The sequence below is a fragment of the Cydia pomonella genome, unplaced genomic scaffold, assembly GCF_033807575.1.
Source record: "Cydia pomonella isolate Wapato2018A unplaced genomic scaffold, ilCydPomo1 PGA_scaffold_167, whole genome shotgun sequence".
NCBI lineage: Eukaryota > Metazoa > Arthropoda > Insecta > Lepidoptera > Tortricidae > Cydia > Cydia pomonella.
Genome location: NW_026907809.1, coordinates 1 through 454,837, shown reverse-complemented (window position 1 = coordinate 454,837; position 454,837 = coordinate 1). Strand labels below are relative to the sequence as shown.

Sequence of the window (454,837 nt, the reverse complement as noted above, 5' to 3'; positions counted from 1 at the left end):
TCTGTATTCCAAATAACATACCTAAGGTAGAAGTACTAGTGCTCGACGCTGCACTAGTCACCGACATGAGCACTATATTTCATGGAAATATAGGTTAAATTTGAACAACGAAAATTTTTCTGTATTCGAACTTAATCCTTGTCACTTTGACATAAATGTCGAGTACTAGTGCAGCGTCGAGCACTAGTACTTCTACCTTAGTTACTTTTTGGTGATCTTAAAGACCTTAAGTCATGCGAGCTAAGAGTTTATTTTCAGTTTCTGTAAATTACGCTTTAAATAATTATTATAATTAAAAGGTGAAAACCAACATATTCTATAATTCAAAGTTTCAAAATCTTATTTGAGTAGGTTATTTTAATGGCATTTGCAGAGCCCCTAGTGTAAATTTATTCGATAGCGAAACGTGACGTACGCGTTTGCGTCTCATTTGTATGGGATTTAGAAACAGCGCGCCAAGCGGAACGTTTTGGAAACTCAAAATCCCATAGAAAATGAGACTTAACGCAAACGCGTATGTCACGTTTCGCTATCCAATAAATTTACACTAGAGGTACAGACTAGATTTCGTATAGAACTGTCTTCTCAGAGCCAATAGAACATGCAATCTGATTTTCCGGCGCGGCGTTTCTTACTGTAAGAAGCTTTTTATTATATTCAAACTAGGGTCCCCCGCTCAGGGGTGGAGTGGTGCGATGACCTCCCCGAGCGGGCGACAGGGGGAAGTTTGGGTGGGCTTCGGCCTGCCCAAAGATCCGTCTGTCTCCCCTGGTCCACCCTGGGCAACGTCACTAGCGACTGGCATTCGTGCCTCTTTCTAGTGACGGCAAACATCCACACGGGCGTCGTCAGTAGGTGTGGGTAACTACTGATGACCTATACACAACCCACCTGTGCTAGGACCTGCACAGTTGAGCGCCGTAAGCAAGGATGACGGGATCCTGGGGATTGAGCCATAGCCAACCCGCGTGGTAACACGTCTGCTTCGGCCCTAATTTCGGGCAAAACGGTAGCCCGGACTACTAGCCACAGTCCGGGAAATGGTCATGTGAGGAACCGTAGGTGGGCTCACGGCGAGAAGTGGGAGGGCCGCTGAGGCAGTTTCGGCTGCTGATGTGGTGGGGAAAGGCCATGCTGAGGGAGTGCGTTTAGGTGATTCTGGCGGAGGGCGTCTGACCTGGACGACCATACGTCACACCTTTACAAGCTCCTGATGTCGCGCAACTAGCCAACTTCCCACTTCTATACCTGAGTCGGTGTCCTAACGATTGAAAGCACCTTTTATATGTGTGAGTAGGCATTCCCAGATGTGTGGGCCCTTGTAGTGTGGGAGCCGATGAGGATGAAGAAAAAACGAACGAACTATGGATAACAGGTCGAACGAAAACCCCCAAGCGGATCCAGCGGCGTCCATCGCTAATGGTGAAGCCACACAGGTGAGACAAGCTGTTCCAGTGACAGTGCGTCAAACCAACAACTTGGCTTGTCCGCAACCCAGTTCATCTGGCGAGCAGACTGGCCTAGACACCTTCCGGGACTGGCAGGAAGTGGACCGAAGGTCCAAGAAGCGCCCCACTAACAGTGGGATGCCTCGCCCCGCCGGACCGGTGAAGTCTTCGACTTCTAATCCTCCCCCCCCCTGTTAAACGTCAAGGAGGAGAGGCTAAGAAGAAGAAGAAAAAGAATAAGAACCAGCGGCGAGCAGGCCGTCTTGCACGAGAGCAGCAGCTGGTCACCACACAAAACCCTGCAATCGGGGAGGGGGCACAGGCTTCCCAGAAGCCAGCACCCAAACCGGCGCCGAACAAGCAGGTGGCTGCTGGCAAACCTCCGCCTAAGGGGAAAGGTTCCATCCTACCCCCTAAGGCTGGAACGTCGGCCAGTACCCCTGTGAGTTCGGCTGCAGGTCCACCTAAACGGCCCGGCAAGGCCGCACGAGCCGCTGCTAAAAGGACGCGGGACGAGTCCTTCTCCCCGCAAGGAGAACACAAAAAGCAGAGGCTGGTGAGCCCTGGTCAACCGGGCGTGTCGTATGCACAAGCAGCGGCGTCAGACCTGACGATCGTTATCACTGACGCGAAGTCGGGTAAGATCACCGCTGACCAATCAAATGCCATCCTCCGCGGGTTTCACCAAGCAATCGTGGAGGAGGCAAGGAAGCACATCGTGGGAGCCACGCCACCTAAATTCAAGGGCAAGCCTATCTTCGCTGAGGGGCAGCTGAGGGTCTTCGCAGAAGACGAATACTCGGCCGCCTGGTCTCAGCGGTGCGCGCAGGCCCTAACCTTGCCAAACATCTCCCTAACGGCTGTTCGCCAGTCGGAAATGGCAAGGAGAGTTAGGTGCGGGCTCCTTATACCAAACGTCGAGAACTCGTCCTGGGAAGACGTCCGGCAGGCAGCTGACGGACTAAAGTACCAGAATGAATGGGCCAAGGTCGGTACCTGGTCCATCATTGAGATACTGCGGCAAGACCAGGGGTGGTTTGTCGCCTTCACAATCTCAGAAGACCTCGTCCCTGCCTTTATGGAAAGGGGAAGATCCCTGAACTGTGGGGTGGGCAACGTCTACCTGAAGTTCAGGGGTCCAGGAGGCAAATACGTGGACCAGCCTCCCACCCTGCAGGGCTCCACCCTAAGGGTAACGGGTGCACAGGTCCCTAGCCAACAGGCCGAGGGCACCCCCAAGCAGAGCAAGTCTGCCTCTGGGGAGAAAGCTGCCCCCCCGTCGTTATCCAAGCCGACGATACCTGAACTCTCGGAGGATGAACTCCTTGGCACTGGTGAGGGACCAGCCGGGACATCATCCGAGTGCGAGGACTTGTCGGCCTGGATAGAGTCGGGGCTGGCCGACATGTTGAAGGAGGGAGGGGAGATGCAGGATGGCCCCCCTACCACCGACAACATGGACACAGATTAGTGTCCTACAAGCAAACCTCCAGCACAGCATGGCCGCTACGGCCCAACTGAGACGCTGTCTGGTAGGTCTGCCAACAGCCGTTGCCCTCCTACAAGAACCTTGGACGGGCAGCGGACATATACGCGGGCTCTCTGACACGAAAGGTAAGCTCTATTACTCCACGGTACATGCCGTCCCTAGGGCATGCATCCTAACCACTAACAATATTATTGCACAACCGCTCACTGAATTCTGTTCCAGAGATCTGTGTGCGATTAAACTACAAGTTCCACTGCCAACAGGATGTCGCGACCTAGTCCTCGCCTCGGCGTACATGCCCGGAGAGGACGAGCCGCCGCCTGCTGAAGTACAACGACTGGTCAGCCACTGCGAGAGAGCAGGTCTCGCGATTATCATCGGGGCCGACTCCAACGCACACCACCAGCTGTGGGGAATGGAGACCAGTAATAACAGAGGTAAGACACTTGTTGAATATCTTGTGACTACTAATCTAAACATTCTAAATGTGGGCGCTGAACCAACATTTGTAAACAAACGATGCAAAACGATTATTGACCTGACTCTGGCTTCGGAGGAGGTCAGCGAACTAGTTATGGGATGGCACGTCTCTCAGGAGGCCTCCTGTTCAGACCATAGATGGATTCGCTTCAATCTACTAGCATCTAGTGACACACCAATCGCCCGTAGGAATCCCAGGAAAACTGATCGAGCCGCTTTTAGGAAGATCCTAGGCGAAAGCCTCGATCTGCTTCCTCCGAGGGATGACCTTCGGGAACCAACTCAAATAGAACAGCAGGTAAACATCTTAACTGATGCCCTCGTAGACAGCTACCACAAGGCGTGCCCCTTAAACCCACCGGCAAGGACTGCCATAACGGGTCACCAGTGGTGGGGCCCAGAACTGGAGAGACTCCGGCGGAAAACCAGGAGACTCTTCAACAGGGCCATGAACACAATGGCCGAAGTGGACTGGGACAACTACTATGAAGCCAAGGCCAGGTACAAAAAAAGACTGCGGTACTGGAGATCCTTATCGTGGAGGAACTTCTGCAGCAGCATCGAAACATTAGACCAGGCCAACCGGGTAAGGAAAACTCTAGCGCACAAGCCCACATCACAACTGGGCTCACTGCGGAAGCCCGATGGCACATACACATCTTCCCCTGCAGAGACTCAACGCCTTCTCCTGGTAACCCACTTTCCGGGATGCGTAAGCCTCGCTGATGTAAATCAGCAGGACGAGGAATACAGCACAACAGACAACAACTGGCAAATGGCGCATAGAATCGTCACCGCTGAGAAACTCAGGTGGGCCATAGACAGCTTCCATCCCTTCAAGGCGGCTGGTCCGGATGGGATCTTCCCTGCTCTCCTACAGTGGAGTCTAGGACTCATCCAGGAAACTCTAACCGATATCATGGTAGCCTGCCTAGCCTGGGGGTACGTGCCCAGGAGATGGAGGGATGTCAACGTGATTTTCATACCAAAACCAGGTAAGAATGACTACACGGCTGCTAAATCCTTCAGGCCCATCAGTCTCACATCATTCCTGCTGAAAACTCTGGGAAAACTGTGCGACAGGGATCTGAGGGATCGAACGCTAAAGAACATACCGATGCACAACAACAAGGGGCCTTATTCGACATGCACAACTGTCAAATTTCGCGTCCACATCAAATCAACACTTGATTCTATCGCATGTTGATTGTATCAAGTGTTGATTCTATCAACTGTGGATATTATCATTTGGAACAATCAAAACTCATTCATAGAAAAAATAATCAAACTAAAATCAACTTTGTTTATTACTACTATACAGTTTGTAATGGCTCTGAACTCGAAGTGGATCGGTTTGATTTGATTGTCACCTGACTGTGGATTGCTAATGTCAAATTTTGACAAGTGTTGATTTTATTGCTAGACTTTATTGTCTATGGGCTTGGGCACCATCTTGGATTTTTTGACGTACGACAGGGAATACCCTTCCTTTCATACAATATATGGCATAGAGTAAGGCGTCTTTTTTTTTAAAAACATAACTTTACAAGAATCAGCGACATCTTGTATCCGATAGTATAAGTAATGCGCTATGAATAATGCGGCGGCGAGTAGTGAAACTATACCTAACAATGTCAATCAATTAAAAAGTGACCACACAGTTGATGGTCGATAAAGGCGATTATTAATTGAATTTTAACGACAATAAAGCACTATTGACATGCGATCTTTTTGTTGAACCCACACCTACACGTCGAATAATGCTCGCTCCACATATTCTCCTAGAAACGCTCAAAATTGTAAAAAAAATTGATGCAATTTACTCCGCACCCAGTCTCAAGTTGCTTCTAAACCACGTTCACGAACCAAGTTGTAACCTAACACATCTGTAAATATAAGGCATATGATTTAGAGATAAAGTCCGTTTTTTTTAAATTACGAGATGGTTCATGAATAACCTTTATTACTATAAAAATAATACTACATTTGTCAAAAAAAAATTCTGTATTGCGCTATTACATAATGCATAAAATTGATATAAAGATAGGTACCATAGTAGCTCGCTCACTTGGTCTATCAACAACTATTTTAATGCTCTTTGTACTCGTATACGCGACCCCATTGTATGTACAGTCGCCATCAGATATATCGGAACGCATGTATGAGATCTCAAATTATTAAGATAAGACCTACTGTCCTGTCTATATTACTTACCAAGACCTAAGTACCTATTATTTATATGTACCTACACAAAGAGAATTCCTATGTTAAAAGGAGATTAAATACATATTTTGTTATTCAACTACAAATAAAATAAAAATTTTCTTTTTCAGTTAACACATTTTTTTACCGATTTCTTTAATAAAATAAAACATTAAAGTATTATGTGACTATATTTCATTGTCTTCGGTGTAGATTATTTACTGATGTTCCAATTTCCTGTATCAGTTTGGTACCAGGAAATATAAAAACTACACCTCTTCAAAAACTTTGCTGGTAGTTCGACATCTGTAAGTTTAAATATAAAACATGATAAAAACACTTAAGTCAAAAACGTATACATAAAATATTTGCCCTATATTCTGGTCGCTCGGTAGGGTGCCCAGAAGGCTGGGTGCATTTCCGCGCTGGTTAACAATGCTGATCCTCTGGTCACCAGAAGCCTAAATAAGGCGCTCTCATAGAGCCACGCTAGTGCCCTACAGTTTCAAATTCAACCCCAAGTGCCACAAATATGTAGTTAAGGGTTTAAATTCTGGATCAAGAACATGGAATACTATTCGCTAGTAAGGCCATAGGTATTAGAAAAAAATAATAGTAGGAGACGGCCGTGGTCATGGTAGGTGGTACAGGTGGGCCAGGCAAGCTCTGAAATTATGCACCTATTTTACTATAACTTTGTTCACCTGTGTATATTTACCGTTTCCATGATAATCATTTTTAATATGTAGCCCGTGTAATCGGGCTGTATAATTGGTCTCATATTTTTTAACACAAAATCATAATTTTAATTCAATAATTAATGGTGTTTTACATATTAATCATTAATGTTTAATGTACCTATTTTGCAAAATTTTCTTGCATATAATAATATTGTTTACTTCAATTGACGTGTTTATTATTTTCGTTACTATGTCAACGTTAATACTTAAAAAATTATAACGTGAAGGTTGAGTCCGCAGTACAGTTACAGTTTACGTACATAGTGGCATTAGCACAGTCGGATTAGGACCAAACTCGAAATGTCTGAACAGTCATGAAATTTGGTATGTATATACGCCCCTTAAAGACCCCTTTTTCATGCCCACACCATTTGACATTTGGGGACCTCGAGGAACCGCAGCCATCTTGGAAAATGTGGACCATCCAGGAGAAATTCGCGTTTTACTCTAAATCTACGTTCTTTATTCAATAATCGTGTAAGGCAACATTCAAGCTTATAAAATTCTACATAAAATAGTTTTAGACATCTTTGCGAAAAAAAATGATCTTGCTGTAAAAAATACTTGCTAAACCCAGATTTAGCCCTTATACCCTTTCATGGGATATTCTCTTAATAGGAAACTTGGAACAATAAAAATTCCACTTTTAACTATACATTTGTACATAATCTACCCCAATATCAATATTTTACTTGACTGCAACTTAACCAGAAAGTAGGGTTATGGGTATAAGTACTGAGGATTCAGGACACCCTGTACCTTAGGATACTGGACGGATTTTTTAAATGACGTATTATTTAGCCCTAAACTTTTTTCTTCCGTTAATTTTAGTAACTTTGTATTGCATAGCACTTGTATACTAACTGTGGATCTACTGATGTCTGTTTTACTGTACTCCGCTCAATAGTTTAGGCGCTAGAAGAAAAAATATGATTTAATATTCGGAGTCCTCTCAAGGCGGCTGTATTGATTTTTCTTTAATAGAACAAGTAAAAGTAGGTTGTGAATGGCAAGAGAAATCTAACGATACGTCATTTAAAAAAATCCGTCCAGTATCCTAATACCTAGCTACTGGGTGTACTGAATCATCAGTACGTACACCCATAACCCTTCTTTCTGGTATAGTCACAGTAGAGTAAAATGTTAATATTGGGGTAGACCACGTACAAATGTATAGTTAAAAATAGAATTCATATTCCTCCGAGTTTCCTTTTAAGAGAATGTCCCCTGGAAGTGTATAAGCGTTAAACTTAGATACAGCAAGTATTCTCTATAACAAGATGTATTGTTCTGCAAAGATATCGAGGACTTTTTTGTGTAGAATTTAATAAGTTTTAATGTTGACTGTTGTGTTGATGGTACACATTTTCCAAGATGGCTCGGATTCCTCGAGATCCCCAAATGTTAAATGGTTTGGGCATGAAAAAGGGGCCTTTAATTTATATACATAATAAATTTCATGACTGTTACAGAGATTTCGAGGTTGGTCCTAATCCGATTATGCTACATAGTGCGTCCGCAGCAAATTCGGTTCTCCATACAAATGTAGTTACGCTCTCATTTTAAAATGACTTGCTAGATTGCTCTGAAACTTTGTACTTATAATATGATATGGTATGTCTATGCCTATAATTAATTTAAAACATAAATGTGAAATGAGAGCCAGTTAAGTTCAATATTAAGAATATGAGTCGTTGTTGATTCGCCGACAACGGAATTGAGATCTATATGGGTCCCATGTTCTGTGCTGTGTAGAAAATCCTGAAATTATAAAAGATTTGTCTTGGCTAGTTTTTACGTATAGGCTACGTATCACCGAAACGTCACAAACACCACGAAGGTTCGGCTTGTACGGGCCGTCGTTTTTCCTATATTCTTACACGCTGCGGAGACCTGGACTATCCGAAAGACAGAGGAAAAGACGATAGACGCCCTAGAAATATGGTGCTGGAGGAAAATGCTGGGATATCCTGGACCGAGTTTCGGACTAATGTCTCCATCCTTAAAGAACTCCGTATCAAGCAGCGCCTTTCGACTCTCGTAAAGACCCGCATACTCAGTTTTTTCGGTCACGTCTCGAGGAGGAACAACGACTCCATAGAGCGTCTAGTGGTGCAGGGTAGAGCAAACGGAAAAAGACCGCGCAAAAGGCCACCTATGCGATGGACTGACCAAATCAAATCTGCCATGAAGGGTCCCCTGAACGCATTTGCCAGAATGGCCCCCAACCGCGAAAAATGGCGAGAAATCGTACGGCAAGCAACATCTGCGCCTGATATCAGCAGTTGACCACGACGCTCTGCAAAGAGTACAACGACAAAGAAGAAGAAGACGTATCATATTTGTCTAAAATTTGGTTTGTTGGTACACACACAAGGGATAGTCTCTAGCTAGGTACGGGGTGCCACACTCGTCAGCGCGACGGCGATATTTTTTACCTTTTACCTAAAAATCTCAAATTTGTGTACGGGCTCAGCTCCTGTTTCGTCTTAAGCCTGAATTTAACAGATTCTGACTCACAGGGGACTTTGAGCATGCTGTTGCGTTCGTTTTCAAATTTTGAAAAAAAGAACTAGCCTAACAACACAATAAATGCTTGTTTTTCCGCATTCTTCACTATATCTCCCTGTCTCACTACTATCTGACCTTCTAAGCCAGAGGGGAAAATATACCTTATTGGGGCTACTCCATCTTCCTCATGATAATTATATATTTTACTTTACTGTAAAGCAATCGGTACATGTTACAAGATGCACATTGTTAAGAGCCGGGGTTAGAACCCACGACCATTGGTTTTAAAATGAAGCTTTGTATATAATTTGTATTTTTATAATAAATCTGTTTTCTTGTTGACATTTTGTGGTATTGTATTGCTTTATGTTAATTGTCAAGATAGTTCTTTCATCCTGGACAATTGTCACATGCGTCACATGTACGTTTTATGATAGATCTACATCGACGCAACTGCATGTCATTGTCAAAGAGCATATAATCACTACGTTTTAAGAGACGGGACTTCCATACTAGCGAGTGGAATCAGTTTGTTTCGCAAATCATTACCAAAATGTACGACAAAGAACCGTCAAAGAACCATAGTACCAACATAAGCGATTTAAATAGTGTAGTACGCTACACGCTTACGATTCTTATCGATATCGATAAAATGGGGAGGGTTGAAACATAGGCTCCTGTCTACAAATTTTGTACTCGAAATCAGGTTAGCATCGAGTCCACATTTAAGTTGTATGTTATATAGTGGATAGTTCTTAATTGGACTACTATCTGGTCGGGCTTAATGTGGACCCGAATTATTTTAATACAGTTTTTAAGTCGTGTTTTTTTATTTTATTAAATGCTTGATTTTCATAATTATGTGCACATACATGTTTGAATAAATGTAACTTTTCTATGGGAAAATGTATCAGGTCTTCGTTCCCAACAAATTTGGCCCACTGCATGCATCTGAAAACATACAGCCTTGGAAAAGCATGACTTTATCTACAGTTTATATTCCATGTGTTTGCTAATGAGATGATCAACTGATTATTTCGCGCTAATATGCATCTATAAATCATGTTTTTCGGCATCCAGTTATCAACAACCCTATATCAATGCTTTAACTTTTTATGTATTTATATGTCTGTTAATCATGAGAACGGGTCTGGCCTTGTTGGCAGCGACCCTGCCTATGAAGCCGATGGTCCCAGGTTCAAATCCTGGAACGGGCATTTATTAGTGTGATGAGCATGAATATTTGTTCCTGAGACATGGGTATTTTCTATGTATTTATAAATACTTATAAATTAGGTCTATGTACATATATATATACATTATTGCACAAACTGACTTAGTACTAAAGTATGAATGGCATGTGTTGTGGGTATATATATATATATATATATCGTTGTCTAAGTACCCACAACACATGCCATTCATACTTTAGTACTAAGTCAGTTTGTGTAATAATGTCCTATAATATTTTTTTATTTATCATAAAAACAGAGATTAATTTTCTTACATTTTAGGTTAATATATTAAATAATCACTAGATAAAAAAATATGTTAACTAATGACCATTAATGCATAAGTAATAGATAATTTATGCATTATTAATCTTCGACGAATTAATTATGGTCATATTGCATGCTAGTTCTAAGGAAATTTCACATATTTAATTTAATTATTTACACTGATATACAAATAAAACTAGTTATCGATAGTTATAGTACATCCCTAGTTCACAACGAAAAATAATGTAAAATATCTAATTTTCGATGTGTTTATAGCCTGCTGACCCAAAATAAGGTCAAAAGTATCTAAAGCAATACTTACCAGCCTTCATCCAAGGGAAATTTCGCCATAAAATCCCTTTTTTCGTGATTTTCTCGAGTGGCTCGCTTGCCACATATTTCACACTTAGTAAACCGTTTTCTCGCTGGCATTGTAACAAACTCGCTCTTTGCTCTGATCACGGTTGACTATTTTCGATTTTTGCACTAAATAATAAAGAAATTACACGAAATACCCGAACAAAACATTGAAGCCTTCAAAACAAACAAAGCAATTAGGCTGACAGTAGACTTGATGTAAACTTGACAGAATAAATAGCACTGACGTTTTCTTTTTCTTCGTTGGCAATGATTTGCGAAACAAATTCCATACAAAACTTTTTTCTTCCTAGTTGCGTCAGCCTGATCGGAATTTGGCAGCTAACTCCATCTTGCGTCCAGTAGAAGAATCAAAATCGTACAGGTAAAACTACTCTCTGCCTTAGGATCCCCTTTTAAATGTCATAAATCCAAACATGGCAGCCATACCCATCGACAAAAAAGTCTACCGTTGATCTAATTTCATTTGACAGTTAACTAATACGTATTCGACACGCTTATATTTGACAACTAGAATCCTGACTAGAGCTGGGACTGCGTACCAAAAGTACGTCTCTGTTACTCGTACCAAAAGTACGTCTAAAATACCAGTTTTACGAGTATGACCCCCAATAGGCAGTTTACGTATTTGCCGTGCTTAGGCGTCTTACAAATAAGGATTATTTATACAAATATCGACTTATTATTTCGGTAAGGGTCGGAAATATGGTGACGTTTTGAGTGAAGGCTATGAATCTATTGTCATATTTTTGTTATATATTATTACATTATTTTTAGATACAACAGACACCCAGACGACCATCTGTTAACAAAATTTTATTTTACCTAAAGTAACGGTAAGAATGGAGGTACGAGGTGATAAAAGTTTCATATTTGTTTTATTTCAGAAATCAAAGTCCGTACTTTTAAATACTCGACAAGCTAAAAGTAGTCTATTACAAATAACCTGTTCCAAAAACTATTCCGGTACAACGCCCCGCCTCTAGTGTGGATATTGTTCAGTGACAGGTGGTGATAATAGCAATTCGACAAGTCACAATATTTCTCACATCAAATGGAAATCAACACGAAACGTCACTTTTAGCATGTCGAATAAGGGCCAAGCACGCGTACAGCTCAGGTAAATCCACAGAGTCAGCCCTACACATGGTTGTAAGCCGCATTGAGAGAGCCATCCACGACAAAGAACTGTGCCTCGGCACTTTCATTGACATTGAGGGCGCTTTTGACAAGACCCACTTTACCAGTATAGGGAATGCCTTGGAAAGCCATGGCGCGGAACCCGGACTAACAAAATGGATCATGAACATGTTAAACAAGAGGATTATAAGGTATGCAGGTCAACCGCAGGCCGTAGCAGCGGTGAGAGGATGTCCTCAAGGGGGAGTCCTGTCGCCTCTGCTGTGGAACCTAGTAGTTAACAACCTTATAACCAAACTGAACGAGGAACACTTCTACACAATAGGCTACGCTGACGATCTGGCAATATTGATATCAGGTAAATTTGCCAGTACAGTATGCGACCTCACCCAGTCAGCTCTCCGGATCGTAGAACGCTGGTGCAGAGAATTTGACCTATCAGTTAACCCCACCAAAACAGAAATGGTAATGTTCACCAATAAAAGGGCGCTTGGCAACTTTACCAGACCAACACTTTTCCAAACCGAGCTGCAGCTGACCGATGAAGTTAAGTACTTAGGACTAACTCTCGACAGTAAACTCAATTGGAACAATCACATCAACAAACGTATAGACAAGGCGGGAGTTGTCTTTTGGCAGTGCAGAAGGATGATTGGTAAGAGGTGGGGACTGAACCCGAAAATCACCCTTTAGCTCTATAAGACGATAATCCGCCCCCTACTCTGTTTCGGTGCCCTGGTTTGGTGGCCAAGAACAAACATAGGCAACGTACGAGACAAGCTACAAAGACTCCAAAGGCTCGCATGCGCGGCCACCACTGGCTGCACGAGGTCCACTCCAACTGCAGCCATGGAGGTCATGTTAAACCTTCCACCGCTGCACCTACACATACAGCAAGAGGCCAGTCTCTCAGCGGTAAGGTTGCGAACCCTTAATATATGGTCTAACAGCATAGGAGCTCTCCACACAACATGCCTGGAAAAGGTATATGACGAATTTCCAGTGCTTAGGTCGGGCACGGATCGGATTCACAAACAAGCTATCTTTGACAAAAGGTACAAAATACAGTTATATGAGGACGACAACCACGAAGGACTCAATCTCCGGGAGCTGAGAATCTTCACTGATGGGTCCAAAACAGACAGCGGGTCGGGCTCCGGAACCTTCTCAGAAGACCTGAATATGTCAATCACCACACCGCTAGGAGCCCATAACTCGGTATTCCTAGCTGAGTGCATGGGCATCTTAAACGCGGCGGCTGCCATCATTGCAAGGAAGGTAGTAGGATCCTCCATCCGCATACTCTCCGACATTAGAGCAGTCTTAATGGCTCTAAATAGCCATATAATTACATCCAAACTTATACACGAATGCCACGAACGACTAATGGAGGTATGTCATAATAATAATAAGATCACTTTACAATGGATCAAGGGACACAGTGGATCCCGGGGTAACGATGCTGCGGACGAGCTTGCCAGGCAAGGATCGGGTGCGGGGGCGATTGGTCCGGAACCGATTCTTCCGATACCGTTTAGCAAGGTACGTTCAATGCTGCTGGCACGTACAGGGAAACTACACACAGAACACTGGCTGAATCAGACTGGATGCAGACAGGCAAAAGAAGCCATGCCTGGCATCAACGGAAAGCTCACAAGGGCGCTCCTTCAACTAGGGAAGGTCCGACTGAGTATGGTAACCAGTGTCATAACAGGTCATGGACTATTTAACAAACATCTTTTCATAACAGGTGTCACAGACAGTCCCTTATGCCGAGGATGCATGGAGACAGAAGAAACAGCCTCTCACGTGGTGCTGGAATGCAGCGGAGTGGCCCCATACAGGGCAAAACATCTCGGATCCCCGAGAGACCTCCCTGAGGTCCTACTCAACATCAAAGGTTTGATAGGATTCCTCGAGGAGTTGGGCTGGCAAGAGTAGCCAACCCTCCACCCCCCCCTTGTCACGCAAAATAGGCGCCAGTCGTCGAGTTGCGGAAAATCGCCCGAACTACAATACAATACAATACAATAGGGACCCGCTCCGGCTTCGCACGGGTAGAAGAGCGTAATATTTTATAAGCATAATTTGTTTTTATTAGTCGGGCCCCACTGCTGCGCACGTTCTAGCCACACACGTGGGTAAAAAAACACTTCGTACCAAAATGCAGGTAGATACTGCCACAGCAGTGAACGGGCACGCTACGCACGGAATGACGTCACCGACATACGTGTGGCCCATTCCGAAATGCCGCCCACGGACAGGAGCGTAGCGAGCGTAGCAGTCGAAGCCCCATTGCGGCGCACGCGGCCCACGCTAAGAACGAATTCCTTACATGATGGGGGAACGGGGAAGATAAGAATCGTGCGCCTTTGTTTTTAGTTTTCAAAACCATGGTGACTGCTTTATCCATTAGGCGGGCCTTATGCTTGTTTACCACCGACGTGGTATTAAAAAACACATAGGATACCGTAACTGCTTACCATCTGGCGGGCCGTATGCTTGTTTGCCACCTGTTGGTATGGGAAAAAAACATAGGCTACGGCGACTGCTAACACTTTTCCTGTAGTTCAGCAGCTAGCCCACTTGAATTTTCTTAGCGACTATTTTGATTTGCGATAACTCCTAAGATATTCGATTGATTTGTATGGTGTATGGGACTATTATAATTTGTATGAAATGCTCAATGTAACTAACGTATATAATATAATAATGATCAATACTGTATCCGTGTAAATAGGTTTGCAAATACCATGGTTATAAGTGATTTTTCTTGAAGTTAAGAATGGGTATAAGGTAGTAACGTTACCCTTAAAAGATAGACATATACCATCGATATTTTTTGTAGACCAATGAAAGAGAGATAATCCCGTTATACATTGTCTTGTTATATCTCAAACGTATAGGCACTTTGGCAGCGTTTTTAATTAAAGCTCCTTGACAGCGTGATTTTTTCAGACTTCATTAGCAAACATCGTCATATTTCAACCAATTTACACAAAACCTTAACAAATTATACACGTAGAACCTTCCTCAAGAATCACTCTATTGATATGTGAAAATTGCATACAAAACCGTTCTGTAGTTTTTTGAACTTTTGAACATACGTACATACAGATAGACGCGGCGGGGGACTTTGTTTTATAAGGTGTAGTGATTTTTCTTCGCAATCACGAATCACGATGAATGCTTACAATGGTTCTCTTACTAAGGGAGATATAAAAATTACGAAGTCAAGATCTAAAAAAAATATTCTTTAATCTAGCTCACAAATTTAGCCGTACCTAACTAACGCTCTTTCTACAAAATGTACAATAAGAGGAAAATGTGGAGTATTTCAAGAAAATTTCATTTATAATACTTTCGTAGATACCATTTTTAAAGTTAATAAATCTTTATTAAGAAAATGATAAAATATGCGGATACATTAATTGAATAAAAATAAATTATAAAACCTATCTAGAAAAAAATAAACATTCATTATATCTTAATTTTTCATTACCTATTCTATTTTTATTCTACTACAAAATGTAGGCAAAACCGAATACCTATAGTATAAAAACTACCTATCTACAATTTTCTCTGTATTTTTTAAAGCAGTAGAAAGAAGTGTACAAAAGTAAAAGAAGTACTTAGTCTTACAATGTAATTTTTTAACTCTAAACCGACCACTACCGCAGCTAAAAACTACAAATTAAAATAGTTTCCAAATTAACGGAGACAATGCCATAAATCAGTGTCGTAATGCAAGCGTTTAAGTGTATCATAAATCGAGAAAGGCGTGAATCTGGGAATTAATAGCAAAACTAAACTTACCGTTCGATTAAGAAGTTTATTTAGCAGAAACTGAATATAAACATTAAACACAAAAATATGTAACGTAATCGTAATGTTCACTTCACTTTTGATCAAAGTTAGTGTCGGAAAGTTGCCGGCAAGGAGGCGGCGCGCGTGCTTCTAGTACGGCCAACCTGCCCCGCTGAAGGAGCGCGAGCGACTGAACTGATCGCTACGCTACGTGCCGCAGCGCTACGTTTCAGCTTCAAGCTTTCAGAACAACAAAATTGGGTTGCGAACCATACATTGTCTGTTTCATAACAATCTTACAGGGTGTAACTAGCTACGTATAACCGTTAAACCTGAATAGTTAAGTGCAATAAGCTCTAATCTATGGCTTCAACAGCAACTGCTAAGGAGCTTCTAGGGCTCGAAACCACACAAAACCTGCGCGGTGAACAGAATAGTGACTGCACACTGTAAGTTGTACAAACACATGCTTCAAATTAGAAAGAAACAAGATGCGACGTGCATGTTCTGCCAGGAGTCCTCTCCACTCCAGAATCACAGAATCACAGAATCTTCATTACAGAATCTGGAATTTCCTGGATTCAATGGGAATCACTAATAAATTTTAAAGGGCCGTCGCAATAGATCACTGCTTGGTCGATGTGGCACTTAAAGGCACACAACACCTCAATAATACATTAAATAAGGGAAGTAATTAAATGAGCAGCCGTTATTAAAGTATTAAAACTGATCTGCAAAAAAAATGAAAGAGAAAAAAATCAAATGATTGCCAATTTTTTTTTTAAATCAGCTGATTAGGAAAAGAGGTAGGTTAGATTGGTTAGACAACCAATCTAACCTACCTATCTTTGGTTTCAGGAAACTAAAATAATCCGCTTACCCACTGATCGCTTATCAAAATTTGATTAATGGTGGATAGCTTACTGCCGATCTAATAATGAATTTGCCAACCAAATCAATTTAAAGCAACTCAGTATGACATTAATTACGAACTGGTTTAGAAATACTTGCTAACCATAAGTTGCTAACCAAGTATACATGTTGGCTGACCATATATATATTTTTGTTTATCAAAATAGGAATATTTTGCAGATTAATTAAATGACACCCATTAAATAATAAGTGCAATAGTCATTTATTTAACAAGAGTTCAAAGTTGCTGCTTACCCCTCGTCCTAATACTGAAACTGAGCAAGCGAAAGATGCTAAAATGTAAATTCTAAAATTAGAACCTCGAGCGTGTCGAGAGTTCCAAGGTACGAGAGATAAAACAACTTTGCTGCCGATTTAAATTAGTGTAAACCAACTCAAAATTTGCACTTACTATTATAGAGAGCCTTTGCTAGTGTGACCGTAAGGATATGACTGTAAAAACTGATAATCACCTTCAAGTATTCTTATGATAGAATCTATTTAGCACATGTTTTAAAACAACTTATTGTACATCACTAAATCGCCTATAAAATAAAGTGCTAATAATATGATATATAAAAATAAAAGGAATGCCCTTCATAATTTTTTGTGATTTACTTAGATTGATGTCTGTGATCAAAATGTGAAACGCGATTTATCTCTAAAAAAGGGACACAATCTGCCAAAATGGCAAACGAATGTTTTGGAGCCAATCAGTCTGGGGGTGGCGCCCCGAGGCGTTTAACGACACCTATTCGGAAAGTCTGGCGCCACAGTTAAACTGCCTTTAATTTGACGAGCCGTTGAAAAAAGCTTTTCAGCATCAGCTTTAAGGGGTCTACACATGTAACAATTTGGCTTCTATTTGTTGTTTCGATGTCCTACATATCAATGTCGAACTTAGCCGCACCTACTGATCTGGACGTGGTTTGGATGTACTTATGACTATCGTGTACAGAGGGAAGAATTCATCAGCGGCAGTACTTTTTTTTGATGAAGGAAAATTGGGAGAATACATAATAAATAAAGAAATATTATAGGACATTATTACACGAATTGACTAAGTCCCACAGTAAGCTCAATAAGGCTTGTGTTGAGGGTACTACGATATATATAATATATAAATATTTATAAATACTTAAATACATAGAAAACACCCATGACTCAGGAACAAATATCCATGCTCATCACACGAATAAATGCCCTTACCAGGATTTGAACCCGGGACCATCAGCTTCGTAGGCAGGGTCACTACCCACTAGGCCAAACCGGTCGTCCATATAATAATACATAATATTCGGGGATTCTCTAAAGTGTATGACAGTATCGACCGAAACACTCTTTTTAACATCCTATGATACTTTAGAATTCCCCAAAAACTGGTCAGCAAGATTGAAGTCGCCTCTAAGAAAAGAAAAATGTTGGTCCAAGTTGATGGGGAACTGACAGAGGAATTTGCAGTGATTACGGGACTGAAACTAGTCATTGTAAGTTAAGAAGTCAATTTTGACAGTTATGAATTAACCCTTATTGATCTATGGCACTTAAGACCATTGTGAGTTCGCTAAGTATTTTTATCTTTTTAATTTCTCATGCTCTCTGAAACAAGGTCATTGTTGTTTTATGAAGTAAGCAGAAAGTGATACGTTTCTGCACTAGATATTGTTACTTTCCAAGTATGTATTTTAATTTATTAACGATAAGCAATTAAAATTTGATTTTAAATGGATTTGTTGTACAATTTCCAAACTGATATTTATCTCCCCATTCTATAATTAACGATACTTTCACCTAAATTGTTAATTGAAAGTACTTACCTTAAAGAAATACTAGTCATGTTTTTTTAAACACATATTGTACTTTCCTCGTATTCAATATGAAAAGTAGAGTGTTTAACTAAGATAAGATTAGTTTATTAAGCTCTAAAGTTTTACACCTTATACATAAAGTCTTATAATATATTAATAATCTATAATAATATTAGAAATAATCTAGAACATCAGAAAAAATCAGCGTGTGTGCGTGTGTGTGTGTGCGTGTGCGTGAGAGTGTGCGTGTGCATGTGCATGTGCGTGTGCGTGTGCGTGTGCGTATGCGTGTACGTGTCCGTGTGCGTGTGCGTGTGCGTGTGCGTGTGCGTGTGCGTGTGCGTGTGCGTGTGCGTGTTCGTGTGCGTGTGCGTGTGCATGTGCGTGCGCGTGTGCTATTCGACGGATTGAGATCAAATCGATACAATGTTATGTTTATTCATTAATGTAATTTACGAGATAATTTAATCTATAAATTATGTTTGGTGTGGTAAAACCTCTTTGAACTAACATTTGAAAATAGTAGTTGATTAAAAAAAAGCGGCTAAGTGCGAGTCGGACTCGCCCATGAAGGGTTCCGTACCATTTATGACGTATTCAAAAAAACTACTTACTAGATCTCGTTCAAACCAATTTTCGGTGGAAGTTTGCATGGTAATGTATATCATATATTTTTTTTTAGATTTATCATTCTGTTATTTTAGAAGTTACGGGGGGGGGGGACACATTTTACCACTTTGGAAGTGTCTCTCACGCAAACTATTCAGTTTAGAAAAAAATGATATTAGAAACCTAAATATAATTTTTGAAAACCTATCCATAGATACCCCACACGTATGGGTTAGATGAAAAAGATTTTTTGAGTTTCAGTTCTATTAAGTATGGGGAACCCCCAAAAATTATTGTTTTTTTTTCTATTTTTGTGTAAAAATCTTAATGCGGTTCATAGAATAACATCTACTTACCAAGTTTGAACAGTATAGCTCTTATAGTTTCGGAAACAAGTGGCTGTGACATAAACGGACAGACAGACGGGCATGACGAATCTATAAGGGTTCCGTTTTTTGCCATTTGGCTACGGAACCCTAAAAATGAATTACTCGACCAAATTAAGAAGGGTCCGTTTTCATGCATATTGTTAGCAATCAGTTACCTTCTTAACTCAGTCGGATAATATAATGAATAACCGGCCAAGAGCATGTCGGGCCACGCTCAGTGTAGGGTTCCGTAGTTACTCTTCCGTCACAATAAGCTAAACTGGAGCTTAAAGTGTAGTAAATGGTACCTTTCACCCGAGTTAAACAAATAGGCAAATTTGCATAATCAGTACCTAATTAAAGCAAGTCTTTTTACTATGAAGGGAAAACTTTTTGCGATAGGTAACTCAAAAACAGCTAAACTGATCATATCCGCTATAGTTTTCATTTAATGTCTTTCTTAAGCTCTAGGTACTTCCACGATTTTTTTCATATTTTTTGGACCTATGGTTCAAAAGTTAGAGGGGGGGGGACACATTTTTTTTTCTTTCGGAGCGATTATCTCCGCATATATTCACTTTATCAAAAAATGTTTCTTGAAAACCCCTATTAGTTTTGAAAGACCTTTCCAACGATACCCTACACTCTAGGGTTGAAGCGAAAAAAAAAATCATCCCCACTTTACGTGTAGGGGAGGTACCCTAAAAAAAATTAAATTTTTAGATTTTATTGTACGACTTTGTCGGCTTTATTGATTTATATATCCATGCCAAATTTCAGCTTTCTAGCACTAACGACCACGGAGCAAAGCTTCGGACAGACAGACAGACCGACAGACAGACAGACAGACAGACGGACATGGCGAAACTATAAGGGTTCCGTTTTATGCCATTTGGCTACGGAACCCTAAAAAGCAAGTGTTATAATATACTGAAAAAGCACGCGTGTTTAATATCTAAGATTATGAGTCAAAAATCGGTGGAATAAAAACGTCGTTTTGAGCAAGTGTGTTGAAATTTTTTAAAAGGTACCTACTTTCTTAAGTTTAATATTTATTAGACATAAAACACGCAATGTAAAATAAATTAAAAACTGACTTGAGTAACAAAATTAATTTCACACTTTTTTCAAATTAGGCCCGCAATTACACATTTTAATTGACCGAGCGTACGCGAAGGTCTCCGTTTCAGCTTGGTCAAAAATGCTTTCGTATGTCCGGATGTTCTCCTCTACAGGGCGCAATTCTCAACCGATTCTCGTAAAATTTTGTGAGCAGATTCGATGATTAAATAGTTTTTTTTTTGACATTTCAGTTTTTGGAAAATTATAAAATGGCGGAGCTATTTATTGAGTTTTAAGCTATGCTCGCGAGGTCTACAGCTCACAGGGCCACTAATTTATTATTACTTTAAATATTTCAAGACAAATTGTTATGTATGCAATGAATCCTCACCAGCGGATTTATAGCAAATTTAGTTCGGAGCGAACGACCTGAGAGTCCCGAGACAATGAAAGTAATACCTAACTCCACAATAAAGGCAGCTTTGGGAAACTTTCATCAAGTCGATTGCTATTAAGCCACAACCAACTTATCCTCTGGCTACAATTTTTATTAACGCCATTTTAAATCTAAATGTAAATGTTATAGAGCATAATTTTAAATCTAAATGTAAATGTTATAGAGCATAATTTGGATCTAACCAATTTACACAATACGAGCATTAGTAACTTTACTGTCCTGCTGTGATTTGTTTAGTTGATTAAGAGAGGACTAAAATATTCAATTTTGTGCGAAGCAGTGCATTTTGCCTCTTACTGCAGAGAAAATCCATTCAAATGAATTTATAAATCTTAATTTATATAGCTCGGTATCCGTTGTCTAAGTGGTTAAGGTTCCTCCTCCCGCAAAATACCGTAAAACTAAGTTAACCATTTTTTTATATTAAATATGACACTTTCTGAGCAGAAAGAAATTTCGAACGCATAGCTCTGCGTGCTTGATCTTTTGTAGCGGGTGGTGCGGTGAGGGATATAAGCTCCGCCCACACGCGCGAGGTCGATGGCGTCGGATGCAGCCTTAAGGTATAATACGTTAATACGAGATTGAAATACCTAGCTGATACCTCTGTGAGTACATAAACGAAATAATATTCACTGCAGAACCATGATTAAAGTGTCTACATGTATTAAGTGCGTGCATGGTCATCCTTTGTCAGAGCATAGCAACATAGTTGATATTCTGAAACTAATTAAAATATATAGTCATGCATAAAAGAGCGTTTTCTAAAAGAAATATTGAAACCTGATTCTTCCAAATCTGGACACTCTTGGGCTCATTTTACTCAGAATCGACAGCATTCTCTATCCTACCATAAAAAAATTACCGATTTTTTTTTTCAATTGTATGCTCGTGACGTATGGAAACGACAATTTTCATACAAATTTTTAGGACTTTTTTAGGAACAGGATTGAATATGCTAGTAATTTTGACTTGAAAGAACCCAAAAACACCATGATCTGTGAAAAACTGGTTTTTAATAATTATTTTTTTAAAAAAAAAGCTCAAAATAGCATTCAACTAAAATATAAAATAAAATCATTTGTTTATGATTTACGTGTGCTACTACTCGTATGTATTGCTTGTAAGACTTGCGGGGATAGGTACATATTGTACCTACTTATTTGATTTCGCAAAATGTCTTGTATTGTTGTTAACTAGTTTAGGTAATTGTTTAGGATTAAGTAATTTCGATAAACTAACTGCGACTGCATCCTAGCCGATAAGTAGTTGAGAGGGAAGAATAGCTTATCGAATTTAACGAAATAACGGTAATTTTTTTTCTATGAAATTCCATTTCGGTAGAAAACGTTTTCCACTAAGTAACTAAATCTTAACAAATCACTTTGATTTTGATGTCGATCGCTTCAGCAAGTTCAGCATAATATATTATATATATTTAAGTTTCGCTTTTTTGAAATATAATTGTTTTACAAATTATAAAAAAAATGAAAACTTATAAACATAGTTTTTCATTGTGTCAATATCTTACAAAAAAAACATGAATAATGGAAAATGTTTAGAAGTGAAGAAACGTTTTCTCTTGTTGTATGAACGATCACGTCCTCTATAAAACTCCCTCTATCTCTCTTAAAAACTCGCTGCACGCGGAGCAAGTAAAAAAGCGGCCAAGTGCGAGTCGGACTCGCCCATGAAGGGTTCCGTACCATTTATGACGTATTAAAAAAAACTACTTACTAGATCTCGTTCAAACCAATTAATCTAACGAATCTATAAGGGTTCCGTTTTTTGCCATTTGGCTACGGAACCCTAAAAAGCACATGCCTTAGCAGCGTTGCCAGGCGAACGATAATTATATATATGTACGATAATTTGGGCTGCGATACGATGTACGTTCCAAAAAGCATGAATAATTTCAGCCAATTGGACGATGCCATCTAAAATCAGCAAGAAGCAAAATATGACACTTTCCCTCAGAAATAGGCTAAAATTAGCACCTTTGGGTATCCGGCTCCTTGGTGTAAGTCAAGATTTTCTGTAAGCCGTTCGGATCTGTCACAAAAATACACAAAATATAAAACTTACTTTGCGCAATTTAGACGGAAGTTTTGTTTTCTTTGATTATATATTGGAAATTTAAGCTTATTTTGCAAGCATATTTTGGGGTACGGTCTTTTTGATTGACGTATAATATTTTTTTACGGTACGATAATTTGAACACTCAAATACGATAATTCTCTTCCGCACACCTGGCAACACTGTGCATTGGTTGGCTGTCAAATTTGACAGTTCCCTCCGGCAAAGTTATGACTTATTTTATGAAGTAATTTACGAAGGTTAATATTAATTTAATACAAGTGTTCGTAATACCAACGTATAAATAAATCACTTTTATTGACGCAAAATGTACTCAAACATAATCCTGCAAAGGTTTGTCTCATATTCTGATTCCTTTCTCATTTATAGGTTATGCTTATTGCCTGCATATTTATTTACGTTTTTGTATGAAAATTTTCAGGCAATGGTCAAAGTTTGCGAGTTTGTGCCGTTACTCGTCGGTGGTGGAAGGTCAGCGGGTACCTCAGACTACGTCTGGTGACGGGATATCACCTCCACCTCGTATTCCTAGAGGCCCGACTGATATTCTACAAGCCTTAGCAGCCACTGTTGGACCAGACCCCACAGCCGCTCATTACAAGTAAGCTGTTACAAATAAATATTATGGAGCAATGTTACACTGTTCAACCTAGTCCCACAGTAAGGCTTGGTACTATTCGCGATTTTGTGGTTAGTCCCATGGGAAACTTGGTTCAGTATAACCATCTCAATACATTTTTGACATTCAAGATCACTACTTCAAAATCACCCAATATATATAATATTTAAATGTAGAGCCATTCATAACTAACTATAAAATGATGAAATAACAAATACCCTTACCAGAATTAAACCAAATGTTAGCATCATAGGCAAAGTACTAGACTGGCAAGTGGCATGGCTGTGAAGAAGATGTCTACAGATGCACATGGCTCTAATGATATTTATGTATATACCAATAAGGTTTACAATGCGTAATATGTAATAGTTGTGCTATTCAAAAAGGTAATAAATATACAAATGTAATTGTAAGTTACTTTTATTATGGCTTTTTGTATGTTAAAGAGTTTACTTCTACTTCTACAATTATTGTAAGAGTTCCACAAATTATATTTACAAATTTGAAAAATTTCATACCAAGAAATGGACAAAACTGTTATCAATTTATACTGTTCACAGTACATCAGCATCATTAAAGCTCTTCATTTATAAGCACTTACTTATTTACTAAGTTTTGCTTGTGGAACAATATACAATGTAACATTTAATGGTACTAATTATAAATCAGATACCATGATGACCCTTACCTCATCCCACTGTCAAACTACCGTAAGCGAGCCTACGCATTGTCAGCGGAAGCTGGCCGTAAAGCAGCAGCATGGATCCGGGACCAGCACTCAGACCTGTTTGCCACTCGCCAGTGGGACCCCCCAGGCAAGATGACCACTCCATACTTCAATGCTGATCCGAGAATAGAGGCTTTCGCACCAAAACCTATTTACACAGATGAGAGCAAGGTATTATATTAATTATTGTTTATCATACAAAAATCTATAAATAGGGTTATAAGTTATTAATTTATTATTTTCATAGATAAATAAACATATGTTTGTATGTAATAAATGTATCTCTATTTCAGTTTATATGAAAACAAATATAAAAAATATAGACAAATGTCATCATAGAAAACATTGTCATGAATAAATAAATTGTAGCAATACCCCTGACACAAAAATAGTGTCTTGTTTTCCCTGATCTTCTTCCTCGCGTTATCCCGGCATTTTTGCCACGGCTCATGGGAGCCTGGGGTCCACTTGACAAGTAATCCCCAGAATTGGCGTAGGCACTAGTTTTTACGAAAGCGACTGCTATCTGACCTTCCAACCCAAAGGGTAAACTAGGCCTTATTGGGATTAGTCCGGTTTCCTCACGATGTTTTCCTTCACCGAAAAGCGACTGGTAAATATCAAATAGCCGGGTCCACACAGAGCGAGCATACGCGCGAGGCAATTTCCTCACGCACAAACCGGCCACTGTAGGCGTGCCTCGGCCAAGGCGGCGTGCTTGGGCAAGGAAAACGCACGCGCCGCCTCGGCCGAGGCACGTCTACACTGGCCGGTTTGTTCGTGAGGAAATTGCCTCGCACGTACGAGCACGCTCGCTCGCTCTGTGTGGACCCGCCTAATGATATTTCGTATATTAGTTCCTAAAAACTCATTGGTACGAACCGGGGTTTGAACCCGCGACCTCCGGATTGAAAGTCTGCTTTACTGCTAGGCCAACAGCACTTCTCTCGTCTCGTTTTCCCTGATATCCTTTTAAAAACACTGCCGGAATGCCTTCTTTCCTCTCAAACTGAAGACAAACCGGACAGATGGAACATGGAAATCCAGATGGTTGACAGTCCTAGTTCTACACATTTTTGTTCTACACAACTATTAGTTTATCATTTACTAATAACCTTACAGGTAACAGAAGAAGATTTAAGATATACAATTAGGAATGCTCTTTTAGAAGATTCTGTAAAAGTGTTCCAACTGCTTGGTGGATCAGAAGCAGTGAGTGAGGAGCTCAAACTGGACTTCTTGCAGTTGCTCTGTTTTTGCAACGAGAAGGAGCTGGATTCTACTGAGTGGTTAGAAGAGAGGTGGTTCTCTGCAAATGCCAGAGAACGACAAGCTGCTACATGGAGGTAAATAAGAAATGTGTTGCCAGACTGGTGCCCACTGTATTTTTTTAAAAGTATTATTTACTTTGAATGGTCATAATTTTAGTGACTTTATTAGACACAGAACCTTATTGTAAAATATTTTCCTAGTTTTGAGGGTAGACAAAATGTTTTTTTTTTTTTACACCAACACTTGTATGTTTATAACAATCTTTTTTTGCTGTATGGCGCCTCATTGATTTTCCCTTTGGATACGAAAAACAGGGGTAAACAATTTGTGATTCTGATCTCATGTTTTCAAATTAGTGTTTATATTTCTTTTAGTATTATCATACTTTGATATTATATGAGTGTTAGAAGAGTTTAACATGCATACAAGCATGTGAAGCATGGCTATGTATTTGAGAATTCTTACTACGATTATTTTATGTTCCTTGTAATTATGTTCTGAAAACCTTGTGTATTAAATTAATGTGTGTTTCACGATAGATTGGGTGGCCTGGCGGACAAAATTTTTACATCAATGGAACCCAAAAGCCCAGAGGCATATTGTGCCATCATTCAGGGCATGGCAAAATACTATCAGGTAATCCTTCATACCTCTAACGATAATCCAAGACAATTATAAAACCAGTAAATACATAGGTCACTAGATAAGTTTTTCAATAGACAAAATATGAAACTAACAGGTGGCCTATCAGGCTATCACATATACTTTAAAACTATATTTCCATAGACAATGATTGGCTAGAAAACATTTACTTTATTTTTTAATTTAGGTACTTGTTAAAAAATCTTAACTTTATATAAAATGAAAATGTTGTATAAAATATGCGCAAATCGCCCTTAGCCCACGCCGACGTTTTAAAAGTTTAGATCTATTTTTTTAAATGTAAATTTAAAAATAAAATTAATGTTTTCCGCCCAAACATTGTCTATGGAAATATAGTTTTAAAAATATATGTGATAGGCCACCTCATTGTTTCATATTTGTCTAGTGACCTACGTATGTTTATATAGATCACTCTAGCGCAGGTACCATTGGTTGCTTGAAAATACTGTCTAATAGACAATCTTCCCGAATCGCGACCTTCATCCAGTTCACATATCTCTTTTGCGCTTTAACCCTTATCTGCGTCCTTACCGGACATACAGCGAACTGCCTTCCACACAATCGAACATGCCACGGACCGCACCAAGGTGTTGATTCGGTACGTACGTCTATTAGTACTATTACAACGTACATTATTTTGATAAGTGATCGATTCAGTACAGTTTTCTTATTCAATTTTACATCTTGAGATATCATGATATTTAGGTTTATCATTTCATTTAACTGACGAGGTCCTATCGGTTATCAAACACGGCAAAACTACTTAGTTTAGATATAATTATGTTTTTCTGTGTTATGTATGTAAATATCAACTAAAATCTTCTTCCGTAGGCCGAAAGAGCTCACATGTTATATCAAGAAGCGCTGGAGAAAGGCATTCCACTTTCTACTGATGTGTTCAACTCTTTGTTGAGTTGTATCGGATTCCTCAAAGAGGGCGCTGCTCTCCGAATGGACGCTCTGAAAGATCTGCTGAGGCAGATGGCTGAACAGGTAACGCTTTCTAGTCAATATAGTACGACGATATGTGGCTTTCCACCAGAAAAGCGTCCTTATGCTCCATTTGCATTTAGACCCTTCTCTGATCTAAAGCAAGATATACAAATGTCAACGATATTTTTATTACGCTTCTGGAGCCGTAAGCATCCAAGAGCTACTCAACAACTTTTACCATGTTGTTGGAGATGGTACCTATCGAACCCCCAAAACTAAAGGGAGACTGTATAGCAAAAAGTTTCCTGCGTAGTGACGTCATCAAAATAGCGCCCGCCTCGTTTCGACAAGTGCGAAGCGCATCCAAACTGTGCTTGCACGTGTCCTATGGAAGCAGATTCTCAGAATTTACGATGTATCTATTGACTTTTCTCAACAATTTAGGCCATATCTACCTCACTTATTATAATTGCACATCACCATGATAAAATGTTCTGTCAGGCAGGGAAGGATAAACACAGTAAGCACAGTTCGTTTGAGAAACTGGTGCATCACGTTTAACTTTATGGAATGGACTCAAGTAAATACCACTACCACATAAAATCATTCTTAATTTAAATGGGTGCCACAAGACCTACGGCTGTAGCACGGTCGCATTTTATAGCCTGTCACGTTCTAACAAGTATGTAAGAGCGAAAGTGACAGACATAGTGACAAGCGATAAAAATGCAATCATGCTGCCACCGCAGTGTTCAAAAAGTGACCCAGAGGAGAATAACGAAAGACAAGAAAAAAATATTGACCCACTATTGTCCTGCAGGGTATATCCCCGAACCAGCAGACCCTGAGCTCTTGCCTGCGGTCCATCTCCGCGTGGGGCGCGGGCAAGGCTCTGCAGCACCTGGCTCTGCAAGTCATCGCCGAGTTCCACAAGCTGGACATCCAGCCGGGCTTGTCGGCATATTATTATCTGCTGTGCCTGTTTTGTAAAGAACGTAAGAATTCTCACGACTATTCATGGTGATTTTTTTAAAATTATACATTAAGGACTACTACTTAATACTGTTAGTAGCTAGTAGCTGTTACGCGAAATTGGTCTTTGGTGATATTGCCTAGCTTTTTAATTAATGCCGATTGACATTTATAGATTTTGGAAAAACGGTCATTTTTGACAAAAAAAATTGTTTGCAAAGCGCCTCTACCTTAGTACAAAGGAAGTAGGTTATCTTCATACAAACGCACCGCGCGCGGCTTGTATGTGTGCGCACGCACACTCAACAAAGGCCCCGACTGGCGCACTGAGAAACGGGTCGAGATTTTGTTTGAGTGTGCGTGAGGCGACGTAAAGATACGATGGCGCACACATACAAGCCGCGCGCGGTGCGTTTGTATGTAGATAACCTACTTCCCCACTCTTCGTACCAAGCCTCTACCATTTTTAAAACCTCAGTGCAATTAACTCAAGTGCTTTCTTACACCTTCCTTAAGTATAATAACGACATATTTGACGACCGCTCTGACTTAGTGGGTAATGAAGCCGATAGTCCCGGGTTGAATCCTGGTAAGGGCATTTATTTGTATGATGAGCACAAATATTTGTTCCTGAGTCATGGGTGTTTTCTATGTATTTAAGTATAGTCGTTAGATTTGTAGCTGGCCCCCAACGGCTTATCCTTTGTCTATTGTTAACTAAAACGGCGCGTGCCACTACCTGCAAAAAAAAGGGCCCGGTCACTTTAACCGGTCATTTAATTACAACTCCTATGGTAATTGAAATAAGATTTAAAATGAACAAATGGAAAAATAACTTTCGAGTTCTTGTGTGGTCCCTATACGGTTACTGAGTGCCGGCAAGTCGAACGCTACCAAACCAGTCTAAAATGTGTCCTCGATATGCGTAACAAAGGCGCGTTATCGAAGAGCATTAGAATTATACGACCCTTTTTTGCAGGTAGTGGCACGCGCGGTTTTAGTTAACAATAGACAAAAGATTAGCCACTTCGGGCCAGATTCAAATCGAACGACTATACTTATATTATTTTTATTTTATTTATATCGTTGTCGTGCTTATTGTGGGATTTAGTCAATTTGTTTAAGGGTGTTCATAATGTTTATTTATTAAAAAAAAGTTGATATCTCAATCTTTTTCAATTGTCACATGCGAGTAGCTAACCCTTATAGTGAACTACCTACGTTTTTACAGGTGGACCTCGGACCGATATACTGTCGCTGATTCTGAATGACTTGGAGAAGAGGGAGAGTTTGGATGCCAAAGAAGCCACAGATACGAACTTCTTCATTACGGCTATGGGCGTCTGCAACGATCACTTGCAGGTAATAACTGGAGTACAGTTAAAGGAGAAATCACCAGACATCATTAAATAATGGGTTTAATACATAAAAATAGGCATAGCTCAGGTAAATCACACTCAGACGCAATAATAGCGGGCGATCCTCGTCTGATAGTCCGGTCCGTGCCAATATTGTTGTGCCCATCGACACCGATCGTAAGGCTTGAGCTTGACACAAGCAAGCCTCACAATCAGTTATCAATACTAAAACACAACCACCATCTAAAACCACAGCGCAGGCTTCGTCAAAAGCCCAGTACTAAACGGAATCCGCAACAAACTTCGTCCAATCTACACCAGTGATAATCCACCACAGGCTTCGTCAAGAATGTACAAGATTAAATCTGCAAGCTTTGTCCGAAACCCTAACACTACCTACGCCTTGACGTTAATCCCCGGGGCGAAACGTAGCTGGCGCAAAAGTTCCAAAAATACTGGCCGCATTAAATTACCGCGCTGTATTGCCAGTAATATTTGCTGGATCAGGTATGAGCCAGAACAGGGACCCCAACCTCTTTGTTATTAAAGTTTGTACGATTTTAATAAAGTCATCGAGGTTGCATTGTTTTATCGTCTAGTCCCCATGGCCAGCTTTGGCTTAGGTCGCCAACACATTATCAGCTCGATTTTAGCTTACTGTGACATTGCACCTCTTTATTAGGCTTTCATAAGTAAGTCAATCTAAATGATGTCATTTAGTTATCGTGCATTTCGCTCTTACTTGTCCATGTATGTATTGGCGATGCGAGACGCACGATAATTAATGACATCATTTAGATATTATTCGTCAGTGCACGTTGGAATTGGCCTAAAGGTCAGTTACTGGGACTAGTTAAATAAAAGCTTGGAATTATAATAATAATTGATTCCAGGACATATTTAGATACCACGGTTACACTCATTTGAATTTTTCGTCGCTATTGGCGACATGTGGCGGCGCGTAATTCACGGAGTGCAGCCGTCGCGAACACTCAAGCCTGAAGAAGGACCCCCCATGGGTTCGAAAAATTTCGCCAATAGCGACGAAAAATTCAAGTGGGTGTAACCAAATAGAATTAGAAATAGAGGTGGATTGACAAAAAAAAACTTTTTAGCCGCAGTAAAATTACTGCAATCTTTCGACACATGATTAAAACTTTTAGAACACCATTTGACTTTGATCCTTATTCTTTCACTGACATGTGTTAACGACCAAAAAGTGGCACCATCCAATAGATCAAAGGCCAAAGGTATGGCGGTATCGTTTCGAGCGATGCTCCACAACATTTAGCCGATGCCCGGTAAGATGGCGCCACTTTTTAAATATTTAACAAAGTTAACACATATCAGTGAAAGAATAAGGATCAAAGTCAAACGGCGGCGTTCTAAAAGTCTTAATAATGTGTTGAAAGATGCTGGCAGTAAATTTACTGCCATGCTACAAAATTTTCTTTACAAATCCACCTCTATTTCAAATTATTTTTGGTGTAACAGTGGTATCTAAATATTTTAGAATATTTCTCACGAAAGTTTAATTTCGATTCCAGGACATAAATATGGCAGAGAGAGTGCACGCACTCCTGATGAAGGGAGACAACTATAAACTGGTCGGCGACGCCTACAAAGAGAGCATTTACTACAGACACTTCGTTACCGTCGCCTGCAGGTAAACATGTCACAACATGTCGTGTGTGTCGGTGTCGGTAAATGGGAAAGGTCCCAGCCCAGGACTAAGGAGTCAGGGGGGGTCCTTTCGGGCATGCTCGGCTGCGTTCGACTCAGCATTGCTACTAGCAATTATTAGGGTTGGCACTTGACGTCCCTTTGCGTGCACAACCACAGATCAGATTATTGCTTGAATTTTTGACAACCTTAAATAGCCGAAAGGGAATGCCATACATTAGAAAGGGACAGCACGATTCGTCCCTGAATCGCTGTCAAACTTCGGTTTTGTAGGAAGTTTCTTTTCTGTACGGTAATACTATTTCCAAAGAAAGGGATTTTTGCAGCCACAGTAAATTTTCTGCTATCTTTCGACACATGATTAAAACTTTTAGAATGCCATTTTCCTTTCATCCTTTTTCTTTCCCTGGTATGTATTAAATTTGTTAAATATCAAAAACTGGCGTCGTCTAATAGATCATAGGTATGGCGCATCGGATTCAAATTCTCTTTGCTTCTTCTGTGCCTTAGTGCCGCTTATGTTATTTTCAGAGGTTTTTCTATACATATTGTACACTTAAGGTCGCATTCTCCTTTTTTTGTATTAATAGCAAAGGTTGCAGTTGTCATTGTTAATAGTTTTCGAAGTGCATGTTATATTTAATCGGGGTTTTAATTTACTAAACAACAGGTACAACTTTAAGATTGTAAACATTTTAATTTTATAAAATAGGACTAGAAAAGTCGTTTAATGTAGAATTTTGAACACTTAAAATTTACGTATTTGAAATATTTACCACTTTTTTTTATACTACGTCGGTGGCAAACAAGCATACGGCCCGTCTGATGGTAAGCAGTCTCCGTAGCCTGTGTACGCCTGTAACTCCAGAGGAGTTACATGCGCGTTGCCGACCCTAAACCCGCCCCCCCCCCCCCCCCCTCGTTGAGCTCTGGCAACCTTACTCACCGGCAGGAAAACACTATGAGTAAGGTCTAGTGTTATTTGGCTGCTGTTTTCAGTAAGGTGGAGGTACTTCTCCAGTTGGGCTCTGCTCTAGATCTGGAATGACATCCACTGGTTGTGCCCTACCACACAAAGCGAGATGACATTCACAATGCCCATACCTCTCTTTTGCAAAAGTATATAAATTAATTCATTAACTACCGGTTTCTGTGGCTTTTAGATTTAACTGTTTATTAATAACATGTTCCTTTCCTCAGGCACGCAGCATTCGAGAGAACTACAGCGTTACTAGATACGTTAGTTCCTAACGTTTACGTCCCGGAGCCGTCCGTTATGGAAGAGGTTGGTTTATAAACGGATCGAATTGGTTTTCGTTGTGATGTTTTGGACCACTCTGTCACGCGTGTATTTCTGTATTTTATTAAATAAATAAAAAAGACGAGTCCTGTTGCATGTCTTTTTAGATGTAAATTACATTCGCCATGAGAAAAATTTAAAAACTAAATTTCATTTCATACAAAAAGCTACCCTCCGTCACATTTTTTGGGGACAATTTTCTGATTTCATGGATTTATCAATTCAGAATTGGAACTATATTTTAGTCCGGAAGTAAAACTGATTGCGTACGAATATAATTGCGATAGAATTTTTGCGAGTGTAATTTCTACTCACTGATGTACTCCTAAAAGATGTCAACTGTAGTCTTTTTTCTGCGACCAGGAAAACAATGTCGTTTTCGAAACGTCGGAGGTAATTTTAAAGCTTAATTAATTAATTATACGCGATTAAGTTCCGTTGAAATAACGCTAAAAATCCTTTTTTGCTAACTGTACTTTTCTTTCCACAGGCAACTAATACTCATAGAGACATTTCTAACAACCCCAAACACAATTAGGCTACGTTGTTTTATCACAGAGTTCCTATGGCTACATCATGTCTCCATCATCAGATGAGCTTTATGGTACCATAATATTGCACACACCCGACTTACATATACTCGTATTTGTGCAAATTATCAGCTTCATCGGAAACCGGGATGTGAGTCAAATTTAGCTGGCAAGATTTGATTACAGACAAACAACGAGAGAGATGAAACTAAATGAAAGCTTGCATAAAATGATAGCGCATCTTCGATTTTATGGCGGCGGTTAAGTTATTTTGACTATTAAAGTCTAGGGATGTACTGACTAGTCAAGAAATCCGACTCTACGGTCTCATTTGTAGTCATGTGTAGCCGGCCTATTGTGCCGACTAATCGGTCAGATTCTTAGTCGTAACTAACCTCCTCCTTGCTTCGTTCTCCTCAGTGCTGAGAGTCGTGACCTCCTGATCCACGTGGACCACATGATCCCGGACGGCAGATTTACTACTATATTGTACCCTTGGAATATGAAACCCTTGTAATTTGGCAACAGATAATAAAAACGCTAGAGGTGGGCGGCGCGGGCGGTCGGCTGGCGGGAGTGTGGTCGCAGCTCGTGGTGTTCGGGCTCGCGAAGCGCGCCAAGCTCGTCGAGCGCCTGCTGGACGCCATGGCCAACTGCTACCACTACCAAGGTATCGTCCATTCAAACAAATATCGCTAGAGGTGGGCGTCGGCTGGCGTGTGGACGCAACTCGTGGTGTAAGGGCTGAAGCGCCTGCTGGATACCATGGCCTGCTACCACTACCAGGATACCGTCCATACTAACAGATATCGCTAGAGGTGAACGCTGACTGGCGTCTGGTCGCATCGCGTGGTGTTCGGGCTGAGGCGTCTGCTGGATGTCATGGCCTGCTACCAATACCAGGGTACCATATATACTAACAGATATCGCTAGAGGTGGATGCCGGCTGGCGTCTGGTCGCATCGCGTGGTGTTCGGGTTGAGGCGCCTGCTGGATGCAATGGCCTGCTACCAATACCAGGGTACCATCCATACTAACAGATATCGCTAGAGGCGGACGCCGGCTAGCGTCTGGCCGCATCTCATGGTATTCTGGCTGGGACGTCTGCTGGATGCCATGGCTGCTACCACTACCAGGGTAATCGACAAAACAACATAATTATCGAACTTTCTCACCAAATTTTTACGAGAATCGATTGAGAAATGCGATGTGTACAGGAGAACAGCCGGACGTATGAAAGCATATTTGCCCAAGCTGGAATAGACACCTTCGCTTTCGCTCGGTCAAATAGCCTAAAATATCATAATAATCGTCTACCCATATCTGTGTTGTTTCTTCAGAGCCTTCCGTTGCTTCCCCATGACAGTGCACCACATGTAACTCGCTTCGATGAGTCGATTATAAGTAATAATAAATGCGAAAACTGTTACTGTATAATAAAGTACAAATTACTCGCATGTTTAGAAGACGAAGTGAAGGCTCAGATGCGAGCGGCAGCAGCGGACGTGGTCAAGTTCGGCAAACTAGCCGAAGAGCAGCGGGAAGGCAAGGAGATGCGCTCACCCGTACAGAAGTAAGTACTCACGACTCACACACAATAGAGTCTGTGCGGAAAGAGAAGAGTCGTGGAATGTATGGGGCCTAATACATTCCACAACTCTTCTCTTTCCGAACAGACTCTATACTATATCATTTCTCATACTCTGAAAGCGAGTTATTTGCAAATGAAAACTGCCACCCTACTTTGCTACTGCTATTTATAATTTCATAACGCATAATTGGACTTGACTGACCGTCACAGACGTAGATTTAAAGCATGACTAAAGCATTTTGAGCTTGACTAAAAAAATTGAAATTAGATGGAGTCATTACTTAAAAATATGCCTAAAATGCTTGTGTGTGTTGCGTGTAAAATGTGACAGATTTTACATTTATAAAGCTAAACCTCCAGGTTGTCCGTCTTGAATATTGACTAGTCTCTGGACATAACGGGTGATAACAAAGGTATGAGAATTATTTCAGAGCTGTGAAAAAATACTCATATAACTGTTTACGATACTTTGTTATTATTAGGCAATATATATACATGATAATTATTTACAATAACATTTATTGATGTTAGAATAGGGCCCGTGGTCAGCTTTTTCACGTAGTTTAGATATAAAGTTCGAATAAGACCTTTGGACATCATTTTTGTCCATTTTCGGAACACAAGTCTTAGTCATTTTTATTACTTGGGCACAATTTTCAGCTCTCCAATTATTTTTAGACACTCAACTACTCAAACATCCAAAAAAACTATCAATCAGCCGACATTGTTGAAGGTTTGAGGAATTTCGGACTTACTTACATACAAATTGTATGTTATCGGAGTCCTAGAATTGTAATGTATGTCTGCTCAAACTTGTCCATGATACATGTATTTGATATTTCCTGGTATTGTAGAATTATTGCTAGTATAGTATCAACCATTTCCAGGTATATCAGTTTTTTTAAAGGAAATTAACTTTTATCATCCAAACTGAATGATTTCCCTTTGCAATTTCGAGTTATCTAGCGACACTGAGACCATTATGGTCGATTTTTACTGATCAGTGTATTCCGGGCTCTTATCTTCTAGTAGCATTAAGATAGGTCTGGCTATCTTTTTTAATGATCGACAAATATACATCTCGTTGGCTCATGGAATTCATATAATTAAAAGTGCTTTGGAGTCAATTCAGGCTTGCCTTGGTTATCTTCGCTGGCCAGCCACTACCACTTTTGCGATTTATAGTCAAGGATGCAAGAATTATATATATATATAGTAGAAACTGGTACTTTTTCTGTACTAAAATGACCCACTGTGTGTCCCTTTTCCCATGTTTAAGTTAGATTTTTTTAAATGTACAACACGTTTTCGCAGAGTTTCTTGTTTCGACTCTAGTCTAAGAAAAACAAATGTTTCAAGAAATAAAAAATATGAAATACAAGAATCTCAAAAGAACTTGCAACAACTTTATTAACAGTATTTTTTCGTTTATGTAAACAGTTTTGTTTATAAGTCTACAGAAAATCATTTTCATTTTTTTTATAGCCCGTTACGAACAATATACAATTGAAACTAAATGAAAATAAGACATATTTTCGTGATTTTAGTCGTCTCAGAACAAATTAAATTGCTTTAAAAAAAAAAACCTTTTATTTTTCGTTTTAAATTATTTTCTTTCTTTTCTATTTTTTAATGATTTTTTTTCTATCGAGATAACTTTAACCTACTCATACTCATACCTAATATGGTAAAAGATAATTGATTGTAATAGAGAGGTAAGAAAAAAGTACCCCTTAGTTTGACATCCAAAACAATTGTCAAACGTCAACTTTTGATAAGCAAAGTTACCGCAAAATGTATGGAGGTGTGTACGGCTCCATCTCGTTAACCTGTCAAATTCGAAGCACGAAATTGTCTTAGATTTTACACATACTCAATCCATATCTTTGATGGTTTGGTCCGTCTGTCTGTCCGAGGCTTTGCTCCGTGGTCGTTAGTGCTAGAAAGCTGAAATTTGGCATGGATATATAAATCAATAAAGCCGACAAAGTCGTAGAATAAAATCTCATTTTTAAATTTTTTTAAGTGGGGGTGAAGTTTTTTTTTTTGCTTCAACCCTAGAGTGTGGGATATCGTTTGAAAGGTCTTTCAACTAATAGGGGTCTTCAACAAACATTTTTTGGTAAAGTGAATATATTCGGTGATAATCGCTCCGAAAGAAAAAAAAATGTGTCCTCCCCCCTCTAACTTTTGAACCAGACGTCAAAAAAATATGAAAAAAATCGTGGAAGTAGAGCTTAAGAAAGACATTAAATGAAAACTATAGCGGACATGATCAGTTTAGCTGTTTTTGAGTTATCGCAAAAAGTTTCCCCTTCATAGTAAAAAGACGTACAGTTCATCCACAGTTCATCCCTTGGTTAATAATCTACTATACTTTAAACTCCAGTTTAGCTTATTGTGACGGAAGAGTAACTACGGAACCCTACTCTGAGCATGGCCCGATATGCTCTTGGCCGATTTATTTACATTGTAATATTGCTTATAGGTTATGAAATGAACACCAAAACCTTGTCATCTTGAGTAATCGACTTGTTTGTTATCTCCATTTCCCACAGGCTATCAGCCACAGCGCTCAGCAACATCATCGAGATGTGCTCGGACGTGCCGGACAAGTCGGACCCGATGTGGGACGTGGTGCTGGACACGCTGGACGGCCTGCGTCGCGAGGAGGCGGCTGGCGTACCCGCGCGCCCCGAGATCTTCACCGAGACCGCCAAGAAGGCTGCCGCTGTCGGGAAGCCGGCGGTGTCTGCTGTAAGTAACATTATACTATGTGCTCGGACGTGCCGGACAAGTCGGACCCGATGTGGGACGTGGTGCTGGACACGCTGGACGGCCTGCGTCGCGAGGAGGCGGCTGGCGTACCCGCGCGCCCCGAGATCTTCACCGAGACCGCCAAGAAGGCTGCCGCTGTCGGGAAGCCGGCGGTGTCTGCTGTAAGTAACATTATACTATGTGCTCGGACGTGCCGGACAAGTCGGACCCGATGTGGGACGTGGTGCTGGACACGCTGGACGGCCTGCGTCGCGAGGAGGCGGCTGGCGTACCCGCGCGCCCCGAGATCTTCACCGAGACCGCCAAGAAGGCTGCCGCTGTCGGGAAGCCGGCGGTGTCTGCTGTAAGTAACATTATACTATGTGCTCGGACGTGCCGGACAAGTCGGACCCGATGTGGGACGTGGTGCTGGACACGCTGGACGGCCTGCGTCGCGAGGAGGCGGCTGGCGTACCCGCGCGCCCCGAGATCTTCACCGAGACCGCCAAGAAGGCTGCCGCTGTCGGGAAGCCGGCGGTGTCTGCTGTAAGTAACATTATACTATGTGCTCGGACGTGCCGGACAAGTCGGACCCGATGTGGGACGTGGTGCTGGACGGCCTGCGGTGCGAGGAGGCCGGCATTCTTGCGCGCCCAGAAATCTTCTCCGAGACCGTGAAGAAGGCTGCCGCTATCGGGAAACCGGCGGTTATTGCTGTGAGTACCTAACACATAATACGATGTCCTCGAACGTGTCGGACAAGTCGGACCCGATGTGGGACGTGGTGCTGCACAAAATTTATGGCGCCATATAGCGCCGTCTAGTTTTTTTTTTATACTACGTCAGTGGCAAACAAGCATACGGCCCGCCTGATGGTAAGCAGTCTCCGTAGCCTATTGTATTGTATACGGGCGATTTTCCGCAACTCGACGACTTGCGCCTATTTTGCGTCTGCTGTCGCAATAGCTTTCGTATTTTCAGACCAAGTATTATCGAAATTTGCATTGCATTATTTAAAATTATACTACTAGTATTTAATATTTAAATATATGAAATAAACATAAATATTTGTTAATAAATCAATATAAATGACGATGAATGTTTAAAATATTTTCGTCACATTACATTCATTCATTCATTCACTTTCACTTTTTTGAAGACGCGTATACATTAAGGCAGTTTCAGACAGTTCCTAATTAAACATCGGATTGTCTATGATTTAAAAAAAAACCGATCAAAATGTAAATGGCGCCAATTCCAGTCATAACCTACATTTCTTTGCTTTCCTCGTAGTCGAAATGAAAAGTAGAGTGTTTAACTCGGGTAAAAGTAACCATCTCACCCTCGAACTATTGGAGTTCCACCCTTGCTTAACAATCTACTATTATAGTGAATATAAATTCAAGTTAAGGTATTCAAAGCAGCTGAGTACCTAATACTTAAACACACCTAACGGAATAATTAACATATCAATTTGTGAACAATAGTTATTTGTTTTACAAGGGGGCAAAGTTGTTGTTTAACCTCTCGTGCTAATATTGATACCCGAGCAAGTGAGAGATTCTAAAATTGAACCGCGAGCGTAGCGAAAATTTCAAGGCTCGAGATTGAAACAAATTTTGTCCACCGAGTGAAACAATATTTTTCACCACACCAGTCACCAACGCGAGGAATATACTAACTGAAAAACATCAAACAAGATTATGCCCACTCAAATCCAAATGACCATTATTAAATATTTACTAATTATCATTCAAAATCATCATTTAAGAGTCAATTCCATCAGCCAAAATGAGTAAAAATTACTTTGCCACACATGTGGATAAAATGCAACTTTCTTATCAGTTTTTGAAGTACAAAGAGAGCCTTTACTAGCTGGTGCGGTGAATAGTTATTTGTACAACAAGAGAGCAAAGTTTGATATTTCTTCGAGTGCTTGTTTTGAGTCTCGTGCAAACGAAAGATTCTATAATAGATTCACGAGCGTAGCGAGTGAATCTAATTTAGAATCTTGAGCGTAGTAAGGGACTCAAAAGCGCACGAGATGTAAATAATTTTGATCTCGTGTAGTACACAAAAATTTTCACGTCAGTCAGCCATCAAAAAATACAACCTGAAAAATGTAATCCAGACGGACGGATCACTATTTCACTCATGTTTCCTGAAGGTATTCTAACAATTAACTTTAATTACCGCAATAAAACAAAACGAAAGAAATTTCAATAACATAATACGAAAATAATGAATTAACGAACATCAATTGACAGTTCAATCGACAACTAGTAGTAAAAAAAAAAAAAACTTTGTAAGATCCGGTCCGAATTGCGGATACTACTATTTGTCAACTATAGTAGAGATCGTTAAGAGTATTTAAGTAGAATTATTTACTGCGTAACAATTGCGTAAATTTGTATAAGTTCATTGTTTTGATTGTATAATAAAATATGGTGTTTTTATTAAATTTTAAACTTTTACGTCATTAATTATTTATTACGAATGAAGACTCGTAGGGTGTTTTGGAACGATGCGGTCTGACTTATTTTGGGGGTCTATTACAAACCGTCAATCAACTGTTAAATTAAGTATGCACTTTTTTGTCTCTTTCTTTTTGCTAATGACGTGAAAGGGATAAAGACAATAGAATCCAAATATTTCGAACTTGTATTAGGCCCCGCACGTTGAAATGACATTCGAATCTAAAGGTCACTTGAATGTTATTTTGTTTCACTCGGTGAGAAAAATGCGATTTTGCTCACTGTTTTTAAGCAGCAAATTACCCTTATTCGAGCTGCTGACGTGAAAAAATTATTATCATACTTGCACGCTTACACATACCTACAGAGTAAATATCAATGCTATTATGGATGTGGTCTTCTGTAAGGTGGGGGTACTTCCCCAGTTGGGCTACTCCAGATTCGAGCAGTCTGGTTTTTTATTACAAAAATTTAGTGTCATCTTTCGATACGTGCGTGCGCACAATACTCTAATAACTAGTACTTATAGATGGCGGTAACATACCTCGCCGAGTGCGGGTTCGAAGAGGCGGCCTCGGCGTCAGTGGAGGCGCTGGCCGTGATGCTGAACCGGCCGCAAGAGGACGTGCTGCAGCTGCTGCAGAACTCTGAGGGCTTGGCCGCGCTGCACCCCTCCGCCGCGATCGCCGCTGAAGCTTACCATCTGTGAGTATCTAATTACTTAACCAGCCATTAGTTGAATAAGCGTTGGTGGCCTAGTCATAGCAGTAATAAGGGCACGCCTTATTGTACCGAACCGAAGAAGCCTCCCAAACCGAATGTATCGGGTCATCTCCGACTCGTATCAATGAGTTTCTTGAAACTTTTTTTTATGGAGGATAATGATGATGCGGTCTACGGTGGAGCACGCTTACCTATGAGATACCTATTTACCCTAGCCTTGAAGAGACTCAGATTGTACTCATGCGGAAACACACAACTTAATTATACACGGTGTTTTTTTACATTTGAGGAATCTGAATGGCTTTGTTGTTTTTTTTTTTCGTAAAAAGTGATTAATAGCTTTGTTGCAACACGGACATTTTTATTTAAATCCATCAAACAATTGAAAACTATGACATATCAATAACATTTCAAATATCGATACTCCGAGATTAGTATTTGCGTTTAGTAGCAAATGTATAAACTCATAGAGCAGGCAAGTGTACAAGCTCGTGGGGACCGAATCAGATAAAAATAAATCATCGATTATCTCCAAAATGTTGTTAATTAGAATACCGGTTTCTTTGAGAAAGTTACATAACAAGCTCTGCATTCCTGAGCTTCTTTCTTTGTCCATCCCATTTCCCAGTTCAGCTGGGGTCGGGCCTCCTCGTACGTCGGCGCCAGGACAGTCTATCCTGGGTTGTCCGCGTGGTCAAGTTTTGTGTCCTCATCTCTCTTTCGACATAGGACCACCAGGTTGCTGGTCTTCTGCCTCTTCCTTTGGGGTTGCTTGGGATGTTCATAGCCTTCCTCACTGTGTAGTTTTCGTCCCTTCGCAAAACGTGACCATACCACCTCATTCTACTCTCTTTGAGTTTTTCGGTAATAGCCGCTACCTTGAACGAGCCGCGTACATATTCATTGCGAACCTTATCGAGTCGCGTGACACCGCCAGCCCACCTAAGCATTTTCATTTCCGCCACGTGGAGTTTTTGTTCATGCACTTTCTTAGCGGTCCAGCATTCTGCTCCATACATCATTGCAGGTCTAACGGCGGTCTTATATATTTTTCCTTTTGTCTTTATTGGCATTTTGGGGTCGCACAGAACGCCGGACAAAGATCTCCACTTTAGCCATGCTGAATTCACTCGATGGGTGACATCATTGTCTACGTTTGCGTTTGCCGTCACAACTGAGCCGAGGTATTTGAAGTGCGATGCTTTCGGCAATACCTTATCTTCTATGAGTATGTCACAGTTGGTATCTTCCGTTCCTTCATAGTCACACTCCATATACTCAGTCTTCGTTCTACTGATGCGCAAACCGTGACGCTCGATCTCTTTAAGCCACTTGTTTAGAGATTCCTGCAGTTCAGAGGCGCGTTTGGTGATCAGCACAATATCATCTGCATATAGTATGCACCACGGAGTTGGCGCCTGGATACTGCGTGTTATGTAGTCCATTGACAGATTGAAGAGCAGCGGGCTAAGTGCTGACCCTTGATGTACGCCTACTCCAACCTGAAATGGGCCACTCAATCCAGCTGGGCTTTTGATTTGTGTGAAGATCCTATTATACATATCCTGAACTAAAGTGATATACGCTTCAGGGGTACCTTGAGCGCGTAGGGACTGCCAGACCAACTTTCTGGGAACTCGGTCAAACGCTTTCTCGAGATCGATAAAAAGGAGGTACAAGTTTTCTTGATTACAGCGATGTTTCTCCATAAGTATCCGAATAGTTTGGATGGCTTCTGTAGTAGACTTTCCCGCTGTAAATCCTAACTGGTTTTCGGTTATCTTGGACATCGCCGCAATACGTGAACCTATTATCCGCTCCCACATTTTGAGCGTATGTGATGTGAGTTTTATCGCTCTGTAGTTGTTACACTGTGAGACGTCCCCTTTGTTCTTGTAGATTGGGGAAAGAAAGCTAGAGCGCCAGGAGTCGGGGATTGTGCCTTCCATACATATTTTATTGAAAAGTTCCATAAGCCACGGAATGGCAGTGGTGCCAAGCTTTTTCCATAGGTCAGCCGGGATATTGTCAGGTCCCATGGCTTTATGACATTTCATATTACTGATGGCCTTTTTTATTTCATCGGGCTGAATATAATTGATTGGCCCATATACCGGTGGCAAGTGTGGCAGGCTCTCACTCGGGAACTCCTCATTAAGCAATTCTTCAAAGTACTCTTTCCATCGGTTATTTATAGCATCATTGGATGTCAGTAGATGTCCTAGCTTGTTCTTTATGTATTTGTTACGTTGGATATCTAAGGTTGATCTATGCCTCTGTCTAGCTATCTTGTAGATGTCGTTCTCGTTTTCTGCGTTCTCGAGTCTGTCATAGAAACTTTGTCTGGAGGCGGCTCTAGACTGGGCGGCAGCGGCTTTAGCTATTGATTTAATTTTCCTATATTCCATGTGATCTTCTTCGAGTCCGTACTTTTGCCAAACTTTAAAGGCGTCTCTTTTAGCTTTTATAATATCCTTAACACCGTTGTTCCACCAAGTTGTATCTTTGTTCGTGGCTAATCCCCCTTTTGATACTCCAAGGGTTTGTTGTGCTTTCATTTGGCAAAAGTTTTCGAAGTTATTCCACATAGTATTGACATTTTTATTTTTACAAAGGTCGCTTTTAAGATAATCCTCTATTGCTTCAATAAGAATTGTACCTTTAGGACTATGTATTTCTTTCCATTTGATTCTTTTAGTTTTGTCTGGATGGGTTTTAATGGGATGAGGCAAATTTAGCACAGCTACTAAAAGCCTATGTTGAGCTGTGATGGCTTCTCCGGGAATTACTTTACAGTCATTGTAACGTTTAGACATGTCTCTTGTGGATAGTCTCTGCATTCCTGAGCTTAAATTAAGTAACTCACTCCCTTGAAATTAACGGACTTTAAAAAAACACCGTGTATACGAAATATCATTTGATATTAAACAATAATAACATCGTGAGGAAAGGAAACCGGACTAATCCCAATAAGGCCTAGTTTCTCTGGGATGGAAGGTCAGATGGCAGTCGCTTTCGTAGAAACTAGTGCATATACCAATACTAGCGATAGAGTTGCCGAGCGGACGCCAGGCTCCCTAAGTGAGCAGTGAAAGTCACTAAACGATTCCAAAGTCAGGTTACCCTTTATAAGGCTTATAAAGACTTAAGTAGTCAGGATCGTATTAATTTCAGGGCTAAGACTGGAACACCAATGAGGGAGAGAGACGCAGCTACGTCGAGCTCCAGCTCCAGCTCGGATAGCAGCGACTCTTCGTCCGACGACGAATAACCAGTCATTAAGGTATAATTAAGTAGTTTATTTAATAAAGTATATACATTACATTATCTTTTATTTTACCTTTAACAAAAACCTTGAGACAGGATAAAAAACACGATTGACAAACTTTATCCATATACTTGTGTCTCTGCGGACATGATCAACTAATCAATGCAAAAATAATAAAATATTAGTATGACAATATTCATAAAGTTAAAACCTAAACCGATCTCTAAAATCTGACTTATTGTCCTTGCAAACCCAATTGGAGTCGCCTAGTTAAACAAAACCGCAAAAGAATAGTATTATTACCTTCACATAAGACTCACTTTCAAACGCCGGGTCACGCACGCATGAAAGTGTGCAGTATTTGTTGTCAAGTTTCGGAAGTATTAACAATGCGCGGTGACCGCGCCACTGACACGGACCCATTTCCCTTTGTGCGCTAACAGTGCTAATTGCCCTCCACTGAAGAGTTTTCAAGAAAGCTAGTGACTTCGCGACTGTTAGTCGCGCTCTGAACGCTAAAGCGGCATACACTTAAACCGACTGTATTTTTTCTCATAAAATGTTTAAATCTAAAGTGTGCGTTATATTTGCGCTGGTTGTGGTAAGTCTTTTTTTTATTCCTCTTATAAGTGGCATTATTTAAATAGTTACTGAACAATTGTATCTAAAAGTAAATATAATAAGCACTCAATTTCCATAGTACAATCGTTATCTAAAACCACTTGTCCGACTTTTTCAAAGTGGGGAATCCACACTAGTAAAACCAGGTTACCCATTGACATCACATTCGTCCTGAACGTTTACATGTTATTGTGTTCGACATCTAGATCAAGGTTGTGTTTATTTTCAGATTTACAGCGCAACGACGGATTCTAGAAAAGTGGAGTATCCGTTTTTGAATAATAGGAATTTCGACTGCGGCCCTTACGGCTTCACGTGCGAAGGACAGGCGAAACTGAGACTGTGCGAGGGGCCAAATCTGTTTGGGCCTTCGTTTCTGTGCCCCCCGGGCACAATATGCAACGAAGATTCCAGCGATGTTTGTGAAAACGTTAACAACTACATCGAACCGTCTTTCGGTAAAACGATACGCTGCCACAGACACGAAAGGATCGCCGACCCCAGCGTGTCGGGATGTAAAGGCTACATCCTTTGCATCCCTAACAAGAATCGTTTCCAAGGCATCAAATTCAAGTGTTCGGGAACCACAATTTTCAACGGTTACACGCGAGCGTGCTCTGCGCCTGACAAATACAAGTGTCCTATAGCAAACACTACTCAAGCGAACGATTTTTACATTGAAAGCAACAGGAGAATTGATACTCGCCATGATGTTGAATTCGAGAATAAGCCAACAGCGCCTCGCCCGAGGCCTATTGACTGTAAGAACTACAAGTTCACAGTGACACAAGGCCAGAGCCCGGCGAAGGCGGCGTACTTCTGCCCCTCGCGGCCGGTGCCAGGCGAGCGCGCCGTCCGCTGCACCGTGTTCTCCAATCAGTTCTGCATCACTTTGGAAAGGTACAATGAGGACCAGTTCGTTGAAAGCTCGCGAGCTGCTTACCGAAGGCCACGGTTAAATCATTTTGTAACAGAACTCAATAATGATACCAAAATGTCATTTTAGATACAACGTCATATTTTATTACTGGACTCTTGTCCAGGCCCTGCCATTGAGAGATTAATTATGTTGTGTATACTCGTAGAAATGAAATGTAGTATACTGAGACAACGTTGCAAGATTACTCCTTGTTTAGAATATTAGCGACAGACCAAGACAAGTCTGCAACGATTTGGATAGCACACGCAATGCAAGAGTGAAGGGGCCCACTGATTAACAGTCCGCCGGACGGTAATGGCCTGTCAGTTAGAAAAAAAAGTTGACAGTTCCGAACCAATGACAGGCCGATACCGTCCGGCGGACTGTTAATCAGTGGGCTCCTTTACGTATTTTAAACGTCAAACTTCTATGAAATTATGACGTATAAATAACACTTACACTGCGTGTGCTGTCAAAATCGTTGCAAACTTGTCTTGGTCTAACTCTAGCCACATCCAAATCGGATAATGTGTTATATTGCAATAAAAAATCTATACCTTTGTTTATTTGTTTTATTAATAATGTAATCTATCTAACAATAACATCAGTGTAAAAATAACATTTTTATAATATTAGTAAAAACAACATTTTATCAATAAAATAAATTAGGTATATACATACTTTTATACCTACAGGATTGAAAATCTATCTACATATACATATATCACATGACAGATCTATAGTGTTGTTTCTAGATCTAGGGACTCTAGGGTGTTAGCACTCGTAGCTGTCTGCGTGCACGCACTTTTTCTTATCCTTGTGGAACACGCGACCCGAACCGCATTTCTTTATCTTCCGCCGGTACTCTGAATTCCGTTTCTCCTTGCATAAGTAGTATCGCCTGCATTCATTACGAATCGGGAATTTACCTTCTTTTTTACATTCAAATATTTCCTCTTCTTTGTCATCTTCGTTTTCTTCTGATTTTTCCAGCGTTTCTTGTGCCTCGTTGGTTTTTTTAGTCATTGAAACGTCATCGGTTTTACTACTACTATCATCGCTACTACTGTTATTGCTGACTCTACTAGTGGTGACACTGTTGTTGTTAATACTGCTACTAGCAATACTAGAGCTACCCGTTTGACTACTGTTATCGCTTGAAGAGATCGAAACTGATTCATTGGACTCGATCTCCTTTGACTCTATACACTTCACTGTTGTCTTGTTAAAAATGTAGCCTTTTTGACATTGAAATTTGAATCTATACAAGTGGTCCATATGATTGACGCAAATGTAATAAACATTGTCTTTCATAACGTCGCTGAATCTGCCTGCCGATGGGCATTTGAACTCATTTTGTCGTATACAATGAGACAAATTTTTAGTACATAGTTTTTTAATATCACTAAATACTGTATTTTCGGGACAGTTACCAACAACGGGTTGATTGTTACCAAAACAAATGTAAAATTTTCTACAATCGTCCTTGGCCGAATATCTACCCCTTATGCCATTGACACAAGTAAAGGGTATTGCCGTTTCATTTGCAACTTGCTTTGTGACTGGTAAAATTGAATTTGGTATTACTGATTGAAAAACTGTTTGAACAGTATTTGCATAAGGCTTTTGTGTAGAAATAGATAAAGGAAGATTTATAGGTGAATTATTTTTTTGTGGTTCATTCTCACGTGCATTTGAGGTTTGAGGGGAATTGGTTTCATTTACATTTTGTTCCTTAGGTGTAATATATACATTATTGGGAGTATTTGTTTGCCTGATGGATACCTGCCCAACTTGAACCGGATGCGGTGGAGAAACATCGGCTCTCTTGATGACCCCAGGCGAATTAGTATCCGGAAACGTAGAATCCGTTGTAATATCGTGCTTTTGCGGATGGCCTACTACAGTAGTTGAACCTCCAAATGTAGGATTTTTTGAACCAATAACTTTGTTAGTAACTTCTGGTTGTTGCAGATCGAATGTAGGTAGATTCTTGAATGGAGCATTTGTATTATGGACGCCATTGACACTAGCTTGTATTGGAGTATTAGCTAGAGTAGGATAGAATGTTTCTGATTTATATGATTCAGTTGTAAGGACAACATTTCCGTTTTGCGTCTTAGACGTCACATCCGTTAAAAGTAGTATATTCGCAACCGATGGACGGGGCTCTATATTATTGATAGGTAACGGCAAAATATCCAACATGCCTGGATTACTGGACTCTCCCATATCGTTGTGATACCCTTCAGTTGTTATTCGCATATTAATCGTTTCCGATAGATCATGCGTATTTGTTTGTAATTCAATTTTATCGTTTTGTACTGCCGACGTTAAATTCACATTTAATTTATCATCTTTAATGTTAGATAGGTCAACAGTTATTGGAGTTTTACTGTTTTTGGGATTCTCCATTTTTTTTTTATCTGACGAAACGTTAACATTGCTCTTAATCTCTCTAACTTTGCTGCCAGTTTCCTCAACTGTAGATTCTAACCCAGCGCTGAATGAAATAGGTATGATTTTATTATTGTGTGTATCGTCCAGTATTTTAGTATCAGCAATATTTGCATTTGTGGGTACAGTCTTTGACGAAGACAAGGTAACTGATCCACCACTTGCGAATGTGTTGGTTTTCAAATAAGTAGAATGTTCTTTAACCAGGGTTACGGGCTTTGGCGTAGGTAAACTAGCGAATTCAGGTTGGCTGTTCACATTCGCTTTATTTTCTGGAAGTCCATTTGTGGCCAGAATACCGTCTGAGCTCTGAGTTATAGTAGTAGCATTATAGCTTTGTTTACGATTATAAATTTCAGCGGGACTTGGATTATTTGCAAGTAATGGCAATAGAATATGCTGCTGAGACACAAATCCTTTATCAGAACTGACCACGTTTAGATCGTTTCGTTCGGCGTTTAGGTCCGTGACATCAGACTTTCGTGTAAGTTCTGATATTTGATTAGATTTGTCGATCAAATGATTGTCGAAGGGATTCCAATTTATATTTGCTGTCTGATCTTGACCTTCTACGATACTTGGTTGTAACTTATTATACAGCACAGGATTAGTCACTCGTATTGTTTGACTTTCGCCATTTTGACTTATATTAGTTTGATTGGAAATATCGTTTGATTCTCTTTTGGGACCTAGAAACTCAGTTTTGCTATTTTGCTGAGAGTCGTCATTAGCATGGCCTACATTTGCGTAATTGTGGTTTATCGTTAGTATGTACGTAGGTAGTTCAGTGTTAAGAACAAGTTTGTCTCCAGGTAATTTCCTTATTTTTTGCTCAATATTGATTGGTTTTGGTGTTATAAAATCGGCTCGATTATTGACTCCCGGTGTAAATACTATATTCCCCGATGCGGGTAAATCTTCAGTTTTCATATTATTTCCAAGAGCAGATTGAGCATTACTAATTATTGTAGTTACATTTACAGTTTCAGTTGCAGTGTGATCTTGGTTTGCCGCAAGGATGATTTGGTCAATATTTCGAGTACCATCCGTTGCCACACTTTCTTTATTTATTAAAGTTGTTTGTTTTGTACCATCACCATTGCCTACTACTCCTGTAGTGAATGCCTCATCAACCTTTGTTCCGTCTATACTTGTATCTGTCAGTAATTGAGCTTTAGTCGAGGTATAATCTTCTGACGCAACTTGAATTATATGGTAATTATTCATTATTGTAGGTGTAGACACAACTTCCGTTGTCACATTAAAATTTACTGAATGTCTAGTTGGAATAATGTTATATTCTGTTGCAACATTTTGTATGATATCAGTCGTCGAATTTTTGGCATTTGTTGTTATTGGTTGTTCCGTAATGGCACCATTCTCTATGATTTCAGCTATCATTGTTACATCTTGCTTTACCTTTTCTGGGTTTTGTGTCGTTGGCGTTATAGACTGAGTGTAATCAATTGCAATTGGTACTTTTTGGCTAGCAACGTTTTCATTAATTCCCGTTGTTCCATTTTCTTCATGTATCGTTGTTGTTTGCTCAATACCGGTATACAATTCCACGGTTGCCTTTGTCACATGTGATTCTTCAGTCATAACAGATTGATCGTTAATTATTGTAGAAGACTCATAAATTGTTTCTGTATTCATGGTGTCTCGATTTATTGCTTTGCTGGTAGTAATGATAATATTCTCTGTCGCAGTATTTTGAACAGTATCGATTGGCAAACCTTGTTCATTTGTCATATTTGTTTGTTCAGTACTGAAATTCTTCTTAACGGTTTCAATAGTAAATGCTCTATCAAGATTTGTGTCTCCAGAACTTTGTGTCAATGATGGTACTTGAGTCGTGCCTAGTTGAACGTTACTGTTTGTAAAAGGTGCATCCACAGCATCAGTAGTTAGAATGTCGACATTTACAATGTTTTGAATGGAGTCTTTGGTCACATTTTCTTTGTTTACCGTTGTTGGTTGCTTAGAACTGGGCGCGTTCTCTACTAATTCAATAGTAAATGCTCCGTCTAGAGTAGTTGTATCTGCAGAACCTTGCGTCAATGACGGTGCTGGAGTCGTGATTAGTTGAACATCACTATTTGAAAAAGGTATATGTATAGCCTCTGTAGTTACAATGTCGACATTTACTGTGTCAAATTTGTCTTCATTTACTATTGTTGGTTGCTCAGAACTGGGTGCATTCTCACCTGTTTCAATAGTAAACGCTCCGCCTAGAGTCGTTGTGTCTGCAGAACTTTGCATCAATAATGGTACTTGAGCCGTGACTAGTTGAACATCATTATTTGAAAACTGTATATTTATAGCATCTGTAGTTATAATGTCGAGATTTACTGTTTCCATATTTTGAGTAGTATCTTTTGTTAAGTTTTCTTCGTCTATGGTTGTTGGATGCTCAGAACTTAGAGCGTTCTGGACTGTTTCGACAATATATGGCCCATCTACAGTCGTTGTGTCTGCAGAACTTTGTGTTAATGATGGTGCTTGAGTCGTGACTAGTTGAAGGTCACTATTTGAAAAAGGTATATCCACATTCTCTGTTGTTGCAATGTCCAGATTTACTGTTTCAATGTTTTGAGTAGAGTCTTTAGTAAAATTTTCTTCGTTAATTGTGGTAGGATGCTCAGAAGTGGGAATGTTCTCGACTGTTTCAATAGAATATGCTCCATCTACAGTCGTTGCGTCTGCAGAACTTTGTGTCAATGATGGTGCTTGAGTCGTGACTAGTTGAATGTCACTATTTGAAAAAGGTATATCCACAGTCTCTGTTGTTGCAATGTCCAGATTTACTGTTTCAATGTTTTGAGTAGAGTCTTTAGTAAAATTTTCTTCGTTAATTGTGGTAGGATGCTCAGAAGTGGGAATGTTCTCGACTGTTTCAATAGAATATGCTCCATCTACAGTCGTTGTATCTGCAGAACTTTGTGTCAATGATTGTGCTTGAGTCGTGACTAGTTGAATGTTACTATTTGAAAAAGGTATATCCACAGTCTCTGTTGTTGCAATGTCCAGATTTACTGTTTCAATGTTTTGAGTAGAGTCTTTAGTAAAATTTTCTTCGTAAAATGTGGTAGGATGCTCAGAAGTGGGAATGTTCTCGACTGTTTCGATAATATATGCTCCGTCTACAATCGTTGTGTCTGCAGAACTTTGTGTCAATGATGGTGCTTGAGTCGTGACTAGTTGAATGTTACTATTTGAAAAAGGTATATCCACAGTCTCTGTTGTTGCAATGTCCAGATTTACTGTTTCAATGTTTTGAGTAGAGTCTTTAGTAAAATTTTCTTCGTAAAATGTGGTAGGATGCTCAGAAGTGGGAATGTTCTCGACTGTTTCGATAGTATATGCTCCGTCTACAATCGTTGTGTCTGCAGAACTTTGTGTCAATGATGGTGCTTGAGTCGTGACTAGTTGAATGTCACTATTTGAAAAAGTTATATCCACAGCCTCTGTTGTTACAATGTCTTGATTTACAGTTTCAATGTTTTGAGTGGAGTCTTTAGTAAAAATGTCTTCGTAAATTGTTGTAGGATGTTCAGAAGTGGGAATGACTGTTTCAATAGTATATGCTCCGTCTACAGTCGTTGTGCCTGCAGAACTTAGTATCAATGATGGTGCTTTAGTCGTGACTAGTTGTACGTTACTACCTGGTATAGCCTCTGTAGTCACAATGTCGAGATTTACTGTTTTAGTGTTTTGAGTAGAGTCTTTTGTGAAGTTTTCTTCATATATCGTTGTTGGTTGCTCTGTTTCAATAGTAAATGCTCCATCTAGAATCGTTGTATGTTTATCGTTTTGTGCACCCATCGTATCATTTTTTTGTTTCGCATCGTTATCACCAACCAAAGGGATGTCCGTTGCAGCTATAACTTCAAGAAAGACGCTATATGGAGATGTTGACGGTTTTTTTGTACTGTATGCGACAACCCATTTGCCAAAATTCGATGTAATGTCGTGTTTATTGTCATTTACTTTTATAATTTGTGGTAAATTATTTTTTTCATTATCATTAGTAGGCTGCTTCCTAGTTACAGCGGTCAAATTAGATCCAATACCTCCTTCCAATTTAATTAGATCTGATTGATTATTTATTTTATTATGTAGCTCGGTATGGTATGGCTTTGAAACATCTGCATTGGATAAATTATATTTACTGCCCATCGGCGTAACTGTAGTAAAACCAGGATAAATGTCAGTTGAATGCTTATCAACTCGTTTATCATATATATTTAAGTTTTGATTTGCCATAGCCTGGGATTTTTTTTTCTCAATGGAAAACTTTTTCAACAAAGTATTGTTTGTTAAATTTTCATTCTGAATCATAGTAAGGACTTGTGGTAATTCTGTGTATAGGTAAGAAGTATCTATCTCGAGAGGGTTGTCAGTCGTTGTTTGTATTATTTGTTCTGTAGTCATTGGAATGGATTCTGCTGTTTCAGTTTCTGTAATAACTATATTTTCTGTTGTAGTTTGTGTATTAATATTTATAGCCTTTGTATTGCTTTCTTCACCAGCGACAGTCAGATCAGTTCTTGTTGAATTTTTAGTTTCGACTACAGTTTCTGTTACAGCTTCTATGACACTAGTTGTAACACCTTCAGCTATTAATGTAATGTCTGTTATACTTCGGTCTTCGCTTATAGTCTGTGATATAGTTTCTATAGGTGATGTTGTAATATTTGGAACTGTAGTTGTTGCAATTTCTGTAACATTTAATTCATTATTGATATTAAAGGTCGCCGCTGTTCTTGTTACTACATCCACGGTCGTATCCGTAGTAACACTGTATTCTACAGTTGTTGTCCTCTCTGTATTTATATAATTTTCGGAGAACTCTTTCTTAATGTTATCCAAGGAAGAAGAAGTTATGATATTCTCCCAAGGAAGTGTGGTTTCACTAATGACGTTGCTTCTTGTAGTGGCAGGTGTTGTTGGTGCTGGAAACTCGCATTCAAAATAGTTTGTTCCCTGACAAACCGTGGGAGGTGGGCAGGCTATGTAGAAGTCGTCTATTGCCTGTGAGACTCCGCCCCCTAAGTCCACGCATATCATGAAGTGGGTGGAGTTGACACAGTGGAAAGATTTCCCATGACAGTCGACCGCTGACGCCGTTGATAACAATGCGGACAGTATCTGTGTAAAACACAAACAATATTTACAGTGTTGTTCTTGATGGACCCACATCGAAATGTAAACTAAGCATGAGATTTGTCTTCAGAAAAACATCAACAACATAAATCGTCGGTATACTTCCAAAACATGATAACTGACAAAATGGTCAAAAATTATTTGTATGTACGGTTTTGTTAAAATTTTACTGTTTTAAGTATATATATATATGTGTGTAATTTTTTATTTTATTCTTATTATTTACAAATTTACTGAGTGTGTGTCTTTACTAACAGATAAGAAATTAAATAATAATAGTCACGTAAAATACCATAAGGATATTTAAATCTACCTATCTCATAAAACTGATAACGCAAAATATATACTTACTCGTAAAGTAATATGCTCGTCCAAAACTAAGAAAATCAGTAATGTAATGTTTTACAGTAATTTAGTTAATAAGGAGTCTATTGTCAATTGTCATCCATGTTTCTGTACTAAAAGAGGGAAAAGTCAAATATTGCAATAAGAGAATCACTTATTCTTCACCTGTTGCATGTATTTTCTGAACTTTTGTTGCTACGTTACTTTTTAAAATTTGCTTATAATATAATGCCGTGTGAAAACATTTGTATCACCCTCATTAATTTAAATTACTTATGTATATTTATTTTTTATATATTCATAACTTAATACACAAATAATAACCTTAATAATAAACATGTTAATTGATAACCAACACATCCCATGTTTTAGTCTGCCACTACCTCTATTATATATTTTTCCATTTGAATATACGTGGACAATACCAATTGAAAGACAATGTTAATATATATACAAAAAATTCAAGTGTGAAACTAAATTAGTAAAAACACGTTTCTAAATTCCCACATTTGAGGATCAAATTTTCAACTCGCATTTTCGAGTTTGAAACTATGTTTCAGTTAATTATCATGTTTTAGAAGTATACCGACGAAATACAGCAAATCCAGGGTATAATGTTCATATAATATAAGTAGATTTAACATGAGCTTAGGAAATAATCTATAGTTAGAATTTAGTTACTGGCAGTAAAGCCTCGCAAAATTAACTAAATGTCATGAATTAACCATGCTTAATGTTAACCACGGACACTATGGTTTAAAGAGATTTCAAGGGTACCCAGAAGGACTACATAGTGTCATATTATTCTAATGACGTGACATGATGTATTACCTACATACATTCGAAGAAATTACCATTTTAGTCCAAAGGTAGCTAGAGCTAGTTAGGTATTTTTTTTAATAAAATTTATACTTGATTCGTAATGGTAATATTGGCAAATTCTGCTGTAGTAATGAAACCTTTATATTTGTAGAAAACTAGGTATTAACGGCATACTTCAACTGCTGAAGTGATGTGAATGAAACGGCTATCAACGCGACGTTTTAACGTTGAAATTATTGTAATAATTGTGCGTTTACCATATAAATCCAAAAAATACATACCAGCAGTGTCCCAAACAATTCGTTCATATAAATTTTCGTAGAAGCCATCGGCACACACATCCTGTAGAAAATCAGGTAATGCCGGGCATTCGTCGTTCAGTACTTTTCGTTTTGGTCGTTTCTGTTCGAATGAGTACGTTGAGCTCCTCTTTGATAATTTGAAAGGTGTAATATTTACTTATTGTTAGCCCGAATCATTTGCCTTCAGATTACGGAGACGCTGAACAAATAAAATATGACACCGCGTTTCCTGCGGTGAAATTGTTTTCCACTGCCGCGTGCTACATCTCGCTAGTTGACACATTAAAAGTCGCCTCGAAAATCATGTCCAAATATGTCAACCTCAAACTGAAGATAAACAACGTTATTATTGTGTTATGATTTTCAGATCCAAATTATTGTTTATAGTAGGTATATTACGTAACTGGGTGGATACATTTTAAATCACGCGTTTATAATAGAGATCTAGTTCGATGACCTTTACTCATAGTTATTTTATTTAAGAGGGAAGAATAGCTTTTCAAATCTAACGAAATAACGATAATTTTTCTATGAAATTCCATGTCGGGAGGAAACGTTTTCCACTATAATCTTATATACTTAATTACTTTTACAGTACATATGGTGTTACTTTACCGCACTAGTGCGAAAATTAGCATATTACGTTACTGCGTCGAGCATTTAAAGGGCCATATGTATTGTAAAACGTTGTACGATACATGTGCGAATAGGTGATTCGCAACTCGTGTCGATTTAAAATGAATGAAATGAATGAAATATACCAAATTTGCATAATCAGTACCTAATTAAAGTAACAGACTTACTTGCAATCGGAGACTTTGCATTTCTAAAGATAATTATCCAATAGCGAAATCATTTAGATTGCTGTATAGATGAATAATACACATATTTTAGCAAACTGCAGTAATTTAAAAAAGGATTTGGTGCATTAAAGCATGAAAAAGTAAAGTATAACAATAAGTCCTAGAAATAATGCATCGTACATAAGTGCAATAAACGAATATGAATATAAAATTTGCGGAATTGCCTCTTACTTTTTATTTTTTACTCTTTCGTTCCTAAACTGCCAATAGTCAACAGCTTTACTCAAACAGCCAATGAAACTGTTTTAGACAAATTAAATAAAAATAGAATGAGTAAAATAAGCAAATTTTTATCTTAAATTTTAGCTTATTTACATGAATAATGCCAAATAACTTTAACAATCCATTTAATGTCGTAATAACGTTTAACTGTGGATGTACGTCTTTTTACTATGAAGGGGAAACTTTTTGCGATAACTTAAAAACAGCTAACCTGATCATGTCCGCTATGGTTTTCATTTAATATCTTTCTTAAGCCCTACTTCCATGATGTTTTTCATATTTTTGGACCTGTGATTCAAAATTTAGAGGGGGGGGGGGGGACATTTTTTTTCTTTTGGAGCAATTATCTCCGAATATATACACTTTATCAAAAAAAAATCGTTGAAGACCCCTATTAGTTTTGAAAGACGTTTCCAACAATACCCCACACTTGAGATGGCAACATAGCTTGACGTACATAGTAGGTGTTAATAATTTAGAAATATTGATACGCAATCGCAACTAGTTTAAAAGGTACCCTTCTAAGAACCGGATGAGTAGTCAAGCAAAGATCTGCTCTGTTAAAATAAACAACAAAACGGAGACCAACAATTAGAAAGGTCTAATTTATGATCTGCCTTCCTAATATTTATTTAAAGGCAATAAAATGCTAGCAAATATCGCGTTACTGTACACAAGATCAAACTAATCTAGCATCTCGGCACATGACCTTACGGTTCATAACGCAATACGTATCGGTATCTACCCTGGTTCTTTCAAATGATTTCAGGCAAACAACATGTGCACGACACTCTGCGTCTGCTACGGGCGTTGGTGCATGGCGCTTAAAATTCCTTTCGAGAGCGAGAGGAGCGAGGCAGTACCAGCTTCCTGATGACGCCATGCGTTGGAAGGAGACAGCGCGAACGCGTCCTGTGCGAGCGATGCAATGCGAGTCACAGTAAGAAGGAGCGAGACGGCGCACTTGCAAGGAGACGTCGAAAACCCCCGGAGGGGTGTCGAGTGGAAATGACTCTTGTTACATTATACCTAAGGTTAAGATAATATGTAGATAATAAAGTTGTAGTTGTTTAAGTTGGTCAAGTGAGTTAATGATGGGACACTCTGATCTTAGACCCGGCAAGGAGAAGTGTTTCCGACTGAGTTTAAATTGTCACGACAATATTAGTAAAAGTAGTAAAATACTTTATTGTACACAAATAATATATTATTGGCAGTACTTGTAAAAGTGGTTCCCGTTCTTGGCGACATAATCCAGTTAAGTACCTAGGGTGTTGTTCATGAAGCTAATAAGTTCCTTTTCATGAGGTTTTCACAAATAACCGCCCAAGTTGCATTTTATCAAATGACAGCATATTTAACCCTTGCAAGTTCAATTCTTGCTTGATAATCTGAATTCATTGTTGGGGCGATTCTAGAGAATTAGTAGCAGATTAATCAGTGAATTATCTTAGTTAAAATGCTCAAGTCAGCTCACTTATTTTGTATGATCTATTTTGAGCTTATAACATCCTATGTATGATGAGACAATCAATGTTAAATAAATGCCTTAATGAGTTCGATTCTCATTATTATTATATATTATGATTATTGCTCGACGCAAAGGTTCAAATCTCTACAGATATTTTGATGGTGAATTGCCGATGGAAATTCCTGATATTGTATCATTCATGTCATGTAGATTGAATTTAACATGTGCATGTTAAATGGTTACTCACCTAAACTGTGTATACTGTCTTGGAAATTTCGGTTGATAAAGTTACGAGTTATTGTATCGTTACCGTATTAAAGTGCATAAGCACAGATGTAATTATATGTACCAATTTAGATGATTAAGGGTCAAATCTTGGTTTTTCTGGGTTTTTACTTGATTTGACGAGCCGACGACAAATGTAATTCTCCCAGATAGGTATGGGCGTTAATTTATATTGTATAAAGATTTCATCAAATACTGATTATGTTTCAAACAATAAAAGGCATAGTTTGTATTGCATATATGTATTCCCGTAGTATAAAATTTACGAGTTCGCATTCATATCCAAATAATTGGCTTAACGTAACTGATGCCTTATAGTTTATTTTCATAGGAACGCACCATACCTAATAAAATTGCGATAATAAATATCAATTATATAAATCGCCATGCGCCTTTCTCTATCGACACCCCCAAAGTAGTTCAGACCTCTTCTATACAACAGTGATTACATCCAATTACTGACCTTTAATATCCAAAATTTAAAGTATGGTATATCTAATCAACCCCAATACCATCTCACGTGGCGCTGCGTGACCAGGATTCTAGATTTTGTGTCAAGAAATAAAATAGACACAACTAGAACAGAACTTTCCATTTTAAAAATCAAACACAACGTAGGAAACTTTAATTTTATTTTATATTGAATATGACGATCACTATGTTCAAATACCTATCAAGAGTCTGAAGGTCTGAGAGGGGCATTATAGGGATAGTAAATAAACTCCAGTTAAAATCATTAATTATTCTGAGGTTTGTTATGAAGTTTTATAATCAAAAATTCCAAGACAGTGTACCTACTTTTACATCATTGAATTTTATTTTGTGTGTGTTTTGTGTACAGTGACGTGGGTATTTTTAGCTAGATTGAAATTTTAATAGTCAATTGTAATTTAAAATATTATCTCACTAATTTAGATTAGAACGTACAATTCGTTTGAAAATTTAAAGGTTGCTAATAGGCGAGAAATAGGTACCCAAGCAACGTAAATACGCTGAGAAGAAGGATTTCGATTGAGGCGAGTCATTCATACCAGCAACTTTAGTCTAAAGATTGGAGAGGGGTAATCTACAATAAGCTTTTTCCCTAATTCAAATTAAGTAGCTTGACCTAGTGTATGATTGTGCGTATTTTACAGTCCCAGCAGATAATTAATTTTAATATATAGCGTTTGATTACATCGTTCCTTGAACTGTCTTTTCGTAGCGAGATGTCTGGACAATAATATGAATAGAGGATCTTCCCGGAACGTTCAATATTAGATATTGTTTGAATGCAATAATGGTGTTGTATAAATGTCGACCTTAGGACGTAATGAAATAGAGTTACTGATAGTTGGCTGTAATGGGTTAAACAGGCGTGGTATATTATAATTTTTGACTAGAGAGTGAAATGAATAGATCGTGATCCGATGTTGCCGATAAGTAAATCAGATTATTGACCAGATTCGTAATTTTGTGGTAAAGAAGACCGAGTCGGTTATTGTGGTGTTATGTAGATAAATTTTGTAGAGATGAGCTAAAGTCAATGTTATTATTTTATTAGAGGTTGACAAAGTTAAATCAAAATCGCTCATAAGGAACCGAGTAGTATTCGTTCGTGAATGTAGATAATTTTGAGGAATTCAATTCATAATTTATTCCAAAAGGCATGTACCTAGATAAATATGGACGTAGTAGATTGTAGTATGTATGTATGTCCCATAGACCTAGATAAATATGGACGGATATTTTGTGAGCCGAGTAAAAGTCATTTTATTATTTAATACACTAGTTGATAGTACATTTTATTAGCTTTGGTTAACGCTGTAATAGGGTACCTTACAAAGCAGGTGTAACCGTAAATAACCACGTCTTATAAATCACTAACGATAAAGTTGAAACAAATATTCCACAGCCGCTCGAATTCTATAGAAACTTAGCTTTGAAGGATAAAAGTTACAATTTGAGTTAAAATTATCAGTTACGAGTGTACGATATTAATTTAATTAGTAAAGAGAGGTGGACCACCCTTGTGGTGATATTATACATAAGTCACTTAACGTGTATAACAAGAGGATCAATGATTAATATCAGGCACGTAAGCAGTTCAGTTAGTTACCTAGAACTTAGTCTAACACATAGAATTTTACACAAGTTAGCGGAAGGTTTATTCGCATAGCAATAAATAGACGGACCATTTAATATTATAGATACATACGCATCATTTATTACATTTATCTTCTTTTAATGAGAGTTACCATATAATTAATTATTTGTCGTGGTTGTATTTCACACAAAATGCGTTTATATAAATATATATACTAAAGATAATAACTATCACAAACTTATCATTTATTATTGCCCGTTTTAAAAGTTATTCCCTAGATAACAATGAAAGCCCATTCTTCGTACATATTCCATTTTTGTAGTTGCAATTGTTTTAGAGCGGCTCACGAGAGGTAAATAAGCTGTCATTAGTGCGGTTGAACAGACAATAATAAGAAATATATATATATAATTGATAATATGTGCCTGGCTTTAATAAGCGACTAGATTTGATCCTAGGTAGAAAAGCTCTGATGTGCATTGATAGTTATGATGCGATTAGAGGCAATACACGACGACGCTTCGGCCTGACTGTGAACGGCCTCTAATACGCCTCTTGGGCTCAATTTTGATTCACAAATATCTAATGTATATTATTTGCAATCATTGAGGGCTTTCAGCTATTAAATTGTGGGGTTTAAGCCGTTACTACTGTAACCGCAGGCATAGGGACTCGATTAATTGTCAGTACACATCAAGGTTATACGGCCTGCGTAGAATAACCTGATCCACCTGAATTGAAGCGCTGAGGGTTGGCGATGGCCACAAAAAAAAAAGTAATAATAATGGTACCATTTAACATCAAACACAATCACAATCCAACATTATATAGTGCACCTGTGCACTCCGCTGACCCTCCATACAAATGCTACGTAGCTGTTGAATATAAACTGGACACAGGCTCTTCGTGGGTGGTGCAAACGGGATCAATTCTAGAAGTTTTGGCGTTGCAGATGACAAAGACCCGGTCTAGTCAATCAAATCTATTGTCATTTACGCTTAGGAGTACCTGTACCTGCGCCCCTCCTCTATTGGACGCAATAGAGCTAGGGAATTAAACAACTCTCGTAATAGACGAATGATATTTATAGCAGGTCATGTCCAGCTCCATGAGGAAATGACTCTGAAACGTGTGGTCAGGCCATTGTCTGTTCAAACTATTATTTCTTTAGCAAAAGTTCAATTGTCTTACTAAATTTTATAGACAAAGTTAAGACAACAGTGTATACATCTCTACTATAACACAATTTAAAGACCCTGAAGAAAAACATAATTACAAAAGGGTTATGTTTTCATGAGTATAGACTTACTAAATAAAGTAAAAATATTTCACGAAATAGAGGAACAATATTTCACCATACTACAAGATATTTATATATCGTATCAGTTGCAGTTTTGTCAAAATTGGGATAACATAGACATGAAATAAGTTTGTTTTACATGCAGTTTTATGAAGCGAGATCTCTTGACAAAATATAGGCGTTGTTAAATTGTCAGTAAATATAAACTTGATCGGTAAATAGTTAATATCAGAAACGACCTACGAATGATAGTTAAAGTAAAATTAACAAACTAGAGGTATTACGTGTGAACCTTGTATGAAGGAATCTCTGGCCAGAGTATTGCGTGAATTTGTAAGGTGAAGGATGAATATAATTTATAATATCTTAAAATCTTCACAGGTGACGGGTGAAATAATAAGATTGTATGGTGATGAATGAGTCAAGAGATCTTGTTGTTATAAACTGTAACTTACGGGCTCAGTAATTATTTTTAAATTAAGTTATAATTATATAAACGTATAATATTGAATATACAACGTTAATTAAATTCCTTTTCCACATTTTGTACTCAAAGGTATATTTTTAATTCATAAAAGTTATGTAACGTTCAGTTAAAGTATACGATAATTTGTTATCTCTTAAGATATCTAGCGCATAGAGGAGAGTCATTCATAGCCATAGTCAGGTAGTCTACTTAAGAGATGGGCGCCGGCGCCGGCGCTAGGTAGTTATTGTTCGGGTTTATGACCCACTTAGAATAGTAGGACCGCAGTAAAGGGGGTGCTTAACGCTATTGTATAGGGAAAAATAGTTTGAGGTTCTTATGTTAGGAAGTATATAAGTTACAATAGGTTTATGATAGGGTTACGGGAGTAGGTCAAGTAGCTAGTTAATCGTATTATTTTGTTGTAGACGACCAAAAGGAGGGTTATATGTTTTGATCGACTACAAGAGAGGGGGGTGAGATGGCAACATAGCTTGACGTACATAGTAGGTGTTAATAATTTAGAAATATTGATACGCAATCGCAACTAGTTTAAAAGGTACCCTTCTAAGAACCGGATGAGTAGTCAAGCAAAGATCTGCTCTGTTAAAATAAACAACAAAACGGAGACCAACAATTAGAAAGGTCTAATTTATGATCTGCCTTCCTAATATTTATTTAAAGGCAATAAAATGCTAGCAAATATCGCGTTACTGTACACAAGATCAAACTAATCTAGCATCTCGGCACATGACCTTACGGTTCATAACGCAATACGTATCGGTATCTACCCTGGTTCTTTCAAATGATTTCAGGCAAACAACATGTGCACGACACTCTGCGTCTGCTACGGGCGTTGGTGCATGGCGCTTAAAATTCCTTTCGAGAGCGAGAGGAGCGAGGCAGTACCAGCTTCCTGATGACGCCATGCGTTGGAAGGAGACAGCGCGAACGCGTCCTGTGCGAGCGATGCAATGCGAGTCACAGTAAGAAGGAGCGAGACGGCGCACTTGCAAGGAGACGTCGAAAACCCCCGGAGGGGTGTCGAGTGGAAATGACTCTTGTTACATTATACCTAAGGTTAAGATAATATGTAGATAATAAAGTTGTAGTTGTTTAAGTTGGTCAAGTGAGTTAATGATGGGACACTCTGATCTTAGACCCGGCAAGGAGAAGTGTTTCCGACTGAGTTTAAATTGTCACGACAATATTAGTAAAAGTAGTAAAATACTTTATTGTACACAAATAATATATTATTGGCAGTACTTGTAAAAGTGGTTCCCGTTCTTGGCGACATAATCCAGTTAAGTACCTAGGGTGTTGTTCATGAAGCTAATAAGTTCCTTTTCATGAGGTTTTCACAAATAACCGCCCAAGTTGCATTTTATCAAATGACAGCATATTTAACCCTTGCAAGTTCAATTCTTGCTTGATAATCTGAATTCATTGTTGGGGCGATTCTAGAGAATTAGTAGCAGATTAATCAGTGAATTATCTTAGTTAAAATGCTCAAGTCAGCTCACTTATTTTGTATGATCTATTTTGAGCTTATAACATCCTATGTATGATGAGACAATCAATGTTAAATAAATGCCTTAATGAGTTCGATTCTCATTATTATTATATATTATGATTATTGCTCGACGCAAAGGTTCAAATCTCTACAGATATTTTGATGGTGAATTGCCGATGGAAATTCCTGATATTGTATCATTCATGTCATGTAGATTGAATTTAACATGTGCATGTTAAATGGTTACTCACCTAAACTGTGTATACTGTCTTGGAAATTTCGGTTGATAAAGTTACGAGTTATTGTATCGTTACCGTATTAAAGTGCATAAGCACAGATGTAATTATATGTACCAATTTAGATGATTAAGGGTCAAATCTTGGTTTTTCTGGGTTTTTACTTGATTTGACGAGCCGACGACAAATGTAATTCTCCCAGATAGGTATGGGCGTTAATTTATATTGTATAAAGATTTCATCAAATACTGATTATGTTTCAAACAATAAAAGGCATAGTTTGTATTGCATATATGTATTCCCGTAGTATAAAATTTACGAGTTCGCATTCATATCCAAATAATTGGCTTAACGTAACTGATGCCTTATAGTTTATTTTCATAGGAACGCACCATACCTAATAAAATTGCGATAATAAATATCAATTATATAAATCGCCATGCGCCTTTCTCTATCGACACCCCCAAAGTAGTTCAGACCTCTTCTATACAACAGTGATTACATCCAATTACTGACCTTTAATATCCAAAATTTAAAGTATGGTATATCTAATCAACCCCAATACCATCTCACACTGTAGGGTTGTATAAAAAACCCCCACTTTACATATACGGGAGGTACCCTAAAAAAAAAATTTTAGATTTTATTGCACGACTTTGTCGCCTTTTTATTAATTTATATGTCCATGCCAAATTTCATCTTTCTATCACTTACGACCACGGAGCAAAGCCTCAGACCTATATAAGGGTTCTTAGTTGACTACGGAACCCTAAAAAAGAAAAACCTATAAACTTAGTTTTTTATTGTGTGAATAAAATACTAAACTATCATGGAGAATGGAAAATATTTAAAGGTGGAAAAACGTTTTTCTCTTTTTGTATGGACGGTGAGTTATACTTGCCTCTTAAGGTTTACAATTCATTTATGACCGACATTGATATTGCAGCGTTGAACTAGGTACATTAAAATATAAGTTCATAAATAAAATAGAATAGGAGACGGTTGATGTCTTTTATATTTGTACATTATGATACAAGTGTGCTAAGTTGGTCATTACACACGAGGCGATATTGTGCGCGCGAGCTGTAAGCGAGCGCGCAATAAGAAAGCCGATGTGGGTAATGACCAATGCACACGCGTTTCAAACGTTTTCAACACACTTGCGAATAACTTATAAATTAGTTTTTTTTTTTGACAAAACAGTAAAAGTACAATTTTCAAAATGGTGGCTTACAGTTTTAACATCGAATAATTGCACCAAAGCGTGCTGGGCTTGTAGACACTTTATTCGCCAGTTCATTGAAGTACGCTACCAACACGTTTTCCAAGAAAGACTCGGCGTTTTTGCTGGTCTTCCATTGAATAAAAGTTTCATATGCCGCCAATTATTTTTCACTCGATTTTGATGGTAAAAGGCTATCGTTCTCGGCTCTTGCCTCTATTAGTATTACTGGCAGCGTCAATTTTATGTGTTCTTTATTTTCAATGCTTGAAAATGTCATTTTCGTCAATATATAACCTAAAAACATGCAAATCTATTCCAATTTTATGACAAAATAAGGAAAATGGCTGGCGCGTTATTTTCTTTACGCACGATTCTAATGCGCGCGCAAGGCAAAGGCGCGAACGAAATCGACAAACAGCCAATTTAAAAAATGTAAAAAACCTCATATTTTCGTATTTCTATTCGACGGATGTAGATCAAATCGATAAAATGTTACGTTTATTATTGTTATGTAATTTACGAGATAATTTATTGTATAAATTATGTTTGGTGTGATAAAACCTCTTTGAACTGACATTTGAAATTTAATAGTTGGTTAAAAAAAATGTATTACTTGTCCAAATTAACAAGGCTCCGTTTCCATGCATATTATTAGCAATCAGTTACCTTCTTATCAGTCGGATAATATAATGAAAAAGCACGAGTGTTATAATATACTGAAAAAGCACGCGTGTTTAATATCTAGGATTATGACACAAAAATCAGTGGAATAAAAACGTCGTTTTGAGCAAGCGTGTTGAAATAGTACATTACGTTACAAGCGCGAAAAATAGGAAATTCGAAACGAGTGGCGATAAATTAAAACACGACCGAAGGGAGTGTTTTAAATCGACACGAGTTGCGAATCACCTATTCGCACATGTATCGTACAACGTTTTACAATACATATGGCCCTTTAAATGCTCGACACAGTAACGTAATATGCTAATTTTCGCACTAGTGTGGTAAAGTAGCACCATATGTACTGTAAAAGTTATTACATTTTTACGCACTCTCTCTATTTTACGCACTCTTTTATGGCTAACTTTACCTCCTATTCCTCCGGAATCAATTTCTCCTCGAGGCCCTACTCGATGTGGATGCGCTTTTTCTGCGAGAAGGCGCCGTGCTAAAACGGATTGGATATTATTGCATTTCCATCTAAATAAGAAGTACCTGTGCCAAATTTCAATTCAATCGGACAACGGGAAGCGGTTAAAATTAAACTCACAAAATTTTGAATCAAATAAATAAATAATAAATACTATGCGACATTATTACACAAATTGACTAAGTAAGCTCAATAAGGCTTGTTGTGGGTACTTAGACAACGATATATATATATAAATACCTTGATACATAGAAAACACCCATGACTCAGGAACAAATAGCCTTACACACACATAAATGGCCTTACCAGGATTTGAACCCGGGACCCTCGGCTTCATAGACAGGGTCATTAATTTACTACCCACTGGAACAGACAGGGCGTCAAAATACAAATACATAACTGCTTACCATCAGGCGGGCCGTATGCTTGTTTGCCAACGACGACGATAAAAATAAATAAATATTATAGGACATTATTACACAAATTGACTAAGTCCCACAGTAAGCTCAATAAGGCTTGTGTTGAGGGTACTTAGACAACGGATATATATAATATATAAATATTTAACAAAAAAAAATATCTATATATATATTATTATCCAGCCCTTAGCGAGAAATCGGGGAACAGGTACATACAACATATCCCGCCCAAAGCATAAGAGGGGGCGTAAAACCAAGAAACTCAAAAACTAGTGAATGGATTTTCATGCTATTTTCACCAACCAATAGAGTGATTCTTGAGGAAGGTTTAGTTTAGGTGTGTAATTTGTTTGTATAATAACCCGTGCCAAGCCGGGGCGGGCCGGGGCCGCTAGTATAATTGAAAATAAATGTAAATTAGACATGTTTTCGTGATTTTTTTTGCTTAGAGTCTGATGCCCTCGCAAATATAATACCCGCGTGATGTTTTTTTTCATGGCATTTGCGTTTCGTTAAAACATATAAAAATCAATAGAAACCTACAATTTTGCGTGAACACCTCTTAAGAACCTTCATAATTTCAAATTGGTAAAAAATCCCATTCGGTTTTACAAGATTTTTATTAACTTGCAATGTACGTATCACGTATCTATGCATATGGGTCAAATCTAAGCAAGTTAAATTTGACCCACTTCCCGGTTTCCGATGAAACTGAAAATTTGCATAAGTCGGGTGACAATGCAATATTATGGTACCATCGAGCTGATCTGATGATAGAGACAGGAGTTGGCCATAAGAACTCTGTGATAAAACGCGACCTAATTATTTTTGGGGTTTTTAGAACTGTCTCGATGAGTATTAGTTGCCCGTGAAAAGAAAAGTACAGTCAGCGGTAATGCTTGTACCAAAAAATAAATTTTTGCCAAAAACTTATTTTTAAATATGGAACCCTAAGAATTATTGCAAACCGGTGACATTATTTTTAGTAGGTACGCATAACATCTTATCTCGTTTACTAATTACGTAGATTTATCCTCATTTCCTCTGGGAAATATTGTAGTCTTAACAAATAGATAAATCATAAAACTGTGTGTAGATTTGGATTTTGTTATTGTTAGCGTTTTCCTTCTGTCATTTAATTTTTTGCTAGTTACAGTAATAGCTTGTAGAGCAGTATTTACATGTTAATTATCTAATGCTTTGGGATAAGACGACCAAAAAGCTGTTTTGTGTGATAATTCACAAGCACACCTAAATAAATTAAATTTTCAACTAAAGTGTACGACAATGGAAAACCCCACGAATATTAATCTTGTGAACCAAAATATTCGAGGGTTTTCCAGCAAGGAAGTAGAAATAGGTTTATTTTTAGATAGCTATGATATACATGTGATGTGCATTACCGCACATTCGCTGAAGATGAAAGAAGAGAAGATTTAGAAAAAAATGAGTTTTAGCCGATATAACAAAACACGTGCTCATTATTTTTTGCTGCTTTCAAATATATAGGTACTCAAACCAGGGATTAACTAGCAAGTTGCTTGAGCATCACTTTCTATAGGAGTTAGAAGATTTAGTAACTTTTTAGTACTTTGGAGGACAATTTCTCCCAATAGGTTGAGTTTGGGCAGCTAAAAAAAATATGTGTCCGTTATTTTAGACTACTCTATAACATTATATAAGTATGTTATATAAATCAAATCGGAACCGGACAATTGGGTACCTTTCCTTGTTAGTTATAACTTCTGTTAGCATGTCTCACGGCCACAGAAAACTGCCTAGGTATTTGGATTTTCTTTTTGTTGTCGAGTTTCGATAAAATTAGGCGAATGGGTAGAGTTTCCTATTCTGTACAATACAAGCGCAATTGCACCGCGTGTCCTAAGAAATCTTCCACTGAGTTACGAGAAAGTGTGGTGTTTTCGTAACTCCACGGGAAATTACACAATTATTTTTTTCGGGGACAAGTTGTGATGTATGTATGTATGTATATACTTTATTGTACATAGAAATAAAAACACGAAAAACACAGTTACAGAGTAAATTAAATACAAGAAAGGCGAACTTATCCCTGTATGGGATTTCTTCTAGTTAACCTTTGAGGAAATGAGTAAAACAGAAGTAATGGGGAATGAATGACAAACACAAACAAAAGTGTACAATCACTGAAATTAATGAAATGCACGTTTTGAATACACATTGATACAAATATACATAGATAGAAAAATAACCATAAAATAATGCATATATATATATATATATATATATATATATATATATATATACCTATATAACATAAATAAAAATAAATAAATATTCAATATATAATCGACCGACCGGTTTGGCCTAGTGGGTAGTGACCCTGCCTACGAAGCTGATGGTCCCGGGTTCAAATCCTGGTAAGGGCATTTATTCGTGTGATGAGCATGGATATTTGTTCCTGAGTCATGGGTGTTTTCTATCTATTTAAGTATTTATAAATATTTATATATTATATATGTCGTTGTCTAAGTTCCCTCAACACAAGCCTTATTGAGCTTACTGTGGGACTTAGTCAATTTGTGTAATAATGTCCTATAATATTTATTTATTTATTTATTTTATAATATAAATAGATATGAATTCGAACCACAATTTCCCGCTAATTAATCCCGTTAATTTGATGTCGCTATTTGTTCCGCCTAGAATGTGGAGCTCTTCGAACGAGCCAAATTTTATTTTCAATTTCAATTTATTCAATATTACATGTCATGTTCATTACAAAAGATGTTAGTCACAAGTAGTTGGTACATGACACCCTGATAGGGCTCAAAATGTTAACAGGTAGGTACTTACAACTTTAACGAAAATTATTAAGCTAGTTCATGCAAAAAGAAATGGTATGTAAAAAAAATAATTAAATTAAGCAGTATATACAAAGCGATGTCATACCTATTATGTTATTATTAACAATTCTTTTTATACAGGGTGGACAAATAAGAATGATACACTTTGTTTTTAAATTTTAATTACAAGAATTGGAAATTTTATTAAATATTTTTTTCATAAATATATTATTCAGGGTTGGCAATTGTATACGGAAGATAATTTCTGCCAAATGTCTACCACTAGCAGCAAGCAATTTTATCTCAAATGTTTCTGTTGTTTAAAACACGTTGTTTGCTCGATTAATTTTGAAAAAAAGTGACAGTTATTGGCACCCGAATTCCCCAAATGTTGCAGCTCTTGACTTATTTCTGTGGGGCTACCTAAAATTACGTGTCTATGCTAACGAGCTGATGAAATTTAAACAGTTAAAACCGAGTATTCGACACAAATGTACTAAAGATAATGCCAAAAATGTGCGAATAGATGCGGAACATTGGGATGATAAGGGCTTACATTTACCTGCTGTTAGAGGTGGACATATGTCAGACATTATGTTTCGCATGAATTTGCCAACCCTGAAGAATATATTTTTAAAACAATACTTAATAATTTTTGAACTTAATACAGTTAAAATTTAAAAACAAAATGTATACTTCTTATTTGGCCACCCTGTACATAAATCATAATCATCTTAATTCCTACTACATATTATTATCCAAATGTAACGAAAAGAAAAATTCGACAACTAAATAAAAATCGGCCCAATTTTTGGCAAATTGGCTTTTATCGCTGACTGTACTTTTCTTGCCACTGACAACTAATACTCATTGAGACAATTCTAAAAATCCCAAACATAATTAGGTTGCGTTGTTTTAGTTCCCATGGCCACCTCCTGTCTCCATCATTAAATCAGCTCTATGTACCATATTACCCGATTTACCTACATATGTACACAAATTTCAGCTCAATCGGAAACCGGGAAGTGGGTCGAAATTTAGCTTCCAAGAGTTGACCCACAGGGCAAGTTAAATAAAAGCTTGTAAAAAGACTGAAATTGGATCAAATTCTTACGAATAAGAACAAAGGTTTTCAATGAAAATAATTTAATATAAGAATGACTATACAATACATTTATTGCTAAAAATATCACACGCAATGCTTCAGTATTTTTATATGCGAGTACACTTGTACGAGAATTCAGTAGGTATGAGTAGGGGTTAATTGCAAGGAAGAACTTCTTATTAAATTTACGCCTATCTAAACCTGTTGAATAAGCACATTTTAATCGTAGTATTATAAATTGACACAGCGGCTATGATTGTCCAAATCAATGTCACCACGGAAAGTGTGATCCCTAAAATGAATAAGTACAGTTGTAAATTACTTTCCATGTCTGTGAATAAACATACAAACACAAATAATGTAACTATTAGCACGGCGGATAGTGTTTCTAAAGTACTTCGTAGTTTTGGCCATTTTCGGACTCCGACGAAGTCTTGTACGGCGCCCTCCCAACATGAGCTTATGGCACCAAAACCAAGCCCGGCCACCACGCAGCCGACCGAAAACATGTCGTGGGTGCTTGAAGCCGCCAAAACTGAGAGAAAAAGAGGAAACTATTAACAACAAAATTACCTACTTACCAATATTACTTATAAATTCGAAATACCTAAAGTAAAGAAAAGTAACATACGTACCAAAACATGCGAGAGTAGATATAATAAGCCCGAGCACTGCGACGTATTTGAAATTCCTTTTGGGCGTTTCGGTGAGCCATGGCATACAGAGCAGGAAACAAAGCCAAGTAAACCCATGGAGAGACATCAAAAAATTTGACTCTGTCATAGTGATCTTAGGACGAACATGGGAGGCGACCATTGGCAGAAGCACCAGCGATATCGCTAACAAACTTAAATGAGAAAAGCTTAGAAGTAGGGCAGGATAAAATCTCCACGAGGATAGTGACCTCGTCAAAGGTTTTATTAAAGTGTCATTGATACTGTACAAAGTGAATTGCAGTTTCCTGCGTAGTCTGTACATTCTATACGAGGGCATCCAAAACCTTCTTCGTATTCTAGCGTACGCAGATTCGCAACGGAAACTGAACGATTTCATTATTTTTTCCCTTTGTATATCCGTAATAGGTGAAACATTGTCGTACGTCACTTCTAATTCCGTATATTCTCTGTTTTTCTCACATTCCCGGTCACTTTCAGAATCTCTTCTGCCTTGTCTCGTTATGTAATCGTCTAAATTATCACTTATTGTACTCAGACTCTTAATGGCTGCACTATATCTCTTATTATTCTTATTTATATCAGTTTCTTTAATATTACTATGATCATCTTCGTCTTCTTCGCTCTCTTCGGTTTCTTCTAGAATGTCGGGCAGGATGTTGATCCCAAAGGCATTCCTTCTCGTGTCTTCTGGACTATTAGGCGGTGTTATGGTGGTCGTAGTGTACGACTCGCCGGCATCAATCCTCAACACCTCCTCCCGATGCAAGTTGTCATCAGACGGACTCTTCCAACACTTTCTGCCCATGTCGTGCAATTGCATTTCATTTGAGTAACATTCATTTTCGACTTCATTGCTGTAGATTGCATACGTTTTGGAGAGATCACTGTACCTAGAGAATGAGACAGGCCTTGCAGCAGTAGGATTTACTTTGAGTAGCATAACAGCTGGCAGAGTTTGGAGCATTATTCCGCCGAGAACTATGTGTGCGTACGAGTATCCATAATTATCTATCAAGGCGGTTATTATATGAGGAAAGAGCGACTGCCCGACTGCTTGCCCTACGAGACACAATCCACGAACGATTCCAAGATGCGAGTCGTAGGTTTCAAAGACAATGGCATCTATTTGTGCTGATATCAGTGATGAGCCGAGGCCTGAAACAAAGATCAATTTAATAAAATATACCTTTATGTAAGTAAGTAAGTAAGTAAGTCCTTTATTTGCATTCATGTTGTACAAATAGGTATTAAATAACAAATGAGTTGTTTCAAACATGAGCCCTGCAAGGGCGTAGCAATATTACTTAAACTAACTTATTCCTAATACAAATATAATCGTTATTGTAATCTTATTACATCTTAAAACTTATCATTTAAATATTCGTCGACAGTGTAATAGCTTTTGTTTATTAGGGTTTCTTTTAATTTTCGTACAAATAGGTGTTCTTTTTTTTCTTCCTTTATATTTTGTGGTAGTTTATTATATATCTTTATGGACATTGATAAAGGGCCAGACGAATGAAGTTTTAATCGGGAGGGTGGTTGTGTTAACTTTGATTTGTTTCTTAATGTATAAGTTTGCTGTACGTCTTCACGTTTGGTATATAATTCTAAGTGTTTATGGACAAATTTGCATATTTCTAGGATATAGAGGCCAGGTACGGTAAGTATTTTGTGTTCTATAAAATGTGGTTTACAACTATCAGTTTGTTTTATATTTACGAGTATGCGGATAAGTTTTTTTTGCAAGGTGAAAAGGGAGGGAGCATCTTCGATTGGTCTAGTCTAGGTTACAGACAATAAATCCCTCATATTTGCTTTTTACCTCCTCCAACGCCGTAAACGAAGGGCACGACATACATCGGCACAAATCCACATGCCACCAGGCCGGCCACGTTCAGCAAAAGTCCCGCCGTCGCCATCGCGCGGTACCCTATCGGCCCGCCCCACGAATCTGCTGCTTCGCGGAACCAGCATTCTGGAAATTATAGTCATATCAGCTAGTATTCTTTTGCACAAGCTAAAAAGCTAGTATTAGCTGTAGCTGGCTTTCCAGCGCATTAACTCGATCCGGGTGCCCAAAGTCAGCTGACACCTGTGTCGGTGAAGTTGAGAATTGGTTAAGCCAGCCAGGGTATTGTACATGTTATTAATTAAAGGTGTGCGATTTATAGAGTTCTGGGTTCTGTCTGAATTTAATTTAAATAAGATATTTCAGGTAGGGGAAAAGTGCGTGAAACTTTATAGATCATTTGGACAGCTTTAATTACATTCTAGAGCCTATTTCACCACGCTGAATGACACCTGAAACTGACAAATCCTGCCCATTTCTGGATCGATAAGTAACGACGGTACCTAGCGTCAATATTTACTACTTGGACCAGCGATGTACGGCAAATTGTCACTGTCAGGTGACAATTGTCAACCTGGTGAAACAGGCGCCTGAATACTGTGTTAAAATGCAGACAGTAAACAATCACATAACCTAGTCAATCCAATCTCATCCAACCTCCCCTGAAAAAAATAAAATAAATGAAACTACGTATATTATATACCTATAGTTTCAAAGAATCATACTTTATCTTTCTTAAGGAGCCCACTGATTACCAGTTCGCCGGACGATATCGGCCTGTCAATTATTCGCCATTGTCAGCTTTTGCAAAAAAATGATGAGTACCTATAGTTTGTTCTATTATACTGTTGCGAACAAATGGTTTTTGTAGACTATATAATAATTTACGTGTTAAGCCGTATGTGAGGATATGTGTTACAGGGGTACAGAGCCCGAGCCACGTCGGGACGCCCAACTGCACCGCGTGCAGCAGCACCACTCCGTACGACAGCACCAAGTTCGGCAAGCACACCTGGATACAATACATATCGTTACATATACATTACATTACCTACTAACTCCCTTTATTCATAAACGTCTACTAAAGTTGACAAGCCGCTAACAATCGTTTGTCCCTTTCCGACGTATTAGTATGATGGAAAGGGACAAACTATTATTAGCGACTTGTCAACTTTAGTAGACGTTTATGAATAAGGGGGTTAGGTTTTTACAGGTTTAAAAATTTTACAGGTCTCAGGAACCAAGTATGCAATTGTCTGATATTTAGTGATTTCTCTTGCAAACTCTAACAAGACCTTGATAATCGTTTGTCCTTATCAGTCATTTGGATATCTGTGTTTGTTAATAAGGGACACAATTTAAGACTCCACTACACGTTTTAATAAAGGGCAAATGCATTGAAAAATTCATAGAGAAACTAGACTATATTTCTCTACTGCTATTCAGTTTTTTTTACCTCTCAATTAGTTAAATTATGACTTATAGTTTATGACTTTCATAACCCTATTCTTATAAAATTGGCGAGTAGAATGGAGCCCTATATCATTACCCTGCATTCAATAGCAGTATAATTTTAGTATTTTAACGGCCAACGATTAAGTTCAATTTTACGTTTTGAAGCTAGGTGACGGTTATCTCACGCACAAAACGAATTAATTATAGCATCCTCTATAACAGCAAAGTGGCATGCGCCCACGCGGTATTATATGGAGACTGCCTCTGACGATAGGATATCAACGATATCACACCGACTGTTCAGCGGAAACGTTGAGGATAATTATCGATCAATCAATGCGGCGAGCTATCAGAGGCAATCTAATGTAAAGAAAGAAGCTTAGGAATCGGTTGTGACGTTTGCAATGAAGTATTTTTACTGTGATACAATTCTATCTACATAATCTCAAAATTTTATAATGACATTTTCCTCCAAACCAATTATGCCTGTAGGTATGTCGATTACAAGGAAGACAGTTATCATTTTTATAACTATTTCGTTATATGAATATCGTGCTGAAAAAAGGTATTCGGGGTAAAGATTATTTATTATTATTTGCCTTAAATCCTTTAACTTGCTCATTTAAATCTAAAATGATTTTGCTTGTAACACTGTAACAGGTAAATACTCATAGTGTAACTGTAAACGCTGTTGGCGTTCGTTTCTAAATACGTAATAAATAATGATAGGTACTATAGGATCGAGTTCTGTGCACATCCAGCCCCTGACCCCTGATAGATATGTTAGGAAGGGTACCTACTCAATAAAAACTCAATAACACTAGGGCCTACTCATAGTGTTGTGTTCCTGCCGGTGAGTAAGGTTGCCAGAGCTCAACGAGGGGGAGGGGGGTTTAGGGTCGGCAACGCGCATGTAGCTCCTCTAGAGTTGCAGGCGTACATAGGCTACGGAAACTGCTTACCATCAGGCGGGCCGTATGCTTGTTTGCCACCGACGTAGTATAAAAAAAAACCTTTTTTGATAGGTAACCTTTATAAATAAACACCTAAATACATCTAGTTACTTGGAAAAGATATATTAAATTTATAATGTCTACTATGTCAATATAATATAATACATTGTAGTTAGTTTCTGAGATATGCATAGATAATTATGTCATCTCACGAAATCAGAAGGGATTTGACGTAATAAGACTTAAAAATAATACCAGTTAGGGTCATTTCCTCTGTAATAGATATGAACTACAGTAGTTTATCACGCCATGACGCTAGATAGAGTGGCGTCACGGTCATTGTGATATAACCATAGCTTGACTCCAAACGTTTTGCATTATGAGTGTACCTTTACCTAGTCATAGTCACACAAGTTTTTGCGCAATACCTATTATCAAACGACTTATCGCAAGAACTGTATAATAATTTCTGTACGAACAGCGCCTTGAGAACAAAGCCCAAGTGTGATAGAGAGGCAGATAACGAATTTCGATTTTCGCAGTAGGCTCTCTATTCTAGTCTTTAAATTAGTAAAGAGAATTGTGGCAAATTACGAAATTACTTGCGCACGGAACGGAGTAATTGGTATTGGTGGTAATCTGAGGCCCTACCGCGAAAAACAAAATTCGGAAATTTCTTTCTAAATTTCTTTATCTGCCCCTGAGATGCAATGTGGCGGTAGGCCCTCTGGCGTATGAAGTCCGTTATTAACAAAAAACCTATGTATATAAGTAAACAAAATTTCTAATTATTTTAATTTTAAGCTTACATTTACCACAATTTTGTATAAGTACCTATTAAATTATTCTGTGAAAACACCGACTGACGCTTTAAAGTTACCTAAACACAACTAAAATGAGCTACATCGTAGCATACCTACTTATATCTAGATACCGTTTCACCACTATCATCACATTCATCACGGACTCAATATCATATCGCTTGCGTACAAACCCCTACCCTTTTGGTGAAATTGTAAGCTATGTAGCTTGCCATATTTTCTCGCACAGTTAGAAAATCGGCCTTGAACGCATTGTACTATTTTACGCCAACTTCTCTGTTATGACTTTAACTTGTGAGTTCCGTAGTAAAGTTTGCAAATACATACGTTTAACAGCACAACGGAAAACAGAAGTGACCAACGCCAAACTGAGTCTTGAGATCTTGCTTCAATTTCCATCTAGCTATTCCTCTTGCATCTTCATAAGACTCTTTGACGTCATATTGGTATCACAATCACTATTATGTATTAGGAATTTAATAAATGTATGTTGCAGAGAGCATGTTGACGTATTGACAGGACACTAGCCCTGTTATCGGAATGCCGAACAAGTACGTAGTTTCTTAAGTTATCTTATCTTGAAACTGGAACTCGATGTTACTCCGATTTGCGTGTTCGTTTGTTTTTGTTATGGGCTACCTAGTTGTTGTTTTATAAAAAAAAACTGAAATATATTATTACATGTGACGTTAATAAAGGGACATTATCTGTTTTTAAGCATGCATAGCCTGCAGTATTTATAATTACTATAATCAGGTTAATTTTATCTTCTTTGTATTATGTGATACTTAAGTACCTAGGTACAGTATAGGTAGGTACCATATACATATATACATATACCTATGAACTAAGGAAGGGTTAGCAACAAGACCAAAAGTACCAAGATGTCAGTAATACCTATGCAATATCCAATAAACCACTAAGCTCATAGAGTGGATGGCCGTTTTAAGTCACTATGTACAGTAAACTGCAGAGTTAAGTGCCTCCCCTGCATAGAAATTTGTTTGTAAGGGGGTCACTTATCTCTGGAGTTAAACACTGGGCGCTTGCGTGTTTTGGAACGTTAATCCGTAGATCCGAAGTGTTGTCTACAAAATCAGACCCATAAAAGGCACACAATAAGATAAAGATTTCGTTATCGCTGATGTTGGTAAACTTCCTAATGTTGTAGAGAACGCAATCTCCTCAAAACCGCGCTACAGATACTGAGCTTTATGCCCTAAAACCCTCTTCAATGGTGCAGTATCTTGAATTTCTTGAAAGACGTCTCCTAAATTACTTCATATTCCTATTTGGTTCATGAATATAAATTGGGGAAGTACCTCCACCTCACAGAAAACCGCAGCCAAATAACACTAGACCCTACTCATAGTGTTGTGTTCCTGCCGGTGAGTAAGGTTGCCAGAGCTCAACGAGGATGCGGAGTGTTAGGGTCGGCAACACGCATGTAACTCCTCTGGAGTTGCAGGCGTTACCATCAGGCGCGCCGTATGCTTGTTTGCCACCGACGTAGTATAAAAAAAAACTAATAACTAATGGCTTTCTGAGGCTTTCTTATCTTAGCGCTTTCACGGTTTCATCCTGAGAGGAGCTCGAGTCCGGTTTTGGTAACCGAATCGCAAGAACTAGCGCAGGTAGGTATTTATTTACTTGCCATCAGACCCATGCATACATATTCGACAAAGCCAGTGAATGTTAATAAAAGCGCAAAGCTTAAAGCGGTTATTGAGGGCTTATTACATCCATCCTGCAGCCGGACGGATTGCGGAAAAAAACTACTCAACCTGTTGCACGAGGGCCCCCGCAAGGGCGAAGCCCCCTCAAGCGCGAGGCCCCGGGCGGTTGCGGCTATAGACAGTTTGTAAATATTTTTTGTAAAAATGTTTAATCATCTGATGTAACTATTAGATTCGTGTCTCATTTTTATGTGTATTAGTTAAGTCAGGGGTTCCCAAAGTGTGCGCCGCGGCGCCCTGGTGCGCCGTAGAAAGTAAAGAGGGGCGCCGTGAGTTCTATCATTATCCGAAACCACAAATATTCGCGGGTACCTATTTGAGCGCTCGCATCGGTAAATAATATATTATGGTGGGAGAAACGGCTGGAAAATTAATCTCCAAGGTACCCTTATCTAATAATATGGTCAGTCGAAAAATCCATGACATAGCTGAGGATCTCAATTACCAATTAATAGAAAAAAATAAAAGCAAAGATTTTGGTTTGCAACTTGATGAGGCTACTGACAGTAATAATGATGCACAACTTATTTGCTATGTACGCTTTCTGACTGACAATATTATTGTCGAAGACCTTCTATTCTGCAAAAGTATTACCGAAAGTGCGAAGGCCCAAGACTTGTTTGAAATTGTTGACAAGTTTATTGCAGAAAATGGTTTGGATTGGAAAACGTGTATCGGTGTATGTACTGATGGTGCTCGATCCATGTCTGGCAGGTATGGGGGATTACAAGCGCTTATTCGTAATAAAGCACCGAATGCTATGTGGACCCATTGCATTATCCATAGGGAAGCTCTTGCATCAAAATCAATGAGCTCTGAACTGAATCAAGTACTGGAATGTATAATTGGTGCAGTAAACTACATAAAAACTAGGCCTCTAAAGGCCAGACTTTTAAAAAAAACTATGCATTGATATGGGGGCTGAACATACGGCACTGCTGTATTACTGCAATTCACGGTGGCTTTCACGTGGAAATGTCTTATTTCGTGTATTTGAATTACACGAAGAAATTGGCACTTTTTTACAACAAGAACGTCATGAAAATGCCAAATATTTTACCGAGCCAGAATTATTGCTAAAATTAGCATATTTGTGCGATATATTTGAGAAACTAAATAATTTAAATCTGTCTCTGCAAGGCAACAACACGCACATTCTAAAACTATCGGAGAGGATTGCGGCGTTTAGAAAGAAACTGCAGTTTTGGATACAAAAAATGAATGAAGACAGCGGTCAAGATTGCTTCCCGCAATTATATAAATATGCGGCATCTAAAAAACTGGTTGTCTCACAAGACCTGATGGCCATTTTCACGGAACACCTAGCGAAGCTCACCGAATGGTTTTCGAAGTACTTTGCAGATGATGATGTACGAAAAATTTTCGTGGATCCAAGGTCCTTTCCATGCTCAAGCTCCACCAGGATTCACATCACAAGATGAAGAGTCTCATTGAACTCTCTTGCGACAACAGCCTTAAAACTAGATTCACTAGTTCCGATTTGGTGGAATTTTGGTTATCGATTCAAAATGAATATCCAAATTTAACTTCAAAAGCTTTGAGAGTTTTCATTCCGTTTGCAACATCATATTTATGTGAAGCTGGATTTTCAGCTGTAGCTGTAATAAAAAATAAATATCGCTCAAGAATCAATGTGGAGCAAGAAATGAGAGTAGCAGTGTCAAGTCTTATTCCCCGCTTTGAAAAACTGTGCGGAGATCACCAAGCTCACCCGTCACATTGATTTGACTGAGTAAAATAACGTATTTTATTATTGTTTTTAAGAAGAAAAACTTATTTTGGTGTATTCTGTTTCAATTATTTTATAATAAATAAACTTTTATTCATATTTATTTATTTATTTAATCTTTATTGCACAAAAGAAAACAATCTTATAGTACAAAAGGCGGACTTAATGCCACGAGGCATTCTCTACCAGTCTACCATATTGTGGATGTTTTATTTTTTTCCTATATATCCTAAGTAACCTAACCTAACAACTTAGCTAGGGCAGGGCGCCGTTGCAAAATACTAAACTTGTAACTGCGCCGCAGGTTGAAAAAGATTGGGAACCCCTGAGTTAAGTATTAGTTATAAGCACAGACCGTAAGCAATGTACTTACTTTTGTATTTTATGCACAGAGTACTTTTATATATTTTATGTTCGAGCCTGATGGCCTAGTTGACAATGCTCGTAATAAATTTAAAAAAAAAAGTCATCTGTCACGCTGACATAACATTTAATGTTTTGATTGAGATTACCTTACCCTACCGCTGTTATAATACTTATAATATAAAGTAAAAGTGGATTACGTGACTAAACACTACGTTTACATATTCGCAGTAAACAGTATTTATACGATCAAATAAATTATGGTCAATCATGAATTACAAGAGTATTCTAGCTCAGTTATAAGACTTAAAAAGCAGTGTATGGACGCTGGCATGAGCGAAGATGAGTTCCGGCGATTATATTTTGAATCTCTCGACTCTCTAGAAAACCGAAGTCCTAGAACTTCGGTTACGCCTCGACGTCACAGGACAAAGTGTCGAATAGTACTCATTGGCTTGTTTTTAACAATTTGTGTAGTCTTCAATTTTAAGTATATTTACAGCTCAGTTGTTTGTAATCTGCAAGAATATATCTACCCTGGCTTGAGGCTTTTGAGGCGGATATCGATTCCATTCATATCCTTATTCCCTGGACTTACTGGTAAAGCTTATACATATTAGAAACCTATCCTTATTTACATGTAACAAATGTAAAATATTTACTTTTTGTAGATTTATACCATGAGACATGTTTGATACAAAACCCATTCTTCATGGTTGTGGATATGGACTGCTGGCCGTGCAGCAGTGTTTCAAATATCAGAGAAATATATGATCCTAAATTAGTCACCAATCAACAGCATACTGCTCCATTTATTTATGAGGTATATACACAGGCCTTACTAATTATTAGTACCCTTATCAAACATGGATTGAAATTGTACCTGTATTTTAGACTGACCAGCAACTTGTAAGATTAGAGGAACTCATAGAGTTATACAATAGGAATGAGGAAGTATTTAACAAGGAAGCACCAAAAATATTAGTCAATAATAAATATTCAAAACTGAATGAGGTATTTCATGAACCACAAGTACTGGGGGATAAAAATCTCTTTGTTTGGTAAGTTATTAATTGTGAAGTGTGTCTATTGTATTTTTGGTGAATTACTTTCAAACTTTGTGTAATGCTTTGTTAATATTGATGTTTCAGGAAACTGAATACAATGAGTATTGCTAGATTACTCCGTCAAATTATTCCTAGGCCCAAAGTAGTCCCTAAGTTTGGACAAAGCACTGAGAGATTTCTGATCATAGACAATAGTCAAGGACAGTTCACAGTGCCTGACACAGAGTGCAGTTTCTCATTCCTCTTAGTGCTAAGTGGCAGCAGGACAGTCAGTTTGAAACCAGCAGAGGAGTGCAAACATCAGTGCCGATCACTGAGAGTAGAGTTGAAAGAAACATATTTGTGTAAGAGTAATGACACATTTTAAACCCATTTCCCTCCTGAAATATAAAAAAAAATAGTAATAGCAAACCACAGAAATAATGAAAATCAAAGTATAGTTTGACTGTCATAAAATATTGGTGACAGAAAAAGTAGCCAAATATGTCACAAGTCACAACACATCCATATTCCTGTGGAAACAAAGTTGCATTATGTATGTGTGTGTTGTGTATGTATATTTGGCCACTTAGGCTGTCACTATCTATATGATGCTAATTTTACAAAAGCTCAAAGGAGTAATTGCCTTCTGCTTACCTTTAAATTTGAGATTAACATTTAAAATAAGTTTTTGGCAAAAATTTCATTTTTGTTACAAGCTTTTATCACTGACTGTATTTTTTTATACAGGCGACTAATACTCATCAAGCTAATTCTAAAAACCCAAAACACAATTAGGTTGCATTGTTTTATCACAGAGTTCCTATGGCCACGTCCTGTCTCCATCATCCGATCATCTCTATGGTACCATAATATTGCATTGTCACCCGACTTACATATGCATGCAAAATTTCAGCTCATTCGGAAACCGGGAAGTGGATCAAATTTAACTTGCAAGAGTTGATTATATAGAAAGCTCCCAGCTTGATCATTAGTACCTGCCTGTATGGGAAAGACGAAAGCGAGTTTATCAATATGGGAACTCCCTACCTATTTATTATTTAAATTCACTCTGAAATATGCAATATCTGTACATTATTTTTAGTACAGACAAAATACAATTGCTACTTTAATTTTAATATATTTATTTATTTTTAACCCTTTTCCAGGCCGCACCAATCTACAAGGTTTTCCCAAAAAATCCAAATATATTTGAAGACAAGTAACATTTCCTGAAAGTGTAATCTAATTTGAACCTTAAATCGGAATGCTAAAGTTGAAATTCTAATGGCGCGTATATGGTCGATAAATCGTACTACGCCTGGAAAAGGGTTAATACTTATGTTACAAAAGTTTTTTTTATTACAGTGTGGTACAATTGGTGGTATTGGCGACCAGTGGTGCAGCCGTCAACATCAAACAGCACTCTGATAGCCCATGTGGGATCGTACTGTTAAATAAATGAATCAAATAAGAAAGTCAATTTATTAACATTTATAAATTAAACCAGCCATCCTAAATAAATTATTTAAAAATATTAACTTTTAGAAAGTAACATTCAACCAGGAAAGTGCAAAAAACAATTGCTAAACTGTACTATTAAAAATAATTACTAATGGTATGTCACTAAGTTCCACTGAAATCACACAAACAACAAATCATCCTGTTTATCTTATAAGCACAATTCCATAAAGTTTATTCAAACTTTTCTCTTAGACGATTCTTGAGTAGAACTGGTATAAGTGAGACTAGAGCAAATACACTGAGGACAGTGATGGAGGTCCAAGACCAGGCATCACTTGTGGATGTAAGGGTATGGAGAGTCTGCCCAGCTTGAATTGCTACGAAAGACGGAGGGGCAACACCTGAAAGAACAAAAAGATACTTAATAATGGCACTGTCTGTATGGGGCCTGATTTATTCCTGATATATTAATATAGAAACTTAATTGTGCAGCTTAGTTGAAGGACTGAGCCAAATCTTACATAGGCCAAGCTGTGACATAATACTCATAACAGTAGCCAATCTTCATCCCCAGGGCTTAAGCTTTATACATATGTTTCATCAAAATGGATTCAGTAGTTTAGCTGTGAAAGTTAGCAGACAGACAGACTTTTAAGTTAGTTTCTTTCCTACTATTTTATATCAATATATCCCCCAAACAAAAAAAATAAGTAATTGAAAAAGAGGTGGATTGTCAAAGAAAATTTTGTAGCTACAGTAAATTTACTGCCATCTTTCGACACATGATTAATTATTTTAGAATGCCATTTGACTTTGATCCTTATTCTTCACTGATATGTGTTAAATTTGAAATAGAGGCGCCATTTTTTGATATTAAACAAATTTAACACATACCAGTGAAGAAATAGAGATCAAAGTCTAAAAGTTTTAAAAGTAAAGTAAGTAAGGCTTTCTAAAAGTTTTAATCATGTGTCGAAAGATGGCAGTAAATATTCTCTTTGCCCATACTCCGTATGCCAGGGCTTGGAACCGGGATTTTTAAAAAACCTCATTATTTCGAATTATTTATGCTCTTTACGTAGGACTCAATCATCTAACAACTTCGTATTATTAGATTGTCCCATTAAAAATTGAATAATGATCCAAAAGATACAGGTTTGAGATACACATTTTTCTTGACACATGACATAGCTCACAATGTTTTGTGAAAAAATCTTTGGCATTTCTTGTGCTTGTATAGAATTAAACTCACCAATAAAAGTTCCTACAGCAAATGGCACTAGAGGCACACCTATAACGGGTGCTGTCATGTTAATGAACCAGTTGGGTAAGAAGGGTGTCACTCTCAAAAATATTATGTAGTTCAGCAGATTGTTTTTGTGCTTTTCAACAGCTTTTGACCATTGCGCAGCTCTCTCTGGAAAGAACTTCTTCACCAGTTTTTTCCCAAGGAGATTGGACAGGAAGAAGCAGAGGCTGGCTCCGATTGCAGAGCAGCAACACACCATGACTAGAGCTAGGTAAAACGGGAACAAGAACCCAGACAGAATACTGAGGAATATGGACCCAGGTATTGCAAAAGTTTGCAAGCTGTAATCTGTTATTAAGGATTCTATTGATTGATTATATAATAGGCCAGGATATCAATAAGCAGTCATGAGATGATGACATTCACCCCAAGTCGCAACCAAATTGCCAATCACCATTGGCATAAATACATCTCTAAGGATGGGCCCAATATGTCAATGCCAATCACTAATAAAAATGGAAATCTGATATGTAGTGGTTGTTATCAACACGCAGTTTTCATAGCAAAGCATATAGATGGCAGAAAAATCTATACATATAAATAATCAATATAGTTTATTCATTATAATAACACATTTACTACAGGATATAATTATTCACATTAGTAAACTGTCTTCGAACTTTTATATAAAAAAAAAATACCTATGTATGACATGTCATTGTCATGCATTCATATCATGTCAAAAGATGTAATTGTGTGCAACATTTGAAATACCTAAATTACCTTCCCATAACTTCTGTCAGAGTGGAGAGGTAATTTAATTACTTTTTTTTTCTAATCAACAAGTAACACCAAAATTGATTGGATAAACTTTAGTTTTTTATTTAGCAAAATTTGGATAAATGTGTATTATGATGATATTAAAAATACTTGTGTATATTTTTTTGCCAAGCATACTTTGCTATGAAAACTACACATTGATAACGATCATCACTGATATGAGACAAGTATGGTAAAGTTAGGCAAACCACTAAGGCATGTACAACAACAAAAGGTAAGTACAAATATTCATAACACATTCTTCTATAATTAAAAAAAGTGAAACAAGGAAAATAAGTTTAAATCAAGCTAAATAATAAAAATGACAACTAGATTTGGTAATAATATTCAATTATGTCTAAGGTGAATATAAATAGTTTAAAGGATACAATATGTAAATTATAAAAACCCCACTCATAACTTCATAGAAGTACTTGTCCTTGTAGCGATCCAACACCAAACCAAGTTGCTTGGCATCATCAAGGTCCCATGGCAATTTTAGATGCTGTCTCTCTTGCCTGTAATTTAAACAAAAAAATACAGCTGTAATTGTAATAATTTACAAAAAATGGTAGGATTTAAAATATTGCACATTATTATATTCAAACTGTAATTAAAGAAATTATGTTTCTTAGTTGGTAACTTCAATGCAGTTGTAATTCTAATGTAAACTCACTCTTCCAAATCCGGAAATTGTCTATATAGAAGTCCCAAAGCCAACAGTGAAGAGGTAAAAATTATCAAGACTAAAATTAAAGCTTTAGATGTAGATATATCACTTGTACCAGGAGTGTGAGTGCCAGGAACGGAATCTGCAAAAGATGTGAAATTTGACATTGGCCTGAATTACAAGGTCCATACGTAAATTATTTTTTTAAAGGAAACAGAATGGAAATCAAAAAAGGATTAGGTACTCGGAACGGGTTGGTGGTAGACATAGGTATTGGGTATCCCTGCTCGTAGGACAGAAGGACGATCCCCATTCACCCCATTGGACGTGGAGGAAACCCTTGGGTCTTGCATAGGCAATTCACCTCGTCGTCTAATTCTTCTATGGGTTATATTATTATCCATGTTTTCTAGCCTTCACTTTATTTATGTATTCTCAGTAAGGAATTGTAATAAAAATTAGTTAAATATGACGCAAAAATACTGTTGTATATGTATAAAACCAAGAAAACTACTAGTTCTGTTAGTAACATCAATGTGATTGAAAGTATTGAATTGAAACTGAAACAAATTTATTTTTATTTATTGGTCATGTCATGATCATGACACTGACAGTGACAGTCTCAATCTGATGCTTGACGTTCGGTTTTTTTTGCGCCTTGTCCTCTCGGACATTCATTCAGCCAAAACTGGGACGTTCCAAAAATTATGTTAAGGCGTTAGCACACTGGTACCTATTCACGTCGCTCCGATATTTGAGCGAGACTACGCTATATGCATGTGCGTATTATAGCAACATCCCGCTCGCACGTTGAGTGACATGCGGATCGGATCCAATATTAAGCACGAAGAATTTTGTACATTGACCCGACTGTCTACTTTAAATCTTAATGATATTTGCCCGACTTATGCGTGTTTTACAGATACATCATTCAACAGATGTAGATATAAAAATAACACGTCGATTGATTTTAGAACAATTACTGGTATGGCTTGGTTCGTATACCTACTCTTCAATTAGAACAAAAATGCACATCAACAATTATAAAAAACTTTTTACAAAAAAAGTAAATCGACTTCAAAAAGGATAAAATCAAATATTATCCTTTTTTGAGCGTATGCGTTACCAACTGATATGTTTGAAGTCGGCGCCAAGCCAGATTTTGAAGCATACCATGATATTGGTGCGATTCGATAAGGGTGCGGGCGGTGCGGCTATATAAGCATGTACAATACGTTGCATTGCCTTACACGACCGCAATGGACATAGTTTCAGTAGGTAGGTAACACACGGTTGAACCTTCTTAGCGCAGTCCATGCCATGTTTGTCGGTATATTAGTATAAATCTAATCCGTTTATTTGCCGTCGTAATTTTTAAAGAGCATTTTTTACTAATTTTTGAACTGTCCATAGCATGAAAGTGTGGAATTGAGACTGAATTATTTACAGTCCCTTATCTAGAGAACTTCACTTTAAAATATAAATCAATTCAAGGACCGTCTTCAGGGCTAAAACTTTTTACCTTTAAGCCAAAATTTACCTAAAGTGATTCAGATGTTTAGTCGTGAAAAGGTAACACAGAGACAGACAGAACTTATTCCACAATTATAATACCTATTACTATAATTGTAATGTGATTTATAGACATAAAGGTGATTATTTTTGACCGGTATTGTTAATATGTGGCTTGGCACCGACTTCAAACCTATCAGTTGGTAACGCATATACATAAATATTTAGATAATATTTTATTTTATCCTTTTTGAAGTCGGTTTACTTTTTTATAAAAAGTGTTTACTTTACCATTTTTAGTTTTAAGGCAGCATTAAGTAAGAGCTTATGATTGACACGTGACTTTGATAAATAATCAAGTTTTTTCTTGACTCCATCTGGGAAATCATTCCTGCCACTACTCTAAATCTATCCTCCGCCCCACCACTGAGCCAATCCCTCAACCCTCCGATCACTCAACCCCTGATCATTGAAACCCTTGACCCTTAACCACCAAACCTTCAACCGCCGTTCCCCGACCCCTCTACCCCAGACCAGTTAACTCCTAATCCTGACCCCCATCAATTCCTCAACTTTCAACCCCTGACCACTCACCTCCTACCCCCCGATTCCACAACTCCCAACCCCTCAGTCCCCGATCCCTCAACTCACCGCCCTCTCAACCCCCTAACCTCTCAAACCCTGACTCAACCCCCAACCTCAGACCCCCGTCTACCTTCACCACCACCGTCTACCTCACAAACCTCTCACACCTACCCCTCACATCTTATTTCCAACACTACTTACAACAAAAATCATAATACACCCAATTATAAGAGGGAAGTTTCACATATCACCCATGGTCTTCATAATCAGTAAGTATTAGCCTTACCACGAGTTTGATACTGACATATTCGCTAGTGTAACTTACTTTCTATGCATCTCGCTCGTACTGGCATCCTATTAGTGCGAGCGAGATATATAGAAAGTAAGTTACGAACAGGTCTGCTAATATATAGAGTCAAACTCGTGGTAAGGCTAACTTGCACTAAATCAAATTGGTAGTTTTCGAGAGAAAATGCTTGAGTTCCTTAAGAATACAGTCGTATCACCACATCTGCCTTTAATAATTGAGGAGTTTCTTCAATTCCTCGTGAATTCCATCATCAGATCAGTAACCAAAAATTTATGGAACCACCTTAGATGTAACTCTTTCAAACAAAAAACAATTGCTCAAATCGGACCACGGTTGTCGGAGTAATCGGTGAACATACTACTGCGATAGCGAATAACTCGCGAATACGACGCGGCGAGCCCGCGGCGCGGCGCGGCGCAGGTGACATCAATCCTACGTGGGTGATCTCGTGGCAATGCGACGCGGCGCGGCGCGGCGGCCCAACAGCATTCGCGTTCACAACGAGATCACCCACGTAGGACTTTCCAAAGGTATCAAAGAATTGAATTCACCCGCGCAGCGCCGCTTCGCGGTCGCGAGTTATTCGCTCACGTAAGCCGCTGTGTTAGCATTGAAAACATCAATGAATAAAGTACATACAACAGGCAATAGATGACACAAATAGATTGCTTTTAGTATCACCATGCTGTCCATCAAATGATACAGCGATCTTACTTTCTGATCTTTTTGATCAGAATGAAAAAGACACGCATGCCCGTGAAATTGACGACCCCAAATCCTTTGCCCGCAAATGGCATGTCTATATCGTTTGTTCATCGTTAGTTCATGGTTCATGTTTGTTTAGTAGGTGAAATCGTAAGGACCCGATTCTAACATGCTTTTTTTTTAAACAAAATGGGGTGGCTGTCTTCACGCTAGCCACCCCAAACGATTTTTTGTAAGTTTTTTTATCTAAAAAGCAAGATATTCGTTAATTCACGTTTTGCTACCTACCTACTCTTAACTCTAACATTTTACGAGTAAAGTTAAGATTTTATGAGTTTCAGTTCTAAGTATGGGGAACCCCCAAAATTTACTGTTTTTTTTTCTATTTTTGTGTAAAAATCTTAATGCGGTTCATAGAATACATCTACTTACCAAGTTTGAACAGTATAGCTCTTATAGTTTCGGAAAAAAGTGGCTGTGACAGAATCGGACAGACTGACGGACATGACGAATCTATAAGGGTTCCGTTTTTTGCCATTTGGCTACGGAACCCTAAAAATCATGGAGAATGGAAAATATTTAAAAGTGGAAAAACATTTTCTCTTTTTAGGGTTCCGTATTAAGTGGATGTATTCTATGAACCGCATTAAGAAGTTCACACAAAAATAGAAAAAAAAAAACAAAAAATTTTTGGGGGTCCCCATACTTAGAACTGAAACTCAAAAAATCTTTTTTCATCAAACCCATACGTGTGGGGTATCTATGGATAGGTCTTCAAAAATGATATTGAGGTTTCTAATGTATTTTTTTTCTAAACTGAATAGTTTGCGCGAGAGACACTTCCAAAGTGGTAAAATGTGTCCCCCCCCTCCCCGTAACTTCTAAAATAAGAGAATGATAAACCTAAAAAAAATATATGATGTTACCATGCAAACTTCCACCGAAAATTGGTTTGAACGAGATCTAGTAAGTAGTTTTTTAATACGTCATAAAATTAAAAAAAAAATTTTTTTCATCAAACCCATACGTGTGGGGTATCTATGGATAGGTCTTCAAAAATGATATTTAGGTTCCTAATATCATTTTTTTCTAAACTGAATAGTTTGCGCGAGAGACACTTCTAAAGTGAAGAAATGTGTGTCCTCCCCCCCCCCCCCCGTAACTTCTAAAATAACAGAATGAAAAAACTAAAAAAAATATATGATATACATTACCATGCAAACTTCCACCGAAAATTGGTTTGAACGAGATCTAGTGAGTAGTGTTTTTTTAATACGTCATAAAATTTAAAAAAAAAATTTTTCATCAAACCCATACGTATGGGGTATCTATGGATAGGTTTTTAAAAATGATATTTAGGTTCCTAATATCATTTTTTTCTAAACTGAATAGTTTGCGCGATAGACACTTCCAAAGTGGTAAAATGTGTGTCCATAGTGGTAAAATGTTGAACAAGATCTAGCAAGTAGATTTTTTTTTAATACGTCTCAAATGGTATGGAACCCTTCATGCGCGAGTCCGACTCGCACTTGGCCGCTTTTTTGTATATTATTGACACAATGTACAAACTAGATTAATAGGTTTCCTTTTTTTTTCAAAATTAGCAAAACAAAAAAAAAACTAATAAGCGATATCTATAAACCTACAATATATTATGATGAAGCGATCAACATCAAAATCAAAGTGATTTGTGATTTGTTCAGTTTTAGTGAGTGGAAACCGTTTTCTCCCGAAATTGAATTTCGTAGAGAAAGTACCTACCGTTATTTCGTTAGGATCGCAAAGCTATTCTTTCCTCTTAAGAAAAGTTATTAGTTGGCGTGGTCATCGTCGTGCATTCTGGGACTACGGTCTTCAACAGGACAGGAGGGATACGTTAATAGTCTGAGATACGACTGCAACTTCTGTCTGTATCCATGCAGAGGAAGGCCGGGCGACTTGAATCATTTCTTTTTGTCCGTGCTCTAATAAATCTAATAAATAAATGCATGCTATGTTACATGCGAGCCAAAAAATAAATATTTTGATTTGGCACTTTTTTATAGATTCCCGCTAATGTAGCTATCTAGATCCAATTATATAATAATATAGCAAGTACTAATGGTATTAATTTAACTCAGTAAGGGTGTACCTATACATCGCGGGCCCATATAACCCGGTAGATTTTAATCACTTCCTGAGATCATGAGGAACACAAAATGTTAAATGACTTTTGGTTAAATTCGGCAATTTTTTTTGTGTGTGATTGTGTTTTCTGCACACGACACGTTATTTCTATTTAAATCTAAGCGGGGAAAAGAAACATATCAATAAATAAGTAAAGTTTTTTTTATAGACAGATTAGTTTTGCGAGTTTCCTTTAACACTTTAGCTTTAATAGTTGCAGCGTCGCAGCCACTCGGGCGTGTTTCACTGAGTTATAATTTATTACATAAACAAATGTCAGAAGAAATGTCATTACCTCTAAAAAAAGACCGATTTCAGAAAACATTGTATGACATTTTAACCTCTAAATGCGGTCAATAACATACACACCTTTAAAATTTGTCGAGTTATATGGGCCTAAGGTGTATATAAAGCCCAACTAGTCAGTCTAGCCACATGCCTAATGTCTATATCGAATAAACTTCTAGTATTCTCTGTGTACAAAAGCGTCATGAAAGTGTATAAGTAAAACCACTGTAAGGGTGGTTGGCATGACTAATACGGACTTACAGACGGATACATGGACGTGACAAAACTATAAGGAACCACGAAACACTACTTAGAATGGAGAGGAGAACATGTCTGACTTGAGTTTTGAGATAGCATTTATTTGGTACACCAAACCATACAGACCTTTTTTTGCACTCACCTTCCAGACTACCTTGGTTTAAACTTTTATGACTCTGAGTGAATTGACGAGTGCGGAGACTGCGGAGAGAACCGCTATTTTTTTAGGGTTCTGTAGTCAACTAGGGACCCTTATAGTTTCGCCATGCCCGTTTGCCTGTCCGTCTGTCCGTCGGCGACTTTGCTTGGCGATCGTGAGTGCTAGAAAGGAAGCTGAAATTTGGCATGGATATATAAATCAGTTACGCCAACCAAGTCGTAAAATAAAAACAAAAAAAAAATTTAGGGTGGCTCCTCTACACGAAAAGTGAGGATGAATATTTTTTTTCGCTTCAACCCTGTACTTGGGTGTCATTGGATAGGTATTTCAAAACGAATATGGGCCTTCAAGAACCATTTTTTTGATAAAAGAAAAACTATAGAGAGTCAGATGGGTTAAGCGGTTTTTGAGGTTTTGCAAAAAGAGTATTTTGACGGTCGGGAAACTACGGAAACCTACACTGAGCATGGCCTGACATGCTCTTAGTCGGTTTTTTTTTTCCCGTTAAGTAAAGATAGGCTCGTCCTTGATCTGCATCTTGCTGAAAGACCGAGAGAACCGATGGGTGGAGACATTTGCAGTGCTGTCTCGGGCTATAAACAGTTATATGAATGAGAGTCGCGTCGCTCCCGACTCCCCGGCCGCCTCACGCGCCGCCAGACCCAGACCGTGTTCTGCAGCCGCCCGCACCATGCGTGCTCTTTCCCACACTAATTTAAACTAAACAAATGCACTAGAGTTTTTTTCGAAACACGCAACGCGAGATATTTTATAAGCGAACAACGAACTATGTTACAGAGTGGATCATATTATGGATAAATGTGAAAGTGCTCAAAGTGAACTTTCTAATTTAAGTTAAGCTATTGAAATGTGGTCCTTGGTGTACACTTGGTGGTATACATGAGTATAAGAGATAAGGTAAATATTTTGAAAAAAGTTCGTTACTCATTCAGACATCACAGATATTTTTATACGGCCAGTGAACCATGTCGCATAAAGTTTCTAAAGGGATTCCAATGAAACCTATTTTATGCTGCTTTATTAAAAGTATGTAGGTACGACACGGATGGCTAGCCGGGAGAGCAGAAGCAAAGGCTTTTTGAGTAAAAAAATCAATCAAAATAATAATATTAAATAAGTTTTTGGTAAAAAAAAAAACATTTTTGGTATCAGCTTTTGTCGATGACTGTACTTTTCTTACCATGGGCAACTAACACTCATCGAGACAATTCTAAAAACCCCAAACACAATTAGGTTGCGTTGTTTCATCACAGAGTTCCTATGGGCGGCCATAGGAACTCTCCTGTCTGCATCATCAGATCAGCCCGATGGTACAGTAATATTGCATTGTCACCCGACTTACATATGTAAGTATGCATATTTTCAGCTCAATAGAAAATCGGGAAATGGGTAAAATTTAGCTTTCAAGATTTGACACCAACAAAATAACATACATATACATACTAACAGGGAAAGTTAAATAAAATAAATAAGAGCTTGTAAAAAAAAACATCAACCCAATGTGATCAAAACATTGTAATTAGATACGTAATAATTAAGGTAAGGTTCTTACGTAAGTACCTACTTCACACTGCTTCATCGATGTTATTTTTGTCATACCGATTTGATCAAAGACTGATATATCCCTTCGGTCGACTTTGGCCATTTCCTAAATTTGTATCTATCCAAACTTGTCTATTTCCTAACCTGTCTATTCCTTATCATGTCCACTTCCAAACTTGACCACTTCCGAACTAATCTATTTCCTAACTTGTCCGCTTGATAATTTATCTTTCCATAGTAAAACTAGACGAAGCCCCGCGAAGTGGGGCTCCTATTTCTGGGCGATTTGCCCTTCGGGCATTTGAAGCTACCTAACGAACCTAACCTACCTATTGATTTTTGGTGTGAAATCCGTGAAAACATTACACTTGGGGAAAAAAACGTAGGAAGGTAGGTAGGTTAGGTTCGCTAGGTAGTTTCAGATACCCGAAGGACAAACCGGCCAGAAATAGGACCCCGCGAAGTGAGGCTCCGTCTAGTTAAGTTGTGAAGGAAATGTTTTACTACAAATTTAAATACGAATAGGAAAATGACTGTTTAAGATTTAGTCAACTTTGGAATCTATAAAGTGACAACTTAGTAAAAGGACGATGTTGGAGTGGACGAATTCGGAAGTGGAGAAGTTTGGATAGATACAAATTAGGAAGTGCCCAAAGACGACCGGAGGGCTATATCGTACCTACTACAAGCTAAAAAGCTTTGTCGGTAATATTTTATAAGTATAAAGGTACAGAATAAAGCCAGCCACAGTAAAAATCACCAGTTTCAGGAATTTCAAAGAGTCTTTTCGTCAATATTGATTTAAAAGAATGTTCATTTAATTTTAGAATAGTCACTAGAAAAGCCTAACGTGGAAGGTCTAATCTCTGCGCTCCGCTGGCCGTGGTTTGCTGACCCCTGCACCGTATTATTAGCCTTAACTGACGAAGAGTTTCGAGTGCACGAACTCTAAGAATAGCTAGGTATACCAGTATATACAAACTAAGCCAATTAACGTTCAGTATATCTCTATAAAGTACATCTCCCACATAATCATATAGCTGCTTTCCCAACGCTCCGCTATCATTGGCTCGTGTCCGCAGACAGCATTAAGTACCAAACCAAACCAACACAATATTTACACTTATTTTTACCCTCCAGGTAATGCAAGGAGAGCTACAGAAGGTGTTGCTAGTTGCGACGCTAGCACTCGGGTCTGTGGTGGGTGAGAGCGTGTGCAAGCACAGGCACACCTGGTGGGACCGACAGAGGCAGGCGTGCGTGCCCTGCACGCCCTGCGACCGCGCCAGGAACCTTGTCGTCCGGTACCCCTGCGAGGTGTACCGCGACACCGTCTGCCAGACTTTACACATTCTAGACAATGATACCCAGGACAGTGAAAGTGATTATGAATATTATGATGCGGACGTGGAAGTGAGTGACAGTGAGCCGTGGGACCTGCAGACGTCGACGTTGGCTCTAGCCGTGAGCGGGTGTGTCGTGTTCTTTGTGGTCGTGCTGTCATTGTGGCTGTATCATGCGAAACAGATGAGGATCATCAAACGAGCACTTGAGTCAGGTGAGGAATACCTACTAGGTATTTTCCTATTTTGTTATATTTGTTGTGTTGAACAATCATACAACCGACAGACCTGGAACTGATGTGACTGGCCCCACAGCAAGGTGCTCTGATCTTAGTCTTTTGGCTGATAAAGTGATGAAGAATGAAACGTTGTGTTTGTGTCAGATAAGTATGTAGTTGTTAGACCAAGCTAAGTTGGCAGCGATTTTGATAGCCCAGATTGTGCAAGTGTTATTTAAACGTAATAATTTCATAAAATTTTGACATTTATAATAACACACATCTTCTGGGCTATCAAAATTCTTGCCAACTTAGCTTGTTCTAACTCTACGAGTATCTAACATCAGGGAACGTCTCAATATTCATTACGAGTATCCGATGCACCCATACATACATACATAAATAAATGAAAGTACGTGAGTACGCTAAACACAAACAAGACTTTTTTCCAGCTGCCACTTAGCGGACTTTCTCTGTTATTCCTAACATTTCTGTCGCCATTCCCGTTTAAAGTGACCCCGGGGTCCGTAACAATGACGCCCGTAGTAGATTCTGAGGCGGTGAGTAGGTAAGCGTTGTGAATACGGCCCTTCTCAAGTTTTATTTATTCAGGACGATGATCACGCGACCTCCGCGTCTTGCCTTATTATTATCCAAACTGACGGTGAGCGACTGAGCGTGGAATACCAACAAATCGTGGTACACGATGTTATCTTTTGAAAAGGACGCTTGCAGTACTGAGAATCTGATAAGACCTTTAAACATGAATCTAGTATTGGTGGGGGGAACTGACAGAACGGGATAGTCTTATGTATCTTTAAGTAGGAGTAGCAGAGAAAGCGTTATTATTGTTGTGTCACAGTCTCACATTGTTTTTTAATGCCCAGCGTAAATTTAGTACTTATGGTTTATAGGGGTTAAAAAATAACCATAATAATAAATATCAAATGGGAATTTACTGGGAATATTCCCAAATGGGAAATTACCGGTAATGGTAATTTACTGACGACACAATACTAAACATATGTCAAAAATCACCGTCATCATTCGGCCGAATGGTCAATTAATGAGATCTTAGCGAACCGAATACTCGGCCGAATTATTCGATTCATCTGTAAATTTCGGTTCGTTCTAATAAACCATTTGAAATATTTCAATCACATTATCAGCTAAATTAATCGCTTCCTATAGGTAATTTCTAGAGAAAAAGAGAGTACTTAAAAAGCAAGCTATATATTTAGTCTTGCAACAAAACGTAATAAAAAATATTTGCATTTTGCGGAAGATTCGGCATCTTAAACGAATAATTCGGCTGAATACGAGAATATGCCGAGTAGGTACCGAATATTCGGCCCATCTCTAAATATTAACATTAAGTACAGTGTATAATTTTAAAGAAATTGATGATGATGAATACATTAAACTGTATAAAAATACTTTCCATATTTTAATGTCAATATCCAGGGAGAAAAATGGAGACTAAGTTTGTATAGAAAAGCGATCGTCTACATGGTCTTAATAGTTTATACTCGTACCTACCGTTGTTTTTAGCATTACACGTCACGCACGACCACGCACGTCAACCACGTTGTTTTACCTTTTTTCTAAAATAAAAAAAAACAAGTGTTATTTACCTACCTATAAATCTACAAGGTGAAATCTTAGCCACCGTTCATACTCTGCGTACTGATTTTATAGGTCATACCTACCTATACCTACTGAACAACTTTTATTATGCGGTCAATGCCGAAATTGCGGAAAAAAAATTTGGCTGTCCCATATAAATCAGCGGAATCCCATAGAATATGAACGGTGTTATATGGAGTTACAAGTCCAAAATTGTTTTGGTTTCGGCAGGTTTCGGCATAAAAATGATGTTTCGGCCGGAAGTTCGGCTTTGGCCAAAAAACTGCCGAACTGTTTGTAAGTAGTCGCCATCGGATATATCGGAGCGGCCGAGGTGCTCAATAATATCTGAACCCGTACTCTAGCGCTTTAAAAATAGAGGCGTGTTCAGATATTTGTGAGCACTTTGGCCGCTCAGATATATTTGATGACGACTGTACCTATTTGCTTACTTTCTAGATGTTTTTTAGTTTTTACAAAGCTCTTTTGCATCCGTTAATTTTAATTTCATGCTCTGTTTAAAAATCTAGAGATACTTTTATATGTAGGTGGGTATTGGGTACATTCGATTGAATCCGGACTACATAATAAATAGTGTTCATTTGCATTGCACTTAAGTGTAAGTAGTTATAGTGTATAATATAAGTGTCTACTTACCTACTTTCACCGCCTGCGTCTCCTGCGTTACTACAATATGTCAGTGCAGAAAGTGGTAAATGGTAAGCCAGCCTCCATTTACATGTTAAGAATGGTTAGGTCTAAGTAGCATTTAAAATCTCTTCATTAGGCTAATAGAGTAAATCACTAACTAACTAGGCAGTCTAAGCGCCCCCATAGAACAACTTCCATTCTAAACATCACATTTTTATAGAAATTTTACATAGGTATATGATGACATATCCACACTTTGAAATTACTAATTTTAGAGGGTCGGCCACGCGCTTGTAACACCTTTGGAGTTACAGGCTTCTATAGGCTACGGTGACTGCTTACAATCAGGCGGGTCGTATGCTTGTTTGCCACCGTCGTGGTATTAAAAAAACAAATTCCATGCACAGTTAGCGTAGTCCGTCTCGACTCTTGGTATTTTACGTACGTTCTAGATCTGTGGGTGCTGTATGAACTCCTCTTTCAAAAAGGGCGCTCTTTACTTAAGGAGGATTGACTATGGAAATAAACAACCAGTCACAAATAAAGCCAATATATTCAAAATAATCTCAAACCCTTATATACAATCCCTATAAACATTTCGATAGCGTGATGTAGAAATCGCCGCTCCCGGTACAGCGCCATCTCACGGGATATTTGGTAACAGTTTATATATTAAAGAACTTTACAAAAGTATGGACGCGAATAGGTGCCCCATAACGGCCATAACCCTTGCGTGAGGCTAAGAACGCACTGCGATTCATTTTTTGCGGTTTATTTCTTGCAAGTGCGTGCGCTTATGAAAGTTATGAAGAATGCTGTACGTTAAACTTTTTGCGGTTCTGAAATCAAAATAAATACATCGCAATGCGTTCTAAGCCTTAAATTTGATTTTTGCAAGTGGTCCTTACTCACAACTAAATATGGCCTCGATTTCATATCTGGGGGCGCAGTAGTGCCCCCGCCAAGACGAGCCAAGCGAAGCGCAAGGCCTTGCCCTAGAATTTGTGAAGTTAGGGTTTTTAGAGTTAGAAGCTTGGCTCTACAAGAGATCTGATAGTACGGTCAAATTAACTCAAATTTCACTAAAGTCAGGAACTAATTCTAAGGACTAATAAAATCACTACGGATTGTTTTGTATGGGCTAAAAATCGAACTTTATACAATCGTTACTAAATTCACCCCCCCGGAAAGGGGTGAAATCGGCTGAAAATAATGTAATGGTTGTAACTAAGAAGAGAAAAAAGGTGTACTCGGTGCAATTTGGCGTACGTTTTACAACACTTATATCTAAATTCGCACGTGTTATTTATGTTAATTTAAGCTACGGAACAGGTAAAAAAAAAAACAACATACAAAAAAATCTATTTTGGCCATTGCGGGTCTGGGGAAAGTAATGTACTCGGTGCAAATTGAGTAAATAATTAGAAAAAATATCTAAATCCAATGTCAAATTCGCACCAGGGTGCGACACCCGGAAAGTAGTTTTTCATGTTTTACTGTCGTTGTACTTCGGGGGAAATTTTAATACTATTGGAAATTGATGCAATCATATTCATTTGATTTTGTTTACATTCGCACCACATAAAAAATTGGCATTTTTATACGGAACATGCAGTTTTGTAATCAAGTACCAAAAACGTAGAGCAATAAATACACAGAAGCGACAAGCGCGTGATTAGTGGCAAGAGAAGGAACGCGCGTAGATGCACCGACGAAGCACGGCTCTTGAGGCACGAGTAGTGGCATGTACCTACTGCAAAAATAGTATGATTTTTTTTTCTTTTATACTACGTCGGTGGCAAACAAGCATACGGCCCGCCTGATGGTAAGCAGTATTCGTAGCCTATGTACGCCTGCAACTCCAGAGGAGTTACATGCGCGTTGCCGACCCTAACCCCCTCCCGCCCCTCGTTGAGCTCTGGCAACCTTACTCACCGGCAGGAACACAACACTATGAGTAGGGTCTAGTGTTATTTGGCTGCGATTTTCTGTAAGGTGGAGGTACTTCCCCAGTTGGGCTCTGCTCTAGATCTGGAATGACATCCGCTGTGCTGTGCCCTACCACACAGAGCGAGATGACATTCACAATGCCCATACCTCTCGTAAAAGGTTTCTGAGTATGCAGACAGACAGTCAACAAATTAAATACAGGTACGCTCAATGTTTGTTAAATTCGAAAAATCGCGTTTTTCCATATACTTATGAAAACGTTAGACTACTTAGTTCACTCAATGATTGTTTAAAACAATAGTTCCGTTTTAATGCCAGAAGAAAGATTTGTGCTCGTTGCCCGTCAAAAGTGTCAAACAAACTGTCTCGGAACAATCGCTGCCCGTAGGGTTTGAGATCCGGATATCCGTCAACTATAAGATCCGGATCTAGCGGGTCATAAGATCCGGATATTACGGACCCGTTAAATATGGTTATTGACCTATAACCGAAACAATTTTCTAATGAAATTTATGAATAATTTAAAGGAGAGAAAATTGGTATTTTAATCAACCACTAGAATATCTCCAAATGAATAGGGCTAAGATGGTCGGCTCTTTATCATTTATCATGAAGGGCATAGTGACAAGTGATAAAAATAGAACCATGCTGCCACCGCAGATCGAAAAGAAAAGACCTACCTAAAGTAATCGGGAAGAGGAGATAGATGTTCGAATCCAAAATGCCCTAAGATGCTCAGCAGCACTTCACCGAGTTCTAGTATCCAAGCTGATCAGTAGACTGTCCATGATTCAAGTCTATAAGACAATAATTAGATTTTGATGAATGGCATCGGTAAGTATTACACTTGGACTCTGAATCAGAAAAAAAAGAACAAGTTCTTAGTTAAGAAGACGAAATTCTGGCGGAATATTCTGGGACCTATCAGAGATGAAGATAGAGAAGATGAAAGCGTAGGAAAAATAGGGAGATAGAGTAGCTAGTTGCGGCACCCAATATAATTAGCGAGATTATAGCCGCACGACTTCGCAGACTTGGTCACTTGGAGTGGACGGGAGAGAATCGGGCTGTGAGAAGATAGGAGCGATGTAGCCCTAAAACGCCCTCGGAGTATCCAACTAGCGTGGAGTGGTGCAGAATAGAGCAGAGTGACGTTGTACTTGTGTCAAAGGCCAAGATTCTTTTTGGGTCACTGATCCAGTGAAGTAAGTAAGTATTGCTTTCATAGTTAGTATTTCATGACGAATGAACACGAGGTGAGGCATTGGATGTATTTCCAACTATGCACCAGCTAATCCAGATATAAACCTTCCTTATTAAGTACGGTTTTAGAGATAACATTATGTTAGCTATTATAATAATCAAGTAATCATTTAAAATTGCTTGGGATAATATCATTGTATTAAAACATAGTTAAAAACGTTATTTCTGTGTTATCTAAATCCGTTTATTCGGATATTTATTTTGGTGGATATTCGAATAATTAGAATATCACAATATTCTAATTGCAAACCCTACATAATATAGTAGTGACACCCAGTAGTGACACAAATAGGTAATGTAAATACTGCGAGGAGGATCTTGTTTAGGAAATAATCGGACAGACAGACGGACATGACGAATCTATAAGGGTTCCGTTTTTTGCCATTTGGCTACGGAACCCTAAAAACAGAGCGATCGAGTATATTCCTTCAACAGGATGCTCTCTTACAGCATATAAAAAGGGCTTAACAGACCTACATTGGGACCAATTTACCTGAATAGCGACCCACAAATGCTAGATTCTTGCAACTAGGCTTGGCGAAAGAAAAATGATGGACCAGCGTACACCTCTTTGTAGAAAACCCTTCCTGATGCTAGTCTCAGCTGCAAGGAGCTATTGTCTTGCAAGTGCAAAGAACGCTGTACAGGGTGTGGGTGAGTAAAACACGGATTTAAATACACTATGCTTTGCGCATGCGAAGGTGCATGCTCTGGGACAAAATATCACGTGAAAAAAAAATTTTTTGTTAATTAGTGTGTAACTTTAATTAGCTAGATCCGGAGTAAATTACAATGAAACGATCTCAGTATTCTTAATTTTGATAATAATACTTTTATCGAAAATATTACTTTACTATAAATATCGTTCAGCAAGTTACCTTTACTTAAACATCATTTGCCTTGCAAATTGTATTGAAACAACCATCCGACTCTTGGTGGTGTCATCCGGTATGGAACAAAAATAGTGTTATTTGCTTGTTTATAAACCGATTTTCAAAATTTTAATGGGATTTAATAGCTTACTAATGTAGCATTCATATCTTGATACAATGTTTTCCTGTAAAGTTACTAGTAAAGTTGATGAAAACAAAAAAACGGTTTTTTTTTCGGGAAAATTTAAATAAAACTTAAAATTTCTCGCAAACTATGGTACTTACAAGGTCAAATGTATAAATGATATTGTAGCGCATTTAATTTTGCTTTTTATGACACCCCACACAAGCTTACATGTGATATACTTTCTGTGGTATACGCAATATTCTGAACACGGCACCGGCCATTTTGATGACGTCATAACTGGTGACTTAACCACGTTAGAAACTGTCTCCCGATGGTTTTTTTGTCAAAATAACATGCTTAACAACATACTAAAATATGGTGCTGGTTTCATTAAAGGCACCTTTTGGGCCCTATATGACCCTAAGGGAAGCGCCTTCATACCTACTCGTATAACATTTTTTTATACAATCAAACACATTTGAATAAGTAGTCGATAAAGCGGTCAAACACCGATAGATTATTAATATGTTGTAACATGACATCACTATTTATGATCTCACATAGACAATTTACGCACAAACTTGCATTTAATTTTTGGTCGCACTTTTGAAGTTTGACAGTCATTCTTGATATCCTATTTCTATGTATCCGGATCCGAAAAATTGTCGGATATTGCAAACCCTAGCTGCGCGCTGCGCTATCTCCCCGCCCCGCGCGCCCCGCGCCGTGTGCGGCAACCACCTTCGCTTGCAGTTCGTTGCGATTAATTCTATTTACTTTTTGACAAACTTCCGGTAAAAAAAATCTATTTTTTATTTAGTGCAAATGTAGTGTCTTTAGATAAGTACCGTTTTAAAAAATTTCACGCCTCTCTTAATTTCCCCCGAAGCACAATGTACAAAATAATTAAAAATACATGTTCCATAATTTGCCCAGGCGTGCAAAGTTAACTGAATGTTTATAATGCTTTAAAAAGCTTAACTTGAGACTGCACCAACCGACTGACTTATCCTCGAGCCGCAAACGAAAAAAAAAATTTTTTTAGGGTATCATACATTGCACATCTTTTTAATTAAGATATACTATGCACCAAGGTGTTCTCTATACACTACTTAGCTTGAACCCAATAGCTTTTAATTTACTCCAAAATTACGGCACTTTATAGTTTATACCTAATATTTAACGGTCTTCCGTACATAATAGAAACGGTGCAACTCGGGGGAAATAATCTAGTTGCGCCATCTAACGAATCCAAAAAAAGCACGACTACACGACTTACTTCCATAATTTTCGTTAACTTGACTATACTATGATAACTTTTTGACCGTGCGAGCCGTATGGTCTCGTCTTGGCTACATTTTACATGAAAATGTTTTTGATGGGATACATAGTACAGTAGAGGTATCTAAACTCATCGAACTGCCAGAAAGCGTTGAAAGATACAAACAACACCACCTAAGGTGGAAGTTTGATTTTAAGCATTAATTTCATCGCGTTCTGAAAACGAAGTCATAAATCTAGTCCACAGACGCCACCAGAACGAACGCCACGGAGCGGGGTTCACTACGCCTGCCGCCTACCGAGTCCGATGACTCCGATGAACCAGATTAACCAGTATAAGATATAATACACAGTCCGATTCGAACTTTAAGATACGTCAAAAATTTGGTCTAGATACGATATGGATCGGATATGTCATTGCCAAGTGACGTTTTTGTTTAAAGAAATCTTAAAGTTCGAATCGGGCCGACAATGCCTGCGCATTTGTTATTGTTACGGATCTCGTACTCAAGCCGAACTTCTCATAATTTAACGTTTACCTGAAGTAATTGCAATACCTAATACGGGGGCTGATAGAGTTGTACTGGGAGTTCTAAACACACAGGTGGACCAGTGATCAGGTGGTTCAGGTGCACTCTATGACCACGTACGCATGTTTTTTGGTTACAAATGTTACGGACCTCGAAGTCCATTATGGTTTATACTGGTCCATTTGAGGCGAAAGTTCGACGCGCAACGTGTAATTCGGGGCCAGGGTATGCGCAGTGAAAGCCACGTAAACAATGCGCGTTTGTTTGAACATGTGCGCTACTAATTTCGACCCGCTGCGCCCGCGACCGCCCGAGTAACAATAGCTAACGGTATTTTGGTTGCATTCTCCTATGAGCGCTAAACCCAAAATTAGAACGATCCATTTAGTATTGATTCTAGAGCGAGTTGCCTTTCAATTAAATTTTAATTAGTAAAATATGAAGGGCACTAGTGGAAAATTACTTGTTAGGTATAGGTATTCAGGTACATATTATATCCTGCTGAAATTTAAAAATATTCAATTATTCAATGCTCAATGCGCGAGCTCGACAGTAAATAGTCAAGGTCAAAGAATAGCTCATTAATTAAAGAAAAAATACCTACATTCTTGATTTTACTTAGCTCGCATTGTCCGTGGCTCGGTGTAACATGATTCCGTAATCTTTACAGATATGCAGGAGTTTTCCGCGAAGCTGAGGCTAATGGAAGCAGGAGACGCGGCGGTCGAACCAGTCGCGCCCACGGACCACCACATCTACTGCAACATTCACGTCGGGAAGGACGCTCTACTTGGTAACATTCATTTCTATTAAGACTAGGGGTTATTACATTTATCCCTTCGCCGGACACTTTCTGCTGAGAGGGACAGGGAAAGGTAGCCAAGGTATGCGAGGGTAAAAAAATCTTTCAATTTTAATGAGCTCTTTATTTCAAACATTACAAAATGATCTACAATAACCGGCCAAGAGCATGTCGGGCCACGCTCAGTGTAGGGTTCCGTAGTGACTTAGGCGTCACAATAAGCTAAACTGGAGCTTAAAGTATAGTAAATTGTTAACCAAGGGATGAAACGGTACCTTTCGCCCGAGTTAAACAAATAGGCAAATTTGCATATTCAGTACCTAATTAAAGTAAGTCTTTTTACTATGAAAGGAAAACTTTTTGCGATAACTCAAAAACAGCTAAACTGATCATGTCCGCTATAGTTTTCATTTAATGTCTTTCTTAAGCTCTACTTCCACGATTTTTTTCATATTTTTTGGACCTATGGTTCAAAAGTTAGAGGGGGGGGGACACAATTTTTTTTTCTTTCGGAGTGATTATCTCCGAATATATTCACTTTATCAAAAAATGTTTCTTGAAAACCCCTATTAGTTTTAAAAGACCTTTCCAACGATACCCCACACTCTAGGGTTGAAGCGAAAAAAAAATTTCACCCCCACTTTACGTGTAGGGGAGGTACCCTAAAAAAAAATTAAATTTTTAGATTTTATTGTACGACTTTGTCGGCTTTATTGATTTATATATCCATGCCAAATTTCAGCTTTCTAGCACTAACGACCACGGAGCAAAGCCTCGGACAGACAGACAGACAGACAGACAGACAGACAGACAGACAGACAGACAGACAGACGGACATGGCGAAACTATAAGGGTTCCGTTTTATGCCATTTGGCTACGGAACCCTAAAAATGGCAGCTGTAACCGCATACAAAGCCATAATAAAAGGATTTTAATAGTTATTTGTTTTATAAGGGGGCAAAGTTGTTGTTTAACCGCTCTAGCTAATATTGATACCCGAGCAAGCGAAAGATTCCAAAATTGAACCATGAGTGTAGCGAGTGGTTCGAAAAGTGAAATCTTGAGCGTTGCTGGGGTTTCAAAGCACGAGGGTTAAACAATTTTTTTCCCCCAGTGAAACACAAAAATTTTCACCACAATATATAACTCGAAGAAAATATTAACTATAAGATATCTAACAAAATAAAATTCAAATGACATCCTTAAATATTTATCACCAGCTAACATAAGGAAATAACTGAAAATTTGCATCTGATTACTTTACCTTACCCCACATGGGCCACATGTGGATAAAATGTGGGATAAAATGCGAACTTCTCATTACTTTTTGAACAAACAAGACAAGAGCCTTTACCAGCTGGTGTGGGTGGTTAAATCAATAACTATCCCCGATAGCTATCACCAACATACTTGTCGGATATTGAACAAGTAAAAGAACTTGAACCTTTTCCTTTAAACCTTACGGCTTAAAAAAAAAAATTACATATATAGACAGATAAGTTGCCTATATTTTTATAATCACCTTTATCTTATACCTTTAAACGAGCAATTCTTGAATACATATTTATATATTTCGGGGATCTCGGAAACGGCTCTAACGATTTCGGTGACATTTGCTATATGGGATATGGGGGTGTTCGTGGGCGGAAAAACGATCTAGCTATAGGCCTTATCTCTGAGAAAACGAGCATTTTCGAGTTTTTATATGTTTTCCGAACAAGGCTATAGGTCTCCCAGATATTAATACCCTTAATTTCAACACTCCACTAGGTATACATGTTTAGGATATTCTTTACCGCTAACTAATTTTTTAACTTCGCCGCAATCGGGTTATCTTTTAAATTCATAATTTTATTTTCTACATTTCGCTAAGGCACTAATTAAACTTTACGAAGCTTACCCAAAAGAGGAATGTTTATGTTTTGCGCGGCCATAACTCCCATAAGCAAGCCGAGTAGAATCCTCGCTGGCGTCATGCCAGTCAAGTTTAAAATACTGTCTTGCGTGGGTGCTCGCTCGTCTGGCGCCGCTACAGTTTTTATTTATTTTCAGACGTTTCAGAAACGGAGGTCACACATTTCACGTTTGCATACCTAAGTATATGATAAAGACATGCGATAAACAGCACTTAGGACCTTACTACGCAGTTTATAAGGTAGAATTACGATGCTAAACAAACTGCTGGAAGCTGGACGAGACTTGCCTTTACCTACTATTTTCAGTATGAGAAAATATCTTCTCTTCTGACAATACATAGATAAGTACCTATCTTCAAATACCGACCGAGTGAGCACGAAACGTTTTCGTATCAGCTTGGGTAACAAAATGATTGCCGGGACACATCCTTATCTGAGTGTGGCCTGGATGATGGAACCCTGAATCATATTTTCCTGAATTGCCCCCGTCTTAATCATTCTCATTTGTACTCTGGTCTCATTTTTCAAAAAATCCCTTTTCCGACGCATATGCCCTCTCTTTTAACTCCTAATCCCTCTGTATTTCGAATCCTTTCAAATTTTATCAAAATTAACAATTTAAACTTATAACTATTCCCTGCTCCTTAATCTGACCAACACTTTCGTGCTAAATCGCAATCCCGTTTTATGGGGAACTATATTGACGTGATGCTGGCAAATGCCTTCGTGGCGATAGCCATTAAAAAAATGATTTCAGATGTCCTGCTGTTCTCCTCTACGATCATCGCATTTCTCAATCTATAAATAATAATAAATATTACAGGACATTACGTAAGAAGTATTTTTTTGTTGATTCTTTTTTTTAAATGACGGAGCAATGAGGATTCGCGATAAAAGCTAAGCCAGTAATAGTACGTCAGCCGCAATAATATGTTACGTACTCTTCGAAGGCCGCAATAATATGTGACACGCTCTTATGGCTCCACAAATAAGATCTTGTCAGATATTTTTGCGGCCTTCGCTGAGGAAAGTGTGTATAACATCGTATTGCAAGTGACTGTACCTATATTAGGTATCAATCAATAAGTATATGCTCTGCTTCATTGTCATTCCGATCTCAAACGATTATCTGAGGCCAGCTGGATACACTGGTTGCGACTTAACTGGCGAGCCCACGGAATACCAACACGACGCCATTACGACGGTTACATTTTAATAGTGCTGTCGAAACACTGGAATTGTGTCACACGCAACGGTCGCTTTCAAAGTTTTTTTTTTTTTTTATACTACGTCGGTGGCAAACAAGCATACGGCCTGCCTGATGGTAAGCAGTCTCCGTAGCCTATGTACACCTGCAACTCCAGAGGAGTTACATGCGCGTTGCCGACCCTAACCCCACCCCCCTCGTTGAGCTCTGGCAACCTTACTCCCCGGCAGGAACACAACACTATGAGTAGGGTCAAGTGTTATTTGGCTGCGGTTTTCTGTAAGGTGCGGTTTCAAAGTGACATTATATCAATGAGACTATCGGTATCGGGTACCACGACTCACTAAATACCGAAAATCTTGGGCAAATCAATTAAACGCGCTAACCGTATAATAAAAGTCTAAGTAAAGTATGCCACAGGGGTTGGAAATGTTACTGACCGTATTCAGTAGTGTGAGCTCATAGGCTGAGCTGAGCAATTGCAGTGAGAGGGCATTGTAGCGCAGCGTAGGTAAGGGTGTACGGTGTAAGGTGTGGTAAATCGAGTGGTCAAACATTTCATTAATTGTGTCATCAGCAACAAAATAAAGCAGTTTGGAAATATATTGTAACAGTGAGTTCACATCAGAGCGTCGCTGTTGCCAGCGGCAGGTAACGACCCTGCGGGCCCTAGCACACGTGCCGTAAGAGGGTCATTTGTAATGCCGGCCCGTCCGCGCCCGCCTCTGCTTCCGCCCCTGAGGGCTTCAGTCGCGCCGCCGGGAGCGCACTTCCTGGTCGCAACGATTTTTGATAACGAGTTAACTATAACTCTACTCCAAATATAGCTACGGCTACGACAAACAAGGTTGCTGAACTTTCGCGAGTCCGTACCGTACTAAATTCCTTGAAACTACTTAAACGTTTAAGCAAAACATTTAAATTAAAACTGACTTTCCCATACAAACATCTTTCTCGTGAATCGCACAAGTGAGCGTTGAACTTGAAATGTATTATTCAGCGCAAACAACTCGTGAGATGTATGCATGGTGGTCCGCCGTCCGATCTAGGATAGAATACTTTCATAGCTTTCCCAGTACTGTTCTGCCTGTTTCCATACGACCAGAACGAGTTTATTTGAATCCAGAGTTTTTCATGTTCGGATGGTTAATACGGGAGTACGCCTTTATGCAACTGAAGGTCCAAAAAAAAGTGAGTCGAAAACATCATGCATGATTTAAGATGATAAACTTAAATTTGACTGTGCCTCCAAAAATGGGTATATATATCTCTCATATTTTAATTTAACCAACGCTCAGACTATTTTGCCTCTAAAATTATATATTATATAATTACATAGCACCCTAAATGCGAAACCCAAATTAACCCGTACTCTCCGTAAGTACCTAGTTGATTAATATGCATCCAGCGGCCCTTACCTACAATGGAGACGCGGTCCTTAGCTGGCCGTGGCTCTGGTAACGACCCCAGTCACGTTTACTCGTGATAACCATTACGCTGGCGGGGCTCTTTAGGATCGGTCCATAGTTGTCCACAATAACTACTTTCTTATTTGTTTCTTCGCGAAACCACTTCCGAGTGGGTTTACATGAGTTTCGAAGTTTGCCGTCACCCTGGCGGGCGTTTTATTTATATTTTACGAGTATAGTATCTACGAACGGCACTAATATGTATGTACTGTGAGCCTATATAGCGGGAACTGGCACTAAGGAAAGTCAGGTCAGGAATAAATAATCCTAATCTTTTAATAGCCTACAGGAATTATATTTTGTAAACATGGTTGGTATAATTTAAACGTCTAATTAGCTTGCAGTTAATGAGTTGCTTGCTCTAAATTTAGAAAGTATTTGCTCGCAGTGCAGGGCAGACATTAACAACAAAGTTTAACCACATACACACGGATGCTTCAAAACAACTGATGTTAAGATCAAAAATTCACATTAAGTTCGGTAAAATGCAAGACAGGAATTTAGCTTCTAACTCGTACTAATTCGAAACAGATTTAATTGAAACATACAAAAAATCTTCACGCTATTGATATTAACGGGCGGATGCCGAAAGGTAAAAACGTGCGTCACGACGGCCCCATTTCTCTCCGAGCCAGGAAATGGTCCAAAAGCTTCCTCCCAGCGATGTTAGCGAGTCAATAATAGATCCCATCAATTTGACTGAAATGCGATTATATATCGCTCTGTAAACCGGCACCAGACATCGATGACGCGTGAAATGATTTAAACATAGCGAGTGGATATTGACGGATGCAAAGGTCCAATAATTATGTTTACCGTAGATATCATATATTATACTCTTGCCAAGTTGCCAAATTCTAATTCTCAGTAGTTTGACATAAATCGCTTCGACCGCAAACCATTTGCATTATGCAATCTGCCTTACAATTTAAAATAAATTAAGAGTAGGTGGGATAGTTAATATTACCAGTAGGTATTTACGAATAGGAATCTACGCACCTAGAGATGTGCATGTACAAGTTGGAAAATGAAGACACAAACGAAGTTTTCATTTGGAAAATGAAAAACAAAAAGTTTCTGAAACTATTCCTAGAGGAAATTTCAAGTGGTTTTGTGAAGTCGACCTCCCAAACCCACAATGGCTCCAATATTATTAGTCAGATCAAGATAAGTTGGCAGCGATTTTGATAGCCCAGGCGGGGCAAGTATTAAGTAAACGTCATAATTTTATAGAAGTTTGAAGTTTAATATAACACGTTGCCCCGTCTGGGCTATCAAAATCGCTGCCAACTTGGTCCGATTCTATGGTTCCGTTCAAACTAAGAGAATTGAGAATTTTTCATATTTGTTCGCCCACCACCGACGTTAATTTAAAATTCACTGTAACTCAATCCCAATTTGGCGATAGGTATTTGCATTTCATAATAAACAATGGAATATCATGAGAACAGGGGAGTTGACAATTTCTCGGTCGTGTTATGAATGCAAAGTGAATTTCCTTTCGGGGCCGCGGAAGTCGCCCCAACGCCGTAACTCCTTAAGGAGTTCTTTAGCATGCGGGGCGTCCCGTCATGTCAATAACTCTTCAGCGCGAGGCAATGAAAATAATCGTCATACTTAACAACAGTATTCATCATTAATCCAACAACGCTACAAGGACAAAATCTTTCTTACTAAGTAATGAATGTAATAATAAGTCTTGTAATGAATGTCGTATATGTATATAAAACAATCCCGATTACCAGCAATAAACCTATTTGGGGTTCACCTACTTAATAAAACGAGCTTAGATATTTTGAAGAAGCCTACTAAGATTGGTGTTTAGTATATTTTTTTGGTAAGAGATTTTTTTTTATTTAGGGTTCCAAAGTATTTTTTGGTGGTCATTATAATTGTAGCCGAAATTAAGTGGTATATTGTAAAACACAATTCCCTAATGAGGGATGATGAAGAAAACATTACGATAATATTTGCTAAAACCGCAACGCAACCTGTAGGTCAGCTATTTAATTAAATATTAAGAGGAGGCGTATATCCAGGAAAATAGAAGGATATACTCATAGTGTTGTGTTCCTGCCGGTGATTAAGGTTGCCAGAGCTCAACGAGGGGGGGGCGGGTTTAGGGTCGGCAACGCGCATGTAACCCCTCTGGAGTTGCAGGCGTACATAGGCTACGGAGACTGCTTACCATCAGGCGGGCCGTATGCTTGTTTGCCACCGTCGTAGTATAAAAAAAAATAAAAGATACGGCACGCCGCAAGAAAATTGCAATGGAAGATATGGTGAGAGTCAGAATGGCGGGTGTACCTAAATAAAAATATTACGCTATGTTCCCGTGGTTATTGATAAATTATAAAAGACAAATTTTTGTACTTTTTTTGTACCTTCATATTCAATTATAATATGAGCCATTTTATTTGTAGTTTTCAAGTTTTACTCAGTTTATATTTTGCTTGCTATTACAATTTTGCAGGCGTTATAATTTTTCAAGTTATCGATCTAATTTTTAAGAAAAAACAATTATTTTTATTACGCCAGGAATTAGTACCTTTAATGTTTAATCTGTTAAGTTCAAATAAATCAGAAAATCATGTCCTAAAAATGTTTTTTCTTAGGAAGATTTCTTTGAATTGGCGCCTATAGCCTTTTTAAGACATGATTTTCGGAGTTATTTGAACTTAACAGCTTAAACATTAAAAGTACTAATTCCTGGCCTTATAATTGAATATGAAGGTACAAAAATTTGGCTTTTATAGAAAATATCAATAATCACGGGAATATAGCGTAATAAAGTACACCCGCCATTCTGACTGTCAGGATGGCGGGTGACCTGTTTTTTGGTGATAACTTTAAGTACCTACCGTGAGGTACAATTTTTTTTAAAGGAGGTACAAAAATATGGTATGGTTTTCATTTAATTTTATTTAGGTACACCCGCCATTCTGACTCTCACGAAGATATGGCGGTCGCTCGAGGTTTTGTTTTACCAGACATGGGTGTCTCATAGGAACTCTGTGATAAAACAACGCAACCTGATTGTGTTTAGTGTTGTTAGAATTGTCTCGATGTGATGAGATTAGTTGGAAAGAAAACAATCGGCGATAAAAGCTTGTATTTACCAAAAATTAATTTTTGCCAGTAACTTATTTTTATATCCCATTATATATATTTTTCAATAGCTTGGGTATTTTCCTGACAGGTTCCGGGTAGGTAAAACTGAAAATAAATGAAAATTAGACACGTTTTCGTGATTTCTTTCTATTAGGCGACCCCTTACCCTTTTAAGATTTTATTTGGAGTCTGCCCTTGCGAATATACTTCGGTAGATAGTCTTGTTTCCGTGTGATTTTTTATGGCATTTGTACTCTTGGTTAAATAAAACGTGTAAACATTCAATAAGTATATAACCTACAATTATGCTTTAGCCCCCACTAATCGAAGAGTATTAGGTAAGTAGTACTTATTCGTTAAATTATATTGATTCACTGGACACGTATTACGTACGAGTACGTACCATACATACTATGGCAGTAACGAGCAAATCAGCGTCGCAGTAGTAAACAGAAGGAAGCCATGATGGTACCAATAAAATACCACGGTCATTCCACGTGCAGGTGCATGTCGATCATTACATGGTGTACATCCGGATCTGATCTGTAGCTAAGTTTCTACATAAACAAAATTATTTATTCAAGAAACTCAAAGGATTTAGCTTTAGGTAGGGTATACCTACCAGCAAATTGATGAGGAAATCAGTAATTCACACATGCATAATCCGAGGGCTATTTTTTGTGCCCGACGTACCTGCGTAAGAAAAAAAACATCTACGTGTCACGTTTACGTGATTTATAACTAGGGTGTATTGTAACAACCCGCAACAAAACAGCACGACTAATAAAACGTACGTAATATGTATGTGTACGGAACCAATGATGCAGGACGACTTTCATCCTTAAATTACAGTGGCAGCAGACATCCCATTGCATAGTTGGCTGATTTATTATGTTTATGCATCTTCCCAAGTGCGGCCTCCAACTGTTCTCGAAAAAGATTTAAATTGTTTGTCTCAGACAGGTCGTAAGAATTGGCAAGCTTTGAAGGTCAAATGTAGACGCATGAGATTTTGTGCATGAATTTGAATTATATGAAGCTTAAATTTCCAATAGATGATAAGCAACTAAGCTTGACTCCACGTATAAATCGGCCCCACGCCAACGACATCATCAGTATGCGTTACATATTAAGCTGGAAGTTTGGAGAAATGTAATAAAACCATAGACATAAATACACAAAACAGTTTTGCAACACAAATACGTGATTTATTGAAGTTACATTTCATGGACTTGGAAGCTGGCGCGAGTTATTTCCAAGAAAATTTGTAGTAGGTACTGTCTATTAAAAACACTAGAGTTTAAAGCAGACTGTGCGTCGTCGGCTGTTGCACACAATGTTACATAATGAACTCGTCTACCTAGTACTAAATTATTCTAAGAATGCATAGAATTTGAAATAAAAGGTAAACGTATGTTAAAATAACTCCACAGTTCCAGGGCCAGGAATAAATAGAAGGGGTAATTTTAATTTCCGCATATTGGCGCGTTCGGTGCAGCGAATAGTCTGCAGCTGGGTCGTTTAGGATTCTGAGGCACGCGCGCGAGCCGTATTCTAATATGGGTGCGAACCGCTATTAGCGAGGCGATACTTTACTTTCGAGGCGATACTTTACTCCGGGGCAAAGACTGCTGCTTTATAAATCGCAAGTCAGACCCCATATGGAGTATTGCTGTCACCTTTGGGCAGGAGCACCTGCATGCCAGCTTGGACCATTCGACTCAGTCCAAAGGCGCGCTGTACGAATCGTCGACGATCCCAAACTCACAAGCGGTATTGAACCTTTAAGTCTAAGGAGAGACTTTGCCTCCTTGTGTGTGTTCTACCGCTTGTACAATGGGCTGTGCTCTGAAGAATTGTTTGACATGATGCCAACGGCCGCTTTCTATCACCGCACCGCTCGCCGTCGGCAGGGTGTTTATCCTCACACCCTAGAACCTAAATGGTCGCGTACTGTGCGGTTTAAGAGGAATTTCCTCCCGCGAACGCTTCGGCTGTGGAATGAGCTTCCTGCCGAGGTTTTCCCGAGGGGCTACAGTATGGGGTTCTTCAAAAAAGGAGTGTACAGGTTTTTAAAGGGTCGGCAACGCGCATGTAATGCCTCTGGTGTTGCAGGCGTCCATAGGCTGCGGTGACTGCTTACCATCAGGCGGGCCGTATGCTTGTTTGCCACCGTCGTGGTATAAAAAATAAATAAAAATAAATTAGCATTTACTTCGCGGACCACTTTTTTTATACCGCGTATTTTCAAGACCGATTGGAATTCAAACCGCACACTCTTCAAACATTAAAAGCAAGAGATTCTCGAGTAATTAGACGGTTATTTACTACAATTATTTTAAAACTTATTATTATTAAGGAGCTCCCCGCGGATTTTTGACTAGTTTTGAGTCGTTACTCCTACATTTGCACTATAGACAGAATCTACACATTTGGGTTAGTCTTTGACGTCTCTATAAACTGGTCAGACATTTTATTTTTAAAGTAATTAACACAAAATGTATGGCCAGGAAATCAGTTTTTTGGCCTAAAATTGGTCAAATTTGATGCCAAATATCTCGAACTTTGAAGTAAATATGGTATACTATATTGCTTACAGCCGTTGGTGTTAGTATGATAAGATACAAAAAAAATTAGAAAACTAAAGGATTCAGATCGAAGGTCATTGGCGTTAGGAACCCCCTTAATTAAACACTTGTTTGATAACTAAAACTTTTCTAATTATATGTACCTATATGTAAATTCAGATGATAAGGACATTTGGAACGATCAAGACGATCGAGTTGGAACGATCCTGGGGGGCGTAAAGTATTTACCTATCTGAAGAAAAAAGTGTAATTTTTGACAGAATCTTTCATTTTGTTACAGGTCGCACGTCGACAAAAAAAAGCAATGTCTACACACAAGAGAAACACTAGCGTCTAGCGTGCATGTCACCGACAGATAATGGACAACAATAAAGTCTCCATCATCCAACATGGAACCTCGCACTAGGGGATAAGAAAATCTCGATAGAACTGCAAGTTTACAGTTTAATTAAAGATCAGTATAGTTTTTTAAACTTTCGTTTTATTTATCGCCCGATTGACTCTGAATTGGTATCGATTAGGTTAGTAATTACATAAAGATGGAATATGTAAAGCACTGAAGGTAATTTCGCACAGTAAAACAACATAACTAATATTTGCGTGGAAAACGATAAGTAATTTTATATGATGCGTTACATTCTAGGACGCGTTACACGCGGCGCACGCGCTCTCCAAATAGATTTGACCGTAGCTTGTCTAGCACATCATTAAGCCGGCGACGTATAAACAACTCTACTGCAGGTCGAATAAAGTTTACAATTTATTCATTGGTAAACAGCCACTAAATAGCTGCGGAAGGAAATGATTCCTCAACGTCGCTGCCCGCACCTGGGCCGTCACGACCGCTAGCAGATTAATACATTCGTGATTTTCAACAAATTCGTTGATAATTGGCAGTATAGGTTGGATTGCCTTTTTTTAGGGTTCCGTAGCCAAATGGCAAAAAACGGAACCCTTATAGATTCGTCATGTCCGTCTGTCTGTCCGATTATGTCACAGCCACTTTTTTCCGAAACTATAAGAGCTATACTGTTAAAACTTGGTAAGTAGATGTATTCTATGAACCGCATTAAGATGTTTACACAAAAATAGAAAAAAAACAATAAATTTTGGGGGTTCCCCATACTTAGAACTGAAACTCAAAAAATCTTTTTTCATCAAACCCATACGTGTGGGGTATGACTGTGGATAGGTCTTTAAAAATGATATTGAGGTTTCTAATATCATTTTTTTTCTAAACTGAATAGTTTGCGCGAGAGACACTTCCAAAGTGGAAAAATGTGTGTCCCCCCCCCCCCCCCCCGTAACTTCTAAAATAACAGAATGAAAAATCAAAAAAAATATATGATATACATTGCCATGCAAACTTCCACCGAAAATTGGTTTGAACGAGATCTAGTAAGTAGTTTTTTTTTAATACGTCATAAAATTAAAAAAAAAAAAATTTTTTTCATCAGACCCATACGTGTGGGGTATCTATGGATAGGTCTTCAAAAATGATATTTAGGTTTCTAATATCATTTTTTTCTAAACTGAATAGTTTGCGCGAGAGACACTTCCAAAGTGAAAAAAAGTGTGCCCCCCCCCTGTAACTTCTAAAATAACGGAATGAAAAATCTAAAAAAAATATATGATATACATTACCATGCAAACTTCCAACGAAAATTGGTTTGAACCAGATCTAGTAAGTAGTTTTTTTAATACGTCATAAATGGTACGGAACCCTTCAATGGCGAGTCCGACTCGCACTTGGCCGCTTTTTTAATTTGGAAAATTAATTTACTGTATTTAAATTGTGGAAGTAAAACACATTTGAGTATTTCAAAATATCAATATATATTATCAATATACTCATAGGTACTTACCCTCCTTAGTGTAAAACTCGAGCAAAATTGCGATTATATTATATTAAATTACATTATAAACTAATTAGCAATATTAAACATACCTTAAGTCTCAAAAATAATAATTTACTAACAAACATTTAGGTTTGAACTGTAACTCGCGGTTTCATAGTATTTTGGCATAATAATTCAGTACCCCTAGTGTAAATTTGTTCGATAGCGTGACGTGACGTAGGCGTTTGCGTTTAGTCTCATTTTGTATGGGATTTTGAGTTTCCAAAACGTCACGCTAGGCACGCTGTTTCTAAATCATATCATATCATTTATTCCATTGAATCATGTCCATTTGTACATTTTGGTCTTAAATAATATCCCGTGCGAAATGAGACTTAACGCAAACGCGTACGTCACGTTACGCTATCGAATAAATTTACACTAGAGGTTCAGATTGCAAGTGTTGAACATGTTATGAGTCTATGTTGTGTTCCGAGTATGTCTTCTTAATTAACCAAAGTAGTACTTGAGGACTAGTTTCGTTAATTGAAGACACAAATGTTGAGCTTAAAACCCAAATAAACGGAAGCTGATGTTAGAATGGAAGAATTACACATAAATGAACGCGGAAAAATTGTGGAAAACTGTAAAATAGATGAACACAAAAGTATTACAAAATAAAAATTATAACACTTAAAATTAAATCTGTACAATGTGATCTTAGCTATTTCGTGCATCTAAAGGTACTACAAAGCGTAGCAGAGTACTACTCACGGCGCACCTTACATATGAATGTTACATTTTAGCACAAACCAACAGTAGTCTTCATTTGAATTTCCATAGGAAACTGTTAATACTAGAACTATCAAACCAATTCACACATTCAATATATAGAGAACTGAAACGTTAGCTTCAATACGAGTACTTGTATAATATTTGTAAATGCAAGTTTACTGGGTCACTCTCAAGTCACAAGTCAGTCATATTTTATCTAAATCTATAGCGAAGAGCGTGTATTACAAAACCCGCGCTCCACATGGAGTCTTAGTATAGTTACTTGCCAGGTACTGAAGGATATGCAATACTTTATAGCTTGTCACTTCCGTAGAAATTGGTCCCAAGCGCTTTTCTAGATCTGGAAGTACGTGTCTTGGGAACTTTGGTGCGCGCCATTATGACCCCGGGACCGACGAAATTGTACTACTAACACCTATGAGAGTTATACAATTTCATACAAACTCGGCGAAGACAACATCAAAATATAAAAAAATGATATTCACATGATAGGAATTGATACCATTAAATTAACATGATTACATGCACATAAAGTGTAGACAAAATAACATATGCCAGTATCTTACGAATGTAGGAACATCTATTTAGAAACACCAGATTTGTATGAAATGTTAGCCCACTCTAAATTTAATTAACAGGCAGTACATTTAAAACTTTCGACTCTTCGTTACGACTACGTGGAACGCAAACCGTTTTCCGTTTAATTAAGAAGCAAAGGGACGACAGTTAGCGCGTAATAATCTGAGGAAGATTCGAAAGTGTCTTCGTAGCAGTAACGTACTAAGTCGAAAGTGGCCAATGTCACCTTGCTAATATTTTTAGACTGTTTTTCAACTTTTTTTACTGGAGCAAACTATGTAGTGTTATATTTTTATGCGATGAGGATTACCCCTTAATCACGGACCAAGCGCGTTCTGGACACTAAACCTCGATGGGATTTAATTATAATATTCTTTTTATTAAATACCCATATTAAATATCGCTTCAACATTCGTTTTTAAATGTTTTCCAAGACGGAACCTCGAAACGCGCATGCCGCTTTCCGGTCACCACGGACACCGCTCTAGATAAATAGGAATTTTAAATAAGGAGAACTAATTTAGCGCCGTAGTCTGCACCGGACAAGAGGTCCATCTCCGTTAACAAGAATTGTTTAACTCACAAATTAATTTAGGTAAAATGGACCAGGCCCGGCAGCCGGCGGACCGGGTAGACTCCCGCCGTCACAGTATAGTTTTATGCTAAAAACTACACCTGTCAGTTTGCTCCAATGAAAACGTAGACCAGTGGCAGCGGGGCGGACGACGTCAGCTTGAGACGGTGAGGGCGGGCTAGCTCGAGCGGGAGCTGTCCCGCGAGGCGGCGGCGGCGGCGGGCGGCACGTACGGCGCCACCGCGCACAGCGGCCGCGCCGCTATCGCCGACACGCCGTCGAACCTGCGAGAAAGGATAAGTATGCGTGTATTTGTAACGGCGCCACGGTGGACTAAAAATCGGCCTCCATAGAAATTGGTCTTAAATTGTTTTTTTTTTTCTTGGAATAGCCTTTGTTGTGTATTATTATGTCCCAAAATGAATCTTAGTTAATTTGGATGGGAAAATAACTAACTATAATTTGTTTTTCAAAAATATGCTATGAAGCGTATCAAAAAATAAGATTTACATGCTTTGAAAATAACTAATTATTTCTGATTTGTTGATATTATCAGAATCTTATGTTAGAAATCTTTCGGAATTTCACAGGAAAGTTTCATTTTGGAATTGGAAAATTTAAGTCCTGATAAAAAATGTGTAGGGTCCGAGGGTCCGATATTTTTTTTGTGGAAATTTAGAAGTTTTGGAAACCATCCGACGGCACATCGCACATCAATGGTAAAAAATACAGTCTCAGGAAAAAAAAAGGTACAACTGATGGTACAGCAAGTGTATGGTGATACTGACTTGTTGGTCTTGTACTTGTCGACGATGGCCTGGTAGGGCTGGCGCGGCGCGTGCGCGTGCGAGCGCGCCAGCTCGCGCAGGCAGGGCGCCAGCTCGGCGGCGCTGTAGCCGGCGCACGCCGCCAGCGCCGCGGGCCACGCCGCCGACAAGCACTCCTGCGCACGACATTCATACCCATACATACCACTATACTACATTGTAGGAGAGGCCGGAAAACCACTCAAAGATGGACGTCTGAGTTTGGGTGCAGACACGTTAGTTGAGGCCCTCAAATAATACGAGTCCATCTATAGCGTTTCCGGCCGAGGCATTACTTAGTGCATTTCACGACTACTGCGAGGAAATAAGAAAACATGTGCATAACTATAAGTACTTTAATAGAAATTAATATCTATATTTGCGTAAGGACAATTGTTGAAAGAAAGCGATGTATTTTTGCCAGGAACATTTATATTTTCTTCACTAGAAGAACTCATTTTTATAGCGTAGGTACGTGTTTCTTGTATTTTTAGGCAAACACAATTTAAACTATTAAATTCAGTAAGTATTTTCCGATCCCGCCCTTTTTATTTACTTTTCTTATCACTTTTAAGAGGCGTTGTTCTAAACTTAGAAGCATGTTTGCTAAAAAACACAAAAGTAAAAACGCCTTAAGCGTGAACTGAATGGTTTTGACGTTTCTTTTTTTAAACAAGTAATTGGTCCTATAAATAACCTAATTTTATTTTTGAAGGAAAAAGTTGCGCCAAAAAAAGACCTTTTACTCGCACCAATGACAGATGAAAATAACAATGAAACATTGTAGTAGTGGTGGTTCAGGTGCTACAGCCTATCCACTATGTGCACGACTGTCACGCAACCTAGCGTCCGCAAGTATAGGGGAAAATGTCAATGCACTACATCTTATAAGAGTACTCCAAATCTAAAAACTACTGAACAAATTTTCATACGACTTTCATCTATCAATAGTGATTCTTGAGGAAGGTTTAGGTATATAACTTAAGGTTTTGTGTAAATTGTTTGAAATATAAATAAAATAATAAATAAATATAAATAAATAAATATTATAGGACATTATTACACAAATTGACTAAGTCCCACAGTAAGCTCAATAAGGCTTGTGTTGAGGGTACTTAGACAATGATATATATAATATATAAATATTTATAAATACTTAAATACATAGAAAATACCCATGACTCAGGAACAAATATCCATGCTCACCACACGAATAAATGCCCTTACCAGGATTTGAACCCGGGACCATCAGCTTCGTAAATTTTAAACTAAAAATTGATGACAAAATCGTAGATTCCAGTTTAGATGTAGCAACAGAATTTGAAAAATTCTTCACCGAGGTACCAGCTTCCACAACTAAGAACTTAAATTCATCACCCTCGTCTGCCGTTACACTGTTAGAAGAGAATGTCCCAGAATGTACTAGAAACCTTAATTTTGAACATGTGAGTGCCTCAGATATATATTAAAGGCGTTTAAATCAATTAATGTAAAAAAAACTAGTGACCTTTGGGGAGTCTCCGTTCATACTGTCAAATCCTTAATAGAAGTTGTAGCGCCTGACCTGGTAGTTATATTTAATAACAGTGTTGACTGCGGTGAGTTTCCTGATCTAATGAAACATAGTAAAGTCACTCCTTTATTTAAATCAGGTAGCACATCCGACCCCACTAACTTTAGACCGATATCAGTGTTACCAACATTCAGCAAAATTTTTGAAAAAATAGTTTTGAGTCAGTTATTGAAACATTTTAACATTAATAATCTAATGCACAACAAACAATTTGGTTTTACACGGGGTCGCTCAACAACCGACGCTTTTCCGACGACGCAACCGATCTTCGATGCCTGGGAGGAGTCACAGGATGCTTTAGGTATCTTCTGTGACTTATCTAAGGCCTTCGATTGCGTCTGTCATGAAACATTGATCAGGAAACTGCACTATTATGGAGTAAGAGGCTCGGCACTGAATTTCATAAAGTCTTACTTACACGGTAGAATACAAAGGGTTGATGTGAGTGGACAGCGATCACCGGGGTCATTGGTCTCTATGGGTGTACCGCAGGGATCAATATTGGGGCCGTTCCTGTTCCTTATCTACATTAATGACCTGCCTTACCTTGTAAAGACCCACCATGACATAGTATTGTTTGCAGACGATACCTCACTTATTTTCAAAGTCAAACGACAGCAACAAGCTTGCAGTGATGTAAACAATGCTATTTCTAAAGTAGTAAATTGGTTTAATGTTAATAATTTATTGTTAAATGAGAAAAAGACTAAGTGCATTAAGTTTGTTACAAGTCACATAAGGAATGAGCAAACAGGTGTCATTGTCAAGGATGAGGAATTGGAACTAGTAGATGCACAGTTTTTCTTGGTATAACTTTAGATTCTAAACTACAATGGGGTCCCCATATTGCTAATCTCTCGAATAGACTGAGTTCTGCAGCTTTTGCAGTGAGCAAGATCCGTCAGTTAACAGACGTGAAAACAGCTCGATTAGTTTACTTTAGTTACTTTCATAGCATTATGTCATATGGTATTTTACTATGGGGTAGTGCTTCAGAGATAAATACCATTTTTGTTCTGCAGAAGAGGGCTATTCGTGCAATATATAAAATGTACCATAGAGACACACTTAGAGATAAGTTTAAGGACATTAACATAATGACAGTGCACTGTCAATATATTTATGAGAATATTCTGTATGTACATAAAAACATTGCCAGTTTTAAGAAAAACTGTGAAATACATAATATTAATACTAGAAATAAGCATAAGCTCGCAGTGCCCTTCACTAGGCTCCATAAAATTAAGAAATCATTCATGGGTAATTGTGTAAGATTTTACAATAAACTTCCTAATATTATAACTGAATTGTCTGTTAGTAAATTTAAAAATTATGTAAAACGTAAGCTTATCTCTAAAGCCTATTATAGCACACAAGACTACATGAATGATGAAACACCGTGGGATTAAGTGTGATTGTAAAGAATGAATTATTTATTGTTATGTTATTAATGATGAAATTGATAATTCAATGTATATATATACCGTATTTTTTGACATTTAGATTTTATTCTAGAAAGGTTCTAGACTAGTATTTTTATACAATTTTGATGTTTGACGATCTTTTTGTGAAATTCTTATTATTAAGTTTACCATATCTATAATAGTTCAATGTTTTTTTTAGAACAATAATAACTGCATCAATAAATTGCTCTGATATTTAGATTAAGATGATATTTGTAAAATTTGACGATTTAAAAGTGCTTGTTGCTAGGCCTATTTGAATAAAGAATATTTTGACTTGACTTGACTTGACGTAGGCAGGGTCACTACCCACTAGACCAAACCGGTCGTCAAACATATAACGTCAAAAATATAACGATGTTGTCGGAAAAAATCACGCTGGCTATGAGCTTTAATCGAATACGCTGCCTAATCCGTTTGAGCTATAACAACACAATGTATGGGTGGGGTTGTCTATCTTTCATGGGTCTACAAAAAAGTCCGTGATGTTGAATGTCCATCTTTTAAGGATAACTTACTATACCCATTCTTAACTTCTAGAAAAAAATCACATAATATGTGGCATTTGCATAGCTACTTACATTAAGCATTTCATACAGGTTACAATGTTTGATCTCTTACACCATACAATTTAAAGACTATTTCAGGAGTAATCGTAAATTAAAGTTTCATTTCGAGCCATATAACTTGTACGAAATGTTAAGACGCTATCCGCAGTTAGTTCTTTCCCCTCTCCTGGCAAGAGGGGGGGAGAATTGGCCCTACCCACTAAACCCACTCCGGCGTTTCACCCACTTTGCCGTTTATGAGGGCGCACTGGGATCGATGACATTCCACCACGGCGCCCTCCGGACCACCTTATGCCCTGGGGTCGCTTTACTAACCCCCACCATGCACTTCGCACGGTCCCAATTGCCTACTTTCCAGCTTGGTTTTAGACCATCAATGGCCACATTCCCGAAAAGTGGCGTGAAAAATAAATAGAACAACCATTACAAAGTACACCCATGGACTAATTTAGTGGAATTCAAAAAAGATAATAGGGATGTTCACTGTATATCATAAATCATTTCACACCATGAATGAAATAAAGCACCAGAACTAATAGAGAAACAATTTCTATTTTATAAATCGTATAACTTTCCGTTTTCTTTTTTCGAGGTGTGCAATACAGAGTTATGTATTGCAATAGTGTTTTACTACCCACCACCACTATGTAAATACATAAATAATAATAATTCAACCTATATACGTCCCACTGCTGGGCACAGGCCTCCTCTCATATGCGAGAGGGCTCGGGCTATAGTCCCCATGCTAGCCCAATACGGATTGGGGACTTCACATACACCTTTGAATTTCTTCGCAAATGTATGCAGGTTTCCTCACGATGTTTTCCTTCACCGAAAAGCTAGTGGTAAATATCAAATGATATTTCGTACATAACTTCCAAAAAACTCATTGGTACGAGCCAGGATTTGACGCGACCTCCGGATTGAAAGTCGGACGTCATATCCCCTCGCCCACCACCGCTTTCAAGTACATAAAATACTAGCAAATTACGCTTTCAAATACTAGCAAATTACGTCACGGTCAGTCCTATACGATTAGGTTTAGGCATTTATAGTTTTTTTTGTTTGTTGTTAAATTTTTGATTATTAAGTGCAATTTTATAGTAACTAAAAAAAATTACCTATTAATTATTACTGAACTCACCTACGACTTCTATGAATCTGATTTGTAATAAAGCAAAAACTCAAATAATATGGTGTTTTTTGAAACTTTCAAAATTTCTCGAGATACTCGAGTAACTCGAAAAATCCTGGTCGCGAATTCCCGTGCCTCGAGAAATAAAAAAGGTCGAGAAACCAGAAACTGTAACGTAACAGTAACACAAGTAGAGGTAAACAACGCCTTATTAACGTCACAGCCCTAAAACCACTTGAGCTACGTTCAGGTCTGGCTTTTTTACTTCATGTGCATCAATAACTTAAACACAACTGATAACACAGTCAAGGCATAAATTCAAAGAAAGCCTAAATTTTCATCGAAACTGAAATGTTTCCAAACGCTCTCTTAGTACTGAGATGACGTAATACGACAAGAATAAAAAATAAAAATTTGAAACAAAAAGAAATCGAATACGAGGAAAGCAAAACTTATTAAAAACACGACTAAGTATGAACTTGAAGTATTTCTTGAGGTAACTTGCACTGAACAATTTTATTGAGATAAAAGGGTCGTTATTTATGGTCTCTCGAGTTCAATATCAGAATGGAAACTATAGTAAAATCCATTGTAAACCTTCTTCTTCCTCGCGTTGTCCCGGCATTTTTGTCACTACTTATGGGAGCGTGGGGTCGGCTTGACAACTAATCCCCAGAAATGGCGTAGGTACTAGTTTTTACGAAAGCGACTGCCATCTGACCTTCCAACCCAGAGGAGGGTAAACAAAGGCGCTTTTAAGCGTTTGGCAATTTTATCCCTAATAGCCGGGTCCACACAGAGCGAGCATAAGCGCGAGGCAATTTCCTCGCGCTCAAACCGGCCAGTGTAGACGTGCCTCGGCCGAGGCGGCGCACTCAGGCGAGGAAAACGCGCGCGCCGCCCATTTATCATAGTTGACAGTATAGTTATATAATATGAGCACAATAAACTCACGCTGTGAATAGTATCGGTGTCGTCGCCGGGCTTGTCGCAGCGGCGGCAGTGCAGGCAGTGGCGCGCCGTGGCCAGCGCCGCGGCCGCGATCACGGACGGCTTGTACTGCAGGTACGGGTCCGCCTCCAGCAGCGACAGCTCCGCGATGTACTGCAGACAATACTTGCTCTAAATATATTTTCCTTGTATCAGTAGGCATAGCACAGGAACGCTGTGATCTCGCCACCTTATTTAAACGGCACACGAACCTGTCTTGCGAATTTAGTTACCAGTTTTGCCAGTTCAGCCGACTGATAAAATACCGCAATATAATGAAACTCGTATGCGAGTTCACGCACCGTCTAAATGAGCCTCTAAATATACCTCTTGCGCCGAATGATGGTCCCTATGACAGTTCCTTCAAGTCTCATTGGCTTTGGCTTAACGCTTGACTCGCGCGAGGTATAATACTGTTATAAAAATACGGGTATTCATGTGCTAAGCCCACTAGTACCATTAAATCTCTACTAAAGTTATGGAATCCTCTAATATGAACCTAGTTTGAGTCCCAGGCCCAAGGATAAGATAATTTTTATTGTGGAAATCATTTTACGCAAAAGCTAGTGCAAGTTGCAGTGTTTGTAATATTCATAGGTATTTATTCCTTCAATTAAGCTTATGTCGAAGAAGAGAAAAAAATTATGTGTATGTTTGTGAACATTTTTAGTATATGCGAAGATTAACAATAAAGTAATGCGAAGCAAACTAATGATTTTTCTAATAATTTCCACGATCTACATGTTAAGCTTCAAAATTGTAAAAGTATACAATACAATAAAACCGTTAAGGTATAATATAGCTAAGTATACAATAAAATACAACAAATATAATTCAGAAATTAAAAGGAATTAGGCAATCAAAATGATGCAAATAATGTGGACTTACAGCCGCCAAATGGAAGGTCTTCTTGGGCAGCTGGTTGGAGATGCAGTAGTGCGAGAGGAAGGCGAGCGACGTGGGCGTGGACAGGTCGAAGGAGAGCACCTTCAGGATGAGGTGCTCCATGCGCAGCACCTCGCGCTTCGTGTACGTGTCGTCCGTGATGTACACGAATTCTGACACTTCCGGCGGGTACACTTCCTCGTATTTCCTACAGATGTAACAGTAATGTCACCAAACAGGACAGCAATGTACCACATGTGCCAACAAGATTAAGTTAATTTTCAAGTACTTGTTGGTTGTTATAAGAGCCATTCGTTTGCGTGCCCTTGGTCGCAAAGTGTCTTTTTATTCGATTTCTGTGTCACCCATAATCTCATTATTATTCACATCATCTCTCACGATCCAACCATCATTTATGGCAGAAACTACTTGCTGACAACAATGTAGCCTTGCCTAAACTAAGAAAATGAAAAATAACTAAAGTTCCATGTCAGTTTGTAAATTTATACTATTTAACATAAAATACAGGTCATCACAGAGAAATGCTTACTCAAATTGAATTTTATGAGCACTATAGATAACCTTTGATACTTATTGCTCTAAATTCTTTTGCCAACCTTCTTACAGTTTGAGGTGACCTGAACTAAACTACTTACGCCGCAATATAAGTGGCCGCCGTACCGACGAGTTGCAGTTTCGTGCGAACCACACTCATGTAGGACAGGAACCGATCGACGTAGGAAACCGCAAGGTGTAGAGTCTCACTCTGCTGGCCGTATTCATCACACACTTCCACAAGCCAGTCAACCAGCACTGAACGCATCACATAGGTGATGTCTGGTTGTTTTCGCATGTAGCCTGGTTTTGCTCTGTGCTTTACCTGGGAAAATTATAAATAGAGATTTATGTGTTTTCTTGCAATAGTTGTTTAATATCTTTTACAAAGCTTCAACCTAGAGACAGTGACATGAAGGCAGTGAATACATGTTGTTAATGGAACTTGGCCACATATCATATTTTGGTGTATTCCCATTTGTCTCTCTGACGTGACCACCGCCGTACATGAGGTGGTGACAAATGGGACTGATTTATATGATGCACCTATTTCCACCTGGTGGCAAACAGTTTCTTCACTTATTATAGATAGTGCCCAACCGAAGTTTCGGTTTCAGTTTTGGCAGGTTTGGTTTCGCCCTAAAAACTGCCAAACCTCCCGGCTGCACTCAAACTTTTGTCTAAATATTCTAATAAATATGAACTCACGTGGGGTTATCTTACAAAAGTTACTTCATTGGTCAGTGTCAACTAGGAAAGTGGTGTACCTATAGATAAAATAATTTCGATCATAGATATGAGTAGATTAAAATAATGTGCTTTTTAAATACATCAAATTGATATTTTAATGTCTTGGGAGGTAGTAAATAATGTAAATATTAATAAACATTTAATCTGAATCTGAAGATACGTTAGAATTTGTATTTTTGAAGTAACAAATGATGTCAGCTCAAATAAATAAAATAAATGTTTATTCAAAAATTAAACCTTAAAACTAAATCACACCTTTCGCCAAACCAGAGTATGGTTTGTTGGCAGACGAGGCTCGTAATAACATTAGATAAAGGTTCTTTATCTATTAGATAATAGCTGTTAATATTAATAGCAATAAGTGACATAAGCTGTTTTTTTTTCTCATTGAGCACTAAAAATAACACATTTACAAATAGAATATTTAGACTGGCTTGGCTGTTTATACAATACAACCATTACCCTAAAAAAAGTAATTGATACTTTGGAATCACTACAAGTAATATAATTTGAAGTCCCACAGGACCTATCATAGACAGTATAAGTCTGGAAATAGTACCTTGCATACTGTAATGTTTTATGTACTTCAAATAAACTTACCTCAATTTCTCTCATGTATTCATAAATATCCTGCCGATACTCCACAACATGAAAGAACATCTCTCTATCTGTCTGTGCAGTAGTTGTATCTTCCTCATCATCTTCAAGAGTAACTTCAAGAATGTTGCTCTCATTCTTGGATATTGACATTGATGAAAGGATACTGGCATCTCCAACAGACATGGGTGATTCCACCACATCTTTCTTCTCTTGCAACGGCAGTCTAACAAATTGAAGAACCAAATTCATTATTACCTTTTAAGAATATAAAGCAACTACAAACTTTAAACAAGTGCACATGATTCAGAAGAAAATCATACAATAAAAAGATTTACATTTGCCTCGAGTCAGCAGTTATCTAAGTAATGATGAATATGTATATTATTTAAGCAATACAAGCACTTTTTTACTAATGTAAACTACATAATACTATAAGCCAAATACATGTCAGTAGATTTGACAAGGTCATCAGTTCTGCATCAAGGAGTAATTAGCCTCACAGAGGTGAAATGGCTTGTTCAAGGTGGTAAATTTAGCAAAAGGTCTATATTAAAGAGGTTAGGGTGTGGTTCCAACCTAAGTCATTTTTAAAATATGAATTACAAGTGTGTAAGGAAATGAGGTTATGTTTACAAACCCTACCTCTTTGGAGGTGCTTCAGTAGGCCGATCTGACTGCTTCTCAACCTGAGAGCAAAGGGCGCGCACATTTTCTGCAGCGCTGATGAAGAAACTCTCTTTTTTGGTGTCCTTGGCAACGAAGGGCTTGAAAGTTGGCTCGCGTTTCTTGACTTCCACCTCCGAAGGTTTGTCTTCATAGACGCTGAAGGCGCGAAATTGCGCCACAGGGGGTACAATATTCTTTTCATTTTTAATTTGACGCACTGTCCGTGTCTCATCTTGGACTTTGCAAGGTCCATTTGTCAATCCGGCCTGAAATAGGGATAAATTAGCAAAAATCACACCCGATGGCCTGTTTAAAGACTGATAATCGTACTTACCAATTTGATATTCCGGTTCTGATTGCAGGCGAAATGACTGAGGTCGCCGAGAGCACGCCGCTGAGCCGCCGAAAATACATCGGCATTTTCTTTTCTGGTCGCCAGAGAAGCATTTTCTTGATCTTCGTGAATTCTGAATGATGCCATTGTCCCCGCTTCTTCCGTAAACAACTATTGACGATTGATCAGATCCGGCTAAACGCGAGCCGTTAACGGAAATAATGGCAAGTAAAACGGAAATGCGTAATTCCTTTTTCTAAGGGCACATATTTATTGAAATATTGCGTGTAGACTAGACAATGTGCCGTATAAATTCAAAATCACCCTCGAAATTGTTATCCAGCGTCAACGGACAACACACATTTTGGTAGTTTCAGCTGTTGCGTTTACGACGTTCTATTGTCTATGTTTTTTCAAATTTCGACCAATGAAAAAGCTAGGCTCGTCTATGGTATTTTAATCTACATTTAATGGTGCATACACACCAATTCAACGAACGCCAACGAAGGTTTTTGGGTGGATTTTCAAGATATTTTCATCACTATAAAATCACTATACAATTTTTTTAAATGTGTAATTTAACACGAATCAAGCTATCTAAAGTAATAGGTGGCTGTATTTTGAGTATACTAAAGGTATTTATCCAATCATATTATGTTGTAATTTTGTTGTTTTTTAGTAAACTTTTGAAACAGCTATAATCATTCAAAACTATATATATATATATATATATATTGATTAAATAGCTGAGAATATAATGAGTGTTATGTAAGTTGTAAAATTCCTACTTTTAATGCATGTCATAAGTTACAAAATATTTGTTATTTGCCTGATGACTACCCAATAGTACAGTCCGCGCCACCACTTAAATAGCCTCACCCACAAATTTATTTTTAAATCAAGGTCCTTAAAAACAAATGCCGGTTTGATTTCGTAAATAAAATTTAATAGTCGATTACTACAGTGTTTTATTACAAAATCTAGACGTTTAATAATAATTAATGAAAATTATACACTTAAGTATGAAAATAGGGTGAGTCACTTAATAGCCACAGTAAAATAAAATCCAAAAGAAAAATATGGTTTAATTAACGTTTAATATTTTGTGTACATTCCATTATTCTTAATCACGTCAAAAATTCGATTATGAATTGATTTATATAATTTTTGAATCTAATTACGGTCCAAATTATTCCAAACATTATGTATTTCTTGTATGAGATCTACGCTGCTATTAAAACTGCGTCCACGGACAAACCATTGGCGAGCTATATAGCCCTAAACATTTTCGATGACCAATCTTAAAGTTGAATTTTATTTTGTTGAAACCAAGTTTTTGTTTTATGTGACACATCTCTTGTTGGACATTTGAAAGGACATTTTCTTGTTGAAATATTCACTTATTTTTTTAAGAACTTTACGAATGTGTTTTATCTTCCCTTCCAGTAGGTTTACATACATTTTAGAAGATTGGTGTCCCTTAATTATAGAAATATTAATGATACCGTGATAAGAAATTGCACCCACACCATAACTGAACCACCTCCTGAATGACGACGTGATAATTTTTTTTATATTTTTTTCAAATCGTGAAAATAATATGAATACCCATCTGGCCCATCTAAATTAAACTTTTTCTCGTCACTGAAAACAACATTATACCACTGATTTATCCAGGACATATGTATTCTGGTTCTGGCAAATAATGATCGGAACTTTTGATGATAATAACGCAAAAGAGGTTTACTTCTCATTTTTCTCTGTGTAAGGTATGATGATGATGAATTTATTATCCATCGCACCGTAGTCAGTGAAGCCTGGTGTTTACGCATGGAGATATTATCTAATAAGTCCGTGTGTTTACGCCATTCGTAATTTGTCGTACTGTCTTCGATGCTATACGCAAAACAAGACGGGATTCACGTGACAAAGTTGCAAATTTTGTTCTGCTTTTATAATTTTTTCCATAATTTTCTTTATTTTTGACATAGCTATTAATACTTTTAGGGCTACGACCAATTATAATCGCAATTTCGAGATTATTTACTTTTTAATTCAAATAAATTTTTACTTTTTTCTATTTCTAGGTCAGATAATTTAAAGCCACGGCTCAAGTTAAAAAATAATTGTAATATCACTACACAAACAATATATATGTAATACGCAACGTTGGTGCAATGAAATGATCCCTAGAAATTAAAACAAAGAAATGCCACTACTGTTTAAATGGACTGAGGCTATTCATGTGGAGCGGGTAGATGACGTACTCGTTACCGTGCGCGGTGCGTCGTATGCAGGCTTGTGTCGGTTTGTAATAGATACTGCGTTATGTAATTAAAATATGTTACATTATTTGCATATAAGAATAAAAAAATATAAAAATATGGGGTGAGGCTATTCAAGTGGCGCGGACTGTATCTTATACCTTTAAACGAGCAATTCTTGTATATATATTTATATATATATTTCTGTGATCTCGGAAACTGCTCTAAAGATTTCGCTGAAATTTGGTATATGGGGGTTTTTGGGGGTATAAAATCTATCTAGATTAGTCTTATGTTTGGGAAAACGCGTGTTTTCGAGTTTTCATGCGTTTTTCTTTCGACGCAGAATATGGTCGCTAATTTCGTGTTGCCGGCCACTGTCCGTGTGGTCCAGCGGGTTAAGACGCGGACTGCTAAACGAGTGTTACGGGTTCGAATCTCGCCCGGTGATTACTAACTTTTGTTTTTTTTATATGTTCAAGTTTATATATATATATTTTAATTTTTATTGTTTTAGACAAGTTTAATTTAGTAAAAAAATGACCTATGTAATAAGAGAAATTGACAATAGATGGCGTTACTCTGTGACAAGTGCTGTAAGGTTAAAATCGATTGTAAATAATAATAATTGTCAGTTCACATTTTACTTTTTAAGTTTATGTAGATTATCACCTATACACCATCATATTACAATAAATAGTTATAACCGAGCAAAGCTCGGTCACCCAGGTACTAATTAATTAATTGCTGTAATTATATACATTATTAATGTAAAAAAACATAATGCTAGCACGATAGTAAGCCAACACCATAGCCTATGATCGCTTACAACTTAATAGATGTTACGTGTCTAAGTAAAATGTTTTAAATGCTTTAAAACCTGGACCAAAATATATTAGTGTGTTGATATATTTTAGCATACAATTTCAGACATACGATTATAAAAAACAAAACAACATATTTTATGTTCTAAGTGAACTAAACTAAAGATTGAAGAAATGGACCCGGTCAATAAACGAAAGCTCAGTTGAAGCTATTGAAGTGACAGAGTGTAGTGACTTTATATAAAAAATATTAGATTTAAACTAACAAACATAAAGAAACAAAAACACAAAGGGTGGAGTAACGACGATTTGTTTTTGTAAAAGCCACGCAGCGGATTCGGTTCGGCACACGAATGATTAGGTGGATTTCAAAATCCACCGAAAAGTTGTCTTGGTCTTTATAAAAAACTTAGTAGGTTTTGCGTGTTGCAACTTTTTAACTTGTTTTTAAAAACTTTCATCTTAATGTTCCTTCCATTCACATATCCAATAACTTAACATTTTTTTTTTTACATATCGGTGCCTAAAACTCCAACAAAGGCCGGCGAAATACGTTTGCGTTCGACGGCTTGGTGTGTACGCACCTTTAGTCAACTCAACTAAAACTACTTCAAACTGAAAACTGGAAAAAAAAGCGCGGGAAACGTGAAACGCGGCGGTCTAGTTTTTTGTTTCTCGTACATTATTTTTATTGTAATATCAGGAAATCGGCAATTTGTATATAATTTTTCACATATTTTGTATATATTCTTTTATTTGTATATATAATTAGTGGATTTCTTCATAGTTGGTAAGTTTTTTCTAGTAAATTTTCTATGGGGGACGACGATCCTCCTGATCCTGGAGGTGGAAACCTCCAGGTCGGATGTAATGTGACCGTTGATTCGGCAATGGATACTGACACTTCTGTGGGTAGCAGGAGTGAACGTAAAAGAAATAAAGTACAAAAAAGATGCAAAAATTGCAATAAAAAAAGAAGGAAAAATAATGGCGGGGAATATTCGTGCGATTGCCAGGAAAACATACAAAACTCCCAAGCTCTTTCGAGTTCTAGCACGCAGCCTACCATAATCCCCTCTGACAATTTAAATACAAATATAAACAATAGCGCTATTAGCACCAAGGTTGGTAGGAACTTATTTTCAAATTCAGATGTTGCACCCTTTATGGTTCACGTCCAACTCAAACAGACTGAAGCAAGCTCATCTCTGCACCCGGTATCTTTTGGGAAATTCCTCGTCAAAAAGGCCTTCAGAAACATTATTAACGGAAGTGTTAAGCGCATTGGCAGAACTCGCATAGCAATGTCATTCTCAAATTATTTAGATGCAAATTTATTTGTAACTGACCCGTGTCTCGAGTTAGAGAATCTTACTGCATACATACCGTCTTTTTCTGTGACCCGTATGGGTTTGGTTCGCGGCATTCCTGCACAGTGGTCGGATGAAGAAATTTTGTCAAACATTTCCGTGCCCATTGGGTGTGGAAATGTTCTTAAAGTGCGGCGCTTAAACCATAGAGTTACGGTTAATGGTTCTGTTTCGTGGCAACCCTCTGAAACAGTTGTTTTAACTTTTGATGGCCAAGTTTTACCAAAACGGGTATTTTCGTGCTACAACTCACTGACTGTTGAATTGTATATTTTCCCCACAATTCAGTGTTATAATTGCACTAAATTCGGACACACCAAAACTAATTGCAGATCAAAACCAAAGTGTTTTAAGTGTGGTCAAATGCATTCCGGTCATACCTGTTCAGTGGAGGAAGAAGATGCCATTTGCTGCTTATGCAATGGTTTTCATTTCGCCACGAACAGGGCTTGCCCGGAGCATAAGAGACAGAAGGATATTAAAATAACTATGGCCAATAATTGTATTTCCTACGGCGAAGCTGTCAAACTACATCCTGCAGTTTCTAAATCATTCGCCGATGTCCTTCTGACACAACCACAGTTACAGTCCCAGCCAAATTTACATCACAGAGTCCATAATTCAGCCCCGAGCACAACCATGCAGTCCCATAGTTACAAAAAAACAACTTTTTTGAAGCCACGTCCAGTAAGAAAGACCATGACAGGGTATGATGTAGCAGCTCATAATGCGCTAGTTAATGAGTATACCATTCCATCTCCTCCAAATGGCTGTGCACTACAGCAAGATTCTCGCAAAGAGAATACATCAGTAGCTGACGAAATTCAAGCCCTAATTAATCATTTATCTCAGCCCAATGTAAAACTACCGTCCCACGTTGCCCCCATGCTTGATGTACTTGTTACAACTATTAAAAATAATGGCCACAATTATTCAGTGGAATTGCAGAAGCATAATAAATAAAAAGCAAGATCTAATACATTTATTAAACAAATTTCAACCTTTTGTTTTTGCCCTCTCTGAGACATGGCTAAAGCCTGGAGCTCTTCTTAGAGCTACTGGATATTCATGTCTCAGAGAGGACCGTCCTGGCGGATGGGGCGGTGTAGCTCTACTCGTCAGGAATTCCATTTCATTTTCACCTTATAATCTTCCATCCCATAGCGATGATTTTTCAATTGTTGCTGCCATTGTAAATAACATCTGTATCATTTCTGTATATATACCTCATCCATCATCATCCATTTTTGATGAGCTTGAACAAATAATTTCTTCTCTCCCTAGGCCCGTGTTAATTTTAGGAGACTTTAACTCGCATCACCAGTTTTGGGGTTGTTCATCATCTAATTATAATGGAGATCGTCTCATACATATCTTAGACAAACACAACCTTTGTGTTTTAAACACTGGCTCTCCAACCCGCCGAACAGCGCCAACAGAGTCAATTAGCGCTATTGATTTATCTATTTGTTCGGTCGATCTTGCATCCTCTCTCTCTTGGCATACCTTAGATTCAACATATGGGAGTGATCACTACCCTATTATTATTACATTTCCATCTTCCATTCCTCCATCTCCAAAACCTAGCCCTAGGCTTAAGTATAATTTAAGTAATGTTGATTGGAAACTTTTCAAAAGCCGCGTAGAGGAGAAATTGTTGTGTTTGCCCACTATAGATGCTAGTAGTGTAGTTAGCTGCTCAGTTGCCTTAGCCCAGACGATTACCGAAGCAGCTGATGAAATTTTCCCTGTAAAAAACAGTGTATCAGGTAAAATACCTTCTCCTCCTTGGTGGGATGATGATTGTTCTCAAGCAATCAGAAACCGCAAGGAGGCAGAGAGAAGTTATCGTCATTCGATGACAAATGAAAATTTCGAGATATATATACAAGTTGCTCGTGAGACTAAAAAATTACTGCGCAAAAAAAAGTTCGAAGGCTGGAGACGATTTTGTTCATCTCTTAGTCCTAACGTGAAACCATCCATAGTATGGAATAATATTAAAAGATTCAGACATGCTTTCAATGAGCCATCTAGACAGACACTTCCTCCTAACCTTGCTAATCAGTTCATGGACAAATTAGCACCAGCATCAGTCCCCGAAGAACATGTTTTCCACCCCGCTGCCTTTTCATTTGACTCTTCCTATTATACTGTATTTAATGGGCCTTTTAAAATAGAAGAGTTAAAAGGTATACTAAGTAGTTTAAGAGATACTTCACCTGGGGATGATGGAGTCCCATATTCCTTTTTAGCAAATGCTAGTGATGGTATTCTCTCTTATTATCTGAATATAATAAATTTTGTCATCCAATCTGGTACAGTCCCGGATTCTTGGAGATCTCAAATAGTTATTCCTATATTAAAACCCAACAAACAAGCAACAGATGTTTCTTCTTATCGTCCAATTGCCCTTTCTTCAGTATTTGTTAAAGTAGCAGAACATTTGATTAAAAACAGATTAGAATATTTTGTAGAAAAAAACCAATTACTTTCTCATAGTCAGTTTGGATTCCGAAAAGGTAGATCTACCTATGATAGTTTGGGTATATTAGTTGCAGAAATTAGATTAGCATTTTCTAGAAATGAGTCTGTAGTAGCTGCTTTTCTTGATATAAGTGCCGCTTATGATAATGTTTTAGTCTCAGTATTACAAGCAAAACTTCATAGATTAGCTGTACCAATAATGTTAAGCAATTTTATAATAAATCTTTTATCAGAAAGGTCCATTAGCCTTCTTATAGATGACAACAATAGGATTTCCCGTTTAGTTTGGAGAGGTCTTCCACAAGGTTCCGTATTAAGTCCATTGCTATATAATATCTACACATCCGATTTAGAGTCATCCTTAAATGGCACTGTCAGAATTTTGCAATATGCTGATGATTTATTATTATATTCACCAAACCTTTCTATTGAACAGGCCAGTAGATCCATTACTTGTTCTTTGGGTTTATTGAAGTTATGGTTAGATTCAAATGGTCTGGAACTCTCAGTTCCTAAAAGTGTTGTAGTTTTGTTTACTAGAAAACTGTTTCCTCCTCCAATCAATGTGCAATTTAATAACTGCTCCATTCCCATTAAAGATAAAACCAAGTTCCTAGGTGTTATTTTAGATAATAAATTAACAGGTCTTCCACATTGTGATTACATAGTTTCTAAATGTGAAAAAAATATTAATATCCTTAGATGCGTTTCAGGAGTTTGGTGGGGTTCACATCCTCTTTGCATAAAATTAATGTATAATGCCTTGATAAGAAGTATTCTAGATTATGGAACATTTTTGTTAGAGCCAGGATTTGTAGCAGGCTTCCAAAAATTAGATCGTATTCAATCAAAAGCCCTGAGAATGATATGCGGTGCCATGAATTCAAGCCCTATCAATGCTATGCAAGTTGAGTGTGCTGAGCCTCCACTCCATTTACGACGCCAATATCTTTGTGATAGGTTTATTTTCCGCTGCTCCCAATTTTCTAATCATCAACTCTGGGTTATCTTGTCTAACCTCCTGCTTCAAATAACTACTTCTAACTACTGGAAGCACAAGAGTCCTCCATGTTTGATTAAAAGTTTTCAAAAACTGAAATCTATTTCAGCTCCCACTGTTAGCTCTTCAACACTTCCCATTTTCCAGTATGAATATGAATCTGTAATACTTGATCCTCCAGTTCTCCTTAATATCGGCATTTCTAAGAATGATGTTGAACAAAATCAACAATTCCTGGGATTCATTGGAACAGATGGCCTAGCTGCTGATCATATATACACAGATGCTTCTAAGATGTCTGACAATGGGTGTGTTGGCATTGGTGTACTTCACACCCAGTCTAATATTTACCAAAAAATAAAGTTGCCTCCAGAATCCTCTGTGTACAGTGGCGAGTGCTTTGGAATTCTGAAAGCAATAGAATTCATCATTATAATGCATCTTAAAAAAACTATTATTTTCTCAGATTCTCTAAGTTCACTTCAGGCAATAGCTAAATTTCCTTTCAAATCTAAATCTAATAACCCAATTATTTATCAAATCCGTAGCCAACTGTTAAAATGTCGTCTTAAAGGGTATTCGGTTTCCATTGCCTGGATCCCTGGACACAGAGGTATTAAAGGCAATGAAAGGGTGGATGACTTAGCTCGAGATGCCATTAGTTCTGGGGACATGTTTCCGTTTAGGAATGTTGCTGAAGACCTGTTGGCACTGCCTAAATTATATCTAAGAATGGAATGGACAAAATTATGGGCATCTGGTGCGGGTGCCGCTGCGTTACATTATCGTAGCATACAAACAACAATTCCTGCCAAACCTTGGTTTGCTAAAATCTCTTTGCCAAAGCCTGCAACTAGTATGTTGATTCGTATGAGATTGGGCCACGTATGTACACCGGAACACCTGAAACTACAAAATCGTGTGGCCAGTTCTGCATGTATTTGTGGAACTGATCCCGCTGATCTTAATCATATCTTTTTTTCTGGTAATTGTAACCTATATGACCGTTCTATATTATTAAGACAGCTGTCAGATTTAAAAGTTCCGTTTCCCACATCTATTACAACACTCCTGTATATTAATGATTCATCTCCATATATATTTAAATCATTGTATTCATTTATTTCACGTCACAACATTAAACTTTAAATTATTTGAATTAACCTTTTCCTGATCCTTTTCCAAAATTCCGTCCTACCCGTTTTAATGTAATCCTTAATTCCGTTTCCCCGTTTTACTCGTCTGGCTGAATGCGCCAGGAGCGCGAAGCCATTAAAAAAAAAAAAAAAAAAAAAAAAACTGAAAACTGTCACTAACGTCAATGTCAGTGTCAATTTAATTCGGTCTTCGGTCGCTGTGGGCTGACGTGTTTACAAGTTTTATTTTAGGATTTGTTAATAAAAATGTGCATAAAAGATATGTTTAAAAAGTGAACATACTCTGTCATCGACTTTTCTTGGATATGGGTGATAGAATATTAATAATATGCCTGGTATGCCTTTATGGCATCAGGTCTAGTTCGGCGCTACGAGAATACACCAAAGAAGATATTCTGAAATTGAGGTAAAACTTTACTTAAGCCCTGAATAGTCTGAACTTGGGCTTATTAAATGCTATTGACGCAAACATACAAGGGGACAATCACATCACACATAAAGGCTGTTTGTTATCTAAAGTGCCGACCGTCACATTCATCACATTGCTATTTCATTCGCCATCACCAAGTGTTAAAGATAAATTATTTAAGACCGCATTGTCCGTTTAGTTTTGGTTGATAAATCATGATATTTGTATAGTTTGACCAGCAATTTGATCACCAAATATGCATGTCTGTCTCTCTAATTTATATGTAGAGGAGTATGCGTTTATTATTAGCGTATTGACGGTAGGGCAGTGAGCAGAGACATATGGTGAACGCCATCCTGCTCATGGAATTGGTAAGAACTCAATTCTTTTAAGTCTAAATTCAAAAGTCTAAAGAACTCCAATAGTTATTATGAGATTCTGTACTTAAAAATATTGCGAGTCTTTTAGGTGTCGAGTCGAGTCCTTTATTGAGTTTTTTAAGTGCAACTCAAAAGGACTTTAGTCTTCAAATAAAGCCTGATTTGTACATAACCCATGGATTGAATGTGGAGACAATGTCTTTTAGAAAACTTTTGTACATCTTTTGAAAGTTCTGATTAATAAGCTCAAGCCTTTACCAAATTTATTGCGCGTAATTAATTGCGCGGTCCATTTCTACTACAGATTAGAACACCTTGTGGGCCAGATTTGGCCCACAGCTGGGGCTTAGAGACCCTCTGTTTACACCATGTGCATAAGAGCATGTTTGATCATTCATATTTATTTATGTCCTGCTCCTATTGGCCAAGTTTAAATGGGGTATAACAATTAACACAAAAAAAATATAGGGAGTATTTAGGAATATATTCTGCTGATATTCTCAAGAAAAAAATATGGAAAACAACCAAACTATGAGTTGTGAACTCTTGTAGTGTGAATCAATTTAAAAACAATCTTGACAAACTACAATCTAAATAGTGAAATTGTGCTAAGTGAACTCTTATTTAGACATACCAGCATCAGCTGCCTGTCTAAAACTAAATAATAATAATAATAATCTTTGGGAATAAATATTCATAGTGACCACACCATTGCTTACAATACTTAAATTTAAACTAAACAATTTACTTCCTTATAAAACAACAAGGGATTTCACTTTGTTATTGTTTCAGAGAAGAGACAAGGGCGATGTTTCAACATGCTTATGATAGTTACTTGAAGTATGCTTATCCTTATGATGAGCTGCGCCCCTTGTCATGTGATGGTGTGGACACCTGGGGTAGCTACTCCTTGACCCTTATAGATGCCCTGGACACCCTGGCAATCATGGGCAACTACACAGAGTTCAACAGAGTGGTGGAGATACTGCTTCAAAAACAGAACTTTGACACTGACATTAATGTGTCGGTGTTTGAGACCAATATTAGGATTATTGGTGGGCTGCTTAGTGCTCATTTATTGTCCTACAAGTAAGTCTCTTTTAATAAGGAAATGGCTCACCTTGTGGTATTAATAGCAAATAATATTAAAATATTTTATTTATTAAAAAAATAAATTAACTAACTTAAGCTAACAGCACCTTTAGAAGCATATTTTTTTTATATACCAACATCAGTGGCAAACAACTATACGCCTGATGGTAAGCAGTCACCGTAGCCTATAGACGCCAGCAGCATCAGAGATATTCCATGCGAGTTGCCAACCCTTATGTTTAATTATGATTAAAGACTAGCAGCACTGTTTATGTACATAATATGACTGTGAGAATTTTTTGAAGAACCTAATTTCAAATATATGTACAAAATGTGTACTTAATACACTGATGCATCTAGCATACTTTTGAATTGACTTGTTACATTTGAAATTCAGAACAGGAATGAAACTTGAGCCTGGGTGGCCCTGCAACGGCCCTCTGCTACGTCTAGCAGAGGATGTAGCTCAGAGGCTGATTGTGGCCTTTGACACCACCACTGGCATGCCATATGGCACCGTGAACCTGAAGAAAGGAGTCCCGCCGGGAGAAACCACTGTCACATGCACCGCCGGTGTTGGAACATTCATTGTGGAGTTTGGGACATTAAGTAGACTCACAGGAGATCCATTGTATGAAGAGGTAAGACATGTGTTATTATAATCCAATTAAAGGGCCGAATCATAGCTAAGAAAATTGATCAATTTCTTATTTAGCCCTTAAAAAGTAGCATTAAAGACAATAAAGATCCCTCAAAATTAGTTTGTTCAATTTATTAATATTAATAATTGTTTAAGCAAAAAACAAGTTGAGCGAAAGTATCAAACGCTTAAAGGGGTTCCAGTTGCAACCATTGTAATCTGTCAATCAATTGTATAGATTTTTTATGTTTGTAAGTTGCAATAATACACGGGAAATATGTTTGTTGTAGTTGGCTTACAACGCTCTGAAGGCGTTGTACCACCACCGGTCACCGATCGGGCTCGTCGGCAACCACGTGGACGTGATGAGCGGCCGCTGGACGGCGCAGGACGCGGGCATCGGCGGCGGCGTAGACTCCTACTTCGAGTACTTGGTTAAAGGTAGTTGAGCAATGGTCAAAGCATCTATGCTTTGATCTATCAAAGGCATCAATCTACTACGCTCTCCCGCTACCGATAGGTCTAGCTCGATGGCAACCATGACGACAAGATGAGAGGCTGATTAACTGCGAAATACGCGGTCAAAGTAGTTGCAGTCAGCCTACAACAGCCTACTACAAGCACTGTCCAGCTGATCCGTTGACTGTCGTTGTCATGCGCATTTCTCTGCTCATTATCCTGCTCTCAACGGCCAACTGCAAACGGTAATCGATTGTGCTCTGTGCTAATCACGACGACAAGATTAGAGGCTGCCTGAAAGTGAATTTAACTATGCGGGTGTCGGCACCCCGATTTCTGCTTCGAGGATATGGTATCACGTTGGTGTGATTGCGAGAGCTCGGGTGAATAGTGGAAATGCGAACGCTCTAGTGTTATACCTAACATAAGCAAAGCATTTAGAAACGACAATAAGTAAAGCAGGTACTGTTTTGTCGATTTCCGTCCTCATACTATACTTACTATCTAGCTGTACCTATAGATACTTATGCATTTTTACCCTCTCGTTTAGTTACAATAAAATCAGTTAAGAATCCAGACGCGTTTGCCTTATGATTCACCTGCAATCAAAATTGAAACTTATCCCGTAGAGAACATGGTCCTTCGAACCGGATGCTTGAACAGTGACACGTAAAAATAATTGGTTCAATAGAAAATGAGTGTAATTTCGGTGAAATAACGTTAAATACATATGGAAAAGTGGTTAATTAGTTGGATAAATATGTTACAAAAGTGAATTAAGCCAAAGGAACTTTAAGGATTAAGACAATTCGGTGTTTTTACAAAAATAGTTTTGCAAATTAATTACGTGTGATAATCGGACAAAGGACAAGGTGTATCGTGGAAATAACGTTTGTGTGTTGTTTAACTACAAATGAGACAGTACTGTGCCGTGTATTACAATAGTGAGTCGCTGTGATTTAGGTAAATTTGTTGGACAATTTCGTGCGGCGCTCACTTACCCTACACATAAAAAGTTAACAAAGGAGTGGAACTTTCCTACAGTGGTTACGTACTTTTATTGCTGTGTTTTCACTATATATATATATATATATATAGATAGACTATTAATTTATTGATTGTGATAGACTTATACTACAATGGAAAACATTGAAAAGCATATAGTGATTCAAGCCGATACGCTTGAAAAGGTGAAAAAGGCGTACGTTAACTACAAAAAATCGCCTAAGGAGAGATTGACGGCTGGTTATGTGAAGGGAAGAATAGATACACTGGAGTTGTACTGGAAAGAGTTTAAAGTCTTACATGAAATTTTAATTTTGTCGATTCCTATGGAACAGCGTCAAGCTACAAATTATTTCGCCAACAACATGTTTGAGGAATTTGAAGAAGCGTATTACGCATACAAAGGCGAAATGATGTCTAAGTTAGATTGTATGGGGCCGACAAAAAGTGAGTCTAAACAAACACTTACACCTAGTACATCGAATAGTGGTGAAGTAAAATTACCACGTATTTCGCTTCCTTCGTTTAATGGCGACTACACTGAATGGCAGTCTTTCCATGATTTATTTATGGCATTAGTGCATAACAATGAATCTTTGCAAGATGTTCAAAAGCTACATTACCTAAAGAGCAGTTTAGCTGGAGAAGCGGAGGCATTATTACGACAATTTTCAATAACCGCTGAAAATTATAAAGAAGCTTGGTCAGTACTAAAGAAACGTTATGCCAATAAGAGATACATAGCAAACTGTGTTTTTAAGAAATTCTTTACACAAAAAACGATAACACACGAATCGGCTACAGCATTAAGGCAACTGTTGGATACTTCGGTGGAATGTATGAGTGCGCTGAAACATCTAGGCTTACCTACGAATCATTGGGACGCAATTATTAACTACTCCATAGTGTCAAAATTAGACTCGAGCACTCATAAGGAATGGGAAGAGTTAATAAGCAGAGACGAGACGAACGACTTACCTAGTTTTGAAAAATTAAAATCGTTCCTGGAAAATAGATTTCGTACTCTGGAGATGGTTGAACCTGCAAGTAAAGTATACAAACCTGTGAAAACAAAGATGTTTCATGTTACTGCAACGAGCGAAGTGAAGTGTACATTCTGCAATGAAGATCATTATATTTATCAATGTAAACAGTTTTCCAAGCAATCAGTAGAAGACAGATACAGTTTCGTGCAGAAAAATAATCTCTGTTTTAATTGCCTAATACCGAACCACAATGTATTTAAATGTAAACAAAAGACAACTTGCCAGATTTGTAAAAGAAAGCATCACTCGTTATTACACCGAGAGAAACAAGCAAGTGGAGAATCGCATACGTCTGGAGAAACAAATAACAACAATAAAGAAAAGATACAAACCGTCGTCGTTGCGCACACGTCGAGCGCATCACGGGTTCTACAACCTGGTCGAGGCACCTTGTTGACGACAGCACTGGTGCATGTTACAGCGGAGTCGGGGCAGTCACACGTGCTTCGGGCTCTCGTGGACCAGGGTTCAGAGGAGTCCTTCGCGACTGCAAGGGCGGTCGAGTTGCTGGGTTTGAAGAAAACTAAAATCAGCGGAGTGATCTCTGGTGTTGAGGAGTGTGAGACGACTATCAAACATAGGGTAACATTACGCATACAATCAAGGTACGATATTTCCTATTGTATAAATGTAGATGCTTATGTATTGAAATCTATAACCCGTCAGCTACCATCTAGGGAAATAAGAAGTCTTAATTGGCCACAAGTTGACGAATTAGATTTAGCTGATCCCACCTTTGGCTCACCGGGGAGGATTGACATTCTTCTTGGTGCGAGAGTTTACAGCGAAATCCTAGAAGCAGGTTTAATGAAAGGACCAGGAAATTTTCTTGCTCAAAAAACACACCTGGGCTGGATTTTGTCAGGGGGTAATAAGGATACTAATGCATCATTTACTGTTTCACAGCACATTACAAGTCTACATGTTACAAGACAAATTGAAGAAGATAATAATCACCTGAAAAGGTTTTGGGAGGTAGAATCTGAACTATACACGAAGCAGAGCATGTGGACGAAAGAGGAAGAAAAGTGCGAGGAAATATATCAGCAAACAACAACGAGGGACGAGACAGGGAGGTACATAGTACAGCTTCCTTTAAAGACAACTTTTGAAGACACTGTAAGATCGTGTGGAAATACAAAGCATCAGGCAGTAATCAGATTAGAGCAGCTGGAAAGAAAGTTCGCCCGAAACGAGCATCTGAAAGCAGAATACACCAGAGTTATACACGAGTACTTACAGTTAGGCCATATGAAGAAGGTCGACGCAGAAGATGAAGGTAATGCAGTATATCTTGCGCATTGTGCTGTAATAAGAGAAGATAAGGAAACATCAAAGCTGCGCATAGTTTATGACGCGTCAGCAAAGGGCCCAAACGGATGTTCCTTAAACAGCAGCATGATGGTAGGACCTACGATTCAGCCAGATCTTCGTAGTCTGGTATTTAGATGGAGAGCTCATAAAATCTGTGTTATTGGCGATATTATAAAAATGTATCGTCAGGTAAGAATGCATGACAAACACACAGATTTACAACGCATAGTATGGCGGGATAATACATCTGAGAAGATAGATAGTTACAAGCTACTTACGGTGACATTTGGGACAGCAGCTGCACCTCATCTGGCTGTCCGTACTCTTCAACGTTTGGCTGATGATGAACAACACAGCTACCCTCGAGGAGCGGCTGTAGTAAGAAACTCCTTTTACATGGATGACCTTATGACAGGTCATGAAGATCTCGACGAAATGAAAGCAACCTGTAAAGAAATAAATGCATTATTAAAGGCAGGTGGTTTCGAGATGCAAAAGTGGTCTAGTAACTCTGAAGAACTCCTGAAGGACTTGGTTGATGGCACGAAGACTCCGGAACCTGTAAAAGACAAAAAAGAGATTAAATTAGATAAAATAATAAAAATACTGGGACTTACCTGGGATAGAAAGGATGATACTTTTCACGTTTCAGTAAACTTACCAGCAAGCAGGATACCTGTAACAAAGAGAGTGATTTTATCTGATGTTGCTAGCTTGTTTGATCCTTTTGGATGGCTCTCACCTGTTGTAATAACAGCCAAAATCATAATCCAAAAATTATGGCTTTGTCATTGTGGTTGGGATGATGAGTTATCTTCAGAGTTGGTTGACGAATGGATGAGCTTCAGAGACGAATTACACGAGCTGCAAACTGTTGAGATTCCAAGATGGATCAAGATGTCATCTCACTGCAAAGAAGTATATCTGCACGGGTTCTCTGATGCCTCAACACTTGCACTTGCTGCTGTTGTGTATGCAAGAGTTGTCGACGAGCACGACGTTGTTCATGTCACGATGTTAGCCTCTAAAACAAAAGTAGCCCCCCTGAAGCAATTGACGGTCCCGAAGCTTGAACTTTGTGCTGCGGTGATATTAGCAAAGCTGCTGCATGAAATTTCAAGGTTATTGAACATACCTATGCACAAAATCTACGCTTGGACGGACTCGATGGTAGTGCTTTCATGGTTGCAGTCCCCACCCAGCCGCTGGCAAGTATTCGTTGGCAACAGAGTGTCAGAAATTATCCAGCATATAGATAACGACAGGTGGAGACACGTTTCGTCGGAAGACAACCCAGCTGATCTTGCCTCAAGAGGTATCAGGGCAAGTGAACTAGCAAACAATGAACTTTGGTGGAGTGGACCCAGATGGTTAAAGGATACAAACACTGAGATGTTAAGGGCCACTACAATTCCAACGACAAATCTAGAAAGCAAGAAATCATTCCACACTTCAGTACAAGACACACCTATTTGGGAGAGATTTTCGTCGATGGTCAGGATGAAAAGAGTGATAGCTCAATGTAAGAGATTTTTAGATTATAAAACCAGAAGACATGATATCTTGAGCGCTGCTGAATTAGATGAAGTTGAAACCTGCTGCGTGAGATATTATCAGAAACTAGTATATAGCCAAGAATTTGAAGACCTGAAAAAGAAAGGAAAGGTTAGAAACAAAAGTTCATTAATTAAACTTACCCCGTACGTAGATGAACACGATTTACTGCGAGTTGGAGGACGGTTGAGTAAAGCGGATCTGTCAGAAGACGCTAAACACCCGATTATCGTACCAAGCAAGCAACATGTTGCAAGGTTAATAATAGCGGATGCTCACACCAAAACCTTACATGGCACAATCTTGCAGACGATGACCTACGTCAGAAGTAAGTACTGGGTCATAGGTCTCAAATCATCAGTTAGAGATTTCACTCGTAAATGCATCGTGTGTATAAAAAACAATGCACTCACAAGACAGCAGCTAATGGGTCAGTTACCCACCTCAAGAGTCACTCAGAATCGCGCCTTTTACCACAGTGGAGTTGATTTTGCTGGGCCAGTGTATCTGAGAACGTCAAAGGGTCGAGGTCGTACATCTGCAAAAGGCTACATCTGCTTGTTTGTCTGCATGTGCACAAAAGCAATCCACTTAGAAGCAGTAACTGATCTTACAGCTCAAGCATTCATCGCGGCGTTCAGGAGGTTCGTCGCACGTAGAGGACATTGCGCACAATTATGGAGTGACAATGGGACCAATTTTATTGGTGCTGATAAGGAACTAAGAGATATATGGTCTAAGAGCACTAATAGCGTACCTAAAGAGATAGCTGAACTTCTTGCTAATGATGGTACGACGTGGCACTTTGTGCCGCCAAAGTCACCAAACTTTGGAGGCCTGTGGGAAAGTGGAGTACGCTCGGCAAAGCGCCACCTATTGAGAGTCAACGGAGCTACGAAGTTGACGTATGAAGAATTTTCAACACAGCTAAGCCAGGTTGAAGCGTGTCTAAATTCAAGGCCACTCTGTCAGCTGGATGATACTCTGGACACACTTAACCCCCTCACGCCAGGACACTTTCTTGTAGGTGAAGCTCTGATTAACATTCCTGATAGAAGTTATGTAAATAAAAGTTTACATTTGTTAACTCGCTGGCAACTCGTACAAAAACAAACGCAAGATTTCTGGAAAAAATGGCAGTCAGATTATTTAAACACACTTCAGCAAAAACACAAGTGGTACGATGTAGTAAAATCACCCTGTATAGGAGATGTTGTCATTATGAAGGAGCAGGACTTGCCACCGGCCAAGTGGCTGCTAGGCAAGATCACGGCACTGCACGCAGGGCCTGATAATTTAATACGTGTTGTAACGGTCCAGTGCAAGGGCAATCACATTCTAAAGAGACCGTTGTCTAAAATAATATTGTTACCTAAAACTGCAGATTAATACACAGTTAACGTCTGTAGTGAAAAATAATGAGCTATGGTGGGCAGTTAAATTTATTTCGTATGTTAATAAATTTCAGGTACTAATAATGCTGGCCGACTGTAGTTGTAATTGATAATACCTACTCAATACATAAGCACAAAGATTAGCGACAAGCTATTTTCCTAAAATTTATTCGAAGCGCTAAATACTTTGTCCTATGTAATTTACGTTAAGTATAAAAAAGCTGCTAAATTTATGTTATTTATGTATTTATAGGAGGATGCATTAATTACATTTTGTAGATGTCACGTGTATAAGACGGATCCCCTATGGGTTAATTCTTGATAATGGGTTACCGAGCGGATCCCAGACTTTCTTATAACCAGCGTTTAAGCATACCATTGTAATTTTATTACATGCAAATGTAATTACATGCACAGGTAAAATAGGTTCGTAAACCTTTATTTGTTTAGAAATTAAGTTTTTCCTTATTTACTTACCTATTCAAATTAAGTAAAAAAAAAAAAAAAACGAATTGTTTGTTAAAGATTATCTAGCTGTTAAGATATTATGCTTCACGTCGTCCATAAAAGCGAACAAAATACATACGTATTACAAACATAGAACCTCCTTTTTATGAAGTCGGTTAAACAAAATGATTTACGTATACAGTCCACTAAAGTGTATGCTATGTAATAAGTTTTGTTATTATGGTTGACCTATTTAATATAGATTTTGTATTTAGAAGTAAGCTTAGGTACTAAAATGTTAACAAAAGATACCCTACGCGGGCACGCAATTATTACCTCCGCGATGCAGGCAGTTAGTTGTTTACTTAAAGAAATTGAGCCTACTTTATCAGTTATCATGTTTCTTTGGTTCACGCCAGCGTCGCTTGAATTGTAATTAGTTATTTGTTATTATGCAAGTGAAATGCATTGAAATCATTAGTTTTGTTTATTAGTGTTGAACTTAAAACATACGGTTGTGATGTTAGTGCTTGTGATACCTAAGTGTTTGGATGCATTTGAATATTATTGTTCAAGCAACTATGTACGTAAGTTTTAGGTTATGTATTTTCCTTAGTTTAGTTAAAAACTGTTGTTTTTGGCGGGCGGTATGTTTTGTCGATTTCCGTCCTCATACTATACTTACTATCTAGCTGTACCTATAGATACTTATGCATTTTTACCCTCTCGTTTAGTTACAATAAAATCAGTTAAGAATCCAGACGCGTTTGCCTTATGATTCACCTGCAATCAAAATTGAACCTTATCCCGTAGAGAACAGGTACAATAAGTAAGTCAGACCAAGATACATGCACAGACTGTGCAGTGACAGAGTGTGGCCGTGCCACAATCAACCTGAAATTCCAATGGAACAGACGAATTCCAGGGCTGCTTGAGAGGGGATTTTTTTTACAAAAACTGATCTTTCAGGAGCCATCCTCCTCGAGCGTCCGGAGTTGATGTCCATGTTCAAGGAGGCGAGGCAGGTGATCGACCGCTACTTGAAGAAGGACGACTGGTACGTGTGGGCGACAATGCTGCGCGGGCATGTGACGCTGCCCGTGTTCCAGAGCCTCGAGTCGTACTGGCCCGGCCTGCTCGGGCTACTCGGTGAGTACTTTGACAACCGGTCTGGCCTAGTGGGTAGTGACCCTGCCTATGAAGCCAATGGTCCTGAGTTCGAATGATATCAATTTTGTATTGAAATTTCCAAAAGTATTATTTTACTTGGTGTTTATAATATTTACCTTCATAACGCCCACAGGCGACAGTGACACGGCGATGCGTATAATCCACAACTACCACAGCGTGTGGCGTCAGTACGGCTTCACGCCCGAAGTGTACAACCTCGGCACCGGCTCGGCGTCCTCCAGCCGCGAGAGCTACCCGCTGCGGCCCGAGCTCATTGAGTCCATCATGTACCTGTACCGGGAGACCCGAGACCCAATACTGTTGCAGATGGGCGAGGACATCATCCGGAGCATCCAGCACAGCGCCAAGACCCCGTGCGGGTACGCTACGGTGAGAGCTCACTAAATACCTCTATGATACTCGTAGCATCAAATCACCCGGCATATACTCGGACTCGTCAGCCGTGAAACCTACCCGCTGCGGCCCGAAGTCATCGAGTTCATCATGTACCGGTACCGGGAGACGAGGGACCCGGTCCTGCTTCAGATGGGCGAGGCCATCATCTGGACTTCCGGAGCACCCAGCACAGTGCCCGGACGCCGTGAGCTACGGTGAGCGCTAACTAACTATACCAGTATACTTAGATCGGCTTTAAATCCTCTGGCCTTTGAAGCGATGGAGTATAGGATATCACGGGATTATTGTGCTGCCTCAATAATATTTTGTTTTTATAGAATCTTTAGACATCTCATATTGACTCCAGTTATAGTGACTAGATTTCACCCGCATGATGTATGTTCCATACTGATTAATTATATCTAAGTGATTTAAACTTTCTTGGCCTATTAGAGAGTGATAATATACATGCATTTTACAAACTTTAACTTCTAATCTTAAATTAAAACGATTTTTTGAGTTAAGGAGTCTAGGCGTGTAGAATTAATAATACAATACTATTACATCTTTATTATATTTGTATTTATTGTATTGAATTTATTATATATTGATCCATGTGTTGAATATCGCTTGTGAACAACAAATGGTGTCCATCTAAACTTCCAACTAAGTATATTTTAAGGCAGTAGTGGTGACTTATATGAAAAGGTATTAATGACCAGTATTTCTCAGTGTCAATACACAATGCACTTTCAGATAAAAGACGTCCGCGATCACCGCAAAGAGGATCGCATGGAGTCGTTCTTCCTCGCGGAAACCACCAAGTACCTATACCTGCTGTTCGACCCGGACAACTTCATCCACAACCCGGGCAAGCACGGCACCGTGATCAACACGCCGAGCGGCGAGTGCATCGTCGACGTCGGCGGCTACGTGTTCAACACCGAGGCGCACCCCATCGACCCCACCATGCTGTACTGCTGCCAGGAAGCCAGGCAAGGGTGAGTCGAATTTCCAAACAGCGATTGTTAATAAAAATAGACGACGAATCAGCATAATGACCCCAAGTCAAGTCACTCTACAAGTCGAGCCATAGCAGGCGGGATGTCAAAGTTGAGCTAGTGAGGTCTTTAGTTCGCAAATGGCGGTTGGCACAGTCGTAGTGAGAATTATTGAGATAATGTCACTCACTAAGCAAATATGCTTTATTGTGCGGTTAAATGATGTGCTTGCTAGTAGTTACATAACTCTTATCATGTACTTGGCGCAAAACCTTTTAATTTCGGTTTCCTTCGTAAAACCATTATTTTAAAACCGGTTTCTCCTTTCTGGGTGTCTTTGTTTACGCGGCACACCACCAGGCCGAGCGGCCGTCGATTCGCTCGTCGAATAACCGGTAAATTTAGGTTACAATAAAGTTCGGACGGAGAATGAAGTCGTTCACGTGACAAAATGGAAATATGCGTTCTTTCTTGCATAATTTTACTGTATAACTGAGCTTGCTTTGTTCTAATCTATATATGTGTTACGTACGGGTAATGTTAAAAGGTTAATTTAATAAGTAAACTTAAGCTTAACTGGGTGTACCTTAGTATTACCCAAGCCATTTGGGTAAATCCCGAAAATTAAATCAACTTTAATTTGTATTCGGCGTTTATACGTATAATATTTAGGTCTACCCAACACTGCAGGGAGGGTAATGACAGAAGTTATGATGCAACACCTAACATTACCCAGCCCTGTGTTGGGTAGACCTAGATGTGTACGGCGGGTAAACGCTGAATACAGATGAATGTTCTTTAAATTTTCGGACTTTACCCAAAAGAATTGGGTGATACTAGTTATACCAGGGTAAACTGGAGTCTAATTAACCTTCTAACATTACCAGTAACATATACATAAATTTATGTCCCGACTGAGTCAGTCGATTCATAAACACAGAGCAGAAACTACAAAAGCCAGAAAGTTTACATTTCTGATTAGGTTACATTTATAAACTGTACAAGAGATAAGAAGAACAATTAAATTCATAAGGGCGTTAAAAAGGGGTTGTACGCTTGTAAGACGTTCAAGTTTTATTTTAAGCTGACTTGAAATTCCGAGAAAAATCATAATATTAAAATAGAAGAAATGTTTGTGATTGAGGGACTCAAAACTTCGTAAGAAGACACTATACACAATACAAGAAAAAACAAATCAGCGTTTTTAAAAATTCTTCCCGTAAGGGGGTTAAAAGGGGATTTGTCTTGATGCATAACACTGCAAAATACTCTCAATAGGTACTCTCTTCCATCAGGTTACGTTATCCCGTTGTCATTAAAACACATGATGAGACATGTTGAATCTATAGGATCTTTTCATTGGAGAGTGTTGAAAATAGGTTTGCGAGTTCCCTGTCTTTTGATTTTGACCCGTTTGTTTTTAGAGAATTGCCTAGGAAGCTATTAATCTTTAGTTGCCAATATAATTCGTATTCGGCAAACAATATATTCAGCCCATCTCTATATGTCTATGGTCTATATCTATTTCAAGTCGAATTTACTATGGTCAAAAGAAATCTGCCATTTCTGTCTGACATATTTCTGTGACTTTAAACAAAACAAGAGTTCGTGGACATTCAAGATGACCAGGACACCGACAAGCCCAACAGCGCTGGTGCCTTATTAAATCAACGATATAATGTAATTATTTTGCTCATATTACATTAAGAGTCCTGCGATAAACGGATTGGTCAACTTTAATGTAACTGTTTCATTATAACTTTCGCGTTTTGAACACATTAAAACTCAGTCTATCGCAAATTTATTTTGTTAGTGAAACTTGCGTCGAAATGTCGGAAATAAAAATTCACGATTGACCCCCCGGTCCTAAATATAGGTATGTTTTATTTTAGATCTCTCTCATTATTTACATAAGTAAAAATAAACTAAAAACTTTTCTAACACTAAAAAATCATATAAAAATTGTTCTTTATTTCATGAAATCGCCTTATAAAAATGTATCCAATGTCACTATTCGCCTCGACATTTTTAAGTGTCAACTCTACGGCGCATCACACACACGGAATGATTTTATGGCCGACCAATCGTATCGTATATTGGGTTGGGTGGTTAAAATGTATCGATCGTGTCTTGGGACTCTTGCGTAGCCTAAAACAGACTCATATTTTGACGAGCTGTGATTAGTCCATTATTATAGTTCAAATCTATTTTTTCTCAGTTTCAAGAAGAAATTTTGTTTGATGCTAGTATTCCAGGTATTTTTTTCGTGTGCCGGTTCCAAAAGGTAGGGTTTACTTCGTTTACTAATTCATATTATTTATATTATATCCCCTTTTGACCTGAATTAGGTCGCGCACCCGACGCCAGTGAGCAGCGCGGTGACGAGCGCTGGAACAAGGGCACTCGCCCCGCTCGCCGCCCGCTGCTCGGTGGCGTCGAGTCCGCGGCCTAACACACACTCAACTCTAACAACAGTAAGTTGGTTTTTTATGTTTCCAGGATCAACATCAGTGAAGTTCATAGGATATATCAAATGCTCGAAGATGAAGACAACATTCATTTTATGACCATGATTGATGCTACTACAAACAACGTTGCTCCAAGTAAAGCAGACGACAGTGAAAAAACGGAAGCTGACTCCCCTACCGAGACGAGCAAAGAATCAATTTATGGTAAAATAAAGCAAGGGCACGTTTTAATCAAAACTGAAACGAGAACAGGATATGTCAATATGGATGGCACAGAAAGGGAGAAAGTAAAAAACGAATCTAGTTTACGTAACGTTGTTAAAGAACGTATTGTAAACTTCCACAATAATAATACCAGCATCTCTCAGGAGTCCGAGGAGACTGATGAGCAAACTACTGAAGTTAATGAGTCTACGAAAATAAAACCAGCTGGAGAAGTTGATGTGGATGATATAATAGTACCCGGGCAACCACAGGAAGCAGAAAATTTACAACCTCCAAGCAGCACAAAGGCTAAAGAAGCATTTAAGATGTTACCCACCGTAATTCAAGATTTTCTAAACAGCGATTGGAAATCTAATCCGAAATGTGAACCGCAGCACATTTTGGAGAGAATCCGCAGTGAGAATAGGTATCCAGATCATCCAGATGTAGACAAATATGAACTACTGTTGACTCCGGCTCAGTCCTTTTTGCAGAGGATATCTCTAGCTGGAGAGTTTTTAAACAAAAAACAGTTGGAATTGTGATGTATGTAAGTGCTCTACCTAAATCCTGCATCCCAGTGTAGGTAGAGCATTTTCAAATGCAGTTGTTTAAAATATCCTGATAGGAGATAAGATCTCCAGATTTTGATCTCAATGCTGGGAAAAAGAAATCCATAAATTGAAAACATAATACGACATATTTTATTGCTCAAGCCTCTACCTAGCTGCGTGGAATAGTACATTATTGTCGAGGCTCGGAATTAGCTGCTTGCTGGCTGAGGATTAATTTTAAGCGTTCCAGCCAAGTCATATATACTGCTTTTTTCTCAAAAATGGTGCTAGAATTCAACTAACACACATTAAAATAATTAAAAGATTTGATGGTTTTTAAATTAAAATATAGAAGTATATTTTTCTACCGAAATACTCCAACCTATTTGAGACTGTTGAATAGTCGCGGTACCAACATTATAATAATAAGTACTGATCATCTGGCTGTTTAATTAATCTATGCCTTGATCTGATGATTTTAAAAAAGTTTGGAACTACAAATAATGGAATTTGTATGCAACATTGCTGTCGTGAAATCGAGACTGCAATTTTTTTAACTTTTTAATTTTTGACTGACCATTAACTACGCACTTCGCGACCTATTTTTTAACCGGCAAAGACGACATGTGCGTCTAAATTAGATGTCAGAGTGAATGATCGAGGAATCTAAACTTTCAAGTACAATGTTATTATGTTTGTAAAGTAAATTGTATTTAATTTATGATTACCTGATGTTAAGTTTGAAATAATAAAATGACTGTAAGGTACTATACCGTTGTTTGAATTTGATAAAAAACTTCAGATTTCAAAATTAGGGAGTTCTGAACTCCCTGTAGCGGAAGCATGTAAAAAAAATGTCAGTCAGTTATTACATACTCGAATGTGCTTGTAAAAGTTGTAAACCGTGTGACACCGTGCAAGTAGGTAACTGGTGCAAGGCACAGGCTCCATCCTAGGGCTTCCAAATACCGGACTTCTCACAATTCCGGTATTAATACCGAAACTGTCTTCATCAATACCGGGATCCCGATCCCGAATCGCTTGAAATTTCATACTTTAATAAAAAAGGGGAATTAAAACTCTGTAAAACCAGATATATATCCTGTAAGTAAAAGCTTTTAATAAAACGATAAAGGCCCATCCAGGCGGAAACAAGTTTTCGCCAATCTAATTAAATTGTCTGATCAAATCAGGAGGTGTGGATGCAAAAATGAAATAGGCTCGCCCATCACACTTTATTCGATTGTAAGATTATGATCAATCAAATGGAGGCGCAAACGCAAGAATACCAAATTCCGACTTTACAATTAGTATGCACATACTACGACATTTCTATACTACGAGCAATTATTTTTTCATCAAATTGGTCAATTTCATCATCCCGTTTGGAGTGGCCTTAAACAACCAATGTCACCATTTGCAATAATTTTATTTCACACACCAGGTTGGCAATGATTTTATCCAAGTTGGTGACTTCACCAGTCACATTTAGTCCAACTTAACCAACCAGCCAATTTTTCTTCAAATTTCTGCCAAAATTGGTTTGTAATACTACAGTTCCTTACTCTATTCTTTTTAATTTTTGCTAAAATTTTAATAACTAATTATATTAATGTCACTATCATCATCGTACCTATTCATCACTCAGTCAGACACAAAGATCAACCATCGATGGAAAGACACCTAAGATGCATCACAGACATATTGCACAAATGGTTTGAATGTAACGGCATTGTTTTAAATAAAAATAAAAGTACATTTGTGAACTACAAGACACTTTCAAGTACAAGAAATACTAATATAACAACTACTTTTGAGTACACTCACAATACATGTTTCTTAGGCTATGAAATTGACAGTCAACTAGCACATTGCATGCATATTGATAAAGTTTGTAATAGATTAGCATCAGCCAATTACGCATTGCTGAAACTAAAACCTCTAGTTAACAAAAAAACTTTAAAAACTGTATATTATGCCTATGTTCAAAGTGTACTAACTTATGCGATTACTATTTGGGGAAATGCAGTAGATGTAAACCGGGTATTAATTTTACAAAAACGCTCGATTAGAATAATATGCGGGGTAAATTGGCGCACATCTGCGAGGACCTACTTTGTGAAGCTTGAGATAATGACGGTCATATCATTGTTTATATACAACTCTGTGTTGGAAATTCACAAGAATGCAAGCACTTTACTTAAGCGTTCGGATTGTCACAATTATAATACAAGGAACAGTAGTAAACTAATACTTCCATCACTTAGATTAAAAAAGTGTCAAAAACAGGGAATTTTCATTAAAATAAAGCTATTTAATAAACTGCCCACAAATGTCACAGATTTACCTTATAATGTATTCAAAAACACGGTCAAGACTTTTTTTCAAAACCATGCCTTCTATTCGATTACTGAATATTTATCATTACAAAATATTTTAATTGAAGCAAATTGTAAATAGATTTTTAATATTATTAATCGTATTTACTTCGTATAGTAAATTCATAGTGTAGAATATTGTGAAATACTGACTTACCATGTAATGATCATGTTACATTATGGTTAATAAATAAACTAAAACTAAAACTAAAACTCAGAAAACTGCAGGATTCATCTACCACCAAACCCCCCCCCCCCCCCACTATTCATAAACGTGTACTAAAGTTACAATGCCGCGTGTTTTTTTTTTCGCCAAGGTGTGTAAATAAATAACGCGTCGTGTACCGAAAATGAGTTTGGTAAAAACTCATATAACATTTTTTGCACCTTATGACCCACAGAAAACCGCCTATAGAAGCCTAATATTGGCCATTTTGTTCGAGACGCGAAACACCAAACCGCGAGGTGCGGGACGGGTGCTCACGGCGTTGCGATTGGTCATTTCAAACGACGCGCTGTCATGTGTATGCGTAGGGATGGGACATGTTCATTACGGGAAGTGGTAGTGGTACCAGTGGTACTGTAATTTAATGTGGTAAAATTGTTATCAATAAAGTCTACAGAAAAAATACTTAACAGTATTAAAACAATATAATCTGTCAAGTACTTTAAAAATGTATCTAAAAATTTTACTTTGCATATTAATGGGATAAGATTTTAACATAAAATAATAAGGGCCCCAGAAAATATGTATGGAATTGAAAAAATACGCAGCGTCTTACGTATGCGAAAAACTCGCGAACGCGAACTGAAGTGGCGCGGCGCGGGTGAATCAATCTTTCGATAACTGGTCTATAGAAGTGTCCTACTTGCGAATGCCGTGGGCCGCTGCGCCGCCCCGCTCCGCTCCACTTCGCTTCGCTTCGCGTTCGCGAGTTGCAGGTGCAACCAGCGGCTTGAGTATGCGCCAGCAAGAGCTGGGTCGGGGAAAAGCGCGGGCTAAATCAAATTACATATACTTACATTATGCTTGCTCCTTGCGAAAGTCGTCTGCGCCAGTTGGGGGAAACTGGGGGAATTGGGAACGGCGGGTAATTAAAAATAGTGAGATATATAGTACTTCTAATTGCACAAAAAAATATTGAGTATCTTTACAACGGACATTAAGAGGCTTGCATGTGCCTAAGTGACTGTAAGATTCAGAAGCTACGCCCACGTGGTCACGATTAATCGAACAAAATATTTTCAACTTTTGTTACTCGTATAATTTTTATCAATTATCATGACAGATGTAAGCATGGAGTTTTTGGAGTTGAAGATTCCATATTTTGTTATTATCTTGTGTATGGTACCTCATTTCAAACCCCAGGTGGTTTCAAGTTCACCAAAATTACAATCATGAGTGATACTCATTTTGATTGCTATTATTCAATTGGGATAATTATGATCTAAGGAAACGAGAGTGTTCCCAATTACCCCCTCAATGATTCCTACTACATATTGATTGACATACCATTTTTTTTTACTTTGAAAATGCTATGTATCTCGTGAGTTAAAAAAAGATCCTTGAAAAGTCATACTAAATTGGAATTCTTCAGTGTTTCCATTTCCCCCGGGGACTGTTTCCAATTACCCCATACAGTTTCGGGTAAAAGATACGGCAAGGCTTTTGTTTTCGCCCAAGTTTAGTAGGATAACATTAACTTAAAATTATTATTTTGTTAAAATTAGATAGACAGATAACCAAACTAACGGTTAGTATAAAAACTAATTCGGCTTACGATATTTTTATATCTGTTTATAGCGTTTGAAATTAAGTGTTCCCAACTCCCCCACTCTCCCCTACATGTACGATGCATCCTCATCGCGCCTCATGTTCTGCCGCCAGAATGCAGCACTAGCAAATATTGACCATATTGTAAGCCATAGGGTACCTAACTTATGCATACTATGACTTAAACAGTTTTTTGAAAAGTTTTCACCATGTCATTGATGCATCGAAGCAGTTTTTTTGCAGAAAGCCTATCGCGAAACGCAAAAATCGAAATTTCGTTATCTATCTGCTTCTCTATCGCCGAATATGTAAGAGTGATAGAGAGGCAGATAACGAAATTTTGATTTTATGTGTTTTGCAGTAGGCACTTGGTAGGCACTCCTAATATTCCCTACGAGTATTTGTACCGGTTACATGCACCATGTGCAAGTAACAACAAGATAGTATTCCACAGAAAGCCTGGGGTTCCATAGCCAAAAAGTACTTTCCTAAAATTGACGATTTTTAAAGAAGAAAAATCGCCGTCATGCATATGTATAAGTGACATTGTACTTCTGTCAGTTATGTTATCAAAATGTAGTCTAAATTTTTAAATCTAAATAACAAAATAAAATATAACAAAATGCCTACTTTTCCTCTGGCTATGAAGAGACGTCGACTGAATGCTGATGTTGGCTGCTCCGTGTTTAACGGCATGGTAATGGTATCATGACCGAATTGAAAACAACACCATCAGAGGAAAATACTTTGTCGTCTAAAGGATACAAATTGACTAAATTTATAGGTGAAGGTGCTTACGCTAAGGTGCCTAATACACACAGTAGTAAACACTCACAGCAACAAAGTTTAAGTTATACATTCTCATGGTGTCACCCTTTATCCACAGGTGTTTTTAACAGAATACTCATCAAAAGATAGTGATGCCAAAAGTACACTCGCTTGCAAAATAATCGAGACCTCCAAAGCTCCCAAGGAATTCGTCGTGAAGTTTCTACCCCGCGAAATTGACGTATTGATACGTTTAAATCACCCTCATCTGATACATATTCATAGTATATTTCAGAGGAAGACCAAATATTACATTTTCATGCGATTCAGTGAAAATGGTGATCTTTTAGGGCATATCTTAAAAAACGGATGTATGTCGGAAAATCAATCTCGAGTGTGGATGCGACAGTTGGCACTCGGGCTACAGTATTTGCACGAACTGGAGATCGCGCATAGAGATATCAAATGTGAAAATATCCTATTGACGGCGAATTTTAACGTGAAGCTTTCCGATTTTGGGTTTTCGAGGTTTTGTGTGGACTTAGATAATCAGCCAATTTTGAGTGAAACTTACTGTGGGTCCATGTCGTACGCGGCTCCGGAGATTCTGCGCGGGAAGCCATACGCGCCGAAACAAACGGATTTGTGGTCGCTGGGTGTGGTGATGTTCGTAATGCTCAACAAAGCCATGCCGTTCGACGACACGCGAATGCGGAAGCTTTACGAGCAGCAAATGAGCAAGAAGTACCGATTTAGGTCGCGTGTGGCGCCCACGCTCTCTGTCGAGTGCAAGACTGTAGTGAAATATCTCTTGGAGCCGGATCCGGGCCTGCGGTATACGGCCGTGCAAGTGTTGAACTCCGAATGGATCGCTATGGATAGCAGGCTTACTAGTAATGGCTTTGGATATTTTAAAAATAAACCTTTATTCATAGTAGCTACCTACAATGGTATGTATATGTATGTAGTCACAAGGTTACCTACAAATTCAAATATATTGCACTCCCTAAAAGATAGGCAACCACGTAAAACAGCTGAGCGGATTCGGATGATAATTGACAGTGGTATAAGTATGAGTATACCGAAGCCGAAGTGAAACTGACTGAAATAAGACAACATATTATTCAATTTTACTTATCTTTATTAAGGACTAAAAGTTATTAAGGGTGTTATAAGGTGGGAGTGAAATGGGGTCAGTTTAACAAATTCACGCTGGGATACTCGCACTCGCGCTCGTAGTTATTACTAGTCGTTACTACTTAGTTAAATATAATGTACCTGCTACCTACCTAAGGCAACCACACCTATGTTTTAGCTATGAATGCAGTAGAGACGGCAGCTCTAAAGCGAGCTAAGGAGCAACACAGAAGAATGTCAGACCCGCGCAAAACTGTTAACAAAAAGCACGGTGACATATTAAACAATCCAATTAGAGACTCTCAACATAGAGTGAGTGCTTGTTTTTTGACCTGTCTATAGTGTCTATTGAATATAAAAGATACTAAGGTAAAGGGCCCCTAGTTCATGTTAGTACCTTATTTCGTTATTTTTGGTTTTGGCGCAAATAATAAGCAATTTCAATATTTTTTATTCAAATTACACATAAATAATAAAAATCATGTACCAATATTTTATTGTCTAATCTGGGAGTAATACGACGCTTGAAAGTTCGAAACTATCAGACGGTCGCGAACAGCTGTTGTATGCGTGCATTTTTTGTAGCTGTAAGGTGCGCGATCTCACTTGTTAAGCTTATAGAAAGGAAAAGGTTAAACCATTCGAATAAAAGTTTTTAAGATGAGAGATTGATACAAAAAAAAAAAATTAAATATATGCATAAAAATACCTTTGTAATTAATCGAACTTTGGAGCTGACTTGAATTTCACTTTATTTATTTTCGTTTGCAGGCTAGTGAAATGATCAAGTCTCTGGCTAATCTAACCGCAAAACAGAAGCCATTCTAATGATATTAAATGGAGGGTCAATCAACGGTGCGTTCATATGGATCTATGTAACTCTATCGATAACATTAACCTTTTAATCGCCGTGGATAGCCGCGATCGCTAATAGCGTATAAAAAAAATATGGAGAGCAGAGTGTCTAACTTTCTAAAAAAGTGTATCTAATACTGATTCTACAATGGTATAACACATGCTACGAGTATTTACATTTTTACAAACAAAGATATGTCTTAAATGGTGAATGAAGTTAAGTAAGGTGCGGTTTACTAGACTTATAAGTGCAATTTCTGGACCAGCCTAAGGTGCCCTGTCGGGAGTTGATGGTTATCCATTACTTACTGGGCACCCAGTATAAGTCATAATACAATATCCAGAATATCCACAATAACAATTCAATTCAATCATTTATTTCAGACATAATAAGCCCATGTCATTTGTTAGTAATACGTTAAAATTAATCATAATAATGCTAATGTCAGTAAAATACATAATTATTCATATAAAAAAAAATACCATTATTTTTTTTCTATAACATAAATAAGACACTACCGCTGCACGTGCAGTAGCATCTAATGGTGCTGGAACGGGCAGTCTAACCTCTCGGCCAGCACACGTAGCAGACTGTTGGAGCTCCCGCGCAACCGCCGCATCAGTGAGGCACTACGCTTACGCATTATGGCCTAAAACCATCGATGCGAGCATCCGCGAACATACCTGATGCACTGCAATAACGAAGACAAAACTTCGTGTAACTTCGTCCCGGCGAAGACACGAGCACGCTCGGCTCGATGAACAATTCTAAGCGGTTACAAGGTCAAGAAGTTAATTATTAGGTACCAACTTATTTATAAAAGGAATTTGTTTTTCTAGATAGAGTCGGAAGAAGAAATAAAGTTAAGCGGTTCCGAGCAATTAACACTCGTAAATCGCGGCTACAAGATCATCAAAAAACTCAACGAAGGGTCATATGCTAAGGTTGTTATTACGTTGATATAATAATAAGAGAAAAGAGAATAGATATTCGAAAAATGTTTTAATGCCCAATAAACTATTTCAGGTTTACCTCGCAGAGTACAAGAATCCTAATAAACATGATGCCATATCTGTGTTGGCTTGCAAAGTCATTGACACTAGCGTAGCGCCGAAAGATTTCGTGAAGAAATTTTTACCTAGGGAAATCGAAATGTTAATAAAATTGAATCACCCCCATCTAGTGCACACACATAGTATATTTCAGAGAAGAGACAAGTATTTTATTTTTATGCGTTATATGGAACACGGGGATTTGTTAGAATTCGTACTAAAGAAGGGTGCTATTCTAGAGGACCAGGCGCGGATATGGACGCGGCAGCTGGCGCTGGCCATCCAGTACATGCACGAGCTCGGCGTGGCGCACAGAGACATCAAGTGTGAGAATGTTATGTTGACCGCCAACCAGAACGCTAAACTTACTGATTTCGGCTTCTCCCGGTTATGCATCGACAGAAAGCTAAGGGATATTCAAAGCGAGACCTTTTGCGGCTCACTTTCCTACACGGCTCCTGAAATACTCCAGGGAACACCTTATTACCCAAAACCTGCGGACGTGTGGTCGTTAGGAGTTGTGCTCTACGTAATGTTGAACAGGGCTATGCCATTTGAAGATAAAAATATGAAACAGTTATATCAGGCCCAGGTCAATAACAATTGGAAATTTCGTGCGCGGTGTCTTAACGTCCTGTCAGATAACTGCAAGAGGCTAGTTGCGCGAATGTTAGAGCCGAATTACCAACAAAGGGTGAAAATTGAAAATGTTATAAATAGTGAATGGATTGCGATGGATTCGAGGCTACTAGGTTAGAGTTATTTTATTGTATCATTTGTATGTACCTAGACTCCTATGTTTTGGTGGGCCGTTCGCAAAGAGAGCAATCCCCACTTTACATTTTATTTAACCGTAAAGACGGGCCCTACGAGCGAAACGAAGTGAGCCAGTACATTGGTGTCAAATCGCGTTGTGCGTAACAAATGCGAGCCAGTCGTGCAGTCTAACGCAACTAGGAACAAAAAACTCGTATGTCTAAAATAGAAAATGTCACCAATGTGCCTACTAGCGTACTTCGTTTCGCCCGTTTCGCGTCTTTACGATACTTCGTAAACATAAAATATATACAGGGTGGAACAAATTATTGGGCCCTAGAGGGAATGTATCTGAAAACCTGAAGTTAACTTATTTTACTTAAAGAAACCATTCTTTTATTTTTATAAAGAAACAAAACTGCATTCAAAGGTTTTTTACAATTCGCTTGTCTAAAAATATTCTTGTGTACTAAATTTTCGAATTTATGGATATTTTGTACGACAGACGAGTGTAAGACCTAATGTTTCTTGGAGAAATTTTAACAGTAACTGTATCGACTAGTGGAATAAAATAGCGTATTTAAATTTTTTTGAATTTTTAGTCGGTTAGATTCCCGGGTGAACCAATCTAATATAATTTTTTTAAATGCTTTTTGGTTTTTCTGGACTTACTAATAGCCCCCGTTTAGTTAGCTGATAGAATGGTAACGCCGCATGCTCTTGGCCGATTTTTCCACACTGTATAACAGCATATTTTCTATTTCAATTCCGACATATGTACAGAATGGACAGCGCAAGAAACTCTGGCTTATAAGAAAGCTCAAGAAGAAAAGAGTGAGTTATTGAAAAGGACTATGGCCCACGCCAACAAGAGCCCTAATCAGGTGGATAATACGATCATGAAAGTCAACTGCGATCTTTAAGGCTCGACTATGAAATAACTTCTTGGGAATCTTGGGGAACTTACGGACCTTACATTTTTTACCCGGGTACGGGAAAGCTTATGATTTTTGCAGTCTATCTAATGTAAGTATGTAGGTATAAGTGCTATATATGCATGTAGAATTGTAGATAGGCATGCTGGCTTGCTTCGTGTGTTCCACCGCTGCTTCAAACCTACTGAGCCTATTCCGAAGGTCTCAAGTGGACGGAAATTTAGACATTAAAATACCTTTGTGTTTATTAGAACGTATTGACTTTTTAAAGCTGTTTTTCTGGACCTACTCTCAATTTCAAAATCGCTTTAGTGGGTAAGGTTTTATGGTGGGTAACAACGAACCCTTTCGTATTAATTCTTCCAAAAAATCTAATTTGATTGGCCTATTATAATATATTTAGTATATTTTCTATAGATATGCAATAGGTACGCGTGTCCCGTGAGGGACAGAACATATTTGGGTGGGTACTTGTCTTGGTCTGACTCTATAACTCTGGATCTGACTTGAGGGTTGGGGGGAAATGATCAAACGGGATGGCTTTGTGGAACTTTCAGTAGGAGAAGCAGAGAAAGCGCCATTATTTGTTTGTCCTTGTAAGTCTCACTTTTTCTTTCTACCTACTTCTAAAAAGTCCTAGGTGACCATAGAGAAATAAGTGAGCATAGATTGCTAACTCCATACATCAGTTTTCTTACCTAAACGTGGGTTATGTGGGTTATTTCGCAGTCAACATTTTTATGGTGGCCATGGTGGGTAACAATGAACTCGACCAAATTACGTAGGTTGTTTTTGGTATGTTGTCAGGAATGTTAAAACGAGTTTTTAATTTGGTGGCATTGCGATGTTCTGTCCCTCACGGGCGCACTGCACGCGTATGGTACGTATAGAAAAGATACTATATCCATGAAATAGGTACGATTTGTATATTTATGTCAAGTTGACTGAAGCTTATTGTCGTAAAAAATTGTCAGTGTGTATGTGAATTGTTTTTTTGGAAAAAATGATAAATACAAAATGATAAATTAAGCTAGCTAGTTATGTCTAGCTAGCAAACCAATACCACTATGCATCATCCATGCAGGAAAAAGAAAGTTTCAAGTAATGTGCGGAAAAAAGTAATATAAATGGGGACTCCAGGCGACAAGTGTGATCTGACTTCACCTTCGGACCTGGCTATGCTTCAAGAGAAAGGATTCATACTGGGCAAGCTCATTGGAGAAGGGTCTTATGCTAAAGTACGTGCTTCAGGTACGGGTGGCGGCAAAATTTCGCGGTGTCACTCCAGTCGCCTATAGTCCATTCAGTTAGGAACTCATAATGACAGAAAACAATTTTGAAGGATAGAAACATTGAAGGATAGGTACCTAAGGCTGGTTTTAGTGTCACGTTGCACTGTGGGCTGAAATTCGGCTTTCATTGACATAGAAACCGAAGTTGTTATTTTTTACGTTTTTTTGATTAAAATAGGTTTTGCCCAGCATTGTTATGGTAACCTATGAATTTTAGACGATTTGGAATGAAAATTGTGGAGTTACGATTTTTTTTTTAAATAAATGTATGGAGCAGGAACAAGAATCATCATTACTCAAGAACCGCAAAATAAACCGTAATATCCTCGCAGGTGGTTATACTACGAATTATTTGTGATTTTTTGGCATACTACATACATAGGTTACCATAACAATACTGGGCAAAACCTATTTTATCAAAAAAACGTAAAAAGAACAACTTCGGTTTCTATGTCAATGAAAGCCGAATTTCAGCCCACAGTGCGTTGACCGACTAAAGTGCATTATTATTTATTATGTCGCGGCCGCAGCCCGCGTAGCCAACGTATAGCGTGGCGTAGTCATCTCTCTTTCATATTAGTGCGACAGTGGCAGTCGCGTTTCGTTCGCTACGGAGCGTTAACGATTGGCATGTTGGCTACTCGGGAAGGCACGCTCCGCGCGTCGGCGCTGACGGTTAGCGCGACACTAAACACTAAAAAACTAGCCTAACGGATATAAATTTAATAGGGGAGACTGGGTACGGTTGTAACAACTTAACTTCGATCGCTCATATTATTGCAATTACAGCTCTAATAATTAAAGAAAACATTATACACTGAAGAATACTAGTTTGGGTTAATTTTTAATTTAAAATGATTAACCTATCTGCAATAGTTTTTTGGCAGCGAGTCATTTTTCAATTAATGTGCAACTGTCCTTATAACGTGGTCGGTTGTAACAGTGATGTTGGACGATACAATCGTTTAACCTAACCTAACCTAACCCATCCAACTAAAACCCAAAACAAGTACTTAATTTCGTTGAAATTCTTAACCGAAAAAATCACAGGCAACAATTTAAATGCCGTAGGTAAATCCAGTTTATTTAACCCTGAGATAGTGTCGCTGCGACAGCTTACGTATGGCAATAATGTGCGTACGTCATGTATAGTCGGGGTAGTGGGCATTGGCTTCATGTTGATACTCGTATAATGTCAAAACATTGCTTAAAGAGAATTCGGTTCTTTCAATTTACCTATTCGTCAAAATCTGATTCTAAATATGCAATATTTATATATTCTTCGTTTTCTGACTCTGACGAATTCTGATTTTCATCAGATGTTGTGTCGCTTTCAGGGCCACCAACCTCGATTATAAAACGTTCAGTCTCCAATTCGATTATAGGACCTTTATAATAATCGTCTTCATTTTTTTAACATAGTCACAGCAATTGCTCCAATTTTCTTGAGTTACTTCCTATATTATAATAATTTATTAAAAAATTTAATCATTAATGATATAGACTGAATGCAAAATAATTTACATAACTTAACTAAATTCTCAACATTAAAATAAGTTTTATACCTGAAAACTATCTTCAACAAACTTTAGAAAAGCCTTATTATCGATAGACACATTTTTAGTTGCCCCAAATCATCTCAACAGGATTTAAATCACAGTGATATGGCGGTAATCTTATCACTTTGTGTCCGTATGTGGAGAGCATCGTGTCTATTTCATATATTGGTTCAGGTTTGTGACGTCTCAAAATCTCCACCAATCTAGCTTTGGATGCTTTTTGTGGAATAGAAATTTTATTCGAACGCAGCCACTCTGCAATGACATACTTTCTGTCGCCAGATGTTGGTGGTTTTTATTAATGCGAAAGGAATGATATCGGGCATTATCCATAACTATACATGTGGGTTCACTTAGATTGGGAATTAATTTCTGCGTAACCCATTTCTTAAAATTATTTTTATTCATCGAATCATGGTAATCTGCTTTTTTTTCTTTATCATTATATACCAGAAGTGCATTAGGAACAAATCCGGATGGTCCACCGGCATGAACAATAATATGTCGTTTCCCTGTTGAAACGGCTTTCGATACTTCAGGTTCATTTTCGCTCTGCGAACATTTGGCGTGGTTCAGAAAAGTATGAATATAGGTCTATATGCATATTTTTATCCCTTACTTCTTGTATTTGATCCAAATAACTTTCACGCCAAACCACAATATCGCAACGCTCCATCAATATTGAACGTTGGTTTCTGCATTTTTTATATGTGACATTATCTATGAAAAGGGACCTTATTGTCGATGGCGCTTACGCCGCACTGCGAAGCGCGGCGTTGTTTATAATATGGGAGCATCGTTGACAATAGCGTAAGCGCCACCGACAATAAGATCCCTTTTCATAGATAATGTCACATATTTGAATCCCATACTGTGCATTAGTTTTCCTAAGTACTCTCTGCTGCCTGTAAATCCAATGTCTTTTTTCAAAGCAGTGAGCAGAGTTTTGATACTCGGTACTTGTTTTCGCACGGCATAAAATTCATGAATTTTATGCCTTATGGCATATTTATCGAAGTCGTCTATTTGAATTCTCTTTTTGTGTGGGGCTTTGTTTTGTACAGGTGGCAAAGTCAAGACCGTCTCATTATTTTTAGAAATATTTTATTATCGTCGATCTACATAAACCTTAAATGAAATATTAAAGTTTAAACCAAACTAGTTCAATACAACCGCACTATAAAATGTCAATACCGGTCATGTCAACAACCAACTTTAAAACATTTAATCTGTAAGTATTTGATTGCATTCACTACAATTTTTTTCGCATCTTTGGAAATTTTTATTTGCATTTTTGTAATAAAACCGTTTATATTTGAATATATTCGTAGATATTTTCTGTTTGTTTACATCGATCACATTGGATGACATCCAACGTTCGTTGTCAAAGAGTGCTTGTTGCCAGTAAAATAAATGAGTACCATTGAAAATCCGCAAAATAGCGAGGGTCAAATTAACTGTTGTCAGGCTTTACACTATTATCACAAATTATAATACTATAGTATTGTTTTAGGCAGCCATGACCTCGCAAATCTTCAAGTACTAAATAAGGTTAGTATTCAAGTACAAATTAAAAACTAGTTTTTATAGAATTAAAATATGTTCAAAATTCATAAACACATTAAACGTGCTGGATCTTTACAAGTTATTAAGAAATTCCCGACTTTCTTGTTATGCGACGTCTATTTGGTAGTATTTAATAGTACTAGGCGGGGGGGGGCTTCAGGATAAGGTCTCATTTTGTTAAGTTAAAAACACAGATTGTTTTATACAGCATTTTCACAAGTAGGTAGTAAGGCAAATTCCCAAGCCCTGGTTTGCAAATAAAAAGGAACCACGTTCGAAACAAAACAGCCTACACTAAAAATTGATAAAATTCCGGTAACGTGTGTGAGGCTTACCATCAGGTGATCCGTCTGCTCGTTTGCCTCCTATATCATAAAAAAAGGTATGGGCGCAGCATCGCCGATAAATATGTGGCTACGCACCGCATCTCTTTCTCCTTGAAACCGTCACTCTCCTGTAGATCATTTCGTAAATATTCGAGCTGTTTCAACCGTAGTTACCCTGTTACAACGTATACCTATATACCCAGTCTCCCATACGTCGAATCCGTCAATTAACCTTTTTTCTTGGTATTAACCTAATCTAGGATTGACTCAGTTCGCATAGGTAGGTACAGCGGGCGGCAAAATTGCATAGTCCCATTATGAATGAATTGATTCATAAAGTGTCCATATAATAAAAAGATGTGCTATGAAGTAGGTCATTAAGCATATGATAGGATAATAACATAAATAAATGAATCTTCGTAGGTGTACAAAGCAGTTCATATGATAGACGAGACCCACAACACGATGTTGGCGTGTAAAGTGATTGACACGACGGGTGCGCCCCGCGACTATCTCACCAAGTTCCTGCCGCGCGAGCTGGACATCCTCATCCGCCTCAACCATCCGCACATCGTGCACGTCACCGACATCTTCCAGCGCCGCGCCAGATACTACATATTCCAGCGATTCGCCGAAAACGGGGACCTACTCAACTACCTAACAAGCAACGGCGCTGTGCCCGAGAACCAGAGCAGGCTCTGGATGCGACAGATTAGCTGCGGTCTCCACTACATCCACACTCTAAACATCGCGCACAGAGATTTGAAGTGCGAAAACATATTGATCACAACGAATTACAATGTCAAGATAACTGATTTCGGTTTCGCGCGCGGAGTCCGCTGCAGGGATCGGGACGTTTTGTCGGAGACATTCTGCGGGTCGCTTTCGTACGCCGCGCCAGAAGTACTAAAGGGTATCCCGTATCTACCTAAGCTGGCTGATATGTGGTCCATGGGGATCATTCTTTACACTATGCTAAACCAAGCCCTACCATTTAATGAGACTTCTGCGAGAAAGTTGTATGAGAAACAGGTAACTTGAAAGTGCTATTTACCTAAATCGCTTTTTAAGCTCGTCGCGTCTTTTATAAGGATTTCATCTAGGCGACATATATGTTTCCAAAGACTTCGGATGCAGATTCAGATGTTGTTAACGTTCCGTCCGCCGCGCGAGTGCCAATGTAAAGCGCGTATGTAAAGTTTGCATAGGATGCTATATTGCATCTTTCTGTTGGAAGTGTGTAGTCGAGAAAACCTTTGTAATATTTCGTTTTTGTTTCAATGCTACGAGGAAACAACAAATTGTCATTTCGTTTGCAGGTGACGAAGAAGTGGCGGTTCCGCTCGAATGTAGTGAATCAACTATCAGAGGAATGCAAGCGGCAAGTTACCCAGCTGATGGAACCGGAGGCGAAGGCGCGGCCAACGGCCAGCAGCCTCTTTAACGGTCCCTGGATCGGCATGGACCCTCGCCTTCTTAGTCAGTATCATACAACCAATTTCAGTCAGTACCGAGAGTTGTCTTTTTACTTGAAGTTTCCTGGCAACTACCAGGTTTTAAACAAAACAAAGTTTACGTATTTGAGAATAAAATCATGAGTAGGTAACCTCTCGTTTGCTGAAAAAGTATACCTAATATGCTGGAATTCGGTAGGCATTGCTAGTGTGATGCTCTACAGCAAACACAACTTCATTTGGCTTTTACTCCCAAACTAAAAAAGTTTTTTTTTTTCAAATACGAAATAATTGCCTGTTATAATAAAATAATAAGCCCCTAGCTAGCCCAGGGCAGCTTGTGGCGAGTTGAATGGGAAGTGACGTCCCTTGGGTCCCATACTCCGTCTCTGGCTTGCCTTCAGTGGCCGACTGGTGTGAACACTGAGCAAGGGCCGCAGCACTCTCACCTCTGACTTGCATTTACCGGCCCAAGAGTGTCATAGCTATATAGGTACTCGCGGGGTGGAAGTGAAATATGCATAGGTACCTAATGCGCGAGTTAATAGCAACTGGGTAGAAAGCGGCATACTCGTATACCTCTCCACTCCCCGAGTAACTCACGCAATGTTGTTCCCGTGTCGTGTCACTCCGTGCAAGTGGCCGTTTTCGTATTTTTAAACAAAGATTAGGGCAGGTGCCATAGTTTTTTCCAAAGTTCCAGTTAACAGTCCACTAATATCTACTCGATAGTCCAGTTACTTTAGTTCTTATTTCTTACGATAGTTCTACACTGACAGGGGCTTGTCCTTCGGTGCGCTACCTACATACATACAGGGGTAATCGTCGTTTAATAGTGTCACATCATAGCTAGTTATAGTGTTAGTTTCGGCTCCACGCACTCCTTTCAAATATCCGGGACCGGATCCATGCTCCGGAGAATTTGTAAGAGACAGACAGAGTGATTTAGCACGTTTGATATTAATGGGCAGAGCATTCCACTGCCGGACAGCGCGAAAACTGAAAGAATTATTGTACAAATTTGAAAAGAAGGAGCTGGGGGACTAGTAGCAGATTTTGAGAGTATCTAAGGAACTAGTAGATTAAATGACATATTTACGGCGTGGGCGTACATAGATAGAATCCTGATGGAAGCGAAGATTCTAAAATATATTTTTTTCAGATTCAGATTTTTATTCATAAAACATAGTATTTTACATGTCAAAATTAGGTTGGTACGGTACATAAAACAATTCATTTACAGAATATTAGGCACATAAGTTAAATAGGCGTTTAACAGGTCAGGTACATACAGTGTATGCCTGCTAATTAATGTCTGCAAGTATTATTTTCTAAGTAGGTACAATCGCCATCAGATATATCGGATCGGCCAAGGTGCTCACAAATATCCCGCCTCCTAACACGCCTCTATTGTCATGGCGTTAGAGTGCGAGTTCAGATATTTATGAACACCTTGACCGCTCCGATATATCTGATGGCGACTGTACAAGAAAAACAGGTTTACTTTAAAATTTATAATTTCTGGTCGCTACGCGTCTCGACAAATTCGTCAATAGTAGAGCAAGCGAGACTTGTTAATAATGTTTTTAGACGATTTGCAAAAGCGATATCGCTTTGTGCTAGTTTTAATTTTAACTCGACGGGTATTGAGTTAAATAATTTTGCACCCATGACACCGAGCGACCCTCGACTCTTTGCGAATCTGCAACGCGGCACGATTACTTCGACGGGTACTGGAGTGAGTGGTGTGTGTTCAGGTTTGCTCTCACATATTTGCAGGCCTTTAGTATATATATGTATGAAAGTGGTTTGATTTTTTTTTGGTATTTCATAGTTAGTATTTCATCGTGTCGTTTAAGCTCGTGCCTTGAAACCCTCGCAACGCTCGAGATTCCACTTCTCGAACCACTCGCTACGTTCGTGGTTCAATTTTGCAATCTTTCGCTTGCTCGAGTATCAATATTAGCACGAGCGGTTAAGCAAACTTTGCCTCCGAGTAAAACACAAAATTTTAATATATACCAATAAAATCAAACCAAACATAAGGAAAAACTAAAAATTTGCATCTGATTTGCATTTGGATAAAATGCAACTGCTCATTCGTTTTTGAACAATGAAGAGGGGCTTTATACCATACCAGTTGGTGTGGTGAATAGTTTGTTTAACCCTCGTGCCTTGAAATCCTCGCAACGCTCAAGATTCCACTTCTCGAACCACTCGCTACGTTCGTAGTTCAATTTTGGAATCTTTCGCTTGCTGGGGCACCAATATAAGCACGAGCGGTTAAACAACAACTTTGCCCGCTTTTAAAATTAATAACTATCGATTTGTTCCCTGGTTGAATATTCAATGAATTAAAGTAAGAATAGCAACATTTCCACTTTTACAGAGTTAACTTTTATGGAAGAGTCACTACTCAAACAAGCTGTAGCAGTTGTCGAGAAACAGATGAGGGATTCCGAAGCGGAGACCGATATGGAGCGCATCGCGGAAATCCGCTGCAAGAGCCGGGGAAAAGGTGAATGTTTTAATTTGGTAATTAGTTTTACAAGGGGCCAAAGTTGTTGTTTAACTCCTGGTGCTAATATTGATACCTGAGCAAGCGAAAGGTTCTATTATTCAAAAGGTTCTCGCTACGCTCGTAATTCAATGAGTGGAATCTGAAGTCTTGTGAGGGTTTCAAGGCATGAGGGTTCAACAAAGTTTGCTACCGAGTGAGAAAGTTCCCCCCCCCCCCCCCCCCCCCCCCCCCCCCCCTCCTTGTAACACCTGGTCACATTTGTCCTCCCCCTAGTGTGACTATTTTGTTTGCAACGAAATCAGCAATTGGAATTAAGTATTATTATTTTAATAAAAGCAATATTCGTAATTGTATGATACGAAACCGATTAAAAATAAAAATTCACGAATAATAACGGTTTATCATTGCAGTAAGGTTATTGATTATTGTAATAATCAGAACTATTCAGTTACATTTGAAGTTAAAGTGACATCACAAAGTTGGTGAATCCCTCCTCCACCTTATCACAACATATCACATTTTCTTAACCCCTCCCTCCCCCTAAACGTGTGATGTAATTATTGGATGACCCCAAATTATTAACTGTAAAACATAACAAATCAAATTTAACGCTATTAAATATTTTCAATTCTTACTACATTTGCATCAGCTTATTTGCCACTCTAGTGGTTAAAATGCAATTTTCTAATTAGTTTTTGAAGCATAAAGGAGCCTTAGACTAACTTAGATAAAGGAGCAGTATACTAACGTTCAATTATTATTTGGAACTGTCAGTCCGGATTAGGGGTTAAGAGGGGATAAGGGGCCAATTAGATCCTAGACCTTGCAACGGGTTCGAGATGGTTATTTTTCGTTTCACGAAATATGAACACATCGTTAACAACATCTGTGCGTGTTCTGTCCCTCATGGCTCGTCTGTATAAAGTCTACGTTGGAAACACATATTACACATATAACAACTAAAATTAGAATTGGCCTGTATGAAAGAAGACTTTAGATTGGCATAGATAATGACAGGCTTTTAATTATTTGTATCTACAATCTTGCGCCATCTACATCAAGCATTGTGCATTTATCACAATCTCTAGCCGTCTAGAGGCCTATAAAAAGGACTCCCGCTCCATTCTAATTTGAATCTTTATTTTGAGTATTTTGAAAAATCAAAATTGCTATTGTCTTGATGTCATGTTTTGGCAGGTTGATGTCTGGGCGACTAGAAGGTAATTAGTTGAAAAACCAAGTCTTATCAACTAATTTCGCTCTCTTCCTCTTCTCACTCTGTCTCTCTCGTGACAGCCAGGAATTCTAATTGTCGATCTAATGTATTTTTTTTTCAGAGGGATTCAAAGTATGGAAAACTAGTGACGCAACAGCATTTGTAAAATCGAAACATATGTTTGAGGATAATGAAAAAAAATAAGAATAAAAAACGAAATCATCATTCAATGTTTATTAAATCATACATTTTATATTCTATGACTTTAAGTTATATTAAAATTTATTTGATACATAATGTATAAATGTTTTGTCGCTATCCAGTGATACAACTCACCTTCCAATAACCTACACTTGTATTACAAAGTCATGGAAGACAGGGTCGTAAGGGCATGTACATATTTATAAGATTTGGCACAACGTGGTAGGAACGGGATCTTGGATCACGCTACATTCATAATAACATACAATACGCTTTCTCTAAATGTAATACTATCGGTAAGTACAGAAACACTGTTTTTATCTATCCGTTACAGATAGTAAAATGGTATTTTCAGCGTTGCCGATTTTTTTGCATTATCCGCACTATGCTAAAAATGATAAATTTTTAATTATTCACAATGACATATATCTAAGAACGGGCCTTACGGGTACTAAGAATGGTGCTAGTTCTAATTCGAGCCAATCATGCTATCGACCAATCGCGAGCGTGATGCGAACTCATACACCAATTGCGTTGTGGCATTAGATTGCACGATTTGCTCGAATTCGAGTGCGTGACGCCGTTGTATTGGCCCCATTCTTATTGCCCGTAAGGCCCGTCCTAAGATAAACAACGTGTCTCTACTCTCTGGACATTGACCGAGATCCCGAGTAGGGTTCCTTCCCAAGAATGTTCTAATATGGTAATTTATTTGATTAGATAATCATACAAAATAATATATTTGAAAAGTAAAATTAATGAAAATAAATCATCAATAAATAGGAGCATGCCGTATTAGTCGTTCACAATGACGATAAGATTAAGTGACACTAGTGACTTGACGTACTCTTTAAAGAGGCCGTAATGTAGCCGTAATACTCGTGGCATTTTTTAACTGTCATAGGGACTTCTCATGTATCGACTTCTGATATACATATATCGATAAAATTTAAGAACACAAAATATTAAAAAGTAAAAATAATTTAACAAGATAATATGGAAAAAATATGACTATCTGTTACTCTTTTAAAGAAACGAATGCAACACTTGATAGCACGAAAACAGACTATGAATTTGCCGAACTGAAGTAATATGTGACATTGTTAACTATTCAGTTTTCATTGTTTTAATTGCGTATCTTTATATCACATTTTCAACTACTCTAAGCGATTTCTTGCAGAAAACTTTAGAGTCTCTCTTTAGCGATAAGATCGCCTGTTGTTTATTTCTAATTTAAATATTTTTTAATATGTTGTGTTCTACTTTGTATCGATATATGTATATCGGAAGTCGATACATGTGAAGTCCCTATGACAGTTCAAAAATGCCACGAGATTACCGTGTATCTACATACAGGCTGTTCCGAAGTATTAAATCGTAAATCATTAACTTCGCCGTTAGTTCTGTGCCGTTTGGAATGAGACTAGGTTAGAAATACTCTAATCGACACGTCTTATTCATCTATGTCCATAGTGTAGGGACACGTTGTATGTCAATAGTTATTCATATGTATCCGAGTTATTTGTGGAAAAAAAATCCTTAGGGACTCTGTAAAATAATCAATATTTCGTCACTATTTTTTGTGCGTGTAAAACCTCATTAATGTATGAATCTAAGCTTCTTCTTCCTCGCGTTGTCCCGGCATTTGCCACGGCTCATGGGAGCCTGGGATCCCCTTGGCAACTAATCCCGAGAATTGACGTAGGCACTAGTTTTTACGAAAGCGACTGCCATCTGACCTTTCAACCCAGGGGGTAAACTAGGCCTTATTGGGATTAGTCCGGTTTCCTCACGATGTTTTCCTTCACCGAAAAGCGACTGGTGAATATCAAATGACATTTCGTACATAAGTTCCGAAAAACTCATTGGTATGAGCCGGGGTTTGAACCCGCGACCTCCGTATTGCAAGTCGCACGCTCTTACCGCTAGGCCACCAGCGCTTCTAATGTATGAATCTATGAATAGGGTATATTTAAAAAGTTACCAGTTGATAGTCAGAATCTTATTCATATTTGTGCGAGAGGATTGTGCCAATTAAAAATAAAATACTTATAGGTATCTATCGTTTCGTAGCGTAATGTTCTAAGCGTAAATTAGGTAAGTATATTTTTGTATCTCAAATTTGTTTCACATCGTGACAAACGTGTATTTACTCGTCATATTGTCAGACTTCAAAATACAGCTTGCCATTTAGTAACACATTTTTATTTAAATTGTGCCTAGCAAACGAAACTTGTATTCACTGATTTCAGTGCCGCGGCAACACTATTGGTCAAACTGTATGTACAGCCAAGGTATTAAATATCGACACGGACAATATGCTAAAAATATGTACACACTATCTTAATGTATGGGTAATAATAATAATATAGTCGTGTATATATTTTGTCCGTGCCGATATTATATTTAATACATACCTTGACTGTACCTACATATATGACGTGTTGCTTAATGTAATAATGTATGATGTTCGACTGTTCTTATCCAGACCCTATTTATTGGATACAATTTTTTGCCAATATGAATGGTAAAAAAATATACGGACAAGCAAAACAGGGTCTTTAAAAAAACAATAAATAACAATGTCTGGAACGTTGGTCATAAGTAGTTATGTTATGACGGTACATACATACAAGAATATAATTTGGGTAATGGTCCTTCATGGATATAATATTACCTTTTAATAAATAATCTCAATATACCATAGACGTCAAAAGTTATACACTGAATGTGGGGCTTATAACTTAATGGAAAAGTTTTTGTAGCAATAGAAATGAGACCCGAGTTATATTGTCGCGTTTCAGTCGTTTTCTAAAAAGCTAAGACTCGTACTTAACAATATAGTTACAATAAAACGCACTAAGTACTGTATCAAAAACTTGTAACAAATTTAATGGACCTAATGGTAAAGTTACACACGTGTAAGTAGATACTTCAATTAACAGTTACTATTGGTTTATAATCGGTCTTAATACCTCTGCCATCTGTCCGGTCATTATAAATTATTCAAGCACATTACTTGAATATAAAATGGAATGTCTATTGCTTTTCGATTAGGTGGTCGGTGTGATGAGTGAAGCCTGTTTGTGATGTTTATTGGCAGTCTACAGTTTTGACTCAGTCAGAGAAGCGGCCACTCGTGTGGCCCGAAGTTCACCGTTACGCGTTCGCGTTGTCGACATTAACATTATAAAGTACATAAGTTAAATATATCTCTTTAAATAAACCGTACTTTTAGACCTCTCAATATCTACAACGGACCAATATAATTCAAGACATGATTTTTGGCAGCGTGACTCGATTAAATATTTTAATAAAATTAATCACTTAACAATCTATCACCCCGAACGCACACCGAGGGCTTCGGACGCCGTGTCGTATAATTTTAATTTTAGCACCATAGTTAGCCAATCAAAATTACTCCCCTCGAAGCCCTCGTATAAAATTAATCTTAAAATTATAGAACACGATAAATTAGAACGCATGCTTTATTAGTAGTCCACAGTAGATTAGCTGCTGGAGCGTAGGGCGGTGACGTGTGTAGTCGCGTGCGCGCGTAATGCAGGCGCACATGGACGCGCTAGTGTGCGCACTGTGCAGGCGCCAGCGTGCGTGCACCGTGCAGCCGCCAGCGTGCGTGCACCGTGCAAGCGTCAGCGTGCGTGCACCGTGCATGCGCTAGTGCGCGCGCGCGGGGTCACGCGGGGGAGAGACAGCCGACGCGACGCCCTCCGCTGTTTTTACTCTCATCGTCTGTAAAACACATCTACTTTATTTTTCTCCCACTAGTGATGTCGCTGTACACCCAACCCGAAGATAAAGAATTAAAGCACAGTTAGATAATAAACACTGCCCAAACTTAAATAATAAAAAAACGCTTCGCCCTTGGTTAACTGCCGTGTTATTGTGATTAAGTTTTTAATAAAACCCAAACCAAATTTTTAAAAGAATAAAAACCCGCAGCAAATACCCGAAAAATCAGTGCTCGAAAAGGATAGCGAAGTGAACTTAAAATATAGTTAAGCACACTAATATATAATCGCTAAAACAATGCTCAACAATTATGTACGTTATGGTACGAAAATAATCTACGGAAGTGAAGAAACAAGAGAGAGAAAACAATAAACAAAAAATGCAAATCGCTTAAAATCAGCAAGAAATTATTAATGGAATAATTTAATATCACCAAGAACAGACCTTAATCCTTAATCAAGCTTTATATTTAATTCTAAGTTAAGCCTCCACTGAGTACTCCATTCGCTATTTGCAGGGCTGCAACGCCGCTTGACGGCTATAGGCTATAATTGACAACATTTCATTTTTATAAAACCGGAAATTTTACATACGGTTTGAAAGTATTTTGCTTCCTGAACACTGCAATATATTAATAAAAATATAATATGGCTTATTACAAAAAATACAAAAGAATAAGAAAAATGTTGTGATTTTACCAATTCTACGGCACAATAGGGACCGTGCGCGTTGGAGGGTCTGCCATCTAGTGGTCTGAATCGGAACCATAAACATGCACATTTACACGTCAAGTGTTTTCTTGTGCATAGTAGGTTCTGCCATCTTGTGGGCTACATCGGAACAATAAACCTCACATTTACGCTTCGCGCTAAAAATCTGACAGCTCCTGTGCTGCCTCCTACAGTTCATGCACGCTCCCTATAGGTGAAATGCCATTGCTATTCATCACGAAAAAAATTACCTGTCATAATATTGGATTTGACGTCGTCAATTAAATACGACGTATAGGGAGCGTGCATGAACTGTAGGAGGCAGCACAGGAGCCGTCAGATTTTTGGCGCGAGGCGTAAATGTGATGTGTATTGTTCCGATGTAGCCCACAAGATGGCAGAACCTACTATGCACAAGAAAACACGTGACGTGTAAGTGTACATGTTTATGGTTCCGATTCAGGCCACAAGATGGCAGACCCTCCAACGCGCACGGTCCCTATTGATTAAATTTCAAAACAAAGAGAAATGTATTTACATAATTAAGTTACTATCTACTGATCGTTTTTAAAATGGACAAAGTGTGAATCGATGAGGTATATACTCCTCCAAAGTATACCAAATACTGTTTCGTCCCTTACCTACTGCAAAAATGATTCGTCGAAGATATCGGTACAAACATTTAATTACATTACATTCGTTAGTGTTTATCCGTCGTATCCGTATATATGAAAGCCTGGTATCGTATTCATGTATCAGTATCCGTTTATAGTATCCAAATCGTCGTAGAAATCTGATATTTTATCAAAATTGTTTTAAAACAACAACGGACCAGTTTAAAACATTGATAATGGCAGACAACGTCAGATTAATCAAGTCATGTTTTTTTTATATTGAGATAAGACCTAGCTTCTAGCGTAGAACTGGAGTTACGTCATTTTAGAATAAGTACACATAAAAAAATGTATTATAAATTAAATACAACTCCTAGTGAAAAAAATAAACTTTTAGCGTATTCCTCGTGTCAATTAAAATGTAGAGAACCAATAAAATTATAGGGTCAGAAAATATAAATGTTGTCAGTTATTACTTGACTGGTAGCCTATATAATAGTAGTTAGTGTGACTACTAGTACTACATAATGAATACACGCATATTATAAACTTTCTATGATATATTCACTAACCCCAATTACAGCCAACGTTGGGGCATCGTTGCTCTCTTGGTGGAACTCGTGTGGTGGCGTCTCCGAAATATCTTTATCACTCTTTTTACACGAAACTTTTACCATAGTTACTTTAAAAACATCAAAACAAATTCATTTTAATTTTACAACTAATTAAGAGATACGACTACGAAAATAATAAGCGGTTTGGTAAGAAAACTGATGTATGGAGTGTTCTATGCCTATGTATATATATATATATACATATTTAATAGAAATAATATAATGTCGAGAATATGTCACGTTTGTAAGTTTGGGAGTTACCCAGGGTCAGGTTAGTGTATTAGTGCGGTTAGTGACTCACGGGCGCCGCGCCGGGAGCGTCACCTGAGCCGTCGTCGCGCAGCGGGCACACCAGGTCCGCCAGCTCCAGCTCGTCCTTGCTCTTCTTGCGCTTCAGGGAGAACTGGCTCTTCTTTGGTACCTACAATGGTTCAAATTTGAGTATACAGGATTTTTTTAATAAGATATTCTTTAATTAAAATACTATGAATTGTTAAGTCGTTCAATAGTGCATTGTAATACAAATGTGCTAAGTTGGTCATTAGACATGAGGAGATATTGTGCGCGCAAGCTGCAAGCGAGCGCACAATAAGAAAGTCGATGTGTGTAATGACCAATGCACATGCGTTTCATACGACGTTTTTCAACACACTTGCGAGGAAAAAAAAGAAACTTTCATATTAATCAAATTTTAATAGTTAAAACGCCGTTTTGAGCAAATGTGTTGAAAAATGTATTTATAGTGCATATGGTGCTACTTTCCCGCCCGCGTGCAGGAATGAGCACTTTCCGGCCATATATCGAAACTTTAAAGAGCCATATGTACTGTAAAACGTTGTACGATACACGTGCGAATAGGTAATTCGCAACTCGTGTCAATTTAAAACACTCCCTTCGGTCGTGTTTTAATTTATCACCACTCGTTGGGAATTCCCTATTTTATGCACTTGTATCGTAAATAACTATTTTCTACTTATCAACTGTAATGGTCGAATTAAGATTTCGTAAACCAAACTATAATTGCATACTATTTATGTATGGACTCCCTACTCAACTATAATATTCATTTCGATACGCTATTCAACTTTAAAAATAATAATTGACCAATCACGTGCCGCCGCGCTCCCATAGAAAAGAATAAACGGGCGCGCAGCAGGAGGAACAGTCGCACGTTTATGTCTTTTGTACTACATTTTTGTCTACTAAGATACTTACCAATTTTCATAAACTATTTAGGTTTTATAGTAAAAAAAAGTATTATTTTAGATGACTCGTAGAAAAAGTATTGTAACAATAGTGATATAATCAAACTTTTCAATCTCGTACTTAGGCAACTCAGCTTGTACCCGACTGAAAAACTCTATATTATATCACGATTGTATAAAATACTATTATCATAAAGTTGTGTTGTTAATATCGTAACTATTATTTTTTGCTGACTGTATGTTTAAATAGCAGATAAAACTATACAAGAAAAAATACAAACCATGTTACCTATTCGTGATCATACCTTATACTTAGTGGTAGCCGTTAGAGGCTGGTAGCCAAGCGTCTGCTCCGCATTCCGCTTTTGCTGAATGACGTCACGGCCGAGCAAGTCATTGAACCTGTAATTATACAAATATTAAAAAAAGGTAAATTCGACCATAATGCTGATGAGTTAAGATCGAATTTACCTCTGCGTAAGATGCCGCCTCAGTAGAGTCTTGTTGGCGGGAATGTTCAGTAGAGCTGCTAGCAGTTCGGCCGTAAATCTGGGCTCTAGAAGCATCAAGCCGCCATGCACACCTGAAAACCAAACAATAAAATAATATAGTTCATACTTTACTCTTACATTTAGAGACCGTGCGCATTGGAGGGTCTGCCACTGCCATCTTATGGCCTAAATCTAAAACTTGTTGCGCTATAGTTCGTACATGCTTTTGAAAATTTCTGAAACAATTTTTGATTTTTTTAAATACTTTATTTTGATGATGATGATGATTTTTTTTGTTGTGGAGGGCGGAAACTAATACAGACTAAACCTACCACGCTGTCGAATTCGCGGCTACAGCGACTTGGAAATGAATTCGTTATGAAGTCTATTTTATTATAAGGTGCAAGCTAAGCATTGCTTTGTGCATACTCCGCGAAGTCAATCTGCTGAAGTCACTACACCGCATGACGCGATCCTCAATGTGCTGTCAGTGACCGATTTAATAATGACACTGACTGTGGTAGGATGATGGGCATTAAAGTTTTATTTGGACAGAGAAGCGCCCCACGCGGCGGCCCTGGTATGTTCGCGGACACTCAATGCAGCAGCGGCCGACGTTAGGGGCTGGGTACCGACCGGCGCCGCGCAGGTTGGGCGCGTACTCGGCCAGGTCGATCTGCTTGAGCCACTGCATGACGCGGTGCGACGACCAGCGCGCGATGTCCTCCTGCGCGCCGCCCTCGGCCGCGCGCCGGATCATGGTGTCCGGGTTGAACTTGTTGTCTCGCAGCACTTGGATACCTGCACAACGATTGTGTCATTTTGATATTGACGATTGAAAGAGATGGATTCTATCTGACCGCGCTGTTACGTACACAACAACGATCGTCATATCCGTTATATATCGTGTCATTCACGACGACGCGTATTGTCATGTTATTAAGGGTTAGATTTGACAAATCTGCGCGTCATCATGGATGACACGAACTATACTGGCAAACATCTTTATCGGCAGGGCTTAACCCTTGAATTGGCAACGAGACACAGGAGGGCACAGTACATTTTGACCGTCTTTTTCTTTTTTTTTTGTAATAAATCAAACCGAGTGACTAGCCGGGTCCACACAGAGCGAACATACGCGTGAGACAATTTCCTCACGCACAATACGGCCAGTGTAGACGTGCCTCGGCCGAAACAGCGCGTGCGTTTTCCTCGCCCGAATGGGCCGCCTCGGCCGAGGCACGTCTACACTGGCCGTATTGTGCGTGAGGAAATTGCCTCGCGCGTATGTTCGCTCTATGTGGACTCGGCTACTGAAAATGAGATTATTTGTTATTTTCATGTTTTTTGACGATGAAACTATATTCCATAATTCTATAGCCGAATTACAAATGCCATGATAGGAAAAAATAATTAGGCAAAATTCAAGAATGACACGCAAAACACGAAAAACTAAATGTTGGTGTTGCGCGTGATCGTACGTATTTAACCGCCAACTTACAGCATGGAAACGTGCGTATCTATGTGATCTAAATCAGGATCTATGTCGGTACGTACCCCGGCGCACGGCGAGTGCGTGCAGCGCGTGCGAGACGCGCAGGTGCGCGTGCAGCTCGGCGTGCGTGAGGCGGTGCAGCGCGGCGCCGTGTGTGACACGTGTCGGTACGTACCCCGGCGCACGGCGAGCGCGTGCAGCGCGTGCGAGACGCGCAGGAGCGCGTGCAGCTCGGCGTGCGTGAGGCGGTGCAGCGCAGCGCCGTGTGTGACACGTGTCGGTACGTACCCCGGCGCACGGCGAGCGCGTGCAGCGCGTGCGAGACGCGCAGGAGCGCGTGCAGCTCGGCGTGCGTGAGGCGGTGCAGCGCGGCGCCGTGTGTGACACGTGTCGGTACGTACCCCGGCGCACGGCGAGCGCGTGCGAGACGCGCAGGTGCGCGTGCAGCTCGGCGTGCGTGAGGCGGTGCAGCGCGGCGCCGTGTGTGACACGTGTCGGTACGTACCCCGGCGCACGGCGAGCGCGTGCAGCGCGTGCGAGACGCGCAGGTGCGCGTGCAGCTCGGCGTGCGTGAGGCGGTGCAGCGCGGCGCCGTGTGTGACACGTGTCGGTACGTACCCCGGCGCACGGCGAGCGCGTGCAGCGCGTGCGAGACGCGCAGGTGCGCGTGCAGCTCGGCGTGCGTGAGGCGGTGCAGCGCGGCGCCGTGTGTGACACGTGTCGGTACGTACCCCGGCGCACGGCGAGCGCGTGCAGCGCGTGCGAGACGCGCAGGTGCGCGTGCAGCTCGGCGTGCGTGAGGCGGTGCAGCGCGGCGCCGTGTGTGACACGTGTCGGTACGTACCCCGGCGCACGGCGAGCGCGTGCAGCGCGTGCGAGACGCGCAGGTGCGCGTGCAGCTCGGCGTGCGTGAGGCGGTGCAGCGCGGCGCCGTGTGTGACACGTGTCGGTACGTACCCCGGCGCACGGCGAGCGCGTGCAGCGCGTGCGAGACGCGCAGGTGCGCGTGCAGCTCGGCGTGCGTGAGGCGGTGCAGCGCGGCGCCGTGTGTGACACGTGTCGGTACGTACCCCGGCGCACGGCGAGCGCGTGCAGCGCGTGCGAGACGCGCAGGTGCGCGTGCAGCTCGGCGTGCGTGAGGCGGTGCAGCGCGGCGCCGTGTGTGACACGTGTCGGTACGTACCCCGGCGCACGGCGAGCGCGTGCAGCGCGTGCGAGACGCGCAGGTGCGCGTGCAGCTCGGCGTGCGTGAGGCGGTGCAGCGCGCGGCCGTCCAGCGCGGCGTCGGCGGCGGCGGCGCGCGCGCCGCACACGCCCACGTCCTCCAGCCAGCGCAGCGTCCACGCCGTGTCCAGCGCGCCCGCCAGCGTCAGTAGCGGGTCCCCGTGCCCGCCCTGCAACACAATATTTATACACGGTGGAACGGCTTTCATGTCGGTAGTCTGCTTTGCGCACCGAACCCAGCCCCGCGCGCGTTCGGCATGCGAAGAATTATAACCAGCCGCTCGTTCATTCCATTCGTCTAACTCATGAATTTAATTTAACGACGTATTTGAATTTTTGAAAAATAATTCAGAGTTTTCCAAAAAGAACTCAAGTCTCTACAAAAGACTCAGGGTCTCTAATAAGAATAAGGAAATAAGGACCTCTCCAAGTCGAAAAAACTTAAGTAAAAGAAGAACTGACAATGAGTAGAGTCACTAGAGTCTTACAGCGGAGGACTCAAAGGACTCTAGTCTTAACCAACGCTAATTTTACTCCACTCACCAACAAATCCGTAAGCGCCAGCACGATCTTCTTCCTGTGCATGGGGTGTTTGAGCGCGAGCTCCTTCTCGATGGCGGAGTGCGAGGCGGCGGCGAGCGCGCCGCGCTCCAGCGGCCCGAGCCACGCGCGCGCCGCCGGCACGTAGCTCTCGAGCCCGAGGTGTTCCAGCCAGCCGCAGGTTGTGTCGCAGTCCCATTGCCGCACGTCTGTTGTTTGCCTGGAATTATGTATGACATACAAATGAGACTAATCAAACATATATAACTAAACACCGTCGATGCCGAGCCGCGAGCGCATGTCTCGGAGAGAAGGCGACGGGTCGCGCATTATGTACACTAGTACATCAGTACTGCACGTACCAAGGCATGGTGTCGGGTGGGCGGCGACTCGGCGTGTGGACGCGCAGGGAGGAGCGCAGCTCGTCGCCCTCGAGGCGCACGCCGCCGCTGCCGAGCCGCGAGCGCATGTCTCGGAGAGAAGGCGACGGGTCGCGCATTATGTACACTAGTACATCAGTACTGCACGTACCAAGGCATGGTGTCGGGTGGGCGGCGACTCGGCGTGTGGACGCGCAGGGAGGAGCGCAGCTCGTCGCCCTCGAGGCGCACGCCGCCGCTGCCGAGCCGCGAGCGCATGTCTCGGAGAGAAGGCGACGGGTCGCGCATTATGTACACTAGTACATCAGTACTGCACGTACCAAGGCATGGTGTCGGGTGGGCGGCGACTCGGCGTGTGGACGCGCAGGGAGGAGCGCAGCTCGTCGCCCTCGAGGCGCACGCCGCCGCTGCCGAGCCGCGAGCGCAAGTCTCGGAGAGAAGGCGACGGGTCGCGCATTATGTACACTAGTACATCAGTACTGCACGTACCAAGGCATGGTGTCGGGTGGGCGGCGACTCGGCGTGTGGACGCGCAGGGAGGAGCGCAGCTCGTCGCCCTCGAGGCGCACGCCGCCGCTGCCGAGCCGCGAGCGCATGTCTCGGAGAGGCGACGGGTCGCGCATTATGTACACTAGTACATCAGTACTGCACGTACCAAGGCATGGTGTCGGGTGGGCGGCGACTCGGCGTGTGGACGCGCAGGGAGGAGCGCAGCTCGTCGCCCTCGAGGCGCACGCCGCCGCTGCCGAGCCGCGAGCGCATGTCTCGGAGAGAAGGCGACGGGTCGCGCATTATGTACACTAGTACATCAGTACTGCACGTACCAAGGCATGGTGTCGGGTGGGCGGCGACTCGGCGTGTGGACGCGCAGGGAGGAGCGCAGCTCGTCGCCCTCGAGGCGCACGCCGCCGCTGCCGAGCCGCGAGCGCATGTCTCGGAGAGAAGGCGACGGGTCGCGCATTATGTACACTAGTACATCAGTACTGCACGTACCAAGGCATGGTGTCGGGTGGGCGGCGACTCGGCGTGTGGACGCGCAGGGAGGAGCGCAGCTCGTCGCCCTCGAGGCGCACGCCGCCGCTGCCGAGCCGCGAGCGCATGTCTCGGAGAGAAGGCGACGGGTCGCGCATTATGTACACTAGTATATCAGTACTGCACGTACCAAGGCATGGTGTCGGGTGGGCGGCGACTCGGCGTGTGGGGACGCGCAGGGAGGAGCGCAGCTCGTCGCCCTCGAGGCGCACGCCGCCGCTGCCGAGCCGCGAGCGCATGTCTCGGAGAGAAGGCGACGGGTCGCGCATTATGTACACTAGTACATCAGTACTGCACGTACCAAGGCATGGTGTCGGGTGGGCGGCGACTCGGCGTGTGGACGCGCAGGGAGGAGCGCAGCTCGTCGCCCTCGAGGCGCACGCCGCCGCTGCCGAGCCGCGAGCGCATGTCTCGGAGAGAAGGCGACGGGTCGCGCATTATGTACACTAGTATATCAGTACTGCACGTACCAAGGCATGGTGTCGGGTGGGCGGCGACTCGGCGTGTGGACGCGCAGGGAGGAGCGCAGCTCGTCGCCCTCGAGGCGCACGCCGCCGCTGCCGAGCCGCGAGCGCATGTCTCGGAGAGAAGGCGACGGGTCGCGCATTATGTACACTAGTACATCAGTACTGCACGTACCAAGGCATGGTGTCGGGTGGGCGGCGACTCGGCGTGTGGACGCGCAGGGAGGAGCGCAGCTCGTCGCCCTCGAGGCGCACGCCGCCGCTGCCGAGCCGCGAGCGCATGTCTCGGAGAGAAGGCGACGGGCTACCGCGCGGTATGGCTTCCTCTTTTTCAGCTGTACACACGTTATTTTTTTATTATTTGGCACGAAAGATTAAAATTTACTTAGTTCATTGCGGAGGATGGTATTGTGTTAAAGTTCAAAAACCTATCAGTTTCAATAAAATAAACGGGATCATTTTACTTTTTGTTCTGGATTCACGACTTGGTACTTTTAAACCTTTTAGGTCAGTAGGTATGCTAATTTCAGTCTTCAGTCGTCCTTATAAAGCATACATTACGTTGCATTTTTTTTTCTTAATATAATATATGTGAAAATATGGAAAAAACGCTATAATCGCAAAGATAAAAAGCTAGATTCTGTTTAAGCCTACTCTGCACAAACTTTGAAAGAAAAAAGTGTAGCATTGCCACTACAAATCTCATTATTTCATAGGACTTAACATTTGTAGTGGCACTTCCAAGTACTCTAGATTTTTACAAGCTTTTATTTAACTTGCCCTGTTCATATGTTAGTTAGTGTGGGTCAAATCTTCGAAGCTAAATTTGACCCACTTTCCGATTTCTGATCGAGCTGGAAATTTGCATACATATTTAAGTCGGGTGACAATGCAATATTATGGTACCATTGAGCTGATCTGATGATCGAGACAGCTGGTGGCCATAGGAACTCTGTGACGAAACAACGCAACCTAAATGTGTTTGGGGTTTTTATTAGAATCGCCTCGATGATTATTCAGCGTACATCAGCTATAAAAGCTTGTACCAAAAATTATATGAATGGTTTTTGCTAAACCTTAATGTTCTTAGGTTAGATTTATGTACCATCATTAAATTGAGTTGTCAATTGGAACACGTAAGAGTTATCCATTATAAAACACGTTCATTAAAAGCCTCTTGCCAAGAAAAGGGGCTGGCTACTGACGGCTGACATACATAAGTATATACCTTAACCTAAAACAACATTAAACAGCCAATTACAAAAATACCATGATTATGAAACGTATCAAGCGTAAGCGTCAATGGAGGTAGGTATAGTATAGTATTAAGAGGATGGCACAAAATAATATCAGATGTCCAGCTACAGTTCGAAGCATCCATGACGCGCAGAATTGTCAAATCTAACCTTTAATAACATGACATTACGAGGCACGTATCTTCGTGAATTAATTGAAAACAAGTGACAATTTCTCTGAAAATCGACTTACGTAATTTTGATACTTAAACAATCTACAACATTTGCTGAAACTGTTCTTATACATAATTTTGTATAATTTACCACCATAATATTTATTGATGAATTTTTAAAAACTGTCCCTTCTTGTCACATATTACCGGGGACGCACGCTTGCGACCTCATTATTAAAAGGCAAGATGAGAAGACGTGCTAATAGAAACCTTTTTTTATTTATTTAAATATTAGGTAACAAAAGGTGTACAATTTCAACGACTAAATCTATCAATTTTACATATTTGCTATATCGATATAGTTTGTATTTTTCGCCGTGAGCTTCTACGGATTATCGTCTTATCTATTGTTTAAAAACCGCAAAGGCGCGTGCCACTATGAAAAAATGGGCAGGCCGCATAGGTAGCATTTATTGAATTAAAACTCTATTGAGCACGGAATAAGATTCATTATGAACTTATACAGAATTCTAACAGAATAGCTGTCTGATCTCTATTGGTGCGTCTAAGGTAGGCGACTAAACGCTCTCAAACCAGCTTAACTTGTGACACTGCGATCCGAAACAAAGATACGTATTCGAAGACCTCGCTTGCACTGGTAATGCGAGCGCACGGCTAGCTAGCGCCAAGGAAGCAATGTTATGTTTCTCGAAGAGCAGGTAAGAAACAGGGCCGGATTTTCACACAAATATATTTGGGTGGTTTTACGTTCTTTAATTTAAAGAGATAAAACATAACACTATTTAAATAGTAGGTACACATCTAACAGAATGGGTTTGTGTAATTACAATAATAACGAGATATACTCTCTCTCTCTATAAACAGTTGTTTGCTAATACTTAAAGCGGAAACTTGTAAGACACTAAAAAAATGTACATACATTTAATCCAGCTTAACCATATCCATTTAACAATCCTACCCCAATCTGTTAGTACCCAGACCGAGACCGGCAGGTAAGCGCATTCCAAAATAATGAGTCATCTTAACGCTAAGCAAACATGCCTAGCGGTGACTCGTCATTTGTGTAATTGGTTTTATAAGCGACATTTTACATGGCCCAACGATAAAATATTTATGATTGTTTCTTAAATGTTAAAAAATGTAAAGCCATATATAAGATACGTATTCGAAGACCTCGCTTGCACTGGCCCCACAATTCCCCGGATAGTGTTATATATAATGTGTATGATAAACTTTTTTTCATTACTTCACGGTCATTTTTCCCTGTGTCCAGCCGCCTTTTAAAATTATACCTTTATCTTAATGTATTATAATATATAGGTCTATATTTATAACTATTTTAACATTGTTTTCTGTGATTTTACCTACAGTCGAATAACGCTAACTCTTCAGACTTCTAACAAACTGACACTGTTTGTATGGTTTGCTTGAAAGAGTTAGCGTGATTTGACTCTAAACGATATGCATATTTTGTTTTATATTTATTTATTTTATGCATACACTATTATGTATATGTTACTTATTTTTTTGTTGACTCATAATATAAATTTGTATAAATGTTTTACTAAATATGTACTCTATTGTAAATAATATCTTTATTTTAGTGTACATAATTATAACATATATATATTCATACATTTATATATATATATGTGTATTTTAACATTAGTAGTACGGGATTGTTAAATGGATATACATATTTATTACTATTTTACCATTGTTTTATTGTTTATTTAAAATTAGCCTGTTTAAAGTTTAAAATTAGCAAACAACTGTTTAAACAGTTGATTATAAAAATGAGTATATCTCGTTGTTATTGTAATTACACAAACCCATTCTGTTAGATGTGTACCTACTATTTAAATAGTGTTATGTTTTATCTCTTTAAATTAAAGAACGTAAAACCACCCAAATATATTTGTGTGAAAATCCGGCCCTGTTTTTTACCTGCTCTTCGAGAAACATAACATTGCTTCCTTGGCGCTAGCTAGCCGTGCGCTCGCATTACCAGTGCAAGCGAGGTCTTCGAATACGTATCTTTGTTTCGGATCGCAGTGTCACAAGTTAAGCTGGTTTGAGAGCGTTTAGTCGCCTACCTTAGACGCACCAATAGAGATCAGACAGCTATTCTGTTAGAATTCTGTATTAGTTCATAATGAATCTTATTCCGTGCTCAATAGAGTAGTAATTCAATAAACGCTACCTATGCGGCCTGCCCATTTTTTCATAGTGGCACGCGCCTTTGCGGTTTTTAAACAATAGATAAGACGATAATCCGTAGAAGCTCACGGAGAAAAATACAAACTATACCAGGCTCTTAAAATTTGGTTTTTCCTTCACAAGTGTTACGAAAAACATTGTGTGTAACTCCAGGCCAGGGGTAAGAATATTGCAAACTCAAGTATTTAATTTCGCTGCAGCCTGCGGCTGTCGTGAATCTATAGACTCTCGTTTTCAATATTTCACTTACCCTCCACTCGTTGCACAATGTAGGTACTATTTCTTAGTAATTAACATCAACTATTCTCCGAAAAATACTAAAACACGGAGGTATTTTACAATTTGCTGATAATGGATATTGAATACATTCGGTTATCGGAAATGAGTTCAAGGCGGGATTCCTGACCCATATAGAGACGAGATGCAAATCCCTACTTCAACGGCCCAATAAATACGCCAATATTTAGGTTCCCTTTCAATTGAATCCTCGGTATAACTTTGAAATACGCTTCTATACTAAATTTTCTTTAATATAACGTAATACATATTATGGGAAACTCAAGATATTTAAACTTTTCGCAGCCACGTCACTGAAGAAATAAAGTATCATCAACGCCACGTCATAAATTGCACGTATACAATCCTGACCAAAACCGCGACTTTATATGAAGTCGTACCGTGTGGGGCACGAAATGTACTGACTTTATATATCATCAAGTCAATGGCGGCGAAAATGTTTGAAACAATACAACATACAATAGGTATCATTGTGTGACGTGTATGGGTTTTAGTTATTCTTACTTAAGGCAAGTGCCTTGAAAAACCGTAAAATCCGTAAAACCGTATAAGTATACGGTATAGTAACTTTAAAACGTACAGTCGATGTCAAAGAGATAGTGACAGCCAAAGTGGCCAGATATATCGTAACAAACCTTTGTTGGTACAGTCACCATCAAATATATTGGAGCTGCTAAGGTGTTGACAGATATCTGAACAAAGCCTCTATTTTCTAGATGTGAAAGTGCATGTTTAGATATTTATGAATAATTTGGCCGCTAAAATATGTCTAATGGAAACTACCATAAAAATACGAATTTGTTACGATATATTTGATCACCACACAGGTAATAATCACTTCCCTTAATCTGGCATAATCTTTCTAAAATATAAAACATATACTAGCAAGTATAGGTGTCTACATTGCATATACCTTCTGCACTAAATACTTCCGCTTCGTGTAATAGACAGATGTCGTATTTTCTTTTAATCAATATTGGCATCCACGAAAATCTTCTGGGGTAAAGTTGCCATAAGTCGTCAGCGTACATTTAGCTGGTTTATAAAAATTAGTTAAATCTGGACAACTACCAAATCCGGTAACAAATCGGGCAATAGACCAAGGATCCGGACAAATTCAGTAATATAACTACCTGAACTTGGGGGATCTAATGAGATATTTCCGTGCAATATAAGTCGGGCGATCTACTCAGAGAATGTGTGTTTTTACATTTCTGTATTTCGCAAGATGTTAAGCAATAAGTCTGTAGTCTCAATAGTTCAAATATTTACTTAGACTGACAAGCAGCTTTATTTATTTACTTCCGCGTAATACATACAAATGTTGTATGTTTTGCTGGAAAATAAATATTTACTTCTTAGCTGGTAACATTATGGTAATAAAAAAACGTTCCGCGGCCACAGTACGTACTGCGAGTATTCCGACATGGCGAAGCAAATAACATAACCAAACTGCTGATGCAGGCGGGGTACAGGGATCCGGGGACCTTGCCAAGATGACAACCGTTGATAGTAAGCGCCAATCGAAATTTGAACAATACATGGAAATAGCCTCGTGACCTTTCATGCCATCTATCATCCGAAAACGTTCGGGTTTTGTAGATGTACGATTGTCATGTAGGCTGAGCCCCTGGTCACAAAGCGCAGGCACAGGCACAGGCACAGGCTCGGGGCATGCAGCACGCAGCCCGACCTAGGTTGGGCACGGAGCGGCCGCGGCCGCGCGCCACCACCATGGCGTGTTGTTTACCGAAGCCCGCGGCCAGCACGGAGGCGCGCGGCAGCGACGAGTACACGTGCGTGTTGCGCTCGATCTGCCGCCCGTAGTTCGCCGGCGGCGTCTGGGGACAACAGAACGCGATATTTATTTATTTATTATTTTATTTTATTCGGAAAACCAACAGCTTAAGTAAACTAAAACTAGGTTATACGAAAACTAATATTCATAACCAGTTCCGGGCTATCAACAGATCCGTTTAAGATTTTAGTTAATTAGACTAAGTCAGTGATTTTTCTTCTCAAATCTAGGGGAAGAAAATGGTGTCTTACGCACCTAACACGATAACACAAGTCTGTAGTTTTAGTTTTGAATTGAAGGAATTTTAAACTTTCTTTGAATGGACTCAATCCGTTTAATGTAGATGTCGTAACAAGGATTCCACACAACGGATACATATTCGAGGATAGATCGCACAAACGAGCAGTAAAATACTTTTATAGGCTTTACTTTTTTTAAATTTGATGTTGATCTCATGATAAAGCCTAGAGACCTGGAGGCTTTCTGTACTATTTTGTTTATATGGTTATCAAATAGAAGCTTGGGGTCTTGATAAAGACCTAAATCTCTGGTTGAATGTGAATTGGCGATGCTAGTCGAGTTAAGTGTGTAGTTGAACAAGATTGGGTTGGGTTTGCGAGTAAACGACATGGTATGACACTTTGCAACATTAAGGTCTAATCTGTTTTCGATACAGTATTTAGAAAATCTATTTAGGTCATCCTGTAATAACAAGCAGTCGTTAACATTCTTAACAGCTCTATATATTTTAGTGTCATTAAAGAAGAAAATGAGAGTGTTCAAAAATACAGTGGATATCACGCGATACTTAACCATCAAAAGAGATGATGATACAGATTTTTTCTCTGAGCCGCAAGGTCTTGGTCTCCTGTTGACTCCAAGCGCTGCGTGCTGCGTCTCATTCTATAGAATTCTTGCAGTCAAAATGTATGTACGCAGTGTACGACGACGGCGTACCCGGGGGCCGAGGGACCAAGTGATATCTTTTTCATCACACTTGATCTTATTTCTTGCAGGTGTACTAAATGACAAAAGCCTATATTGTTCCCGCGGCAATAATAGATTGTGAAAAATAACTATAATTCCCTTGGGAGTTATAGCTTTTTTAAATTATGTCACTAATTCATACAAACTAAGTAGCGTAAATGAGTTTTACTTTTTTCATCACACTTGCTCGAAAAATATCTTATTTATACTGAAGGACAAAGGCCTATTTTGCTCCCGTGGGAGTTATAGATTGTAAAATAAAAGTTTTACTTTTAAAATACTGACGTTTATAATTTAATCTTTTTGTTTATGTTTAAAATTATTTAATGTGATTAAGTTAACAGCAGTTTAAAATATTTTTACATAATTTTCAATCGTGGCTGAATGCCGAATAGGTCTGTGCCTTCGATGCCTAACCTGTCAAGAAATTACAAAATGGCGGACGAATGTTTGATACTTAAAATATCACTTCACTTAAAGTTTCACTTAAACTTAAGTTCTTTCTTCGTAAGTGTGATGAAAAACATTGTGTGTAACTCCGGGGACAAGAATATTGCAAACTTGGGTCTTTAATTCCCTCCAGCGTGCGGCTGTCAGGAATTACCACCCTCGTATCCAAAATTTCATTTACTCGTTGCACAATGTAACGATAAGATAGATTGTAACTGAACAAAAATTGGGGATGTCAGCTTCTCGTACCAAATAATGCCTCAATTCTTCTTATTTTGACGGGGGTAGGCGCAGCGGATCTGCGTTGTCAACGAAGAATTTAAGCCCTATTGCCCTTTAGTCGCAGTGTTCGAACCGACATATTTATAGGTCCACATCTATTCAGAGCATCATTGTTCTATTGTGAGATCAGTTTCTGCAACTCCTTTAAACCATTTGAATAGGTACTCAATGCGAACCTAAACAACACGACGGCCATATGCTAATTCTTTACAAGGGGGCGGAAAGCTAATAATAACCGTATTTGACGAGTAAATTATATTTTTACGTTGTCGTAGGCAGCGAGAGTTCTAGAGTACGGTACGGAAATGCGGAAACAACATAGGTAATACTGAAAAGTTTCCGTTACATTTTTATAGTGAAGCCCAATTCTCATAAGATTGTCTGTACTGTACATTTAACAGGCGTTACATATTGAAGCAGCGACGTCCCAAGCTAATTTTCAACGTTAAAAAAACTTTATTCTCGATGGTTGTAAGTTACCCTAGGCGGAGCTGGCCGGGCCACGGGCGTGGGGTCAGGCGGCGGTGGCGACCGCTCGAGCACGCCTCGAGCCGCCGCTTGCAACCGGACTTCACTCAACTTCGACAGTAGCTCCAACTTCTGTGTCTCTAACGATGAACGCTGTAGCATTTCCTGAAAAAATAAAAACGGTTATTTTTTAGTACCGGTGGAGGCAAACATATTTTTCTACTTGATCGCACGGAACCTCGCATGCAAGTGTCGTATGCGAATAAAACATTTTAAATTATTATTTTACAACGAACCTATAAGAGCCACAAGCCGTATTGAGCTTGCTGTGGGATAAGACCCACTGAAGAAGCACTTAAGACTAGTCATTTGAGGGATACTATCCAATAATATTAATTAATTTATTTAGGAGCCTATTCTCTTTCCTATTACTTAACTTACATCGATATTCTCCTATTACTAGTACGGCTAGAGCATGGCACTAACGTGACGTGAAACGGACATATTGGCCAACGTCTGCGCAACTTACTTTTCAGGGTTCCGTACCCAAACGGGACCATATTACTGAGACTCCGCTGTCCTATTCTCATCCAATCACCGAAGTTAAGCAACGTCGGGCGGGGTCAGTACTTGAATGGGTGACCGTTTTTATAGATAATGGTACAGAACCCTTCCTGTGCGAGTCCGACTCGCACTTGGCCTATTTTTTATACATCTCGCTCGCACTAATATACCAGTACGAGCGAGATGCATTAGAAAGTAAGTTAATACGCACACGTTATCGAATACGTCAGTGTCAAGTCAGTTCCAAGCTCGTGGTAAGGATACAGTTATAAATATATCACAAAGCCACATGTAGGTACCATTACCTGGGTACAGACCTCTCTTTTTGGAAGTGAGGAAATCCATGGGCTATTGCCTACGCTGGTCATGTACGAGTTAACGACGCGCGCCATGACATTTCCTTCTAATTTTATTTCTTAGTTACGGCACTTCACCGAAAAAACATGATTCTGATTAATCATTAATATTCAGTATACAAAAAGTTTGGACATACAGATTTTCTACAAACTACGAGTATCCCTTCATTTAAAACAAAATATGTGAAGGCTTGACGTTAAATTTCCTTTCACCGTGGACATTATGGATTTCCGTTCGTAGTGTATTTCTAGAGGAAAGACGAAGCAGGTTTTATCATTTATCAGGCGTCACAGATAGTATTAATATACTATCTGTGACGCAATATAACGCAGAAATTTCTGGTATATAAAGCAGTTTTGCAGTTTTAGGCGCCCACCTTTTGTAAATATACGCTTACAGGACCAAGTTCTATGGTCGCCACAAAATGAGCAGCCTAATTGCTTGTTCAGGAGACGTGAATGCTCCTCGAAATATAATGATGCTGACAGACAACCTTACATTACATGACCAAAATACACGTTCCGACATAAAAGAACAAATAGTACTACAAATTTTTAAGCTTTTTTAAATCGTCAGTTTTGAATATTATGTATTTACATATGCCTCAGGGTGGCAAATTTTCCACTAACCTAAAGCGCTATTGCTGGACGATTCAATAAAATCGTTTGTATTTTTTGTGTCGATACCTACATTGGGTTTCAGAATAACGATGATAACTTGACTAAAATTGTTTAAATAAAGACGACAGTTCTTTTTTCTGCTCGCCATTTTCTATAGTTTGCGCGAATTAAAAAAACTAAATAATTTTTTGCGCTGATTAGTGTCATTGAGACATTATGAATCAACGATCCAAAGAGCATATAATCACTACGTTTTAAGAGACGGGACTTCCATACTAGCGAGTGGACTCAGTTTGTTTCGCAAATCATTACCAAAATCTACGACAAAGAACTGTCAAGGAACCATAATACCAACATAACCGATTTAAATAGTGTAGTACGCTACACGCTTGCGATTCTTATCGATATCGATAAAATGGGGAGGGTTGAAACATAGGCTCCTGTCTACAAATTTTGTACTCGAAATCAGGTTAGCATCGAGTCCCCATTTAAGTTGTATGTTATATAGTGGATAGTTCTTTGAGTGGACTAATATCTGGTCGGGCTTAATGTGGACCCGAATTATTTTAATACAGTTTTTAAGTAGTGTTTTTTTTTTTTTTATTTAAAGCTTTATTTTCAAAATGTTCTGCACATACATGTTTCAATAAATGTTACTTTTCTATGGGAAGATGTATCGTCAGGTCTTCGTTCCCAACAAATTTGACCCACTGCCTGCATCTGAAAACATACAGCCTTGGACAAACATGACTTTATCTACAGTTTATATTCCAAGTATTTGCTAATGAGATGATCAACTGATTATTTAGCGCTAATATGCATCTATAAATCATCATTTTTCGGCATCCAGTTATCAACAACCCTTTATCAATGCTCTAAATTTTTATGTATTTATATGTCTGTTAATCATGAGAACCGGTCTGGCCTACTGGGCAGCAACCCTGCCTATGAAGCCGATGGTCCCAGGTTCAAATCCTGGTACGGGCATTTATTTGTGTATAAACATACAATTATCGATACTTTTAGTACATCACTAGTTTACAACTAAAAATAATATAAAATATCAAATTTTCGATGTGTTTAAAGCCTGCTGCACCAAAATAAGGTCAAAAGTATCTAAAACAATACGTACCGGTCTTTATCCAAGGGAAATTTTGCCATAAAATCCCTTTTTTCGTGATTTTCTCGAGTGGCTCGCTTGTCACATATTTCACACTTAGTAAACCATTTTCTCGGTGGCATTATAACAAAGTCGCTCTTTACTCTGATCACGGTTCACTATTTTCGTTATTTTCACTAAATAATAAAGAAATTGCACGAAATACCCGAACAAAACATTGAAGCCTTCATAACAAACAAAACAATTAGGCTGACAGTTGACTTGATGTAAACTTGACAGAATAAAATAATAGCACTGACGTTTTATTTTTCTTCGTTGGCAAAGATTTGCGAAACAAGTTCCATACAAAACTTATTTTGTTCCTAGTTGCGTCAGCCTGCAACGATCCTATAAGCCGATAGTCATAATTACATTTAATCAGTTAATAACTAAAAAAACTATGCGTGAGTAGCGTGAAAAGTGCCAGTTTTTACACAAAGACGCGCAATTTTCACTTTCAAATAATATAGGTAAACGTAGGTAGATTTTCTTTACCTTATTGTGCTCTGTGCTTCACGTAGGTACCTTCCTAAAAAGAACACCTGAAATCGTAAGGCAGAGTCGAATTAAAGAAGTCTTGGGGAAGTTGAAGAGTCATTATCTTTGTGTGACGACTTCGTACCTACTTACTTTTAAAGCACTCCTAAATGGTAGAATTTTTAACAATTTTCTCTTGCGAAATTATCAAACGGAATATCAGTATCACCATTAAACCTTTTAGTGCTCGCAAGTGCCTCTAAAAGGCTTTTTGGACATTAATTGCATTTCATACGATTTGGGTCCTCTGAATATTAGGAATGCTGTATTGCTCCTAAAATTGTCAATAAGGATTAAATTAGCATTAAATCTGCATTGAAGATGGAGATGAATACGAAATCGTTAATTGTCTTTTACAATATTCAGCAGCAGTTTTAATGAAAACACTGTTTAACTCTAGAAACCTGAGCGTTGTGTATTTGAAAACAAAATGTTTGGCTTTTCGGTTGACAAAATTGACAAGGAAATAATAACTCGCAGTCGCATGTAACATAGGTCATCATCCGAGAGCCTACCGCGAACCGCGTTCGACTTTTTACCTCCCTGTCACACTTACGTACGAATTTACAAGGAGAGAGAGGCAACACGTCGAATGTAGTTCGCGGTAGATCTATAAGGGTCTCCCCAAACCAGTCGACGCGGAGTCGGCTTTCGCCGAGTGTTTTACACCACACTATTCGCATTTAGCCGATCGACCGTCTCCGCGGTTGGACACCTGCGTTTAGCAGTCTCATCCTTGCGGCCGTAGAGACGCCCGATCGCCTGCGACTTGCTATCGCAACAGTTGTAAAGCGACGGTCGGCTCTCCCGTGCTCCGTCTTGCTGTCGAGACGTCAGACAGCACACGTACAGCCGTTGAGTCCGACGAACAGATGTAGGACAGCGGGTGATCGGCAATCGTAAATCTCATTTTTGGAGACTGGTTGTTAGTAACAACCTGAGTTTGAAATTGAACAGACCTGTAAGATTATTTTCCTTGGTAATTGTTACATATTATATAATAACCTGTGATGATGGATATTTTACGTAGACGGGCATGGAAAAAAAGGCTTACCAGCATTTTTACCGTCATCGGCTCTGTTCGGCCGTCGTCAGCTATGTTCGGCCGTCGAAGACGCTGAACGGCTTCCGCCAGCTCTGACCGGTCCTTATCGTAGGTACTCGGCCGTGATCGGAGCCGTTCAACTCTTTCCGGCACCGTACGGCGGTATAAGGAGATTTATGAATGCGAACGTGTGCGGTAGGCTGCAAACAGCGTCGTACGAATGCGAACAGCTTTACGGCAAAACGCCGTTTTCCCGTCGAAAGACGTCGTTTTGCGTGGGCCGAGCCGATTTACGACTTATTCGCTCTTATTGCGTTAACATAAAGCTTTTTCCGTACGCGATTTGCCGAAACGGCGTCGACTAGTTTGGGGAGACCCTTACGCTGCACTCTCGATAAAATTCGTGCCGTTTACCAACCACTAACAGACGTTTTATGATAAACGGTTGGGTCATTAGGGGCGCATTGCATGGCAATCTTAAAGTAGTGCCAATGCGACTACTGCATTTTGCAAAGCTCAAACTGAATGACTTATATAGTTGGCAGATAGTTATTTGTTTAACAGAGGTGCAAAGTTGTTTTATAACTAATCGTGCTAATATTGATACCAGAACAAGCGAAAGATTCCAAAATTGTTCGTAAAGTAAAATCTTGAGAATTGCGAGGATTTTAAACAAACTTTACTACTGAATGAAACACAAAATTATTCACCACACCAACGCGAGAAATATACGAACTCTAGTCTTCTTGGAAATACTAAAACATTATTAATAAAATCTAAATGAACAATATTAAGTATTTATAATTTAAAATCGTATCATAGTAAAAAAAAAGTATTAATTTACTGTGCCACTCTTGTAGGTAAATTCAATTATCTAATTCGTTTTGATGAAAAAAGAGAGGGTAACGGGTAGTGTGTTTAATAAAAAATGCGATACGATTTCGTCTTTCTTGTTCGTTACTCGGCGTAATGACATATCCCACTTCGACATATTTTTGCGGGCAGAAAACAACACGATACAAGTTTTGACACAGACTCAGATTTCCATTAAATGGTAGGTATACGTATATCTATGATTACATAAGTACCTAACGCCACCATACCATTATATAAGTACCTAGGTACCTACTTATATACGGAAAGCAATCTAAATAAGACATTCGTCGAAAGCAGAGGCCGCTACACCGTGATACGTAAACACGTCGACCTACTTAAACAGGAACTTTATCAATCACATTTTATAGCGGCTTTTATTTAGCCATATCTCGCCTGTTTAATAAAAAGCGCATCTGGCATAGTTAACGCGATGCATGGACGGGAGGCGTAAATGGATCATAGAAATAGAACGCTTGTTTTCATTGCCCATTCGTTATTCTGAATACATTATTCTGTTTATCTTGTAGATACTATGTTAAGAAAATGGTATTTTTTTTTTCAGGTAGGTATGAAATAAACAGCTAAGGCCCGAAATTACTGAAGTTACTCCCAACCAGATCCGAACCTCTCTTATATGGGCATGTATTTCATGCAACTCGCGAAAAATCATGAAACCTATAAGCACTTCCCAAGGGAAAACATGCATTGTGAATTCAGAATAAATGTGACAGATTATGATGCCCTACCAGTAAACAATATGTCTGTAAAAAAAACTTATAATACCTACATTGAAATTTAAATCAGACATGAACTAACATTAAAACAAGAAATATTACTTTGCTAATCCGCGAGAAAATAACGTGTTAGTCAATCAGTGCTAACCCGTTATATTTACTTGCGTATTTTTACATGCAATTAATGTTCCCACCCTCCCACCGCAAAAATAAATACGCAAATAAATATAACAACCCACCACCAAAAGTACAAAACTCGACACGTGTTTCGCCTCTCTACGAGGCATCCTCAGGAGATGCTGGAGATGTTGACGGTCTGACACCCAACAACTGACTGAGCTGTCTAGAACGGTCGGCCATATTTATACCTTGACCAGTCCCCCTACTGTGCAAGTGTGAGTGAGATGGAAAAATTCGTAATAACGGCGATGACGCAACATTCAACTGTTCGTTAAGAATCATCCCCCTATTGTTGTACCTAATTATTTCCAACTGTTCCAGAACACTCAAACGCAATCCTTTCTCGCAAACATGTAAAATATCAAAAGAATGATTCTCAGGTAAAGCATGGCCACTGTCTATCAAGTGCTTCGCAAAATTTGACTTTTCTGGATGGTTGTGTCTGTATGACGCAACATGCTCCTTATACCTGGTAGTGAAATTACGGCCTGTTTGCCCCACATACACTTTATTACAATTATCACAAGTAAGCTTATAAACTCCAGATTTTTTCCCCATCTCGATCTTATCTTTCCCATTGCAAAGTTTAGAGTGCAAAGTGTTGTTTGTCCTAAAAGCCACAGGAATGTCGTTAGATTTTAAAATTTTGTAAATTGCATCTGACAATTTGCCAACATAAGTTATGCTCGCTTTGTATTTCTTAATCGGCTCAGAGGATCGTGCAGCATACAACATATTGTTGACTATACAATTTCGCTTTTTTCTGATGATTCCATCCACAACAGACTTATCATAGCCATTCGAAACTGCTAAATGATAAATATTATTTAGTTCAGCTCGATAGTGTTCATCAGAAAGAGGCACAGTCAACATCCGATGCACATAACAATGAAAAGCAGCCAACTTATGCTGCCATGGATGCGTCGAAGAAGCCGGGATAACCGAATCAGTATGTGTAGGCTTACGGTAAATTTGGAAATGATGCCTATTATTCACTCTCGAAATTGTTAAATCCAGAAAATTCAATGAGTTGTCTTGCTCCAGTTCCTTTTTAAACTTGATTTTCGGATGCTTACTATTAAGTTCAGTAATAAAAGCATCCAGTTGGCCCATGCTCCCCGTCCAACAAATAATCAAATCATCTACGTATCTAAAATAATATAATATATTATTATTGCCTACAATGTGCTGGTTCTCAAAATGGTCCATAAAAATATCCGCCATTAAAGGACTCAGCGGAGAACCCATAGCCAAACCATCACTTTGCAAATAATACTGTCCCCCAAATCTGAAATAATTTTGTTTCATACAAATCGCAGTAAGATCTATCAACTCATCTACCTCCCCTGGATGCAACCGTTGCTTTTCAAAAAGACCCCTAAGAATATCCAAAGTATCCCCATATGGCACATTCGTAAACAAACTGTCTACATCTAATGAAAGAAGGACAGCATTCTCTGGTATGTTAATATCTTTTATTTTCTCTATTAACTGCAAGCTATTCTTCAAACAATATTTCGGCTGGAACTGAGACTTCTGTCTAATAATACAATTCAACCTCTTAGCTAGATTATAAGTTGGAGCACCCAAGTAAGAGACCACTGGACGAACCGGAATATTATCCTTATGGATTTTTGGAAGTCCGTAAAGAAAAGGAGCTCGTGGATTCATAGGCACAACCATGTTCTTTTGATGCTCGGTTTCAAAAACAAACATAGAATTTTTTATTGCATGTCTGAGATCTTTCTGGAACCCTGGAGTTGGGTCCCTATGCAAGCTCGAAAAACCAACACCTTGAATAAGATCTAATACTTTCTGATTATATTGTCCCTTCCCCATGATCACAATGCAATTGCCTTTGTCCGCTTTTGAAACCACCAGATCATTGTCTTGCACTTTCTGTTGTATAGATCTCAGCACCAAAACATCAGAAACAGCACCCTCAGCCTGTGCTGGACTAGAACTCTTAATAACATTAGCTACCATGGTCTTCGTATCTACATCACCACGGCCCCGCACTATTGCAACCTCTGAATCCACTGCTAAATTCTCTAGAGTTCCCTGAGTTATTTTTGGCCGGAAATTATATTTTAATCCTTTTCCTAAAAGCCCAACTTCATTCTCAGCAAAGTCTACATTAGTTAAATTCTTTACGCGAGGATGGAAATCATGGTGTGTTGTTGGTTCCATTTCCCTCCTCCTTAAAAATGAACTAGAACTTGACTCTGTTAACCTATGCAATTTATTAAGCTGGGTGGTATACATGTCGTGTGCAAGTTCTGAAGCAAAGTACCTCGCCTTTTGATCCAGTATATCGAACTCGAGATTATGCAACTTAAACGAAAGTTCTGAATATAACACCTTAAGATGTAACTTCAAATTATCTCTAACTGAAAACCAGTGGCGAGATTCTTCGTTCAACCAAATTCTCTGAGCCCCATTAATAGCCAACCTAGCAGCCCTAGAATTACTACTACTGCGAACATGGATGTAATTAGGAACAACCTTTTAAACGCTTGCACTGTTGGTTAAACCAAACATTCTGGACAGCTGCACGATGTTGTTTAGTTAGTTTAACGTAAAGTCGTGCCTGTTCGGCCACGCAAGCCGTTTTCAAATAATTAATAGAATCAGGCGTTACTTTGCGGAAATCCATGCTAATTAAAACAAGAAATATTACTTTGCTAATCCGCGAGAAAATAACGTGTTAGTCAATCAGTGCTAACCCGTTATATTTACTTGCGTATTTTTACATGCAATTAATGTTCCCACCCTCCCACCGCAAAAATAAATACGCAAATAAATATAACAACCCACCACCAAAAGTACAAAACTCGACACGTGTTTCGCCTCTCTACGAGGCGTGTGTGTGGAGGTGTGTGTGTGTGTGTTCTATTTTCTCGCGGATTAGCAAAGTAATATTTCTTGTTTTAATTAGCATGGATTTCCGCAAAGTAACGCCTGATTCTATTAATTATATGAACTAACATTTCAATTGCTTTACTGCTATGCTATTCAATGAGCTTTTGTTTGCGGCGCGATCTTGCTTCATAACAATTTTATTAATGCTGATGTAACATTCAGAAGGATTCACAGGCGATCAAGAACCCAGTTTCTTATAATAAGAAGCAATAATTTTATATTATATGACGTTACATTTATTTCTAACGGCTTCCTTAGTTGATCGGCATTCAATCCACGCCGCGGGTACGTGTGGGTAGGTGAGTGTATAATTATTTTGTATAGGCTGCCGATTTCATTAGTTTTCCAGGCCCGTTTATGACTCAACATTATTTCGAGCGAGAAAACGAACGGCTAGCAATGTATATCAATCGATCGGTTTACACTATAATACATAGAAAAATATTATAGAAGAGGGTGGTGATATAAAACATAGCTTTCGAGTTGGAATTTTTTCAGTCTTATTTATTAGTTTATTAGCAATTAGAATGCACATGTCGGAGTTTAGTTGAAGATAGGTGGTCTATTTATCTGAGTGTTTTAGTCATTAGTTTCAGATCCGAAACAATCCGAAACCTGTGTTCTCGAAGCATAGAGGTACAATAAGTATAGAGATGAAATGGTAGAGCCGGCAGATCACCCAACGAGATGCTCTTATGGAACTTTCAGTAGGAGTATCAGTGAAAGCGCTTTGATTGGTTGTCATTGTCAGTCTCATTTTTTTTAATTCCCCACCGTAAATTTTTGTATAGCTTATGGTGGGCAACAAATAACCCGACCAAATTACGTAGGTTTTTTTTGGTATAACGTCAAACGTGTTTTTAATTTGGCGCATTGCGTATGTTCTGTTCCTCACGGGTGCACGCATATAGCACATCTAGTTGATCCTACCATCAATGTCTCGAAGGTATTATTTGCAAAATTTGCATTCGAATTGCTAAATATAATGTAGGTAAGTATAACATATATACATTGCACCTAATTAATTAAGTCCACTGGAAGCTAAAATATTAAAAAGTACCATTCATTGACGCATATTTATGTAGACAAGACAAGTCATAGCCGCTGCCTTAAGACGGTTTCAGACTAGCGTTTTATACGAGCGTACGCGTACGCGCGTGTAAGCTCGTAACGCTAAAAATACGCGCAGAAATATACGCTAGTCTTAAGCCGCCTTTAAAAATAAACAGTAGGTACTGTAGTGGCCTTAGGACAGACAGAAGTTTAGGAATAGAGTTACTACGGGACTTGGCTCCAACGCGCACCACCACTCCTGTTATATTACATATTTTGAAAATTAATTTCTCTCTTTTGTTCAGGGACACCCCAGCATTTGTACCTATGCACTTTGACTTTCTTTTTTTTTTTTTAAATATAAATATGAATCCATAAGTTTTTGCCTTTGTACACTTTTAGTTTGATCAAGCAAAAACCTAATTTGAGTAATTTGATAAAGCAAGAGTAAGTATAGATAAATAATAAAATAAGTATTGGAGATTCTTACACAAATTGAGTAAGCCCCACAGTAACCTCAAGCAGGGACCGGACCCGCTTACCCGGTCGTGCTCCTGTCAACGCCCGGTGAGCAACTGTCTAACCCCCCCCCCCCCCCCCCCCCCCCCCCCCCCACCTGCGTTAGGTGTGACGTATGCGGCAGAGATAAGACATAGCATTACTACAGGTACCTTTTTTAGGGTTCCGTAGCCAAATGGCAAAAAACGGAACCCTTATAGATTCGTCATGTCCGTCTGTCTGTCCTTTAATGTCACAGCCACTTTTTTCCGAAACTATAAGAGCTATACTGTTCAAACTTGGTAAGTATATGTATTATATGAACCGCATTAAGATTTTTACACAAAAATAGAAAAAAAAAAAAACAATAAATTTTGGGGGGTCCCCATACTTAGAACTGAAACTCAAAAAAACTTTTTTCATCAAACCCATACGTGTGGGGTATCTCTGGATAGGTCTTTAAAAATGATATTGAGGTTTCTAATATCGTTTTTTTTCTAAACTAAAGAGTTTGCGCGAGAGACACTTCCAAAGTGGTAAAATGTGTCCCCCCCACCCACATCAAACCCATACGTGTGGGGTATTTATGGATAGGTCTTCAAAAATGATATTTAGGTTTCTAATATAATTTTTTTCTTAACTGAATAGTTTGCGCGAGAGACACTTCCAAAGTGAGAAAATGTGTCCCCCCCCCCCCTGTACCTTCTAAAATAACAGAATGAAAAACCTAAAAAAAATATATGATATACATTACCATGCAAACTTCCACCGAAAATTGGTTTGAACGAGATCTAGTAAGTAGTTTTTTTTAATACGTCATAAATGGTACGGAACCCTTCATGGGCGAGTCCGACTCGCACTTGGCCGCTTTTTTATGTATGGTTACATCAAGAGAACAAATAAACACTTTGAAGTGAATATAGGTATTCAATGTAATTTTTACCAAAAGTAGACTGCACTTCCTAAAGTGAATTACATTTTCCCATTAAGTTTCAATAGCAATTTGCCCTAGTTCCGCAGACATAGGCTGACCACGCCGTTCCTCGGGTAGGTCAAATTAAATTGCCAGCTGTATGAGCCTCGTTGTTTGTGCTTTGAGACCGTGAGTAAGGTAGTTAGGCATAATGCATATTAGGGAAATTTGTATTCTCCTGTCAGGTGCTTCATCTAATTTAAAACATGCTCATGTGAAGGCAGGTCTGAAAATTTTGATGTATTTACCTAAGTACCTAGTTTACGTAAACCTATACGTAAGTGTATTATATATACCTATCGAACTATATTTCCTTATTAAGTGACGCAATTTTAAGAATATCTATCGAGTAAATAAAAATTGGCTCACAACTTATCTCAGTGCATTATTTAAATTATTTTATATCGCCTGGTAAATATGTCTAAGAATTGTTTGTCATTATTTTGGCATGAATTAATAATTATCTTGTATAACCAGCAGACTGAAAGCGTACCACAATACGCAATAACCTAGAGAAGTGGGTAACAAAAGAATTCTCCACTCTCCAGTATCCGCATCGTCGATCGTCGTCTGTATTGCGTTTGCGTATAGTGCGTAATTTGTTTTACTACTAACCTAATAATGCGTGTATATCTTTTTATGTATTTATTCTTTATAAATATGTATATATTATATTCTAAGTACCCGCAACACAAGCCTTATTGAGCTTACCGTGGGACTTAATCAATTTGTGTAACAATGTCCTATAATATTTATTTATTATCTTAATCATAAATGTTGTACTCATATAGCTGTACCCGCTTTTCAGTATTCCGTATGTAGTTTTTAATATATGAAATTTCAAATCATTGAAAGTCCCAATAATCAATGAACACAAATTAGCCTCCAAATAGTTTTCTCTCTTTTTCAACATTACACGCACCGCACAGTTGGTGAAGCCAATGACAAAAGAATTTATCCCGAACAATCCGCCTCGTCGGACAATTTGCATCTGTGTTCCATTCCAATACAGTCACTTACCAACCGAGATCTGATGAGTCGAAGGCTAGACGAATAAGCGTAAACACACTGTCCGATGACACCTACATAGCTATTATTGCTATGGATCTCGTGGTCAAGATACACTTGTTAATCAAGTGCTCGACTCGACTGCTTCGCGCAATTAATGTGAATACATGACAAGAGAATTTACGTGCGTGTCGTGTCGTGCACTAACGAACGAGAACGACTCGCAAAACCAGTAGTGTAAGAGAATTTGCTGTTTAATATAGGTAATTGGCACTACTTCTGTAGGTATCCTTTGAAATGTAGTATACTTAAGAAATAAATCTCTCCGCTCAATAATTTTCCTAAAGGATAAAGATTTTTTTCCATAATTATTTGAATTATGCACTATTAATGCACATGGGCTACAGACAGATACAGCGAGTAACGATATTAACAGAGGTTCTCCGTCCCTATACAAATCTTTCAATGTGCAATCCGTAATTGTCGAAAACACCAGAACGTAAATATGACAACGAGGCAGCTAGCATCTTAAGTTCCTCAAAATTTAAATAAATATATTATTAAACAGTCAGCTGTGTAAGTGGTGGGTAATCAGCATTCGCGATGTAGTAAGGTGTCTCGGTCTCGCGGCAGGAATGGCTGCCTACGCGGTCATGATTATTCAATAGCTCCGGGATCTAGGCCGAGCTGAATGCTAAAGCGTTTACCGTAAACATCCTTTACTCCTTTCGCGATGATCGCGACGGAATGTGAAGAGTGGAAATAGTTTTTCTAGTAAAAAAACATTTTTTTATTTTACACATTTCAATATTCCAAAAGGAGTAGAGGTAAGTTCTCAGTTAGGTTTTATGTTTTCCATGAGGGGAACTCCTCAAATCTCTCTATTATAGGCACACATATAGTGATTTTTGTATTTTAATCTGTACTTACATTCAGAAAAGTTCCATTTGATGAAGTCGAACTGCATATGGAGCCCAAAATGGAACATCTTAATAAGTATCTCAACAACACGTATTCACTATTGGCGATGTCTTCTTCGTTAAGTTTGTTCAGCAAGTTAGGTTTTAAGAGTCCTTATTCCTACAGACGAGCGTATTTTGTAAAATGCTTCCTTTTTCATTCAAGATAACGACGTAACTATTAGTATTTATTCAAAAACTGATAACGTACTTAAATAATCGTTTCCTAAACTAGGGGCTCCAACAGTTCAAATTTTCATTTTCTCTTTTAAACCTCTTTTTTAATGAGGTTTTTTGGGAGTCTTTTCCAAATTTTGCAGTGAGATGTGGCGTTTCGGTTCTCAATTTTGCTATAAACAAGAATCATTTGGTACATGAATGACTACAATTTGATTCAACATATCTCGTACGAGGGGCTGGAATGATTAACAATCGAAGATTCATTTGAAAAAACTGATAAAATACCTTCCGAGTTTTCTTCATTTTTTTGGCGAAAACAGGGTTTTATTATATTTTATTTCCGCAAATTGTACGCATATTTTGCTTTAAAAATAATATTATAGCAAACTGTAACTTTATGTTAACCTATTAAAAAAAAATCGTAACTATGGGACCTACATTGCCGTAAATTTATATTTTTTTAAAACACGTATAAATCACGTAGCAGCGACGCCCCGCTCTCAGTCCGCGCGGAGCGCGCTTAGAGGACGGACCTGTGCTCGATTGTCAGGCATTCGTTGCGATCGTAATCAGCTACGGAGTTCCGAGAAGTGCTATATACTGCGATTAGAAAATCTTAATAAAAGTTCATTTTTTACAGTATGCCTAACAGACTCGCTTATTGATGGATTTTCAGTGTTACTTTTTTTTTAATACTAAGTCGGTGGCAAACAAGCATACGGCCCGCATATGTACGCCTGCAACTCCAGAGGAGTTACATGCGCGTTGCCGACCCTAACCCCCTCCCACCCTCGTTGAGCTCTGGCAACCTTACTCACCGGCAGGAACACAACACTATGAGTAAGGTCTAGTGTTATTTGGCTGCGATTTTCTGAAAAACGCATTTTCACTTGAAATTACGTTAGGGTTTGCATTATTATTTTTGACCCGGATGAAGTCCAAGTTCTCATGATGGAGTCAGGAGCTGGTCACCAGAACTCCTAATCTACTCATTATAATCCCATCGTGTTTGGGCTCAAAAGATTTGCCCTGACGAACACCATCGATCTAGATGAGGTCCAGGGTCTCATGATGGAGTCAGGAGTTGGTCACTAGAACTCCTAATCTACTCATTATAATTCCATCGTGTTTGGGCTCAACAGAGTTGCCCTGATGAGCACCTTCAATCTAGATGAGGTCCAGGGTCTCATGATGGAGTCAGGAGCTGGTCACCAGAACTCCTAATCTACTCATCATAACTCCATCGTGTTTGGGTTCAATAGAGTTGCCCTGACGAGCACCATCAATCTAGATGAGGTCCAGGGTCTCATGATGGAGTCAGGAGCTGGTCACCAGAACTCCTAATCTACTCATCATAACTCCATCGTGTTTGGGCTCAATAGATTTGCCCTGATGAACACCGTCGATCTAGATGAGGCCCAGGGTCTCATGATGGAGTCAGGAGTTGGTCACCAGAACTCCTAAACTACTCATCATAACCTCATCGTGTTCGGGCTCAAATGATTTGCCCTGACGAGTATCATCAATCTAGATGAGGTCCAGGGTCTCATGATGGAGTCAGGAGTTGGTCACCAGAACTCCTACTCTACTCATCATAACTCCATCGTGTTTGGGCTCAATAGAGTTGCCCTGACGAGCACCTTCAATCTAGATGAGGTCCAGGGTCTCATGATGGAGTCAGGAGCTGGTCAACAGAACTCCTAATCTACTCATCATAACTCCATCGTGTTTGGGTTCAATAGAGTTGCCCTGACGAGCACCATCAATCTAGATGAGGTCCAGGGTCTCATGATGGAGTCAGGAGCTGGTTACCAGAACTCCTAATCTACTCATCATAACTCCATCGTGTTTGGGCTCAATAGATTTGCCCTGATGAACACCATCGATCTAGATGAGGCCCAGGGTCTCATGATGGAGTCAGGAGTTGGTCACCAGAACTCCTAATCTACTCATCATAACCTCATCGTGTTCGGGCTCAATAGATTTGCCCTGACGAGCATCATCAATCTAGATAAAGTCCAGGGTCTCATGATGGAGTCAGGAGTTGGTCACTAGAACTCCTAATCTACTCATTATAATTCCAACGTGTTTGGGCTCAAAAGATTTGCCCTGATGAGCACCATCGATCTAGATGAGGTCCAGGGTCTCATGATGGAGTCAGGAGTTAGTCACCAGAACTCCTAATCTACTCATCATAACTCCATCGTGTTTGGGCTCAATAGATTTGCCCTGATGAACACCATCGATCTAGATGAGGTCCAGGGTCTCATGATGGAGTCAGGAGTTGGTCACCAGAACTCCTAAACTACTCATCATAACCTCATCGTGTTTGGGCTCAATAGATTTGCCCTGACGAGCATCATCAATCTAGATAAAGTCCAGGGTCTCATGATGGAGTCAGGAGTTGGTTACTAGAACTCCTAATCTACTCATTATAATTCCAACGTGTTTGGGCTCAAAAGATTTGCCCTGACGAGCACCATCGATCTAGATGAGGTCCAGGGTCTCATGATGGAGTCAGGAGTTGGTCACCAGAACTCCTAATCTACTCATCATAACTCCATCGTGTATGGGCTCAATAGAGTTGCCCTGACGAGCACCATCAATCTAGATCAGGTCCAGGGTCTCATGATGGACTCAGGAGTTGATCACCAGAACTCCTAGTCTATTCATCATAACTCCATCGTGTTTGGGCTCAAAAGATTTGCCCTGACGAGTACCATCGATCTAGATTAAGTCGAGGGTCTCATGATGGACTCAGTAGTTGGTCACCAGAACTCCTAATCTATTCATCATAATGGTAATTTGATGGTGCTTGTCGGAGTAAATCTATTGAGCCCAAACACGATGGAGTTATGATAAATAGATTACGAGTTCTGGTGACCAACTCCTGACTCCATCATGAGACCCTGGACTTCATCTAGATCGATGGTACTCGTCAGGGCAAATCTTTTGAGCCCAAACACGATGGAATTATAATGAGTAGATTAGGAGTTCTAGTGACCAACTCCTGACTCCATCATGAGACCCTGAACATCATCTAGATTGATGGTGCTCGTGAGGGCAAATCTATTGAGCCCAAACACGATGGAGTTATGATGAGTAGATTAGGAATTATGGTGACCAACTCCTGACTCCATCATGAGACCCTGGACTTCATCTAGATCGATGGTACTCGTCAGGGCAAATCTTTTGAGCCCAAACACGATGGAATTATAATGAGTAGATTAGGAGTTCTGGTGACCAACTCCTAACTCCATCATGAGACCCTGGACTTTATCTAGATCGATGGTACTCGTCAGGGCAAAACTTTTGAGCCCAAACACGATGGAATTATAATGAGTAGATTAGGAGTTCTAGTGACCAACTCCTGACTCCATCATGAGACCCTGAACATCATCTAGATTGATGGTGCTCGTGAGGGCAAATCTATTGAGCCCAAACACGATGGAGTTATGATGAGTAGATTAGGAATTATGGTAACCAACTCCTGACTCCATCATGAGACCCTGGACTTCATCTAGATCGATGGTACTCGGCAGGGCAAATCTTTTGAGCCCAAACACGATGGAATTATAATGAGTAGATTAGGAGTTCTGGTGACCAACTCCTGACTCCATCATGAGACCCTGGACTTCATTTAGATCGATGGTACTCGTCAGGGCAAATCTATTGAGCTCGAATACGATGGAATTATAATGAGTAGATTAGGAGTTCTAGTGACCTACTCCTGACTCCATCATGAGACCCTGGACTTCATCTAGATTGATGGTGCTCATCAGGGTAAATCTATTGAGCCCAAACTCGATGGAGTTATGATGAGTAGATTAAGAGTTCTGGGGAGTTCTGGTGACCAACTCCTGACTCCGTCATGAGACCCTGGACCTCATCTAGATCGATGGTGTTCGTCAGGGCAAATCTTTTGAGCCCAAGCACGATGGAATTATAATGAGTAGATTAGGAGTTCTGGTGACCAACTCCTGACTCCATCATAAGAACCTGGATGGACTTCATTCGGGTCAAAAATAATAATACAAACCCTAACATGATTTCAAATAACACTGAAACTCTATAACACTAATGTGCGCAAACGATTGGCATCTTGACTACGCAGCATGGGTGCGTAGCCACCATGCCAATCGATACGACAACGAAACACTATCTGTCTCTCTCTCGTACTAATATGCACAAACGATTGGCATCTTGGCTGGGCAGCATGGGTGCGTAGCCAACATGCCAAACGTTTACGATACGACAAGGAAACACTATCTGTCTCTCTATCGCACTAATATGCGCAATCGATTGGCTTCTTGGCTAGGTATCATGGGTGCGTAGCCAACATGCCAATCGTTTACGATACGACAACGAAACACTACTCTCTCTCTATCGCACTAATATACGTAAACGATTGGTATTTTGGCTAGGCACTAAGCAAGTGTGTGGCCAACATGCCAATCGTTTACGATACGACAACGAAACACTATCTGTCTCTCTATCGCACTAATATACTTTATTTATACCTGAAGTCATTTAGTAACTTCTTCATTTTCCATTGGTGTGAAAGAGACAGAATAAAGAGCAAGGGTTATAGACTCTGTAGTCTGTACACTTAGTAGTAGTGTACATAAAAAAAAAACTACTGTGCATATACAATAAAATAAAGAGTGCCCATATGATATCATATGACACTAAAATTAATGTTGCTTGAAATTATATTGAAAACTATCAAGATTATTCTAGTCTGCATTGAAACGCGCGTCGCGTTGCCGGCGCTCGCGTACCGAGCGCCAACGCCATCTATCGAGCGTTATTTCGTGAAATCGGAGAACGCTCCAAGGATTAAGGGCTCTTAAGCAAAATTTTAGTCAAGGTTGAGTTCTGATAATGGATTCCATGAGAGATTATGGGAACTCCGCAAATGTTATAAAATAACTTATAAATAAATTTCATTTAATTCATTTAAAACATTTGCATTTAAACAGTGCTATTTGGTAAAATGGAATTGCACAAGAAAACTAAAATGGAACTCCTCGACCAGTAGGTATTAGTCTTGGGGCTAATTCTAATTGTTATGAGATGAGATGCACTGTGGTTGTTAAAATTGTAATGGCTTTTCAAAATGTTTTGTGAAGTCTGTTTTTTGTTCATGTTGACCTTACAATAATATTGTAACTGTTGTAGATATAATAAAAATGGTCATGTGCAAGTCGGACTCGTAGACATAATTTTGCAAGTGAATACCTAATTTAAATCAGTATCCGCTTATAAAGTTATCCGATTTACCACGTTAGTACCCCTCAAAGCAAATTATCTCACTTCGTAATCAGATTATCATTAACGCCTCATTGGTACCTAAATCGCTTCGCGCCTCGTGCCCCAGCAAGCTAAACTGCAAAACTGTAACTTGGCGAGCGGAGCAGCAAGTTTATCGTGGGAGTTGAGTTCGCTTCGCCGTACCGAACACTTTCCAACGCCAAAATATATCACAAATACGGTAAGTACGTATTATTATTTTATAAACTAGCCGTTAACAGAAAATGCAATTTTTCGTGATTTCGTGGAAAGCTTTTATGGAGTTAACTCCAATTTTACACCTGTTGCTTCCGATACTAGGTTTATAATGTCTACAATAGAGCAACACTTGTTTACTTCTTACATCCATCTTCCGTACATTCGCTTAAAAGCCTTACAAATAATATCATTTTAAAAAATGTAAGGGAAAACCGATGGGAATTTATTAATTATATTATGAACCGAATATTTTCAGCAACTGGTAAGACGGGTAAAATACAGACCGAGATTGATAACACTGATTGATAACCGAAACAAAAACAGTAAGAGCAGTGAGTGGTACCCAAAGTTGACCGGGCTCCGACCCACCCACCCAACAAAACTGCCAAATTCGGAACCCAGTGTCTTAAATAGGGAGCATGAAATATTATTAGTACTGGCTGTTAACACGATCGACAGGCATGTTGCCTTATGTTTCAGGGCCCACTCAAATTTCGCACGCGACCCAACACTGGGTCGCGACCCATAATTTAGGAACTGCAGAGGGTTTAGATTCTTCTACCGAACTTTTTTCAACCTCTGCCTGGTGCCATCAAAAATACAATCATTGTTTAGCATTGGCATCCGAAAACTCGGTTCGTAAAAGAAAACCATGTCTTTATTCTGCGCCGACACTGGTTCTGCCGTTGCAGGTAGCCTACAACTCCTTGACCGAATCAAAAGTTAGCTCTTAGCGTCATCTGACTGTTGCATGCTTGTCATCTAGCATCAGAGCGTGCTCTAGATCAACCCGCCTGTCGCTATGCGCCGATACCTGCTCTGACAACACCTGTGTACGCTTATTAATATTCTACCACTGCACCTACCTTTTGCAACCTCTGCTCGGCGTCGTCCAGTCGTTGCCGGGCGTCCAGCAGTGCGCGCTCTAAGTCGGCCATCTTGTCACTCTGCGCTGACACCTGCTCTGACAACACCTGCACTTGCAGGTGTAGGCTCTCCTTGTCTGCCTCGAGGCGGCGTACGCGGTCTTCGGCGTCATTCTGCAATAGATTAGATTATGTTAGGCGATATTTAATCCATACTTATTCAAAAACATCCTCTGATAATACTACGGGTGGTTGTGTTTTAACCTTTCGTAAAAATATGTAGCTATCTATTAAGAAATCTATATATCATATAGGTAATACTCGAGTATTTAAATAATAAGAACGACGTATTGGGACCATGCGAAGTGCGTGGTGGGGGTAAGTAAAGCGATCCTAGCGCATAAAGTAGTAAAAATTTGAACTAACTGTGGATAGCGTCTTTAACATTTCGTACAAGTTATATGGCTCGAAATAAAACTTTGATTTACGATTTCTCCTGTAATATTCATTTAAATTGTATGGGGGTATTGTGTGGGGTATTGTAATTTGTATAAAATGCTTAATATAACTAACGTTTAATTTGATAATTGTTCATAATGTATCCATGTGCCATATATTACGTGATCTTTTTCTAGAAGTTAAGAAGGGGTATAGTAAGTTATCCTTAAAAGATAGACATTTAACATCATGGATTTTTTTGTAGACCTATGAATTGTTATAGCTCAAACGGATTAGGCAGCGTTTTCGATTAAAGCTCCTAGCCAGCGTAATTTTTTCACACAACATCGTCATATTTCAACCAATTTTCACAAAGCCTTACCAAATTATAAGCCTTCCATAAGGATCACTCTATTGATAGATGAAAGTCGTATGAAAATCCATTCAGTAGTTTTTAGATTTGGAGTCGTTTTATAAGATGTAGTGAATTGACGTTTTCCCCTAGACTTGCGGACCTTAGGTTGCGTGACAGTCGTGCACATAGCGAATATATTCATATTTACGTCATTCACGTATTTTCCTAAAATAAGTTGTAACAGTTGTAACATATGTTTTTTTAACAAATTTTACTACTTAAAAACATTTGCAATATTCGCATAGCCTGGAAATGACTGTACATTTTGAAAGACACATTAAAAAAAAACATATATAGACCACTTTTTTACCTAATTAATTAGCTATTTCCATTACCCGTTTATTCTAAATCACTAATTACTCATTTTTTAGCTTTGCAGCGTCACATCTGTGACATTTACATGCCGTCTTTCCCTGGTTGCTGTGCTTATTTCAGATTAGATAGCAACGTAGAACTGAATGTCACAGAACATGAAACCGCAATTAGAATGGCATTGAACACATATGTCGTTTGACTTTCTACTTCATTAAACGCTTCCATTAAATTAATGATGATTTTGCCAATGTCATAAATGTTTTCGTAGAAAATAACGCTGTTCGGTAGTTGTTTTTATTTTTTTAATAAAGTGATAACGTTGTAATCTAACAATAAGACAAGGAAAAAATAAAAATATTAAATTACGTTAAATATTTAGTTAAAATACAAATGCATTGTTAAAAATATAAACAAAAATAATTAATCAATAAAAACGCCATCGTATCGTCATGTCTATCGTCTGTCTGTATCATCACCTGTAGGGCTATGATGGTCGGCTCTTTATCATTTGTCACCATGCCTGTCACGTTCTAACAAGTATGTAAGTGCGAATGTGACAGGCATAGTGACAAGCGATAAAAATGGAACCATGCTGCCACTGCTGGTACACGGAAAATAAATTGGGAATAATATTAAAAAATAAAATAAAAATATTATAGGACATTATTCACAAATTGACTAAAGTCCCACAGTAAGCTCAATACGGCTTGTGTTGTTGGTACTTAGACAACGATATAAATACTTAAATACATAGATAACACCCATGACTCAGGAACAAATATCCGTGCTCGTCACACAAATAAATGCCCTTACCAGGATTTGAACCCGGGACCATCGGCTTCATAAGCTTCATATAAGTATACTCTTACTTTTAAATTTATGGAAACATTATGGATAAATTATAAGTACTGCTTTCCTAATGATACTTTCGAACCACATTCCCATTTCAGTTGAATAATATACAGCTTGCATCTTTTATTTACAGAAAAAAAATGTTTATACTACTTAGGCATAATTCTTCATTACCAGTTTTTTTTTAGAAATGGTCCTCTCAATAACGTACTTGCGTGATAAACTTACTTTTTATTAATCATTTACCCCCTTATTCATAAACGTCTACTAAAGTTGACAAGCCGCTAATAATCGTTTGTCCCTTTCCATCATATCAATACGTCGGAAAGGGACAAACGATTATTAGCGGCTAGTCAACTTTAGTAGACGATTATGAATAAGGGGGTTAGTATTTATAGATTTATCTTACCTTCAATTGATCATACTCATAACTTTGGTTAACATGGTATAATCAACAAAAGCATTCGGTCCACGTGTGTTTTTAAAACAGCGAATCATCTAAGGAAAGTTAGTTATAAATAAACTAACATCACATTATGCAACACAGTATTTTATGTACATACACCAACTAACGCTTCTGTAACAATTTCAATTGAATTAACTTTCAGTGTCATGTCATCTCTGCAATGAAGCGTGAAACTCATTACCTACTTTTAAAGTAGGCCAGAGATAATGCAGATATCACTAATAACGAAACTGTGTAAATATCATTAGCTATGCCAATACTTACACACTTTGTGTATAAGTACCTTATACGTCCTTGACGGTACTGGAGGAAGAGAAGGGTGTGAGGGCCAAGAGCGGTCGTGCATGCAGCAGGGCGGCGGAGCGGGTGGTCCGTGGCACCAGCACATGGGCGGCCACCATCCGCCGGGCCCGCCGTCAGGGCTAGGGCCCCATCGGAAATGTTCGTACGAATTCCATCGCCTTTGGAGCTCAGGAGGCGTTTCCTCAACGCGCGAGCGACGCGGGCGTGGGGACGCGCGAACGCTGGAAGGGTGCTGTGGCGGCTTGGTGGACATCGATGATCTAGTTTTACGGTCACGGTCATTGCGGTCGGCGGGAACTCGCCTTCGCCTATCTAAGCTACCCGACGCCTGATGCTCTTCCGTTCGCGATTCCATTGAAGTCGGCTCGACAATATCTGACATATTTTCTGGTGGCATCCATTTGAAATTATCGTCTCGACGTGTCGAGTTGTCTAGCCGCCTTCTACTAGGTGTTAGCGTTCGATAATTAGCTTCGGCGCTTCGAACTTCGAAATCTTGTAAGTCGGAATCGTCGTCGGCCGACGAGGTGGACTCGGTGTCGCTGGAATTGGCGCGCGCGGGTATCGCTCCGTCCGGCCACGCCGTGCATTTCACTGTTGCTTCGTCGGGGCTATCCGAGTCGCCGCCTGTCACGAGATAGGAGTCAGTAAAAACCGAGCAAATCGCTGAGAGCCTCATGAACGATGCGCACTAACCCATGGGCGAGTACATGTAGGAGCGCACGGCGGGGTGCACGTAGCCCGCCGCCGCACGCTCCTCGTCCTCGTCGAAGGGCTCCGTCAAGTACTCGCGGTCGGACATGAGGCTCCGTGCAAGCGACACTGCGCGACAAGCACTCTGTACGAGTCACCGGCGTAACTCTATTTTAGAGTTTGGCCGCGTTCCAGTCATACGCTACGTCAGTGCATCGTCCACGCATAATAATTACGTACTCTCGTTCGGGGGCGGCTCCTCGCTAGATTGAACGGATGCAGAGTCGCGCTCCGAGGCCTCCGACGCGGTCGACAGAGGCCGCTCGCTGCACCCCGACACGCGTCGCAAGTCGTCCCTTTCAGACCGTAAGCCACTATTGCAACTCTGCACGCTTGAAGCTCGGAGCTTGGAAGCTCTGTGCTTGCCGTCACTTGCGGAACGACTGTGCAAAGTCGCGATGGTGGCCGCTACTACCGAGCCTTCGCGGCCGAGCTCGCGCATGTTTTAGATCAAAATGAGCGGCGCTTAATCGAGTAGGGCCGATGCCCGCGCCCGGAAATAGATTGCAGTAGGTACGGACGCCTGAAACATTCCGGACAAACTTCCCTTTTCATCAAAGGTATTAATCGGCAAATAAAAATAATAACACAAAATCCCGCTTAAGGGTGTTCTTGTTGCATATGCAAGCACTTGTATTCGGATTAGTTTCACAAACTAGCATGTGTAGCATGTATTAAGATGCCTAACTGCAAAAACAATTAGGAATAGTAAATCACAAAGTAAGCGCGGCATAGTCCGGCGTGCTGCGCGCGGAGCACAATTCGTCTCACTCACCGGCATGCAGTTGACGCCTTCGTAGAGCGAGCGGCGCGCGCGCCCCCACCCGCCTCCGTCCTCGGTACATGTGCTCTCGACATATGTCTGCGAGCACACACCCCATTCATACGCGGAGTTCAAACTTGCGGGCTGGCATTCGATAACTCCGTATATATATTCTGGGTTGTACGGCGGCGGTGAAGGTGGATAGTAAAACGGCGCACTGGGTTCAATCGGGTCGAACTCGTGAAGTTCATGTCGAGAGTTTAAACAGTTCATGTTTGTTCTTGCCGATCTGGATGTGAAAAATACATTTTAGATATTGAATGAAAACTATTATTAAGAGTAATGGAGCTAGGTCAATCTCTAACCTAGGAGTAAAACGGCTAAGAACCGAACTGTTTAGGAACATAGGTACTTCGGTGAGCAGTTACGCCTACTACCTTTTTAAAAGTGTAATGATAATAGGTAGCTAGCATTCTACCTATTATCATTACACTTTTAAAAAGGTATGCGTTCTAGCTATATGCGTTCAACGGTATAAGTGACAGGCGTCTTCTTCGGGTGCGTTCGAGCAATATAACAATAATACGCCCCTCGTCACAGAAATAGATCGACAGCCGTTCCCTGGAGAATACCCGATTAAACCGCGATTTCAACGCATAGACGAGCGACCAACACGTGCTATTACAGGAATATCTAAAATTAACCACAGCATGGAAACAAAAGAACATGGATGAAAAAATTAACCAGCTTGCACAATGCATATACACTGAAAGAAAAGTTTTTATAAATTTCTAGCCATATACAAGGTGTAATTTAGTTAAGGTTACAGACGATTATTCTTTAGACATAATAGATATACCTATCAAATAAAGTTTAAATACGTTACCCAATGAGTAAAATGACATTAATATATTTTTACTCAAATTTTTTTGACTAGTTTTGAGTCGTTACTCCTACATTTGCACTATAGATAGAATTATAAGACAAGCTTCGTTGCCTAAGTAAGGTATGACATTGACCAGAGAGGAAAATGGGGATTACGTTTGTATGGAAAAGCGGTCGTTTCCATTCCTCTTAACGAACGCCGCGCCGACCTAAATGTATGGGGACGTTTAAACTAATAGTGTCTAATTACATACTGCTGTTCACGACTACTACGACGCGAGGAAATAAGAAAACATTTGCATAACTGTACGTACTTTAATAGAAATTAATATTTATATTGGCGTGAGGACAATTGTTGAAAGAAAGCAATGTATTGTTGTCAGGAACATTTATATTTTCTTCACTAGAAGAACTCGAAGAACTCATTTTTATAGCGTAGATACGTGTTTCTTGTATTTTTTTGTCAAACACAATGTACACTATCCAATTCAGTAAGTATTTTCCAATCCCGCCTTTTTTCCTTTTTTATCACTTTTAAGAGGCGTTTTTCTCTTGTTTGCTTCAAACCGGCTCTGAACTTAGAAGCGTTTTTTGCTTAAAAAACCACAAACAGCCATAAGAAGTAAAAACGTCTTAAGCGTGAACTGAATGGTTTTGACGTTTCTTTTTTTAGGGTTCCGTAGCCAAATGGCAAAAAACGGAACCCTTATAGATTCGTCATATCCGTCTGTCTGTCCGTTTATGTCACAGTCACTTTTTTCCGAGCCCATAAGAGCTATACTGTTCAAACTTGGTAAGTAGATGTATTCTATGAACCGCATTAAGATTTTAACACAAAAATAGAAAAAAAACAATACTTAGAACTGAAACTCAAAAAATCTTTTTCATCAAACCCATACGTGTGATCACCAATTATAGATGATGATAATAATGAAAAATTGTAGCAGTGGTGGTTTAGGTGCTACAGCTATTGCGTACTTTCCAGCTTGGTTTTAGACCATCTATTGTCACATTTCCGAACAGTGGCGTGAAAAGTTATGTACCTTCTGATGCATCTATTGACGTTACCGGATGAATTTCGTTTATCAAAACCGTTAATTGGAACGATGATTTGTTTGTGGCTACTTGGCTAGCTTCCAAACAGAAAGTAAATGTAAATAACTACCTACAATCGTTAGCGTAGCCCGATAAATTAATAGATGTATGTATTCCGATAATTGAATTCGCGTGCCGCTCGCAATATTGCTTGCTATAATTGAAAATACCTACTACTAAATCTTTTCTTAATGATCACATATGAACATCAAAGGAATGTGAGTAATTGAGCACTAATAACGAATCACTGATTAAATGTAAATTAATACCGAGTATTTGTTAGCCTTGTTATTTTCGGAATAATTTAGTAAATGAATGTACTTTGCATCTCTAGGAGAATAGCTTCCTGAAACGTTACACACACAATATTACATTACATTTAAAAATCTCTTTAAACAATGAATAGAATCAGGCGTTACTTTGCGGAAATACATATTACTTAAAACAAAAAATATTGCTTGCACGTTATCGCGAATAAGCATATTTCATATTTCATAAGTCATATTTTTTATTTTAATTTAACATAAAAGTGTTCCTATACGTTACACGGCTCTTGTGGTAGCTACTCTTTCTATCCACAGAGGAAACTACGCATTATTGGAGAGATTACTCCGGTTTCCTCACGATGTCTTTCTTCATCGAAAAGCGGTTGGTAAATAACGAATGACATTTCGTACAAAGTTTTGAAGAAACTTTATTAGTATAAATTCCTAAAAGTATTTCTACCAAAGTCTATCTAGCAAAGTCAATAATAAATTGTCTTTTTACCTGTACGTTGGTCGTCTATTATGTATTCAGCTTTGAGTTTGTACCATGCAGCGCAGTGAGACAGGTATTTCAATTCATCACGTGTCAATAATCGCGCTGTTACCTATCTGCTATTGTTCGATAACCTACGTGTTTGCCACATATGTCAAAATTCCAGATATTCCTCAAATAATATGTAGTACCAACAACGACGGCCGGAAAATAGGGGCTTTTTAACACAATGAACACAAAGGCGGTAATAATTGTACCTATCCCGGCCCAAGTACGAGTACGAATACGTATAGTGCTTTAGTGGAATACAACCTAAAACATCAGTAATAAACTAAAAGTTCAGTTTACTGCTTGAACCGTCAGGCGCGCTTTAGTCACTTTTCAGGCCTGCCGCCCCTGTTGAATGAATGTTGAATGAAAATCCATTGTAGACCGCGGGCCAGGAGCATATATCATCAGTCATCGCCGCCCGGCTGATACTTTGTCAGATGATAGTTTAGATGCAGTTATAAATAATAATAAAAACAGTCAGCCGATTGTATCGCGGTGAAAAGACCGCCACCACCGACATGAACATGTAAAAAATACGCGCCTTACCACTTTATATCCGCAAAGCATGCGTAATGTGTAAATTGCATAATCCGTTTATTTGATTTATTTGAAATGCCTGATGGAATGCTTCATGATTTTGTTATTATAGTTGTAAATGAAGCATTGTTACCTTCATTCCTCAGTTTGGACTTCATCTGTGGCAGTCAATGACAGATGACAGTTGACAGGTTAAACGTCAGAATGTCAGACGAAGTTCATAAAAAGTGCATTGTAACGATCGCATATAAGAATTATAATTTAATAGAAAATTAGAAATAAATACTTGGTGGAATAATAGCTTTAATGTTGTTTCTCTTTTCAGGTGAGTACCTAAGATATTTAGTTAAGTTTCACTGTAATCAATGTGTTAAGCTAGGTATAAGTGATTGTTAATATAAAAACCTATTCTCTTTTCAGAGCAACACAATTTTGTTTTTATTTCGCCTCCACATATCAAACATTGTGTGTAACGCACATTATAAAACAACATTCTCAGCTATTTATTGGCAAAGATGGAGAAATTGAGATTTGAGTTTGAGGTAAAAGCAAGTAGTGACGACCCGAAGTCTAGTATCATTTGTGTAAACTCTATAACGGATGTGGGCAAGAATGTCTTTGTTATCCCTGAACAATACCAACCAGTAAAGCTACATGAAGCGATTATGGAGACAGAAACCTTCAAAAAAGTAAAAAATACATTGCGAAAGAGACATGACAAAAGGCAGGTGTGGATATCAGTGACATCGGATATAACTGAATGTTACAGAGATGAGGATGGTAACATGCAGTTTAAGGGATACTTTTTAGAAGAAATTGCATCGAAAACCCAGGAGCTGACTCCAGCCGCTGGAATATCCGAAGAGGCATTATCTGAAAAAGGATTCTTGAAAGTTTCGCTGAAATTAAAAGTGACAAGGCTAAAACTAATAGCATGAAGAATTTAAAGGAGAAGTTTGTTATGGAGAAATTCACAAGAAAGATGTCTAATGTAATGCAGTGGATTATGACTTTTGAAGCTGAATGTGCGCGCTTAGGAATAGAAGAGGATACAAAACGGATTGAAGCTCTTAGGTTATTTTTAGATGATTCATGTCAAGACTGGTACGGTGCCATGCTAATAAAACATACAGTTGATTCGGAATGGTCCTTGTGGAAAAAGAACTTTTGTGAGACTTATGCGGACAAAAGTTGGTCACCAGTCAGGTATGCACTATTATTTAAATATAGACAGGGCTCTTTGTTAGAATATGCTTTAAAAAAGGAAAGACTATTATTAGAGATGAATAAAAATATGGATAAATCAACTTTGATAGATCTCATTGCAATAGGGTTGCCAAATTTCATAGCAGATAAGATTTGATAGATATACCTTAAAACAGACTGAGGATTTATTTAGTAGCATAAGAGGGTTGGAACATTTAGTGGAAAGGAAAATTTGGGATAAAAAAATTGTTGGTCCAGATAATAAAGTGAAAGATAAAAATCTGAAGGAACCTTGTAGGTTGTGCGAAAAGGAAAACAGAGGAAAGAGATATCATCCGGAGTCTTCATGCTGGTTTAAAAATAAAAGTGGTGATAGACGGGATCAAATAAGAAGTGTTAATAATTTCACTTTGGAAAACGAGTTAAATGAGATCGACCCAAAAAACTAGACATTCCGCCATTAATCAAAATTAGTCTGTTAATAAATGATACTTTAAAAGTATTAGGAGCTTATGATTCAGGTTCTAATGTGTCTTTGATAAACTTAAGATTATTGTCCTTGAAAGATAACACTAGTACGGTAGTAAAAGTAGTGCGGGCTTTAAGACGATTAATGGCGTTAGAAAAGCAATAGGAATGGTAACGTTAAAGATAAAAATATTTAATATTGAGAAAAAGGTAAATGTTTTTGTAATAGATGAAGAAAACTTTGATTACGATTTCTTAATTGGATTAGACTGTATACGAGAGTTTGGATTGTGTCAAAATGAAAAATTGGAGATTTCACAGATTATTCCTATTCAGGAACAAGTTGCTCAAGATGTCTTACCCTTCAGAGATGCAGAAATAATTCCTGGCTTAGCAGGTAGCAAATTTGGAGGGCAAAAACAGTACAATACTGATATAGACATATATAATTTAAGGAATATTGGAAATGAAGGTAGTTACGAGGGTCAGGTAAATTTTAACGAACACATAGAAGTTGACAATTTCAGTGTTTCAGTTGATCACTTGGATATACATCAACAGACAGAAATAAGCAAATTAGTTAGCAAGTATACGTCACTTTTTGCTAGGGACAAGTATGACGTAGGTACTGTAAAGGATTATGAGGCGCATATTGATTTGTTAATAGATAGATATTGCAGCAAGAGGCCCTACAGATGTACTATTGAGGACAGGAAGGAAATAGAGCAGCAAGTATCAATGTTACTAAAAAAAAATTTGATTGAAGAGTCTTATAGCCCTTTTGCAGCCCCGGTAACACTGGCTTACAAAAAAGAAGAAGGGAAAAAATCTAGATTATGTGTAGATTTCCGGGATTTAAATAAAATAGTAGTCCCCCAATCACAACCCTTTCCTCTAGTTGAGGATTTAATGGTCAAAACAAGAAACTGTAGATTTTTTTCCACATTAGATATAAATTCAGCGTTTTGGTCAATCCCACTGAGAATTGAAGATAGGAAGAAAGTAGCATTTGTTACGCAGGAAGGTCATTTTCAGTGGACATGTTTACCATTTGGGTTAAAGACTTCGCCTGCAATTTTTCAGAGGATATTGAGTAGTATAATTAGGAAGCACGGACTGTCAGATTTCACAGTAAATTATATTGATGATATCTTGGTATTTTCTGAAACATTTGAAGAGCATATTAAACACCTATCACTGTTATTGGAATCTATTTCCAAAGAGGGTTTTAGGCTTAAATTTTCGAAATGTACCTTTGCTCAAGACTCAGTAAAGTACTTGGGTCACATAATAATGAATAACACAATTACTCCATTAAAAGATAATTTAATTGCAATAAAAGATTTCCCTGAACCGAAAACACAAAAAAATGTTCGACAATTCCTTGGCAAAATAAATTTTTATGGCAAATATGTTCCGAATATTTCTATAATATTAGATCCTTTACATAACTTACTAAGAAAGGGGCAGAAGTTTTGTTGGACAGATAAGTGCCAAGAATCATTTGATTTGATAAAGAAATTGCTTTGTCTTAAACCCATTTTAGCAATATTTGATCCGAACTTACCGATACACATTTATACAGACGCGAGTATTCAGGGCTTAGGTGCGATTTTAAAACAACCGCAATGTAATGGTGAAGAGAAACCTTGCGCTTATTTTTCCAGAAAATTAAGTGATGCCCAAAAGAAGAGGAAAGCCATATATCTTGAATGTTTGGCAATAAAAGAAGCCGTAAAATATTGGCAACACTGGCTCATAGGGAAAAAGTTTATTGTTTTTTCGGATCACAAACCGCTAGAAAAAATGAATATTAAAGCTAGGACAGACGAAGAATTGGGGGAACTTACATATTACCTATCACAATATGATTTTGAGGTCATATATTCCCCAGGGAAATATAATTTAGAGGCAGACTGTTTGAGTAGGAATCCGGTGTTAGAACCGGGTGAATATCAGGACGAAAAATTGAAATGTGTAAACTTTATAAAACTCGAAGAAATACAAAAAGATCAAAAAACTAATGACTTTATAAAAAATTATGAAGGTAACTAAAATTAAAAGATACGCTATACTATAGAAAAATTGGGAAAAAAGATAAAATAGTAATATCTGAGGAATTCAGTAGAAAGATAATAAAAATTACTCATGATTTTTACTGTCACTTGGGACCACAACAATTGGAAAATAAAATAAAACCGTTTTATACCGCAAAAAACCTGACAAATAATATAAGAGACATATGTGACAACTGTGAAATATGCATAAAGAATAAGTCTAGAATAAGATATAAAGTTGGATTAATGTCTCATTTAGGTCCAGCAACGTATCCTTTTGAAATTATGTCAATTGACACCATTGGTGGATTCGGTGGCTCGCGGTCTACGAAAACGTATTTACACTTACTTGTAGATCATTTTAGTAGATACGCTTACATTTTGACCTCTAAAACCCAGAGTTCCGGTGACTTCATAAAATTAATAAAGAAAGTAACCCAGGAAAATAGAGTTGGTATGATTTTGACTGATCAATACCCGGGAATAAATTCAAAGGAATTCAAAAACTTCCTAGATAAAGAAAACATACCAATTATATTTACCGCGGTTAATGCTCCATTTTCTAATGGCTTAAACGAGCGATTGAACCAAACTTTAGTAAATAAGATATGGTGTAGGACAAATGAGCGGAATAATAAATGAGCGTGGACTACCATTGCTCATGAATGTACGGAGAGGTATAACGAGACTGAACATACCGTAACAGGATTTTCTCCTAAATATTTACTAGAAGGGAAATTAGTGGATATCTTACCGATTGAACTAAAACAAGGAAAAACATATAATGAATTGTTACAGGATAGGAAAACCGCCTTAGAAAACACCATAAAATCGCACAACACTAATAAAAAACGATTTGATAAAGACAGGGAAAGTTGCGATATCAGAGTAGGAGATCTTATTTGTGTGAAAATCCGGCCCTGTTTTTTACCTGCTCCTCGAGAAACATAACATTGCTTCCTTGGCGCTAGCTAGCCGTGCGCTCGCATTACCAGTGCAAGCGAGGTCTTCGAATACGTATCTTTGTTTCGGATCGCAGTGTCACAAGTTAAGCTGGTTTGAGAGCGTTTAGTCGCCTACCTTAGACGCACCAATAGAGATCAGACAGCTATTCTGTTAGAATTCTGTATTAGTTCATAATGAATCTTATTCCGTGCTCAATAGAGTAGTAATTCAATAAACGCTACCTATGCAGCTTGACCATTTTTTCATAGTGGCACGCGCCTTTGCGGTTTTTAAACAATAGATAAGACGATAATCCGTAGAAGCTCACGGAGAAAAATAGAAACTATACTACCATAAAAAGGTGGCTGCCATTCCTCAACCCACCAACAACGGAGCGGCAGCTGACGTCCACGAGGGTTCATCATACGAGTTTTCGCCAGGGAGGCGATTGATCATGGAAATCTGTTCCTGGTTCGCGGTCTATTGCCGGCGCGCACAACACGGTATTATGCAACCTATTCATGTATTAATACGAACGTAAAGACAATATTTCTTAGCATGTTTTGAAAAAATATCCTTCCTAGTAGTCTGCCCTGCTAGCTCTCCTAGCCTAGCCTAGCCTAGCCCTAGCCTGCCTACAAAGCTGGAGGTCCTGGGTTCGAATCCCTATAAGGGCTTTTCATTGCTCGTCATAAAATTGTTACCTTCTTTAGAAACTTTGTCATTGTCAGTTTTATGGTTTAATAGATAGATAGATAGATAAAATCTTTATTCAACCACAACTTACATGCTTTGTGACACAAGCAAATAACAAGAGAGGTTTAAGACATTTATTCTCATAAGAATATACATTATTCACTTAAAATGAGAATTTAAATTTAACTTAATGCTATATACAATGACGTGGTGTGTATGTTTTTGCATCCCTCGGAAACACGAGTAAATTCGCATATATACTTATTTGAATAGGAGTAAGGTTGGTATTCGTAGCGCACCCGCGGCCGTGCGATGCAAAAACTGTACAATATTAACTAATTAAGAGTGGGTAGCGTAACAACAACATGCATAACTCTGCGAGTATCCAAGAATTAATAGTTTTAGGTCAAAATATGTCATGCTTCTTAATGTAAAAGTATTTTAGGAGCAGTATAAGTTTTTTTTTTTTTTTTTAGTTAACGTGGTATACCAAGCAGTTTTGTATTTGAAAATATTCGTTAAAGCTAATAGGCTGATTTGCCTTTTTTTTACATATTTGCAATTGTTATATGTATTTAACTATTTAAGCGAAATATTTTCAACAACATACCGTTTCAGTTTATTTTTGAATATTTTGAACGAAGGACTATTTTTAATACTCGGCGTCAATTTGTTGTACAATTTTGCACCTTCGTTTAAAATACTTCGTTTTCCGTAATTTGTTCTATGGAAGTGTAACTTTAAGCTATGTTTATTTCGAAGATTATATTTATTCTGCTTATATGTAAATGAAAGTTTTGTATGCAGTTTCTTATGTAAAATTTTATAGACCACGATACAGGTTTTAAAAACGTAAATTTGTTTAATATGCATAATTTTTAGTTCTTCGTAATTTTTTCTTGTTGAAGTATAATAGTAATATCCAAATAATACCTTTAGTAGCTTATTTTGCGATGTTTGCAACTTATTCAAGTGAGTGCTTGCCGCGCAACCCCAGATCTCAATTAAATATTCTAGATGTGGCTTTACTAATGAGTTGTAAATTACATAGCGTACATTTCTTTCCAGACATTAACATAAGATTTAATTTGACTTGTCCTGTCTGTCTCTCTCTCATTAAAACACAAAAACCTTATAGACAGACTGGAAACACGTATTAGAATACAAAGTAAGAACCATTAATACAGGTAGGTACTAGGTACGTACTTATACCATATGCTCTGTCAATTTCTGTGGAATGATTTGCTGAAATAGCCGGAAAATATGAGAATCGTCACTCGGGATCATATTTTCCCACCCCAAATTTTCGTTCTACATGACATGTAATCCAGCCTGTCTAAATCTAAGCTTCTTGAGCCTGAGTGAAGAGCCCACGAACACGACGACGTAAAATTAAGCCTGATGTTAATGTCAGTAAAAGTGTCATGGCAAAGTTTTCCTATGTATGTCTAAGGACGGCAGTGAAGCGCTAGTGACCTAGCGGTAATAGCGTACGACTTTCAATCCGGAGATCGCGGGTTCAAACCCCGGCGCGCACCAATAAGTTTTTCGGAACTTATGTACGAAATATCATTTGATATTTACCAGTCGCTTTCGGTGAAGGAAAACATCGTGTGGAAACCGGACTAATCCCAACAAGGCCCAAAGTTTTACCCTCTGGATTGGAAGGTCAGATGGCAGTCGCTTTCGAAAAAACTAGTGCCTACGTCAATTCTTGGGATTAGTTGTCATGCGGACCCCAGGCTCCCATGAGCCGTGGCAATATGTCGGGACAACGCTAGGAAGAAGAAGAAGAAGAAGAAGTCTAAGGCCGGCAGCGATTTCCTCTGCATTGACAACGTGTATACATTATGCGGTAAGCATGGTACGGGGCCAAAGGAGTGCCTGATCGGAATTGAACGAGACAAACTTAATTTACGCGCGAGTATATCTACACTGGGCGATTTTGGAGTCCTGATCCCGAATGTCAAAAATGTATGTAGATGGCCATACTGTACTGAACAAGGTTTCCCATGGGACCAAAATGGTAAAATCGTAAAAAAATATGTATACTCCTGGGTCTATAAGTTTCATATATTCGGGCCCTCAAGGTGGGATTTTTTTATGATCTTCATTTTAACACATTTTTAACCATTAAGGATCACGACTCCAAACTCAGCATGTAAACATAAATTGTCAGAAAGGTACGTATATCTTTATTTATTAACAAATATAACAAGAATATTAAAGGAAGTCATTTAACAAAATGTTCTAAGGTTACGAGGTTACGTTATGCTATATACCTATGTTTTTTTAAGAAGGGGAAAGTAGCAAAACAACGTTAAAAGTACGAAAAAACGAGCGGTTCGATATGAAGCACGACAGAGAAGGTTTCATAAAAATAATGCCAAATACAAGCGGTCTGAGGATGACAACCACCGAGCACCGACGTCGCGCGGCTAGACACTAACGCGGCGAGAGAAATTTCTAGGGTTCACTTGAAAAAATTAAAATTTAAGACAAGCTAATTTTGTTCTTCTGTCGAAACGGTCGTGTTTACTTTAGAGTTCGCAGAAACAGAACCCTCCCCGGCATCGGCAGGGAACAGCGATAGCAACTTGTTCAGTTTGCTAGTTGTTTTACTTTTCTAATGGGATCGATTTGTCCCGGCCGCCACGCCACCGCTCTCGGCAGTTTTATTTTATTGGTTGACTGACTCCGATTTTATAGATGCAATTGTTTAACAAATTATTTTTAACCGACTTCTTTAAAATAGAGGAGTATTTTATAGGTAAGTATTAGGCACCAGAACCCCTAGTGTAAATTTATTCGATAGCGTGACGTGACGTACGCGTTTGCGTTAAGACTCATTTTGTATGGGATTTAGAAACAGCGCGCCAAGCGGGACGTTTTGGAAACTCAAAATCCCATACAAAATGAGACTTAAAGCAAACGCGTACGTCACGTCACGATATCGAATAAATTAACACTAGGAGTACAGATATGTAAAATACTTTATTTACTATATTTTTAACTTTGTAACCTCCTATTAACTCCTTAACTTCCTATTTGTATTATATTGCATTTATTTCAAGCAACTTGGCTCATCAAAACTTTGATATTATGATGTAATCCCTCATTAGGGACATTATAGCTTCATTTTTCATTTGAGCTTTGTATTTGATCTGTACTTAATTTAAATTTAAACTAACACGATTTTCATATATAAATTTAAACTGAAACGGTACTTAATCGCGTGTACTTACGTTTATTATTTGACCTGACGTTACGTTCGTGGTCACAGACAGACTGGCGAGAAATGAATTGCCTCAACATCTTCTTGCTGCGCAGGTTTTGCGAACTACCCGGACTTGATCTTGATTATTCACTTGTACGCTTTTTAGGGTTGTCACTTTGACTAGCTCATAACATCCGATGGTAAAGTATGTGATTGGATGTTTTTTCACGCTTACGTTATTTGAGGGTAAATAATAAACGTAGGTAAGTGCACGCGAATAAGTCCCGTTTCATGATCTGTACTTTTTTATTTAAAGATATTTCAAGACTGGTCGCATTTGTGTTGTAATTACATTCTGATAAGAGTTTATGTGAACTGTGGGAAATACGACTTAGGGATGCACATACAGCGATTTATGTTTTTTCATCAACAAAGACAGCATTTGCATATCAATTGTAACACGGTGTATTAGTAAGTACTTAAACGATTTTTAGCAAAACTATTTTAGGGATAATATTTGTCATGAGATGTACATCAGGGTTTTTGGTGCGGGAATCATTTCGTTACCATTACCAAACTATGAATTAAAACTAGGTAGTAAGCTCCAAATGCGATTAGAAATGTTAAAATAGTATCGGTTTTTACCCATTTTTGGCTAGTGTAAAACATTCCCGCACCAAACACCCCGGTTGTATGCTTATGAATATGACAATTACAAACATTTTTTATGTGTTTCCTAAAGTCGGTTTTTCATCATAATTACGTAAAGTCGAATTAGTCTGATAAATTACAAGGAAAGTAAACCCTTCATAGCTGGTTATCAGCTATGTTATTTTCAGAAATTTTAAACCAGGCAAGAGACCAGCGATAACTGTTTAAATAAAACGAGAGCAACGGTTAAAACCGAAATCAATAACAATGGTTTTGAAATCGCTACCGAATTTCGTGTTTACTGTTTCCCAGATTGCTTTCGACATAATTGCTTTGCTGGAGAGCATAAACGTATTTAGGTCACACGAGCTACGCTAGTTAAAAACCATAACACAGAAACTCACTGAAATAACACCGATTATAAAAACAATCCTGTGAAAAATTCTTAACGCTTGCTGTATTTAGCACTACACTACACAAAAAATACACAACTGAGATCAGTTATCAAGGGAAACGCCCGATACACACTGTGCGTGTGCCAAAATGAAAGTGGTGAAATGAACTTTTCGATCGTTTGTTTCCTACTGTTCTTAAAATTCATCACATCACACCTCACACCGTAAGCAGCGGAGAAATGGGCACAGTGAATCGTTTTAAAATATAACGAGACAAAAATAGTTAAGTAACTATCTTTACAAAAACAATGGCTACTGTAAAATGAAGACTTCCATGCTTACATATATATAAACGAAGTACAATATCGATTATCGAGCAAAGTTAATTATGTTATACTTTTGGTTATACATACATGACTTAACCCCTTACCGCATACGAAGCCATATATGGCGGTTATGATATTCAACTCTATTGTATATGACATTGACTTATTAGATACATAGTAGTTATGTATTCTGTAGAACTAGTTTTAAGATTGTTAGCTTAACAGTCTCTTGACGTGAAACATGTATTTCATACACTTTTTTATTATTTTATTCTTTGACACTTGGAGAGCTTTTACACCTCCAAATTTTATTAATGTCATTATTATTGTGTATTATGATTTTTCTCAGACCGAGGGGACCTTATACATCTCCAAACTTAATGTATTAACCGTGGAGACTAAACGTCTCTGTAATATTGTATAATCTACTTGACTTGGTACATACTGGTTGTGTATTCTGTACCCCTAGTGTAAATTTATTCGACAGCGAAACGTGACGTACGCGTTTGCGTTAAGTGTCTATTTGTATGGGATTTTGAGTTTCCGAAACGTCCCGCTTGGCGCGCTGTTTCTAAATCCCATACTTAATGAGACTTAACGCAAACAAGTACGTCACGTCTCGCTGTCGAATAAATTTACACTAGGGGTACTGTAGCATTAGTTTATGAGACTGCTAGCTTAAGAGTCGCGATTTATTTATTTCCTCCAAATCTTAAGTTATTAGTATTAGTACTCTGACATTGGGGACCTTTTACATCTCCAGATTTAATGTATTTTTAACCATAAAGACTATACATCTCTATTATATTGTAGTAATTATTTATTTTAAGATTATTATAATATAATGTAATGTTTACCCAGGTATTGGCTGTTGTATTTATAAATGTTGTTATGTATTTTTCATGTCATTATATGATGTTACTATAAATGTTGTATTGACTTGTAAAAGAGCCCTTGAGGCCTACTTGCAGAATAAAATTTTGAATTTTGTATTTAAATTTTGAATTTATAAAGAAATATAGTTTTTAATTTTTCTCATGTAAAATATAATCCACAGATATACCATGCGATAGACCTTTTTTATTTATTTGATAGGAGATGGAAATACACGCGTGACAAAGTGGTCAGAAACAAGACAACGTAAATAATTTTGACCGAGGTGTATCACAAATCCTTTGCCATAGCCAGACACGCAAATACCCAGTTAATAGATTTGTAAGGCCTCCGGATTGTAGGAATTAGCTTCTAAGTAACATTCCACACCCCAAATATTATTCCAACTTTAGACATGGTAAACTAATGTCTTCGGGGATTAACAGATAACCCATAGAAAACCTCTATTCGTTGATCGTTACAATTGCTCTTTGAGTGGTAGATAAACCTACTATACAGGAGAGCAATCGTCAAAGTCGTAATAGAAAATCATAGGTATATTTGAATGAAAATTATTCTTATAAACAGCTTCTAACTTCCATTCCATCAGGGGGATGCTTCTCTTCGTCCTCCTCTTAAGGCCCCATTCATGTTCTTCTCTCTCACTGAGCGTAAGGGTGAGCCATAGCCATCGCTCGTGCGTGCTCGCAACTGCGGATATCATGTTTTGATTGATTTTTAATGTTGTAAGTTTTAAAAAGAAAAAAGTAATCGCTGAGTTCCTTCAAAAATCATATTACGCATTTTTAGAAGCAATTTTCATATTTTTAGCTGTTGTGCATAAGTACATACCTAAATTATTACAAAATGTTAAAGTGCGTTTTAGACCGTGATTTACGTTCGTGATTTTTTTTCTATCAAGCGAAAGTCTATTAATCAGGATTCGAATCCCTTAAGTCCCTATAGAAAATCCTCAAAATTGCAAATTAAATGTTTGACAACCGTATTGTTATCTAAAAAAAAGCGGTACGATTTTTCAAAAACTCCGAGTCTACGGCACCTCAAGGGATTATTTCCGTGATAAAAAATATCCTCTGTCCTTTACCGGGACTCAACAATTGTTTATCCATCAAGATGTCTAGAGGTAAAAGGTAACAGACATACAGACTCACGCATTTATAATATCAAATTAAAGAAGATTTACAAGTGGCTTTTCTCTAGGAAACGCGCTATGCCATTACTTATCTGCGCCGCCAGTCGCAATGTATTAGCCTTAGCAAAGCCGCCGAGTATAAAGTTTTTTCCACAACAAACGTAGCGAGTTCACTGTGCAAGCTCGGGTCGACACCCGAGCCCAGTGGGCGGCAAATGGACTCTTGGGCGGGTGTCCTATATATAAACTTATCAACAATAATAATACCCCTTGTTTCAGTGTAATTATAGATTATAGGCCGGATCAAATAATATATTCCCTCATATTAAATAATATGAGGGAAAATATTATTTGATAACCCCAAAAATGCCTTTAAAATTGCTTCATTCTGAATTGTGTCGTTCCCATTTACTCTAAGATTAAAATAAATAAATGATTATGTATGTACATATATAAATTATTTTAATATTGGAGGATGAGTCAGCTGCAGCGGCTACTGTGAGTACTAATGTAGTTGAGAACTGTATGCGTGACATGTTTGTGAAATGTTTTATAAGCGGAAACTCAATTCAAGTGCAAGTATTAGCGTCTTAAGAAACAGATAGACCGACTTTAGGGTTCCGTTCGCCAGAAAAAAAGCAGGCCTTATAAATAGGATCATTTCTTTGTCTCTCCTTACTAGTAAAGTTTGTAGGTAAGTACGAGTAGGTATAGGTACTACCTTACCTACCTCAAAAAATTCTATTCATCTTTTTGGTGGAAAATGTGACGAAAAACATTATATACACAATGGGAGGTATGAAAATATTAAACTCGAGTCATATAAATACTCGGCGCTCCGTGCGCCGTAGGTAATTAAATGATATTATAATTATACTTACATCAAAACAAAAAAGGTTTACCATGCGCAAAATTTAACGTTTCGTGGATCAATATCGATTTACTTAGTCTAGACATATTTAACGAGACAGCAAGCGAGCAAGTTTTGCACAATTGGATTTCTAACTGGTAAGTATGTATTTCCTCTTTTTATACTACTTCGGTGGCAAACAAGCATACGGCCTGCCTGATGGTAAGCAGTCTCCGTAGCCTATGTACACCTGCAACTCCAGAGGAGTTACATGCGCGTTGCCGACCCTAACCCCACCCCCCTCGTTGAGCTCTGGCAACCTTACTCACCGGCAGGAACACACCTCTTTCGGCAACTTGCGAAGCCCTTATAATTAAAATTATGTTTGGACAGTTCAGACAGTTATTTGCAAGTTAAAGAGATTAATTTCGTGTAAAATATATAAAGGTAGTCCCATAAGTAAAGAGCAATGAAAAGTTTTCAAAGCCTTTCTGGTTGAAAGTTGTAATAAAACAAAAGTATCTGTAATTTTTAAGCGGGGATGTCGTTTTTGCGTAAGCATTAGTTTTTCAAAATGAAGCATCAGAATATTAAGCGCTTGCTAATAAGGTAATTCACAATTGGGTTTAGTTTACGAGTCTAGGTTTAAAAGCATACTTCTATGTGAAATAAAATACTTCTAGATTCATAAAGGACCAAGAGGAACGGGCCAAAAGAGGTGGCCGAAAGTTTATAAAAGTTAACTGAGAAAAGTACTCAACGTTTTATTGACGTTGAAACCTATGTTATGGCGAATCCCAACAATGTTACTGAGGGCAACATTTCCATAAAACTTTCCTTTGTTAAATTGGAAGAAACAATTTTTATTTCGGTTCAAATTTCTCAAAAAAGAATAACAGTAATTCACTGACATTTACATGAGAGACTTTTTTTCATTTCTATTGTAGTGTGTGTTGTACTACACTACACCATTCAGTGGTATAGATATGACCAAAAATTTGTACGAAAAGCCAAAATTTTTATGAAATATTTAATATGCAAAATCGTGGACAGACGATTACGCATTAGCGAAGGGCCGCGAACAAGTTGTTGTGGACGCAATCCTAATAATTTAGTTAATTTTGCTACAATTTCCAACCAAAGTGATTACTTTTAATATTTACTTATATTACATATTTTGAAAATTAATTTCTCTCTGTTGTTCAGGGACACCCCAGCATTTGTACTTATGCACTTTGAGTTTCTTTTTTTTTTTAAATATAAATATGAATCCAAAAGTTTTTGCCTTTGTATTTGTAGACTTTTAGTTTGATCAAGCAAAAACCTAATTTGAGTAATATGATAATGATAAAGCAAGAGTAAGTATAGATAAATAATAAAATAAGTATTGGAGATTCTTACACAAATTGAGTAAGCCCCACAGTAACCTCAAGAAGGCTTGTGTTGTGGGTACCTACTCAGACAACGATATATGTATATCATATATAAATACTTAAATACATAGAAAACACCTATGACTCAGGAACAAATATCACACAAATAATTTCCCTTACCAGGATTCGAATCCAGGACCATCGGCTTCATAGACACACTTTTTCGGGCACCTAGTTAGTACGTAGCACATAGCAGTAGGTAAGTTTGCACTTTCTATCCATTTGCCATACTTGCCTTTCAGTTCTATGTCCTGCGGTAACAAAAAGAGTAAATGCAAAAAATAATTGCACAAAAGACAATGAAAGTTTTCTGTAGGTAGGTGTAGCTTTAGCAGGGTATCTTTACCTCCATTAACTGAACAAACTGAAACAATGAGAATTCTGTTTTTAACTTGTTTTAAACTCAACGAGTATCCTCATTTGCACTATTTTGTTTTCTGAGCTATATTTAATGAGAACCTTTTTTTATGATAACGGAGGCAAACGAGCAACGAATCGCCTAATGGTAAGCGATTATCGTCGCCCATGGACACCCGCAACACCAAAGGGGTTATAACTGCTATTGCTGCTAAGATGACGGGTGGAGGCCATCTTTGTACCTCGCCCTCCCCGACTAGCCGCACATTTCTTATTGCCTCCCGGACTAGAAATGCTTAGAATTACTCAAAGAACATATGTGATGAAGCACATAGCTTAATTTTTTTTTGGGTTAACTTCATAATTGCCTCCAGTATATTTCAATACACACGATGAAACAACGCAACCTAATTGTGTTGGGGGTTTTCAAAATTGTTTTAATCGGTCAGCAACAAAAGCTTGTGCCAAAAATGAAATTATTGCCAAAAACTTATTTTCGTTGATTTCATAAACATGCTTAGAAATCAAAATACCAAACCACGCAGAAATGTTATCTAACTGGGTAATTTATTTCATTGGTTTATAACACATTTATAACTGCCAATCAATAACCTTGCCGGCCTTTAAGACGGGAGTACTTATGCTCTATATGAAGGTCGTATACGAGTAGGTCCAGAAATGCCGCAGGCTTATACCTATTGGTCACAGTTAATATCTATTGGCTTTGAGTACATTATCTACGTCTGTCTGTGCCACAAAAAAATCCGAGAATGTAGAATTAAAGCCAAACCACAACCGAAAAATATTTTTTACAAGCACACACGCACGATTCAAAGTTAAGTATATAAAATTACATAACATGCCTGTTTGGATATATGTATATTAATGTAGAAATCACTCCTTTTTGCCCAATGAATAGTTAGTTTCATAAAAATGTTAGCCGTCTCGGATTTTTTTGCTCCTTATTGTCAGCAGTGCTTTTGTAAAATGAGACTAGGCAATTTTACGTTCTGACAGCCTCACAAATATAGAGCTAGGCAGCCTTCGACGTCGCCCGTTTGCCGGCTGGCTCAGCGGATTCTGTGCAAAGAGTAATTTAAAATTCAAAACGCCCGGTCGCGGGCTCGCGGCTCGAGTCGAGGCGCTCATTAGGAGCTATTCATTCAGCACGGCGTGGCGCACGAAAATAATAATTATTGGCCTGTTGTTGCTATTATAAATATGCTTATTTTGGCCAATACTAACTTTTTCACCTTAAAACTAACTCAACTATTTTATGACCATTAAACTTTATTACCTATTCCTTTCGACACATTCCTCCGGCTCCTGCCTTGATTTTCTTCGTGTCTAGTGTACAGTGTACTTGACTTGGCTAAGTAGGTACCAACTTGCATTACATACACTGCTATGAGTTGCTAAATGCTAGGTACTGGGTGTCCAAAAATGTATGTAATTATAATCTCTTTGCTTTACAAGATTACGTTTTCTCTTCATCGAACTAAAAGTTTACAAAGGAATAAATAAATTAAAATTAAATTAAATAATCATTTGAATGAATGAATGAATGAATGAATTTTATTTCATAAACATCAATTTACATAGATTTCCTTAAATTAGAAACTCTGCTTCCTAAATAGGTATAACCTGTACTTTAGGGTAAACAGCGCTCCTCCCCAAAAATTTAGTTGCAGGAGATGTTTTATTTATATAAATTGTAGATAAAAATTGAAAAACTTTAGTATCATTAATACTGAGAAATTTAACTTATAAATCTAAACATGTGTATGTGTGTGTGTGTGTGTGTGTGTATGTGTGTATGTGTGTGTTTGTGTGTGTATGCAAAAAAGAGAAAATGAATATGCAGAAATGTTCAAAAATAGTTAAGTAATTATGTTCATAATATCTTCAGTGTTTTCGTAATTTTGATGTAAAAGCCAACAATTCCCTTTTAGTTTTGTCGTAAATATTTAGTGTTTTATTAAGTTTATTATAAATATACGGCCCATTAAAATCAAAGAATTTTCTGCTAAAGGCTGTGTTAAATTTTTTTGATCTTTTCCCAACATAGAACGCTCTACGACAATTATTTCTTACATGTTGTCTATTGTAGTCAAGTGTTGAGTGGTATTTGAGGGCTATGCTTAGAATAAATAATTGTCTTACTGATAGGACTTTTGCAGTTTTATATAAGTATTCTGTAGGAGTTAAGAAAGGCAGAGAGTGCATAACTTTAAGTACGAAGCGTTGTGCTCTTTCCAGATGTATGAGAGTTGTTTTGGGAGCACCTCCCCAAGCTGAGATACAGTACGATATTAGCGATTGACACAATGCAAAATAAATACGTTTTACTAAGGAAATATCAGCGACATGTCTCACATTCTTAAATATATATATTAGCTTACGCACTCTTCCAGTTAGTCCTTCTATATGCGCACTGAAGTTTAATTGCGAATCAATTGTGACTCCAAGATATCTCATGGTATCGGTTTTGTCAATTGATTTACAGGAGCACATAACACCAAGAGGAATCGGGCACTCATGCGCTATCAGACGTAATTCGTTTGGAGGCTGGCCAGAAGCTCTGATAGAATGTGTAATATATTTGGTTTTATCTACATTTAGCGTTAGTATATTTTGTTTTAGCCAGTTAATTACAATATCTAATCCAGTCTGTGCACTAAAGAAAGCTTCTTTCCAGGATTTTTCTGCTACCAGGAGTACCGTATCATCCGCGTACGTTATAATTTTGGTTTTAGGGATAGCAAGTTGACACAAGTCGTTTATATAAATAAGAAAAAGCGTCGGCCCCAATATGCTTCCCTGTGGTACGCCAAACTTAATCGGGAGGTCCTTACTTATAGATTTCCCCATAGCCACGCATTGTCTTCGATTACTCAAGTAATCCCTGAATATATCCAGGGATTTTCCACGTATACCTACCGCTTCCATTTTATCTATTAGCTTGGGTATGTGAACCGAATCAAAGGCTTTGGCCAAATCCATAAATATTGATATGCATTTTTTTCTTTTGTCCAGGTTTTCAGATATAAAACTAGTGACTTCATGCACCGCATCATCCGTCGATTTACCTGAGCGGAAACCATATTGGTTAGGAGCTAGAATATTGAATTTTTCTAAGAATTTGGTTAGTCTAACGTTGAGTATACGTTCTAGAATTTTGGACATTGATGGTAGAATTGAAATTGGGCGATAGTTACTAGGCAATGTTTTTTTTCCGTTTTTGTAAATTGGCTTGACAAGAGATTTTTTTAGGGTTTCTGGGAATATACCTCGTGCTAGACATTTATTAAAAATGTGAGTCAGAATCGGAATAAAAATATTTTTATGTTCTTTGATAATGTAGTTTGGAATCAGATCCCATCCTACGGAACATTTGGTTCTTAACTTCATTATCAGATTGTCTACTTCCTTCTCGTCAGTGTCTAACATGACCATAGAATTTGTAAGTCTTTTTAATTTTGTGGGTGTTGTCATACAATTTGATTTGGATAGTATGTTTTCAGCTAGGGACCTCCCCACATTTACAAAGAAATCGTTTGTTTTATCAACTGCTTCCTCAGGTGTTTCATAGGCGGATAATAGGTCATTAACAGGGTTTTCAGTTTTGGTCGATCCTGTAATACTTTTTATGGTGTTCCATAAGAGTTTGCTACTTTTTCCTGCTTTATTAATTTCTTTTTTCTCATATTCTTGTTTGACCTTTCTTAGAATATTACAACAAAAATTTCTATATCTACGGTACGTTAGTTTTAATATTTCATTATTGGGCGAGTTTTTATGTTTGGTATGTAATCTGTCTCTGTTTCGTATGCACTTAAGAAGCCCTGGTGTGATCCATGGTTTGATGATAAATTTGCGTCGGGGTATATTATATGTTATTGTATGTTTTAATATCAGATTTTGTATTTGTTTAGTAAATAAGTTTAGTGCTAAATTTGGATCTTGTATACTGAGAAATTCATTAAAGTTAGTATTTTTTAAATCGTCGTCAAAAGACTTTTTTTGAAGTTTTGTACGCGTATGACTTTCGGAAGATTTTATGTCTTTGTCATGGAGGCATAGAAGTACAGATTTATGATCAGTGAGCGTTGATTGTATCACAACTGTTTGAGCTGTTATTTTTGATCGCAGTATGACATGGTCCAGACAAGCCTGGCTCTCGTCGCGTGTACTATAATTATGACAAGGTAAAAGTCCGTGAGACGCAAGCAAATTTAGATACTGGCCAGCACGTGAGTCCAGTTCGTTGTTTAATATATTAATATTGATGTCACCTATAATAGCAAGATTTTGGTGACTACGCAAATTAAGTAGAACATTATTCAGAGACGATAAAAAGTTTTGTATGTCATAGTAAGATGGAGATCTGTATATTGTTATTAAAGTATATTTAGAGTTTATTTTTAATACTAGGCAGTTGGAATCCTGAAAGGTAGGCTCTTCGAATTCGATCCTGAGATAAGATTTGGCATAAACAACAATTCCGTCATTTTGGTTATTGAAATTCTTGCTTATAAAATAATTATAACCCTCTAGTACCGGAATTATCGGCGCACACGAGAGCCAACATTCGGTGAGCACAATTATGTCACATACGAAGTCAAGCCGCGTAAGAAGGACGATGAGATCTGAGAAATTTTTGTTAATGCTACGTATGTTTTGGGTTAGGATTTTGAGTGACGATGGTTGAATTTGCGCTTTACAGGACTCAATATCAGAGATAAGCGATTTTGATACCGATATATGGTCTAAATCTTGTAAAATATCATTTATTTCATTCACTTTTGTAGAAAAAAGGCAAAGTGTCTTTTATAAGAAGATGCATAATTGTTGATAAAGGTGGGAACGATGGCTTTATATTGTGTATTTGTATATGTGGAATGGCTATGGATTAATGTGTGTGTATATTGATAAAAATAAGTGTAACATTTTAGAGATAGTGTGATTACATACATATGGGATAGAGGCGAGTAATGTTTGTGTGACTTAAAACTAGTACAATTATATATTGGCAAATTAAATAATAACATTAGTAACTTAAAGACTAGTCATTTCGGGATAGAGATATTTTTAAGATCGGCCTCACTATTAATTTTTATGGGTTTCTGATTTTCAGCCTTGCGTAAGTAAATTGCACCGCGGTATGACCATGCGTATACTAAACCATGGTTCTTGACGACCTGTCTTGCTGCGTACAGTAACTTTTGTCCATTTCGTGTGAGGGCTTCCGAGACGTAGATTGGAGTTTTGGCATCGTTGAGCTTCAGGTGGCTTCCATTTAACTTATCTGAATTTTTCTTGCCTTTGTTAAATTGTAGAACAGCGTCTACCACCTGTTCTTTTTTGATAACCGATGTGAATTCAGCAAACATCGTTTTCTTGTCTTCCACTTTGGATTTGATCGTAAATATATCTTTTATATCTGCATCCTTTATTTCCACTTTAATAGCTTGTCCCATGTGCTTAACTATTTCACATAATTTTTCTTTTGTTTCATGTTGATTGTCTCCCGTCAACTGCTTTGGTAGATTTCTGATTTCGATAGCAGGTCCTTTTAATTTCCTTTCAAGTAACTCGACTTTTTCCTCCAGCTCTTGGATATGTTTTTTATCCTTTATTTTGTCTTCTTTCAGCTCTTTAACGGTTTCAAGTATTTCATCATATCTTTGTGACAAAAAGTCTACTGTCTTTGAAATCCCGTCATTTTGTTTCTCAATTTTCGAGACTGAGTCCTGCAGGTCTTTGAAGCGGGCCGCCTGATCACGTGAGAAGGTGTCGAACATGCTCCTCATTTGTCCCATTATTGTTTCCATATTACCAGAGTTGCTGTCTTCATAGAACTTTCTTTTGAAACGCCGCTGGAATGTCGTATCGTCAGAGGTGCCTTCCGTACCCGGTCGGGCGGAATCATGCTCGTTCGTGGCCGGATTATTCAATTCATCAACTGCACCCGGGGCCTGTACAGATTCCATCTCTGCAGTTTTTTTACCTGTATGAGGAATTTCAAAAGTCGAAGCTGACGACGATTTAGTTTGCGGCGGCGTGCGTTTTAGTGGTGACATTTTGAGCGGTTATGTAGGTCGAGGAGTAGAGGTACCAGGATCGCATAAAAATATGAAGGTACAGAGGTTCAGAGTACTTAGGTTTCTGACTTATCGAATATAATATAACCAGTATGCCTTGAGCTATGCAGTTCTTAATTCTTATCAGGGGTCTAAGTTAATTGGTACCTATCGATGATTTCATACAAAATTTCTTTCCGTCCAGTTTACTGAGATACCTGGGTCTATGTTAGCTGGTCGCTATCGACGAATTCATATAAATTTTCTTTCCGTCCAGTCTAGTGAGACCCCTTGCTCCTGCGCATCACAGAAATAGTTTCGTCTCTTTTTTTATAGTAATTCGGCGTGGCAATGGTGACAAAGAGGCGAATACATAAAGTCAAGATGTGCCACTCACTATTAGGGTCCGTCTGGTTCCATTTTGCACTCTTCGACTTCTGCGCTCCTATTATTTCGCACTGATTTAATTTATGAAAATTTTAAGTTATTTTAAGTAAAATGAATAAATACAGTTCTCAAAGCGTCCGTTCTGTTACGGGGTCCGAGGGGAAGAGGAATTTATTTCAGGCATTTAAAACTTGCGCATTCATATTTAGATTTAAGAAACAAAAAACACGTAACTAATCAAAGTGCATAAAAATATTGGTCACACGTAACTTACAAACTGTACAAACTGTAGGTGTAGACGCTAGAAGTCACTTATCAATCACTCAAGGAAAATAACCGAACGTGATCCGAAAGTATAAAGTATATTATACAATGTTGTCATTTTCGGCGCTACCGACAGGTTCGGCAGTTTATTTGGTCGAAAACAAATCATCGGCCGAAATATGTTTTTTATACCGAAGCCGAAACGTCGCTCGGACGGAAAACAGATTTTAGCCATTAGGAGACAGCAAGAATTTTTCAGGCGTGCAACACCATTATCTTGATTTGTCGCCCTGTTTTCCTCGCAATGATCTTTGTTCAGATACCCTAATACGATCTTTTCATTTATTTAATTCTAATCCTGAATAAAAGCATCAAACATTACGTAAAGAAAAGAAAGCAGCCTTAGTTTAATAAACAGATGACGGGTAGGTTTGTAAAGACGTAGGGTGACAACGGTATTCGACGGTTTTCAGGATTCCGTACCCGTACTATTCCGTATTGCGGCGCGACATTGCTGCCGCAATTGTCAAAAGTTCGGGCACCAACATCGATTAAAGTGGGACTGAGCAGGGCACGTCTGCCGAATGCACCCCGAGTGCTGGACCAAACTAGCCACAGACTGGGTCCCACTGGATGGATCTCGGGGCAGTGGAAGATCAAAACGGAGATGGCGGGACGACCTTGATACATTTTGTAATGAGTAGCGGGAGTGTGCATTGGATCGGACTAAATGGCGAGAAAGAGGGGAGACCTTTGCCCAGCAGTGGGACACTCTTACAGACTAAAATATTTGACATTTCCTGTGCAGTCGGTAGCGAAGTGGCGCCGTTATACTGCAGTCTTGATGCTAGTGTAGTCTAAATCCGAAGGGGACCATTACTGTTGCGACATTACTGCAGTGCAGTTGCCGTCCAAATGTAACTTTTTGGTTATAAGTAGTTAAAATTATTTTTCATCTTACTTATTCGGAAAGTTCACCTTTCATAGGCTGATAGCCGGGTGGAAAATTGCATTTCCCACCCTAGGGTGGAAAGTTTCTTTTTTTTAATTTGTACTTCGAGCAACGGCTAACAGCCATATAGACCATATTATTCAGTTTAAAGTTCTCATATTAGCTTCCGCATTTTGAGACCGAGTATTATCGAAATTAAATGTCAATTGCATTGCTTTATTTAAAAAAAAATACTATTTCTATTTAATATTTAAATGTATGAAATAAACATAAATATTTGTTAATATCAATATAAATGACGCTGAATGTTTGAAATATTATCATTACATTAATACATTCAGTTATTTTTTTTAGGCCCGTTTACACATTAAGGCCCTTTCAGACGCATTCCAATTTAAGATCGGATTGTGTATGGTTTTAGATTTTTTTTCGATCAAAATGTGAATGGCGCCAATTCCAGACATAACCTATATTTCTTGTGTTTGAATTTCCTCATAGTCCAGTCCGTAGAAGTAACCATCTCATCCTCGAACTATTGGCGCTCGAACGAAGCGAGATATCTCGAGCGATATGGTTCGCTTTCCACCCTTGGTTAACAATATACTATTAAATCATCATTATATTATTATAACATTTTATACCCAACTACATAAACATGCATAAATGGATTGCCTGTTTACTTCGCTAATTACCCACATACATTAAACATGACTTTAAGAATTTAATTTTACGCAACAAATTGAATCTACTCCGAAAATTCCTCTTACAACTTACCCAATGTCTGTTACTTAGTTAATCAATTCACAGCAAAATTTTGAAATATTGAAAGTAATTTTTTTTACGCATATTTATTACTTTTCGCCGTTGAAAAAAACACGAACGCAAAAAATGTTTCGCAAACAGAAAACTAGGACTTTTATTAATTAGAAGTGTTGCACGGCAGTTCACATAGCAATGCAGCGGTGTTTATTAGCTACACTTATCGAAACCTTAGATCTAGAAATGGCTTTTGAGACGTAGGGGGTTATGTCATGATATCTCTTTAAAAGTCTCAACTTGATTTCAGTGCATCTCGCTAGCGTTGGTATTGGAGCGATGCGAGAGTAATATCATATCAATAACAGATTCTTTAAATCCGAATGGCACTCCAGTAAGCGGGAAAACAGCGAACAGTTCGGGCATTGTCGTCGATGTCTGCCGCCGGAAGCCCACGAAGCATTCACGCGCGCTGACGAGTGACCTAGAGGGGAGACCGACGCAATGAGATCTACTCACTTATTTGAGGTACCTACCCTCATCAGTACAGTTTCAATAAATACTGTCGTCAGGAGATTGAATCACAGATTTCTCCGGGTGTATGTTTTACCTGAATTACGCAAAAAAACTGGATGTATTTCGATGAAATATGTCAGTTTTGTCATACACCTATTAGAATAAGGTACCTATTTTTTTACAAGCTTTAATTTAATTTTCAATAACATTGTTGGTAAAAATGTCTCCTCAAAAATGTATATGTATAAGAGAAGTTTGTTTAACTAGGAGTATCTTTACCGATTACGTGGAAACCCATGCACTCATTGTGATCATACCAGTAACTCTTAAGCAAAACCTACAATGATTTGACACAAGGGTGCTAAGTGGAACTGCTGATGCAGACCATAAAATGATGTAAATCTACTGTTTTCTGTAAAAACTTATAAGTATAACATTATTACCAAATACTAATGATCAACATGTATAGTAAATTTGTATAACATAAACGAATTATGGATATCACCGTATATCAAATCAACAGACATTTTCGACGTAATTAAAATTATTGATCAGAAGTGCCCGTCTTCTCGGAGAGTATATCCGATATTTTAATTAAGTTCGACCGTCGTCACAGCACTCGTTGACGTTAAATGAAACTTTGTCGAAGCATCGATACCAATTCAATACAGCGGGTCAAACAAAATACGCTCATAATTTCTGCATTTTCTTATTAAGAACGCCTACGTGTACCGAAGTGCTTCATGGCGGCTTCGATTGCAAGAATGTTTGCTATAGATAAGATTCAGGGGCTTAAATTGTACCTACGGATATATTATCATAATTAATAATATTGATATACATTTTGTGAAAGTTAGATGAGTTAAAACTTCGAACAAAAATAATGTATTGATATTTTTTAACAATATTTCATGAAAAACGCCTCGAAGCATCGCCTCTATTTATTAGAAATATAATGACAGTATGTGTTTAAAACCATAGGTTCCGTCGGGGGTAATTAATGGATGACGCGAGCGTTTACGTTTCGATATTTATAAGGATTTTTTTGATCTATTCGGAACTACAGCCACTAGTTAACTTAGTTATCAAAAGTTTACTACATATAAACTATACCCGCACGTTCTTTGATTGTTAAATTACTATAAAATGTCAAATGTCTTTGGTTCCTTGGAGCTTAGGATGGATGTCAGTGTGGAATTCTTCCTGCGTAGACACACTGGCACCGTCCCACCTCCAACGGGCTAATGTAAAAGCGGGCGCAGCGACGGAAAGCGCCTAAATTTTGGAACGTAATAAATATAAGAGCCTCTGCAGAGATTACCATTTAGTACCATTTGGCGTTGAAACTCTAAGTCCATGGGCTTCCAGCGGGCACAAGTTTTTTGCAGAAATCGCGAAGGGTCTGGTTGACGTAACTAGTGACCGAAGAGCTGGCAGCTTCCTCGCACAACGTATCAGCATTGCGATACAACGAGGAAATGCCGCACGGTGGGCTGAAAATCGGCTTACATAAAAACTCAATTTTCAATCTTAGTTATTTTTAAAGGGTTTTATTTAGCTATAATTATACCCCAAAACGAATAAAAGTAAATTAGGTCAATAAAATATATTTTTTGTATTATAAGCATAGCCTGCGAGGATATTTGTGTTTTCCAGAGGTAATCCCATTTTTCCCATACGCTCCATACATATACATACATACATATTTCGAAAAAAAATTACCTATAATAAATTTATTTATTGACCAAATTCACTTATATGTTGGGATATAATAAATAATATTATAAATAAAGACCGTTAAATAAAAAAAAATACCCTTCGAAAATTGAGTGACTATTTCTATGAAAGCCGATTTTCAGCCCTCCGTGTGCCGCCAGCATCTTGTTACAATGTCTCAACGGCCTATTTTATTTAGATTTAAGTTATTTATTAATTTAGTTTAGTATTTGTACAGTTACTTTAATAGATATATGGAACAGAGGTTTTAGATATTATGTTAATAATTATGTCGAAAATTCCATATTGTTATCAAACTTGGTCACAAAATTTCACCAGAATCGGTTGAGAAATGCGACGTGTAGAGCAGAACAGGCGAACAGACCATTTTTGGCCCAGCTGAAAAGCTGTCAAAATTAAGTCTACGATTGGTGGGTGCAGTACATACTATTCGGTATAATGCTAGCGCAGCAAAGGAAGGCGAAGGGGGAGGCGTAGAGAAATTCTAATTAGCCCTAATGGAATGCGCTTTAGCTGAAACTTGTCTGTGGGAACACGTTGGAACCACCTTTTCAAGACAGCTGCCTTACCGGCGGCGATCAGCGAGAAGCGATTATAAAGGCGAGATTAAAGCACTGTGCGGCATTCTGCGGCAATAGCATTTTTGTACTAAATATCCTTATGCCGCACACTGGTGGGATGCCGCCTTAGCGATGAGCGAACCTCTTTCAGACAAGCAATTAGTTTGGCAATCGAACCAGTCAATGAAATTGGCTACAATCTCATTTTTCGTCCACACGTTCAAAAAGGGGACACCAATTTACGTCGAAATTCCGTCCACACGAAACAATCAAATGCCGATCAGATTAGGGAATGCTAACCGGTTAACCGGTTACCCGGTAATTTGACCAATATTACAGCCGGTAAAATACCGGTAATTTCCAGCCGTAACCGGGAATTTACCGAACGTTGTATAGGCAAATAAAAATGTAACAACCTGTTGAATTAGCCCATCTATGTCTTCGTACTTACAAAAAAAAACAATTACTACGGTTTACGATTACGAAGAGACACTTAAAATACTTTTCTGCATCTTATGATCTCGTCGGAGTAGGAACTAGGAAGCAATGTTTTGTGACAAATGAGTGGTCGCTAATCCCTCGTCCTTTCCCTTCTCGCCACCCCTACCCGATCCGCCTTACTATGTTCAGTGTCCTTTGTTTTAGTCTGTAGTGTCAGACAAGTGTGGAATGCGAAAGAACATTTTCTACCGCTGGTTACTTGTGTTCAAGATATCGTTCACGAATGTCTAAGCAACGTTCTATATTTTATATATAATTAACAGAATGATCTGATGATGACATGTTCCTGATTCCAACTCCTATCTTAAGAGCCCGGTAACGATTATAGAGCAAAAATTTTAAATTGAAAGATTTAGTCGTTGGAATTGTACACCTTTTGTTACGTAATATCTAAATAACAAGTATTGGTTTCTATTAGCACGTTTTTTCATCTTGCCTTTTAATAATGAGGTCGCAAGCGCGCGTCCCCGGTAATAGGTGACGAGAAGGGATAATTTTTAAAAATTCATATAAATTACACATACATACATACATACATACATATAATCACGCCTATTTCCCGAAGGGGTAGGCAGAGACCACGGATTTTCACTTGCTACGATCCTGACATACCTCTTTCGCTTCCTTCACTTTCATGACATTCCTCATACACGCTCGTCGGTTTAGGGTGCTCTTGACCTGGCCTTTCTTCAGGATTTCCCCGATTTGATCAGAGAAAGTCCGCCGAGGTCTACCCCTTCCAGCTCCCTCTTCTACTTCTCCCTTATACACTCTCTTTGTTAACCTTCTTTCACTCATTCATTCCACGTGTCCAAACCATCTCAACATACCTTTCTCAATTTTTGTCACTACATCTTCGTTCAGTCCACACTTTTCCCTTATCACACTGTTCCTAATTCTATCTTGTAATTTTACACCACACACACTTCTCAACGCTCTCATTTCCACTGCATTCACTTGACTCTGATGTTTCTTCTGCCATACCCAACTTTCGCTACCATACATAAGTGTAGGCACCAACACCCCTCTATGCACAGCCAAACGTGCTTTTTGCGACACCTTCTGGCTGCTCATAAAAAGCGTTGAGTGCCCCATTCACACGATTTCCAGCATTCACTCTCCTTTCAATGTCTTCATCATGTTTACCGTCCCTAGTGAACAAGGTTCCCAGATAAACAAACTCTTTCACTTGTTCAACTCTTTCTTGACCAATCAAAACTTCACAGTTTGTCATACTTTCTCCCTTTTCAAATACCATTACTTTCGTCTTGCTCACATTTATTTTCATTCCTTTCCTTTCAAAAGATCTATGCATTCTAGTTACCATCTCCTGAAATTCTTCACCCGATGACGCCAGCAATACCAGGTCATCAGCGTAAAGAAGACATTTGACGAGTAAACCTTTCATTCTCAGCCCACATTCATCATTTCTCAAATCATGCATACTACTGTCCATGAATAGATTAAACAGCCACGGTGACGCTACACATCCTTGCCTAACACCCTTTTCGATGCTAAACCACTCAGTGTACGATCCGTTTACTCTCACACAAGCACTGGAATCCTCATAGAGCGATTTCAGTGCCTGAATGAGACGACCGCTCAATCCATACACCGACAGTACCGACCAAAGTTCATTCCTCACCACTCTGTCATAAGCCTTTTCCAAATCCACGAAAGCGCAATAGACCTTTTCACCTCTGGCCAAATACTTTTCGGCTATGCATCGCAGGGAAAAGACTTGATCCGTACATCCCATACCCTTTCGGAATCCCGCTTGTGCATCCCATACTTTCTCATCGGTTTCTTTCACTACTCTTTCAATCAATATCTTTGCATACAATTTGCCGACGACGCTGAGTAAGCTAATGCCTCTGTAGTTTTTGCAATCCCTTTCCTTTGTAAAGAGGTACAATGACAGCCTTGCACCAGTCCCTGGGCACTTGGGTAAATTATGGTAGTAAATTATACAAAATGATGTATAAGAACAGTTTCAGCAAATGTTGTAGATTGTTTAAGTATCAAAATTACGTTGAAATTAAGTCAAAATGTTTATAGTTTATTTTCATTATTTTGTTTTGTCGATGTTTCTATAACGTGCTGTTGATTACTTTTAAAGGTTACTGACGAAAATAAGGACACAATCAATAATAATGCAAAATCAATGTTTTTTTATTTCATAAACGTATAACCGGTAATTTACCGGTTAACCGGTTAGTGGGACCTCGCGTCGGTAAATTACCGGTAATGAAAAACGCCCGGTTATTGCATTCCCTAGATCAGATAACTGCAAAAACTGGCGAATTTACGTCCGGACTCCGCACAACGATTTGATTAGTCATAGCAATCGAGTCCAACTAGCCGTACCGGCCAATCAATGTCCTTAAATTTCATTTTCACCACATCAACTGGTAAAGCCCCTCTTGATTGTTCAAAAACTAATGAGAAAGTTGCATTTTATCCACATGTGGAGCAAAGTAATCAGATGCAAATTTTGAATTGTTTCTTTATGTTAGCTGGTAGAATTGAATTGACAAAATAATGATTTTGAATGATAATTCTTTTAATACGTTGATTTGGATCTGATTTGGTTTGGTTTTTTTGGTATTTCGTAGTTAGTAATTTCCTCGCGTTGGTGTGGTGAAATTTTTTGTGTTTCACTCGGAGGCAAAGTTTGTTTAACCCTCGTGCCTTGAAACCCTCGCAACACTCAAGATTCCACTTTTCGAACTACTGGCTACGCTCGTGGTTCAATTTTGGAATCTTTCGCTTGCTCGGGTATCAATATTAGCACGAGCGGTTAATCAACAACTTTGCCCCCTTGTAAAACAAATAACTATTTTCATCCACGCTGCACAATTCAATTACCTATGCTTAGTCAAATTATGTTGTAATTATTGGTATCGTTTGGAAGGGGTTTTATTATAAAAAGTACTCGCTGGCAGATTCTAACAGTAAGTTTCTTCGATAAAAAAAATCGAGTTGCACTCCGGGAGTGCCGGCAGAAGTGAAAACTAGAATATTAACGTTGTGCATTTTTGATATTTTGGAGAAATTAAGTAGCAGTTTTATAAAAAGAGATAATTCTCTATTATACCTACTTACGTAAATAAATGTGAGTGTGGAAGATATTTTGAAATGCGAATTTTTGTGTTAATATATAACATATACAGAGTAATTCATGAGACGAGCAGGACTACAGCCTACACAATCAGTAAATGTTATTGAATCGTTCACCATCATATTAACTAAAACAATCACGCTTCTTTTCTGTTATTTAACTTTTTGGTAAGGAAAAAATTGAGTATCTACAATCATGGACACCCAACAACACAAAGATACAATACAACTCAATTAACAAAGATTAAACCTTAAAGAGTACTACATACACATATAAAAATATTTGCACAAATGTTCGTGCTTCATGTCAAAAAAAAACGATTCTCCAATAAGTAGTCACTGGCATTATATGTACAGATAGAAGTACCAGTGCAGTTTGAAGATTAGTGTGTAGGTATACAAACTCTTCTAATAAATCTATTTGGAGTGCATCAACGATGACGTGTCAGCTTTGATAACATCTGACACATAATATTATCTGCATTTGTTTTTTTGCATCAACTTCTGCGAGTACATGCACAACAATTGGCGATGCTGGCTCTTCGTCTGCAACCTACTGCTTTATGTTTATACACTAAAAGTCGACACTTACCACACAATAAATCATTTATGCAAATTAACATATTACTGCATTTGCTAAATAAATCAGCCTCTTGCTCTGTTTCTATGCATTTTTGTTTCCCACGGATATTTTTTAATGTTTTTTTACAAGACTTGCATTTAATGTTTTCCATTTTCCACTACAAAATGCAAAAAACAAATGCAGATAATATTATGTGTCAGATGTTATCAAAGCTGACACGTCATGGTTGATGCACTCCAAATAGGTTTATTAGAAGAGTTTGTATACCTACACACTAATCTTCAAACTGCACTGGTACTTCGGTATCAGCGTAATTCGTCCCATTCGTTTTTCGTTCATTTCTTATGTCCGTCTCATTCTGTGTTCGTCACTCATTCTTTATTCGTCTCGATCGCTATACGTCCCTATCGTCTTAAGTCCAATTATGTAACCTGTCTCTTTCTTAATAAGTCTTTTTCGTTTTTCGTCACGGTCTTCCTATGACTCATTCTTAATTATTCCCTTTCGATTTTGGTCTCATTCACTTATTCGTCTCATTTTTTTTCATGCATTCGTTATTGGTCACATTCGTGATTAGTCTCATTCATTTTCAGTCTAATTCTAAGATCGTTACATTCGTTTTGCGTCTCGGTCGCTATGAATGCAGTTATTTTTTCAAATGAAATAATGTTTATCTTGAGAAAAATTAGCTATCTTAAGTATCTAAGTCCCAGACCCTTCAGGGCCCTCATTTTTTTCCCGTTCTGTATATGTCCCCTAAACTTCAATTTGTTTATCAATTCCGATCCGGAGGAGATATGAATAGCAACTAAGACCTACGTAGTACCGGACGATTAGCGAACGTGCCCAAAAAAGAACAGAACGAGTTACCACTATAGACAAAAAAAGAGTGAGACGAATAACGAAAGTGACTAAAGATAAAGTGCGAATGATACCAATAAACGAGAGACACAAACAAAGACATAGTCCTAGGAAGACCGTGACGAAAAACGAAAAAGACTTATTAAGAAAGAGACAGGCTACATAATTGGACTTAAGACGATAGGGACATATAGCGATCGAGACGAATAAAGAATGAGTGACGAACACAGAATGAGACGGACATAAGAAATGAACGAAAAACGAATGGGACGAATTACGCTGATACCGGTACTTCTATCTGTACATATAATGCCAGTGACTACTTATTGGAGAATCGTTTTTTTTTTTGACATGAAGCACGAACATTTGTGCAAATATTTTTATATGTGTACGTAGTGGGAATTAGTGGCTACTCATGCATATTTTTTTTGGAGGTGTACCTCCGCGAAAAGTAAAAAAAAAATTGGAAGGAAAAAAATATTTTTATTTTTTGCAATGAAGTTTAAGGACAGGATGCTGGTAAAAAATATGCATTTTGTAGTTTTTTTTATTGTTATCAAATATAATTTTGTTTGGTTCACGTAACTTGGATCGTTTATAAAATATGACACTTTCAATGATACCCTAATTATTTTACGTTATCCTGAATAACTCGCAAACAAAAGAGAATCGAGGTCTGATGTTAAGCATGGAGGGTCCTCAGGACCTCACAGTACACTACCAGAAATATCGACAAAATCCGTCGTTGGAGGCACTTCTTGTTCGCTTAGCCTGCTAGACCCTTTGAAACTTGAAACTAGGTATACAAATACCAATTAAAATTGCTGCTCAGCCAGCTTTATCTAGACAGAATTAATCCCGATACTATTATAGACAATATGGGCACATAGTACCGCGTATGTATTATGTATGTAGGCACTTCGATGAATATGGAATATAGGTATTAATTAATTTACGCACCAACAACAGTCCAATATTCAAATATCTGCCAGGCGAGAATGCCAAAAGCATTTCCGATATTCCGGCTGCGGTATCGCGGTGAGAGCGGACATTGTTGGTGGCGTATTCATATCGCTTAATGGGATGAACGCTCAGGTGAATCAGTGCCACTGTGATATCGAAATCCGTATCGTGAAACCGCCCATCGTTGCCCTTTGTTGCTTTGAAGTACTTTCACAGACGCCGACACGTAAGTAGGGAAATCAAAACACTGCTCTGACCATCGCGTCGCGCCCTCTATGTCAGCTCTAGGGCTGGTACATATATTAGTAGTCAGCAATATGGTGACTCGGTTCAGTTCTGCAGCAATAACGAAGAGGCGCATAGGTCAAACAAGAGAGCCGGAAAAGGCTTCCATCGAGCTTACACGAGTGGACGTAAATATCACTTTTCACTCGTTTAAGCGGTAGCAGCATGGTTGCATTTTTATCGCCTGTCACTTTCGCTCTTACAATCTTGTTAGAACGTGACAGGCATGGTAACAAGCGATAAAAATGAGACCATGCTACCGCCGCAGGTCCGGTACTGTCCGGTAAACTTAAAATTAAGCATAGTCGAAGATCAAATTATACTGGTTTACTTGGGACAGCGCACCCGGTAAATTTTGAAAATAACAGCCTCGTTTATAGCACACCTCAATAGAAAACAGCAACACAAGCAGAGGTAAACTACAGGCGGTCTTATCGCAGTTTATTACGGATAGGTTATTCATTTCATTTTACCTAACGCATTTACCCCTAAAATATTCGGCCCCTGAAATAGTCTAGTCGGTTCAAAATAGGCGAGGCACAAAGCTGTAATTCAGGACAGGTACGCCTAAAGCGATGCTACCAGCGTTTCGTCCTGCAGCATTTAATTATTCCGGAATTCATCACACAGGAGCAGGAGAGGTTAGCAACCCCGTCACCCGTTGCAATGAATGCTTGAGCGCGTGCAAGCTCCATTCAGCGCTCAATGCATGGTCAGCAAACAAAGCGCATTCACCACATACGTGTCACCTGGTACCCTAGTACTCGCAAACTGTCTATGCCTCCTTTAGGACGACGGGGTTGGGAAGAAGGCTAAATAGCTTTCTCTTCCATCCTTTAGAAAGAGAATTAAAAAACCTCGACAGGTAAAGTGGAGTTCAATATAAAAGACAACAAATGTAAATTAGCTAAAAAACTTGAAACTCTAGGTCCATGGGGTCCCAGCGCGCACAAGTTTTTTGGAGAAATCGCGAAACGTCTGGTTGACGTAACTGGTGACCGAAGAGCTGGCGGCTTCCTCGCACAACGTATCAGTATTGCGATACAACGAGGAAATGCCGCCAGCATCCTTGGTACAATGCCTCAAGGGCCTCTTTTAGATATAAGCTAGTTATAGTATTCATCTGTATATATCCATTATGTATATTGTTATTGTCAATAAATTAGCTAAATGTCTTTGTAATATCGCACTTTTTTTATGGAAGACCAAGACTCTATCAACAGTGTATCCCCAGAAAACCACAACTTTTAAGTCAAATGCAAAAAAAAACTGTTATATTTGTTTAGATTATGTCTTTTCTATTGAACTCCACTTTAGGTATTAATATATCTACTTTTTTTATGTTTAGAAATGAATACGTGCTCCATCACGTACAATACACCTAATACTACCAACTGCAGCCATTTCCCGTTTTACTCGTACACGTACATAATCTATTATAATAACTACTTCAAAGGCGCACGCTGTCAAATAACGAAGTTAGCTCACTGAACCGAACTTTTAGCATGCCCCGCCGTTTGAATATTCATTTCATTACTTCCGGACGCGCATATTGTCCAGATAAGTATGTCACTTTGTTGCAAGCAATTATCTGTTTTTTACCACAATAATGAAGCAGGGAGGATAATGTTTGAGAATAAGTAAATCAGTGAATGCATACAATCGGTGGTTTTATTGTAAGGATTGTACGTGTAATTGTGTATGGTGCAAAACTATTCGACAAACAGAAAGATGTTTTTAAAATCCTGTGCTGCAATTTGTAAGGGTCTTTGCACTTTTATGTTCAGTAATTTAGTACCAGCGACGGAATATATAGGTATAAAGACGAAACTCTCCGTACATATTTGACTTCAAAAAACGATCTACATCACTGACATTTATCTGACGGGTATCACTGAAAATTGTCCCTTCTTTTCCCCGCCCGCAGCTTTAAATTTGAAAGCACAATTTCCCGCTATAAAAAAAGCTGTAATTGGTCACTAATACTTTTGATTAGCTGAAATAAAATTATATACAGAAATATAATTATTACAGGTGTGGTGCATAACTGTTTTCCATCGTTATTTTCTCGGAAACGTTCGTATTTGTATTTGTCATGCTACTTCAGTCAACCTCAGTACTTTTTGTACCGAGACCGACTGAAATAGAGAGACACGTTCGTACGTTTCTGTGAAAATACAATGGAAAATAATTAAGCATCATGGCGTTATTCATAAACGCCCTGATTGGCCTGAATTAGCTATGAATCGTGTTGCACACTCTTTGCAGCATCGGGCTTATTTTTCTTATTTGTCTATTATAAATTCAAATACAAAATTGACTTTTTCTGTTTTAGTATTTATTAAAATAATATCAAAGGTAGGTATATTCCTCCCTTTTATACATTACAGTCCACCATTCCATACCATCTTTTTTAAATCGTTTGTATTTATCTGTCATTTTGACTTATGTATTTGTACGAAAGGGATAAAACATAATTTAACTAAATCAGGCCCGTAAAGTTTTATGAATAAGGGGATACATCCTTCATCTCTCTGTCAGTTCAATCCACGTGGGCCCATTTTTGAGCTCTAATCAAACTTCTACTCTTTAAGTTATTTAAGTTATCCTCGTTTGTTGGCTAGCACAGCACCAAAGCCGAACCTCGAGCCGTTTAATATGCCAGCTACCCGCCTAGTAAGAGAGAGATAGGTATGTACATTATGTATGTACTTCCTGTATACAACTAGTTCAGAGTGCTCACATCAGCGGGCAAAGGTTCCAGTCGGGAGCAGTTACGTTGTTCACTTCTATACCTACAAAGACGAAAGCCTACACGAGCTCATTAAACACGTACTAATTACGTGACGTGAATACTGGTATAAATTATCATGTAGGTAGCATAACAGGATTACCCTATATGTAAGTAAGCAAATTGATAATATAATATATAAAGCTTGAAGTAAATGATAGGTGAGTGAGTGGAATGAAGTTAAAATTTATCAGGTCTTTTTTCATGCATGGTGTGAAAATAAATTACTGCACGCCACGCAAAATGCACTAAGTACTTGTACAAAAATATAGTAGCTAAAAATGTAAACCTTAAATAATTTTTGGACACAATTTATTTTTAATAAGTCAGACGAGCGACGTCACTACTATTTCATATAAAACTCAAAAGTGACTTAAGTTTTGGGACCTGACCTTTCAGACGAAAAGTAAATAATGTAGTCATTGTTGGCAGTGGAAAAGGGCGGTTTCTTATGGCATCCTTATGGCGCAATGAAAAATAATCGTCTACAACCTTCAGTCAGTTAGTTACCCTTTGCTTGAATTGTATTGCCGGCACATAATATTCGTATCTATCTGTGGAGGTATCTATCGTTAGGGTTCTAATTCACATCGCTTGCGGAACGCCTCGCTATAAGCAAGTGAACCTTGACCGTTGACCATGCTTGTTACTAATCTACTAACGGTCCAATCTGACTGAACTCGTACTAGGGTCAGAAAGTATTTATATGTGTAAAATTGAGGAACAAAACCACCCAAGAGGGCCACGAGTGAAATGCGAATACTTCCTCTTTGTGACATCGGTATGACAACTAGACGTGCGGAGTTGCGGACCGACCCAACATAAGTCACCCTTCGATCTCGGGAACTAGTTTTCTCAATAGTACCTACTCTCGCGATGTGCAAAACAAAAAATAGAGTAAAATGTGGTATTTTAGTGAATGCAATGCAACGTTTGTCGATGAAATACTGTGTTGAGGAAACGCGGCCGGGCGTTTGGTTACTCATCAAATAAAATGATTTATATTTCTTTCCTTTTTGGTTTAGAACCAGGATTGTAATTAAGTTTTCTGTAATGAACGGTGGCATTTATTTTCGTATTTAGTATATGTAAAGCGAAAAGTGGATCTAACTATTTCACTAAATCTGATAAAGTGCTTCCGTGATATCCACATAAATCCCACCACGTTCAAAGTGCTCCAGCTGCAAAGTAATCCGACGGAACTGGGACAAGAATGCAAATAGTTCCGCTATGTCTTACCTTAATCGCGTTAACCAGAACTGCTGAATAAAAGCTTCACAAACACAAACGCGGTTTCAGTCAAGAATATCCTGATGGATTAATGTTAGTGAAGAAAAAAAACGCAAAATAAAGCCACTGATTTAGGTTATTCTCAGTGTAATGTTTAGTGTTGTCCCATAAAACCCTTTATATAAACCTGACAGTTGCGAACCCCATTGACCCAATGATGCAGTCCGAAGGTGTTCCGTAGTCAACTACCCCTTATAGTTTTGCCATGCCCGTCCAAGGCTTTGCTATGTGCCAGAAAGCTATAAAGTGGGGATGTTTTTTTTTTTCGATCTAATCCTATAAAGTGGGGTATCGTTTGATAGGTCATTAAAAACGAATAGGAATGAACATTTTTTGACAAAGTGAAAATTTCGAAAATAAATGCTCCGAAAGAAAAAAAAAATGCGTAGCTTTAACTTTTGACCCATGGGTCCAAAAAAAATGCGAAAAAATGAATACAGACTTTCAATAAAGTACATGATCAATTAAGGCGTTTCCGAGTTATCGCCGAATAATATTCCCTTATTAAAAAGTATATGTACGTATAAAAGTATATATACGTATATGTACATATACGTCTAGTACCCTATAAAGCGCTGCGGTGGTACCTACTCCCTTTTGCTAGCTATCAGTGTATACATGATTTGATACGTGCTAATAGCTCCCATTCAAGGCAGCCTATTGTGACGGACGAGTAACTACGGAACCCTACGCTGAGCATGGCCCGACATGCTCTTGGCCGGTTTTTATTTAAAAGCTTATTGTAAACGTACTTTACGACTTATGGACTGGAGAATATCTGAAAACGTATTTATGACTTTATAATTATTAAACATATGTAAAATAAAACTAAAGGGAAATAAAAAAGTCACAGATTTATAATTTTATTTCTTTGCCGGCGGCGTAATCGGGGTTGGGTTATCGGGAACACGGTTTTTCGGTTACGAGTAAAAAGTAATAGTTACTTATTTGTTTTCAACGCACGCCGAGGTTTAAATAAGCTTTGCCACCGAGTAAAACAAAAAAATGTTTCACTACACACACGGAAGGAAAATATTAACTGTATAAAACGTTATAAATCAAATCCAAATTGACGTTTTTTTAACAAGCAGACGATACGTCTGCGAGCGATACTCAAAAGTTTCTATTAAAGGAAGAAATGGAAAAAGTTACGCTTCCGGCAGGACTGGAACCCGCAACCTCCGCCATCCGTGCGTTGCTTGTTAACCAATTGACATACGGAAGCTTACCAGAAACTCGCAAATCTTTCCGTTTCAATGCAACTTGAGACTCAGGTGCCATTCAAAGATGAAATAGTCTTCGGTAAATATCGCTTTACGCCACCGCAAAGGCGTGTATTCATAAGGGAAGGAATAGAAAGATTTGCCAGGTTCTGGTAAGCTTCCGTATTTCAATTGGTTAACAAGCAACGCACGGAGGTTGCGGGTTCAGGTCCTGCCGGAAGCGTAACTTTTTTTTTGTTCTTTAATATCATTTAAAATAATCACTTTAAAGCCAATTCAACCAACACGAGGAAACAACACAATTTTCATTAGGTACTTTGCCACTATTTGGATAAAATGCAATTATCTCATCAGTTCTTAAGGAAAAAAGAGCCTTTACGAGCTGTTGTACTGAAAAATATATAAACGGTATTGTGATTATTCTTCTGTAAAATTAAATTAATTTTACTGAATGATTTATTTGGGTTACATAAATACTATACTCCGTATCTTTAGGTATTTAAATAAAAGTAAGCAAACAATTTGTATACATTTTCGGGTATTAGTTATATCATTTATTGGTTAACCAACCAGATACTAAACCGCCCGGAATGTTTTCATCTACCCTCAAAAGGTTTCAGGAGCTATTTGAGGGTAGATTTTGTTTACTTTTATTTATATACCTAAAGATACAGAGTTACTAAATACACAGTCAGTTACATTGGGAATAACATTTCCAAGAAAAATATTTTCATTTGATTCGATTGATTGTCAGAATAAACGTGTACCTACAGTGGCTATAGTCAGCTACAGATTTATCAGTTTATTTATAATCCTCTGTAAATAGATTCCGAATAGGTAGGAATTAAAGGGTGTCTAGCGACAGTATCTCACGCGCGAGATAGACTACCAGTCTTTTTCTAACTTAGAGAGAGGGATGGGTAATCTATCCGCGGGCCAGATAATGTCGCGGCGCTCTTGCGCTAAGCCTACAGGGTACTTACAAGTGCGACCGAGTTGTTGTTCTGCTGCAGCCACCGCAAAATAGCGCTGGCGGTGGTGAAGTCGGGGCGCGGGGGCGGCGGGATGGCGTGCTGCAGCGACGAGGCCAGCTGTTGCGCCAGCTCCAGTGCTCGAGCGCGTGCGGCGCGCCCCGGGCCGGTGCCGGCGCCGCCCGCCTCTGAACACAAATATAAGCCATTCAGTAAAATCTGAGGGTACGGTAGTACCTCCCGCCAAGACGAGCCAAGCGAAGCGCAAGGGCACTACCTACCTTTTCTCGAAGCGCTTGGTCGTTTTTTTGAACCCTCATAACTTAAACTTCTCGGGATATTGGCAATAGTGGACTTATTAAACTCGTAAAATTACAAAGTTTTAATTGCATAGCTCTTATAACTTTAGATTTTATTGGTATCTAATAAACCCCGATTTCGTCACTCTCTCACTTACTGATGATCATCAAAATTCTAGGGTACTTCCTGAAGTCCTAGAAATCTGAAATTTGATATAGGGACTCCTCATCCTCATAAATAATAATATACATATTTCAGGATTTTTTAGTAAATAAAACCTTAGAGGAGGCCTATGCCCTATAGAGGGGTTCTCGTACACGCTTTTTTATTGTTAATTAAAATTAATTATATTCGCGATAAAGACCGAATGCGTGTGCTTCGATGTGCACGTCCCATTGCGTTGTAAAATAATACGATGCGACGACGTATGCTTGGATGTACGCGTGTCCCGGTGTGACACGGGTGCTGCAGGTCTGACGCATATTAGGTACGTGCTGAACACACAAGCGGTGTGACTCGGCTTTAATAGCTCGCTTTAGTAAGAGGTGCCAGCAATAGATTTTCATACAACATTGCCGGCCTATTACTTACTCTATGCACGTCCGTTTATAACTAGATATTTGCATTGCCGGCATTTATTAAAATATGTATTAGAATTTTAAAAAGTTGCTCTTAGAACTGGGAAATGAGGACCGGAATGAAGTTAAATAACTACGTAAAATGCCCAAGAAGCTTGTAGGAAGCGTAAGAGCGCTGGTGAGCTAGCGGCAAGACTTACTACTTTCAATCCAGAGGTCGCAGTTTCAAAGTCCGTCTTGTACTAATGCGTTTCTTGGAACGTATTTCATAATTTGATATATATTCTATTTATTGTCAATAACAATATACATAATGGATATATACAGATGATTACTATTTGATATTAATTTATTATTATTTGTAAAGCAGGCAGGCAGTTGAAATAATTGATAACGCCTGTATCCAGAGCACCAGAGTCATCAATAAAGTTTTCAGTGTTGAATAGAATTTGCATTGTGCTTATCTAATTTATTCTTAAACTCATTAACACTTTGGGCCGATACTATATCCTCTGGGAGTTTGTTCCAAGCTTTGACCACTCTGTTGCTAAATAAGTGACTATGAGAGTGATGAGAGAGGTGAGATTTTCGTAGGTCCTGCGAGACACCAGCTTATACTGATGACCTCTCAGACGGTTGTTGTTATTGCGCTCTAGCATCTTATGAAAATCTTTGAGGTCATAGTGTTGGGTTAGTATTTTGTATGTCTTAATCAGATCTCCACGTTCTCTGCGCTGTTTCAAGATTGTGAGCTTCAGGATGTGCAGTCTTTCTTCTTAGGGCATGTTTCTGAGTTTCTCCGGTATCTTGGTGAAACTAATACGTTGACCATTACCAGTAATTTTTCAATGAAGGAAAACACCGTGAGGAAACCTGCATATATCCACGAATATATTCAGGTGTATGTGAAGTTCCCAACCCGCTTTCGGCCAGCGTAAACTAGCCAACTATTTTGTAAATACAAGTTTCAATGAAGAACAAATAAAAAGCAACTACAGAACAATAGATGAAGGAAGCTATATGGTGAATAGTCAACACTTACGAAGCATTGATCGATGATTAGTGCAGCATCCGTACAGAGGAGAGACGCGTTATCTCAGGGGATTAAGTTAACCGGCTTATCTCTTGATGAACTAAACTAAGTTGCATGGGCATTTACAACCACTAGGAAGATTTTCCCTTTAAGGCTAACACATAAGTAACAACTCGGAAAAATTCCATCGTTTGGTGTTTTACTTAGGCACTTATTTTTGGCTAAACTCGCGACTCACGTTTTAGAATTGTTCAATACCTAACACATTTACTAATATAGTCACTGATTTATTAATCATATTTATTTCAAATTTGTGCCTAACACAATACAGCTTCTATGGCGATGTAACAACGACTGGATGTGATGTATACGTCCCAATGTAATCACAATGGCGTAACTTTGATACGAAGATATCCATACCATATCGATATCTCGTTTTGTGTTACGGAAGACAGTATATTGTGACTGATGGCATTAAGACATACGATCTTGTCAGTGACGGGTGAGTGCGCATTACGCTCTAGTACCTAAGTAGGCATTATTAGTACCAATAATAAAATTGTTGTCCGCTGGAATTATAAACGTTAAGGTCCCCAGCAAGCTCGGTTCTCCATACAAACGTATTATGCTCTCATTTTAAAATAACTGACTAGATTATTGCTCTGAAACTTTGTACTTACAATAGGATAAGGTATATCTAGAGCTGTAATAAGTTTATGTAGCCTCAGATACCATAGTTAGAAAAATTCAGCGAAATTAAGGTTTTCATACAAAACTTGTTTTTGCTCTATTTCGTTTGTTTTATAAGATGGAGCAATATAAACTAATTTCAGCCCTATATATATCTCATGTCATTATATGCTCAGTTTCATTACAATCCAACACGTAGTTTTAAAATGATAACTAAACTCCGTTTGTATGGGAATGTGGAGGTGAAATTCGCCCGAGCTTGCCGGGAACTCTTAAGATTAAGCCCATTCAGCGCTAATCACAACAAATTATCGTTCATGTGCTATTTGCTACGAAATAGTGCTACGAGCGTAACTTAGCAGTGAATGAGTTAATGACTGAATTAGGAATGAGTTAGTGATGAGAAATATCTCTTTAAGTATTTTGGAACAGAGCAAACTATACCTCAAAAGATATAAAAGGAAAGTAAGTTAAAAAATCCTTTAAGAAATGCGGTCGTATAAAATAAATACTTAATTGATTTACATAATAGTTTCAAAGTCTCCTTTAAGAGGGGCCTAACGCAAAATTGTAGTTGTTAGGTATATTGAATTGTTACGTTTTAATCAAGGCATGAAAAACTCGTAAGGGCAGACTCCAACCAAGCCCAAACCTTAGTGGTTGTTGGCTCTCTTTGCTTTGCTTGGTTCTAATTTCTTGGCTTTACGCCCCCTTTTAAGTGTATGTAGTGTGTGTTTGTGTGAATGTCGAGCGGTATTTCAAATATCTCATATGGAATCGACCGCTCCTCTGGAATTTTGCTATAGAAAGTGGAGAACGAAGAAACGCCAAAGTCAAGATATTGAATTTTACACACGCCTATTAAACATTGTTCACTTAAGTCACTGTAAAAAAAAATCTCGGCAAAAAATGAATATTCATTCCATCCCAACGAGACTAAAATCTTTTCGAAAGGCCTCCACTCGCGCAAATTGCGCGGGAACCGAGTGAATTGCATCCGTCTAGGAACAATGACGCTTTGGGTTGGCTTGGGAAGAAAAAAAAAACCTATAGCTTTACCGTCGTTATAAAACTGCGCAGGAATATTTTTAAATCATATTTCCATCCATCTATCGTACGATATGAAAAGATGCAAAGTAATGCGACTGTAATAGGATCATGTGACGTGAAGCGTGAAACGTGAAGCATTTTTGCAGTAAGTACCGTAAAACGGAGTCAATAGAAATATTAGAAATCGCGGGATGAATTGAGGCCCCGTAGGTTTGTGTTCTTCTCTCACTCTCACTGAGCGTAAACGTGAGCAGTATGGATGTACATGCTCAGGACCACAGACGTGAGGAGTTTGTGGAGCGTCTCTCGCGGCTCATGTATGACCGCGCGGTCAACTGCAGCCACGAGTCGACCATCTACGAGGGATCGCGCCGCACTACATTCGACCACCAGAGAAATGGGCTGAGGACCTACCCCGAGCCCTCCTACACAAGGAAGAAGAAGAAGACACCACACACTCGGATGACGCCAATATAGGCACGACGCACACGCCAGCCTAAACATCCGGTCACCTTCACTGCGGCCCCGCTCAAACGGTATCACCAGGCTAGGGGTTGTGGGGTTGGATAACGGGCGGTAGCGATAAAGCTGGCCCACACCAGATCGCCAGAGTCCACAAAACGACGGCGAATGACCGTCCCAAACGGTTCACACCGCGAATGGACAGTCTCCAAAAGCAGGGACGCAGAAGATATCTCTCACACTCTCACCCATGGAAGGGAGTCGAATGATACCCACACACACACACACCACGGGTGTTGTTTTTAAATTTTAATTTGTGGTAAGTTTTTCCAAAAAAAAGTAATCGCGAGTTCCCTTTGCAACAATTTTCATATTGTAAGTCAAAAAATCAGGATTAGAACCCAGCCACGAGAAAATTCATCAAGATTGCTAATTAATATTTTAGCAACCGTATTGTGATCTAAAAGAGCGGTAAGATTTTTCAAAAACTCTGCTCTCTGAACCTAGCACCTTAAAAGTTATTTTAACCCTGTCACACATTGATATTTTTACTTGAATACCTCGGATCATCTCACTAATAATCTCACCATTATTATAAGTTCCAGTTATTTGTGTTGATGAGTTTTGCATTTTTTCCCAACCAGAATCATTAGGACAGGACGATTGAGCGTAAGAACTGACTAGTGTGGTGCTAGTTACCGAGCTGTCGTCCTCCTGCAGCCAGATCTATACGATCTCTCACGCAATTGTAACACGCTGGAATGCTCCGACTCTTCGATCGTAAGCGGAACTTGTCCTTGATTCTTCGCAGCACAGGCCTTTTACGCTCAACTTTTAATTCCATCAAAAAAATTAAGTTTCCCAATACCTATCACTACTACCGAAATAAAAGATCCAAAATAACTTTTTGGCCAAGTGCTTCGGTATCACAAGACTTCACGACAACTTAGTTCGACTTGTTGCCCAAAAAGTAATACACTTTTTATACCAATTTTAAATATGACATCATGATGTTATCATTATGTTATGCAAATTATTCAGCTGTATACATACGCTGTGGAACCTGCGAGTCAGGGGCATCGGTTTCCCCGAATAGCCTCTCGCTGCACACGTCCAGTAGCCACCAGCGGGTAAAGTGCTCCGGCAAATGCCAACACCCCGGCATCGTTCACGCAATCACATCACTTAGCATCCAATACCGCGCGTACAAGGAATATCAACTTCAAATAAATTCATTTAGCTTGGATAGGAAAAGGAAAAAATCGGAGCGGAACGTGTTGGAGCAGAAATGTATCTAACGTGAAGGAAATAAAGCATTGTAAATATAAAGAACGGAGTAATTGAATGAAAACTCACTCTTTTCGTAATATCGTGTCGAAATAGGAGATGGTTCTATGCGGAAAAAAAACGGGCTGAAGAATTGTTTTAAACATATAGATAAAGTCCCCAAGTTTTTCAATTAAAGGGCTATTCAGGACCATCGCTTTCTTTATTGGACACTGGGTTATCCGGGAGGCAGATAGAGGTCAGGCGGAAACATACACGACTCTGAATACCGAGTGAAAAATACGGGATTTACATGATGCGAATGTTAATTACACAACTTTTCTGTTTTTTTCTCGTTTCCCGTTGGCAGGAAAACAAATGAAGTTGTAAAATAAACGTCAGAATGTAAATTATCTGTTCAGCAAAGATACGCATTGCGCTTTTCTCTTTGTGGAAGTCGTGCCCATAAACGTAAGTTGAAATAAATAATATCCAACAAGAGTTTAAGGAATTCATTGGAAGGAAGTATTCAACAGCCTCTTCTTTAATAACGAAATAGCGGTACATATCTAAACGTATTGGAGATAAAGGAAAATTCGTGATCCGCATAAAAAAAACGATGATAATGAAAGTCTCTCTAAGAATGTTTAGGAAGGCCGCGCCGTGATAAGAAACAGCTCAAAAATTTAATCTTGACGCAAACCGGCTGAGATTACATTCTTTCATGTGTTGGCTTTTAATATTCTTGTGACAAACAATGTGTGTTAGCGGAGTTTGATTCGTTTTTTTTTTGAGTAATTTAATTGCAAGAAAATCTACAAAGATTTTTGCCGTTTGTGTTTCTTATTGAGTTTCAACATCCTTTGTAACTCAAGTTTAAGAATGCCTAATGCTTTTATATTTTATACACCGGGCTATTTTTAATTTGCGTTAAGTTTATGGGAAGATTTCTTTTTCAAGACAGAAAAAGATAAAATTATCACGTTAAAGATTTATAAAACTGCATCATTTGGCTATCTACCAAAAATGTGTGTCCTGTACTTTTATCTAACTCCTTTTTTTCATTTTCCTTTTTATATTCAGGTATATTCTATGATATTCTAACTATATAGATAATTTCGCGAAAAATTGTAGGAGTTATATAAAGAATCAGCCAAGTGCCAATCCTTTATTCATTTCAACGCAACTATTTTTTTTTTTTTTTTTGCGGTTGTCAAATGTTGACGATTGACAACTGATCCCCCATCTGTTCGGGCTGTCAAACTAAGAGGTTTTTTTCATAGACTTTGCCTAAATAAATAACCGTTCGGGTACGGAACCCTGATAAAAAGGAACGCTATGTAATAAAACAGTTTCTAGTTATCTGAACTGTGAACGGATCCCTCTCCCGTCATTCAAAAACTCATTAGTGTGCTACTGCAGAACACGAGACGCGGCAACGGTTTATTTCAAACTGCTCAGCAACTATTTATGTACTTTCTCATCTTGTTTACAGTGTACTCGATCCTCATGAATAACTCAACGAATGAGAAGAAATTCTAAGTGTACCCAAGTATCTGACATAACTTATTATGTAATTTATTTCCAAAACATAAGAAAAATACCGACTTTAATGAATTTCAGTAGGTACAGTCAGCATCAAAAGTAGCGGATGAAACAACGCGCCAAAAGTATCTGATATTCCGGATAACATTTCCGAATATAGATAAAAAAAATTAATTTGCGCTCAAAAATATATCTTTTATACTCTTTCTTGTTCTATATTAAAGACATCACTTTTTGTTAAGCTGTTACAGAATGGTAGATACTTATGAAACGTTATTTGATCCGCTACTTTTGATGCTGACTGTACCTATAAACGTTTTCCAATAGTTTTTATTTATTTAAACTTTATCTTATATCAAAAAAGGTACAAATGGCGGACTTAATGCCTCATGGCATGGTATAGTTTTTTTTCAAGGATCCATTACTAAATATTAATTTACTCGTATATAGATTAAGAAATTGAGACATTGATAATTTGCACTTGAGTTATCTAGCTAGATCCGTGACTACACTCACGAGATGTTTATGATGCGGTGATTTTTAAATATTTTTTGATGTTTGTGCAATAGTTAACTTCAGTTACTTAGGTACACACTATACATTATCTTATGAAAGTAGAAATTACTAATACATTATTCAATCATTAATAGTCCGTGTATAAAATGCGTTCCGCCATACAAGTATTTGATAATTTGTCAACCAAGCACAGATATTTTGACAAAAAATGTGGGTAGTCTAAGAACTTGGGAGAAATCTAAAGCAAATAAAGTTTGTAAAGGGTAAAACATAAATAAAAAGGTAGATAGGTACGTGTAGTTAAATCTGCGATGTCGGTTCTTGTGCACATTTGCGACCGCGACGCGACGCGTCCGGCCGGGCGGACCAGCGGCGGCGGACTGGCGCCGCAGCCACCCTCCGTTCAACAGTTTGCACCCTCCCGCGACATCGCGCCCCCATCTCATGTACCCTATTTATTGTAGACTCCTTCCGTTAAGTCTACATTATGTCAACTGAGTAGGTAAGGTTAAATTAGGAGGTAGGTACTACTTTATACACAATCGTGTTTCGAAAATTAAGAAAAGTGGGTAGTAATATAGGTAAACTATTTTTCTGGTTGTAAACGTTACGAGTATTTTTGTTAGAGATTCAGCTTAGGCAAGATTTAAAAGAAAACGTCTAAAAAAGTTTGTACATCAATTACTTAACCCTTAAGCGGGGGCGTAAATTGGCGTAAAGCCAGGAAATTAGAAAGGAACAAAAGATTAAGCGCGCCGCGCGAGACTTGCGATTTGCACGGGTTTTGACGTTTTTCGTCAATATTTCCCTCTGGCTTGGAAGGGCAGATGGCAGTTGCTTTCGTAAAAAATAGTGTCGTGGCATAATGCCGGGACAACGCGAGGAAGAAAAGAAAATTTGAGAAATGTTGATGTTATACTTCTGTTTGAAATTTTGCTAGTTTTCGCTTACTCAGTCTGATTAAGTTAGATATGGGTGGATTCCAGTGTATTTTGGCAGAGCCTTCGTCAGTTTAGGCCAAACAAATTTATTTATTTGTGTTAGACTATTTAAGTAGATATAAGACTATAACATAAATATTGACTGTAATATTGATTCAGGTACAATGGGGCTGACATAATCATTAAGGATTGTAAGTCCCTTAATAGTAAAAGAATAAATAAATAAAAAATTGCTAGTCAAATCCCTTGCCTATATCATTATCTAATTTATACTAAATTAATAAGTATTGATATGGTATGCACGCCAACGATACACAATGGAGTTGGCCGGTCGAAGTATTTTACAGATGGAGATGGCCAATATTTGTTTTTTTTTTATGGCCTTGATGCCAGTCCTTTAAGCTAAATCTCATATAACAATAATAGAGACAGGGGAAAGCTATGACGGCGCCATCTAAGTATCCATATACCTTTGACAATTGCCAGCCTCATTGAAAATGAATGAACTAAATTGGAATTTTTTTTCTATCATGCCAACTAAAACTTTTTACTGTTTTGCTTAGAGTCTGCCCTCGCTAATATAGTCTAGTTTCCGAGCGAATATTTTTCATGGCATTTGCTCTTGATTGACACATGTAAAAATTCAATATAAAAACTGCAATTTTGCGTTAGCCCCCCTCTTAAATGCATGCTGTTATGCTGGAGGATGGTCAAAATGATAATTTATTATAATGAAGGATTATTAGTTTTCATTTAAAAGAAAACTATCCAATTACAATACAGACAATAATGCATAATATATGTGTTCAAACATTCTTAAAAGTTTTAATAATTTTCTAAATAGGGGTAATAAATAGGATTTTTTTTTTTCTTTTTCAAGAGTTAGTTTCTATTCTGTGTAATTTTATTTAAACAACTACTTAAACGATGTTAATGAAATTTGACACTGTAGTATGATTTAGCAAGGTTGATAATAAATATGGTAGGCCGTATGCTTGTTTGCCACTGACGTAGTATAAAAATAAAATAAAAAATAAATTAATAGTTTAAAAAAATGCAATGATTTAAAACTTTAGTTAATTACAAATAATAAGTAAACAAAAATCAACCTTGTTTTGATACCACCATATGGTTCAATATGGCTCTGAACTTGTGGTAGTGATTACTGAGTTTTGGTTATCGTCTGAACATATTGCAAAATCTTTTACATTTCATGACCATAGATAGTTATATATATTACACAGAAACATGAAAACACACTTAGCAAAAATACATTTGTGTTAAGATTAAGTGTAAATAACTTTAATTTTCAATAATGATATTATTTTCTTTTTCAAAGATTATTAGATATTGAATTTCATTTGCATTATTGTTCCAGTGTCCAACAAAAAGTTTTGGTGTGGGCATAAAAATTGTGTTTCATAGTTTCAGTTCTAGACAAACTGTTGTTTGTCATCATATCTTTGCTCGCAATTGCACAGACAAAACCCTGGGTTTCTTCAAAGAGGTCCCTGAATCATAACCAGTTCACCAACACAAGCAGGTCCACGTCGGATCCAGTGTGGGCCTTGTAGAACCATCCGTGTACCACCTTACTCTCCTACTACCACAGATTAGTGCCAGTTCTCGGTTGCCAAGGAAAGTTGCATGAGGTTCCCATCTACTGCCACCACATCACGATGCATCCCACATTCATTGTTAAGTAAATAATTCCTGAAATTGCACACCTCGTGGTTGTGTAGATCTTTGGCGTTTATTATTATTATGGGGCATGTTGCAGGCTGTTGAGTGCCACTTCGACCAATCAGTGATCTATTGTGACGGCCCTTTAAAGTTCTTTACTAATGCCCGTTGAATCCAGGAGTAAATAAGTTGCACACAGCTGTGAAATCTAATTATCAAATAGTTTGTTGAGTCATAATAACATCATTGACACATTATTATTGTATGTTTCATCAATAGCATATTTTATTTATCATTATGTCATGTGATACAAACAAAACTCCATTGACATATTCTTTATAGCTCCATTAAATTTATAAGCAGTAGTTAATCACCATGAGGCAACTAAAATATAATTGTTAAAAATCTCTACAGGAATTTTCTTGTTTTGACTTAAAATTAAAATAATAGCTGCTTTATTAATGAAGTTACATTACTGTACTATAGTTTGAGAAACGCGCTTGTGTACGTAAGTTCCCGCAAATGGATTTGATCACATTGACTTAAGTATCTAATTTTAAGACTTCACTGAGCACCTAAGTGTCTTAATCAGTCATGAACAACTTTCACTTCAATGGGTATTTTATTACGTTCTCCTGACATGTCGATCAGAGGTAGGCATACTTAAAAGAACAACCAACAATCGTTAAGTTTCAAGAATTTCAAAGAACCACAAACGTTTATTATCGTCGGTGTAAAAGCTCATTGCTTGGGAGACTAGTAGAGCCGTACGCGGGTCGTGAACTGCAGTTTGCCGATCCCGAAGTACATTTAAAAGAACTTACCCGCTATAATGCCATCCATCTGCAGTAAAGCAGCTTCCAGTAACTTAGCGGGGTCTGGATCGGAATCGACCGATGTTGGATTGTTGTCGCCATCAACCTGTGTTGTTTTTCCCATTCCACGAATATAGTAATTCAGCAGTTCAATACCAAATGCAGGTTCAATTTTTATAATTAACTTAGTTGGTGATTTAGTTTAGGAAAAGTTAACTTTTTACGGTCGAACTGTCAACAAAACTTCACAAGGCAAGCAAAAAAAGCAGATAGGATGCGTTCAAATGACGGCAAATTCGGACGATGCGTCATTTATTTGCTGCTCTTGTCCACGTTGCGTCACTTTCGTTTGACATATTCAAGAAAAGAATGGAAATATTTCTATGAATTTTATAAAAAACCTGATTTTACAAGCATTTTCTCACTGAATTATGTTTGAGTCTAGCTTGACGTTCTTGAGTTAAGGTGCGACCGCACCGTAGCTTAAAAAACGGTCACGATACGGAATCGCAGTGACGCGTCGTATGCGTACCGTTTTTGACGCATGCTCCCCACACCGCTGCTTAAAATTTAAAATACGCTGACGCACCGTAAATTGATCTGCGTAAAAATCGCAAAAAATATTACACGGAGATCTTATGGCAAACACCACACCGGTGACGTAAAAGACGCAACTGTTTTGTAAATGCAACGTTTTTTACGCAAAGATTTGCGAACAAAAAAGATTCGCGTGAAGCACGTCACTGCGATTCCGTACCGTTACCGTTTTTTAAGCAGCGGTGTGGGGAGCATGCGTCAAAAACGGTACGCATACGACGCGTCAATGCGGTTCCGTATCGTGACCGTTTTTTTAGCTGCGGTGTGGTCGCACCTAGGGAGCGTGCATGAACTGTAGGAGGCAGCACAGGAGCCGTCAGATTTTTGGCGCGAGGCGTAAATGTGATGTTTTTTGTTCCGATGTAGCCCGCAAGATGGCAGAACCTACTATGCACAAGAAAACACGTGACGTGTACATGTGCATGTTTATAGTTCCGATTCAGGCCACAAGATGGCAGACCCTCAAACGCGCACGGTCCCTATAGTTATTGGTGTCCCAAGGGAGGAAAAGTAGGAAATTGCGTGCCGCGTGTAAAATTGTTACCCGAGCCGAAGGCGAGGGTGGCAAACACGCGGGATGGAATGTCCTACGTTTCCTCCCGTGATGCGCATACTATTTTTCTGCTCGACGGAGGCGGAAAGCGGCAACTTCGTTTAGCGCAGAGGGAGCAAAGTTGACGCTTTACGCCCGGAGGGTAGAAAAAAAGTTTTCACCACATAGTTGGTTAGTGGTAAAGTATAAACTTACTTTACTCTTTGTGGTAAAGGCACTCTTGATTGTTCAAAAACAGATGAGAAAGCTGCATTTTATATCTGTCAAGCCATTTCCGTCAGTAGAAAAAGCGGCACTATGAAAATGTAGGCGCGATTGGTTATCGTCCCATAGATTTTAACGCCTATTTCTACTAACAAAGGTGTTTGACCGGCTATACTAGGGTTGCCATACGTCCCGTATATACGGGACTGTCACCGTGTCGAAGTATCGCGTCCTGTATTATATATAACCCGTCCCGTTTTTGTCCCGTAAATTAATACCACTGTAGAATACGTATATAAATGGTCACAATCGTCTCTGTTTAACCACATTGTTTCTATAAGAATGTGAACTTAAGGCCTTTATGCTATGCATTTCCAAATTTGTGTGGTCACTCAGTGGCAAAATATGTTTAACCCTTGCAACGCTAAAGATTTTTGGAATCTTTCGCTTGCTCGGGTGTCAATATTGGCACGAGCGGTTAAGACGAAACTGGAGGACATGTGAGAAATCGCCTTTTTATACAATGTAGTCCTCAGTTTCCTCTCTGGATATTAACATTATTGAAAACACTAATTCGATTTTATATATCAACATTATCAACCACAGCTATGCCCCTATATATCGCGGTTATATTATAACACTGTGCCACAACTGGAAACTGCATCCGTGTGATATTGTACCTACTAAGTTCAAAATAGGATAAGTTTGGAAAAAAATAAAAAAGCTAATACTTCATAATTTATTAATATTTTATTAGACCCTTTACCAAATTAAACGTAAATAAATAGAACTAGATTATGGTAATAAGTACCAATCCTTTATAATCTTAATTTACCGTTACAGGACGATAAGAGAAAATTATATTTCCTAACTGCAAAATAAACTTTTCATAAAAACAAGCAACAGCCATATTGCGTACATTGTCTTATACATAAATAATTAACATGTCATTGATTCTCTAGTTTTTGTGTATAAATATATAACTCTAATGTGACAATATTTTATTTTAAAATACACACATTTAGATATGAGATATATTATATTAAACAATTTCCAAAAATGTATCTTCAATATGTATTTTTAAAATATTTAAGTATTGATCTAAGGCACAATCTGCTAAAACTTGATATAGTAACTATCACTCATAATTACGAACTGGTTTTTCATAAAATAGTATCCCTTTTAATATTAATAAATATTATTTTCATTTCAATTGACAACACAATAAATGTAACAGCAAAATATTAACGACGCCTTCAACTGTTTAAAATTACAAGCAATTGCTTTTAACCACATTAATTTATATTTATCTATCTTAAAGTACATATATAATATAACAACTTAAAAAATATATAATGTTGGTAAGCTGTGTTTTGGTATTAAGGTGAGGGTCGCTATACTAAAGGCTTGTTGTTGACTTGGACTCAGTGCTTAGTAGGTAGTATAAAATGATCTATAGAATAGACGCGGCATTATGACAAATTATTATTTTGCTTTGTGAAATTCTAACGTATCCCTTTGCCAACTTTCTACAGTTTTCTAATTTAGAAATTTAATTAAAATACTGTTCCACTCATTTCACGTTCCACGAATAATATTAACAAATTGCTGTGGTTTTAACACAACTTCCAATACTTACTTTGTACTTACAATATAACTACTCCACAAAAATAAAGTATATATATTAGAATTTTAACGAACATTTCTCTCGTGACGAAATTAACGCGATTTACAAATCTGCGACTCGATAAACAATGTAAATATGTCAACAGCAATTAATAAATAAACCTTCACTAACGTGTCTTAGGCTGGATACCGACTTCACTAATGATACCTAAGTATGCATATTATAATTTCTTCAAATCCTGGACAGTTTCTAAGTGAGGGATGGAATAAATTGATGTCATAATTGTATTTGATTCAGAAGTAAATAAAATGTCATTACATTACTAGTCGACATCACAATTAGTAATGCAGAGATTTACGTTAACTGTTAAATAAATTATTACTACATATTTAAATCTCTGCAATTATTTAACCATTTTATAATTAAGATCTCTCCCTAGTCATATCTAAAATCTACAAAATATATTATTTTTTATTAAATATTAAAGGCAATATCTATCATTAGATATGGACGGATTAAGTAAAGGCGCCCAGTGGGGTGACCGGTTAATAATATTAATAGCTCTTAGAGTCTACCTTAACTAACAGTGGCGCGGCGGCGGGACCAAATAAAAGTAAACATTCAAGTTGCAAAACCAACAATGAAACAGCATAATATAAGAAACTCTATAAATAAATATGTTGCTCGTTTCAGGTAACTCACGGACGGCCCCGCGCCGGCGCCGGCCCTACTTTATACACGCGATGACGACATAACAAAACAAATACATAACTTCGTTGGTAAACATAATTTCAGTTCCATCTAAGTAATTTCGTAAACTTAACAGGCAAGACCACAACCGAAAGTAAGTACTTAAGAGCTACAGGAATGTAAATCTCAGGTTACTTTAAGAAAAATGGAACGGACTGACCAATTACGTTAAACACGAAAAATGTACTAAAACAAAATTAACAGCTACATTATAAAATTAATTTCATTAACCTATAGCATTTTAAATTGTATCATTAAACCAATATGTCTCTATAAGCACACGAGTGAAATATATTCTATTTACCTAACTGATAAATTGAAAGTCAATATAGAAATTTAACTCTTCAAAATAAGAGATCAATATCGTTTCCCATTAGGTTGAGCACTTCTGTTGTAGAACGCTGACTTACCGCGTCCGATCCGGATGCAAAAACAAATACGGCCACGCAATATTGGTGCCGCGGGATTTGCGGATACTGATCGGACATGGGCCGTAAGCATTCTCTTAGCTGGAAAACGATGGCTTTTAGCATTTAGGACGCAAGACAACAAAGTCTTTCGGATAGTACAATTATATGATACGGGTCAGTTTCTCTAAATCTAATGGGGCTTTTCTAAAGCTTAATATTAAATTAAATAAGTACCTTCGAATTGAACCATTCGGTTTTAAACTTTCATATGCATGCATTTAAGTGTTTTATACAACTAGTCTATTCCGATTGATTTAAAATGAATTTCATTATAATGGTTTTGTGCGACGTTGCGATGCCCCACACTTAAGTAATATATTGAGCAAGTGTGTCTTCAATATTTTTCGTTTACAAATTTTAAACAATTCAACTAACGATAATATCATATAACTGAACTGACGAAAGGAACATTGTATAGATTGAGAATGAAATAAGTACATATGACCATAATAACGCACCACTTCAGCTAAAAATAATAAAACATAGCTATTAAAGAAAAGACGTATTTTTAGAAAAATAAATAATAACAACAAAATATAACTTGTACATTAAATATTAGTCGTGGACTTGCATTACATGCATATTAAGAAACAATTAATAACATAAAAATGGAATGTAGAATTTATAATTCCTGTCTGTACACAATCACAATAAGTAAATAATCACGGAAATACAGGCTAGGCCCTCTCTTCTCAACAGTGAAATGTAAAAATATATTAATTTGTACAATTTCCACCATACTTTAAAACATTTGTAAAATTCACTATCGCACCAAAAATACTTTTTTAAAATTTAGATTAGATATAGTTGTAGTACAATTATTAAGTACTGAAAAGTAGAATGGTAAACAAATACAAGACTCCCTTTACTATCCATTTCTGTCGGACTTCACAATGTTCCTAACATTGCATCCGCGAGTTGGGATTTATTTGTGATGTAAGGTGCAACAACACACTACATTAGTTTTCGTGACTATGATTCAAATGGATAGAGAAGATACTTTTAGTTACTACAATAATATTCCCCACCAAAGACTCGAATCTCTCATCATGGAATGCTACGTCACGTTTTGGAATGTAATATTGGTACCACTTTCAGCTTTCAATTTATTTACTAAGTTGAACCCCAAATCTATCTGACCCCTTCACGATTAAAATTTAACATTACCCTTTTATAAACCCTTTTCTTTAAGTACTAAAATATCCGCATAAATATCTTCACGCATTTTAACATAACAATTATAACCGCTAAAAATATAACTCGACATAATTTGCACTTTTAAAATGATATCTTCGGGGGGACGTTCAGCGCATAGCGAGTTCGAAGCCCTTCAGCGCCCGACACAGTAGTTTGAGAACAGAATCGCGTAATCGAAGACGACAGTGAAGCTCCGAAGCGCTCGTACTATGCACACACCGCGCAAGTGCATCACGAAACACAAAGTCAATATTATTGGAACGGCCCCCCTGCAAACAGTCATTGGTGACTTTTGCTGAGCAGGTGGGAGTTGAACTCGTAGACGTTGCAGCACTGCTCGCCGCAGATGTTGCACTTCCAGGGGTTGGAGTCGCAGTGGCAGCCCTTGTGCAGGAAGTAGAGCGTGGAGTCGGGGAACGTGATGGAGCAGAAGGAGCACACGAGCGAGGCGGGCGCCGGCGCGGCGTCGCCGTGCGTCGACGTGATCACGCCGCCCTCCGACGGCGACGCGCGCGAGCTCTGCGGGACGGGACCAGCGGTTACTGATTGCTAGTATGACGATTGAAATCTGACACCGTCGACAGCTTGCTATGGGGTGACAGCTGCAGCCACCATATTTGTTAACCCCCTTATTCATAAACGTCTACTAAAGTTGACAAGCCGCTAATAATCGTTTGTCCCTTTTCGACGTATTGGTATGATGGAAAGGGACAAACGATTATTAGCGGCTTGTCAACCTTAGTAGACGTTTATGAATAAGGGGGTTTTAGTTCAACCAAAGAGAATTTCAAATAGAGGTGGATTCTCAAAGAAAATTTTGTAGCCTCAGTATATTTACTGCCGTCTTTCGACACATAATCGTCTTTTGACGACCAGTTTGGCCTAGTGGATGGAACCGATGGTCCTGGGTTCAAATCCTGGTAAGGTCATTTATTCGTGTGATGAGCATGGATATTTGTTCCTGAGTCATGGGTGTTTTCTGTGTATTTAAGTATTTATAGATATTTATTTATTATATATATCGTTCTCTAAGTACCCTCAACACAAGCCTTATTGAGCTTACTGTGGGTTAGTCAATTTGTGTAATAATGTCCTATAATATTTATTTATTTATGATTAAAACTATTAGCCATTTGACTTTGATCCTTATCCTTTCACTGACATGTGTTAAATTTGTTAAATATCAAAAAGTGGCGCCATCTAATCGATCAAAGGCCAAATGTAGGGCGGCATCGATGCCCGGTAAGTATTAAGTGTATGTATAACTGACTTTTTCTGGGATATTTTTATCAAGACAAACAGAAGACATTGTTTCATTTATGCAGCGCAGTTAGCTACAGAGTGAGAAGAACAAGCCCGTTTAACAAGCGATTGAAAAGGAGAGACAGAGAGAGAATAATGGTGTTCCTCACGTTGGAGCCGCGAGCGCGGCCTCGGGCGCTGATGCGGCGGCGCAGGTCCTCGCGCAGCAGGCTCTTGAGCGGCGACACCTTGATGAGCGACGACAGGCTGGACGACACGCCGCGCTTGTCGCCGTTCGCCTCGCCCTGCGCCTCGCCGCCGCCCGCCTCCTCCGCGTTCGGCTCCTTTAATACGATACGAGTGCGGATTCATAACGAGCCACTAGGACTTACGAAATCAACTACATATATAGTTCGCGTCCCCTACTAGACGGTGTGCACAAATCACTGCACCTATGCAATTAAAACTGCACGAGGTCATGCGCTTGGCGAGGAATAGAAGCCTATGGAGGAATCTGGTCTTCAACGGAAGAAGATGATGTCACGATCCTCAGCATTGAGGGACCGACTGAAGAAGAGAGATAGTTCGTGTCATCCACGATGACGCGCGATTTGTCAAAACTAACCTTTAATAACATGACAATACGAGTCAAGGCACGCGTCTTCGTGAATGACACGATCTATACAGAAGTTTTTAGGTGAATCAACTTTTTCTTGTCTCTCGTTGCCATGATTACGTTCTCCTGGGTCACCCTTAAAACAGTGTTTTATAATAACAATAATTCAGTCTATATAAGTCTTACTGCTGAGCACAAGCCTCCTCTAATGCGCGAGAGGGCTTGGGCTTATAGTCCCCACGCTAGCCCAATGCGGATTGGGGACTTCACATACACCTTTAAATTTCTTTGCAGATGTATGCAGGTTTGGTGGAAGGTGTTTTATAGCATCTAAATTATCTAAATGGGTATTTTCATGGTAGTTATAAAGTCCTTTCCATAATGTTATCTTCCAAGCTTGCTAGTAGTACAACACTTCTTCTATCAAACTGTGCTTATATTGCCCCCTGGCTGGCGGGACAGAATAACCCGAATATGCAGTGCGCAATTTTGTGGGTAACAAGAATCCGAAAAAATCGTACACATTTAAAATTCTGGTTTGAGCGACGATTTTGCCACTAATTAGCAGAGGCCGGAATTCTCGTGGCAGTTTGAATTGTCAGTAGGGACTTCTCATTTATCGACTTTCGATATACCTATATCGAAATGTAGAATAAAACTAATTAAATATCATTAAAAGTAGAGGTAAATAACAAGCGATCTAACGAGGTAGATAACTTTTGAGTAGTTGAAAATAAGAAATAGATATGTGTAATAAAAACAATGAAAACGTAATAGTTTCACATTTAATACTTCTGTTTGTTTTTTTTTTAATTTCACGTTCAAATATTTGATTACCTAGTTTATTTATGAAATATATGTCGTTTTTTTCATATTATGTGCTTAAATTATACTTCTTTTACAGTCATATTAATTAACTATTATGATTTACGTAAGAAATAATTGATCCACCCTTCTCCTAGAAGTCCTGTTTAATATGCCGGATTATTACTTTTACGATTGCAATTGAATACTCATAGCGTCGGACCACGCTAACTCTTCATGGCATTAGCAATGACAGAATGTAACAATGTCATACTTCATGTCATTTTTCATCCAATTCATAATTCCTGCGGAAACAATATAGGCCTTTGTCCTTTACACCTGCATGAAATAAGATCTTTTTCGGGTAAGTGTGATGAAAATATATTTTCTTAGTCATATTCTCCTACTTTTTGTTACTTACTTCTCCTACTAAGGTGGTTGTTTATACGTCAGCTAGTGGTAATCAGGTATTTTTATCCGCGCCCGAGTTTGTTTCGGTGCACCACCCAGATAGGATGACTAACGATTTTTTGACCTTGCCTGATACATACATTTATATAATTGAACTAATTAGCTTGATTAGAAAAATTAAATTACCTCAAATATGAGTAAAGTAGCATTAGTAAATTTTGGTTGCTAGGTCGATTATAGTTAATGAAGTGATGATAATAATTTCCAAGAACCCGGTTCCACAGAATAATTATTGACGCCGCTACTTTCTTTTTGCGTGGAAAGCTTTAACAAATTACAATAAAATACATGTTTATGTACAGTGAGCAATTACTATTCGCCTAGTACCTTTGCATACAAACTTCTATGCAGTGCCTCTTTGTCACAGAATAAATAATAGTACTACCGTACAGAAATGACACTTCCTACAAAACCGAAGTTTGACAGCGATTCAGGGACGAAGTATGCTGTCCCTTTCTAATGTATGGCACTAGCCCTTTCGGCTATTTAGGGTTGTCAAAATTCAAGTCATTATCTTAACTGTGGTCGTGCACGCAAAGGGGCGTCAAGTTGTGCCAACCGTAATAATTGCTCGGAGCAATGCTGAGCCGACCGGAACCGAGAATGACCGAAAGGAGGAGTGTCGCCCCACTGCCCTTGTGTCGCCCGTACTGTACCTGCTTGATGGGTATGAGCGTGATGGAGGGCGTGATGCCGGCGGGAAGCTGCGCGAGCGACGAGCTGGCAACGGCGCCAGCGCTGTCGCCCGACTGCGGCGAGCTGCCACCCTCGCCGTTCATGCGCGAATCTGCGACAACGCAACCACACATTCAAGAGCTTTTTTTAATTATAGAAAATCCTTTAAAAGCTGAATTTACTTTATTTATCATTTTATGCAGGTAAGTAATTCAGCCACGAGATATGAACATAAATACTTGTAGTTGCTTGATAAGATGTATCACCAATTTCTTTTTTTTTATCTGCTTATTAAAAAAACAAAAAAATTACTTAAGGTGTATCACGGCAGAAAATATTACATAATAGAACATTTTAATTGTGTGTATTAAGAGGATAGTGGAGGATCACTTCTCCATACAAACGTAGTTCTAATTTTGATCTCTGAATATTGACAATATGTATTTTTACACAATTTGATGAAGATTGCGTTGGGAGTAATTTGATTTGCCTTCTAGACATATGAAGATAAAAATAATAATACCAACATAAATATCCACTTCAGGACTAAATGTTCCAACATTAGGAAAAGTCAAGGCACATTTGCCTATTAGGGTTCCGTAGCCAAATGGCAAAAAACGGAACCCTTATAGATTCGTCATGTCCGTCTGTCCGTTTATGTCACAGCCACTTTTTTCCGAAACTATATGAACTATACTATTCAAACTTGGTAAGTGGATGTATTCTATGAACCGCATTAAGATTTTCACACAAAAATATAAAAAAAAACCAATAAATTTTGGGGGTTCCCCATACTTAGAACTGAAACTCAAAAATCTTTTTTCATCAAACCCATACGTGTGGGGTATCTATGGATAATAATAATATATAATAATTCAGCCTATATACGTCCCACTGCTATGGATAGGTCTTCAAAAATGATATTGAGGTTTCTAATATCATTTTTTTCTAAAGTGAATAGTTTGCGCGAAAGACACTTCCAAAGTGGTAAAATGTGTGCCCCCCTCTTCTATAATAAGAGAATGATTAAACTAAAAAATATATATGATGTACGATTACGCAAACTTCCACCGAAAATTGGTTTGAACGAGATCTAGTAAGAAGTTTTTTTAATACGTCATAAAATTAAAAAAAAAAATTTTTTTCATCAAACCCATACGTGTATCTATCTGCGCGAGAGACACTTCCAAAGTGGTAAAATGTGTGTGTGTGTGTGTGTGTGTGTGTGTGTGTGTGTGTGTGTGTGTGTGTCATGTAACTTCTAAAATAACAGAATGATAAAACTAAAAAAAAATATATGATATACATTACCATGCAAACCGAAAATTGGTTTGAACGAGATATAGTACTTAAGTAGTTTTTTTTAATACGTCATAAATGGTACGGAACCCTTCGTGGGCGAGTCAGACTCGCACTTGGCCGCTTTTTTTTTAAAAGTACTTGCAGGACCAGACAGTCTATGAGAACACCTCGTTGTCGGCCATAAGTATCGATACCAGATAGATCAGTACCTAAATACAATACAATGCTTACCGGAATTATTTAGATGGTTGGACTGTCCCGGAGAGAATGTCTCGTTGTTGTCGGCCATAGATATCTCCACGTGGGGGGTCAGATAGTGCATGGGCGGTGTAGCGTTGTCAACGGAGCGGGCGCCGTTGCTGTCGCCGCTATCCGAGTACGCGGCTGCCACGGAAACGGACAGACCGGAGCCGAGAGCTCCGAGGGCGTTGATGGCACTCGCGTCCATAGAACCGTCGGCGTACGCGGCGTTGGCTATGCCGGCTGCTAGCAGGGAAACAGAGTTGTTGCCGGTTCCTGGGTTGTCTAGGTCGATGCCGTGTCTGAAATATTTTCCGTCTATGATATACTTATAATATTAAGAGCATAGAGTTACTAAGGTCGTACTTTAATAGGATTCCCCCCTCAAAGTTCATTTTATCTAATCTTTAACTTGCATAAGATATAACCAAAAGGCTGCCAGGGTGTACAAACATAGTTCTAGTGGCTCTGTGAGCTGTAGACCTTGCGTTAAGCTTAGAAAGTGTAAAAGTGATTAGAACAAAAAAAACTATTTAATCATAATTATCATCTGGTCACAAAATTTCACGGGAATTAGTTAAGAATTGTGGCCTGTAGACGAAAACATCCGGACATATTAAAATGGAGACCTTCGCTAACGCTTCGGTCAATTAAAATAACGGAATCGTAATGAGTTCAGGCTCTTTCGACGAGCTCTCGAAAACAATTTTAATTAGAAACTTGGTAGTGTTTAGTTTTGCGCCGTATTACGTAACTTGTTAGGATAAATAAAGTAAAAACCTTGTCTTTGACTCAAAAGACAATGAGGAAAATGTAAACACGTACATTTAATACGTACTTCCCATAAGTTAAGGTAAGATGGGATTTTTTAGCTATCAAAGCTGTTTTACCGTTTTTATCAGAATACAAGGGATTCATTTTGGCAGACTATTTGTGTACCACCTGCGATATCAATTGCGATTTGCGTGCCACAGCCTCAAAACTACCGAGTGAGACGGTTTTGATGAATGTGGTGAATATTACTTTTCATGACGCGGGTAATAAATATAGGCTACATTTTTAACCAACTCAAAAGAGCTTTTTTTTTATAAAAGCACTTACTGATTTTTTATTTTTTTTCAAACGCCTCTTATTTTGACATACCTTTTTTTTATTAGGTATCTATCAAATAAAACCTAGTAGTAGTAGGAAGAAACCCAAGTTTTATTTAAGGAGAAATGATTCATTGAGATGTATTTTCACTTTATCCTGTATGTGTTTCTCAGACAAACAGCCTTCACCTTCACAATAATGCTATTTAAAATTATGAAGACTATAACATAAGAGTACAGTCTCAAATAAAATATAAAAGTGAAGTTGGTTGCTATTAGATCCAGCAAGTACCTACAGAGCAGCACAAATGCCATAAAATATTCTAATTTTTTTAAAGCCCCAGTGCTTTTTATCAAAGTATGACGATGAAACTGTAATACAATATACCTATTTAATGAATGATATGATTATGTAGTCTAAGTATTAAATATATAGGCAAGACACTACCGTAATATATAGGCAATAAGGTCGTGTATACATATTTTTGTCACTTTGTCCGTATCGATATTGAATACCTTGACTGCACCTATCACATACAATCCTTACCTGTTAAAGAAATGAACTCGGAGGCTCTTCATGGTGGGGGCACGGTAGCTGCAGAGGGGGCAAGTTTTGACAAGGTCGTGCTGGCCGACATGCTCGTTCTGGAAGTGCGCGCGCATGGCAATCTGGCGCTGGAACCCTCGGTTGCATATCGGGCAATGGTACGGCAAGCTCTTTGTGTGGGTGGTGAAGTGTTCCGCTAGATGGTCCTTGCGGAAGAACCTCTTTTGGCAGACTCTGCATTCGTAAGGTTTGACGCCGGTGTGTCGCATCTTGTGGCGGCGCATGTTGGCGCCGTTGGAGAACTTCATGTTACAGACGTCGCACTCGAAGAGCTTCCTGTGAGGGCGGGCGTCCGCCTGCGCGGCCGCCACATTGTTATTGTCGGGCGAGCACTGCGCCATGTGCGTGGTCAGTGCGCGGCTGCTGAGAGTGCTAAACGTGTTGCAAGTTGTGCATTTTAGCAGTGTGCTGCCTCTTTTAGGAGTTTCTTCTTTACTAGCTGCGGTTGCCTGCCAAACATAAACCATTACCACATAATGTTTGAAAATTGAGACCAGGTGAGATTTTTCACCACTTCAGCTCGTAAAGGCTCTTCTTAAAAAACCGATAAGAAAATTGCATTTTACCCACAAGAGGGCCAAAGTAATTTGTAGCAAACTGAGTTTTTATCTCATGTTGGCTATTAGAATATGATGACTTTGAATGATAAATATTTAATAGTGTTAATTTGGATTTGATTTGTAATGTTTTACATTTTGTATTTTCCTCATGTTGGTGTGGTAAAAACTTTTGTGTTTCACTCTGTTGCAAAGTGGGTTTAACCCCTATGCCCTGCCCCCTGTATTAAAACTCTCACGACGCTCAAGATTCCACTTTTCGAACTACTTGCTATGCTTGTGGTTGAATTTTGGAATCTTTCGCTAGCTTGGCTATCAATATGAATATAGAGGAGTTAAACAACAACTTTACCCCCTTGTAAAACCAATAAATACTGTTTGATCATAACTAGAGCCAGTTTACTGGCAATTAATAGATTTTAAAATGTAATTGCATTATTCATTAACATTTGTGAATGCCAAAATGCCATAGATAACTTTTTCTAAGGGTAGTAAGTAATAGGTGTTTCATCTGATCAGGGTTGTCTTGATTTCCTTAACCTGGATTTTTGTTTGCTAGTGAAGACACTTCATGCATCGCAGGTTACGATTAATTTATTTTTAAATAAAAATATTAAGCCTCTACAGCAAAAACGATATTATAAACGTCTGAGTATTTGCAAACTGGTTGTCTAATAGTAGTAATAGTTTACTTTGGGAATGTAGGTAATGATCTAATGATAGTCCTAGCTCTTACTCATGCATCACAGATCACCTAATTAGGTAATGGAGGATATAAGAGGACTTATGGTCTAATATCTGTACTGAATGTCGAACTTAGCATTCCAATTTAAGGTTCAATTTAGATTGAACTTGTGCAAAAATTAACTTGCCTTTGAAGATATTTATTTGAATAAATCATCAAAGCTATACGGGACATGCATTTTTAGGGTTCCACACCCAAAGGGTCAAACTCCGCTGTTGTCCATCCATCTATCACCAGGCTGTATCTCATGAACCATGATAGTTAGCCAGTTGAAATTTGTACAGATTATGTATTTCTGTTGCCGCTATAACAACAAATACTAAAAACAGAATAAAATAAGTATTTCTTTCCAATCTCGAGGTTCTCATCCAATCACCAAAGTTAAGCAACATCGGGCGGGGTCAGTACTTGGATGGGTGATAGTTTTTATAGATAATGGTACGGAACCCTTCCTGTGCGAGACCGACTCGCACTTGGCGGGTTTTTTATTTTAAACTAATAATGTACCAATATCAATAAGTACTATAAAATGTTATGGGTACTATAAAATAGTGGCAAGTCAGTACTGCTGTTTGTGGTAATATTGCACCTTGCACCTATACAAGCTGTAACAAAAATAGTGGAGATCTGTTTAAGGCATATTTGGTATCCTGTTCTGATTAGGAAAAGGTAGAAGTAATTTTTAAAAGGCATCAGTTAACCCTTCATACTAAAAGACAAAAAAAAATCGAAAAAAATCATAAAATAAATAGAAGAAACTATTTTTTTCTAATCACAATACTATACTGTATATGCCCCTATACGGATCCCAACAATTTTTGTTACAACTTGTATGTGTTGACGTCTTACTCTTAGGAAATGCTTCATAATGCAAAGTCTGTTTAATCCGCACAAAACATAAAATCTGGGCATAATTGTGATATGTGTTTGCTTTTATATTTCCATTTACTTGGGAAGTCCATTATAAAATAACATTGTATTTTAAGTAGAATTGTTGTAAGATACCAATTAGATAAACCTTTCATTTGAAACTTTTTATAGCAGTAGGCAGATAAAATGAGTACATGCTCCATTAAATAGCATTGTTACCTACATAGCAGTTTAAAATGTATATATATTCATAAGTCTTAGTTTGGACCAAGCTGGAATAAAAACAACCTTTGGTATTTGTATAGTCTTTAACATCTTATAGGCACATATAAAATAAGAGCATTTTATTTGTAATACATATGAAGATGTTATAATAACTCTTGTTTCTTATTATTAATTTCAATGCTTTACTTTTTATTTTCATATGGCCTGTTATAAACCATTAATTATTTTCCCAACAGGCAAAGAAAATAATTCTCACCACTTTGTGTTGCCTTTAATAGCTGAAGTTAATTTGCTTGACAATATTTTAATGCAGATACCCATCATGTTAAATACAAAGCTAAAATATACTAACTAATGAATATAAATTGATCCTTGGGAATTTAGAATCTTGATGGAAATAAGGAAAACAAGTAATCACATCTAGCAGCTGTGCAAGGTGGTGAAACCTGTAAACAAGCACTTACTGAAGAGGTTACAAAATTCAATATCTCAATAAATTGTAATATTATATCACTTAAGTAGTGAATGCTGTAATAATGCAATCATGCTTTAATAATAACATCATGTTATTACAGAGTTTACATGATAAAACCGTACCTGTTCTAGAACCTAATCAAGTAATCCACAAAATATAACTTTGTTAATAATAATATAGAATAGAAAATAGTTGTCTAGTTATAATCAGAAAGAACAATACACATGGAATTGGAGTATTTTGGCATTAAAATGGGTCATATACTTAGCTTACTAGGAAAGAATTACTTTTTAATTACTAACCGGTTCATTTTTGACTACAGGCAGGTTCGGCGACACGGTGCCTGAATCGGCCTCTGTTTCCCCTTTTGATGACATCACATTACCAGCTCGCGGCCTTTCTGGACATCACTCTCCCGTCACACTCACTTAAAATCAAAGCACAAACATTGCATTTAATATAGAAACCTACAATAAATACACAGGTGATCAGTGAAACAACAATAATTGCAACGCCAAGAAATCACAAAACAACTTCGCTCGTAAAAGAATGGCGAGGTGACCCATTTACAAAAACATACGAATTATCGACTCACGCTATACACTATTTATAAACGTTATCTATCGTATTCATCCCAAACAACACTTCACTTATCCCGTCCACCAAGTTGAATAATGAACACGATAGTAAATTATAAACTCACGTTTAACTTGATACGTCGACAACCAGCGGTATTTTAGGGAGAGATCGCTATGTGGCCTAATTCGATGCTCAGAACTCGATGCACAAATTCGTGTTACGCGTATAACTGTAAATGCACAAATAAGTCGATCCCCACTATTAACTTGCACTGATTGGACATCTTTAAACTATATTTACGCCATTAAAAGCTTTGATTTTCTAAATTAAATAATAGTATTTTATCTACAGCAATCCCATTTTGATCATGATTCGAACAGAAAAAAAATTATACCTACTTCACACAACACTACACCTGTGATGTGATTTTTTTTTTAAGGTCTGTGTAACTAGTAACACTGATGTGGTATTACCACTTTTCTACAATATTCACTCAATTTCCATAACAAATACGAATATACTTTACTAATAAAATATCGTTCTTTGAAATAATTTAAGGTTTTGTGAAGCAAATAATTATATTAATCGGTATTTTACAGAAATCACCAATAGTCCGAACCATACTAAAGATTCACTGCAACTTTTCATATACATTTGGACTTGTAGAAGTGGAAGAGTACCACCACACGCAAAAGCCGTAACAGCCATCAAAAACTCATTTAATAATTTACCGTATCACTACTAACTAACATCTAAATTAAAACTACTTTCCCAATAGCTGTTACGTTTGTTATGCATGGAGCGGAAGATGGGAAGAACAATACAATAGACAGTCACAGTGTCAGTCAGCTGCGTCACTTACGTCACTGTCAGTCGATAAATATCTACGTAAAATAAATATATTTTGTTAATCAAACTAAATCAGTTTAGCTTGAATCTAACGCCTACTTTCGTAGTTGTTGTGCATTATTATCTAATATAAGTATCCAAACTCGGTTTGTTACATGTCTTCCGTGCGTCACACCGAAATAGAAAATGTTGTGAAATTTAACTTGTTTCGGTATTCTTATTACTTATTATGTAAAAAAGCAAAAGAAGATGTGTTCATATAGTGTGTTTTCATTCTTTAGTAAGTGGCGTTTATGGATTAAACCGCTGCTGGTAGCTTTGTACGTTATACTTATAATCGTTTTAGTGCCAATATTGATAGCTCATTCCATAAGCAATGGATTCAGTAAAGCTGACCAAGGCGCCTTGGTGGGAGGTGGATTCGTCCTATTGGCGTTGCCCATCTCTATATGGGAGATCACACAACATGTATTGCATTACACAAAACCTTCTTTACAAAAACATATTATAAGGTAATAAAATACTAACAATATCTGTTACGACAGCAGAATGATCAATTATTTTAATGTTTTTGTGGTCTGTAATCTCATTATATTATATGTTTTTCATTTAATGAAGAGTCTTTCTTTCCCTCCACAGAATATTATGGATGGTCCCAATTTATGCACTAAATGCATGGCTAGGCTTACAGTTTCCAGAACAATCTATTTATATGGATTCTCTGCGAGAATGCTATGAAGCATATGTCATCTACAACTTCATGAAGTATTTATTAAACTACCTCAATGAAGATCAAGATTTAGAAGCACTACTGGAAACAAAACCTCAAGTTTATCACATATTTCCTCTCTGCTGTCTTGCACCCTGGGAAATGGGAAGGTAATTAGGACAGTAATATTGACACTAAATAATAATAATTTATTAGATTGCTAATGATGAATTAACATTAAAATTTTAGTAATTTTCTGTTTATTTAATTATCACATATCTTTTATCCATCCAGGGAATTTGTCCACAACTGCAAACATGGCATCCTGCAGTACACAGTAGTGCGGCCCGTAACCACCGTCATCTCCATGATCTGTGAGCTGTGTGGGGTGTATGGTGAAAGTGACTTCAACCCTAATGTGGCATTCCCTTACATGATAGCCATTAATAATCTGTCTCAGTTTTTGGCCATGTACTGCCTGGTGCTGTTCTATAGAGCTAACCGGGTGGAGCTGAAGCCAATGAAGCCTATTGGAAAGTTTCTTTGCATAAAAGCTGTTGTTTTCTTCTCATTCTTGTGAGTATTTGAGATGATTCAGATTTTTGACAATTGTTATGCAGTGCCATGGCATCAATATAACTTGATTTCCAACATTAGGTATGTTTGTTTAGAGAAAAAAGTAAGTCATTCGTCTCTTGCCTGCTCATAACTGAAAGCTGCTAGAGGTTTACAACTTAACTCAGGCAGTTAGCAAAGAAGTTGTGTTGTGGTTTTCTAATATAATGTACATATCTTAATCAGTTCCATGTAGTCATGTAACCTGTGGTACATATATTTATGAAGTTGCAATTGCACAAAAAAAAAATGTTACAAAGTGAAAAAGGCTATTAATATATTAAATTGTTATTAACTACTTAATAAACAATTTAGTAATTAGTAGAATTGTTGAACATAATTAAGTGCATAATTAGTAGTAACTAATTACTATTATTTTCTTACAGCCAAGGTGTAATTATAAATATTCTGGTTTATTGTGGAGTTATATCAAGCCTATTTGGAATACCAGAATCGGATACCAAAATTATGTCTTCAAAACTTCAGGTATGAAAATAAGCCTATGCCACCTGAGTCATTAAATCGGATTGACACAAAAATACAAACATACATAAATATATATGTGTGTGTGTATCTTTAACCCAAGATGAACAAAATTAAAGACGCTTGCCTTCACTTGATGTTCTTACAGCTCTCATGAAGGGCACCATCAAACTCTCAATCACACAACCACCCTTAAGGTGCAGTAGGTTCTAGATTTATGTTCTTCTCCCCCTCTCACTGAGCGTAAGCGTGAGATGGATTTGCGTGCTCGGGGCCGCGTATATAATGTTATTTAATTTTAATTATTTGTGTCTTTTAATAATAATAAAAGTAATCCTTGAGTTTCCTCAAGGATAATATTGCTCATTTTTAGAAATAATTCTCATACTTTTAGTTTTTAAGCAAAATTTATTATAATTTTTTAAAGTGCATTTTAGACCTATATTCGTGATTTTTTTCAATCGAGCTAAAGTCAAAAATGGATTCGAGTCCCTGAAGTCCCTAGAAAAAGGCCTCAAGATTGCTTATATTTTTGCCAACCATATTGTGAAAAACGCGCTACGACTTTTCAATAACTCCGTTCTCTGAACCTACTGTACCTTAAACATTGCATTTTGTCTCCAGGATTTCCTTATCTGCATCGAGATGTTTCTAGCGGCCATCGCGCACCACTACAGTTTCTCGTATAAGCCGTTCGCGAGGCACGAGCCTGACTCGCGCTCCTGCCTCGGCTCGTTCCTCGCCATGTGGGACGTGTCGGACGTGAAGCGGGACATCTCCGAGCACCTCGGCGTTGTTGGTACGTCACCTTACAGCTCGTATAAGCCGTTCGCACGGCACGAGCCTGACTCGCGCTCCTGCCTCGGCCCTTTCCTCGCCATGTGGGTCGTGTCGGACGTGAAGCGAGACATCTCCGAGCACCTCGGCGTTGTTGTTACGTCACCTTACAGCTCGTATAAGCCGTTCGCACGGCACGAGCCTGCTTCGCGTTCCTGCCTTGGCGCTTTCCTCGCCATGTGGGATGTGTCGGACGTGAAGCGGGACATCTCTGAGCACCTCAGCATTGTTGGTACGTCACCTTACAGCTCGTATAAGTCGTTCGCGTGGCACGAGCCATGACTCGCGCTTTTGCTTCGGCTCGTTCCTCGCCATGTGGGACGTGTCGGACGTGATGCGGGACATCTCCGCGCACCTCGGCGTTGTTGGTACGTCACCTTACAGCTCGTATAAGCCGTTCGCACGGCACGAGCCTGCTTCGCGCTCCTGCCTTGGCGCTTTCCTCGCCATGTGGGATGTGTCGGACGTGAAGCGGGACATCTCCGAGCACCTCAGCGTTGTTAGTACGTCATCTTACAGCTCGTATAAGTCATACGCGTGGCACGAGCCATGACTCGCGCATTTGCCTCGGCTCGTTCCTCGCCATGTAGGACGTGTCGGACGTGAAGCGGGAACTTTTCCGAACACCTTGGCGTTGTTGATTTGTGTTACTACTACAGCTCTTATAAGTCACGCGCGGCACGAGTAGAGTTGTGCCCGCTCGGTCTTTAAAAAGAGCGCTCCGATCTCGGTCAATCGGTCAAACGAACTAGTTCGCTCTTTTAGGTCCTTTAGTTCCTTTAGTTCAGGAGCAAATCTCGAGATCTGAATGAGTATGACTAGGTTATATCTTGCTCTCGCTCGCAAATAAACAGAGCGAGAGCGTGAGAGAGCGAATTTCTTGATCTTGACTCATTCCGATCATTCGCTCCCGACCGATTTGTTACTTGGTACTGAGGGCGAACCACGTTCGACGTGTTGCCTCTCTGTCGCACTTGTAAATTCGTACGTAAGTGTGACAGGGAGGCAACCCGTCGAACGTGGTTCGCGGGGAGGCCCGCTGACATACCGACTACTGAACTAAAGGACCGAGACCGATTAAGAGCGCTTAAGATGAACTAGTTCCTTTCGGTCTGTGGTGGGATTTCATTCCTTTTAGTTCTTCGGTCCTGACCGACTCAAGCCTAGGCACGAGCTCTACTCGTGATCTTGCCTCGGCTCTTTCATATGGGACGTTGTGAACAATACATAAATTAGCCGAATTCTGGGCGGAGTAGGGAGTCGATGGTAAAATATCCGAGGTCCAAGGTCCAGTGTCATGGTTATCTCGCGGTATGCTTTCTGTTTTGGCTCTCAGAATGTGTGTATACATTTTATTTTTGGTTACAAGAAATGAGATGGAGACGTCGCCCAAAGAGCATGTCATAAAAAACTTAAATAACCGGCCAAGAGCATGTCGGGCCACGCTCAGTGTAGGGTTCCGTAGTTACTCTTCCGTCACAATAAGCTAAACTGGAGCTTAAAGTATAGTAAATTGTTAACCAAGGGATGAAACGGCACCTTTCACCCGAGTTAAACAAATAGGCAAATTTGCATAATCAGTACCTAATTAAAGTAAGTCTTTTTACTATGAAGGGAAAACTTTTTGCGATAACTCAAAAACAGCTAAACTTATCATGTCCGCTATAGTTTTCATTTAATGTCTTTCTTAAGCTCTACTTCCACGATTTTTTTCATATTTTTTGGACCTATAGTTCAAAAGTTAGAGGGGGGGGGGGACACATTTTTTTTTCTTTCGGAGCGATTATCTCCGAATATATTCACTTTATCAAAAAATGTTCCTTAAAAACCCCGTATTAGTTTTGAAAGACCTTTCCAACGATAACCCACACTCTAGGGTTGAAGCGAAAAAAAAATTCACCCCCACTTTACGTGTAGGGGAGGTACCCTAAAAAAAAAAAAATTTTTAGATTTTATTGTACGACTTTCTCGGCTTTATTGATTTATATATCCATGCCAAATTTCAGCTTTCTAGCACTAACGACCACCGAGCAAAGCCTCGGACAGACAGACAGACAGACAGACAGACGGACATGGCGAAACTATAAGGGTTCCGTTTTATGCCATTTGGCTACGGAACCCTAAAAAACAAAAGAGCTGGCTCTCATATAGCTACGATACGATGTCATGTACGATAACCTTTGGCTTAAGCTTAAGTACCTAGTTTTACTTTACCATTATTAAAAAAAAAGTTTAATTATTACTTACCCGTTGTACCATTATCGTGCACGTTATCAATCGACCTTCGCTGCATTTAGTGCACTAACACACCAACACAGGTATTCATATTCAAGCGAACATCTACCTTATGGTGTACCTATAATTGTTTGCATTTGTCTTGCTTATTGGTTTGTTGACACAACTGCTACCCAATCCTGTGTTTCACCTGAAGTTACGTACAGACCTTCTTTTTTTTGATTTTGTAGTTGTAGACGAAAATAGCTTATAGGTACGTAATTACGTACCAGTCCAGATTGTATAGAGAAGCGTAAAAAAAAAAACAAATTATTAATAGCCAATTGATGCTTGTATCAAGTTTATGAATAACGCCATTAAATTTTACAATTCTTCTACAACCAATAATGTTATACCTACTGTTCTTCTTTCTGTGAACAGGGAGCTCGTTCAGCCGGCGCCTGCGAGGCAAGTCCATGTACCACATGGCTCGAGGGTACGACGAGAGCTCGCGTCTAGTCAACGAGCCGACCAGCAGCTCGGCGCCGAACCTCACCGTGGAGGAGCCGGCCGTCGACGTCCGGCCCACGGTGTACGGCTCCGTGGACACGACCGTCACCGCCTCCGCGTCGGACTCCGAGCCGCTGCTTGGCTCCGTGAATGACCCTATGGCATGAGTAAGGTCTGGACATATGTTTTTATAGGCACTATAAAAGAGGCGATGACGTTTTGGGCTGCGGGCTACCGGCGGCTATAGCCTATAGCCGAGATAATTGAACTTCGTAAATTTCGAGCAACTATCTGTCACTTTAATTACGCCTTGAAGTAAAAGAAAAAGATGCATGAAATTTTGCGAACTTCGGTGTTCGCGGGAGGCCTTCAGGTTACCTTTGTTAAATACCTACCTACCTACTGTTGTAACTACTGGTGAAAGTTAGAAATGAAATGGTACTTAGAGCATAAATGCCACTGGACATTATTGTCATTGCCTCCGCGTCCGATCTGAGCCAATACGCGGTTCGGAGGAATATAACTTTAAGGCATGATTAAGTTTGTTTACGTTCGCGGAAATTGCGCTCGCGGAATTAGTCATACGTGTTTTGATTTTCAACTTACTTTTTAATACCCGGTGTGTGTCCGCGATCGCTCTACATATAAACAAAGAGAATTTAAAGTAGGAGGTGGATTGTCAAAGAAAACTTTGTAGCCACGGTAAATTTACTGCTATCTTTCGATACATTATTAAAACTTTTAGAATGCCATTTGACTTTGATTCTTATTTTTACACTAATATGTGTTAAATTTGTTAAATATCAAAAAGTGGCACCATCTAATAGATCAAAGGCCAAAGGTATAGCGACATCGTTTCGAGCGATGGCGCCAAAACCTTTAAGTTGTACCCGGTAAGATGGCGCCACTTTTTGATATTTAACAAATTTAACACATATCAGTGAAAGCACCGACCTATAACAATGACTGAAAGAATAAGGATCAAAGTCAAATGGTGTTCTAAAAGTTTTCTATGTGTCGCAGGACGGCAGTAAATTTACTGTGGCTATAAAATTTTCATTGACAATCCACCTCTATTTCAAATTCTATTTGATTTAAAAAACGACATCTATCCTCGTAAGACCCACCATACAAAGTTTCCCTAATTTTAATTTGGATCCTGTTGTATAGTAGATTAGGATGACTTTCGTTTGTTTTACAAAACAATGAAACAAAAGAAATGCTACTTTATTTAGTTTTTTAAAGGTTCAAATTAAATTGAAGCTGAGTGTACATTGGGCCTTACGATGCTGTACATGTTACATACATACTATTTCGAGCATGTGAGTTCATTCTATTATCATTTGTTCCGTATTACAGAAAAATAGTAACCTGAAGGTTATTTTGATGAGATCCAACCGAACTATATACGTTATATAGTATAACTGGCAACAAAGGTATTCAGTATATAGGCTGTATACAGTATATATAGCTGTTAGCCGTATTCATAAAATTTGGGAATATTTACCTACTGTTTTCCCCCTGTTACCACATTATGCGCATTTCTATTTAAATGTGGCCCCAACTTGCATTTTGGATTTTGGAATTTATTAATATTATTTGCACTCAGAATAACAAGCTCTTTCAATCCTAATACCTTTTTTGTATGCTGGAACATGGATCTGCGTACGAGAAAACTATTTGAAAAAATACTCGCAGCACATGAGGATATGCATGAAAAAAAAAAGTTTCGTTTGTCCGTTTTGTTACGGTCATAGAAGGTTGTATTGAAAACGAACCAAATGGACCCAAAAACATTTGGATTGTTTTTTTCGTTAATCGATGGTAAGAGCTCGTGTTTCCTAAGTAGAAATAATATACTTGCAAATTCCCAATTCTAATACAAAATATGGGGGTACAACTTTTAATAGAAATATCGGTATACATGATGCGCTGGATGTTGTTTTTAGTCAATAATGCCACAGTCTAGTAAGCGAGAAACAGCACGCGTCATTCGGAACCTGACACTGACACTGGTGCAAATATATATTCACATAGCTTTGCTGCTATATCACATTGTACAAACTGATTACATATATACAGATGATTGTGACCATTTATGTAGCTAGTCTACAGCAGTATCGATATATGGGACGCGATACTTAAATACGTCGACAGTCCCGTATATACGGGACGTATGGCAACCCTAGTTATAGGGAGGAGATACCGTAATTTGTGACTTTGCTGCCAAACATCGGTTTTGTTAGACAGTGAAAATTCTATACGTAGTATAATTAATACTATTATATATTCTGTGACTACAGTCATTTCGGTTTTTATCGGATTTGAACCTGGAACGAGAACGAATGATCCTTTTTAAGAATCACACGAACATAACCGCCGACATACAATCGAAGTTACATACACTCTCATTTAATAGTACATTACGATACAAGTGCGAAAAATAGGAACTCGTGTCGATTTAAAACACTCCCTTCGGTCGTGTTTTAATTTATCGCCACTCGTTTCGAATTACTTATTCGCATATGTATCGTACAACGATTTGCAGTACATATGGCCCTTTAAATGTTCGACACAGTAACGTAATATGCTAATTTTCGCACTAGTGCGGTAAAGTAGCACCATATGTACTGTAATAGTGCATTGTGATACAAGTGTGCTAAGTTGGTCATTACACACGAGGCGATATTGTGCGCGGGAGCTGCAAGCGAGCGCGCAATAAGAAAGCCGATGTGTGTAATGAGTAATGAGTATAGCACACGCGTTTCATACGACGTTTTTCAACACACTATCGAGGAAAAAAGAAACTTTAATTGTTGTTGCGGCCGGCGGGCCCCGGAAAGTCGGCGGTCGGAGGGGCGCCGGCTCCCGCCAGTCCACGTTATAAAATCTACTTGACCAATTTAAGAAGGCTCCGTTTCCATACATATTATTAGCAATCAGTTACCTGCTTAACTCAGTCGGATAACATAATGAAAAAGCACGAGTGTTATAATATACTGAAATATATATGGTATATGCATGCCTGGTACTAGTTTTCGTTTCTAGATGTTGTAATACTAAGAAATTAGAGCAAGTAGATGTTTTACATACAAATTTCTATATATGTATTTTTTCATGTAGTTTAAGCAACGTCGTTTTAAAATGAGACCGTAGCTTGGCGACGGGTTCGTGTGATTCTTTGGGCCACCCCACACTAGCGTTTTTGAGCGTCGGCGTCTAGTCATCGCTATGGAAAATAGCGTCGCTGCGCAGTAGTTGCGCCAACGTTGCGTCGAGCAGCAGCCATAGATTTGACTTGACGCCGACGCTCGGGAGACGCTAGTCAACTCTATGGCTATGGGGTGGCTCTTTATATGGTTTAGCAAGGCTTTTCGATTATAAGTAAATGAATTATCTTTGTATGTACTATTTCATATTACCTACATCACATTTTATTGCCAAAAATAACATTGATATTAAAATTAATTTAACCTAACCTAACACATTTTACACTGATTAATTGTGGTATCAATGTGGCATTATTAATTTGGATGTCTTTGGGTACATTCCAAATTGTTAAGCATAATATTATTTAATAATTTTGTTACTTTACAAAAGCCCTAAGTTCACATAGGGACAAATTTTACGCGATTTCTCTTAACAAGCTAGCACACTAGCACGCTTCACCGTATTTGCTGAAATATTTGTCTTGGATCTTTTTCCATAGTAAAGGGCCAAACGACATAAGGCAACTCATTGTGTGTTATTATGGTTGCGTCGCTTTCGTTTGCCATATAAAAGAAAGAGAGGCAATACGAATGTTTATATATAGGTACGAATCCCTATAACAAAAAACACTAATTGATCGGCAGCAAACAGTTGGGTATTGGTTGTAAAAGAGCGCCGCTAGAAAGTGTCGCTTAACATTTTGTCCCCTAGTGAAGCTTTATTTATGGGTGGTAGTGGTAATTTGTTCCGTCTTCGCCTTATGCGCTCGATACGTTATTCGAGTTATATCTCTCTTACCCTGATGATGATGAACTGTAAAAATTAATCGATTAACGATTTCTTTTGCTGTAAGAACAACATGTTAAATTGAATCTATTCCAAATTTCCTGTAAAGGACGAGAGTTAGACGAATACGGCGAAGTGAATTGTCGCTAAAACTTATACGTGTAATAAATATCTAATGTAATATATATTTAATCACAATATGTTATAGTTTTGATAAAAGAAAAGAATGTGTTAAACTTTATATTATTATTTGTTGGTAATTTTTATTATTTATCGTAGACGTCCACGGTAAAGTATGAAAGCAACCATTTACAGGGGCGGATTAAGAAGGCGCGGGGCCCTTAGCACAATAGCACGCGGGGCCCCCTGTTTAAAAAAAGAAATGATTAAGTGCGAGTCAGACTCGCACCCCGAGGATTCAGTACCATCACAACATTTTTACCATGTCTTAATTTTTTTCTACTCGTTCTCGATTAGTTTTTAACATGTTATGCATTGTATTTTTTAGGGTTTCGTAGTCACCTAGAAACTCTTATAATTTCAACATGTCCGTCTGTCCGAGGGTTTGCTCCGTGATCGTTAGTGCTAGATAGCTGTAATTTGGCATGGATACATAAATCAAGCATTGCGACAGAACAGTAAAATAAAAACTAAGTATAAAAAAATAGGGTACCTCCCATACAAAATGTTTTTTTATTTATTTATTTTTTCCTTTGACCCTATAGTGTGGCGTATGGTTGGATAAGGTCTTTCAAAAAGAAAAACGGTCTCCAAAAAGCTTTTTTTATAAAGTTATTATTTTCGGAAATAATCGCAAGAAAATTTACCTAAATAACGTGTGTATTTCTATTGCAGCTACAACAACCAATAATAAATATAAAATAAAAAGAAAAATTAACGCAGCCCCTACACAAGAAATGTTTTTGTTTTTGTGTCTGTAGTTCGTGTCATCCAGGAAGACGCGCCCCACTCCTGCTCCCAATCGCCTATAGTACCTACAAGTGTGCTGTGCAGCCTTTTACTAGTATAGTAGTTCTGTCTATACACATTAATTAGTAGATATAACTACTACATTGCCAAAAAGTTGCAAATTTGTACTATAAGCGATTACGAAGAAGCGCATCTTTGTGGATGACACGATCTATAGGTATATGACGTCATTTAAAATCCGGAGTATTTTCTTTATTTATTTATTTTTAGGAATTCCGTTTTTTTTTATTTAGCCATTTTAAAAGAGCGTAATCTTAATGAAGTTGTGTTATTTTATCACAGTTCCTTTCTTCTATATAGGTTTCCTCCTTACCTTCGGTTTTCATCATCAGATCAGGTCGATAACAGTGTATTGTCACCGATTTTTCCCTAGTATGCGAATCTTTAACAACAAATTTTGACAAATGGTCAAAAAAATAGTTTGAAAATTTTGAAAACAACTTACGAGTATTGCATGTTAAATACGAGTAAAAGCATGTAGGGATACTGTTTAACATCAATATTATTAAGTTAAATAAAAGCTTGTAAAAATAGGTGAAACGTGAGTTGTACTTAAGAAGTGGGAACTAATGGCTAAGTAAGCCAAAAAACAAGGCCGAAGGCTGAGCCCCACGAGCTTTTCCCCCGGACCACCCGATTTCGTAGCGTTCCCGTGCTGAAGACCAAGCTGCAGTAAAGCAGACCCTAGAATGAAACCAATGCCATAGTGTGAACGAGGCCGTAGGCCGAACTCCGTATAAGGGCGGAGGCCCGGAGCGTTCTATCGCGCCGCGCCACCATGCAAAGGCTGAATTGTAGGAGAACAGAGTTTGGAATTGAACCAATGTGATCTCGGCTCGCCTGCTGCTCGCCTTAGTTCTTGCTCGAAAGTGCGACTTGCTGGGATGCTTTGGGTATCAGGCCCTATGTAGGGGCTTTACATCCGGCCTACGCGAATGCAAAGCCCTGCATAGGGGCCTCGCTGTTTTCTTTTTATAACGGCCTTTGCAGCAACTCGGCATATTTTAGGCGCCCGGCCAGCCGTAGAAGAGCGCGTCCTTTGGCCTACTACAGGCTCAAAGCTGATCATCATTAGGCATTAGCTGTAAGGTGCAATTTGTTATCTGAAATAATAAATAAATCACCCTTCCTTGTTTTTCACTAATCTGCTTTTTAACACAGTAAGGATCTTCTTTTGTTCGTTTCCGAGCTATGCTGTTTCCTGCAGCTTAGCCATGCACAAAAGCTTTGAGACACTCTGCACTTTCGGTTTTATGCTAAACTCTGCTCTTGTTCTTTGCATAAGCCTAAAAATTATCTAAATTTGGTATCGTCTTAAAGAAAAATAGACAGGGTAATAACAAATAATAATAATAATTGATCAATATTGTTACTGACTTACGAAAAAAATACACTGTAAATAAAATGTGATAGTACATGATCCACGGAGAGCGAGTTCTACATGAACTTGGCCGGTTCCGCGTGCCGAAATCACATGGTCAGGGTCGGAGCGCGGGGCCCCCCTAGGCGCGGGGCCCTTAGCATATGCTTTTTCTGCTGTTCGGTTAATCCGCCACTGACCATTTATTAAATTTCTACCAAAGCTGTAACCTGAGTAACATAGCTTTTGTCACTTCAAGCATATGCTAAAATTGCTAATATAAATAAACGATCTTCTGATCTGCGATATTGACTTATATATTATGTTATGTTTATAAATTGTGATATATACCGCAACTTTTGGAGCGGTTCGTCTGTTAAGTTTTAGAATTAAAAGTATTTCTTTATCCAGTATGCACGAGTTTGATTTTCACTCAAGTGAAGCTAAGTCACCATGGTAAGTAAATTATCCTTTCTTATGCAAGTCAATATAAGTGACCAGTTTGCTACATGTTAAAACTCCAGTGGCACTTCTCGACCCTCAGCCCTCACACCGATGTTGCCCTTGAGCCATCTTAGTAGTTGCTTTTTGCAGGGGCCCATCTTTTCAGGGCGAGTTACCGTCTGCCGGTCGGAACTAAAATTGGATACCTTTTATTAGGCAGGCGACGCAGGCGTCCGATAGCCCAGTATTTAGTTCATCGCTTTCATCAAAAATAATTCGAAATGGAGATGGATTGTCAAAGAAAACTTTGTAGCCACAGTTTTACTGCCATCTTTCGACACATGATTAAAACTTTTAGAATGCCATTTGACTTTGATCCTTATTCTTTGACTGATATGTGTTAAATTTGTTCAATATCAAAAAGTGGCCCCATCTAATAGATCAAAGGCCAAAGGTAGGGCGGCATCGTTTCGAGTGATGGCGCCACAGCCTTTAGCCGATGTCCGGTAAGATGGGGCCACTTTAATCAATAATGAAAAAAAAAGAAACGATAAAATAGCAGTCGAAAGTGTCGAAAGATGGCAGTCAATTTACTGTGGCTACAAATTTTCTTTGATAATCCACCTCTATTTCAAGTTCTCTTTGCTTTCATTTAATAGCCTATTACATTTTAGATTGGCGGATGCTGCCTCTGCGTGCGTCCCAAGACATGGGCAGGGGCAGCATCTGCTCGAAAGGGCATCTGCGTGTTGGCTGCGCCTCAAAAGTCACGGGAAAGATATACAAACAAATTTTAGTTCATTTATATTTCGTAATATTTATTAAAATATTAGTTTTAATTGAAAATATTGGAATGTAGCATACATTTCATATTATATAACCATTAATATAGATAGTGACATAAAATGGATGAAATAAAAATAATAACGACTATATTATAATCTTACAACAGAAATAAATCAAAGTAACAAAGAAATCAAAAGTGGTAAATACTGTCTCACGTAAAAAAATAATATAATAGTCATGCCAGGTAATGACATTTTTTTTTGTCAATGCCCGACCAGAAATATACGATCATTGTCAAGAGGGTTCTGTTATTCTCATGTATAGGGTGACAGTTCAGTTTAGTGTGAAAAATTTAGTTTCAATGAAATTCCGCAATATGGCGCGTGATCATATATTACTGGTCAGGCTTTAGCTGCCTGTACCTCAGCCCCGTTGCTCGTCTAATAATTTCTCCTTGGGCTCATGTCATGAGCCCAAACTGTAGGAGGTTCCCTTTTCCCGTAGAAGAGTTGTCCGACCTTACAACATGAGCTCTACATTAGCATAATATTGCAATGTTTAAGTATATATTCGGCATATTTAATCATTATTGTTGGGACCGGCAACGTTGTCTGTTATACTTAAAAAATATCGTAGTACCTATGAGTACCTAATACTGATCTTTAAAACTTATATACTTATCTTTTTGTAGATTGTCAACAAGAGTGTTTTCTAATTGAACATTTTATGCTATCGTTACAGAATCAGTTCATCACATTTAATTTTGCTATTGATTGTTATATTTTAATGTAATTGTAGTTGTAATTTTGATTAACAAAATCAAAAATACTATCACAGCTTGGGCTCGCCATTGCCCCTTTCCAACTGGCTCCTGCTTTTGGCAAAATTGTCAAGAGCGCTCAGTCCCGCTTTCAAGCTGTTCATCTCAATTCTGTTCCACAAAGTTCCCATTATCAGATAATAGAAGCTTAGTCCAGTGATAATTATCTTTAGTACGTTGTAAAATACGTAGTCCGGCCAGTAACCGAATGAGCCTAGTAGGAACATGAACATCAGTCCTCCGGCAAACAAATACAGCTTTCTTGTTCTGGACAGGTTGGAGTAGGCCTCATCGCAGACTTTGTAGGCAGCTGCAATCGTGTCATCCAGCGACCCGTCCTTATAGACCTTTTGGTCTTTGTACGAGCCTTCTGTCGGCCGCATATGCAGTTCAAGGGCAACTGCGTTGTGGTCCGAGTACGAAAATTGCTGCCCAGGCACCCTATCTTCGAGTGGGTTGCCAAAGTTCATTACCTCGCCCTAAAAATAAAAATGCATTTTAGATGATACCTACATATATCTAGGAAATAAGTAAGTACCTATAACATAAGTGTCTATCTATCATGAACAAGATTGGCCTAGTCATCTTTTCGCATCAACTTGATAGCGTCTATTGAGAAAAAAGTAATTCGCAGGTTTAACGAAGTTTTTTAAAATTGACTTCCATGTTATTTGAACCAGTCCCGATCTCCCCTACATTAAATGATGCTGATAATCTTACCGCCCACTGAGAGTTGACATGGTACAATATATGATCAATCCTCTTCCCCTCAGGGCACAGCTTCACTTGCTTCTTATCAGAGTAGCTGTTGTTGGCGTTGTCGTTGGTGCCGGTGGCTTTCCTAACAGCAGGGTTGGTATTCTCACACTCTAAGTCGTACGGGTCTATGAGTGATGGAAGTTCTGTTATTAATCTAAAACAAAGATATTTAATTTTACCAGAGACCAGTAAATATTCAAGTCGGACAGCACTGCGTTCCTCGCATGCCTTTTTTCTATTTTTTTCATTTTAGCTCTATACCTATAAAATCTGTCACCGTGGTACTGCTATTTATGACTTCGACCGACTTTCCTAGCCGCTATAGCGAAGTACAATTAAAGTATGATAAAAGTATTTTCGGCATTCTTATTTAATGGTCGTCAACGAAATAAATGTCATATAGGATCCTGTGTGCAAATGAAACAATGAACAAGGCCTCCAGTCATAGAAAGTAAACTAAAAAAAATTCTTAGACAAATGGCAGCGCCATCTCTTTTCGCTACCCCGGAATCAATTGAGTTGATTCGGTTAGGAGGTCGAACCATACTGTTCTACCTTATGGATGGTCAGGGGCCACAAGCCTTCGGAAATTGTCATATACTTGGAAATTTCGAGCCTTGCGATCGAGCCCAGGTAACCGAGCGGTATGTCGCGTAAACGGAGGACGCTGGTCCGATTCCAGCCCCGGCCATTGGAGGCCTTGATCATTTTTTCCTTTGAATATGACATAGGTATATTTCGTTTATAGTTTAAATGGTAGTGCCTACTTGTAAAAAACAAATTAAAATATTAATAATAATAATATATTCTTTATTGTGCACCACATAATGAAAAGGGAATACAGAAAAAGAACACACATTACATTAGGTAACAACAGGCGGTCTTATCGCTCAAAAGCGATCTCTTCCAGACAACCTCTGGGTAGCAGGAAACCAATAACTTACAACTATGAACGGGTAGTGCTGATAGGAGATTAGAACAATACTAATAGAAACAGCATCACATATCAATCGTGAATATATATATTGAAGAATTATACTAAATAAAATATATATATGACATGCATACATATATAAATAAATAAAGGCAAATTAAGGCAGCGAGAGGGAATGAGATTTGGCGCATCTAATATCCAGCGGCAAAGCATTCCATAATCCAACAGCCCGAAAGGTGAAGGAATTAGTATAAAATTTAGAAGGAGGAGGAGCAAGGAGATGCTTTCCCGCACACCGAGCACAGAAGAGAGATATTTAAAACGGTCTTTAAGATATGGGGGGGGGGGGGGGGGGGGTAGTGGGGTTGAAGAGAATATTATAAAGAAGGGTAAGAATGTGAGAGTTGCGACGAAGACGAATTGGCAGCCACTTGAGCTGGGTACGAAATTTCGATACGTGGTCAAATTTGCGTAGGCCAAATATGAATCTAATACAAACATTTTGCAATCGTTCAAGTTTGTTTAGCTGGTCCTCCGTGAGATCAAGGTAACAAATATCGGCGTAATCTAAAATAGGGAGAAGAAATTGGGCAAGCGCAATTTAGGTAACAAGCGGCAAAAAGTTACGAACTCTACGTAGTGACCCCAATGAAGCAAACATCTTCCTACTGATCTCACCAACCTGCGGTACCCACGAGAGTGTGCGATCTATTAGAATTCCAAGATTCCTTACTTGACTCGAATAGAGAATCTGGATGCCATCAAACACTATGGCTGGCAAGTTGTGAAAGTGAATCCTAGAAGTGAGTTGAGGACTACCTACAATTATGGCGTTTTAGACGGATTGACTTTCAGTCCATAGCGTTTACTCCAACTGAAGATGCATTCCAAGTCCCGTATTGTGGAATTGATGGTTTGAGGAAGATCACTAATTGAGCACTGTGAGTAAATTTGGAGGTCGTGGGCATAAATATGGTATGAAGAGGAAATGGCGTTAGTAATAGTATTAATAAAAATTGAAAATAAGAGAGGTGACAGTACGCCGCCTTGCGGAACGCCGGTCAGCGTGCCGCAACCACGGAGCACAAGAAGAAAAATATTTTCATAGAAAGTAATTTAATTTCTTAGAGTATTATTAAACCATATGATTTATTTCATGCTTTAAAATTAAAATTTACGTTTTGAAATTAAAAATATAAGTATTAGGGTGGCAGTTTTCATACAAAAATAAAGAACCAGCATCATGGACGGGACAGCAATATAATGCCCGTGCATTAGAGATAGCAGCAGGCGGGCCAATGTATGAAAATCTATATGGAAAGCGTCTTTGCTTTAACTAAAAAAGAAATATCATGATTGGTAATAAATTAGTGATAACAGGTGACAACTGCCCCTGTATTTTTTGTTTTTATTAAAAAAATATATGATAGAGGAGGCAAACGACCAGACGGATCACCTGATGGTAAGCGATTACCGTCGCCCATGGACACTGCAACATCAGAGGGGTTGTAAGTGCGTTGCCGGCCTTTAAGATGGGAGTACGCTCTTTCTGTAATTATACCTGTAAGACAAATCGCCAGGCCCTGTGTTGAGGTCTCCAGCAAGGATGGATACATCAGCTGTGGATTTAGTCAGATTTACAAACTCTGCAGTGGAATGTGCTTGCAGAGTTCTATGTGCTAAGTAAATGTCATCCTCATGGTACTCAGCATGTAACTGAAAACAAATTAAATTATAATTTGAAATGGTTTTGTTGATTTTGGGGTTTTTAGTTTAAAGATTGCGGCCACGGCTAAAAATCGAAGGAATATACAAAGTGGGCTGGTTAACTCGACAGATTTTAAATGTGTATTCTTGACCGCATTAAGAGTCTAAAATGTCATACAAAGTTTTTTGAAATTGGTATTGTTTTAGAGATAATGACAATTCTTATGAAAATGTGAATCAGGAATGCGTGGTCAAAATCTATCGGATTTTACCCGCCCACGGTGTATATTCATTACAAATTTTACCTCACGAGCGGAATCATGGTTCCATTTCATTTTTATTTTCATTTAAAACCAAAGCATTTTCGCGCGTAAGATTAAATTGTGACACTTAAAAGCTAAAAGCTGTTTTGGGCAGATATCAATTTAAAATAATGTCTATTCCAGAGGGTAACAAATACCAAAGAATCAAATTGAGACATGTTTCAAGAAATAGTAAAAATTAATTAAAATGCTTACATGAGTGCAGTAAATGTTAACCAGCCTATTTTTTACTCGTATCCGACACAAACCAACACCTTTGCCTCCGAACCAATCCCCATGGTGGATCTTATGGATGTAACCATTCAATGGCCATTGGTGGAAAAAAACGTCCTGGATAAGCCACTTCGAGAAAACACAGAGACCTGATCCAAGGACTCCACTGGAAAATAATTTAAAAAGCCATCATTTCTGTTACAGAAATCTAGTTTGCAGGAATATGTTGACATCTGATAAGGCATCTGAAAGGGCAGATAAGATAAGTCATGGCATAAGCACTTCTGCGTGTTGCTATTTAAGTTATGGGAAAGTTGATTTATATATATATATATATATATATATAAAGATCTCATGTATGATTACGAAATGGATGTTGTAATTTGCAGTGCCCTTACTTATTTAGTTATTCTGATGTTAAAATAAATATTATAGGACATTCTTACACAGATTGACTAAGTCCCACAGTAAGCTCAAGAAGGCTTGTGTGTTGGGCACTCAGATAACAACATATATAAGTAATATACAAATACATCCATAGAAAACACCCAAGACTCGGGAACAAATATCTGTGCTCATCACACAAACAAATGCCCTTACTATTAGCCTTTGCCTTAGTATGTATTTGTGTTTGTGTTTAATAGTCTGCATATTGACTTTTGTACGAGTTCTACATTTCCTGCCACCTGGTTCTATTTTCCTTTAAAATTTATTTGTAGTTTTACATGTATGTAAAATGTATAATTGTTGGTGCAATAAAGAATATTTACTTTCTTACTTACTGGGATTCAAACCCAAGACCATGGGCTTCATAGGCTGAGTTGAGTAGTAACTAGGCCAGACTGGTTGTCATAGTCATAAAAATGTGCCCCCTCTGTTAGATTTTGTAGCAATTTGATGCACAGAAAGCATATATTTAGGGTAAACAAATAGATTCAGGCCAAGCTAACTCAGCAGCGATTTTGAAAGCACAGATGGTGCAAATGTTATACAGTGTTGCCTCGGTTGGCCAGGGTCACCTGACACAGCTATAAGTTTCTGTATGTATAAGGACAATTTGCCCTGGCAGAGTCCAATTCTTATTGTAAACAGCTGTAATCTTCATAGCACAGCCATAAAGAGCACCGCCTATGCCTATGAAAACCACCCTTTTAACCTTTTGAGCACCAAAGACGTCATATGACTCATGCGGCGACAGCCCAATGTCAACCCTAATGCATACCGACAAGGTAGACGATTACGCGCCACAGACGATAGGTGTGATGTTCAAAAGGTTAATGATTTTGATGCTAATAAGTAGGCATCGGAGTTTTTATCACATGGTAAGACTAATAGCAAGCTATGGAATCGACATTAGCAATAAAATTCAACTCATATTCATACTGATATAAGGAGGCTAAGAAGTAACATGTAAACATGTTAGGATTGGTTGCTATATATTTAAGTATTAATATGTTAACAGTATAATTTGGTACTGTGAACATTATTATTGACAATATAAATACTGTTACTGTGGCGGTATTGTCTGTGTGACAATATAAATACTGTTACACAGACGATAGGTGTGGCGTTCAAAAGGTTAATGATTTTGATGCTAATAAGTAGGCATCAGAGTTTTTATCACATGGTAAGACTAATAGCAAGCTATGGAGTCGACATTAGCAATAAAATTCAACTCATATTCGGACGTACTACTGCAAACAGGAACCAACCCACACAACGTCAAAAAATTAGTTAAGTATACAGCTAAGCCGTAAAATGCACCTTATGTCGACCCTGTAAATATCAAAGTGATGTGACAAGTATTACCTATAAAAATATCATGGTCACAAAGTTACCAGCACTCTGTTTACAACTTTATAATAAAATAAAAAAGATCCATGTCACATGGTAACCCGATACGTTGCTTAATATGCTTATTATATTTATTCTAAAAAGACCCAAGCAACATGGTTCCTAGTTAAAGTATCTTCATTATTATTCCACATGGAACCATGCGGGTTGGTTCTCGTTTGCAAAACAAAAATCGAACAAGTTGATATGTTCACAAAGATTCCTCTTTGAAGCTAGAGAAAAATATAACTAATAGGAGAAAATACAATGACGGCACTAAAGTATCATGGCTGACAACGAAAGAAATTGAGCTGAGAAAACATGAAGTTTGCAAAATATATATGAGGTCTAATTATGATGAGGAATTTAACGAAGTAGACATAAAAAAAAAGGTTCGCGGAAGGGTGACCAATATATCTATAATATATATCGAAGGATATAATGGAGCCCCTGTGGCCATCTGGAAAGCCTATCCCAGATGCAAAGTTGAAGGACTTGAAAAGCCTTCTGCATCTGATTCCACAGGTGAATCATGATTTCTATGTTAAATTGATGCCCGTTGAAAATATTGAGGATGACCTACGCACAAAAGGCAAAGCAAAGGCTTTTCAGGTGAACCAGACTTCGAAATTGAGGAAGAAACCACTGAGTAGTAACAAAATAAAATTGGCAACAGATCTCATTTTAAGTATGTCTTAAGTTAAAATTGGATATTTTGATAACATAGAACTGTTTTTGAGTAAAGTATTGAATAATTTCAGTGTTTTTGTGTAAAGTACGAGTATTGAGTACTGTTTAGTGTTTGTACTTTATATTCTTTGAAATAAAACAAGTAAAACATAGCTTATTATGGTTTTTTTATTACCTACTAGTAAAGTAACAAGGAACCAACCCTCACTGAATCTTTTTTGTTAACAGGAACCATAGACTTTTTAAAGAAAAAAACGATACACGTTTTGTTTTTTGAGCAAGTTACCAGTAAAAACTGTAGAAAGTAAGGATTTGTTCGGTATTTAAATCAAACTTTTTGATTTAACTTTCCCATGTTTTTTGTTTACATGTTTTAAACAAAAACTACTTTTTCTCGAAACTGCCATCGTGTGGGTTGGTTCCTGTTTGCAGAAGTACGTCCATTCATACTGATATAAGGAGGCTAAGAAGTAACATGTAAACATGTTAAGATTGGTTGCTAAGTATTTAAGTATTAATAATGTGTTAACAGTATAATTTGGTACTGTGAACATTATTATTGACAATATAAATACTGTTACCGCATAGTAAGAAAATAAAGTAGAATACCTGTAGAAATAATGTGAATAGGGCAGGTTGCGTTTCAGTTTTTCTTTGATAAATAGATAGTCATCCTCACTCCAAACCTCCTGTAGGCACACCACTGTATGACAACTTTCTTGTAGATATGTGGAGATTGCTTCCATACGTTCTTTCCTGTTTTTAGAGACAATAGGTATGCCCCTAGAAATATAAAAGGTTCTTACTAATCAAGTAAGCTTTTAAAACAATATTCTAATTCCTAGGTTCTGCCCTATTTCATTTTAACTTTTGATTTTACTAATAATATTTAGTTTCATAGTAACTTACCAGCAATTAAGCGTAAAAATATTTAAAGAAAAGTCAGACATGGCAAGAAAAAATAGCCGACTCTTAACAAAGAAAGTTATAGTTTTAACTACTATCTTAGGTTTTTTTATCACTTAGCTTTAACTGTGCTGCTTCTTATTAAAAATATCAAAATTAAATTATTTTTCTAGGTATCGTTTTAAATTTGAGATTGACGCCAATTTCTATCGTTTATTCCTGCTTGATAGCAAATAATGGATAACAATGATAACCTAAATAAAAATCTTAAATGTCACAATATTGTCAGAACAAAGTTTCGTAAACTTTAAACCTTCATCATATGATGAAAAGGTCTAAATTTCTTGGTACTCTCAGACTACCGGATTTGTTTGAGATACTGAATAAATCGCTCGTTTATATTATCACACCGTCAGAGATTAAAAGCCAGTCCAGATGGAACGATCTAATTAACCGATTTGATGAGGGCGGCTACCGGGAAAATCTAAATTCGTCAATTGCGGGCATTTTTCTCTGTCACTCTAATTACGTGTTAGTGAGAGTAAAAGAGAAAGATCCCGGCAAATTGCGAATTTCGGTTTTTGCGGTAATTTTTGTCTTAAAGGACTGGCATCCAGGCCATAATTGTTAAAAAAAAGATCAGAAATTAAATTGGCATCTATCTCCAATATTAGATTTATGGTGATATTTGAACGCTTTAAATTAAAGAAATGCTCGCGAAAACTAGCGTCACAAATTGGTACTCTGGCGTCCACACCTCGATTTAATCGATAATATCGCCTATCGGTCATAATCGGCGATCAAAATTCGCGTTCGAGCCAAAAAATACAGGTGCTCACTAGGGTAGGGCCCTCTGATTTGATTTCTTTTAGACAAAGGTAGCCAATTAAAGCATTTTTAAAACGTGACGCAACGCATGTTGAGTCAAATTAAAGTGTATTATATTCTATAGTGCCAATTACATCCACACTTTATCATATTTTTTTTTACATTTCAAACGATATGCTGATATTTGGTGAAACTGAAAAATACTCAGGCCTGATAAAGTGTGGATGTAATTGGCACTTCAATCAGATTGGCGAAAAATTGTTCCCGTCTGGACTGGCCTTAAAAGCGTTAACACACGGTCGAACCTATTGAAGCGGTCCTTGTCGTTAGGATCCGAACGACTTCCACGCATTCCAGCGGTAAGAGACGAAGGTGTTTTTCGATGTAGCAGTAAGACTTAAAAGCAGATAAAAGTAGGCAAAAAAAACAAATGCTATGTACAATAACTGAAGATATTCCATAACATAGAAATTCCAGTGCTTTATTTCTGATAATTTTAGCCCGTACGGGGTGCGCCTAATACTAATAGCCGTACGGTATGCACCGAACCACGACCTTGATCCGGTCCACATACCTCTATCTCTCGCTCTAACCCGTAGAAGTGTCCTTATCGGATGTACCTTCGGCAAAACAACATATTTCTGTTTCTACGAAGTGTCACAACCGACTAGGCTAGGAGACCGATGGAGTCACGCTTTGGAGTAAAGCTATAATACGTTAGACATGTATGTAGATTTATCGCCAAGAAAAATACATAAGTTAAAGTAACATAATTTTTAAGCATTTACAATAAAAATCAAACAATAACATCAATGATTTCTGGTTCTAATGCTTCCTTGAATCCAGCAAGCTTGATGGCCGTAGAGATTTTCATGCTGCCCGCATCTTTTCTCTCTTTTCGTCCAGTCAGTTTTGTTTTTGGAGGCTTGGTTTTAATATTCGGGTCACTGTGTAGCTTCAAGTGCAATACTAACTTGGCCTAAAATAAAAAATAAGAACTGTTAAGCAGTCCGACGAAACATGAATAATACCTAGTCCTAGTCATAAATTCTATTACTTACAAAGTTAATTGTATCTAGAGACTATGATTTTAAAGTTATTTAATAAACTTTTATTATGTACCTATACCTAACGAATAAAAAATGCCTAAATCCATTGAGCCAAAGAAGGGGGCAGCCCAGAAGCCCCGTAATGTTTATTTGTGCAAAGCAGTGCAAGTTTAAATTTTTGCCACTAGATAGCAGACCCTACAAAACAATGCACAAGAGACCGTGCGTGAACTGTAGCGGGCAGCACTTGCTTATAAGAGTAAGGGTTAAAGTTTACGATTCAGGTCATGAGATGGCAGACCCTACAACGCGCACGGTCCCTATCCTGTAAGTGGCCTTGGGCTTCTATTGATCTTGCAATTTATCTAACATGTTAAATCAAGTTTAAATGTATTATTTATTTTGAACTTTGCAAAAAATTAATGTAATTATTACCTTAGTACTCAACTCTGCTCCACACATTTTACATTCATGTCTTATTCTCTCATGTTTCATTAAAATATGTTGTTTTAAATTATTGTTCCTTGAATAAACCCTGAAATAAATAGATAAATACATAGCAATATGTATTAACTGTATAATGAATATAAATAAATGCTGCCTTAATAATAACTACTAGAGGCTTTATGTCAATACTAACATTTATCTATAATTTTATATGCATTAATCATGAGTCATGGAGCGACAGTGTACAGGCGGATCTGTGCCAACTCAAAGCCGATAACTGGCAGGAAGTGGCACAGGATCGGGACAGGTGGCGTTCTCTCGTTTTGGAGGCCAAGACCCTCTTTGGATCACTGCGCCACAATAGTTAGTTAGTTAGTTAAGAAAATTTGAATTAGAGCTGTATTGTCAAAGAAAACTTTGTAACGACGTAAATTTACTGCCATCTTTCGACACATCATTAAAACTTTTAGAACGCCATTTGACTTTGATCCTTATTCATTCAGTGATATGTGTTCAATTTGTTAAATATCAAAAAGTGCCGCCATCTTACCGGGCACTATCACTATAGTCTAAAATCTCTAAGAATGAACTTTTGACACTTGAGTATTGACGTAATTAGTGATGGGGCTAAGACGTATCGTGTGTAAAATTTAGCGATTAATTATGAATTATCCGAATCGATTTTACTACAACAGATTTTTTTCTTGTTATATGCCTATATATTATATTTAGTCTCACAAATCTTCTCAAATTAATAATTGATATCTATTTTATTTTATTTAGACATGGTCACAACACTAAATAAAATAAAAAAAGACGCAGACCGTAACTGTTTGCATTCTAAATTGTTATCGTAAAATATTCAATAACTAAGATATGAAGAAATGTAACATTCATTATGTTATGTTTATGAAAAGTGAAATATTGTGTTTACGTACATGACAAGGTGTAATATCGTTATGGGATTTTGTTTATAAAGTGTCTTGCGCGTTTACGTTCTACGGGCATTGCGATGTGTCAAAAGTTCATTCTTAGAGATTTTAGACTATACCTAAAGGTTATGCTGCTATACCTTTGGCCTTTGCTCTATTAGATGGCGTCACTTTTTGATATTTAACAAGTTGAACACATATCAGTGAAAGAATCAGAATCAAAGTCAAATGGTGTTCTAAAAGTCTTAATTATGAGTCGAAAGATGGCAGTAAATTTACGTCGCTACAAAGTTTTCTTTGACAATACACCTCTATTTCAAATTCTCTTGGGTAAGGCGGCAGGTTTCATGAGTAGATATGTTTATATATGGTAAATAACGCTACCTATAACAATGATGAGGCATGCAGGGCACGCGGCTTTGTATGGCGAATGCAGGTCTTCCATATTTACTGGTCTGATCATAACATACCTTCAAAGAGCAATGTCCATATTGCTAGGCTCAAATATTTCTGGACATATCATTGTGAGATATTGAAATACAACATACTATAGCATGTATAAATAATGATGAGATGAACAAATAAATTTTAAAAATATTTACCGTTCACAGTTGTCATAAGGGCATGGAAAAGTTGTAGTTTTAATTTTTGAATGTGTTTTAATGTGCCGCACCATGTGACTGCGTAGTTTAAAATGTCTATCACAGTCATTACAAACAAATGCTGAAAATAAAAAACAAGTAGCTGAAACGATAAATATGTAAACAATCTTTGAGCTATGCAGCAGCAGTTTTTGAACTTTTTTAGTTTTCTGTGAAGCCCTAATAGGGGTCATCCATATATTACGTCACAGCAACAGGGTCACGCGGGAGGGGGGTCCCCCCTGCCAAATGTGACAGAGGGGGGGGGGGGGGGGGTGTTAAAACTCGAAATTTTGTGATATAATTCATAATATATGCTATGTGGTATAAGGTTTTGGTTCAACCCCCTGTCAAATACAAAAGCTGTCAATAGAACGGCACGTCACCGAAGTGTCAAAACAGAAATTGAACTATATGCGTATGCATCTAGGTCTATGTTGGTCTGTGGTCTGTGACGGATTCCTTCAGCACAGTGTGTAATTTTGGCTTGATTGCGGCCATGTGTGGTTTATGTGTTTAATTGATAGCTGTTACTATTTTAGAGGTATGACAAAGACACCGAAGGTTTTTTTATAATAATTTTCGGTGTTATTGTGATTAGCGAGAAAAACCCATAGAAACCAAAAAAATGCAATATCTTTTCTCAGGTGCATAATATGCAAATAAATAAACTTAATTCTCATAAAAGAAGTTTGAAGCCATAACATAAAAACTACATAAAAAACACAGTACATTAAGACACAATTCAGGTTTTTGTTAAATAGGATAAATATTTTTTTGTGGGACAGTGCCTTAATGGTCGCATTTTATTTTTAAATGGACTGAATTAACACATAATAACATAGTTGTATATTAAATGCCAGCTCATAAAAATGAAGGGGTGACGAGATATGAATTTAATTATTTTTTTTGTTGAGGGTTGTCACTAAATTTTCTATGGAAATTTAATTATCATGTTCAGTTATATTCATTGATTCTGCTCATAAATAACATCGTTAAATTTGGTTTATTATATTACTTATATGATTAAATCACTCATAACTTTTTAAAACCAAAAGGTTAAAACATAATCTTCACAATTTTTTTTGGTTTGTAATAGGCATCATTATGTTTGACTGTTACAAAATTGTGCTACGCAAAAGAACGTTGGGTCATATTTTCGATGAAGGACATTGATTAGTAATAGGAAGGGGTCCGCCCTCGCCCAGCTGACGCTAAAACCCAATAGTGTCCGGAGAAGCAGGGGTGAGGCGTCATGGAGCCGGAAAAGACCCATGGCACTGCTTTGCCTCAGGAGAAATTGACCCATTCTCCTGGGGGATGTCATTTTGGGCCTCGACCGAGTAACTTAATGCTAGAGGGGCATGAGGGCGCCCACAAGCTTGTTTAGTGGAAGAACAAATCCAAAATGATATCAGATAGAAAATGGGTTTGTTGGTTGACGTAGTTCGGCCCAATTCAGGAACGGAATGACGGTAATACGGGCAGTACTGCTTTATCAAAATCAAATCGAAAGACCTTTGCCAATATTTTAGGCCTCGAAGAATGGCTTGTTGATGACCTACATACTATTCCTGTGGCATTGTCATGCGGTTTTGAAATAGATTCTGTGAATTTTCAGGTATTTTGTAACAATTTGGATACCAAATACGTCAAAAAATATGGCTGGTACATGACCGTCACGGTTCATAAAATACTAATACATGGTGCGAAAATCATAGAATCTATTTCCTTACCCATTGGAATGCTCTCAGAACAAGCCGGTGAATCAAGGAACAAATTTTGGCGTTATGATCGAGAGCACCATACACCATACGCAAATTCCACCGAGCTTTAGAGTCTTCTGACCCTCTTTTGTCGACTATGTCTGTCGGTGATAGACAAAAAAACGAAAACATTCTGCCATTCCAGAAAAAGTTCTACAACTTTTAAAACACAATGGATAACGTATCCATGACGACCCGTCACCGTAAAAATAATCTGATGATACTTGTAGTGAATTTGAACGGGATACTGACTATAACGAACATAACAACATCGTATTATCATCTGAGAATTGTATTGTGATGATTGATCACTAAGCTAAATTTCATCTAAATCTGTGTGATAGAGCAACAAACATCCAAACACACAAGCTTTTACATTTATAATCTTAATAGGATTTATTTTTGCGGCTAGTTTTGAACAACCCTATTTCCATAGAAATTTCTAAAATACTTAGAAACGCTATATCTCTATACCCCTTCTATTGTCGTGTGTAATTTTTTAGGACATAATAAACAACAATATTTTTCATATTTATAATGAAGAATAAAATGCGACCAACACAAGGTTCAATAAAAAGGGAAAATAAGAAAATCTTAAATAATTCTTATAATACTACAGTTACATTTCCTATTTTTTTATACGAATAGATAGTGCAATGTTACGTTACATAAGATTCTAACAAAAATAGAAACAATTATATTTTAGGAGAAAAAAAAAGTAATTTTTCCTTCAGGTCATTGACTTTTCACAAAAAAATAATTTCTACAAAAGTATACAGAAATTTACTATAGAATTTTTTATTAATTGTTTGCCATATCAAGCTCTTTCGAAAAAACACAAACTACACGTGGCCGCAGCCGGGCCAAAATTACACACTGTGGTCAGGCGTCAAAAAGGTTAATGGATGACACCATCGTATTCAGGAGACTATAAAAAAATTGTTGGGGTTTAATAACTGCTTACATAAACAAGCATTTTTACACTAAGGGGAAGTAAGATATTTTGCACTTATTTTCAGCACTCTAAGGCGCCATTCATTTATTACGTAAGTTTTTGGCAGTTTTTGGCTCCCTTCCCCCCTATGTAAGAAAAATAAGAACCTACCGACCCCCTCCCCCCCTGTTTAATATTATTACGTAAGAATCTAAAGGGAATAAATTAATAATGTTACTCAAAATTAAATTAAAACTTTTAATTGAACCTATAAATTTACTGGTTACTTTTTATTTTATGATGTAATAATCAACTTTTTATTTTTCCTTCTAGCTTCATCAGTCCGCGCTTTTTAATCTAAACTTTGCGTATTTTTACTCTACATAGAACTATCACATCTCCTCCCCCCCTGTAAGTGAAAATAGACGTGCCCTACCCCCCCTAACCCTAAATCGTCTTTCGTAATAAAGGAATGGTGCCAACCGCCATTAGGCACTGATTACAGTTTTTTTGGCACAAATGACAATGTATATAAATTTAATTACCTCTTCCCATGTGATCCAACCTTATGTGCTTCTGATATTTAGACCACAGGCTAAATGTGGCATTACACTCAGAGCACCTGTATATCTTATGATTACGAGCATGTTTCTTCTTTTCCTTGAGACTCACAAATTCTTTGTGACAAAGCTCACAACTGCAACATACAAAGTTTCAGTTAACACTTTCAGTGCCGGGCACCCCGTTTCCGGGACAAAATGAACACACATATGTGTTCTTGGCAATGAATGTGTTAGCTATTAGTAATATGTAGAGAAATCAACATTTGAGGGAGTATTGATAGATAAATTGACATTACATCAACTGATACAGTATTACTTAGCCGAGGCCATGTCACAATACTGTTTGATTTCAAATAGAACAATCATTAGCAAAACTGTGTTAAATATGTAATATGAATGTAATCCAAAGTATACCTGAATGACATAATTCCAGTATGTTGGTACATATGAGCTGTTAACTGATGTTTCTTCAGAAAATTCAACTTGCAAATGTCACATGAAAATGATATCTTCACTTTGTGAGTAATGTTTACATGTCTCTTCAAGTTCTGTCTGTTAGCATACTTCTTTAAGCATGTTGGGCAGCTGCAAAATGCGCCAATAACTTTATACAATAAACCCTTTTACTTTTTAATATGATATATTTATTATTATTGTGGTTTTTGGGCCTTTGAGTGCCACGTCGACCAGGTAGTGATCTATTGTGACAGCCCTTTAAAGTTCATTACTGATGCCCGTTGAATCCAGGAAATTCCAGATTCTTTGGGCCGTAATGTTCTGTACCTCATAGGATTGCAATATGTGCCGCCCTAAGTGGGTACTTCTTTTTGACATTAGTGGTCCACAGGAGCAGAGAATGTGCATTGCAGTCTCCTCTGACTCATGGCAGAACCTGCATGTCGCATCTTGTTTCTTCTCAATTTGAAACATGTGTTTGTTCAACTTACAGTGTCCAGTCAATATTCTGGTCACCGCGCAGGTTTTGTGTCTTTTGAGCTCTAAGAGCTCCTTAGCAAATTTGTTGTTGAACCCTTTGATAATATGATATAAGGGAGTTTTTAGAAAATACTGTACCCAAATAATTATAGGCGAGCAGCTATTTAGCTGATGAGCCTATGTCACACAGTGTCCTGTATTATACAATTCAAAGTTTGTAAAGTCATATCACATCACTAAGTAACATCAGTCTAACTTATTTTTTAAAAGCCACTTGTCCAATCTGTTTTTAAAAACATTGACCGAGGGAGCAGTTACAACACTATCCGGTAAAGAAGGTATCAGTAGTTAAGGAAAGTTAATCACTGTCAGTTTTTGTAACAATAATTAAATTTAAATAAAAAATTGCTTTTTGTGTCCTTTTTATAAACTATAAACAATATTACAATGTAAAAATTCCCATAAAGATTACATGTTTAATTAGACATAAATTTACCAGGATATAAACCGTGATTATCTTTTATATCGTTTTTATGGAGCTCCCGATATATTACGGTCAATTTAAGTCTAGTGAAACTAACCGTGAATCATTCAAAACTGTTACATGCTTAATTGTCAAAACTAACAGCAATTAGCTTTTCTTAACTACTCACTCTAATTGTGTACAGTATTTTCTGAAAACTCTCATAAGTACAAGTAAATAGTAGTTGAATACCTGAATAGCATATCACTTTCAGTGACTTTATGTATATTATTGATGTGTCTATCTAGATGACTTTTGTTCGTATAAGCTTTGCCGCAGTTAGTTTCCGGACATGGAAACCCTTTCTGAAAAGACAAATATCACTTGTGTAGACATTATAAGGCTTAGATTAAACGTTTTTCTTTACCAAGTTAGTATTTTGATGCCGCGTTTTCGATAACTCGCAAGGCCCAATATAATCGAGAATAGACACGTTTGTTTTCATAAATGAAAACAGCCAATAGTAAATATACTTTAAATACTTACGATGTTATTATGAACTAACAAGTGCTGCGCCAATCTATAAGGTCTGTTAAAAACGGAATCGCAACCTTCAAAAGTGCAGCGATGTAAAGTTTTCTGTTTAGTTTGCATGTTTGTATTATAGCTACTACATATATTTAAAACAAAAACTTCTATACAATATTATTGTGTATTTATACGAAGATTGAATTTATCTCATAACATAACAGTCTGTTTCCTTTTATACATCACAAATTTTGAAATTCACACGCATGTAACCATAGCTCGAGTTATAATATAACCTATAATAAGCGAGCGGTAGGTGCATGGTGCACGTCATAGAAAAAAAAATACTTGTCAAACCCCAAGAATATTTAAGCCACACTAAACAACGCCCAAATATTATTATGATAGTCCTAGTCAGTATTGCATTCTCTGGTCTTAACATTAACAGGCGACCGGGCCCGACAGACTCGGTCAGTGTTGTTGTACACATAATCCCACATAAAAAAAAAAACTATCCTTCTCTTTTCAATCTGTTTTAATGTACTCTGTGGTGAAATTGACATGACATGATAAATAATGACGTGATTCGAGCGAGATTCACTGGCTCTCACATTTTACTTGTTCAAAATTTTTTACTGTAATTATTTGTCTATTGCGAGAGTATTTTAATTATTGATATTAAAACTATATAAAAGTCATAAGTTGGTGCCCAAAAATAATACGATAAAAGAATCAGCTGACGAACATAAACAAAGGGCATGATAATATTCTGTGAAGTGGCGAAATATTTACAAAATACATAGTGATCCGTGCTGTAGCTATGGATATTGATGGTTCATCTATGCCAAATCCCCAAAGTATTGGGGAAATAGATCAAAATTTACTTTTACAGTTTAGCTGTATGAATACTACAGATAGGGAAGAACTAATAGGTCAAATGCAGAGACTATTAGGACCAAGTTTGACCCATAACACAGCCAGTTTTTTTCTTGATATGAGTAATTGGTAATCATTTTACTATATTGCTATCTGTTATTTAAATATATTTCTATATATTTTTCGTACACACATTACGATGGCAGTTTTTTGTAATGTTTGTTATATCTAGTATACACATGGTTCTGTTATTAGTTTACATTTTAATAGCTCCTTTGATTTTTCAGGAATTTGCAGACTGCAATATGTTGCTATTTAGACTATACCTTACCACAAAAACTTCCATCAATGTCATTGAAGGCTGCTCAAAGTCAGGAAACTGCTGTTGGTCCCGGGGTTTGGTAAATACTTTCTTTTAAAAGATTTTTCGTTTTTTTTTTTTTCTTAACACTGCAGTATGTGGTCCATTCCACTTCATATTCCATTTGTTTAAAAAGTGTGTTGTAGAAATAAAACAGCTTGAGTAGGTGTTTCACTATCTCTGAGAAATTTATAGTACCAATTAACCATTAAATAAAAAGAATTGCCTTCCCAAAACAGTATGACATCATTTTTTTTTATATATATTTATTTTTATTTATATTTTCGTCAGCATTCAGGATTCCATTGAAAATCTCCTTCAAAATTTTGAAATTAACTAAACAATGTTACATTCATTAAATGTAATTAACATCTTTCCACTAAGTTGCCAAATGTTTTACGATCATGAAAATAGCAATTTTTCAAATGAATATTTAGCGAAAATTACTTTTTTTGTAATTAGTAACAATGTGACAGTACAAAATGACATGAAAAAGCTTAAGTAATTTTACCCCTAGCATGAGTCATATTGCAACAAAGTCATTGTTAAGCTGAATGCATGACTAATATCCCAAGTGACAGTATTATTGCTTTTATTATTTCAGTTTTGAACAAAATTGGACCATTGCTAATACAGGGGCTGAGAGTTGGCCTGGTAGCTGTAGACTGGTACAAGCTGGAGGAGAGCCACTTGGTGCCACACCTGTTTATGTGCCTCCTTTACCTCCGGGACACTCCACCACTGTTATGTTAACATTAGTTGCACCTAGCAGGCCTGGTACACATAGGGGCTATTTCCACTTAGTGACTGAAAAAGGAGACCAAATAGGAGGTGAGTTGTGACAACAAACCAAGTTTATTTTGTGATATTTAGTTTGTTTTTAGGTTTCCATCCCTCAAAAAGCAAAATGGACCCTTATGATTACTTGTATGATGTCTAAATTAGGTAATTTGCTTCGAAAGGATCCAGTCCTTGGAAATAGAAATTTGGTAGACATGTAAATATTTTTTTCTGTTTATTTTTAAGTTTTTTTTTGTAATGTTAAGTAATGTGTATATTGATTATTGATTGATTGTATAATTATGTTTCATACACACTTAATGGTGTTACTGAATAAATAACTGAACTGAACTGAACTGAAATTGGTTACACAAAGACAGACAAAAACGTTAAAAAATAAATTTAGAACACTTATTATAAAAAGTAACAAATGAATAATGCTACCATAGCTTTCGCTTGGAAACCGTCGGATGGAAGCTGTGGCTCCGGGCGTCCTGTACACTCTTGGCAACAGACCATCCTAAGAGCTACAAGCTGTCGGGTTGTGCTGAAGCAAGGCCAGTAGGCGAGCTGAAGATAGGAAAGCGTGGTGTGAGCTTGTGAAGGCCCTTTGCACCTCTGGAGTGCTCTAGGACAACAACAACAACATTATAAAAAGTTGTTAGACAAGTTTTGTTGTTAATTAGAAAAAGTTTTGCTATATCAGTTGGTATCAATTGAAAGGTTGTTGTGCAAATATCAAATACAATTTTAACACTTGGTGCAGGGCACCCGTTTCTGACAGTGAATGTGTTAAGTGGGACAGTATGGGGAAATCCGTAACCCGTAACTATTGAAGATAGGGTAAACTGTCTTAGGACCATTAGGTCTTTTTTATGGAAAAATTTTTGGCACAGTCAAATTTTGCTACTCTTGCCAGCCCAACTCCTCAAAAAATCCTATCTAACCTTTGATGTTGAGTAGGACCTCAGGGAGGTCTCTCAGGGATCCGAGATGTTTTGCCTTGTATGGGGCCACTCCGCTGGATTCCAGCACCACATGAGAGGCTGTTTCTTCTGTCTCCATGCATCCTCGGCAGAGGGGACTGTCTGTGACACCTGTTATGAAAAGATGTTTGTTAAATATTCCAAGACCTGTTATGACACTGGTTACCATACTCACTCAGTCGGACCTTCCGTAGTTGAAGGAGCACCCTTGTGAGTTTTTCGTTGATTCCAGGCATGGCTTGTTTGGCCTGTCTGCAACCAGTCTGGTTTCTCCAGCTTTCTGTGTGTAGTATTCCTGTGTGCCAGCAGCATTGAGCGTACTTTGCATAACGACGGTTCGGGAGAATCCGTTCCATACAATGAAATAATCTTTGAATGATACTGGGTCGATCCATATTAAAAATAATGATAACCATGTTCATAAAAATGGTATTTCAAACAACTCACACTTGACCAAAATTGTGTTTAGACTATGCTTAAATATTTTCACAAAAAAAAAAATTTATGATTACACAACAGTTTTCCTCTATTTTCAATAGTTTCGGATTTCCCGATACTGTCATGACAAAACACCCATGACTCAGGAACAATATCAAATATACACGCTCATCACACAAATAAATGCCCGTAGGTACCAGCAGAGATGTGAAAAATAGTTTATAAAAAGTATTTAAATACAAAATACTTACTTGATATACTGTGAGCGCTGGTGGCTTAGAGCGTGCGACTAGCAATCCGGAGGTCGCGGGTTCGAACCCCGGCTCGTACCAATGAGTTTTTCGGAACTTATGTACGAAATATCATTTGATATTTACCAGTCGCTTTTCGGTGAAGGAAAACATCGTGAGGAAACCGGACTACTCCCACCAAGGCCTAGTTGCCCTAGTTTACCCTCTGGGTTGGAAGGTCAGATGGCAGTCGCTTTCGTAAAACTAGTGCCTACGCCAAATCTTGTGATTAGTTGTCAAGCGGACCCCAGGCTCCTATAAGCCGTGGCATACATAACGCCGGGACAACGAGAGGAAGAAGAAGAGACTTCCTTGATATACTATTTCAAATGCAAAATAGGTATTTTCAATACTTTGCGATAAAAGGTACTCTTGAGTAATGAATACCTAGTCTGAATTAAAAAGTATTATTGCTCGGAATTTACAAGTGGGCAAGGCTTTCTTTATTCTTTAAAAACAGTGTGTTAATCGGTCCTCTAGAGTGCAAATTTCGTGTTCTTTCCTACATAAAAGGTTTGAAGAAAAGTCTATAGTGTCTATTCCTCCTAACAGCACTTGTGCTTTAAAATCGCTATAACGTTACTGTGACTAATGGCTACCAACCTAAAAAAATAAATCAAACGTACAGTTTCAAATATTGATTTGGTTGCATAGTAAAAACAATTGCGTCATAAGTCAGAAACACCCATAGACTACGAAGGCCGCTTAGCGTTGCTTTATAGTCTCTATAGGCTGCTGTGGCCAAAATAGAGAAGAAACTGTCCAAAAATGAAATTAGCACGGAGCAAGTACCAGGGCCTCATGGGTTACGAGGTGTCGCTGACCAGCCGGGCCGGGGCGGGCCGGGCGCGTGAGAAGGTGGCTCGCGTATCTTAGCTGTACTTTTCGTTTGTTTACCTGTTTTTTTTTTATGATACAGGAGGCAAACGAGCAGACGGATCATCTAATGGTAAGCGATTAACCCTTGGGACGCCTAGTGCCTGATCCGCACCAGTCCTGTCAATTGCCAGAGGGTCTTCAATTTTTGTAGCCGTCAACTGCCTAGTCCCGGATCTGTACAAATTGTCTCAACTGCCTTGTGCCTTATCAGTCACCAAATTTATTCTAGCATATTCTTACTTAATTTCGAGATTTAATCACTTACAAATAGAGTTTTATATTACTTGCATATCAATAAGTACTAGTATAAGTCGCGGCAGTCAACGGGTGCACGTACGCAAGCCTATCCGGCTTTTGAGGGGGATGGGATGAATCCGGCACTAGGCATTTGACGGGTACAAGTACGTTTGTCTGTTCGGCGTTCCAGGGGTTAACTCCGCCTATACACACCTGCAATACTAGAGGGGTTGAAAGTGCGTTGCCGGCATTTAAGATGGGAGTACGCTCTTTTCTTGAAAGTTTGAAGGTCGTATCGGTCTGGAAATACCGCAGGCGACAGTTCATTCCACTGATTCTACTAGTTTAAAATATTATTTTTATTGACTCGTAGGAAAAGTATTGTATGCAACGTTGTATACGTAGGTCAAAAAAAATGCTCGTGATTCCTTCGGCTCCGGCTCACATTGTAACTCACGCCACCCGCCTTTTTTTACCCTTCTGATACAACTGTTGCATAAAATACTATAAAGTGATGAGTTTTAATGGTCAATTTTTAAAAGCATTCATTTAAATCTGTAATGTCTCACCTCTCGTTGGTTGGTGAAAATGTCTCTTGTTTGTTTCACCAGGGCAGAAAAGTTTGTTCACTTCTCGTGCCTTGAAACCCTCGCAACGCACAAGATTCCATTATGTGGTCACGAGCGGCGTTACTGAACAGATTTATCAGTTCCATGTTAAAAGAATAAGAGAGTTGCAAGGATTGCAACGTCAAAAGAGATTGTAACTCCTTACCTATTTTACCTAATAAAAAGTATTTCAAATAAGTCACATCTCTGATTACCAGGATTTGAACCCGGAACCATCTGCTTAATAGGCAGGGTCACTTCCCACTAGACCAGATAGGTCTACTTAAAAAAAACGCCTGCACCGTCTGGGCTATCAAAATCGCTGCCAACTTAGCTTTTTCTAACTTTAAAATTTTCCTAGGCTGTAATTTAGGTATTACTCAGTGGATGAGGTAAAACCGGATTATTACATATGTTCCCCTAATACTTTTAAAATTATAGTATATGTAGATATTATATTATACAAATATCTTTATACTTTACAGATACATTGTGGGTGGAAGTCACGGTGGAGTCAGAGATGACCATGGCTCTGGTGGAGCAACTAGCTGCACTACCAGTCCCAAGTAGTAGAACAGATGACGCTGCCACATCTAACGTTACTCAGGTCAGCTTTTGTTCTATGTATTGTATTATCAATTTATAAATATGACGTGCACTTCTCCTACAAAAGAATCAGGACCAGGAACCTGAATCATCTGCCATTTGTATGAAAATTAACACGCCAAGACCATTGGTACAAGCTACTTAGCAAATATAAATTTACTGAGTTGCTTATCTTGAATAGATGCACTCTGATAATAAGTAGGATGTTTACACATAGTACATACATACATATGTAAATACATATTTGTATGTATATTTACTTTACGCCAATTCTTGGGATTAGTTGTCAAGCGGACCTAGGCCGATTTTATGAGCCGTGTGGCAAGAAGCTGGGACAACAATAGAAATATTTAATTTTGAAGACTATCAGCCAGAATTATTATTTGCTGCCGACTATTCTCGTGGAAAATGAATAAGAAAGCTATAAGGGGTCTTACAATATTGTCACTAATTGTTATTTAGTTGGATGTAATTTGTCTTTCTCATTTTCAGATGCCACAAGATGACCAGATGTGTTGATAAGAATTGATGCAGTGTCACAAAAATTTTAATTTAATTTTACTTATACATCACAAAACCATTGGTTTAAATTTTTATCATTATATTATAATATTAATATTTGATTTATTTAAATAAAGTTTTTTTTTTCAATTCAAAAATAATGCATTTTGTAGTAAAAATTAAGTTACTTGTATTCTTTCATGTTCCATTAATTTCTTAATCAATTGAACCACAAATGTACAAATTAAACTGGTTGCTTAGAGATAAGTAATACAGTTCGTAAGAAGCTTGCAAAACATTTCCTGTCCCTTCGCAAAATGTCCGGCCATCACGATGGCTCTATTTATTACTCACGCTTGTCTTTTTACTTTTATTCCAGTGCTCATGCACGTTTGAATACTAAGTAAATCATCAAGCTCTTGGAAATCTTTAAATGGAACTGAGTGAGGTAACTTATAAACTAGTAAGTACATACATCTTTTTTTCCATTTACAATATGTTGTGGAGAAGGGACATTCTGAAAGAGGGATTTTGTACAAAAATTACGAACTGAATTCAGTGCAGAAAAAAAGCAGAACTGCCAATCTGGATGTAAATATTTTACAAAGGTATGTTTCCTAGTGGGATCTCATGCACCCGAACTAAGTAATGTACATTGTATAATGAACACCTCCAAATGGCTTCATGCATGAATTTTTTGGAAGATATCAATCGATCCTACTTCCGGTGACGTTCAAATGTTTCTAATAAACCTGCTATTTATAGTACACCAGAAACTTCCAAATTGTGAAAGTAAATGTGGTTGTGGCGCACCAGGAGTAAAAGAGTGCAACGTACAAAAAGCGGGCGCCCTGTGACGTCACGTCACACACGGCTGCGTCAAAATGTAGGCACAAGAATCATGAAATTGTTATTTGTTTTACAAGGGGGCAAAGTTGTTTAACCGCTCGTTCTAATATTGATACCCGACCAACCGAAAGATTCCAAAATTGAACCACGAGCGTAGCAAGAGGTCCGAGAAGTGGAATCTTGAGCGTTGTGAGGGTTTCAAGGCACGAGGGTTAAACAAACTTTACCTGAACGTGTTTATTAAACAAACATTAAAAAATATTTCTCATGCATGTAGCCCATTGTAGAGTAGCTGTAAGACAACAAAAAAAATATGAATTTGTTAGATAGTAATGAAAATTTTACAAAACATTGTAATGAAGTGTTTATTTTAGTAGCATCACTTATCTTTTATTTATAAATTGCATTGCCATTTAGTAAAATAAAATTGGGGTTTTATTTGTAGTTGTAAAACAATTATGTATGTGAAGAGTACAATTTGAAAGCAATAAATGATTTTAAATTATTTTTATCTACATTCATACCTACACAGTAACATTTTTTATATAGTAAAAATACGACATAATACTTATCTTATGGTCATATATTTTTAATATAATTCCCAAATATAACCACTTAAACTGCCATCTCCATATCAATCTTAGGATGTGGATTGTAATTTTTAATTATAAAATCTTCATATTTAAAATCATTGATGGAATCTACTTTGCGTGCAAACTCTAATGTTGGGAATGGTTTGGGTTGCCTTTCCAGTTGTACTTTGAGAGGCTCAATGTGATTTAGGTAAACATGAGTATCGCCAGTTGTGTGCACAAATTCTCCAGCCTGAAAAATAAAATATTGAGCTGTATATTAGGGCTAGCATCAGGGACGGCTCTGCTCTAGGGTGGTGAAATGAAAATAGACAACCGCAGAAGGGGTGTAGAAATCAACCAAAAGTGGCACCAGTTTTGAGGCTTTGAACATCTCACAATAGCCAAAAAATTGCTAGGATCACCATTGGCTAGAATATTCTATGATAGTCCTTAATATAATACTATTTAAATCTCATATTAATCGTAAGGGTCTCATATGATTCAACATTTAGAACACTGATTTTAGGTCACTAAACTCCCTGTTGTTACCTGGTTCTATTTTCCTTTAAAATTCATTTGTAGTTTTACATGTATGTAAAATGTATAATTGATGGTGCAATAAAGAATATTTACTTACTTACTTACTTACTCCCTAGGAAAGAAAAATCGATCTTTCAAAAACACATGTTGATTTTTACAAGCTTTTATTTAGTTTCAGTTTTGTTTTTATTTAGTTTTGAGTTTTTCGGAACTTATGTACGAAATATCATTTGATATTTACCACTAGCTTTTCGGTGAAGGAAAGCATCGTGAGGAAACCTGCATACATCTGCGAAAAAATTCAAAGGTGTATGTGAAGTCCCTAATCCGCATTGGGCTAGCGTGGGGACTATAGCCCGAGCCCTCTCGCACATGAGAGGAGGCCTGTGCCCGGCAGTGGGACGTATATAGGCTGAATTATTTTATTATTTATTATATTTATTTAGTTTCACCTGTCCCGTTGTCTATCGGTCTGTAATCAAATATTGCAAGTTAAATTTGATCCACTTCCCGGTTTCCGATTGAGCTGTAAATTTGCATACATAATGTTTACACTGGCATTATTAAATCCATAAGTATTTAATTTACAATTAAAATTAACAACTTGATAATATAAAAGTTATGTTATGTATGTAATGCAGTAGAAAAAAGTTTGCTCCCATACAAAAATTGGTGTCCCTGATTTTTGTATGGGAGCAAACTTTTAAAACAACTTTTTGAACAAAAAGTAAAAAAATCAACAGGGAGTCTAGACACATGAAATCAGTGTTCTAAAAGTTGTATCACCCTTAAAGCAGTTTGTAAAAGACCAAGGTGAGATAAAAACAATTCATACCTCGAGACCTGTAATGTGGGCAATCATATGGGTCAAAAGGGAATAGCTGGCAATGTTGAAGGGCACTCCAAGGCCCATGTCCGCACTTCTTTGGTACAAGAGACAGGACAGCTTGCCACTGGCTACATGGAACTGGGCCAAGCAGTGGCATGGTGGCAGGGCCATTTTACCCAAATCTGAAGGATTCCACGCACATATCAGCATCCTTCTGTCTGCAGGATTTTTCCTGAAAATTATTTAACAATTCTCTTCTGGCTTAACAAAGTCACATATTTCTATATTCACTTCCATTTTAAATTAATGGTGACATCTAAAAATATCCATAACTTATGTGGTAAAAATCATGACATACTTTATACTGTTAATAATGTTTTGGAGCTGGTCAATTCCTTGCCCACTGTAATCAGTTTTAGCATCAATATACTGAGCACCACTGTGTCTCCATTGAAATCCATACACTGGACCTAGGTCTCCTGCAGAAAAAAAGCAACTATGATTACTAACAGAGGAATCTAGAAACACAGCAAATATTATTGATTTATACATATTATTACAGTTATACCTTCTTCTCTCTCTTTAAACCCCAGATTATCTAGAAAAGCTCTTGACCCATTGGCATCCCAAATATGTACACCTTTGGAAGCTAAGACCTTGGCATCAGTTGACCCAGAGATCATCCATAGCAATTCTTCCAGAACTCCTCTAGTAAAAACCCGCTTTGTGGTCAAAAGGGGTAATGTATTATTTTTAAGTGAATATCTTTGCATTGCCCCAAAAATGGACAGAGTGCCGACACCAGTTCTGTCGACTCTTTTATCACCTGGAACAAAACAGATGTATGCAGCCAATGTAGACCTTGGACAGTTACGTTTTACACGTTAGGATATAAAGATTCGTTAGTCATACCTGTGTCTATAATTTGCTTAACAAGCTTAAGATACTGATACTCATCATGGTGATCCGTAAAGCCGTTGGTTGCCATAACTCACTAGATGATCTGAGGACTAAACTAAGTAACTTGGTAAAACTAAGTGATTTTGAAGAAATAAATTAAAACGGATTCGTTTCCGTGATAACTCAGCTCAATTATAGTCATAAGATGTATTAAATACAAAATAATGTAACAAACACTTGACAAATCGTCGACAATTCGCGCCAAAATTTCATGTGACAGTGACACGTAAAGACTAGGTTTTTTTTTTAACAATTATGGCCATGACAACTAGTATTGCCAAGCCCGGTTTGAAAAAATCAGAAGAACTTTAGTCCGGTTTTTTTGCATTAAGTGCCAATTACATCCACACTTTATCAGGCCCTACGTCGGGCCCGAGCAATAATATCAAATATATATTGTTAACGATGTGCTGATATTTCGTGAAACGTAAAATGATTATCAGGCCCGTCATCGGGAAATGTGGATGTAATTGGCGCTTTAGAAAGAAGGTAAGCTATTTTGACGTGCCTTTTTATTGAAAAACACTTACAAAAAAAGTCACGGGCAATATGTAACAATTATTAATCATATACGATCTTTTCATTCTTGTGCTTTCATAAAATAGCATGGCGAAATTTGTAATTATGACATTTATATCAATAAAAAAGTCACATGTCTTGTTGAACCGGTTTTAAAATAAAAATAGCGGTAAATACCGGCTCTATAAACCGGTTAATCTAGCAAGAACTTTATGTAAATTTTCCTTTGAATCCGGTTTAAAAATAACGGTTTTTCAAACGAAACTGAAATAAAAAGTTTTGCGCCAAGTACATGATAAAGGTTTGGAAAATTAACCGGTTTCCGAGCCTTGGTGGCAACAATGGCAGCATTAATTTATTGTCACTTCATTGCACTAAAGAAACAAAAGCACACAAATCTCTCTCGACCTTTTTTGTTCGGCGCGTTTCTTGGGGACGGGAGTGCCATTTACTGTGCATTTACTTTAATATATGTCTCTGGATCGGCCGGCAGTATGCATACCAAACAATAGATGACGCTGTTTTGCTTATACGTAGAACAGGACAGTGGAAATGATATAAATGAACCTATCTTTTCTTTACATTTGAAATCCATGCTTGAAATTTGTCAATTTCAATAAATTGATTTATCACGATCGATATATCGATACATTCATTAATTTTGAAACAAAATATGTGAATAAACTGACAAAAATCTTTTAAAAACGTACGCGAAAATCTTATACCTTTAAACGAGCAATTCTTGTATATATATAAATATATATATTTCTGTGATCTCGGAAACGGCTCTATAGATTTCTCTGAAATTTGGTATATGGGGGTTTTTGGGGGTATACAATCTATCTAGATTAGTCTTATGTTTGGGAAAACGCGTGTTTTCGAGTTTTCATGCGTTTTTCTTTCGGCGCAGAATATGGTCGCTAATTTCGTGTTGCCGGCCACTGTCCGTCTGGTCCAGCGGTTTAAGACGCGGACTGCTAAACGAGTGTTACGGGTTCGTATCTCGCCCGGTGACTAACTTTTGTTTTTTTTTTATATGTTCAAGTTTATATATAATTTTTAAATTTTTATTGTTTTAGACAAGTTTAATTTAGTAAAAAAATGTAGTTAAGATTATCACCTATAGACCACCATATTACAATAAATAGTTACAACCGAGCAAAGCTCGGTCGCCCAGGTACTTCACAATTAAACAAATATTGTTTACATGAGTACCTCCTATTGAGTATTGTATTCTTTGGTCATCATACCTATTTAGGAGATCAGTAGACATAGCCCAAAATCAGTAGATTTCCTGATAAGTCAGAAGACTTAGCAACACCGTGTGACGTTCAGTGGCCACAGTTTTTTTAACAAGCGTTTTGATATTTCATTGTAACTAATTTCTTGCACATGGTGCACGCAACCACCTTGTTGAGGTACTCCGAGGTTATATAATCGGTGTAAAATTATAATATTTCTTCAACATACTTGACTATAGGAAGCGTGCATGAACTGTAGGAGGCAGCACAGGAGCTGTACTGCCTCCTACAGTTCATGCACGCTCCCTATTGGGACCGTGCGCGTTGCAGGGTCTGCCATCTTGTGGCCTGAATCGGAACAATAAATATGCACATATACATGTATTTTATTCTCTTTGGTTGTCACTATGGCAACGGATTATTATTGGACATAATATTTGTAAATAAAATCAATTGAATAGAGAATAAATAATTTTCCGTGATTAATTAGCAGAATACAACGTTGAAAAGAACATTTAATATTAAGAAATTCGACGGTAAGGATATTTAAGGCAGATTCATAATTATTGCAGTCGCTGTTTTATGACCTACTAATGAAGAATCTTTTGGTCTCTGGCTAGTGTATGTACGGGACATGTAATATCTATATATCTACCAGACAGACTGAGGTCGTGCCCGGTGGAGGAACGAAGTTGAAGTCTGTAGCTCCCAGGCACGCCTTCCCCCAATAATGTACATTTCAGGGGGGCGATAGATGTACCCAGGGGCACACATACAATCATGCATTCTAGCAATAAATATCTGTTCTATGCTAACTTCAGTCGGGTAATAATTTAAGAAGTTATTACATGTAGGGTAATTGCGCTAGTTTCCGCCCAGCTCTAGTTTTCGTCCACTTGAGGTAATATAAATATAAACCTACCTTGCAGCACATATATAGACTTATTGCAATCCTTAATGTCTAAGCTATCAACGTAAAAATGATGTTTCGTAAGTTGCGAATTAAAAATGAAATATATTATTCGCTACTCCGTCAAGTGTATAAAAATTAGAGTCTGGACGGAAACTTGAGCAATAACCCTATCCTTTCGCCAGATGCTTTCTTGCTGCTAAGGGGGGACAGGAAACAATATATACCTTTATTATGTTCCTCTCAGCAAAAAGTGTCCTGAAAAATGATAATGTAACACCTTCACTTTTTTTAGAAGGTTTATGGAGTAGTCTTCAGTTATTTGGCCAGTAAAGATGCCTGGCCACGAAGCGCCTTGTGTAGAACTTGGCAGCGCTCCCCAGACGCCAAGTGTCGGGCCATCGCCCTCGCCATCAGAAATATCAAGCACAAGTACTCCCGAGCCACAAAATTTGCGACCGACACCTTTGTTTAGGTACCATTTATTAAATTGTATCTGCCCGCGACTTCACCGACGTGTAAGTTGTTAAACTGACCCCAATCCACTCCTTTAGTAATCTTCGTACTACACTGCAAACCCCATTGCACCCTAACCTTGTTATGGATTATATGGAATTTGTATGATTTCGCGGGCCGGGGCTGTTAGAATTTGTCCCCTTTCGCGGGCTCGAGGGCCGGTTCCGGCGGGAGCCCTGCCTTTAGAGCAGTATTTCCCAAACTATGGGTCGCGCCCCATTGGTGGGTCGCGAACGAATATGGAGTGGGCCCTGAAACTACTATATAGGGAACCTGACTAAAAATGTTTCACAATGGGTCATTAATCAAGTTGTTCGATAGTAAATCCACTCCTTGAATCTTAATGAGGATATATAGTTTGGCCCAGGACTGTCTCATTTCAAACATCGATAGAATCATATTGTCCTTGACTTACGCTATCACTAATGCTAGCACCCAAAAGAAAGGGTAGAGTATAGTTTTCCTGCTTCTTACTGACTGACAAGTTGTGATTGCCAGACTACAGTTACTAGGATTTAATTTCACTCACAGTGAAACTACCTACGAGTATATTGGTATATTAGTTACTATAAAAACATATACATCAGGGCGCTGGCTATGCCGCCTCCGGAGCCCGAGCAGCCACCGGGGCAAGACGAGCTGGAGCGCCGCCTGCCCGGCTACAGGCGCATCGTGATACCGCGGGATCTCACGCTCATCGAGCTATTGGTGAGGGTATCTACACAAAAAATATGTCTTATCAGCCGCCGGAGATGGAGCACCACCTGTCCGACAGGCGCATCGTGTCTTATTCTAAAGGGCCCTCCACACTCGTGCGCGAATCGAGGCGCGAAGCTGCGAACGCGAGTGTGGAGGGCCCTCGCGTCGATTTCGCAGATTGTTCACGCCTTCGCGCCTTATTCCCCGTTTTTTGTCGGTATTTGGCCCGCGTCAAAGGAGACGCGAAGCGCGAACTTGCAAGACTCCACACTCGCAATCGCTTCGCGCCGCGATTCGCTCACGAGTCGGTTAATCTGAACTGTCATAACCTTCTATGGCGGCTACTTGGTTATATTGGGTGCGAACTTGATCAACCAAAAATCAATTTCACAGTTCCCAGTTTGAATCAGTGCGTTACCCGATCCGATTAAACTAAATCCGATCAGCTAACGCGTCGGCGCCATTTTCGCTCGCCGTGAAGTTGTGCGAGTGTGGAGTCTACGTCAACGTCGCGGTATGTTCGCTCCGCGAAGTCGCGCCGCGATTCACGCGCATAGTCTGGAGGGGGCTTGCTTAATAAAGGAGCAAAGCAATGGATTACCGACTTATTTATTATATTAGGTATACATCTTACTAACAGCAACTTCCTGGAGAAATAACATAAGTAAACGACCCCAAGCGAGAGCCCTTACCTTACGATTTCTATTAGCATGCATCGTTATTTCTCCAAGTTACTAAACTAATTTAGCATGTAAATGTAAGGATTAGCCATATTTCAATACTTTAGGCCTTAAGTTACTAGCTTTCTAATTCTGCATGGCGGGTTCATGTTCTTGAGAGTGAAAGTGTATCTTATTCTCTCATTATGATTTCAACAATTGAGTTATCTAACGTTAGTAGTTTCAAATGTCGCCTGTGAAGCAGAAGCGTTTCAAACCACGCTTCTGCTTCACAGGCGACAAAGCGATACAAAGCTCACAAGAATCGAGTTCTATGACCACTTTGCCCCAGCAGCTTTCTTTATTGCTCTAAAATTTATGTTCGACCAGAAACAATCGAGTGGCGCTCAAACTGACGAGGAAGTTCTCCGCATCCGCGAGGCGAAGCTGCGCGTGATCGCGGAGCAGGTCGGGCTGCGGCGGCTCCCGGTGCTGGCGCCGAGGCTGCGCGAGCTCACGCTTGACGGCAGCGCCGTCGCGACATTGCGCGACCTTGGCATCGGACTTGCGCGTTTAAAGGTTCTGTGAAGCTGTCCGATTCAATGGGCCTACCGCTAACGTCAAAAATCGTAATTTCGATATCCGCTTCTACCTATATCACTAAAATAAGCGAAAGCGTTAGATAGTTTTCCACTAACCCGGGGTTAACCGGTTAATGGCAGTGGGTTAACGGTTTAGCGCCACTTGCACCATCCCACTAACCCGTTTGAACCGTTAACCCAGTGTCAAATTGTACTGGTAACCGTGGTAACTCCATGTTCAACCGGTTAACCGCTTAGAGTCATACCAAGATAACTTGGCAGCGATTTTGATAGCCTAGATAGTGCAAGTATTATTTTAAACGTCAAACTTCTATAAAATTATGACGTTTACGTAACAATTGCACAGGCTAGGGCTAGGCTCTCAAAATCGCTGCCAACTTAGCTTGGTCTGACTCTAATAGCGTAGTGGTTTCGCATTTTATTTACTGAATTGACGAGTCTGAAACGGACAAAGAACTGTAAGCCGACTCTTTAGCGCCTAACTGCACGGTCGGCAACGATTATATACAACAGACCATGTAGAATCTGTAGAACGTGTAGTTGGCTTCCAAATTTTATTGCGTCCCGACACTCAAGACGAAGTTCTGGATGACCTTGAAACGTCGCCAGGCGTGTCGTGATCAATCATCACTGCGGTACAACAGTGTCCCGCGCAACTGTGACTCAACGGTATTAGTAAGGATTTCAAAGTTTTAATGATTTGTGTGAGAAAAATTGCACCAACCCGGTCAAAATAAGTATCCGTTGTTTTTGTAATGTTGTCTTTAGATCCTGAGCATAAATCGCTGCGGTCTCACGAGCCTCGATGGGGTGTGGGGCCTGGGCGCCTTGCGGGAGCTCCACGCGGCCGGTAACCGACTGCGCGACATTCAACTCTTGGCCGGCCTTCAGAAATTGCATACGTTGAATTTAGCAAAGTCAGTAATGTCTAAAAGTATGGTTATGTTATTATTACGTTAATATGACTAGTATATACGTTTCTAGGATAATATGATTATATGACAGAATTTGTAATCTAGCTTCAAATTGTAAGGGAAGTCTGTTAATTCACAATCCAAACCTAAATTTTGTCCACATATTTTTCTTAGTAACCCGATAGCAGACTCAAGTCGGCTCTGGACTTTGGGCGTGTGTGATTCCTTGCGCAATTTGACGCTGCGAGGCACCCCGTTGGCGGACGCGGAGGACTATCGTGCGCGGGTCGAGACTGCTCTTCCCAGACTGCAGTATTTAGACGACCGTCCGATGCACGGCGATGAAGGTTAGCCAGAGTTTTTGTGATGCCACTTAATTTTGCGAGGTAGCCCACTAAAGAAAGGACGCTTACTACGAGGAATTTATACATTGACCCGCCTGTTCTTATCTTCGCACGCGCGTAATTATATTGCTGCCCCGCCCATGATGCCGGCGGTCAATGACACTGTATGAGAGGCACAGCACTATAATTATGCGCGTGCAATAGAGATAGGAACAGGAAGGTCAATGTACGAAATTCCTAGCAGTAAGCGTCCTTCTCCTTTCTTTAACTGATGCTATCGCGCAAGGATCAAAGCAGCATTTCTCGTTTTGCTTTGCTAGAGCAAAACGGGAGAGAGAGAGAGAGAGTGATGTAGAGTCTATGTGAAATATGATTCGATACACAGAGGGTTAGATTGTAAGAGTTACCTGGTCATCTGATGGCAGAGATGAGACTAGATAACATGCCCCGGAAGAGTAGGTTCAGGAGCCGACTAGACCTCATAATATTAGGTATTCTTCTGTTTTATGAACTAATTTACCCTCTGTCCAAGAAATTGTCCTCGTAGAAGTCGCTATAAATATACTACCCCTACCAGGAGAGGTGATGAGATTTATTAATCTCGTGCTAAATTGCAACCCCAATAGAATCAACCTAGGGAGATGAATTCAGAGCTATACATGCTGTACCTCAACCTATCCTATGTCTTTTTCAGGTTATAAATTATAAACTCTGTGTGTAACGAAATCAGTAGGCCCTTTTTGCGTAATGGAGGAATAAACATTTAACTAAGGTCCAATTATAAAATAGTATGATTCTGTATAAATAATGTACATACCTATATTCTGGCAGAGGATGATCTTGAAACAGAGTTGAAGCCCACGTTGAGTTCGGACTCGGACAGCGAGTGCGAGGTGGACACCACGGCCACTTCCATAACTCCTGACGTGTCGCTGGAGCCGCAACCTGGACCGTCCAATTCACAACTAGAGGTAGGTACATTAGACTATACAAGTAATCGGCAATAAAACTAAATACCTCAAATTAGGTCTTTATAACGCGGGTTCACTGGCAACTGGTCATGATGATTTTTTAATTGCTATGAATAAATTTAACGCCGATATTGTCGCGATCAATGAATCGTGGATTAGACAGGGCCAGGAAAAACGCGCACCGCTCGTCCCCGGATATAAATTCATTAACGCCCCGCGACCGACTGGAATGCGCGGAGGCCGTGGTGGCGGGGTGGGCTTCTACATAAGAACTAGCGTGCGCGCGCGCCGATCTACCCACCCTGTTGCTAATATTGAACAATTGTGGTTATCGGTCTCACTTAACGGTCGAAGTTACATAATAGGTACGGCGTATCGTCCTAACTGGATTAATATAGATACATTTTTGGATGCCCTGACAGAATCCATAACATTTTTTTCCAAACACGACTATGTTGTTTTGCTTGGGGACTTTAATATCAATATGCTCGAAACTACAAACAGTAATGCAACAAAATTAACTTGTTTTCTTAACTACATGAGCTTAACACAAGTGGTGAATGTACCTACTCACTTTTCTGTTGGCAATGAGACACTCCTTGATGTTGTTTGTACCAACGCACCTGTTACCGATGTATGCGTTTCTAACATAACAGGGTCTCTTGGTCATGCCATGATAATAATCACTTTGCCAACAAAACGACCCAAAACAATGCCAAAGACGTTTACGTATAGACCCATCAGGGATATTAACATGGCGGAATTTAATAGGGATCTGTATGCTATTAATTGGGAGTCAGTGTTAACGTTTAATTCTGTGGAACATATGGTTGAGGCTTTTAATGTCCTACTGCTAACGTTATATGACTCACATGCACCTTTCAAATCTGTCACAGTTAGGCAAAGCCATTCGTTGCCTTGGATCACGGATACTATTAAAATTATGATAGGAAAGCGTAACGAGGCTTATTCAGCATACAGGAAGTCTAAAACCGAAAGTCACAAACGATATTATATCGAATTAAAGAAATTGGTAAAACAAAGTATATTTAATGAAAAAAAAGTTATTATAATCACCACATCAATTCAAAATACAAAGATCCAAAATCACTCTGGAAAAATATTAAAAATCATGTTTATACAGATAATAATCGTGACCGACTCCCTGATCACTTCAATAATCCAAATGTAATTAATGATAGTTTTTTGAATGTGCCTGGTAGTGATGAGGTTTCTTTAACCACCATGTTGAAATTTGAACAAAACCGCTTCTGTAATTCTGTGTTCGGTTTGAAACCTGTCGAAGAGGGTCAAGTGGGAAAATATATACTGTCCGTTACTACAAATGCAGTTGGGGTGGACGGAATTAGTAGAGACATGGTGCTTCTTACCCTTCCTCGTACTTTGTCAATATTAACAGCCATAATCAATCGCTCTATTTTAACCGGTGAGGTGCCTTCTTTGTGGAAGTCTGCCATAGTTACGCCTCTGCCAAAGGTAGATAACCCTAGTGAGCCTAAAGATCTTCGGCCTATAAGTATTTTACCTTTTCTGTCAAAAATATTAGAAAAAGCTGTTTATGAGCAGCTGTGTAAGTATGTAGAAAACAACAATATCCTGCCTCAATTACAGTCAGGTTTTCGTAGGGGTATGGGGACAGTAACTGCCCTTATTGACGTTGTTGACAATATTATTTATGGCCAAGACTCAAGCAAGGGTACTTGCTTAGTGTTGTTGGATTTTTCTCGTGCTTTTGACTGTATAAATATAGACTTGCTTCTATCTAAATTGATTTATTATGGTGTAGACTTACGGTCACTTTCGTGGTTTAGGAGTTATCTTGCTGGTCGTATGCAGTCGGTTAAAATAGCTAAAAACGATGGCACTTTATTGGTGTCTGACTCTAGACCCCTAAATCGCGGAGTCCCACAAGGCTCCATCCTGGGTCCTTTACTCTTTATTATTTATAGCGCGGACATTGTTAACGTTATTAAACATTGTCAATATCACTTGTATGCGGATGATGTTCAGATGTACTACTCGGCCCGTCCTAGTGACTTTGCTGAGTCAATCAATAAAATTAATGAAGATCTCGAAAGTATTTCCGCTTGGGCTGAACAAAACAGTCTGTTACTAAACCCTACTAAATCAAAGTTTATGATTATGGGAAGTAAAACTCAAATTTCTCGAATCTTAGACGGTAGCCCTCAACTAAATATTAGAGGCTCATTGATAGAGCGAGTAGAAGAGGCTAGAAATCTTGGTATAATAATGGACAACCAGTTAAGGTTTGAAAAACACGTAGCAGAGTTAGCCAAATCTTGTTTTTTTAGACTGAAAATTTTGTATCAAGTAAGAAACCTTCTAAACGAAAAAGTTCGCTTGACCTTATGCGAATCGCTCATACTGTCAAAGTTGAACTACGGCGATGTGGTGTACGGGCCTCGTCTGCAACAAAAAACTCGTCGACTAATACAGCGAGTTCAAAATGCGTGTCATCGATATTGCTACACAATTCCTCCAAGGAGCCATATCACGCCGTTTTTGAACAAGTCTTCGACTTTGAATATGGTATCACGCAGACATTTACACCTTGCCTGTCTTCTCTTCGGTGTTATAAATTGCAAGTCACCCATGTATCTTCACTCGAAAATTAATATTTCTTCTTTTCACACTCGACACGGCACAAGATCTACTCGACGTTGCCTTTTAGAAGTACATCCTCATAGGACAATTGCCTTTACCGGTTGTTTCCGTTATCTTGCGACCAAATGCTGGAATGATATACCCCCGCCTTTGAGAGAGCTGAAGTCCAAAAAATCATTTAAACATAGTTTTAAAAAGATCCTCCTCGATAAACAAACCGCTGGTATTCCATACGGCTTTTTGGTCGCAGATTTCAGAATCTAACATGGTGGAGATGGCAGGCAGACACACTGTACACACTGTTCACACCCTTGCTGACTTATTTATTATCACATACGACTTATATATTATAAACATGTAACACACACATACCCTCATTTTATACATCTGCTGTGACCTGGGTTCCGGCAGAAAACCAGTGCTTTACTCGAAAGAGTGAAGAGTATCACTGAGCCGTGACCCTTTTGTCCTGCTGCAACGCACACAGTATGTAGGTAGGTACTTTTATTTTATTTTATTGTTTATTAATTATGCCTATTTTGTTGTCTCAATTTTCTTTTGTGCTATTTTTATTTTGTTCCTGTAATAATTTGTGTTCTTTATGATGATTTAAACTATATATTGTGTGTTTTTGCAGCTGCCAAATAAATGATTTATCTATCTATCTAAAAATATGTCGTTGCCGGGCCGAAAGTCACATCAAACCTGTATTGGGCTGGGTACGAAATCGGAAAAAGTCAAATAAATGAAGCTTCATAGCTATAGTTAATACGAGTATAATATAATTGTGAAAAACCATATTAATGTCAACATTCAGGGAAGAAAATGGACACTAAGTTTGTATGGAGGAGCGTGTACTTAGGTACCCTTTCTACTTTTAAACTAATTACCTAAAATTCAACCAGAATTAAATGTAAATACTCGTAGGAAAATAAATAAATTTGGCCATGTGATCGACTAGTGTATTTACGTTGTGAACCTTAGTACCCTTCGTCTTTTATGTGAAAACTGATACGATCTGGATTTTTCAAAACTATCCCTAAATATCCTATGTATTTGTAAATATGTCTACGGTATAAAATTTTTTAACACTATTGTTTGACAATAAAAAAAATTAGTAAATAATATATATTTTTTAGAATTTATCTCCTACTGGGCCCTACCGTGACCAGTTACCGTGAACAGTAGTAAGCCCTTTTGTTTGTAATTTAAATCTTATATTTTCCTTTTAATATATCCCTTCGCTATCCTAGCTAGCTAAAGGAAAATATGTATAATTAAACATTGTAATTATAAGTAAATATTGCAAAGAATTGTACGTACAAACATACTTTATAATACCCATTTTATTTTATTTTATTTTTAATAGGTATTCCTAAGCACTATATAATATTACTCTACCAGCGTTTCGTAACCTAATTTCAGATGAGAAGAAACGCCAAGAAACTCATCTGAATGTACTATTAATGTATGGAATACTGAAAACAATCGTCTATTAAATCTTATACCTTTAAACGAGCAATTCTTGTACGAAACGGCTCTAACGATTTCGCTGAAATTTGGTATATGGGTGTTTTTGGGGGTATACAATCTATCTAGATTAGTCTTATGTTTGGGAAAACGCGTGTTTTCGAGTTTTCATGCGTTTTTCTTTCGACGCAGAATATGGTCGCTAATTTCGTGTTCCCGGTCACTGTTCGTCTGGTCCAGCGGATTAAGACGCGGACTGCTAAACGAATGTTACTGGTTCGAATCTTGCCCGGTGACTAACTTTTTTTTATATATAATTTTTTAATTTTTATTGTTTTAGACAAGTTTAATTTAGTAAAAATTTTGTTAAGATTATCACCTATACACCACCATATTACAATAAATAGTTATAACCGAGCTAAGATCGGTCACCCAGGTACTATGACTTTATTTACCCTTTAATACCCTTATTTACCCCAGTTATAGATAAGCTCAATTGTCATATGTCCTCAAATAACTTTGTTCCCCTATCTCACCCAATGTAAAAATGAATCCTCAGTAACCCATCCATATGCTACTGAAAATAGATTTTAATTTATTTTATATTTAAAAAAGCGGCCAAGTGCGAGTCCATGAAGGGTTCCGTACCATTTATGACGTACATATAAAAAAAAAATTACTTACTACATCTCGTTCAAACCAATTTTCGGTGGAAGTTTGCATGGTAATGTATATCATATATTTTTTTTAGTTTTATCATTCTGTTATTTTAGAAGTTACAAGGGGGGGGGGGGGGGGGGGGGGCACACATTTTACCATTTTGGAAGTGTCTCTCGCGCAAATTATTCAGTTTAGAAAAAAATTATATTAGAAACCTCAATATCATTTTTGAAGACCTATCCATAGATACCCCACACGTATGGGTTTAATGAAAAAAAAATTTTTTATGACGTAGTAAAAAAAAAACTTCTTACTAGATCTCGTTCAAACCAATTTTCGGTGGAAGTTTGCATGGTAATGTATGTACATCATATATTTTTTTAAGTTTTATCATTCTCTTATTTTAGAAGTTACAGGGGGGGGGGGGACACATTTTACCATTTTGGAAGTGTCTCTCGCGCAAATTATTCAGTTTAGAAAAAAATTATATTAGAAACCTCAATATCATTTTTGAAGACCTATCCATAGATACCCCACACGTATGATATGGGTTTGATGAAAAAAAATTTTTGATTTTCAGTTCTAAGTATGGAGAACCCCCAAAATTTATTGTTTTTTTTTTTTCCTATTTTTGTGTGAAAATCTTAATGTGGTTCATAGAATACATCTACTTACCAAGTTTGAACAGTATAGTTCTTATAGTTTCGGAAAAAAGTGGCTGTGACATAATCGGACAGACAGACCGACATGACGAATCCATAAGGGATCCGTTTTTTACCATTTGGCTACGGAACCCTACAAACAGTTAAAACTCTAATGATTTTAGTATTGTATACAACCAAACTAAAAGTGAAAGAAAATAAATAAACCTAACACCCAAATAATGACTCTACCCTAACTCTACCCCAAATTCACCTATTCTAATGTGTGTAAAACTAGAGGCAAACCTCTATTTTTACTGGGAGGAGTGTGTGTGTGAGAGGGACCCTAATTTAAGCTCTAAACGTTCGGCCGACAAAACCGAGGTATAGCAAACCCTAGTGTCTGTGTGATTGCCTCCCACCGCTGTTTTGACCGAAGCCTGGGTACAGACGAATAAGGTGCCCTAACCATGTATATAATGTGTATAAATAAATATATTTAACAAGACAACGCTTCTTTAATTACCAACAGATTTCAATGAGCAAGGATTACTCCTAATGGTCCATACGTGAGAGCCTCATACCCCTCTGTCAGACCTTGAAGAGAACGTAAAGGGTATAATCGTCACCTATGTTGGTAAAAAATTTGACGACAGGCCCGTCTCGCGACCTGGACCTAACTCTCTACCGGATTCCCGAGTAAACCTGCTTATCACTGCTAGGTTAGGTGTACTCGGTAGGTTGACCATGCAACCGGACACTGATCTGGCTCTAAAATACAAAAAATCACAAAAATAAGTAAGTATTGACACTAAAATAACAATTGAACAGATTGACAAAGAGCAGCATAGTAGCAACGCAATGTCAAACATTCAATCGTCAAAATAACAACCTTTGTTTTTACGTCTGCGAATAAGCCAGAGAAAGTGACAATCCGACGGTCAAAAATATAATGCCCGTTCTGGCTTAAAACTGCGCTATTTATAACACTCGGCAAACGCACCAGACGTGTTAGACGTTTCTCTCATACTTATCGTATACGTCTGACTAGTTTATTACCCTTTAAACTCGATGGTACTCTTAAGTAGTTTTAAAAATCACTTTTTCTGATTAACGACCCATTACGAAACATGATTTAGTTAAAGTTTTTGTTTGTTGTTTAGGATTTCTCGTGGGAATATTTTGCTTCTATTCCATTAAACTTATGGAATTAATTTATTAGATATATACATACTATTTACTAGTATATCGATTAATATTGGAACATAATGATTGAGGTTTTTAATTTATGAAAACGATATGGACCGATTATTTGTGCCAATTTTATTATTTTATATGTTAACTAGATCTGCTATTGCGTCTCGTTACAAGCGGGCGTCCGCTATCCCTTAAGGTTTCTTTTTTTAGAAATATAGAAATTGCCCTGGTTTTATTGCTCTTGAGTATATTTTGATTAGCTCTAGAGATCCCGTTTAACAACAGCTCAAGCAAAATTAGCAACCGAGTCACGCACGGTTTTAATCTAAAAAACTTCTAGTTACCTGATACCATCTCTTTCTTCTTTGCATTTCGTTATTTACCTATTATAATGTATTATCATAACACACTAGTAGCTAAGTCATAGTCTTTATCTGTCACAGAGCCTAGAAGCTGATGTGGATGTTGTTAGCCCATTGCGTCCCTCCCGTCGAAGACCGGCGACGACCGAGTGTGTGGGAGCGAGACCGCGCGTGCAACTTCCGCCGCGGCCCAGCACCGCGCACTCCACGCGGGAACGAGCGCCGAGTAGGCTACATATGCTGAACACGCTCATGGGTAACACGCTCCTACTGTATATGGTTTAGTTATATATATGATCGGCGACGATCAAGTGTGTGGGAGCGAGACCGCGCGTTCAACTTCCGCCGCGGCCCAGTACCGCGCACTCCACTCGGGAACGAGCGCCGGGCTGTGCTCAGTCATATATTTTATATATAACGTCTATATTTTATCTATTTCGTCGGTGTTGAGGATGCGAGCTTGCGGTGGTTGTTAAAAGTCCAGAAAATACGCCAGAATGTTTATTACACTGTTATATTACATGAATTATGTTAAGTACAAAACTGTTACAATGTTAATGTTAAAATTGTTAGGAATGCATTCGGTCGCGACGGTTCCGAAAAGTGCATTATAACATTTATAACTTGTGCAAGCGGCCGCATCACCAAACTAAACTGGGTCGCGGGCGCCTGTCACGTGTTCACGTGTTCGGTGCATGTGTACTGAACATCTTGCCGAGGGCAAAAGATAGAAATTACAATAGAAATTTAAATTGTAAAAATCATAAAATGGAAGTATATCAATAAAACGTGTACAAATGTTGTATAAAATTACAAATAAAAATATATAAAACTTAAAGTCCTATAAGAATTGTTATGTTCACATAGAATCGTCAATAAATTTTTTCTTAACACTGGGGTCGTGCTCCTCTGTATAGAGAACACTATCGCGGTCATTTATTTGTACTCGCGCACTTTCACTAGGCTCACTAGATTTAACACAGTCGATGTTGCGCCTGGAGGGCTGCGGCTGCGTCCCAGCCTCTCGGAGGGGGACCTCCTCGGGGACATTCTCTTCCTCAGTTACTAACTTATAATTTTGGGCAGGGGTGTATTTACCCTAGGGCCAAGGGGGCCATGGCCCGGGATGGCAGGCTGCGAAGGGTGACGCAGTCCCCACGTTTCCAGAAGGCGCCGAGTAAGTATATAGGAAAAGAGAGCCCTCTTGAAGCATTTTAAGGAAACTAATTTCGAAGCGCTATCTCTATTTTGTATCTGAAACTAGCTATGTATGTGTGCGTGCATATCTACATAAGCATCCGTACGTGTAGGTACTTTCGTAGTACATAATATTAGATCTACTTGGGCGGTTTTCAAGTTAATTTTTTGTTTGATTTCTTGTAACTTTCATAGTTTTTTTGTTTACAAGATATGAAACAAAATATTAACTTGTGAGCCACCCAAGTAGACCTAATATTATGTATAAAAGTTTGAAGAGAATGGAACCCAATAAAAAGACATACTTTATAGTAATGCAAGTATATAATATGGTATCCAAGATAGTAATAGTTAGTTTGGAATTGTTCTTCTCTTTTCCTTTGTTCATATTTGTGCACAAAGCTGCATTAGCTTCGTCTTGTCTGACTGGTGTCTCAGTCTGACTTAGAACTCTTTCATGTGAGCATAACTGACTTGCCTAGTTCTCAACTGAGCGTGTATCTTTGACCTTAATATCCAACTGGATTCAAGATATTCCAGAGGTAAAGTAAGGACAGGTAAAGTGCACATTAGGAGAATTCCTGATAATTTCGTCTCGCTCACTAGCTCCGTAAATAATTACCTCCAGATATTATAAACACGAGTAGTGATGTCGTGGTTCGGGTCCTTCTTGTACTAATGAATTTCAGGCATAGGATGTATGTCTTGTCTACGCATGTACCTCCATAGATGCACTCTATCTCGTCTAAATTAGTGGAATCAAATTGCACAAATCTTGGCAGAGTGTTATTGGATATGTTTGTCGTAAAAAAATTAAATCATCGCTTGTTTTCATCGCTGCATGAGCGCTAAGGAGTATGGTATTTTCTTCTTACCTTCCAAAATATCTAAACAAATTACAGCAAAAGTATATAGCCAAGACGCGCGAGCATACCTCGGGCCGCGGCCGGCCGGTCGGCGACACCTCCTCGTAACTCATGAGGCCCTGGTACTTGCTACTTGCTAAATTAATTTTTTGGACAGTTTTTTCTCAATTTTGGCCACCGTAGCCTACGGAGACTAACAAGCAACGCTAAGCGGTCTTCGTAGTCTATGGGTGTTGCTATATTACGGGTGTCACATGCGTGTTTCTGACTTATGAAGTAATTATTTTTACTATGCAACCAAATGAATATTTTGTAAGTTGGCATCAATGCACTTAGTTTAAAACTGTATTCGTTTTGGTTTTGTTAGGTTGGTAGCCATTAATCGCAGTAACATTATAGCTTATAAAAGCACAAGAGCTTTTATGAGGAATAGACAATATAGACTTTTCTTGAAATCTTTTATGTATGTTCTTATATTCGTGTTAATGAATGCATAAATGACAGATAACAGTAGAGGAGTAGGAAAAATTATTAATAGAGAAATGATAAGTTCATATAAATCATATCTTGCTAAGTAACAACATTATCAATAAAGATAGGTCTTGACATACAAGGTATGCCTTTAAATTGTACCAATTTTATAGTGACATCTGGTGATGTAGTTTGCACAATCGGTGGTATAGTCAACTTTACGCAAAAGTTGGTTATCGGATCCCATTCATAGAAATCGCCGCCATCTTCACTAATGTTAACTACATTTCTAAGTGTCATGTCGCCCTCTTAGGCTAAAGGGCTGATTTTGGATTAAAGTTTAACTGTGTTAGAGTAGGTACCCCATTAGATATCGCGTTATGAGATTAAGACATATTCTAACAAAATCAATTTAAAATTAAACAACACTTACATATTATTATACAATTCCAAACTAGCCTACATCGCATTATCGCAGGAGTACGATAGTGCTGAATGACGCCAAGATACATAAAAACGAAATTATTTTTATAGATATATGCATTTTTTAAAAATAAATATTAGTTCAGTTATGTGTGTCTTAATTTTTTTCTGTTAGTTTTTGTCTGTTCTTTTTCTGTGTGTCGCTAGCGTACGTGTAGTCTTAACCTCCCCTCTTCCTGTTAGCTCCAACCCCGTCCATAAATACTTTTAGTATGTTGATTACAACACCATTTCCTAAATTATTTTCCCTGAATGGCAATTTTTGGGCTGCATTTGGTGAGCTACTGCCCCCTACCCTGCTCCACCCCCGTCCATCAATACTTTTAGTATGTTGATTACAACACCATTTCCTACATTATTTTCCCTGAATGGCAATTTTTGGGCTGCATTTGGTGAGGTACTACCCCCTACCCTATTTATGTATAGTCCCGTCTGAAAATATATTTATAGATATTTTCAGACGTGACCGTACCTACACTTTGTCCACGTATAATTTCTTGCAAACAATTTGACCAGTATAGCAAGACCCCTTATAGATAAATTTTGGGCCTTCTAGCTTCATAACCCCTTGGTGGATCCTGTTGATGTAAGGACTTAAAAGCGGCCAAGTGCGAGTCGGACTCGCCCATGAAGGGTTCCTTTATGACGTATTAAAAAAAACTACTTACTAGATCTCGTTCAACATTTTACCACTTTGGACACACATTTTACCACTTTGGTAGTGTCTCTCGCGCAAATTATTCAGTTTAGAAAAAAATGATATTAGAAACCTAAATATCATTTTTGAAGACCTATCCATAGATACCCCACACGTATGGGTTTGAAGAAAAAAAAAATTTTATTTTATTTTATGACGTATTTTTTTTTTTTTTTATTCCGAAAAGGTAAAAAAAACTACTCACTAGATCTCGTTCAAACCAATTTTCGGTGGAAGTTTGCATCGTAATGTATATCATATTTTTTTTTTAGATTTTTCATTCTGTTATTTTAGAAGTTACAGGGGGGGACACACTTTTTTTCACTTTGGAAGGTTCTCTCGGGCAAACTATTCAGTTTAGAAAAAAATGATATTAGAAACCTTAATATCATTTTTGAAGACCTATCCATAGATACCCCACATGTATGGGTATGATGAAAAAAATTTTTTTTTTTAAATTTCATGACGTATTAAAAAAAACTACTTACTAGATCTCGTTCAAACCAATTTTCGGTGGAAGTTTACATGGCAATGTGTATCATATATTTTTTTTAGATTTTTCATTCTGTTATTTTAGAAGTTACGGGGGGGGGGGGGGGGAGGGGGCACACATTTTACCACTTTGGAAGTGTCTCTCGCGCAAACTATTCATTTTAGAAAAAAATGATATTAGAAACCTCAATATCATTTTTGAAGACCTGTCCATAGATACCCCACACGTATGGGTTTGATGAAAAAAGATTTTTTGAGTTTCAGTTCTAAGTATGGGGAACCCCCAAAATTTATTGTTTTTTTTTCTATTTTTGTGTGAAAATCTTAATGCGGTTCATAGAATACATCCACTTACTAAGTTTGAACAGTACAGCTCTTATAGTTTCGGAAAAAAGTGGCTGTGACAGAATCGGACAGACAGACGGACATGACGAATCTATAAGGGTTCCGTTTTTTGCCATTTGGCTACGGAACCCTAAAAACATAATGCCCTCAAAAACACGTTTACCTAACTTCAAACTAGCCTTAGGTAGGTATCTTAATAATGTTACGTTGCATAAAATAAATGTGAAGTTCGGATTTAGACTGCACCAGCATTACTGCTGCAGTATTGCAGCGTGACATTACTGCAAGAAATGACAAATTTAATATGAATTTCTCGATAAATCTTTTTTTTTATGCATTTACTACAGTAATGCAATCGACTGCAGTAGTATTGCAGCGTAATAATATTGATACTCAAGCAAGCGAAAGATTCCAAAATTGAACCACGAGCGTAGCGAGTGCTTCGAGGAGTTGGACCTTGACCGTTGCGAGGGTTTCAAGGCACGAGGGTTAAACAAACTTTGCCTCCGATTGAAACACAAAATTTTTGACTTGACCACACCAACGCGAGGAAATACTAACTATGAAATACCAAAAAACAATCTATCCAAATAAAATCCAAATAAACGTAATTATAAAATTATCATTTAAAAGTCAATTCTATCAGCTAACAAGGAACCAACTCAAAATTTGCATCTGATTACATTGTCCCCATGTGGATGAAATGCAACTTTCTCATTCGTTTTTGAACAATCAAATAGGGCCTTTACCAGTTGGTGTGGTGAAAACATAATATATGTATGTATGTGTTTGCAATAACGTTTACGAGTTGTTAATAAAGTCAGTACGCTGTTTGTTCATAAGTCATAACTCACAACTGGTTTTGGAATTTGTACAATTTTTTGTTAGCTAATCCCCATGAGGATAAACAATTCTTCGTATATTAAGTATGTGAAATTGCAAAAGTGCGTAATATTGGCGTCAACAACGACATCAAGAGTTCAACTAGTTCAAGCCCCAAGTCATATGTCAAAATAACACATCTCGTCTATTTTAACTGGGTGTTTTTATGGCTCTATGCAAAACAATCTTTTTTTCCTGTACCCGCCGCCTAAAAGCATATAATTTGAGTTACGCTCTCATTTTAAACTAAAGTAAATATGGGTAAGTGTGACATACTTTTGTAAAAGTTAACTTTGAACTAATAAATCAAGACCATAAAGTTAGATTTCGAACTGTGCCCTAAGGTACAATATTATAAGGTTCAACTTTAGCTGAAAACAATGTGTTTTATGTTAGTTTGATGATTTATAGATGGTATTTAAGATCTTTAATGAAAGTAGAGTCAGAGTCACACTTCCCCAGCAAAATGAGGTGTGACTACATTGTTAGTGCACGTTAGACAACAGTCTTTAATATTAAAATGCAATAACAATGATACGTAACGATGATAATTTATTAATTTTGATCTATACTATATACTTCTGATATGATCTATAAAATATAATCCGGGGTAACTGTGGCATATACAGCTCCAAGTTTTTGACCCCAGCTTGTATGTTCCAAGCTGGGGTCAAAAACCTTTTTTAAGTAAAAAATACACGTTAAAGAAAAAAATATTTAGTAGAGCTTTGAAAAAATAATTTGTCAAAACAAAAATTACCTTCTCTATTTAGTAAAATAAATAAATATTATAGGGACATTCTTACACAAATTGACTAAGTCCCACGGTAAGCCAAGAAAGCTTGTGTTGTGGGTACTCAGACAACGATATATATAATATACAAATACTTAAATACATAGAAAATGCCTATGACTCAGGAACAAATATCAGTGCTCATCACACAAATAAATGCCCTTACCAGGATTCGAACTCAGGACCATCGGCTTCGTAGGCAAAATAAATAGGTACCTACATGTCGTCGCGGTACCTTCGGACTAAAAACACCCTTCTATTCTATAGCGCTGTGGCGTTCGTTGTCTAAGCCGGCATACCGGTGAGATAAAAAAATAAGGTAGGTACGTAAATTAATAAGTCCACGCAGACGAAGTCGCGGGCAAATCTTAGTCATTGATAATACAAGAAATAATCGTTTACGATCTCTGATACGGGGCAAGTGTAACACACAGTCACACTTGCCTCAAGTGAGATAGACATACTTTCCCAGTCACTCATTTTTTAGGCTACGTTTTTAAATGCACATTACTTAATTCCTTATTTCCCCTTATTTAAAAGAAATTTTAAAATTTACTTGAAGATTTTTATTTTAGTATTTACCTATTCACAATAAACGGATTTGACGATTATGCTTCGAATTTTATAAAGATAAATGCTTCGTGTGAGCTGCAACTCGTAAACAATTGTGAGATACTTCTCGTAATACATTGGATTGGATCGTTTATTTACTCATGACAACAGATAATAGCAGTATCAATATCTCAATTAGTTAAAGTAATATGAAAGTCAGTTACACTTGCCTCGTAGCTACACTTATCCATACTTACTGACCTTACTTAAGTTTTCTTTTAAGCGGATGTTACGTAAGCATTTGCTAAAACAAGAGTTCGAATAATATCCATCATTATTATACTTATAGTATGTATTCTATAAATATATGGTTGTGTATATATTGTTATTATTTATTTATGTAGTTTATAAGTATGGTTTGTTTTTTTCTTATTTATTCAATATATTTCTTTCTCTGCACCAATTCTAGGTATTTCTGTTTGGGCCTATGATTGACTGGTAGAAAATGCCATTTGGCATTAACGCAGCGGCTTACGTAAGCGAATAACTCGCGAATGCGACGCGGCGCGGCGCGGGGGCCCAACGGCATTCGCGTTCACAACGAGATCGCCCACGTAGGACAATTCCGTAGGTACCAAAGGATTGAATTCACCCGCGCCGCTTCACGTTCGCGAGTTATTCGCTCACGTAAGCCGCGGCGTTAGTCCGCCATTTGTACATTGTTGTATATATTCTGTGCAATAAAGTTTAAATAAATAAATTTGAACATTGTACGGAATTCCTCGTGCTAAGCATCCTTTCTTTAGTCTTGAATAAGGTAAAATCTTAAGGTAAATAAGTGTTATTTTTTGGTACAGATGAGGAGTGGCGCAACAGTGGCAGCAGATTGACTTCGCAGCACCCAGTGTGCGGTAACATAGCGAGAGCCTTGCGGCGCCCGCAGACGGCTCAGCAGACGCATTTGGGTAAGTGAGCAACCCATGGGCCAGAGGGCCTAACACGAACTCCTAAGCTTGCGAATTGCGGGCATCTTTCTCTTTAACTCCAATTAAGGCGCAAAGAGAGATGCCCGCAATTTGCGAACTTCGGTACAACTTGTTCAAACCAAACCAAGATATGGTTTGACTCTAACGTTTTTCCCGAACGTCAGTACGTTCAACAATCAGTTGATAATATGTTGGCGCAGATTCTGTGTATTACCTACAGAACTAAGTACCTACACGTTTACCTGCCATAAGTCGATCATACGTATTATCTATTGCTAATGTAATATAACGTAAAATTAGTTGTTTAAGAGTGCAGTTTGTTCAGATAGGGAAATTAGTAAAGTACACATTTTAGTAGGTATAACAGAATGTGAACGCTACGCATGACTAGGTTCGCCCAAGTTCACTAGCTTGTAGATAATTATGTTAGTGGAAGCCGTAAGAGCCCAATTTCGAAAAAAAACCGCAAATTGATGTACAGTTTAGCCATTCGGCACACGCATACCAGAAGTAAAACAAAAATTTTGACCCACAGTTTCTAAAAAAAAATCCCTTAGGACCCCTCCGAGCCGAGTCCTTTATTTTTTTGTATGTGATTTTTTTTTCAGTAACCTATCGTGTGTGGTATCTTATGAAAGGGCTTTCTGAGGCGATTCTAAAAATATACCACTTCATTACATTTTAACCATTTTTTAAATTAAAACAAAAATAATTTTCATAAACATACCAAGTTTGGGCTCCTCCCGATACGATATGGCTGATTTGTTTTTTGTACAATATACCACAAATGATACGGGATATCCTCATATTTAACCCCAATCAAGCAATCGATAGGTTTCTGAAAAAAAAAAGAAAATTGACATAAGGTGACTGTGGGCAAGACCGGCATACTTTATTTATTTTTTACGTCGGAGTATTCTAGCTCCGTTAATTATTCACCTACGTGACCGCTTGTAATCAAATACGATGAAGAATTTCATAAATAATAGTTAAGCTATAGTGACAGACTATTTTAATCATGAATTAAGCAAAGACAATAGTATTTTTTAAAATTCGGCGAGTAGACGGACTTCCCGTGTAGTTTAAGGTTAGTCCGTCTTGTAACGATATCAGCCATACAATGGGTGCTTAAATGTTCGTATTCGAATACCTTACAAAGAATGAAACAAGACAATGAAAAGTGTACTCTAAACTTGTTAATATAGGGCTTAGATCCGAAATTAACACAATTTTTCATATTTAATATATTACGTAAATGGGGTGGTAAACCTTTTTTTGGAAAATACTTATACGTCGCATTATCACTTCGAGTTCCATACACGTAATGACTTGTTTAGGCAGGTTGCTCTGAAGTTCGTTGTCACAGCGCCATCTGTTCCAGAGTGAGGGAACTAGCGCGAAAAACTGACTTATAAACTCGACGCTAAACCGGCAAACGCTTTCATATTTAAAAGTTATAACGTGTTGACGGACTTGCCTTGTAGACGGTCTTGCCCACAGTGACCTTACAAAAAAATATGGGGCCTCGGCACTCGGAAATTATTTCCCTCCGGCCGTTCTGGCAACTAGTTGTTGAAAAATAAGAAATAATCTTGTTACGCAACTAGTTGCCCAAAAAGAAAATTTATTCCTGAACCACAACTACCGTAGATGACAGTGGAGTTTCGCAACCAGTTGTCGAAAAGGAATTAAATGTCTTTGTTTACAACTGGTCACCAAATAAGACTTTCTCATTTCACAGCTATATATATATATATTATTGATAAAAAAATAACATGTTTGACTTATTGCTTTAAGAAGTGAGTTGTCATTGTCGCTTCGTATAACAGTAATTGAAATTAAACAAAACAGAGCAAAATGTCGAGCTTCGAAACATCAAAGAAACTCTTGCAGACGCCAGAGATCGAAGGGGAGTGTATATTTCCATGCTTCAGAATCTTGAATGCTTCCGAACAGACTTCAGACCGGTACCCAACATACTGAGGATAAATTTCTTGTGCAAGCTCAATTTTTTTATTTCACCATGATTTTATTCTTGCAAATTCTTATTCAAATAATGATTTTATTCTTGAATTCCCAACACTGTATGCAAGTACTTTTATATGTACGTTTGTTTTTGAAGCCTTGGAAACTAGCCACATTTTCTCTAACTGTCTGAGCTCTATTCTTCGTTGGTAACTGGATATCAAACAGGAATAGATATTCTTTTTGGGCAACTAGTGGCCTAACACGGTGATATATTCTTTTTTGACAACTGGTTACGAAACTTGGTTGCCAAAACGGCCGGAGGGAATTATTTTAGGAACTGCGGGTCAATATTTTTGTTTTGACTTCTAGTATGCGTGTGCCAAATGGTTAAACTGTACATCGATTTGCTATTTTTTTTGGCGTACACCTTACACTATGTCGATGTAATTGTAAAATCTAGTGTAGACTACATTGATACTTTAATTTCAACGTTGTAAACTGAGGTTCTGGACTATAACCGTGAAAATTTCGATTTTCAATTGTTCGTCAATTAAGGGCATTTTTCTCTGTCACTCTAATCATCTTAGTGAGAGTAAAAGAGAAAGATCTTCGCAATTTGCGAATTTCGGTTTTCGCGGTAGGCCTCCTTTGCCCGATCACGATTGACAGTCGAACTAGCGCTATTCGCTGCGTGCAAACCGGGTGGTGGTATAATAATCAAAATTTAACTTTCTGCCTCTCTTTCGTTCTTGCATAAGCGATAGAGAGGCAGATACAGAAATGTTTTTTATTGATCGCGGTAGAGCCTCTGAGCGGCATGAGCTGTTAGATGTCATAGGTTTTGGAGTAAACATTGATTGGGTTCCCCGCGGTTTACATCGATTTTTGACTAGTTTTGAGTCGTTACTCCTACATTTGCACTATAGATAGAATTCTAAGACAAACGGCTATCGGTTCTTTAATCTTTTATCTCCATTCTGGTCTGCCGGATTTTGAAAGAAATGAACACTTATTTTTTTGTGTTTTTTTTAATAAGTATATTCTTTACACATTTTCTAATAAAACACTTTTTTCGTTACTCGATTGCTGTGAAGGATTTTACATGTATGAAAACTACACATTTTGGTTCGTCTTTGACGTCCCTAAAAATTGGTCAGAGATTTTAATTTTAAACTAATGAATACAAAAGTTATGGCCAGTAAACATGTATTTTAGCCTAAAATTGTTCAACTTTGATGCCAGCTATATCTCGAAGACTGAAATTTGAAGTAAATATGCTTACAGCCGTTGCTGTTAATATGATAAGCTACAAAAGACATTAGAAAACTAAGGGATTCAGATAGAAGGTCATTGGCGTTAGGGACCCCCTTAAAGATAAATATGATCCTAACAAAATGAGTTGTTGCGAATTGTACAAACATTGATACACACAACAAGAATAGTGACTGCAAAAACTACAAATTTCCAAAAATATAGTAAAAGTAAGAAAAACGAAATACTTAAGTGGATAATTGCCGTAAGAAGAAAAGAGTTAGTCACCGAACCTGCTAAAAAATGGACAAGCAAGTTCATTTTTAACTGAAAACAACAATGTTAAAGTACGAGCCCCAATGCATTTTAGTTCGTCTAGTCACACTTTAAAGTACAATTACTGATTTCAAAGACTGGTATTTAACCCAGGTTGACTTTGATGATTAATCAAATACGTTACACACATTTACCCCTTATTCATAAACGTGTACTAAAGTTACGATGCCGCTAATAATCATTTATCCCTTTCCATCGTACCAATACGTCGGAAAAGGACAAACGATTATTAGCGGCATCGTAACTTTAGTACAGGTTTATGAATAAGGGAGAAAGTCACTAAAACCAGTTTAATCTTGCGTTGTACAAAGTGTAATAATGTTATTTAATTTAATATAATTATGTCATAAAATTAACATCTCACGTCACGTTTCACGATGGACCCAGTTTTAAATATATATGTTTTAAAATGTGTTCAAAACGCGAAAGTTTTAAACGATATATCTCACGTCTTATTTTATATGTGAGACAAAACAGGTCGTCTAATATTTAATTTATAATATGAAGTGATGAATCCAAATTTGAAGTCGCAATTGGCAATGAACGAACTGAATACATTCGAGAAAACGAATGCATTTTACAGTCTTAAGCTCAAGATCAAGCTTCTACCATCTATGATGATTTGGGGCTGCATGTCGTCACAGGTTGTAGGCTGTCTGAAATATATAGATGGAGCCGTCAATGCACAAGAAATACAAAAGCATCTTGCTAGAGAGTTTTTTGCCGTGTATTTCGACGTTAGAACATAGAAATGCATTTACCTAAATTAATAAATAAAATAAAATAGCCATTTATTTCGACCTTATTAAATTATTATATTTTTGTCAGGTTAAGTTTGTCAAATAATGCATTTACCTACTTCTCATCAAAACTGCAATTTTTACTTGATTGTAAATTTACATTTTTTTCGAAAAAACAGTTATTATCGGTTATTTTTCGGGCATAACCGTAACCGAAACCGGTTATGAAATTTGGCCGGTTATTGCATTCCCTAATGGGCCCGTTCAAAGATTACTTCAGCTGTCTATACAATGCTCAAACTTTCCTCAGAATATGCCTTGTCTACCATTAATAACTATTTGATAAGATGTTTAGTAAACACCCCTATAATGGAACAGGCACCAGTAATGGGATGGCATAGACAAATCCCGTAAAACAAGTATTTACCATCAGTTTTTAATCGCTGGCAATCTTTTACCATAAACAAGAGCCAAAGAGCTGCTTAAGTTGAATTTTTCGTTGATATTTGTTAGTTTGATAATTAATGGCGACATACATCCCATGACTGGAGCAAAAAACCGTAGTTTTAATTGGTTAATAATATTGAGACCAATTGCAGTAGCTTTCATTAAATACACAAAAAACATAAAGGACGAATTCGACATTCAACTTTTAAAGCATAAAGCGGTAGAAATTTTACAGATTACTCTTAAATGTCCCATGATTGGTGCCGTTAACATAGATAAAACCTATTTAACCCAAGGTTCGAAACCAGTGCCCTTATCTAAAATACCCAATTTACCAGGATTGGCAATTCCTCAATCGACAAGAGCAAAGTTCTTAAGTTATGATGATGATGAATACGACTTTTAATATGTTACGCAAAGTCAGTTGACGAAAGATCAGAAAATATATGTGAAATAAAAGCAAAGTTCAATATTAAGAATATGGGTTGTTGTTTACTTTGCCGGCAAAAGAATTGAGATCTATGTATGGGTGCCCAGTTCTAGTTCACTTCGGATGTAATTATCTATGTTACTTTTTTAAAATTTAGTTTGTTGGTATAACAACTAGCCGACACGTGATGTAAAAAAGGTGACTCATGCGCTAATTGCAGTTGAAGATTGAGAAGTTGGTAGGGTCGGACCAAGCCAAGTCTGCACGAACTTGCTATGGGAAAGTCAAGACAAATCAATTTTCTATGAAAATATTACGTTTATAGCTTTCCACAATCTGTCGCGTCAAAGTTGGTGCTCTACTGCAATGAATTTATACATAATTGAATTTTTCAGAAGAAGAAGAGAAGCTGTTAGTGAGTGAGAGTGTTGAAAACGCGATGCGCGCTGTCGCGAAGGAGATACCCCGCGCACCTTGCGTGGAGGATTGGGCTCAGTTCAGGAAACTTACCGGGTTAGTTTTGCACTAATATTGTTCATATTTTATAATCCTTTATGATACCCGTCCTGACCAGAATGCAAGTAGTAAAAGTAGCATGTGTCAGAGGACTTAGATATGACGAAAAGTGAGCACCTTGCCCAGTGGTTCTTCACCTTTCACCGATAAGGGACCTCTTGACTCTTGACAAGGCCAGGGAACACCGACTGTGTCTGTGGGCGTGTTCTGTTTATAAATTCGTTGAAGACTTCGGGTGCCCGCAATTTACACAATACACATTACGTATAATTTGCGGAAATAAAGCGGTTAGGCGCGTATTTTTTACTTGTTCATTTTACAGCTGACGGTCTTTCCACCGCGATATAACCGGCTAACGAAATAAGCTCCTGGCCTGGCTGGAATAACTACGGCGTTGATAGAATAGAACTTAGCGGGGCGGGGGGAGCGGCGTAATTCTGTGGTTCATCACGCACACAAGCAAAGGCAGCATCGACAATATACGACGTACGCTGGGACAAACACTTAAACATGTTTAATATATAAGTACTTAGGACTATTGTAAATACCACTTGGGGACAAGTTTTAACAAACGAATTTTTTTTTGACCCTATTAACCCATTACTGCCTATTGTACCAACTTGGGTACACCTGGGTTACGGCATTTGATTCGATTTTGTACTGTAATTCTACCTATTAACAGCATTCGAAAAATGGTGGGTCCCCAAAAGTGGTCGTGGGCATAAATACGAGTATAATGACATAATGAGACATGAAAGTCTAGAGCCTATCACGAAGGTCACCGATGACAGGATTGACAGGTACTTAACTCGATTTCTCAACGTTATGTCATGACGCCACCTGCAAACAAATTTCTATGCAGGTGGGTCACTTAACTCTACAGCTCACTGTACTATTTACACGTGGACTGGTAGTTTTTTCTTACTGTGTAAACGGTTTCTCCCATTGCTTATTTACTTAACTCTTGGACTGAGTGAACAAAGATGAGTAAACATGGATGTGCGTGTTTGAGTTAGTTGTTTACTTTAAAAATAATGAATTTATTAATAGGCATCACAATATTATCACCGTGAGACAATTTGGAACAAAACAAGTTGTAAGATTTTTGTCCAAATATTTTTTTCCATACCAATAGTATAGGTGGAAATAGAGCTTTCTATTTCTATCTCCTACTTACCTAAAATCGATTGGTCTAATTACCATAATAGATACCTACACTAATAACCCTAAGGCCCTCAGCACACAGAGCGTAAGCGTAAGCGTATCTTATAAACATTACGAGTACGAGACGCGTGTAGAGTCAAACCAAGATAGGTGGGCAGCGATTTTGGCAGCCTAGACAGTGCAAGTTTTATTTTAAAAGTCAAACTTCTACGAAATTATGACGTTTACTTAACACTTCCACAGTCTGGGTTATCATTATCAAAATCGCTGCCAACGTATCTTGGCCTGACTCTTTAGAGTTCTGGGCACCAATCATTTTATAAGTGATACCCATCTCATTAGTTGAAATCATGTTGTCGCTGGCGTCAGATACCTTCGATCTACGATCTTATTTTCTCGCCAGGTGAAGATTTTTTATTGTTTGATTATGTCAGAAGTTTTGTTTTTTACGCGTGTATTACGTAGGGGCTTTAGAAATTTCATACGCTACGCCGACGCTTCGTGTGCGGACTTGTTTGAAGTTGTTCATGCTCGTTGCGCTCTCGTTCTACGCGCGTATTACGATACGCTTACGCCTCTCTTACGCTTACGCCGTGTGCTGAGGGCCTAACTGCCATCATTTACTTACTCATTTTTATTTCTTAGCATCGACATCGAGTTCGACTTTGAAGCACGACCACAAGGGGATGCTAGCACCGCGTTGGATCGTCTGGAACAAATAGAAAAAGAGACGTTGGAAAGGCTGCAAGAGGAGGCTTTGAAGGAGACGTGTAGTACAAATATACCGTCCACGTCGGCCGGGAGGTTCGACATGCGAGCTCCGAGCGAGTGTGACGCGTGGAGCGGCTCGGGGGACTCCATCCGGGAGCCCCGCGGCCCCCGGCCAGACCCGAGGCTCGAGGTCGACGTGCTGTTTAATAATATTATTGCTATGGGTATTGAATCGCAACACTAATTAGATATACAATAGAGGGATTTGAGAATTACAACTTTCAATATGTCACGGTTTGAATAGCGAATCTAATGTCACATGTAACTGTGTTGGGAGTTACTTGTAAAAACCTCAGTAATTCCACTTATTGAATGGACTCTACGACATGTCACGTTATTAAAATAAACGGAATAGATTAGGGAATTGTTATAATTAATTCTAAAGGTTGATTCTCGATGTTAACATAACGTAACGCTAACAATCTTTATCACTTGAAGTAGGTGGTAAAAGTATGTGACTTTCAAACCGGAGAGGAACCTTTCGAGCCAGGTGAAGGAAATCATTTTTGAGGAAAATGGGCTAATCCCATCCATAGCAGTCAGTAAAAAAATGACATTTTAGGGCTTAAAACAGACGGTCTGTAAGAATAATGTAAAGCCAAGAATTTGAAAATAAAGAATTTTTTCATGATTTTTTCTGTCTAGCTAACTTTTTGGTTTTGCTTAGAGTCTGCGTTGCAAATATAGTCTTTGCGTTAACCCCCTCTTAAGGGCTGTCTTTTTAGCAGTAGTCAGATTGTACCGTCGGTTGAGGAAATTGATTCTTTAGCAATTTGCGGTTCAAATGAATTTGGTTGTACATACTTATGCGAAGAACTGGCCAATGTAAAGTGATGAACCGTAAACTGCTAAAGGATCAATTCCCTCGACTGTACCTACATAAGAATATCTGCATCTAAAGTGTGCTATGAGATAAATAAAATACGCTTTATCATTCATTTATGTAATGATATTTATTTGTTTTTGAAGACTTATTTTTTGGCCATTGTTGTGGTGAATGTTTGAGATGAATTAAATACCTGTGATGGAGTTAGCTAGTTTTTTATTGAGTACTATGGTAGTGATACCTCTATAAGGTGAACTCTGACCCCAAGATGTTAAAAGATCTCCTTCGGTGTCGTCGTGTTTATATGCGATTATCAGAGGGCCTACCGCGAACACTAAAGTTTGCAAATTGCGGGCATCTTTTTCTGTCGCTCAAGAGAAAGATGTCCGCAATCTGCGAACTTTGGCTTCTCTGAGGATTTCCGAGTCGTGTACCGAGTCGGTATAGACAGTGGCGTAGCGTACCTTGCCGGGGCCCCGTATAAAAATTTGTTTGAGGGCCCTTAGGAAGGGTAAAGATTTCTCACAAAAACGCACGTTGGGGGCCCCCGTGGCCCGAGGGCCCCCATATAATTGATACGGCAGATACGGCGGTAGCTACGCCCCTGGGTATAGATAGAAGGTATCGACTTTCTCATCAATACTACGCTATCGACAGATTTCTTCTTGGCAAATTCAAGCAAGTCATGTTACTAGCTAGCCAGAATCGAGCTACTAGACGCTGCAAGTAGCGGACGTGTACATAGTGCTAAGTAACTACAAAGCGCTTCCTAATCTTAACACAGTAATAGTCACTGTAGGTATAGTCAGACTTCAGAGTCAGTCAGAGAGCCGGCGCCGCGATCACTGCACGTGCCCGCGCCAACATGAGCGTTCTAGACGCGATCACGCGTTTCGTAGTGTTTAACCTACTTACTGTTTACTACAGTATCCTCACATTGGGATATTTCGCTGTGAGATATGTCAAGAACCCCTTTGCGGATCCTTGGGCCCAGAAGCTGCGACTGGAACCGCCGGCCTGCCTAACGGACCCTAAATATGGAGTACATAAGTACATTAAAGTTAATGTGAGTTTCTTGTTGACTGTTGTTAATTTAAAAACGAATTAATTTAATTGATTACTAATGACCCGCCCCGGCTTCGCACGGGTCACACAAAACAATTTAACTAACCTAACCTAAACCTTCCTCAAGAATTTATCATACAAGGGGGTAAAGTTTTGAGTCCTGAGCATGCGTAACATTCTCAAATTGAACGACGAGTGTAGCGAGTGGGTCCAGAGGGCCTACCGCGAACCACGTTCGACGTATTGCCTCTCTATTGCACTTGTAAATTCGTAGCTAAGTGTAACAGGGAGGCAAGTTGAGGCAACACGTCGAACGTGGTTCGCGTTCGCGGTAGGCCCTCAGCCCCCAGCTAACGTGAAAAAACTACTTCAATAAAATTTGGTTCAAATTAACTACTTTGCACTCCTGTGGATAATAGAAAGCATTTCTCTCACCGTTTTCAATGTATAAAAAGCCTTTCCGGGTTGAGAGTGATAAATAAATTCAAGTAAGTACCTTGTAAGTACCGACCTATGCAGGTTGTAAATTTAGTAACCTGCAATATTTTACGATGTGAATATATAGGTCATGGTCATGAGCAGGGGGCAACACTTAGAAATGTAGTTGACATTAGTATAGTGGATGTGCTACAACGGAAAACACCGCATACATTATACATCGACGATTTTTGGTACACAGGTACTTAGACCAAAACATTTTATTTTTCCACTAGTTCCTAAAAATACCCCCCCTAGCCTCCTTAGACGTCCTCAAGCGTCACCTGACCACTTGCGGTATACCGAGTGATTCCTGGGAGAAACTGGCGATGCGTAGAACGGAATGGCGCGAAACTGTGCATAAAAAGGTAGAGCAATACGAGCAGCGGCGCTTGGAAGACCTGGATGCCAAGCGCCATCTCCGTAAGACGCGACCGAGGCCCTCATATACCTATACCTACAACCCAGCTGGTCAGCTTCATTGCACACCATGCGATCGCATTTTCAAAACCAAATTTGGCTTTGCAAGTCATATTAGAGCTTTCCATGTTTCCGAATAAAAACAGTTGAAAGAGTCGCCGTCGTCGGATACGGCGAGGAGGACTATATATACATCGACGATTTTTGGTACACAGGTACTTAGACCAAAACATTTAATTTTTCCACTAGTTCCTAAAAATACCCCCCTTAGCCTTCTGTCGCCGCCGCCGCGCCGTCATAAAAGGTATTAGAGCTGCGCAACACTAAGCGATTTCATTGATTATCGATAGATTTTAATTTTTTACTTTCTTACTCTAGAACTCCCCCTAAGAATGAAACCTGAAGTTTTTTTTTAATTTCTGGGAAGTACGTGGCTAAAAGTTGATAGTGTTATATATTTTTAGTAACGTCTCTTTATGCCCTTTCATTTGATACCTCACACGATAGGTTTTGGAAGAAGAAAAATCCAATCCCATACAAAAATTGATGAAGTCATAACTTTCCCCCCATGGGGGGGATTTTTAGGAACTAGCGGAGAAATTAAAAGTTTAAGTCTAAAGTACCTGTGTACCAAGTGGCTTCGATGTAGATATATATGCGGCAATTTTAGACATAGGTCAAAAATAAAATAAAAAAACAAAAAAGTTAAAAATCTTAAAAAACTTTACAAATTACTTTATTTTACGTTTGATATGAGGACATCACAAGACGTTTGGAGTATGTTTTAGAAAAAATCCCCGAGCCACATCTCACCTGGGGGATAGGGAATGCAAAAACCGGAGGTTTTATAAAACCGGTTTTTTTCTTCGGTTTTACCAAAAAGTTTTTTTTTGTTACGGTTTTTAGAATCAACAATTCTTAAATTCATCGCCATGGAATAAAGAAAAGATTGCTTCACGTGTAAAAACGAATGCTAGTATAGTATATACACGATTTTATCACGAAATTAAAGACAGAATATCTGACTATTTTATTGTCAAATGACTTAATGTTATTTGTAACTAGGAATAGGAACAAACCAATTTTATTAAATTATTTTTTTGGTTTGTTGGTTACACACCGATGGGATAGGTCATTTTTTCTTAAATATATGACAATATCAATTTATAATTTAATGTTATTTGTCTTAAATCAAATGGCTCAACCCGAATTCTTGCTCTAAGTTTTTCGCTGTCTTCTAGTATATATTCAAGTAGTTAATTCGTTTACTGTTACTACCTTCCTTTATAAAATATTTGCTAAGTTATTATGGATTTGTAAAGTAGGAAATAAATGAAACAAGCTAATACAACAATTCACGTCACGTGCTTCTTCTCGAAAAGTCAATTAGAAAAGAAACTGATGGTGTTAGCTTAAACTGGGCAAACACAGGTAGTTAAGTAATTCCATTATTAATTAGGGTTTGAACCACCCTTTCCTATCAGTGCGAAAGAGACAAAAAAGGTTGTCGGTAAGTCCTTATCACCGAACCAATAAAAGACTAAAGCTGCCATTAATATAATTGATTACGTGGAATTTTTGTACAGCGCATCGCATAATAAAATTATAAGTAAGACCTTTTATACCCATTTTTATTAAAAAGTACTACTATACAATTCGTACACCAGCACGGATGTCCTGCCACTGCCAGTACTTTATATTATTTCAATCTTTCGTATTTTTGTATTTTGTACCGTAAAAATTCATTTAGCGTTACAAATGATCAAACTAACACAACACCACATTATTAAATTTGATATCGATTCAACCGGTTTAGGACCGATTTATACCCTTATAATGTATAAAACATGCAACTTAGGTAAATAAAAAAAACCGAATAAAACCGAAACCGGTTTTTACAAATTCTAAAAACCCGGTTTTGGGTTTCCGTCAAAAAACCGGTTTAGGTTTCGGTTAAAACCGGTTTGCATTCCCTACTTTCCCTACTGGGGGAGCCCAAATTTGGCATGTTTCGAAAATGTTTTTGTAGATTTTTAGGAAACAGATGGCTAACAGGTAAGAGTGTAGTATATTTCTAGAATCTTCTCATAATGCTCTTTCATTTGATACCCCACACGATAAGTTAAAAAAAAAATTTTTTCAAATCCCATACAAAAATTTTATGACGTTATTACTCCCCCCTAAGGGGGGATTGTTAGGAACTTGAGAAAAATTAAATGTTTTGGTCTAAAGTACCTGTGTACCAAAAATCGTTGATTTAGATATCTATGCGGCAAAGTAGCTTTTTTTTCCGTTGTAGCACATCTTTAAGTAAAGATAGCGACGATCGATTATGCAAGCTGCATCACCAGATGTCACTATTAAATGGATACAATTTAAAGGCATGAATACAACTTAAGAAGTTTGCATATACCTCGTATGTCAAGATCTATTTTTTATTCATAATGTTGTTACCTAGTAACTGGGGGCCTACCGCGAAAACCGAAATTTGCAAATTGCGGGGATCTTTCTCTTTTACTTTCATTAAAACGTAATTAGAGTGACAGAGAAAAATGCCCGCAATTGACGAATTTCGATTTTCCCGGTAGCCGCCCTGTTATTTATTGTCAAAAAAAAGTAAACAGAGACATGATTGATATGAACTAATTATTTCTCTATTAATTTTAAAGTGCAGAGCCTCTGCTCTATTTTACTCTTAAAATCGAAGCAAGCATTAAACACGAGTCAAATTCAAATAGGGAAATTAGAATTCCAATAAGTAGTCCCAATCTTGGACTAATCATTCTCTTTACTCTATGGTCCCAATGTTACAAAACCTGGAGGTTTAAAAAAATTAACTAATTAATAAATTAATAATTATAATAAACTAAATGTTGTGTATGAAAACGACGGTTGGATGACAACTGATTTTATTTTATAGTTCTACCCACAACATCTTCCCCTTTTAAGGATTACAAACTAATACTAAGATACATAACTTGTATGAAATTTGTTGACCTTACATACCCCAATAAATAGGGTTTTATTAACTTAATAAAGTATACGCATGCCTTATATAATATATCAAATAAAATACATTTGAATGTATGTATAGAGTGATGCGGGACAAAACGTGATTACTCGGTTATTTGTCCACGTCGTTTTCTGATTGTTATCATGGGGGAATGTGACTCGACAACAGTTTCCTCAGATGACTCCGCAGACGAAAAGCGGTCCATGTCAGGTGAAAATTCCTGTTCCGCATCACCCTCATCTTTACGATCAACACTGACTTGGTCACTATCATGTGACAAGCATTTTATGAGATGTCTTCTATTTCTTCTATAAACTCCTCTTTTATTTTTCACTATATACGATCTAGGTGTATTACTTTTTGATACAATTTGCCCTCTCGTTCTGTAATTTCTGTCTAGTATAATAACATTATCACCTTTATTCAAAGTTGGTAACGCCTTACACCGCTGATCGTAGTACCGCTTACTTTTTTGTTGATTGCTAACAATCACGCCGTGTTGATCGGCTGGTACTGGTTTAGGCTGCAGAAGATCAGGATGAACTGGCAAACGACATTTCAACATACGACCCATTAGCATCTGGGCGGGGGAACTCAAGTTCTCCCGTGGTGTGTTCCGAAAACTAAGTAGATTTAAGTGAATATCGGTATTGCTTTGAATTGATTTTTTCAATATGTTTTTTATAGTTTGGACCGCTCGCTCACTTTTCCCGTTCGCCTGCGTATAATTTGGCGAAGTCGTTATATGTTCGAAGCCCCAATCTGCTGCAAACCGCTTAAAATCTCTGCTGGTATACTGCGTGCCATTATCACTTACTACTTTTTCTGGAATTCCGTGTCTAGCAAAATTTTCTTTTAAAGCCTGTATAACTGCGGAGCTAGTTAAATTATTTAATTTTGAAACTTCAACAAATCCCGAGTAGTAATCAATTATTATTAAATAATATTTTTTTAAATATTCAAAGATGTCTGTGCCAACTTGACACCATGGCAAATTTGGCACTTCAAACGGTATTAATGGCTCTCTGCTTGGCGCGTTTAAGTGATCCTGGCATATTTTGCAGCATTTTACGTACATTTCAATTTCTTTATTAATTCCAGGCCAAAACAACACTTGTCTAGCGCGTCTTTTACACCGATCAATGCCAAGATGTCCATCGTGGATGACCTTGAGCATTTCAGCTCGCATCGAACTCGGAATTAAAATTAAACTGTTTTTAAATATTATGTCATCCACCACAAACAATTCATCCTTCATTGACCAGTAACACTTCACATTTTCAGCCACTTCGTACTTATTATTCGGCCAGCCCTTGTGTATGTAATTTAACAACTTAACCAAACTACTGTCTTTCAAGGTTTCCTCTTTAACCACTCTTAATTTATTTTTTGACATATTTACACCAGTCATTAAGAGATCTACCTGATACATTATTCCGTTGCTTACAGTTTCATCGTATTTTTCGGGTAAAGACGCACGAGACAAAGTGTCTGCTAAGTACATATATTTGCCCGGTTTATACGTGACCAATAAATCTAGGCCCTGCAAGCGTAATAACATTCGTTGCAAACGTACTGGGACGGACTCTAATGGCTTTTTAAATAAACTCTCAAGTGGTTTGTGATCTGTTTCCACGACCACGTTTCTCTTCCCATAAATGTATTGGCGAAACTTTTCGCAAGCAAATAAAATAGCCAACATCTCTTTTTCAACCTGAGCGTACCTGGTTTGTGTATCAGTGAGCATGCGCGAAGCATACTCCACTGGCCGCCCGTCTTGCAGCAAAACCGCGCCCAGCGCGATGCTGCTCGCGTCAACCGACAGCACTACCGGCTGCTGCACGTCGTATAAGGCTAAAACCGGACTTTCACTGATCAGTTTCTTTAGTTTGTCAAGCGCGTTCTGATGCACCGCGTCCCAAATCCAATCTGTATCTTTTCTTAATAAACTAGTTAGCGGTTTCGTATGCTCTGAATAACTTGGTATAAATTTTGACAAGTAATTAGTTGCCCCCAAAAAACGTTCTAATGATTTCTTGTCCATGGGAGACGGCATTTCAATAATCGCTTTAACTTTAGTGCAGTCGGGTTTCATACCATTCTTGCTGAACACATGACCAAGATACGTCACCTCTTCAACACCTATTTTGCATTTAGATTTATTAAATTTTAAATTGATACTCCGCGCTTAGTGTTTTCATGTTGTGTATGAAAACGACGGTTGGATGACAACTGATTTTATTTTATAGTTCTACCCACAACATCTTCCCCTTTTAAAGATTACAAACTAATACTAAGATACATAACTTGTATGAAATTTGTTGACCTTACATACCCCAATAAATAGGGTTTAATTAACTTAATAAAGTATACGCATGCCTTATATAATATATCAAATAAAACGAATACATTTGAATGTATGTATAGAGTGATGCGGGACAAAACGTGATTACTCGGTTATTTGTCCACGTCGTTTTCTGATTGTTATCATGGGGGAATGTGACTCGACAACAGTTTCCTCAGATGACTCCGCAGACGAAAAGCGGTCCATGTCAGGTGAAAATTCCTGTTCCGCATCACCCTCATCTTTACGATCAACACTGACTTGGTCACTATCATGTGACAAGCATTTTATGAGATGTCTTCTATTTCTTCTATAAACTCCTCTTTTATTTTTCACTATATACGATCTAGGTGTATTACTTTTTGATACAATTTGCCCTCTCGTTCTGTAATTTCTGTCTAGTATAATAACATTATCACCTTTATTCAAAGTTGGTAACGCCTTACACCGCTGATCGTAGTACCGCTTACTTTTTTGTTGATTGCTAACAATCACGCCGTGTTGATCGGCTGGTACTGGTTTAGGCTGCAGCAGATCAGGATGAACTGGCAAACGACGACATTTCAACATACGACCCATTAGCATCTGGGCGGGGGAACTCAAGTTCTCCCGTGGTGTGTTCCGAAAACTAAGTAGATTTAAGTGAATATCGGTATTGCTTTGAATTGATTTTTTCAATATGTTTTTTATAGTTTGGACCGCTCGCTCACTTTTCCCGTTCGCCTGCGCATAATTTGGCGAAGTCGTTATATGTTCGAACCCCCAATCTGCTGCAAACCGCTTAAAATCTCTGCTGGTATACTGCGTGCCATTATCACTTACTACTTTTTCTGGAATTCCGTGTCTAGCAAAATTTTCTTTTAAAGCCTGTATAACTGCGGAGCTAGTTAAATTATTTAATTTTGAAACTTCAACAAATCCCGAGTAGTAATCAATTATTATTAAATAATATTTTTTTAAATATTCAAAGATGTCTGTGCCAACTTGACACCATGGCAAATTTGGCACTTCAAACGGTATTAATGGCTCTCTGCTTGGCGCGTTTAAGTGATCCTGGCATATTTTGCAGCATTTTACGTACATTTCAATTTCTTTATTAATTCCAGGCCAAAACAACACTTGTCTAGCGCGTCTTTTACACCGATCAATGCCAAGATGTCCATCGTGGATGACCTTGAGCATTTCAGCTCGCATCGAACTCGGAATTAAAATTAAACTGTTTTTAAATATTATGTCATCCACCACAAACAATTCATCCTTCATTGACCAGTAACACTTCACATTTTCAGCCACTTCGTACTTATTATTCGGCCAGCCCTTGTGTATGTAATTTAACAACTTAACCAAACTACTGTCTTTCAAGGTTTCCTCTTTAACCACTCTTAATTTATTTTTTGACATATTTACACCAGTCATTAAGAGATCTACCTGATACATTATTCCGTTGCTTACAGTTTCATCGTATTTTTCGGGTAAAGACGCACGAGACAAAGTGTCTGCTAAGTACATATATTTGCCCGGTTTATACGTGACCAATAAATCTAGGCCCTGCAAGCGTAATAACATTCGTTGCAAACGTACTGGGACGGACTCTAATGGCTTTTTAAATAAACTCTCAAGTGGTTTGTGATCTGTTTCCACGACCACGTTTCTCTTCCCATAAATGTATTGGCGAAACTTTTCGCAAGCAAATAAAATAGCCAACATCTCTTTTTCAACCTGAGCGTACCTGGTTTGTGTATCAGTGAGCATGCGCGAAGCATACTCCACTGGCCGCCCGTCTTGCAGCAAAACCGCGCCCAGCGCGATGCTGCTCGCGTCAACCGACAGCACTACCGGCTGCTGCACGTCGTATAAGGCTAAAACCGGACTTTCACTGATCAGTTTCTTTAGTTTGTCAAGCGCGTTCTGATGCACCGCGTCCCAAATCCAAGTTGTATCTTTTCTTAATAAACTAGTTAGCGGTTTAGTATGCTCTGAATAACTTGGTATAAATTTTGACAAGTAATTAGTTGCCCCCAAAAAACGTTCTAATGATTTCTTGTCCATGGGAGACGGCATTTCAATAATCGCTTTAACTTTAGTGCAGTCGGGTTTCATACCATTCTTGCTGAACACATGACCAAGATACGTCACCTCTTCAACACCTATTTTGCATTTAGATTTATTAAATTTTAAATTGATACTACGCGCTTTTTCTAATAATGCAATCAGCCGCTCGTCGTGCTCCTCTTTTGTTCTACCCCAGCAAATAATGTCATCAATGAAAGAATCGACCCCGTCTAGATTCTCCAGCAACTGTTTCATCTTGGCGTGGAAAACTTCCGATGCACAATTAATTCCAAACGGTAATCTAGTAAACTGGAATCGTCCAAAAGGTGTCCCGAATGTGCAGAGGTCCGCACTGGCGTCATCTAGTTTTATTGCCCAAAATCCCGAATTTGCGTCTAACACCGAAAAATAGCATGCTCCGTGTAATTTTGAAGTTAACTCTGTAATTGTTGGTAGTTGAAAGTGAGCACGGCGAATAGCACAGTTTAATGGACGAGGGTCTAGGCATATCCTAATATCTCCATTTTTTTTAGCCGCTAAAACGATAGAATTAACCCATAAAGTAGGGCGAGTCACTTTTCTTATCACGCCCAAGTCCGTCATCCTATTCAACTCGGCAAGCAACTTATCGCGCAGCGCGAGCGGCACTTTTCGCGGCGCGCTCACTACCGGGGGTACGCTCGGGTCGATGATAATGCTATATTCACCCGGTAAACATCCAAGACCCTCAAATAAGTCACTATAATCATTCAATGTAACATCATGAACCCGTTTAATTAATCCCATTTCACGACATGCTCGTCTGCCCAGTACGCTTTCACATATAATACTTGCTATAGCAAATTTAACATAGTATTTTTTATTTTTATGCCACCAATTTAAATAACAAATACCTTTTATAGGAATTTTTTCCTCACTATAGTTAAGTAATCTCACACCATGCTTGTTTTGTATAATCGAATCACTATACCCTAAGGCAGAAAATCGCTTGTACGACAGTACGCTAATGTCCGCCCCCGAATCTAATTTAAAGCGCTCCGAACCACCGCCATCGCGGGTCAAAGTTTCATACCAAACGCGATCATCATCATCATCATCGGACCGTCCTACAAGCGAAATATTTTCTACCACGGAAACATAAAATAACTCACAATCGTCCTCGTAGCCGTCCGATTCCTCTTCATGTACTTCGATGCCGTACATTTTTTTAATACCTTGTGGCGCGTTACACTGCCTCGCATAATGACCGTAATTTTGACACACATAACACTTCACATTCATTGCGGGACACGTACCCGGCAGACACTGCATACCACAACCATGACAGCTCGCTCCCGGCTGATCCTGCCCGGCGCTGGCGCTGGCGCGAGGCTGCGCCCTTGGCTGGCGCGTGGCGGCGCCCCAGGCGCCCGCGGCTCGGCCCCGGCCGCGGCGGCCCCCGCGCGCGCCGTGCTGGCGGACGCGCACCGCGTCCACCCGCGCCGGTCCCGCCCCGCGGGACTCCAAGCACCGGCTACCGTCGGCCGACACCTCATCGGCCTCGCACATCTTAATCGCCTTATCTAAACTTAATTCCTCGACTCGCAACAGGCGGTCGCGCACGATTCCATTTTTTATGCCGCAAACTATACGATCACGAATAAGCGAATCTTCCAAAGACCCGAACTCGCATTTTTTGCTAAGTAGTTTCAGAGCCACGACATATTGGCCGATCGTTTCTCCTTGTTCCTGACTCCTTGTAAAAAAATTATATCTAGCTAATGTTAGATTTGACTTCACTCCGAAGTACTCATCAAATTTTTTAAGTACCGCGTTGACGTCTTCTCGGTCAGATTCGCTTTCGAATGAGAGTGTTTGATAAACATCAAAGCCGTCCGGCCCTATCAAATTGATGAGTAAACTGGACTGCACAGCTGATTCTTCCTTATGCACCCCAGATGCTTTTAGGAACAAAACAAACTGCGTTTTCCATTTCCGCCATGCGTCAGCCCGGCTGACGGGGCTGCCATCCAAACTGAGCTCCGACGGCGGTCTCGCGTGTTCCATGTTAACTTTACGTATGATCACTATACAAAACACTGAATACCTAACTTTGTTGCACTTTTAGGCACCAAACGCGAACGTAAACTCGATTTAACGTAATTTAAAACACCACCGCTGCCACCATGTTGTGTATGAAAACGACGGTTGGATGACAACTGATTTTATTTTATAGTTCTACCCACAACAACAGTGTTCAAGGCAATGCCGGGAGGTTTACTTTAAAGAATATCAATAACAATACTTTAAAGAATACAAAGAGAGACGAAATTACCAGGAATTCTCCTAATATACACTTTACTTGTCCTTACTTTACCTCTGGAATATCTTGAATTCAATTTCATTCAATCCAGTTGGATGTTAAGGTCAAAGAAGAAACGCTCAGTTGAGAACTAGGCAAGTCAAATATGCGCACATGAAACAGTTATAGGTCAAACTGAGGCACAAGTCACAGATGACGCACCTAATGCAGCTTTGTACACAAAGATGAATATAGGTAAAAAGAAGAACAATTCTATTTAGAATCAGAAGCTGCAAGTACTTACAACACCTAGTCTATTACTATCTTGTAGAGCAAATTGAAAGCAATAAACATATACTTTGGGTTCAAATTTTCTACATAAGATTAGGTCTACTTGGGCGGCTTATAAGTTGGTATTTTGTTTGATATCTTGTACACAAGAAAGCTATGAAAATAACAAGAAATCAAACAAAACATTAACTTGTAAACCGCCCAATTAGACCTAATATTATTTAGTACGAAAGTACCTACACATACGGATGCATATGTAGGTGTGCACGCATACATATTACATACATAGATATAGTTTCGGATACAAAATAGATATAACGCTTCTAAATTAGTTTCCTTAAAATGCTTCAAGAGAGCTCTCTTTTCCTATATACTTACTTTAATCTTAGGTCTTCTTAGCCACTTTTATTGTGGGACCAACCCCAAAATACTCTCCCAAAGAAAAAACGTCAGACCAGCCAAATATATGAAACAGCAATTTTTTTCATGATTTTGGGGTTCCTCCCATAGTAAAACTTGTTCAGTATGACTTATATTGTATTGTATTGTATTGTATATATTTATTTGCAAAGAATAAGTAGGTACAAAAGTGTCTTAGGTGGTAAGTGACAATTGGTTGCTTATTCTGCTATTTGTACTAAACAGGTTGTACTAGCATGCAAAAATCTTAAAACTACTACAACTCTGGCTGTATATCTTCAGAGAGGAAATCATTTACACTATAATAGCTTTTATCAGATAATAGCTTCATTAATTTGTTTCTAAATCTATGTACAGGCAGTTCTCTTATAGATTTTGGTAACTTGTTAAAAAGTTTCATGCACATAACGAAACAATGATTCGAATATAATGCTGTCCTGGGAACACAATTATGAACCAACCTTCCAGGATCCCGTTATATATTGCGGGGTACTAATTTTACACACGCACACGCACACGCACACCCACGCACCCGCACCCGCACACCCTCACACACGCACCCATACACACGCACCCACACATACGCCCACACACACACGCACACACGCACACACACACACACACACACACACACACACACACACACACACACACACACACACAAGCACATGCACACACGCACACTCGCACACACACACACACACACACACACACACACACACACACACACACACACACACACACACACACAATTTTGCACGGACCCGACGGACGGAAGAGAGGTATGGGGACTGCTTACCATCAGGCGGGCCGTATGCTTGTTTGCCACCGACGTAGTATAAAAAAAAGTGGCTGTGACATAATCGGACAGACAGACGGACATGACGAATCTATAAGAGTTCCGTTTTTTGCCATTTGGCTACGGAACCCTAAAAACGCTTAATAATGTGTAACCAGGATACTGTTTTCTGTGCCAGGATCAGAATCGTGTCATTCAAGACGACGGCGAGTGCCTTGACTCGTATTGTCATGTCCAGGGGTCGGACAAAAAGTGCGGATGACGTCAAACCACTTATAGGATGATTTCAAATAGTATTTTTGATTTTCATAAACAATTATCACTTATCATTTATCAACCTCTTTATTAAACGATATCGCCACTTGAAATGAGTAAGTACGTTTTTGACTGACACATTGTCAATCAGATGAACAATAAATTGACTTCGTTATTGTTTAGCTATTGTATCTTCACGATTATATTTAGCTAAAATTTATATTTACTAATGTATAAGAAAACGCTCTAAAATGTCATCTTTACTCGAATATTGTGGCAATCCCACAGACTTGTTCTAACTTATTTCAAATAATTATACCTTATGGTAACAAGTTTCGTGAAATTTATTTTATTCACTACATCACCCTACCACCACCTGTATTATTAATTCCATGGATTTATTTACGATTATTTTGTTACTTCATTAATACTACTCTGTTACTACATGTCACACGGAAGTTTAAATACAAACTCAAACATCACCTGTGTGCAAGATTACGTCATTTTTACGTCATCCGCACTTTTTGTCCGACCCCTGGTCATGTCATTAAAGGTTAGATTTGACAAATATCTAAGCTTCAATTAATCACGACTCCGTTCCGCTGTGTAGCGCTTGTCGATATACATATCATGATTAAAATCCAGCAGTCCTATCCGTATCCCTAAAACCATGTTTACGCCATACGCACACATTCTATCATCGATCAATGCCATCGATCGATTGGTCTTGTAGAAACTATCGATCAAGGTCGACTATTCCATGTCGACGTCCATCGATGCCATCGATCGATTGGTGTGGTAATTGTAACACCCTATGGCTGCTGCTCGACGCAACGTTAGTAAAACTGCACAGTGAACGCCATTTTCCATAGCGCTGACTCATCGCTGACTACACGCCGCCGCTCAAAAGACGCTAGTGTGAGGTGGACCTTAGAGAGATCTTACATATAATAGCGTCTCCCGAGTGTCGGCGTCTAATGAACTCTAAGGCTGCTGCTTGACGCAACGGTGGCACAACTGGGCAGCAACGCCATTTTCCATAGCGCTGACTAGACGCCGACGCTCAAAAGACGCTAGTGTGGGGCGGCCCTTAGAGGCACACGTGTAGATAATTATTTCTGGGGCTAAACTCACAAACGTGTTTTGTCAAAACTTTTGATCCAAGTTCGCATTAGATGCGGAATTAAATTTTAAAATAAAATCTGTTAAAAACAAAGAAAAGGAATTAGAAATCTCGTCGACGAAATACAGAGTGTAAATTTAGTCACCTGCAATAATTTACATATAGGTACACATGGTAATAAATTAAAAAAAAAGTCTGTCGTTAAGACTTCTTAAATAATCTAACGCCGAATATAAGTGTTCTTAAAACTCAAGTGAGGAAGTTTTATGTTTGCTAGCTAGGACAAATAATATTGTTCTTTCTAATTCAGAATATCAGGGTAACATTAAATCTATCTAGGATGGCTGCCCAAACTATTGCTAATGTTCCAAGTAGGTAAAAAAAAGTTCGCTACAAAAAAACCTCATCGATGATTTTTATAAAATTACTTATACCTTAATTGGACTCGTTTTTGCCCGTGTGACGTCTTAGTCCGCAGTAAATTTTAATGGTGTAGCACATGGCACGTAGCTTTAGTAGGTACTTACCATGGGATAACCCACAGAACGTGACTAGGCACAATTAATACCTGTTCAGAGGACGTCAATAAACCAGTCTGTCAATAAGCCTGTGTGAATAATTAGAATAATTACAAACACTCCATTCATACACTTAATTATATGTACAGTCAGCGTCAAATACTTCGTAGCAGTCAAAGTAGCCAAATAGTTCGGTACACCATATATTTAGTATGGTGTACCGAACTATTTGGCCACTTTGACTGCTACAAAGTATTTGACGCTGACTGTACACTTGCAGGTTATGGGACATAACTTATGTTATGACACACAATTTTAGTGTGCCCCTGTAATAAGAGGTCCTGCACCTACACTTAACATCATTCTGGCTCTATTGCTCTAGTATATTCGAGCGATAGAGAGGCGAATAATGAAATGTCGTTTTTAAATGTTTTGTCTTTAATTTCGTCTTCCTATCGCTCGAATAGGCTTAGGCAAGAATGAAAGAGAGCCAGATTACGAAATTTCGTTTTCGCGGTAAACTTAGATTTCTATATCACATAAATTAAAATTCTCATTAAGGATAACGTTGTAATTTATCTTTTAACCAATTGCGTCATAATTTAAGTCACCTAAATGAATCTGATGCCCATGCGTGACGAATTGAAAATCTCCTTTTTGAAATTGGTATAAAAATATGCAATAAACCGAAACGAAACAGAGGGCCTGCTCCTTTTTGGAGCTAGTATAGTATTGGAGATAGTATATATTATATCAAAATTTTTGACACAGTTGTGCTTTTGAATTAGGTACTTACCGTAAAATGAAGCTATTTGAGATATTTGGAACGGAACCAAGAGTTCAAAAAGTTTAAATCTAAATGTTTACGACAATATAGTCATTGTCATACCGTCATAAATTATTCATAAATTATTAAATTTTATATTTAAGGAATTTACTTCTTGAAATCCCAAATAACCTTACCTTACAGAGTACTTTAAAATTTGTAGAAAAGCTATGACAAAGCGAACAGTTCCTCATCAGTCATCAGTAGAAAGTTTGCCTTGCCGTAACCATCTGTCCTTAGCTCTTAAACGGTAATGCGGTTTAGTCAATATAGAAAGAATGTCGTAACGATATTCGCCGATTTCTTAACACGAAAGTGGAGGACCCGCGCGACGTGTCGCCTTTTCATACAAACATAGTCCTCATTTTCCTCTCTGGATATTAACATTATCGAAAATGTTTTGACATTATATCAACCACAGCTATACATAGATGGCGTCACGGTGTCAACGACGCCGACGACGTGTGTCTTGACTCGTATTTGTCATGTTTTTAAAGGTTAGATTTGACAAATTTGCGCGTCTACTGGGTGGGCCACAAGGGCAGTTTGAAAATTAATTAAAAAAATAAACCTACAAAATGTACAACATTTTTAATACTAATTTCTAGAACTACAAATTATGGGAATTTTATGACTTAAAATAATGTGTATAGTATTCTCAGAGACCGCACGTCCGCCAGGCATTGTTGCTGTGTTCGAGCTGGTTGTTTCAAACATTATGATCAACTTGCGTATCACATTACTATTAGCACTTGGAACCTCACGCTAATCTCGTAAATGATATTCCTGTCAATATACCCATCATGCGGTAATCGATTAACGGATTTTTATGGTTTTGGTAAAAAGCTCATACACAAAATTCAGGCTCTGGGGGCCTACCGCGAAAACCGTAATTCGCAGGATCTTTCTCTTTTACTCTCACTAAGACGTAATTAGAGTGACTGAGAAAAATGCCCGCAACTGACGAACTTCGATTTTCGCGGTTATAGCCCTGCTCCTGTGTACTGAGGCCCACCGCGAGCCACGTTCGACGTGTTGCCTCTCTGTCGCACTTGTAAATTCGTACGTAAGTGGGACAGGGAGGCAACACCTCGAACGTGGTTCGCGGTAGGCCCTCTGCTCTGGACTGGACTGAATAAATAGCTATGGATAATATACATCAAATTTTGTAAAAATATTTTCAATAATGTCAATACTTAGAAAGGAAAATGGGGATTACGTTGGATGGAGAAGCGGCCGTCCCCTTTCCTCTTAAAACTTGTGTGGCGAAGACTGATAACAAAGAGTTGTGCCATACGATTTATTATAAAAGATACAATAGTATTGTAGGTGTCTAGTACTGACACACATTATTACCATAACTACAAATTTATAAATATGAAAGTTTATGCTAAATTTAATTAGGATTTTTTATACTGTGTATGTAGTTATTACTAGTGTATGTGCCTGGCTCCAGTTTAAACCCTAAAATATTGTAAGTTTAATTTATTTCAATAATAATTTAATATATTTTTTTAGAGTAAGTCAAACTAACACTGTATGGACCAAGGAGGTCTGAAATAAATTATTTTTATTTTTATTTTTTATTTATATATACTTATGCCGTGTTTTTTTTAAAACTCTGTTCATTTCAAGAGTGCACTCCTGAGCTTAAATAGTTAATTTCTCAAAAACATCGGTATTCGAACTACAGGCCAGGCAATGAATGCTCAAAAAAAGTTGAGGGAAATGCATGGAACACAATTTTTGACTTTCTTAACTTTGTTTGGACTAGTTAGGAGGTTAACGTATCAAAAGTCCCCTTAGCCCTTGAGCCGGGGGAGAGGGGTTTGAAGGTCCCATTTTACGGTTTTTCGATTAGGTATATCTCGGAAACTATGCGTCTTAGCGACATGACCACTTTTACAAAATGAAAGTTGATTAAATTTGTTACAAGTTTTATTTCGTCAAGTTTTTCGATATCTTGTGCAGTTTTTGGTGCAGGGTGGGAAAAGTGGGATTGAAGTTTGTATGGGGAATCAATAACCGTTGAACCGATTTAGATGAAATTTGGGATGGCCTAGAGCTTTGATTTAGTTGAAAACATACCAAACATTACTTCAAACCTAAAAACATAAACAGTATTAACCTCAGGAATTCAGCTTCGGCGAAGAAGCTGAATTCCCCCCACGCCCCATTTAACACCTTTAAGGGATGATTTTAGAGATAAAAATTATCTGAGATAAAATCTATGTCCTGTCTCCATACCCAATTTCGTCTATATCGGTTCAGCGGTAGAGGAGAGCATGTAGAGAAACAGACAAACACACATAGCTACTTTGGCATTTATAATATTAGTAAGGAAGTAGGGATATCTAGTTTCAGAAAACGGGTCAGTTTGCATCGCGTTGCAGTTTATTCACCCCGAGTGCAATGTGGCGAGAAAGCGGAACGGCTCTCGTGCTGCACTTCAAAACTGTGTTTATGCACGCCGGTAAATGACTAATCATATCTTATTTGCCCTGCTTGCCCTAACATACAATTGCAAAAGCTATTTCTAGATAACGAAAATAACGATGTAGAAATGTTTTAAAATTCCGGATATGTTCCCTTTATATCGCACCATTCACACATAGGTCAAATCGTCTAATTGTATCTTCTCTTTTTTGGGTTTGCTTTTCTTTGGCAGCCTAAAACCTCAGGAGGAACGACCTTATCTCGTAATCGATGCCTCTGATTTACCTAGAAATTTTATTAATTGCTACAATTACTGCAGATATGCTATATACCTATATTTAATTTAGCCGTAACATACCAGATGGTGTGGCCACTATTAGCCACCAGAGTTCAGCTCAGCTCTATAGTTGAAAAAATATATCGTCTATCATGTTACTACATCCATGATTGGCTCACTAAAAGGCCAACATGATGATGATGGTCATGTCACTAACTACCCAAAGAGGGTCTCGGCCTCCGAAACAAGAGCACGCCACTGTTCCCGATCCTGCGCAGCGGTATCTGCATGGGTCGACCCACCGGGCGGCCACCAGTCGGTCTTCCCAAGTACGCCTTCTTGGTAGCCCGATCCTCTTTCATTCTAAGTAGGTGGCCGAACCAGCGAATTCTGTTGGATTTGGTTTCGCCGATGATATTGCCCACCAACTCTTCGACTTCGGCATTCTTCCTTATCCTCCACGTGCCGTCATCCCTCTTAATAGGTCCCAGGATTTTACGAGAATCATTATGTTATTAGGTTCTGGTACACTGTCAATGAACAAGATTGATCGTTTTCAAAGCCCATAGTAAATATTTATCAAACACAAACTCATTTTTGATACTGTATTTCCTCGCTTGTATAACATAAATAAATAAATTAAATAAATATTATAGGACATTATTACACAAATTGACTAAGCCTCACAGTAAAGAAGGCTTGTGTTGTGGGTACTCAGACAACGATATATATAATATATAAATACTTACATACATAGATAACATGCAAGACTCAGAAACAAATATCCGTGCTCATCACACAAATAAGCATTTATTACCAGGATTTGAACCCGGGACCATCGGCTTCATAGGCAGGGTTACTACCCAGCTACCCACTAGGCCAGAACGGTCGTCGAACACACAGGCTTGACTATTATGTATAGTTTTGGGCATGTTTTGTCATGTTTTATTGAATATTCATCACTTAAGTATTGTTCAAGTAAACCGCCATAATGAGGCTGACAACAGTGTTAAAATTATTGCTAGTGTAAGAAATTAGTTCGAATGAAATTCCGCAATATGGCGCATGGCGCATGATCATATATTCCTGGTCAGGCTAACTTTACACCGACACCGACTTGAACAGAACCGAGTGAGGAGTGTCAGTCGTATAAACGTCATATTTTTTATAGAAATTTGATATTTATGACTTGGACACACTTTGTCATAGCAAATCCCATGCAGGGTTAGCTTGGTCCGACTATCGTTATTAAGTGTTGAATATTAAATAATAAATGACAAAAAAATACCCAAAACTACACATAGTCAAGCCTGTCAAGAGCGAAATATTGTATTGTAAATAATAAACCGCTGGAAAAGAACCGATTTCGCTAAACATATCATATCAATATGTCATTATAGTCTGGTTATTACGACTTGGTTATTGTAGTGTAGTGTTATGTTATGCAAGCGAGGAAGAGTTTGAGTTTGATAAATATTTAGACGATCAATCTTGTTCATCGACAATGTACCAGAACCTATGTTACGGTTACGGAATATACCTACCTAGTAAATTTTACATGTATGACATTGACACACTTTGTCATAACAAATGCATGCAGGGTTAGCTTAGTCCGACTCTAGTTATGTAAGTATGCAGCCTTGATCTTATTTGTTAGTTTTTGTTGTTAGTTTTTGAAGTGAAAGCGACGCTGTGCACTTTTTGTGATGGGGAAAAAATGTTAAACTCGCGTCAGGGCGTCAGGGGTCTCGTGACCGTCAGATTGAAAATTCGTAAGACGAACATGTGACCAGGGATCGGAACCGGTTTTTTGCAAAAACATTGAAATAACCATATATTTCGGTTTATTTTATACTCTAAATGTAGGACTCAGTTGTGTTTTCAGATAACGACTTCGTATTATTAGATTGTCTAATTAGAAATGAAGTAATTAACAAAGAACGAAAAAATACCGTTTTCGTTCCCATACAAAAAATACCGGTTTCCGATCCCTGCATGTGACATCATGGTGACGTGCAAATTGAATGTCATAAATGCCTGGTTACCAGAGATGTGACTTATTTGAAATACTTGTATTTAAAATGCAAATACAAAATGCAAAATACCTATTTTGTATTTTGTATTTAAATACCTTTTAAAGAAAACTATTTTGTATTTTATTTCAAATAGTTTTTGGGACCTATTTTCTATTTTCAAAATACAAAATACTTTTTATTAGGTGAAGTAAGTAGGAGTTACAATCTCTTCTGACGTTACAATCCTTGCAACTCTCTCATTCTTTTATGGCGACCGGTCTGGCCTAGTGGGTAGTGACCCTGCCTATGAAGCCGATGGTCCCAGGTTCAAATCCTGGTAAGGGCATTTATTTGTGTGATAAACACAGATATTTATTCCTGAGTCATGGGTGTTTTCTGTTTTTTTTTTGTGTATTTATTCACTACGAATTTTTTGAAACAGGGTTTAACACACAGTGGCTACTATTGAAAACCTCTAGGGTTTATGTCATAGTTGGCAAGATCGCGCGGACCGATCCGCGTTTGCTTAATTCCTTGCTTGCTTGCTTAATTTCCTGTCGAAGCTGTTATTGTATCTATCGTTTAAATATCGACCTTATGTATATGTACTTGAGTATTTATAAATATTTATAATTGTCTAGTACCCACAACACAAGCCTTAATGAGCTTATTACTGTGGGACTTAGTCAATTTGTGTAATAATGTCCTATAATATTTATTTATTATTTTAACATGGAACTGGTGAATCTGTTTAGTAACGCCGCAAATGACCACAAGCGTAGCGAGAGATTAAAAATGTTGAATCTTAAGCGTTGCAAGGGTTTCAAGGCACGAGAGGTAAACAAACTTTTCTGCCCTGGTGAAACACAAACGAGACGTTTTCACCAACCAACGAGAGGTATATACTAGCTGTAAAACATTACAAATCTAAATTAATGCTTTTAATAATTGACCGTTAAAAACCATCACATAAAAGTCCATTCAACCGGTAAACATGAGGAGACACAAAATTTGTACTCTAGAGGACTGATATACACACTATTTTTAAAGAATAAAGAAAGCCTTTCCAACTTGTAAATTCCGAGCAATACTAACTTTTTAATTCAGACTAGGTATTCACTATTTAAGAGTATCTTTTATCGCAAAGTATTTGTATTTTAAAAAAGCATTTTGAAAATACCTATTTTGTATTTAGTATTTTAAATACAAATTTGAAAACTATTTTGTATTTTGCATTTGAAATAGTATATCAAGGAAGTATTTGTATTTTGTATTTAAATACTTTTTATAAAGTATTTTTCATATCTCTGCTGGTTACTTTTGAAAAATCGTATCTCATTCAAGTGTGACATTTTATTTTCTTCATAATCAAAGTGCTGTCATAACGGTTAAAGAGGTTTAATCTTTGTTAATTGTGTTGTATTGTATCTTTGTGTTGTTGGGTGTCCATGATTGTAGATACTCAAATTTTTCCTTTCCAAAAAGTTAAATAACAAAAAAGAAGCGTGATTGTTTTACTTAATATGATGGTGAACGATTCATTAACATTTACTGATTGTGTAGGCTGTATTACGTAACACTAAAATTCGCATTTCAAAATATCTTCCACACTCAAATTTATTTACGTAGGTATAATAGAGAATTATCTCTTTTTATAAAACTGCTACTCAATTTCTCCAAAATATCAAAAATGCACAACGTAAATTTTCAAGTTTTCACTTCTATGTCTGCCGGTACTCCCGGAGTGCAACCCGTTGTTTTTTTACAGTTTCCGAAAGACCGCAACACCTTACTGACTGTGGATCTGGATAATATATATTTTTTAAATGTTCGGCTCAATTGAGGATTATCTATAATTATCCAAAATTAACTTTCTACGACCAACTTGAGATAACGACCTTATAAGGACATTTAATTTTATTTTATTTAAGTATTACGAATTATTCCTGTCATTCACAACGACGCGTGCCTTGACTTGTACTGTCATGAACACAATGACGATATGATATTAAAGGATAAATTGGATAAATTACTGGGCGTCATCGTGGACGACACGAACTATACAGAGCGTATTACTGATATAACCACAAACATAAACTAGACGTAGGTTTAAGCGCTATAAAACAATTCTGAAAGATTTGTTTAGTTTAGTCTTCACTACCAGAACATAATTATTTCTTGATTTTTTTTCGAGCGGCAATGTATTTCGTACATCATGATCACTTGTGACAGTTGTGACGTCGCGTCATTGATGAGACGTTTCGAGTTATAACAAAGTACCTAGTGATACATTGCTTGCTGAATTATTTTCTATGAAAAAATAAAAGTCGTCCATTTTTTATAAAACCTATGAAAATGTGTTAATTACAGCCTAAACTAACTGCCCTTTGATTATGTGTTCGTATCAAAAATACACGCTGTATAGGTAAAGCCTGACCAGTAATATATGATCACGCGCCATATTGCGGAATTTCATCGGAACTACATTTTTCATACTAAACTGAACTGTCGCCCTATACATGAAAATAACAGCGCCCTCCTGACAATGATCATATATTTCTGGTCGGGCTTTATACTTACTTAATTCATAATGAATACCGTTAGGATACCGTTGTAAAATAACTTCTAGAATTCTTAATTTGACAGATGTCAAACAGTCAATTGTTTTTATTCTATAAACTCCATGTGATGGATATTAATAAATACAGTACCTGGGCGACCGAGCTTTGCTCGGTTATAACTATTTATTGTAATATGGTGGTGTACAGGTGATAATCTTAACTACATTTTTTTACTAAATTAAACTTGTCTAAAACAATAAAAATTAAAAAATTATACATAAACTTGAACATATAAAAAAAAAAACAAAAGTTAGTCACCGGGCGAGATTCGAACCCGTAACACTCGTTTAGCAATCGGCGTCTTAACCCGCTGGACCAGACGGACAGTGGCCGGCTATACGAAATTAGCGACCATATTCTGCGTCGAAAGAAAAACTCATGAAAACTCGAAAACACGCGTTTTCCCAAACATAAGACTAATCTAAATCGATTGTTTACCCCCAAAAACCCCCATATACCAAATTTCAGCAAAATCGTTAGAGCCGTTTCCGAGATCCCGGAAATATATATATTTATATATATACAAGAATTGCTCGTTTAAAGGTATAAGATTCTGCTACTTTTTTGTGGACAACTCGTTATACTGGATATTAATTGTCTGAAATTCCAAGGTGCAATTGTAATTGTGTAAGGATTTTACGGAGGTACCCTATATTTATGCTACGTTAACTCATCCTTAACTCAGTTGCGTCGTAGTATCTATATTATACAGGGTGTAATCGTTAACCCCCTTATTCATAAACGGGTACTAAAGTTACGATGCCGCTAATAATCGTTTGTCCCTTTCCGGCGTATTGATATGATGGAAAGGGACAAACGATTATTAGCGGCATCGTAACTTAGTACACGTTTATGAATAAGGGGGTAAGTGTTTACATGCTATTATTCCATAAATATAAGACATACTTATAAAAAAAAAAACAACATCAATAACTTTGTTTAAATAAAACTTAAAATATCCAAAATAGTTAGTTTAAACGGCCCCATACATTTAGTCCAATAACATTCGATAAGTGGTTTAATTGTATACAGTAAGAGATGTAAATATGATTTTTTTCTTTACATGATAAGTCTGTAATAACTAACGTAATATTTTTTTTATAAAAAAATATCTTATAAATAAAAAACATTATAAGGACGTATTTACATTTTTATTACAGTCGTTCTTTGTCTGGAACTTGTTCTAAGAAACGCTGCCGCTGTAACTCATTCGGAAAAGGGCTTTTTCTTCTGCCTTCCTGCTAGGAGGGATACAAGTGACAATTTTCTGTTCTAGGACACTATTTTATTTCCTATTTGCGTACAACTTTTTTGCTTCAATAATATTTTGGAACAATATTTTTCTCATAGGTGATGTGAAAAGCAGTGTGTCACATAGTAGCAAAATTATTTCCATCTTGGGCGTTAACACTTGAACTCCTCACTGCGCTCAGGATTTTATTTTAGAATTCAATTGTAGAACCCTCCGCTTCGCTGGAGACATAATCTACTGTTGTGTTTTGTAGAGTTGGCAACGCGCATGTAACACCCCTGGATTTTCAGGCGTCCATAGGCTACGGTGACTGCTTACTATCAGGCGGGCCCTGTGGTTGTTTGCCACTGACGTGGTATAAGTGTTATAACAGATTAATCATGTAAACAATTATCATATTTCTATCTCTTACTAGTGTAGACAAATAATCGACGCAACGAAATGTACGGGCCGTTTAAATTTAATATTTTATAGTTTTAGTTTTTATTAATAGTTATAGTTTTATTTAAAAAAAGTTATTGATCTAATTTTAGTTATTGAATAACGTACTTTTGAAGTCAGTTTTTTTTATAACTGTTATATTTACGGAATACTCGCAACCTGTATTACGCTACAAGAAAATTGCAAGAAATAACTATTTCGTGGTCTCGAACTTGGCACAGAAAGAACGAGCTCAGTTGTAGGTCAGTGGTACGATGGGCTCACTGAGAATTACGTAAGTTACGCACACCTCAGTAGGTATACTGCGCCCAGTTCTGTTCCATTCAGTTCGGACTGGTTACACGGCTTCGTTGGGGGTTTCAAAGTAATAGTACATTACGATTTTCCGATATAAGTGCGAAAAATAGGAAATTCGCAGCGAGTGGGGATAAATTAAAACACGACCGAATGGAATGTTTTAAATCGACACTAGTTGCGAATTGCCTATTCGCACATGTATCGTACAACATTTTACAGTACATATAAATATAAATAAAAAAGCCTCTTAATCCTTGCACGAATTTAAGGATTACAGTTTCTATGTTACGAGTAGTTACCTAAGTATTACTATTTCCTAATATTAGTATACTTTTCTTAATTTTGTTCTAACTTTTTAAAATAGAATTAAACTTTGTAAAAAATAATACTTCCTACTCTAAGTATTAGTTTATATACCTAGTTATTTATTGTGGTTATGTTGCAAGAACCCCTGTTTGGGTATAGGCTTCCTCCAAACGGTTCCATCTCTCTCTATCTTGGACCACTTGTAGCCACGAAGGGCCAGCGGTTCTGACGACGTCATCATCCCATCTCGTATGAGGTCGTGCCCTACGACGCTTTCCTATGGGGCCCTTCCAAGAAGTTACTCGTCTGGTCCACCTGTTATCTTGCAGGCGTGCTACGTGCCCCGCCCATTTCCATTTTAACCTTCGAGCAAAGGTTATAGCGTCAGTAGTATTTTGGGGTCACTTTTTGTATGTCGTATTTTATGCATTTTCTTTGTTTAACATGCTGCGCTCTATTACCCTATGACAAGATGTTAATTTTCTTTTTATGCTTTTCTTTGGAAATTCCCCACAGTACATATATTTGTACGTATACACTGTGTAACACGAGGAACCCGAAAGATTTTTACAGTGTATTCCTGATCACATGCAGATAATAAAATGTCATATAAATTTATCTGGAATTTGCCTAGTTTCAGAGTTAATACCAATAAAAAAAATCTTCGTATTATTCGCAAAACGCTTTTTTGATGGCGATTATGCCATTATGGGGCGCCGCGTAGTCTAAATAACCTTATTGATAGATGTCAAAAAGGGACAACTAGTAACACTATGAAAAAACTAGGTTTTACGAAAAAAAAAAAACTACATTAAAATATATTTTTTTTGGCGAAATTTACATATAGTCTACAGTAACAGTTTTCCCTTCTTTTGGCCTCAGAAATATGTGGTTAAAATCTTTCGGGTTCCTCGTGTTACACCGTGTATAGGTATTTCTGCTTCAAATCTTGCAGGTAACTTAAATATGAACCACTTCCTGGTATCTGATTCAGTTGAAATTAGGAGTACTTCCACAATTCCGATGTCAACACAATAATATGCTGACATGGAGCTGATCCGATGATGAATTCACAAGATAGCAAACAGAACTCCTCGATGGAAAAACAAAAACCTATCAAGTTAGAAGGTCTCGAGAAGTACTTTATAAATCAGCAATAAGTGTGAGCCACAAAAAAACAGCGGCCAAGTGCGAGTCGGACTCGCCCATGGAGGGTTCCGTACCATTTATGACCATGTATTAAAAAAAACTACTTACTATATCTCTTTCAAACCAATTTTCGGTGGAAGTTTGCATGGTAATGTACATCATATTTTTTTTAGTTTTATAATTCTCTTATTTCAGAAATTACAGGGGAGGGGGGACACATTTTACCACTTTGGAAGTGTCTCTCGCGCAAACTATTCAGATTAGAAAAAAAAATATTTGAAACCTCAAAACCCCACACTCACACGTAAGGGTTTGATGAAAAAAAAATTTTTGAGTTTCAGTTCTAAGTATGGGGAACCCCCAAAATTTATTGTTTTTTTTTTTCTATTTTTGTGTGAAAATCTTAATGCGGTTCACAGAATACACCTACTTAACAAGTTTCACCAGTATAGTTCTTATAGTTTGGGAAAAAAGTGGCTGCGACATACGGACGGACAGACAGACAGATATGACGAATCCATAAGGGTTTCGTTTTTTGCCATTTGGCTACGGAACCCTAAAAATAACTGTGCCATTCAGTTTCCTTAAAAAAACCGTGTAGTTACCTATGTTATTGATTGTTACCTATTTAAAGTCTGTGCGGAAAAAGAAGAGTCATGGAGTGTATGGGGCCCAATACATTTCACGACTCTTCTCTTTCCGAACAGACTTCTATCATGTGTGAGCCGAGAGGAGTGTTTTACCGGAAGTGTGTTATATTTTACAGAATGTCAAGTTGCATTATTTGGAAAGCGGCGATCCGTCTAAACCTCTCATGATATTTCTGCATGGGTTCCCTGAATTCTGGTTTTCTTGGAGGCATCAAATCGTCGAGTTCAACAAAGACTATTGGTAACACCTTACTCTACTGTCCTAGAGTTAGACCAAGGTATCTTTTCAGCGATTTTTTAGCACAGAGCGTAGAATTTTTTTTAAAGTGATGGACAGCAAACTAGCAGACGAGCGGAAGCGGGAAGCGGGGAAGCGGTCATCGTCGCCCATGGACATTAGCAATATCACAGGAGCCACTTAACCATTGTCGACCCTTGAGAATCATAAATACCTGCTTCTTGAAAAATCCCATGTCGTAGCGCAAAGGAAATAACCTCAGGAGGCAACTCATTCTACATTCTGCACGTTCTAGGAAGAAACGAGTGAGATGCGCGCTTATTCTTGGTGTGCCATGTATTAGCACCAGTTTTCAGCCATGCACCAGTGGTCAGCCTTTCTTGCTTATTTTTGGTTGTAATTATCAACGTTTTTCAGATGTTCATACCAAAAGTAGGTGATATTATAGTTTGATAAACTATATATGCTTTGAAAAATAACTAAATTTTTAAAAGAATCGTCTAGCATGAACCACAACATTACTTCAAAGAAGTGCTGTCTCCTGACAGGAAGGGATATGTGATATGCGCCAATTTTTTTTTGGAGCGTTACATGTCACATGATATATTGATCAGACGTTAGCAGCTGAATTGTGATATTTTGTTAAAAGAATGTGCACTGCTTCACATAATTAATATTTAATCTATATGGAAAACGTAAATAATAAATATAAATTCATATTAAAGTAACATTTTTAAGGGGGCTGCTTATTGGAAACTACTTTTTTGTACAAAATCCTATAGTCAGCCACCTCTGGCCGCCTACTGGGTTAGAGGCAGTAATTTTAAAAAGGTCGTAAACCCAGAAATCAGCCGAGGGAGGCTAGGTTTATTTTTAATTTTCAAATGCAATGTAAGTCGTTAAATCAAGCACCTTTAAATATTTATATTATTATGACTTTATTTGATTGAAATACATCAAGTACCCAATAGTCAACCTGTGGCTGACCACTGGGCACTGAGATCACGGAACTGAAAACCCAATAGTCAGCCGTTAAAATGGGATGGCTGGACACTGGGTACTTAAAGGCCGTCTATTGGTACACAACTATTTACACAGGGGCTGATTACTGGCAAAAAGGCCCTTTCATTATATAATATATAAAAACTAAATTAAATTATGTATTATTCCTTATAAAAATTAGGTATACTTTATTAAATGATTGAAGAGAAAAAACATTAATAAATCTTATTGGTCAATTAGTAGGCAAATGAGACGAACTTGGACATAAAAATTGCGTAAAAAGGCTGACTATTGGTGCCTTTACCCTATCTAAGACGTGAGGATGAGATTTGCTCCTTTGATAAAAACGAGACTGACACCAAATCAAAAAGTTCTTTGGAGCATTTCCCATTGTACAGACGGTAGAACATGCTAGGAGAGCTGACGTCTCTCCGAAGGCTAAGAGGAAATGTTATATTAAACATCATAATTTCATAGACACTTGATTTTTATGATAACACTTCCACGCTCTGTGTTAGAAAATAGCTGCAGAGTTATCTTGGTCTAACACTACTTACTTTACCTACTCTTATGTATTCGCTTGAGAAGGTGGTGAGTGGAGTACCAAGCATGGCGAAAAATGTATTGCTGTTCGCTTCCCCACTGACACGATTGTGTAAATATGGAATTAGATATATTATATATATATATATATATATATATATATATATATATATTATGTTTTTTTTTAAACTACTTAATTAAAAATATTTCAATAGAAATTACCGACTATTCAACAGAAGTTGATCTAATTTATTGTACATATACCTGAGTACTTTATTAGTTTGATTTTACAATAATTATTATGACAACGTATCAACCAATTCATGTAAATTCAACGATGCATTTCAGGTGTATTGCTGTGGACATGAGAGGGTACGGAGACTCGGAAAGGCCAGATGAAGTATCTGCATACCACATTGATCTCCTGGTGGAAGATGTTCGTGACCTTGTGCGCCAGTTAGGTGAGTACATCACGCTATGGATGTAGCCATCGCGTAACGTATTTGTTTCCCATTCCAATCCGGGAGGTATATTCAGTCGGACGCACTGAATAAATTTTAGGGGTTCCTTAGAAAACTAGAAATTCTTATATTATAGTTTCGACATGACCATCTACAGCGTCCACGATACAGCTCTCTGTTATATAAATACTAAGTAGTAAAAATAGCTAGAAAAAAATAAGAGCGACAAAATATGGGTTTTGAATTCTAAATTTAGTAGGCAGCCTCGGGTAGCGTCACGAGCATAAGCAGGAAGGTGTTTATACGATGTTTGTCCTGCTCGTTGCTCTAAAGGTATAGTATAACAGCAGCAAAAGACATCTTTTGCTATTTTTCTGCAAAGGGCCTTTAAAGGGGAATATATACCTTTCTCTGTCCCTCTCAGCAATAATAACCCCTTAAATTGCGTATAACGCTTAATTTCAGGGCGAGAGAAGTGCATCCTAGTGTCCCACGACTGGGGCGGCCTGATCGCGTGTCGGTTCCGAGACGTGCACCCGGACGCGCTGGACGCGCTCGTCATGCTCTCTAGCACGTCCCGCGAGGCCTGGCTGCACGAGCTGGTGCACAACCCAGTGCAGAGGAAAATGTCTTGGTAAGGAAATGTCGCTTATCTAATGTCTTGACGTGCACCCGGACGCGCTGGACTCTAAGTATTATGTAGGACTCACATCCCTCGGGTCTTTCTACTGAGAAAGACACAACCCGGTGCAGAGGAAAATGTCTTGGTAAGGAAATGTTGTTTATCTAATGTGTAGACGTGCACCCGGATGCGTTGGACTCCATGTAGGAATCTCACCTCCCGGGTCTTCTATTGAGAAAAACACAACCCGGTGCAGAGGAAAATGTCTTGATAAGGAAATGTTGCTTTCGACAAATACCTCTCGCATTCCATCCTAGACCGCATGATGATAGAATACGCACATATCGAAACGAGGCTGGTGTCCGACTGCGGACACTTAATTATGCAAGAAAAACGTCGTTAATAAGCTACTGAGAGAGTTCCTAGGGAAACATATCTAGACGTGCACCCGGTTGCGCTGGACTCTATGTAAGACTCTTACCTCCTGGGTCTTTCTACTAAAAAAGACACAACCCGGTGCAGAGGAAAATATCTTGGTGAGGAAATGTTGCTCGTCTAATATAGACGTGCACCCGGCGCGCTCGTCACGCTTGCCCACGCGTGATCCATGCCCCGCGAAACCTGAGCGCACGTGCTGTTGCAAAATCCGATGCAGATAAAAATGTATTGGTAAAGATTGGTGGCATTTTGGTACCTAACTAATTGATCCTATTTGTTACCGGATATGACACCATTCGACAGAAAGCATTAAACTTGGCATGCATGTTGCTTAACTAGTTAGGGACGAAAAAAAGTGTAAACCGTCGTTGTTTCCCCTCCTTTCCCTCAATTTGCGTCCTGACTTCCAATTAACCCAACAAAACTGCTAGTTAACAAATTGAATTTTCTACAATTAGGTAGTTGTTTTTAAAACTATTGTGACATTTGTGACTATGTGGCCGTCCACGATAAAGTATAAAAAGCGCCGATTTCGACAATTTAGAAAAACCACTAAAGCATGAGTTTGCAGTTTCGCTGCGTAAACTATTACAGTGTTGCAAACTGAGTGTTGCAGTCAGAGTTGACCAGACGCTGACGCTCGGGAGTCGCTAGTGTTGGGTGGCCCTAATGGTAAATGTAGAATTATATAAGTCTTTCGAAATGGGTGTAGCAGATTCTGTATTGTCCACCAATCTGTTTCAGGTACGTAATGTTGTACCGGGTGCCATCTCTCCCCGAGAAGCTGATCACGATGGACGACCTGCGCGTGTTCGACGCGTGCATCCCCGCGCAGCCCGGCAGCCTTGACGTCGAGTGCTACAAATACTGGTTCGGAAAACCTAGTAAGTATGCTAAGACCTGTTTCCACTGTTTCCAGCGTGAGGAGTAAAGGGCAAATTAGATCCACACTTTGCACCGGCCCCACTTCGGGCCCGAGCTAGGTGAGCTAGATTTGATTTCCGTTTCACTAAATACCAGAACATCTTTAACAATATTTGACATGTAAAAAATACTTTATCTCTTAATTGCCAAAAATGTTTAACGTTTGATATTATTGCACTTGAACAATTTTCTCACATTTCAATGATATTTCATGAAACGGAAAATGATTACTCTTAGCTTGGGTCCCGTTGCAACGTGTGAATCTAATTGTGGTCACCTAACGATTAAATGTTCAGGAAATTGTTCCTGACACTGACCTATCACACATAGACAGTTAGTCCTCATAAGGCTAATCTGCCAAAAGTGAAGCCGAAACTCGATCGATGTGTGCGTGCGACGCTCGTGTCTTACGCTCAGCGACACATACATATATACAAAAACGGGTTGCCAGAGTTCATTTATTCCCCTTAAAGTAGATGGATTTTAACCACATCCTTATACTTGGCTATCAATCATTTGGGAGTGTGTATGTAGATATTAAATTTGTAGCAAAAGCTTTCAAGGTTTCTTTTAAGGACTTTGCATTTCTGTACTTTGTGAAATAATGTTTAAATAAAAAAACGTTTATTTTTTTATTTTACAAATGTGCACAGATAATAGCTGGTAGAATTGACTTTGGAATAATGATTTTAAATGATAAATATTTAATGACGATCATTTGGATTTGATTTGGTTTGATTTTATTTGACTAATATTTTCTTCGGGTTAGTGTGGTGAAAAGTTTTGTGTTTCACTTGGGGCAAAATTTGTTTAACTCTCGTAACTTGAAACCCTCGCAACGCTCAAGATTCCATTTTTCGACATTTTGGATCTTTATTTAGCTCGAGTAGCAATATTAGCACGAGCGGTTAAACAACAACTTTTCCACTTGTAAAACAAATAACTATTTATCGTCAGTACTAGTAATTGTACCTGCAGGCCTAGCCAAGGTGGCAATCGCTATTGCTTCGAACAACGAAACGCTTTGTGTCTCTCTATCAGTTTCCATATAAGTGCGACAGTGACAGTTGCGTTTCGTTTTTACAGACCTTAACTGTAACACCTGTGTTCCACAAATAAAATTTACTTTACTTGCTCATCAAAATGGCGAGAGCATATTCGACTATGTTTAGTCGGTTTCCATATTGCATCGTTCCTATTTAATCTAATTTTTTCCGTCCATCTCGCAGACAGAAGCGGATCAGTCGGAAATCTAAAAAGAATATCACACAAAATAAAAATATGAATTTAAACTGTAATTTTATAAAAGACAAAACATAATTTGAAATAAAAGAATGAAAAACTAAAAAAGAATATTTTCTATAGTCATACAAGGAACTTAAAGTAAGCATATTAATTTTATCAATGTAATCGTCATGCCTCATTTGGAGGAAAAAAGATTCATATCACCTGGCAACATTTATAAGTAATGGCGGCTGACGAAAATTTGGATTTTTGTATTTACAATTACGTAAAAATATCACATTAAACTGGATACTTACGCATGAAATGTTATATCAGGCGGTTTGTTTTTATTCACTGATGTGTTGTGACACCAATTCACCGCACAAACAACCATCTTTCTTGTATTTTTTAATTTATAACCGGGAGGTGTACACAAACCAACTCGACCTTGAGTACTGCGAGGGCCGTTCGGATACGATGACACGAGGGCGACATAATGTCGTACTCGAAATGGCTTCACTAGGGATGTACAGACTAGGCATCTAGGTTAGTTATAAATCTATGGTTCCTGAATATTTCTAGGTCGATAAGTATTAACGACGTTACCTAGTGTCATTGTTTACTTGTTGGACCAGAGGGCCTACCCCGAACACCGGAAGTCGCAAATCACGGGCATCTTTGTTTTTAACTCCAATTAAGGCGAAATTAGAGTGACAGAAAAAGATGCACGCAATTTGCGAACTTCGGTGTTCGCGGTAGATCCTCAGCAATTTACGGTGAATTTTCGTTGTGACATGACAAGTGAAAAAGGTGCCAATTACGCTATTTTTTGTCCGGGACTTTAATACGCTTCCACCTGGAAGCTTTTCTGTGTTGCCCTATGGTTGACGGGTAGATAATGCGTAGTGGCATTAAGTCCGTCTGTTGTAAATAAATAAATAAATCCTATAATTTGTTTTACCTACAGCGGCCGTGACCCCACCAATCAACTACTACCGCGCGAACTTCGTATACAGCTTACCCAACAAAGCTCGCTGCGAGCGCCCCGTCCCAATGCTTGTCGCCAACGCCGCCAACGACAAATACCTCTCGCATTCCATCCTAGACCGCATGATGACAGAATACGCACACATCGAAACGAGGCTGGTGTCCGACTGCGGACACTTCATTATGCAAGAAAAACCAGAAGTCGTCAATAAGCTACTGAGAGAGTTCCTAGGGAAACATAAGCTTTAAACTAGGTAATTTTGTACAAAAGTTTTACTATTGTTTTATATAAATTATATTTTTTCTTTACATACTCATACTTCCTATTACAATTCTTTATTTCACTGGTTCACCAGGTACGCTAATATTTATTATCTGTAAATCGGTTAATTTGTAAATAATTATATAAATAAAAATATTCTATCAATGATGTCTGTATATTTTTAACCTAGCCCGAGTGATTAGTGTAACTACACTCTGGTAAACCCACTTTGTAAGTAGAAAAAGCGCGAAATCAAATTAAAAATGGGAAGACAACATTCACAACTATATTTCTTAATTTTGCCGTCTTTTTCTATTTTTTTATATGTATAACTGGAGAAAGATAAGGCGTGGGTTAATACAAAGAACATGCACAATTGCTGGATACATGGCTGGAAACCAAACTTCTGGCTAGGGTCACCTTTTGGCCGCGACCTTATAACGGTCCGAGGCCTGTTCGATTGAGTGGAAGGATTCCGCTCAAAGAATACAATACTCACAAGGATTCCGCTAGGCACAAAGGGTTGATCTCCCATTGAAAATTTTAATTTCGCGTCTTTTTCTACTGACAAGTTGGGTGACTAGGTGTGTTTCAGTATAAGTTCCATATATAAAGTTCCTGCTACAAGATCGGCAACGAGGCTTTCGACCACTGTAGTTATCGAGGTTGTGGGCCAGGGGGCAACCATATTGTATTGATTGAGTCCCTACCAAAGTCTAAAAGCTAGCAAGGTCACCAAATTTCGATTTCTGGTTGACAGTCAGAGGGTCTACCACAAACATCGAAATATCCTTATTTCTGTAACTTTCCTTTCTTTTCGGCTTCGATGGAGACGTCGCCCAAAGAGCATGTCATAAAAAACTTAAATAACCGGCCAAGAGCATGTCGGGCCACGCTCAGTGTAGGGTTCCGTAGTTACTCTTCCGTCACAATAAGCTAAACTGGAGCTTAAAGTATAGTAAATTGTTAACCAAGGGATGAAACGGTACCTTTCACCCGAGTTAAACAAATAGTTAAATTAAAGTAAGTCTTTTTACTATGAAGGGAAAACTTTTAGCGATAACTCAAAAACAGCTAAACTGATCATGTCCGCTATAGTTTTCATTTATTGTCTTTCTTAAGCTCTACTTTCACGATTTTTTTCATATTTTTTGGACCTATGGTTCAAAAGTTAGAGGGGGGGGGACACATTTTTTTTTTCTTTCGGAGCGATTATCTCCGAATATATTCACTTTATCAAAAAATGTTTCTTGAAAACCCCTATTAGATTTGAAAGACCTTTCCAACGATACCCCACACTCTAGGGTTGAAGCGAAAAAAAAATTCACCCCCACTTTACGTGTAGGGGAGGTACCCTAAAAAAAATTAAATTTTTAGATTTTATTGTACGACTTTGTCGGCTTTATTGATTTATATATCCAGGCCAAATTTCAGCTTTCTAGCACTAACGACCACGGAGCAAAGCCTCGGACAGACAGACAGACAGACAGACAGACAGACAGACGGACATGGCGAAACTATAAGGGTTCCGTTTTATGCCATTTGGCTACGGAACCCTAAAAAGGCGGTCACTGGTCACTATGTCCAGGCTGACGCATCTAAGAACAAAAAAAGTTTTGTATGGAGATTGTTTCGCAAATCATTGCCAACGAAGAAAAAGAAAACGTCAGTGCTATTTATTCTGTCAATTTTACATCAAGCCAACTGTCAGCCTAATTGTTTTGTTTGTTATGATATGAAGGCTTCAAAGTTTTTTTCGGGTATTTCGTGCAATTTCTCGAAAATAGTGAACTGTGATCAGAGTAAAGAGCGAGTTTGTTGCAATGCCACCGAGAAAACCGTTTACTAAGTGTGAAATATGTGGCCACTCGAGAAAATCAGAATAAAAAGGGATTTTATGGTGAAATTTCCCTTGGATGAAGACCGGTAAGTATTGCTTTAAATATTTTTAAACACATCGAAAATTTGATATTTTATATTCTTTTTAGGGTTCCGTAGCCAAATGGCATAAAACGGAACCCTTATAGTTTCGCCATGTCCGTCTGTCTGTCTGTCTGTCTGTCTGTCCGAGGCTTTGCTCCATGGTCGTTAGTGCTAGAAAGCTGAAATTTGGCATGGATATATAAATCAATAAAGCCGACAAAGTCGTACAATAAAATCTAAAAATTTAATTTTTTTTAGGGTACCTCCCCTACACGTAAAGTGGGGGTGAAATTTCTTTTTCGCTTCAACCCTTGAGTGTGGGGTATCGTTGGAAAGGTCTTTCAAAACTAATAGGGGTTTTCAAGAAACATTTTTTGATAAAGTGAATATATTCGGAGATAATCGCTCCGAAAGGAAAAAAAATGTGTCCCCCCCCTCTAACTTTTGAACCATAGGTCCAAAAAATATGAAAAAAATCGTGGAAGTAGAGCTTAAGAAAGACATTGAATGAAAACTATAGCGGACATGATCAGTTTAGCTATTTTTGAGATATCGCAAAAAGTTTTCCCTTCATAGTAAAAAGACTTACTTTAATTAGGTACTGATTATGCAAATTTGCCTATTTGTTTAACTCGGGTGAAAGGTACCGTTTCATCCCTTGGTTAACAATTTACTATACTTTAAGCTCCAATTTAGCTTATTGTGACGGAAGAGTAACTATGGAACCCTACACTGAGCGTGGCCCGACATGCTCATGGCCGGTTTTAGTTGTGAACTAGGGATGTACAAAAACTATCGATAACTGTAGTTTTATTTGTACATCAGTGTAAATAATTAAATAAGTAAAATAATCAATTTCCTGTTTATAATAGTGTACGGCAGCGACACAAAATCTCATATTAGCAATTAAAAACAGCCCTGCGTGCAAAAGTGTTTATGGTATGGCACCCAAATTGTATAATAAATTTCCCAATACAATAAGAGAATCTGAAATGCTTGTATTTAGGAAACATTTATTGGAGTTTTTAGTACAAAATGCTTTTTACTCTTTAAATGAATATTTCGACCATATTCCGCATAGTTATTAAATTTAGTATAATGTAGTATACCTACATTAGATTAATTTTATTTATGAATATAAGATTTGTATGCCCGTTAGCTGGCTGAATACACTGTTCTTTGAAATCTATTTGATAACATCCACTTAACTGTATTCTAACAAATAAATGATTTGATTGATTGATTGATTGAAAATATGAGAAATTTCCTGTGAATTTGCAAAGTGCTAATTTGATCCTGCCTAATGGGGAAGAAAAAGTCCCTTTCCAACAAGGTGCTGTAAAAAAAAAATCGGGTCCACATTAAGCCCGACCACGTATTAGTCCACTCATAGAACTATCCACTATATAACATACAACTTAAATATGGACTCGATCCTAACCTGATTTCGAGTACAAAAATTGTAGACAGGAGTCTATGTTTCAACCATCCCCATTTTATCGATATCGATAAGAAACGCAAGCATGTAGCGTACTACACTATTTTAATCGCTTATGTTGGTACTATGGTTCTTTGACAGATCTTTGTCGTATATTTTGGTAATGATTTGAGAAACAAACTGATTTCACTCGCTAGTATGGAAGTCCCGTCTCTTAAAACGTAGTGATTATATGCTCTTTGACTATGTCGACCAAACTATGTAGTTACGTTAAAAAAAAACATCGAAGTATCGTTCTATGCGCCATGTGCAAAAGCCTATCGTTTCTGAACGTCGTCTTGTCAAAAACTGTCACTGTCAATGTCAATTAGTATTTTAAGTTTAAGAGCTGATTGAGCCGGTTAAGCCGAGTTCAGGTATTTTCATTTCAAATGATTCTGACTATTTCTTACTAGTCAATCCACATTTATTCAAAAGTAGATTTGTTTCATTGCCACCATGTATCACTGTGGAATGCGTCAATTGGAAGAAAGACATGTGGCCAACCAAGTTGATCTTATGGTTTGGAGCAACAGGCTTGATTTGTTAGCATTAAGTAACTTCAAAGGTAAGTTGGGGTAAACTATCCTTGTACATTTTTTACCGTGAAAACGTTATAAAGTGTTTCTATGTTAGCTTTTATGAAAATCTGATTCTGCCTAGACTCAATGAAATATTAACATAACTTTAACATGTTTTGTTAGGAGAAGTTCAAGTACATAGACTTATAAGTTGGCAGAAAGTGTGGACATTATCTCCACCTAAAGAAAATGTTACTGTACAGGCTCTGGCTTGGAGACCTGATGGAAAGGTAAGGAGTAATTTTTTTTTCTGTAGAATGATTTTGTAATTCTGGGAACTCCATGGTATTCCTATTTTTGGAATAAACTCTATGTAAGCAGTTTTGCATAATTGTCTTAACCCATACAATGATAAATCGTATATAGTGTACTATATTCAGGCATTAGCAGTTGGCTACAGTTCAGGCAGCGTTCACATAGTGGACATAGAAGACAAGGAAATCCTTGACAAGTATGATTTGGAGCAGGAGCCTTCGGAAGAGTTTGAAGACTCAAAGCATTATGGAATTACTTGCATCACTTGGGCAGTCAGAGCTACTACTCTAGAAAGTGCAACTGAGTATAATATTTATGTAAGTATTAATTTTGTTTCATAATTGAAGTAAATCATACAAATTTATACAACATACCAACTAATAGGTGGTATCAATACAATGTTCTGCTGCCAGAGTGCAGCACTAGCACATATTGTAAACCATAGAGTAACTTATACATATGCCTTACAGTTTTTGAGAAGTTTGCACTATGACATTGATGCACCAAGGCAGTTTATTTACAGAAAGCCTACCATGAAATGTGAAAATCAAACTTTCATTATCTGCATCTCTATCATTCGAATATGCAAATTTCGATTTTTGTATTTTGTGGTAGGCCATTATTTATTGCTTGTGGCACTTTCTATGCAGAGTTTTGGGTAATATTCCCTATTGAATATCTTTTTTCTTTTCTTTTTAATCTTCAGGTAGGACCATGGTGTTTGGTGAATAAAATAGGCAAAAAAACTTATATTTTATTGCATGAATAAAAATGAAAACCTTCAATCTTTCAGGATGATGCATCAATATTTCTCCAAAAAACACCATCTCTTAGCAGTGGCTATAAAAATCAGGCTTCTGAGGATAATGTTAAGGACATCAAAGAGATGCAGGAGCAGACCCAACTCAACATGCTGCTGGTTGGCTATGGCACAGGACACATCTACATGAGTGTATTTGGCCGATACCCATATGGAACTATCCATCTCACCCAAATTGCCAAAGACGAATTTGGAGAGTTCAAAGTACTAGACATAAATCTTTCAGAAGATTTTAGTATGATGCAAGTATTTTACTTAGACAGAGCTACGAACAACCTGTATGTATCACTTATTAACACAAGTGTGTTGTCGGCCTATGCAGAGCAGATCTTTGTTGTGGCAAATAAACACAGCCAACTGACTCAGTTGATGTCTCATCTTGATCAGACAATGATATCTATTACCGAAGCTTGGGAGCATATTTTATTGGAAATGGATACTAAAATGGCATACTATGCTGCATCTGTCCCGGAAGGTGGAGTGTCTGCTGATCTACTAGAGCTACTTATGTTAGGTAAAAAAATACTTCTGTGACTAAGTGCACTGTGTTCTCAATCTTAATATTCTGTGCCGATATGTTGCAAGTCTCACGAGACAGCATCATTCATCAATCCTGCACAGTATTTATTATAAGTTGTAGTTTATAAAGTAATATTTGGGAATTGTTTCTCACTCGCAACTGAGTCTGTGTGTGTTGAGAGCACTTAAACAGAACATAACATGGTTCTATTAGTTAGTGAAAGTCAGAATGGCGGGTGTACCTAAATAAAAATAATTGAAAAGCATACCATATTTTTGTACCAAATTTAGTACCTCCATTAAAAAAAATTGTACCTCACGGTACGTAAAGTTATCATCAAAAAACAGTACACCCGCCATCCTGAAGTCAGAATGGCGAGTGTACTTTATTACGCTATGTTCCCGTGGTTATGGATAAATTCTATAAAAGCCAAATTTTTGTACCTTCATATTCAAAATATAATATGAGTCATTTTATTTGTGCTTTCCAAGTTTTACTCATTTTATATTGTGTTTGCTATTACAATTTTGCAGTCAAGTTACCGATTTCATATTTAAGAAAAAACGCTAAGGTAGATTTTTTTTTACGCCAGGATTTAGTACCCTTAATGTTTAATCTGTTAAGTTCAAATAATTCAGAAAATCATGTCATAAAAATGATTTTTCTTAGGAAGAGAATTGGCGCCTAGCCTTTTTTAAGACATGATTTACTGAGTTATTTGAAACCAAAAAAGGTATTATTATTAATACTGCATTTACAGTCAGGAACAGATATGCGAGCAGTGTGTTCAGGGGGCCTACCGCGAAAACCGAAATTCGCAAATTGCGGGGATCTTTCTCTTTTACTCTTATTAAGACGTAATTAGAGTGAGAGAGAAAAATGCCCGCAATTGACGAACTTCGATTTTCCCGGTAGGGGCCCAGAATGGTTAGACTTTTAACCAACTTCAACATTAATTTTACATCAGAACTCCAACATTTCTTGTTAGGTTAGATAGGTATTTGGTGTATTTCACTAATTCAACTACCTATATGCAGCTTATGTAGTTGAGTTGAGAAAAGCGCGCGAGCAGCGGAAGTTCTCTGTGTTATCATTTTGTATGATTGTGCTATGCGACATTGCAGTGAGTCTGCATCTCACAAATATAATACTTATAAGTAAAATGTTATTATGGAATTTTAGGTGTTCCCTCTGATCAGCTGGAGCTATTTCTTCTGAAAGAATTAACGGCAAAAGGGTTAAAAAAGTTAGGAAGCTCCGTTGAACTGAGTTATTCTACAATTCAGAAACTGGTTCTCAAGCAATTGAACATTGTTGGACAAAGCCTAACATACTACCTGGCTGAGCTTAGGGGCTTGGCAAGGATACCAGATCGATATAAGGTAACAAACCTAAAGATATAAAAAAAAACTACTTTCAAGAACTTTGGTGGGCCAGTAGCCTCTTAATTAATACATCCTGTGCTCTTTTTTTCCTTTTCCTCAACCTAATTCCAAATTTTAGAAAACTTCTAGCTGGTAGTTGAGGTTGTCAGAGGAAATCCTGACCTGTATATTTTCGTAGATACCCTACCTGGTATTTCACTCACCTGAACCCTTTTCCAGGCCACACCAATCTAGAACATATAGGTACCCAAAAATTGTTATTCAATGAAATCAGATATGTCTCAGCCCTTGCAGCCTATATTATGTAGATGTATATGCGCAAAATATGCTTTCGAGTTTGAGTCAAGAGTCAGACGTTTATGGACTTGTGTGTTACTTACAGATACTCGGCCTCGAGGAAGCCACCGTGACCGAAGCCATCCGCGCGTGCTGCGCCTTCCTGAACAAGAGCCTGGAGTTGCAGCAAGTGATCGATATCTCCATGCGCCACTACAAGGCTTTCTTCCGGTGGCTCTTCGTCGTCATCGCGAGGTTGCTAGATGAACAAACGCCCAGCGAAATCGTTAAAATAACTCAGCAAGAACTCACGCAGCTTGCAGAGTTTTTGTACAACTTCGACAATGTTCAAGTGGAAGGGAGTGAAACGGTGTCCGAAAAGCCAGTGAAGTTCAATTTGGAAAGGCTGGGGCAATACCTTCAGGACCAAGACCTAACTATATTAACTGACAACGATGATAATCCATGGCATAAGTTTCTTGCAGAAAATGCGTGCTTGATGAAAGATAACGAGACCATTTTCTCTATGTCCGAATTTCGAAAGTTTTCCTTAGTTCAACAACAAGCGTTTTTGAAAAAAGCCATAAATAAAGTGTTCGACGTCACTGATAAAGACACCGGAAAACACTTTTCAGTTCTGTACAATCTGAGATGTTATGAAGATAAAACAAGTTCATATATTCAGAATAATCTACGGGTATCTCAAATGTTTGATCCGGCTCAGCAGAGATTCATGATGGCGTTTACGAACAACGCAAACGGAAGTGATGGAATTTGTTTCATGTCAGTGGCTATCAAGGAGAAATCTTGCAACGCTTCAGCTATTAGATATTACATTACTTCCGGTTTGATACGGGACCCAAACAAGGAACAGTTTGAAGAGGAAAATGTAGCAGTACTGGACTTGCAGTTTTATTCAGCAGAGTATTTGTCTGTGTTGATACGGCACCCGTGCAGCAGTGAAAGTACGATATTTGTGCAGTTGCCTCTAAAAATAGCGTTGGATAATGCGAATGAATTCAATGTTAAAGCGAAGTCCTGTATATTTAGTGAAAAAATATCTCGAAGAAACATCACGTCTCTGTTAGACCAGGGCATTTACACCGTGCTGGATAAAATGGATGGTTTTAGAATCGCCGTGTCGGGCGGGCGCCGCGTGGCCGTGGTGCTGTCCAGGAGCCGCAGGAAGGTGAGGGTGTTCGAGATGGAGGCCGACGGCGACGACGACGAGGATGAAACTCTGGACTCGACGCAACACTCGCTGTCGGCAACTAACGACTCGTCATACAGAAGTGATCAATGATGAAGGGCCCATCTATACAAGAAAAAAATCGAAAATTGCATCATCAGTCAGTGAAATTTGAACCCATAGTGCAGGAAATAGAGTTGATTTTTCTTTGTATGAAATCTATACGAAAATGAAATGGGTTTAATTTGAAAATATTTAAATTTCATCAAACTTAATAAGTATTATACAGTATAGAACCTTGCGCCTTAGTATAAGGCCTGAGTGAACGCTCGAAGCGGAGCGTTAGGTGGGGCGTGCAGCGTGGCGTCGGGCTCACAAGTGATGTGAGCAGTGTGCACTAAGGCCGCTTCTATACGTTTGCATTTGTTTAACAAGCACGCCTTGCCTCGTTGCACGCTCAACTTCAGCGTCCACTCAGGCCTTACATTTAGAAGGATAATATAAATAAATCCCTCATGAAATAAAATGTTCAAAGTGGCTCAGAACATTATACAATATAACTTAGCAATTTGGTTACTAAGAGATACCTATTAATAGCTAGGTATCGTTAATTTGTTGGCACTCTGCATTCTTCTAGATTTTGATTTTTAATACATAATTCAATATTCATACCATGATATGAAAAAAAGTGCAGCAGTAAAGTCGGACATAATTAAATAAAATTAGACTATTATAAGTTGCTGATATACCTAATTTATTTTTTCTTACCTACTTATCACAATTTACAGTAGTAAATTATTCATAATAACAAATTACCAATCAACATGGAACAGAAATGATTTCAACTATCTATATTAGTAAACTGCATGGAGTATGTCAATCTGCCTGTTACATTGTGATTGTCAAATACAAAATTGTATTTCAAGTGGATGGTATAAATTATATTAAACTGGCATGTGGTGATTTTATTTGAATATTTTCGAACACAGAGTTGAAGTCTGTATCCAAGCCCTGATTGTCTATGCCGTAGAGGAGATGCTCCGATGATGGGTTCCTACTTGGCCCTCGGCTGGGCCCGGCTACCGGTTGGCTTTTAGAACTCACTGTGGTTGGGTTATACACCTCATCTGCATCATCTTCTTCCATGTCATCAACTGTAAATAAAATTTTATGTTCTTTAAACCATATTCATATTTTTGTGTAACAGTACCTTGTAGAAAAGTCAGTTAAATTTAGAATCATTACACCTTATAAAACATTGCTAATTAAACTCAAAAACTACTCCAGATTTTCATTCACCAGAGTCCTTCCTCAAGAGTGAGTGTATAATTTGTTAAGGTTTTGTGTAAATTGGTTGTTTGAAATATAACAATGATTGCTAATGATGTCGGAAAAATCAAATATTACAATTGACATAATATTACGCTTTACTAGCCTTGCTAAGCCGGGGCAGGTCACTAGTGCAAAATATAACATACAGGTTAGTTTAACTTACAAGAAACAAAAAGTTTAAAAAAGAAAATATATTGCAATAACAGTTACCTGGTACAATAGCATGGCCATCATATTTGTTCCAGTTCTTCCTCAGTCTCCAGTACAACAAAGCACAGCTGATCAGCACAATGATGGACACAACAATAGCAACCAGCTTCACAGCCTCAATGGTGGAGAATGTGGAACCAGAGACAATCATCTCAACCTGCCCAACTGCAATCCCTGAGCCGTCAAGCTTTTTTGAGATGCATTTGTAATAACCAGACTCGGCTGGAGTAACATTCTGTAAGGATTTAAACAAAGCACATTAATAAAAAAATAAAGTTCTTATAATTTGATTGATGACTGGATAGTGACCCTGTCTATGAAGTTCATGGTCCCTGGTGAACCCCGGTAAGGGCGTTTATTTGTGTGATGAACACAGATATTTGTTGTTTTCTATGTATATAAGTATGTGTATCGTCGCCTAGTACCCACAGTACAAGCTTTGTTTAGTTTGGGGCTAGGTTGATCTGTGTAAGAGAGTGTATTTAATTTGCACAAATTAAGTTAAATGTTAATTCTAATAAAATAAAAAGGCCAATAATCATGTCATTTTATAAAACAAAATAAAATAACTAAGTCACAGTTATTTTATTATTCAAATCAATATGAGGAATAATAAAATATTCCAGTCTACTTACATCAATATGAAGCTTTCCTGATAGCACTTCATACTTATACTTTCTTTCATCATAATGATTGTCAGGGCCAATCACCTTGTCTTTGCCAAACAGCCAAAACATAAAGTTGTGGTTGTAATCATTGCTATTACATGTCAACACAGCGGTGCCTCCTGCTGGGACCTCTTTCACTATAGAACTCTTTATCACAGGGGAATCAGTTATAGCCATTTTGAAATTCCTTATAAAACACTTCTCAGGTCTGTTATATCATCAACTCTCTTGGCGCTTGAGTATATATTTGACATGTGTAAACATTCTATGGTGACACTGAATGAGTGCCAAGTTTAAAATTATCTACAATACATAGTCACATGTTCTTGACTTTCTCGAAGGTAGCATATTGAGTTTATTCACTTCTGAGTCATAATGTTTGTCTTTGAAACGAATTTTAAAGTTATTTGGTAAATATTCAAGTTTACTTAGAAAATAGATAGTAGGTAATGTTAGTATCTACTACTTCCACTAGAATGTTTTATTAAATGCATGAAAACTTCTACACTCAATACAGGCAACAACATCCAAATAGGAGTCATGACAACATAAATTGGAAGACTTCCCTTTGTATATTCCAGTTTGATGCAAATTATGATTTGAGCTGCCATTTTCAGTCCAATTGCTGCTATGTACCACACATGTTTATTGATTGTACCTCTAAATCTTTCAATACCATTCCGGCAGTGCGATATCATATGAAACAAAACGTATATAAGAAGAATGCTATCATAGACCCACATTGGTATGAATACTATGAACCAATTCCAGTGTGTTCTAGACTCTAATCTCAGACACAGTAGTATCAAGAACACTAAAAATATAAACCACGTAAACAGGGCTCTGTGAAGTATGGCCATTTTATTGTTTGCTATAAATATACAAAGAATTCTCTAATAATAGAAAATTAGATATAATATTAAGGTTATTTAAGAAAACTGACGGATTTGTTTTGACATTGACGTCATCGTCCACTAGTGACAGTTTTAGTTTTTCAGTCGAGACCAAGACCGTAGACCATTCTGTCCCTGATTTAGAGTGAATGAGAATAAATGTGCAAAACTTAACGCAGATGGCGATGCAATCAAAGAACAAGTCTCAATAAAGAGATCCTAAAATACAATTAAAATCCTAAAGCGCCAATTACATCCACACTTCCCGAAATCAGTCCCGATGTCGGGCCTCATAGGCGTTTTCCGTTTCAATATCAGCACATCGTTAACAATAATTGAAATGTAAAAAATACTTTGTTTCTATCTCTAATTGCCAAAAAAGTTCAATGTTTGATATGTTTGCATATGATCCATTTTTTTCCATTTCAAATTTTGTAATCGATTTGCTGATATTTGGTGAAACGGAAAAATACTCTTGCTTGGGCCTGACGTCGAGTGTAACAAGGACAATAATAATAACGCTTTCTCTGCTTCTCCTACGGAAAGTTCCATATGAGCATCTCGTTCAGTCATCTCCCGGCTCTACCATTTCATCTTTATACTTATTGTACCTTTATAGATCTGGTTTTGTGCAAACTGTGGATGGTTTGGACAGCTTGTTTAAGTGACGTTTACAAACAATATTTCACCGACATAACCTCTCAAGAATGTGAAAGTATTAAAGTTGAATAACATAATTTTAATGAAGAGCTAATCAAAATACTAGTCAATAATGATATTTCAAATCGTGCTGATAGTGAGCACAATCAAATGCTTATTTATTCCACTTTAGTAAGTTGCAGTTCATGTTTGATTTACATGTTTACTATGTAGGCGTAATAAAGAAAACAGTTAATGCTGTTAAAAATAATCAGATGGGGCTAAATTATTGTAATCTAGGCAATGTCACTGTTACCGTTAAGCTATATTTCATAAACCAATATAATTCACCATGAAAATGGAGTAAGGCAAATGTATAATTGCATAATTTGTTTGTTTTAGCCACTCAACAGATTTCGAGGTTCACAGAAACTGGTTAGCAATAACACACAACCTCTCCATCAATGAGTGGTACTATGACGCTACATCAGAATGGACTCTGGATTATCCACCATTCTTTGCTTGGCTGGAATATTCCTTATCATTTGTTGCAAAGTTGTTTGATCCCCGTATGTTGCAGTTAGATAATTTAAACTATGCATCAGATATGACTGTGATATTCCAAAGATTATCTGTAATTGTTTTAGATTTGGTTTATATTGCTAGTGCAAAGAGGTATGTATAATATTTTTTATTTATTTATAGCCTCATAACAGAAATACATTTTATACTATATCTATAGTTTTGCTTAATCTACGATAACCGATTCTGTGTGCCTTTGCGCAAAGGCCTCCCCCAATCTTCTCCACTCTACCTTATTTTGCACTAATCTGGTCCATGTTTTAGTCCTTCCAGCCATGTCTTCTATTTCATTGGACCATCTTTTAAATTGCCTACCTCTATTTCTTTTATGTCCTCTAGGGTGCCATAGTGTTACAATTTTACTCCACTTATCTCCTCCTCTAATAGTATGTAAATGTATAATATTACTTGTTAAACCCCATTATTGATATTGCAATTTATTGAAAATAAGGATTAGTTAAAATACATACCCTAAATTCGCCTATAGTACATAATTTCGCCTTAACTAGCATTAAAGCATAATTCCATTATAAATTGTAATATGGGATTCATAGGCATACTCAACATTTATAGGGTTCCCAAACGTCCCATATATATGGGACTGTCACTGTATTGAAGGGTCACATCCTTTATTTATACATGTCCCGGTTTTTTTCCCATATATCGATACCGCTGTAGAATAACTAGAGAAATGGTTACAATCATCTCTGTGTAAACAGTCTGTTTACATATGTAACTAAACAAAGAGCAAAGCTATGTATGTAAGAAATGTATTATTTATTTTTCAGTTGTGCAAATCTTATTAGTGATGGTAAGCTGCTTGTGTTCATTCTGCTAGTGTCTAACCCGGGGCTGCTGATGGTAGATCACATACATTTTCAATACAATGGATTTTTGTATGGTTTTCTTCTCTATTCCATGTCAAATATGATAAGAGTAAGTTAAATGCAAAGTTTTTTAGTGTGCCTGACCTGAACAGTTGCTTTTATTCGTTTTTCTACTGTACATGTAATTACAGATTTAACAGCAATTTTATCTCAAATAAAAATGAATAGTAATAGCTAAAGTAGGCTAATTTCTTGTTGTGCATTCCTGTGCTAAGTTGCACAAAGTTCTGATTGGGTATTATTACCCAATAAGAAGATATTTCTAGTAGTTTCAAAGTAAAGGTGCTAAATGTGTAAACTATTAACACCTAACATTTGTTACAGGGTAATTATGTGTGTGCAGCGCTATGGTTTGCAGTTCTGCTGAACTTAAAGCACATTTACCTATATGTGGCACCCGTGTATGTTGTGCATTTGCTCAGAGCATATTGCTTTACCATATCAACAAATGATGGTGTGCACACTCCATGGTACTCTTTTTCCTTCATGAATTTGCTGAAATTGGCAATTACTGTCACTACAGTGTTTGCTCTATCATTTGGACCGTTTTTGAACCATATACCACAGGTAAAATGTACATGCATAAATAAATGTATTTTTTTGAACTAGCAGAAACAAACATTAAATTTTTGTAAATGACTTTTTTTAGATTATTTCAAGATTGTTTCCATTTAAAAGAGGCTTGTGCCATGCATACTGGGCTCCCAATTTCTGGGCACTCTACAATTTTTCAGACAAGGTGCTGCAGCATGCTTGTGAGTATTATAGATCATTTGACCAACACTACTAGTTTTACAACTGCAGGCATGATTGTACTGTAAGTTACACTATGTAACTTGTTGTGCTTAAAAGGAATATTTTCACTTAAACCTTTACCCAGAACTCCCAGCAGTGAGGTGAGGTCAGAAATAAAACGAAATTTGCATTCTACTCTTGTCAAGTAGTTTATTAAGGATTGATTTTTTATATAAATAATTATTCTAACATGTTTTATGATCCTGCTTTGTCTTTTTTATTTAAAATAATCGTATTCTGTTTACAATTCAGTACCGCGGGCAGGCATAGATGTGCCCAAGGTGGAGGCTTCCATGACGGGTGGGCTGGTGCAAGAGTTTGATCATGTGGTGCTGGCATCCATAAAGCCAATACATACTATGGCATTGACTGCCATTTTTATGATACCAGCTCTGGTAAAACTTTGGCATCTTGGAGCTGACAGAAAGTACAGAACTGTTAGTTTTGTGAGGTTCGTATTTTATAAAGAACTAGCTGCAAAACCCGGCGTTGCTCGGGTTAAAATAAATCGCATGTTTAATGGTATAAAAAATATTTGAGGATGCATTTTTTAACGTAGATAATATAGATTTCTATCTTAGATATTGAAAGACTTAGTCGACCATTAAATATGCGGTGTATAGAAAGTATATTTAATTAATTAACTAATTAACTAATTGAAATAATCATAAGTTAGAATAAAAAACACCTTAGTAAATGGAAAATTTATGTTTTATTCACACAATTATTTACATATGATATTCTACATACTACATATATGATAAATACATTAACATATTACACGTTATATTATACATTTACATTTTGTTTAATTTTTCTATAATACTTGCTTATAGACTACATTTATTGTTTTATTGCCCGGGCTGTAGATGAACAAATTTCGAGGTGATCCTGCTCGTGAGCATGCAACGTATAATTGACCATGTGCAAAGCATGGTTCCTTTAAGTCAACGCCACAGTATTTGAATGTTTGGCCCTGTGCTTTGTTGATGGTCATACTGTAAGCCAACTTCACCGGGAATTGTAAACGTTTAAACGTAAAGGGCAATCCATTTGATATTAAAGGTATTCGTGGTATAAATACTATTTGTCCTTTTTCTTTACCAGTCATTATACTGGCTTCGATGATGTTATTTTGTAGCTGTTTAATACAGAGTCTCGTACCATTACACAATTTTGGCGAGTTCAGATTTCGTAATAGAATAATTGGTGAACCAACTTTCAATTTAAGGCAGTGCAATGGCATTCCTGGAACATTTAGTGAATTCAAAAATTCAGAAGGAAAATTTACGCTTTCTTGTTCATCAGTCATTGTATCGATTGAGTTGTAGATTTTCTCTTCTCCCGGAATCATTTCCTGGATGATGTTGTTGATGCTATTGACAATGTCGTTTTTCGTGGCTAGAATAATGCGCTCCCGTAACCATTCTGAATTAGTATAATTTTCAGCAATACTTGGATACACTTCATTTATAAGTTGTTCCGGTGTTTCAACAGCATTACATAACTCATTAGTTAGTGTGATTTGGCCAGTATTTTCGTCTATTGGATAAGTGCCCTCTCCTATTTGTAAAAGTTTTTCAGCAAATTCTTGGGCCTTTTCATCTCCTGAAATCTGTGCTCTCATATTTGTTGTTAATTTAATTATTTTTACCTGTTCCCATATGAACGACTTCTTCAGGCAAGCGTTAATTTCATCTGCCGGCGTTGATTTCGGAATGACAGGTAGCGTTTGACGGAAATCGCCTGATAGTATTAACAATACACCTCCCATTATATTCGTGTTGTCGCGTAAATCTTGAAGTGTTCTGTTTAGTGCTTCTAGGGATTTTCTATGAGCCATTGTGCTTTCATCCCATATAATGGCTTTGCACTGTTTTAATATTTGTCCACGTGCCGATGATTTTGTGATGTCACATACCGGGAATTCGTAGTTAGCTACATCTAATGGTAATTTTAAACCAGAATGTGCCGTTCGTCCACCATCCATAAGTGTTGCCGCTATTCCAGATGATGCTAGGGCGAGAACGATTTCTTTATTTGCACGGATTTCAGCTAGAATTAAATTTATCAAAAATGTTTTCCCGGTGCCACCAGGTGCGTCTAAAAATATTATACCACTTCGCTGATTTTTATAATAATCCATTATTATGTCGTAAGCTTGTTTTTGACTCTCAATTAATAAGGGTTTGTTGTGTTGGATGTAAAGCCTCAATTCGTCGATATTATAATTTGTTTCTCTTAAAAATTCACTGTTCATAACATCCAAATGATTTCGTTTAGGAGATTGAACACCTAGTTGTATTAACGTTTGGTTAGAAATTGCTAAACATTTATCTTCTATCAATATCAAAGCTTTGTTAAAAAATTCTTCATTAAAATTAATTTCTAAGTCCGGATTTTGCTGTCGTAAATCAGCCAAGATGTCATCGCTCATATATTCTCGATATTTAAGCCATAGTCGATTTGGATTAGAAGGATTACATGTAGTTAATATGATTGCAAATAGCTCACGAATTTGACTTGCTGTTGCCGTTTGGGCTGCTTCATTCATAGCTAACTCCCAATGATTATCGTTTTCTAGTAGACCCAATCTTTGACATGCTTCACGATATGTCTCACAAATGTAACCATTGACAGTTTTTAGGTCTTCAAAACACGTTGGACCACGAATAGTGTGAAGTAATAAGCGTAGATAGAAACATTCAGCGTTTTTTGGATGCACTGTGTAGACTCGTCCTATTGTGTTACTCTTGAACACTCCATCATGTCCTTCTACTTGCATTCCACGTTTTCGAGGATTAAATTGTTTACTTGTTGTATCCCATGTATAATAGCTGGGTACTTCTGAGTAAAGTAAAGTCTTAGCAAATTGGTCTTTCTGGCATAATTCAAAAAATGCTGTTAAAGTTGTTCGAGTTGGTGGTTCCGTCGCAACTTTTTGTGCTGTTTCTGTTGTAAAAAACACACGTTGTCCATTTTCTAGGTGGACGGATAAATGTTGAACCGGTGGATCTCGATCGTGTATTGGAAAACTTAAAATTCGCCAAATTGCTTCGTTGGTATTAATGTAACGACCCATTTGATACTGTACTATTTCATCATGCTGGTTTTCATTGGTTAACGTAAAAACAGCCATATCACTGCCTTTGTTAATATATTTGCATACATATTTTATAGATTTAACAGAACTGCAGTATTCAACATTGATATGGGCATTGAACATTTTAGATAAAAGTGGATTATATGGTACTACCCATTGATTATTAACTTGAATTTCTGCATTACCTCGTATTTTAATTTTAGCTGTAAATCCGCCTTGTTCTGGTGATCGACGTCTATATTTAGGATATCCGTCTTCGCCTGTAACTGTTTCGTTCAAAAATGGCTTTGGATAACGTTTCGTACATTTTCCATCTTTCATACACGGAGAATTTCTATTTAGCTCACCACACGGGCCATGAACCATGTTTTTTACGATTATACTATAAAGATCAGAATCTTCTTCCGGGTTTGGAAATTCAGCTTTGATGATATCATCTATTTGATTCGGTTGAATTTTATTTTGGAGCCAAATTAAGTTGTGTGAATGTGGCAATCCTCGTTTCTGCCATTCAATTGAAAACATCCAGCAGATAACAACACCAAATATTTGATTTTTCACAATGGCGTCTATAAATTTAATTTGTTTTTGACGGAAAACTCGGGCAACAATATCATGTCGATCGCTGGCCGTCTGACCATATTGTAATTCTTCTTTGATTTCCATCCATGAAGAATTACATGTGAATGTTATAAATAAATCTGGTCTGCCGTGTTTCCTAACATAAGTTATTGCATCTTGAGCATATTCATGCATGTGACGTGGACTTCCAGTGAATGTCGATGGCAAGATGACCAATTTTCCCATGTTATCGACGTTTCCACCATTTATCATTGCATCTTTCAAATGGATGTATTCATCCGAACGCAACTTTCGTTGATTATGGCGAATAAAATCTAATCTTTCCGTTTCAATTTTAGCATACATGTCTACAATAAACTGCTGAAATAGCTGCCGACAGTTTAAAATATGGTTATATTCACCATTTCTAGTCATAATTCGATAAGCATAGAATTGCATAGCTGATACTTTTTTGTTAGTTTCGACACCTGTAGCTGGATTGATTTGTTGAATATTGAAATGATAACCATCCTCACCTTGCCAAAAAATTAGCGGATATTGTAGCGCATCATAACTACGATGTGTTTCAGCAATACGTTGCAATTTATTACTTCGACGTTGAATAATAATATCACGACGACTACATTCGTTATCAACAATGACTACGGCAACTTCGTTCGTTTGAGGTGCATTAAACCTTCGTTCGTGTTGACCGGCTGGTCTTTTATCTGCTCGAATGACGATCTTATAATTATCTGCAGCCATTTGGTCTAGAGAAGTCTTGAACACATTGATTAGTTGATTATGATTATGAAGTAGACGTTGTAATTTTTGAATAATATCTCGTTGCAGTCCCTGAAAGTTAGAGCAACGTTGGTCTGTTTCAAGTTCATCGTTACCAACAAAGTATATTTGAAGAAATTTTGGAGATTCATTAGACATCGGCAAAAGAGAGCCTAATCGGTGATAAATTTGGCCTTGAACCTTAAAAACCGGGCTGAAATTTTCTTCCTGACATATTAATGAAGCTCCAAATGAAGTCATTTGAAAACAACAGTTGTATCGACGTATATTTTGTAGAAAATGATTGGAATCTGGTGTTTCTCCAGTCATATATGCGAGTAATTGAGGTGGTGGTACATCTAGTGCTGGTAAATTGACTTTACCACTCGAGCAGCATATACCAGCAGTTTCGCCTTTAAATTTCCGGGCATGACAATACTCGCATATCGTATCCATTTTTCCGATGACAATATTTGGATGTTCACTGTATTGTTTTTTGCAATCATAATGGAAAGCCTGAAGTTCTAAACTTCCAACTTTACATGAAGCAGCTCGTCGTTGGCGTAAAGTAGCCATTCTTTCTTTTTTTTTGGTATTTTCCAGTTCACGTTGATCAGCAGATTGACGATTTCTGAGTGATCTTACTCGACATCTGGTTTCTTCATTAATACGTGCTCTTTCCTCTTCGGTTAAATTTTCTCTAATTCTTTTTACTCCTTTACGAATGTTTAAAACACGTTTTTCTTTTTGTTCTTCTGTTTCATTTTGACGTGCTATTTTTCTTCTTTTTGAAACCACTTTGGGTTTTGTAAATACTTTTTTTCGCCTTGGCATTGTAAATATAAAAAAGTAATAAAATTAATCAAAACGAATATCTTGGTTGTTACAATGATAAAACTAACGAAAAGTTACTCACTTTCGGTTTATATACCGTTGAAAATCGAAATTTCTAGTATCAGAACACTCTAGAATAGTCAAATAGTTTTTACTTTTTCATTTGTTCAAATCACTTCAATTTATGTAATCACTGTTCACTCTTGGCTTCAATTGATCTTTTCGCGACTGTAAACACGGTTCAACTGACAAAAAGTCACTGATTTTCGGTTTATATACCGTTGGAAATCGAAATTTCTAGTATCAGAACACTCTAGAATAGTCAAATAGTTTTTACTTTTTCATTTGTTCAAATCACTTCAATTTATGTAATCACTGTTCACTCTTGGCTTCAATTGATCTTTTCGCGACTGTAAACACGGTTCAACTGACAAAAAGTCACTGATTTTCGGTTTATATACCGTTGGAAATCGAAATTTCTAGTATCAGAACACTCTAGAATAGTCAAATAGTTTTTACTTTTTCATTTGTTCAAATCACTTCAATTTATGTAATCACTGTTCACTCTTGGCTTCAATTGATCTTTTCGCGACTGTAAACACGGTTCAACTGACAAAAAGTCACTGATTTTCGGTTTATATACCGTTGGAAATCGAAATTTCTAGTATGAGAAAACTCTAGAACATTCCGAGGTACTTAATTACGATCTGGATCGTCAGGATTAATTTCAATAGTTGCACACATTTCGGAACTTTCTAGAAGCTTCTAGATTATTCTAGTCATTTCTAGAACTATCTAGAGCATTCCATATCGATTTTTACACTTGCAAATAATTTTGAATCTTTCTAGATCTTTCCAAACATTTCTAGAACTTTCTAGATCATTCCAGAAATTTTTAGAACTTTCTGGAACATTCTAGATCGATTCTAGCAGTCACACACAATTTTGGAACTTTTTAGATCATTCCAGAAATTTTTAGAACTTTCTGGAACATTCTAGATCGATTTTAGCAGTCACACACAATTTTGGAACTTTTTAGATCATTCTTGAAATTTTTAGAACTTTCTGGAACATTCTAGATCGATTTTAGCAGTCACACATAATTTTGGAACTTTTTAGATCATTCTAGAAATTTTTAGAACTTTTTGGAACATTCTAGATCGATTTTAGCAGTCACACACAATTTGGGAACTTTCTAGATCATTCTAGAAATTTTTAGAACTTTCTGGAACATTCTAGATCGATTTTAGCAGTCACACACAATTTTGGAACTTTTTAGATCATTCTAGAAATTTTTAGAACTTTCTGGAACATTCTAGATCGATTGTTACAGTCACACACAATTTGGGAACTTTCTAGATCATTCTAGAAATTTTTAGAACTTTCTGGAACATTCTAGGTCGATTTTAGCAGTCGCACACAATTTTGGAACTTTCTAGATCATTCCAGAAATTTCTAGAACTTTCTGGAACATTCTAGATCGATTGTTACAGTTGTACACATTCTGGAGTTTTCTAGATTATTCCAGAAATTCCAGAAATTTTTAGAACTTTCCAAAAGTTCCCATGAGTTAGAAAAGGACAGATATATATTTTTTCACATTTTAGCCACCCACAACCACCCACTTCCACCCACCGCGACCAAACTCCCTTACTCCCACCGGGAGACCAAGGGGTATTTACCACCCCAACAGGAAGTTGATTGGAAATAGTGGTGATAGAGAAAACCGTGTCTTTACTTACGCACATTAGCATTTTATATATATATTAAGATATTAAGATTAACCCCTTATTATGGCCCTAACTTTTGAGTAGGTTCAGTACCTATATTACCATGTTAAAAATATTGCTGTAATATTGGTTCAATCATAGTTTAGTTTGAATCATAATAAGTTTCCCTGTGTATAGTAAGATGGGCTATTTCAAATTCTCTTTGGTAATAGTTTAATAGAAAGGTATTTTGGCAGCTGTCAAATTATTGTAACTACCAAAGAGCATATAATCACTACGTTTGTAACTACTTGATTTCTGTACTCGTATTTTAAACGAAATATATAAATATTGTGAATTTTCGTTTTCAGATGTCTGGTATTATGTGCTACTACGTCGTTCATGTTCAGCTGGCATGTTCACGAAAAGGCTATCCTTTTGATTTTAATACCATTAAGGTAAGAAAAGAGATGTATTATTATATTATATTCGAATTAGAATATATTTTGCTTAGATACTTAATTATTAGCCGGGTCCACACAGAGCGAACATACGCGCGAGGCAATTTCCTCACGCACAAAACGGTCAGTGTAGACGTGCCTCGGCCGAGCGTCACGCTCGGGCGAGGAAAACGCACGCGCCGCCTCAACCGAGGCACGTCTACGTTTTGTGCGTGAGGAAATTGCCTCGCGCGTATGATCGCTCTGTGTGGACCCGGCTATAGAAGAATAAAACAAGAAGACGGACTATGTCTACGCAAAATATTCCTGAAATTCTATAAATATGTCTATATTTAACATAAGGCGTCACTAAAGCAGCAGGAAGCTATTCTATTCATTTTGACGCTTAGACCTCGCAGGGCCTACCGTGAACACCGAAATTCGCAAATTGCGGGGATCTTTCTCTTTTAATCTCACTAAGACGTAATTAGAGTGGCAGAGAAGAATGCCCGCAATTGACGAACTTCGATTTTCGTGGTTATAGCCCTGTATCAAATTACGCCTTAATTGGAGTAAAAGAGAAAGATGCCCGCAATTTGCGAACTTCGGTGTTCTCGGTAGGGATATCTATTGAAAGGAAATTGAGTTGTAATGAAGCTAGCCTCAGTTCAATCCGTTATGTTCGGCCTCTACACCTCTGTTCAAAATAACTCAACTTACGTTAAATAGATGGCGCTGAATATTAAAGTAACGCTATTTTGTGTAGTATATATAGATAGTGTCCGTCACCTTGTTTTATTCGTCGTACTTATATTGAATCATTTGTTTCAGTTTCTTGTCGGTACTCGGCGATGTTGACGGAAGACTATTTCTTCTTCTGTCCCCCATCGGTCACTACTCTTTATTTCCTTTATTATATCCAAAAAGTCTTCTATCCATCAAAATATTCATGTTGTTAAGTCATAGCGCAATTGCCTTTGGGAATATACCAAGATTATATGAGCAGCCTGTAAAGCCCAAGAAGAAACCTCGGCGTGGTTTCCTACGCCTTCCTATGCTGGGTCTTCTGGAATCGTTGTACGTGTATGGTCTAATACTACTGTGCGTTTACGAGAATTTCATTCATACTATCTGGGGTTTGGACAAAACTCTGCCATTCTTGCCTCTGATGATGACTTCGGTTTATTGCGCTCTTGGAGTTGCGTATTTCTGGGTTTCATATTATTATTATTTCCTTTACTTTAACGTGAGCAGAGTACCAATGCTGGGCACAGGAAACCTAACGCAGTATGCTAAGAAAGTAAACTAGGTTGTGTTCAAGAAAATTCTATAGGTAACTATGTAATTCATAATTTAAATACAGGTATGAGCAATGAGAACGGGTCAGTTGATAATGGAGATTTGCATACAGAGTGACCAGTTTTGCTCATAAGTTTAGTTACGAAGTGTGTGTAAATATGTAAATACATTTTTCGTCAAAGTAGGCATACGATGGAAGTACCTAACGTCATAAACTGGTTTAATGTAAGTAGTCTAATTTAAATACATTGTAGAAAACTATTATCAAAAGAATTTTAATAATAAGTGTTTAGGGGTTTTTAATCAATATAAATCGCGCGCGCGTTTTCCTCGCCTGAGTGCGCCGCCTCGGCCCAGTGTTGGGCAAAAATCAATTCGAATAATAATAGGAATAAAAACAGAAACTCTATTCTTATTCCAACAATGGAATAAGAATAAATCCATCCCTTTTTATTTTAAAATAACATGAAATGGAATAAATCATGCAATTTTTATTTTTAATGAAGAATAAAAGACGGAATAATTATTCCAGAAATGGAGTTATTCTAAATAAGGTTTTAGTGGAATAACATGTTATTTAGAATAAGAATGAAGTTCGAAGTTATCGTTAGGTCAATCTTGCGAGTCGATTTACTACCACTTCCTGACGTTCGATTTGACTCAAATTTCGTATACTTGAGTATCTGGTGGACTTGGTGACTGTGCAATATTATGGTGTCATGAAGCTGGTCTGATGATGGAGCCAGAAGGTGGCCAAAGGAACGCCTAAAGTAAAAAAAATAAAGACACCGTGTTTCGGCTCATTCGATGTGTCTTGGCAAGCACTTTGATGTTTTATGATTTTACTGAACACCTGCGGCTGGCGGCTCTTCAAAAGATCTTTGAGCATGTTATTTTGCCGTTTAATAATGTGAAGAAAATTTAAATAACAGGTATTTAAAAAGACCATGTAATAACTCAGTAATAAATGTTCGGTAACAACAAGAACACTAAAAGCACCGAAGTTAATTTAGAAACATGAAAATATATATAATAAAGTCATCATAACTTAAACAAATTAATGTATTTTGCAGTAGCGGCGGCTCCATACAACCCGATTCCCATGGGTTTTACTAAAGAATTGCGTTCGTCCGTAGTCCATCCAAATCTATACCTACCTACTTTCATACATGACATACTTAGGTACATACCAGCTTCATCGGATTTATTAAGAAAAATTCTCACGTTACAATTCTTATTCATGGAATATTATTTCAAATAAAAATCATGTTTTTTTATTTGAATAAGAATAATTTATTTCCATTCAATTTCCTCACCGAAGAATTATTCCAGACGGAATTATTTGAAATAATTTTGACGGGAATAAAATCAACGTGATTTTATTCTTACAAATTCTTATTCCAATCATGATTTTATTCTTGAATGCCCAACAATAAAAAAATACGGCTGAAAATTTAGAGAAAAAAATGAATTAATGTGATGAATAATTATGGACTATGAGGGTTGATACGATGGCGCATGATACCTAAATTTTTAACCGGTTAATTAAACAGCCCGACAAAAGAGGCTTTTAGAATTTTTAGGAAAATTTAGTATGGCGGATCACAGAACTTTAGCAAATGGATAAATTAAAAATATAACACAAAAATACACAAGAAATAATTAGAACTAGATAATACTGACGTTAAAATTTAAAAACAAAAATATTTCAGTGGAAACAGGGTAAAGGGGATGAATGTGGCACACGCCAAGGTACCGGCAGCTGGATTCAGGTTTACTTGTGTAGAATGGATGGCGCACAAGTTGGCGACTTTAAACAAGCCGACGAGGTAAGCCTTACTCGCTTTCTGGCGAGCACGTATGGCAGCAGACCGGGCGATAACGATGAGATTTCTTCACTTCACCACTGCTTAGCGCCGACCTGCGCACGGCTTTGGAGACCTGTCGCTTCCTGGCTAGCGCGTATGGCAACAGACCGGGCGATAACGATGAGGTTTCTTCACTTCACCACTGCTTAGCGCCGACCTGCGCACGGCTTTGGAGACCAACTGTTTATGAGAGGCCTCTCCTCTTCGAACGCCGATTTACGCGCGCCTTTGGTAGTCAACTGTTACCAGGAACTTCTCCACCCGTGGATTTATGCGCACTTAAAAAGACTTCGTGTTAACTATTAAACTGGCTATAAATTGCAAAACTGGTTTAAAACGACCCGGGAACACAAACGACTTCTCCACTCCAAATTCACCAAACCATCTGCCGAAAAAACAACTTCAATCTTCTCTTTTTCGAATATTCCATAAAAATTTAAATTCAAAATAAGCGCAAATAAGCACTTAATTTATTAGAAACGGCCAGGAATTATACAAAAAAAGGTCGGCGCTTTCTTTTTCTTTTTTTTTGCTAAAAGCGCCATCTAACCATCAACGCCTGAATTATGAAACCGCATAGAGAGACAACAGAAAGAGAACTGAGCCAGCTGACAACTAGAAGAAGTTTAAAAATAAACCGACAGATGATTATGTAGCAATTTTGCTACAATACATACTAAAATAATAATATATTTGAATCATGTATTAAATATCCATCACCGCTTCAAAATTACCTACAGTTAGGTTTGTGAGATTGAAAGAGATGAAAATGGATATATTTTAAAATGTCGGGATTTTGGAGTTCATGCCGGGAACAATAAATATTATGTACTTATACCTAGATTATTTCTGTCAAAAACGAGTGGTTGACAAAAAGTTAAAGATAAATATTTATTTATTTATTTAAGCCATTTAATTCCTTAATAATACATTTCATAATTAAATTAATAAATAATACAATAATAAATTAAATTAAATTAAATATTATCAAACTAATTTACATGCATTTTCAAAACAGTGGTAATTTTGTACAATAAGTTTAGTCATTTTTTTTTATTTTATTATTATTAAGGACCTCTTGACGAGTAAAGGCCTCCTCCATTTTACTCCACATTCCCCTGTCTTGGGCTATTGTTACCCAATCGTCGCTGGCAAACTTTTTTAATTCTTCGGTCCATCTTTCGAGTGGGCGGCCTGACTTTCTTTTACCGGGAGGTCCCGCCCATGTAGTGACTCTTTTTGTCCATTTTTTGTTGTCCATTCGTGCCACGTGACCAGCCCATTTCCATTTTAGTTTCATGCAATGTGATAGTGCGTCGATAACTTTAGTCTTTTCCCTTATAACCGTATGGCGTTGTTTATCTCTAAGTTTTAGGTTCATGATGCTCCGCTCCATGGCTCTTTGGCAAGTCATAATTTTTCTTTTCGTATATGCATTATAGATCCATGTTTGGCTCGCGTAAGAAAGACAAGGTAAGAGACATGAGTCCATAATTTTCTTTTTTAGTCTTAAGGGTATGTTAGATTTTAGAACTTCCTTGTGGCTCCAGAATTTATTCCACGTCATTGTAATACGTCTTTCTAATTCGTCACAGTGTCTAGACTTTGATAGAGATAGTTGTTTACCTAAGTATATATATTGCTGTACATACTCTAACTGTCTGTCTAAAATACTGGAATGAAATGGACACATGCAGGCAGACTAAGGATTTTCTACCGGAACTGAACCACAAACTCACCAAAATACTACTGAAAACACCTCGACACCAACTACGTAAAATAGTAGGATTAATTACAGGACATAACACACTTAACAAACACCTACACAATATGGGTAAAACGGACAGCCCCATGTGCAGAGCGTGCATGGAAGAAGAAGAAACAACAAAACATATTCTCCTAGACTGCAAACAGGTAGAAGTATACAGGAACAAATACCTAGGGACTCCGTGCACACTAGGAGAGGCAATTAGCAACCTGAAAACTTTGCTAGGCTTCGTGGAGGAGCTGGGGTGGTTAGAGTAGCGCTACCTCGTTTCACGCAAAATAGGCACAATGGTTGTCGATTTGCGGAAAATGCCCAGAAGCACTAACTAAACTCTAACTGTCTATTTTCGACGAAAATGGGTCTATGAGCGTTGTTGGACATGATTTTCGTTTTATCGATATTTAATTCCAAACCAATATCACGGCTAACACAATTAAGTTCGTTTATCATCCCTTGCAATTGTGACGCTGTCCCTGAGAAAAGAACTAGGTCGTCAGCGAAGCGTAAATTGCTCAAGAATTTTCCTTTTATGTTTATGCCTTTTTTTGACCAATCTAGTTTCTTCATAATATGCTGTAAAACTGTGATGAATAATGTAGGAGATAGGGGGTATCCTACATTATTAAATACCTAGATTATTTCTGTCAAAAACGAGTGGTTGACAAAAAGTTAAAGATAAATATATATAGGTATAAAATGTTACTGAATTGTAAATCACCGAAATGTTATAAGAATATAAATCATTTTTTTATAATTTGCCGCTTTTTTCTACTGACGAAAATGGCTTAACAGACTATACATATAATATGTGTTGCCTTTGGGAATATACCAAGATTATATATACAGGGTGAGCAAATAAGAGTGATAGACTTTGTTGGAAAATTTTAATTATATTAAGTGCACAATTTACTAAATATTTTTTCATAAATATATTATTCAGGGTTGGCAATTGTATACGGAAGATAATTTCTGCCAAATGTCTACCTCTAGCAGCAAATTTCTCAAATGTTTGTGTTGTTTAAAACACGTTGTTAAATGTATAAATTTAGATTTTTGCGTTTCCCGGTAGGCCCCTTGTATAATATTTTTCACATAGCTTGGGTTCAGTGACAGCTGTCATCTTCGTGTACGCCACTTATCCCGGTTTTTCGAATGTCATCCACAACAATCCGTCAACATTTTGGTCCACCTGCCATCACTCTGCCTGGCAACATGTCCTGCCCGATTCCTGCCTGCTCGCACCTTAGTGCGGCGTCAGATCTCGACATTCCTCACTCGGTCTTGAAGTTTAATGTCGAGCATGGCGCGCTCCATGTCTCTCTGTGCAAAAAACAGTTTAAGGCACAGTGTGTATAAGTTAGTCTATGGTTTACGATAGGTGCACTATTGCATAGGTTAGTGCTGCACTTTGGCGGCAGAACATTGCAGTAATACTCCCTATTCTATCAAAATCTAACGAAAACAAAAAAATCGATAGCAAAATAAATTGGCCCATTAAGTAGGTACCTACCCTAAAGTAATAAAAAATGGCTAATGTAATAAGAAGATGGCAAATAATGTTATCAAACCAATTTACCGTCATTTCTTCGTAATCTCGCACTTTTTGTGGACAATCATGATTTTATCAACGTTTTAATATGCTTAAATCTTTTATTTATATTAATTACCTGATAGTTAAATTATATTTTAATTACCTATTAATATTTCAGTAAAAACTATCATCGTATTTTTTTAGGTTAAGAGCCCTTAATCCTTGGAGCGTTCTCCGATTTCACGAAATAACGCTCGATAGATGGCGTTGGCGCTCGGTACGCGAGCGCCGGCAACGCGACGCGCGTTTCAATGCAGACTAGAATAATCTTGATAGTTTTCAATATAATTTCAAGCAACATTAATTTTAGTGTTATATGATATCATATGGGCACTCTTTATTTTATTTTATATGCACAGTAGTTTTTTTTATGTACACTATTACTAAGTGTACAGACTACAGAGTGTACTATAACCCTTGCTCTTTATTCTGTCTCTTTCACACCAATGGAAAATGAAGAAGTTAGTAAATGACTGCAGGTATAAATAAAGTATATTAGTGCGATAGAGAGACAGATAGTGTTTCGTTGTCGTATCGTAAACGATTGGCATGTTGGCCACACACTTGCTTGGTGCCTAGCCAAAATACCAATCGTTTGCGTATATTAGTGCGATAGAGAGACAGTAGTGTTTCGTTGTCGTATCGTAAACGATTGGCATGTTGGCTACGCACCCATAATACCTAGCCAAGAAGCCAATCGATTGCGCATATTAGTGCGATAGAGAGACAGATAGTGTTTCCTTGTCGTATCGTAAACGTTTGGCATGTTGGCTACGCACCCATGCTGCCCAGCCAAGATGCCAATCGTTTGTGCATATTAGTACGAGAGAGAGATGTTTCGTTGTCGTATCGATTGGCATGGTGGCTACGCACCCATGCTGCCTAGTCAAGATGCCAATCGTTTGCGCACATTAGTGCTATAGAGTTTCAGTGTTATTTGAAATCACGTTAGGGTTTGTATTATTATTTATGACCCGAATGAAGTCCATCCAGGTTCTTATGATGGAGTCAGGAGTTGGTCACCAGAACTCCTAATCTACTCATTATAATTCCATCGTGCTTGGGCTCAAAAGATTTGCCCTGACGAACACCATCGATCTAGATGAGGTCCAGGGTCTCATGACGGAGTCAGGAGTTGGTCACCAGAACTCCCCAGAACTCCTAATCTACTCATCATAACTCCATCGAGTTTGGGCTCAATAGATTTACCCTGATGAGCACCATCAATCTAGATGGTCCAGGGTCTCATGATGGAGTCAGGAGTAGGTCACTAGAACTCCTAATCTACTCATTATAATTCCATCGTGTTTGGGCTCAAAAGATTTGCCCTGACGAGTACCATCGATCTAGATGAAGTCCAGGGTCTCATGATGGAGTCAGGAGTTGGTCACCATAATTCCTAATCTACTCATCATAACTCCATTGTGTTTGGGCTCAATAGATTTGCCCTCACGAGCACCATCAATCTAGATGATGTCCAGGGTCTCATGATGGAGTCAGGAGTTGGTCACTAGAACTCCTAATCTACTCATTATAATTCCATCGTGTTTGGGCTCAAAAGATTTGCCCTGACGAGTACCATCGATCTAGATGAAGTCCAGGGTCTCATGATGGAGTCAGGAGTTGGTCACCAGAACTCGTAATCTATTTATCATAACTCCATCGTGTTTGGGCTCAATAGATTTACCCCGACAAGCACCATCAAATTACCATTATGATGAATAGATTAGACTCCTGAGTCCATCATGAGACCCTCGACTTAATCTAGATCGATGGTACTCGTCAGGGCAAATCTTTTGAGCCCAAACACGATGGAGTTATGATGAATAGACTAGGAGTTCTGGTGACCAACTCCTGAGTCCATCATGAGACCCTGGACCTGATCTAGATTGATGGTGCTCGTCAGGGCAACTCTATTGAGCCCAAACACGATGGAGTTATGATGAGTAGATTAGGAGTTCTGGTGACCAGCTCCTGACTCCATCATGAGACCCTGGACCTCATCTAGGTCGATGGTGCTCGTCATGGCAAATCTCATGAGCCCAAACACGTTGGAATTATAATGAGTAGATTAGGAGTTCTAGTGACCAACTCCTGACTCCATCATGAGACCCTGGACTTTATCTAGATTGATGATGCTCGTCAGGGCAAATCTATTGAGCCCAAACACGATGAGGTTATGATGAGTAGTTTAGGAGTTCTGGTGACCAACTCCTGACTCCATCATGAGACCCTGGACCTCATCTAGGTCGATGGTGTTCGTTAAGGCAAATCTATTGAGCCCAAACACGATGGAGTTATGATGAGTAGATTAGGAGTTCTGGTGACCAACTCCTGACTCCATCATGAGACCCTGGGCCTCATCTAGATCTATGGTGCTCGTCAGGGCAAATCTTTTGAGCCAAAACACGATGGAATTATAATGAGTAGATTAGGAGTTCTAGTGACCAACTCCTGACTCCATCATGAGACCCTGGACTTTATCTAGATTGATGGTGCTCGTCAGGGCAAATCTATTGAGCCCAAACACGATGGCGTTATGATAAGTAGATTAAGAGTCCTGGTGACCAACTCCTGACTCCATCATAAGACCCTGGACCTCATCTAGATCGATGGTGTTCGTCAGGGCAAATCTTTTGAGCCCAAACACGGTGGGATTATAATGAGTAGATTAAGAGTTCTGGTGACCAACTCCTGACTCCACCATGAGAACTTGGACTTCATCCGGGTCAAAAATAATAATGCAAATGCAAACCCTAACGTAATTTCAAGTAAAAATGCGTTTTTCAGAAAATCGCAGCCAAATAACACTAGACCCTACTCATAGTGTTGTGTTCCTGCCGGTGAGTAAGGTTGCCAGAGCTCAACGAGGGGCGGGAGGGGGTTAGAGTCGGCAACGCGCATGTAACTCCTCTGGAGTTGCAGGCGTACATAGGCTACGGATACTGCTTACCATCAGGCGGGCCGTAAGCTTGTTTGCCACCGACGTAGTATAAAAAAAAGGACCACTGAAAATCCATCAATAAGCGAGAGTCTGTTAAGCATAGTGTAAAAAATGAACTTTTATTAAGATTTTCTAATCGCAGTATATAGCACTTCTCGGAACTCCGTAGCTGATTACGATCGCAACGAATGCCTGACAATCGAGCACAGGTCCGTCCTCTAAGCGCGCTCCGCGCGGACTGAGAGCGGGGCGTCGCTGCTGCGTGATTTATACGTGTTTTAAAAAAATATAAATTTATGGCAATGTAGGTCCCATAGTTATGTTTTTTTTTTTATAGGTTAACATAAAGTTACAGTTTGCTATAATATTATTTTTAAAGCAAAATATGCGTACAATTTGCGGAAAAAAAATATAATAAAACCCTGTTTTCGCCAAGAAAATGAAGAAAACTCGAAAGGTATTTTATCAGTTTTTTCAAATGAATCTTCGATTGTTAATCATTCCAGCCCCTCGTACGAGATATGTTGAATCAAATTGTAGTCATTCATGTACCAAATGATTCTTGTTTACAGCAAAATTGAGAACCGAAACGCTACATCTCACTGCAAAATTTGGAAAAGACTCCCAAAAAAACTCATTAAAAAAGAGGTTTAAAAGAGAAAATGAAAATTTGAACTGTTGGAGCCGCTAGTTTAGGAAGCGATTATTTAAGTACGTTACCAGTTTTTGAATAAATACTAATAGTTACGTCGTAATCTTGAATGAAAAAGGAAGCATTTTACAAAATACGCTCGTCTGTAGGAATAAGGACTCTTAAGTATACGTCAAATGCTAACAAAATCTGTCATATTTGTTTAAGTACATTATTTGCAATTTCTATGGAACTCCACTTTACGTATCGATAACAGTTAGGACGATATTTCTTTTGGTCAATCCCTCGTTTTTGCTAGAAAAGCTGTCAGCCTCCACCATCAAGCAACCCTGCCTATAAATAAAATGTATCCGCGGCCGGCAAAATGTCCCACTTTGTCGTTTACCATGTTTTGACAGGCTATCCGTACAAAGATACAAGCAAATCTCGTCCTTATGGTAAGCGACAAAGTTGGATATTTTGCCGGCCGCGGACACAAATGACGTTAGGGGTGTGTATTTCATGAGTACCGCGTTATGATTATGGCAAACTTTTTATGTCTAGTTACTGCATAATAATATTCCATAACTTACTTGACATTAAGATGGATGGATGAGTTAATTCCAAGTCATAATAATCATTGGTATTGATTCAGATAACACCCATGGCGTGTAAATGTCATGTAATTTATTAGCATTCAATGTAAATAAATAGTAGATTTGGTCAACATGTGTAAGTAATTGTGCATCTGTAATTTCTAAGTAGGAAGGTATATACTTTTACATTCCAAATGCTATAACCAGACTTAGAAGTTTTTTGGGCAAAAAACGAGTGTTTGAGAAAATGAAACATCGATAAATTTGTTATCGATAAGTCAGTTATAGAGAAATTTCAAGAACGCAAATCAATTACAAATCGGTACATAATTTCTGTTTTACATAAATATATTTAGTACTCAAAAATAAAACGTAAATTGTAGTACACAGTGCCAAAAGAATAGGAAACTACCAATACATCAAAGAATACATTGAACGTGTTGTGGTAGTTATCTTCTTAATCTTATACGATGTTAATAATATGTATAACTTTGAGGTAACACCGATAACAGACATGTCGATATTGGATTTTGTCAAGCACTTTATTTTGCCACAAAAACTTCGTCGAAAACCACAAAATCTATGTAGGCTATAACTGTTACAGTGAGTAGTTACAGCACCCCGCGATAAATATTGCACAAGTCACAACGCACATCGGTCTTTGGAAAAAGACTTGGCTGCTATTATTAGTTAAGTTAGTTAAATGAATAAAATAAATTCAGGGCCGGATTTAGGGGAGGGCCACAATAGAGACTTCGGAAAATTTACCATTTTATTTGGAAAATAATTTGGGGCCAGGGGGCCTCCACTCCTTTATTGCCCGAGGCCTCCAGACCTCTAAATCCGGCATACTAATTGTAATTTGGAGTGCCCTACAGGGTTCATACCTGTCCGATATCCAAATTAATTAGGTTAGGATTAGGTGTTAACCTATTGTACCTACTTGCCTATGAAAGCAATAAATGATTACTGATTATATTAATACCAAATACTTCCAAATAGGGAAAATAATTAAAATTTACTTTCCCCCTTTAGTATGTTGTTCAAGGCAGCTTTACCTACACTCGTACGAAAATTCGCTTATACCTACACGGATTGTATTTCCTATTTTTAGGGTTCCGTACCCAAAGGGTCAAACGGGACCCTATTACTGAGACTCCGCTGTCCGTCCGTCCGTCCGTCCGTCTGTCTGTCGTTCTCATGAACCGTGATAGTTAGCCAGTTGAAATTGATGATACCATTAGAAATAGAAATATCCGCCCACGTAGGACTCGTTGCAAACGCGAATGTCGTGGGCCGCCCGCCGCGAGTTGTTCGCTTACGTAAGATGCTGTGTACAACGGTGCGAGTAGAAATTTTTCATACAAAATTTCAAAAATATTTTTTATATTTTTTTTAAAGTTTTAAAATGTTTTCTGAAATCGGTCTTGTGTTAAAGATAATGACGATTCTTGTGAACTTTTGTTTCGGTAATAACTCGGTGGAAAACGCCTTTTTGGCTGCGACATTGCCACTATGTGACTTCGTTCAGACACACCTATTGGTAGACATTAAAGTTTTAAAGGAAACTCAAAATTTATCTGTCTATCTATATATAAACTTTAGGTACTTATTCGTTGTAATGTTTTGTTTTCGCCAAGATGTGAAAAGAAATAACGTGTCGTGTACAGAAAACGCGTGTATTTTACACCAAACCAAAAATCATATAAGTACTTACTTAATATTTTTGGCTCCTTATGACCTCAGGAACGCGTGGTTAAAATCTGTGGGGTTACTCGAGTCGAGCCCACGGTGTATATTAGCCACCGGCCGCCTGCCGCCCGGTAGGTAGTTAGGTACCGACATACACCTACGAAAACAATAGTGAATGTCACCTACACGTCACCGGGCCGTCACCTTTTAAATTTGGTTAAAATCGGCTGGGAGCTTTGTAAATTATTGAATGTGAAAATAAATAAATAAAATGTAATGTTTTGATTTTATTGAGTAGAGGCTTTCTAATTATAGTTTCCTGCATCATTGTTCTGATTTTTATGCTTGATTTCCTCGTTATAAAACTTTCTTAACCGATTTGTTTTTTTTTGGTTTAAAGTATATCTAATAGACCTATACTTACGTACACATTGGTCCCTTTTTGCCAAAATTTAGTGCTAATGATGGGATCCATGAGAAATCGGAGGAACTCCTAAAATCTTATAGGAATACATAGTGGTTTTTGTATTTTCATCAACAAATTAAATAAGCATTTACGTTTAAAATGTTAAATTTGATGAAATGGAACTGCTGATCTCACGTGCACCTCACGTTCGGCGATATGTCTTCTTCGTTAAGATTGTTCAACATTTTTATCAAGGTCGATTTCTGATGATGGAATCAATGAGGATCATTATTTCCATCTAAAAACCAAGCATTTGAAATTAAACAGTGATGTTTGGTGAAATGGAACAGGTTACGAAGACCACCTCCACGTCAAGTATTTTACGTCTTGGGGCTAATACTTATTAATTGTTACGAGATGCACTATGGCCGTAAATAATTTTAAGGGCATTTCAAGTTGTTTTCAGATGTCGGTATTTTTACAAGCTTTTATCTAACTTGCCCTGTTAGGTAGTAGGTCAAATCTTGGAAGCTAAATTTGACCCACTTCCCGATTTCCGACTAAGCTGAAAATTTGCAAACATAAATGTAAGTCGGGTTACAATGAACGAAATACTAATATAACAACTACTTTTGAGTACACTCACAATACGAAACAAGAAATACTAATATAACAACTACTTTTGAGTACACTCACAATACATGTTTCTTAGGCTATGAAATTGACAGTCAACTAGCACATTGCATGCATATTGATAAAGTTTGTAATAGATTAGCATCAGCCAATTACGCATTGCTGAAACTAAAACCTCTAGTTAACAAAAAAACTTTAAAAACTGTATATTATGCCTATGTTCAAAGTGTACTAACTTATGCGATTACTATTTGGGGAAATGCAGTAGATGTAAACCGGGTATTAATTTTACAAAAACGCTCGATTAGAATAATATGCGGGGTAAATTGGCGCACATCTGCGAGGACCTACTTTGTGAAGCTTGAGATAATGACGGTCATATCATTGTTTATATACAACTCTGTGTTGGAAATTCACAAGAATGCAAGCACTTTACTTAAGCGTTCGGATTGTCACAATTATAATACAAGGAACAGTAGTAAACTAATACTTCCATCACTTAGATTAAAAAAGTGTCAAAAACAGGGAATTTTCATTAAAATAAAGCTATTTAATAAACTGCCCACAAATGTCACAGATTTACCTTATAATGTATTCAAAAACACGGTCAAGACTTTTTTTCAAAACCATGCCTTCTATTCGATTACTGAATATTTATCATTACAAAATATTTTAATTGAAGCAAATTGTAAATAGATTTTTAATATTATTAATCGTATTTACTTCGTATAGTAAATTCATAGTGTAGAATATTGTGAAATACTGACTTACCATGTAATGATCATGTTACATTATGGTTAATAAATAAACTAAAAACTAAACTAAACTAAAACTAAAAACAATGTAATACTATGGTACCATCGAGCTGATTTGATGATGGAGACAGGAGGTGGAGGAACTCTGTGATAAAACAACGCAACCTAATTGTGTTTGGGATTTTTAAAATTGTATCGATGAGTATTAGTTACCTGTGGAAAGAAAAGTAGAGTCAGCGATAAAAGCTTGTACCAAAAATTAAATGTATGCCAAAAACTTATTCTATTAAATATTATTTGGAGTCCTATAGACGCAAAGACTCACGGGCTCACGTGATCGCTATGTCAGGTTTCCACAGAAGACCAGAGGGCCTACCGGGAACCACGTTCGACGTGTTGCCTCTCTGTCGCACTTGTAAATTCGTATCTTAGTGGCAACAACACGCAACACGTCGAACGTGGTTCGCGGTAGGCCCTCGGGCTCAACTAACTAACTTGTAACTTGATATCAAACTGAGGGCGACCTTTTCAGTGACGTTTACGTACGTTTTAAGTACAATAAAAGTGTTGTAATAGTTTTAAGCAATATTATATTATGCGTCCTGAATAAATTAATTTTCTTTTTCTTCTGTTTCTTCTAATGTTTATCTTCTTATTTGTTTTGTTTTCCACTTTTTAAATTAAGAAATCTATTGGAGTATTCCTACACACCTTTAAGCGAGCTTACCTAAGATATAATAAAAAAATATATAATGGACTTCGTAAAAACTGAAATTCCTTTTTACATTAATCGGGCTACGAGTCTACCTTTGTATAGCTATGTGCACAGTATTAGCCACATTTATTTCACGGTCCAGTTACCAAAACACCCTAACTCAATGAATAGAAAATCGAGAATCCAATAAAAAACCTGTCAAACCCAAAACCGGGACAGGTGTACCTAGATATTTCCTGACGACAAAGTAAAACGAGTAGTTTATTTTTACCGCGGAGTAAAAATAATCAGCTACGAGTATATATCGCGATTTTTAAGTTCCTTTTCCTATTTTTGCATTCCCATAATGATCGTTTGATCTAAAGCTCTAATGCCGTTTATGATTGTCCTAACCTAATATTGTATCGGTATTTTTTATGCTAATATATCCTAATATTATTTGCTATAATTACTACATGTCACATGTCATTCCCTTCCCTAAAGTACTTAACTTGCCATAAAGTAAATTTGTTCTTATGTCCATATGTGTTATCCTGGTGATCTAACGTAACTTATTTTTTGCCAACAGTTTGGTTCCGCGGGGGACGCAGTTATAACTTACGATACGAGCAAGCTAATTCACTTTTCTGCCAGCAGTTTGTTTTCGTAGAGGTCACAGTTCTAATCTAACCTAACTCACTTTTATGGCAACAGTTTGTTTTCGTATAGGTCGTAGTTTTAACCCAATTTAACTTACTTTTCTGACAACAGTTTGTTTTCATGAAGGTCGCAGTTTTAACCTAATCACTTGCTCTAGAAATGTGGACAAAATGTCTAGAGCAAGTGATTTTAGGTCAAAAGTTTAAAATATATTAAAAGATTTCTTTTTACCTTCCCTACCTGTTAGCTTCACCCCCATCCATCAGTACTTTTAGTATGTTGTTGTCGTCCGATCGGGCGCCCCAGGTACCGCTGGTGTGATGTCGTGGAGGCGGACCTGCGGCGGCTGAATGCCAATTCATGGCAGGAAACCGCGCTGGATCGGGACAGGTGGCGTTCTCTCGTTTCGGAGGCCAAGATTCTTTTTGGATCGCTGAGCCAAAGCAGTTAGTTAGTTAGTTAGTTTGTGTCCACCTTTAGGTACCTACAACTATACTAAAATTCATCTGTACACGGATTTTCCCCCTATTTTGCCTTCCTTGGGTGGTTTATACATACAATGTGAGTACAAAGTGTGTCGGTGGAAGATACGCTACTTTAAATTTTGCACGATGCATAATGTGGGCCGACATGTGTGAGCTCGCTTTTACCTGAATTATTTCTTGTTCAGATAAAATGTTAAGGTTACTAAGTGCTATGACATCTAGACAAGAAAATATCTTTACAGTACATATGGTGCTACTTTACCGCACTAGTGCGAAAATTAGCACATTACGTTACTAACATTTAAAGGGCCATATGTACTGTAAAACGTTGTACGATACATGTGCGAACAGGTAATTCGCAACTCTTGTCGATTTAAAACACTCCCTTCGGTCGTGTTTTAATTTATCGCCACTCGTTTCGAATTTCCTATTTTTCGCACTTGTATCGTAATGTACTATTTCACCACATGACCACACTAGCTGGTAAAGGCTCTCTTGATTTTTCAAAAACTGATGAGAAAGTTGCATCTTATCCACATGTGTAGCAAATCAAATCAAATGTAGAAATGAGTTTTAAATGATGATTTTGACATGAATTTAATAATATTCATTTTGACTTGTTTTTTTGTTTAATTTTGTTTGATATTTCACAGCCAGTATTTTCCTCGTGTTGGTGTGGTGCGGTTACTGTGGTTTGTGTTTCACTCAGTGGTAAAATTTGTTTAACCCCCGTGCATTGAAACTTGAAACCCTCGCAACGCTCAAAATTCCACTTCTAGAACCAATCGCTACGCTCGTGGTTAAATTTTGGAATCTTACATCTCGCTCGGGTATCAACATCAGCACCAGAAGTTAAACAACAACTTGCTCCCTTGTAAAACAAATAACTATTAAATTAGCGACATAATGAGTAATGAGAAAATCATTGTGCTGAGTTGTTTTTTTTTCCGGAACACGAACATTCAAGAGTATAAGGTATGTTTTGACGTTACGTACAAAATTGTTCATGGGGAGAACTTATAGTATTACTTCGGTACCTACGGTAATCGGTACTCGGTACAGTAATTCGGTAATCGGTTACGCTTACAGACGTTTTCCCAATGTCCGTTTGACGCACTTTATAGATAGCTAACTTATAGCAATTACTAGCTCTGACTCAGTTATTAAAAGAAAACCGTTTATTTAGTTTAGGTAAACTGGGCTACTTTTTAGGGTTCCGTAGCCAAATGGCAAAAAACGGAACCCTTATAGATTCGTCATATCCGTCTGTCTGTCCGATTCTGTCACAGCCACTTTTTTCCGAAACTATAAGAGCTGTACTGTTCAAACTTAGTAAGTGGATGTATTCTATGAACCGCATTAAGATTTTCACACAAAAATAGAAAAAAAAAACAATAAATTTTGGGGGTTCCCCATACTTAGAACTGAAACTCAAAAAATCTTTTTTCATCAAACCCATACGTGTGGGGTATCTATGGATAGGTGTTCAAAAATGATATTGAGGTTTCTAATATCATTTTTTTCTAAAATGAATAGTTTGCGCGAGAGACACTTCCAAAGTGGTAAAAAGTGTGTCCCCCCCCCCGTAACTTCTAAAATAACAGAATGAAAAATCTAAAAAAAATATATGATATACATTGCCATGCAAACTTCCACCGAAAATTGGTTCGAACGAGATCTAGTAAGTAGTTTTTTTTTAATACGTCATAAAAATTAAAAAAAAAATTTTTTTTCATCAAACCCATACGTGTGGGGTATAGGTCTTCAAAAATGATATTGAGGTTTCTAATATTATTTTTTTCTAAACTGAATAGTTTGCGCGAGAGAACCTTGTAAAGTGAAAAAAAGTGTGTCCCCCCCCCGTAACTTCTAAAATAACAGAATGAACAATCTAAAAAATATATATGATATACATTACGATGCAAACTTCCACCGAAAATTGGTTTGAACGAGATCTAATGAGTAGTTTTTTTTAATACGTCATAAAATTAAAAAATTTTTTTTTTTTCGTCAAACCCATACGTGTGGGGTATCTATGGATAGGTCTTCAACTTCTAAAATAACGGAATGAAAAATCTAAAAAAAAAAATATGATTTACATTACGATGCAAACTTCCACCGAAAATTGGTTTGAACGAGATCTAGTAAGTAGTTTTTTTAATAAGTCATAAAATAAAAATATATATTTTTTTTCATCAAACCCATACGTGTGGGGTATCTATGGATAGGTCTTCAAAAATGATATTTAGGTTTCTAATATCATTTTTTTCTAAACTGAATAGTTTGCGCGAGAGACACTACCAAAGTGGTAAAATGTGTGTCCAAAGTGGTAAAATGTTGAACGAGATCTAGTAAGTATTTTAAATGGTACGGAACCCTTCATGGGCGAGTCCGACTCGCACTTGGCCGCTTTTATAATTAGTTTCTTACCGTACGATGATCAATTTCTAGACATATTTACCTCTATAGGTATAGGTATATGGGTAGGTGTATACTCATAATCCAAAGGCCTGCTCCTATAAGGCTGCTGTATAATCGGACGTTCAGCTGACCTCGCTCCACTAGAAGAGAAACGCTCTAAGACGTAAAGCTTTCACGCTTCGTAGCAGTCTTTTATCTGTACCTGCTAGTGTTTGGGATAGGCCGAATGTGAATGGGTCTAGTGGGCGCAGTAGTGGCATGCGTAAAACAGAGCATGGCGATTGCTCCCGGGAGTCTTGGGGGATATTCTGGAACTGTTAGAGAAAATGTTATAGAATAATGACCGATTTTAATACATCGCACATGCAATGTCAATCTGTGTATATTCTTAATTAGGATCCCGTACCTCGAAAGGAAAAAAACGGAACCCTTATAGGATCACTTTGTTGCCCGTCTGTCCGTCTGTCTGTCTGTCAAGACCCTTTTTCTCAGAAACGCGTGGAGGTATCAAGCTGGAATTTATGATCTACTGTTCCTTGGAGCTATGAAAAAATACAGCCGTTTATGCCGCAAATTTCCGCAAATTTTCGACACTAGCAAGGGAATCAAAACCTACGGGCAATTCCCAGAACAATCTACAGGATTTACATCCGCAATTCGGACCGTATCTTACAAAGTTTTTTTTTGTACAAAAAAAGTTGTCGATTGAATTGTTAATTGATGTTCGTTATTTCATTATTTCCGTATTTATTGAAATTTCTTTCGTTTTGTTTTATTACGGTAATTAAACTTAATTGTTAGAATACCTTAAGAAAACATGAGTGAAATAGTGATGAAGACGGATTACATTTTTTCAGGTTGTATTTTTCCTTCCAAATATGTTCTCACTGCTGTCGTGAAAATTTTTGTGTACTACACAAGATCAAAGTTATTTACATCTCGTGCGCAGTAAGAGACTCAAAAAGTCTCTTACTGCGCTCAAGATTCTAAATTAGATTCACGAGCGTAGCGAGTATAGAATCTTTCGCTTGCACGGGACTCAAAATAAGCACTCGAAGAAATATCAAACTTTGCTCTCTTGTTGTACAAATAACTATTTCTGTCTACCTTTTCAATAATACTCGCCTCGCACCGCATTAGTTCGCTTCTTTTGTATTGCAATATATTTTTTTCATGAGATGTGTACTTAGGCCGCTCGGGCGGCGATAAAATTACGATTTACTGTTATTACCGGGATCACGGCTTTGAGAATTGGCATTGCTTTATAAAGGCGGACTGTTATTGTTTTTGTTACGGAATCCGAAGACTAGATAGATCACAGACTTCGGTCACCCTACCCATCGAGTTATAAATAAACATAGCTTACTTAAAAAATGTACTTCTTATTTCATGATTCTAGGTCAACGGGAAGTCCTCTATAGGTTATAATTCCCTTTGTGAGCGGCCTTATCTTTAAATTGCGCTGATTTAGAAGGTTTTTACTGTTCCAAAGGGTCGCAGCCTAAATAGCCTAATTTATATAATATGTATTAATTTCAACTTGATACTTGACAGACGGGCAGACAGACAACGAAGTGATCCTATAAGGGTTTCGTTTTAGCCGACTGACCACCAACCTCCAACGAACCTCTAAAAAGTTTGGCATAAAAAGAGTTTTATGATATAAGATAGGATATACTTACATACTCGGAGTTACTGGTATGCATTAATGGATAGGACAAATTTCATTAATCGGTCCTGCCTGACGAAATTAAATTGATTAACGCTAAAATGGCTCTAAAAGCTTTTGTCTCATTAAAACGGTCTTTAGCATGTGACAGACCGACAGACAACACTGAAAGTGATTTAAGTAGGTATTTAAGTTTTTTAAATTTCCCGTGCAAACGGTGAAATGTGGGGTGAACTGGAAGCAACGAGACTGCACGTCGTGGCAAAAATGTTCATTTGGCAACTGTCAACTGACTAATGTAGGTATACCACAGACGCAGTCACGCACATAAAAAAAACCGGATAAGCGCGAGTCGGACTCCCTCACCGAGGGTTCTGTACGAAATTAACTATTTTTTAAATTACTTGCCAGATTTCATAGTTCCAGGTCGACGGGAAGAACTCTATGAGTTTTTGATTCCCTTGAGAGTGTCGAAATATACGTTTTTTTGCGGCATAAATGCCGTATCTTTTTATACGTTAACTTGCAAGTTTGATGGGACAGCTTCAAGGGACTGTAGATCTGAGTATATTTTTAAATTTCAACTCGATACCTCCACGCGTTCCCAAGATAAGACCGAGGGTCTTGACAGACAGACAGACGGACAGACGGACAACAAAGTGATCCTATAAGGGTTCCGTTTTTTTCCTTTTGAGGTACGGAACCCTAAAAAGAGCCTTGTCCACAAAAACGTAGATTTGTATAGTAATACTTACTGCAGAATGGGGTTGGCCGGTCGAAGCTTTTTGGCCCTAGAACCTATAAAGGTTTTCCTGTAAATCCTGGCGTCAACAACATTTTTGTTGCATTGAAATATTGAATCTCCAAATGTATATGCCAAATGGAAACATACTCGTATTCCCTTTATCGTACTAGACTATGAAATGGAGGCGGTCAGTAATTAATTAATTAGCTTAATTTTGAACGCATTCAATCCATCACCGCAGATATAGTGAACTTAGTAAAGCTGATGATTTGTGGGTAATAATACCGTCAAAGCAATGCTTTCATGAAATGTAATAAGCTTAGTGCGTTAGGCAGGTTTGTCATGAAGGCAGAGTAATTGCGTGGAACAATGTGCTCTATATGTGCTTTGGGGCCCTTTGTGGGCTTATATGCGAATACTGACAGATCAGATACTATCACTTTACCTGACAATCATTGATATAACGCCAAATTAAAGTGAAATAATGTATTGAAATGATCACTTAACTTTTAGTTGTATTTGTCATCCGCTTAGCCAAGTAGTTTGCGCCGTAACGAACGAAACGCTAATGTCTCTCTATAACTCTCCCATATTAGTGGGACAGAGAGATATTAGCGTTTCGTAATTTCGTTCGCTACGGTACGGCTCGCTCTTTAGCGATAAGACCGCCCGTTGTCTACCATAGTCTAAGTTGTATGTTTAAATTTGTATGTCATTATGTTCTTTCATATTGGTGAGCAATAAAGAATATTTCTATTGTATTGTATTGTACGGCGCAAGCGATTGGCACCTTAGCTAGGCCCCCTGATACATTTTTTCTTTTCGATCGGCGTTTGTCGATGTACGATTGTTATCTTGGCTAAGCTCCCCTTGTCATCCTACTCAATTTATAATTTTCTGCTGAAAATAGTTATTTGTACAACAAGAGAGCAAAGTTTGATATTTCTTCGAGTGCTTGTTTTGAGTCCCGTGCAAGCGAAAGATTCTATAATAGATTCACGAGCGTAGCGAGTCAATATAATTTAGAATCTTCAGCGTAGTAAGGGACTCAAAAGCGCACGAGATGTAAATAACTTTGATCTCGTGTAGTACACAAAAATTTTCACGTCAGTCAGCCATCAAAAAATACAACCTGTTTGTCCAATGTTGCCGAGACACTATCGCTGGGAATGGATTGTTTCATTCCCAACTCGGTAATAGCTGCGGGAGTTAAGAGACGTCCTTGGTTTAATCGGCCCTGTAAAGAAGCTACAGTTCGCAAGCAAGCCGCTTACAGGGCTTGGACCAAAGCCGTAGCTAATAAGGATCCGAACGTTTCTGATGTGAAACGCAAATTAAACGCTGCCTCGAGGTCCAGTAAGAAAGCCATTGCCAGGGCTAAATATGATTTCGTCGGCAGAATTGGTGAGAAACTTGCGGGCTACCCCAGTGGGAGTCGCGCGTTCTGGTCGCTCGCCAAAGCTGCCGAGGGAAATTTTTGTCAGTCGTCTTTACCACCACTGCGTAAAGCTGATGGTGATCTGGCCCACAGTGCAAAGGAGAAAGCCGATCTTCATGGTACTCTTTTTGCCTCAAACTCGACCCTGAATGACGACGGTAGCGCCGTGCCGCCCACCATCCCGTCGTTCCGTTTTTCCGAAATATTTCAAAATGGCGGAATTGGCATAACGGACAAATGGGTCTGTGGCGCTGAAGACCATTGTGAGTTCGCTGTGATAATGAGGCAACGAAATATTTGTTAAGCTTATCGCCAGGAACAGCACACAGAGCCGCTAGAGTCACAAGTAAAGTAGAATAAAGTAAACGTCACGCTATGATTATGCGTCTTTAGTATGTCGGAATGTCACGCCATCCATGACGCCATAAGATAAATAGGGTGTCATGTTTTTATCGAGGGCTCATCCCGCTGAATCTAGCTTGATAAATAACAGGGAATGAGGAATGGTGCGAAGCCGCTAATTATTATACATATTTTATTATTTCATAAAAAACTACGTGGGAGGTTATAAATGAAGGGAAGCGGTCCAAGACTCGACCCTTATTCTTAAATAAATCTTCACAATAAATAACTTGGCGAATTAAAAAGCTATACATACTTATGTTAATTTCGATTGCATCGCATTTACTTGTATTTTATAATTGTTGATTTGCTTTTTTTTCTTGTAAAAGTGCCCTTGTGGCCTATTTGCTGAATAAATGTTTAAGTTGAAGTTGAACTTGAATTGACCATCGTGTCTCTAAAATGTATCTAAATATATTCATAGATTTAGGCATTTTAATTACTCGCTTTTTGTGTAGGTATTCCTTTAAAAATGGCAGTAAATATGTATTTTATTTCCTCATGCTCTGAAAGTGGGTCGTTTCTGCTCTTTACTCTCCGAGTACGTTTTTATTTAAATTTACGATGACTAATTAAAATTTGGCTTTAAATGGATTTATTGTACAATTTCCATATTGATATTTGACTCCTCCATTCTATAAATAACGATACTTTTACCTAAATAGTTAATTGAAGGGTACCTTACTCAAGAAATACTATACAAGTTTATACTTAGATATGTTTTTTTAAGTACACATGTACTTTACCGTCGTCGTATTTCAAATGAAAAGGAGAGTATTACTCGGGTAAGACACTGTGTCAGTCTCGGGCTTCTGGACTCACTGCGTTCGAGCGTCAAACTACCTCGACTGATATGGGCGCCTTTCATCCCTTGGTTAACAATCTACTATTACCTACTAATTCAAAACCTCACTTCAGTGAAATCGAAATACCAACTTGTCGACAGCGATCAATGCGATGAAGTAGTAGGTTGTATAATTATGTTATCCGTTGTGAAATCTTATGTAAATAATAAATATTTGGGGACAATCTTACACAGATCGACCTAGCCCCAATCTAAGCAAAGCTTGTACTATGGGCGACTATATTATGCCTCCTCCTTCCTCGCGTTGTCCCGGCATTATTGCCACGGCTCATGGGAGCCTGGGGTCCGCTTGGCAAATAATCTCGAGAATTGGCGTCGGCACTAGTTTTTACGAAAGCGATTGACATCTGACCTTCCAACCCAGAGGGTAAACTAGGCCTTGTTGGGATTAGTCCAGTTTCCTCACGATGTTTTCCTTCGCCGAAAAGCGACTCTTAAATATCAAATGATACTTTGTATATAAGTTCCAAAAAACTCATTGATACGAGCCGGGGTTTGGACCCGCGACCTCCGGATTGCAAGTCTCACTCCTATCTATGTATCTATGTTCATAACACATATAAATAAATTCGAATCCGGGACCAACGGCTTCATAGGCAGAGTCACTACCCACTAGACCAGACCGGTCGTCAATCATATAACATTTGAAGTATCCAAATGATTTTTTGTAAACAAGAGATGTGAAAAGCTTATTCTTTTTTTTCAATCCTGTATAAGGATTCATATTTGTCAAGGGTGTTTAAAGTTTAAAACCACGGTCGTAATTACCCTAGGGTTATTTACGGAGATATAATTCAAGCATCTAAGGCCCTGTCACTTGTTTCCACTTTCCGAGATGAGGACCTGAATAATGAAAACTAATTATTTCCCGGCATTATGATTATGAATCGCCGACGGTCGGATTTTTCCGGGACCAGCGTCGGGTAATATTGTACAAGGATAATGAAAATATATCCCTCTGTTGAAAGACGTTTAATTTCTTGCCTGCACCTGGATTGGCGATAAGCGTTCCTTTATAAGCAGAATTTTATTGATAAGTTTACAATTATTGAGTTATGACATATTTTTGTTTTTTTTTTGTACCTACTAATTTTTAGTTGGTATTTAAGTAGTTGTACGTTAAGGCAGCACTCGCTTACACGAAAAAAAGACTTCTAAATATAAAGCAAATTTAGTTTTAAGTATAATGAACTGAATAATATTCTTAGATAAGTACAGATTTTCTAGTTTTCTTCTGCCTAAGACAATAGGTACTTGTTTATTGATGTACAATTTACTCTTATTTTAATTTGCATTGTTTCTATCAAGTAAAGACATTCTATTCTCTCAGTATAAAACAGCATTGTTGTTAATTTAAAAATTTCATTTTGCTATTTTGAGTAATGCTAAGTAAAATTGAGACTTTATGTATCTCTCTTATATATTTGAATGGTACACTGGTTTCTATTAAAGGTATACTGAGGTACATAGAAGGTACAAAATGTTTAGGAATGAAACTCTTATAAAGGTATTCTAAATTCAATATTACGTTGATATTCGCTGAGGTCCATCTGCCATCTTGACACGCACCGTATTAGGACACTATACCATGTATTAGGAGTTTCCTCGATTCCTCGTAGTATCTACTGGATTTTGATAAGAATGGGCCCCTTTCAAACTTGTATAGAATAAATGAAATTCTGGTAACATTCGTACAAAAAATTTGAATTGGGAATTTCTTGCTTTCTAGGGAGTCGGTCAAAAACCATACCTATAAAGGTTTATATTAAGTGTTACCTATGTTACTCTATCCCCGATGGATTTATGTCTGAAATAAAATATTTGTTATTGATACCAATATATATTTTTTAAAAGTTGACGCGTATCACTATTTACAGTAGATACTTAAAGTCTAAAATGAATGATTTACAGGTAAATTAGATTATTCTATTCCTTTCTCCAAATGTTCGTACATCTTAAAGAACAGGTCCCAAAAGGCCATCCGGTCGTGGAAAGGTCTGCCTTTGAGCGCCAGATCCGCGCCAATCCAGAGACAGTGCCACTTGTTGGGTGTGGTCGGAGTCCACGAGACGGGAATCAGCTCCGATATCGATGGAGTGGGGTTTCTGAAAAAGAATTAGTAGGTATTAGGTAATGAAGGGGCTAATATAGCTACTGCTGCAGAAATTACAATTTCTTAAGAGGAAAGGGGACGACTGCTACTCCATACAAACGTTGTCTCCATTTTCCTCTCTGGATGTTGACTTCACATAGTTTGATGTATATTAAGGTATTCACCATAGCTCTATGTCTCTTTGATTTTTTGATTATTTAATTGGTAAGAGAGAAAAAAGAATTCCATACGCATTTTTAGAAGCTCTTAACACTTATACTTGGTATAGTTTCTATTTTCCTCCGTGAGCTTCTACGGATTATCGTCTTATCTATTGTTTAAAAACCGCAAAGGCGCGTGCCACTATGAAAAAATGGTCAAGCCACATAGGTAGCGTTTATTGAATTACTACTCTATTGAGCACGGAATAAGATTCATTATGAACTAATACAGAATTCTAACAGAATAGCTGTCTGATCTCTATTGGTGCGTCTAAGGTAGGCGACTAAACGCTCTCAAACCAGCTTAACTTGTGACAGTGCGATCCGAAACAAAGATACGTATTCGAAGACCTCGCTTGCACTGGTAATGCGAGCGCACGGCTAGTTAGCGCCAAGGAAGCAATGTTATGTTTCTCGAGGAGCAGGTAAAAAACAGGGCCGGATTTTCACACAAATATATTTGGGTGGTTTTACGTTGTTTAATTTAAAGAGATAAAACATAACACTATTTAAATAGTAGGTACACATCTAACAGAATGGGTTTGTGTAATTACAATAATAACGAGATATACTCATTTTTATAATCAAGTGTTTAAACAGTTGTTTGCTAATTTTAAACTTTAAACAGGCTTATTTTAAATAAACAATAAAACAATGGTAAAATAGTAATAAATATGTATATCCATTTAACAATCCCGTACTACTAATGTTAAAATAGACCTATATGTTATAATTATGTACACTAAAATAAAGATATTATTTACAATAGAGTACACATTTAGTAAAACATTTATACAAATTTATATTATGAGTCAACAAAAAAATAAGTAACATATACATAATAGTGTATGCATAAAATAAATAAATATAAAACAAAATATGCATATCGTTTAGAGTCAAATCACGCTAACTCTTTCAAGCAAACCATACAAACAATGTCAGTTTGTTAGAAGTCTGAAGAGTTAGCGTTATTTCGTAAAACCACCCAAATATATTTGTGTGAAAATCCGGCCCTGTTTTTTACCTGCTCCTCGAGAAACATAACATTGCTTCCTTGGCGCTAGCTAGCCGTGCGCTCGCATTACCAGTGCAAGCGAGGTCTTCGAATACGTATCTTTGTTTCGGATCGCAGTGTCACAAGTTAAGCTGGTTTGAGAGCGTTTAGTCGCCTACCTTAGATGCACCAATAGAGATCAGACAGCTATTCTGTTAGAATTCTGTATTAGTTCATAATGAATCTTATTCCGTGCTCAATAGAGTAGTAATTCAATAAACGCTACCTATGCGGCTTGACCATTTTTTCATAGTGGCACGCGCCTTTGCGGTTTTTAAACAATAGATAAGACGATAGTCCGTAGAAGCTCACGGAGGAAAATAGAAACTATAAAAAAAAATCAAACGAAGGGGCATACCGGTCTATCTATATACATTAAATTGCGTAAAAATATTTTCTATAATGTATACTGCGTGTTTTTTGATATAGGTAATCACAAACTTAAACGAGACGTAGGTTTTAGTGGTAGGTATGAAATGATGATATTGTTTGTTTGTTGATGTTTTCGAGGGGCAATGTATTCCGTATATCGTGATCATTTGTGACAGTTGTGACGTCGCGTCATTAAATGCGACGTTTTGAGTTAAAGCACACACATACATATACATTGCTTTCTAAATTATTTTATATGGATAAATGAAAGTCGTCCACCGTCGGACAAGCTGTGACGTTACGCCGTGAATATATAGGTTATACCTACTGAGCAACTTTTACTATGGGACCAATACCGAAATAGCGAAAAAAAAATACACTCCCATACAAAATATCAACATCAGCCAATTTATTTTCACAATTTCATGGTGATAAACCACAGTAAAAGAAAATTATTGAAGGTGACTGAAAACATCCTGTATATACTTGTTTTGCGAATAAACTGTATTTGGTATGAATTACTTTGACGGTTTTCTTTTAGGCGTCATTAAAATTTATATTTACTTAACAAATATTTCTTACCCATATTTGACAAAGTTAGTCCACATCGTTGTCATTCTGTCTATAACAGCCTGATCTCCTGGCGATGGCTCCTCGGTAATAAAAGAGACGTCGAACAAATACCCCAACTCATCGGCATGAGTGGCTCCCGGCGCGTTCACGTTGTCCCTGTACTTCACAAGATTTCTACCACCATCATAGTTAAAAACATAAAAGTATATGTTACTCGCTTCGTTCTGCCTGTACTTCCTCATAGCTCGTTGAATAGGATGAACATATGAAAAATCAGACATGAAATCTATCACTTTCCATTTGTCCTCATCTGTCATAACGTGATCACCCACGTAAAAGTTTCTCAAGTTTCGATGTACTACCTCCAAATCGTCACCGAAATCAAAAACATTATTTAATGAGTCTCTAAATATGGTGAGGTTATGAAAAAAATCTGATTTCTTGTCGGCATACGAGGCCAAGAATTCTTTGTCAACTGATCCTAATAATACTGGGATATTTTTCACATTCGGCCGGTCGGCGGTGGCTGGGTGCTGTGGTATGAATCTTTCCACACCTTCAAATTCTTTCTCCACGCACGCTCTAAAACCAATGCCAAGTTCCAGTGTCGCTTCTATTATTGAATTAGTATCTTTAGTAACTAGAAATGTTAAGGCGTCATTCAAATCACTAGTTTTAAATTCGAAATATTCAGCTAGCCTCATAGGTGTCTCATTGTCCAATTCAATCATTCTTTCGGGAGTTAATGCTACACCACTCTGCAGTATAACCTTATTAAACAATCTTTCTCCTGGATACATTAAATGGAAGTCTATAGCAGCAGCACCTGCGCTTTGTCCCGTTATAGTTACTTGACTAGGATCCCCGCCAAAGGCTTCAATGTTATCTTTAATCCATCTCAAAGCTTTCAGTTGATCTTTTAGTCCCTGATTTCCTGGGATCTCCGGAGTACTTAAACACATGAAGCCATAAGGTCCTAATCTATAATTGATTGTTACCAACACGATATCGTGTTGCATGAGAAATTTTGGTCCATAAGTTCCTCGGCCAAATGCGCCTCTTTGCAGATAACCTCCATGAATGTAGATCAAGACTGGGAGGAGGTTCAGGGACGTAGCAGAGTTGGGTGTGAACACGTTGAGGTGGAGGCAGTCCAAAGTCCCAGTTATAGTGTTAGTGTTGTCGTTTAGTTGGGGACAGAGTGCCGAGTCGTCGTATGCCTCAAAGATTTCATCAAATTTTGGATGAGGCAAAGAAGCCTATAACAATGTTTTTTATTTTATTTTATTAGAACAAAATCTGATATGATAATATCAAATATTATCTGAAGTTATTTTAACAGAATGTTGTGCAACACATAGACCGCGAGCCAGGAACAAATTAACATGACCAATCGCCTCTCGGGCGAAAACTTGTATAGTGGTGAACTGCTACATAGCAGTTAACCACATACATATGATGAACCATCGTCGACGTCAGCTACCGCTCCGTTGGTGGGTTGAGATTCCAGGAAGCCACCGAAACACGTAAAAAAAAAATGTCATCGCCTCCCGTTTGATACTTTGTTCGATGATAGTTCAGATGCTATTGTTAATTTAAAACACCATCAGCTGGTTATATAGCGGTGGTAAGAGCGTCAGCTGGTCGCATGAACATGTACAAAATAAGCGCATTACCTTTTTATGATAGCAATAACAAATCATGAAACTTCGAATGTAGCTTTTCATTAGGTGAAACGCCTGAAGCGCTATAAACGGATTACGCAATATACATATTACGCATACTATGCGGACAAAAAGTGGTAAGGCGCGTATTTTTTACATGTTCATTTCACAGCTGGCGGTCTTTCCACTGCGATACAACCGGCTGACGGTTATTTAAATTTAAAACAGCATCTAAACTATCATCTGGCAAAGTATCAGCCGAGACGCGATGACTGACGAAATATACTCCTTGCCCGCGGAGATATACCCACCCACTGTGGTAATATTTACGAGTATGTCATGCTCCCAAACTAGTTTGGTGTCGGTTTGTGTTTACCAGTAGTATTTTATACAATCGTGATACATATGGAGAGCTTTTCAATCGAGTACCGTGTTAACGTGGCATTAGTGGCTACGAGATTGAAAAGCATGATTGTATAATTTTTCTACGAGTCAACAGAAATAATATTTTATATTATTAGAATCATATAGGCAAACAAACCCAAAGTATACAGCTAAAGAAACGCAAGCAGCCGCGATACCTTCATACGTGAGGTCCGTGCCCAGCTGGCTGGTTAATGACAGCTTCTCGTAACTCATGAGGCCCTGGAACTTGCTCCTTGCTAAATTAAATTTTGGACACTTTTATTTCCCGATTTTTGGCCACAGTAGCCTTTAGTCCAAGATCCTAGAGCCGCCAGACCTTATTTATTTTCTCATGAATAAAATGTATAGGATAATATAGTGTTAGTATGTACTTTTAATGTCTGCAAAAAGTATTGTAAATTTACTTATATTCTGACTCTTGATTTTTATATATGATACTCAGGGGACTATTACTATTGGAGGGGCCCAACTATCCCCCAGACCCACATAAAGTTTCACACAAATACACATAATTATAAACTCTATGTGGGTCTGGGGGATGGTTGGGCCCCTCCAACTGGTGTGGCTACTTATAAAATGTTATAGTAATAGTTCCCTGAGTGTCATATATAAAAATCAAGAGTGAGAATGTAAGTAAAGTTAAAATATTTTTTGACAACTTTAAAGCGTCTGGTAACAGTTACCGCCAGTTAACTTATAAATTTTTTACAATATTTTCTAAAACATACATAAAAATCAGCCATGAGAATTTAAGAAAATTTAATAATATTTTTACTTAACTTTAGCACCTTGTACCGGACAAATGGCCGTCGGGCCAATATAGCAAGTATGCAGAGACATTAAAAGTACATACTAACACTATATTGTTATTATCCCATACATTTTATTCATGAGAAAATAAGTAAGGTCTGGCGGCTCTGGGATCTTGCTCTACTATGGGTCTTCCTAGTCGATGGAAATTGCTTAAAGGTGTCACTTGCGCGTTCCTAACCTATGAAGCAATTGTTTCTACTATACAATCTAAAATAAATAATTAATTTGGGATATCGTTTTGTTGCGTCCTCTTTATTCTTTATTCAGGCAAACACAAAGTATAAGTTTACAGCTACAGCCAAGGCACTTATACTGTTAATACATATGTAGTCAGAACATAAAATTAGTAAACTTGTATTACACACATTATACGTTTTTGGAACTATCTCTAGAATTAAACATACATATAATGTATTACTAAGTTACATAGAGATTAAATATCATCTAAAGATCTAAAGATAAGAAGACGCTCTTACTGGAACAAGTACACTTTGTTTCTAATAATGAGCGTAAAATCTTGAATTTCGTCGAGAAATATTATAAATTTTACATTATTGCGAGTTTTCTTGTGAGAGCGTTCTTAAGGTTCAAAAGCCTCCATCACGCCAGTCAGTACACGCCAATTATATCGTTTATTGAGAAAATGTTATAATTCGCTCTGCTTCGATTTCAATGTCGTCGATCGATATTTAAATACCTACCCATTATAAAAATCGAATCTACTTACCCCAAAAGGGTTTCCCTTGTCAACAATGGCATAGGGAATACCCAAGAACATAGAATAGTCCCCATCCGATGCTTTTAATCCCTTGATCAACCCCACATTCGTGTGTACTAGGGGGTCTACTCTCAGATCAGTAATAACATTTTTAAATAACGACACTGCCAAAATTAATCTTAGTTGCAACATTTTCTTATGAGTTCGTATGTAGATCTTGTAGTATGCACGTCATCCAAATCAAGTGGTTTTTACTAACCTATCGGCCCCCTCCTAACTCCTATCTATCTCCTGACCTATCTTGGTTTTATCTTAAAATGATAACTAAGTGCGACAAATCGGTATAAGATATATTATCACTTGTTATTCCCTAAGTTGTCAATAAATGATAAATAATAAAAAGACGGTTCCGTAGAAATTGTAGGAAATATATATATCAACCACCGTAACGAAGGCTCAATGGGAGTCAGGGACAAAACATTACTTTCCAGGTATTCCAGGAGAGCCATAATAGTAAATTGTGGTACGAGGGAGCAATATTTCATTTTAAGGCGAGGGCGTAACTTGAATCCTGAGCGTAGTGAGTGATTCAAATGTTAACGCTCAAGGTCCAAATAATTTTGCTACCATATGACACATACCTGCTTCTTTTCACATTACCTATGAAGAATTGAATAATTTTAAGCTAAAAAATTAGTATGGACGTAATCGATTATAAGGAAATTGTAATTGATTATGTACATACTCCAGAAGCAACCATCTGGTTGCTTCTGCGCTGGCGCACCATCACCATTAGTGAACGTAGACTCAGCTTCATTATTTTAAGTATTTTTTTCTTTTATTTTGTGTCCTCTTTTCCTGTTTCTGACTGCTCCCTGGCTCCCGGTTAACGCCCGTCCTCCGTTTTCCACTGTCTGTTTTCCTTTTCCCATACTGCTTTCTATTCTCTTCGATGCACTCTCCAATTCTTCATTTTACTTAGTCATTTTATGATGTCTTTTTTCCTTTACCCTTTCCCATTTCAGGTAGTTTTCCACCCTTTCCTTTTACAGACTCCCTAGGGAGTTAAAGCTTTTTTCACAATCCAAAACTCCCGCGGGAACTATATAGGCCTTTGTCTTTCAGTACACCTGCACGGAAAAAGAGCTTTTTCGAGCAAGTGTGATGAAAGTATAAGTGAATATCGGGTGATATTTAATTATATTTCAAGAATATTCAAAGTACCTACTGATTTTTTTCGGCACCACATCTTATAATAATTTAACGTTCCCTACATTTAGTTCCCGTATAACATCTTAAAATTGTATCTGCAGACGATGTCGGCTCGCATAGAATTACTTGTAATTAAAGCGAATCCCGTACAACAATAAATTATCATTAGACCCAAATGGAACAGTAAATTTAAGACCTAATAAGAAGTAAACAAAAAGTGAAGTCCGTCATAAATTATTAGGACAATAAGCTCGAGATCCCTCGTAATAGATCGCTGTTCGAGAAAGTTTTGCTTGTTTGAACACCTGGAGTTGGCCAGTGCTTAAAGATCTTAGCCTCGTGCAGACAGGCTGCCATAGGAGGGCACTGGGTTTCTATAGGTTATCACTTATCTCGGGCGATTGGTAAAGTTGCGCAAGGATTTTCTACTAGAAGTTTTTGGACTAAAACTAGTTTATACTATATTATATAATACAAATCAGCTTCACGCAGTCAGTGCGTAGCTGACCACAATAACTTCTTAGGCTTGCTTCCTACGCTGACATCGGTCGCTGACGTCGGTCGAGCGTGCCAATTAACATAATGTTCTATGGGCCACCGCACAGCGATGCTGACAACGACACACGTGCGTATAGCCAACCAGTCAGATTTGCACTCAGCGCGCGGTCGGCAACGGTGTATAGAGCGTCAGCACACCGACGCACGCGGTGCTGACGAGCGAGACCTACGCAATAAATCTGCTGCAGTCGTCAGCGGCGCTAATCGCTATGCGGTGGCCCACAGAAAATTGTGTTAATTTGTTCGACCGACATCAGCAACCAATGTCAGCGTAGGAGGAAAACAAGCCTTGCCAACTGCCTCCGTTAAACGGTAGACTATATAGGATTCATCCCCGGTACCCACCACCATAGATTAATATACTAGCTAGTTCGCTACCTGGGAATAATATTTAAATTTCCCTACCTAGTTGTCTGAAAATTTACAAATTTTATTCGCACAACAACGTGATCGCAGTAATTCCAGCAGCCATTAAAACATGAATCTATTTAATTACTTATGCAAGAATCTTACGAAATCGATGCACAGAGCTGTACATTCAAGCTTTCAAAATCGCGTAACTTCTGACCGATGACCACGGGTGACTGATAGCACTGAAATGTTGTATGGCAATCCGTATATAAGGAATTTCCGTGCAAGTTAAATAATCCAATTACCCGCAGTTTGCAACTTTAACTGGACACCATTTAAACTGTCAGATAATATTAACAGGCTTAAAAATATGTACAAGTAAATGTATGTGGGTACCTGAGAAATATTGATATGTGGATTTTGTTTAGGATTAGCGGGACTGTAGAACGTTATTTTTATTTCCCACAAATAACACACTGCAGGCATGTTTGGCTAATTTACGGTTTTGATCTTGTTGTATGCAACCTTGACACGACTTTAAATGTGTCTCATGCGTACCAATAAGTGCGAGCGACATGCCTAATAAACTAATAACACAACTCCCCGTGGATTTTGCGCGCACCAAATCAACGTAAGCGACCATCAATGTCTCATTACCTACACATTATTATAGTATTTTATGCAACAGTTGTATAAGAAGGGTTAAAAAAGGCGAGCGGCGTGAGTTACAATGTGAGCCGGAGTCGAAGGCGTAGGCGAACATTGTAAAGGAATACGCCACGAGCATTTTTTGACCTACTTATACAACGTTGCATACAATATTTTTCCTACGAGTCAACAAAAATAAATCTTAATTTAGGTAAACAAAGCAAAAGTATATAGCCAAGACGCGCGAGCATACCTTGTTACGCGCCCGGCCCGGGCCGCGGCCGGCCGGTCAGCGACACCTCGTAACTCATGCGGCCCTGGTACTTGCTAAATTAAATTTTTGGGCAGTTTTTTCTCAATTTTGGTCACCGTAGCCTACGGAGACTAACAAGCAACGCTAAGCGGTCTTCGTAGTCTATGGGTGTTGCTATATTACGGGTGTCACATGCGTGTTTCTGACTTATGAAGTAATTATTTTTACTATGCAACCAAATGAATATTTTGTAAGTTGGCAGCAATGCACTTAGTTTAAAACTGTATTCGTTTTGGTTTTGTTAGGTTGGTAGCCATTAATCGCAGTAACGTTATAGCGATTAAAAGCACAAGAGCTTTTATGAGGAATAGACAATATAGACTTTTCTTGAAACCTTTTATGTATGTTCTTATATTCGTGTTAATTAATGCATAAATGACAGATAACAGTAGAGGAGTAGGAAAAATAACAATCAGCCACCTAAACAATATACCTATATAATCAATGAATTATAATCAAGTTATTTTATATTTTGTCAATTACCAAATGCTCAGTGAATTTAATTTTAATGTCTAGTCATGAATTTTTATGTTATACATACACCTAAGTTTTTTTTATTTATTTCTTAGTTTTAAGTTTTAACATTTTAACTAAATTTGACTGCACATACCTTTAAACGTTTTAACTTTAATTTTAATTTCAATTTTATAATTTTAATCTTTTAATAATCAATTAATTTCATTTTTACTTATCAATGAATTGTCAAGTTTATTTTATTTTATCAATTATCAAATTCTCAGTTAATTTAATTTTAATGTTGAATCCTGAATTTTACTGATATACATCTATTTTTTATTTTATTGTAAATGTAAATCTGCACCTATGGATCGATGTTATCTGGAATAAATGATTTATTATTATTACTATAAACTTGTTTCACGTGTACCGCACAACTGCGTTTCCAAACCCTTCCACCGACGTTACCAAATACGATCTTCGGTAAGTCTGTGGTCAATTGAATCCGCTACTTACAGATGAAACATAATTGTTTAATCTTATTTTGGGAAAAAAAGTTAAAAATTAGCCGTTAAACCTGCCTACTGAAACCGTGGGAGCAACTGTTAATCGCCAAATTGGTTCATGATTTTATTTACTAAAATAGCTGTCAAAAATGTGGCAACATTTTCCATAATTGAATTTTTGTTCGAGCACTGACTTCGGTAGCACCTAAAGGCGTAATGTATCGTTGTGGTGATCAATTTATGGCAATTAAATTTATCGCCACTCGTTTCGAATTTCCTATTTTTCGCACTTGTATCGTAATGTACTATTATAACACGACCGAAGGGAGTATTTTAAATCGACACGAGTTGCGAATTACCTATTCGCACATGTATCGTACAACGTTTTACAGTACATATGGCCCTTTAAATATTCGACACAGTAACGTAATATGCCAATTTTCGCACTTGTGCGGTAAAGCAGCACCATATGTACTGTAAATAACTATTTTATAACCATTTTTTAGTAAGTAGTTAAAACTAGACTGGCCACTCATTATAAGGTTCGTCATATTCGTCTGTTTTTCCTAGAAACTATAAGATGTGTACCTAAATACGAGTCGGACTCGTCCACCGAGGGATCCGTACCTGTTTAGTATTTGTTGTTATAGCGGCAACAGAAATACATCATTTGTGAAAATTTCAACAGTCTAACCCTTTGGGTACGGAACCCTAAAAACGAATAAAAAATAATTGTAAATGCCATAATAATCATTTACTTACGTAATGCATCTCATAATAATTACAATTAGCTCCAAGACGTCAAATACTCGTACTTCGCGGATGATTCTGGTCTTCATGAGCAGTTCCATTTCACCAAATAGCACTGTTTCAATGCAAATGCTAGGTTTTAGATTAAAATAAAATAAAATAAACGCTATAGATACAGGCGCGGATACAAGATTTGGCTTAGGGGGGGGGGGCCATTTTGAGAAAATCATATATTTTTGCACAGAAAATAAGGTAAAAAAAATTTACTCAATTTAGTAATGTGAGAGCCAGGGTTTTAGGGGGGGGGGGGGCCATTGCCCCTATGCCCCCCCCCCCCCCTTGTATCCGCGCCTGTATAGATATGCTTTCAAAATTGGAGTTCCCTCCCAATTCCTCGTGGAATCCATCATCCAAATTCGACCTTTACAAGAATGTTGTTAAATAATTAATGTATATGCTGGATTTGTTGATGAAAATACAATATGTATGCCTGTTTAAGGTATTCCCTCGATTCCTCATGGATTCCATCATCAGAACTAGATTTTGACAAAAATAGGACCAATCTTTATGGTGAGTTGTTTCTAATTGTAGAATAGGTACATTTCATCGGTTATCAGCCTACTCGCTTACCTAGTAGTAATGAGATTTTGTTGTCAAATAACTATTTCTAAAAAACACAAGTAAGAAGTGACGTCACTACGTACAGAACAAACAATATATTGTCAGGTGAAAACAAAAATCAACCTTATTTTAGCAGTAATATGGTTCATTATGGCTATGAACTTGTGGTAGTAATTAGTGAGTTTTGCTGTCACCTGACGATATATACTTTAATTTTTTTCTAATCGGCTATATACATATGACTGGTTAAAACAAATGACTGAGTTCTCAGGTACAGTCGAGTTCATAAATACGTATGCAATGCATACAATTCGTCACCTTAATACATTGAAATTGAGGTGAAAATGTATACATATTTATGAACTCGACATTTAAAAAAACAACCGAATTGAGAGGTTCTCAAAACCTTCTCGGACGAGGTCCTAATTTTGGAATTTTAAAGTCTAACCGACTTTGATGTTCCATGTTTCTACATAACATCATTAATCAGGAAGATACACCAAATTAGTAAATATTTAGTCGGAATGTTACTTGGCGTATAACAGTAACAAATTTACACCTTGCTTTCATTACCTTTTCAAAATTATAGCTCTAAAAGATCGTGTTAAATTTTATCAAGATAGTCATTTAATACGGTTTTTATAGCTAGAATAAAAACCCCCGAACTCTTTCAGTTTAATTTGTCTAAGACATCTCATTCAGGTTTTATTTAACGTCTGACGAAATAAGACGGGAATCCATTAATTTTAAATTACTCTATCTCTCTCCATCAAAATGGAAGGACACGGTGCAAAATAATTAATTATAACCGGAGAAATAACAATTTCAGTTTACATTTTATTTCATGGAGACGCTTTTATTTGTCGAGTCGTGCGGAGGTAAGCACTACAGTAATGCCGTTATATTTAAACAAAACAATAGTTTCATTACAAGCACTGCAATTACCACCTATACGCAGATGGCGTCCAACTTTACTATTCAGCCCGACCAAGTGAGTTTGATGAGGCACTTATTAAAATAAGTGAAGACCTGGAAAATATCTCCACTTGGGCATGGGCAGATAATAACCGGTTACTGTTGAATCCTCATAAATCAAAGTTTATGATATTGGGATCCAAAGTACAAATATCTAAGATTTTAAATAATGAGCCTAAAATTAGTATAAGAGGTTCACTGATCGAACGCGTAGATGAGGCAAGAAACCTAGTGTTAGTGATGGACCGCCAGCTAAGGTTTGAGAAGCATATAGGAGAATTAGTGAAGTCGTGCTTTTATCGCTGGATGGTTTTATACCAAATTCGTAACCTCCTAAGCGAGGAAATGCGTAAGGTGCTGTGCGAATCACTGGTTCTCTCTAAGTTGAACTACGGAGATATAGTGTATGGGCCACGACTGCTGGAAAAAACGCGCCGTTTTATCCAAAGAGTCGAAAATACCTGTTTCCGCTTTTGTTGTTCAATCCCGCCGAGAAGTCACATTACGCCTTACTTAAACCATTCCATATTAAATAACATGTCCTCTCGTAGACATCTAGGTACATCTTGCGAATCTTCTATTTAGCGTGTTGAATAACGAAAGGCCCGGATTTTTGTTCACCAAAATACGTATTTCCTCTTTCCATAAACGACACGGTACTCGATCTACCAGATGATGTTTTCTGGAAGTGCATCTCCACAAAACCATTGCTTTCACTGGCTGTTTTCGATATCTCGCAACCAGGTTGAGTTGTACACTGGAACAATATTCCTCCACCTATACGTCATATGAAAACCAAACAATCGTTCAAACATTAAAAAAATATCTTTTGGAGAAGCAAAGTTTGGGAGTCCCTCATGGTTACCTGGTTGCTGATTACCGAATTTAGTCTTTACTAATACTATTATTTTATTTGGTCTTATTAATTCGTTATGTATAAAATATGAATTTGCTCTTATAATTGAATATTGCATATTTTACACTGTATCTTGGTTGACGTGATCTGGTCCTGGCAGAATATCAGTGCCTCTCCCATAGGGTGAAGCGTAATACTGAGCCAGAACCCTTTTGTTTTGCTGCGAAGCACATAACATTTCCTATATGTATGGAACAGTGTTAATTTAATGTATTTTTTTCTTTATACTTCTATTTTGTATAAATGTGTATTTCTCTCGTTTGATTTTGTATTATCTGTTCTTTTTAACCGACTTCAAAAAAGGAGGTGTGTGTGTTGTGGTAAACAAATAAACGGATTATCTATCTATCTATTACTGTGCTTGCAACTAATAAAACTTTGACTCCACCACGGATTTCTTTGCATCTTTTAAGGCTGTCGCTGCGCAGTTGCGCCAACGTTGCGTCGAGCAGCAGCCATAGAGTTGGCTAGACGCCGACGCTCGGGAGACGCTAGTGTGGGGTGGCCCTTAAGATGTCAGCCAAAAATGCCTTTATGGCCCGGGCGACACTATAGATGTTCTGTACTGCTGATGTAGTTTATTGTATTGTATTTATTTCAAGCAACATGGCTTATTAAAGCTTTGAAATATACAAAAATACAAAATTAAAATATTAAATAATTGATAGGAAACATGTCAAAAATAAAATAATAACAATTAAGAAGTAATCCTTCTGAATCTTAGACACTAATATAAAAGTTCCTAATGAAAATGGTAGCGTTGGCAAGGATATATTTGGTTTAGTTTTCGGAAAAGTCCTCACTTTAATAAAAAAGTGACTGTGACATAATCGGACAGACAGACGGACATGACGAATCTATAAGGGTTCCGTTTTTTGCTATTTGGCTACGGAACCCTAAAAAGTTTAAATAAAATATAGGTATTCTGTTATAAATTTTATTTTTTGAAGCATTCATAACTTGATTTACAGCAAATATTCGACTCATGAACAAAAAAAACATAGCTCCTAAATAATTTTTTTAAGCTTGCGAGAATGTGCGATGAAAAAATATTAGCCTTTTAGTCGGGAAAGTATACATAGTGTACAAAAGTAACCTAGGAAAGGAACTAGGGTAGGAATGCGTTACATTACTTATATACGTTTGCTTGCCAACTCATCTTGGTCTTCGTAACGCAGGCTTCGTCAGGAAGGTACAACCATAAATCAGCAACAGGCACAATAATACCTACTCGTAAATAACTATAACTATAGAGTGCGTAAAGTTCTAACTTAGTTTTTACGTGAAAGGAGCCGAAAGTTACTTATTTTAGTTTATGTCTGTATTTACTATGCTTATGTAAAGCTACCCTTTTTTCGCTTAGACGATAACGTTTCCCCCATTTTTACGGGCTCTATAAACTTGGTGGGTCAAATACACCTCATGAATAAATTGGGGGTTTTTTGTTCAATTAATTAACATATGCGACGCTCCATGCCTAAAGGGTCCTTTTGCACATGGAATGCCACATATGTTTAAAATTTGATTATCATTTCATATCTTTTTCATAGCTTCACTTATATATAAACCTAGTAGTATGTAGATGTGTAAAGTCGAAGAAAAAAAAATCATGCATCAGTAGTCCTTACCTACCTATACGGTAACTGGCTGTCAGAATAGGAGCTTATTACATCCATCCTGCCACCAGGCCTTGCAATCGAAACCGAAGTCGGTTTCGACGTCTTACAAGGGTTGTTTTCTGTTTCCCGAAATATCAGAACATCTTTATCAACATCGAAATATCAGAACATCTTTATCAATAAATACCAAACATTGAACATTTTAGTCAATTCGAGACAAATTACTTAGGTATTTTTTACATGCCAAATATTGTTAACGAAGTTCTTATATTTCGTAAAACAATGCACAATGCAACCACATCTAGTTTAAATAGGTTCATTATCCTCAAAATGAAAATCACTTCCTCACTTTTTTACCATCCACCTTAGATAAGTAGATCTATAATTAAACGTCAAATGAAAATAATTAATTCACTCACTACTCAAAGTTCAATCAAATACGAGTAGTAAATAGTACCTTTCCCTCATCAATGAGCCCCAACAAAAGCCACCCGTGAAAACGATTTTCATTCACCTCATACTTGAGACGCCATTAGATACAGTTAAAATTACGTTAAATGGATGTTCTATTTCCGCAAATATCTCTCTAAATTTTCTTTACCTCGTTTTGAACGTTCACCTTTCTTCAAATTTCATCTTATATGAGAAAGCATTTAAGATTGTGTTTTGCGTGGCAAGGAATGGTGACATGCGAGGTTTGTGAAGAAAATAATCGAAATTTCCGATCGTAGCGTTTGGGGAGCGTTCGATTAATTAAATTTCTAGTTGGAGTTTATTATGGCCGCAAACTGGTGTCGATAGTCGTTGATATTGAAACCGCACTTGCTAATTTCGTGAGGAATGAATGAAAATTGTTAGATCGTTGTGAAATTCTGATTACACAACTTCTGCTCATTTCGTGTAGTTTTAAACAGATACATACTCACTTTGAATTTATAACTTGTAAATAATAAAATTCACAACCAATAGCCATTACATTCAGGGCTGTGTGTTGAAGCTTTAGCTATATTTACTATACCTCGAGATAAATTATATGTCCATACAGGTTAGGTAGGTCATACTGTTTCATACATTTTTGCTGATCGGATGTCGATGTTTTCTATAGAAGAGCTAATTTTTCCGCAGTTTCGGCGATCTTTGATCAAATAACCAGCTAAATATTTTTACAAAAGAATCACAAAATACCGAAAGAAATTTCTATCTACTCTACTTTTCTGATAGGTACCCGTTCGTTCGTTTCTGTGAGGCTCGCAGTTCTAATTAATCTAACCTATCGCAGTAGGAAATAATTTCACATAGTTTTTGCCAAAAATGCGTTTAATTAAAGTTTGGCATGCATTGTTAAAACAAATTATTTGAGTATATATAACAAAACAGTAAGTACATGTTTTACAAATAATATCTATTTATGTGACTTTTTGTCAGTTAAAATTTTGGCCAAGTTAGTTACAAACAATGTTTTATGAGAGTACCTATTTAGAAATTGTAGTTTTGTCTTACGTTGTTTGTAAAATGAATGCTTGTCGACTGTTGTTTGTGAAATGCTAGAACAACCTGTAGCCGCCGTGCAGGTCAGGATCTCATCGACTCAAGTAAAAAAACTTCGATTTGTAGTGAAGTGTTATAATTTCCCAAAAGGT

At 38.0% G+C, this 454,837-nt stretch overlaps 26 protein-coding genes across 30 annotated transcripts; 13 read left to right on the top strand and 13 right to left on the bottom strand.

Moving 5' to 3' along the window:
- Nucleotides 1-23,168: 23,168 nt before the first annotated feature.
- Nucleotides 23,169-43,931, top strand: LOC133533480 (small ribosomal subunit protein mS39-like). Its single transcript, XM_061872472.1, has 15 exons — nt 23,169-23,340; nt 23,429-23,608; nt 24,296-24,524; nt 25,476-25,699; nt 26,165-26,261; nt 27,120-27,281; nt 28,042-28,216; nt 29,425-29,555; nt 31,099-31,217; nt 32,435-32,519; nt 33,593-33,734; nt 34,529-34,637; nt 37,214-37,412; nt 40,416-40,591; nt 43,784-43,931. The coding sequence occupies exons 1-15, from the start codon at nt 23,315-23,317 to the stop codon at nt 43,878-43,880; spliced, it is 2,151 nt and encodes a 716-aa protein (XP_061728456.1). The 5' UTR covers nt 23,169-23,314; the 3' UTR covers nt 43,881-43,931.
- A 149-nt stretch (nt 43,932-44,080) lies between these two features.
- Nucleotides 44,081-45,979, top strand: LOC133533479 (uncharacterized). The gene is made up of 2 exons (XM_061872471.1): nt 44,081-44,478; nt 44,728-45,979. Exons 1-2 carry the CDS (start codon nt 44,437-44,439, stop codon nt 45,502-45,504), a joined length of 819 nt encoding a protein of 272 aa, XP_061728455.1. The 5' UTR covers nt 44,081-44,436; the 3' UTR covers nt 45,505-45,979.
- Nucleotides 45,976-54,642, bottom strand: LOC133533478 (mucin-3A-like). The gene is made up of 2 exons (XM_061872470.1): nt 54,489-54,642; nt 45,976-53,025 (listed from the first exon to the last, which is right to left on the bottom strand). The coding sequence occupies exons 1-2, from the start codon at nt 54,546-54,548 to the stop codon at nt 46,192-46,194; spliced, it is 6,894 nt and encodes a 2,297-aa protein (XP_061728454.1). The 5' UTR covers nt 54,549-54,642; the 3' UTR covers nt 45,976-46,191.
- Nucleotides 54,643-69,699: 15,057 nt separating this feature from the next.
- Nucleotides 69,700-77,037, bottom strand: LOC133533468 (uncharacterized). Of its 2 annotated transcripts, XM_061872458.1 has the most exons (5): nt 75,761-77,037; nt 73,093-73,216; nt 72,178-72,330; nt 70,311-71,507; nt 69,700-70,210 (listed from the first exon to the last, which is right to left on the bottom strand). In XM_061872458.1, the coding sequence occupies exons 1-5, from the start codon at nt 75,830-75,832 to the stop codon at nt 69,867-69,869; spliced, it is 1,890 nt and encodes a 629-aa protein (XP_061728442.1). In that variant the 5' UTR covers nt 75,833-77,037; the 3' UTR covers nt 69,700-69,866. The 2 variants fall into 2 exon arrangements, with proteins under 2 accessions (XP_061728442.1, XP_061728443.1); XM_061872459.1 differs by lacking the exon at nt 75,761-77,037 and having other exon boundaries at nt 73,124-73,216.
- Nucleotides 77,038-79,449: 2,412 nt separating this feature from the next.
- On the top strand, nt 79,450-81,806 carry LOC133533465 (uncharacterized). Its single transcript, XM_061872454.1, has 5 exons — nt 79,450-79,882; nt 79,954-80,105; nt 80,177-80,343; nt 80,434-80,693; nt 81,697-81,806. Exons 1-5 carry the CDS (start codon nt 79,543-79,545, stop codon nt 81,783-81,785), a joined length of 1,008 nt encoding a protein of 335 aa, XP_061728438.1. The 5' UTR covers nt 79,450-79,542; the 3' UTR covers nt 81,786-81,806.
- On the bottom strand, nt 81,795-85,102 carry LOC133533466 (transmembrane protein 41 homolog). Its single transcript, XM_061872455.1, has 5 exons — nt 84,895-85,102; nt 84,537-84,672; nt 84,250-84,378; nt 83,045-83,382; nt 81,795-82,193 (listed from the first exon to the last, which is right to left on the bottom strand). Exons 1-5 carry the CDS (start codon nt 84,932-84,934, stop codon nt 82,024-82,026), a joined length of 813 nt encoding a protein of 270 aa, XP_061728439.1. The 5' UTR covers nt 84,935-85,102; the 3' UTR covers nt 81,795-82,023.
- A 6,032-nt stretch (nt 85,103-91,134) lies between these two features.
- On the top strand, nt 91,135-113,504 carry LOC133533457 (tumor necrosis factor receptor superfamily member wengen-like). The gene is made up of 4 exons (XM_061872442.1): nt 91,135-91,432; nt 93,218-93,635; nt 102,609-102,731; nt 113,312-113,504. The coding sequence occupies exons 1-4, from the start codon at nt 91,415-91,417 to the stop codon at nt 113,359-113,361; spliced, it is 609 nt and encodes a 202-aa protein (XP_061728426.1). The 5' UTR covers nt 91,135-91,414; the 3' UTR covers nt 113,362-113,504.
- A 1,344-nt stretch (nt 113,505-114,848) lies between these two features.
- On the bottom strand, nt 114,849-127,543 carry LOC133533458 (cyclin-A2-like). Its single transcript, XM_061872443.1, has 8 exons — nt 127,144-127,543; nt 126,786-127,075; nt 126,144-126,366; nt 124,895-125,118; nt 124,242-124,446; nt 123,318-123,467; nt 117,606-117,760; nt 114,849-117,101 (listed from the first exon to the last, which is right to left on the bottom strand). Exons 1-8 carry the CDS (start codon nt 127,288-127,290, stop codon nt 116,996-116,998), a joined length of 1,500 nt encoding a protein of 499 aa, XP_061728427.1. The 5' UTR covers nt 127,291-127,543; the 3' UTR covers nt 114,849-116,995.
- An 8,871-nt stretch (nt 127,544-136,414) lies between these two features.
- On the top strand, nt 136,415-151,873 carry LOC133533461 (ER degradation-enhancing alpha-mannosidase-like protein 2). The gene is made up of 8 exons (XM_061872447.1): nt 136,415-136,651; nt 137,827-138,123; nt 138,524-138,767; nt 139,057-139,207; nt 146,955-147,134; nt 147,289-147,545; nt 148,308-148,552; nt 151,052-151,873. Exons 1-8 carry the CDS (start codon nt 136,551-136,553, stop codon nt 151,767-151,769), a joined length of 2,193 nt encoding a protein of 730 aa, XP_061728431.1. The 5' UTR covers nt 136,415-136,550; the 3' UTR covers nt 151,770-151,873.
- A 4,233-nt stretch (nt 151,874-156,106) lies between these two features.
- Nucleotides 156,107-158,177, top strand: LOC133533456 (testis-specific serine/threonine-protein kinase 3-like). Its single transcript, XM_061872439.1, has 3 exons — nt 156,107-156,734; nt 156,817-157,591; nt 158,014-158,177. Exons 1-3 carry the CDS (start codon nt 156,639-156,641, stop codon nt 158,175-158,177), a joined length of 1,035 nt encoding a protein of 344 aa, XP_061728423.1. The 5' UTR covers nt 156,107-156,638.
- Nucleotides 158,057-171,623, top strand: LOC133533462 (uncharacterized). Of its 3 annotated transcripts, none has more exons than XM_061872448.1 (9): nt 158,057-158,147; nt 158,607-158,690; nt 159,535-159,635; nt 159,718-160,495; nt 161,283-161,383; nt 166,601-167,209; nt 167,497-167,656; nt 170,021-170,149; nt 171,490-171,623. In XM_061872448.1, the coding sequence occupies exons 2-9, from the start codon at nt 158,663-158,665 to the stop codon at nt 171,570-171,572; spliced, it is 1,989 nt and encodes a 662-aa protein (XP_061728432.1). In that variant the 5' UTR covers nt 158,057-158,147; nt 158,607-158,662; the 3' UTR covers nt 171,573-171,623. The 3 variants fall into 3 exon arrangements, with proteins under 3 accessions (XP_061728432.1, XP_061728434.1, XP_061728435.1); XM_061872450.1 differs by having other exon boundaries at nt 159,531-159,635; XM_061872451.1 differs by lacking the exon at nt 170,021-170,149.
- Nucleotides 171,588-216,327, bottom strand: LOC133533464 (liprin-beta-1-like). The gene is made up of 13 exons (XM_061872453.1): nt 215,787-216,327; nt 214,834-215,480; nt 212,065-212,238; nt 192,035-192,187; nt 189,731-189,878; nt 184,267-184,426; nt 182,219-182,435; nt 181,635-181,845; nt 179,593-179,757; nt 178,937-179,048; nt 178,771-178,867; nt 177,562-177,681; nt 171,588-175,322 (listed from the first exon to the last, which is right to left on the bottom strand). Exons 1-13 carry the CDS (start codon nt 216,046-216,048, stop codon nt 175,248-175,250), a joined length of 2,541 nt encoding a protein of 846 aa, XP_061728437.1. The 5' UTR covers nt 216,049-216,327; the 3' UTR covers nt 171,588-175,247.
- A 194-nt stretch (nt 216,328-216,521) lies between these two features.
- LOC133533463 (uncharacterized) lies at nt 216,522-269,685 on the bottom strand. The gene is made up of 3 exons (XM_061872452.1): nt 269,055-269,685; nt 258,179-258,354; nt 216,522-216,658 (listed from the first exon to the last, which is right to left on the bottom strand). The coding sequence occupies exons 1-3, from the start codon at nt 269,167-269,169 to the stop codon at nt 216,617-216,619; spliced, it is 333 nt and encodes a 110-aa protein (XP_061728436.1). The 5' UTR covers nt 269,170-269,685; the 3' UTR covers nt 216,522-216,616.
- A 1,445-nt stretch (nt 269,686-271,130) lies between these two features.
- LOC133533459 (zinc finger protein ztf-16-like) lies at nt 271,131-285,365 on the bottom strand. Of its 2 annotated transcripts, XM_061872444.1 has the most exons (8): nt 285,341-285,365; nt 285,067-285,171; nt 284,666-284,790; nt 281,432-281,940; nt 279,785-280,095; nt 278,233-278,363; nt 275,856-276,029; nt 271,131-274,962 (listed from the first exon to the last, which is right to left on the bottom strand). In XM_061872444.1, exons 3-8 carry the CDS (start codon nt 284,738-284,740, stop codon nt 274,723-274,725), a joined length of 1,440 nt encoding a protein of 479 aa, XP_061728428.1. In that variant the 5' UTR covers nt 284,741-284,790; nt 285,067-285,171; nt 285,341-285,365; the 3' UTR covers nt 271,131-274,722. The 2 variants fall into 2 exon arrangements, with proteins under 2 accessions (XP_061728428.1, XP_061728429.1); XM_061872445.1 differs by lacking the exon at nt 285,341-285,365 and having other exon boundaries at nt 284,959-285,334.
- Nucleotides 285,366-285,507: 142 nt separating this feature from the next.
- Nucleotides 285,508-291,911, top strand: LOC133533460 (transmembrane protein 184C-like). Its single transcript, XM_061872446.1, has 6 exons — nt 285,508-286,303; nt 286,431-286,670; nt 286,795-287,076; nt 287,502-287,601; nt 288,223-288,397; nt 291,091-291,911. The coding sequence occupies exons 1-6, from the start codon at nt 286,041-286,043 to the stop codon at nt 291,324-291,326; spliced, it is 1,296 nt and encodes a 431-aa protein (XP_061728430.1). The 5' UTR covers nt 285,508-286,040; the 3' UTR covers nt 291,327-291,911.
- Nucleotides 291,912-298,740: 6,829 nt separating this feature from the next.
- Nucleotides 298,741-307,163, bottom strand: LOC133533477 (putative neutral sphingomyelinase). The gene is made up of 6 exons (XM_061872469.1): nt 306,924-307,163; nt 306,624-306,797; nt 303,474-303,657; nt 302,810-302,964; nt 300,276-300,468; nt 298,741-300,034 (listed from the first exon to the last, which is right to left on the bottom strand). The coding sequence occupies exons 1-6, from the start codon at nt 306,962-306,964 to the stop codon at nt 299,567-299,569; spliced, it is 1,215 nt and encodes a 404-aa protein (XP_061728453.1). The 5' UTR covers nt 306,965-307,163; the 3' UTR covers nt 298,741-299,566.
- Nucleotides 307,164-308,507: 1,344 nt separating this feature from the next.
- Nucleotides 308,508-316,436, bottom strand: LOC133533474 (gastrula zinc finger protein XlCGF8.2DB-like). Its single transcript, XM_061872466.1, has 7 exons — nt 316,026-316,436; nt 315,732-315,844; nt 314,495-314,665; nt 314,063-314,214; nt 310,779-310,899; nt 309,233-309,332; nt 308,508-308,727 (listed from the first exon to the last, which is right to left on the bottom strand). Exons 1-7 carry the CDS (start codon nt 316,131-316,133, stop codon nt 308,545-308,547), a joined length of 948 nt encoding a protein of 315 aa, XP_061728450.1. The 5' UTR covers nt 316,134-316,436; the 3' UTR covers nt 308,508-308,544.
- Nucleotides 316,437-316,585: 149 nt separating this feature from the next.
- On the top strand, nt 316,586-323,923 carry LOC133533476 (protein ILRUN-like). Its single transcript, XM_061872468.1, has 5 exons — nt 316,586-317,012; nt 317,171-317,284; nt 317,849-318,075; nt 321,948-322,069; nt 322,561-323,923. Exons 1-5 carry the CDS (start codon nt 316,828-316,830, stop codon nt 322,585-322,587), a joined length of 675 nt encoding a protein of 224 aa, XP_061728452.1. The 5' UTR covers nt 316,586-316,827; the 3' UTR covers nt 322,588-323,923.
- Nucleotides 323,766-326,550, bottom strand: LOC133533475 (thymidylate synthase-like). Its single transcript, XM_061872467.1, has 5 exons — nt 326,275-326,550; nt 325,931-326,188; nt 325,721-325,841; nt 325,369-325,594; nt 323,766-324,243 (listed from the first exon to the last, which is right to left on the bottom strand). The coding sequence occupies exons 1-5, from the start codon at nt 326,348-326,350 to the stop codon at nt 324,034-324,036; spliced, it is 891 nt and encodes a 296-aa protein (XP_061728451.1). The 5' UTR covers nt 326,351-326,550; the 3' UTR covers nt 323,766-324,033.
- A 1,918-nt stretch (nt 326,551-328,468) lies between these two features.
- On the top strand, nt 328,469-356,591 carry LOC133533455 (uncharacterized). The gene is made up of 11 exons (XM_061872438.1): nt 328,469-328,618; nt 329,288-329,467; nt 330,096-330,216; nt 331,257-331,445; nt 332,237-332,385; nt 332,557-332,729; nt 333,558-333,697; nt 340,755-340,929; nt 348,309-348,416; nt 354,005-354,122; nt 355,935-356,591. Exons 2-11 carry the CDS (start codon nt 329,328-329,330, stop codon nt 356,242-356,244), a joined length of 1,623 nt encoding a protein of 540 aa, XP_061728422.1. The 5' UTR covers nt 328,469-328,618; nt 329,288-329,327; the 3' UTR covers nt 356,245-356,591.
- A 1,133-nt stretch (nt 356,592-357,724) lies between these two features.
- On the top strand, nt 357,725-391,083 carry LOC133533467 (epoxide hydrolase 3-like). The gene is made up of 6 exons (XM_061872456.1): nt 357,725-357,952; nt 384,331-384,455; nt 386,346-386,458; nt 386,924-387,092; nt 388,263-388,402; nt 390,634-391,083. Exons 1-6 carry the CDS (start codon nt 357,752-357,754, stop codon nt 390,900-390,902), a joined length of 1,017 nt encoding a protein of 338 aa, XP_061728440.1. The 5' UTR covers nt 357,725-357,751; the 3' UTR covers nt 390,903-391,083.
- A 3,591-nt stretch (nt 391,084-394,674) lies between these two features.
- Nucleotides 394,675-400,036, top strand: LOC133533469 (anaphase-promoting complex subunit 4-like). Its single transcript, XM_061872460.1, has 7 exons — nt 394,675-394,692; nt 394,757-394,883; nt 395,020-395,126; nt 395,277-395,468; nt 395,945-396,485; nt 397,674-397,873; nt 398,259-400,036. The coding sequence occupies exons 2-7, from the start codon at nt 394,775-394,777 to the stop codon at nt 399,453-399,455; spliced, it is 2,346 nt and encodes a 781-aa protein (XP_061728444.1). The 5' UTR covers nt 394,675-394,692; nt 394,757-394,774; the 3' UTR covers nt 399,456-400,036.
- A 35-nt stretch (nt 400,037-400,071) lies between these two features.
- On the bottom strand, nt 400,072-401,728 carry LOC133533471 (uncharacterized). The gene is made up of 3 exons (XM_061872462.1): nt 401,519-401,728; nt 400,884-401,118; nt 400,072-400,495 (listed from the first exon to the last, which is right to left on the bottom strand). Exons 1-3 carry the CDS (start codon nt 401,726-401,728, stop codon nt 400,281-400,283), a joined length of 660 nt encoding a protein of 219 aa, XP_061728446.1. The 3' UTR covers nt 400,072-400,280.
- On the bottom strand, nt 401,643-403,013 carry LOC133533472 (transmembrane protein 60). Its single transcript, XM_061872463.1, has one exon. It carries the CDS (start codon nt 402,409-402,411, stop codon nt 402,004-402,006), a length of 408 nt encoding a protein of 135 aa, XP_061728447.1. The 5' UTR covers nt 402,412-403,013; the 3' UTR covers nt 401,643-402,003.
- A 13-nt stretch (nt 403,014-403,026) lies between these two features.
- LOC133533470 (probable dolichyl pyrophosphate Glc1Man9GlcNAc2 alpha-1,3-glucosyltransferase) lies at nt 403,027-415,086 on the top strand. Its single transcript, XM_061872461.1, has 8 exons — nt 403,027-403,275; nt 403,486-403,758; nt 404,454-404,601; nt 404,877-405,119; nt 405,202-405,307; nt 405,600-405,798; nt 412,709-412,795; nt 413,609-415,086. Exons 1-8 carry the CDS (start codon nt 403,217-403,219, stop codon nt 414,084-414,086), a joined length of 1,593 nt encoding a protein of 530 aa, XP_061728445.1. The 5' UTR covers nt 403,027-403,216; the 3' UTR covers nt 414,087-415,086.
- Nucleotides 415,087-440,135: 25,049 nt separating this feature from the next.
- On the bottom strand, nt 440,136-445,196 carry LOC133533473 (esterase FE4-like). The gene is made up of 2 exons (XM_061872464.1): nt 444,282-445,196; nt 440,136-441,910 (listed from the first exon to the last, which is right to left on the bottom strand). The coding sequence occupies exons 1-2, from the start codon at nt 444,462-444,464 to the stop codon at nt 440,657-440,659; spliced, it is 1,437 nt and encodes a 478-aa protein (XP_061728448.1). The 5' UTR covers nt 444,465-445,196; the 3' UTR covers nt 440,136-440,656.
- Nucleotides 445,197-454,837: the final 9,641 nt, after the last annotated feature.

What these genes read in the sequence shown, in the direction of transcription:
- LOC133533480 (XM_061872472.1), top strand. Translation starts at nt 23,315, where the DNA reads ATGTACTCAAACATAATCCTGCAAAG. An exon ending in TGAGGCAGATGGCTGAACAG is followed by an intron (nt 27,282 to 28,041) that starts GTAACGCTTTCT and finishes ATTGTCCTGCAG; the next exon opens with GGTATATCCCCGAACCAGCA. An exon ending in GGAAGCCGGCGGTGTCTGCT is followed by an intron (nt 37,413 to 40,415) that starts GTAAGTAACATT and finishes TAGTACTTATAG; the next exon opens with ATGGCGGTAACATACCTCGC.
- LOC133533479 (XM_061872471.1), top strand. Translation starts at nt 44,437, where the DNA reads ATGTTTAAATCTAAAGTGTGCGTTATATTTGCGCTGGTTGTG. An exon ending in TTATATTTGCGCTGGTTGTG is followed by an intron (nt 44,479 to 44,727) that starts GTAAGTCTTTTT and finishes GTTTATTTTCAG; the next exon opens with ATTTACAGCGCAACGACGGA.
- LOC133533478 (XM_061872470.1), bottom strand. Translation starts at nt 54,548, where the DNA reads ATGTGTGTGCCGATGGCTTCTACGAAAATTTATATGAACGAATTGTTT. An exon ending in AATTGTTTGGGACACTGCTG is followed by an intron (nt 53,026 to 54,488) that starts GTATGTATTTTT and finishes TGTTTTACACAG; the next exon opens with ATACTGTCCGCATTGTTATC.
- LOC133533468 (XM_061872458.1), bottom strand. Translation starts at nt 75,832, where the DNA reads ATGGAAATTGAAGCAAGATCTCAAGACTCAGTTTGGCGTTGGTCACTT. An exon ending in CGTTTACGGCGTTGGAGGAG is followed by an intron (nt 71,508 to 72,177) that starts GTAAAAAGCAAA and finishes TCTTTGTTTCAG; the next exon opens with GCCTCGGCTCATCACTGATA. An exon ending in ATCTACTCTCGCATGTTTTG is followed by an intron (nt 70,211 to 70,310) that starts GTACGTATGTTA and finishes TTTTTCTCTCAG; the next exon opens with TTTTGGCGGCTTCAAGCACC.
- LOC133533465 (XM_061872454.1), top strand. Translation starts at nt 79,543, where the DNA reads ATGGTCAATCATGAATTACAAGAGTATTCTAGCTCAGTTATAAGACTT. An exon ending in CTGCTCCATTTATTTATGAG is followed by an intron (nt 80,106 to 80,176) that starts GTATATACACAG and finishes CCTGTATTTTAG; the next exon opens with ACTGACCAGCAACTTGTAAG. An exon ending in GATAAAAATCTCTTTGTTTG is followed by an intron (nt 80,344 to 80,433) that starts GTAAGTTATTAA and finishes TTGATGTTTCAG; the next exon opens with GAAACTGAATACAATGAGTA.
- LOC133533466 (XM_061872455.1), bottom strand. Translation starts at nt 84,934, where the DNA reads ATGGATAATAATATAACCCATAGAAGAATTAGACGACGAG. An exon ending in CAATTTCCGGATTTGGAAGA is followed by an intron (nt 84,379 to 84,536) that starts GTGAGTTTACAT and finishes TTTAAATTACAG; the next exon opens with GCAAGAGAGACAGCATCTAA. An exon ending in TGCTGTAGGAACTTTTATTG is followed by an intron (nt 82,194 to 83,044) that starts GTGAGTTTAATT and finishes TTGTTCTTTCAG; the next exon opens with GTGTTGCCCCTCCGTCTTTC.
- LOC133533457 (XM_061872442.1), top strand. An exon ending in CAAACGAGCACTTGAGTCAG is followed by an intron (nt 93,636 to 102,608) that starts GTGAGGAATACC and finishes TAATCTTTACAG; the next exon opens with ATATGCAGGAGTTTTCCGCG. An exon ending in CGGGAAGGACGCTCTACTTG is followed by an intron (nt 102,732 to 113,311) that starts GTAACATTCATT and finishes ATTTTGTTACAG; the next exon opens with GTCGCACGTCGACAAAAAAA.
- LOC133533458 (XM_061872443.1), bottom strand. Translation starts at nt 127,290, where the DNA reads ATGGCATCATTCAGAATTCACGAAGATCAAGAAAATGCTTCTCTGGCG. An exon ending in AATACATGAGAGAAATTGAG is followed by an intron (nt 125,119 to 126,143) that starts GTAAGTTTATTT and finishes TAATTTTCCCAG; the next exon opens with GTAAAGCACAGAGCAAAACC. An exon ending in GACAAGTACAAGACCAACAA is followed by an intron (nt 117,102 to 117,605) that starts GTCAGTATCACC and finishes CCTTTCTCGCAG; the next exon opens with GTTCGACGGCGTGTCGGCGA.
- LOC133533461 (XM_061872447.1), top strand. Translation starts at nt 136,551, where the DNA reads ATGGGTGATAGAATATTAATAATATGCCTGGTATGCCTTTATGGCATC. An exon ending in CGGCCTGCTCGGGCTACTCG is followed by an intron (nt 147,135 to 147,288) that starts GTGAGTACTTTG and finishes TAACGCCCACAG; the next exon opens with GCGACAGTGACACGGCGATG. An exon ending in TGCCAGGAAGCCAGGCAAGG is followed by an intron (nt 148,553 to 151,051) that starts GTGAGTCGAATT and finishes TTATGTTTCCAG; the next exon opens with GATCAACATCAGTGAAGTTC.
- LOC133533456 (XM_061872439.1), top strand. Translation starts at nt 156,639, where the DNA reads ATGACCGAATTGAAAACAACACCATCAGAGGAAAATACTTTGTCGTCT. An exon ending in GTGAAGGTGCTTACGCTAAG is followed by an intron (nt 156,735 to 156,816) that starts GTGCCTAATACA and finishes CTTTATCCACAG; the next exon opens with GTGTTTTTAACAGAATACTC. An exon ending in TATGGATAGCAGGCTTACTA is followed by an intron (nt 157,592 to 158,013) that starts GTAATGGCTTTG and finishes CCTATGTTTTAG; the next exon opens with CTATGAATGCAGTAGAGACG.
- LOC133533462 (XM_061872448.1), top strand. Translation starts at nt 158,663, where the DNA reads ATGATATTAAATGGAGGGTCAATCAACG. An exon ending in GAAAGTTGTATGAGAAACAG is followed by an intron (nt 167,210 to 167,496) that starts GTAACTTGAAAG and finishes TTTCGTTTGCAG; the next exon opens with GTGACGAAGAAGTGGCGGTT. An exon ending in CTGCAAGAGCCGGGGAAAAG is followed by an intron (nt 170,150 to 171,489) that starts GTGAATGTTTTA and finishes TTTTTTTTTCAG; the next exon opens with AGGGATTCAAAGTATGGAAA.
- LOC133533464 (XM_061872453.1), bottom strand. Translation starts at nt 216,048, where the DNA reads ATGCGCGAGCTCGGCCGCGAAGGCTCGGTAGTAGCGGCCACCATCGCG. An exon ending in GGAGCCGCCCCCGAACGAGA is followed by an intron (nt 215,481 to 215,786) that starts GTACGTAATTAT and finishes ATCTCGTGACAG; the next exon opens with GCGGCGACTCGGATAGCCCC. An exon ending in ACGCTCCCGGCGCGGCGCCC is followed by an intron (nt 175,323 to 177,561) that starts GTGAGTCACTAA and finishes TGTGTTTTACAG; the next exon opens with ACGATGAGAGTAAAAACAGC.
- LOC133533463 (XM_061872452.1), bottom strand. Translation starts at nt 269,169, where the DNA reads ATGGGAAAAACAACACAGGTTGATGGCGACAACAATCCAACATCGGTC. An exon ending in GATGGATGGCATTATAGCGG is followed by an intron (nt 258,355 to 269,054) that starts GTAAGTTCTTTT and finishes ATTTGTGTTCAG; the next exon opens with AGGCGGGCGGCGCCGGCACC. An exon ending in ACAACAACTCGGTCGCACTT is followed by an intron (nt 216,659 to 258,178) that starts GTAAGTACCCTG and finishes TTTCACATCCAG; the next exon opens with ATCGGCAAGAACAAACATGA.
- LOC133533459 (XM_061872444.1), bottom strand. Translation starts at nt 284,740, where the DNA reads ATGTCATCAAAAGGGGAAACAGAGGCCGATTCAGGCACCGTGTCGCCG. An exon ending in CGAGTTCATTTCTTTAACAG is followed by an intron (nt 280,096 to 281,431) that starts GTAAGGATTGTA and finishes AAAATATTTCAG; the next exon opens with ACACGGCATCGACCTAGACA. An exon ending in GCCGCGCTCGCGGCTCCAAC is followed by an intron (nt 274,963 to 275,855) that starts GTGAGGAACACC and finishes CCCGTCCCGCAG; the next exon opens with AGCTCGCGCGCGTCGCCGTC.
- LOC133533460 (XM_061872446.1), top strand. Translation starts at nt 286,041, where the DNA reads ATGTGTTCATATAGTGTGTTTTCATTCTTTAGTAAGTGGCGTTTATGG. An exon ending in GCACCCTGGGAAATGGGAAG is followed by an intron (nt 286,671 to 286,794) that starts GTAATTAGGACA and finishes TTATCCATCCAG; the next exon opens with GGAATTTGTCCACAACTGCA. An exon ending in TTATGTCTTCAAAACTTCAG is followed by an intron (nt 287,602 to 288,222) that starts GTATGAAAATAA and finishes TTTTGTCTCCAG; the next exon opens with GATTTCCTTATCTGCATCGA.
- LOC133533477 (XM_061872469.1), bottom strand. Translation starts at nt 306,964, where the DNA reads ATGTCTGACTTTTCTTTAAATATTTTTACGCTTAATTGCTG. An exon ending in TATTCACATTATTTCTACAG is followed by an intron (nt 303,658 to 306,623) that starts GTATTCTACTTT and finishes ATTATTTTCCAG; the next exon opens with TGGAGTCCTTGGATCAGGTC. An exon ending in CCTGGCGATTTGTCTTACAG is followed by an intron (nt 300,469 to 302,809) that starts GTATAATTACAG and finishes TCTTTGTTTTAG; the next exon opens with ATTAATAACAGAACTTCCAT.
- LOC133533474 (XM_061872466.1), bottom strand. Translation starts at nt 316,133, where the DNA reads ATGCAAACTAAACAGAAAACTTTACATCGCTGCACTTTTGAAGGTTGC. An exon ending in TGTTAGTTCATAATAACATC is followed by an intron (nt 315,845 to 316,025) that starts GTAAGTATTTAA and finishes TTGTCTTTTCAG; the next exon opens with AAAGGGTTTCCATGTCCGGA. An exon ending in ACTGGAATTATGTCATTCAG is followed by an intron (nt 314,215 to 314,494) that starts GTATACTTTGGA and finishes TGTATGTTGCAG; the next exon opens with TTGTGAGCTTTGTCACAAAG.
- LOC133533476 (XM_061872468.1), top strand. Translation starts at nt 316,828, where the DNA reads ATGGATATTGATGGTTCATCTATGCCAAATCCCCAAAGTATTGGGGAA. An exon ending in TTTCTTGATATGAGTAATTG is followed by an intron (nt 317,013 to 317,170) that starts GTAATCATTTTA and finishes TTGATTTTTCAG; the next exon opens with GAATTTGCAGACTGCAATAT. An exon ending in CCACATCTAACGTTACTCAG is followed by an intron (nt 322,070 to 322,560) that starts GTCAGCTTTTGT and finishes TCTCATTTTCAG; the next exon opens with ATGCCACAAGATGACCAGAT.
- LOC133533475 (XM_061872467.1), bottom strand. Translation starts at nt 326,350, where the DNA reads ATGGCAACCAACGGCTTTACGGATCACCATGATGAGTATCAGTATCTT. An exon ending in TAAGCAAATTATAGACACAG is followed by an intron (nt 326,189 to 326,274) that starts GTATGACTAACG and finishes GTTTTGTTCCAG; the next exon opens with GTGATAAAAGAGTCGACAGA. An exon ending in AACATTATTAACAGTATAAA is followed by an intron (nt 325,595 to 325,720) that starts GTATGTCATGAT and finishes AATAATTTTCAG; the next exon opens with GAAAAATCCTGCAGACAGAA.
- LOC133533455 (XM_061872438.1), top strand. Translation starts at nt 329,328, where the DNA reads ATGCCTGGCCACGAAGCGCCTTGTGTAGAACTTGGCAGCGCTCCCCAG. An exon ending in CGTCCAATTCACAACTAGAG is followed by an intron (nt 333,698 to 340,754) that starts GTAGGTACATTA and finishes TATCTGTCACAG; the next exon opens with AGCCTAGAAGCTGATGTGGA. An exon ending in TATGCTGAACACGCTCATGG is followed by an intron (nt 340,930 to 348,308) that starts GTAACACGCTCC and finishes TTTTTGGTACAG; the next exon opens with ATGAGGAGTGGCGCAACAGT.
- LOC133533467 (XM_061872456.1), top strand. Translation starts at nt 357,752, where the DNA reads ATGAGCGTTCTAGACGCGATCACGCGTTTCGTAGTGTTTAACCTACTT. An exon ending in ATAAGTACATTAAAGTTAAT is followed by an intron (nt 357,953 to 384,330) that starts GTGAGTTTCTTG and finishes TATATTTTACAG; the next exon opens with AATGTCAAGTTGCATTATTT. An exon ending in TGACCTTGTGCGCCAGTTAG is followed by an intron (nt 386,459 to 386,923) that starts GTGAGTACATCA and finishes GCTTAATTTCAG; the next exon opens with GGCGAGAGAAGTGCATCCTA.
- LOC133533469 (XM_061872460.1), top strand. Translation starts at nt 394,775, where the DNA reads ATGTATCACTGTGGAATGCGTCAATTGGAAGAAAGACATGTGGCCAAC. An exon ending in CTTGGAGACCTGATGGAAAG is followed by an intron (nt 395,127 to 395,276) that starts GTAAGGAGTAAT and finishes TACTATATTCAG; the next exon opens with GCATTAGCAGTTGGCTACAG. An exon ending in ACTAGAGCTACTTATGTTAG is followed by an intron (nt 396,486 to 397,673) that starts GTAAAAAAATAC and finishes ATGGAATTTTAG; the next exon opens with GTGTTCCCTCTGATCAGCTG.
- LOC133533471 (XM_061872462.1), bottom strand. Translation starts at nt 401,728, where the DNA reads ATGGCTATAACTGATTCCCCTGTGATAAAGAGTTCTATAGTGAAAGAG. An exon ending in CAGGAAAGCTTCATATTGAT is followed by an intron (nt 401,119 to 401,518) that starts GTAAGTAGACTG and finishes AAATCCTTACAG; the next exon opens with AATGTTACTCCAGCCGAGTC. An exon ending in TGGCCATGCTATTGTACCAG is followed by an intron (nt 400,496 to 400,883) that starts GTAACTGTTATT and finishes TTTTATTTACAG; the next exon opens with TTGATGACATGGAAGAAGAT.
- LOC133533472 (XM_061872463.1), bottom strand. Translation starts at nt 402,411, where the DNA reads ATGGCCATACTTCACAGAGCCCTGTTTACGTGGTTTATATTTTTAGTG.
- LOC133533470 (XM_061872461.1), top strand. Translation starts at nt 403,217, where the DNA reads ATGATATTTCAAATCGTGCTGATAGTGAGCACAATCAAATGCTTATTT. An exon ending in CAAGGTGCTGCAGCATGCTT is followed by an intron (nt 405,308 to 405,599) that starts GTGAGTATTATA and finishes TTTACAATTCAG; the next exon opens with TACCGCGGGCAGGCATAGAT. An exon ending in TTGATTTTAATACCATTAAG is followed by an intron (nt 412,796 to 413,608) that starts GTAAGAAAAGAG and finishes CATTTGTTTCAG; the next exon opens with TTTCTTGTCGGTACTCGGCG.
- LOC133533473 (XM_061872464.1), bottom strand. Translation starts at nt 444,464, where the DNA reads ATGTTGCAACTAAGATTAATTTTGGCAGTGTCGTTATTTAAAAATGTT. An exon ending in ACAAGGGAAACCCTTTTGGG is followed by an intron (nt 441,911 to 444,281) that starts GTAAGTAGATTC and finishes ACATTGTTATAG; the next exon opens with GCTTCTTTGCCTCATCCAAA.